The following is a 479,802-nucleotide window of genomic DNA, read 5'->3' as shown; positions in this document are numbered from 1 at the left end:
GCATAATGCAAAGCACATGTCACGTAGGAATGCTGCATCCTGGGACATCTTTTTTTTTTTTTTTTTTAACTTTCTCGCTATATCAAATAAATCTTGGATGTGGTGAAAGTCCTTTTGAAAAACTGAAAAAGTAAAAGTTCAAAGAAAATAGCAAATAGGATGTATGAATCAGCAGAAAAAAACTATGCTGCAACATATACATCCTATATGAAACATTCCTTATGTAGAGCACTTTTGCATATAAATAGTATAAATATATAAATATTATCACACAAATGAAGGGCATGCATACAAAGGAGCATAAATACAAGTTTGTAGCATGGCCATAGAGTGACTATCCAGGGGCTGCTAGGGCAGGGACAGCATCATTCTGGTGGCTGCATGATCAGTTTAAAAATAATTGTAAATGTTTAGTTAAGAAAAAACATTGTACAATTCACAGATCCAAAGAAAGTACAATGAATATGATTTACACTGATTTGGGGGATATTTGAGGGTATTTGTTAATAACAGCAGGCAATGTAACGTGATTCATTCTACTTTCTGTGGATCTGTGGATCTAGTTCAGCAAGAGGCAGAAGGGTGATATATATATATACATGTTATATATTATATTATATATAGCAAGAACAAATGGAGCACACCCTATTGCAATTCAAATGCCCAGGGTGCTAGCTAGAAAATATAAAGCAAGAAAATGAGCTGCACTCACCAGGACTTGGCAAAAAGATAATATGTTTATTTAAGACAAGAGATCTCTTTTTTTAAATAAACTTATTATCTTTTTGCCAAGTCCTGGTGAGTGCAGCTCATTTTCTTGCTTTATATTATATATATATATATATCACCTCCTTCTGCCTCTTGCTGAACTACAACTCCCAGAAGGAAGTAAAATCTAGGTTGAAGCAGGTGGGACTTTCAGATCCACAAAAATAGCAGAACACAGTTTAAGCTAAGTACACATTAAAGTCAAAGGGCCCCCTAAATAACAAATACATTGTTCCCAAATAAAAGGGCCCCATCCTATGTTATACCCTATGGGTATAGGAAAAGCCCCATTAGTGGCCTTACTTAGCTGTCTATGCCCCCATCAATGTCATGTCACCCTCCGTGCCAATCTTGAAAATAAGCTACAAATAACCAGTAGGAGGAGAAGAGCTGAATAAAGGAATACCCTTTGTCATGGGAACAAACCAAAAATGACAAATAAATAATTTATATATATATATATATATATATATATGCTGCCAATCAGAACTTCCTATTTAAAACTACAGGAATGCTAAAATGCAAACAAAGCTCTACTTCAAACACATATAGGTAACAAAAGGCTAATGTTTATAAGGATATCACATGATATATATACACTACCGCTGTATTTATGTTCCAGTGTAAAGCAAGAGCAATTGTCAGCTGCATTATCCGCAACCAGAGAAAGAATATTCTCACAGGTTTGCAAGGCAATGATGAAATAAAACTCATCCTGGATAGGAGATACACTTGCACTCTTGGAATCTCCAAGACAAATGGAGAAGTACCAGTATTCTTCTACAAAGATCAGTGGTTGCTTCTTCATCATAATATAACTAGCAATACAACAGCTCTCTTGTTTAAATTCCACAGACTTTGGAACATTAAGATATTAACTAGACCTTAATATGAAAGCTCTGATAAGAACAGCTTCCCCAAAGAAGAAAGGTAAATAGTTTTTTGTCATCCCCAAAAGACCAATTATTTTAGCAAGATGAACCCCCCATTACCAGGGAGCTTTCAGAATATATTACCCGGTTCACATGCTTCCCTTAGGCCTGTTGGAACTGCCAAGTCCCTGATGGATAGTGGGTCTCACAAGGAAGTGATAAGAAGAGTGTAGCCAACTCTTGTAGTAAGGTACATAACAGAAGGTACCAGCAGTAGCATCAGAACTACACACTGCAAGGGATAGAGCAACTCTTTATGGAAACGCAAATGTTAGCCGTGTTAATATGAAATGTATATGCAATTCAGTGTATAAACTTCGTTTTATCAGAGAACCTTTTAGAAATCAAAGTGCTTTTAAGCTTAAATTTTTACAAATAACATAATCTGACTGTACATGAACCAGTCTGTATTCCCCGTATTAATAGTTTTTTGGTTTTCATTTTAGTGTTACAAAGTGGAAATAACTGTAATATCCAGGGTGTCATGCTACATAAGCTCAGTACTTAATCTTATAGGCCCTGTGTTTATATAGGAAAGGTTTAAACTTAATTTAAAAGTCCCAAAGGAATGTTAACATTCCCCTGTGTAGAGTTACGTAATACAGAAATGCCTATTACACACACAGGCCAATAATATATTAACTGTTGCTATACTTAATTAGGCATAACTAAAATTCTAAGGCAGATAAATGTGTATGGAAGTGGTAAGTATATTTCTTACTAAGAACAGGGAAAACATGGCAAACTTGAATGGCACAGAGATAGGAACTGCTGTGTAAAGAGGTCGCCCCCCTTAGCAGCTCTCCAGTTTCAGCAGCTATCTAGTTGCTAGGGTCCAAATTAGCAACCAGGGATTGATATGAAGAAGAATCTGGTATATAAATAGGATAGGACTTGATTAGAAAAATAAGTGATAAAAGGGAACAATAACAATAAACCTGTAGCCTCACAGAGGAATAGTTTTTTTTAGTGCTGGGGTCAGTGACCCCCATTTGAAAGCTGCAAACAGTTAGAAGAAGAAAATAAATAATGAACACCAATTGAAAAGTTGCTTAGAATTGGCCATTTTACAACATACTAAGGTTCACTTAAACTTAAACTACCCCTTTAAAGCATGAGAGTGTCACACGTTGCCCAAAAACCACCACTTCGGCATCACATGGTATTTCGAGAGTGAGGTTCAGCTAACACCCTCTAGTGTAGGCCAGATAACCAGGTGACTTTTACAGCTATGGATAATGGTATAAGGAATCATAGGGAAGGATACCCTTATGTGTGAAGGAGTGCTAAGCAGAAAGGGATGTATCAAAAGGGATCAATAAGGATAGGGATTGATACTTCACTAATAGTGTTAGTATATAGTTCCCCAGTTCTTGAGAAGTTGTAGGCACAATGGCATGCAGTGATAGGTTTTCAGTCGTGTGAATAATCCCAGATTAGCTTTAGTGGTACCGAGTCTTCCACATATCAAATTAAGTATAATCTATTGCTACTCTACCAATAGTGAACCAATAGTGAACTGAAGATCTAGTACACAACCCATGTGTGTAAAATAGTTATTAAGGCAGTACTTGGGTCCAGCACTGTGTGGGCCTAGGAAGTAGTAAATAGCAAATCCATAACTGTTCTACAACTTTACATTTTGCCATTCATAAGAATGATACCAATGCCCATATAATTTAGAATTATATTTTTTAAGTCCAGTTACTTCAAACCATTAATGTGTTGAATGTGAACTAAACCTGAAAACAGTGTAAAATATCAAATGTCTTCTAATAAACATGCATGAAGTAGGGATACATAGGTAAATATTACACCTTTGTGGAATATTGATGAGATGAGCAATTTTATCTAATGTAAAAAGTTGCCCATACATGAAGCAGTACAGTCAGACAGTGTGCCCATCAGAATTCACTTTAACTCTTTATGAGGCAGCACTGAAACCCTCAGTGTGGTCCCATCAGGTCACAGAAGGTTTGCTTTGAGATAGATTGTTTGCTTCTGATGCCTCCAATAGTCGGCTGGCTGATTCAATGACCTTCCCTAAAGTGTCAGGGGCTAAAGTTCCTTCCCACTTCATTAAAATGTGTTAGTTCTGGGCTGGAATCTGCGAAATGACTAGAAAATAGACTCACAAGTGGCACTTTTAGAGCAGGTCCTGTTAACTGAGAGACTGAGGAGGTTCACTGGATTAGATAACAGAGACGGACTGCTATGAATTGCTAACAAGTGTCACCTGTACCACAATGTTGTATATTGCATTTATTTCATAGCCACTAAGAGTATTTGCTGGTACTGGTGCTCATTTATGAAGGAGGCAAAGGACAAGGTTAGTCAGACCCAATCCAATCTATAAAGAAAAAGCAGAGGGAAGGGCACATCCTTTCAGGACAGGAGCTTCAGACACTGATTGATGTACACTCAAATCACCCCTATTGTTTAATAGCCAAATCACTACAGCTACACAACAGTATTACTCTTTATGCATGGTTTTCATTTTGCATTCAGTGAAAAGGTATTGTACATGGTATCATATATTCTCATGCTCTCTTAATACTAAATTGCCTCAATGTTTATCTCTTCTCCAAGGGTCACTTCCTGTGTGGATATTGCCTTCATTATAATTAGTATACATTGGATTATTATCAGCAACCTCTAAATCCAGAAGACAGCAAACAGTGATTGAACTGGTCTGGAGCATAGCTAGATAATAATGACATATAGTATCTATGGGAAGTTGTGAGACACATATTTGTAAAACTAGACTACATTTACAATGTATATTTGTGGCCTAATGCTTGGTACTTTTTCAACTTCCTATTAATTAGATTTTATCCTTTCAAGTTAATTAAGAATAAGAATATTGGACTTTACTAGTTCAGAAATCACACCAGATCACACCCAGCAGGTTTAGCCTTCTCTTTAAACCTACATTTTCCCTACCAAATAAAAGAAAACCAAATTTGCCAGAACATGCAGTATGGCAGCTCATACCCATTTACATGCATGCAAGATAAACAAGACTAGTCAATGCCATTTTGAGACGATTAAGTAACCACAGGATTATTTGGACTGAGATCCAATGTGATTCAATCCACAGATTTCTAAAAATAACCCCTAAATGGCAATCAGTCCAATCCCTGGATCAACTTTGTATTAATTTTAGTAACCTAGCTAAAAAGGCATTCAACCCTTTCTTGAAACCAAGCTGGTAAAGCCACCTCAGCAACAGAATTCCTAAACTCATAATTCATTCATTGATTGAATGAAGTCAGGGTAATGCCAATGGCAAGGATTTGGGGCCTCACTAAAAAATGATTGGGAACCCCTAATAATTATTTTGTACAAAGTTGAATATATATTGTACACAGTGTCACGCCCTAGGTAACCCAGCTGGCCATCTTGCCTGCCACCCCACCTGTGATCACAGGTGGCAACGTGAAGGGGTTGCTCCACTGGTGGGAGGATGGGGGCCCAAACTATGGGTAGGCAGTCACATTTCTAGTGACCTCCCCAGGCCTTTGCCTCTTCCTTCTTTCAACATACCCCATGTTCCAGCCCTTATTGTACATATAAATATGGTGCTGCCATGGCCTCATACACCAGTCTATAGAAAATGTGTACTGTGTTTGGTGTTTGCAAGGTTGTAGATTTATAGCATTGCCCTGAGCATGTATATGTATATACAGTATATATTTACATTAATTACATGAAGAAGATTTATTCCATATGGGCTACATAGACTGCCTCCATAACACAAAGCAGTTGTGCACCGTTCTATCTGAACATATCATATCTCTTCCTGTGACATTAAGAGAGAATTCAACAGTTTATTATTCTCTAATTACAAATAAATAAATAAATGAAATAAAAATAGCAATTCTTGAGTGGTCAATATTATGATGTGATGCATAAAGGAAGTCTGAGAATAAAAATGTTTCCTCTCTTAGGAGGCAGACATGGGAACATGGTTGTAAATAAAGTAACTTTTTGAGAAGACTTTAGGCACACATTAGATGTCCTAATGAGTGAGTACATTGAAGATATATAAATTGTTAACCATTTACAAAGGAGGGGCAGGGTGCAATGTGCAAAAAGCAAGTGCATGCTCCACTGAGATCGCCCACTGCTTCAAAATGGAGCCTGCACTTCCCCAATAAACACCGAGTACCAAGGTGCAGAGTACAGCAATGGCACACCACGTTCTAGGAGCAGCAAAGCAATCTGAAAATATCAGTGAGTCTCCTCCATGTTTAAATAAAGTGATGCACGGATGAAGGTCATTTTCTTTGTTAAATAATTATTTATTTTCCTATGAACAAACAGATGTCATGCTTTGCCAAAAAGATCTACAGTAAATTTGTCGGTGCACTGGACTTTCTCCCAGAAGGAATTGGGCTTGGTTTTGTGTGTTTTAAAAGTATATTCTTCAGAATAAGAATCCAAAGTGTTAATGATTTTCTTTAAATATGATAATGGAATATCACTGTAAATCCTAGGTAGGAATTATGATCAAATCGGGTGATTAGCAAAATGGCTGCTGACTGCATTATAACAGTTTACCTTTAAAGTCTGTAGTATGATAACTTACTTGCCTTTAATATTTTGGAAGAACAAGAAGTGTTTCAAAGGATGAACATTTCACAAGGCCTCTGGTGGGAAGGAAACATCTGGTTTGCAAAGTATATTATCCCTAGGGGTGCCTTGATAATCTATAAATACCAGAACATCCTCATCAACACATGAAAAAGGTCACCAAATCTAAAAATGTGGTTCTGCAAAAAAAAAAAAGCATGATGAAGTCCACATGAGAGATTATTTACTTACCACACCGCAGTTGCAGGCCCGAAAATTTCCCCTTGCATGAAAAATCCCATTTATTAAAGGTAATTATGCCAACATGGGCTCCTTGTGCTTTGTGTAGCCAACCATATATTAATGGTTTTCATTTGGCACAGTAGCCAGAAACAACCCCCTGTTCAGCCTGTTGAGTTGCCATATCTGTATTGGTATTTCCATTGTGCATAAACCACTCCCACGTGTTCTGAGGGTAGAACTGGTTCTTGTCTAGGGAACATTGCTTTCAGTCAAGTAAGATCTATAGATTTCAGTGTGGGAGTATCATACAAAATCTAACAGCAAAATGTAGACCATATGTTAGTACTGAACTAAGATACACAATATTCCACAAAAACATTAATAAATATATTTAATTTATCAGGAGTAATGCCTATATCTTCTAAGTAGGATTTTACTGTATTTAATTGTATTTTTATCTCACCGTAATTGGTTTTGCAAAGAATGTATCACAATACATATATAGTAAATGTTACAGTGGTTTAAAACAATAATATGCTCATAAGTACAGTCAATACCACTAATGAATACATTAGTATACCCCAGGTAGCATTTCTTATTAATAGACACAGTTCAGCTTTTAAAGGAAAGTACAGGACAGAGGTGTGGGAAAGTGACACTTCCATTATTTACTCGGATTCTTTCTAGCAAGCTATTGTATGGACTGTCTTTCAGCACAGTCTCTCTATCTGAACCCGTGATCTTTTTGACCATAGTCTTATATAAACACTCACAGGATATCTTTGGTGACCTACTATGCTTATGTGGTCCTACCACTACAATTCCTTCTTATTAGAAGTCACTGAGGCAGCTGCAGGTCCCAACACTTGAGGCACCAGCCTAAATGTGTAAGGATTAAACTTTGGTCTCCCTATATCTTACCAGATTTGCAAGAACACCTCACAAATGCGGCAGGTCTTAATGTTTGGGAGGCATTGTTGAGCATAAACCAAAGGCTTTTTTGGTTTTTAAACCAAAGTTTTTGCTTAATCCAGAACAAAACAAATAATTTGAAGCAGCCTCAGATATGCCAAGAAAATATTTAAAACTGGTAACCTTGTGTTTTTAATTATTTATCATTTTTTTTGACTGCTAGGATGCTTACTTCCTAGAGAAAATTGTCAGGGCTATTGAACTTTTCCCCTCCACCCCATCAATGGAAAAACAGTTTCTGCGGCTGGAGAAGACATTCTCCGCAATCTCAACTGTTTACTTCAATTGCCCTCAGTAAATATATAGGGTTATTAATAATTGAAAGGTAACATTTTCAATTATAAGAGCTCTGTGCTAATAATTATTAATTATGGAAAACTGAAAAGTGACAAAAAATTGTCATTGTTTTCCCCATCTAAGAGTGTATGCTTTCCAGCTACAGTACTTACTATTTGAGACATGCATAAAAAGTGGCAGGAACTGTTACTGTTTATATGTACTGTATGCCTCCTTTGGCCCCTTCCCAGGAGGGGATATTTAGTGTTTATATACAGTATTACTAAGGAAATCTTTGGTAAGTCCATAAGTGACTTCTACTTTTCACCAAGATCAATAGGTCCATAAGTGACTTCTACTTTTCACCAAGATCAATAGGTCCATAAGTGACTTCTACTGTTCACCAATATCAATAGGTCCATAAGTGACTTCTACTGTTCACCAATATCAATAGGTCCATAAGTGACTTCTACTGTTCACCAATATCAATAGGTCCATAAGTGACTTCTACTGTTCACCAATATCAATAGGTCCATAAGTGACTTCTACTGTTCACCAATATCAATAGGTCCATAAGTGACTTCTACTGTTCACCAATATCAATAGGTCCATAAGTGACTTCTACTGTTCATCAATATCAATAGGTCCATAAGTGACTTCTACTGTTCACCAATATCAATAGGTCCATAAGTGACTTCTACTGTTCACCAATATCAATAGGTCCATAAGTGACTTCTACTGTTGATCAATATCAATAGGTCCATAAGTGACTTCTACTGTTCACCAATATCAATAGGTCCATAAGTGACTTCTACTGTTCACCAATATCAATAGGTCCATAAGTGACTTCTACTGTTCACCAATATCAATAGGTCCATAAGTGACTTCTACTGTTCACCAATATCAATAGGTCCATAAGTGACTTCTACTGTTCACCAATATCAATAGGTCCATAAGTGACTTCTACTGTTCATCAATATCAATAGGTCCATAAGTGACTTCTACTGTTCACCAATATCAATAGGTCCATAAGTGACTTCTACTGTTCACCAATATCAATAGGTCCATAAGTGACTTCTACTGTTCACCAATATCAATAGGTCCATAAGTGACTTCTACTGTTCACCAATATCAATAGGTCCATAAGTGACTTCTACTGTTCACCAATATCAATAGGTCCATAAGTGACTTCTACTGTTCACCAATATCAATAGGTCCATAAGTGACTTCTACTGTTCACCAATATCAATAGGTCCATAAGTGACTTCTACTGTTCACCAATATCAATAGGTCCATAAGTGACTTCTACTGTTCACCAATATCAATAGGTCCATAAGTGACTTCTACTGTTCACCAATATCAATAGGTCCATAAGTGACTTCTACTGTTCACCAATATCAATAGGTCCATAAGTGACTTCTACTGTTCACCAATATCAATAGGTCCATAAGTGACTTCTACTGTTCACCAATATCAATAGGTCTATAAGTGACTTCTACTCTTCACCAATATCAATAGCATAGTTCCAGTCTGCTTACACTGTACCACCACGCCACTGGAATTTTTTTTTACTCATTTTTGTTTTTACCCTCTCTATTATAATTCAAGCACATTACACACAAACTGATAACATTATTACATAATGAAATTCAATGTAGATAAATCTAAGGCTCTGTAAATATAAGGTTCTAAGTTAAATGCTTTAATGATTAAAAAAAAAAAAGATAGATGTGAGTATGTCAATATAGTAGAAGGAATGTGTGCAGCAGCTGGAGACAGCCTGATATTTAGAAGGGAAGAAGCTGTGTGTGCTCCTGGGGAGACTATGAACTGGGTCTTTACATTAACATCCTCTTTAAATTAGGAAGTTCAGTTTCTGCTAATGTAGGACAGCACAATGCACCGTCTTTTGATGAAGTAACAACCATCCCCCTCCCAGCCCTGAACTGTCTGGACCAGCCACAAATATAAGAGGGACTTCTGGTGGGCTAGGCAGTTGGGCAATACAGCTCTAAAGGGGTTATGTAATAAAAGGCAATAAGTTTGCACAGGAGCAGTAACTCATAGTGACCAATCAGCAGGAAGCATTTAATGTTCACGTGTTTAAAAGCATCTTTTTGGGTTACTGCTCCTGGGCAAACTTAGTGCCATTTATTACATAGGAGGGGACTCTCCTAAATGATAATCACCCCAGATAAATTATAAAAGAACTCATATAAGAACCATAAGAAATCTTCCAAAAATAAACTATTCCAATTGAATAATTAAAGCTCAATGTGTCTTCCCTGCCTGGACAAAAAGCTTTTGCTTGTAAATGTACAACTATGCACATATTCCATAAGGTACAAATATTCTGTTTCAGCTCAATGTAGAGAGTGACCTGTTATTATTAACCATGAGCAGCAGAGATTGTTCATTGTTTACTTGTGCACATAGATCCATGAAGAAAATGCAGATAGAACAGCATCCAGGATTGCCTACTTAGCAAAAAAACCCCAGAATGTTAAAAAAACCCATGAACAGCTGCAGTCACTTCTGCATTTTGAATCACAGTTTTTAAAGTTGCCTTTCTGTTTGCATAAGTGCAAATATATAGTGTATGGGGGGCATATATTAATTCAGAAATGTGGTACAAAATGGTAATGGTGAATGGTGAATTTTTGGCGAGGTCACAAAGGCCTGGGTCTAGGGTGGCATAAATTTAGGGGTGGCATGCCGCTCAGCCGCATTAGAACTTGCACTGGGGACGGGATACTCAAAAACTTTAGCACATCCTGTACCTAGTGCTCCGTATGCGAGTGAAAAGGGGATTTGCATGCACACAATGCGATTGGGGGAGGCTGCAAATGAGGCGGCCTCTGAGTGCCGCCAATTCAAATCTGGCACAGGTTAAATCTCACTGATAACTGGTAAAAAGTAAGAAAAGGGGTTGTGGCTGCAAGCAGCATTATGGTTTCGATAATCATGATTATAAACTTTTTTGTCAGGTCACTTGTACTTTCCTATTTTCTTTAGTAAGGAAAAGGGGTTTTAAGTTACATAACAGCAATGTGTAATGTTGCTTAAATTAATTTTTTTTCTGAAAGGCTCAATTTGGCCAGTGCCCCCAGGTTCACTATGCCTCCTAGAATGGACCTATGTGATGAGTATGCTACAATTGTGCAGCAAACAACACAAGGCAAAGGAAAAGCAGCTTTTGGGCACATCATGCAAAACACAGAAACCTGGCACTATGTGGAACATCTAGGGGCTCATTTACTAGCAGGGCAAAAATCACTTTACATCCTATCCAACAATTTGTAGTGCAAGATGGCATTCTGTACATCAGACAACTTTGAATAGAGAGTGTTAGCTGGTCTTGCATCTTAAGCTGGCCATACACGCATCGATAATATCGTACGATATTCGGTGCGTGTATGGCATGTCGGCGAGTCGACCGATATCGCAGGAAGCTGCTGAAATCGGTCGACTCGCCGATCGGCCAGGTTAGAAAATTTTGATCAGGCGCCATAGAAGGCGCCTGACCAAAATCTGCCGTCAGGGCTGAATCGGCAGAAGGAGGTAGAAATCCTATTGTTTCTACCTCCTTATCTGCTGTTTCAGCCCTGAACAGTGTGTGGCGGATCTGACGATGTTTCGTGCGACCGATGGTACATTACAGACTGTAGATCGTGCAACATAGAATACAAACTGTTAGCTGGTCTTTCATCTTACTCATGTACATTACAGACTGTACATTGTGCAACATAGAATGGAGACTGTTATCTGGTCTTTCATCTTACTCATGTACATTACAGACTGTACATTGTGCAACATAGAATGGAGACTGTTAGCTGGTCTTGCATCGCATTCATGTACATTACAGACTGTAGATTGTGCAACATAGAATACAGACTGTTAGCTGGTCTTGCATCTCACTTATGTACATTACAGACTGTAGATTGTGCAACATAGAATACAGACTGTTAGCTGGTCTTGCATCTCACTTATGTACATTACAGACTGTAGATTGTGCAACATAGAATACAGACTGTTAGCTGGTCTTGCATCTCACTTATGTACATTACAGACTGTAGATTGTGCAACATAGAATACAGACTGTTAGCTGGTCTTGCATTTCACTTATGTACATTACAGACTGTACATTGTGCAACATAGAATGGAGACTGTTCGCTGGTCTTGCATCTCACTCATGTACATTACAGACTGTAGATCGTGCAACATAGAATGGAGACTGTTAGCTGGTCTTGCATCTCACTTATGTAAATTAGAGACTGTAGATTGTGCAACATAGAATACAGACTGTTAGCTAGTCTTGCATCTCACTCATGAACATTACAGACTGTAGATCGTGCAACATAGAATGGAGACTGTTAGCTGGTCTTGCATCTCACTCATGTACATTACAGACTGTAGATTGTGCAACATAGAATGGAGACTGTTAGCTGGTCTTGCATCTCACTCATGTACATTACAGACTGTAGATTGTGCAACATAGAATGGAGACTGTTAGCTGGTCTTTCATCTTACTCATGTACATTATAGACTGTACATTGTGCAACATAGAATGGAGATTGTTAGCTGGTCTTGCATCTCATTCATGTACATTACAGACTGTAGATCGTGCAACATAGAATGGAGACTGTTAGCTGGTCTTGCATCTCACTTATGTACATTACAGACTGTAGATTGTGCAACATAGAATGGAGACTGTTCGCTGGTCTTGCATCTTACTCATGTACATTACAGACTGTAGATCGTGCAACATAGAATACAGACTGTTAGCTGGTCTTGCATCTCACTCATGTACATTACAGACTGTAGATCGTGCAACATAGAATGGAGACTGTTAGCTGGTCTTGCATCTCACTTATGTACATTACAGACTGTAGATCGTGCAACATAGAATAGAGACTGTTAGCTGGTCTTGCATCTCACTTATGTACATTACAGACTGTAGATTGTACAACATAGAATGGAGACTGGTAGCTGGTAGTGATGAGCAGCGAATTTGCACATTTCGACATTGGCGAATTGTGTAGCGAAACTTCCGTGAAAATTTGTTGCGGAAAAATTTGTGACGGTCACGTCAAAAACAGGGCATACGAAAAAAAAAACGTGGACGAAAAAAAATCCCACGACAAATGCATTTCGCAAATTTTTCGCCGTTTTGCGAATTTTCTTGCCGTTTTGCGAATTTTATGGCAAAGTGAAACGGGACAGATTCGCTCATCGCTATTAGCTGGTCTTGCATCTTACTCATGTATATTACAGACTGTACATTGTGCAACATAGAATGGAGACTGTTAGCTGGTCTGTCTACTCAACGACTAGCATAACAGACTACACAGTGCTGACTGCCAGAGTAACATGATTTTCCTCTTCCCTTTAAGCTGTAACTGTGAGCTTGGCACTTGCTACAGTGAGCACCCCAACTTTAGTAGGTTCCTACTCCGCTCCTCGTTGTTTTGGTCATATCCAGGCCTGGACTGGCAATCTGAAATGCATCAAAATTCACTTTAATTAAATAGAGCTTTGTTTTATTATCTGCTTAGTAATAAAGCACAATACATGAAAGAGTAGATTTTGTAATAAGGGAAAATTGTGTTTTGTATGTTACAAAAGGCTGCATTTGTAGTGACCACATATATTGAAAGAATTTAGACAGTTATTTTAAGACAGATTTACTGTTTTTATTATTACCAATTAAGAGAAAGCAATTCTTTTTTTTTTTTTTTTTTAAGTTTTGTTCATTTTTTTGGAAGACTTGTCATATAGAATGGCCTTTAACATTCTCTACAGAAGGCCACACAAGAAGGGTCATTTAGATGTGCAACGTTGAGATGGTCACTCGCAGGGAAAGCAAAACATGAATATCCTGTGGTTCTGAATGATTCATCTGTGTATGGCTAAACAGTGCAAGCTTGCAGCTGGGGTCTCTGGACATTTATATCCTCATGAGAGAATAAAAGTAAGTTGGATATCTAAAAATTGAAACAGCCAGGCTTTTGTTTAACGAGAGATACCACTGAACTGGTAAATCTGTATTATTTTGAATTTTAATTAAAAAACAGCACCCTTGAGTATATGTACTAGTACTCTTTGCATACTTTATTTCCAAACTCTCATATGGTCCTGTTCTATCTGTTTCATAGTACAGGATATACTGATGTCGATTTGATTGGCTTGATTCATAATTAGACTAGAAACAATGGGTTAAAGTATTTCATATTGGAGCCATTCAAAATGGATAACTGTCTGTAACAATATTCTTAATCGACAATTATTTAAGCTATCCTCCAGGAAAGATATTGCTGAAAACAGTACTTGTCCTGGGTGGTCATAAATTGTCATCTTGGTTTTCTCTGCTTTCCCTGGGAGCCCGCAATTCTATTTTACACAAGAGTAGACTGAAAAGAAAATTAATTTACACATTTCAAATCACATCTAAGCTGAACTTTAGAATATTACTTGAAATACATTACTCTTCTTGTCTGTCAAGGTTTTTATGCATCAGTATCACAATGGTCGAAAATCAACTGGACTTGGTGAATAAACCTGGAACAATTCCACCATATGAACATATGAACAGCAATGACTGTATTTCCCCAGACTACTTAGCAACTTCAGACATAGCATTACTAGATGATAGCAGTGGGCCCAGGGTCCCTGCAGCTACCCTCAAGTAGGTGAATTTGAATATAATGGCAGGCAACAAAGAAATGGTCTGTACTACCTGAAATAAATACAGATGGAAGTGGATCAACCATAATTACAAGGTGACAGCATTTTATTAGAGACAACCCAAAAGTACATTTGTTCTAATAGAAATTTAAAGAAAAAAGAAAAGTGTAGAACTATTACAGTTGAATAAAATGTGGGCTCTGCCATTTTGGGAAATGCTTCATCTAAAAGTTATAACAGATGAAACATCTGATGGTGGGCCCAGAGCAAACTATGGTGGTCATAAAATATGGTGGAAATGTCATTAATGGAAATAATACACGCAAGGTATACATTTTTTCTTTTGCACATATATAATAAAGCTGTTGTTGACCCACAAAAGTATTTAGCAACCCATTAGCCAGTAGGAAAAAGACTGAGTGTATGTGATAAAAAATTGCTAAAAAAAATCACCTTTAAGAGGGTATTAAAACCTACTTTTGGATTGTAATAACCATTGATATAACTATAGAGGAAGCAGACCCTGTATTTCTGGGGGTCCCATGGGAAAGGGGGGTCCAGACCGTGGGGTCTGCTTGCTCTATAGCTTTAGAGACATGAGGGGGGGCAGGTAGTGGAAACAGACAAAGTAACTACAAGCGCACCGGACAAGGAAGTTTGCTAAAAGTCGGTCTTTATTATTCCATTTAATACCAAAACACCTAGCACGTTTCGTACGCGGTGCACTTGGAGTTCCTTCATCTGTTTATGTTTTTCCCCCTTCAGCTATGGGTTCAGGGCTTTGAGCACCCGGACCACCTCTGGATATTGGTGATTTATTTAATTTTGGCTTGATCTCCCTTAAGTGCTTTGGGATTTGAGACTTATTTTGAGACAGACTCAGGGTTTACACACCCAAGTCTCCACTGTTCACTGGGTACGATCTGATATTATTATCCCAATATAAGCCATTTTTGTTTATTCATTGTTTATTTCTTTATTTAAATTTAGGGTTTTGGGTACGCTCTTTATGCTGGTGCAGGCAGGTAGTGCTTGCGTTATGCGCAACTCCAAACAGTTTTCTGGGGGGGACCTGGCACGGTCTAGGTACACACTTGTAATAACTGAATACTATTACAATGCAAATATTTGTTTTTTATTTTTTCCCCACTAATTACTTATTTCATTTCCCCTGAAAGAGTTGCCAGAAAATGACTGTAGTTGCTGTCAGTTCACCACTGGATTCAATATTATCTAAATACTAATAGAAAGTGGGTGACTGAACTCTGGGCTATGAAAACAGGATTAAATTGTAAAGCTCCTCTGACCTCACAATCACAGCAACAATCTAAATAAACACAAACTCCCTGGTGTCAATCACAACACATAACGAGTCTCAATACACAATACTACTACTGCCATGTCCTCATTGTCTTCTAAAACTGATGGATCACCCAGTAAAATTCCTTCCAAATCATAGGGATAGAAAGATTACTGTGTAGATGGGAGACAACAGTTTTAAAGGGACAAAGTCAACACTAATAATATAGACATACAGTAAGGAAAAACAAAGATTCATGACAAAACAAAAAGGGAACAAACATTTTCACCACAGCAGAAAATGGAACTAGAAAGAAATGCCTGATACACGTGAAAAAAGCAGAAGAAAACAAATGTCAAAATTTCAACTTCAGAAATGAATCAGGTTAGTGGGAGAGATGCTCTTATCTTAATAGTTTTACAGTTTATAGATTATTCTGACACATCTGAATAAATGCATTTTGTAAACACAGATGCTGATCCTAAGACAGAAACAAAAGAAACTGAAAGACTCTGCTGATCCAGTGCACAGAGACTTTGCATTCTCTCGCGTTTTCATGCGTATATCGGCTACATGTGCCTGCACCCGAGCGTATTCCATTCATTCGGGTGCAGGCACAAGTAGCAGGCGTAGGGCTGAATTTTCGGCAAGCGTTTTTCCGCTTGCTGAAAAAATCAGCCCTACGCCTGGTGTGGCATCAGCCTAAGCATTAAAGCAACATTAGTTGGGTTGAGGCCAAGGCCATTGCATGTACAATAATGGGATCTCTTATCCCAGTTAACCCGTTATCCAGAAAGTTCTAAATTACGGAAAGGCTGTCTCTCATAGACTCCATTATAAGCAAATAATTCCAATTTTAAAAATGATTTCCTTTTTCTATAAAACAGTACCTTGTACTTGATCCCAACTAAGATATAATTAATCCTTATTGGAGGCAAAAAAATGGTATTGGGTTTATTCAATATTTAAATGATTTTTAGCAGGCTTAAGCTATAGAGATTTAAATTACGGAAAGATCCCTTATCCGGAAAACTCCAGGTCCCCAGCATTCTGGATAACAGGTCCCATACGTGTAGTTTATTTTCACTAGTGATAAAATAAAACATATACTGACCTAAGCATAGATATGTTTTGGGTTTCAGAATTCCATTGACTAGAAGTGTTTCTTCCAGAGACATATACAGAGCCTTTATTAGGGGGGTTTAAAAGGAGTGACTACTCTGAGTAATTTTTGCTACATTTTTGCTTACTTCTTACTAGGGTGGTGGGGTAGAGTTGTTTTTCAGCTGAATACATTATATATATATATATATATATATATATATATACACACACACACACACACAGGTATGGAATCTATTATCTAGACCTTATGCTTTCTGTTATGTTAGTTGGGATCAAGTATAAGGTTTCATTATTACAGAGGAAAAGGAAACCATTTTTAAAAATTAGAATTATTTGCTTATAATGAAGTCTATGGGAGATGACCTTCCTGTAATTTGGAGCCTTCTGGATAGCAGGTTTCCGGATAATGGGTCCCATACATTGAATGCTTAAAATAAATTGTGTTTTATCACCTCCAGTTTGTTACTGTGCATTCCCTGTTTTCTTCATCTGTTTTGCAAAGCCAATTTTTGGCAACACATTAAACTTTAATGGAGCTTTAGATAATATATACTGTATATTCATGAACCCCCCCAAAATCCCTATCAGAAAAACTATGTATAATTTTGAATGCACAGATCATGCTCAAAAACCGTGCAGAAGTGCAAACTAACTGAACATTACATGCAAATGTTTTAAGAGCATTTTCATTCGTGGTATTACTGGTTCTTTAAAATTTCAGACAGCAGAGTTTACAATTAATTGGGCTCCAACGCAAACTGGTTAATGGAACAATTTTGTACATATGTTGCACTCTGATGGCTAATATGTGCCTTCCAAATATGTTACTGGGAAATGTCCTCCTTCTTATACAGAGAAAGCCTGAGGTCAGCTAATTAAGTGCAGATGCCGCTAGTGATATTGTTTGTCTTGAGTAACATGAAGACAGATTTGCAACCCCACTTAGAGTTTTATTTTTATTAAATACTCCCCAGAGGCTGCGGGGATCAGCAATGTTGATACAACAACACAACATACAAAGTGAGGCAACATTTAGCAGATCCCCCAGGTTGGAGAATTCAATTGCCTTCATAACTTTATATGATTTGATTTTTGTGTCATTAATTCTCTACATGCTAGTCAAGTGCAACAGCCATCAAAGTCTTACGGCTGTTTAGGAATAAGACATTTTTTAGCATTTGATATTGACCTCTGTGTAATTCCTCTCCAGCCAAACAGGACTATTGGATTGCTGGATTTTATAAGCGTGCCAAAGGTTCATTTGTTTATTCTCGGCCAATCACATAACTTGAAATTATTTCTAATCTATTCGGTGTCACCAATCCAGAGGAGCAAACTTGATTTAGACCTTTAGATAATTGTTCCCCAGTGATTATGACACCCACTTCCACTACCCAGTGAAAAAGAGATTTGCTCCCTCTGGACCAACAACAGAGAGGATGTTTTCCAGAGAGCAGACACAGGTTCTTTTTAGGACTAAAAAATATTCATAAGATGATCTTTTAAACATGTATTTGAGTGCCAATGATGTATAAACACCCATAAAAACGTAACCTGGCCTAGATCCAAAACTTAACAATGTGTCTTGCTTCATAAAAGGCCAACAATACCTCAGGTATGTAAGACTGGGGCATCTCTTATTCCCTACCTGATGTACCATAATGCTGCATTGCCCAAGGCTAAATACACCCCAAGATTTTAGTCATATCTTTAAAATGCACTCCTTTCAAGTGTTCCCTAAAAAAGGCACCTAACAGCATTAGTTATTACTGTAGCTATAATATGGGGCACCCAACAGGGATAATTAGTTATAACTGTGGCTGTAATGTGGGGCAACTGTGAATTAAAAAATCTGTTTTGCCTGGCAAAATGGCCAAAATGTTCCAGAATCAAGGCTTAAGGTCTAAAGTGAAATTCACTTCATTTACTTTAACTGTACGGCAGGAACCTAAATTTCAAAATTTGCCTCTCGTATTGTAAAGCTCTCTGCTTACTACACTGAAAGAGGATTGGGTACCTACTTTATTTTGATGCATTTATTCCTTCCTGTCTATCTAACCTGAATTTTATGATTTTGGTTCTCAACCAAAGATAATAAATGACACACATTTGTTGTAAAGGTTACGAACATATTCTTAGTTTGTACTTTTCTTTAATAATGTGTTTGCTGTCTAGATTCATTCACTAGGATTTCAGCAATTTTCAGCCATGTAAGACACATTTAAATATTGAGGGGGGGGGTAACTTCCAGTGTAAGAACAAAATAGAACAAAATAAAACAAAACAAGAGAAAATAAAAGAGGTATCAACAATACCACATGGCAGAAACAGAGCAATGGATTGAGAACCGGAAACAGTGGGTGCTTTGGCAATATATCCAAGCAATGACACTTCTATTTTGGAGGCCACATTTCACAATTGCTTCCCCTTTGGATATGCTGCTTTGATGTCTGATGGACTTGTATAACTTACATGACTTGCATATGTAACCCATTTGAGGAAGAGACAGCAGAGAATGTAAATGCAACCAACTGCTAGGAATCTTACAGAGAGGTCAAGGAACAATTCCGAAATGTCAGGCACCATCATTTACTGAAAAAAGTATTACCCTTAATAAAACTGATCCTCAGCCCTTTTAATTGAATATGCATGAAATGGTAGGCTAAGCTATGCAGGGCATCTATGAGGGGCATAGCACAAATAGGATCACATAAATAAGACACATTTGTTTCTCCTGAGGTATGCCAGATCAAAGGTTGCTTTTCAAAATGCGCAATAAAGAACATTCCTGGACTTAGACACATGAGCGACAAAGAACTATTATAAAACTTCTATAATGGGCGGTCAAAAATGAAAAATGACATGTCAGAAAATGTAAGACAGAGTTATTGAGTTCTACCCAAAGCAAGAGGAGATTATGGAGTTCTAAAAAGGCCAAATATTCAGATAAAGCACCCAATAGCACAAAACACATTAGAAGGGAGGAGCTTGGGGGCTATGTGGCCCTAGAATATATTTTTGTCAATTGGTGTAGTATGGCTTTTATATAATAGAAATATTTATTTTGAAATGTTGTTCAAATAATGTGTTTAATATAAAGTTAAGGTTGAATTGATACAAGCAAGGCACCCAAACAGCTTCACATACTCTATAGCTACATATGTTTGTTTCTGGTGGGTAATCAGTTTCTCCCAGAAGTATAATATAAGTATAATATACATCCCTTTTTAACTTGTGCTCAATGAATAGGGCTTGTGCTAAGAAATATCTATGGTTTCTGTTATTCCTGGCACTGACCGAGAATACGAACCCAGTTTCACTTTAGCACTTACTGATCCAGAAAAAACTCAGAGGAGCTGCTAAAACTAATTACCACTCCACTGAGAAGCCCCTGATAATGAGTTTTGCTGAAACTCTGCTGGTTAGAGAAGGTAGATTGGGAGCTCTAAATAAATTGTCCTGTTTTTTCTTTAAGAGTGTGTTGGACTCCGACATCCCTTGGGGCTTGTCAATCAGGGCTTGACTTACAGGAGAAATCTGGTAGCACAGCTCAATGGTGTTGTTGGCCTATACCACTGTGACCACAGGGGGTGAGAGTTCACAGTGCTGCCGCTTACTTTTGTGTATAGGTATGATCTTTATTGCACTACAAAACTACTCTTGCGCTGTGGCTCTCATTTCTTTTCTAAATGGTGCTTTTTTTAATGTATTCCCCCTTACTTTATTATTTATGCATGGCCCTTGCATGCTTGCCTTCCTTTTTGCTTTTCTTGCACCAATGTAATGATCTGTGCTAGGACTGTTTGCAAGATTAACCTTTCAGTCCCCAGTCCTGGAGTAGATCATTTGTGCAGGAAAAGCAAACAAGCAGGCATATATCATCAAGTAAGGGAGAATGAGTTAAAAGCACTATTAAAAAAAACAGCAGTACATGGGGGGGGGTGTAAGAAAAGGGTAACTGAAAAGAAAAATGTCAGCCAAAATAATACAAAACCTGCCCCCTACAGAAATATAGTATCTTTCTCTGTGTGAGGAAGTGGAGTGTTTTTACAGCAATATACTTTGCTAATTTGGCATAGAGACAGGCACAATAGTTGACCACAGGTTGGAAGTAGCGCCTCTGTGATTCAGTGTCGCCGAAAATTAGCCTTAAGTTGATGCCACACATGGCGTAGGGCTGAAAAACGTTTGCCGAAAATTCAGCCCTACGCCTGCTACTTGTGCCTGCACCCGAATGAATGAGATACGCTCGGGTGCAGGCACATGTAGCCGATATACGCATGAAAACGCGTGAGAATGCAAAGTCTCGCGTTTTCATGCGTATATCGGCTACATGTGCCTGCACCCAAGCGTATTCCATTCATTCGGGTGCAGGCACAAGTAGCAGGCGTAGGGCTGAATTTTTGGCAAGCGTTTTTCAGCTTGCAGAAAAAATCAGCCCTACGCCATGTGTGGCATCAGCCTTAAGCTCAAATATTTGGTGTAACTGCTGCGCAAAGATGCATAACTGGGGGCATGGAGCACAAACCATGGATTCCCTGAAACACTGAGACAGTAATATGGTCTCATAAGTCAGTTGTGTTTATGGTTGGAGAAAGCCATAAAATGACTTCAACCTCTGTCTCTGCTGCCAACAACAGAAAGATGAGGGTTAAGAATGTGGGTATATTAAAGTATTTGTCTATAAAAATGGAAATATTTAGGTTACAGAAAATATGTTTAATGATTTATTTTCCTCAATATATACAATAGAGGAAGAAGTGTTACAGAACTCTAGCTCTGCATGCTTAGCGCAAGCAACTGGCTGACACAGGACATGGTACTTACACATTTATATAATGTAAACGTGAACAAGGTTCTGGGGCCGGACGGAATGCGCCCATGAGTAGAAAGAGAAAGAGCTTAGTTTGCTTTTAGTGAGGCGCTACTTTTGATTTTCTAAGACAACTAGATTTGGTACCAATGGAAAGCTGAAAGAATTGGATTTACAGTGGAACTAGCAATTGCAGTACTGTAAGCTTAACATATGCATTTACATGTTTGTTAAGAAAGAACTGTCTGAAAGATCATGTACAGAAATTGGCAATAGTACATGTTCTAATGGGACTAGTATTGTACAGTAGGGTTCTGTGTTTCCACTGGACATACATGTGTATGTGTTTACTGATGCTGCATAACTATTCAGCTTATTCTATCCAGCATGTGTGATGCTTGCAGAACCCTGACAGACTGATCAATGTTGGATTATGCACTCAGCAAAAACATGAAGAATACATACATCCTTAAAGGAGAATGCAAGTCAAAATTAAAAAAGCATACTGCCCAATAGCCCTCCTATTGTTTAGTAAAAACGTCACACTTTTGGCTCACCTAATCATATATTTACTCACTCACACTTACTTCACATTTTCTAGAACAGGCAGCCATCTCTAAAAAGGTATTCTCCCTTCCTTTCCCTCCTTGCTTCATACTGCACATGTGTTTCATTACCTCCCCCCCCTCATCTCTGCCAGATCAGCTTCTGATTGGCTGGTGGGCATGTGTAGCTCAGAACAGGAGACAGGATCAAGTTACACACATGCTCAGAAAATAGGAAGGCTGCCGCTGGCACCTACGGGAAGGGGAGAGAGATTTCAGTGGTCACTGTAGGATTTGCCTTCTTTTGTCCATACATGTTCTTCTGTGTCAGATTCCTGCTCTCAGAAAAATCCTTCAGGGCATGGCACCAGTTTGCTCAGATTTCTCCGCTCTCCCCCTCCCTTTTCCTCCTTCACCTCCCATCATCTCTCTCTCCCCCTCCCAACTGTGCTGTGTAATCTGAGTTACCAGCAGCCAGAGCTGCAGCAGGAAGCTACTGAGACCAATCTAAAATGGCAGCTGCTATCTTAAACAAACAAAGGGAGCTTCTAGGGCTGTTTATTCAGGTATGATAAAGCTTTCTACTAAATAAATATATCATTCTAGCTTGTACTATTGTGACTAATCTATTGACAATAAAATGTCAAAATTTCCTTCTCTTTTAACAAACAGGGGACTGAGTTGAATTTTCCCCCCTCCGAGGAATACTGTAGAGTACATTACATGGGGATTTTTGCCCTTTTCTTGATCTGCTAGAACAGTGCTGTCCAACTTCTGTTGTACCGAGAGCCGGAATTTTTCCGACCTACGTGGTGGAGGGCCGATAATGGAAGCCAGTTTTGACCACTCCACTTTTTGAAACCGCACCCACTTGAAACCACACCCATGTTATCACATGACCATACCCATATTAATGGTTGTAGTACAGCAAAAACCTGCCATACTCTGCCTGCCCTACCCTGCCTGTGTGTGCCATACTCTGCCTTCCCTACCCTGCCTGTGTGTGCCATACTCTGCCTTCCCTACCCTGCCTGTGTGCCATACTCTGCCTTCCCTACCCTGCCTGTGTGTGCCATACTCTGCCTGTCCTACCCTGCCTGTGTCTGCCATACTCTGCCTTCCCTACCCTGCCTGCTTGTGCCATACTTTCACTGTGTGTGCCATTCTTGGCTGGTTTGTGCCAAACTTGGCCTGTGTGTGCCATACTCTGCCTTCCCTACCCTGCCTGTGTGTGCCATACTCTGCTTGCCCTATGATGCCTGTGTGTATGGCACACACAGGCAGCCTACAATGACACAATGCTGGCACTGCTCCTACAGTCTGCACAATAACTATATATTAAAAAACTTTTTAATTGAAGTACCACCTCAGTATATGTTCTTTTTGTAGTGTGCAGGGATTATTTGTGGGTTTCTACTGCTCCTGAGGTGTGAACAGGGGAACAATATGGGTGATTACAGCCTGAGCCTGAGGTGTGAACACTGCACGGGGGGAACAATACAGAGATTAAAAGGTGTGAACAACACAGGGGATTACATATTTAAACAATACAGCCTGATTACAGCCTGAATCTGAGGTGAGAACCATGCAGGGGGGGGCAATTAATCACAGTACTGATACCATTTAAAGCTTACACAAGAGTAAGCCATCAAAGCAGCCAGACAGGTGGGGGCCCCCAGTTGGACAGCACTGTGCTAGAAGCTAGGAAGGTTTACTTAAATTGTTTAAAATGGATATGTCTTTTTGAACCTTACTTATCATTTATATATGCACAATGTACTATGCATCTATACATATAATATACACACAGACAGACAGGTCGTTGGCTTTGTCATGTTTTATACCTGTAACTTAATAACTGAATGTAAACATTATGTTTTATTGCCTGCTGAACGGATTGTCCTGTACTATTTATTACCCCAGGTCTGGCAGCCCCCAGCTCTGTACAGTGGATATTCATCTATCTTGATCCGCAGTACTGTGTCATCTATGCCTACAACAAATCATCTGAACGAAAAGGCAGTGACAGTGCTGCTGCTCCATATGTTCAGCAAAACAAGCCTTTTTTCTTCCCATTTAATATTCCCACTACTCCAAAGGTATTTTCCCCTCTGCAATTCCTATTTAGTGTTGGAGCCAGACTCATCCTAAACTCCTGCAACGTCCATCATTTGTTGTCATACTGTGCAAATATTTACGCAGGCCGCTGCCATTGTTATTTCAGCTGCTATTTTAGTCTTAGTTTCATAATATTCTTCTGTAACTTCTCTCCACTCTCTCATTTGTCACCAATTCTTCCCATGCGTGTTAAAAACATACAGAAATTTACTTTTGTATGTATGTATATATGTATATTTTTATTTATAAAGCGCTACTTATGTACGCAGCGCTGTACAGTAGAATACATTAATACAAACAGGGGGTTAATAAGATAATAGATAAATACAAAGTATAACAATAAATACAAATAAATACAAGATACAGTTACAGTTACAATAAGTTACTTTTGAAGATTATGCAACTAAATGGGTCTTATACTTGGGTTGTATGAGGAATATTAACCCACTGGACAGTAGAGAATTCTGTGTTTAGTTCATTAGTTTATACAGTACATTCCTCAACAGCAGTTTCAGCCCCTACTGAGCATTCTCCTTAACTTAAAGGGCAAGTAAACCCAAAATATTATTTTTTGCCTAATAGAAGAAAACAAAACTTTGCAATATATATTCATTACAAATTTGTAAAGGCTTTTGAGTTATTTGTATATACAGTATAATTGCTATTAAAAGCAGTGTTTGCCAGTCCTTTCTATTCTCTCTCTGTGAGCAACACACTGCTCACAAAGCACTGGTTGGGGATCACTGCTCTATTCATTTGGCACATGGCCCAACTAGGCAGAGAGCCTACCCGGTTGGCCTGTGTATGGCTACCAGTAGGCAGGTGTTCCTTGGACTAAAGATAAAGCTTAAAGTATATTTGTCTTTATTTTAATCTCACCTGCTATGTAACTATATATCCATCTATAACCCCTCAACCCCTGCAGATTGAGATTGTCTATTGTTAATCCACACATTTAAGAGCCAAGATTCTACTCATTCTAACTTCTATTGTTTTTTTATCAACAGCAGTTGTTCCAATTTAATAGAATGCTTATGAAATAGTACTATATGGCATTCTCTGCTGGCTGAAGTGCTACCCGTAACCTTGCTTTCATATTGGCATCTCTTCCCGGCAATCCTTCTACACCGATATGTGCCCTCCCACCTTCCTGGAACAGATTTTTAACATCGCTGGATGCTTGCTTCTGGTCAATCCCAAATATATGATTTGTTTATGAGAGGCAGATTAACAGTCAGCTTGCGAATTAAAAAGGAGTTGAAATGCTACTTTCGACTCAGCAATAGTCGTAAATCATTAGAAAGTTTTTAGGTTTATAGAAGCAAACAAGTGATTAGCAATGCTGGTTCCACGCAGAGCTGCTGCCAACCATTTCGTTCCCCTCCCTACTCACGCGTCAGTGTTGTGCCAAGTCCTTCTATTTGTTGTGGGGTTTCTGGCCACTCGGGATGTTTATGCACAATTCAAGTGTAGGAATAACAATCTTCTGTTGCGTATTCGTAAGATGCAGCACAGGGAAATTCAAGAGCCCACATTTGTGGAACTTCACAGTTGCTTTAGCCTGTACTGGTTAGTCAGGGTAGTAGTGCTGGAGCCGAGGTTAAATTAGTTTTATGTTTGATGGTAGGTAATGCTTGCCCTGCAGTTTGTGGGCACAATCCAGTGGTTAATATGTGCTATGCATTCCATACCTATTAAAGGGGTAGTTCAACTTTGAGCTAACATTTAGCAAGTTATAGAATATCTTGTTTTTAGCACCTTTGCAATTGCTCTTCAATTGTTATAGTTTTTAAATTGTTTGCCTTCTTCTTCTGCCCCCTTCCAGTTTACAACTAGGACCCTGGCTGCCAAAAAACCTGCTTGGTGAAGCTACAATTTTATTGTACTTTTTCTTACTTTTTAATAATTTTTCTGTTTAGACCCCTTCCTATATCCTCTTAACCACTCAGCCTCATACCTACTGTCTGTTTGCTATGGAAAATTAGACCCTACCTACCAGAAACCTGCTGAATCCCAGACACCCAAATCCACAAAAAAAAACTAATAAAAAAAACAGACTAATTCAGGGGTCGGGAACCTATTTGGCTGAGAGAGCCATAAACACCACATATTTTAAAATGTAATTCCGTGGGAGCCATACAATGGCCGACGGGAGCTAGGCTGAAGCCGGGCCTTGATTTGCGGCTGCATGTGGAGGACGATGCGGCTTCAGGCCCGTTCGGCCGCAGATGCTGCGGGGAAAGGTAGGGTGGGTGTCATCCTTAGCTGTTCAATATGGCTTGTTAGTGGTATAACTAGAGGGCTACCTAGCACAGTGCACAGTTGGCTTCTCTTTGTAGCCCCAACAGAGACATATTGCGTGAGCCTGAACTGTCACAGGTTTCTGCTCCCTCTCAGTTCCCTGGGCCCTGGTTCAAATGCAACCCGGTAAGGATGCCGGATGAGGATGTGATGTGGAGGAGGGCGTGGCCTGCGCTCAGCGGATAGAAGATGCTAAGGCTTAGAACACGTCTTCTATCCACCGAGTGCAGACCATGCCCCCCATTATTTTTTTAATTAAAAATTTGGCAGCGAGCCAGATGCAGCCATCAAAAGAGCCGCATCTGGCTCTCGAGCCATAGGTTCCCTACCCCTGGACTAATTGATAATTAGCTCAGAATATCAGTTTCTATACCATGCAAAAAAAATGGACTACCCCTTTTAAAAACAAAGTAGTTAGCTCATCCCTTGGATGGAAAATAACTGCCGATTCCTTTCTTATGGAAATGTTGGTAATGTTGCCTCATATTTAATCCCTTAGAACACAAACAGCATCATTGGAGTGCCAGTTTCAATCAATGTCACAAACACATAACAGTAGTAATGCAGTGCAAACTTAAATGTTTAATGCCCAAGAACCCACAGCATTGTAAATGCATTGTTAACTTCATGTGAAAAAAATACCACAGCATAAAATCAGTGCTTCATGTTTAATGCACCTAGAACACATAACCACATACAGTGCCAACTTAATGTAAATGCCCTAGAACCCATCATGTTATAAATACAAGTACAGTGCATAAAGAATGGTACCTAACAAAGGCTGGAAGCTGTGTTAAAGCTGCATGTCGGGCAGAGAGAGAGTCTGGAAAGGGCTGAACCGAACAGAAAAGACTAACACTTTAGAGGGTCCTAGCGTCTTGTTCTATCATAAGTACAGTACTGTATGCCCATTAAAGCACAGAGCAATTGCTACAGTATAAGGGCTTTCCCTAAATGGTAAAAAAGCTGTACCATCTGTAAATTGCACATCTACTTCACTGACTTGCTAAAGAAGCTATTGGACCTGGATTGGCATGAGGAGACTTCTGTGGCCACCGGTGATCTCACAAGCAGAGCAAAAAAAAAAAAAGCAGAACCCCATGCTATACAAATACATGATAGGGACATTAAATTGGGCAAGCTCCAAGAGCATGTATTGAAAGTAGTCAGGCCCAGACTTTCCATAGAAAGTCACTATTTATGGGCCTGTGGGGAGGCTGTTTGGGCCTCTGTGTGCTTGAAATGTCAGAGCATATTTTGAATCCCAGCCCAGGCCTGATGGGAATGATGTATAATCTCTGTAAAGCACTCAAGAAATATGATAACACTATAGAATGGATAATAATATTAATCAATAGGTATTCAAGTGATGAGAACTGCGGCAGGGGTTGAAAAAAAGCTATCTGCGAATAAGCATTCGAATATCTTCAAAAAGGCTGAGTCGACAACTGCAATGCCTAGCAATAGTATCCTTGCTTGTATTGACCTAAACCCGACTCGACACTGTTCCAATGTCAATGTATTAAACACTGTTTTGTTTTTTATTGTTTTGTGATGTTAAAAAAACAATAAAACATTTTTTTTAAGGTAAAAGGGCTGAGCCGAGAGCAAGACCTGTGGTCAGAACTTCTGTTCCTACTATTTAGATGTATAATACTCAAATTGCAAACTTCTACACTTTGCATCCTGTTGCTTTGTTGAAGTGTTGGACACCATCTCTTTGGAGAACAGCTCTGCTATGGCCCTCTAGCCCTCAGATTTCTAACAGCGCCACTGTTACAGGAAGCTGTCATAACTAAACTATAAAATGTCTCACGCTATTTTGTAACAACTTCAGTTACATTATAAATAACATTGAATTATTCCAAGTGGATGACCAGCCTACCATTAAACATAAATAACAATATAATCCCAAATATACAACCTATGCCACTGGCATAGGCATGGTGCTCCCATACACAACACATCCCCATATCACAGCTACATTCAAAGTGTTGTGACTAATAAATATCACAATATGAGGGTCAATTAAATGAGGCCATCGGTAAACATAAGTAGGTTCCCAAAATCAGCACTGGTGATCTTAGAATACTTACCATGTAGGAAGAATTTTCATTCAAGATCAGATCATTCTAGAAGGCATACTAAGTTGACGTCAAGCAGATGTAAAAGCTGTTGTAAAATAAAAAGCATATTTAGAAAGCCCTGTTATTTCTAGTATATCTCCCGCTTTCTCACCTAAACAACTTGGGAGCTTGGAGATGCTAAACCTATGGGAATCCAGTTTGAGAAATAAAGTCAGAGTTTTATGTTCTTGCACAATTCTTTTTAACTATTTTCCCTTGTTACAGCTCAGCTTTTTTAAATCTTTAATTCAGAGTAGTTATGGGCTACCTTGGTCTTTTATTTAATTGCACGGTTTGTGTTAGAAAGTGGTGTAATAATTTCAGTTTTTGTTTCCATTACGTTTATCCCAACACAAGGGGGCAGGGCATGGCTGTTGCCATTAAAATTCCACCTTTTTTTCCGAAAGCTCATACAAAGCTAAACTTTCATAGACTGATTTTTCATTAACTTAAAAGCCCCTTTACCTTTTGGCCATAAAAATGCAGCAACAGCTGAAAATGTTTTTGTTTTGACATTTGTTTCATCCTCTTGGTTTGAACTTTGCCGACTTTGTTGTACTTTAGTATGAGCTTATATTACTGCCAATCTCTTCTTGCTTAACCAAGGTGTCACCTTGTGACCATTTTGGGGAATGCGGGTATGCCCAAAACTGCACTGCCTTTCATTATTTGTGTCCTTACTCCCTTTCGGCATGTTTGCATTTTACATAATCACAGCTTTCTTCTCATGGAGTACTTGCAAAAGTGATGTATTTCAAAGTGTATGTTATTTAATGCTCAGGGCTCCTAACAGCGTAGCAAGCAAATATTTAGAAGCGCACACACACGTGCCAATGGTAAGAACCTTTGACTGTCAGGAAAAAAACCCTGATAGAAAAATGTTAAAAAATTGGGTGGGGGGGGGGAAATCAAAGTGCTTTGGATTATGGTGCTATTTGTTACATATCCCTAAACATGTCAGACTGTGCTGAAAGCTGTAATTCGTCATTAATTAATAAGGCACTTATTTTTTAAGCACCTACCAGGCCCCAGTAAAGGCAGCCTTACCCATGCTGATCATGCACACTATCCAACCAATTGTACTGCAGACTAAATGCACAGATACCATACACCAGTGATCCCCATCCCTTGGATGTTGCTCCCAGTGGCCTCAAAGATGGTGCCCATTTTATTGAATTTCTGGCTTGGAGGCAAATTTTGGAGGCATAAAGACCATGTGTACTGCCAAGCAGAGCCTTCTATAGGCTGCCAATTTGTCAATTATAGCGCTTATTTGGCACCCCCAAGAACTTTTTCCATGCTTATGTTGCTCCCCAACACTTTTTCCATTTGAAAGTGGCTCACAGGTATAAAAGGTTGGGAATCCCTGCCCTTCACCGGCTGGCTACCATTTGTATTGTTATGTTGCTCTAGGCCAATAGCCCAAAGGATTGGAACAGAGGCTCCTTTTCAATGGCCGATATGATGAATCGACAAACCAACGTTATGCAGATATTGGTCAGAGTTGTCCAGGCAGCATACATCAGTTAAAAACAAACAAACAAAAACATACTGTATAAAAGTTTTTTTTATTGAAGGCAATACAAAGGCAACATAATGGAAAGCAAGAGAGTTGTGGAAAAAAACAATATTAACAGATACAAGAGCTTAAAGTGAAACTGACACCAGTATGGTTTAAGCTATTTACACAAATAACAGCAAGTCATTCAAACAGCTACGAGAGAATGCAAAGCTTTTGCTCCTATGCTGCATTTCCTACAATATTTCGGGGATGTTGTTGTAGCCAGAAAATCTTCACTTTTGCTTTGATCCTGCGCTCCGAATGAGCAGACAAAGGGCCACAAATGATTGCAAATTCTTTGAACAAATGAAGACAAAATATGCTTCAATATCAGACTAAATGCAGCTAGCATTATGCTGTGCTGCTAGACAAGCAAGAGAAGGATCACAGGATCATTTAACAAAAACAAAAAACCAAACTGATGTCAGGGTCACTTGAGCTTAATGATGCTTATAGATTAAATCCTATGATGTAACAAAAAAAACATGAATACTACAGCTTATATAAACCTAGTATTTACATTGGAAACATACATAAAACATGAAATAAATTAGTTAATTTACAATAAAGGTTTTAAGTTATAATTTAGAATTCTATCATTGCATGTAAAACCTGAAACAACGAATAATTTTACAATATGATCAGTGTAAAAATGAAGCAAATAATCAAGGCAGCCAAAATAACCGACAGTTAAACCATTAGCCATAGATAACTAATATCCCTTTGTAATTATTACAGTTATGGTTAATGTTCCTAAGGCAACATATATTTAGGGCACTTTTACTTATGGAAATGTACCAGTGTCTGTATTAAAACATGCCCTGTGTGAGCGTGTATGTACATATACATATATATATATATATATATATATATATATATATATATTATATATATGTGTGTACACACACACACTCACATACATGTGTGGGATTGATTATTCAACAAGCTCTGAAGATGGCAATGCCATTTCTCATATTGTCAAAATGGTTTTATTTTTGACTGATTTGATATCTCTGTAATATGACTAACTTGTACTTGATGATAACTAATCTGCATAAAGTTGATGGAAAAACAATCCTCTGAGTTTATTTTAGTTCTTTTCTGTTTTCTTTAGTGGTCTTAAAGGACACCAATAATATAATATGTAGAAATATTCTGCCCCATCATTAGAGGTGTGGGCTTAATGAAGCCAACAGTCTATATGGGGGAAACACTAGTACCCTAGCACCCTACATCACCCTAGCTATGAGCACCCCACACCAGAAGGGAGTTGCTCAGCCATGTTGGGGCACGTGGATAATAAGCAGGTACTCTGGCTCGCTCATTATGTACATGTGTGTGACACAGGATCGGGGAGGGGACACATTGAGAGATCATACTTAACACAAGTGCACAAAGGGCACAGCATTTGTGAGGGGCTAGTGTTTTCCCCAACCAGAATGTGGGATCCATTAAGCCAGTGCCTTTAGTAAAGGACAAACAATTATTATACAGAAGCCATTCTACATTACAAGAAAAATCTGTCCCAAAAAATATTAGGTACCAAAATATTTTGAATAATACAATCCATACATACACAGCATTGCCCCCACACCTCAAACAAGAGCACCCACTTATTTATTGTGCAGTAACTACTAAACCTGCTTAGTTAAGTAAAATAAGTTTCTCTAGGAAGAAGAGCATGTAGCCTGACCATAGACTGTGAGGAACACAGGTCAGAAGACTATACGCGCAGTGTGTATTATTGCTGTTACTTGCATAGGGCTATGACAATGGCAGGCAAATTTAAGCATAATTATACAAACCATTAACTTGAAAATGTGCCATTATGTAAATTCATTTTAGTATTAGGGGCAACTGGGCAGGTGCAATGGCTCCAAGGTGGAAGCACAGGGAAAGGCTGATGCCAGCGTAGGGGCTGATTCCCAGTCTGTGTTTATGCACAGGCCTAGAATCACTCATGTGTGGCTTTAGCCTTATATCCTTCATAGGTATGTGCAACTCTGTCCACAGCCTCCAATGCAGATGAGGAATTCTGTATTTCTTCAGTAACTCTATTCTGCAACTGTCTGTTAGGCTGTGTGGCTGCAGGTATCTCCTGTCTCAATGGTTCTTTAGTCCTAGCCACAACAGATTCCACATGTTTGATACCCACCAGAAATATTCATTTAGTTTATTATGGTCGAGCCAAAAAACAACGACAGACTGCAAAATAAAACTATGAACATTAAGTTGCAGTCTTCGTTGCTGCAAACACTAATGGCTCTATGTACATGGCAACAAGGAACAGCATTAGCATACACAGGTTATTAATTGAATGAATATTAACCTTACACATTTAAACAAGTTCAGCACATCTCAGTAGGTTTGGAAGGATCAGATCTCCAGAGGAAAAATAAGAACATGTACACTGGAAGTAACAAGTGCTGATAAAATGGCCCTTCTCACTCAGCTGCTACAAGAACAGCCAGGTTTCATTGCAAGCCCTGCGATACTGCAGCTCAGCACTGCAAACTGCAGAGTAGTAGTTTGGCTATGGCCCCAGCGCCAGCAATGGTCATACAGGTGGTGCAAATGTAATTCCACCACGAACAGAACTTTGCTAAATGGGTTTGCCTGTGCTTAAGGGTGAAGACACACTGCGCTACTAGTAGCATCTACAAAAATAGACAATGCTGATCATTTACTGATAATTGTCTCGGTGTATTTAGCAGAGGCAACTCCCAGTATTGTCTGTGGCAGGGACATTTCTGGCGTTTAGAAGCCGTGACAAATAACTGCTACTAAGTAGCACCGTGTGTCTTCATTCTTAGGCACCAAGTGGATAGAATTCCAGCATAAATCGTTGGTCCCAGCAACTCGTAAAGAGAATACATATGTCATTTACAAGTCCTGTACAACAGCAGTGATTAGGCAAAGCTTTGTCATTAAAAACAAAAACCATATTTAAAGGCATACATTCAATGTATGCTTTGAGAAAGAGGAAGGTAATCATATCACATACTGTAACATATCAATAGACACACTTGTTATATTGCACTTCAGAGGGAACCATGCAAATTATCTGTACAAAGTAATTTTAGTCACAAATACTATTACTGGTAAACAGTATGGACATGGCCTTACCTCCCCGTAAGGACAAATGGCAAACCCTGACCTACAAGAACTGCCTTGAGGTACCCACCACTGAACTGCTAAAACATCTTGCTGTATTACCATTCACAATAGGAATAATAGTGGTTAATGTTAACCAGGAAATATATCAAAGTTCAGATTTTTGGAGCCACACTATGCACATACATGACCTGTGTGTAATTCTGATCCAAATCAGTAAGGCACAAAGCCAAAGCACACCCCAACACTGGTCCAACTGATGGGGAACATAGAACACACACAGTGCCATTATTTCTTATGCAAGTAGGTTGAAGCTATGTTTTGTCCGGTTTCGTTTCACGAGGACATAAGTAAAGGTGGCCATACACGAGCAGATCCGCTCGCTTGGCGATGTCGCCAAGCGAGCGGATCTTCCCCCGATATCCCCACCTACGGGTGGGCGATATCGGGACCATTTAGGTAAAAAAAATAATAATCCGATCGTTTGGCCCTGGGGCCAGACGATCGGATTATGTGGGCGGCAATGGGGCAGTCGGATCGGGGACCGCATCAACGAGCCGATGCGGTCCCCGATCCGACCAGATTTTCTAACCTGGCCGATCGAGATCTGGCCAAATTCAGGCCAGATATCGGTCGGCCAGGCCGCTCTGCTCTCCCCATACAAGGGACCGATATCGGCAGCTATAGTCGGCCCGTGTATGGCCACCTTTAGCAATGCGTCAGGCGGTCTCTGAGCTTGCACCTATACATCAATCAAAAACGAGTTAGTTGGATCAAAAACTCTAAGTCAAGCAGTCCTGTACCAAATACACGCTTAGCACATGTAATACATTCTCCATTTCTTAATATACTGCCACAAAATGTATAAATGGAGCATCTTTTAGCATTTCAAAGACATCAGTGCAGCCAGATTAAAAGTCTTTGCTAGATATTAAAAGGATACATTAGCCTTAAAAAAACTGAATTAAATACTGCTCAGGGTGCTTCTCTAAGCACTTTTGCAATTTACATTCATTATTTTTTTTCAGTTTCAGAGCTAAGCAAGTTTTTTTTTTTTAATTTACCAACATTATACATTTTGAAACAGCACCATCTGCTGTTCAGTTCCAGTAACTGTACAGTCAAAGAGGTATATTGTCAGAACACACATCATTGTTCAGCTATTGTTCTGCTCAGAAAAGAGATCAGAAGCCTCAGATTCCCTATCCCATCACCTTCCTGAGCAGAGCAACAGAACACTTCACTGATTTCCCTCTGACATTATATCTCTTCAACTGTACAGCAACTGACAGGCAGGCAGTGCTACTGTTGTTGTTACAAAATGCATTGTAAGCTCTAGAAAAAACTAATGAATGCAAATTTCAATGGTGCTTAGAAAAGCACCCTGAGCAGTTCTGCATTAACCTTCTAAGGTTTACTTGTCCTTCAGCAATTAAATACGTAAGTGGTATATTCATTCACAGTGGATTGAGTGCTTCTAGGTGTGCAAAAACTTGTCTTGAGAACAAAAACAAAACCCCAAACCTTTCCAAATGAAGTCTCTGACTCGGGTAACACTCCTGCTTAACCTATGCCACAAAGGAATGAAAAATAAACTCAGTTGATGAACTTTAGGTCTTATTAGCACTACTACTAGCAGCAAATATGCATAAAGATACACTCCTGCCACCTGTTTAATGTATATGGAAAAGTCAAAGTTGTAAGGCAGAGGGACGACAAGTTATACTTAGGAAGTTCTGCCATCCAATGTACTTAGCTGCAAATCAACAGCAGATATAGAATACATTATACAGTATGAGTTCAACATATAAATATGTATGATATCCAAATTTCCATTCACCCATGAAATCCTAGTACCTGTGCATAACATTCATGCATATACAGCAACCAGTACACCTATACACCTAATAAAACAGCAGGTTAATAACTTTTAAAATATCCAATTTCTCCAAAAAAAGAAAAAAATTTGTTTGGCTCGTCTAAGAGAAATAACATCATGTAACAATATCCGCTATTCACTTACACAGTTTCCAGTTGCAAGGCCTTTGGATTCACATTAGGTTTGGTAGCCATGTGCTAGCCATTTTCAACTACCTATACAGCCATGTTTATTTCAACATGTTCATCTTTATGGCACACATGTTAAGACAAAGATCCTGCTAGATAACATTTGAGCTCAGTTATAATAGTTAAGCTTATAACAAACAAATACAGAACATCAAAGTGAATCAACCTTTCAGTAGTGTCATATCCACCAATGGCACTGGAATGCTTGATTTAATTATACTTGCTTTAGCTTCATTTAGGCTAATGCCACATGGGCCTGATTGTCGGCCTGTGTTTATCTGCAGGCAGAGATTCAGCCTCTACACCAGCATCTGCCTTTCCCTGTGCCTGCAGCTGGAGCCAATGCGTCAGCTCTGGGTGCGGGCACAGCATAGGGCCTGAGAATCGGCCTGAGTGGCATTAATTAGCCTTTGATCAGATTATGACAAAACTGCTGCATATAGATTTTGTAATGACTGATTTACAAAAAAAAAAAAAAAAAGTACATATTATATACAGTGTATACACGTATATACACAAAACATACACATAACCTATATGTATGTACGTCACTGAACAGGTGGCCAGCTTGTCACTACTCCCCTAGATTGCCATGTCACAAATATATGTGCATGTAGAGGTGTATATATATATATATATATTTTATATACACACACACACATATAACAGACTGAAGAATGTAGTAAAAACCATCACCATTCTCCAACACTCCTAGGAGCCTATTAATAAAACTGCTTAAAATTATCAACACCTGAAAAATAGCATATTTATAATGCAGTGTATTCCTTCTTATGTGCAATGTTATGCCGTGCATTGTGGTCCACAAGTTTATCCATCCTGCACTAGCTGCAGTATATATAACATTGTTTATTTTATTTGACACCACCCCTGCAGCATAAATTTACTCCACCTCTGACTTTGCATAAGCCACTGAGAATCATTCAGGTGTAATATGAAATATCTTAAAAAGTGGTTTAAAATAGGCATAAAAAGCTGCTGTGGCATACTCAGGGGCTTGCACACCTAATATTTATACACACTGATAAACATATTCTGGATTTTATGAGGCAATGCCTGAAGTTGAGATGGTAATATGGATATTTGGTTGGTGCTGCTCTCACAAAGATCTTAGGGTGATGTCACACAAAGAAATTTGTCACTCGTGGTTAAATCTTCACTACCACAGACAACAAATTTCCAGAAAGACTTTCAATAGCAAAACATTACAACTGCCGCAAGTCAAACTTATTACTTGTAAGGATATGGCTAAACTGCAGGAAAAGGATGGTTAGATGCCAAGCCTGATATACCCTTACCAGATGACTGAACTCTATGTATAACCCTGTGTATACCTCAATAATTTAAATGTTTTATGTCTCTCCTTTGCCTTGGAAACGTCATTGTGGCTATGATGTAAACAATTATACCCAACCTTGTTACACATCTAATTGTTCCTTTTTATTTTTGTTTTGTAAAATTAAATGGGAATTTCCCATGGTTATACTAGCTCGACACCAGTAATAGGTCTGACTTGCAGAGATCCAAATATTATGCTATGGAAAGTCTTTTTCAGGAGATCCGTTTCCTGTGGTAGATTTAACCACAATTGACAAATCTTCTTGCATGCCATCACCCTAACTGTTAATGGCAGTAAATGGAATGCCAAGTTAATTGAGTGATTTACAATCTCATTTTTATATTAAGAAACCTACCTGATTTTTTTTAATTATCATCTCACTGTTAAACCAAAAATGATCAGTGGGATCAAATTGCGTTGTGTAAAAAAAATAAAATAAAGACAAAAAAGAGTACAAGGTAAGCATTTAGGATGGATCTAAAGTCGTACTGTAGTGAATTAGATAAATCTGCTGTTGGTAAAAAGCAGCATTTATAGGCATTAAAGTAGCTGGGCTTTGATAAATATTTTTATGTTAAATACTGGCTCTATATACACAACTTCATTTATAATTAGAAAAAAAGAGCATTTCAAAATGCTTAACAGATCCAACCTACAGGTTGATGCAGAATTCAACAGGTTTACTAGAATTCTTCCTTGGTCTCAGCAGCTAACAATGAATGAAGAAACTGTGCCGTTTTATCCTTTGGTACCCACAGAAATAAGAAATAAAAAAAAAACAAAAAACTTCACAGGTAGAATTAACAAACACATGAAGGTAATGCAAAGTTAGGAGAAATTCGGCATTCCTAGAAGAGCACCAACTGCACCAAAGTAACCCTAAAAAGGAGAAAAAATAAAGTTAAAAATAAAGAGATATGACATTTACCAAGAAGCACTTATCTGTACATGGTAAACCACAAAAAATGCTGTCTACAGACATACATAACAAGAAAGAACATGACACTAACAAAAATATTGTTTTCAGACACTGTAAATATAAAACAGGGTATTCATTTCCCATAAAAATAATATACCCAAAGAAATATAAAGCCAGAAGTGAGACATTACATACCTCATGTTCCAAGAACAAAGCTTTGAGCTGGCCATTTGACCAGTAATCCAGTGCATATGCAAGAAGCTTCATAGAAAGCGTATTTACTCGAAGAAAATTGCCAACGAAAATAACTTTGTTTATTTTCTAGAAAAGACATAGAATAAATAATGCATTGGCTTTAGATTTCCTACTTTTATTCTCATGCTTTGGGGTAGTTATAGATTGCAAAATTTTGATATGGGACCCCTAACCCACAAACCTATTATCCAGAAAGCTAAATTATTGGAAGGCCATCCCCCGTGTCCATTTAAAGCAAATTAAATTTCAAACTTTTCATTTGTCTCTGTAATATTATAAAACAGTACATTATACTGGATAACTAAATTGCATACATCTATTCTTTTAGTAGACTTTAACCCCAGGTCCCAAGCATTCCTGATAACACATCCCATATACTATGCAAAAGAAACTTTCAAAGTAAAAATGTTTGTTTTTGTCTCCAAATGATGTTAGAGGTATAATGGTGTAGTGTGGGGGGAAAATAGCGGCTGGTAAAGTACTACTTCTATTCAGTTAGGCACATCATGCATCTTTCTTGTGCTTGGTAGCTTTATACATCCAGATACTGTTTTTCATTTACAAGAACAGACATCATCATCTTTTCAGGTGATGTTTTTCTCAGATCCTTCATAGCCCTGTACAATGCTGCTTGATCCATATGCAACAAGGCAGCACTGTAAAGAAGCCAAAGGAAATGAGAATATTAATGTGTTTCTCATGAAGAAACAGTGCAGGAAAATGGAGCAGGATGAGCATGCTTACGGTAATGTAAGGTGTAAGCTATGAATGAAAAATGTCCGCACAAGCAATTTTTCCTATAATAACCAATGACTTGCATATAGGATTTCAAAAAAGCAAGTTGATGGGGAACAATCTACTTAAGTTATATAAAACATTGTGGAACTTGTGATATTCTTTAATATAGGCCAGAGACAGAAACTATGTTGAACTATGCACACAATGTGCACAACAGGGTGTTGAAGTGCCTAAAGCAGTCCCTACTTCCTCCCATTGACTAATATAAGCTTATGCATGCCAGAGATATTGCAGCAAGATATTTCCTGCCCAATGGATAAATTGAGAATTCTGCTTGTGTGCTGCCCTACTTGCTTAAAATTTAGGGTTACCACATACAGGATGTTTTGTAGCCTGCACTAAACCACACCCAACATGGACGATAAAACATACAAAGATAACTTGGCTTTGAAGTCAATCTAAAAAGCAGAGGGTAAAAACACTTACCTGCGTAATGCCTGAAGAATTATTTTTGAGTGATTAAGTGAGGTGTTGTCATCTGTGCTGAATATGATTTAGTGTGGGTGACAAAACGTCCCATGTGTTCCACCCCTTAGATGTGAGTCTATGATATCCTCAAAGGCTCTTTCACTGCTCTCGGCTTGGGAATATCTGACTGTACGCTACGACCTTCCCACTAAGCTTTAAGCTGCCCCTATGTGTGGTGATTAATTCTATTTCCTTAATAATTGCTTTATGAGGCAATTACCAGGAGAATGGTTATTATTACATATACACAATTTTTGTGCACTTTTAAATTGTTTATAACACCACATACTTATTTCAGATGTCATGGAAAGAATAAGTAGCTAAAGGTCAGATAGATTGACTTCAAAAAGTCTTCAAAAGGTACGGTTCTAGAAACAGCCCATAAATTGACATTGTGTAAGAAAGGTATCTATTTTGAGATGTTGTACGTTTAAAAGAGATCTTAGTATTTACGCCCAAAAATGAATTGATGTTAACTTACATAGGGAGCTTTCTGTGCCCTTCAGTAATTTACATTAATTTTCTTTTTTTGGCAGTTTCAAAGGTATTTGCAGTTGTAGACTTTTAACACCAAGCTATTGGCTCAAACACGAAGCACCCTCTGTAAGATTACATCAATTCATTTTCAGTTTTCATATTTTCGAGTTAAGATTCTACTAAGGTAGTAAGTAATGTGAATAAAACTCCCAAACCTGCGCATGTCTTCTTCAGCAACACAAAAACAGCCAGGTCATTTTTGTTCTATCCTCCTGATAAAGACCCAACGGATGGAGTTGACACACAATGGGAGTTTATTTTACTATCATACTACTACACTAAAATGCTGGCTATACATTCAGAGGCCTAGCTGATATGTGTGAGTCAGAAAATGAATCAGTAATATCACAGGGTCAGAGAATCATGTAAAAAAAACATCTTTATAGTATGATAAGTATAATACACAGGGTATTAGGTGTTCTGAGAACACATTCATATTTTCATGTTTACTTTTAAAGAAATTATAGTAGCAGGATACCTGTAAAAATATATAGTGGCCAGCCATTCAAAACTTCACATCCGAGTCTCCGAGTCTCATCCGAGTTAAATGTCATTAAAATGACAGTTTGATATTATAGCAGATATCTAAATTCTTCAATGAAAACTAAAAAACACAATTTACCTCATTAACAGCAGACATTCTTGCAATTGATCCAATGTTATTTGTTATGGTCACCAAAGTGGCACGAGCCAGGTCTTCCTTACTGACTGACTCCCGCTTATCTTTGTAAATCATGTTCCCAAAACTGAAAAAAAGAAAAAACCTTGATTACATCCTAAAATATCTTAACAGAAAAACTGTAAGCATCTACCTTGCATAACTGCTGACATTTAGACCCCAGAAGAAATGTACACAAATAATTAGTTCTGCCCGGGTATGGGCTGCCTGGTACCTGGGTATTACCATAGTTTACCTTAAATCTGCTAAAAACATTTAAACATGAAATAAACAGAATATTATTGTTTTGCCTCATGCATCTTAGTTACCATCAAGTACAAATACTGTTGTATTATTACAAAGCAAAAGACTTTTTTCGTTTTTTTTTTTTTTTTTTTAAATAAATTAGAATGACTTGCTTTCTGGAAGATTGCACTCCCATACCTCATAGCTTTCTGGATATGGAGTTTATGGATAAAATTATTGCCAAGTTTACTCTACTAACCTATACCAACTAATCATCATGATTGGTGGATATGGGTTATTAAGACTTACAGCAAAGTTTTATTACTTATTATATTTCCCCTCAGCACACAACTTTACAATGTTTGGCAGCTGGGGGTTCCATATCGCTGACTAACACTGGAATTGGCTTACTAAACCAGAGAAATCAGTTTTTGTCTAACAGCATCTGTAAATTTTTTGCAGCAATTTAAAGTACAGATAAATAGGATCAAGAAAAAAAATTAAAGACAAAAATGAAAGTTACAGCTAGAATGAAATGAAAAATAGCTATTTTTGCAATTTGCATAGTCCCAAATAGTTAACCAAACACAAATTAAATGCAGAAACTCCACTGACAGTGATATTTTTACCTGGATGCAACTGCCCAACCAGGGAGTCCAAATCTTTCGTAGTCTCCACCGTATATGTCACGGACTAATTTATCAGCATTCGTGCTGTCTCCTGCTGAGGCCATTTCCAATGCTTCTTCAAAACTCTCACAGCCGGTCAGCAAACTGCAGAGGCCAAGAAATGTCCCACCACCTAGGCTAAAAGTGGCACAGCATAAATATGTCTCTGTTCTTCCTGCTACATATTATAAAATATCTTTCTTATGCACACTATATAACATTAAAGGAACAGTAACACCAAAAAATGAAAGTGTATAAAAGTAATTACAATATAATATACCGTTGCCCTGCATTGCTACAACTGGTGTGTTTGCCTCAGAAAGACTACTATAGTTTATATAATTAAGCTGCTGTGTAGCCATGGGGGCAGTCATTCAAAGGAGAAAAGGCACAGGTTACTTAGCAGATAACAGACAAACGCCCATTATATGGAGCTTATCTACTAGTTATCTGCTATGTAACCTGTGCCTTTTCTCCTTTTTTCCAGCTTGAATGGCTGCCCCCATGGCTACACAGCAGCTTATTTATATAGTACCTTTTCTGTAGCAAAAACACCAGTTTTTTTTGCAGAGCAACAGCACATTATATTTTAATTACTTTAAAAACTTTTTTGATGTTACTGTTCCTTTAACCATTAAGCATTGGTGCACTGCTTACTGTGAAAAGCTATTTGGCAATATAGAGAGGCAGGAACAGAGTACTAAACCTGCAAAATACGCAAGTAAATGTGCAATGTACACATGATATAAACACTATAGTTCAAGCCAATGATGTTTATGCAAGACCAAGTAATAAGAGAAAAGTTTAAACTGTAATTCCATTTGAATGAGATTCAGTGACACAGAAAAGAATATGTCAATTCAGGCTCACACTTACGGACATTTATACAGGACACTTTAAGAATAATGTAATGTATAATGTGCACACACGTGTGTCTCAAGCTGGCCAGACAATCTGGCCAAGATATTTGCCTGAAACCATAAGTGATTTGTTTGCATGGACCTTGGGGAGAACCTATAGTTCAATACAGTTTTGTATATTTTGTATGCAATCCATTTCTTTGTCTCGCCAAGAAGTAGAGAGAACATGTATAAAAAGAATTATAATGGTTGATAAAATAAAAATTACATTATTATTCAGTAAAAACAATAAGCAAAGATTATTTTTTTCTTCAACCAAAGTTTAGTACCTTGTGCCACAAACTCTTTTATAGGAATCTTTGGAGTTAACTGCAAGGATGCTGACACCAGATCCAATGTTCACAACTAGTAAAGGATATGGATCATCAAGGTTAAAAGGCATCTTCTGGCATCTTTCTGGGTGAGAGGCATTCTCAAAATAATAACACTCTGCTTGGCCGTTAAAGCTGAGAGAGTCTATATACAGCAAACCTTTAACAAGGCAATCAAGTTCATCTACTTTGTGTAGCTGAAGATTTCCAATCTGTTTGGAAAAGACAGAAATGATTTTTAGTTACAGGATTAAACCTCAGTTTTGCTTTCTTGACCAAAAGACCCCCCCATTTTTTCCATCAGCTCAAAGAGCATCAATTATTGCACCCCCCCCCCCCCCCACCATTTATTAAAGTGAAAAGTTCTGTAGGTAAAGTTACCTTAAAATAAATAGTAAAGTGGGAGAAAACTTAACCTATTCAGACAGATTAAGATTCCCAAAACCAATTTCATTATAGTTCAACTACATCCTCACCATGTATTCTGGTTCATGGGATCTAAATTGATTATTCTGAGTAGGTAAAAACGTTTTGCTTTTCTGTATCTAGTATAAGGACATAAATATTAGTAGGGGGAGGGGAGTAAGAGACGTACCATCCGGAACTCTTCTTCAAACTTATAAGCCCCACCTCCTGTTGCGCACAAGACCGTGTGCAATGTTGAAAAGTTTTTATCTCTTGCCATGTGAATGAAAGTAGGGAGGTCCTGAGTCGGAAATCGAATGAAATGTAAATTTCCTCTTCTACCAAAGAGAGTTAAGTCTTTCAACTCCAAATGAACATCTCTGATGCCCGTGGAACCGTATGCGACATTGGAAGTCAGATATTTGCGGATGCTCTTCAAGCTTTCAACTTCTTCTTGCTCTTCTTCTGCTGTGATATCGATGGGTTCAAAATAAGCAAGCTTGACCAAAGTCCCACCAATATCCATGCCGAACCATGGAAAAGCTAAGTGATGAAAAAGGTTAATTAAAAATTACACAAACACAATTAAAACATAATTACATGTTATATTTAATGTGCCTCTTTCATGTTTCATAAAGTAACCCTTACAAATTCCATACTGAGTTATTTGGCAACTAATTCACAAGGAAATGTTACAAAACCAATACATTAGCCCACTCAGGAAGAACATGTGTTAGTCCCAAGAAATATTACCTTATACAGCAACACTGACCTCTGTAATGTACCTTAATAACATAAGTCAAGGTATGTTAAATTCATAAATCTCTTCAACCCTAGTAATTTTAAGTCATTTGAAAGACCTGCCCATCACACTCTGCTCTACTTTTCACACCCATTAGAAGATGACATAGAAGATATATATTTTTTTATCCACAGCAGAGTGAGTAAAATATTAAATTGTACACCATAAAGGTAAACAAATTACGCCTGGTAAATATGTTTTGGCAAATAAATTTTAGCAATAACAAGGGCTAAATTATCGAATTAGCCTGATATCGCCCGCCTTTAGGTAGGCATATGGGGAGAAGATCCGCTCTCTTGGCAACCTCGCAAAATGAGCAAATCTTCCTGTGTATGGCCACCTAATGTGTTGGATCAACAGATACAAAAACAAAAAAACATTTTCTTGTTTTTATGTAAATGATCCTTTAAACCTTAATCTGCTTTAAGTGGAAATAAACACCTCTGGGACTATCGGCACAAGTGGAAGATAACTGGCAGTCTCAGAAAAGGAAAGGTCGTTCAACACCACCCGCTCCAATCAAGGAATCGGATCAAATAAATGGGTAGCTAAAGACACTAAAACATAATTTAGAAGACAATAAAGACAATTACAAAACAAAAAAGAAAAGAATATGCTTGGGAAATGTAACATTTGCCCACTATCCTAAAGTCCCTCATTCAGCCACTCTCTTAGCTAACATTTCTATACTTTTAAGAACACATTTATCTATGACAAAATGTCCATTTCTTCATTACTTTCTACGTGTTTTCATGAATAATTTAATCTGCACTTACATTAAAAAAAAATCCAAAGTGATAAATATAAAAGAGGAACAAAATCATATGATTGTGTCATATACTATTACTGAAATTAACAAAAAAAATGAACACGTACTGATGAATATTATGAAATGTAATTCAAAATTGTGCCGATATTATGAAAAGCAGCCTGTATGGCAAAAAGAAGAAATACCAATGCACAAAAAAGGAAAGCCCCTGCTTATGCAATAAGCTATGTTTCCATTCTTTGTGATATTTACCACTAATTTTAAACACAGTATTCTTCCATTATGGTTGTTCCTTATTTTAAAGGGCAACTACGTTTAAATTAACCATGACTTTGTATATGCCATAGAGCAGGGATTCCCACTGTTTCTTACTCAAAAACCACAGTCAAATATAAAAAGCCTTGGGATGCAACACAAGCACCATAAAAGTTCATGGGGCGCCAAATAAGGGCTAAGATTGGCTATTAGGCAGCCTCTATGCACACTATCAGCTTACAGGAGACTTTGGTAGTAAATCTTGTTTTTATGCAACCAAAACTTGCCACCAAACCAAAAATTCAAAAATATCTACCTGCTTTGGGGGCACTGAGAGCAACATCCAAAAGGTTGGCGTACATTACAACATGTTACTCACAAGCCACTGGTTGGGAATCCCTGCCTTAGAGTGTTGTGCAGCTTACCAAAAGCCATCCTAGCGAACATATTCATAGCAATGAAGAACTTGCCAGACACTTCAATTACTCTTCTAGACAAACTGAACATCTCAGGTCAGAATAATCTATACATATATATGATGCCAAAAATGACAGGAATGTTAAGCAGTTCCCTAGAAATGACACCTCTAGGAACGTGCCCATCACATAACAGGTCAGACTACTTACAAATCCTCAATACTAAGTTGCTCAAAAGATAAACGCCATCTTCTGTTCCTATTGAGGGTAGTACCAAATCGAAGACTTCCACTGAAAAAACAGGCAGGGGGTTGCATTGGCTCATTGATGTGGTTCTCATTCAGACGGATCCTATTCCCTTGCCCACCTTAAGGTGGCCATACATTATAAGATTCTCTAGTTTGGCAAGCTCTCCAAACAAGCGTATCTTCCCCCAATATGCCCACCTAGGGCCAAACGATCAAATTGCATTAGAGATTGCAGTGGTAGGAAGGAGGATGGCATCAGTGAGCCGATGTGGTCCCCAATCAAACTGCAAAAATCAAACCTGCCCAATCAACACCTGGCCAATTTTTGCCCATTAGGCCATGGGCAGATAAGCTTAGGAATAGTATAAAGCACTCGATTCAGCATCTTAAATCTGCCCCTGTATGGAAGGATCCTATTGGTCCACAACCTTGCCCAACAAGTGTGAAGTGTAAGACCACCTTAACCTGATCATAAAGTGTAAGAGCAGCATGCCCAGGCTCAAGGGAGACTTAAAGGAACAGTAAAACCAAAAGAAAATGTTTCAAATTAATATATTATTATTGCCCTGCCCTGGTAAACGTTGTGTGCATGCTTCAGAAAAACTACTAGAGTTTATATGAACAAGCTGCTGTGTAGCCATGGAAAAAAGGAGACAATAGAAGTTACATAGCAAATAAACAAACTTTGTAGAATACAATAGGAACCTGCACAGCTTATCTTCTATCTGCTATGTAACCTGTGCCTTTGCTACTTATTCCCAGCTTGAATGGCCGCTCCCATGGCAACACAGCAGCTTATTTATATAAACTATAGTAGAGTTTCTGAAGCAAACAGACAACTTTTACCAGTGCAGGGCAATAGTACATTATATTTGAATTCCTTTAAAGGGGAAGGAAAGGCAAAGTCACTTGGGGGTGCCAAAATGTTAAGCACCCCCAAGTGACTTTAACCGCTTACCTTGTACCCCGGGCTGTTGCCCCTGTTAGGAGAAAATAGCACCAGCCCGGGGCACCTGGAGCGCAGCGCTTCCTCCTTCCGCCTTCCACTTCCTAAACTGCCGGTGGCCGGGCATGCACAGTAGAGCGAAAAAGCCGACTTAAATGTTTAAGTTCGGCTTTTCACTCTACTGCGCATGCGCGCGCAGCGAAGCCGGAAGGAGGAAGCGCCGGCAGCTACCCCGGGCTGGTGCTGTTTTCTCCTGACAGCGGCACCAGCCCGGGGTAAAAGGTAGGCGGTTAAAGTCACTTGGGGGTGCCTAACATTTTGGCACCCCCAAGTGACTTTACCTTTCTTTTTCCTTTAAAACATTTTCATTTTCTGTCCAGTTGGCAAGTACAGCACTTTCTTTATGGGCTGAATTCAAAGCTACTAAAGGACATGTAAGTGCAGGCTCTTTCCTTGTCATCCGCACATGTGGAGTAAAGTATTTTCATCAAGGGTTTTCCAAGGGTCGGATTTATCAAAATGTAAGATTATAGCTCACAAAATAATTCACCTACTTTCTGTTTATTCCTATGGGATTTTTAGTGTATTTATCAAATGGTGAACTCTAACTTTCACCCATTGATAAATATGCTTCTAACAATTCCATAGGAATGAATAGAGAGTGGGTGAATTTTTCTGTGGTGAGCGCTAATCTCACATTTCGATTAAGTCTGCCTCTTAAGGTGGCCATACATGCGGAGATCCTACGGGTGGGCGATATTGGGCTAATTCAGTCATTTGGCCCTGGGGCCAAACAATCGAATTAGAACGACAGACATAGGCGTAGTCAGTTTGGGAACCGCATCAACGAGCCGATACGGTCCCCGATCCAACTACATTTGTAAACCTGCCCGATTTCAGGCCAGATATCGGTCGGGCAGGCCCGTCGTTAGTGCCCCTACATGGGCCCATAAACTGCCGAATCGGTCTAAGGGACTGATATCGGCAGCTAGAATCGGCCCGTGTATGGCCACCTTTAGTATGCACTATGGAAACCCTAGGGAAGGGATGTTCATTTTTTTCCCCTAAAGGGAGCGCATTGGCGATTGAATTCACAGGAAGGGGAGGTTCCAAATATGTTGTATTATAAATATATAAATATGCTGCTGTATAACCACAGGGGCAGCTGATTTTGGGCTAAGGGGCAAACATATTAGTAGCTACACATACCTTTAATCTATTAATCTAAATGACATATTTTGACTATATTGTGCTACTGTCCCTTTAAACACAATGCCAATGGAACACCCCAGTGCCCTGGGAAGCATTGTACAAACAGAATAACTCCCCAGTTGTGAGGAGAAGGCCTGCTCGGGATTAAACTCATTAGTTATTATTTATACGCCTCCCCCACCCCTGCACTTACACGGCTTCTTGGCATCCTTGATCTTCATGTCGGTGTGCGGCCGCGGCGCCTCTCTCTCTAGGGGACGCCCAGTCACAATACTGAAGAATGTAAGGGTGAAGGCTGGGGAGGAGGGGCTGAACTGCGGCACAGGTAGCGTAGAAAGCGATGTTGGTGCTACCTGGTCACTGCCCCTCCGGCCCTAGCTTCACTCCTACAGCCCCTATGTAAGCATCAAGTTCCTATCTGGGGGCTGGACGTTCCGATCACGCCAGTCACCTGATCGTACCATGTGATGTGTCCGGAACAGAGAGAGGAAGGGTCGTTTATTGACAGCGAGTGAAGCTGTTGGGAAACATGAATTGATACATAATGGCACCTAAACGAAGTTTCCGTATTTTGTAGTACTTTTGCAGCCCAGTCGTTTTCCTGACAACTGCGCTGCTCTACATAAACGGCGCTCTGTACAAATAATCTCACCCGCGGCACAAAATGGCGCAGGGTTCTTTGCTCTGTAGGCGCCTTGTAATGACGTCATATACCTCAAATAAATCTAATGTAAATATTAAGCAACAGCAACATTCTTGTCGTGTCGCAGCCAGTATAAATAAACGTAAATTATTTGGTACAAAGTTTTATTCGGTGTGAATTGTAACTTCGTAAATTAACAGTTGAATTGATTTACTATGGATAAAAAAATAAAAAACGAGAATAACAAAATCTGCCTTTAGTCACCAGAGCCAGTTCACATGACAAGCATTTTAACAGTTTCAGGGAAGACAGAATTAAAAACTCGTAAATAATGACTTTAATAACAATGACTCATTTTTAAATTGCTTAAAATATCCATTCATAAAATACCAAACGTTTATTTCAAGTAGAACTTCCCCTTTAATTAACAGATGTACAGCTCATAAAAACAAACAATTGCCTCCTCATGCAGTAAGACAGATTATAGATTTTAATCAATACCTTTTTAGTTAGGAGCACTCAGTAAATATATCCACAGAATGAAACTAGCCCAAAAGATATACAGGCATGGGACCCATTATCCAGAATGCTTGGGACCTGGGGTTTTCCAGATAAGGGGTCTTTCCGTTATTCAGGTCTCCTACCTAAAGTCTGCTAAAAACATTATTTAAACATTACATAAACCCAATAGGATTGTTTTGCCTCCAATAAGGATTAATTATATCTTAGTTGGGATCAAGTACAAGGTTTTATTATTACAGAGAAAAAGGAAATCTTTTTTAAAAATGTGAATTCTCTGATTAAAATGGAGTCTATGGGAGATGGCCTTTCCGTAATTCGGAACTTTCTAGATAATGGGTTTCCGGATAAGGTGTCCGATACCTGTATTAACATTCATGTTCTGCAGTCCTTATTTGGATAATTGTAGCAAACAAGGCAACACTTCCTTCAAGGCTAATGTCACATGTGGTGTTTTCTTGGACAGCTTGAAACTGGCCATACATGTTCAGATTTTACTCAGTAATTAGCAGACACACAGTCATACACAACGTTATGTGTGTCACCACATCTTCATAGTCCAGGGGTTGGGGACCCCTGGACTAAGCAACAGATCGCCATGGTAAGAAAATTATCGGGACAATAATTTGGAGCCCACACAAAAATTGCACAAAACAATATGATTTTATCGGTACATGTATGTTCAGCTTTAGACACGTGGTCAGTGCGGACTGAAAAACAAAAAATGTCTGGTCAAAAACTATGAAGTGTGCATATTTTTACAAATCTGCCCTTTGTATGTATTTCAACCAAATGCCACTCCTGTCAGTGGGCTGGTAAGCATGAATTGGTGTTTTTTTCTGCAAGTTCAGAAAATGACGTTTGTGACATTTGACAAATGCATTGGTAATCAGAATTTCGGTTGAAGCTCCCCTTAAAGGTGTCATTTTTGGTTAGGGCCCCTGTTAGTATAATGAGACTACAGAACAAAGCCTTGGTGTAGCCCATTATACCTACAGTATGATACACAAGAGCCATTATATCCTTATAAATGGAGCTTACTGATGTCATTGGTTATAATCAGTGCTTAGTGATGTCTATTCTGTCACATGACTCCCTGAAACTTGTGTATTATAACAAATAATGTATGTATTATAATAAATAATGTAGCCCCTGTTGTAAAATATGAGGATATTAAAAGTCAATTTGGAGTTCTATGACCTGTATAAAAGCACTCAGCCTTCAGCCACGTTCTTTTATATGGTTGTGGAACTCCTCGGTGTATTATAATATCCCTATATTTTACAACAGGGGGCATTATATTAACTTTATATATAGTAATTCTCAGAGCTAGCACATGCTCTTTTTGGAGGCTGCATCGTCATTGGAATGTGCTGGGGAACAGGAGTCGGCAGGCACGCATATATGGCTTATCTTGTAGGGAACCCTTCTCTAAAATGTTACACACAGCAGGTATTTTGCAATGAATGTACATTGCTCTTTATTATAAGGAGTATAACTTCTTCCTCTCCTAATGAGTGTGAGTAGAATCTTTCCTAGCTGTGCTTCATATAGTAAACAGCAAGGTACTTCCAAAATACTACATCTGCTCTATGTCCCCTTTAGCCCTAAATTGTCCTATTTCTCATAAGCCGTTTGCCCTGCCAACATCAAACCCTGGTCTCCACTTCCCATCTCTTTACCTTGGCAAGTCTGCTGCCAAAGACAATCTCTTTGGCAACACACAAAACGCGTCAGGTCTTGATCTTTGAATAAAGCCTTTTGAAGTTTTACAACCACTGTCCTGGGGTCCGTTGAGTGCATGCCGGTGCTGTTCTTACACTTGATTTGAAATCTCTTTGGCAAAGCAAAGTTAGTTCCCATTGGGCAATCATGGATGTACACAGGACACATATTTTATATATCAAGACTGACAAAATCTATGATTGCCCAACGGGAACTAGCTTTTCTAGTTATTATTATTAACAAGTGTTTATAAAGGGACAACATATACTGCATAGCTGTTCTATAAATGGGTGTATCCTAATTGATATAAGAGATCAAAAGGATTCTACTTAAAAGAATTTATAATCCATTGGCATGCACATGAAAATTTTCAGGGGTGGAAGCAGTCAACCTAAATGAACCTGTTTTCCTAGGCGAAGCCTGTATACAAGGGCTATATGTTCAGGCAATGCCATGTACTAGAGACGATTCCTTGGTATTTGGTACAACCCAGCAAGCTGCCCACTGTTTCTGAAATGTCTAACTCACTGAGCCAGAAAAATCCTTTTTTCTGGCAGCATTGTACACAAAAAATACAGATGAGAGTAAAGCCACGAGAACTTGACATTCGTGTTTTTTAGAGGGAAACAATTTCTGCAGACATAAGTGTAAACAGGAAGGGGCGAGGGAGGTCATTTGCCTGCCACAAAGTTTCCCCTCAAACAGTGTAAGAACAATTGCATCAGGTCTAATTTGAAGTCCCTTGAGGCCAATAATGAAGAATTACACATTTAAATAGGACTATAGAAAATGGCATTGCTGCATTTCAGATATTTCTGTATAACAACTTTCAGGATAGCAGATCTGTATTTTATTTTTATTCGTGTTGTTAAATTGTGAATTTTGCTAAGAGAACATCAGAGGGAGCTCTTAGATTGCTAAACCTACAATGTAACATTCTCTGTGCTACTGGCAAAGTGGGACTGGTGGAACTAGTCTATGAAACACGTGACCTGACCTTACATTTTTTATAACTGCTACTTCTGTCCTGAACAAATGCTGGAGAGATTAATTGGCTATATTGGCTGTGCCCATGTGATCGTGCCTTTTGTATGTTTGATGTTTTTAAATAAACCTATTGGTTCATTTGCACATGCAAATCACAAGTGGCAAAGTAACAGCAGTCAGCAAATGGATTGAGCCCAGCAACCAGGTGGCCACACATTGGCCAATAAAAGCTGCGTAGAACTGGAGGAGGCATAGGAGTATGGGATCATAAATGGATGTTGGCTACTTTATTGTTAGGTAGTGCTGCAATCTGCATGTTGTGCTATACACAGAGGTGCCTGTGCCCTGTGGTGCTTACATTCTATATTTGCTGTAAAACATATAGGAAAATTAAGCGACTAGCCCCAGCAAAAGACGTAGCCACATCTGTTTTGAAGATAAAACTTCTTTTTTCCTGACAGGATTGCCAGAGGCTCATGACGAAATCCTTAGAGAGTGTGCTTGTTCCATTTGAGACCTTTTTGCGTATGCTGCCCCCTGTGCAGTGAAGGAGCAGCTTTGTCAATTCTAGCATAGATCTCTGAGCATCACAGTCACCCTGCACTCTTGGGTCTTTTTGCCCAGCTGATATTGACCCTATGATACCAAAAAAGCTTGGTTTCTCAGTGTATCTCAGCATCATTGCAGAATCAGCAGCATGACCAGAGGGGTAATTTCTGAGCACAAGGAGCACAAGAACAAGAACATTCCTTATTGAAAAATCCAGCCCTTAGTACAGCGAGAAGCATCAGGGACACCTACATGCCCCCCTTTTGCCCCTAACAAACTGAGCGCTGCCTGTTATAGGCAGTTTTCCATTAAAAGCACATTATGCAGGTGTTTGCACTCTGAAACGGAGCACAGAGGCCTATGGATATTTACACAATTATCAGAGGACATCATCATTGGCGTATTTATAATTAGGATGCCTATATTTTCTTTTTTTATTTAAAAAAAATGCCCCCAGCCTCTGCCACATTTTTCCATATGAAATCCAGTGATAGAGCTTTGGGGTGATGGGGTAGGGGGTTGTGGGCTTTACAGAAGTGACGTTGCATGCAAAACGTAGGGGGGTGTTTAGGTTTGGCGCCTAGGGCAGCACCTGACTTAAATACGCCCCTGTCCATGATATTCCCTATAGCATTATTGCTAACACAACCACTAATTAGGAAACTTCCTTCCCACTATCTAGTGCCTGGTGTTGCAAAGTGCTAAAGTGGGGCCTATCTTTTTTATGATCGATATTTTAGCCTATGGGTGCTTATGATTAACGAGATGCATGAACAGTGCTTCTCTTTCCAAAGCCTTTTTCATTTTACTGTATACTGCACCCTGACAACCATTCCCTATCTCAGGGCTGGACTGGGCCAGCGGAAAACTGTGAGAAATCCCGGTGTGCCCCAGGCTCGTTGACTGCCAGGGGTCTGTGAAATGATGGGGTTTGCCAGCAGCCAAAACTTGGCAACACCTGACAGAAGCAGTAATAATAGGCAGGCTGTGGGTGGGGGGTAGTGGATATGCAGTGAGTGGGGTTGCAGGATTGGGGTGGGCCCTATCTTCCAACATGAGAAAAGTTAACCTGTTTAAATTAGTGTGAGTAGAATCTTTCCTAGCTGTGCTTCATATAGTAAACAGCAAGGTACTTCCAAAATACTACATCTGCTCTATGTCCCCTTTAGCCCTAAATTGTCCTATCTGTTTTCAATTGACCATTTATTGCCTTGTGTCAGATTTGTTTGCCACGTTTTTAGAGAGACCATTTAGTTTATCATTTAGGCTTACCCAAAATTTGTGACAATTTGTGACAAAGCTCTGCTTCCCTTCTTATTAATAATGGACAAATTGCAGGCTGGGCACCCACAGCATGTGGTCATATGTTATCTTATTGCTTGTGTTGCTGGATTGGCCAGCAATCACCCCCCTGACAGTTCTCATTTCTTTTCCTCCCACTTTATTCGCTTGTGCAAACTGCTTCCACGCAAGAAATGAATAAAGACTTGTTTCTAAAGGTATAGTTTCCCTTTAATGAAAAATATTATTTTCAGTCTTACCAAATATGTATCTTTTTAAAACCGTGAATACGATGTGCAAAAACATTGCATTTCTTGTAAAAACAGAACAATTATATTGATTGTCACTTCTCAGCAATTAGCCATCAACAACATTTTTTTCATAGAATAAAAACATTGCCTTTTTGTCTGCGTGGGCGCTTTCTGACATTGGTCTGCTATATATTCATTTGCGTTGGCCAAATTAAGATATGTGCCTCCATATTGTATTGGTAAGTTTTACGTATATCTCTGCCTCATCATTTATTAGAATAGTCACATGACAGTACACACTAAGCACACCAGCATAAATAATTGCTATTTGTATGTTCACAACATGTGTCATATTAGGAGTGGGGGGTACAAATCTCTGTGTTTGTAACATACATGATTCACAGTTAGGAAAATACTCCTTAAGAAAGGGATTGAGGGAAATTCATTTTATAGGATTACTGCATTTGCAGACTGAGGCGCCTTCCCCCCCCAAAAAAAAGCAACGATATAAACAAACCCACAATCTGTTTGTTAATCTATGAATTATTACTTTTGGTAGTATTTAAAAACAAAACAAAACGAACAGTAAAAATAGCTCACTATATTATACATATACCAAAGTGGCCTGATATTTTATATAATAAAGGAGGAAAATAGTCATTTTCAATAATAAAAATAAGTTCTATTTTTGTTTATTTTACAATATAGTTAATAATCTCTTCTTCTTGAGCTCATCTCTGATAGGACACAGTTCGTATTTGTTGCAGCGATGCTTCCCCGCTTGCGTTTTTTTTTCCGGTAGATTGTCTTATTAGCATTGTGAGCAGCCACATTCAATATATCTCTCCAGTTCTTCTACAAAAGAGGTGCCGTCCATGCACTGAAATGTATATTTTCGCTTTCTGCTTTTTACTGGGACGCAGCATGCCCCGCTCGAGCAGTTGCCGGAGCACTCTGTTCTGGGCACTCTGACTGTGCTGGTACATGATGTGTAAGCGTGTTGCTTGCGAACAATCTCTCGGATGACCTCTCCTTGGCAGACATTCTCTGTAAAGCAGATTAAACATTGCTTAGATATAAGGCAAGCTTCTCTAATGCACCTGTTCTACCCTATGCATACATTTACATCAGGAGTCTACTTCTATTAATTGTGTAAATGTCCCAATGGTCTCTAAGCTAACAAAGGAGGCTAGAAACACCATCCCAAGGCAACCACAGCCCTTTAGCAGGAAAGATCTGTTCCCCCAAAAATTCCCCAGTAGCCCCCCATCTTCCTTTCTGCTGATTCACTGCCCATGCTTGGTGTTGCTGTCACTTACCTGAGCTTAGGGACCGAAGCACAATATATATATGCAATATAAAAGTCACAGCACAAAGCTAATTAGTTATTAATTTAGATTCTCATTACATGACAGCACAGGAACCAGTGCAATTATCATTCTAATTTAATAATTGGCCCCGTAGCATCAGCTTCTATGACAGGCCAGCCCCATGTTCTGTTTGATATTTGCTATGACCCCTAAAGCTCAGCTTAGGCTGGTGCAGTAAGTTCAGTATATAAAATACAGCATTTCTTCCTATATTTGTTTTTATATTTTAGTTCTCCTTTAATAAATAAAACAATGTACAACCCAAGGACATGTGCATGCCATGTCTGCTGCTATTATTTGGTGGATCTAAACCAATAGGCTCATTGTACACCAAGGGACATTTATTCAAATATATATTTGAAAAACTTATAAAATAATGTTATTTGAATTCAGGCTTTTGCCACAATTCACAGAAATTGCAGCGCACATTGACCAATTAAATAAACTGGAATATATATCAGTAAATATTGCCCTTTTACATCCTTTCCCTTGATTCACCATTTAGTGATGGGCTGTGTGTTCCCTCAGAGATCAGCTGACAGGAAATAATGCAGCTCTAACTGTAACTGGAAGTAATGTGGGAGCAAAAGGCAGAACTTTGCCCATTCATTTACTGATGGGGCCTAGCATGTATGTGTGCCTTGGCTTGTTTGTATGCACTGTGAATCCTATGATCCCAGGAGGCGGCCCTTCATTCTTAAAATGGCAATTTTCTATTTAGGATTACCCAATGGCACATACTAATAAAAAAGTATATTTTTATGAAAATGGGTTATTTAGATAAAATAGGGTTTTACATGTGAGTTGTGTTATGCAATATATTTTTATAGAGACATACATCGTTCAGGGGTATAGTTTTCCTTTAAGAACAACATAGTGTTTTGATAGAGTTTTTGTGATAGAATTGTGCTTCTCAATCAACACTGGCCATACATGTCTGACTGCAATAAATATATTCTATGCCTCATAAGAGAAATATAATTTCTGGTTAGTCTTGCTTTCCCATGCATTCAGTTATCCATGGTTTACAGTTAGGAGATGAAGAGAACACATAAACAAACTAACAGGTCTTTTGTGTTTTCTTACCTTTATCGCAGTGCTCCCCTGTAAAGTTAGGGTCACATTCACAGTATGGATCACCCCTCTCTGACAATTTGCACTGCCCATGGTTACACTTGAAGTTTCTACAAGAGCTGAGGGAATCATTCTTCTTGTCACAGTACTGTCCTGTGTAGCCTTCAGCACATTTGCACATGTAAGCGTTATTGGCTGCAACGCACTCACCGTGTATGCACCTTGAAAGAAAGCAAACAAGTGCAATATATATTAGTATTCATTATTAAGAAACCATCCATAAACACACACCTAGGATAATGGTACATTGGGTAGTGTCAGGTGTTTTGATCAAAGCATTCGGATTTCTACAAAAGTTAACTAAAAAGTGCTTGTGCCGGGCTTGTCAGGTGATAGTTGTCTGGAAAAGTGTATCGACATAGGATAGAAACCAATGAGCAGCTAGGCTGACCTGATAGGGAACTGAAGCCTGTCTTTGCTTGTGTGCCTGCAGGGCTGATTGGCTATCCCCCTCCTACTGTGCTTCTGGCAGGGTCCATTATAGAACATGCCCACCCCTCATTTGAAACATGGACATCGACAGAAGCAGATTTATATGGAGCTCCAATAAATGGGCCATTTATAATCATAATGATCATTTTAGCCCAGAGTGAAGCCAGCACCATATATTATTTATTGTTGCCTACAAGAATGGGGGGAGGGCAGTTATGCTATATGTCTCTTTTAAATATAACCCTTTGGTACACCAAGAAACTATACTTTTTGCTAAATAAGCAACTAAAGCTCCTAACTGCTGCTCTGTGACCTTAAATGCATCCTCTGCCTACAGTAAAATGCTATGTTGTAAAAGTTCTGGATTTTCCTCAGGCTTACTTGTGGTTTATGCAGGTATTATCTATCTCTTGGTCACACATAGAGCCAATCCATCCAGGAAAGCATTCGCAGATAACACTTGTTTTCTCCATTGAACGACAGGAGCCATGTTTGCATATGTTGCAGGATTTGCATCCAGGAAAGACACCTATTGAAACTGGAGGCAGATCCCTAAAGTCTTGCAACTCATTGTTAATTCGGACATCATGTATGCATCCATTAAAACCAATAGGAATATGGTCAGTCCTCTGCCGCATGGAAGGCACGCCTGAGGCTGGTGGAATTCCTGTAAAGACAAACATTTTACGCTCAATGTGTCTATCTGGATGTAATATTTTCATATATAAATGGTTCTTCTTTAAAGTTAGCATGTCACGTAATAGTGTTTTGTAGAAGAGCTTTACCTCCAAGATACAAAGGGGTGTTTAGGTTAAGTGATGGCTGTTTTTGAAGTTTCCCAAGGCTTTTGGGTAATCCTTTATCTACCACCAAGCTCAGCGACTGGTTCAGCATCACCAGCTCAACAGTGTGAAACAGCCCATCGTTGATTGTTTCCACGCTTTAAAGAGAAAACATAGAGAAGCGTTAAAGGCATACTTTATTGTGAAATTTGCATCAAAGTAAACACATTTGGAACAACGTTAAAGGGGTGAAGTCCTGTATAATCACATGATAAAAACCATAGTGAAAATCAGTTTGAGGTGTATCATTGGGAAAACAAGACAATTGAAAAGTTTCTAAAAATTGGCATCTATAATTGGCATTCTATAACATACAATTTAACCTGAAGGTAAAGCACCACTTTAATAGATGTTGCCTGCCTGCTCTTTCACTCTCATTCCAGGTATATGTTTTTCTGTAGCTGCTTGGTAAGGTATCCTTTTGCCACTTGTACCATGGATTATAACAAAGAAACACTTTCTGATATGCCCATCTCTGTATCATATTCCTGCTTACTTTACTTTACTGTTACCTTTACTTTTATCTGTAAAGATTCTTCTAATTGTCCCCTAAGGTTATTATATTTATTGTTATCATTCTTCTTATTCCCTTCATTATTGTTTTATTGGTCAAGAATCCAAACACATCCAAGCCAACACTGAATTACCATCAGTTGCTCTATTCTTCCCCTAGGTGGCAATGTGGTATCAGTGACAAGGAAATAATATTTTTGTGGTACGGTATAGGTATACCTTTCATTAACTGACCAATAAAATGTAAAAAAGAAAATGTAGTTTGCATTATCATAATGGCTCCTTTTGAAGATTATCTTCCCAAATAAAATGTTCAATTAATAACACTATGGGAGATCAATTTATTCTTATTTATATAGTGCCAACATGAAGCACAGTTTATAAACGCCAGCTTGTCTGCCATCAACCTAATAATACAGGTATTTGACCTGTTACCCAGAATGCTTGGGAGCTGGCATTTCTGGATAAGGGATCTTTCTGTAATTTGGAACACCATACCTTAGGGATACTAAAAAAACATTTAAACATTAAATAAACCCAACAGGATTGTTTTGTCTCCAATAAGGATTAATTATATGTTATATGTGAATTATTTGCTTAATATGGAGTCTCTAGGAGACGGTTCTTTCATAATTGGAGCTTTCTGGAGAAAGGTTTTTTTGGATAATGGATCCTATACCTATAAAACTAAATCACAGTTAAATGAACCAGAAGGCATGTGCTTCACACTGCAATAACAAAGAGCCTTAATCTGAAATAATAAATTGAAACATAATATTATTTAGAAGATTTAAAAGCTTAAGGGTAAATGTCTGATCTTTTATTTATTTATCATTTATCCTATATATTTTATGGTTTATCTTTTTTGCGGGATGATCTGCTGCATTTATTAAGAAGTCACTCTGACATTCTTTAAAAGCATGTTGTCCTCAATCCTCCCCATCATTTTGTCCCCAGCCTTATACTAATTCTTTTTAGCTGCGCTCCTTAAACCAATAAAAGCTTAGGGTGACATTTCTGAAAAGGCCACCGCATTTAGCTGTAGCAGTCTCGATCTCGGCGGCTCGCACAGTGGCAAAGGTAGCTGGCAAGCCATAAATCTTACAGTAACGAGGTGTCAGTTCAAATGAAGACCTCCTCCTTGATCAATACAAAGGGCAGAGGAATAATTAATACAGTGTTGCTTTAGGAAGCAGATCCATAATGGCCCATGATGAGGGAAATGCTGCTGTCCCTGCATTATTGTTTCCATGACGCTTGAGGCCAAGGGACATCCTGATCCGTAACCTCTTGGCTATCTCTAGAGGCCCACCCTCTATCAATGTTAATTAGTTTCATGTCGCAGGCCATAACCGGTAGACATGTACAGAGAGGAAATTAATTAAAGGGAGATTTACATAAAAAGCACCAAAAATCCCATTACAGCAAGTTTATTTTAATGAGCAACTGTAATTAGATAGCCGTCCAACTTTTCAAATACAGTGGACGTTGTTTAAAAGCAGATTTGAAAGCCATGAATAATGGCTCACTTCCATGATGTAAAAGCATTAGCGACTCCTTTATATTACGAATAATTGCTAGTCGCATCCCATTTCCTCAGTATGTTCACCATGTTGCCTCATTTCACATGTCAGTGGAACTTTCTACCATTTAGCATCAGATAAGCTTCTACATTTGCCCTATTGTCAAGCCTTCTTGCTGACCACCACTAAACTAGTATCTCAGAGGTGCACTTGACATAATTTATGAATTTAACTTCCCATATTATATCTGTATTGCTCTTTTCCTTCACAGACTGTATGCTACTTAAGGAAAAAAAATTCCCAACTTGTCATTCATTTGTAATAACGGAACCTTTTATACCAGTAAAGATGTAGAAGTAAATTCCAACATATTGGAAGATATTTTGATTCTAACATTTTTTCATTTAGGGAAAATTGTAATGATAAGGACATCTCATTACTCTCAATGTAAGGTGGTTAATGTGCCTTGGGACTGATTATCAACTGAAAACACGTGTGAAATCTACGCAATTCCTATTAACAACCCATGAAGAGATCACATCCATAGGCATTTTTGCCCCCAGGGATCAGTAGACCACCAGGATCGTGTCCTGTGAGTACCATTGCCAAATGAGTGTGATATCACAACTTATGTCACATATGGATATCTATCTTAGCACAAAACTCATGGAATTTGTCTTCGCAGTATGTGAGAACAGCTAAATTTCAGGCACAAGCATCTCCCTAAGATTCATACGCTTCACACAGTGCTGGACATTATGTAACTCCTTCTGTGGCAAAAGTCTGATGGAATGAATGGTGGTGACATTATCTATTATCTTAGTATTAATGGATATGTTCAAGACAAGGGTTAAAAATGCTTGTCTATTTCAGAAGCGTTCCATGCTATTTTTAATGTGCTGTACTTGCAGCTCCATGGTGTCCCTAACCAGCTGTAATCAGGATCATAAAACAACTTGTGCATCTGTACTTTCTCTTTCTGTAAGCACAATGACCCTACTGGAGCGGTGAAGGTAAATTGACAGATGGGGTACTACAAGGTTTTGCTTGACTTCTAGATCAGAATAATGCAAGAAATCTTTATATTGCTGGTTAAATTGCTAATACCACAACTACAAATCTCTAAGAAATATCACTTGATATTGCTGTTATTCTGCTAAAAAACAATGAAAACAATGAAATTGCACAAAACTTAATCCGCACACACTTGCAGTTATGGTTGTATTGTGGGAAAAGCACTGCATTATGGTTAAAAAAACAGGGCAAATTGCATCCAAAGTTGCAGTTTTTACCCTTCCCTTGTGCACGTCAACGAGCCTTGTTGGTTTCTGCAGCACAGTTCCATAGGTAGACGCCAGTCAGCTTTCTGGGCTGATTATGGCTGCATATATTGCCCTCACTAACAATATTCTTCAGGACAAAAACACATAGGTTCACAGTCCAACACAAGCAGGACAAAATACCAGTAAACAACAGAAAACCACATGTTGTGAACAAGTCTGGTCAAGAAGAATTAACCTCTATTATCAAATGACATAAATCTATGTTGGAGAAGTATTATATAATTATCGTTAATACCAGGAGCCTTGATATTCCAGTAATCCATCTAGTACCCAAAAAAAGAAGAGAAACCCAAGAACATTTGGATTTATAAAGATCGCTGAGGTTAGAGACCACAGTTGAATTTATCATTTTGTTATGCAGTATTCAATCAAGCATGCAGCAAAATACATTTGCACCAATTTTCCAAGACACAAAGGAGAATAGACACATGTCAACTCCCTTCCATGTCTATATTTAAGGAAAATATGGAGCAAGTTGTAGCATTTTCCAAAACATTATTTTTTTTAAAGTAAAAATATTAAAGATCATATTTGTCATAAAGAAGAAAGATTTGCCATGTTAAAATATCTATTCTACACCACTGGAACAGAGTCATTATTTTGTACATGGCTGCTTCATTAATTGTATACCATGTGGTATCAAGTATGTTGATCTACTTCTCAATTTAAACTTATGTCTCTAGTACATACTGGTATCTTTTTAGTAAATTACTGTATACAGATTAGAGTAGAGTTGCCACATTGCCAGTATTTTAGCGACCTAGTTAGTAAAACTGCCAAGGCCAGGGTCAGTATTACAAATTTACTTGCAATGTAGTTGTCGGAAAATTTTTTTACTCATAAGTTTAGCCCCTGGCCTGCCCACTAAATTTCCCGATGTGCTGCAACTCTAATTTAGAGACCAATAGCAAGAAATCTTTTACATGATGGGATTTTCCTCCAGCTGTTACATTTAAATTTTTATTTAGAGAGGATTCATTTGCATTCCTCTGTAGTGATAAGCAAATCACTTTGCTGAAAAGTTTGTGAAAATGCAAAAAATTTGCGGAATGCATTTAAGTCAATAGGTGTTTTCCGCGGCTACCACACAATTTTTTTTTTCCTCACTCCAAACGCATTATAGTTAATAGGCAGTTTTGTGAAAAAATGCGCAGAATTTCAAATCCATGCCTTGCAAAAATATTCGCTCATCACTATTCCTCTGTTACAATAGTAAGACAGCTCTAGAGCTACAAACTGCTCTTTACTTGATAAAACACTTTTGCTGAAATTTGTAAAAAAAACATACGTTTTTACAATCAGTTTTCTGCGCATGTGATGTAGAGACAGAAGCCTGAGGAACCTTTCTAACACTCTCATCTTCTCATTTCTTCCAGTCTTAGCTCTGTTTTCAATTATTTCTGTAAACCATTTAGACTCAGGCAAACTACTCCCCTGAGACATGATACCATGTGATGGATTCTTGTAGTCATTCATTCATTCATCCATTCATTCATTCTTTACATACATTTTGCTTTCCAGGGAAAAATACTGTAAACCAGTGATTTTCAAAACCATGCTGTATTATTCACCTATAGTTATTTTTAGTTTATTTACATTTATTTAGGTACTTACCTATAGACTGTAGTTGGAGGTGAGTTCAACGTGTCATAGATTAATCGTACATGCCCTTGATACAATTCTAATGCAAGTGGATCATTGTCCCCTTTATATAAAAGGATTCCATTGTCTTTATCAGTGGCAACCTAAAAAAGAGAATAAGTTGTCAGAATTCCAATGTTATTTTCCCAAAAAACACATGCTGGGAGATCAAGCATTTGGCTAAAGGTTGATTGTCTCTGTTTAGTTGAGATCTCACAAGCTGGTTGGGCGTACCTCACATTCTGTCTGTATATAGCATATAAAATAATCCTTCCTTTCTGCTTATATATGCTTTTATTTTGATGGATTCTTTTAGCACTGTGATGAAACATTTTTATTTACAAAAGCAACATAATATCAGAGAAACAAAACACAAGAGAGGTCATTTACTACCTGCAGGGCAGGGTGCAACAATCACAAACAATCCACCATGATTTTTACACTCTTTCAGATAAAATAATTTTTTCAGGTCTTTGGGAGAGACCACAATGTGTCCCGTGAATTCAGTACTGCCTGTGTTCAGCAATGCTGCATTCATAAGTGGTGGGAAGGCACCTGGGCATCCTAACCGCCCACCTAACTTGCACACTATTCTGAATACAGCCACAACTATACACAAGTGCCTTTTAAAGGAGAACTAAAGCCTATAAATGAATACATATTAAAATGCCATATTTTATAAACTGTACTTTTAACACTAGCCTGATGTTTCAGCATATCAATAGCAGCAATGATCCAGGACTTCAAACTTGTCACAGAAACTCCCTATCTTGGAAAGTGTTTGCAACACCCACATGCTCAGTGAGCTCTGGGCAGCTGCTGAGAAACTAAGCTTATGGGTTGACCCAAATTATAAAGCAGAAAATGAGGTAGGCTTGTCATAGAAGCTGATGATACAGGGCTGATTATTAAATTCTGATGGTTTCAGAGCTGCCATGTAATGAGAATCTGAATTAATATCTAATCAGCTTCATATTCTTGAGTGGTCCCTAAGCTCAGGTAAGTGACTGCAGCACAGAGCATGTGCAGGGAATCAGCAGAAAAGAAGATGGGGAGCTACTGGGGCAGCCCTGCTAAAGGGCTGTGGTTGCCTTGGGCTGGCACACTGTTGTGCCCCTTAGTGCTCTTGCACTTAAAAACAAGAAACATGTGATGGATGTACAACTGAGAGGTAAAGGAGGGTTTTGTGTTAGTGCATTTTTCCTATCTATGTCAGATTCTTAAGAACTTTCTTATACTAAGTATAAAAAGGTGATTATTTTTGTAGGCTAGTGCATTTGTCAGATTGCAGAACCAGCACTAATACTCAAAGTGACAAGCTGCAAAAAAACCTGAAACCTTGCTGATAGCAAGTTCTGGTTTATAAATTATAGCTCAATTATGTCCAACTTAAATCCTTACTTTGTACCACGAGAAGAAGATTTTGCCTTATATATCACGCATCATATGAAACAGTGACCGCACCATCTTACCGCCTGTATCTCATTGCTAACTTGTTCTTTATTTTATGCAGCAGAAGAACTACAATGTTAAATCCATGAAAGTCTGTCTTTTTACTTCCTATAGCCTAGGGAATACAGGGGTGTCTAATGTCAGATTTCTGGCTGCCAGGAAGGCTATTCAAATCCTTAAAGAGACTGCACAGCTATGAACTTTCAACTGCCCTGAGTCTCGATGTCTGCTCCATTAGGGCTCATTAACACTTATAATACCAGTCGCTGAAATATCTGTTCACACTTGTTTCACATTTGATTAACTTCATCCATCTTTGCTGGGGAGGTAGTAAGTTAAAGTCTGATGCCAAAGTTGCATCCAGAGGTCTCATTTCTGTACAGCTTTTTAAACATTAATAGGGTCATTTTAAATTGAATTGACTGTGGAAGATTGGATTTGCAGTACAGGTATGGGATCCCTTATCTGGAAAACTGTTATCCAGAAAGTTACAAATTACGGAAAGGCCATCTCCCATAGACTCCATTATAAGCAAATAATGCAAATTTTGAAAAATTATTTCTCTTTTCTCTCTCTGTAATAATAAAATCAGTACCTTGTACTTGATCCCAATTAAGATATAATTAATCCTTGTTGGAGGCAAAACAATCCTATCAGGTTTATTTAATATTTAAATGATTTTTAGCAGACTTAAGTTGTGCAGATCCAAAATACAGAAAGTTCCCTTATCCGGAAAACCTCAGGTACCCGGCATTCTGGATAACAGGTCCCATATCTGTACTTGCACTTTTACAGGCATTACTATACAGGTTGCTACCACAGGCAGATACAGAGATCATTCATATATTCAATTGCCATGACTACATGTGGCATACAAATCTACTACTGTTTTAACTTCTAAGAAGGCTTTGTTGAGATGAAAATAATGCTATATCTTTAATTAATAAAATATATATTTAATGAATTAAATAAAGTAAGAGAACAGTATTCTGAAACTATCCACAGGATTTCTTCTTTAAATTTTGTAAGTAAGAAAGTTAAAAAAAAATGAAATAAAACTGTTCGAACGGGTCTAAATGTCAGAAGTGAATTAAATGAAGGGCGCCTTATGAAAAACAAGTTAGTAGGCAATATTGTGGTAAAGCTTAATGGATTTTGCACATATGCTGAAGGGCCAAGGGGATAATTATTCAAGATTTATAATGCCAGGTAGCTGTACACCACAAAGGAAGAGTCATGCTAAGGGTTACAGTGAATAAAGACAGACACTGATTAATGGGGACTTTGATTTGTGGAACAGCCTTAAAAAGGATAATGTTTTTAATAAGTACATCTAACGTTACTGATTCTCATGCTTTTCAGTTGTACCTGAGACTCTAGATCAGTTAGAACAGAGACAAGCAGCTAGGCTGATATCTTTCTTCAAGATAACCTTAATATCCAGTGGTGAGCTGAGATGCTGGGAGGCAACGCAACACTTGAGAAGTTGTGTTGTCCTTAACAAAGAAACTCTATATTTAGCCGACAATGCCCATGCCCCAGGGTATCCTCAATTTTCTGTCATGACCTTAGTAAACAGTATTTTTTCAAGTTTGTTACACAAATGGCAGAATTGTACACAAAGGCAGGACATAATAGAGCTCATTTAAGCCCACAGACCTAGTGGGCGACTTGCACTTTTCCCCACAGTGGGAATTAAGAATTTTGATAATTTTTTTCCACACTGCAACAAATCATTCAGGGTTTAAAGTAAATTGTTAAATCTGAAACCAAGTTATCTTTTTTTTCTGAACTATAACCATGAAGATACACATAATAATGGATAGATATCTGCATACCTGCAGGGATATATTGGCTTGCGGACGAACACTGGAGCCACTCAGTTCAACATACGAATCCTTGCCGACAAAGTTCACCGTGATCAACTTTTCACATCTTTGACCCGCAAAACCTGCTAAGCAGCGGCAGACAGGTTCTTGTTGCACAACTATACACTGGGCTTTATTCTGGCACTCATAGTTATCACAAGGACTTGTCTGGAGAAGAACCATGGGTGGGGAAATTTCACAGAAGAGACCACTGAAAAAAAAAGAAGTTAAAAATGAACTTGCAAAATGTTTACATTTGTATCAGTAATTCAGTTCCAGTGACAGTATATTAATATATGTATCTGAAATGTAACGGCTCCTTTGAGTTGCCCTTATTGTAGAGGCCACAACCCTAACATTCATTTGTGTATATGGAAAAATGTCTCTACATTTTGGTGGTTCTTTGTATATTAATATCACTTCCTAGCATAAAACAAACTCCCAGAATTTAAAGTATTGAAGATTTTCTAAATCATTGTGTTAATCTCTTGATGGGGAAATTTGTCAAATCTGTTTCAAGAGAAGTCAAGACACGGAAAAGAAAAGGTGGTTAATGGCAGCTATTAATCATGAATAGCGACTATGCTTGAGACACTTGGGTGAGCATAATGTCTTTTATAAGGTGTTTTTATACTCAGAATACAAACCACTAATCACCGCAAGAAAGTCAACCACCTGATCGAAGGACTGTGACATAAGGGACGTATTCCCGTATTCAATAATGTGTTTTCAGGCCGAAATCCAGCTGCAAATCTCCATGGGCCTAAGCCCAGGAAAGTACTTACACAAGAAACCAGCAGCAACACACTGTCATACCATTCTCAGCCTGACAAATATAATTCTGGCATTGCTTGTAGCTATATTTCTTTGGTTTAAATGTACTAAAACATCAAATGAGAAGAACTAGCAGGACTTATCCAACTGCAGAAAAAACAGTATCTGTTTCCTGGAATGTGCTCCATCTGAAATATCTGTATTCCTAAGGTTACTACTAAGAGGAGAGATTTAACAATTTATACTAATTCGTTTTTTTGTAGAGCTGTCACCTGCAAAAACATATGAACAGCATAAAAAATAAGATATTTTGTACTTTCTGTCCTAGCTTAGTTAACATGTTACCAGGTATATTCTTGTTCTTTACTTGATAATTCTAGGGCAAAATGGTGAACTTTAACCCCAATTCCTTTACAGGCCCCCTACAGCAGCACCCTTGGAAGCAAATGTCAGGTAAGAAACTCAAGGACTTGCTCAGAGCCAGGTTATATTTAAAAGTATGCTTTACTGGCCTAGGCTAACTTTGCATTGGCATTTATAATCTAAGCGGCATGCAATAAATTATGTCCAAGGTCTTAAGACTTCCATGTCCAACCTTCTGCTTATTCCAACATTTTATAATGTAGATAATTAGACTGCAATTAGTCTTTCTGGATTCAAAATCCATTACTCTGGTCTCTTTCTCTACATATGGATGAGGCATTGGGAATCATAGTGGGAGGGGAGGAGGATATTTCTGAAAATCAATGCTACCTGGCCATCCGAGTGGCCTGTGGAACGTCTGATCATATTACTTGAGGAAAACTTTTCAGATAAAGATTCTTTTATTACACAAAAACTGCTTTACGTGTATAAAAGTGTTCTTACCTGAACCCTGGTGGACAGACACATGTATAACCTCCAATATCATCTATGCACTGTGCCCCATGTCTGCATTTATGGTTGGCACAGTCATCTTCATTTGTTTCACAGTTCTGACCAACAAACCCAGGTGAGCATTCACACCTAAAAAAATCAAAAACTATTTATGTCCATATGCTAGTTTTTACAAATAATTCAATAATTGATTTAATATTTTTTAAGTGTTGTTTCTTTTTACCAAATACACCTAATGCAGTAGTATGTTATATGCCAGTATGTTAAAAGGGATATGTAAATGTCTGGAAAGCCCTTGGACGATGGACACCATGGCTATGCCAACAGATTGATAAAACACAATAATATTTCATTAACAAGTGATATTTATAGTTAGGACCACCATTAGAAATCCTGTACAAGTTATTGGTCAAGACCACCCCATGAACACAAATGCTTAGTACCAACATTTTTGGCCATGCCCATTGTATCCACTACAAAAAAGATTATCTAGCACATAGGTAGGTTTGGCTATGATAAAAGCTTGAACTTGATTGATGTGGTTCTCTTACCAACCAAAACTAATCTGATAAAAATAATTTTACTGAAAGCAGGGGTGTAACAAGAAAGAAAGAAGACCCTGAAACTGTTGGGGGGGGGGGGGCAATTGGGATTTTGATTGATAAGCAGCTGCACTCTTGCATAGAATGAATTATTAATAAAGAATGGAGCCAGGGAATGTGCATTGATAAATCCATTGAGGTGTGATAATTCCCAAGTGCTCTTTGCACAAAACACATTCCGTGAGCATGAGGCCTGCAAAATATGCATGGGCTGACTGCCACTGGCTTAGTAGTTCTATGCACAAGTGGCCACATCCAATAAGGTGTAATTAGTATTCCCCACAATAAGATAAGCATAGGGGTGTTTGTCTGTTTAGTACATTTAGCCCTGAAGCCTGAAAAAAAATGTTGACAGAAGTGTACACTCCTGGCTCATTATTGATCAAAAGTTAAGCATTTTATACTAATATAATTTTATCTCTAAGGCATAACTAACAAGATATTCTATTTAGCTGGAAAATCTACATTTTTTTGAGGGGGGGTTATTTATAGGTGACCACTAACTCCTTGGGCCTTTATCACAGCCATAAAATACTTGGAAGGTAAACCATCGCTATAATGAAAGTGTCAGCACACCTGATTATAAGAGTTAGCTCCTGGAAAATGCAAACTCAAACTTTTTGCTCTCTGTATTGTTTCATTATAAGCAGGCCAGCTGCTGTAACCACACATCTCTCACTAGCATCAATTAACACATTCAGGTTTTTTTCACCCCCCCCTCCCCTTTTCTTAAATATTCCATTTTGCACCTATATGAAAAGCCAACAAGCTTGTATGAAGAAGTGCTGAAGAAATGGACAGAGAAAGATTTTTTTGGAATGCACTGGTTGGCAAGCTTGATTTCTCTCTAATGAAACTGTGTATTGCAGGTAGCCCATACTGCAAACTAGGTGAAAGCTGATAAAGAAGGATGAAGCTGATGACTAATATGCCAAATATATGTAGACAAAATGGCTGTTCCTTTTCTTAGGGGGTGATTTATCAAGGTTCGAGTTTGATTCTTTTTTACAATTTTTTTTTCTGATTAGAGCCTTTTTGCTCTATAAAACTCAAATTCGAATTATGGTTCAAAAACGAATGTCTAGTATTTATTTAGTGCAAAAAAAACAAAAACTTTAATGCAAAACTTTGCCATCTAAGAGCTTGTGAGTTTCTACAGAATCAATAGGAGTAGTGAAACGTCTTTAATGATTACCAAACATGTCCAGTTGCTTTAAATTTATTTATACTAGATATACTATGACCTGGATGAATGAAAATCTTCATAGACAGAATCAATAAGAGTTGTTTAGGTCAAGCTATATTTTCAATTCAAGATATTCGTGTTTTGTTCGAGTTTGTAAACTCAAAAATTTGAGGTATTCAAGGTTTTTATTTTATTTCTTTACCACATGAATGAATAAGCGAGCATTTGATACACGAATGTATTCAATGTAGAAAAACAAACTTGAATTCACAAACTCGTAAATTGATAAATATGCCCATTAATGAGCTTCTTTTGGCCCAATTACAATGAATGTGGCTTATCAGTGGCATCCACCCAAGCAATCCATTTCATTGCAGCTATTCTACACCCATTTACTTATATTACAGTCTGGCTTTTAGGCTGGTTAAACCTCAGACCTCATGCTTAGTAAGAAAGGACATGAACCCTATCAATTGCACTTATGTTTCATGCAAGAGGTCACCTACAAATAGCCAACTCACTGGTACCTGTATGTTAAGTTGCTATGTTAATACAGTAATTACAGTGGTAATAATGTGACTTACATGTATCCCTTGTCTGTGGAAATACATTTGGAATCATGCAGGCATGGATTCAGCTCAGGAACACAATGATCAATGACTTCATCACACAGTTCACCTGAAACAGATACAACAAGGATTGAATCACCTCAAAAATGATACTAAAAAAACAGTAAATGCAGTCTGTCAAACTGATATAATTAACATAAGCATTATATAAATCATTCATATATTCTGCCACAGGCTAGAAAACCTTTGATCCCTTTATGGCGAGGGGAAGGGGTGACCTGGAATATAGGTTTAAGGCAGAGTAACCGTGGGTCACCATCTCTATTCTGCTATTTAAGAGACCTTTGTCTAGATTCCACATAACTTATTTTTGTCTATATTGCTCCTCTATTCTCCTTTACTGTACCAGGAAATTTATTTTTGTACCATTTTCATCATATCAGAAATAAGTTACCATGGCTTGGAATTATGCCTTGTGTTGAGGTATTGTTATGTTGTACTGCCAACCTCTGACCCGGCCTCTTACAGCCTCTAGATTGCCTCCTTGTAATTATTAGATTCCACATACAGTATCCATGGTGACCATAACTGTACAAATGCCTCCCATCTATCTTTGTCACAGAATATTATTCCCTCAAAATGTTTTATTCTAGTCATTCCTACAACCCAGTCAAGAATACTTAAGTGGTGTGGCCATCTTAGAGAACCAGGGTCTAACAGGCTGCTGTAAAGAGGAATCTAGTTAACTATATTTTAGCTAATTGTGCTGATATGGACATTATAGATAGAAGTGCACCCGAATATTTTGCCGCAACTGCGCTGAGCCGATTGATGCTGGAGCCTCCACCTGGTTTATAGGTGGCTGTAGCTCTAGGGTTCCCACAACAGCACTTGTAACTAGACAAACTGCACTCAATTCTGAACTGGAGGCAGGAGGAAGGTGCGATGCACAGTGCAGCTATATGGAAGGGCAAGAAACCCTTGCTGACAAAAGTATGGCATTTTTGGCACAACTGACTATAGACAGGTGCAAGTAAATGACCCCTTTAGTGACATTCCAATTAACTTTATTTATTTTGTCTGTTTTGTTTTATTATTATTAGCATTCCTGTTCTGCCTAATTTCATCCTACAATTACAAACGCTATCTTTGCAACCAAAAAAAAGCAGAATGTCCATAAGGGTTCAGTTGTATTTCTTTTCTTATTTTGAATTGTTTAATTTTCTTTTTCTTACCCTTTCATTCCAAGCCTGAGAGCTACAGGACAATAAAGTAAATATTTTACAAATCACAAAAAAAGAAGACAAATTGCATATTGTCTAGAATACTGCTGTCTACATCCTACTAAAAGTTAATTGTAAGGTGAACTACCCCTTTAACTGGAAAATAAAACACAACCATTCGAATAAAGACCAACAATAATGAGGCTGCTACTCATCACCTCAGCATTTGGTAACATTTATAAAGGTCACACTACTGCTAAGTGGCTTGTATGACCATTATTATATACAGTAGGGGGTATATTATACCAAGAATAATTAGAATAAGAATAATTATTATAAGAATAATAATATTTTACTGTATGTTCTAATATAGTTTCTGTTATTTGTATTACTGTTGTCTGGGAATAATTGGCTTTTGGGATAACCATCATTGAAAATGTGATTTTCTCATTTCTTAAAACTTTTCTTGACAGATTGTTATTGCTGGCATAATGAATTAATTCACTTATTATGGGCACACTTTCAGAAGAGACTTGATATAAATGCTGCCCTGAAAGAAGTGTCAATATTATAGAATTAATAGGGGCTCTTATTTACTAACAGGAGTGTGGTTTGTACCTGTGCTGTAAGCCTCCTAAAGCAATCAGATTTTTCCGTGGTGAGCTCTAATCTCACATTTTCATAAATCTGCTTCTAAATGTTCCTTAAAAGCTTTGCAGATTGTAGTCTAGAACCTGTAGTTACCACCTGCTCCAAGCAAGTGGTAGTTACTGTGTTCCCTGTGGCAATATTGTTAGCTGAGTCTGCTCAGCAATTTTTCTGCTCCTCAGTGCCGGACTGGCTCTCCATAATACCAAGAAAACTGACCATTTGGCCTGTTTCATGGTCATTCCCTATTTCTGAATGGGAATAAGAGGAGAAATAGATGGAAGAATAGATGTTAGCATGTACATAAAAGAGACAAGGAGAATAAAGAGGTTGAAAAATAGTTTGGAGAGAGGGCCTGTGGTCTATGGTTTTCTGGTGGGCCCCGGGGTCCCAGTCCGACACTGCTGCTCCAACACCAAAACAAAATTTATGCATTTTTTTCTGCTTTCTGTTCCTGTGGGGCTTTCATGCATTCAACCACAAGGTAACGCAGGAGGAAAAAGTGCTGAACACGGGTGGCAACACATCAAGTTGTGTAGCAACTCAGTTTGTTGCTTCCTTGTGGCACTGCAATATGTAATGAGCATATTATGTTGAGCTCTTCCAGCTGAATAAAATAAGTGGTCTGCCATTCCTGAGTTACAAGATAAAAAGACTGATGGTGGTTCCTGGGCAATTGCCTGTTTGGAGCAAGGAGGAAAGAATAGTCCAGTTTGCATAAAACTAAAATGAATTTCTGCACAATAACCCGGGGGAAGGCAGTGTGGAGTGTTTCCTTTTTTTTTGCCTCTTTTTACACTTCCCATAGATATCAAAAGCTTAAAATCTTTTGTACAAGAACCTTTGTAATACTTCTTGTCCACAATCATGCCTCCTACCTGTATAGTTAGGTGGACAGAGACAGATGTAGTTGTTAATTCCATCCACACATGTAGCGAAATTCTCACAGTCATTGTCCTCACAGTCATCTGGATTTATTTCGCATTTCTCGCCTTCAAAACCCAAAGGACAAGAGCAACTGCAAAGTTAAACAGGTAAATGGTTACAAACATTCTCTTGTCACTTTTAATTTACCTTTTTTTTTGTCTTTGTACGTTTCAGCTATTAGCATTAAAAATGTAACCAGACACAATGAAATAACTAGTGAAAGAAACAGATGTATCCTCTACGATGGTAATAGCTACTAGGAGCAAGCTGGGAAAAAGTTTGCAGTAGAATTTTTATTATGACAAATTAGTAGTAGTAGTCTGACATAGCAATTAAAATGATAAGAGGTACACTGATGGGAATAATGCGCCAAACTAAATTGCAATTCTCAGGGCCAGAGTTAGAAGAAGTGAGTCTTGGTCAGCAATGGAGGGGCTCTCAGCAAAATGAAAATAAAGGATGTCCACTCTCTCAACAGCTGGATAGTCACAAGTCAGAGACATATCTGGCATAAATACCAAGAATATCAAACAGATATTACACAGTGCCCTACAGGTCATACTCTCAATAACTGTTAGGCAAATTTAAACAGTGGTCAAGCCTATTGGGACTTTGCTCCATTCCCCCAAACCTGACGTCACTTTGCAAGGAACAATTGCATTTATATAGGGATGCATCCAAATTCAGTTTGGGAATTGGCCAAATCCAAGCCTTTTTCAAATGGATTTGGATTCAGGTCGAATCCAACTGCCTGGCCGAACTGAATCCGAACCCTTAAAGAAGACATTATATATAATTTAATATAGTCACATTTTTTCTCTCTCAAAAACTCTAGTATTATAATTCAAATTCTTGATTTTTAGCACAAAAAAACTCAAATTGTGGAAAAAAATACAAATGGTGATAAATACCCCCCCCAAGGATATAAAATACAACTGTGTATAAATAAACTCATCATTTCCAACTGTTTTGATTACCATTCGTTTTATATTGGCAGCTATCAATATAAAGGTGTAAAGTTGTAAACAAAATGTGATTTCATGCCTTTCAGGCTTGTTACTATTGGTTTTTGCTGAATGATCTCCAATTGCTTTCCTCTAATCAGAAGAGCCCGTGCAGATTTCAGTGCCTGCATTCTCCAGTGCCCATGAATGATTAACAGCTACAAGACCTAATTCAATTACAATGTGTACATTATACTAAGTTTTTTTTAATGTTTCACAAGGTATTATGTGGCTTTAATCAAAATGACTACACAAAAATATGTTATGCTCATTTCCAGGGAGTTTGGAGGGCTGCAAGATCCAATAACATTATTTATTTATAGATTAATTTGATTGGGCTAAAGCACTGTTTTCAGTGAAACTAATCATTTGAGTTTGACCTTTTCTAGAACTGGGTACTTATGTAATTACCACCTTGCATCAATATGTAAGAGGTCTTTTTTGACAGGAAGATTTGTAACTGTGGGAAAGGCAGAAATGTAATAAGTCTAACCAGAATAAAATGCATAAATTATAATAAATAACATCACTTATTACATGTTTTAAGCAAAAATGTAGCTAAATTTGTATTTGTGTAGTTTTTGTATTTTTTCCTTCCTCACCCTTGATATATGAAAAAAATGTGAATGCTACCTTATGGGGCAGATTTATCAAAATGTGAGTTCAGAGCTTAATACATAAAAACTCACCCACGTTCTATTCATTCCTATGGGGTTTTTAGAAGCGTATTTATCAAAAAGTGAGTTCTAACTTTCATCCATTGATAAATATACTTCTTAAAATCCCATAGGAATGAATAGAATGTAGGTGAGTTTTTATATATTCAGCTCTGAACTCACATTTTGATAAATCTACCCCATGTATTAAAAAATCTGATTTAAAAAACAAACAAACAATCAAATAAAACCATGACATAAAAAAACTCGAATCAAATTTATTTTTTATTCATAATTTTTACGGGTCCACAAGCATACCACCACGTCCAGGGTGGCAGTAGTTCTAGGGGAAGATTTATCAAAATGTGAGTTTAGAGCTTAATACATAAAAAAACCTCACATTTTATTCATTCCTATAGGATTTTTAGAAGCATATTTATGAATGGGTGAAAGTTAGAGTTCACCAGTTGATAAATACACTTCTTAAAATCTCATGGGAAAGAATAGAATGAGAGTTTTTATGTATTAAACTCTAAACTCACATTTTGGTAAATCTTCCCTACTAGTGTCAATAGATCACTTGCACACTATCCATCAGAGCACGGTGGCTGGAGGACTGACCGTGGGTTTAAGGCTTTATTTGTATTTACCAGGCGCAAACAAAAATTCCATGCCAAATGTTAAATTACCTGAACCCATCTTTATTTGCCTCATTTGTGTGGCATGTACCTCCATTTTCGCAGGGAGCTTGAATGCAGGCATTGATTGGGATGTCACAGTCTCGGCCCTGAAAAACAAAACAAAATTCCGTAAATGGAAAGATTCACTCACAGATCCCTCTTATTTACCAAACCCCAAGCCTTTTTTTGCAAAGTCAATTTATTTCACAATCAGAAGAGGGCTGTTCTAAACATAGTTTCAAGGGGTGAAGACAATGTGATCCCAAAACTTGAAGACTTGTTCAAGGCTTGTTTATATTGGTCCATATAGAACACTATGACGTGGTTCTAGAATGATTAGAGTCTACCTGTGGTAAAATATCCAGCTAAAAAGAGATTGTGAAAATTCAAGCTATATTTATTGCTGTCAAATATATCCATTTGTTGCTAAAAGCTACATGTCATCAGATTGTGTTATATAATAAAGGTATATATCCTGTTTTTTCTCTCTGCAATTAGGTAGGGTAATATAATCAACCTCTTTCATGGCAGAACTACCCTTAGGAAATACTGTGTGGACAAGAAAGTATTTTCAGTATTACTAAAAGATACAGTGTCCTCTCACACAAAAACTTTTTCCCATCAAACAAAGAACCTTAAAAAATAATTCCTCTACTTATATCCAGGATGCTGAATATGTTTCTAGCAAATATAAACTGTACATAACATGAAGGGACTGCAAGAAAACTGGAAGTAATACATTATACAAAACCCAATTATCCATTTGTTCCCTGCTTGAACAGGATTTGGTCCTCATAATACACTAGATCTATTTCTACCAGGCACTCTATGACATTATCTACGATTATCGTTTATGCCAGCATGACTTTATCTGGCATGCAATCAAATAAAGACTTGAAGCAGCAGCTGCAATTTTTAGTGACTTCCCTGTCCTAGTTAATAAATCATGGATTTCTGCTTGGTAGTAATTTACACCTACTTGGCACCCTTGGCCCTCATTTTTATTTATAACAAAATGATTTATGACCACCCTGAGAATAATACATTGTTTTTTATTGTTTTATCTTGTAATGCAGATTTTGGCTGTGGAAAACAGAATACATATGGAGGATGATGTCAGATACAGTTACAGACACTTTGGGTTAACACACCGTGACCACCAGATGATGTGGAGTCATGGATAATATTGCCTTACAATACAGAACAATTATGGAAAAAGATCCACTGGAAACAATAAACATTCAACCTGAAATTAATCAGTTACTAAATGAATCATGCACTCCCCAAGTCAATCCTTTCCAAAACAATAAATAATAAAGTTAAAACAAGGCAGCCATTTTAAATATCCAATAATAATGCCAGCAACCATTTGGAGGGAGGGTTTTTCTCGGTTACCAGATACATAAATTGCTATCTGCATTTAAAGTAAGAGCCTTATACCAAGTACATTTCTGAACATAATTTTAAATTAGATGCCTCCTGGCAAGTGCTAGAAACTGTTACTCAGGTTCCCTTTCTGGCACAAATTAGCCCACAAGAAGACATGCCAGAAACTGCTAATGTTCACTGTTACTTCTGTTTTGTGCTCTTTGGTTTCTACAAATGTATTTTAGCCAACAGTTTGTGGTAAAGAGCATTAGGCTTTTATAGTTCTTAAATGAATTATTCTGAATGGCTTTGGGGAGAAAAAAAACATTTTAGATGACAAAAAATAAATGTTTTTTTACATAGTGTCATGTCAAAATTTTCAAATGAACAAGAGCAGAGGTGTTCATCCTGAGGAAGATGCAGCTGCAGGTTAGATATCCATGAACAGAAAACCCAATCCAGATAAAGAGAACTATAGTTATACTGTTGTAAATAGTTGTACTATACTACACTACACTATATAAGTGCCATGGCTTTTAGTCATTCAGCCTTAGTTTCAAGAGTATATCACTCCAAATCTCACCCTCAATAACTTTTAAGATACACTTCTAGACCTATCCAAGGGGGGGGCGCCATAGTTTATTAATTTGTGCCCTAGAGGATGGCAGGAAGAATGTGCTTACCATACACAAGTATATTTAAAAACATTTAGGCCAGAAAATTATCTCAGAGAAGTCAACTAACCCAATATAATTTTGGTGGCAATTATCCAATACTAGATTTTTATTTTTAGATTAAATTCCTTTTCACACTTAATGGTAACATGAAATATGGGTTTCAAAAAAACCTGAAGTGCATCAACATCTCTATTCTTGCACAACTTTGGTGCCAGATGATTTAAGATTTAATTTGTCTTAAATGCTAGCCAATATCTGAAGATTTTCTGTTTTTTCATTTAATCTCTGTAGGAAAAAATATATACTCTTTTTTCAGGACAACATAAGCTTTCTAAAGCTTTCTACATTTTTGTGTAATTCCTTTTCTGTCACAAGATATATGCACTTTATATAACTTATAAAATATGTATACATTACATTTTTCATAATACTAATAAATATGCCACAAGCAAAATCCCTGCTAATTTGGAAAGCTGCATGTATCATGAGGACATTAATTAAAAATTCCTCGCTGGTATATAAGGTTGCCACCTGTCCGGTTTCGACCTGGAAAGCCCAGTTTTCTGCCTGTCCGGTTTTCCCAATTTGGAAAACCAGCAGGACTCTCCAAAATTGATGAGGCGATCGACCAATCGCCATGTCATAGCCCACTGCATGACCTCACCCAGATTTTGACCCACACTACCATATTTTTAAAGCACTGCACTAGATATAAGCATACTTTAATTTGTAAATCCAAAAAAGGCCATATGCAGATATGAAACCCCCTTATCTGGAAACCCACTATCCAGACAGCTCTGAATTAGAGGAAGGCCAATTTAAATTTTAAACATTTTAAAATATATTCCCTATATCTCAGTAATAAAAAAAAGTAGCTTGTACTTGAGGGTAATTAAGCTGCATGAATGAAGACCCCGGAATACCCTGGGTCCCGAGCATTCTGGATAACAGGTCCTATATCTGTACTTTCAAAAAATTAAATAAAAAAATGTATTTGATTGAATTGTTGAGTGTTGTGCTGTGTTCTTGCCTAAAAGATAAGAAGACTTCTTTATAAAGTTCCTAATGAGGAGCAAATCAAAAACTTATGTAGAATTTGTAAAGAATTTAAAAAAAATTACATTATATATATTGGTAGTACTGGCCCTGAGGTCGATGAATGTGCAATCGGCTTCTATTACTTGTAAAGGTGCAGGCACTTACAAACTATTTCAAAAGAAAGAGATAAAGAGAGAGAGATACTGTAAAGAGAGAAGAACCTCTGTGAATACAAAGGTCAATGAAACTTAAATAGTCAAATCAGTTCATTAAAGAGGCCAACTCATGAAAAATGCAACCTGTCAGTACACACAGGTGACTTTTCTCAGGGATGTTTCTGTGAACAAGTAAACGGCGAAAGGTGCCAAATGAGCAGAGGTTTAAATAGTCCATGGAAGCAAATGTAAATCACACAGGGAAAAAGGTATCCCAATAAATTAAGTAATACCATATCAGTCCTAACAAAAACAAACGAAAATGGCAGAGTAAATAAACAGCGTGAGAGCTTAGTGTTGCTATAGAAAACCATGTGCCACGTATGAAGGTAAAATGAAAGGAAGAACATCATGGCATGTTAGCAAAGGACTCATCATTTAACATAATGAGAAGGTAAAACCAAAGAAAAATGTAAGTATCGGTTCAAGAGCAAGGTAATGGAAATGCTCATCAGGGAGATTGGTAACACTTTACATTGTAGCAACCAGGTGATTCTTATTGTAGTTGAGGGTACAAATCACGAACCAATTACCACCGACAACCAAATTCATAGGAAGATACCTCAGGCACTTTATATTGGAGCACTCAGTAATGCTCAGATAAACTGACCCCCCAGTGTGATTTTTTAAAAAAAAATAAAAATCTTGCCAGGTTTTAGGTGGCGAGTGCCTTGTTTTTAGAGCAAAAAAGCAATTGATGCAAAAAACTATGAGCAAGATTAAGCTATCTCTTATTTTTCTACAACCATTACCAAGAACCCAACCTACTATAATAAAGCTGCCCCATATTGTGCAGAAGGTAAATAAAAAAAGCAGTAAGGAAATGCTTTTATAAAAGAAGAGGAAATACAGGCAAATTACTTTACTCTGGTATATAAACATATTACATGTAGATACAACACACATATTTATCTTGATTGAACGTGTGTTTGTTAAAATGGGAAAATATGTTTAATAGAGAAACAGCTTGGGTTTGACAGATAAATTTGCTATGCTTGCGACTTGAATGCACCATTTTGGGACAGCTGGAGATGCAGCCTTAGGCATTGTAGTAGCTACAACATATGGAATAAACTTTATATTGCTGGAAGTCTTCCAGCGCCACAGATGGCGATAATTTGGCCCTTTTACATCCAGTCATCTGGCCATTATAAGTTCCCTCCTGGTCATATAAACATTAGACTGCGATATTCACGTTTCCTGTAACCATGTTCGTAGCCCCATCATATTTTTTTGTGAAATGTAATGGCCATTACATCATAGCATAATGCTTCTGCTCAAGTGGACTGTTCTAGCCAAGGCCACAGGAGATGTATGGGAGAAGAAGATTAGCAGAAATAAACATTGACAAAAAAAGATAATATTTTTACAGTTTGCAAATATGCCATAAATCATTGATTAATCAACTCCTTTACATGATCGCACTGTTTTCCTTGCCTGAAAAGTGTGATTTCCTTGCACCTAAAGTGTGGTTGTAAAAACATTCCTAGTCCAGATATGATGGTAATCTTTGTAGAGGCAAAGATTTATTAGATCTGAACTGCAATTTACCTTGACATTACTACATGATTTGTTTGATGCAAGGCAGCATGATATATTAGAGTACATTAATAATATGCCTGTCAAAGAATAAGTAATGAGTCTATATGAAACAAAAAGAGGATTTAGAGGCAAAATTAAGCCAACACACCCCTTAATAAAAAAACATTAAAATAAAGTAATTCAGGAATTATACAATAATATGCAAGTTGCATTTGCATTGGCTAATATTTACAGTACACATTTTTCTTAAAACCTGTACCTCATGGAAAAAAAAAAATATATATATATATATATAAATATATATACAGGTATAGGACCCGTTATCCAGAATGCTCGGGACCAAGGGTATTCCGGATAAGGGGTCTTTCCGTAATTTGGATCTCCATACCTTAAGTCTACTAAAGAATCAAAAAAACTGCAATTGAATCCAATAGGATTGTTTTGCATCCAATAAGGATTATTTGTATCTTAGTTGGGATCAATTACAGGTATAGGACCCATTATCCAGAATGCTCGGGACCAAGGGTATTCCGGATAAGGGGTCTTTCCGTAATTTGGATCTCCATACCTTAAGTTTACTAAAAAATCAATAAAACATTAATTAAACCCAATAGGATTGTTTTGCATCCAATAAGGATTATTTATACTTTAGTTGGGATCAATTACAAGATACTGTTTCATTATTACAGAGAAAAAGGGAATCAGTTTAAAAATTCTGAATTATTTGATTAAAATGGAGTCAATGGGAGATGGGCATTCTGTTATTCGGAGCTTTCTGGATAACGGGTTTCCAGATAAGGGATCCCATACCTGTATATCTTGATAAAGGTCCCGGGTGAGGACCGAAACGTCAATCTAAATAAAAGAAGTATCTTTTTTTGATTAAATTTTCCTGGTGTGCATCAGCATTTTTTACATATTTACATTGTTTATCTGATTTGCACACAGGTTGTAATCCCTATAAGTGTGTTCCTCAGCCTTTATATATATATATATATATATATATATAATTAGAATATATATCACAATTTACTATAAGAATATCCCTATTCAAAGAATAAGAAAAGGAGATTTTCCAAGGGTCACATTATTTCCACAGATGAAACTTTGAATCCATCACTCAGAGACTACATTGAGGTCCTTTAAAATTGATTAGTATTGATACCACTTGTCTCCTTGACAGGCATCTGTTTGAATGACTCTGTGTAGCATCAATCATTGTAATATGGCTGATTTGTTATATACCTCAATCTGTCATTACAGAGATCTGAAATCCCTGTGTCTCCGTCTGTTCTTTGGATTCCTCTAGCAGCTGAAGGCTTTGAGCTAGGAAACTGGGAAATACGTTTTATCGGCACTTAAAGGTATATATATGGTCAAAATTTGCCCTGGTCTACTACTCCATAGCATCCAATGAGTAGGTAGCATTTACTGGTCTAGTGGAGTTTGAATAATTATGGAAAACATATTTGAGGCCAACCACGAACACAGTGTGCATACTTGGAAATGTGGTGCGAAACCAAAGGACTCTTACATATGACAGTAGGTGTTAGTACCCCAGTAAATAACATCTTTAGTACTAAAAAACTGCAATCCAGTTGTTGCAACATGTTCAATGGAAGCCATAAATGATGCATTGTGTTCAAATGTTATACTGTATATGGGCCTGGTCTGAGTATAGTAAGCATGAGAGGCCTTAATAAAGTTGGGAAGCATTATACTAATCATACCATGTTGCACAGAAATGTTTGTGATGCCTAGCCTATTTAAGATAAGATCAAATCCAGCTATTGGATGAAGAGAAGCCAATTCAAGTAATGGCATTTGATTGCAGAGTTAGTGGTGCAAGGCTTTAAGCTTTAGTTTAATGTTTTCACAGTTTTGTTTTCACCTACATAGTACAGCTATCAAAACAGAAAACAGACCAGGGATAATGCGATAAATGATACCTTACCCAGTTGGCATATCATGAATCTTTGTTACTTGAATTTGTCTGTTGTTATTTTTCTGTTATGCTAAACATGAGCAAAAAAAGTTAATCAGCTCCATAAGCCGACTGGTACATCAGGCGATGTTGGAAAATGGAATACCTTTTGACTATTTTAACAGGAACTCCTTGTATTAAGTAGATGGACGTCATGGCCACGAGGAAACCCCACACGTTTTCACAGCAATTTTATGGCACTGACTTGTGACAATTTGTACAAAAGTCATTTTGAAGTAGGTAAATTGACGGGGGCCCATCTCTTCCTCTGATTCAAATTGTAGGTACATATCAAATTTCTTAAGAACTTGCAACTAAATAACCACCCAATAGCTTACTATCACTCTCCAGGGGTCTAATAAACATTCCCACTTATGTAAATGTTCACATATAAATGTAAAACGCAGTGGGCATTTATCTCACAATTTACTTCAAACGCTTCTTTTTCGAAGCAAGAAAGTAATAAATTCCAGAGATGCCATGCTGCTTAATGTTAGGTCTTTGTTTCACTTAATTGCAGTACTCCTCCACATAGGATTTCCCAAAACTGGCATCAAACAAGAAAAAACAAATGCACCGAGGGCAGATTTGGGACAATTTAGAAAGGCTTTCGAATGGTTTCCATATGGTAGAATTGTATGTGGCTGCCTGGTGAGTAGGAAGCAAGACATTTTTATTGAATTAACCCGAGTCTCTTGGAGAACAGCTTGGTAGATATATAATTCTCCCCTCATCTGTTTTACATTCTGAGCTGACAGTTGTATTTTCACTCAAATCCATTTAGTTATGAATTATGAGCCGGTCAAGATTGCTGATTTTTTTAGGCATAGGTTACTAGTTAGTGATACTCTCAGGATAAAAATACAACTGGTATCAAATGTGTATAAAGGAAAATAATAATGTGTGCATATGTATATGTTACATACATGCACACATACATATACACACATATCTTTGTAACATAACTTATTTTCTTACCTAATTTCAATGAACATTTTTATAGCTTGTCCTTGTTTTTCAGATATAGAGAATATACAAATCAGTTTATTCCCTTTGAGAAGCAAATAAGCTATATATCCCTTTCTATACAAGTCTTACCTCTAACTGTGAATGAAAGTTGAAACAAATCTGTATTTTATTTTCCCTGCCAAATCATGTCAGATTTTTTTTATTAGCATGCAGTTTAGTTGACAGTGTTTTCTTAGCCTATGTATAAATGCATTCCATTTGGTCAAAATGAGACTCCTTTTATCACAAATTGCAGGTGCCACAGCTTCTCTTTACTTCCTGCAGTTCTGATCATTCAGGTCGTTAGCCCCAACAAATATAACAAACAGAATGTGTCCATCAAAGTATATGGTGAGTCCATGGTATCTGTTCATTCAGCCCATGGCTCCATCAATAGGATACCCTGAAGGGCTGGCCAGTGTACGGACGACTTTACATCTCAACACTGTATCTGTTTTCTGGAGTGTAGACCTTGGGATTCATCTACAGAAGCACCACATTAATGTGTGGGGCTTAATGATAAAAAACTATTTTCATTTCACAATGTATTTCAAGCACTGGAGCAATTCACGACAAGACATACCAAGGCAGGGTCGGACTGGGGGGTGCAGGGCCCATCGGGGCTTCTGCCTTGGGGGACCCTGCACCCCCAATGGCCCCTGCCACAGCCTTTCAACCCCCCCTCACAGGCTCCCCCCACCCGTCTGATCCCCTCCCCCGAACACGCCTAAATTAAACATACGGTCAGCGCATCGGATGGAGACTTGCGGCTCGGTATAGTGCCCTGCGGGGATCAAGTCTGGGCCGCCGGGGCCCACCGGGTTTATCCCAGTGTCCCAGCAGCCCGGTCCGACCCTGCATCAAGGAGTTAGGATTTGAACAGGATATATTACTAATGAGCTTCGCTGAGCATTATCCCCCCATAGAAATAGAATTCTGTTTTACTGCTTTTAGCAACTAAAAACATTCTAATGAATAAAAACAGGTTATTCACTTGATAAATTTGTCAATTTGTTCGAAGTTTCAGTCCCTAAATTTTTATAATGATGTTAAAAAAATCACATGGTAAAATGAGAAATCCTAGTAAAAAATCCTAGTATTGACTGCGTTTGTTAACCCTATTTTGTAGCAAGATTTTAGAATTTAAATTTATGGAAAATTATAGTTCTATTAGCATGAGAGTCTGTTGCAGTTTCAACAGTAAAAGTAGTGTAAATAAATACCTTGAAGCCAAAGGGGCAAGTACACCGGTACAGTTCTACTGGGTCGCTGTTACATGTCCCATTGTTCTTGCATGGATTAGAGAAACACGGATTACACTTTGATGCAATATTCATGTCTACCGGACCTGAAAAATTGAAATATATTATATTATTAATAAGTAATGAATGCGTGGCAGAGTGTAAATTCAGTTGTAAAAAGATGTGTAAAACTGGTGTAAATCAACATACAAATATTTATACAGCTTTTTACACTACTTTTTTCTCCTCAGTCCCACTGACTTGACTGGGTTTAATTAGCTTTAAAGTAGTGTAAAATAAAGATGTCTATTTTTAGAGAAAATGGACTGATGACACTGTCCTGCATGATTAATTCCTATACAATTTTCCTATGATATGTTCCCCTGTAACCTCTTGACAGGTATAGTACCACTTTAAACTGACCAAAAAAAACAGTTTTCATCACAGGTCAGTGATTTGGAATGACAACCATGAAACATGATTATTTCCAGCGGGATAAAAGTAAGGGCTTTGGGGGCACAATAATAAACCATTTAGTGTCTCAAAAAAAAATTAAACCTACTTCTGAAACAGATTAATGACACATACACTACAGTTTGATTGCAAATGCTTAAGGCACACAAAACGCTTCAGCCTCCATGGTCCTCTGAAGAAGAATCTAGGAACACGCATCACCAGTTTTCATTTATTGATGCATTTTGTTTACCCCTTTCCTTCCTCAAAAAGCATTTGGGGTGATTAATAAAATCGTATTGTCGCAACGAGTATGAAAGTTTTGGATTCATTCAAGCTTCGGTATCGTGACTTTCCTTGGGCCAGGTTGGAGCTGCAGAGTGCCATTGAGCCCTATGGGAGACTTTCCTTGGGCCAGGTTGGAGCTGCAGAGTGCCATTGAGCCCTATGGGAGACTTTCCTTGGGCCGGGTTGGAGCTGCAGAGTGCCATTGAGCCCTATGGGAGACTTTCCTTGGGCCAGGTTGGAGCTGCAGAGTGCCATTGAGCCCTATGGGAGACTTTCCTTGGGCCAGGTTGGAGCTGCAGAGTGCCATTGAGCCCTATGGGTGACTTTCCTTGGGCCAGGTTGGAGCTGCAGAGTGCCATTGAGCCCTATGGGAGACTTTCCTTGGGCCAGGTTGGAGCTGCAGAGTGCCATTAAGCCCTATGGGAGACTTTCCTTGGGCCGGGTTGGAGCTGCAGAGTGCCATTGAGCCCTATGGGAGACTTTCCTTGGGCCAGGTTGGAGCTGCAGAGTGCCATTGAGCCCTATGGGTGACTTTCCTTGGGCCAGGTTGGAGCTGCAGAGTGCCATTGAGCCCTATGGGAGACTTTCCTTGGGCCAGGTTGGAGCTGCAGAGTGCCATTGAGCCCTATGGGTGACTTTCCTTGGGCCAGGTTGGAGCTGCAGAGTGCCATTGAGCCCTATGGGAGACTTTCCTTGGGCCAGGTTGGAGCTGCAGAGTGCCATTGAGCCCTATGGGAGACTTTCCTTGGGCCGGGTTGGAGCTGCAGAGTGCCATTGAGCCCTATGGGAGACTTTCCTTGGGCCAGGTTGGAGCTGCAGAGTGCCATTGAGCCCTATGGGAGACTTTCCTTGGGCCAGGTTGGAGCTGCAGAGTGCCATTGAGCCCTATGGGTGACTTTCCTTGGGCCAGGTTGGAGCTGCAGAGTGCCATTGAGCCCTATGGGAGACTTTCCTTGGGCCAGGTTGGAGCTGCAGAGTGCCATTGAGCCCTATGGGAGACTTTCCTTGGGCCGGGTTGGAGCTGCAGAGTGCCATTGAGCCCTATGGGAGACTTTCCTTGGGCCGGGTTGGAGCTGCAGAGTGCCATTGAGCCCTATGGGAGACTTTCCTTGGGCCAGGTTGGAGCTGCACAGTGCCATTTATTCCTATGGGAGGCTTCCAAAATCATGCAAAGTCGGAAAGGTTTTTCCGCCATTCACGATCAGTCAATACGAAAAAGTTGCGTTGGCGGTGACAAAGTCGCAAAGTTGTCGTTTCCAATCCGATTTTTCCCATTCGGGATTCGTATTTGTGGATTAGTAAATCTGCCCCCAAGAGTCTTTAGGCTGCTTCAGGCTGATTTTGCTACCCATATAAATCTGGTTGAAGAGTGATTAAAACTCATGCACTGAACGATGAGAGAATTACCTCGTTAGTTTTTACTCACACTTGACAGAATAAATGTAAACACTTTTAATAAGCTATATAATTACATTTTAATTCCATGAGATATTAATGTTTAATGATTAAAATGCAGACTGCTAAACACATTGCCTCAGTTGGATATGCCACTTTGCATTTGTCATGTTATTAAATATAAAGACTCCCATCAATATCTCTTTGAATGCCTTTAACTGCAAAATGTAAACCTGCTTAATTATGAACGCCGCTAATGATCAGAAAACCGCAGATTACACTCAGCCTACTAATATAAAGCAAAAAAACAAGAACATAGTTGTGATGTTTTTCTCTATGGAGACACAAGCATCCTTGGTATTCTGGGTTTCTCAAAATAGGTTTTTCTTTTCTCAAATTCAACACATTTTGTTTTTACAGTTCTTCAGCTGGGAAAAGCTCTCTCAGGTCAGTGTTCTGCAAGTCAACAGAATTCAACACTGGCAGCAACCATAACTGAAATGAATGGCATGTGTCCCGACACTGGCTAGGGTGCCATTTGGGATCGACAAGTTGTTATTTTTTACTTCAATGTAATCTCTTTTTTAACAGCCATGCAATGCAGTTTTGTCAGACATTTCCAAATATATATGTTTTTATAAGAGATGTATGGCCAAAATGAATATCGTCTGTTTCTGATGCTAGCCCACAAGCCTGCATTTCTCTGAAGCACTCAGAAGAGTCCTAACTGTATAATAAAATACAATAGTATGAGCAGTATAATAAAATGCTGGAGAATAAGTAGTAACATGCTGGATAGCCAGTTAAAGACAAGGAACTATTTTTAAGATAACTAATCAATAGTAAATATCTCCCGGGCAGAGAGGGAACTGCATTATAATGCTGTATATTTGAACATATATTGTATATCGAACAGTTCAAATACTGATACTTGGTGCTTGATGGTGCTTGCAATATTGTAACTGGCCTGACATCCTTCTGTACGACTAGTTGCACTACCTTAGCCTACAATATTTCTCCATATATTTAAAGAGAGTTATTGGCAGATATTACTATGGACTGCAGTGAGTATTCATCATTCTATATCATTCTATGCTAATGCTTTCCAAACATGGGCCTGATAACTGACTAGTCAAATGGATATTAGAGTGAGTTGCTCCTTCACATCAGAAGACCAATATGCAAGTTGTGAAAGTGGGGTCAATGCATTATAAAACAATTATATTTTAACAGGGACATTTCTTATATTTTTCTTTATCTATTGGGATCAACACCTGCACAAACCATTTCATACTTTGGTAACAAAACACATTATAATTGTTCATGAAAGTTCTCATTCATCCAGGTCATGGTATATCTGTAGTAATAAGTCAAATCAACTTAAATTGCCGGGTTTTTCTTGTAGACATGAATCCATCAACCGACTTTTCTTAATTCAGATTGAATATAAGAAAACTTTTATTATATATTATATATATATATATATATATTATATATATTATATTATATATATATATATATATATATATATAACTTTTATATTATTAACTTTTATTATGGTATAAAATAGACAATTCTAAACAACATTTCAATTGGCCTTCATTTTTATAATAGTTTTTAATTATCTGCCTTCTTCTTCTGGCTCTTTCCAACTTTCAAATGGAGGTCACTGACCCCAACAGCTATCAAACTATTGTTCTGTGAGGCAACAATTTTAATTGTTATTGTTACTTTTTAATTACTTACCTTTGTATTCAGGCCCTAGCCTATTCATTTTCCCATCTCTCATTCAAATCAAAATCTAATTTGGACCCTAGCACTATATTGCAAAAACAGGTGCAATTTTGCCTTTCATGACAATGTAAGTGTTAGATGACTATGTATGTACAGATAACAAGCAAGTTCCTGACTCATAAATAATACATTTAGTTTACATATACAGTAGCTAATAAATATATTTATAGATAAATGTGTTCAGTGATATCATGAGTTATTATCAAAACAGCTTTAAAATATAACGCAAAATAGGTCACCAATTTTAAAATACAAGGTCCTAGAGTTACCCTGGAGAAATATTGAACTGTGGCCTTGTACCTTTATATGGTCTAGGTATTCCTTAGGGACTTCTAAAATATATTTCTCAATATATTTCTCCTGGTTAAAGGTTTAACATGGTATAGTTATTTGCTTTATATAGATTTTACTGTCAGTTGAATTAAAATGTTTGGAACTGTCGTTCAGAGCCATTAATCAGCCTGCACTTGCCACATTGGTTTAATCATCAGTGGAAGGGAGAAGGCAGAGCCAGCGTCTATTATAATAACATGCCTGGTGCTACTTCCAAAGAGATGCACTTTCTACAGACACACATTTCATTTCCTGCCAGAGAGTCAGATACCATAAAATATACATGAAGTAATTGCAATTTATTCTTAGGCAAACAACAAAATGACCTGTATAACGTATGATTTAGAATGGATGTCAGAAGGAATGGGGGAAAAGCCTTCTGCACATTTATGCCAGGTTCCCTTTGGAACACTTTCTACTACACAGCATTCACCTGTGTGTTTTGAATCGCAGGATTAGAAACATTCTCTTTGCCAAATGGTAAAATAATATATTTCAATTTCCACGTGAACATTTGTAATTTGTGCGCATTTCTTGTCTTATATATACGGCTGCCAAGTCATGCCTATGTGACGAATATTTAATTAACAGCCTTTTACTTTACTAGAAGTGGTTCTGCAATAAAGAAATTGGAAATGACATACAACCAATGAAATGCCTGATAAAAAAATGTAACAATCTACTGTTTAATGGGCACATTACATGAAAAGGCTGTTGTATTACAGCACCTGACTCTGTTCTGCAAAATTCACATAGAAGTTGACATGGTTTATAATAAACATCCTGTCATTTGGGCTACAGAATGGGCATGATTGAGAATATGCACTAATAGGTTGCAGGGATCATTAAACAAGAGGCAAACGCACCTTGCCCTTTAGGTTGCACCCTAAGGTACAGCTTTTTGCATTCCTAGAATGGAGCACAAAGAACTGAATATTCTGCTGCAAATAGTGCTGCATTTGGTGTTACTGCATTTAAAGGAGGCCTGTGGCCGTCCCTTGGGACCCTCAGCTTGTGTGTCATTCAGCAGCAAATGTTATTAGAGGTCTGTCTTGTGTCTCACATTGTGCAGCAATTCAGCTCCCTAATTGATTTAATTACTCTAATTTTAGAGCAGTGCAAGGTGCAGAGCACAGCCACTGCCCTAGACACAAGTTCTCTGTATAGTTTGCACCAATCAGTGCCCTTGTATTTGTACCTGGAACAGTAGTAAATGAGCCCACATAGGCGTTAAAAGAAAGAAACGTCTTTAAACACTGCAGAACAAAATGCTTGGTAGACCAATAGCATATTATCTTACAATTTACTTTCTAAAATCTAGAGAACATACCCTGAGGTGTTTTTGTCAGTGGTCACTCTGGCCTTTTTATATGGGTTCCATGGAATTTATGTTATTTGATACTAAAAGGGTTATTTCATTGTATTTGTCTGCAGAAACAATATTTCTGTTAGATGATATGCAACAATTCCTAACCTGTGCTTTTTCACATCTGCTCAGAGCACACTAAGCATGTGCAGTGCCACTGACACTCCTAACAAAATCCAAGATGGGGAGCTCCTGCGCACAACTTTGAAGGCCTGGATTACTACTGCTAGAGATGCTGAACCTTTAGGCTGCTGCAGTAAGTTCAGTATATAAAATATAACATTTCTAGCCATATTTCTTTTTTTATAATTTGGTTCTCCTTTAAGTAAGGTAGATCGAGTATTAGGCACATTCTTATAAGGAGTTAGATACAATGATGTCAGCACCTTATTAAAAATCTATTGTTGGCAACTTTAATTCTGTGTTTGAGAAAACAGCATATGGATGCCATATATGTATTGTATGTAAATGTTAGAAATATGTCTGATTATTTCATGCTAGCAAATTCAAATTGCAACAAAAAATAGACATATTATGCACTGTAGCACACAATGGGAAACAGCCCCACTTCCACTTCATACCTTTGCACTGGAATTTCTGGGTTGGGGTTGTCAGTAATAGTCTATCAGCCATATCTTCGGGCCCACTGCATCGGGCTATGCCTGGCTCTTTGTATCCTGCCTTCACCCACTCGGACAACCAACGCAAATTGCAGTCACAATATAAGGGGTTTGTACCAAGAGCCCTGAAAAAAATTACATTAAATCATACATGTGATTGATTTAATATTAAATGCAAAAACAAATCAATGTCTTTGTGTTCTGTAACAATGCAACATTATGTGAAAACCCTGCTCCCAATAAACTGCTTTTTTTAACCTCTTCTCATTTTGCTAGACGTTAAAATAAAGTAATGAAGAGACAAAAAGGTTAGCAGTGGTGTTAATAATTATTACTTTATGCTTATTGTACTGATACTGGCAATGGCTCCCATTATCTCCAGAACAAAAAAGGGCAATGAGAATTCAAACAGCTATATCTAATGTAATTAAATGTTGTCACACAGAGGAACTGTGCATTGGAAACCCCCCCTCAGTTTGGAATCTTGGAGACCTGGAATGAAAGCACAGCATAAAACAGAATGGAACCATTGTGTTTTCACGTGGTTTTGTTCTAGGAACAGAGAGTGATGTTTAATATTTAAAACGGTTTCAGCCTTGGAAGAAATTGCAGTGACAGGGCTGTCAGCTCTTATTTGTAAACACTAGTGCACGACACAAATCTTACAAGCGTTCACCAGTGCAGAGAAAACTGTGAAGCCGGCAGGAATGGCCCTATTCCTATGAATTATAAAAATAGCCAGCTGCTTGTTCAACTAAAAGCAAACTGCAGAGAACTTGTGAAAAAGTTATCTTACAAGTGCAAGTTTTTTTTAACATTTACATTTAATCTTAAATAACCTATAACCCATTTATAGGCACAAAAAAGAAAAAAAACACTGGTGGGTATGGCAATTATTTAGGCACCCACACTCCACCCCCATGATTAAAATTTCTGACCTTCTCTTTTAAAAAAAAATAGCTTAAAAAATAGCTTCTGGGGTTTATTTGCACATTACCACCATGCCATGTCCTCTTCTAGGTCTCCCTTGCACTGCCCTGGGCAGGATGCATATGCAGTATACTGTTTATTAAGTTTACTATACTGTGCATGGCCTCCCAAGATTCCTGGGAGAAGACTGAACATGGTGGCTGGCACAATACCAGCCCAGGTGTTTGTGGTTATAACAACTTAACAACAAAAATGCAAAAAAGAAAGTTGTAAATTGTATATTTTGACATTCCCAATCCGTCTGTTACTGCTTATGCTTGATACTCATGTGGCAAGAGGGAGTATTAAAAAAGAGAGAAATAGGGGTGGGGTCATGACACATAGGGGTGTGGCTGTGCCTTGTGTGGGAGGGGACATGACATCAACGGTAGTTATTAGCCAGATTATTTTTCGGATTTCACAAAGCTGACAGTTGTAGTCTGGAATTTGGTTTAAAGCAGCACTTTTATTTGCCACTGACACCGTTAGAAGACAGAAAAAATTAAAATGCTTGTAATTCAGACTTATGCAAACATTATCATTGCACAGTAATGAGTTTGTATGCATGTCGGTGAAAGAACAGTACACAAAAGAAAAAGTTTGCTGAAAGTTCAGTGGTTGAATATACAGCCAATCATTCACCAAAATGAAACAATTCCTTGTCTGATGTGGGAAGCATCTCTGGCCCCCGGAGTGTAAGGGGAACACTGCACTGCTGGACTCTGCTATGGAAAAGTAGTTAACCACATGGCATACAGATACTATGAAAAATGTCACATGCAGCAAAAATAAATATAACTCAGCATTTTCCATTACTTTCCCTTGCAGAACATGACATAAAACATATACATGCTGTCCGGGGTAATCTTCACTGGAATGAGATAGATGTCCATTGCAATAAACAGGGATATAGCCAAACTGTTAGCTGAATTCTTATCCAAATATATCAGATCCCTGGAATCCAACAGGTCTATAGCTAACAGCATGTATATTTGCTCTATTTCAGCAAATCCGTGCAGATAAGACAAGTTACTTACAGATGTGACAGTGAAGTGAGGTCACTGAAGGAACCATCAGGAACTGTTGAAATATCGTTGCCATGAAGAGTTCTAAAATACAAAAAAAAAAAAAATCACAAAACTTCAAAGGGTCTCCATTATTGCTGAATTCCAGTATATCCCTGAATATGTCAAACTGTGTATTGATAGGATATTTTGCTAAAACATCTGTGGTTGGTTCTGCTGGCCCATGTGACCACATCCTTATATAGCTGCCATTGACTTGTGCTTGAGTGTATGCTCAATGCTAGGTGTTTATGGTAATGGCCATGTAGGTGGCGTTGTTGCTTAAACCCATTTTCAGGCAGTTTTGCACGTGTTCTCTAAAATAACAAAAAGAGATATTAAAGCTGCTTTGCTGATACTTTCATTTTCCAGCTCCCATGGGAACACAGATAATGAATAAGTGGGAACAGCAGATTGCACACTGTCACTCTGAGGCATTTTTCTCCTCTCCGGAGAATTGATTTTTTAATAACAATATAGATGACGTGTGGCAAGACTTGTAGCTGACACTACACTCTCCCGGACCAATATAAATTCAATTTGTATAGCCCATTTCAAATGGAGGAGAGATGAATTCTGACTGGAGCAATATAGCAAAGGACAGCCATGAATGTCCATGTTGAAGACTGGGGGGTAACATGTGCATATTAAATAAAATGTGATTGCAAGGACTCCAGAGACAGCAGTAATGCACCATAAATATCAGGAGCATTTGGAGCAGGAATGATTTGCTTCTGACCTCTAAATCTACATTAAGACTCAACCTGTTTGCCTTAAGCTGTTTCCCAGTGCAAAACAGCCTGTCTTTGTGCTGCAACTAATCTGAACATTACAAAGCGAAAATGTGCATTATAACTGGGGTTGTCCCATACAAGTTCTTTAACATATAAAGTAAAATACAAGAGTATCTAAATGTGATTATAGAGCTCGCTTATTAACAGTGCAATGTGCAGAATTCTGAATATCTGCTGCAAGCTGCCTGCTATGCATTAATATGGATGCAGATTAGCATCTGTTTTGGCAACCCGCGTGTAAGTTGCAATACACGTTTTCTATTTTTGCATTTGTCCTGAAGCTGGACCCTGGAACTAATGCTTGGTTTGGGGATGGGGGATAGCAATGTGCGGGCCAGCCCAACACCCACAGGTCAGGGGGTAGCCGGGCAATCACTTTTGTTTGTGTCAAAGGCAAAACTTTTCCCACATTCCACCCCTGTCCATGACATTAGCGAGCACTTCTTACTCCTCTGCAAGCCTTGTATATACACTCACACCTGCCCCCACCAACTTGAGTGATATCAGAGAGGGGCAGGCATGTGTATAAAAAGAATGTCAGCTCATCAGGTTAGTCCAGGCCTGGGTTAAAATAGGACTGGATAGACTTTTCTCCACCCAACACACCACATATTGTACTCCAGGGTGCACACAGTAGCCTGTGTCAAAAGGCCAGACTGTGTTCCTTTTGGAACAGGAGTCAGATGGAAAGCAGCGCTACCCTGTGTAACTAACTATACAGTGCAAGGAGCACATGTTGACCAAATATATTTAGGGCAAGGGCACACTAAGCAGATTGACTGCTTCTGTCTGCAAGTAATTTATACAGACACAGAGAAAAGTGCATCCACTCTTATGTGCATGCTTTCATAGCTCCATTGACAGGTCCGGCATCACTTTTTGAAACTACACAGAGCAGATATCAGTGCCAAAATGCAAACATTCGTATGCTCTCTGTGTAGATCCATACAGGCTGACACCGGGCCTGTCAATGGAGCTATGATGGTGTCCACATAAGAGCAGATCCGCTTTCTGTAAGAAAAACGTCTGCAGAAGAACGCGGTCAATCCATTTAGTGTGTTCTTGCTCATAATGAGTGGGGTTTTTACTGCAAGGAAATTTGCAGGCCGCAACTGCTGTGGGGTGACCCCTACAATGTGTATGTGTATGTTGGAGATGTGTATGATATCATTTAACAACATACTGCTGACATACAAAAACTGCCAGTAACTACTTGCTACTAAGGCTGGTAAATGTTTTTACATACTAAGTCAAATATACAGAGGAATGTATGAACCAACACTATCAGAAGATGTGCCTAAACTGTTTGCTCCTCCATTGCATTGATTTTTGCAGTTTGTTTATCCCTCCATGCTACAGGAGAGTATAAGTAATAGATATGCAAATGACAGGCAGATTTACCAGATTTTTTGAAATTGTTACAAGAATATTTTTTGTGTTTTCTCAGCAGAAATGGAAAACTTTCTCCACTTCCCCATTGAACAAACTCCATTATAACCTAGGGGTAAAAATTAAATCCTATTTTTCTAGAAAAAAAGGAATGAAATACATTATGCCAAGGTTGATAAATTATTCATATAGGACATGTATGGGAAATTCATAGTTACTGAGACATATTTTTTCCTTGATCATTTTTTTTTCATATTGGTAAATTTGCCCATTAAGGCAATAACTTTTGGCCGCTTGCCCCCAAATGCCTGCTAAGGTAATCACCTGTGTAAGCATTTCAACTATTATTGATACAATATTTGTTTCATCATACAAAGCCTAAGGTGGCCATCCACCGCTTAACCCAATTGGTCAGAACAGTCCAGAACAGTCAGAACAGCCCTACGAGAGGCACCAGACTGTTGGGCAGTATGGTTGAAATAGTCCAAAAAATTATGAGCTGGAAATGTCTACAAGTCTAATGCAATAGATTTTTGCCAACATTTGTCTTTCACATCATAAATATCCACACAGTACTTGCCTATATCTTGTGATTCTATGCCCTGCTGGTCCTGTCTACAAAAAGCCTTGCACAATTCTGGGATTCTTCTTCTTTAAAGCTCTGTTCATAGGAGAACATTCAAAGAATCTGGGGATCCTAGCAAACTGCAACTTTGTTTCAATGATACATGTAGTCAGAACCAGCAGTGCAGTAATTAGCAAATGACAGATACCGCTTTTATTGCAATAGCAAAACATAAAGAGTAAGTTTCTGAATATGTTTACGTTAAAATAATTTTGTTTTATTTAATGTAAAATGTGTAGGATGTAGTTGCAAGTACAGCTGAAGCAATTCTATGGTCCTACTGCTGATGGTGAGGCTAACAAGAAGCCATCTGCTCATTAATACGCCTGCTGTCATCTAGAAATCTCAATATATTGGAACTCAGACGGACGAACATGTGATACTCACAGCACTCGGAGAGACTTCAGGCCATTAAATGCATGTACTGGGATACACCTCAGCCGATTGTAGCTCAAGATCCTACCAAAAGCATTAAGGGAAAGTTTTTCATAAAGCTTATAATGTGACAATTTAACAGAGAATATGAAGTACTGTAAATCATGTGCAGTATAACTAACCACCGTAGGTTCTTATTGCTTTATTTATTCTTTGCAGCAACATGAGTGTTTGAAGCTGTGCACAATGGAAAACTGCAAGGGCAATATAATGCTTTATTGTATGTGCTTGGAAACTAGCTGCCTGTAGGTCCAAGTGTTCTCATGGTTACAGGCATCAAAATGCTAAAAATCAAGCATCAAATCAACCAGTTTTGCACCATTGCTGCTTACAGGAACCACATCACAGCCAGCATGGGTGTGTCCTTGGGGAATATTGCAGTCATTTTCATTCTGCACTGCAGCTGGCAAATTGCCTAAAATCAGAGCTGCCAGTTGAATATCCAAGGTTTACATTCCAGCAGCAATTAACTAATAGAAAAGACACACTGACTTATCATCAAGCAGTGAAAGTGATACCGGCAGGGGAGCATCATGCCATCGGCAGGGCATGATATCTAAAGGATGGCACTTACTTTAGTCCAAATCACTGCATTTTTGGAACTACAGCAGGCAGAGAATACAGGACACACAAGCCCTTACACAAGCTGCTCAATTTGGGCTGCTACTTGTTATACCTTATTGTAGCAGGCAGCAACCTAGCACCTCAAAGTGCTCTGTGAGGGGTTGTCCCTGTATTTTTGGGATGCTGTCACCAAAAAATATCATGATTTTCACAAAACTAATTGCCAGCCTGCATACTTACCTGTTAGTATCAATTTAAAGGGCGCCTATTGCCTAAGAATTGTTCTGGGAGTCCCAGAGAGTGCCATAGGGGGCATTTCATTACTATTCAGCGTGCAGGATCTGAAAGCCTGCACCTCTGGTGGGAAAAACAATTTTTAGGTGATAGATGCCCTGCAATATTACCGAGAGAATGCTAGAGGCAAATATCCCAAGACTTCTCAAAGGATTTATTTTGGATTTAATAGGTCATTCTTGGGGGTGCAAGATCAAGAGCACTAAGGGGTGCAAGAGCGCACCCTCATTCAATTAGCACAGGATACAAAGGCCACGCCCCAGTTCTCTGTGCTCTGAAACTGAGTGCGGCCATTTGCAGGTAACTGAATGCAGGGTGCAAAAAAAATGCCCAATTGTGGCCTCATTTTGCACTTCTAAAGTCTCCATGAATGTACTGTAAGCGCCATTCTTACTGATGATGAACCAAAGCCACCTGCAGGGCAAGTACAAGTGCTGCAAGTGAGTGTTTTGATGGGTCATGATCTCAAAAACCTGGTCCTATTCTAGTAGCTGGCTAGTTTTTAAACAACTAAATCCACATAAAACATTGTACTGCATTCCTGCATCTCATATTCTAGCAAAGTCGCTGCTTTAGATAAGCATTTTTTTCATTTCAGTTCACTGTGTTGCCTCATATAAGGCAACCGAAAGACAACAACAACAAAGAGATTTATAGATTTACATGACAAATATAAATACATACAACCCTGATTTTACATTTTTCAGGGGCTGTGTCAAAATGGTGTAAATTTAGGGAAAATGTAACATCTGGGAAAAAAGACACCACTTCCCTATATGGGGCCATGAAAAAAGGCATAAATTCTGGGAAAGTGTAAAATCTGGTCACTTAAAAATCAGGTTTCTACTGCAATGAGTCCCACTTTATAACTGATCACCAAATATTACATATTTAATGTAACTGTAATACATTCTAGCTATTTTTAGATTGAATTGCTTTCCTTAGGATTTCTTTAAAATATACCAGGCTGACGGTTAAAACTGATGTGAAACAGAACAATCATTATTTTTAAATCCCCCAAAATTGCTCTGGAAAAATTGCTCAGCGCAGCGATGTTTGCATGTGACAGCTTTCTAATGAGAAGTCACTGATGGCTTGCATGGCCTTACATAAAGCAGATTGTGTTTCATTGAAAATACCTTCTCCATTGATTCCATATGTATATATACAGTACCTGATATTTGTAAAGGTAAATGCAAACAAATGTGATTATGTTTTTTTCATTGTGCAGATATGGGCAGTAACTAGGATTGTGGGGTTTATTTAGTCATGCATTTGCCACTTCTAAAACATTCTTTACTCAGCCTCTAAATCACTGTGTGGGTTATATCCTATCCCATATTTGCTGGTTAGGAAAATAAAAGTTGATCCAGGGGCAGGTCTGATAGTTCTGCTGGAGCCAGGAAGCATTTTTTTCCTTCCTTGAATTGAAGAGGCTTCAAGTGACTTTTTTTTTGCCTTCCACTAGATTAACTAAATATTAAGCAGATTACACTTGAATTTAAATGAGATATTTAGCTCAAAAAAACTATACCCTGTGGCTTGGGCTTCTTTACCAGCCAAGGTGACCACAGCTCCTTAGCAGAGAATATCTGTACCTGTAAAGATGCTCACAACTCTACTGAGATCCATCTGGTTAACCATTTAGAATGGACAGCAGAATACAACCAAAGTTGCCCACCATCTTGCTCTCTATGTGGCCAGGTTCAGTGTTTTATTGAACAAAGGCTCATCATGACATATCTAAATAAATAAGGTCAAATCTCTGGATAGGAGCAAATTCTTCTCAATTTGAAATAACTACTAAACAAATATACTGAAAATGGCAGATATCTGAAGGGCTGGTTTCATCAAAGTTAATCATTCAGCGTTACAAAGTCAGGATATTGTCAGCAGCCTATTTATTTGGGTTTTAAGGTTTAATACTTACAATGTGGATAGCTGAGTCACGTTACTGAAGGTGTAATTAGAAAGCACGCTGATGCTGTTATTGCTCAAGTCACTAGAAAAAATATACAAGAAAACATAAATGCAGATGTCTGCAGCGAACCTTTGAGAAAGTACTAAGCCACGGATCAAAGAAAGCATAAATTGCTACCACAAACAACAAGCTAAATAAAACAGGATTATAAATCAACACTTTGGGGCCCATTTACTTACTCACGAACGGGCCGAATGCGTCCGATTGCGTTTTTTTCGTAATGATCGGTATTTTGCGATTTTTTCGGAAAATTATCGCGACTTTTTCGTTACCAATACGATTTTTGCGGAAAAACGCGAGTTTTTCGTAGCCATTCCGAAAGTTGCGATTTTTTCGTAGCGTTAAAACTTGCGCGAAAAGTTGCGCTTTTTTTGTAGTGTTAAAACTTAAAAGGCGCGACGTTTTGCGCAAGTTTTAACACTACGAAAAAATCGCAACTTTTTGCGCAAGTTTTAACGCTACGAAAAAATCGCAACTTTCGGAATGGCTACGAAAAACTCGTTTTTCGCGAAAATCGTATTGGTAACGAAAAAGTCGCGATAATTTCCGAAAAGTCGTAAAGGCGCCGAAAAAATCGCAAAAAATACGAAAAAGTCGCAAAATGTTCGTTTTCCAATCGGAATTTTTCCAATTCGGATTCGAATTCGTGGGTTAGTAAATCAGCCCCTTTATGTACAATGTTAAGCTCCATGTCTCAGCACAGTAGGTATCGGAGAATGATTTTGGTGAGAAAAGATAGCATAGCATGGCAAGCATAGGAGCTTCCTCCATTCATTCATAGGATAAGACGTTTTTGGTGTTTACTGTACCTATACTAGAACTCCATGTCCAAATGCTAGAATGGGGATCACATTAAAACACCAATATGTACACCATAAAATAACTCAGTAAAATGATCATAAAATACATTGCACTGTATTTAAAAAGGCGTGTAAAACATCATTGGCTTAAAATGAATGTCTCTTTATACAACCTTTCTATTATAAAGCATTGTGTTGTTTTGTAAAAATGTGTTAAGAAAAACTGCAATTAATCTTAACAATAAAAATTGCCTTAGCAAATACTGTGTACAATATTCACTTGAGTTTATATTCCTTACATTGCATTTACTGTGAATATTATCAAGAACTCCTTCATTACCCACTGACTTTATATGCCCATAATAAAAGCATGTAGCTCATTTACATAAGGTACATTCAAATATTTTTTAATAATCTGTAGTTTACAGGAAGCACTGACATTTCTGAATTAAGTTCATACATACAGGTGGAGCCCACTTGAAGCTACTAATAGACATATGGCATACATTTCGAGTAACTGGTTTGTCATGGCATTGGTTTTGACAATGGTAGTCAAAACAAAAGTCTCTGAGCCCTTTACTCAATTCTTGCCGTTCATGTTACCACTTCTGCAAATATATTCTTCCTACATATTACAGAAAATGAGATGACTTAGAAGAATATTATACATTTAATACATTATTAACTATTTGCAATAAGTAGTATTCATTTATTTTGAACAATGACCCTTGGAACTAACTAAATGCAACCTTGTGTCTTTACTCTCTGCACAATATCAATAAGATGATACATGCCAAAGATATAAAACATTAAAAAAGCCTGGTTTATTTCCTTTTTTTCATAAAAAACTGTTTAGGGATGAACCATATGTTGGATCCTCTGTTTTAGCGTGAATTACATGACCTACGTTTGCTTAACTCTTTTAAAAAAGATTTTGGCCTCCTAAAATAGTCACATTATAGAACAAATGAATCAAATGCTTGGATGCCTGCTGGCAGAGGGTTTTTGAAAGAGGAAAATGAAAGTTTATTGCGGCGCAAATAAAAAGATACTTACATTAAAGTTAGATGCTTGAAACTGGAGATCTCTTTTGGCACAGATGTTAGATGATTCCCTTCCAAATATCTAAATAAATAAAGGGTCATTTTAGGAACAGAAAGCAAAACCTCAATAACAGTAGATGTAATAAACAACAGGGGATTATTAGTCATGAAAATAAATGGACATGGTTAACCTGAGAACCTTGGCACATTATTAAGAGCCCACAGCACTGAAATGAAGAAACAACAAATAGTCATAATTGCTTCATCACTTGGAAATAAAACATTGGTTATTTACTAATGGAAAGAAGTCATCTTCATGAAACCCAGTTACATAGGGAAAATGGTCAAGTTTAACTTCAGTGGGGGTTATAAAACTATTCAAACTAGTTATTTTTAAATATTGAGCAAGAGGGTGAGTTCTTTTTGTGGCTAAGATCAATGCAGATTCCTGGATATGAATTATATGAAAGACATGCATATAAATTTATTAACCTATCTGCAATGACGAGAGCTCACTGAATGCAAAGATATACAGGCAGGGCTAATGGGTGCTCTAGTACACAAGATATCACTTAGCATTAGAGTGATATTGTTAGGGGCAGCCTTTGCTATTAAACTGCAAGGACCAGCATCCACATTGACCTATTCAGCACACCATGTGCACAAAAAAACTGGGTCTAGTTCGAGCGTATGATACTCTTTAAAAATAGTTTTAGCACAGTGTAAGGTACAAATCACAAAACTTACTACACAATATGCAGTGTGTTCCAATGTGATTAGAAGCTTCTGCGGGGCAAACTATGTGGCTAAAATAAGCTCAAGTTTAGGCATGTGTGTTGACTAAATTGAACAAGGCCCCCTCACCTAAGTTACCTAATGGTCCCTCCGCCATTAACCCAACTCTTGGGGTGAGAAGAAATCCAAACTTGGAAAATAGATCTGAAGTTGGGGATTATAAAAATGTAGCTAAAAATTAAGCACTACTAGAGCTTGACAGTGGCACAAGTCAGGCATAATAGACTTTTAGAGGTGAAACAATAAATCTTTAGAACTTTATATTATTCCCACCTTCATAATTACTTGGTCAGAGAGTTGCACCAGCCACAGTCTAGGTTTGAATGACAACTTTAGTATTTCTACCCAAAATTTTATGTGTTCACTGCAATTTGTAGTGTGTCCAAGACACAAAACTGGTGTGCACAGCTTGGATGAAGCATTTTTAACCATTAGGAACTACTACCATGTTCAAAAACCACAAAAATAAATATGACACCAAAAGACACTGGGAAGTTAGAGCATATGCAAGGCATTGGTGTATTATGACATTTAAATATATAAAATAAATCCAAACTATCTAGTCAGTGCACTATAAATCACAGCCAACACTTATACCAAGTCCTTAAGGAACACCCCAGGGGGTCAGTAACACAAACATACAATGTTAATGTTTCAGATAAATTCCCTTTTTAAGCAGTCCCATAGCAGACAGTGAAATGGTTATTGTAGTTAACGATCACACACATAAACATTATTAATAAAAAAAAAAATTCACATAAGCAAGGTATCTGTTTTTCGAGAGAAAAATAATGTTTTGAAACCTTCCACTGCAAAGAAATTGCATTCCATGTTTGATTGCTCTGCATGATTTATATAATGACTAGTTTTCGTTTTCTACTGTTATTACACATTTAAAAGCTGAACTGTTTTTATATTTAAATGAACAACAAAAACTAAAGTATCTATAAGCATAAACACTAGCATGACTTGTGTTGAACAAGTTGCCACTGTAGCCAATATGGAATGCATATTACTACTGTTTAAGTGATCTGAGAAAATAAATGTATATATGTATATAAATACATAGCACTGCTACTGTAATTAAAAACTGGGATTTTAGAAACCTGTGAGTTTTGTGACAATATAAAACCATACTAACTACTATTACACAGGGTACAGAACTCCACAGAGGATTCTAATAACCATATAAATCTTACTGTGGGGTACATTATCCTATACAATGTACATGTTAATGTTTTTAAAAACATAAATGAAAAGAGCACATTTAAAAACAACATTATGACGGCTCCTATTGTGCCTGGTTATCATGCTCAGATGAAATGCACATATACTGCAAAGAACAGAGTGAACGTTCCGATTAAACCTTTCATTGAGTAGGTGTAACTACCAGTTGGTTGCTCCATCATACTCAGCTGACCTGCGTCCAATGAATTATCATGTTAATGTAGATCTCGCGATGCGATTCATACACACACACACATGCAATAAGAAAAGCTTGTGCTTTAACCTATGCACGATTTGCCAAGGAGTGTGCTTGTGAATCAGCAAACCACATTGTGGGAAAAAACCCATGGCAATTAGCAACAAAAGCTTGCAGTGTTTTGGTAAATGAGTCCTCATGGATTCTTCACTTGATACTAATTTAATCATGTACAGTCAAACAATACCACACACTCTAATTTGATTTTGCATTGGAATTTGCAGTTGCCATCTGAATTCACTAATGCTTGAATGGCTACAGATGGATTATACTTCCACTGTGACAAAGATTTAAAAAAAAATGGAAATCAAGCCTATTTCCTAAACACCTTTTTCTTTCAGTCTTTGGCGATTGGGTCAATTACCTTTACACTATTTTCATTGTAAAACTGATTCAAATTATACCATGTATGATACCTGTGTGTAATGTATTTTGCAGCATACCACACTGGGCCATGGTGCAGTAGATCAATGGACCTGGTTATGGTTATTATGAAGCATAAGGGTAAATGGAAGTTTGGACTTTCCTATTGTAATTAGGTTGTAATTGCTTTTGAGGTTTTTAGCCTACACATCCTAAATCAGTAAGTTGCACAACCTAAGTAGACTTCACAAAGAAGCCACATAAAACAAATTGGAATTTCAGTTTCTTTCGGATCCAGGTAATGACCTGTTGCTTGAGAACAAGATGAAAAGGAAGAAACAAATATTTTTCCATGGATATGAAACTCAAAGCCTGAAGATCTCTCAGGTTAGTATCTGAACATCTTTCTATTTCTACAAAATATCAAGTGAGTTGCCACATATGGTAGTAATAACAGTTGATGGAACATTTACGAGTGGCATATTTTAGAAAATGCTTGCAACTGTTGCAGACTTCACTGCCTCGCTTTTTAAAAATTAAAACAATTATATACAAATATGTAAGGAAAAAATGTACCCTAAAGCATTTAATTGATCTAGGGGATATAGATACTCACAGCTCAGTTACATCCTTTGGAATGTTTTTAGGGAGAGTTCTTAATCCCTGGTTTCCACAGCGAACCACAGATTCCACACAAGTGCACTGTTCTGGGCAGTGCGACGCTGGAAGACAGCTACTTTCCTCATTGCCTAAAAGGAAGTAATAAAAAATTTTTTTTGTTTACACCCTAATAAGACCCCATTTAAACAATGTTTTGGATATGGTCAAAAAAATCACTTCTATGAAATGCAAAGCTGGAACATTACCCCTTTTATAGTGTTCTTAGTCAACCTTATGCCACCTTACTTGTATAGTGTAGCATCTAAAATTACGCCCCCGGCAGAAAAATACTGCTAATAAAAATATCCAGTAAAATTTATCAAATGTGTATCCTCTCAAGTAAAGTTAAACTATACATCAAGACAGCCTGTTGTCAAACTTTCAGTTCAAGCCCTACTTGCAAAAACATATATACCCTAAATATCACCATAACTGACCTTAAAGCTGGCATTTCAGGTGATGAAGTAGGAGATAAATGGCTGTTATTTTTGGTAGTGACCCTAATTGGCCTTTAGGCTGAGCCCCCCACTAATCCTCCAGTATCCCCCAGTGGTGCCCACCCCCACAGTTTAAAAATCACTGGATCCATATGTAAATATTCAAGGCTCAACACAATAGGTTAAGGAGACATTAACAAAATCAGGAAAAGTAAAAATAAGGTAATGGTAGCAAAAGGGACAAAATAAGGATAAAAGACATTTGGGGTTATGTAATAAAAGGCACTAAGTTTGCCTGGGAGCAGTAACCCAGAGCAACCAATAAGATGTTTGCTTTAAACAGGTGACCAGTAAATGCTACCTGCTGATTGGTTGCTATGGGTCACTGCTCTTGGGTGCCTTTTATTACATATGGGGGTATGTGGCTTGTGTAAATAAAACAAAATAATTCAATTCAGATTTAGCCATTCCTATTGTTCCCTATTTTAGTTAAGATACTTTTAAGATACTTTTTGTATATGTTGTACCCACAGTCTAAGCATTATTTTACTGTTTTTCTATAACAAATAGAGTATATGGCTTCATAGTGTGTATGTCTCTTTAAATAAAGTCAGTTTAAGTATTAAAAGGTAAGGGTTTGAGATACCAAATCAACCCAAAACTCTTTGTTGATATTTAAAATAAATAATACAATATGACAAAGACAGTGTTTTACAAGTGGGAACACCCTGAACAAATTATGGTGAAATACTATAAAGATTCTCCAGATATCTCATCTGTTTCCACTATGCATAGGTAAAAGTCCCATAAACGGAACTAATAGGTTTGCCTTTATATGTCAGCTTCATCATTTTAAGGTCACTTCTTTAGTGTTCCAACTTAACTTTGAAAGCTGTGGTACAGATAAATCTATTTCATATCAACATGTAACAACATAGTTACTTTGTGCTTTTAAAGTTATTATATTCACTCCCAATGGCAACTATTTGCTTTACGTCAGATAAATGAATAATCTAGAAAATAAAGGTCTTCTTATACAGCATTTAGAAAATGTATTCACATATATTACTTAGGAACTATTTATTTTATGCTCTTTCTTGTTCTAAAGGCCCCATTAACGTCTCACAGTAGACACAAGTCATAGGTTGGACAATGTGATATGTGTTCCAATTAAAACAATTGTTGGACAACTCAATTAGAGTGTTTAATAACAAGATCAATGTTTCACTTGTGTCCTGTGCCCCAGATAAGCTTTATTCCCTAGCTATCTATATTAAACCTTTAAGAGACATCTTCAGTACAAAATGTTGTGTAATTTGTCCGCCTTGTGGGGCACATGCTTTTATCCTGAATTTATGTTTTGTATCTCAAAAGCAAGAAAGTCTCTGTGGTTTGTCACTGGGGAAATCAAATATTAAACAGATTACCATGAAATAGATTTATATGGTTATTAGAATCCTCTGTGGAGCTCTGTACCCTGTGTAATAGCAGTTAGTAGCCTTTAGAAGTTAAAGGAACAGTAACACCAAAAAATGAAAGTGTATAAAAGTAATAACAATATAATGTACTGCTGCCCTGCATTGCTACAACTGGTGTGTTTGCCTCAGAAACACTACTATGGTTTATATACGTAAGCTGCTGTGTAACCATGGGGCAGCCATTCAAGCTGGAAAAAAAGGAGAAAAGGCACAGGTTACATAGCAGATAACTAGTAGATAAGCCCCATATAATGGGGGTTTATCTGTTATCTGCTAAGTAACCTGTACCTTTTCTCCTTTGAATGGCTGCCCCCATGGCTACACAGCAGCTTATTTATATAAATTATAGTAGTCTTTCTGAGGCAAACACACCAGTTGTAGCAGTGCAGGGCAACAGTACATTATATTGTTATTACTTTTATACACTTTCATTTTTTGGTGTTACTGTTCCTTTAAGTTATCAATTAACTACAAACCTACAAGAAGAAAATGCATTTCCATTTACTTCAGGTTTAAAAAAAAAAAAATCTAACCTATAAAAATTCTTCCTTACCTGTTAAAATACATACAAACTGGAAAATTAAATACTTAGGAGTTACTTACTTTTGGTTCACATGGAATCTTTGCCTCATAATAGCTATAGGGCCACATACCTAACATCCCTGGCCTATAGCAATGATTGTATAGTGATTACTGCACCGTCTCTACCCCATGTTGTTTTTTCATTAATTGTTTATTTCCCCCCCAAAAACAGTGTTTATAATAGTTTGACCAGTGTTTCTATTACTGTTGCTATTACCCCCCACAGTAACAGGCACAGGAAGAAAAGGATTGAATTACAGAAATATTTTAACTACAAAATAGCAACGTCTTCTTTAGCTCAGCATTTGAGCAATCAATGCATTTATGAAAGGCTAAATAGATACGGAGAGGTTCAGTAGTTACTCAGGAAGGCATCTGTACTGTTCCTGCTTTACCAACTTGTGAACTGCAGAAGGCTATTTCCAGTGTCAGACTGGGACCTCAGGGACCCACCAGAAAACCTTAGACCCTAGGCACAGTGTCCAAACTATATTTTCTCCTTTCCTCGTCCAACCTCTTTATTCTCCCAGTCTCTTTTATTTACATGCTTGCATCAATTTCTCCTCTTTGTTTCCATTCAGAAATAGGAAATGACCATGAAACAGGCCAAATGGTCATGACCAGAAGGGCCCACTCACCCCTGGGCCCACCGGGAGTTTTCCTGGTATTCTAATGGGCCAGTCCCACACTGGCTACTACTAAACTAGTGCAAATGAAGCCACCTAATCTTCCAGCTCTTCATGCACAACAGTGGTGATGCATGTTCTATGCATTGTTCTATGAATTACTGTGGTTTAGACAGTGTTGTTGTTCTAATACAAAACATATGTACACAATGGCAAGATACTGCTCTCTAACCTCACATTTTAATAAAGTTGCCCCTTAGTTACCATCAAGTACAGTGTACTGTCTCATTATTATAACCAAAAAAAATATTCATAATTAAAAAAGTGTATGTTCAAATATTGTTATATTTCAGAGTTTATGTATGACATACTAAAGAGTTGTGATCAATAAAGGAAACTGCAGGCAACATTTGTCCATGTTGCAAAGTATTTTAAGACACTGGCCACATTTTACTAACTGTGTAAACAACTTTTTATAATATTTTCTAGGGATCCTCCAAAAAAACAAGATGCAGTTCAATATCAAACAGAATCCCTACTTTGCATGTTAAAAATTTGAGAAACAAATCAGCCTTAAAAACAGCCTAAGGGGCTGATTTACTAAGACACGATTTCGAATCCGAATTGGAAAAATTCCGATTGGAAACGAACATTTTGCGACTTTTTCGTATTTTTTGCGATTTTTTTCGGCGTCTTTACGATTTTTGCGTAAAAACGCGAGTTTTTCGGCGTCTTTACGATTTTTGCGTAAAATCGCAAGTTTTTCGGCGTCTTTACGAAAGTTGCGCAAATTCGCGATTTTTTCGTAGCATTAACACTTGCGCGCAAAGTCGCGCCTTTTTCGTAGCGTTAAAACATAAAAGGCGCGACGTTTCGCACAAGTTTTAACGATACGAAAAAATCGCGACTTTGCGCAACTTTCGTAAAGACGCCGAAAAACTAGCGTTTTTACGCAAAAATCGTAAAGACGCCGAAAAAATCGCAAAATTACCGATCATTACGAAAAAAACGCAATCGGACGCATTCGGCCCGTTCGTGGGTTAGTAAATGTGCCCCTAAGTGTGCACAGCTTGTAATGCTGCTTGAGATAAAGAACAACTCTCATAAATGTTTACAGTTTAAGGAGACAATAAACTTAGGGGCAGATTTCACCGTTTGATAAATACTTAAATTAACTTTTAGTATGTTATAGAGTGGGCAATTCTAAGCAACATTTCAATTGGTCCTTATTATTAATTTATTAGAGTTTTTGAATCATGTGCATTCTTCGTCTTTCCAAACTCCAAATGGGGTCACACCCCGGCTGCCAAAAAAGTATTCCTCTGTGAGACTATAATTTTATTGTTATTGTTACTTTTTATTACTTATTTTTCTATTCAGGCCCTCTCCAATTCATATATCAGTCTCTCATTCAAACCACTCCATGGTTGCTAAGGTCATTTGAACCCTAGCAACCAGATAACCTCTGAAATTGGAAACTGGAGAGCTGCTGGACCATAAAGCTAAATTAAAAAAAACAAAAATAATTTAAAAAAAATGAAGACCAACTGCAAATTATCTTAGAATATTATTCTCTACATCATACTAAAAGTTAAGGTGCACTAACCCTTAAAACTTTGGTGGTCTCCAATTTCACACTTATATAAAGCTGCCCCTTAGTTTACCTTTTTTTCTATCGCTATGTGCTTCTTTCTGTTACCGAATTCTAAAGAATGTATTTATTTAGGGACTGTGAAAAACTCATTCTCCTGCCTATGAAACTCCAGAATGAACTAGAAAGGGAAGTTTGAGAACAAACTTCATGTTGGGTTGAAAAACGTTGTCACTGACGGTTTTCACTGAATTAAATCTGATCTGTTGTTGACTCTGCCCACTTTTTCTAACCTTGGATGACAGTTATATAGTAAAAACCACTGTGCAAAGTTTGGGGACCCTGGTTTTAATAGTGTCTGAATGGCAGCAATTTAAATTTCCCCACTGAAAGTCAATGAGTGACATCTGATTGGTGGTTGGTGGCTCCTCCCACTTTCCTAACATGGAACTGCAGTTACCCAGTGACTAACTCTGCAAAGTTTAGGGACACTAGACTAGGATTAATAGTTAAAGAACGGCAGCAGTTTAAATTTAAACCAATAAAAGTCAATAGGTAAATTGTGATTGGTGGTTGCTGGCTCTGCCCACTTTCTCTAACCTTGAGTCGAAGTCACCCAGTGACAAACAGTGGGAACCCTGGCATAAATAGCGTGAGAATGACAGCATTTTACATTTAAACCAATAAAATTCAATGTATGAAATTTGATTGGATGAAATTTAATGGGTGGAAATGGATTGGCTGTTGGTGGCTCTGCTTTGCAAAGTTTGGGGACCTTAGTATTAATATTTAAAGAATGGCAGCAGTTTAAATTTAAAAATATGAAGTCTATAGGTGAAATCTGATTGGCTGTTTTCTAAACTTGAACATAGTCACCCAGTGACAAACAAAGTTTGGGGACCCTGACATCAAACCAATAAAATTCAATAGGTGAAATATGATTGGCTGTTGTTGGCTCCACCCACTTTTTTAAAACTAAACCTGCAGTCCACTAGTGACCAACTGTGAAAAGTTTGGGGACCCTGGGGTTAATACTGTGAGAATGGCAGCAGTTAAAATTTCCCCACTGAAAACAATGAAAGAAATGTGATTGGCTCTTGGCAATTCAGTTCACTTTTTCTAACCTTGAGTATGTAGTCACCCAGCGACTGACTGTGCAAAGTTTGGGCACTCTGGCATCAAACCAATAAAATTCTATAGGGGATATCTGATTGGCTGTTGGTGGCTCCACCCATTTTTTTTAAAACTAAAACTGCAGTCCCCTAGTGACTAACTGTGAAAAGTTTGGGGATCCTGGTGTTAATACTGTGGAGAATCACAGCAGGTTGACTTTTCTCCATTAAAAGTCAATAGGTAAAATCTGATTGGCTGTTGGTGGCTCCACCCACTTTTTCTAACCTTGAATCACAGTACCTGGTGCCTAACTCTGCAAAGTTTGGGGACCCCAGTGTTATTACTGTGAGAATAGCAGCAGGTTGGATTTCTGCCAAGTCAATAGGTACAATCTGATTGCCTGTTCACAGCTCCGCCCACTTTTGGGCATCCAACAATCATCATATTTTCATTCAGGCTGACCCCATGACTATGGGATTCAAGTTTGGGGAGTGTAGCCTCAAAGCTGTAAGATTGACAGCAGTTTCAATTTCCTCATAAAAGTCAATGGGTGATATTTGATTGGCTGTTGTTGGGGTCATCCAACAAATGTCGCTGTTTCATTCGGGGTGACCCCATGATTCTGTTATTCAAGTTTGGGGGATGCACACAACATAATGATACGGTTTCATGACAGCCCCTATAACTAAAGATTGGACCTACCATGTTGGTGGACGGGGGGGTTGGACTATACCATTTTATTAGGGGGGGGTCGGACCGTACCATTTTTTTGGAGGGGAGGGGGGGTCGGACCGTACCATTTTGGTGGATGGGGGGGTTGGATTGTACCATTTTCTTGGGGGGGGGGGGTCGGCCCGTACCATTTTTTTGGAGGGGGGGGTCGGACCATGCCAATTTTTTGTTCGGGGGGGGGGTTGGACCGTACCATTTTTTGGGGGGGGGGGTCGGAATGTACCATTTTATTGGAGGGGGGGTCGGACCATACCATTTTTTTGAAGGGGAGGGGGGTCGGACCGTACCATTTTGGTGGATGGGGGGGTTGGACTGTACCATTTTCTTGGAGGGGGGTCGGACCGTACCATTTTTTTTGGAGGGGGGGTCGGACCATACCAATTTTTTGTACGGGGGGGGTTGGACCGTACCATTTTTTGGGGGGAGGTCGGAATGTACCATTTTATTGGAGGGGGGGTTGGACTATACCATTTTATTGGAGGGGGGGTCGGACCGTACCATTTTTTTGTAGGGGGGGTTGGATCGTACCATTTTTTGGGGGAGGGTCGGAATGTACCATCTGGCATCAAACCAATAAAATTCTATAGGGGATATCTGATTGGCTGTTGGTGGCTCCACCCACTTTTTTAAAACTAAAACTGCAGTCCCCTAGTGACTAACTGTGAAAAGTTTGGGGATCCTGGTGTTAATACTGTGGAGAATCACAGCAGGTTGACTTTTCTCCATTAAAAGTCAATAGGTAAAATCTGATTGGCTGTTGGTGGCTCCACCCACTTTTTCTAACCTTGAATCACAGTACCTGGTGCCTAACTCTGCAAAGTTTGGGGACCCCAGTGTTATTACTGTGAGAATGGCAGCAGGTTGGATTTCTGCCAAGTCAATAGGTACAATCTGATTGCCTGTTCACAGCTCCGCCCACTTTTGGGCATCCAACAATCATCATATTTTCATTCAGGCTGACCCCATGACTATGGGATTCAAGTTTGGGGAGTGTAGCCTCAAAGCTGTAAGATTGACAGCAGTTTCAATTTCCTCATAAAAGTCAATGGGCGAAATTTGATTGGCTGTGTTTGGGGGTCATTCAACAAATGTCGCTGTTTCATTCGGGGTGACCCCATGATTATGTTATTCAAGTTTGGGGGATGCAGCTTCAAAGCTGTAAGTGTGGCAGCAGTTTGAAAATCTTCCCTGTCAAAGTCAATGGGAAAATTGGGGTGTTCAGAGCAGCACCACAAAAAGATGGGGGGGGGCAGGATCACTTAGAAAAGCACAAGCAACCTGCTCTGCTATAGGGCGAAGAAGTGTGGAGAGTTTGGGTGTTGTACCCTTAAAACTGTAGGAGGAGTAGCGTTTAGAAAATGGGGGGCGCTAAGACAATGAAGAAGAAAAAGAGGAAGAATAAGCTGAAAAACAGTTGAAGAACGGTAGGTTGGCTTTTTCAACACAACATAATGATACGGTTTCATCCAACAAATGTCGCTGTTTCATTCGGGGTGACCCCATGATTCTGTTATTCAAGTTTGGGGGATGCACACAACATAATGATACGGTTTCATGACAGCCCCTATAACTAAAGATTGGACCTACCATGTTGGTGGACGGGGGGGTTGGACTATACCATTTGATTAGGGGGGGGTCGGACCGTACCATTTTTTTGGAGGGGAGGGGGGGTCGGACCGTACCATTTTGGTGGATGGGGGGGTTGGATTGTACCATTTTCTTGGGGGGGGGGTCGGCCCGTACCATTTTTTTGGAGGGGGGGGTCGGACCATACCAATTTTTTGTTCGGGGGGGGGTTGGACCGTACCATTTTTGGGGGGGGGGGGGTCGGAATGTACCATTTTATTGGAGGGGGGGTCGGACCATACCATTTTTTTGAAGGGGAGGGGGGTCGGACCGTACCATTTTGGTGGATGGGGGGGTTGGACTGTACCATTTTCTTGGAGGGGGGTCGGACCGTACCATTTTTTTTGGAGGGGTCGGACCATACCAATTTTTTGTACAGGGGGGGGGTTGGACCGTACCATTTTTTGGGGGGAGGTCGGAATGTACCATTTTATTGGAGGGGGGGTTGGACTATACCATTTTATTGGAGGGGGGGTCGGACCGTACCATTTTTTTGGAGGGGGGGGGGGGGTCGGACCATACCAATTTTTTTGTAGGGGGGGTTGGATCGTACCATTTTTTGGGGGAGGGTCGGAATGTACCATCTGGCATCAAACCAATAAAATTCTATAGGGGATATCTGATTGGCTGTTGGTGGCTCCACCCACTTTTTTAAAACTAAAACTGCAGTCCCCTAGTGACTAACTGTGAAAAGTTTGGGGATCCTGGTGTTAATACTGTGGAGAATCACAGCAGGTTGACTTTTCTCCATTAAAAGTCAATAGGTAAAATCTGATTGGCTGTTGGTGGCTCCACCCACTTTTTCTAACCTTGAATCACAGTACCTGGTGCCTAACTCTGCAAAGTTTGGGGACCCCAGTGTTATTACTGTGAGAATGGCAGCAGGTTGGATTTCTGCCAAGTCAATAGGTACAATCTGATTGCCTGTTCACAGCTCCGCCCACTTTTGGGCATCCAACAATCATCATATTTTCATTCAGGCTGACCCCATGACTATGGGATTCAAGTTTGGGGAGTGTAGCCTCAAAGCTGTAAGATTGACAGCAGTTTCAATTTCCTCATAAAAGTCAATGGGCGAAATTTGATTGGCTGTGTTTGGGGGTCATTCAACAAATGTCGCTGTTTCATTCGGGGTGACCCCATGATTATGTTATTCAAGTTTGGGGGATGCAGCTTCAAAGCTGTAAGTGTGGCAGCAGTTTGAAAATCTTCCCTGTCAAAGTCAATGGGAAAATTGGGGTGTTCAGAGCAGCACCACAAAAAGATGGGGGGGGGGGCAGGATCACTTAGAAAAGCACAAGCAACCTGCTCTGCTATAGGGCGAAGAAGTGTGGAGAGTTTGGGTGTTGTACCCTTAAAACTGTAGGAGGAGTAGCGTTTAGAAAATGGGGGGCGCTAAGACAATGAAGAAGAAAAAGAGGAAGAATAAGCTGAAAAACAGTTGAAGAACGGTAGGTTGGCTTTTTCAACACAACATAATGATACGGTTTCATGACAGCCCCTATAACTAAAGATCGGACCTACCATTTTGGTGGACGGGGGGGTTGGACTATACCATTTTATTAGGGGGGGGTCGGACCGTACCATTTTTTTGGAGGGGAGGGGGGTCGGACCGTACCATTTTGGTGAATGGGGGGGTTGGACTGTACCATTTTCTTGGAGGGGGGGGTCGGACCATACCAATTTTTTGAAGGGGGGGGGTTGGACCGTATCATTTTTTGGGGGGGGACGGAATGTACCATTTTATTGGAGGGGGGGTTGGACTATACCATTTTATTGGAGGGGGGTCGGACCGTACCAATTTTTTTGTAGGGGGGGTTGGTTCGTACCATTTTTTGGGGGAGGGTCGGAATGTACCATCTGGCATCAAACCAATAAAATTCTATAGGGGATATCTGATTGGCTGTTGGTGGCTCCACCCACTTTTTTTAAAACTAAAACTGCAGTCCCCTAGTGACTAACTGTGAAAAGTTTGGGGATCCCGGTGTTAATACTGTGGAGAATCACAGCAGGTTGACTTTTCTCCTTTGAAAGTCAATAGGTAAAATCTGATTGGCTGTTGGTGGCTCCGCCCACTTTTTCTAACCTTGAATCACAGTTACCTGGTGCCTAACTCTGCAAAGTTTGGGGACCCCAGTGTTATTACTGTGAGAATGGCAGCAGGTTGGATTTCTGCCAAGTCAATAGGTACAATCTGATTGGCTGTTCACAGCCCCGCCCACTTTTGGGCATCCAACAATCATCATATTTTCATTCAGGCTGACCCCATGACTATGGGATTCAAGTTTGGGGAGTGTAGCCTCAAAGCTGTAAGATTGACAGCAGTTTCAATTTCCTCATAAAAGTCAATGGGTGAAATTTGATTGGCTGTTGTTGGGGTCATCCAACAAATTTTGCTGTTTCATTCGGGGTGACCCCATGATTCTGTTATTCAAGTTTGGGGGATGCAGCTTCAAAGCTGTAAGTGTGGCAGAAGTTTGAAAATCTTCCCTGTCAAAGTCAATGGGAAAATTGGGGTGTTCAGAGCAGCACCACAAAAAGATGGGGGGGGGGGCAGGATCACTTAGAAAAGCACAAGCAACCTGCTCTGCTATAGGGTGAAGAAGTGTGGAGAGTTTGGGTGTTGTACCCTTAAAACTGTAGGAGGAGTAGCGTTTAGAAAATGGGGGGCGCTAAGACAACGAAGAAGAAAAAGAGGAAGAATAAGCTGAAAAACAGTTGAAGAACGGTAGGTTGACTTTTTCAACACAACATAAAGATACGGTTTCATGACAGCCCCTATAACTAAAGATCGGACCTACCATTTTGGTGGACGGGGGGTGGGACTATATAATTTTATTAGGGGGGGTCGGACCGTACCATTTTTTTGGAGGGGAGGGGGGGGGGGTCGGACCGTACCATTTTGGTGGATGGGGGGGTCGGACCGTACCATTTTGGTGGATGGGGGGGTTGGACTGTACCATTTTCTTGGAGGGGGGGGGGGTCGGACCGTACCATTTTTTTGGAGGGGGGGGGTCGGACCATACCAATTTTTTGTACGGGGGGGGGTTGGACCGTACCATTTTTTTTGGGGGGGGGGTCGGAATGTACCATTTTATTGGAGGGGGGTTGGACTATACCATTTTATTGGAGGGGGGTCGGACCGTACCATTTTTTGGAGGGGGGGGGGTTGGACCATACCAATTTTTTTGTAGGGGGGTTGGATCATACCATTTTTGGGGGGAGGGTCGGAATGTACCATCTGGCATCAAACCAATAAAATTCTATAGGGGATATCTGATTGGCTGTTGGTGGCTCCACCCACTTTTTTAAAATTAAAACTGCAGTCCCCTAGTGACTAACTGTGAAAAGTTTGGGGATCCTGGTGTTAATACTGTGGAGAATCACAGCAGGTTGACTTTTCTCCATTAAAAGTCAATAGGTAAAATCGGATTGGCTGTTGGTGGCTCCACCCACTTTTTCTAACCTTGAAACACAGTTACCTGGTGCCTAAATCTGCAAAGTTTGGGACCCCAGTGTTATTACTGTGAGAATGGCAGCAGGTTGGATTTCTGCCAAGTCAATAGGTACAATCTGATTGGCTGTTCACAGCTCTGCCCACTTTTGGGCATCTAACAATCATCATATTTTCATTCAGGCTGACCCCATGACTATGTGATTCAAGTTTGGGGAGTGTAGCCTCAAAGCTGTAAGATTAGCAGCAGTTTCAATTATCTGATTGGCTGTTGTTGGCCCCTCCCGCTTTAGGGTCATCCAACAATGTCGCTGTTTCATTCAGGGTGACCCCATTATTATGTTATTCAAGTTTGGGGGCTGTAGCTTCAAAGCTGTAAGAGTGGCAGCAGTTTGAAAATCTTCCCTGTCAAAGTCAATGGGCAAATTGGGGTGTTCAGAGCAGAACCACAAAAAGATGGGGGGGCAGGATCGCTTAGAAAAGCACAAGCAACCTGCTCTGCTAAAGGGGAAGATGTGTGGAGAGTTTGGGTGTTGTACCCCTAAAACTGTAGGAGGAGTAGCGTTTAGAAAATAGGGGGCACTAAGACAACAAATAAGAAAAAGAGGAAGAATAAGCTAAAGTCGAAGAACTGGGTTTTTTAACCCAACATAATGATACGGTTTCATGACAGCCCCTATAACTAAAGATCAGACCGTACCATTTTGGTGAACAAACTTCATGTTGGGTTGAAAAGCATGAAGTCACTGAATGAAATCTGATCTGTTGTTGGCTCCGCCCATTTTTTCTAACCTTGGACTACAGTTATATAGTAAAACCACTGAGAAAAGTTTGGGGACCCTGGCTTTAATAGTGTCTGAATGGCAGCAATTTAAATTTCCCCACTGAAAGTCAATGAGTGACATCTGATTGGCGGCTCCACCCCCTTTTTCTAACCTGGAACTGCAGTTACCCAGTGACTAACTCTGCAAAGTTTAGGGACCATAGGATTAATAGTTAAAGAACCGCAGCAGTTTAAATTTAAACCAATAAAAGTCAATTAATTAATTATTTGGAATTAATACTTAAATAATGGCATCAGTTTAATATAAACCAATGAAATTAAATGGGTGGAAATGGGTTGGCTGTTGGTGGCTCCGCCCACTTTTCCCAACTCTGAACCGCAGTTACCTGGTGACTAGCTCTGCAAAGTTTGGAGACCTTAGTATTAATATTTAAAGAATAGCAGCAGTTTAAATTTAAACATATGAAGTCTATAGGTGAAATCTGATTGGCTGTTGTTGGCCCTGCCCACTTTTCCAAACGTGGAACATAGTCACCCAGTGACTGACTGTGCAAAGTTTGGGGACCCTGACATTAAACATGTGAGAATGGCAACAGTTAAAATTTTCCCACTGAAAACAATGAAAGAAATGTGATTGGCTTTTGGTGGCCACGCCCACTTTTTCTAACTTTGAGTATGTAGTCACCCAGTGACTGAATGTGCAAAGTTTGGGAACCCTGGCACCTAACCAATAAAATTTAATAAGTGAAATCTGATTGGCTGTTTGTGGCTCTGCCCACTTTTTCAAACCTAAAACTGCAGTCCCCTAGTGACCAATTGTGAAAAGTTTGGGGACCCAGGTGTTAATTCTGTGAGAATGGCAGCAGGTTGAATTTTCCCATTAAAAGTCAATAGGTAAAATCTCATCACATTTTCATTCAGGCTGAGCCCATGACGGTGTGATTCAAGTTTGGGGAGAGTAGCCTCAAAACTGTAAGTTTGGCAGCAGTTTCAATTTCCCCATAAAAGTCAATGGGTACAATATGATTGGCTGCTGTTGGCCCCTCCCACTTTGTGGGGTTTTTTGTTTTTTTAAAAAAAACCTGAATGTGCAAATTTTGGAAAATCTGGCATCAAACCAATAAAAATCAATAGGTGAAATTTGATTGGCTGTTGGTGGCTCCGCCCACTTTTCAAAACTTAAACTGCAGTCCCCTAGTGACCAAGTGTAAAAAGTTTGGGGACCCCGACGTTATTACTGTGAGAATGGCAGCAGGTTGGATTTCCACCAAATCAATAGGTAAAATCTGATTAGCAGTTCACAGCTCCGCCCACTTTTGGGCATCCAATAATCATGCTATATTCATTCAGGCTGACCCCATGACTATGTGATTCAAGTTTGGGGAGTGTAGCCTCAAAGCTGTAAGATTGGCAGCAGTTTCAATTTCCCCATTAAAGTCAATGATTAAAATTTGATTGGCTGTTGTTGGCCCCTCCCACTTTGGGGTCATCCAACAAATGTTGCTGGTTCATTCGGGGTGACCCCATGATTATGTTGTTCAAGTTTGGGAGGTGTAGCTTCAAAGCTGTAAGTGTGGCAGCAGTTTGAAAATCTTCCCTGTCAAAGTCAATGGGAAAATTGGGGGGTTCGGAACGGCGCCACAAAAAGACGGGGGGCCGGATCGCCTAGAAAAGCACAAGCAACCTGCTCTGCTATAGGGCGAAGAAGTGTGGGGAGTTTGGGTGTTGTACCCCTAAAACTGTAGGAGGAGTAGCGTTTAGAAAATAGGGGGCGCTAAGAATAAGAAGAAGAAAAAGAAGAAGAAGAAGCGGAAGAATAAGCTAAAGTCGAAGAACAGTATGTTGGGGTTTTCAACCCAACATAATTAGCCTACTTATGAAGTTCTAAATAGTACTTTCCCTAACATATTTCCTAGCTAGTCGAGCTAGACGCAGCACTCTGTGGTCACCAGAAAACACATTACATCTTGAAGCATTGTGCTTATTCATTATTTACACACCTATATTTATTTCTGAGGTTGGCAGAGCTGTATTAGCAAAATCCCAACCAGAGTAACCATTTTTATTATACAACCACAGACTGACTCATACGGTTATTCATATGGGGCCTCTGCACTGCTAACGTGCAACATAAGGATTAATAAAGTATGCCCCAAAAGTCCCCTTTTCTGTCCTGCATTTGGTCAGGGTCTTCCTTGCCTCATTACGAGAAGGCAGATATAAGAAATATTGTCATTATTTTACTATAGTTGTATGCATATCTAGGAGAGCAAACAAAGATTTCTTGGCTTCCAACAATATCTACAATAATAAACACCCAAATACGACCTTAACTACAGTCCAGGGTAAGCCCCATGGAGGAGAGGCTATTCCTTTTAAGTGCAAATTGTCAGATTTATTGTTTATATAGACTTTTGACACCTTTGTCATTAAAGCATCAAAGGAAAACTATACCCCCTCAATACTTACCCATCAGAGAGTTTATATTATGTTAAGTGACCTATTAAAGAATCTCGCCAAACTGGAATATATATATCAGTAAATATTGCCCTTTTACATCTTTTCCCTTGAGCCTCCATTTAGTGATGGGCTGGGTGCTCCCTCAGAGATCAGCTGACAGGAAATAATGCAACTCTAACTGTAACAGGAAGTAGTGTGGGAGCAAAAGGCAAAACTCTGTCTATTCATTGGCTGATGGGGCCTAGCATGTATGTGTGCCTTGGTTTGTTTGTGTGCACTGTGAATCCTATGATCCCAGGAGGCGGCCCTTAATTCTAAAAATGGCAGTTTTCTATTTAGGATTACCCAATGTCACATACTACTAAAAAAGTTTATTTATATCAAAATGGTTGATAAAACATGGGCTTACATATGAGCTGTTTATGCAATATATTTTTTATAGAGACCTACATTGTTCGGGGGAATAGTTTTCCTTTAAATCACCTTTTATTTACCTTACTTGATCATTTTGATTAATAGTTTACTTTAGCTTACCATCACAAGTAAAATCCTGAATGGCCACGTCCTGGATTGGAATTTCCTTTAAGAAATAAGGTTTTTGACAACGTGGGTTTCCGCTTACGACCCTCTTCTTTCGTAGCCATTTTCCTAGCCATGCAAGATGGCAGTTGCAATTAAATGGATTTGACAGCAGATTGCTAAAATTAAATGGGAATAAAAGAGAGGGAGAGACGTAATTTAGTAAGCCAAAAGGTAGCAAATAGTAAATACGTAAAATTACTAAGGGAATATCCACTAATCCAGTTTTATACACTAGTGTCACATTTCCTATTCATCAGTTTGCACACTATGGGGAACATTCATCAATGTACAAAGAATTCGTATTTTTCTAAGTTTTAGAACTGTGCGTATTTTCTGCGTTTTTTTTAGTTAATTTGCACTATTTTTTTGTACTTTGCGACAATTTGTGCGATTAAATCGTATTTGTTGCAACTAGTACGAAAGTTTCGGATTCATTCAAGCTTCGGTATCGTGACTTTCCTTGGGCCAGGTTGGAGCTGCAGAGTGCCATTGAGCCCTATGGGAGACTTTCCTTGGGCCAGGTTGGAGCTGCAGAGTGCCATTGAGCCCTATGGGAGACTTTCCTTGGGCCAGGTTGGAGCTGCAGAGTGCCATTGAGCCCTATGGGAGACTTTCCTTGGGCCAGGTTGGAGCTGCAGAGTGCCATTGAGCCCTATGGGAGACTTTCCCTGGGCCAGGTTGGAGCTGCAGAGTGCCATTGAGCCCTATGGGAGACTTTCCTTGGGCCAGGTTGGAGCTGTAGAGTGCCATTGAGCCCTATGGGAGACTTTCCTTGGGCCGGGTTGGAGCTGCAGAGTGCCATTGAGCCCTATGGGAGACTTTCCTTGGGCCAGGTTGGAGCTGCAGAGTGCCATTGAGCCCTATGGGAGACTTTCCTTGGGCCGGGTTGGAGCTGCAGAGTGCCATTGAGCCCTATGGGAGACTTTCCTTGGGCCAGGTTGGAGCTGCAGAGTGCCATTGAGCCCTATGGGAGAATTTCCTTGGGCCAGGTTGGAGCTGTAGAGTGCCAATGAGCCCTATGGGAGACTTTCCTTGGGCCAGGTTGGAGCTGCAGAGTGCCATTGAGCCCTATGGGAGACTTTCCTTGGGCCGGGTTGGAGCTGTGTGATTTGTGTGAGTTTTCTGCGACTTTTCCCAGTTAAGCAAACTAAAACTTGCATCATTTCCAGTTATGGGAATAGATTTACTGTACCTGGAAAGCACTAATATTTTCTGGATAAATCTGGCCCAACACTAATTTTCTTTGATTAGGCCCCCTACATGCGCGGTATGCGCAATAAGTATCAAGTCTGATCAAAGGCATTCGCTAAACGCAGATGATGATTTAGGCTGATGAATAGGGTGACCACAGGTCCGCAATATCTATTACAACCCTCTAACACTTACTTAAGGAAACTGATTGAATAAGTGCAATTAGACTGTCAATGTGTGTGGCCGAATTGAATATTATTGATTATTTTGCCCTTGGCCTAGTGATGGAGTCACAATTGATTTTGCTTATATATCTACAGCCTAAATCAGTTGCAGGTTTCACACCAGAAGAAACATAGCACTAGCGCCAGGGTTCTTGATATGCTTTACACTGTGTTGATACAGGAATCAGATTTTAGAGAGAAGAAACAACATTGTAAAAGGTCAAAAAATCAATTTTCCTCTTAAAATGAGTGTTCCGATAATTAAACAATTTCATTGAAAAGAATGGAAAACTAAACAGCAAAATTGCTGCCAGGGCTTTATAAAGAAACTTCTTGATGTTAATTTTTTTTTTTTTTCCATTTTTCCATATTTGGGATATTTTTCTCTGTTATATTTTATTGCAACTGAGTGGTTGTGACCTTAAACACTTTGCATTGCAATGAAGGCAGTTGCCATAGAAACTGCTTGTGGTAAGACAGTTGCCAAGCTTGTGAGGTCAAGAGAATCTAACAACTGCTTAGATAAACATGCGGAATTCATCTTTGTAATGGTGCTCTGACCGATAACAGATGTGCGCACTGCAGCACCCAATGGAACAGCATCTGAGATACCACAGTTAGAATCATGGGATATCAAGTAAATGCTTCCTTGCTGCGCAATTTCAGAAGACAGAATATTTCCTGTTAATTCTCTTTGGCATATGTGCAAGAAACTCACCATATTATCCATTCATTAATAATTCTTTTAACCCGCTAGGTGCAGAACACAGCCACATAATAGGGCTCATTTACGTCAGCAAGTGTAGTTGCGTAATGTTTCCCCCAGTCACTTGTGCATTAAGGCAATTTAATTAAGGTACTTGCATCAAAATGTGTTCCTTGCACCTCTGTAATTTCGTTAAGGGTACTGCTGCTATAAGGTGAGCTGACTTCAGGCGGCAGCACCCCGCAAGTTACCAGTGGAAAAAAGCTGCTCCCGGTAACTTCAAGAACCAAAATTTCGATTTTTCAATCGAAATTTTAGCAACTGCGCTCTCTGCACAATGTGATCCCCCTTTGACCTGTGCCAAAGCTTCAAGTGGCAGGCAAAAGGGGGCAGAGTCGGAACCCCAACTTCGGGTGGCCAGGGGCACAGAATCACCAGATTGTTGCGCTCAACTCGACTCTTTTCTTGAGAGAATCGGGCACAGATGCCACTCACAGGCTGAACACCGGAAATTATGCCAGGAGAATTTCTGTGCTATTGCGTCCGATTTGCAATGAAATGTGAATGCAGTTGCCTTAATTTTGCCAGTCAGATGCCACTGCTTCACAAAATGTTGCATTGTGGGGAAAAAACATGGCAATTGAGCTCAAATTTGCAAAACCCTCCCTGCACATGCAGATGTAAATTAGTAGTGATGAGCGAATCTGTCCCTTTTTTGCTTTGCTGGAAAATTTGCAAACAGTAAACATTTGTGTAACGCATGTTACTTTTCCCATTCCAATGCAACTTTTTTTTGAATGTGTCTTTTCTAGCTCACGAGTCACAATACATTGGAGTCTATGGGCATTTTTTCGCTGCTAAATCTATACCTGCTGAAAAATTTCACTTAAATAAGGCCTAATGCCTTAATGCTGTAAAAACATCATGTGATAATAAAGTGTGGCATATCGCATGGCTTGGTAATAAGAAAGGAAGGGTGTATTCCTTTGTGAGAACATTCACTGTAATTTCCCATTGAAGTCAATCTGGCGAGCTCAGTCTCCCCAAATGAAATATAAATGACTTTGTGCGATACATTCATTAAGAAGTAATACTTACATGGTCGACAAAGACACCAATGTGTTAAAGGCTCCCGGAGTAATGGTTGTAATGCGGTTGTCATAGAGAGAGAGCAGCCGCACAGAGCTCAGGCCAGTAAATGTATCATTATTAATACAGCTCATCAGGTTACTCCTCAGCATTCTGAAACACAAGTCATAAGCGCAGGAAACGTAAATTATCCATGACAGTAATACACCTGGCAAGATATTCACTTTAGTGAAACCATGTATTTTTCAAGCACATTACTTGGCATACAGCTACACCATGGGATATTGCCTATAAATGTTTAACGCAGTCATATAGAATTAGATGTATCCTTGAGTTATCTTTGTCAGAAATAGAGCAGTGTGCAGGGATATACATTGGGTCTGTCTGCTTTTTCTTAGGTTTTTCTCTTTTTCAGACACTGAATGATCTGAACCATGTGTGCCTTGTTTCCTAAGGTGATGGGGCAGATTCACTAAAAATTCAGACTGGGGAATCATAAAGTATTATGTGGTATTTTACAAACATTTATTTAAAAACTTCAAGTGGGGATTAATGATTAGGACAAATCTTTTCTGGGCTGGAACAAATCGTTCAAAAGCATAGAAAAGAAGTTGTTACATATATGTACAGTAACAAAAACCAGTAAACATGGCTATTTTGATATATGTAACCAGTTTTATATAGTGTGATTGGATAAATGGCATGGCAGCATTCCACTGGCACCTTACAACACACAATGGGCTTGTTTGCTCATTTTGGGGCAGATCCAATTCAGTAAGACAAAGGGTTTATCACATGAAAACTCGTGGATAAGATTCAACTTGAGGTGCAATTCAATTCAGAAAAAAATTATTTCAAAGGCTATCATGTGAAAACTGCATTAAAATCTATAGGAAAAAATGGAACTGAATTAGGAGAAAGATCTCATCCATAAGTTTTCACATGATAAAGCATGAGATAACTTTTACTCACTAAATTGATTCTGGCCCTTTGTTCTTGGAGAAATGACTGGCCGTTTTACAGCAACAGTAGTTATGGTACCAATGCCAGAAAAACAGACATCAAATATTATACTCCACTAAAAAACCTTTGTCCTGCTGAGCTTTTACATACACTGACATATCGTTTATACACTTTATGATCCAGCTATTCAGGAGGTCCCAGCACCTACTCTGCATGTTAGGGGACTTTTTTCCTTTGTGAGTTTCTCTATTAGACCCCTGCCTTAAGGAACATTATTTATTGTTTCATTTATTCTTGTGATGCTGCTCAGTATATTGCTACACACGTTACATTAATACAATATACAGTATAATAGGGTAAAGGGGTAAAGCAACATGGCCAAAGTATTATGCACAGGATGTCCTGTCATTATGTGCCCTTCGGGGCTACAGGTTGGTTTTCTGACTAGTTAGCAAGTATGACCAAATAAATGTTGAGTAGGGCAGCTTTACATGTCTTCTCTTTCTGTTCTTGTCCACCAAACAAGACAAATAACAAATAATATTTATAACCTAAATGCCACTTACATGCTACAGTAATTGTTTGGAATTACTTTCTGTTGGGGTTCCTCAAGGCTCTGTCCTGGGCCCCTTACTATTTTCTCTCTATACCTCCTCACTTGGCAAACTAATCAGTTCTTTTGGCTGTCAGTACCACCTCTATGCTGACGATACTCAGATCTATCTTTCCTCTCCTGATCTCAACCCAGAGCTTCTAACTCGCGTCTCTTCCTGCCTGTCCGCTATCTCCACTTGGATGTCCCAACGTTACCTGAAATTAAACCTCTCTAAAACTGAACTGGTTCTCTTTCCCCCATCCAACGCCCACATTGTTCCCGAGGTATCTATAACGGTTAACAATTCTACCATCACCCCATCTTCCCAGGCCCGGTGCCTTGGGGTTATCCTTGATTCTGCCCTGTCCTTCACCCCTCATATCCAATCACTTATCAAATCATGTCACTTTCACCTAAGAAATATCTCCAAAATCCGATCATTTATCACCCAAGATGCTGCCAAAATTCTTATTCACTCTCTTATAATATCTCGCCTGGACTACTGTAACTCCCTATTAATTGGCCTTCCCCTCCAAAGACTGTCCCCTCTCCAGTCCATAATGAATACTGCTGCCCGGCTCATACACCTCTCCAACCGCTCCTCCTCTGCCATGCCACTCTGCCAATCCCTGCACTGGCTTCCCCTACCATCCAGGATAAAATTCAAGCTATTGACCCTCACATTTAAAGCAGTCCATAACTCTGCCCCACCCTACATCTCTGAACTCATCTCTAGGTACCATCCAACCCGCTTGTTACGCTCCTCTACTGACCTGCTCCTCAACTCCTCTCTCATTCCCTCCTCACACGCTCGCATTCAAGACTTTGCAAGGGCTGCCCCGCTTCTCTGGAATTCGCTCCCACAAACTGTCAGACTTTCTCCCAATCTCTCTGCCTTCAAGAGATCTCTAAAAACACATTTATTTAGAGAGGCTTACCCTAATCTAGTTTAGCAATACCCTGTGCCCCACCTCTCACAACTCTGGTCATGCCCATTCCCACACCTTGTGTCTCAACCCTTTCTCCTTGTAGATTGTAAGCTCTTTTGGGCAGGGCCCTCTTCACCTCTTGTATCGGTTATTGATTGCTTTATATGTTACTCTGTATGTCCAATGTATGTAACCCACTTATTGTACAGCGCTGCGGAATATGTTGGCGCTTTATAAATAAATGTTAATGTAATGTAATGTTGAACTATTAAGGGGAATGAAATAAAAGTTGTTAATGGAAAATTTTTTTGTATCAGTTTTCCTCATCTGTCAGTAAAAGAAATACAGGTATGGGACCTGTTATCCAGAATGCTCGGGACCTGGGGTTTTCCGGATAAGGGATCTTTCTGTAATTTGGATCCCCATAATTTAAATCTGCTAAAAATCATTAAAATATTGAATAAACCCAATAGGTTTGTATTGCCTCCAATAAGGATTAATTATATCTTAGTTGGGATCAAGAACAAGGTACTGTTTTATTATTACAGAGAAAAAGGAAATCATTTTTAAAAATTAGAATTATTTGCTTACAATGGAGTCTATGGGAGATAGCCTTTCCATAATTCATAGCTTTCTGGATAACGGGTTTCCAGATAAGGGATCCCATACCTGTTCTGCAAATATTATAGTGTGTGCCAGTGCCCAGCGTATGTAATAAAACTTCCTAATAAAAAAAGTCCTAATTTTTGCATCAAAAGATTCATGCTTGCAATGTAATAACTGTCTAATGAAGTCCATTACATTGCAAAATTCTATTTTTTTGCTTATTTATGCAAAAAAAAAATTATGTTTACAACTTTTATAACTTTTCCCCCTTTTGTCCTAGAAATAAATAACTGAAGATGTATAGGTTGCATTTTCCACATTAGCTGCATCATTCCACCAATTTTCTCTATGTACAAACTTTCATTTCCTATAGTTTACATAGTTATTTGTTAAATACAGTTCTAAGGCAGATTTTACTCTCCCTGGGACTATATACATCTGTTTGAGCAGGTTCTCCAAGCCTCCTGCAAGCTTTTGTTTCCTTCCTAGAAAATATGTCTGTAGCATAGATGATGTTTAGAACAAAGTTAACCATATCCAACTGAGCCCCATCAACACTCCTGTAACAGATATACACATGTTCAACTCACAGCGTCTTGAGGCCTACCAGGCCCCTAAACATTCGTCCATGAACGGATTCCAGCTGATTCCCTGTCAGCATCAGCTCTTGCACCCCGGCAGCTCCGTCAAAAGCACCCTCACGGATATCTTTGATCTTGTTATTACTTAGATTTCTAAAAAAAGGAAAAGATAAAATATTCTATAATGCAGCAGTAAAAGTAATTTTTAAAAAATAAATACAGTAAAGCAGCCACTCTGCCTGGAAATGTTGTTATTCTGTTTCTGGAACCTTTTTTTTTTTTCATTGGGAATGTTTTTACCCAGATGTTATAAAACTACAATCATGTAAATAAGAGCGATGCAAGAGCACAGCGATGGTTGAAAGAGCTAATTTTTGCGGTTTACACAGACCAGGAAGCAATATATATATATATATCACTAAAAAGAGTAATTATACAAGCCAGCGAAACCACAGTAATGAATACAGTAAATCAAGAATGTCTCTTAAACACAATAAACTTCTGTGATATTACAAAATGTTTACTTGGTAATGAGAAGACGCGTGTTTTGTTTGTAGTTTTCATTCCTTCATTGAAAGAAGCAATTTGCTGAAAGGCCATTTTGATTTCCATGAGTCATTGCAATATTAGTAAACAGGGAAATGAGGCAATTACATGACACAGTGTTTTAAATGCACGCTGCCTTAAATGTATGGTTTATGTTTGCTACTGAGCATATTAATTCTCATCATTGTGGCCAAAAAAGGTGGTCTTTGCAATAAGCAGTTTCTTAGAAGCTTTTATGTTGTATAAGGGGCCCTGTTTAAGGAATTTGGCACCCTGTTTCCCAATTAAAAGAAAAGCCAGATAAATTGTCCGATTATATGGGGCCGATATATCAAATTTAAAGTTTTTAGTTTTGTCTTTGAGAAAAAATCCTGAATATAAAAAGATGGCAATTTTAAATTTGTCAAGTTTAGAGTTTTTTTTCTTAATTTGAATAAACAAGAAATGTTACCAAACTTGAATATTTGCTTAGAATATAAAAAAGAAGTATGGTAAGGTAAGGTAAAAACGAAGTAAGCTTTATCAGAAAGGTCTATGTAAATACAGACATGAGCACTCACAGAAACGCTGCACTGAGTTCTCTGTCAAAAGAAACAAAGAAACACAGGATTTCTTGTCTCCTTTTTTGTAAACATGTTCTTCAGGTATCTAACCTCTTAGAAAAATCCTTCATTCCCAGGGCCAGAGTCTATGGCAGCTCTCTCCACTATTCCCCTCTCCTGCACCCCCCTCCCTTAGGAATGTGTTATCTGAGCTATAAGGGCTAGAGCTTGGAAGCTAGGAAGCTATGAACAGCAAGCTAAAATGGCAGCTGCTATCTTAAGCAAACAGAGAAAGCTTTTAGGGCTCTTTACTCAGGTATGGTAATGCTTTCTGCAGAATAAATATAGCATTTAGGTGGCACTAATGTGGCAAATCTATAGGCAGTAAAATGACAAGATGACTTTCCTTTTCCTTTAAACTGTGAATAAAATCTCAAATGCATCAAATTTGTATTCTACCCATCATTTTTAATGGGTCTATAAGTTCTAAAAAAAAATTGAAAAACTCAAATTGATAAACTGCAAAGTTTGCCTGGGACAACTCCCATTGACTTCTACATGAACTCAGTTTTACATTAAAGTTTTTCAGGTTGTTTGTGCTTAATAAATATTGAACATTTGAGTTTTGGAAACCATAATTGAAATTTGGGCATTTCTGTGCAAAAAAATTGATTGATAAATCACTCCCTAAAAGTTAGTGAGTTCATGTAGAAGTCAATGGGAATTGTATTTTTAAAGGAGAAGGAAAGGCTAATAAAGAGTTAATCTCAAGCTGCAGTCATACCTTCAGTTCTCTCAGTAGTGCCCTTAAGTCTCCCCATATTTCTCCCGTTCAGATGATCAGAAGCCAAACAGGAAGAAAAAATGCTGAGCTGTGCTAAAAAGTTCCCATAATGCCTTGCTCCTGCACCGAGACCCAGACCAGTGTACATGCTTAGTTAGTTAGACTATAAGAAGGATCCTGCTGATCACCCTTCCTAAGGGGGGGGAGTGAGTTCTTGAGGGAGGGTTAAGCAGGAGAGGGGAGAGAGCAGAGAGCTCCGTGTCTCTGGCAGAGGAAAACAGACACAACAAATCTTTTGACAGAGAACTCTGTAAGAGTGCAGCATTTCTGTGAGTGCTTATGGCTGTATTTACATAGGCCTTTCTGATAAAGCTTACTTAGTTTTTACCTTTCTTTCTCCTTTAAAGTATAAGCTATTTTTCAATTGAAGTTTTCAAGATCAATTCAAAATTTGACTCAAAAATAAAGGGTAAAATGAATAACCTAAACCCAAGGTTTGCATGATTATTAATCAGCCCTTGATTTAATATTCCCTATAGTCAATTGGTAATAGTGTGGGGCTATAGAATAAAATCTCTCAAGCAGCAAAGAAATACATTGTTTAACAGTCTAACAAAAAATGTATAATACAAATAATTCAAGAGATTTCCATTTATTATGACTCTTTAGCTAGTGCATTTTCAACAACACTGAAATGGTTCAGAAAAAAAGATGCTTTATTTGTAAACAAATAGTGATTAAAAAACTGATTATTTGCTGAATGTATCTGTGTGCGTGGAAGGAAAATAACAAACTATTTAGGTGGCTGAAACATCTGGGATCAAATTTGGAAGCAAATCCACTTACATCTTCCGCAGATTTGGTAACTTCTTGAATATTCCTGTAGCTTCTAGAACAGTGATTTCATTGTCATTCAGGCGTCTAATGAACACAAACAGAGAAGTCATAAACTTAAATGCATTATTCAGAAGGTATATTCAGCCCTACTATTTTTCTGTCTATTACTATTTTTCTGTCTAATAATATAAACCCAAAATACTTGCTTTAACTCTAAATGTAACGCTGTATGGGAAAATGTTTCCAATAATAGCTAAATACTGATAAACTCCTGCTATTAAGCATATCAAATCAGTTGGTAAGGCTTCATGCTTGTGTTTTATACGCAGCAGCAGTTTTTGGGACTGCTTACATACAGAATAGAATTTAAATTAAATGTTGGGTCTATGGTTGCCACTGCTTTGTGTTCCTGTGAGCAACTGGAACAACTGCTTTATCATATAAAAACAAAGGTAGGTGTAAGACCTTACAATTTCTGCCAGGATACCCATGCTGATTTGAAGGTACTGAGCCAAAGGGGTTAATAAGTATTCCTACTGTATATACCTATTATAATTTTTTTCTGTAAGTCACTGATACATCACAACAGGAATTATGGTAGAATGAATGCACAGTACTTACAGGTCTGAGGTGTATTCTGGTAAATAACTGGGTATTCGGGAAATCTTTTGATTTGAGCAGTCAACGATGGTTCCTTCACAGCGACACTTTTCTGGGCAGACAAGATCCATAAAGCAATCCCCACTGAACTTGCTTCTGTAATCTTCAGAGCCTGTTGAAAATATTTAGGTATTTTAAAAAAGAGAAGAATAGCAAAAATAAAAGCTGCTCCTATATGAAAACATATTTCAATGTTCTCTTTCTCTTTATACAGAGTAACTTTCTGCACTCATCAATCATCAGGATCAAACAGCATCACTGTCACTGGCACTCTCCCATAGAGCTTACAGCCAGTTCAGCTACAGGAGGCTGATGTCTTGTGTCATGAATAAAAGGAATTCAATTTTTTACTCACAGATGATAGCATTACTTTAATGTTGCATGCAAATGGGGTCAGTCTCTATTCCTATGGCTCATATAATACCCAACAATTAGCTACAATACACTTACTAAATTGTAAATTCACAATTTTTACTCAAAAATCTAGAATCGTGGGAAAAAAGTTGAATTTGAATATTGATAAATGTTCCCCACTGAGGCCAATTTACCAAAATCCATATTTGTGAAGGTTTTTTTCATTAAAAACCTTGATTCACCAAACACGAATGTGTGCTTATTTAAAAAAAAAATAGTATTTCGAAAACTCGGTCGCAATCACATTGTACTCATCATTTAAAGAAACCTTTTTAGATCTTTTTGCATTTTAGCACAAAAAACTTGCAGTACAAACCAATCGTATCCAAATCTGCAGTTCATATCTCTTATTTTGCTATCCTGCACATGTGTTTGTGTTGGTCTGTAAGACATTTGCTTATATATTTCTGAATGGATGAATATTCCTTCTAACATTTCCCTTCACACAGGTTTATTTTTAACAAATGTTCTGTGCATAGCGGTGTTGAAATCTCTGCAGCCCTACATGAAGCATATTTAGGTGCAATAAATAATGAAATAGGTCTAGGAAGGAGTTTGCCTAAGGTAGAATAGCAGGGATTTCAAAAAAGCCTCCCAAGATGTGTTTTTCACAAGCTCGTGTATTTAAGGCTAAATGTTGCAGTATACATGAATGAGGGATGATGGATTCCAAAACTATATTTATTTTATGTAGGAAAAACAGGTTTTCCGTTAGACTTTCTTTTAGGATTATAGAGAACAATACAGGAAAGCAGAACAGAGTACAGACAGTTTATCAAAATACTAAACAACAAGGAAACCAATAATTATTTGGTTTTGTCTTAATCATATGCTTTAGGTAAAACCTGAAAAAATTGTGAGACTAATACCCCCAAATTACTATCAGATGACTTGAACTGGTGCTAAATTTCACATCTAATCACTTGAGACAAACAAATTCATCAGTTTCTACTGCAAAATCCCAGGTAATTTATTAAACCGTTGCCTCAAGCTACTGAGATTTCTAGCAGTGAATTAACGATTTGCTAAAACTAAGCAGAGATTACAATAACAAACATTCTTTAAACCTCAAGTGGTTCAAATGGTCTTTCTTTTTACCTAGCTTCTACCTTGATTTTATTCTACCTGTTTCTTAGCAAAAACAATCTTGGAATAAAAACTAGGGGGCTGATTTACTAACCCACGAATTCGAATCCGAATTGGAAAAATTCCGATTGGAAAACGAACATTTTGCGACTTTTTCGTATTTTTTGCGATTTTTTCGGCACCTTTACGACTTTTCGGAAATTATCGCGACTTTTTCGTTACCAATACGATTTGCGCGAAAAAACGTGAGTTTTTCGTAGCCATTCCGAAAGTTGCGATTTTTTCGTAGCGTTAAAACTTAAAGCGAAAAGTTGCGCTTTTTTCGTAGCGTTAAAACTTAAAAGGCGCGACGTTTTGCGCAAGTTTTAACACTACTTAAAAATCGCAACTTTTTGCGCAAGTTTTAACGCTACGAAAAAATCGCAACTTTCGGAATGGCTACGAAAAACTCGCGTTTTTCCGCAAAAATCGTATTGGTAACGAAAAAGTCGCGATAATTTTCCGAAAAAATCGCAAAATACCGATCATTACGAAAAAAACGCAATCGGACGCATTCGGCCCGTTCGTGAGTAAGTAAATGGGCTCCTAGGTTTCACCCCTACATTTTTCATTTTCATTAACTAACATATAGGTTAAAGCTCACACACTGGGTTTTAAAGCACAGCCAGGCCAGTTGCTACTGACTGGTTTTACCCTTACCAGTGGGTGCTGGGTATTTTGGTCTGCATATACAGGTATGGGATCCCTTATCTGGAAACCCATTATCCAGAAAGTTCCAAATTACGGAAAGGCCATCTCCCATAGACTCCATTATAATCAAATATTCCTAATTTTTAAAAACAATTTCCTTTTTCTCTGTAATAATAAAACAGTATCTTGTACTTGATCCCAACTAGATTTAATTAATTCTTATTGGGGGCAAAACAAGCCTATTGGGTTTAATCAATATTTGAATGATTTTTAGCAGACTTAAGTTATGGAGATCCAAATTATGGAAAGACCCCTTATCCGGAAAACCCCAGGTCCCAAGCATTCTGGATAACAGGTCCCATACCTGTATAGAGCCAGGGACCTTCAGTTAGGAAACCATCAATCCTTCAGTGCAATTGTGAATATATCTCTTAATAACAGGTTGATGCAGTCACAAATTTCCTTTTTTTTTATTTTCAAAAAAAATTGCAATAGCATTTTGATGGTAGAAACTTCTCAAAAATCTTGTTCATAGGCTGATAGGTTTATAGCATTTTTGAATGATAATCTCCTGAACTGTGTTTACACAAAAAGGGTCATAGAGATTACAATGCAAGTTTGTGGACTGACAATAGTAAGGAGCAGATTATGTCTGACATTTACAGAAAAGTCTAAACTGAAAAAGTACTTGTGGGAAAAAGTCGCAGAAGTCATAAAACTCAACTTTCTACTTTTTACAAATTGTCCCACACAAAAACACAGTTAAAAATCCAAAAATCTCTAAAGTTTTGCAGCAAAGAAGGATTCTTCAGGGAAAGGACATCTGCCATTGACTTCTACATGATCTCAACAAGTTTCAGTTGGCAAATTGTTGAATTAGGATTTTTAGCCATTTTGTTGCATAGCAAATCTCGAAAAAATTGCAACCTTTTTTTTCCAGTGACTTTTTGCACAAAAAAATCTGTATCTCCATTTCTTGCAACAGCCCTGTGTGTCATTGCCCTAAAAAGTCAGAATTACCTAAATACTGACCATAACTATCTACCCCATTAGTCTGTTCTCAAGATTTTCATTAACTAAAGAAATTGTTAAGTTTGAAAGGATCAGAACATTTTTTTTCCACCCCCCCCCCACTAAAACCATCAGTTTAAATGCCCTTAGCACCGAGTACTTGCAAAAAATATATAACAATATTCATATGTAAATAAAAAGTGTGGTATGGGTGCACGTCAGACATGTGCAGTACCACAAGTTGAAAACCTTTACTGGCAGCAACATGTGGTGTATTTAAGGAAAGGGTGCCTGACACTTGGCACTGTATCTGCTGGCAGCTGAAGTCTATCAGAGAATGCTGAAAGATGTACATCAACAGCTGGGGGTCTGTATGCTGGACATACTTTATTATAAAGGTTTTGGGGCTTCAGAATGTATTTGTTGGCATGGCAAAACTAACTAAAGCCATTTTGCAATCATTGCCATGCTCTTGCATGGAAGCAAGTTGGTAAACGTTTCTTCTGAATCATATATTGAGACATCTTGTATTACATCTACTCTATGGTATAATAATATCATTGGAAAAAAAAACCCTTTTATGTTCACACCAAAGGCAAGAAATCATACAGAAAACATTGGCAACTCATCGTAGTAGTGATGATGTGTTGTAGAAATGAGAAACACATTTTTACACCAGTAAATCAAGTACATCAAGTAAATACCCATGGCAGCAGTGATGTTAAGAAGTATTTTTCCTCATCCCCACACTAATCTTTTTTTATGTTATAGTCTATTTTCTTGCAGTGCTGGGATTGAAGAATTCTCGTTGTGTGCACCCCTATAAAAAATAACTCAAAAGACACCGGCCAAGTAAGTATGTCCTACAAGATTACACTTCCCATGACTGTGAAAATCAACAGTGCATGCCAACATGGCGAATTTACCATTGGAACGTGAGCCTTATAACAACTTAGACAGGTGGCTGCTCCATTAAGCTATTCCCATCAGGAAAACAAATATGAAATGCAGCCATCTGCTTTTAGGGTGGGTTAAGTGTGTATGTCCATCAGTCTGTGCAATATGTTGCAATAGTATTTCCCTTATTATAACAGAATCAATCATAAAAAACGAAAAAACGTGATACTTAAATAAGTGTCTACATTTAACGAAGTTCTGCCAAATCATAATCATTCTTATGTATCATTTATAACACATCTAGTAGCCCTACATAAACCATTTTGCTTTACATAAGTATATTGTGCTTATGTTTAATTGGCATAACAATTATACCATGTTAATGAGTACGTGCCTGAATTTACATAGACATACTGTCAGTCTATTATCCAATTTTTAAAATGAATGCCACCTGAGCCATGTATTACCGTACAGTACAGTATTTGTTTATTAAAATGACATACATGTAAGTCAAAAGTAACTCAAGTTCGTATAATAAACAACATCATTAAAAAATATTGTTGCAGAATTTAAAGGAGAAGGAAAGGTAAAAACTAAGTAAGCTTTATCAGAAAGGTCTATGTAAATACAGCCATAAGCACTCACAGAAACGCTGCACTGAGTCCTCTATCAAAAGAAACACAGGATTTCTTGTCTTCTTTTATGTATACATGTACTACACGTGAAATCCTCCATTCCTGGGGCTGGAGTCTGCGCAGCTCTCTCCTCTCTCCCTTCTCCTGCTCCCCCCTCCCATAAGAATGCATAATAATTCACACCCCCTCCCATCAGAATGTGTGATCTAAGCTACCAGCAGCAGCAAGCTACAGAGACCAAGCTAAAATGGCAGCTGCTATCTTAAACAAACAGAGAAAGCTTCTAAGGCTCTTTACTCAGGTATGGTAAAGCTTTCTGCAGAATAAATATAGCATTCTAGGTGGCACTAACATGGGGAATCTATTGGCAGTAAAATGCCAAAATGACTTTCCTTCTCATTTAACAGAATCAAATGATTTAATCATAAGCATCTGTACAGTTTAAGACTTTAAGTTACTTTAAGACTTAATATAACATATATTTGTTGGAAGCTTTTCATTCTTTAAACCAACAACATATTCATGTACAGGTATGGGATCCCTTATCCAGAAACCCATTATCCAGAAAGCTCCAAATTACGGAAAGCATGTCTCCCATAGACTCTATTTTAATCAAATAATATAGAATTTCAAGACCGATTTCCTTTTTCTCTATAATAATAAAACAGTACCTTGTAATTGATTCCATATACGATAAAAATAATCAGATGCAAAACAATCCTATTGGGTTTAATTAGTGTTTTATTGATTTTTTAGTAGACTTAAGGTATGGAGATCCAAATTACAGAAAGATCGCTTATGCGGAATACTCTTGGTCCCGAGCATTCTGGATAATGGGTCCTATACCTGTATTTTTATATAAAAAAAAAAGATTTCTGGATTTTGAATTACACCTAGGAGTTGTAGATGGTAAATGGTATTAAAATGGCCCTTTATAAATACAGATATATACCAGTACCTACTATTTAGTTTCATTTTAATTTCCAAATTATGCAAATTGTTTTAGCCTGAAAAATATTTAAAATCTCAAATAATCGGTAACGAGGTAAATATTGTCAGTAACATTTACCAGTCAATAATTTACTGGCCCCATAGAGAAACATAGGTTAAACAGCCAGTGTGTCTCATATCTGGGTCAGGGAACATCTCATATGCTACCAATAGCTTCTTCTGTCAAACATATAATTCTGCTATTAATCTTAGGGGTTATAAATCCGGATATATATATTTGTACAGATTACTTGTACAGATCTTCCATGTGTCACAATCTACATAATTTAGTAACTATTTTTCTACTTTTCTTATAGGTAAATGTCATTAAAATGCAGAAACTTGCAATGTACACTGTCCAAATTCCCAGAGGGACCACCTCTAGCAGGTTATTGAATACTTCTGCCTAATAGAAAAGGTTGTGTTTTTCTTTCCCTTATTCACTTAAATCATCTTCATTAATTAACCTAAACTATCTTATTTCAACCCTATTTGTATTTTAGCTATTATTTTTTAAGTGCACAATGTGATGAAGAGGACAGCACTCTACAATGTCAAGCAGTGAATATATGCCACAATTCATTACTGGCAATCAGGAAATAGATGCATCAAACGTTTCCCTTGATTTAACTGATTTATTTTTTTTCCATGGATGCGGGAAATTTTAATTCAGCAACAGCTCCCGATTTATAAAATGAAGATCAATGTACAAAGAATTTATACGGAAAGTAATTCTGAAAAATTTTGAAGGCAGATCCTAGGCTCCAAAACTCTTTGGTTAGCCAACTTGGCAGGCCGAAAAGAATAGATGGATGGAACCATCTGAAGACCAATCAGGTGAAGCTAATGTATTGGATACTGCCATATATAGAATTGTGGCATTTTGTATAAACATATGTAGAGGAATCTCTTCTTTCCTGTTTGTCTCCATTATGGGGGACATAATGAGGGTTACATATAAATGCAGCTTTGTGCTGACTGCTGAGTTTCCTTCACTCTTAAGGACAGCAAATATTTTCATCCCAGTGTGAATAGCCCTTTATGAAAGCAGGTGCTTTATAAAGACTAGTTAAATATAACTTTTTTTTACAATTATTTCCTTTTTTGTTTCACATATAATTCTTATTAAGGACTAAAGCCATAGAGGTGTCTGCATTGTTTCTAAACCAACACCATGAATACTATGGGGCACATTTACTAATCCTTGAATCCGAATCCCGAATGGGAAAAAAAATGAATTGGAAACGAAAATTTTGTGATTTTTTTCGTTGCTGTCACGATTGTTTTGTATTTGTCGCGACTTTTTCGGCACCGTCGCGACTTTATCGTATTTTGCGAAATTTTTTCTCCGCCGTCGCATTTTTTTCGTATTGCGCTAGAGTAAACGGCGGAAAAACCAATCCGAATTTTTTGCGACGGTGATGAAAAAGTCACGACAATTCGCGAACAAGTCGTAACGGCGATGAAAAAATCGCAAAAATATCGATCATTACGAAAAAAACGCATTCGGACGCTTTCGGACGTTCTGGATTAGTAAATGTTCCCCTATGTATACATTTTTAAAAGGTCAGCTGAAAAGGGTGGAATAAAATACAATCCCAATGTGTCTTCCAATTGGGATCAGATTTTTGGCACCATAGAAAACACTGCTGTTTGCACTGAAAGGGGAAATCATTTTCATTTTAGGCTACTGGCAATGAAAAATGTGTCAGTTCATTTTACTAAAGTTTGAGCTTTTCAAACGATTGCTCACATGATAAAGAGGTTCCTTTGGTTTATTTGTACAGGGAAAGAGGAAGAAACTATTCATAGACTGCAAAGCAAATCAACTTGTTTTACTCTGCTGTAGCCTTTTGCATAAAACAAATAGACTGAACAGCAAAAACAAATCAGCACTGGATTTTATAAGAAAATACATTTCATTTTATTAGACAGAATTTACTTTTGCAGCTATATTGCATGCTATTTATCAAATTTAGACTTGAAAGCCAGGGTTGTATCTTTGCAGCACAAAGATTTAAAAAGCAAATAAACCCATAATAACATTATCTTCCCTTCTGTTTGCTTGAAAAAAAGCTTGTGCTGTTTTCCACAGGGTTTTTATTGTGGCCGAGTTCCATAAATTAATACTAAGATTAATATCTATTCTTCATTTTTATGATTTTTTTTTTATAAATGGTAATTTTAAAATGTTGTGATTGAATAAAAAATATTAAATAAATGCGAAAAGCTTTAAACTGTTATTTAGCAACTCTTCGCCAGCCTTACTCCTTGTCAATAAAATACCTACCATTGCTAGTAAGTATTTGTATTATTCATTCTAATAGGGATTCACTATCATAATTTATGGATTCAGCCAGATACCAAACGGAATAATTTTTTTATTTGACAAAAAAAAATTGAACAAAAAAAATGTCATGTTCAGCTTCATTTTTCAGAGCTTGAAGTTACATTTTTGAACACACAGATACAAACTCATGAAAACTGCTGGATTCAACTGAATTCTGGATTCAATGCACCCCTAACAGGGTCGGATTGGGGGGTTCAGCGCCCACCAGGGCTTCTGCCCCGGGGGCCCCTGCACCCCCCAATGGCCCCCGCCGCAGTCTTTAAACCCCCCCACAGCCCCCCCACCTATCCGACCCCCCTCCCCCGAGCGTGCCTAAATTAAACCTACAGTCAGCGTGACAGGGAAGGTGGGAGGGAGACCGATGGCTCAGTATAGTGCCCTGCAAGGATAGGGGGATCTGGGCCGCTGGGGCCCACCAAGTTTCTTTCTGGTGTCCCTTCGACCCAGTCCGACCCTGACCCTTAATTCTTATTGTGCAACTCTTATATAGTAATGTACAATCAAAAATACGTAAATGTAAACACAGGAAATAATAACAATAACAGAACATAAAGAACTATATGCAATATTTACAGTTGCATTCAAATCCTTGGTGGTTTATTTAGCATAATTTTTATTTGCAATTGTAGAGTTTTTTTTTCAATTCAAATAAATTATAAGTTTCCCCAAACTGGAATGTTTGCTTATGTAATAAAAATGTGACAAAAAAACTTGATAGAATAAAACCATAAAAAGAATCTTGAATGCATCAAGTTCGTATACTACGTAGCATTTTCAATGGATCTGCAACCTCTCCAATACATTCCAGAAACTCAAATTTTAACAAATCGCTTACATTTCATATAGATGCCAAAAAATAAAACTTTTTTGGAATCCCTAGTTTGAATTCATGAGTTTTATTCTAAAAATAAATTAAATCATGCCAAAAATTTGACTCCAAACATTGATATGCCCTTAAGTGTTATGAGATACAAAAGGAAGGAGGTTCCTGCTCCATAAAGCTCTTTGGTAAAAATATATTAAACCTTTATCAAAGTTGATGCATCTGGCGCACACAACAATTATTTCAATCATGAAAAAGATGTCTGAACCTTAATCATCTATATCCTGAATTTTAATGTAACTTATTACATTAAATGTTATTAAAGGTCACGTACACAGCACAGAATTTAAGATAGGCTAACCTACCTATGGTACTAAGGTGCTCATAATATTCCAATAAAACTACATGCCACAATTTAGCTCATTTTACATGGCAAATCTAGAACTGGATTTTTTCCTAAAATCATATATATTTTTATTAATTTTACATATTCTTGTAGTTTGTTAGTAGTAATTTATCTCTTAGCTCTTCAGTGCCAATACCAAATTAGTTAGTTCCTTGTATTACCTTCAAGAAAAAAATATTATTTTGAATATTAGAATATAATATAATTCCTAATACATAGAAACTGGTACTTGTAGACAAACAATATATTTGCCTTAAACAGCTTTTTGACGCTAGCAACTTTGCCTTGTCATTAACTCACATTTGAAATAAAATTGGGCTAATACATAATTTAGCGCTTCTTCCATTATATTCCTTCATATTTGAGAGTCACTAAAGCACAGCAGAACAAATTATCTTGGGAAAATTAAGAAGTGTTTTTTAAAGGAGAGCTTCAGTTAGGTGTCCTTCGCTTCCGCATGATGGTGGCACCCATGGCTGCAACATCACACCGGCGCACCATGTGGTGATGTGCTGCCCCTTGACATGATCATGTCGCGCTTCGGCACTAAAAATTCAAAATAAATAGATGCAGAAGACCCTGAACCTGATGCCTGAACATAGGCCATTCTATATGAATATCCTGAGTGTGTCTGAACTCCTATATGGCTTGATCTACTTTTTCCTGACTTCCTGCTTTGTTCCATACAGCATTGATTGCTGCCTGCCTTGACCTTTTTCCTGAATATGACAATGAGTGTATTGGACTTTCTAAACTCAGCTTCCTCCTTGGTCCTGGCTTCAAACCCGATGAGGGCCGTTGGGCCTCGACATCTATACAGTGATTAGAACTCTTAAAGATGTCTTAAAGGAGACATATCCTATAAAAAATTATGAATGTTCCAGTGAATTATACTCCTCTAGATATAGAAGGATTGTGCTTAAAAATGTTGTGTTCCAAAATGATTTTTTGAGAAATTCCACAAAAACCCCACTAGTCCCGCCCATCTGTTCCACTTCCTGCCAGTTGAATTCTCTGGATGAGCTGGGGAGCCGGCGGCCCTCCGTACACTGCACTGTAGGATAGGAACCAATCAGCAGCTAGGCTGACCTGATAGGGAACTGAAGCCTGTCTTTGCTTGTGTGACTGCAGGGCTGTGATTGGCTCTCCCCCTCCTACTGTGCTTTTGGCAGAGACCGTTAGGACACACCCACTCTTCATTTTACACACGGACAGAGAAGCGAGAGGATCTATAGGGAGCTCCAGTAAAGGGGCCATTGTTATAGAGAGGATTAATTTTTAGCCCAAAGGGAAACCAGCACTGTATATTATTCATAATTGCCTACAAAATTAGCGTTTTTCCCCATTTATCCAATATGTCTCCTTTAAATAACGTCTTAAAGATTCTTTAAAATACAATAAAGTTCTACGATGGCAAAAGCGACTTTGGCTTTTAGTGGCTTGACTCACTGCCTACACTGGAAGGTGGTAAGAGCCTGTGCTTCCTGACACTGCGCTCTGCTCCTCAAACAGCATTTCCCGAGCCCCAAGCGCTTGTTAGTTAAACTACCCCTAATGTGGGAAATTAGTGGGCAAATAAAAAACAAAGACAGGCATATTCTTGGGGATAATCCTGCCCATGTACTATATAGAACTTCCTCTAGAACAAATCAGCAGAAATAGTGCAGCCACCTACAGTCCCATGTACCATTGCTATAAAGTGAAAAGGATTCTAGACTTTCTCAAGAATTGTGTCCTTTGTTTTTTGTGAATGAATATTTCATATAAGTAATAATCATTCTCCAAGCAATTAAAACAAGTTACTGTGTGTTTAGTTGTCTATATTCTGAGAAATCTGTCAAAGGAAAATGTGCAGTTGGAACATTTCAACTGAAAGGTTCAACAATTATGAAAATATTGACAACATTTACGCTGCATGGTATAACCCAGCACAATACAGTTGTGAAGTTTTGCCCAAGTGCCTGTTTAGAAGTAGGATCATTACGTTTTAATTATACATGGCTTAATGTGTATTTTGATGATTCTTTAAACACATTTCTTTCAACACTGATGAAGAAATTAGGTTTACTCACAGAGAGGTACCTGGAAAAAAAAAATGAATTAGATTTTGTTTGTATTAAAAATACCTCTCACCTTCTGACGCTTCTCAAAGTGGAAGAATCCCAGCATGCCATGCGGCAGAAAAGTATGTGGCCTTCCATGGTGCTTGACAGAACCATGTTCAATATGTATTGTTCTACCACATGGTTAGATCAAGCACAAAGGAAAACCCCATTAAGAGTCATAGCCAGTGTTAAGCAGCACCAAAGAAAGAAGAGCATTGAGAAAAGAAGCATGGAGAAGCTTAAGCTCAGACAGTTTCTGACCACTTCAACCATGCAGAAATAGCCAGGGCAGGTCATATATTTATAACTATGTTTTCCAGCACTCATGTGGTTCTAGAATCTGTTAGTTTGGCCCAGACTGTGCAAAAAAAGCAGAAAACACGTAATGGAGAGGCGTTTGTGATTTGCATTGCTCAAACCACAACCTTATGTTGTTTACAGAGCTGAACAAGGCAAAAAGAACATGTGGATATAATGACTGTAACACTACCAAGAAGTTTCACGTGAAGAATCGATATTTACAGTATGTTAGTTGGCTTCTATTGACAGCATATATCAAGGGATTAGTTATCCACAGTGCAATGCTCTGATAGTGGTGTTATCCTGAAATCACCAAGGGAGTGTGTGAAGCGACAACTAGTCGGACTTGTTCTCTACTACATGACAACATGTGTTCCAGAGACCACGCCAGAGGTACAGCATTTAAAATATTTCACAGTAACCATAGTGAAAACTTACATTTAACTACCACCATGTTTGGAAATTTAATTGAAACCAAAATGCTGATGTCAGAAATAAGTGCCTGTGAGTACAGTCAGCTTAGAAATGCTTATTGATCAAAGGACATCAAGGGCTTATTGTATTAATTTTATAAAGAAAAAGTATTCTGCCCCAGCCAAGACCTGCCAATCTGTTCTTAATCCTTTATTGTTTGCCAAAAAATGATAGAGAGAGAGTAAAGTTCATCCATACCACCTCTCAGTTCATTAGTACTCTTACATATCCATACAATACATATAGCCTGTATCTTCAATGATTTTAAGTGGAAGCAGTGATTAAGTTATTCTGTGCACAGAATTATTCTATGCCTGTTTGCATTTATATAGGTATGGGATTTATTATCCGCAATGCTTGGGACCTGGGGTTTTCCAGGACCTTTCCATAATTTGGATCTCCATATCTTAAGTCGCAGCGACTAATCCGTGCAAGGAAAACGCGTGAAGAAAAGTGGAAGAAAAGTCGCTGTGATTAGTCGCTGCAACAAACTTACTTAAATGTCGTGGCGACTAATTGCCCCGAATGTTTTTGAGAGTCTACTAAAACATTTAACCACATGCCATAGTATTCATGCAATTTATTTGCCATCAAGTACAAGGTACTGTTTTATTATTACAAGATAAAGGAAAACATTAAAAAAATGGAATCATTTGCTTAAAAGGGAACTCCACCCAAACACAACTTGAGTTTTTTGACAAGCAAACATAATTTCAAACAACTTTGCAATATAGATCAGTTGAAAATTTTGCACCCTTTTCATGGTTTTTAATGTAATAATATGGTTTGGAACAGTTACCTAAGCCTGGTCCCATGTTCTCCTGCTGATTTGGCTGATTAATTTGAGACTCAAGGAAAATGTAACAGTAGGCGACTGTCCTAATCCTGCCTTCAGCCTTCAGGAAAGAACATCACAGTGCAATGCATCACAGTGCAAAGCATTGTGGGTTATATAGTTCCTGCATGCTGTCTGTAAGCTGTGAAGAAGTTGTAACAATTTGTAACATTAATGTTTTAGTCCCTCCTCCCCTGCCAAGATTTCAAATGATGCAGAAAGAGAACTGGATTTCAGCATATAAAAATGGCACATATTACAGTAATAGGAATATTAGGGGTTTCTGTGTTATTTGGGGTTTATAAACCATAGTTCCTCTTTAAAATGGATTCTATGGGAGATGGCCCTCCCATAATCCAGAGCTTTCTGGATAACTGATTTCTTTTGCTTAGCTTGGTAGAGATAAATCTGGAAATGTTATAAAACATATGTTGGGTTGAGGAATACACTTTAGCATTATTATCTCAAAAGCTATAACAAAAAATAATAAATGGTATGATAACTAAATGATCACTTTGATCTGATTAGATAGTGCTCATTACCTTTCCATTGTGTTAATGTACAGTGTCTCATATGTGTACATGAAAAATACAGCTTTTTAAGTTCTAAAATAATTGTTCCGTATTTGGATTTTCAATGACAAAGATGTGGATAGAGTTTTTAGAGTGATAACCTTCTGAAGCAAACCATACATCTGCCAAGCAAAATAATTTAGCTGCATTAAATGCATGTATTCTACTTAACTTGACATAAACCATTTTCTATTTAGAATGAGCAATGCCAACACAATTACATAAAGATGTCAGAAAAGTTTTCCTGTCTCATTAGTTATAACAAATCTCCTGCTGCAAAATGCTATTCTTTTATAAAAGGATTTGACAGAAATAAGCATTGTTGATACGAGCCCCTTGCCAGGGATGAAAAACATGTTTCCGTGCACAAATCTATTTATATTTAATTCAAAATGTTTTCATGGTTTATACTGAGGCTCTTTGGTCAGCAGAGTTTCCAGTGGGGTTTAAAAACCAGAGGACGTCTCACCATAATGTGAATTATTACACCCTGGTAAAACTTATGGAAGTATGGTAGCCCCAAAGCTTTCCCTACGAGGCTGATGGATCTTACCAGAGACTACTGACAGTGATAGGGGCAATATAATCAAGTTATATTTGGATGTGAGTGAAGGGTTCACTAGCCACACGGAGTAATATATTCCAAGGCTACTGCTTTCTTGTGGAATAAATGCCATATTTTAAAAAGACAAAACACATGGCCAAAACCACCTGAAACCATCCCTGCTGAACTACACTGGACTGCTCAAGTCAATGATGGAGCAATATTTTTGCACTATTAAAAATGCAGCTCCCAAAATTACACCTTGCGACATTGTCCTAACAGATTGTCCCTATCAATAAAAATAAAGAAGCAAAAAAAAAGAAAATGACCTGTAACAACAATATCATCACGTAGAAAAACAAAATCCCCCTGTGTATGAGAATAGGAAACGTAACCCTTGGGAGCATAGGAGAAAACATTGTTTAATGTGATTTTGTACTTTGCCTTCATTTCATTTGTTTTGCCATTAGTAGTAATGAGAAACAGACACTGGATTATGAACTAGTAAACAACCACGAAAAAAAAAAGTTGAACGCTGATTTTTATAATGAATTCCGTACATGTAGTTCCTGCCTTGGTGAAATTACTCGGCTCAAGCATGCTTCCAAATGATGTGCCAAATATTACTATGTGCGATATGTATCTTTACTTACCTCTAATTGCCTCTTACAGATCCCAACGGCATGAACAACATTTCAAACCATTATAAACCTGAGCATGCTTGTATTTATAGTGAAATATTATCCCCGGCGACAGGGTAGCGTTAGGCTTTTTCCAAATATTCTATTATCAAGATTTCACATCAATGAGATCTACAGCTTCAAAAGCCAAGTAATTATATGTTTCTCTCAATAAATGTTATTAGGAATTTGTACTTCAAAATATATGTCATTACTTTCTATGAAACTCACAATTTAAGTCACAGAGTGCTAGTTGATATTGAATATATGCCTGGCTGTGAAAGTTACAAATGAATGAAGATAAACACTAGTTAGCGCTAATATGACAGTTATAGTTCAGTGTTAACAGAGATAACAGCACTAATGATACACATCATGCCAGTTGTTCTCTGCATGTTTATTTTATTTTACCAGCAATACATATTTAAGGCAATAAAATCGGAACTATATTTGGAGACTATTCTCAATATCATATTTAATGAAAATTACCCTACAGGATTTAAAGTGATATTGACACAAAGGTATTTTCACAAACTTTGAGGTGATTTTGCACACGCGAATGAGGGCACTCTATTTACAAGAGAAAATAGGGGCCATTTTTCATGACCCTAGATGCAAGTGTTAGAGCACGCCCCTTAATGTTCATTGCGCCTGGGACTAGTCACATGATTGGATGATAGGTGCAGAGTACAGCACTACTGGGTTCATGACAGCTCTGTTCTTACCCTCTGCCATAAGAAAGGTGCAAAGTACAGGGTTTCATTGGGGCTTTGGTGCCCAACAGCCCTCCCTAACTACCCTAACTTATGGGATGACAAGGGGATGCCTAGAAGTGAGCAGCAGTGGGGACACCTACATACATCCCACCAAAAAATATACATTCTTTGGTGACTTACTCTACATCCATGCATATCATAATTAAACAACAATAGCAAGAGTAAATGCAACTGTATGCATATATCCATCAGTCACAGCATTTCTCTCCCTGTTCCTATGAGCCATGCAAACAATCTTCCTTATAATATGTGGTTCTTGGAAGCACTTCCCCTCTAAGGTGTGTAGTGAAAGAGGTAAAAGGAGACACTTATGAAAAACACCTATATAACCAGGTAACCATGTGTATTTACGTCATTTAGTGTATTTCCCTACTAGTGCAATAAAAGTAGTGATCAGAAGATAAAAGTGCAAACCCTAGTAGAAACAACACTTAGAAGTGCAGATGTGTAAAAAAAATTGTCAAATATGATACCTGTATATACATTCAGGTTTCTGCAATAAAACCTATAAAACAGAGTGCTGGAATACACAACTACTAAAATACTGACATGGATAAAACCTATAGTGCTTAACAGAGCAGCATACAGCAGTTTCTGTTCTTTTTTCTTACCCTTCTGTATAATTGGTTTTGTCTATGCCTAACCACATTTACCAAATGTGATTTAGAAAGATATCTTATAATATCCATTACAGAGCACAGTGTCTTGTTGATCTGATTAAAGGGCTCTCTGGAGTTGCTCAGATTTGAAGAGAAAAGGCAGCCCTGGTGGAGCTCTAAATGAATTACCTGTACAGCGGAACTTCTTGCTCTTAATCTGGCTGATTCTTTTGTTGGCCAGTCGGCGTGGGCTGGTGCATCGGGCGCCGCTGGTTTCTATCGGATTATCTTGCAGGTAATCAGCGAGCCACTTCAAATGGCAGTCGCACACAAATGGGTTCTGGGCTAAATGTCTGTTGGAGAGATAGGAAGTTAACTCACAGATGACCTGGCACTCTGTTTCCATCACTTGGCAAAAACCAAATGAACCTGCTCATGAATGAAAACTTCTTCCCAGCTGCCATATTTCACAAATCATTAAGTATATTCTTATCTATCTACTATTATATATCTTAATAAATCATTCTACCATTGGTTCTTTGGCTCATGCTGACTGCCAATACAATAATATAGTATATCCAGACATACTGTATAAATTATTTTCTTCACTTTCTCTTATCACACCTCCACTCACTTTTCTCTAATTAATGTATTAACAATATTTATTTTTAGCTTAAAGATGTCAACAAAGATGAATCCAATTATGTTTTATATGTAATATATACAGGTATAGGTATCCCTTATTTGAAAACCTGATATCCAAAACAACCCTACTGGGTTTATTTAACGTATAAATAATTTTTAGCAAACTTAAGGCAGACTTGCACACAGTGATCCCTTATCCAAAAAACCTCAGGTCCCAAGCATTCCGGACAATAGATTCTAAACCTGTACTTTGATGAAAGCAGCAGGCAAATGCATTGTTGGTACTTGCATACTCACAGAGTCTGGATTGACTGAAGAGGAGCAAAGAGACCCTTGCTAATAGTTTGAAGCTTGTTGTCGTAAAGGGAGAGCAGATTAAGATTCTGAAGATCTTGAAAGGTGTTCACCCTCAGGCAATTTATTTTATTGGCATTCAGAAGTCTGGTAAAAAAAAAAAAAGGTCATATATAAAACAAAGAGAATCACAATGTGTATGTACAGTATATATAATTGTTGTTATTGTATACCTTAATACAAATTATCTAGCAGAAATGGGCAAAGGTTTCATCTTGAATTTCTATCAATTAAAAGCTGTACTGACATTTTCATTTGTCAGAGTGATTTCTTTTTCTAAACCCTCTTTAAAACCTTGAGGCTCAGCATACTCCAAAACTCTAGTCTTTATTATTATTACAGTAGTGGATGTTAGAGGTTGTATCTGGATGTTCTAGAACAGTGATCCCCAACCAACCCCTTGGATGTTGCTCCCAGTGGCCTCAAAGCAGGTGCTTTTTTTTGAATTCCTGGAATGGAGGCAAGTTTTGGTTGCTTAAAAACCAGTTGTACTGCCAAACAGAGCCTCATTTAGTCTGCCAGTCCACATAGGGGCTACCAAATAGCCAATCACAGACTTTATTTGGCACCCTCATGAACATTTTTCATGCTTGTGTTGCTCCCCAACTCTTTTTACATTTGAGTGTGGCTCACGGGTAAAATAGGTTGGGAATGCCTGTTCTAGAAGAAATATAATATATATATATATATATATAATAGGGTTCACCAGGAAGCAGAGGCTCCTTTACAGAGGTGAACTTGAGATGGATATATGTCAAATCAAATTTATGAGAGGTTAGTTTAAAAGTTATAATATCACCCAAGTTACCTCTATGAAATATAAGATCCTTATGAGTAAAACTATGCATTAATCCCAGTAATTCCAGTTAATATTTCTAGCCAAATTCCATCTATGGTGATAGAGCCTATTATAATGTGCTTCCTTATGTCTCTGTATGCCTTTACAAACTCTGGCATGTGAATGGTAGGTTATTTAATCAGTTAGTTTTCAGCTTGAAAATCCACAAAATGTAGTAATGTGGGGCATCTTCAAGTATGTTTTTGTACTCATGCACATTTAATGACATTAGCAGAAAAACAATTTCAGCATGCAATTTTCTTTCAGCCTAAAGTACTGACAACTGCAGCATATTCTACTTAGAACTCTGCAGCCTATAATTACCACTATTACTAGAACACTCTTCTATAAACTGAAAATGATTTTCATTAATTTAACAAATTCATGGTTTGTTCTTTAAAAGCAATTTCCTACGACGGGATTCTAACGTACAATCTTCGGTTTCAGTTCTGTACAATAATAGAAGCTGGTTTAGTTATTTAATCTTTATCAAATAGAAGTAGTTTCCCTCCAGTCAACCAAAGAATCATTTTATGCGCATTAACCATTTTAAGAAATGAAAACCATTCAAATAAAAGTCATTATGAAGATTTAGAGAGTAGGAGGGACACAGGGAGCTTTTTCTGATAGTAATCCTTAGGTGTTAGATTCAGCCTACTGTGTTATGACTGGCGTGTTTCTAGGAGATCATAAAGATCTCAGGGAAACCTTGTAATGCTACCATTTAAAAATAAATAAATAAAAAAAGGCAGGGTGCCCATAATGATTTGATTTATTCCAGTACCTCAAGAGAGCCATAACATTATCATGTTGACTTCTTTACAGACTAAAAATTCCTAGAGATTAACGTTTACATGACTACTTCCATCTCCTAGAATCAATTCAGACTTCAGGTCATCAGTTTTCATTCATTATGACATTTTGCAACTTGGATATATTTTGTGGTTTGGAGTAGCTTCATTTTTCTCTGTGTTCAGCCATTTGCTCTACGTCCCAGACATATCACTTACAAGATAGGTTTGGGCATGGTTCTCTTTGAATTCTAAGAATTGATGGTATTGATCTATACTGCTGTAACCACTGGATCTCGTCCCAGACTTAGGTGGACAAGCTATTAAAGCAGTTATACAGACTGGGAGTTGTTATTTATGATTTCTAAGCAGAGCTCTTTTACAGAGTTTAACTTTTCAAACAATATTGATTGTTGAGTTTTCTCTCTAAAGTCCATCTACTTTATTACAATGATGTGTTCTTCCATTGCCAAATATGCTCAATTCACATGTTATCAAAGTTCAAAAAAAATCACATTATGTGTTGAGGTCAGAAAGAAGACCCATGGTAGGGCCTGATTGTGTAAGGGTATGAAGAGAGTTTATAGATGAGATTATAGGGGTTAACAGTTTCATCCCCTCACACCTTCCCCCAATGTAGCTTTGTATCATTGTACATTCTTGGTTTTTTTTTTTTTACTCAACAATTTCTCCTATGTTAGAGCTGCTACTTTTTTGGTTGTCTTCTCATGGCTGACTGAGTTTTAATGGTGGTTTTTGAACAGAGAACAAGTCTGTTTGATTGGTGATTTCAGACAGGAAAGGTAGCCTGTAGGCTATTGTTTGACCCTTATTCAATGGCAACAATTGACATAACTGCCCAAATTCAATTCAATTAAAATGTTTTCTCATGGTCTTAGAGAAAAACCTTTTTAAAGATTTTTGTAGAGTTACTGTTACATGATAAACCATGAGATAAGTTTTTCTGAATTGAATTGCATCTCAAATTGAATCTTGTACATGAGTTTTCCATTGTAAACCTTTTTCTCGCCAAATTGAACCTGGACTAATGTGTAATGCTTGATAATTTTTAGTCTTAGTAATTGTAACTAATTATCTTTTTATTCTTATTAATACCTATTTTTTCACAGAAAATTGCACTGACGTTTATAAAAACTGCTCAGATCCTACTTCAGCACAGATTGTAGTATTTAATTCTAATAAAATATATGATAATTTGCAAAGTATACTTCATAACTTCCTACCCTCACTTATGTTGCATTAATAGGGAAATGAGATAAACTATGAAAGCATTCTAATCAGAGCCATCTTATCAGTAGGTCAAGACTAAAATCCAATCTGGAGTGTTGTGAATGCTCAATTAGATCTAATCAGGATATGCTACTTCCAATTGTTAAACAGCAGGTCGAAGGAAACCAAATGTAAGCAATTTACATCCTTAGCATCAATTTATGACTTTAGCAGATGTTGACTAGTACCCTGTAAAACATTTCCAAATTTTAGAGCAGGAAGCTTTATATATATGATATAAATCACATCTGTAAATAATGAAACACTTCTATAGGAATCTCTCCACTATAAGAGTCAATTATCCCGCACTGACCTTGTCAATGTCAATAGGCAGGGAAGATTTTGTAATCAACTACTAATATCTCTTACAGGTTGAGATAATACTGGTGGAATGGTTTTCCATGAACACACAGGTAATAAATAACTTGCCTTAGCAAGTAAATCAAGTAGTGCTACTTTGGTACCTGCAGGGTAAGCATCTTTAAAGACCTCGAAAGAATGTAATTGTAAAAAAAATTGGGCTATTTGTGTCTGAAATCCATCTGTAGTCATGAGTAATGCTGAACATAGGTAGCAAAAACTATTTTTCACAATCATATTTCTGCTTCCACGTGTGCTTTCTGGTAGTTGTCTACATATACCTACATACTTCCTGCGACAAAAGACACCTGTCAGGCTTAATGACTGTGCATAAAAATCTTTGTAGGAGAGCATGAGTCCCAGCTGAGTCCCACATAGGTAAAAGATTGGTTTGTATAATTTACATGGAACTAATTAGAAGACTGAGGAAAGCAATAAACAACCACACTTCTAAAATACGCAATTGTATAAAAACTAAGAAAAAAACTAGTTAAAAAAGGAAATGTTCTTAAAAAATCTGCACATAATGATAGAATCATTAATGAAGAATAATATCACCCCCCCCAAATAATTGCCCTGCACCTAAACAGAGACACATATAGAACAAGGGAAGTCATTTATTAATATTATCCATTATGTATACAGGCCTGACATGTTAGCCAAAGATTGTTTATCATTTACATTAGTCACCGTGAAAATTACTACGTAAGATTCCTATCACATTTGTACAAAACATACACTAGGGTCGATTTCATCAGGAGCCAATTAACCTGTGTGGGAGGAAACCAGAGTTCCCAGAGGAAAGTTAGACACTGGGAAAACATAATGGCTTAGCGATACTATCAAATTTCTTAGTTTGACAGGTATGTGGCTGATTCTTGATTTACTAAACGTTTGTGCCAACCACGTGTGTTTTTAATATAGAGAAAGTATAAGCAGATCTTAATTAAAATGGGCATTAAACCAACTGTTTCCTCCTTTAACCTTTGTTAGTATATGTAAAGCTTTGAACGTAAATGATGAGTTCCTACATTATAAGTTGCTTATTGCCAATATGCTTATTGCCACCCCAATACTGGGTAGTTATTTAACAGAATATATCACTTATTACATTTCATCTGCAAGCTGTAAAATAGTTCAAAATCAAATACAATAAAGTGCTCCAGCACAGCTGGAAATTTTTAGCTCTTTAAGACCTAAAAATGTAATTAAAAACAGATCCAGATCACTATTAGCCTATCCAGATTTTATCTCAGTAAATATAGATATACAAATATCCGTAGGGTCATCATATTGTTCACAATTTGTTCACTCCTATAAGTAATCGTGATGCCTTTGTTTCCCCTGTAGGTCATGCTACAGCTACAAATCCAATAAATCAACCTTTGTTCAACAAGAAAAAAAATGTAATCATAACAATACTCACAGCAGCTGAAGAGATACAAGGCCATCGAAGAGTCCCTTTGGAATCTCTGTGATCTTATTTCCGTACAACACTCTGATGGAAGAAGCGCACAAATTGTTAAACAACAGCTGTCTTTATTACGTTTCTTTGCTTTCTATTACCATTTTTATTGATTTTGGGTACTGCGCTCAGGATTCGTGGTACTACAAGCAGTCTTTCATTTAACAACCAATCTAATTTCCATCCCAGGGATGCAAGAAACATTAAATGAGATGTTCAGATTCATACTCAGGCTGTTGTAGAACACACATTTAAAACAGATGACCTGCTACACAGACTTCAACTCATTGTGAGATTCACCAAGTACAATCCAGAGCAACACATACTGGGGCATATTCTTTTAACTTAATACCATATATGTTACAATTATTTAAAGATTCTAAAGTTAGATTTGGATGTGTTATGTTTGCATTCTCTTAATTGTTATTTTATTATTGTTAAATGAAGCCTAGGGGGCTGATTTACTAATCCACGAATTCGAATGGGAAAAATTTGGATTGGAAACGAACATTTTGCAACTTTTTCGTATTTTTTGCGATTTTTTTCGTTGCCGTTACGACTTTTTCATAAATTTTCGCGACTTTTTCGTAGCTGGTACGACTTGCGCAAATTGTCGCGACTTTTTCGGAGCCGTTACGATTTGCTCGTATATTCTTGCTACTTTTTTGTATTGAGTGCTCGTAAACGGCGGGCAAAACTTTGAGACTTAGCATGATTTTGGAAGCCTCCCATAGGACTCAATGGCACTCTGCAGCTCCAACCTGGCCCAAGGAAAGTCACAATACCAAAGCCTGAATGAATCCGAAACTTTCGCACTCGGCGCGATGTCTACGAAAAAGTCGCGACAATTTGCGCAAGTCGTAACACTACGAAAAAGTCGTGACAATTTGTGAAAAAGTCGTAACGGCTACGAAAAAGTCGCGTCAATTTACGAAAAAATCGCAAAATACTGATCATTACGAAAAAAACGCATTCGGACACTTTTCGGACGTTCGTGGATTAGTAAATGTGCCCCTAGGTATTTAACTATTATATGTTCTTTTTGATAAGTGAAAATCCATTTTTCTCCTGTTGACCTTCAAAACCTTCACCTTTCCTCACTGATGATCTCACTAAGAAATACATAGCTGGAGTGCCTTCAGAGCAGTGGCTGATAACATTTTGGAACTCAACCAGAAGAATTTGGGACTTTTTCATGTATTTGCATTGATGCCTAACTTCTGTTGAAGTTTGCATTTGTATTTGAGAATAAACAGAATTTAACACGGAACATAAATATGTTCTTCAAATAACACCCCTCTCCTATCTTACACAGTCTCACCATCCATGAGGTGCAACTATTTCTGGTATGATGCAGGGCTTTCCAAGAACAAAGCTTCTAGTGGCAGAACATGTGCAAATTGAAGAAATATTGAAGTTGAGTTTGAAAACTTGAACTTTAAATTGAGTTGAAACTTGCAAAAAAATGCTAATTTATTCAGTAAGTTCAACCCTATTAAGCATGGTATTTTGATGTATATTTAAACCCAGGCATAATAGGGGCATAATATAAATTCTGGCATTTTTACTGCAGAAAGCTTTATCATACCTGAGTAAGGAGCCCTAGAAGCTTTCTCTGTTTGTTTAAGATTGCTGCTGCCATTTTAGCTTGGTCTTCCTAGGTTCCTACTACAGCTCTAGAGGCTGGTAGCTCAGATTACACATTCCCAAGGGAGGGGGGAGTGAGTTTTATGAAGAAGTGCAGGAGAAGGGTGGGAGGAAAGAGCTGCGCAGACTCTGGCCCCGGGAATGAAGGATTTTTCTGAAAGAGGAAGTCTGATACCAAAGAACATGTTTACAAAAAAGAAGACAAGAAATCCTGTGTTTCTTTTGACAAAGGACTCTGTGAGTGCTTATGGCTGTATTTACATTTTACATGACCTTTCTGATAAAGCTTACTTAGTTTTTACCTTTCCTTCTCCTTTAAAACAAGAAAAGGAAAGATACAGATCACAAATAGTGAGTTACAGTAGCTAATTATATTTTGAAATATCAGAATGAAAATGAAGTAGATAAAAGAAACTGCCCCTGGTAGTTGCACAAATTGCAAATTGCATATTGTATTAAAGTATTTAACAAATGAGTTTTTTTATGGATTTATGCAATTTCGTAAAGGCTTCTCTTTTGTCAGTTCTATATTAGGGAAGAATATTCTTACATGGTTTGAGCATAACAGGGGCAAAGTATGCAACAAAAAGCCATATTATTAGAATGCTACTGAATCTATGACACAGGGTTTGGTGCAGCAGATACTAATGTATCCATTCAACCCTTTAACACATATTAAAACAGATGTGTGTCAGGCATTCATCAAAAAATATCTGGTAGAAAAAAATACCATATCCCCTGATACAAAACAGAAAAAATGTTAAATTATTAGATATTTGGTAGGAACAGAGGTAAAGCATAAGAAGAGTATATTTTGAAAAGAACTATTTGTGACAATAGATTTAACTGTTATGATAAGATATGCTGCTAATTACCATGTTATATGGAAACTCTTGAAACATTTCTAGCTATTTAGAGTGAAAGAAAAGGTATAAATCCTGGAAGCATAATGTTACACGTGTTCAGCTATTTAGAGGAGATCCAGGAAACATAACTCAATATATAAATCAGAGGGCAATAGTTAAAAAAAGCTTCCAGTGAGATGTTGTAGAATTCTTGTTAATTAACCTCAATGTGCCCTTTTCCCACATTATTTCCAAGAACTACAGTTGCCATGTAATTCATGCAATACTGTGTTTTTCTGCTTGAACATTAATAACTATTAGCGTTACAAACACAAGACGGTTAATGTATCTAAGGAGAGGCTGAAGGGTTTGTATTTTGTTGGCAAAAGCATCAAGCTAAACTTATATTCCCCTAATTTTCCAAAATATGTGGTCAAATAGCTTACTGTGCACATAGAACATTCCCACTTTAACTGTCATCTTATCTGCAGACTCTGGTTAATGCAAGGTCTGGCTGCCAGGTTGGCATGAAAAATGGCAGCATGTATGACAAATTTGTCAATGTTAGCTAATCTTGTTTTACTTAGCAAGAAACGCTCCATCAGACTGAAACTGTATCATTGTTTTTTCTTTTCAGAACTCAACTGACTGGCATGTTATCCCTTTAACATTTACTAAAGTATAAAATCAATGATTTTGTGTACAAAGAACATTACCTTTCAACTTCTTTCTGAAAAAATCATTAGCAGGAGCTGCCACAAAGATTTCTTCTACTGAAAGCAAAGCTGAACATGTTTTAAAGGCAATGATAGCACCATCTGCATTCAGAGCTGTCAACCAACCCCATGTCATGAGGGAAATAATGATCCACTCCATTCAATGTGTGTTCTACAACACACAGATTGTTAAAACTCATTTTTTTAAAATTCAAATGAACTCATTTACACAAATATCTGACATTTCTCAAATAATCTAAACTAAAGCACATGCAGGAAAAGGTCTGTAAAGTGTGAAAACTATGACTTTCCGACTTGTCGCACAAAAGGCAGCTTCAAAAATCAAAAAATCTCTAACAAATCAAAAACGAGGGAAGATCTTCCAGGAGATGGAAGGGGCATCTTCCATTGACTTCTACATGATCTCGACAAGTTTTAGATAAAATATTTTCGGATTTGGAATTTTGACAGTTTTGTCACATAGTAAATCAGAGAAAAGTTGCAACTTTTTTCCTGCAATTTTAAGAAGTAAAAAATCTGAACCGGAAAAAAAATGTGACCATTAGTAAATGGCCCCCATAGTGGGAAGAGTTATTGAGACCTAAAAAAAAACAGGGCTGGATCATTATCTCCCTTATGACATGGGGTTGGATGACAGATCTATGCATTTACAGTTACTACTGATGACTATATAATTTTATAGAAAACTTCATCAGAAAAAGCAAACAACATGGAAGCTCCCACTCATAGGTATAATGTAAATATTCCAACATGTTCTCTGCACATATTTAGCTTTGCACAAAGAAAGGTCTTTACTGTCTATGTAAAATGGGGAAACATTAAGTATACTTATAATTAAGATAACGTTTATTCTCCCTCTAAATGAAATATTGAGGTAGGGCATGTTAATTAGTGGAATTATTATTATATATTTAATATTATTACTAAATATAATTGTGTCCCATTACTGTTAACTCTTAATTACTGTTACACTAGTAAGTTTTTCCACCACCTGTGGAACTGGGGCTGCAGCCTTACATCAAAAATGCCCCTGTGTCCAATCAGTGAGACAAAACTAGCCACAAGATGCTATTTGTGTGTCCATCCCACAAAGAAAATATGAGGGTTCTATGCTATTTAGCAATAGACACACAAGAAAAGCAAATTGCACATATTAAGGAAGCAGGGTCAACAGTGAACTAAAAGTGGCCCTACAGGCTAAGATCTGCTCGCTTGGCGAGGTCCCCAAGTGAGCAAATCTTCTCCTGATATCCCCACCTACGGGTGAACGATATTGGGCTAATCGAATTAGAATGGCGGGTATAGGTTTGGGGACCGCATCAACGAGCCACATCGCCCCCCGATCTGACGAAAAATCAAACATGCCCGATCAAGATTTGTCTGATTTCAGGCCAGATGTTGTTCAGGCAGGCCTGTCGTTAGTGCCCCTACATGGCCCAATAAGCTGCTGAATCAGTCTAAGGGACTGATGATTCGTGTATGGCCACCTTAACACACGCTCCTGTTATTGGCATCATCTAACTTAAATTTCTGCCAGACAGACCACATATGATCTGACATGTAATGTGTAAGGTATGGCTAGCTTATAAGTGCAATCTATGGGTGATGATGGAGCAGTTGACCCTGTCTGAACCTTCTGACACTCCGTTTCACATCTATTCACTCCAAAGCAACGCGCCCCTCTGAAAGTTCCATCTAGTTTGTCAGTTAGAACCCAAAAGTATCATCTTCTGGAGGATTTTAAAGTGATATGAGCACTGCTCTATATCAACTGTTCTTGGGTAGGCAGTGCATAGCACCTCTGTAACTATGCCACCTTTTGGACCCCCTTTGTGCAAGCTGTTTTTATATAACAAAAGTGTGTCTTGTTTTATAAAAGTACAGGGAGACTTTTCACCCTTATAACTACAACATATAAAACAAGACACACTTTTGTTATATAAAACAGCTTGCACAAAAGGTCCAGAACAAAAATTGATATACATGAGTTCAGTAAATTAGTAGTAAAAATCTAAACTATCCAAATGATATTTAAGCATGTAAAAATATTTATTCTTTTGTTACATTTGCTTCCAAGCAACAATTATAGATGAAAGTACCTCTATATGGAAGAAAAAATGCAGTGCACGGTTCTGTCATATTGTCTGGTGGCTTTGAATTATAATCAAGATGTTACATTAAGAGTCTCAAATGAGGATGTTAAATTGCTCCAGACTCTGGGAGCAGAGACGAGAAAAACAGTCAGATGCTGGTGTACTAGATGTACTGGCACCAGCGAAGTCTTTAATCACCAAACAATTCTAGGTTGATCATGTAGAAAGAACTTTAATAGGGTTATACAGAGAGTTCTATTTTCAGAGGCTGCTGTCTGCATGATCAATTGCTAATTTAAGAGAGATTAGTTTGTCTTTAGAGAAATGACAGAAGCCTGCATAAATGCAGGGATACTTAGCATGTTATTTAACACTTCATAAGCATATAAAAGCATAGCCACGCACAATGATATACAATTTTAATTTTTAATAAGGCCAACTATAGTCTGTAGAGCAAGAATTCAGCACATTGCTCAATAGAACTGTTATTTTAATTGCCACCAAAGAATGTTTTACCTCACTTGCTTTACTACTGAGACAATAATGTCTCCTTATCTCTAGACATTATACTCCTAGAGATGACTAGGAAATTGTATAAGTGGTTTCAGTAGCCATCTTGTCCATGTTACAAGGGATATTACAACCAGAATCTTAATATCCTTAAGGGTAAATAAAGATGGGTACACACTGCAACATCTGCTCGTTTGGCGAGGTCACCAAATGAGCGAATCTTATTCAGCGCTGCGGAATATGTTGGTGCTTTATAAATAAAGGTTAATGTAATGTTAATGTTGTGCCCACCTTGAGGTAGGTGGTATCCGATTGGGGGCTCGGGGCAGCCCATTGCAACTTTTATGGCCACCTTAAAAGCACTTTACATAAGTCTTTATATTTTATTATGACTAAAACTGTCCTTACATTTTCCATTCTAGGCAGGAAAAATAATTGATTTTCAGGGAAAACACACTTGAATATTACCAAATACATCAGACTTTTTTCATGAGCATGTATGGAATGGAAAAACCAAGATCAAGATCACAAGAGTGTTTTTGCCCAGTAGTACAGGCATAGGACCCATTATCCAGAATGCTCGGAACCAAGGGTATTCCGGATAAGGAGTCTTTCCGTAATTTGGATCTCCATACCTTAAGTCTACTAAAGAATCAATAAAACCATAATTAAACCCTATGGGATTGTTTTGCATCCAATAAGGATTATTTTTTATCTAAGTTGGGATCAATTACAAGGTACTGTTTTATTACTACAGAGAAAAAGGAAATCAGTTTTAAAATTCTGAATTATTTGATTAAAATGGAGTCTATGGGAGACAGGCATAATTTGGAGCTTTCTGGATAACAGGTTTCCGGATAAGGGATCCCATACCTGTAAATCTTAGCCACCACCTATAGTTGTTTGTTTCCATTGATTCCTATTAAGTATTTTTTAATTACCACTACATTGTTTAAATTACCACTTGTTCAGCAGTGCTGCAAGGAATTCTGGATCAAGATGTACCTTGTGGTTTGTTGACAACAAGCAGAGCAGTAACCTTTACCTGTGTATATATTGTCACTGTATTCCCCATATGCAATCTTTACTTTGGTTGGCAATTAGTTCCTTATAAAGCCATACTAGCTGAGCTAGAATGCTATGCTGGGAGACTTATTCAAAGTCAGGGAATCACCATGAATATGATGCCAATTACTTAACCACTGAGTCTCTCCCTTTTCTTTTCTTGTAAAGTTAATTCATCTATCTAATGTGTAAGTCAGAACATTTCTACGAAACATTACAGAAATACAATTCATTTATATGACTGAAAGGTACTTACAGCGATGTGAGAGACTTCAGTCCGCTGAAAGCATCTGCTGCAATTTCAGATATCTGATTCTTGCTAATATCTCTGTGAAAATGAAAAATCATGAATGGCAAAGTGTCCTACTGATAACACAGGGGTACTCATGAAAAAGTCAATGCAGAAGAGAATTCATTTTTCCCACTTCTGTTGTACACAAGCGGAGAGTCCTGTTTGTTCTTCCTCATTGAACAATGTTTCATGTTACAGTAGTCACATATGGTTAATGGTGTTATGGTTATCATTATAGCTGTGCATTAAACCATTTTAGAGGAATAAGAAAATTCAGGTTCTCTATGCTGTGGTTTGCATTTTCCACAGCCAGCAACTCAAAGTCAAGAACAGCACCAGCCAAGGTCATAAATTACTTTTTTAAATAAGATTACTGTGGATTTGTTTATTTCTTTGTTAATGCGGTGGGATAAGAAATGCACTGTGAAATTCATTTGTGTTTGGCATAAGACACCGGATCGTTTTATTACATTACCATATATTTCTACACTGTCGTTTCTTCACGGCATATTTATTTTTTTCCCAGTCTGCACTATTGATTATAATCCCAAAGGAAATCTGAATTATAACTGATACGTTAACAGCAGCATTCTCTGACCAAACGGGTTGGTCTAAACGGTTTCCTTTAGGGTACTGCCAATTTGTGTGCATGGATGGCCTTGAAAAATGTGTAAAAATACTTTTCTATCTAATTCCTTTTTAATTTATGCTTAGAAATTAGCTTTTCAACAACCAAAAAAGTTCTTTAGAAACCAATATTAGAGGCCTTAGGGGCATGTTTACTAACACTGGAGATAAAGTAAATTTCACCAGTGATTTTGCCCATAGCAACCAATTAGCAATTAGATTTGAACACAACAAGTGACCTACAAGTTAGAAAACAAAAGCAAATCTCTGATTGGTTCTTATGGGCAACATCACTGGTTATAATTATCTACAATGTTAGTAAACACACCCCTAAGACTCATTTTCAAGGTCGAAAAAAAGTAAAAAACCCACAACAAAACTCACACTACTTTTTTTTTTACAGGAATTCTTTTTTCCTCGAACCCTTGTTTATTTATTTTTTTTTAAATCCAACTGAATTGCGAAAAAAATATATTGTTCCATTAATTTTCAATGAGGCTAAACATCGTAATTATTTGAGGTTTCAGAAAAAAACGCGGACACACGTTCATGATCGCTTTTTTACCATGTTTTGTCTTGAATCAATAAAAAGGTCAACTCAATTTTTGGTAAATCCGCCCACTAGTGTACAAAAATTTGCAATACTGTCCTTTTATCATACTTTTGTTTTAAACTTACATTCTCTTGAGTTTCTTGTATGGAGTAAAAACACCAGCAGGAATAGCCTTGATTGAATTCTGTTCCAAGCGTCTGAAAGAAAGTTGCCAGAAACAAGACATAAAAATATTATTTGTAGCATCTGCTTACCATGACTACAGCAAAGTGGCCCAGAGCTGCGTCATTCACCTACAATGTTAAAATATGGATGAAAGTAAAACTTTTGATGCTTGTTTCTCTGACTTCTCGTTGCTCAAAATGATAGTACTAGATATTATCTGTCTCCATCAAACACCCCATTGGGTATTGTTCCGGAAGCATTGGCAGGAGCATAAATACCTGCTGAAACTTTAATCGTTCTTTTTTCTATAATGCTAGGTTCCAAGAACATTTAAGTTCTTATGTATGTGTTTTTCTTTCTTAACGTAACCGCTTTATTATTGTTATTATACTTAACTAGTGGTTATTTTGGCCATTGCTGTCAAAAACATAATCACAGCATGATGTTTATTCTGAGATCCAAGCGTCGCAACAACAAAATGACCATGGGTTCACGCTACCACTAATTCTATCTGATCGAATAAAAACCTAGGAGAAAATGCCAATATCTGCAGGAACCTTGTCTGTGGCATACAGTTTAAATTTGGAAAGGAATAGGAGAATAAAATAAAAACTTCATCATATGTTGGTATGGGTCAACAGACACCACCCGGCATTAAAAATACCTGCATCTAGCAACAACTCTTGGATTACTTCTCAGTCTTCTATTAAAGGAGAAGGAAAGGTAAAAGCTAAGTAAGCTTTATCAGAAAGGTCTATGTAAATACAGCCATAAGCACTCACAGAATAGCTCCTCTATCAAAAGAAACACAGGATTTCTTGTCTCCTTTTTTGAAAACATGTTCTTAGGGTATCTGACTTTTTCTCTCAGAAAAATGCTTCATTCCTTCACAGCTCTCTCTTCTCTCCCTTCTCCTGCTCCCCCCTTCCATAAGAATTCATAAAACTCACTCCCCCCACCCTTGGGAATGTGTAATCTGAGCTATAATGGCTAGAGCTGTTGCAGGAAGCTATGAAGACCAAGCTAAAATGGCAGCTGCTATCTTAAACAAAAAGAGAAAGCTTCTAGGGCTCTTTACTCAGGTATGGTAAAGCTTTTTGCAGAATTAATATAGTGTTCTAGGTGACAATATGGTGAATCTATTGGCAGTGAAATGCCAAAATGACTTTCCTTCTCCTTTTAGAAAGTTGACATTATTTATATCCATCACCATTGGATGGAGTGTAACAAAAAAGCAAGAGTTCTAGTAATTATTTTACAACAGAAAGTTATAAAACTACCTCAATGTATTAATAGGGTTGTGATTAGATTTAGAATAATAATAGAATACTATTTTTTTTTATAATTGGAGGACTGCATGCCAGTAGATCAATATACAAACACAAATGTTGTGGACCTACACAGATACATTCCGTGAAACAATTTCTCATAAAATCTTCCTTACATGTTGGAGAAGCTGATAAAATAATCCTGTATGGTTCTGAGAAGAAATTCCTGTTTATTTCAAAGAGTGGAAGGTCTGCAATCTGCTGGGTAATTTCAGTTTATAAAACATGAAATAAGAGGAGATAATAAAGCTGACAAGTACCTTGTTCTAACTTTCAGGTTGGAAGGGTCTAGAGCAAATGTGTTAACCAGCAAGTCCGTCTGTAGAATACTAATGAATGCATCATCTTATTTTATGTGTATGTCTCTGGCATAGATTGTGTTGTATGGCAGAAACTTTATCATAAACTTACATGTACCAATCTGTGTAATGAAAACTACTGCAACTATTTGTGTTTTTAATATGCATAGTGGTTTTCTTCCTATTTGCTCCCTATATTCCTATTTCATAATATAAAATATAAAAAGGCAGCAAATAACTTTACACTAATTGCAATGCCTTATCTCCCTGCTCTGTGATTTCACTCACTTCCCTGGACACAGAAAACTAGTGACTCTCCTTTACCCCTTCCGATTGATAGTATAATGTCCAAGAACATTTAACTTAGGTTTTCTAATGCATGGAAGGTTATTAAGGTGAATTATAAAGGTTTTTCTATGTAAAATGCAACAGGTGACAAAAGAGACTGGCAGGCATCACTGTGTTGGCTCTTTATCTAAATGTAATTTCCCAGTGCAGTGCATACTGAATAACAAATCGTACCGAATATGTATGGAGATTTTTTGGTTTTGAGGTTTATTGCCTAAATTGCTGGAAAGACAGTTGTGAAAATATTTATACTGATTGTGCCCAAGACAACTAGTTACAATTGACTTCTTATTTTTTCCATAACAAATTAACATCGGATGTTTTCTAGAGTTTACCACAATATATACATAGCTGTGATTATCAGATTTTTTTTATTTTATTTTTTTCTGCCATTTACCCAATCACAGTAGCTTTGGCAGAACTTCTGAATTCATTTCTCAGATTGTCATAAACCTACATTCTAACACGTTTAGCATTTACTTATATTATTGTGTGCTAATCTTGGTCTTGTAAATTTAGCCGGAAAATACAAATATAATCAAAACTGTAATTACACTTGTATAAATAAACATATAACTGTAAATCAGTTCCAGTCAAATTAGGCTTGTATTTTTTTTTTTAGAAAATGACAAAATAAAAAGTACTGTACTGTAGGCTGAGAACGGCTGAAAATTCCTGAAGAAAGTATGATTAATTGTCCAATGTGCATTCCTTGTATGAGGCTTATTTTATGTCAGTGATTGCCAAATTCTGGGACACCCCAACCTTGAAGGACACAGAACAATTGGGAGGGCACTCTGAAAACCAGTTAAGTTAAAATTTGGGATGAATTAAACCTTATTTACAATAAGATTTACAGTCATATTTTGGGTGTACACTTCTGTAGCCTTGTTGTGAGACCTAGGGCCCTAATACTGGATCAAACACAGGGGATTAAACCAAAAAAGGTCTGACAGTGAGAAAACAAAAGGTTTTAATAGGGAGAGACTGTACTCAATCATTTCACACAATAGTGTGTTTTACTCAAGTTGCTTGCCCCTCCTTCTACCATGTTTACCAGAAACATTCCCTGGCTAAAACCCATCACTCTAATACATCTATTTAAATAGATTCTGACATGACAGCATGATGTTTATGGTGTACTTTTTGTTTCTAAATTACACTGTTTACATAGCAAATAATTCACTCTACCATTTAAATGTTATTTTGCAACCAACAAATGTATTTTTTTTTTTAGTTGTAATATTGGTGTGTAGGCAACATCTCAGTGCATTGTGCCTGAGCTACACATTAGTACAGCTTTCAGGTAACCTATTGTTTCTCCTACGCCTATGTAACTGGAGGAGTCCCAAGCCGGACTTGGATTTCTTACTATTGAGTGCTATTCTGATATCTACTGGAAGCGGCTATCTTGCTCCCTTCCCATTGTTCTGCTGATCGGCTGCTGGGAGGGGGGGAGATATCACTCCAACTTGCAGCTCAGCAGTAAAGTGTGACTGAAGTTTATCAGAGCACAGGTCACATAACTCTAGCACCCTGGGAAATGAGGAATATAGCTAGCAATCACTTTCATAATCCCCTAGTATAAAGTGGTGCAGAATAATAAATCACACATTCTTATTTTTTATATGCCTGAATATATAATAATAAACATTATTATTTCTTGGGACCTCAATACAAAATCACACAGCAAAGCTTCAGTTCAAAAAATCAAATCTGTTGAAATTGCAATATAAAGCAAAAACATATCATTTAAAAAGTCAGATGCTCTTAAAGCTTATTTTTTAATACACTGTATTTTTATGAGCTTCATCTCATACAGGTGAGAAATAGAAATACATTATTCTCTTTCTACAGCCCTGTTAGTTCAAACCTTAGTCAGTCTATTTGTCTTCAAGACTAAAGAGAAAGGGAACGGGAATGCAAAATGTGATTTACTTTGCATCAGCTGTCTCCTTTTAGTGGGGATCGGTTAGTATTTGTTACCCTGTGCAATGAAGGAGCACTTCTCTTGCAATCTTTCCATTTCAAACAACATCTAATGTATAATGGTTTGTCAGGCTTCTCCATAACATAGACAAATCACAGGCATGAAAAAAAAAGTGAAGCATCAGTACTGATAATTCTTGGCTGTCAAATGAATAGAGTCTACAAATGAGACGGCCACGCTCTATTAACAATGCCTTTGTGCTCGGCTTGAGATCTGTCATAAAATGTCCCTTCTGCAATTTTTTGGCAGGCAAATTTCTTTCTGGAAAGGTTACAATATGTAAACTGGATTTTTGCAATAAAGTCATCAAGGCAGTAAATAATGGGGGAGCTTGGTTTAGTGAATTCTGCTAGGCTGAATAGTTAGAGGGCCTTTTAATAGGAATGATTTATATTCTAATTTTACAATTATAAGGAATACTATCACAAAAAAACACATAGCATCTTTGCTACAGTTTAAAGAATGGGACTGCATTTACATCCTATAATGTTGCCCCAACAAGTGCTGTCAGGGAGGTGGGTCGGTAGGTACAATGTCCTGTGAAGCTATCTTTGGAAGCCACAGCAGGCAGTTCTGTAATAGAACAGTCACCCCTCTGACAGAATAAAGAATTTCTTTACACACTTTTTGAAAGGCACCTCCAATAGAGAGTAGCTCAGCTCCTGCTGGGTCTTTTTTAATGCTGCAAAGGGAATTTGTAGAACTCCTTATAATATGAGCATGCTTAATCTTTTTATATTTGTAGAAAGGCCACCCTGGAAAGACCCCTTTACTCCACAGTCATTACATCATTAACATGTTAAAAGAATAGTACTGCAGTCTGGGCTGCTAGTAAAATAGCATACACTCACCACCTACAAAGGGTAGCTATTTAACACCTAAGAGAGTGTGCAGAAATGATGGAAAAAAGAGAAAGGGCCAATAGGAAAACCAGAATGGATGTTTAGATTCATTACCTAACCCAGACCATCACTGCATAATGATCTAAAAGACTGGTAAAAACATATAAATAAGCAATTGTTGCTATCACCCTTTTAGGTTGTATCTTTTAGAAGTTTATAAGCAGAACTGACTGCACACTGTAACCTTCAACCCACTGAGGATATTCATTGCTCCTTGCTGTAGTGAAGGGACTATATAAAGGAAACAACCTTATTGTCATTGCCCTAAAAACTTAAGGTTGTGTGCAAGCAACTGTTTTTACATCTCTATATTCGGTAATACATATCCAGCTTTGTTTATTTGGATATAACCTATAGATAGTGCAAATGATACCTTGCACCATGTCAGTCCATTGGCACCTGTGAGTTTAATGGGTTTTCATGACTTGTTACTGTTATTACAGCAAAACTGACAAAAGGATCTAGTTGTGGTGGTGCAAAATGAATGTACAATTTAAATTGTACTATAAATAGACATGGCCTTTAATCTTTAGACTATTTACACTATTAAAGGTATGCCTATAAGTGTTAATGACTTGAGCAACCAGTATTAGATAAAACATGCATTTTAATTCTAAGAGTAATTTCATCGTTATGTTGGTGTATATTGACTTATATACTTAAATGTTATGTTAGTTACTACTCTGCCAATGACATTGGTATAAAGTCTTTGCTTACATCTCAATAATGCCTTCTGGTAAGTTGGCAGGGATTTCAGTCAGGCCTTTCCCTCGACAGTCCACCACATTGTTGCTGCAGGTACAGGCAGATGGGCAGCTGACTGCGTTGGCATTGCATGATGGAGGCTCACTTTGGGTTCCTGTGAAATAAAAGCAAGCATTAGAATATAACGTAATACCAGGAAAATCTATTTTTATGCAAGCATACGTTATTTATCATCATTATTATTTCTGAATGCAATACAATAGGAGGACAAGTCAGACCTTGACAAAAGAACAGAAAATAAGAACACACTTCCTTTTCGCATTATAAAAGAAATGACTGCTAATAGAAAGACAAATATTTTATTTTCAGTAGTGGAAAGAATGCATTATAAAAAAGGATTTAATTAGTCATAGAACACATAGCTCTGTTTCGCCAGGGAGATGACTATAAACAATATTTCTATATACACTTGCTCCAAACACCATGAATATCTCTTAGCCAGCTAAGTATAACTGTATAACAGATCTCTAGGCTTATAGGCTTGCCTCTGGAAGAATAAATAGTCAGTTTTGTTACCTGTAACATGGTGATAACCGACCCAATAGATATATATAGATACCATATGTGCACAGGTGACTTGCCAGCATTTGTGGGGAATAACGTCATTCACATCAACTCAGTATTAATGGGCACAATTTTTTAAACCATGTGTATTTATTCCACTTTACAGTAGGTGCTTTGAGCTTGATATTTTATGCTCCTCAACAACTTGGCCTAAAAATATTTCTACTGCTAAACAAAGAAATACCTCTTTATCCCCTCAATATAATTTAATTTTAAAGCAATTTACAGTGCCTTTCATACAATTTGCTCTAGGTTCAGCACTTGGTAGAATGCATCAAAACAATTTTCCCCCCTCAGCATACACTTTGAAAGCCCGGGCCATGTCTTATTCACTGCCATCAATGCATTATGATATGGCAAAAGTGTTTTTCATTTTGCTTAATGGTAGAAGGTTTATGAAATTCTAACTGCTGGATGGTAGAGTTGCTAAGCAGCGGAAAGATATAGAGTTCTACAAGAAAGGAAGGCTTCCTGCTTCACTCAGAAGGATAAAGGATATTTACAACCTTTTAAAACAAATTTTTAGATAGCAGCTGCATTGACAAGATACACAGAATGTCCTACTCATTTAATTGTTACGTTAATTGACTGAAATATTTGCAGAATTTAGATACTGGGAGATTCAATCCACCTATTCCAAAAAAAAAGGAATGAAAGGAAAGATATTTATTTGGATGAGTCTGAAATGTCAGCATTTTGATATGCAGATATAGTTTCCACAAACGGGCAGAAAAAAATAGTAAGTTGCAAGCAACTGGCAATGTAAATCAAGGGGCAATCTTTCTTGACAAAAGAAAAGAGAATTACTGAAATCCCAAGTCCTCCGTTTGAAAAATGTCAAGGATTCCACTGAGACTTGGTGTCTGTATGCTTGAATTTCCATTAGCTCAAACAGATAGTAGCCAATAGTCAGCGTTCTTTTCATCTGTCAATACAGTGTTGACAAGATCCAAAAGTAAAAAAAAAAAAAGCAGAGAAGCCATCAAATATGATTTATTTTTTTCACATTCCTGCATGGAGCTAAAAAAGGCAAATTCCACAAACTGTTGGGATTGCAAAAGCCACATAAATAAATATGGATTTTGAAATGAGATTTATGATTGGGTTAAAAATAATGGGCTAGAAACAGTATTATCTTTTATTTATATAGCACTGACGTATACCACAGGAAAAAAATCATCATCCTTGTTCTTGCGTTCAACCTTGAATTTATAATCATATGCCCACACTACATGCACATTAATACACACACTAGGGTCAGTTTCATCAGTACCAGTTAGAATGTTTTTGTCCAAGGGAGGGAGCACGAGGAGGACCTATACAACCACTATCTGGTATGCACCACTACACACAAACTCTATGGGAGCGTGCCCTTCTTTTCTTCTACATGCTACCCACTGTGCCATTATTGTGCCCTTACAATACATCCTTCAGTTTGTTTTTACACTTAAATATGGAGTGAATTGATATGAATAGATATTTATAGTGCTGAGTATTTAACACTCATGTACTAGAAATTCAACATATAAACATAAAAAAATATTTTTCTAAACATTTGGTTTATTTCATGGCCATTCCCTTTTTTTGCTTGGAAACAAAGAGATTGAAAAATAGATTATTATATGTAAAGAAAATAGACTAGTAAAACAAAGAAAAATAAGGAAGAAAAATAATTTGGAGAGTGGGCCCATGGTTTGATATTTTCTGGTGGACCCCTGGCATCCCAGTCCGACACAGGCCACCACACAATGTCAACTTAACTCCCAAGGTAATACAGGTATGGGACCCATTATCCAGAATGCTCGGGACCTGGGCTTTTCCGGATAAGGGGTCGTCCTTTAATTCGAATCTCCTACCTTTAGTCTGCTAAAAAAAATGATTTCAACTGTAATTAAACCCAATAGGCTTGTTTTGGCTCCAATAAGGGTTAATTATATCTTAGTTGGGATCAAGTGCAAGGTACTGTTTTATTATTACAGAGGAAAAGGAAATCATTTTTAAAAACTGGATTTGCTTATAATGGGGTCTATGGGAGATGGCCTTTCCGTAATTCGGAACTTTCTGGATAATGGGTTTCCTGATAAGGGGTCAGATACCTGTATTTGTGAATCCTGTGTTACCTTGGTTATGGTATGTTATAATATGACAGACTATTATTACATTACTATTATTACTTCCAGAATAGATTTAAACCAAGAAACATGTGGTCCTAGAAATCATAATTATTGCCTCAATATGCCACATCTTAAATATAATGTTTGCACACACATAAAAATGTACGCAGGATCATAATTTAGAGAAAGACAACTCGATTAATTACAGAAATGGATAACTTAACTCATAAGGGAATATACAAAAAAAAAGTCTTGGGAAATCGCATTTATTCACCTTGACAATGCGGCAATGTGATGACAAATTTGCAAGCTGTTCTGCTAAAACTCTGGGTTAGGTCATTTTCAAAATTGTAATTTCACTGACATTTCTACTGGAACTATTTAAATGACTGCTTGCTGGTTGTTTCGCATGTGAAACTTCACAGACAGGAAAGGCCTTTATGATTTTTGTAAGACTCAATAGAAAATAGGCCAGGTCTCTTCTATTTTATATCAAGTCCAGCAGTGCAGAGTGGAAAGAGAACCTAGTTTTTGAGATGATATATAAGCTAACTGTACATTGCAAATCATTATTTCTGTAGAATAATGGAAGCACTATTTTCTTTTGTTTCCCTTGCTTTCGGCAGTAACCCTATTTCTATATTTCAGCCTATATTTAAGGACAGGCATGAAAAATAGCCTGATATATTTGTATTCTTCTTATTATTATTATCAGTCCCAATTTTAACAGCTCAGCCTGCAGTCACAGATTCTTATTGAAAAGTCCCTCATTTCCCTTTGATCTCCTGCACCAAATGCTAACAAATATACAGTGTTTCTCAAATTTAATTAGATAAGAGCCCAGAATTCTCAACATCTGCACTTAGATACAATTGTAACTCATAAGATAAACAGGTCTCTTGGGGGAACTGAGACTTGCATTTTAAAGGGCAATTTCGCCTTCATTAGCAAAACTGTAATAACACATAAACCCCCAAAAATGTGTTCAAATTTACAAAAATGGGCAAGGTCAAAAAACATTTGCATTTTTCAAACGTTAGGCGGTATGAAAACTTGAAAACATGCTCTTGAAAAATGCAGTGAAATCATGTTGTACCCAAAATGCTTCATTCTGCCAAATTATGTATCAATCAAATTGAAAAATAGCTTGAATTTTGGAAATACAAGTCCAAACTGAAAATTGTGCTTATTTATTACAAATCTGAATATAAAAAATTTGATTGAATAAAACCATGAAAAAACTAGAATGCACTGAAATCTTATTGTACCCATCATTTTCAATGGGTCTATAAGCTCACAAAAAATTTCAAAAAATTCACATTTTGGGAAAAAAAATGCCTATATTTTAAACTTTGAATTCAAACATTGATAAATCAGCCCCTAAATTTCAAAAATGTGACTTTTAGAAACAAATTCAGTTTCACAATTCAAATCAAATTATGGTACAAAATCAAATTTAAATGATAAATCTGCCCCATAATAATTACTTTTCTGATGACAATCACACCTGCCCATCTGTACTAGACCAAAATGACAAAGTCTAGAAATAAATCCCTATCACTTAAAATCTGGGTGGATGTCGCAAAATAAGGATTTTAAATATACACATTTTAATAACAACAATTACCTGGACAAACAAAGTCCTTTTTCTGTACATCGGCAACATTGAAGCCTCTCAGGTGCACTGGTGACATGCAGAAAGTAAACTGGCCAATGGTCTTTCTCTGCCGCAGCCAGTCGGATAACCAAGTGAGGTGGCAGTCGCAGTACAAGTAGTTTGAGTGTAGACGTCTGAAATAAAACAAGTATATCAGTTAAACACTATATTAAACCTTGTGCAATAAACCATGCAGAGCCAAACCCTCATATTTGATAATAAAAATGTAATTACCCTGGAAATAACACATCCTCAGGCCTAGTATTGATTGCAGTTCATCAAAGAAGGCTGAACTACTGCTCTTGGATTTGCAAACAAGCCCTAAGGAATTTATCTGCATCAGTGATGCCATTGGGCCACATGTCCATTAAACAAAACCGGCAGTGCTAACACTAAATTTAACAATTTGGATGCTAATATGCATCTGCATTAGTGAACTGCATGCAACTTGTAGCATGAGATACTCTGAAGTTCATTCATAAAGACTGGGCAAATATGCACCTGGGCAGTAACCTATAGCAACCAATGGCTGATAAGTCTTTTTAATCCAGCTGCAGGTTGAGTAATGAAAGCAAATACCTGATGGGTTACTGCCCACGGTTTACTGCCCACGGCTTACTGCCCTGCTGTATTTTCTAGGCAACTGCTAGAAAGCTGGAATGCTAGAAAAAGCTGAATTATGAGCAAAAAGTGGCAATTTATGTGTTTTTGTGCCCAACACTTAGCACTTGCATTGGTAAATAAAAGCAAAGCATTTCACATAACAGATTACTATTTATCAGACTATTAGCGCTAATGACCAACCAGAGTGCTGTTTTATAGCTTCCTATTGAGTATGAAGTACTGTTTTTCAAACCCCACTCTTATATATAAACGTAAATATGCAACTACTGAGAGTTGTATGGAAAACAGATACAAGGGTGAGCCTTTGCTTTTTATTTTGCTTGAAGTATAATTTAGATTTCTAATAAGGGCAAAGCATGTCAGACTTTCATACAGCTATATGAAGAGAGAGATGCTGTATAGGTCCCACATTTATTTTCTCTTTTTCCACTGGGTAAAACCAGAAATGCAACATGAACCATCTGGATAAGTCTCTTAATAGAACTTCATAAAGGTCCACAAATGTTCACAGTACTTCATTCCTGTTCTGTGTATTCACACACATTTGGCTTATTTCATTCCCTCAAGTGTTATAATACTCCCTTTACTGGAAACGTGCTACTTCCACTTCTAATTATATGCACGGTAAGATGTAAAAGTTCAAAAGTAATAATAGGACAAAAATAAATCTCCACCCTTGCTGGCAATAGAGAAAATAGACATTGTGCACCAGTTCCTGCTGTAAATAAAGTATGTGTTACTGTGCTCAGTGTTACATAACTAACACAAGCAGATGCAGCTTGAATTAACTCTCACCTGGGCCCAGTAAAGCTGCAGAAAAGCTGGTGGTAAAACCCCGCTTGGTGCATATGTGCTACTGATTATACTTGCACTGGGTTGGAGATAACCTATTTACTAGAATGTGTCCAAGGGACATCTGGAGGGACTAATCCTGCTGCTGGATATGCGGGTCTATAGATGCTTCTTTATGGTACTGACAGAGAGGGGCAGCTGTGTGTATTGTAAAGTTCTTAGGCTGATGGGCCAGATGTGGTACCTGATGGAGTTACCTATAATGAAGGAGGTTAACACACAGGCCAGATGCAGGGGGTTATGAGTTAAACCTGCTGCACATTTTTGACAGATAATGGCATCTGTCCAGATTTACTCCAGTTTATGTCAGGATAAGAAGTGGTAATTCTAAGCCAAAGTAGTAATGGGGAGCTGTATACTGAAACAGGATAGCGTTGGGGCATTTATAGTAATATGAAATCCGACCTAGAGAAGCTAATGTAGGGATTAAACCTGATGCAGGCGACTGACAGAAAGTGGCTAATTTAGGCAGTGTGGCATTTATTTGGGATTTGGAAGGTTGAGAGAGAGGTGATAGGGGCAACTGAATTCAGTGAATGGATTCTTACAGGATCCATATTACTCATTCACTGAATGGCTGCCATCAAGCATGACGGTGGGCACAGTGACGGGTAGAACTGCCTTGGAATCTGCCAAAACCACACTTATTGGATGCCTGTTGAAAACGAATGTAATTTATCACTTCAGAGTGCAATGGCAGTGAGCGTTACACCACTCCAGGCAGCGAGCACTTGGCAATCTACCTGACCCAGGGAGTAGCCTTCTAAACTCATGATACATTGCCAGGTCCTGTGCCGATGTTGCCATAAGCATATATAGGCCCATTTTGGCATTGCAAGTATACTGGGGCCCATGGAGGCCTGCGATTAATGAAAATGAAGTCAGCTGGGGATGGGTAGTTCTGAGGATGCAGAGGACAGGGACAGCAGTCACCCAAAATCAAGTCTTTGCCAATACTAATATACCATTAAGCACTGGGGTAATGTGATAAAGTTCCAAAATTTGCACCAGGTTTATTTTTTCTATAGGAAACCAATCAGCAGGCAGCATTTACTGGTACGTATCAGCTAAACATTTAATTGGTTGCTAAGAGTTACTTGACATGTTCAAACTTTATGTTAGGATTATTAGAGTTCCAAACATTACAGATGATAACATTTACTAAGCCTAAAAAGATAACCTCTAAGAGACACCTTTCCTCTTCTAAAGTAAAAATAAAAAATGATCAATGACTGTTGAACAACATAAAGGCGAGCCGTAGGGTGCAGAATTGCAGTAGCTGATCTAAGAGCATTTCTCTACCCTGCTGCTGTAGCCCCGCGATCATGATCATGTTAAAAGATGCCCTTTTTAAAACAGCAGTACCTTGCAGATGCACGGACAGCAGGACATTCCCCATTAACAGAATGAATATAGTGCAGCGCTTAACATAAATAAAGCTGCTTCGACAGAAAAACACACAAAAGCAGATCAATGGAAACTAATTCCTGCCAGTTCTAATCAAGGAGATAAGATCAATATTAGCTAACAACATGGAAATGGATTGAGCCCTGACAGATTTAAGCAACCAGTTCTAGGGAAATATTTCAAAGCCTTGGTTCAAGCAGTATTTCCCACTTAAAGTGTACATTTCCTTTTTTTATCTTATTGTGGGTTTCTTTACTAATATAAAGGACTGAAACAGCAGCCATATGATGAAACTGGCTGATACTCTTATATTATATAAGATATTTATTATGTATGAAAAAAAATGTTATCCAGAAAGCTCTGAATTATAGGAAGGCCATCTCCCATAGACTCATTTTAATCAAATAATTCACATTTTTAAAATTGATTTCCTTTTTCTCTGTAATAAAAAAACAGCACCTTATACTTAATCCCGACTAAGATATAATTATTCCTTACTGGAGGCAAAACAATCCTATTGGGTTTATTTAATGTTTAAATGTTGTTTCGTAGAAAAAGTATGGAGATCCAAATTAGAGGAAAATCCCTTATCTGGAACCCCTAAACGTTACAGATAACAGGTCCCATACATACACTGTATATATATATATATATGAAAATTGCTACATAAATGTTGTGGAAATATTCCCTGCTCCCCTCTTTAAAGACATATAGTTATCAATTACACGTAATTACACTTGTTTAATTTGGATTCATTTCAGGGCACTGACATTTTTAAAGAACACCTCCTATCTGTTGTTTCTTAAATCCTAGTGCTCTGGGCTTTACTGGATTGCAACCAGGCTGGCATTTCACTGGCCTAGCGATTAAAATACCAGCCAAGACTGGGCCGGTATTACAAATTTACCAGCAATGTAGCTGCCAGTAAATTTGTAATCCCTAATTATTTGGCCCCCAGCTGCCTCTGAACTGTCCCTTTGCTTCCCTAACCCCCGTCATGTTACCTGTCATGTCATAACTCTGCCCCTTTCTGACCTATCCCTGCCCTTTACATCATCAGATGATTAAGGCCTGAAAAATGGTGGCAACCCTAGGCAGGAGTCAAGTTGAGTTTGATTCAAACCTGCAGGTGTGTTATGTGAATGTGATAGGAACTTTAGACTGTAAGCTCCACTGTGGCAGGGATTAAAGTAAATTATGAAGAGTCTCTGTAAAGCTCTGCATAAATGTATTAGCACTATAACACTATAACGCAATATAACACTATGGGGCCCATTTATCAAAGTACAATCATTTCCAAGTACAAAAAAATCATATTTTTTCCAAGTTTTCAAGCTTTGCGACAAAAAACGTGACAATTTGTGTGACAAAATCGTACTTTCGAGTACAAAAGTTTTGGATTCATTTAAGCTTTGGTATGGTGACTTTCCTTGGGCCAGGTTGGAGCTGCAGAGTGCCATTGAGCCCTATGGGAGACTTTCCTTGGGCCAGGTTGGAGCTGCAGAGTGCCATTGAGCCCTATGGGAGACTTTCCTTGGGCCAGGTTGGAGCTGCAGCGTGCCATTGAGCCCTATGGGAGACTTTCCTTGGGCCGGGTTGGAGCTGCAGAGTGCCATTGAGCCCTATGGGAGACTTTCCTTGGGCCGGGTTGGAGCTGCAGAGTGCCATTGAGCCCTATGGGAGACTTTCCTTGGGCCGGGTTGGAGCTGCAGAGTGCCATTGAGCCCTATGGGAGACTTTCCTTGGGCCAGGTTGGAGCTGCAGAGTGCCATTGAGCCCTATGGGAGACTTTCCTTGGGCCGGGTTGGAGCTGCAGAGTGCCATTGAGCCCTATGGGAGACTTTCCTTGGGCCAGGTTGGAGCTGCAGAGTGCCATTGAGCCCTATGGGAGACTTTCCTTGGGCCAGGTTGGAGCTGCAGAGTGCCATTGAGCCCTATGGGAGACTTTCCTTGGGCCAGGTTGGAGCTGCAGAGTGCCATTGAGTCCTATGGGAGGCTTCCAAAATAATGCACAGAAGGATCAAAGTCAGAAAGGTTTTCCCGCCGTTTATGATCGTTCGGATATGAAAATTTTGTGACTTTCGGATCACTATATTATCGTGACTAATACGCTAAATAAAATTTTTTCGTAAGCATTTTCGTGATATTTGTGATCATCAGAAATGATCGTATCTAATCCGAATTTTACCCATTTCGGGTTTCGCATTCGTACTTTGATGAATCAGCCCCTATAACTACTATAATAGACAAATGTACATTCAGACCTTAAAAAAAGGAGTCAAAAGCAAATATGATAATGAAAAAATAAACATTTATACATGAACTGGCTATTGCTATTTCTAGCTCATTCCTTACTTACACTGTACTAAAGACCTTCTGACATTAGGTTAAATCCCATCTCCCAAATCACAAGTATTTCAAATAAAATGAGTTTAACGAGAGGACTCATTCCCCATTTCTGCAAAACCACATTTATTGCATCTTTTACAAACGTGGCCATAACCCCTCTGTACACATGCAGACCTTTCACAGTGTGCATTCCAGCTTTTGTAAGTATAATAGAAAGAACAGAGTTTTACCATTGAAAATGACTCTTTTGATATGAAATTACATTGTCACAGATTTTATGTACCTACACAATCACTGAATTGTAATTCAATAATAGCACAAATGCATTTCTTAAATTCAAAATTTGTACATCCAAGATACTACATTTAACGTATTCAAGAATTACAATTTATATAACCCCAAATGCCAGAGCTGTCTACCCACCCAGGTTTTCTAGCAGTCACCAGACTATATACACTGCGTGAGAGCAGAGTTGGGTGGACTGGTTGGGGTGTAACTACAGGTATGGGATCCGTTATCCGGAAACACCTTATCCAGAAAGTTCCAAATTATAGGAAGCCCATCTCCCATAGACTCAATTATAAGCAAATAATTGTAATTTTTAAAATGATTTCCTTTTACTCTGTAATAATAAAACAGTCCCTGTACTTGATTCCAAATAAGATCAAAACAATCTATTAGGTTTATTTAATGTTTAAATAATCTTTTAGTAGACTTAAGGTATGGAGATTCAAATTATGGAATGATCCCTTATCCGGAAAACCCCAGGTCCCGAGCATTCTGGATCATGGGTTCCATACATGTACTTGTGGTGTAACTGCGTGTGGTTAGTCTGTAGCCAATAATGGCTGGGGTAACAGATTTTTGGCCTAAAACCTGCTAATCATGACATCAGTGAAATGATTTCGACATGGAGGTGGAACTATGCAGAGCAGTGGGAGACAAGGAGAGTGTGCAATAACCAGCTTACTTACATTCCAAATTTAATATTATGTTTAAGGGACGTGAAAATCAGTATTTTTTCAATAGTGTGATGACATTTTTTATTTGCTATGGTTTATAGTATATATTAATTTACCAGATTAGAATAGTATCTACACAACCTTACATTTCATGTATATGGATTTCACCTTTGAATGAGCTTTTAGTATGCTGCAGACACTGATGTTCTGGTCTTTTTTCTTTTTGTTTTTTGATTTATTTAGCATTTTGTTCTACAGCTCTCAAGCTTGGAATTTAAATTGTTATATGGTCTCAAGGGTCCCATTTACCCTACCAACCAAGAAGTGATTTGAATGACAGACTGGAAGATTCATAGGAGAGGGTCAGAAGAGAAAGATATGCAATAAAAATAACAATCTAGCCCCAGTATGTGTTTCCCTTCTGGTTTCTGGGTATCACTGAGCTAAACAACTGAAATGAGAGAGGCAGAACAGAAATGCAAATAATTCAAAAACAACAAAAGTAACAAGTAAAAATAATGTCTACATCCTACATGTGCCTGCACCGGAATGAATGGAATACGCTTGGGTGCAGGCACATGTAGCCGATATACGCATAAAAACGCAAAACTTTGCATTCTCTTGATTTTTAATGCGTATATCGGCTACATGTGCCTGCACCCGAGCGTATCTCATTCATTCGGGTGCAGGCACATGTAGATGGCGTAGGGCGGAATTTTCAGCAAGCGCTTTCCCGCTTGCCGAAAATATCCGCCCTACGCCTTGTCTGGCATTAGCCTTAGGGGGGTGGATTTTTTTGATTCATATTTTTAGCTCTTAAGGGTGCAAAAATAAGAGATTTACTATTTATAGCTAAAAATCCAAATCCGACAATTTGCTAGCTAAAACTTGCCGAAATCATGTAGAAGACCCTTCTTTTGTCTGGAAACTTTAGTGGTTTTGGAATTTTGACGCTGTTTTTTAGTGACAATTTGACAAAGTCGCAGTTTTCATGCAACAAGTCAAAAAATTTGAGATCTTTTCTGAGACTAGTTTGTGTTAAATTAATTTTTTTTTTTCTTGTTATTACTTTTTTTTTTGTTGTTGAGGCTGATTGTGAATTCTAGGAGCTGCAAGTTACAGCTGGATATGTGAACACAGTTTAATGAGGCTTCATACAGGATATTAATTTCCTTAATTAAGTGATAGTGATATGTGTACAAAATTGCTATTGGTTACTTATTATTAAAAGGATTGGCAGTGCTGATTCTTATGTATGCATTTCTGTTTCCAAGCACAGGTTTTAGTTAAATGAGCAGATCTTTCCCCCAATCATCTGGCTCTAGGGCCAAACAATTTGATTACAACAGTAATATGAGCTGCTGAGGGCCCCATACATGTGATAAGCTGTTAAATTGATCTGAAAGGCCCAAATCAGCAGCTTAAATCTGTCCCTCTACAGACACCTTTAGGCCCCTAGTGTTCCAAGATATAACAGAGAAATCTTGCAATAACATTACACTGTATATTAGAAATCATTATATGCAGGTAGGACCCATCTGGGAAGCCAGTAAATGCACACAAACAATGGCAATGCACTCCAAGATGCACTGCAGATCAGCATTGACCTTGAACTGCTCTGTACAAAAGACATTTATTTCAATTACCCAAAACACTAGAATTTTAAACATAATATATGTCTTGATATTGATGGGGCTGAATGTTTCACTACCTAAAGAACAAAAAAATACCTTCCAGCTACCATTATCCTTGACCTCTAATACTTAACTAGGGATGGTAATTTCCTTTAGTGCATGCTGACTAGTACCTATAATGCTTTCACACTAGTTTTCTTAAGATCAGTATAGGACAACCTCTCCACATGGATGATTGGCTAATTAAATGAACCCCATGTGATTGTGTGATACATCATAATACAAATTCAAATGTTGCTAATTGCACAGAAATACATAAATCTAGATATTTCACATATTCTATTTGTAGGAAACGTTTGTATTCAATCTGAAAGCTTTGTTTTGAAAAATCCAATTTCACAGTCCTTTTTTATTTTCTGCTTTAATTACAGAAAAGTAGAATTAGTGATTGAGTCTCGAGGGAGCTATCTACAAAGACATCTTCAAAATGAAACTAAAGGGAAAATGGCGGGAGATACTTAGCCTGGAAAAGAGACAGTTCTGATTGATCTATCTGAGGTAGCTGGATGAATATTACAAACCATTAATGAGAACAAAGACAAAAATGCCTCAACTTAATCACTTAAATGAATTCTGACAGCTATTAATGTTAGGCTTTAAAGTGGAACAGAGGAAAAGAACAAGGAATAAATATATTTCACCCACTATTACTGCTAAGGAGGTGAATGCCAGGATTGTTGAGCATAGTTACAGATCTGCTGATAAATACTAGGCAGCCTGTCTGATACTGTAGCGATTTACATTTCAATAAGCAGAATGCCTACTATTGTGTGTTTAGCTTTACTAAACACTCTGGCCTCCAACCAAAAACAGGTAAAAAAAAGAATAACTCAACTGGTATATAAGAGTAGCATATAAATACACAGTAACCAATAAGAAGGTAGCATTTACTGCTCACCTGTTATCTTATCATCATTATATCAATATCTTATCAGTTGCTATGGGATACTGCTCCTGGGCAAACATAGTGCCTTTTATTACATATGGGGTATATGTTTAAGCAAAAATTTCAGAGATGGATAGAAACCCAAACATAAGATTTGCATAATAAAATTGCATTTTCATTAATAAATATAATGTATATTTTTATTAATATATGTAATTCTTTTTAAAGTTATTTGCACATATTACTTCTATTAAGAGATAGCTCTTGTGATTCCTTCACACTGTTGGTTCTATATTGAAAGTTTACATACAGTAAGCAAGAGCCACGTTTGATAAGATAATACATACGATTGATAGACAATGTACATGTTGGAAATAGTTTTCACTTCATTTAATCATATTAAAAACCTGATGATATGAATATGATAACAAACTTGTGGTCGTTTAGCTGCTTTGAATTGCAGCTTATTTAGCCCTATCCTTAGAGCTGTAGTTCATAAGAGTTAGCAGACTGGGAGCTAGCCATCCCATTCTGTACTGTAAACTATAACCATATGTTTTAATTATATATAATCATCTTAAATCATCTAATACTATGGAGAAAGAGAGCCAGGAAATCAGACGGTTACAGTACAAGACTCCAATTGCTAGAATACATTGTGACAGATTCCAATTAACATAAAGCTAAAGGGAAATGGAAAATGTAGCTTTATATGTTACACCTTTAACAAAAAGCCATACAGTATCTTCCAAGTAAACAGAAAAAGTAATTTAGGAAAACAAATATTTACTTACAATGTACGGATCTTGGGCATATGGTTGAAACTTGTAAGCGGTATGCGCGTGATGTTGTTGTTGTTGAGGGTGCTGCAGATGGGAAGAAAAAGAGACAGTTTTATTTCCAAGTTATTCCTGCAACAAAAGGTAGGTTTTATCTGAGGAAAAGGCTGAAATGAATGGACTGTTTTCATGCTTAACTACTTTGTAACTGTAATTAGCTTACTCTGAGAGTACATCTCTGTGCTTCCTTAGTGAACTGACTAGAACCACATTTGGAAGGCCAGATGTTCCATAACTGGCAGTTTGCTTGAAGTGGGTGACATTAAAAAAAGATGATGAATAAAAGGATACTACACAATAATAAAGAGTAGATTGGACAATGGATATGCATGTTGACAAACAGATCGAGAACAATTTGTGAACTGTCTGGGGAGCCATTTTAATTACAATGTAACTGACATCCACGCATAAATTCATGGAGATTATTACTTGGCTGGCATCGATCTCAGTAACCAATAGTGAGCAGCACAGATTGTATCAAAACAAGGACTAGACAAAGGACAGCCTATTCTATAACAATTTAATAAGAAGACTGAAACATAATGTCAATGGTGTGCTCTGTTTAACAATGCTTGTGTTATCAGTACCGCAGCAGGGTCACGTTTCAATTGTAAGGAATCCAAAACATGAAAGTGACTCATTTACACTAATAGTGCTTGCCTGATTTCCTCTGAGCTGGGTACTCCAATACAAATAGAAGAAGGTGCTCAGCACTTCATTTCAATGTACTTTTGAGTGTGTCGGTACTGAAGTCACAAAGGACAAGGATATATATGTAACTATGCAAGGCAGCAATGCTAACCACTATACAACAACACTATGGTTGCACTTTGTCTAGTATTGCTGCCTGAAAGACATGTGGTCTTTGGTTTCATTATGACCCTGTGTTCATGAAGGTTTCCTTGGGGGTGTTCTTTTTTCTTCTCATGATCCAGAAACATGCTTCTATTCTAACTGGCATCTGATTAACCTGACCATATACCATATGTGAGAATCTTTTTTTTGTACAGCGTGTGAGTTCTTCTAAGACAGAAACTTGGCCTGTCATTGTTTACATTCCTTTTTTGGACTCCCTCGAGCTTGCAATCTGGGATAACTGACAGGATCCTAAGTAGTTTTAAACATGCTAAAGGATAACTTTAATATAAATGACTGGTAAAAAAATGAAGATAATCACAACTATTTATTTGACCCAATAAACACTGATTTGATAAAAAAAATGACCCCAAAAATATACTGTACATTTGAGGAAAAGCACAAAGAAACAAAACATCCAGTTTAATCATCAAAAATTATTCAATTCCATTTGTTCTCAGCCTGAAGGATGGATCCTAGCGTGGCCAAGCCAAAAAGATTGCTGCTTTGGTGTTGCCAAAACTATAACAAAGCAGTTGCTTTAATGGTATATTCATCAACCTATAATGTTGTAACAAGCCAGGGATGATGGAAGAAAAACTAGGAATCGGACCCAATACTGCTGTCTGGTTTCTAGGTTTGAACATGGTAAGCAACCAAGATAAAAAGGAATGCTTAAAAAGAGCCTTGATAAAATAGGAAAGGAAATCAGCCCCTACGTTGGCATTAGCCTTAATATGTGGGATTCCTTGATGGCCAGCAGTTAAAAATATATCACTAACAGTTGCATATATGTGATGCAGATCTTTGCCTTAAGCATGGGGTAGGACACTGTCTCCGCTATACTATAGCAATGCCTGGTTAATTTTTTTATGCTTCCAGCATATGTTCCCTTAATGGCTAAGCTATAAAAATAAAAGGTACAAAAGTACAAATGAATGTTTCTGCTATGCCCATGAAACTTTTTTCTCTACATTTCTCTACAATCTACATTATTTTATGTCATTGATACTATCTGGTTTATATCAACCAATGTCATTTGCTATGAAATTGTAATAGACACGGACCTGGATATTTGCATACGCTTTCTGTCAGGTGAAAGGCCCTTTTTTCCCTTTGACTAAATCTTTTATTATGATACAGCAATATTAATATCCAGAAATAGCTTCAAAAATTCCCCACTCTCTTTTAGGCTTTGAATGAACATGATTGGTAGGAATATTAAAGAAATTAATTTCAACATATGCCAGCGATTATTTCTGGAATAAGAAATGAAAAAGAGCTGAAAAACTGTTAGAAAAGCAATAAAGTGCTTTTATTATTAACTATCTATTGCTTAATAATAGATAGTCTAATCACACAATACGACTGTAATGAAAATTAGAGTTATGCTAAGGAAGTCCCCATTCTACAGAACACCATAGTACAAGGCAAGAGCAATGTGCAAAGCACCCTGATTCATGCACGTGCAATCTGCCCCGCAAGTTGCTCTTAAAAGCACTTTGCCAATATAGAATGGAGCACAAAGAGCTGCACTCTGTTCTGAATACAGCACAGTGCCAATACTGTACTAAAGAGGATGAATGGCACATGGGTGCTCCATGGGTGTCCACTAGATTGTGTGTCATTTAAATGTGTAGGCTAAGGAGCAAAAAGGGCCACAAGGCACAGGAAAGCTCAGCATGTCCATAAGTACAAGGCTGCCTTGTGCTTGTCAGTTTTGCATTCTGCAGTTGAACACTGTTGGACAAATTAACACATTTATCAGTTTTAATAAATGTGTTAGTTCATTAAAAGCTTTCCTTGCTGTCTGTAAAATTTTGGTAAATGGGAACAAATTCAGAGTGCTGGCAAATCTTCTGGATTCCTAAGTTCGGTTTGCCATAAATGTCCAATGTCAGTGGGGTGGGGCACCATTACTTGTATAAACTGCGTTAATTAACTCAATACTTATTATTAGTACTGGTGGTAAAGCGATGCAATTGGCACAGACTGCCACAAATTTGACTTTTCATTTTCATGCCAATATGCAAAGACAATCAGAGGACAGATTAACATTTACTTCAGCTGTAACCTAAGCTATTTAAAATAAATAGGTAGAAAATCCAAACTAATAATTGTATCTAAACTAGGTTATTTCTGACCTACTCATTCAAGTCTGCTTTCAGCTCTCATTAGTCACAGCTTCTTACAAGCCACAGAGATATATTCCATTTCATTTTAAAATGAATGAAAAGTCTTCTGCTGGAAAATCTAACAATGCTTCCATGTGCAAAAGATTCCTAGGTCTCAATTCTTTCTCTTGACACAGTAACAATGGCAGCGGAATAGTCTGTCTATATGCTGCTTCTCATTAGAGTGGCATAAATGCATGACTTAATAAAGAAAAGAAAAAAAAAAGCTGTGGATCACACCGGTGCCAGATGAATATGAATGAAGATTGCTAGATATACAACACATTACAGCAACTAATTAGAAGAGTGAATTTGCAATGAAGAGACTTCTCAAGATAAATTATTCTCAGTGGGAGAAGAAATTAGCAGAAAGAAATGAAACATAATTATTTTGATGGCAGTGTTCAGTTATTCAGTTATTTTTTTCCCATATAGATATTTGGACAGGCACGGTCATTACTAGACTCTTAAGGGCCAATTTATCAAATGTTGAGAAGAAAATTGTATTAATTAAAACAAACAATTTTCTCCTGGAGATTATTTTTTTTCTTTCTATTTCTCAGTTTCTTTTTTTTTTTTTATTAAAAAAAATTCTGAATCTCAAACTGACCAAGATCCATTAAAAAAAAATGGTTGCATCACCATCATCGTTTGTTTGAATGAAATGATTTTTATAAAACCATTTGCTCGAGTATGCTCAAAAGTTGTTGAGAATCCTTCAGTAGCTTTACCATGGAAATCTAGGGGAACCTTATGCAATGTGGCTTTTATGCTCGAAAAAACTGCAACCGGTTATAACAAATACCCCAAAATGGAATGGTTGACAAACACAAAATCAAGCAGAATGTTTGCATTTTATTATATCTTCTCTTAATGAACATTATGAAAATGCTATTCTGTTTTATAATAAGTAAATCAAAATGAGTCAGAAATGCAGAATTTAAACACTCAGCTTTGCTCTATAAACAAGTTAAGGTAAGTCTTGAGGACCAACAGCTTTTGTTAACAGATCCTACCTCTTGAATGGGGTTCGCAAAAGTTAATTGACATAGAGACCAATTACACGACATTGGTTTGTAAAATGCTGAAATGATTAAGCCATTATCAGGCATCGCTAGGTTCCTAAAGCCATTTTATCTAAAGGAATTTCACAGAAGAATTTGTGAAGCTTATGAATTGAATAATGTTTTCAGAATGTATTGCTTATTCCCATATTTGCGATTATTGGGGATAATTTAGAGATGGCATGCTAGTTATGTACATATAGAGATGACATACAGCAAAATTTTGGTAGAAGGCACCACGGTAGTCTTTACTGATGCCCAGCTTCAGTATTATTAACACAGGTTATGTTCCTCATGATTTGGAGAAATATATACATTCCTGGTCTAGCTGTAAATGTTTGGCAAATGCTAATCACATGTCAATGACAGTATGAGCAAATAGTAGAAAAACTCCCCCAAATGCTTTATATTTTATCATTTACATGAGATTCGTTTAAAAAGGAAAATAATAAAATGTTAATCTTCACCCCAATTCTCAAAGATAGTGAATTCCAGTATTCAATAACATGTATACGTTACAGGAAGGAATATGATACCTATATCAGAACTGGGACATTCTAGCTGGTACAGTACTACATTTTGTTATGGTTCCTTTTCAGCTATGATGGGGGAATCTGAAAGCCGTGATTCCCCAACAGAAAGAGCGCCAGTGGTTTACAACCTTTGTTATGGTTTCACATTGTAAATGTGGATTAGCAGCTCCTTCTTTTAAATGAATTGTAAACAATGATTGGTTAAATAGGCAATACATTATAAATATCCAGTCCTATGCAGCCATGCAGTATTCATTTGAATTAACTGCTAGTCTGCCAGGCTGCAATAAGATTAAGATATAGCAACACCCCCCCCCATAAATGAAAATGTTCCTTACCTAGTAAGCAGATAGTAGATTAATGTGCTGCTCCTAGCAATAAACACGTTTCGGTGCTCATTAGAAAATAATATGTATGCAATACACTTAATTACAGTTTTCAGGGATCAATGTATTCTGTGGACCGCATCTTTGCTGTGTACAAATCAGCCAATCAGCTGTAGATTTAAAAATGCATGAGGAACTTCAAATAGAAAAACAAAAATGATGCTATATCTACGGTAAATGTAGGGATGCCAGGTACTTTAATTAAACATAAATGTATTTAAATTCTCCATGCTGTACCACAGAGAAGAAGTTAATGCAACTCAGAAATGCATAAGATGCAGTCAGTATTATCTGAAGGAACGGCCGGTGGCAATGGAAGCAGAATATTCCATTCTTAAATTTTATTAAGGCATTGGCATTGTTTTTCCAAACGCAAATTACTTTAAACAGTTTAAGAGTTGATTTGATAGGGTTGTTTCTATTGCTGCAGGGATATTAAGGGACAGTCAAATTTGATGAAAAAGGCTGAAGCCTTAAATAGCATCTCAAGGTATCTGTGGGCTAAATGGAAAGAAACCTAAAAACTGGGCAGACATTGATGGCCACGTTTTTGTTCCATTTGTTCTAGTCGAAATTTTAAATGATTGGAACAATATGCAGAAAAAGTATGCACCATACACACATCATCAAGGTGTAACAGCAGGTTACATTTTAGCTATGAAAGATCACATACATTTTGAAAGGAAAACATGTGTTTAGAGAAAAACTTGCCCATATTCCTATTACAAAATGCCTGTTTATCCAATGGTATGGCAGGAAAGGCTAACAGCCTAAATATTGCCCTTCACCTCCATTTTTTTGTCTTCAGTTACATTAAGTTACATTAAGAAAATAATAGTATGTCTTCAATATATTTAGCTAAATGTTATTTTTCGTTAGCTACTGTCAAGCTATACTGTTCATTTCTTACTTATTTATCGTTAAGAGGTAAAATTAATAAGAAATACCAAAGATTTTCCCATAGCAGCACATACCATTCATGGTGTTTAGATATTTATTCACATGAATGTATTCTTTTATATATATATTTAAACAAAGCAAAGCTGACTAAAACTCAAAAAAAAAATTCAATTCAAAAAATCTAACAGTGGGTTATACGTTATACTTACCAAGGAGGGTGAGTATCAGGTTTCAAAGACAGATAATTTTGCTGCTATCTCTACATCTTTACATCTTTCTATCTTGGTGCAATGCCCGCTATTTTAATAACTAGACTGCCACTGGATAGGTCCATTCTATGTCACATGATAGTAAAAATTTAAATATTGTCGGCGCATGACTGTATTGCTGCTGCATTATGACAATTTCTCGCAAACTGTGTCCTTTTCTGGCTTTCATGCGCTGAACTATCAAGAACTTACAACTATTTATTATACTAATGACAATAGGCAATAAATTTGGCATAGTTTATGTTAAATGGCCCACTCCAATAAAGTAAAGTCTTAGCACAAGGCTAATTTAATTTTCCCTTGTAATTCTACCGCAGTCTGGAATGTCCTCAGATTAGCGCTTCGCCTTTCCTTTTGCACTAGGATGGAATAGGGGATAAGGTCTAAATAATTTTTCAATGACAATAAGGAAATTTAAAAAAAACCCCAATGAATTCAAAGTCAATGAACCTATATATACCTATATATATTATATAGTATTTGTATTACACAGACAACTTCTTCAAATGGGGTTGGATTAGATTTGCTTTAGGGTATTACATATTTGCTTTAAAAAGAAAGTGAGGGTGATATTTTCATCAATCTCTAGTGCCTTTCAGTTATAAGAGTGTCTTAACATCTTAAAGCTTTCTCAGCTCTCTTCTTCTGACTTATTCATTGGTATTAGATCAGAAGAAAACAATGGGACTAGAGGAAGATATTATGGAACAAGTTTTCCTATCTGACACCTTAAAAGTCAATCATCAGCAATGCAGTAAAACTAAGTATTTTGTCATAGAATTAGGAGACACAACAGGACAAAAATACAAGGTTGTTACTGGAATTAGATTTAGACGCATACCCTTTTACTTTTCATCACATTCATTTCATTTATAGAGGAAAGTAGAATTTGCCTAGCAAAATTTTCATCTAATCAAAAGATTAGAACTAATATTTGTATATGACTTTACTATTAAATAGAAGATCTGTGAACACAGTACTATATTAGATGCAAACATTTATGGTAGTTTCTTAATGGCTCTCTACCATTGTGACCTTTCGAGGACCCTAATATTAATGATTTGAAAATATCAGTAAACATATCAAGGAACAGTTTAGCTTGAAATGTATCCTTTTCTGATATAGCTCTAAAAAAATACATTTTTACTTTGCTTTCTGACTACAAAAAAAGTCTCTTTGTGTGTTATCAATCTAACCATCTAGTTTTCAGTGTAGATTTGATCAAAATTCAGTCTGTTAATGAAAATAAATTAAGACCATATAAACCTCCATAATGTTAACAGAGCCCAAAATATGAAAATGAGAAAATAAGCTATCTAGTTTCCCTATATTTTGACTGCAGTGTCTTTTCTTCCAGCAAGAAGTAGTAAAGTCATAATACTAATATTAGTTCTAATCTTTTGATTAGATGAACATTTTGCTGGTGAAATTCTAGTTTTCTATTTCTGAAAATGGTAGAAAAAAGCACGAGCTGAACATTTATGAAAGGCAACTTATATCGATGCCTTCTAATGTTCACTTTTAAATTAAAAAAAAAAAGCGAAACAAGGCTCTCGGAATGTATCGACAAATAATATCATTCATTTGAATCTTAGCGACTGATCTCATGTTATTTTAGATTTTGTAATGGATCTTTGTTTATACTTTAGTTAAATGTAAAAAAGAAATAATGACACAAATTACAAGTGTACTAAATTTTCTAATTCAATAACACTAAAAGCACCGAAAGACATTCCAACAGAAAAATTGTATAGTATGTGTCTATTCATAAGATGATTTGATCAAATATGAACAAAGTGAAATGTTCCGCAAAAACACAGCAACAAGAAATTCACTTAAATTCATTTTTTGTTTTCATACAGCTGGAAAATATCAAAAATACATAATAAACATAAAATAACAACATATAGTTGCTTTCTACTATTTAAATATAGAACTATTTTGGATAAAAGGGGCAAATACTGTCATCAAGTTAAACAATTTTTAAAACCTCTTTGGCTGCTGGTAGCAAAGACCACTTTTAGCACAAAAAGTAAAAAAACCATAATTGGTTTCCTGAATTAACATTGTTTTTCCTGACATTTATCCTGAGTGTCTCTATTACAAAAAGGAGAACCAAATCTGGAATGAATGTGTATCATATTGTGTATCATACTGGTATTTTATGTTTGACAGTGGTATTGAAGAAAGTGGAACCTCAATTGATAAACTGTGAATATTCCTGTGCAGGACGGAGGTTTAAATGTAACCTGATTTACTCATTTACCATTTGCATCATCGTCAAACTGCTTTTCTCATTAACAATCTTGTCTACAGCTGGCCATACAGGGGTCAATAAGACCTGCTGACCATCCAGACTCATTGCAGCTTATTGGCCCATGTATGGTGCCTACCAACAGGCCAGCCAGAATGATATATGGCTGAAAATTGTCAGCTATCAATCCTGCAGGTTTAAAAGTCCTTTCAGATGAGGACTGCATTGTCACGTTCAGGCATAACCCAGGGCCAATGATCATTTCGGTCCAATTTGGTCTAGCTCGTACTTTTTCTATTCTGTAATATACAGTACCTAATAGTCTAAGGAAAAGTCTAAGGAAAAGTCTAAAGGAACTGTTGTTGAACCCCCTTGGACAAATGGCGAAACGTTTTCAAGAAAACTCAGAAAGTCCAGTTGCTTTAGACTTAATTGTACTAGATACTGTATATCATGACCTGGAAGAATACAATTTTTATAGGCATATTCTATAATATATATGTATTCATGAACTAGTAATCAAACTTAAACTGTAGATGTGGTTTGACCATACATTAGTTTTAAAGTCAATATAGACCCTATATTTATTCTGCATATACACACTTAACCTAATGAAAACTATACTTTTAAGGTCTCACTTAAAACAATTCCTTCAACTTCCTTACATTTTGTAAGCACTGTGTCCTATCTCCAGAGTGTCTTTAATTCACTTAACTACATGGAGCAGATTTATAAATTGTGAGTTTACAGCTTAATACATAAAAACTCATCTAAGTTCTGTACATTCCTATGGCATTTTTAAAAGCGTATTTATCAATGGATGAAAGTTAGAACTCACCATTTGATAAATACACTTCTAAAAATCCCATAGGAATGAAGAGAACTTAGGTGAGTTTTTATGTATTAAGCTGTAATCTCACATTTTGATAAATCTGCCCCCATGTCGCAGACAAATGTAAAATATATGATTCATTTTTAAAAACTGAACCAACTATGACTGGTCACTGAGTAAAAGTAATTCTGCCATTAATTAGCAGTGATACATGGTCACTGAATATGCCAAAAATAAGAGCAAACTTCAACAATGATTCCAATTTTAAATGATGACCTGAAACACAATTATATTGTTTCATAGAAAGTGGATGGAAATATTTAAGTTATAGCTGCTAATTATTGTTTGACAAGTAAGAAACTTGGAAACAGTATTGTTGTTGGCAAGTTGCAATATTATTCTCCAAGGTTGTGATGGGAAAAGAATGCATTGGTTGACCTATGTCAAGTTCCTTTGTCGAGACTCATTTTATATTGATAAAAAGGAGTTATTTTTTTCCATGAATATTGCTTTGTAAGGTAAAGGGCTGTACATTGTGTAAAAATAAATCAATAGTAATGCTAAAAGACCAGTATCCTAACAGAGGTCAATGCTTGAACTTAAACACAGTAAAAAAATGGAAAAGTAAAAACAGATACAGGTGAAAATTAAACAATTTAAACACAAAAACATCTACTATGCCCACACTTATATAATATCCCTATCAAAGAATAATGTTTAACTATGTATTTAAATTAACTGTAATGGCCAATTTATGTGGTATGATGGCAATAGATTACATTTTTTGGTTCACACTACATACCAGAAATGGTGTAAAATATCTTTTATATCTCACATAACTACCCAAAATGCTGCAATGCCGCAACTCCCTGCAATGAGATCATCGTCTGCGCAGTTCCACTGCATACGTGCTTAGTTTGTAAAGCTATTGACCGCACCCTTCTTTGCCTGCACCGCTGTTTCAGAATGCCTTATCACTTCAAGGTCATCCTAGTAGATACAAACTAGTGGATATACTGTAATAACTATAAAGAAAAGTTTTTTTTTAAATGATTTCAAACATGTCACAGCAAACTGGTAAGTTTGACTTGTATGGCAAATTACTTTAGTACTAATTACTTTAGTAAGGGTATCCACATTATTTCATTCTAACTGGTAGTGGGCAAAATGTACTTTTAGTTGGTATTGTGCAAAAGTACAGCAATTTTTCCTTCCCTACTTATCATCATATAGCATCTTACTTTTGGATTCACAAGAATATTCTTGTATTTACTTGAGCAATAGACCAATGTATTTCTAAAATCTCATCTCCAATAAGTAGAAGATAAGTCTAATGTATGTACCAACCAAGTTAAAACTTGAGCTGATAACATGGCAACATACTGTGGCCTTACAACTCTGCAGTAACATCTACATTTCTCATACCTTTTTATTGCAGATATCATTTATCTGCCCTGAGGTTGATTTAATCTACAGCTCACCCATTGGCATATTCAATGTTAATGTCTCAGCTTTGCCATTCATTCCAGAAACATATTTTTAGCTCCATATACTTATCAAGGCACCATACAGGGTCTACGACTAAAACATGAACAAGTGTCTCTAATACAAATTTTTACATGGACGCCAGCAATCATAGGAACATTGGTATCCTCACAATATTCTTAAGTATAGTTACAATTTGATAAGCTCTAGACTGGCTATTTGGAAAAATAAATGCTTTCCTTTATGAACATATAGCAGTTTTGCCACAATTTAAAAATGAACAGCAAGACTATTACATTTACCTTCCATAGTAACAAAGTAGTTTAGGTTGGATAAAAAAAAACATATCAAAGGTCAACTTAGATCGACCCCTGTCTAGCTTTATCTGATATAAAAGAAAGAGTGAGAAATCAGTCTAACTCTGTCTCCCCTCACCCTTAGATGCAGAAAAAAATCTTTCTTGGCAATTGGCCTGTTACTATATCATCATTGTATTACATGAATTAACTTCAATAACCTTGTACTTTCTCACCTGTTTAAAAAATGTTAATATCTGAAGGCAGATATGAAAGCCTTGATGTTCACAGGAGTGAAAACAAATTAGCTGACGAATGTACTGTGATTTGAAGCAGAAGGGATTCATTCATAACCAAAACAATTATGATTCAGTTACAAATTTAAGAAGTGATTTTACCCTACAGTGAAACCCTGTCAGGTCTACATAGTGCCTTAGTTCTACATAAATAGGAGATTTTGGTCCACTAAACAGACTGACAAATAAGATGTCAAACATTTCAGTTTTGGGTAGAATTCTATATTTTGTGGCATTGCTTTATCTTATTTAAGTCCTTGATTATGATGATTCAGGCTTAAGTTGTCATTATATATGCACTTATACATTAATTGCTTTCCGAATATATTTAGAAAAAATGGCTAAATGTGTTAATTGTCTGTCCATTCACTCTTTTGCACCCCTATATATGTAATACACGGCTTTCCTAACTCCCAGCCACACTGCTTAATGATTTAATACATCTCATTCATTATTTCTTTGTTCTGTTCTGAAATTTTCCCTATTTGCCTTCATTGAGAGCAGTCCAACAAAGCATAAGTCTTTCCTCCTGGAGAACCAACACATTATCTCCAACATTAGCTTATTATGTACCTGTGAGGCATAGCACCAGTGTAATGGCATTCACTATTCACCTATATATAAACTTAAATCAAATTAGATATTACGGTCTTCACATTAGTGATCTCCTTTCTCTTTTTGAGCTATGCAAAAACCTTTGCTTGAATTCTAAATATACTATTAAGAATTTGTGCTACAGAACTGTTTTCTGTTAATATTTTCATGGTTTTATATTGCATTATTTTTGTGTAGTGCAGTTTAACTACTGCAGAAAATTGAAAAAGAATAAAAGAGCGCACACACTATAGAGGCAAGTGGAGAAAATTGTCAATGGTGCATACCCAAAGGAAAACATTAGCCTTATTTTAATGCATTGACAAGTACATCTAAAGCAAATTGAAGAACTTGCACACAGGGACTATTAATAGTATGCTTAGACAGCAGAATAGAGTTTAACTCCCTCAATGGTTTAGGTGTAAACATAACAAGAATACTGTTTTTTTTTGTTAGAACATCCATTTGTGTCAAGCATGGCAATGTCCCATGTTTTTTTTCAATTTTCTTTCAATTAAGCACACTATAACTATGAACTATAGCCTGTACATCACAAAAAAAGCCTAACCTTTATTATTTACTGGATTAATACCCCTAACAAATGCTCAGTTAAAACATGTGGAATGGAACACTACTATTTTGAACTCCCTTTTCCCTGTTCAAAACTTAGTAACATTACTTTGCTTTACTTAAATTGTGATCCTTAATATATGTTGTATATAATATGTTGTATATATTAAATTAAGCATTAATCAATGCCAGTGGCACAATGCCTCATGTGTTAAAGCTGCTCTGTAGAACTAGGTTCCTGAGTTCAATCCTGACCATTATTTGGAGTTTGTTAATGCTGAACAAGTGCAATGTGTACATTTGGCAGCACTATATTAACAATGGACTAAAAAAAGCTGCTGGATTTACCAAATACTGAATACTTTAGTTTCCTACAGTTTAGGCTTTGCAATGAAATGCCCCAAGACATTGTGTTTGCTTTCCTGTTCTTTAAAGTACTGACAGCAATGCAATTGTAAGCATGTACATATTCATTATGAAGCACTTCTTGTACTGTATAGCACAATAGCAAGGTAATTGGGAAACTATGAGGGTGCAACTTAAGGCTTGTAGTAGCTTACTTCAGCTTGTGCCTCCTACTAATCACGTGAATTGAAAACACTTGTCACCACTTGTAGTGGGCAGTCTTTCTCATGACTTCTATTCATATCAATGACAGTAGGCAAGGGGGAATATGTGGTATTTCAGTCATTGGAGAAAGGTTATGTATACCATAGGTATAACAAACACTAAACAAAGTAATTAAATGTTTGGACCCCATCTTTTAAAGGCCTTTGAGGTCACAGCTATATACATAGCCCTCTTACTGTTCCCAATAAAATTAGACCTTTTTTATCTTTTATGTTAGAAAATCTCCTCAGGTAGCTAAAAGCATTACAAAGGTAATAGTTTGTCGAAGTATAATGTACTATTCACTGGCTGCAGATGCCCAAAAATGCAGCTCACAGTAGCAGAAGAGAGAGCCCCACTTTTGTCTGTGGCAGAACGTTTTTGACGTCTTAATGCCAAGCTCCTTTTTGTTGTCCAAAATTTGGTCAGGACCTCTCATAATTAGGTTATAGATATGAAAACAAAACTGCTATAGTTCCAGGAATCTTTTTTACATCAAATCGCACCCTTATTATCCATTAGACTGATCTAAACAAATCTTACCTTTACTTAACAACATCTGCATAGCTTGGGGACCTCTTTGCCAATTTTCTAATTAATATATTCTGTACTACTAACAAGATCTCTTAGTATCAGAAGAAGTGTGGAATATTACAATCTAGAATGTGAAGCGGTCTTAGTCAGTTACACAGTAAAGCATATTGAAGTGATTGTACCTAAAGGTGACACCATTCTGATAAGACCTTTTATAAAGTCAGTACTATGTTAGCCAATGGTAGGGACTGGTTCATATTCCATTGTGTGTCAGGAAAGATTTCTTCCTGTCTGAGGCTAATTGGAGACAAAAGTGTTTTTTACTGCCTTCTTTTGTGCCAGGTTCTTCCTAATAACATACCAATCACAAATATGTATTAATTAATCTGATTTATTTGGCAAAGTGCACAGAACTGGTGCAGCCATACATATTTAATCCTTCAGTTGACCCAGGATGTGATTCCTGTGTCCACTACTCATGCCCTTTATAACCTTTATACACCTCAGGCACTTAGGCAAGGTCAGTCTGTTTCAGGACAATTTTTATATAGAACCCTGCTTACAAGCATACAAATAGCTGTGCTAGTTTATAACAAAGATAATTATATCAACAGAGTTTTTAAAAATATTTTTTTAAAAATCTGCCATTCTCTGTGTTCTGTACAAATAACATTTCTGATCAAAGTGATTATGTCCAAAAGCTTACACCATTGATGCAATTATACTGGCTATGTGCCTACTTTTAAATCTTTAGCAACTGGTATTGATTTTCTCTGCAAAGATGTCTTAACCAAGTACTTCAATTTATGTTTGCCTTTATTTTCTTTGGTGGCGACAAAAAAATCCACAGCATTTTCTATTACATTTTTAGCAGTCATGTTGGCTGTCCCTGGTGCAAAGATACATTTTAGATTCTCTATAAAAAAAAATTAATAAAAAAATACTCTATATCTGTATGGGACTGATCCCACCTTGTCTAGTAAGGACAAAACTATTTTGGTCACTCGTGTTGTTAAGCAATGAATCGCTTATAAAAAATGGTAACAATTCTAAATATATGATTTTTAATTTTTTTTTTACATTATTTAACATTTTGAATAAAATCCACAGGCTGGTGAGAGCAGCAAGTAGAAACTCATATGAAATCTTCCATTTTTTGTTAGTCTAAATTTTTACAAAGATGTAGTGACCTTAAAAATTCATACAAAATATTAACACTACCAATACTGTGGAGAACTTCCATCCTGATACATAATGTGGCTCATAGAAATCTTCAAATGACTTTAAATACAACATGTAGTATTCTAGCTAAGATTGGGTAACACATTGGCAAATTAAAAAAAAGTGGAATGCAGCCTGTATATACTCTAGCTGAGTTTAGATGCATGCAATTTAATATTTTGGGGTGACTTTGTGGGAAGGAAGGGTCCTATTTTATCCAGGCACGGGATCGGTAATCTGGAAACCCATTCTCCAGAAAGCCCTTGAACTACAGTAAGGGCTTCTCCCATAAACTCCATTTTAATCAAATAATTTAAATTGGCATGGCCTTTTTTCTGTTATAATAAAACAGTACAGGTATAGGACCCATTATCCAGAATGCTCGGGACCAAGGGTATTCCGGATAAGGGGTCTTTCCATAATTTGGATCTCCATACCTTAAGTCTACTAAAAAATTAATAAAACATTAATTAAACCCAATAGGATTGTTTTGCATCCAATAAGGATTATTTATATCTTAGTTGGTATCAATTACAACGTTCTGTTTTATTTCTACATAAAAAAAGGGAATCAGTTTTAAAATTCTGAATTATTTGCTTATAATGGAGTCTATGGGAGACGGGCTTTCCGTAATTCGGAGCTTTCTGGATAACGGGTTTCCGGATAAGGGGTCCGATACCTGTACCTTGTACTTAATCCCAACAAAGATATAATTAATTCTTTTTGGAGGCAAAACAATTTGGGTTATTTAAGGTGTAAATGATTTCTCTTAGCAGACTTAAGGTATGGAGATCAAAATTACAGAAAGACCCCTTATCCGGAAAAACCCCCAGGTCCCGAGCATTCTGGATCACAGGTCCCATAACTGTACCTTTTTAGTACATGCTGACATTTGTAAGGCCTTGTCAGGATTTTCCCTCCCTCTACTCAGTTTTCAGAACCCCATTCTTTCGCGCACCTTCGTCATACCATAAACAAATGAAAATTCAAATAAAGGTTTGCTATAACCCAAATCAAGGGGAAGCAAAATGTGCTTTAAATGAGCACAAAAAAAGCTACAATTCTGATTGAAGTTGCTTTCTTCGCTTGCGCGCACATTTTACGTCATCATTCAGCGTCATTCATCAAATAAGTTGCTAAGCAAAACAAAACCTTTCAGGCTGAGTTGAAATTTGAAGTATACATGATCTCATTGCAAAATACACCTGCTAGATATGTGTGTGTGCAGATGCATATACAGTCAATGGCAATAGTTTGAATATAAGCATGCACATGACAGAATTACTCATGATCTTTTTGGACAACAATGCACAGACCATGTTCAAGCAGAGAGTGAATTTCCTTTGGTTTCCTATTCTAATGTCATGCCACGTTGAACCTGTTAACTCCCTGAGCTGCTTTCTAAACAAGGGTCTCTTAGGTTCGGTGTACTTAACATTCTGCTGAAACAGATCTGTTCTGCAAAGCCAGATCTATGCCATTTTAGAGGCTCATTCCGATCAGAGGAACGTCCTGTCGTTAATTAGCTGTAACCCTACACTGTAGGAGGTGATAAAGAAAAATCACTTCACCGGTTGTGAGACTTTCAGCAGGGTGCAAGAAAGAGCAAGAGGGGGAATAAAGAGCAAGAAAGGGAATAAAGAGCAAGAGGGGGAATAAAGAGCAGGATTTCTTTTCTCTCTCTCTCTTAGCACTGCAGCATGAAAGGATGAGAACACACACACACACATTACATGCACAGACAAGAAAAGAAATCACAAAGTCAACTCACAGAATCTCCAATTCACGAAGCGCTCGGAAGACTCCATCTTCAATGCAGCTGATCTGGTTGTTGTCCAGTTGCCTGTAGGAAGGAAGGAAAAGTCAAAAGGATGGCTTGGTAACAAAGCTGCTTTACAGAACCAGGGTCCAGGCTTTCTTGTCACTAAGGTGTCCCCCACCCCCTCTGCAGTCTTTGCTCATCAACCAGGAGGAGGCTTAGCTTGTAGACTGCTGCTCTTTCTGTTCATACTGACTGTCTGAGAAAGCTGCACTGTAGAACACACTGAAGCCTGACAGGTCTCAGTAAATATTAATTGCACATTTTTTTTTAAAGAAAGAAGGGAGTAATTTCATTACATTAGGGCATCCAATCCATTACAAGCCTTTACCATCATGTCAGTGAAACAATTTCATTAAGCTAAAGGCCCGTAAATCATGTGAGGTCACTTTGCTGCCCTCTGCGACCTCCCAGAATCCTATTTTTTTTCTCTCCTTTTACTGGAAGTTGCAGTCCTCTGTCCTGACACAGTAGTAAATTTCAAGGCTTTATCTGCCCAAGAGCTTCAAGGGTGTCTGGGGAATATAGCAATACAAAATTAGACCCAACTAATCTAATTTTATAGCTCTTTATTATTCAAAGCACCAAATGTCTGTGGTTGTTCAAAGGCTCTATGTATTGTTGACTGTCCCATCTGGGAAGCAATTCCACTGAATATGTTTAATGTTCTGTTTAAATGCATCAACCACTTCCACATACAGAGTATCCTAACAACCCACAATAAATACATCTTAGTTATCATCTATGGTCACCTACCCATTGGCTCTCTGCTGCAATTTTTTATTTCATTTTTAAAAGAAGAAATATTGCACCATGTGAAGTACTTAGTGTACTTAGTGAGGTACGTAATGTACAACAGTTGTAGTGTACTTTTTATGGCCATTTACTGGCTTTGTGTCAGATCAGCAACTGAGAAGAACAGGAGGATAAGACTGCACACCATAACACAGGGCTGATAAATTTCTGCTTATTTGCTTTGGATAGAACATGTTAGAGTGTTAGAAAATGTGGTTTAGGTGGTTAGGTGAAGTATTAATATTCATACAAAATTAATAATGAATACTCGGGCATAATATGCACATGACAAATCTGTATTGACGAAGCTTTTATACAGGTATGGGAGTCGTTATCCGCAAACTCATTACCCAGAAAGCTCCAAATTATGGGAAGGCCATCTCCCATTGACTCCATTGTAAGCAAATAATTCTCATTTTTAAAAATGATTTCCTGTAATAATGATTTTTCTGTAATAATAAGTACATCGTATTTGATCCCAATTAGGATATAACTAATCCTAATTAAAGGCAAAACAATCCTATTGGGTTTAATTAACGTTTGATTGTTACGTAAGGATCCCTTACCTGGAAAACCCCAGGTCCCGGGTATTCTGGATAACAGTTCCTATAATTGTATTACACTTGCACTTTATGGTTTCCCAAGTATTTATGCTAAAAAATGAAACTATGAAATTTTAATACAATCAATTAAACAACTGATTTAATAGTGTGATCAGCTTATATCATCTGTACTTTATTCCTACATTTAGCTATTGTGTATGAAGGTCAGTACACTGCATTAGTGATGAGTGGTCTGGCCTAAAACCCATGGGAGTGAGGGCTTAACTTTGGGTCAGGTGGGCCAAGGCTGCAGGTTATATGTGCTGGTTATGGTGGGTGGTAGAATCAGTTTACATTAAGGGAAAGTAACCTTTCCACTTAGCCATTAACCTTTTTTGCACTTTAATGCAATTGCCTTTTGTGATGTCTCTAATAGGTTGGCTCAGGTTCGGATCAACTAATTTGTTGCACACTTTGTGGCAGGATGTGGGTTGTAAACAGGTGGGTTAGGTTTTTATCTTTTCAACTCGACCTTCACTACACTGTTTCTAAGTGGCATAGAAAAAAATCTGAGATCAAACCCCTCATAATCGTCCCTGCTCTTCAGGCTATACTATGCCAGCAGGCTCAGTCAAGAATGGAAGGCAGAAAGCAAGCAACTCGCTACCAGCATAAAGTATAAAGTAGTGTAAAACTAAATCTAAAATAGGTGATTTAAGGTCAAATATGAAATCATATCTGAGAAAAAATGTTAATTCAAAATGTAATATCACAAACATAGCCAGTGATTTCAATATAAAAAAAAGTTTTTGCCACACTTGTAGTGATGTAGTGTACATATATTTTTATACTTTTTTTAATTAAATGAAGTAAACTGGTTATGCAGCACAACATGCAGGAATATATACAGGTATAGGACCTGTTATCCAGAATGCTCGGGACCTGGGGTTTTCCGAATAAGGGATCTTTCTGTAATTTGGATCTCCATAACTTAAGTCAAATATTGAATAAACCCAATAGGATTGTTTTGCCTCCAATAAGGATTAATTATGTCTTAGTTATAAAACAGAACCTTGTACTTGATCCTAATTACAGAAAAAAGGAAATCATTTTCAAAAATTGGAATTATATGCTTATAATGGAGTCTATGGGAGATGGCCTTTCCGTAATTCTGAACTTTCTGGATAACGGGTTTCCGGATAAGGGATCCCATACCTGTACCCTGTTCTAATTAATATAACAGCATATGAAATAATAATAGAATATTATATATATAAGCCATGATGCTTTTGCTGCTGGACATACAGGCATGGGTCTGTTATTTGGAAACCCATTATCCAGATAGCTCGGAATTATGGGAAGCCGAAAATAATTCAAACATTCAAAGTATTTCCAAAACAGTACTTTGCATATAATGAATCCTTATTGGATGCTGGGTTTATTTAATGTTTAAATATTTTTTTTAACAGACCAAAAGTATGGATATCCAACATATGTAATGCAGAAAACCTCAGATCCCAAGCATTCTGGATAACAGGTCCCATACTTGTACTATTTTCCACTAGTGACAGGAGAGTTTAGCTTTAGTCTTGTAGATTACATTTTAATCAAAGTCCTCCCAAATTTCAATAAATTGTCCTTTTGCCACCCTTCCAGGGGGTATCTTGTGTGGCTGTTGTAACTGAGGCTGACGGGATGTTCATTTGTTTACATTTTCAGGCATTTCTTACAATTGAAGTCAGCATCTTGTGGTATGTTATTGAATTTGGCTACACCAGGGGTATTCATCTTGATGCATGCCACCTGTTGCTGGATTACAACATCTACCAACCAGCCATACAAAGACCACTGGGGAAGCCAGGAGCTAAAGGTCTTGTGTGGCTGCCAAAAGCACATACTTTATATATTATACATATATTTATACTACTGACAAACCTCACTTTTTATTCTGGAAATAATATATTCAGACTGCCCATTTTTTTTTTTTGCTGGGTCTGTTTATAAATTTTCCATAAAGCCAATTCTGGAATAGCCTTTAACCGTCTTAACTGAGCTTTCTCTTTGTGTTTTTTATTCTCCTCTGACATTTGACTTGACATCAGCTGTGCCAACAGTTCCTTTATGTTTTAATTCCTTTACATTTTGTAAAAAAACACCTGCTGTTGGGGTAACAACACTCTGAAAAATAAAAAAGAAATGAAACAAAAAGTTTCTAAAAAACATGCCCAAGTGTTATTAGTGAATAAAAAAAGCTATAATATCCTTTAGTAATAATCACACTATCTGGTTATAATAAGGCTACACAAACAAACAAAACCTCTCTCTGTTACTATTTTTAATTTGTTTATAACCCTGCAAGGGAATCATATTAAACCATGCACTATGTGTCTCCAGGTTTAGTAATCCATGCCAGCAATCCAGCTGGGAATATATGTACTAAATTTAATGAAAGCATACATCAGTACTAGCAATGAGTTAATTTTTTTCACCAGGGATGGACTCACAGTGAAATTCTGAATTTCCCCAAACGCCCATAGACCCCAATGTATTCTGCACAGTAAAGGTCGCTGCAGAAAAGGTTGCGACGTAAAAAAAAAGTCCCAAAAATGCCCTTGTGAATTGTGTGTTTCAGTTTCTGCAGCTTCACAATTTTTCGGTGAAACAAAAAGGACCAGATTCGCTCATCACTAATCAGTACATCTGCTTATTAGACCTGAAGCAAATGTTACCCCCACATACTTTATTACTGCAGGAAAGGGATCCCTTATCCAGAAACCAATTATCCAGAAAGTTCAGAATTACGCAAAGGCCACCTCTCATAGACTCCATTATAAACTAATAATTCTAATTTTTAAAATAATAATAATAAAACAGTACCTTGTACTTGATCCCAACTAAAATATAATTAATCCTTATTGGAGGCACAACAATCCTATTGGGTTTAAATAATGTTTTAATCATTTTTTGGTGGATTTAAGTTATGGAGATCCAAATTATGGAAAGATCCCTTATCCAGAAAACCCCAGGTCCCGAGCATTCTGGATAACAGGTCCCATACCTGTACCATTTTTGTTTTCTTGCCCAATAACTGTGCAACTAATAAATGCAGCCTAGTCCACCACGTGGAACGCCTTTCCGTTAGCATTAGCTCAACAACTTCTGTAGTGTCATGGTGTTAGCAGGGCTATATTTTTTATATGGACACCTGAGAGCCCATGCCTAAGCTGGCAGCTTCACGGTGGTGAAACACAGGTGACTAAATATAAAACATAACGGTGTGTGTTTTTTAAACCTCCAGCCCACCCTCTGACACTTGAGGAAGGAGGGATATTACCCCTCTCCAAACCAATCAGAACACGTGCATAGACAGTGTTGCGCATATGTCAATCAAGTTGGAGGTGGGATAAGCCTAGGGCTGCAAGTAATATTAATCTGGTGGGCATTAGCAAAGACACAAAATTATGGGGTTCTGCAAAAAAAGACATTGCTGCACCTTGTAAAAAAAAAGCGCTTGTGTGTGTAAATATAAGTAAGATAACTATAATATGTTTTTAGGTTATTCTGAAGAAAAAGTTCTACCAGACTATACTATCATCTGTTGGTTTCAAAGAGTGCCCTGATGTAATGAAAAAATGACTAGTCTTGCTTAAAATACCCATTTAATCTTATTCTAAGCTTATTTGTACTATACTGTCAAAACCTAACCCTAAGGGATTGTAATGTATGGATTGTAACTTCTTGACACATCCACGATTAAATTATTGTCTGTTGATGTTGGCTCCGTTCAGGGGATTTAAGACTCGTGACGGGCAATTAGCTAGTGAACAAAAGCAACTCAAAGTCACAATGAAGGGATTTGTGCGCCATATTAACTGCATGTCTCTAAAAGTAAAGGGAAATTTGGAAGTGTACAGTGTACAATGGCCATGGTTAGGCCATTAAAGGGACAGTAACACCACTTCACTATGACAAATTACTGTTGCTGCACAAAGATGTATAATAAATAAATAATTTATTATATAAATTGTATTTTCAGACCCATTAATATTTTTGTGACAAAGGCACAAGTTAGATTTTTATACCATATATGATTTTGACTGTTTATAAAGTGTCACTTTTATTTGCGATAATTAAACCACAAATCCTGTGGGCAAGGGCACATAAAGACTGTATGTTAATTACTCAAGAAAATTTTCAGTTCTTAAAATTCAGGAGCAGAAAAACTGTTCAAGAATCTGTGCTAAAATTTTGCCATATGCTTTGTTTCACCTGAAAAAAAGAATTTCTTTCTGAGAAGAATTTCCATTGCAAGATTAAAAGGAAAAAAAACAAAAAAACATTCTTACTCCAATGCATTTGGCACATGAAAAAATGCCCACTGACTCCAATACTTTGGCAGTTCAGGGATACTGATGCATTCTGGGGTCAAAATCCTAGTTGTAACAAATGCTTGCTGTTTTGATCCCTGTCCCATTATATGACATTCAGGGCTGCCAGCTGGCCAATATTTTACAGGCCTGGCTGGTTAAAATTGTATTTAGTGCCAATGTTATCAACAGGGAACAGACGGTTAAAATTCCAGCAAGGCCCGTGATTTTTCCAGATGACTTGTCAACTAGGATTGCCACCTGTTCGGTTTTGACCAGGACAGTCCGATTTTCGGAAGGGCTGTCCGAATCATAACTGCCTGCTCGGTTTTCCAAATTAGGAAAACCGCGCAAGACTCACTGTGACTGACAACGTGATCAGCCAATCACCACTTCATAGCCCTGCCCCCATGATGTCACCAACCCGCCCCTGTAACATCATTGGCCACCCCTTGTGATGTCACCGCCCACCCCCTTCCCAGAGAAAGAAGCCGGCAGAGGTGGCAACCCTAGTATCAACCCTAATGCCATTATTTCCTTTTGCAAACCTTGTCCCAAATTGGGGTCACTAAGGTCTTAACACTAACTCAACCAGGCGAGAATATAAAGTGATGATTCTGATCGCCTATTTTCTAAACCATTCATACGGGACACAGTTCTTACAAACTCGTTAGCCAGCGTGGAATGTATCTAAATTACACTAATGTTTTAATCAGGAGATAAATATGTCAATGATTTCCCCTGCACTAGCGCTTGCTTTATCCCTTGATAAATATTCAGTGCAGACATTAAATCAGACTCGAATAACCCTTCACATAATAGTGTGTCAGTTTCCATAAGAGCACCTAAATTATTTTATGGTAATTATTTCTACAGCACATATGTTTAAAAATCATGTGGGAGATGTGTCTACTTTGTAATGTCTTTCTTTAACTAGGACTTTTGCTGCTAGTTGTCCCAAGCCATCTTTTGTTGTATTTACAGTAGCAAATCTACATTTTTGTTATTATTAACATTTATTTATAAAGCGCCAACATATTCTGCAGCACTGTACAATAAGTGGGTTTCATACATTGGACATACAGAGTAACATATAAAGCAATCAATAACTGATACAAGAGGTGAAGAGAGCCCTGCCCAAAAGAGCTTACAATTTATATACATATATGTGTATAGTGACTGGTCCTCTATATGATTATAAAGACAGGAGTATAGAAACAATTCTTAATACCAGGGGTGTTTAACCTTTTTAACTTCAATACCTTTTTTTTATAGAGCAATACAGCATAAATATTTTGCGTTGAGGAGATAGGGTGCCAGAAGTAACATAAATGCTAGGTTCCATGTGCACCCTAATTAAAAACATTTCGATTTCTGTTGTGTGGCAAATTCCTGCCTCTCCAGGAGAGTTTTTAAGATACCAATCCCCAAAAACTGTGGCCCAGGGCCAAAAGTATGGAACCCCCCAGCCTGCAGGATTTATTATTGTTTTGTCTGAGCTGGCATCAAGCAAAGAGTAAGGAAAAAGTCAAGAATCAGAAGTCTCTATAAAATTATATCATTTGTAAAAACCCTGCATCATCTAAATAAACCATTTTCATAAAAGTATGCTTTTATAATCCAATTTGTAAAGATTCTATAATATTCCACTCAATATAATGTAATATAATAATGTAATATAATGTAAAAAATCAGTTGGTTAAGTATTTATTCCGGAGGTATAGTTTTCCTTTTAGTATTAAAATATCTAAGGGATGATTCAGGTTCATCATTCTGCCGCATGTAGTCATGCAATTTCTGCCACTGATGCAACAAGGGCAAATTCAGGTGACTTGTTGGTTGAAAAAAATCACACACACAAGGGGGGCATATTTTTCCAGGGGCAAAAGGATCACAGCATTGAGCAAACATACACCACACTGCTATACAACTTAGGTGGGGGATTGGAGTATTTTTACAACAATCTGAGTACAACTGCCCTTTTATTCTTAATAAACACTGTAAGCACTGAAATCATGCTTAAATCCCCCAACAAGGCCCAATGGACACTGAGATGGGTACTGCCTATGCCCTTTTCTGGGGGCCCCATTGAATTCTGTCCTTGTGCAGTATAAATCATTGAATTTATTATAATTGCCCCCTATTTTGGATGCACCAAATGACTTTTTGCACCAAATCAGGGGGTTCATTTCTCATTCATGCCATAGTATACTTGAATATACATGAATTCCATTCTACAGTGATCTGCACGTGACCCAGTACAGCATTGCTAAGGCTAAGGTGTCAACCATAAATACTGCATCCCGAAAGATTTTTTTCAAGATATCTTTTTAGCTGATTAGCCCATCATTTCTTGCAAAATCCACGTTACACAAATCATACCGAACATGAGCAATTACTTTCCTGTAATAGTTTTTGAACCATACCGCCTTGAAGTTAAATCATTAGCGAGCAATGCTAATCATGTTTCTCATTCCGTATGTTCTCATTTCTGTGCTTTTTTCATGAGATAGCAGAGCAGGCTAATGTAATGAGCAATAGAATAGCGAGCAGATATATGGCTGTCTCCATAGCAATTTAGGCAGGTTTGCTGGTTTCCCTAGTTACACTTTTGACCGATAACCATCTGTTGTTCTTCTGGGCTCTAGGCCCAAGAGGGGAACAATAGACAGAAATAATACTGCTTACATTTTTATTAAAAGGTAGGGAAAAGCAGGATATTGGTTTAATACTAGGCACTTGGTGATGGTGGTTTTATTTGAGCAAATTGGGCTGGGGATAGCCCAGAGGCAGGGTGCTGTATGTCCAGATGGATTATCTATATTGTGCAATTTTGATTTGTGTTTTATTTGATATCATCTCAGTATTTTGGTGCCACTCATTGCGTGGCGGTGCAGCCAAAGTGCCCTTGTTTTGGCAAGATCAGAAGGCAGAATACACATTTTGTGCTATAGTAGCCATTCTGATTTAACATACTATAGGGTTGATTCACTAAGGTGCGATAAGTTTTATCCAACATTTTTTTTGCGTTAAAATTGACAGGAAAAAACGCACAATTCGCTAAAGTATTATCGCATGCGTTAAGTCTCATATCGCGTGCGTTAATTTATACGCAATCGCATGTGTTAATTTTACCGCATTGCGTTAATTAGCGCACAGAAATAATACTAACGCATGATTCACAAACACTTAGATGCGCTAAATATCGCATTAGTCTGTGCGAAAAATAACACCTACTTGGAGCAGGCGGTAATTATAGAAGAGTACAGTTAATGAGCTTTTGGCAACACAATATGGACTTTGCAGTGGGATTTATTCAAGTCTGTGTTGGCCCTAGAGTGATGCAGCCGCCAGTTTGCAGGGAAATTGGCCATTTTCATAAAAGTAGTTTTATGAAAGTAATGGCATGTATGGCTAATATGGCGTGTGTTTTTTTGTACGCAGCGACTATTTGTGCGTGATATGTTGATTACCGTGTGTTCCTTCAAATACCGCACGAAAATAGCCTTTGCGACTTAAATAATGCAAGCAGTATCGCGTCTAAATTAACGCAAGTATGCTTTTAGTGAAACGTGCGTTAAGACGCAAAAAATTAGAAACAATAAAATTTTTAATGCATGCTATAAATAGCTCTCGTTTTATCCCACTTTAGTGAATCAGCCCTTATGCATCATATCACCGACAATATAAATATATATTTTTAGAATTATCTACAAAGTTAAAAAGGAAACTTTACTAAAATTCGATTGTGTTTCACGATTTGTTTTTTTTTTTGTGCCAAAATACATTTGTCACAGGAAAAAAACTTGATTTTTTTTCAAGATTTATCATGCAACAAAACTGAAAGCAAAAACACGCCATCTAAAACCAGTCGAGATCATGTAGAAGTTAATGGGGCCGATTCACTAAAGCGTGATAATGCTTATCGCATGCTTTTTTGCATTAAAAAGCACTTGATAAGTAAGTAACAATTCATCAAAGTCATTTCGCAAAAACGAATATCGCATGCGCAAAAAAAACGCATACGTTATTTACCTCGCATTGCGTTAATTCTCGCATATAAATAATACTAACGCATGATTCACAAACACATATGAAGCATTAAATGTGCTAAATATCTCATAAATCTGTGAGAATATTAACACCTACTTGGGGAAGGCGGTACTTTTTGTACGTGGTTCGTGAGCTTTTGGCAACACAATATGGACTTTGCAGTGGGATTTATTCAAGTCTGTGTTGGCCCTAGAGTGATGCAGCCTCCAGTTTGCAGGGAAATGGGCATTTTCAGAACAGTAGTTTTACCGAAAGTAATGGTTACGTGCGTTGTCGTGCGAAAAATATCGCGCGCAGCGGGAAATAACGCAAGCTGCGGAAAATAATGCAAGAAAAATGCTCATCGCGAGTTAAATAACGCAAAGAACATCTCGTCTAAATTATGGCGCCTGTCCTTTTAGTGAATCGTGCGTTAAGTCGCAAAAAATAAGAAGCAATAAAATTTTTACCGCATGCTATAAATATCGCTCGTTTTAACGCACTTTAGTGAATCGGCCCCAATGGCAGGTGTCGCTTTTACAAATAGAAGATGTTTCTTTACTTTGTGGTTTTAGAGGTTTGGGTGTTTTTTTTTTTTACGCTTACATTTGTGCAACATTACGAAAATGTTGTGGTTTTCACATTTTTTCTGCATCTTTTTTCATTAGTGCATTTTTAATTCTGATCTTTTAATAAATGACTAACATTAATGGAAATGAGTTTAGCTGTGGTTTAAAAAACACCTCTAAAATCACAAAAATGCTGAAAATGTTGATAAATGGCCTCCAAGGGGCAGATTTATTATATATATCATTTTTGTAATGTCTTTTCTATTTTTACCTATAAACTGATAAATTGAAGAATTAGGGGGCCATTTACCAAGTTTTGGATTTTTTCTTATGATTCAGATTTTTTAGCTCTAAAAGTGAGACAAATTGTTCTACCTGCAGCTGACTGAAAAAAGCCAATCACTGATTGGTTGCTATGGATTACTGCCCATGGGCAAATTTGCCCAGTGTTGATAAATGAGCCCCCATTTTTGATAAATCTGCCCCTAAGCAACTGCCCTGCATTCTATCCAAGTGCATTTCAAGCATATTTTTTCTTAGTAGTTTGTTATATAAATTTGTTTTTTTTTTCAAAATGTAGAGAACAAATTAGCCCTGCACCTTTTAAAGCAGTTGCATAAAGCAAGATCAAGTGCATGGTCGCTACTCCCAGAACATCCCCTGACAGAAGCTGTGGGCAGTATTTACAACTTCCATTATCTCAGAGCTCAAGTGAAAATTTTATTGCTGTGCTGTTTTGGCTAAGATAGTGTGTGCTGACCCTTTAGGTTCACTACTGAAGCAGGATGAGCCTGTAGAAAAGGTTTGCATTAAATGTAATGAAGCAAATTAGAAAATCAATAAGACAGGAAGAGAGTAACTGTCATAAAATGAATGCAAATTCTAAAGTTCATGATAGTTGAGAGGCCATTGGGAACTGTAATCAAAACCAATACAATTACTTATTGGCACTTTGGCTCACTCCTCCTTGTGTGCCCCTCTGCATCTTTATAAAGGGGACAATTACTGCTTCTCTTAACAAAGGTCTAGAGCCATAAAGGAGACAGGGCGGCATATGGCATTTATATTTGTGTGCCTGGCACACTGCAAATTCATCCAGCAATCATTATCCTACGGATATTAGGGTTACCTCTGACTGCCCTCTTTGGTCAGATAATTTATTCTTAGCAGAAACTGTGCCCATTAATGTAAAACAGCAAAAGCTACAAACACTGGTTGAAAATTACTTAATTAAAAAGCAGACAGATAATTATTCAGACCCTGCCGAACTGACTTTTTATAGAAGTTTATATTCTGCAGGTCTATGATGCATTTTCCGTAGGGTTTGGACTCTCATTTTTGTAATTTGTTACTGAAAGAGAACTCAAATATAGGCAACCATGAAAGAAGGATTTGAGCTAAATAAAAAAAGTATGATTCCATATGCAGGCATACTCTTTATTCATCCAAATTATCCAAATAATCCAAATTATGGAAAGATCCCTTATCTGGAAAACCCCAGGCCCATACCATTCTGGAAAACAGGTCCCATACCTGTATTTGATATAATTTTTAATGGAAACATTGACATGGTTGTTAGGTTGTTATTTAATGGAACAAGTGACTTGGAATTGCCATTGTCTATGGAGTATCTGGAGCAACAGATTTAACTGAATGGATCATTATACTTTCCTCCCCACCCCTCCACCTGCTTTATACCAATGTAAAGGTGTAGTGGGGAGAGGGGTGCAACTGAAACCTGAAAAGGGATAGTTTACAACTCAACTGCAATGAGCAAGTCACCATGTTTTTACTCAAAATGCAGCATTTTCCTCACAATTCCAGCCTAATTACACCTGTGAGATGGCTATGTGCCTGAGGGTTTTAATTAACAATTATTCTGTGTAGGACTCACTAATTATTCAATTATGAGTGTTGTGTAATATATTTTGGAATTTAAAAACACATTCACAAAGGTACTTGTGTCAATGCACACCCTGCCATGCCTGTGCTCTGCACCAAATCTGCACCAAATGCTGATTGATTCTGCTTTGCTGAATAAGGTGCCAAGTACTGGGTGCACAGACACAAGTGTAAGTGTAAGTTCTTTTGGGCAGGGACCTCTTTACCTCTTGTATCAGTTATGAGTTGTATGTAATCTGTGTATGCTCGATGTATACATCCATTTATTGCAACAGGTTGGTGCTTTATAAATACAGTTGATAATACCGGTAATAATAATAATGGTAAGAAGACAGAGGTGTTGGTGGCTCTCCCCTGGTCTCCCATCCCCCAGCAGTATTCTCCCGAGTTTTTCGAAGTCTCCCGAAGTCCTGCCGTGAATTCCCGACATGCACGCACAGTAAGCTTTTGGTGCCTGCATTTGATGCATCGGCACATGTAATAGTAGAATTTTTTGGGTTCAGCTGCAATTTTGCACATGCGTGTAACGTAAGTTCTGGAAACATGTGTGACATGTGAAATCACTTCTGGGTATCAGCAAAAACTTTTTGCACCCCCCATAGAGAGTTCTGCATGTTAACAGCTCTGCATTTTTAGAGCTAATATATCTTTTTTTCTCTGTACTTCAGAACTAATTATTATTATTAAGCTACAATATATTGTTTTCTGAATGTCAAACATTGCAAGATAATAGCAGGCTACTATTTCTTCAAATTACCTATGAACTTGGTAATATTTCTTATCTATTAAAGAGGAAATTCTACTTGGCATCCAAGTAATAAAATCATTACATAAAATGGTGTTTTTCTAAGCAGTGTGGAACAAGCTGCTCTTGCTGTATTGATCAGAAAAACTGTATGCTCTGAACTGATGCATCTTCAGTAATGTCTTTTCTATCTGATTGCTTCTTTAAAAAGAATAATCAATATGTTGTGTCTTGCCAGTCAGGAAGAATCCCTCAATAAACATAAAAGTGGGGAGGCAAATTAATTTCATATTTGGCTGGGATCTTTTTATGCAATTCTGCGCAGCTTTCCAAAAGTTAAAAAAAAATATTGTAGTAAAAATGTTCGATCCAAGGCACTGAACTGGCATTGTACTATAGATCAGAGTATCAATGGCATACTTTTTATTGCTACTGAATGGGAGTGATGCAATCTCTACAATATTCAGATGGAAGGTGTGTAAAGGTGATTATGTTGCTTGCACCCATGTGAAAAGGATTATTGCACCTCATATGTGTGCTGAAAAATTGATTGTATCTGGAATATAAGGCTGATGCCACACGCGGCATAGGGCTGATTTTTTCGGCAAGCGGTAAAACGCTTGCCGAAAATTCAGCCCTACGCCTGCTACTTGTGCCTGCACCCGAATGAATGAGATACACTCGGGTGCAGGCACATGTAGCCGATATACGCATGAAAACGCGAGACTTTGCATTCTCACGCGTTTTCATGCGTATATCGGCTGCATGTGCCTGCACCCGAGCGTATCTCATTCATTCGGAAAAACGCTTGCCGATAAAATCAGCCCTACACCGCGTGTGGCATCAGCCTAATGCATCGGCACAACATAAATACATTTCTCATTATACTGGGCAGGTGTCAACACAAGTGCTACTGGCATCACACCCAGAAAAGAGAATTTTTAGGGGCGGTGTTTGTAAATAGATGTAGCTGTGGCTGCATAACCTGCGTACCTTTAAACACTGTAGCAACACTTTTGGGGTTATGTAATAAAAGGCACTAAATTTGCCCATGTGCAGTTACCCATAGCAAACAATAAGATGTTTGCCTTTTGACATGTAGCCAGTAGTGATGAGCAAATCTGCCCCGTTTTGGCAAAAAATCTTTAAAAAGATTTGCGGAAAAATTACCAAAAGGCAGAAATGATGCGTGAAGCCCTTTCGCGTCACACTTCCAGGCCCAACTGCACAGCTATATTTAAAGGAAGGAGAAGGGCCGGGGAAGGGGGACTATGGTACAGCAGATCTTGTGGTCCGGACCTGCCACTATATGGGTAACTAAACCTGGACAAACTTTTGTGCTTTTTATTAAATAACCCCAAAAGTGTTACTTTTATATTTGTACTAAAATACAAATAAACAATAAGTTAATCATAATACAAGCAAGCTAGCCCAGGGCTCCAGCAGTGGTGCAGTGACGCGCTTACACATGATATCATTCTGCCATGGCTTAGTACCAAATTCCAAGCCCTTAATTCAATTAATTGTAGGTTTTGTAGTCCAAGTTCCTGGGTGCTGCACTATTTACTATAGTTCTACATTTATTGGTTTCTGACTTTTGGCTTTTTGTTCCTGACTATCCTGATCATTGCCTGTCCTGACCTGTGCCTGCATCTGACTAACGACCTGATTAACACCTTAAATACTTAATATTGGATTTTAGTTCGTTCCTCAGCCTTAAGTTTCCTTTTAACTCTTGCATTTTTAGTTGAAAAAGCAGTCCGACTCTAATGATTCTCCATTCCAAAATGCCAGTTGCTTCCAGTTTGCCAAAAATGGTGCCAAATGGTGCAAAGTGCAAGTTGTGACTTCCAGAGCTCTCTTTATGTATTGCACCTATACACGCAACTACAAAAATGTTTTGTGCAGATACTGTGCATTGGCAAAGACTCAATATACACCCTGTTTACAAGTTGCCCTCAATTGGACAATACAATGCAATACTACCAACCCCTGTACCCCACTAGCCATTAGATCTCATAATTTCAGTTAGAAAGTGGTTGTAAGGGATCCCCATTTATTGAATCCTATATGTAGATCAAAACTTGTGTCAGGGGACTGAAGGTCCCATACAATTATTTTAATTATTACAGTTTTTAAAACAATTTTAATTTGCATGGCATTTGAGAAAATAATATATATCAGAGGGATCATGAGTTGCAGTGCTGCTAGAGGCCAGAGTTCTGCTAGAATCCAGACTCACTGGGAACAAAAAAGTCAGCCATTGTCAATTAGGTATCTAAACTAGTAGTCGTTTTTATAATGATATTTCCATTGTGAACATTAAAATGACTAAAGCAGGGGAAACTGTGGGCATTTAGATGCATATAACTATATCAGCAACTGAATTTTAAATTATGATTTGCCATATCATTTTGAGAATTAGGTTTGGTGCCCTGGACCTTTAAACCTTGAACAAGCAAGAGCAGTCTCATTGGTGCTGATATATACAGGTCCTTTTCAAAAAATTAGCATATTGTGATAAAGTTCATTATTTTCTGTAATGTACTGATAAACATAAGACTTTCATATATTTTAGATTCATTACACACAACTGAAGTAGTCCAAGCCTTTTCTTGTTTTAATATTGATGATTGTGGCATACAGCTCATGAAAACCCAAAATTCCTATCTCAAAAAATTAGCATATTTCATCCGACCAATAAAAGAAAAGTGTTTTTAATACAAAAAAAGTCAACCTTCAAATAATTATGTTCAGTTATGCACTCAATACTTGGTCGGGAATCCTTTTGCAGAAATGACTGCTTCAATGTGGCGTGGCATGGAGGCAATCAGCCTGTGGCACTGCTCAGGTGTTATGGAGGCCCAGGATGCTTCAATAGCGGCCTTAAGCTCATCCAGAGTGTTGGGTCTTGTGTCTCTCAACTTTCTCTTCACAATATCCCACAGATTCTCTATGGGGTTCAGGTCAGGAGAGTTGGCAGGCCAATTGAGCACAGTAATACCATGGTCAGTAAACCATTTACCAGTGGTTTTGGCACTGTGAGCAGGTGCCAGGTTGTGCTGAAAAATGAAATCTTCATCTCCATAAAGCTTTTCAGCAGATGGAAGCATGAAGTGCTCCAAAATCTCCTGATAGCTAGCTGCATTGACCCTGCCCTTGATAAAACACAGTGGACCAACACCAGCAGCTGACATGGCACCCCAGACCATCACTGACTGTGGGTACTTGACACTGGACTTCAGGCATTTTGGCATTTCCCTCTCCCCAGTCTTCCTCCAGACTCTGGCACCTTGATTTCCGAATGACATACTTTGGACCACTGAGCAACAGTCCAGTGCTGCTTCTCTGTAGCCCAGGTCAGGCAATTCTGCCGCTGTTTCTGGTTCAAAAGTGGCTTGACCTGGGGAATGCGGCACCTGTAGCCCATTTCCTGCACACGCCTGTACATGGTGGCTCTGGATGTTTCTACTCCAGACTCAGTCCACTGCTTCCGCAGGTCCCCCAAGGTCAGGAATCGGTCCTTCTCCACAATCTTCCTCAGGGCCCAGTCACCTCTTCTCGTTGTGCAGCGTTTTCTGCCACACTTTTTCCTTCCCACAGACTTCCCACTGAGGTGCCTTGATACAGCACTCTGGGAACAGCCTATTCGTTCAGAAATTTCTTTCTGTGTCTTACCCTCTTGCTTGAGGGTGTCAATGATGGCCTTCTGGACAGCAGTCAGGTTGGCAGTCTTACCCATGATTGCGGTTTTGAGTAATGAACCAGGCTGGGAGTTTCTAAAAGCCTCAGGAATCTTTTTAAGGTTTTTAGAGTTAATTAGTTGATTCAGATGATTAGGTTAATAGCTCGTTTAGAGAACCTTTTCATGATATGCTAATTTTTTGAGATAGGAATTTTGGGTTTTCATGAGCTGTATGCCACAATCATCAATATTAAAACAAGAAAAGGCTTGGACTACTTCAGTTGTGTGTAATGAATCTAAAATATATGAAAGTCTTATGTTTATCAGTACATTACAGAAAATAATGAACTTTATCACAATATGCTAATTTTTTGAAAAGGACCTGTATATATATATTTTTAATTTAGTACCAAAACCTTCATATTATTTTGTGTATTTGGTGCCAGAGGCTTAAAGGCCTATATACCATACAAATAAATAAATTAGTCTTCTGCTGGAAAGATAAAATGGGGCAGCAATGACATTCTCAACAAAAGTCTTTGTTGATATTTTTCATATCACTCTCTTAGTAAATCACAATACATTTTCTTGCAACAACCAAGCAGAAAGCAAGCCCACACAGCTTTGTATTTACTAAAATACGTTGGAAGGGAATGCGTTTAACAGTTGTGTGTGTTATTCTTTATTCCACTTATGTGGTGGAGAAGTATTTGGCAATGAATGCACAAAATACACCATATGTCTTTTTAGAAGTTATTGTTCCCTTCTGCATTATATGTGGGAGGTTCTTATGTACTCGCTAATACATGTACAAGTATTCGTTTATTACATTTTCTAGCAAAGTGCTTAAGTACGGAAATTAATTTCAATAACATGTGAGATTAGTGGTCAGAGCCTCAGGGTTACTGCCATAGGACGTGAGAAAAGAAAACCTACAATTATTATACAATAATGGGTGCAAGAAAACAGTTTGGGAACTACATCCTTACAATCCTTGCGAAAATAGAAGCAATATATCTTGGGAGTGGGAGTCAGGGTGGTTTATGAGCTATAGTTCCTGCCAAATAAATCTTTACTTGGCATCTAGACAGCTTGGCTCAAGCCTTGGATGCAGTGCCTTGAAACTGGTGCCACACAGAAGGCACGCCATAAAAGACTAGCAAACCTGCAATGAACTCTGTCATGTATACGTTTAATATAATAAAAAAAACTGGATGCATGGAAAGAACAGCCATACATAGAATTGGCAGATTATCTCAAGGTGATTCCATCTTATTCTTGATTATTTTCATGTGGCATGGCTTTCCTAGACTTCAATAAAGATGTTACTAAATTTCCTTGGAGAGTCCGCCTTGTAGAAGAAATGCATTTTTATTTGGTTCATTTATCCCAACTTGGTCATCTTAATAGTGAAATAATTGCCCTTTAGAAATAGCTACAGCTGACCGCTTGTCTGACCAATATCTGGTCAAAACTGATATCAAAGTAAGTCATGCCTCATCACAATGGGCTTTAGCTAAAAATGCCCAACCCTAAACCTCACCCCAAGGAAGTAAAATCAGCAGAATGAACACAATCAGAAATAAAATCATTGCATTATTAAATCTAACCAGTGTCACTGGTACAAAGAGGTAAAAAAAAAAAAGTTTTAAAAGTTAAAACTGCAACAATATTAATATTCTCTCATTTGACAGAAACTAATGATGAGGTTCCATTCATTTCAACTTTAATATCAGAGGTATAAAAATGAATATTACTTACAGATTTTTGACATCAGTTATTCCACGAAAAGATTTTCTAGGGAGTCCTTGTATCTGGTTTTCACTCAGATCCCTTAAAAGAAGAAAATAAAGTCCAAATTAATTTTGCTAAATATTGAATTAAAAGAAATATGCCGTAATATAAAATTAGGTACAACGATCACACTTTTATGTTGGATTGGTTACTTGATATGGTGCTGCAGTAATAAGGTGCACCCACTGGGAGTAGTGGTACTATGGAATATAATAGTGAATAGAAGGCTTGATTGACTTTACACTATAAGTAAGGCGTAGGTCCTTCTTACAAGTAGTGGGATAAAGATGGTGAACAAGGATATAAAAGACCAAGTGGCAGAGGAATGAGTAAAGGAGTGGCCAGTGCAATGGTCTGTGCACGTTGCAGTCCACATGAATAACATGCAAGCTAAAGGCCCCCCATGCATGCCCAAAAGCGCCATGGTGCAATTCTATGTGCTCTGTTCCAGGAGGACTAAGATACAGTATGTGCCTTAGGGACTTTGAAGTGCTATAAACATCCAGCTGTGCATGATATGTTCAAGGAAAATGTTTCATATTCCACCCTAGGCATGGGACCCTCAGATGGTGTTTTCTTAAAAGAATACATGCTCAGAGAAACAAGTTTTTGAGTTCACTCTTTATATCACGGTACATGTATTTTTTTCAAAATGCAACAGCTAATAGTGCTGCTTCAACAGAACTCTGCACTGAAATCCATTTTTTAAAAGAGCAAACAGATTTTCTTTATTTTTAATTTTGAAATTTGACACAGGGCTAGCCATATTCTCAATTTCCCAGAGTGCCACAGCCATGTGACCTGTTCTCTGATAAACTTCAGTCACACTTTCCTACTAAGCTGCAAGTTGGAGTGATATCAACCCCCTCCCTCCAGCAGCATAGTGTGTCTGGCCGGCTTGACCCGGCACTGCTGAAGAACAGTGTTTCAGCTAAACTGATAAAGTCGTGTACTTTCAAACTAAAGATGGGTTAAAATAACCACGTTTAATTTACAGTATTTTTGTTGTCATGATGTTTACAACATTCAGAGTTAAAATGATGACTCCACCAAATCCATCTATTTTCTATGACAACCTGCTTGTAAATGTTATTAATTTTACTTTCTATTGAGACAATGTCCTCTGGCTTACAACACCAGAACCATAAATCTCCAGGACTGTATATTGATTTCATAAATACCTCTAGTAGGCAGAAAAACCTGACAGGTTTAATGGTATTACTGATGCAAGACAGACAAAAGTGCAGGGTCAGAAGTGCTTTTTTTTCTGCATTTCCTGTTTTTCAGTCTTTACCTCTTGTCCTTTCAGTATCAATCCTTCCCAGCTAAACAAAAAGAATTACTAGCAGACAATAGGAGTGTTGTTGCATAAGAAAGCAAGTATACAAAGCCTGAAAGTTATTAATGTCATTCTCTCATAATGGAAACATTTTCTTTGGCCTTATTTATAGGCTTGTTAATGGAACCAACACCAAAACCCTAGAGCCATGGACTCTAATGCTTCACCTTGTCGTCTGAAGCTTGCTCAATTGATTGGCTTCTAAACTCTTCCCACAAGCACTAAACTGTTTCCTAATAATCAAGACACAAGTTATTTTATTTCTTTCAAAGTGTTCTTCTGCAATGGCTTGGGCAAAATATACAGATGTGTAGCAATCTACTGTAAATCCAGATGCACAATTGGAGTGCCACGGGGATTTGTAGTACAGGTACAGGATCCATCATCCGGAAACCGGTTATCCAGAAAGTTCCGAATTACCAGAAGGTCATCTCCCATAGACTCCACTATAAGCAAATAATTCTAATTTTTAAAAATGATATTCCTCTGTAATAATAAAACAGTACCTTGTACTTGATCCCAACTAAGATATAATTAATCCTTAATGGAAGCAAAACAAGGCTATTGGGTTTATTTAATGTTTAAATAATCTTTTAGTAGACTTAAAGTATGGAGATACAAATTACAGAAAGATCCCTTATCCAAGCATTCTGGATAATGGGTCCCATACCTGTACCAAAATCAACATTATGGGGCTGATTTATCAACATTTGAATTTTATTTTTTTTTCTGCAATTCAAATTGTTTTGCACAAAAACTTCCGAATGCAACTTATGATTTATAAAACTCAAATGTTCAATATTTGAGCAAAAATTATGAAAAAACAGTGAAAGTAAAACTTCGGGATCTAATAGCTAATAAGTTCATGTAGACGTAAGTAAGAGTTGTCCTAGGTAAAATTTACGGGGTTACCCATTTATAATGACAAGTAAAATAAGAATTTGATGCATTCAAGTCTTTTTTCATTTTTAATTCAATTGACTTTTTTTATATTCAAATTTGTAAATAAGCAATCATTTCCCTTTAGCAAAGTTTTATCCAAATTGAGTTTATTTGAATTGAAAAACACACTGAATTTGAAAATTGATAAATAAGCCTCTTATGGGGAAATGTAATATACCTAAAGGGGAAAATGTTTGCAATGCGAATAAAACTTCACATTGCAAACAATTTTGCCTTTGCACAGACATCATTTACCTTTTGCGTACTCTTTGTCCCCATAGCTCCCAACTGTCCCGATTTTCACATACAGAAAATAATTAAAAAACACACAAATCTAATTAAAAAGTAGCTTTTGGCAGAGAGCCCAGAAATCTTAATGAGCTTTACCTGCACTTAGATACAATGTTTCTCAGACTTAATTAAATAAGTGGGCTTTTGGCAGAGCGATACTGAGATACAATTGTAACTAATAAGCTAAACAGGTCTCTTGGGGGAACTGAGACTTGCAGCTTAAAGAGCAATTTCACCTTCATTAGCAAAATTGTAATACAGGTATAGGACCCATTATCCAGAATGCTCGGGACCAAGGGTATTCCGGATAAGGGGTCTTTCCGTAATTTGGATCTCCATACCTTAAGTCTACTAAAAAATCAACAAAACATTAATTAAACCCAATAGGATTGTTTTGCATCCAATAATGATTATTTAAATCTTAGTTGGGATCAATTACAAGGTACTGTTTTATTTCTACAGAGAAAAAGGAAATCAGTTTAAAAATTCTGAATTATTTGATTAAAATGGAGTCTATGGGAGACAGGCTTTCCGTAATTCGGAGCTTTCTGGATAACGGGTTTCCGGATAAGGGATCCTATACCTGTAACACATAAAACAACTAGAAACAACTTTTAATAACCTGCCAAATTTAGTCAAATGGGAGTGGTATTTAGCGGGTGTGGTCGCTAAAATTGGCGTGGTCAAGAAACCGCTGCACGCTCCATTTCTTTTTTTATCCCTCTTTCCATTTTCAGACTGTTAGATATGTGTCCCTCATATGACAGTAGGATAGAGATTGCAAATTTTTTAGCACTGTATATGCAATAAAACTTCTTAATAAAAAAGTCGCTAACAATGATGCCATCATCAAGCCCGTCTTAAACACTCGAAATGCACAATTACAATTCTCAATGAAATAATAGTCTAATGAAAAATATTACATTGCAAAATGCTACTTTGTATTCTTATTTGTGCAGTTTTTCCCTTTTCGACTATTATTACATTCTCCCGTGTGTATATAATGAAGAATAACTAGGCAAAGCGTATTTTAATGCCACAGTTATCAGGCAAAAAGAAAGGGTGGAAAGGGTCACGTCAGATGCCATGTTATCTGTGGGGTAGCTCATATTGCCATATTCTCTGAGCAAAGTGAAATCACAGTGATGTAAAATGGAGAAGACACCAAGCGTAAACATGGATTTAAATCTGTGCTTTCCAAACCTCACAAAATGAAATGAAACGTAAGCTCCAATGCAAATCTACATTTGTAATCCATTCGATAGCTCTCAGTCATTCATGTTGTGCATAGTCCTGGAGCCATAAACACAAAGCCTGAGTAAACATTTCATCTAAACACGCAGATTCTTTCTATGTTTTATATTGATATATCATATTTAGGAATTTTTTAAGGAAAATATTTTGATTTCGCTCTTTTGCTTAAAAATAATATGTATGCAGCCTGGAACCATTTGTGTCTAATAAATCAAATACTGCAAGTTCTTGCACCATTTGAAATCAAATGTGATCTAAATTAGGGATGAAGAAGGCATTTGATTATATATATCTTCCAATGTCCCATTTAGCAAATAATAACAAAATGTACCAAAGTTCAATCCAAACAATCCTGCAAGATTCCAGAAATTCGAAATTTGATAGAATTGATCCATTGCTATCCAAATGTATTTTATCAAGGGGAACATTTATAAATATAAATATTGAAATATATCCATTCTTTTGAGGAACGTCAGTTAAGTACAGTAATGTGTCTGTTATCTGAAGTGCTTGGGATCCGGCATTTTCTGGACAATATTAATAAAACAGTATCTTGTAGTGATATCAGGCCGGCCTGACACCCGCGAGTTAGGGTGGGTTCGGGCCGACCTCACCACATCAACTGCGGGTTGCAGACGGGTTCAAGTTGAGCACTCCTGCTCACCCTCCACACATGCAACCTTACACTGGCGGCTTCCTCTTCCGGCTCTCTAATTTACAGGCGTGCACCCAGAATGCCACGCCCCCTTTTGTGCCATCATTGTGGGGCGGGGCAGGGGTCTATAAATAAAGGGAGGAAGATGAGTCGGGTAAGGTTTGGGTTGGGAGCGGGCGGAATAGGGTCGGGTGCGAGTTGAGTATTTCTCGACCCGCACATCACTAGTATCTTGTACTTGATTCCATCTAAGATATAATAAATCCTTATTGGAGGCAAATCTTTTGGGTTTAATTTAAATGATTCTTAAGTAGACAAAGTATGGTGATCCATATTACAAAAAGTACCCTTATTTGGAAAACCCAGGTCCCAATACCTGTATTAACTATCCTATTACATACAGTAATTTAAGAGTAGTCAATGCAATTGTACTCTTCAGAATAGAACTGAGTTAAAAGAAAAAAAAAAGTAACGATATAATTACATATAACTACAAGTTTAACCTTAAATATGTATTTTGAACCAAGAAATGTCTCTTTAGATTCCAGGGACACAGAGCCAATAAGACGAAGCCAGTTATTTACAAATGGGAGAAGTAAGTAAGGCAACAATACAGTTTGTGTTAATGGGCAATAATGGTTTGCAGCAAGTGAATTGCACGCTAATGTTATTATTAATGCCCCCTGCTTTCATGTGCCCACGTGTAAGGCATAAGGGACACAGTGCATAACTGTGGTACATGCATATTAGGGGACACCTGGATTTGTGAGGAAAACTGTTGAATTGTGGGGGAAAAACAAGGCAAATTGGCATCTGAAAACTGCACCATGCACTCGGTTCTTTAATAAACTCTCATACCTGTCATGATATTTTTTACTTTACTTATTTTACCTAGTCAAATATCTTTCATGGCTGCCTGATCCCAGTAGGAAAAATAAAGTAAATTATAATACAGTTCCTCTCTTTTAAAAAAGTAACATTTTGTCTTTTCTCTGTACTAATATAGGTCAACCATGACAATGACAGCGACGGCAACTAAAAAGCAAACACGGCTTGTCAAGAATCTGTGACATTGACACCAAGAAATCCTATTTCTTCACCTTAAAGCTTAAGAAAATATAATTTACAGGAAGTAAAATGAATTAGTGTGAAACCTAGAGGAGAGATGGGGACATTGTGCGAGTTACGGAATGGAAACGGGCAACCGCTCAAGGAGAGGGAGAGATGGGCGGCTGTCTCAGCACAAAGAGCAATTGGAATCGCATTGAATTATATCAGTATTTACAATATAATTATAGCTTTTCTATCTATAATAAAACAATATTAATCAAAGTATACTTCCCCCCATCTATACTACTTATTACACTGTGTACCCATATTTGCAATAATGCATGGAAAATGAGATATCTTGTAGGTTCACCTATCACTGTGATGGGTTATAGTTATTTATTAAACTAATTTCCACTTTCTTTTATCTGAACAAAATAATTCCTTAATTTTTGCAATAGTTTAAGCTGTTTTCTTGTAAACTATGCTCGTGTTCTTTATATACATAAAACAACTTGTAATACTGGACAGTTAAAAGATGAGCAAAATCACTGCTAATTCTAAATGCTGAACATTTTAGGGCAAGACTAAATTGTAGGGGAGGAAAGAGAGAAGCCTCTACACCAATTAATAAGCAAACGTCTTGGCCTCGGACTGTGGCTCACACTTTATTCTGAGCAAAGCACTTATCCATGATAAATATGGCGTGTTTCCTAGTCAATGTCAAACGTTTCTCAACTGACAATGCCATTTGAGAAAATGATGCTGGATAATTTATGTCATTTAGAGCACACCAGATGATTTGTCGGAGGCAGAAAAGGCATCAGAGTTCCATACTAGAATGTTTATTTGCAAGCAATGGAATTATCTTAAAGATCACAGTCTTAAGGCAGATGTAATCGATAAATAACCTTACTTTGAAAAAAACTCAAAGGTTAGAAATGCTGTTGATGAAATATGATATATTGTACATACAGATCCATTTAATACTGTGAGAGCTATACAGAACAATAATGAAATGCATATATTGATTAACACATTATAAATGATAAACCAATCAGATCTTCCTAAAGATGTTTTCAGTGTCACAAGGCTGCTGTACAGGCTATGGGTACCACATACCTCGTCAGTGACCCGGCACATGTTTTGCTCTTGCTTGGTAGCTATAAAATCCCAACAGCATGTAAGAAAAGCTAGTCAGGGCAATCTGCATATATAAGCAGTCAAAGAACCAGACAGTACATAAAAGATTTTGAAGGTACAAGGACTCTATTCACTGACCTGGGACAGCAGCCATCTACTTACAAGTACATTAAGGGTAATGCACCGTTTCAGCTGCCATAATTGGGTGATTCAGCTTTATATTAACTTTTAGGATGATGTAGACTTTAATATTCTAAAACAATTTGCAATTGGTCTTCATTTTATTTTATTTTTTGTGTTTTTTGCTTTTTGTTCCGCAGTTTTCCAGTTTGGTATATAAGCAGCTATCTGGTTTCTAGGGTCATATATAGCTTTGCAATCAGGCAGTGGTGTTAATCAGAGATGGGAATATGAACAGGAGAGGGCCTACATAGAAAGATAAGTAATAAAAAGTAACAATAACAGTTCATTTCTAGCTTCACAAAGCAAGAGGTTTTGGCTGCCGGGGTCAGTGACCCCCAGAAGCTGGAAAGTTTTAGAAGAAGAAGATAAAATTTAATGCATTCAAGTTATTTTTTTTAAACAGTTTAATTGTATCAAGTTTTTTGGATTTAAATGTTTTAATCAATAAGGAAACATTAAGCAATAAGCACAAAGTATTCTAACATACTTATGGCTTTACAACAAAATGATACCACAAGTGCAGCTGTTATCAAGGATAGAAGCAAATTGAATGTAAGGGCTAAAAAGCCATGGACAAGAGAAACTGAACAGGACTGGGCTGTAATTGAATGTCAACAGGACATATGTGACTCTCTACACAAAAGAAAAAAATAGATCTACTGAAGTTGAAATTGCCAAAAGATGAGCTTCTATACCACCATCTCTTTTAAGAAAGAAGCAGTGTATATTCCATACCTTATATTACTATATTCAGGTATATCCAATTTATGTAAGCAGATTAAAACTCCAGCCATATGTAAGAGGGACAAAAATAACCTTCTGCCCAGTAACACCTAGCAACCTATTGGCAGATAGCTTTTTACTGCTCTAATGCAGCTAATGCAGGTAGAATAATAACTTATAAAAAGAAGAGTCAAGATTTTCCTCCATTTAACCTTTGAGCGAAGTGAGCAAAATTGATAATTTGCTTGGACTTAAAGTAAAACAAATGGTAAACTAAAATAGAGAGAAAGAAAAGAATTTGCTATGGTTCAGTTTGGGGAAATCAATTTCTACATTTAAATTAACAGGAAAATATATTTTCCAGTAATAAAAACTTCTTAAATATATCACAAACCCATTGGCATTGCTAGCAGTTACAGGTATGGGACCTGTTATCCAGAATGCTCGGAACCTCGGGACCTGGGGATCTTTCCGTAATTTGGATCTCCATAACTTAAGTCTGCTAAAAATCATTTAAACATTTAATAAACCTAATAGGCTTGTTTCACCTCCAATAAGGAATAATTATATCTTAGTTGGGATCAAGTACAGGTACTGTTTTATTATTACAGAGAAAAGGGAATCATTTCACCATTAAATAAACCCAATAGGGCTGTTCTGCCCCCAATAAGGATTACTTATATCTTAGTTGGGATTAAGTACAGGTACTGTTTTATAATTACAGAGAAAAAGGGAATTATTTTTAAAAATTAGAATTATTTGCTTATAATGGAGTCTATGAGAGACGGCCTTTCTGTAATTCTGAACTTTCTGGATAACGGGTGCCCGTAACATACCTGTACTAAGTTTCATATCTAAATGATTTGTGATCAACCACTCCAAATCTTTACAGAGATTACGTTGAAGGAAGAGGAACTTTTACACAAATGTATTAAAAAGGTCATTGTCTTTGCTGTTATAACTCTAAAAAAAGTGCCTTCATGACACTGTCTTATGTGTGACCTTAAAAAGCACAAGGAAAGGCTAATTTGAGGGTGGGGGGGTGTTGCCAAAATTTTAGCCAGTTATTTCCCCGAGCTAGGGCATTATTTTTCTTGAGCTTTACTGGGGTTGTTGACTATATTGGCACCCTCTTTCCCCAGTGAGTGCAATATATTTGTCCTCTAATGTATGTTATGAATTACTGATATTTAGCAATAATTATTCATATTCAGCCTCACTTTTGTAAGCTACATATCATCAATAGGGAACTGTAATTTTCAGCAGCCCATGCTATTAGTTAAATACACTGCTTTTCCTGTTGCACTTACTCAAATATCATCCACTTTAGCCCCCCTGTGAGTACATATAATGTACAGTTGCACATAATGTACATGTGTTTATTAGGGGGAGCACAAAACTGGTCATATTTACTGTATTGATGTAGTGCTTTTAATAAATTATTGCTAATTACCAGCTATTTAAAGAATCAGAAACCTTAGAATAGGGTTTACACTAATACCACCTTTACAGGAACAAGGTATTTTTGTATGGTAGAGATATTACTGCCTGACGGCAGAGGAGCTGAGTGAGGGAACCCTACCTCAAAGCATTATCTTGTCTCTCACAGAAGGCAGAGAATTCCATATCCTGCATTATACAGAGGCCTTCCAGCGTCGACAATGGGACAGGAGATTTATTCCTTGCTGGTCGCCAAGGATCTTAAGTTTACCCAGAAGAATCCTTCACTTAATTAACTTAGGGCTTTATTAATATAAATATTCTGCTATTGATCATAACAGAAGCTGACGCATGTTTGAGCTGAGCATACATCAGATCCATTTAATGGAGCTTCACTAAGAGCAAGGGCTGGCTTTAAATCAAGGTAAATGGTAGGAAGCGTTCCTTGGGGATGACACGGCTTTGCTGGATCCATAATGTTTTTGCACAGCCCTCTTTCTTTTTTTTTAACAGAATGCTTATGGAAAATAATTATGGGAATGGTCTTTTCTTGTAGGCATCAATTAAGTCTGCCGATATCTTAATTAAATTGCCTAACGTAATAAGATTTATAACAATGGATACCATTTACAGACATAATGGCTTTCTTGGCTGATGGTCAAAGCACTAAAAATAATGAAAAGAGAGAAAGAAATTGTAATTTTAATTTATTTATTCACAGACACAACAGAAAGCTCTGTATGTGTATATTTATAGTTATATATATTTTAACCCCCTTGCGACTGAAGGTATACCAGATGTTACACTGATATTTGTCTCTTCCGGCTGAGGTCATTTCACACAAAAGCCTTGGGTGATTGTAACAACTGTGAACTTTTCAGGGGTGGGGGTGGGTTATCAAAGGGAAAATTAAGGATTTTTCCAGTAGTTTAAATTTTATATAATTTATTTACTTGCTTGCTGTGTCAGGGGCATACATAAAGTGGCAATGTTTTCACATTAACCCTAGGGTGTAAGCCCCTTGCTTACTGCAGTCATTCAGATGCTGTTAACGTGTCCAAAAAAAATGGTCAGTCTTCAGTATTTAGCCACTCACTCACTCACTAAGGGTGAAGACACACAGGGCTACTAGTAGCAGCTACTTGTCACAGCCACTAAAATACAATGTTGATCATTTACTGTTAATTGTCTCTATGCGTGTTTTAGCAGAGGCAATTTTTAGTGTCTAAGGCAGGGGATTTTCTGGCTTTTAGTAGCTGTGAAAAAGTAGCACCCTAAGGGCGGTGGCACACGGGGAGATTAGTCACCCGTGATAAATATTCACTACCGCGGGCGACTAATCTCCCTGATATGCCATCCCACCAGTAAGAATGCAAATTGCTGGTGGGAAGGCATACGCATCGCTAAAGTTGCCTCTCAAGGAAACTTTGGGCAACTTTGGGAAACCGAAGCGTCATGTATGCCTTCCCACTGGCGATTTACATTCTTGCTGGTGGGATGGCATATCAGGGAGATTAGTCGCCCGCGGTAGTGAAGATTTTTTGCAAGTGACTAATCTTCCTGTGTGCCACTGCTCTAAGGGTGAAGATACACAGAACTTCTTAGTATCAGCTACTTGTCAAGGCTACTAAATGCCAGAAAATACCCTGCCACAGACAATACGGAGAACTGCCTCTGCTAAAACACATGTAGAGACAATTATCAGTAAATGATCAGGGTTGTCTATTTTAGTAGCCGTGACAAGTAGCTGCTACTAGTAGCTCTGTGTGTCTTCACCCTAAGGGCAGTGACACACTTCGTTGTCACGGGCGACTAATCTCCCCGCAATGCCATCCCACTGGCTAGAATTTACCTATCTTTGGTCAATATATAGTGGGAAAACAGACCTCTTCCTCCAAGTTAAAGCTCCTGTCAGCTGGGCAATCACACTGATAAACAGCCATATTTCCAAAGCGGATAATATATTACAAACAGCTAATATTGTTAACGTACATAAAAGTCCCAGTTATTGTACAGTCGCATTTGAAAAGACGGGATAGATATAATATAGTGCTGTGCGCAATGCTATTACAGTCTGAATGCTCCAAAGAAAGAGCGCTATTAATCTTCTTTTGTTGGTTTGCAAATCCCTGATAACTCTATTATATAACACCAATTCTTATTAAACTGCATTGTAACCTAACAAAAACTAAATATTTGTAATTTTACAAAATTGGATGTATGCCATTTAATAACTACTTATCTGTTATATAATCCATCCTCCTATTTATTAATAACTTATCTGTTTTACAGTAAATTCTAAAGTTAAAAAGGGTTTCATAAGTTACATTATCATCAACCTAATAACTCACAGAAATGAACGCTAGAATCACATGAATACAAAAACAAAACCATAAATTTGAGCAACATTTTAGTCATTCAACAACATTTTCCATTTCTTTCCCTTTAACAAAAGAAAAAGCACTAATTTCAGACAATGACAGTTTCTGCATTACTTGGAATACAAAAAAAGTTCAATAGCTATTGTTTAAATCCATGCAGTCCCCCTTTTAACAAGGTTTGTGTTAATGCGAGTGATGTGGGATAGTTTTGATATATAAACATACAGAATTTTTTATTTGGGTCAATTCAAAACATATGAATTGAAAAGCTCTGAAGACCCAGCGCTGTTCATGGAACAATAATACCACACAACAATATTCTGCAAAATGTACTTTGTGCATAAAGCTTTAAAAAATGTCCTTCGTTATCTCTAATGGAATCGCAAGGTCAATGGAAACCATAAAATATTCACTATAAATAATGTAGGGACACACAGACACCAGTTTAGTGTTATTTTTACTGCATTTTCAGTAAAGATACATATGATATAGGAAAGATTTTAAATATAACAGTATATGTATTTATCTGGCTTCAGTGAGCATTTCAAATGGTAATTTTATGCTTCAAGCATTTATTTTATTATGATAGTCTTAGCATTTACAGTCGTATTGTCCACTTTAGAGTTTTCTTTAACTTCAGTATATTAATAATAAGTCATCTCTGAATTAGGAGGTAAAAATATCACAAATACAGGTATGGGACCCATTATCCAGAATGCTCGGGACCTAAGGTTTTCTGGATAAGGGATCTTTCTGTAATTTGGATCTCCATACATTAAGGGGCATATTTATTATGCTGCGTAAAACGAATTCGGCGAAAAAACTGCATAAAAAGCTGTGTAAAAGAAACGGAGAAGATCGGCATCTGAACGGCAGATTTAATGCCCTTATTTTACGTAAGTTCCAACGGAAGAAAAAACGTGTAAAAAAATGCCGAAGTTTTTACGCTGTTTTTTACACGGCGAAACCTGCCGATATGTCTCAAATTTTCTCACCGCTTTAAGATTTAAACATGAACCAAAGCCAATAGGATTGTTCTGCTTTCAATAAGGATTAATTTTATCTTTGTTGGGATCAAGTACAAGGTACTGTTTTATTATTACAGAGAAAAGGGAAATAATTTTTAAAAATCAGAATTATTTGGTTAAAATGGAGTCTATGGGAGATTGGCTTTCCCATAATTTGGAGCTTTCTGGATAACGGATCCCATACCTGTATATGATTTGTTCTAGTTAGGTACTAGTAATATTAAATGCTGGCAACTGAATGAGTGCAATTTATAAAGGAAGAAATGAGGAGGGTGCGGAGAGATTAAACAGACATCAAAGAAGAGGAAAGGTAGAGGCAGAAAAGGTTAAAGATCAGGGAAGGAACAGAGAGAAGTTGGAGAAGTCACTGAAATAATGGGAGAATATAAAATTAGGTGGTGAGTGTCAAACAAACAACAGAATGTAATAGATAAGGGAGTTATGTTAAAAAAAAAGGCACTAAGTTTGCCCAGGTACAAAAGTAGCCAATCAGCAGGAAGCATTTACTGTTCACCTGTTTAAAAGAGAACTTCTTATTGGTTGCTATGGGTTACTGCTCCTGGGCTAACTTTGTGCCTTTTAATACATATGGAGGATTGTGTTGATGTGTTCCTTATACACTAACACAACATCTTGGAAGGGTTATTTTCACACATCAATGACTGATAGAAATATATAGTACTTGCATTAGGGTGGTCCACTTTATGGGATTCAGGTTGAATTTCCCTGATTTCCTTTCCTTTTTTTTTAAATTTGATTCGCAGTTTTTTCGATTCTATGGAACTTTTAACTCTAAGGATTAGCCTTTTCTTGACTTTGCTGATGTCTCATATACCTATTGGGCTGACGTGTGAATGTTTAAATACATTGTTCAATCTCAGTGACGCCAATGAGATTGAACCATGTATTTAAACATTCACACGTCAGCCCAATAGGTATATGAGACATCAGCAAAGTCAAGACAGTTTATTACATTTGCAATGTAATAAACTGTCCTATGAAGAATATTACAAATTGCAATTGTTTAATCTTTTTAATAATTTTTATCCCATTTCTGACTTTATAACATTTAAGCCTTTCAGTTCATATTGTACTTTATTTGGGTTAAGTTGGAGCTCTTTGTACTTCCTAATCTTTTTCAATATTATATCAATTATATTATATAAATGTTATATAAAAAAGCCATCATGTTTAATGCACAGAAATCTTCTGAGAGAAATTCGGCTAAGAGCTTCAACTGTATGTTAGTTACCATGCACTAACTAGTACTAGTATAAGCACAACAAACCACCTTCAACACCTCTGGGACTAATTCTAATTTGAGCATTATTTCACAGGACTATGGATAAAATAACTAAAAAGTGGCACAAAACAATTGTTATTATATAGCAAAAACGTATAGACAAAGGCACACACTTGTGTAATTATCCCTTTTATTTTCAAGGGCAGTCATTCGGCAACTGAAGGCAGTTTTGCCATTGGAAAACCCCACAACTGTCCACCTCAAGTAAAAGTGATTGCTTCCATTCAAGCAGTTTGTCCTCCTATTCAGATTCAATTTAGCAATTAAAACAACTAAATGTTGTATTGCCTCGTTCAATAGGCCTCTCTGTGACCTGTTGATTCCTAGTGACTAACCCAATTGGGAATCAATGGCCGAATCTTTCAGATGCGCAATGAGTCCACAAAGAAAGGCTGTAAAAAGACAGCTAATCTGAGCTTTCCGATAACATGGATCCTTAAATGTAGAATGCTAGTTATTGTAATATACATTTCAATTAGCACTGACAGTAAGCAGAAACATTTTTCTTCTACTCCATATTAGAATATAATTGTATTATAAAAGAAATGAGCTCTATGACCCACCGAGCACAGGAACATGTATAAAAGGGCCTAATTATGTTGGAAGAGACAAGGTTGCGCATTACAGATGCTGACGTTTTACATTAGTGTTTCTTCCACTTAATAAATATTGAAAATTTGCATTTTGCAAAAAACATGAATCATGGAAAAAAACAAACATTGATAAATAACCCCCATAGATTTGTTTCTCAGTTGTACATAATTCTGTACTATATGTTTAAAATACTTTAATATGGGAATGACAATGATTAAACAGCAATAACAAACAGAAATATCTAAAAAGAACACTCTGGGTTTATGTGTATTTCTTTTCCCCTCCATTATTCATCTCATAAAAAGTCTAAGTGCCAGACTAAAGTTCAGTGACAGAAAAAAAAACTGACCAAGTTCCCAAGCTATAAAGTATCTCTCGGCTGCATTTTTACAATCCACTGTCAGGCTCTTGCTTAATTAAAATAAGGGTGATATATATGCCAATGCAGAATGCTGTAGTGATAAATAGGTAAGAAATAAATCCATTATCTTTCCAAAACGTTCTTTTTTTTACACCTGCTACAATATATCCCAAAGTGCTACCGTATACAGTCTCCCTTGATCCGAATAAAAAATGAAAAACTAATCTTGAAAAAAAATGATAAAAAATAATGCAGGCATTCTTACCACATTCAATTTTACTTTATATACTAAGAGGGCTTACACATTAATGGGGGTTGTTCACCTTTGAATTAACATTTAGCTTGATAGAGAGTGCTATATGCGCTATATGTGAGACAATTTGCAAATGGTCTTCATTTTTTATTATTTGTGGTTTTTGAGTAGCAGCTCTCCAGTTTGGAATTTGGGCAGCTATCTGGTTGCTGGTATCCAAACTTCTCTAGCAACCAGGCAGTGGTTTGAATTAGAGAGCATCTCATTCCAGTGCTGGCAGGGCCGGATTTGATTACACGGCACCCCGAGGCTGCCCCCTTTCTCTGCCCGCCCATCACCCCCCCTTCCTTCCTACATGCGCTGAAGTTTCTGCGCATTCGGTCCCCTTTGCTCCGTATGCGAGCAAATTTTCATTGCGGCTTGGACAGCCTCTAAATTTGTGCTGGCCTAATCCTGGGCCTTTGTGGCATCACCACAAATCCGGGCATGAGTGCTGGATATACATGGGGGTGGAGGATGCCAAAGCATGGGCATCCAGGCGTAAGGGTCCCAACCCCTGCCAAAATAGGACTTAAGTACAGGTCTCTGATTTTTATCCCAGAGCGAGAAGTAGAGTGCACCCTACATTTTGTGCCCCTAGCATTGGTAAATGAGCCCTTCAAACTTTATGTATCATCTTGATCCTGGTCACAGGCTGAAACCTACCTTATTTATTAAATTAAAAGTAATTTTTTGAATTAGTAAATAGCTTGCGTCAACATGATGCCAAATTAAATGCTGATAATTCAGCTAATGGTTTTATGCAATGGAATATGATCACTAGGCTTTTAGTAAGAGTGAGGTTTAAAACATTTATCATAAATAACAATAAGCAATTATATATGGCTCACTGTCAGAGTATGGTTACTTTTAGCTACTCACAAGATCTAAAATGTTACAAGTTTCCTTTGAGGTATCTGATTTATTGCCTTAAACCCACACACTTCATTTTATTCTGCGAGACAACCACACAATCAGCACTACAGTGGTTCCCTGCATACTTGGAGAGAAATCAGCAACGACTGACTGTACAGGTGATTTAAATGGAGCTACACTCGCTAAATAATTTCAAAATACTCTATATTTAGCCGAATGATAACAGATGGAATGTTTTGGTTTAACTGATGTGACTACAAGTGGAACTCTGAAAGGTTCAGGAAATTGACTGTGATATTTTTCAAACCCTGACCACCTAAGGTTTTGCCTTTTAATCTATAGAAAAAATAATACAGGGAAGGGTGAAACCTATAGTTATAAAAGTACAAAACATCTGCTTTGAATATTTTCTATAAAAAGGCACAAAATAAGACACACTGCCATTCACCTCACTGCTAGTAACATAACTGGTATCTATGCACATATCTATGTATGTGAATATACATATATATATATACATATATAGTTACCAAAGGACTATGTTTATCTCCCACCCAGTTCCAACCTATGGAAAGACTTCTACCCTTCTTTTATTTTTAGTTCTCTTTCTTGTAACATTCCTATTAACCAATCAGCATACAATATATTGACCAGGTGGAATCCCTCGTTTAGCTTGTTTAAGCTAAATATTCCTCAGCACCTATTTTCTACTGGATGGGCAGAATCACTTTATTCAAAAAGTTTGATTTTAGCCCGAGCAAGTCACTCCAACTCACAGGATATCAGTGGTAAAAGCTTGCTACAGTTGTGTGCCTATATTAAAATAAAGGCATTTTGGGATAAAATGGAGTGCTGTCCATTCAGTTAGTTATATACACTTTGAAAGAAAATCCATAAACATGGCATCATTTGAAAGCCAACAAGATCACAGTAATTTTTGTGCCTAATCATTTTAATTACTAAGTACTAATTCTTTGGGGCATATGCAGGCTCAGGATAATTGCATTGGCACACATTAAATTGCATCTGCTTGCTACTGAATTCCCTACTGATATCTGCTAAGGCACTAATACATTCCATCTTGTCTTGTGCATCCAGATTTAGGGACTTGAAACAGGGTAGGAACAAATATAAAGCATTCCATAATAAGGCAATTTTCCTCTTTCATAGCAGGCAATCACTACATACTAAACAATAAAAATTATGCATATTTCTTTTACTTTAAATAACAATTGAGATTCTATTCTGTTGTATTTTTTTGACATTCAAAGGCAAAACCAATGAAAATACAAGTAATGCAAACACAAGTTTGTTTTTGTTTTGAGACACTTGTACAGCAGAAACTACCAACTCACAAATACATCAGTAATTTAACAGTACAGGTAGAGGACCCGTTATCCAGAATGCTTGGGACCAAGGGTATTCCGGATAAGGGGTCATTCCGTAATTTGGATCTCCATATCTTAAGTCTACTAAAAAATCAATAAAACATTAATTAAACCCAATAGGATTGTTTTGCATCCAATAAGGATTAATTATATATTAGTTGGGATCAATTACAACGTACTGTTATAGTACAACAGAAAAAAAAAGAAATCAGTTTTTAAATTCTGAAGTATTTGATTAAAATGGAGTCTATAGGAGACAGGCTTTCTGTAATTCGGAGCTTTCTGGATAATGGGTTTCCGGATAAGTGATCCCACACCTGTACTAGATTTACTCTCTTAAAAGTGTTGGTTATATGTAAAATCCCCAAAGCTGGCAATAGAGAAGCCATCACTGACTGCCAAATCAGCCTCTCCTGACCAAGTATGAGCCTATAAAAATTTATTTTCCAGCCAATTGAATTAGGTTTTAGTGAGATAAGTACAAAATTAGCTTTTGTTTGCTCTTTACACCTTTTCCCTATGTTATTTAAATGCTGCACCCAAATTCTAAAACTCTTTCATTCACCAGAGAGAAAAAAGTTGCAGCAGGGTTTTTTGCAGCATACAGTGTTGTTGGAGAACATTTGGTTGGTCCTTCCCTATTGGCCCTACCAGCCCAGACTCACTGCTTACCCTGCCACGGAATAGGGATGCACAGACATAGGGAGAAACTATAGGCTATAGGGTGTAGCTCAGAGGTACATGTTGAGGGGGTGGAGTTTGCAGCTGGAGGGGGCCTTCGTGGCTGGGGTGCGGGGACTCTTGACACCCCAGTCTAACACTGGCAGCATATATATGACGAGAATGTGGGCAGGAAATAGACCACCCATAGTCATTTAGATGAGCAAGTTAGGGATCAGCATTGGGCATAAGGCTCAGGAGAACCATGAAATCTTTGCCAAGTCAGATATTAAGTACATTAATACATTTAAAAGCATTGCACTCTGCACTGTGCACCAGATTTTTAATGAGAATGAGCGCTCTGACCATGGGCCGTAAGGGAAGCAACATAAATCAGCCATGGGAGCCATAGTTAGACAGTTGAAAGAAATGATCAAAACTCATTATTAAATGATGTTCTACACAGCCGAGCCTTTCAGTTTCTATATTCAGATATTAATATTCATTGTTCCAAAGTCAAAAGTGTTTGTATGCCGACTGGAACATTTATTCTAATTGCGCATTTTAATTGTAGCAGTATCAAATGAAGAAAGAAATCAAACACAAGAGCACGTTAATATTACATATTATATGCAGCACATGCTATCAATTAGGCGATCACAAGCTGTTCAGGAGAAACGAAGTGTGATTTGTCAGACAGGATCTGCCAAATTCACTTACAGGTGTCTGTGCTCTATATTAAATGCTAACACATGCTGGGAGCCTCTATTAAAATGGCTGTGATGCCTGTTGTGGTGGGGCTGCAAATATTGTACTGCATCTACAGTGGGGCCTTCAAAAATAAAATATGGAACCCATTAAAAATGTTACTCTACAAGAAACTAAGTAGGCTCAAATCAAACCTGGTTGCTAGGTGCTAGGGTAATTTGAACCCTAGAAACCAGATAGCTGCTGAAATTACATATTGGAGAGCTGCTACATATAAAGCTAAATAATTAAAAAAACACATATAACAATTGAAAATTGTCTCAGAGTAGCACTCCCTACACTATACTAAAAGTTAAGTTGTAGGTGAACAACCCCTTTAAAACACAGGTATGTAACCCATTATCCTGAAACCTGTTATCCAGAAAGCTCCTAATTACAGGAAAATCTGTGGCGAATTTTGTTGCGTTTTTTAACACCGTATAATAAATCTATATGTATGATTCCGATTATGGAAAGATCCCTTACCTGGAATATCCCAGGTCCAGAACATTCTAGATTACAGCTCCCATACCTGTACTGAGTACATAGTAACATAGTAAGTTGGGTTGAAAAAAGACGTACGTCCATCACGTTCAACCATAAGTAGGTAAGTGTCTGAACACAGACTCCACAACCAAAATGGTAAAACAATTGTAAGACCTAATCACTCACAGACTACAACTGTCAACATTTTTAGATCCCAAATAATCTTGTACTCAGGGTCGGACTGGGGGGTGCAGGGCCCACCGGGGCTCCCGCCCCAGGGGCCCTGCAGGTGCCCCAGCCGCGTCCCCTAACCCCCCCAGGGGCCCGCCTAACCCCCCCGAAGGGCCCCCGCCTGATGTCCTCCCTGAGCGCGTATAAATTGAACGCGTCAGGGGAGGAACAGTCAGTAGCGGGGAGTGCCGGCAAAGGTCGGACTGGGCCCGCTGGGGATTTTTCCCAGTGTCCCGGCAGCCCAGTCCGACCCTGCTTGTACTAAACCCCAAAACAGGAAAAGAAAAATAAATTGATTAAAGGGATAATATAATAACAGCTGCAACATTTAGTTCATGCATAATAGCCCATAGCAACCAATCAGATGTAGCTTTCAGTATAGGCAACAGTTGATTGGTTGCTATGAGATACAAGACCTAAAGCTAGGCACCTGTCATTACATTTCTGTTATGTTCCTCTAATGCTGCAGAAGGAGGTAACTGTACCCAAGCTTCCCAATTTAAAGGTATCTGAAAGAAAGTTTGAATGGCACTTATGCTAGGCCAATGCATTTTATTGCAAGCTATCATTTTAACTGTAGAAGGAAATATAGTCCAAAAATACCATTTATTTTCCCCCCCATAGATTGCTGAATATTTAGCGAGACGCTCTTTTTAAAAAAAAAAAAAATGCAGTGGTATTGCTCAGTTGAATAATATCTTGTTATTTCCTATGGCACTGGATTGCAAATGTGATTTAGGAGAACAGACATAGTGTAAGGCATAAAATGAAGCAATAACCTACACTGGATTAACTTGTTAAAAGCCTTATCAGCCTGGTAACAGGTGGAGAGAGACAGCAGTTCTACTTTAAACTGATTTGGCATTTTCTCCCATTGTGGATAGGCTTAAATCCACTTATACTTCTAACTAGAGGTGATATTAAACAGCCATTCACCAAAAGCTTTCTGCTCAAACTCTCTCTTGTAGCCGGGCAAAAAAACTCCCGCTGAATGGTTACTTTGTTACGCTTTGCTCTCATTCTTGAACTAATCTTTTTATAATGAACGTAATCCAGTTAGCTGCAAAGAATGGCTAAATGTCACAGTAATTGGATAACAGCCCAAGATTCCGTAATTATTTCATTATTCAGAGAGCGACTGTTTAAATCTGTGCTCCTACTGCCTGACATCCCACCAGACAATGCAGCAATTAGCAGCACTACCGCAGTTAGCACAATAAACTATTGTCTGGGAATATAAAATAACCGGCTGCATAGCCACCATCGTAGAGAGTGTGCCGGAATACACCGACTGCCACTCTCCTTGGGCAAGGGGGAAAACACTGCACACAAACCCAGAGAGAGAGAAAAAAGAGCTAATATGTTTTTAAGTAAGGAATAAGATACACAGATATTAGAAATAGTTCAAAGCACCGCTTTTTTTTTATTTTACACATGTGGTTTATGTATGTTTGCTTCCCCTTGTGTATATTTATATAACATAAAACATATAAATATAATAATAAAGAATAAATTCTGTGTGTGCAGATTCAACCACAGGACCCCCTGACTCGGATTGGATTCTGTTCTCAATCTATACTTAGTTACGTCTACTATGGCCTTGAAGACAGAACCATTTATCTGGCTAAAAGCAGCTCCTTGTTTTCTGTGCTGTGAACAGATATTTCTATGCACGTACACTGGTAAACTGGTAACGCCTATGCTCGAGCGTTTCTTATGACGTATGGTACAATGTCTTAAAGTCTATAAAACCCTGTGCTGTCTTTGTTCTGTAGTTCTGACTCTTGGCTTTGCTCAGAACCCACGTATGTGTCTAATAAACCTTACCTATTTACCTCAAACGACTCTCTGTATCTGAAATTTCCATAACAATAGCAAATTGATATTACTAGTAAAATACCAGAACAAAAGATCCAAAAACATAAAAAAAGCCCAGCACAAGACATAAATCATCCAAGGCAAAACAAACTGCCGCACAACAGAATAAGTTTAGAAAAAGAATCAAAATAAACAGTTAAAATACCAGCTTATGAGTAACCATCCGTGCAAAATCATAACAATGAAATGACCCGAAACGCAGTGTTCCATAAAAACCTTGAAGAAGAGAACATTTACCAGAATTAAAATGTCTTAAAAAACAAAATGTTAAATCTGTCATATGACTTTAATTGTGTCCATACTTTAAAATTTTACACCAAAAACTAGTATATATATATATATATATATATATACAGATAGATGATAGATAGATGATAGATAGATAGATAGATACAGATAGATGATAGATATAGATAGATAGATAGATAGATAGATAGATAGATAGATAGATGATAGATAGATAGATAGATAGATAGATAGATAGATTTACAGACAGACAGACAGATAGATAGATAGATAGATGATAGATAGATAGATAGATAGATGATAGATAGATAGATAGATAGATAGATAGATAGATGATAGATAGATAGATGATAGATAGATAGATGAAGCTAATCATACCCCAAAGTAATTTTTGAGTACAAATCCTGCTATGAAAGCCATTTTATACTGGTGCCTTTAAATATTATTTGTGCACAATTTGACCGTGCATATTTACAGTAAAAATATTGACTCTTTGGTTGATTATAGCTCGAGAATTAAAATGAGGAAAAAATTCGACTCTTCTGACATATTACCCAGGATCTAGCTAAAGAGATCTTCTTAATGTGGAGATTTCTGGAAGACCTCAACCAATTAAATATCTCATTTCTAAGGGCATGAGTACACAGCAACTTACATGAGCTATAATTATGGGTGTTGTAAATTTGCTATGCAAAGCTCAATCTGACAAAGCAAAAGGCATCACAGGTGATAAAATATTGTGAGTGATACTTTCCTATATATTGGTTTAGGTTTAGTGCAGGGATCCCCAACCTTTTATACCCGTGAACCACATTCAAATGGAAAAAGTTTTGGAGAGCAACACAAGCATGAAAAAAGATCATGGAGGAGCCAATGAGAGCTATAATTGGCTATTTGGTAGCCCCTATTATGTTGACTGGCAGCCTATAGAAGGCTCTGTTTGGCAGTACAACTGATTTTTAAGCAATCAAAACTTGCCTCCTATCTAGAAATTCAAAAATAAGCACCTGCTTTGAGGCCACTGGGAGCAACATCCAAAGGGTTAGCGAGCAACATGTTGCTCACGAGCCACTGGTTGGGGATCACTGGTTTAGGGTTTACCTGCATCTTCAGTTTCAGAACAGACTAACCATTCATTTGTTTCTTGGGCAGTGCCGGCTGGGCACCCTAGGCAACCTGGTTGGCTTGGCCCGCCTACTCCCCCTTCTTGTGTGCGTGCAAAGGAGCACACAATGCACACAGGGTGGCGGAGTTGCGGGCTGCTGGTGGGGAGACTACAGTGAGGGGAAAAGTGCCCGGAACTAAAGGCAGGTGAAACAAGAGGTACCTGCCTTGGCACCCCTCATTGTTGCCCCCTAGGCAGGTGCCTCTACTGCCTACCCCTAGTTACGTCCCTGTTCTTGGGTCCCAGGTGAATTATTCTAAACCCAGAACAGAATTTGGCTGATTGCCTTTATCAGACAGTGTTGGGAAGGAATGACCAATGAGTGAAGGAGGCCATGCTTTTAGCCTTTCCTGTATCATCCAACTAATTTATCCTCAGACCAAATGCCTAGATAGGTGCAAAATGTGCATCCATATTAGTCGTCTAATTTTCTATAAGTCAGCCACATGGTTTCTACTAGACTGTAACTGAGAGTCCATGTGTGGCCAACGCACAGAGAAGCAGAACCTCTGGTTCAAAAACAGCCACCGCCACCGACACATCAGTGCCGATTTGTTTTTATTCAGACACAGTTAAGATATGAGAGATGCAGGTGGATACAGACAATTAAGGAGACTTTTACTAGCTTTTTAGCTTAGAGAACCATCAAACTAAAATGTATTTTGTATTTCATTTATTCAGTTATTGAAAAGTCCTTGAAAGTAAAATGTTTAGTGTGAATCAACTATGTGTTTCAATTGTTCCTGTATGCCATTTAATTTATTTGGAATGTGATTTATTTATATATTTCTTTTACAAAGATAAGGGCCTAGTCACACAGACTGCTTTTCATTTTAAAAAGAAAGAAAGACTTGTTCTTCATCTTTTATGTTTCTGTCGAACTGGTATTAAATGTCCTTCTTGTTAACTTGACCCTTAAGGATGACTCTGTTTCTGCCCAACATTTATTCATTCATTGAGCCAGCCATCTAACCATGGCCACTTTATCCATCTTCTCAAACACTTGGCTATATCACAGATGGACACATATTATCACGAATCAGGGGATGACCCAATGGGGCTACAGTTCTGCTGTGACGTAGCCTTTGTGGTTTTTAGAAAGTGGAAGAACTAGCCCTGGTTAGAAAACCAAGAAAGAATAATTGGAGGGTTGATTCATCTAAATCAAACAGGTCAGTGACATGTCATACTTCAAAAGAGCATAGAGATATTGGTAGTGCTCATTCATCCAACACAATATCTTTCTTAAAATCTCACTCAGAATCTCACTCAATATAAAACATAGGATCACATCACTTGAGCAGTGCAAAAATGTCTGACACATTCCATGGCAGTTTGCCACTTTCTCGGTGCTTTGAGGAAGCGTGGCGAATGAGCAACATCCATCTGTCTCTACATTTTGAGGTATCTGCATGCACACAAACCAGATGTGTCCAGAGGTGGCCGGCTGCCATGAAACACCTTTTTGTGATGTGATCCCACATTTTATCTTGAATAAAGTGAGGTTTTAAGGAAGATATCCAGTTGCGGTTGGTCGCTAGCACTGAATTGTCATCTCTTGCAGTCATAGGTGTTTAATGGCTTTGCTGTATCGATTAAGCAACTATATTAATGTTAAAGTTACATGCATCCATGTTACATGATGTCTTTTTTATCAATTTGTAATATAGTAGTATCGCCTGAAGACTACCAATGGTACTCTTTCTCTTAGACAGGGCTTACTAACCCTCATCTGGTTTATACCCCTAATGTCTACTATGACAGGGTCTAAAGTATCACTTGTTAAACCCTCGTTCATGAGGCCCTCATCCCCAGCTTAATCCAGAAGTAGAAGACCTACTTTAGGAATGGCAATCTGTGGGTTCTGGCAAATGCCAAAAGGAATTTCTGTAGGATGCCATAGACAGTCACTATTTATTGGGCCTGTGGGCGGCTGTTTGGGCCTCTGTGTACTTGAAATACCAGGGCCTATCTTTAATTCCCATTCCAGGCCTGCTGGAAGTTAGCACTGAAGTAATTTCATACATGTGTTGATTCCATATCCTGTTTTCCAGAAAGTCCTAGCCCTTATAACATTATAAACGAATAATACTTAATTGTTGACTGCTTTACTTTTTCTTTGTAATAATACAGGACCTTGTACCTGACATGAGTTAAGATCATAAGTTCATATTAAGCAAGCCTATATTTTATGTTTGCCCTTAAGGCATGGTGTTCCGCATTACAGAAATGCCCTATGTCCAGAAAACTGTAGGTCCAAGGCATGTTGGATAATAGATCCCATACATGTGTGTGAAAAATACTCTTATAGCCTTTCAGAAATATTGCAAAAAGTGTTTATTTTCTTTTAAAAGGCTGCCATAAACTGCAAATGAATCTGGTTTTAATTTAGTCATTCAAAATTCTGTCCTATGAATTCCAGGCATATAAACTGATAGCAAGGAAATATGAAACACATGAAGCACATAAATTTAATATATTTTGCATGCACTGCCAGTCAAACCTGCGGCTGAGCAATATCAGGCTTAAATCTTGTCATTTCTTTTCCTTGCCATTCCTAACACATGAAATAAAATACATCTGACTTTCAATCTGTGTTTCTTTTAATATTACCTTCCTTTTCTTAATATTATTTGAATCTTTTCATTTGACAATTTTACTTCAAAACACATTTGCCATCATGGTAACCATGTCATACAAAGAGATCAGTCGCTCCACTAACCATTCTCTTTATTTCACTCTGTATTCTGAAGGTGAAATATATGACAAGACTAGTGATGGGCGAAATGTTTTGGCAGGCATGGATTTGCCGTGGAAAAATTCGCCATGCATCCAAAAATTGTCGCGGGCGTCAAAAGAATAGCCGCGCGACAAAATAATAGCCGCGCGTGGCGAAATAATAGCCGCAGGCGACAAAAGAATAGCCGCGCAATGAAATAATAGCCGCGCGACAAAAGAATAGCTGCAGGCGACGAAATAATAGCCGCAGGCGATGAAATAATAACCGCAGGCGACAAAAGAATAGCCGGGGGCGTCAATTTTTTTTTGACGCACAACATTTTCGTTGTTTCGCAAATTTTTTGCTGTTTCGCAAATCTTTTGAAAGATTCGCGAAACGGGAAAGATTCGCGAAGCGAAACGGGAAAGATTCGCGAAGCGAAACGGGAAAGATTCGCTCATCACTAGACAAGACCCTAGAAAAGTCTAGTTGCAAATGGTTTCATACAGAATCAAACCCACAATGACCAACTATTCTTTTAATGTGCAACTAGGTCAAACTGCCAAGATGCCACAGACAACAAATAAAGAGACGCTGCATGTTTTTGAAATACATTTAAAAAAACAGCTCAGTGTAAAAATGAAACTGGGTAAAACAGATAGACTGCTGGAGTAGGCAGATTTCTAACATAATAGCCAGAACACTACTTCCTGCTTACAGCTCTCTAACCTCTTGGTTAGTCAGTGACTTTATGGGGGGCCCACATGGGACATAACTGTTCAGTTTGTGAGCACACAGGTCAGATTCAAAAGTGAACTTAAGGTGGCCATACACATTCAAATTTTAGTCTTCTTCCGATCAACATTACGATATTGGTTGTATGTTTAAATACAATAATCCGAGACGAACATTCAGACTGAAATTGTAGGATAAAGCCCTTAAAAATAAATCAGAGGATGCTCTGAACATAAAATAGTTGGCAGACACAGTACGAAAGTGACTTCCATTGTAGGTCCCCCAAGGATATTGTCGCATACACAATACTTGCGCAGAAATGTTCTAACCTGTCCAAATGACTAAACGACCGATCGCCATGGTTCCAAAATTATCAGGACAATAATTTGGAGCCCACGCGCTGTCAAAATAGTACAAAACCAGGTTTTGTACGATTTTACCAGTACGTGTATGGCCACCTTTACTAAACAGTTATGTCCCATATGGCCCCTCCTCAAGTCCCTGATTGGTTACTGACTGCTAACAACTTAGAGAGCTGTAAAGCAGGAAGTAGAGTTCTGGCTATTATGTTAGACATATGTCCACTCCAGCCTTTATAGATTACATTTTTGCCTAATTAACTATATTAAAAACATTTTTTATTTATGTCTATTTTACCCAGTTTCATTTTTACACTGAACTGTTCCTTTAAGAGCCCCATGCAGAGCTATCATGTCTCCCTGATTAATTGGGAGTCTTACAAAAATCCCGCCCACCCCGCCTGGTCTCAGATTGCTTTTAAGAGCTCACGAAAGCTGACTGCACAGTAAGCATTCCATCATATCACGCGCATTGACATAAAAACACACGCCTACAGGATATGGGCGGTGCATTCTGCGCGCCTCAATTGTCCCCCCAAGAGACAGTCTGCCAGGGTTGATATTTCTGCCCATGCATGTGGTGCATGTATGTCCCTAGTCCAAAATGGTGAGATGTACATCTAAATAAAGTGACAGATTCAAGGAATATGTATCACCCATGCGGAACTGAGCAAAATCGCTTTTTCTATCCCAGAAAATGAACATATAACAGACTATATCCCCCCTCTAAATAGCAAAGCCTACAAGGGGTGCCTGTGGTCAGGAATTCAACTCAGAAACAAAGCATTACTGGAATACCTGGAACTGGTTAGTGTTTCGCTTGAAACCATTTAAAAGCACTCAAATATAAGTGCCGGGGAAAATGAAGCAATATTAATATTTGTAACACATGTATCCATTACAGCAAAACTTGAGCAAATTCTGGGCAGATGGTATCCAGATTCGAAGGCTGCATGGAATAAGCCCATCTGCACACAGATAAGAAAATGGCAACTGTTTTCTCACTGGGGAGGAGGTAATCAACAATCACATCACAAAGTAATCCAATTGCAGAACCATTTACTTTCTAATTGCTCAAAAGAGACGCGGCTCTGTGAATAGCTGTGTGAATAACACAATAGCACAAGGAGACCCAACAGCCCACCCTGAATGTAATAAGCTGTTCTTTCTGAATGGAAATAATATCATTCAGTATTTCTTATATAAACCTTATAAGATCTACTTTTTGCTGTTATATTACGGAAGCATTTCTCCACATATTTATGATATAGATTAATATTTATAGGTTTCATTTAGATATCATTCCCCTATGTTTATATTGCAGGAACATTTGTGCAGCACTTTACAGAGATGGCTCATAATTCACATCAATCTTTGAACTAGTGGAGCTTGTACTTTAATTTCTCTATAAAATCACAACATTGTAAGGACAGTTTCATCAGGAGCCAAATACCTACCTGTAACTTTTTATAGCGTGCAATAGAAGAACATACAAACTCATTCTTATTAGTGCCCAGGTCAGAACTGAACGAAACTGTCTATCGAAAGGTTATTTTTACTTTATCGGAATCCCAGGATTCCTGGCAGATTTCCTCATTTCACCATCAGAAAATATTTTTTTATAACTGCCGCAGAAGTTTGCCGTAAAAAAAAATTCATTATGAAAAAACGCCCATAGACGCCAATATATTTTGCAGAGAAAAGGTTGTTGTGGATAAAGTCGTCTTGGAAAAAAAACTGCAGCAGAAGTTGCACCATTAAAAAAAGTCCATAGACTCCAATGTATTTTGCATTGAAAAAAACAAAAAGTCAAAACAAACCACCATTTGACATGGATTTTCCAGCAGTTTTGGGGCTAAAGTGACAGATTCAGTCTTCACTACAAGTGGTCTAATTTTGGGACCCACTCACTATAATATTCTATGAACTGTAACCTTGTATAAGAGCCCATAGGTTACTATATTTATTGTTAGTATTATGTGAGTATGAGCTTAATGGTGGGAATGGTCAGACCCCCAGAATCGGATCATGCTCCCTCCAATTCAGTAGCATGAAAAAGCCCTAAATCTGGCATTACCTACTTTTTTTGCAAAGGATAGCCTACATTTTTACTTTCTATATATTGACTCCTGTAGCTCACTCTATTGGGGGTTAACCTTGCCCCTGTAAAGCTGCTTCACACTGACATTTATACAGTTTACATTCAGTTTAAAATGATTTATCTTGAAAGTTTTTTTTGTGACATTGGGAGTCCAATGTTGCAATGCAAAATGTTAACTACAGTAACATTTCCAAAAATAGATTCCTTCCCTGCTCAACCCAATAAACACATTACTTTCACCAAATTGAGGTTGAAAAAACCTGCCCAGTGAGGGAACATTTATTTTGCAACTTTTGCAATTTATTTTGCATTTATTTTGCAACTTTTTCGGGTTGGGCTCTTCGTCATCGAAAACCTGAAACAGTCTTGGAAAAAAATTACTTTTATAAGAATTATTATGCAACAAAACAATGACAAATCCGAGTCCAAAAATACTCCAGCTAAAACCCGTCGAGATCATGTAGAAGACAATGGCAGATGTCCCTTTAACAATTAGATCTTTCTTTGCTTCATGGTTTTAGAGGTTTTGGGTTTGCTTACACTGGTGTTTGGGCGACAAAGATGAAAAAGTCTTGGTTATTGTGCAACAAGTTGAAAAAGTTGCGGTTTTCACAACTTTCCTGCAACTTTTTTTACTTTGTGCTTTTTCAGTTCAGATCTTTTGATAAATAACTGCCATTCTTGGTTTATTAAAAATAAAAATGGGAAAAAAAATGGAGTTTTAGTAAATCCCCCCTAAGTGTACAGTGCCAAACACCAGCCAAATCCCAAACCTACATGTGTCTATGCAGATAGGAATGGGTTTTTAACTTTTACAAGAAATTGGTTAAACTATTGAAAAGGACCGTATTTTCTATAACACATAAACTTGGAATCCCAAAACAGGTATTTGTAGCAACGGGTAACAATGTATTTTTTTTTTTCTTTAGCGAAACATTTGAAATTGTTCCCAAGAGATAGAGGTAAGCACAGAATGTCACCTGCAACGCTCAGCTGCACTAACACAATGGTGACTTAGGAAATCTAACTGATTTTCTATGTAGGATTTCTCAATACAGGTTTGAGATCCGAAATCGGGATACTTGTTATCCAAAAAGCTCTGAATTACGGCATAGCTTCCATTTTAATCAAATAACTCAATTTATTAAAAAAAAAGTCTTTTTCTCTGTAATAATAAAACAGTACCTTGTACTTGATCCCAAACTAAGATACAATTTATTGTTATTGTAGGCAAAAAATCCTATTGGGTTTATTTAAGGTTTAAATGATTATGAAATTATGAAATGATCCTTTATCTGGAAAACCCCAGGTCCCGACAATTCTGGATAAAAAGTCCCATAAGTATTTTTCTGTGTTTTTATATTTTGTCTGTTTTAGAAATACCGTAAGAATGCATGAAATAAAAACATTTTTCTGCTCAGGGAATTGCGATCATGTTCCCACAGATATCACAAACGGCTAAGTGCATAAATATAAACACACGCATTAGTGCCGGAACCTGCAAGAATGTTGTGCTCCGCATAATTATATTTTTATTCAGCTGCTATGAAAGAAACAGTAGCGTATACAAATGTTAAGCTTCACACTGCGTGTAATAGATGTGTGTTTTCTAGAGAAGCAGGGTTGTAGACTGTGTCCTTGGCTCTGAACCAGGAAAATGTGCTGGAAACCCTCAACTTGCCCAGTTATACAAAGCAATAGCCGGAATCCTTTACACTGGCACTATCCATTCTACATATTTTTTGGGGGAGGGGAATAATAATGAAGAAATGTGACATATAAACTGGAGTCAGCTGCGAGTCATAATAACACCACATCAAGGCCACGGGCCTCCAGTTGTAATGTATTGTAGCAAATTGCTCATTGGCACAGAGCAGGTCACTTGGTTAGTCTGGGACGTTTATAGAACATGACCATAGAGTGTAAGGACACAATATCTGTCCTGCAGGGAAACGACACAGCAACGCATATTCAGTAGGAAGGTTACCTGTTTTAGCTGTGTTGCTGTGACAACTGATCCCCTATTGCCTATAAGTTATTGCTATACTAATACCAACCTGTGGGCTTGCTCTTACGTTTTAAAGGGAATAATATGCACATTAAAATAAATATTCCTTTGAGCAAATTCAATATAGGCCTTGTGACACCCCCATTTGCCAGTAGTGAAAATACTGTAACATCGTATGATACAAGTTTGCATAACTAATCTTTTTATTTTTTCATCCATAAAAATTCAACTTTAAGCAGGTCTTTAAAAATGCACAAAAATGTGCAAGTAAAATGTATAATGTAATAACTGATGAACAATATTCTATTGCAAAATGCAATTTTTGTCCTTTATACGTTTCCCCCCCCCCCCCCCCCCCTCTGTTTATGACTTGCATTACATTTTTCCATTAGCGCACTTAACATCTTAACTGTGTGTGAACGTTTCCGTACCTTGAAAAATACATGAAATTACTATCAATGCTTCTCTAAGAATAATGTTAGTAAAGAGCTTTCCTTATCAAGTTAAAGGTGGAGGAATACTATTCTCCGAGCCCCTTCCCCATTCTGTATAATTGAATTCAGGGAATACAATAAGAAATGTATCATGCGTACTACGTGAGTTTGAAAAGTGCACAAGGTTAATGGTTGCTGGTGACATAAATGAATAGATGACAAACAACCGAGCTGAGACATAACACGACACAGGCTTTTAGCTATTAGTATAACTTAGTAGCTATTTACTTTCCTGTTACCCTGTGCATCTGTTACTCACCTTATAACAAAGAAAGTGTAGACTTGTTGTATAGAAATATAAAGCAAAACAATAGGGTACAATGGTATAAATGAGTGAACATCATACTTATAGGCTTATATGTATGAATACTATCACTGCCAATTTGTAACAGGTGCTTATTAAATGCATAAAAATGTTGCCTAAAGGTGCAGTACACCCCCTTTTGAAAATGACTACAAAGAACAGGGCATGTGCTGAACATGATTTTTGCCTATGGTTTGAATCACTGCAAATGTATGGTTATTGATTTTTTTCTTAGCAAACAGTGAAACTGAAGCTCCTCCATGTTTGATCCTTGCGAGGTAAACAGCCATGCTGTGAGTCTGAGTTGGCTGATTCCAACACTTCACATTGCACAACAAACACCACGGCAGGGTTGCTTGCAGTAAGAAAAAATCAATTACTGCATTAAAACAATTTATATATCTTATATAAACTATTTGAAAAAAATTCAAAAAAATAATTTGTGCAAAGAGTTAAGATTTGCCTAAATTTCGTGGATTTTTTTTGTTTTTTATTTAATATTAAGCAGCCTATACAGTAACACAGAGGGTAGTAAATGACACAAGGTATGGGCACATACCAACATTTCATCAACACACTGAGCAAAGGGGATTTATCATGTGTTGCAACAGGTATGATAAATACTGAACAGGTGCAGAGTACTGGAACATTCTCAAACAGTTACACATAGCAGTTTATGATATAGACCAAGGGAAACTCTGGATAAATAGAAATAATAACAAAAGTGTCCCTAACATTACATACGTTGGTCTCAACACTTAAAACAGACATCTCTGTTTTTCGTAACCTGCACTAAACCAGGATTATGCTGGAAAAAATACGTTTTGTTTTTTTTTTTTAAATGGAAAAAATGCAGGTCTGAGCAAATATCAAATTATGTATTTACGCCATGCTAGGGATAATATTCACTGCGTCTCTTAAAGGACATATAACTCCCCCCATACAAAAATGTATTCAGTGAACCGCGTCTTTGAAATCTTTAAATACCTGCCACTCCCGTTCAAAGGGTAAAAGTAAGGCTGCAGCATTCCCCCCTCCCCTCAGGAATTTACTTTGGCTGTTGGCTACTGAGCATGCTCAGTTCTTGCTCTTGTTATATGTTACATGACAGTTAGTACTAATGTTGGTGTATATAGTAGTTAATGTATGTGAGTGTATAGATAGGTCAGTATGGGTCTGTATGTGAGTGTATAGATAGGTCAGTATGGGTCTGTATGTGAGTGTATAGATAGGTCAGTATGGGTCTGTATGTGAGTGTATAGATAGGTCAGTATGGGTCTGTATGTGAGTGTATAGATAGGTCAGTATGGGTCTGTATGTGAGTGTATAGATAGGTCAGTATGGGTCTGTATGTGAGTGTATAGATAGGTCAGTATGGGTCTGTATGTGAGTGGATAGATAGGTCAGTATGGGTCTGTATGTGAGTGTATAGATAGGTCAGTATGGGTCTGTATGTGAGTGGATAGATAGGTCAGAATGGGTCTGTATGTGAGTGGATAGATAGGTCAGTATGGGTCTGTATGTGAGTGTATAGATAGGTCAGTATGGGTCTGTATGTGAGTGTATAGATAGGTCAGTATGGGTCTGTATGTGAGTGTATAGATAGGTCAGTATGGGTCTGTATGTGAGTGTATAGATAGGTCAGTATGGGTCTGTATGTGAGTGTATAGATAGTTCAGTGTGGGTCTGTATGTGAGTGTATAGATAGGTCAGTATGGGTCTGTATGTGAGTGTATAGATAGGTCAGTATGGGTCTCTATGTGAGTGTATATATAGGTCAGTATGGGTCTGTATATGAGTGGATAGATAGGTCAGTATGGGTCTTTATGTGAGTGTATAGATAGGTCAGTATGGGTCTGTATGTGAGTGTATAGATAGGTCAGTATGGGTCTGTATGTGAGTGTATAGATAGGTCAGTATGGGTCTGTATGTGAGTGTATATATAGGTCAGTATGGGTCTATATGTGAGTGTATAGATAGGTCAGTGTGGGTCTGTATGTGAGTGGATAGATAGGTCAGTGTGGGTCTGTATGTGATTGTATAGATAGGTCAGTGTGGGTCTGTATGTGAGTGTATAGATAGGTCAGTATGGGTCTATATGTGAGTGTATAGATAGGTCAGTGTGGATCTGTATGTGAGTGGATAGATAGGTCAGTATGGGTCTGTATGTGATTGTATAGATAGGTCAGTGTGGGTCTGTATGTGAGTGTATAGATAGGTCAGTGTGGGTCTGTATGTGAGTGTATAGATAGGTCAGTTTGGGTCTGTATGTGAGTGGATAGATAGGTCAGTGTGGGTCTGTATGTGAGTGTATAGATAGGTCAGTATGGGTCTGTATGTGAGTGGATAGGTCAGTATGGGTCTGTATGTGAGTGGATAGGTCAGTATGGGTCTGTATGTGAGTGCATAGATAGGTCAGTGTGGGTCTGTATGTGAGTGGATAGATAGGTCAGTATGGGTCTGTATGTGAGTGGATAGATAGGTCAGTATGGGTCTGTATGTGAGTGGATAGATAGGTCAGTATGGGTCTGTATGTGAGTGTATAGATAGGTCAGTATGGGTCTGTATGTGAGTGTATAGATAGGTCAGTATGGGTCTGTATGTGAGTGTATAGATAGGTCAGTATGGGTCTGTATGTGAGTGGATAGGTCAGTATGGGTCTGTATGTGAGTGGATAGGTCAGTATGGGTCTGTATGTGAGTGGATAGGTCAGTATGGGTCTGTATGTGAGTGGATAGGTCAGTATGGGTCTGTATGTGAGTGGATAGATAGGTCAGTATGGGTCTGTATGTGAGTGGATAGATAGGTCAGTGTGGGTCTGTATGTGAGTGGATAGATAGGTCAGTATGGGTCTGTATGTGAGTGGATAGATAGGTCAGTATGGGTCTGTATGTGAGTGGATAGATAGGTCAGTATGGGTCTGTATGTGAGTGTATAGATAGGTCAGTATGGGTCTGTATGTGAGTGTATAGATAGGTCAGTATGGGTCTGTATGTGAGTGTATAGATAGGTCGGAATGGGTCTGTATGTGAGTGTATAGATAGGTCAGTATGGGTCTGTATGTGAGTGGATAGATAGGTCAGTGTGGGTCTGTATGTGAGTGGATAGATAGGTCAGTGTGGGTCTGTATGTGAGTGGATAGATAGGTCAGTGTGGGTCTGTATGTGAGTGGATAGATAGGTCAGTATGGGTCTGTATGTGAGTGGATAGATAGGTCAGTATGGGTCTGTATGTGAGTGCATAGATAGGTCAGTATGGGTCTGTATGTGAGTGTATAGATAGGTCAGTATAGGTTGTGGGTGCTGGGTTTAATTGGAAGGGTTGAACTTGATGGACTCTGGTCTTTTTTCAACCCAATGTAACTATGTAACAGGCTTTAGATGGCATATTTTTCCATTCAGATTTCTCTTGTTTTTGTCACATAATAAATGTAAAAAAAAATATTTTTTTTTTCCATGACAAAATAGTTTTTTGCCATAAAAAAACCCAGACCCCCCCCTAATAGTAGAAGCACACAGTGCAGATGATCTGCTTTTCTCAGTTGTGCTTTTTAAGAAACGGATCTGCTTTTATCCATGGTTCTGTGTTGCTCTACAAACTGGTACTGGGTCGGCCTAAATGCAGCTACATTTATCAGGCTTTAGACTAATAAATGCAAAATAATAAATATAAACAATAAGATAACATAGTTACTCAGTGGGGGCCTTTACATTGAATAGTACCATTCATGCCACCTCCAGTTGTGCCAGCAGTGACAAGTGTTTCGATTACACTGGGAGGTTACTTACATACCCTCCAGTCTAGCAGCCAATGCTTATTCCCATAGAAACTCTGCAGTCTGTTCCTATTTTTATCTCCTAATCTCCTCTCCTGAGCTCAGCTTAACCATTACAGTGCTAAATCAAGGCAGAAGTTTTTATAAAAGTAAGTTCTGCCCGTGTAAGCCTGCATTCTTGATTGCATGAACTTTATGAAAGCTGCTATTTGTGATGTGATGGTGGTACAAATGATGGGGGAGATGTGCCCAACTTATATACATGGTCAGGGTCAGGTGGGGTGCCCCCACGTGGGCCCTTGCCACCCACCCACCCAACGTCCTCCTCTTAGTACACGTAAGTGCAAAAGTTCAATGTATGCACACTGGAGGCCGGGGGATCGGTGACAGGGATCGTGTCTGGGCGACCGGGCCCATCAGGTTTTTTCCCCATGCCCCACCGGCCCCAGGTCCGACCCTGTACATGGTAGGAAAATGTAGGCTTTACAAGTCCTTTAAGTACAATGTAAAATAGCTTTCATTGTGCCCTGTGCTGCGGGACTATGACTAGGGAATGCTATGACTAGGGAAAGCCACCTGGATGTATTGGAGTCATCTAGACTGAAGTTATACAAAAAGTGGAGGTGGAGTCAGAGGTGTGGAGGGTAACAGAGTGTGGGAAGGACTTTCAGGTGTGTAGCCAAAAACTTGCTACATATTCTGCTTCCAGGAGATTGACATATCTGACAAGCTGATGTTTCAAATGATATTTCAACAATGGCACAATAATACTGGCACTATTCCTATATCTACCAATAGGTCCAGAAAAAAGGGTCATGTTTTCTCATAGCTAAAATCTTTAGATAGCCAACCATAAACATATAGAAAATGGTAGAATCATTATCATTATGGGTAAAGATATTATTGTAGTACAATAGTAATACACTTGACAGGGGGTCCTGATCATGTATAAGTACAGTGTACAGAAATTGGACTATAACTGCAGATAAAATGGTTGGAAAACCAGGTGGTACTCTAAATATGAATAATACGTTAGAGCTTTGGCGAATGTTATTAGGTCTTCAAGTAAGATAAAAGACAACAATTTGCTTCATCTAATTAAAGAGCAGCAACACACTGTGCTCTGCTGGGCTTGTTCTCTTTCAGCAGCACTGATTTAAACACAGCCGCACTGCCAATGGCTATATCTGGGCTGCGGCCAAATACCCGCGTCAGTTCAGATGAATGTTGGGCACCTTGGAAGGCTTTAACCACACTGGCTGACATACTTCCATACTGCCAATACCCCCCCCCCCCCCCCCCCCCCCGTTAATGTCACTGTTGCAGCGATGAAATGAGTATCAGCTCCTCTTCACTTTTCACCAGATTCAGCATCAGCCCAAATGAATGAAATAATGCTAACTGGTCATACCTGATGATGAATAATTCACAATTTCTGATTATTTGCTCACAGGCTGATCAGTTAGGTGACTGGTAGAGGTTAGCCAGTTTATAATAAAGGCTTATGAAAGTAGAACAAATAAGATTCTGCAATATATATAATATATAAAATCAACCAATATATACTAAAGCAATCAATTTCCTTGGGCAAATAATGGCAGAATCAGATACAAATAAGAAGAACTTTGTAGGCAAATGCATACAGTTAAAGTTGAATGATATAAAATATTGTTAGCCGAGCACACTATGTTATTGTATGTAACAAAGATGTATTTTCTCTCCATTCAATAGCTGTTTTTAATGTTGCCACCAGCATCATTTCCTATGATTTCTCCATAAAAAGGATGCTTTTGCTTTAGTTGTGCTATGATCAGAGGAAAATTGCAGAGACAGTACATGGTAAGCATTCCAAAAAGTCATTAGGACAATTAAGGTGCAATCTTAAAGGGAAAACACATAGGGATGTCATATGCTGCCCTCTGCTGGCTACATCTATTATCTGTTTGAAAATGTTTAAAAAAAAAATTACAAGAAATTCAGCTAGCGTGGTAAAAATTGTCCAGAAGTCCACAGAGAGCTAAGTTATAGAACAACCATAAATTTAAAGTGGGAAGAGAATTAGTGCTGCATAATTAATATGCGCTGTAAACTGTGCTTACAGCTATGCTGAGTGCCGAGCATCAGTGATTAGGAAGTAAACAAACACTTAGACGGGTTATTGGAGGATAAAAAATACATAATGGGATGATTTGATGTAGTTATATTTTTATAGCCATGGATTGTAATCCATGGGGAATAATAAATGTCTGCATAATGTATTCCTGTGTGCGGAACTTAATCTTGGTTATCATTTATTTACACTGTGTCAACAAATTGTGCAATGCAGCACAGTGGGATTACACAAATAGACATGATATGCAGGGGGTTCTGCACTGCAACCCTCTAGCTGTCATTACACTAAAACTCAAAGCATCTCAGGGCAGTTTGGAGCTGCGGTTTATCTACTGCGGGAGGTGGCAAGATGGATTTCTATGACGGCCAAAAAAAGAAAAAAATATGGAAATCTGGGGAAAATATTCTGCACTGGTTCTAAAAATCATTCATTTTGATTATAGTTGATAGGAGTATGTAAGTATCACTGGTATAATGTGGCACTTATCTGACAAATGGCTGTGCTGCAGAGGAATGCTGGGAGTTGTACTTCACCAACAGATGGGATGAACAGGAGGAGAATCATCCCTAGCCTAAACTGGATATGGTATTTATTCATGTTGTTACTGGATATCTCTATTCTATATAGTGAGCATCTATTCCACATAGCAAGTGTCTTTTCTGTATAGCACGTATCTATTCTACATAGCAAGCATCTTAATTCTATATAGTATCTATTCCACATAGCAAGTATCTGTTCTATAAAGCAAGTATCTCTTCTACATAGCAAGTACCTAGTCCACATAGCAAGTAACTATTATGCATAGCATGTATCTTTATTCTATATTGTTTCTATTCCCCATAGCAAGTACCTATTCTATAAAGCAAGCATCTATTCTATAAAGTGAGTATCTATTCCACAAAGCAAGTATCTATTCTATAAAGCAAGCATCTATTCTATAAAGCAAGCATCTGTTCTATAAAGTGAGTCTAGATTTCACATAACTAGTATCTATTTCACATAGAATGTTCTATTCTATATAGTGAGTATCTATTCTATCTAGCAAGTATATATTCCACACTGCAAGTATCTGTTATACGTAGCAAGTGTATATATCTATATAAAAAATTGCAGGAAAAAACTTTAGCATAAACCCAAGTTGTTAGGCGTACAGAATATAAATAGATATTTTGCATGCTAACAGGTCAGACATACCTTCCAGATGAAGCTGTGCAGACTGCGGCATCTAGTAATTTAGTTCTTATACAAGCCCTTGGGTTACAATTTACTAACTACTGATCATTTATGACAAGCTTTTCCGCCCAATTTATGGCAGAGCTTTTCCTGTCAAATCATATTTTAGGGTAAGGCTTAGTTTTTATACACATAAATGTAGCAAAATATGGCCATTATAGGGCTATTAAACATTATAGAAAAGCAACAGATAAGGAATGTCATTTCAAGTAAAACTGCATAAGTGGGAAACATACAAGTGTTTACATAATAACACAGGTGTTCAACAGAATTGTATCTAATGTGTAATATTTAGAAGAAAAATAAAAGTAAAGATAATTTTCCAAGTAAGCTTTGCTGGCCGCTAGATAGAGATCTGTGTAAGTACAGATTCTCTTTGGCAAATTACAGTGAGCCGGGTTCTTAGTACCTTAGTCTGTGTGCCTGGTGGCCTAGTGGGTTGTTGGCCACATACCTGGCAACATTCTACTCCTTTTAACTCATTTACTGCCAAGCAGGCTGCCAAGCCTAGCCTTTAAAATAGAATCTACTATACCATACATTCTAATTAATCAGTATCAGGGTTAAAAGAGGTAAAAACAATGGAGTTAAAAGCGATAGCAAAGGAGCAATTTTTAGTATTTTGCCTCCCAAATCTGTTCTCCTTGCATCAGTTTTCTCAAAATCCCTCTTCACAACCAAGTGCTAAAACCATCAGTCCAAATGCTTGTTGGAAGTTTGCCCTACAGTGACCCTTTTTGGCCCCCAATCATCTATACCAGTGGTCCCCAACCAGTGGCTCGTGAGCAATATATGCTCAAAACCCCTTGGATGTTGTTCCCGGTGGCCTCAAAGTAGGAGCATATTTTTTCATTCTTGACTTGTAGGCAAGGTTTGGTTGCATAAAAACAAGATATACTGCCACACAGAACATCCTGTAGGCTTCCAGTTCATAGAGGGGCTACCAAATAGCCAATAACAGTCCTTATTTGGCACCCCAGGAGCATGCTTTATACTTGTGTTGCTCTGCAACTCGTTTTACATTTAAATGTGGCTCATGGGTAAAAAAGGTTGGGGACCCCTGCCCTATACTGAGCCCCCCCCCCCCCCCCCCCCTAGAGGGACAACCACCCCCACACACACAGTCTGGGAGGAAATCATTTATGGAGATTGCAGTTTTGTAAGCAATTCTAATTGTGTAAGTAATTGTAAATTAATCCTAGTAGGCTGAGGTTTTTAAAAAACACAATGTCATGCTGGTGGAATATGGAATGACACCCTTTAAAAATTTACTAACAATACAAAACAATATATATATATATATTTACAAAGGACTAAAAATACCCTTTGCTAAAATTGTTTACCTCTCTGAAGTCAGCCTGTATCTGAAATTTCAAGTATGTAAAACCAGGGCTTTAACTCTTAACGGACCAGTGACCTACAACTATGCATATGTCAAATGCTGTCCATGCTGTTGTGCCAACAGAAATAAGTGGCCAGTGGATGGATTAGGCGGCATTTAATAACACTTAGCACACTCTTGGCTGACAACTTGAAATGAATTCTCATTAGTATTTTCAAAAGCAGCAAATTGGCCATCCGTGTAAACACTCACAAGAATATTTATAAAGCTATTCCAAACAGTTTATTCTTCTTGCCCTTAAAACCTGCCCATGGCTGAGCTTAAATGGTACAGTCTAAACAATAGATGCCCCACTGTCACAACAGAACTCTAACCTATAAGCTCTAGGAGGAGCACATACGCCGGGCCTGGGAAAATATTTATACATGAAGGTAGTGTTACCACTGATACTGTGATACTACCCTTCAGACAAGGTCTGAGTCTGCTTAGTGCAGACGAAGGTTTTTTCTGATAAATTCTAGATATATATACATATACATATACATACCCAAACATTTTTTTTTTAGTGGCTAAAAATATACAAATATTTTTGCTTTTTTTTTTTTACTCCAGTGTTTCTATATATAAATGCAAATAGAAAATCATTTGCCAGTTTTACAACAGTTGTACATTTTGTACATTTACCCCTGTTCAAATTTGGCACTTATACTGGCCCCCATCCTCTTTACTGTCTGGACAGGGGTGCTCCTACCATGGCAACAGCATACCGCAAGTTGCCAGGGGTGGCAAAAACCTGCTGCTGGTAACTTTAAGAGACAAATTACTGGCTGTTAAAAGGGAAATTTACCTCTTCTAGTGCAGAAAGCTCAACTGCTCTACACACTACTGGTTGCCCCTTTGGACCCCCTCTGGCACTGGAAAGGTAAGTGGGGACGGCATAGTAAAAGCAGGTCCTTTTAGTTTTTATGCTTCGATGGCTACATGACCTCAGCTCTTGTATCCATGCCCGCAGGCATAGGCATCAGAACTGTGGAGGCCAATGGGGCAATGGCCCCCAAAAAATTATTTACTGGTGGTTCCAAGTGTAAGCTTATAGTAAATTAGCCCTTTAATTACCACAAGCTACACCGTATTTTACCCAGGATGAGACTGTATCCTTCAGGGGTGAGCCCTCGCTTTGTATGGAGGCCAGGTGGATATGTGTTGTGTTTCTCAATAAATGGGCGCCAGTGGTTCTTAACATTGAAACCATGAACTGTTTATTTACACAGCCACTTAGGAGTAATTACAGAATAGGCAGGCAGTAGCATTTCACAGCATAGGCAGTACTTACAAGAATATGTCACACTGACCCTTTAGCTGTAGGGCACAAGGGGTTAACTCCCAGCTTTCAGGTATATGCTTCCAGTGGAACCTGGGTGATCACTATCTAACCCTAGGTCTGTACACTGTTACCCTACTCTGGGCAGTATTACACCCGGCTTATAATGCCTCTACAATCCTGGTTGGAGCAAATGCGGCTCACTAAATAGCCCTGCCTGTCTATCACACCTAGTGTGATCTATAACAGGAACTGCCTATTCTTTCTAAAGCTACCTATTCAGAGTAGAGCTCTCCTCTTGTGGAGAGAGCTCCACAAAATGGCTTTTTGCCTCATGGCTGCTCAGCCTTTTATACCCACAGTGACACCCTATGGCCAAAGTGTGTAAATGCACAAGGGGTCATGCTATGACCCAGGAACAAGGGACTTACTTCCCATTACATTAAGGACCCTTATAGCTGTCTAGAGAACTAGGGGACCACAGAGTGGGAAAAGGCATAATTTACCAGTTCCCTACACAAGTTTTACTGCAGGCTGGACCCAGTTAAAATTAGCAGCTTTTTGCCCATGCCCCTAGCATTCTGCTACTTTTATATGATCTAGTTCTGAATAAATTGTATGGTTTTAAATCTAAATATAAAGATGGCCAGCACCACATACACAATAAATATGTAAGTACAGTAGTTTTTGGGTTTATACTAGCACAGGGCGCTGTCAATCCACAGTAAAATAAATTGGACTGCCTGCTATTCTTTATGGTACTTCCTAAATACCTTTGTATGCTTTTGATATTTTGTGATATTCGTGACTACCATTATTGTGAGCTTCAGAAACAGACTTTTCCTTATCACTAAGTCCAGGAAAGAACTACATCAGTTACATCCATTTAGAAAATACATCTGCTGGGAAACAACATTGCATTCAGCCACTTAAAAATGTATCATGTTCTGTTATTTTGAAGTAGGCACTGATGTTGTGGTCTTATCCCCTTATAGGCGTGAATTTTATGAGGTGCCTGTAAATGTGAAGGTAGAGAAGTGGCTATGCTGGTGTTGACAGGCCCTCTGTAATATACAGCGTGTGACTGCTGAAAGCACATGTCTATCTCTGGTGAGTTAACACATTTTGGCAACAACTTGTACCATTTATTATCACCTTTCTATTATTTTCTTTCCAAACAGTAAAATATCAGATTGTTACATATCCATGCAGCAAATTACATTTATTTATATACCAAAGATTTAGGGTTTGTAGCCAAATTAGTCCCTAGCCTATATCTTCGTACACTCTGGCGCAGTGGTTTCCAAACTGTACGGCTGGCCACTTAGGGTCATTGGCCTATCCTTAGATACTGTGGGAGGATGCAGGCAGGCAGTGGCCTACATGGAACCAGGCCCCCATAGAAAAATCCTTTGTGGGGCCCAGCACACACAGCCACCCCTCCCTGTTCCCGCCACAGCTACCCACCCACCTGGTTGCTCACCCCTCCTGCTCAGGTAGGAGAGTATCCTGGGAGGGGAGATTTCTATAACTGTAGGTTAGGCCACTGGATGTGGATGTGTTCGGTTTCCTTGAAAGTCCTTAGTCCTCTTGTTTATGTAAGTATACTAGGCCAAAAAAGTTCCTATTTAGAACTGGGACTTTCTCTGTATGAAAGATATGTAAGAAAAGATTCTTGACTACTTCATGAAAACTTGACAGACGTGATACAATGATTTAAAAAAACTTACACTATATATATAACCTGTGCCTGAAAACAGTGTGGTCCATCTACTATTACCCCGGGCACTAAGGGGCACAAAACAGGAGGATGAATTCATTAGGTGCACATTCGTCTCTGTGCTGTGAAACCTATAGCAACTTTTCTACCTGCAGGGCAGGGAGCAAAGCGTAAAAACATATATTACACCCATTTTTTGCACTTTGCACCCTTCCCTGGAGATAGGAAATCACCCGTACTAGCAAAGTAGAGTAGTTTCAATTATTTATAGTGACTTCTGTAACTACACAAGGTAACCTAACAATTAAACCATCTTCTCTTCCCTGGTATTGCAGCAAAGTGGTCATGCTTTCTGGCTAAGAAGCAAGCAATCATTACAAATAACCATCAAGACCACAGTGGTCCAAGATCATGAAACTTGCAAAGGAAACATTTCTATACCTTTTTTTAAAAAAATGGATACATCCAGTAAATATAGGGATTATAGTATTTCTTTCGTATAATTATCAAAATTATGCCTGTGAGAAAACCTTTGTATAAATGGCTAGCATTTTGTTTATAGAAGAGTGGAATATTTTGATTTCCGCACCTGCTTTATTGAAATAAACAGTGTGTTATAAAGATAGCTGGAATGTATAAAATTGCATGTCAAATATTAAATAAAATTCCTGATAATATAAACTCGGCATGATTCACAAGAGCTGACACGTCCCATCTGGTCTGTAGTCAGACACTTTATTGATGTAAATTCTCTTTCTACTACAAATAAACTCTTTCACACCTACTGCAACTTCCTGTCAAGCACCAAGCAAATGGACAATGCATTAATGTGTGGGTTCAACAGACTAATCACCTAAACATATCATGAAGAGTAAATGATCATATCCTTCAGGAAGTCTTTTCCCACATTAAACAAACTGTAACTAACTGTACCTCTATCCCCACACTGTAACGTCTTACAGCTTAGTAGTACAAACCCTTACAATATGAGGCCAGCCATAACCCTTTGTTCAGTAAAAGCACGCCAAGGAGATTTCCACCCCAATATATAATATTGACACTCAAAGCAGGGTCAAAGTGACAGGGTTTTTAATGGATAGGTGCAAGCAGACAATTTTCCTATGTGACTTGGGAAAGCCCATTTATCAACATTTGGCTTTTCCTACTTTTTGAGTTCCCCACATGTCAGATCCAAATTGAAAAAGCACAAACAAAAAAAAGACAGAAAAAACCCTGCAAAAAACGTGATTTTTTTTTTGTATTGTTGCACAAATGACAAAATAAAAAAAAAAACAAAACATCTAAAACCAGGAAGAAAAGAAATATCTTCCATTTGTAAATGGGACACCTGTCACTGAGTTCTACATGATCTAAACAGGTTTTAAATCATGTTGCATAAGAGATCGTGAAAAAATATTTTTGATCAAAAAACACTAATCAGGGAAAAAATTGAGCATTAATGCCCTTGTAGCATCATAGTTTGAAAACCAATGTTTATACAACTGTTTTAGACTCTCAGTTGAGAAACTTTACAGCTACATAGACTGCCCGTCAGGCCTATACTGTAGTGAACACATTGGGGCCCATTTACTAAACAATTTTGAGATAATTTTGTATTTATTCAAACTTTTTTTTTAACTTATGGAACATTTTGGAATGTACGTGAAAAGTTAGTTAAAATTCCACAACTTTTTCGTGGTTTTTGTTAAAAACCACAAAAAGAACGTATTTTGGGCAAAAAATGAACATTTCGGAATTCGTTAACACTTTGGTTAAACTTTCCTCGGGACTGTCTTTTCGTCAGGTTTGATCTGTCGAGTCCCATTGAGTCCTATGGAAGGCTTCCAAAGCCAGACATGGTAGGCATCAAATCCAGAAAGGTTTTTGTGGCTTAACGAACTTTTCGGCACGAAAATTTTGTGACTTTCGGAACGCAATCGCAATATTTTCGTATAACTGATAAAAGTATTTTCGTGACATTTTAGAACATCAGAAATTATCGTGGTTACTACAAATTTTTACCATATCGTGATTTAAGCCCAGAAAATTATAGGATCTTAGTAAATGTGCCCCATTGTGTGATAAATATAATATACCAGTTGCAACTACTGCCAGAGATCAGTCCGCTTGAAAAAATTTGACAAAGAATTTTTTGGTGAAAAAACGAACTCCTTTCACTACCCAAGCAAGTGAAATCATTAAAAACATAAAGATAGCATGGTGGAATATCACTTAACTAACTGTAAAGGTTTTACTTTCCCAGGGTAAAGTAGTCTCCCCATGTGTTAAACACTACAATGCTATAATAAGAGTGAGCAGGAAGTGAAACATTTCTCTGTCCCTGTCAGAAATAGGTGTGGCATTGTTTTACTTTAAAAATAAACAAAACAATGAAATACACTATATGTATAAGTATGTTAATCCTTTATTGAGCACTGACAGGTTTATGTAGTACTTTACGGAGACTGATCATCCACAACAGTCCCAGCCCTTGTCCCAGTTACAATCTAAGGTCTCTATCAGCAGCATCACCTAGACCAACAGACTGTATCTTAAACAGCAGTTATTTATGCAACTTTGATAAAAGGCAAGTTTCACATCTACTACAATCCCACTGCCCAATTTCCTACTTACAGTACTTCATCATGAAAAGCAACTACATTTGCTTGGTATGAGCTGTCCTTCATAAAGCCATACTGACTGTTACGTTGATCCCTTAAGAATCCCAAATAACATACAGATGTCAAATTTACATGCCTATAATTATTAGGTTAAGATTGTAATCCCTTTTTATTCATCCAATCCTCAGGTACCATCAGGCCCCGGGGCCTTTATTCATATAAACTTTCCTCAAATGTTCATTCACCATAACCATATTACTACTACTGACAACTTGCTTCAGCTAAACATGTGCACATGTTGTAAACCTAACTTCTCTATTGTGTACATTGTGGGAAAGACCTGGCTACCCACTTTTGCTTTTCCCCTGTAACCACAATATGTCAATTTTTTAATGGGGCCACGTAAAAATGCATATTTTTTTACCATTCATATACTTAAAAATGTTTCCGGGATTAGTCTTTGCAAGTGACAAAATCTGTTCCTTATTTTCTTGCTGCTTTATAACACCTGTTATAATATTTATAGGTCTTAAAAGAAGAATCTCTTCCCTGTGACTTGTAATATGGAAATGCTTTCCTCTTCAATCCTATTATCTTCTCTATGTCCAAGTTAAGGCACATAGGGGCACATATTACTTTTAGAATTTTACTTCGGGAATACATAAAGAACAGTACCTATAACACATTTGATAACAAATTATTTTGTTGTCATTTGTTGGAGATGTTGCTTCCGACAACAGCCTGGGTAGGTTTGCAACTTATTGCTGGGCATCTTATATCTGGTAATGTTTCCTCAGTGCATGTAAGCTTTACAGACTATACAAATGTGGCTTCACCAGATAGGTCAATAATATAAAACATGCACCCCTAAACCTTATCATATAAATCACAGGTAACTGAGAAGGGAGCATTCAACAACAATAATAATAGGTAGGCCAAACAGCAGATTTTTATATTATTTAAACAGAAATGTTATTGTAATATTCATGAATACTTTTTTTTTTTTTTAATTTACAAAATAAATAATGCATTTGATACATACATTAATCTAACCGACTCTTCTAGCCAAATTAGCTCTGATAAAATCTGTGAAACACTGGGTATAATTTATTAGGCTTTTAGCATGCTGCAGTTCATTAAACAGTGACTAACATGAATGTTTTTCATATAAAATGTTCTGCGTGTACTCTGGAAATGTCAATTGTCTCTTGACACAGACAGAAAGGAAAAGGTCTTGTTGAACAGGGGCCAGATTATAACAAATGTTGTTTAATTTAATACATGACATCCTGCAAAATATTTCTCCACAAAGCAATTTAAACATGAATATATGACTTCTCCAAGCTGTACCTAGTATCAGACATTTGTTTTCCTGACACTGGGTCAGTCCTGTGTTTGTTTTTGTAATTATGGCAGCTGAACTTATAACAACATGTAAAAAACTAACCCAAGATGTACTTTTTGTTTTAAAGAGAAAACATTTCAAACTTTTTAGTTTTAAATAGATATTAAAAGCACTATCTGTCCAGCCACAATTGATTTTTTATCTGCAAAATCATCAGAAGATTGTCATTCGATCAAGTTTTATACAACTGGACATACAATTGTGTTTAGGGCTCTGGCACACAGGGAGATTAGTTGCACGCGACAAATCTCCCTGTTCGCGGGTGACTAATCTCCCCGAATTGCCATCCCACCGGCGAAAATGTAAGTCGCCGGTGGAATGGTGGAATGGAATCCTATTTTCAAAAAAGGTGCAACAACTTTAGTATAGTAGGTATTCTAATGCAATATTTATTGCAATTTTTATTTTTGAAGCTGCCAATCCCCCAGCTGTTACTAAAGTACAACTCCCAACATTTTTAGACAGCTGAAGCTTGTTGGGGTGTAGTTTAGTCAATTTAAATGGAAACAAATCCAAGTACCATAGCTTTATTAGCTAAGTGCATGTACAACAGAGTTACACTCTTTATTACATTGGTTTCTATTTGATCCTTCTTTTAGTGGAATAAGCAAATATTAAGGCAGTTTCGCATGTGGATGTTACAATGTGGATGTGCGTCAGTATAGAAAGAGATACTTACAAAGCCAAAAGCTAACCATATGTAAAGTCTCTTGGCACAGCCTATCCACATTTTGTGGTTTGACTGATGAATTTTGGCAGCTGGTGGTCATATTGAGTTGTTGCAAAGATCTATGGCAACCCTATCTGAACTCAAACTCCATGACTGTGTGCATAGGCTCTTTGCTCTCAGCGCATTTTCCTTTATACATACAGAAGATAACTGGCTGGGGAATTATGTTCATGCATCAAAATTATACATTCATAAAACAGCAACTCATAACTACTGTTTTGCTCGAATATGCTCAAGTGGTGAATACCTATATTTTCCTCTGACTGGACGGCCAATGGGCTGTATGGGTGTGGTAGTTTCCCAAAGAGACAATACAGTTAGACCTTTAAACACTGAATATTGATACTTAATGTGACAGTTTGTTATCTGCATTTGGAACTCTAACTACGGGTCCCAATAGATCTTTCTCTTAAATGGTACATGGTTAATAGCTTCTCAGATGTTACATGCAGTAAGCAGAGGAACGAACACAAAGGTGTCCAGTCCAAGACTGAAAGGCCTCACATTGATGGACCAAGTACTTCTCTCAGTGCCCATTTGTTTGAGTCTATATACTGGTGGGTGACACCTGCTGTACTCTCCCCTTCTGTTCAACTGAGCGGAGTCTCTGAATGCTAGTTACTTGAATTTTTACTCCTAGCCCTAGAGTCAGCTGTCAGGGCTTTGTTTTATAACACCAACCACCACCCTCCATTAAGTGACAAATTATATCAATGCTTCCCTACCTTTATATCCTAAGCCTAGAATCCCACCTGTCAGCCTTGGAGAATAGCAAATTCCTACATTCTATCGGGAATTGCTACCTTGGAGCTAAACTTGGAAGGAGGTCTCCCAGTAGGGATGGAAAACTCCCTGCTCCCCTTTATCATTATACACTTCTGTATATTTAAGGGAAATAAATAGAATACAAATTACTTATAAATTGTGTTTATGTTCCCTTCATTTATTCAAATCAACCATAAATCTTACATTACCTGAAGCCATATTGTGGTAGGTGGGAGTATAAACATTGCCATGGTACATAAAAAAAAACAAAAATTCAAGTGCATAAATCAATTTAAGTAATCAGTGAGTTTGCTGGAAGGACTTTAATACTAATTCTGAATTATGCTAACAAAGTGTAACATATGGTTATCATTTTTATTTGATTTTACTTTCCGTAATTAAATAAATAAATTCAGATGTTCCCTAAACTATTACAAATCTGAAAACCACAGAATATAAAAATAAAGAATAACTTTTACTTTTCTCTGTTAAAGGATAAAATCTGACTGCAGAGCCTATTTAAGGAGGTTCGTACCAAGAACCAGGAAACCCCTTGCTAAAGATTCTACTAGGAACCCCTAGGAGCAAGGATGTAAAAGCTGGAAGTTTTAGCAAGCTTCTACTAGATACCACCTTGTCCTACTCCTACCAGTAACCACCTTGCTAAAAGCTTCTACCAGGGACCACTTTATAAACCATCCTGTCAGGCTCCTACTAAGAACCAACTTGCTAAATCTTCTACTCAGAACCACCTTGCTCAAGCATCTACTAGGAACCACCTTGTTGAATCTGACAATGTAATACAGGTATAGGACCTGTTATCCAGAATGCTCGGGACCAAGGCTATTCCAGATAAGGGATCTTTCTGTAATTTGGATCCCCATACCTTAAGTCTACTAAAAAATCAATAAAACATTAATTAAACCCAATAGGATTGTTATGCATCCAATAAGGACTATTTATATCTTAGTTGGGATCAATTACAAGGTACTGTTTTATTATTACAGAGAAAAGGAGATCAGTTTTAGAATTCTGAATTATTTGAATAAAATGGAGTCTATGGGAGACGGGCTTTCCGTAATTTGGAGCTTTCTGGATAACGGGTTTCCGGATAAGGGATCCCATACCTGTATCACCCTATGGAGCATTACACTGATGTTGTAGTGTAATGCACCACAGGATGATGTTAGTTTCTGTGCAATGCTATACAAACCCTGTACAAAGGCATGCTCATTAAGAAAAGTCAGGAGCCTTCAGCTCTAATATCTCATTCCATGGGCAGTTGCCCATAGCAACCAATATGCACTGGTGCAATGAATAACTGTTATTAGTAAATAATAACATAAGTTATTAATATAAGCATGTTTACTTGCAAACAATAAGCTAAAATTACCTCCTATACAAGTATATTTAAGATTTAACAAACTTTTGCATAACCAATGTTCTACAATAGCTTAATTGAAACTTAATTACCTTATAGCAGTGGCCTCAGAAATGACTTTTAAACAGGCAAAACTTGTTTCTGTCTTTGGCACGTGTATTGTAACCGAAAAACAGTTCCCAATGAATTTACAGCCTAAAACAAAGCAACCTTTAGGCAATAAATAACTAAAGCCAGGAAAAAGTCTGCTACAGGTATGAAGATCATGAGGTAACCTAAAAATATAAAATTATGAGAGCAGATTTATTAAACTTAGTGATGGACTTTTGGCAAGATTTGCTGCAAAAACTGTAACTGCATTTTTTGAAATTATGCTTTTTTTTTTGCCACAAGTGCAGTTTTTCCCGCAATCATGTTTGCTCAAAACAAAAAATTGTTAAGCATGTTAAGCCTACACTAACACCTTGTGCGTTAAATGCAAACGCAGTTGTTGATGCCATTCGACTGGCATTTGCACACAATTTATCTTCTCAATTCATTTAATCCACTTTCTTTGTGAAAGTGCTGCTGCTAATCAGAATAGAGAAATGGTACGAGGGATCTAATAGCCAAGTCCCAATTATCCCATTTTATATGCAAAGATGAGCAAAATATTTTGACAGTTCTAAAGTAAATTGAGATTTTACAAGCTTCTGACTTGTCTGACTTGTCTTCTGTCATTTTCTGTACAAGCAACAGTCAACAGACTTCTAGGCTACCATTAGGTGGCGTCTGGTTTTAGAAATCGAGCAACTAAAATAATAAGCCTTAAGAACAAACTCCAGTATAATGGAGCTTCACATCAGTTAGATGTGTCTCAAAATCTCACAGCTTGAAGACTGCAAAGTTAGACTCACTTGAGCCCCCCTTTTACCCCCTGCAGATATCCTTACAATATTCTCTGTTTTATAAAATGTTTACGTTTAGGCAAGATGAAACAAATTCTGGTGAAATGCTTGTCAGTATATATAAACTGTTTTATCTTGCATTTGTATCCCTATACTCAGTGAATCATTGCTGGAGATGGTGGGGCTATATAAATACAGGTATGGGATCCCTTATCCGGAAACCCGTTATCCAGAAAGCTCCGAATTACGGAAAGCCCGTCTCCCATAGACTCCATTTTAATCAAATAATTCAGAATTTTAAAACTGATTTCCCTTTTCTCTGTAATAAAAAACAGTACCTTGTACTTGATCCCAACTAGGATATAAATAATCCTTATTGGAGGCAAAACAATCCTATTGGGTTTAATTAATGTTTTATTGATTTTTTAGTAGACTTAAGGTATGGAGATCCAAATTACGGAAAGACCCCTTATCCGGAATACCCTTGGTCCCAAGCATTCTGGATAATGGGTCCTATATCTGTACTAATAATAGTTACATGGGTTAATCTGAGAGTTCTATTCAAGTTTTATCTGGGGGCACCTAATTGTTTTGTCTGCTTCTGTTCATAGAAGAGCAGTATATATTGCAGTAATTTTGATACCTGCCCCCACACCATTTAAGTTGTTCCCTGTCTTGTGTAGGACAATCCTTAAGGCTTGATTTATGATTGCTTGAGCCTTTAGGCTTGAGCAATCATAATGGAAACCTTGCATGAGTTTGCTAACTCACGCTGGGTTTTGGGCCCGAATACCTTGGCAGCTTTCGTTAGTTTTTCCTAATGGGCTTTTGTTAAAAAAAAAGTTTGGCAGCTTTTAGGTGCCCATGGCTCAAGCAATCGTTAATGAAGCCCTTGGAGGGGCCCAGGGTAAGATATCCAGTTTGGGATACAAAGGTATAAAATAATCCTTGTCCTTTTTGCATTCAATGTTTCTTATAATATTATTACCCATATTGTTTGGCATATAATACAATTTTGCTGCAGGTACATTTGCACAATTTTCAGTATGTTACATGCATGTTGGAATATAATCTACAGGACTCCTGCAGCCACAATTACCAGTATTCCTGCCGGAATACTGCTACATAATCCCAAGGATTTCCACTGCCATATACGATATACTATACGATATACTATCCACAGCTGACCTGTAGGGGCATCATCATATAATTTATATTTTTCTTGTAAGAACATTCCAGTTATCCTACAGTAATGTACACTTATAATTCACAGTATTTCTGCTCATCTACAATTATCAGAGGAAGTCGAGTGAACGAATATAAAATATAAAAAATGACAGCAAACAATAAAGTAATCTGTATTTAAAATACAATTTGAAATTGTTGAGCAGAGAACTAACAATTCTACATTTTTTTTAAACATTTTTGCTTTTGTTTATTGTGTTGGATCTAGGATACATTGCATGTGCCAGTATGAGACATGTCTTATCCAGCTTTTTTTTATTCATGATAAAAGACATGGAAAATGTGATGGAAAATGTGGAAATGTGCCGTTTTTACCTAGAAAAAACAACTACTCTTTAATTAAAACGTGAAAATGAGCCATTACCCCCTTGTATGCGCACATTATGTATATTAAACTGAATGATGCGCTCATCTAATGTGAGTCAATGAGCCATCACTGCAGGCAGCAACCTTTCACCCATCATTTCCTAAATTTCACATTTAGCTGCAATGTTTGTATTTAGATGGATTTTTGCAAGCTACAGTGAGTTTACTACAGAGCAGTCCATATTTCAGTTGAACTCTACAATGTAATTGAACAGAGAGCTGCCCTGTTATTAACACTGGTCATTGCCTGGCGACTAGCTCTTTTAATTCTGAAAAATAAATAAAGTAAGTAAAGATAAGACAAGTTACGGTGGGCAACTTTACTTCGGCCTAGCAGGAAGAACTATAGGGGCTCATTTACAAATTCACAATTTTGACTGCTAAAATGGAAGCAAAACTGTGCATAGTGTACACCATTCATAAAATCATTTATTACACTTGAATGTAACACCCACCCTAGCACAGGGCTAGAACTTGGGGTAGGCAGAAAAGGCACACATAGGATTACCACCTCTGATGGCTTTTTTGGCCAGGCAGGGGGTGGGCAATGACATCACAGGGGCATGGAAAGAGTGGGGCAGTGACGTCAAGGGGTGAGGAAGAGGCAGGCCATGATGTCACCGTGCGGGGCTATGACGATCGGTAATTGGACAATTGCCATGTCGATCTCAGTGAGTCCTGCCCTTCTGAAAACCATGCAGTCCGGATCAAAACTGGACAGGTAGCAACCCTAGGAACATGCCTAGGGGGCATTTGGCATGGGGAAGCTGAGGTGACAGATAGGAGTGTGGGGGGGTTAGGGTAATCAGAAGTGGGTGCTTTCCTTGTGGGGCCATTAAGAGGCCTATTTATTATGCTGTGTAAAAAGAAATTTGCCAAAAACCCGTGTAAAAAGCTGTGTAAAATTAATAGCGAATTTATCGAGGTGCATTTTATTTTACACCGTCTAAACACCAGATCTGACGCTGTTATTTCCAGCAGAAGTCGATCTAATAAAAACTTACACAGTTAAGCTTGACGATGTGTGGCAAAATTTGTCACCATTTTTTTACTCGGGATGATAAATCTGCCCCTAAATGTCTAGACTTTTGCACATTATATTCAATGGAGTACTAACTGCTATCTCTAGCAATGGCAATAATATATTAAATAATACAATTCTCTAGCAATATTTTCTAGCAAAGGCTTTTAAATAACATTTTGCCTAAGTGTTTTGTTTAAAAAGGTACTAAGTTTGCCCAGGACCAATAACACAAAGCAACCAATCAGCAGGTAGAAGTTACTGGTCACTTGTTTAAAAGATTACACCTTATTGGTTGCCATAGGTTACTGCACCTGGTAAAAGTTAGTGCCTTTTATTACATATAGGGGTTTCTGTTAACATTAGACAAACAGCATGCTTCTCCAAGTCCCTTTACTTATGTGTATATTTCAGATTTGCAACCTTCTGAGTCCTCCTTGTTCACCGGCTTCCCTTACAGGAAACCAATAAAAGCATTTCTTGCACCAGTACAAGTCATGACAATACCTGTGATTCTCTGCATAGAAGGGAAGCAGTGGAAAGGTTAAGCCTGGCCTTTTGGGTTGTAGCCAACTGAATCACTTTGTCTGGCTGTAGGCCTGTGGCCTGTGATTTCTCTGTCAAATCAATCAAGCTGGCTATAAAGATATAAGCGTCAAGCAAGTAACCATGTGGGAATGTTCTTGCGTGCAACTGCCAGATACAACAGAAATAAATATAAAATTACTTTTTAGATTTATTTTCCAGGAAGAAATACAAGAATTCTAGGGATTGTTACAGTTCTGCTCGGAGAAAAGAAACATCACTAACACTTTAGCAGAACAGCTCTCATCCTAATTGCATCCTTCAGTGGCATTTAAATTTCCATTAAATAAGAAGAGAAAAGATTAGAAGAATATGTCTAAAATGGTCTCTATTATTTTTGAATGTAAAAGTCAACAGTTATTTACGGACAAAAACCAGATTTTTTCCCCCTATTCTAAACCACTAGGTACAGTTTTTTTCTCTTTCTCTTATCTGCTCATGTTGCAACTATTCCATTTGGCTTCTCTTTCATGGGAAATGCGGAGACAAGCTTCACACAATGAGATGCTGCTGTTCCCTGCAAACGCACCCATAAATCTCCAAAATTCGGAGCTCTTTCAAAGAAAGAAGAAATGGAACCAGAAACCACAACTATCTTACGGATGAATATAATGAATAAATCCTGCCAATGAATGTAAGTGAAAACAGAGGAAGTTAGAATGGTGTAGAAGTTATGATGCAGGGTGTTGCTGACCTTTCTGCCCATAATTGTATTATTTGGAGCAGAATAATCATATAATTGTTCCTACTTATTATAGACGAAATGTAACACTGCGCTAGCGATGGAGCTGGTCACGAGGCCATTTATCCTTGAGCGTCTAAGGCTTTGGGGTATTCACCCAACACTGTGTTTAGAGACAAAAATATCCATTTACAAATGCACCTTGCTCTAAAATGAAGAGTGCATATTGAGGCAATTAAATAGGGTACTTGCATCCAAACATGCTGCTGCACTTACACCTGGTCCCAAATGCTTCCATTCTTCCTCTTCTGATGAATGGAGCACATTTTCACTCACTGACGCTGGGGAACCCTGGAGTTGCGGCCACCATGGATAGCGGGGGTTCCCGCAGTGCTTGCTCAGGAAGTGTCATAACCCCCACTCTGACAATGTTGGACATAACCAAAACACCATTTTTGACGCAGTTGTGTCTGTTTTTATGCATTAAGTGCAACTGTGGTGGCCCCAACTTGGAGTGTATCTATTTAACTTGTCACAAGTCAACTTCTGTTTAGTGGCAGCATCAGTTCCTTGTATCTGGTGCTAATTACTAAACAAGCGGGTTTTGATTAACGTTTTTGGATGTAAAATGAAAAAATATGTTGCAATTCATCACAATGGGATAGTTATTAAAAATGTCGGTTGCGCAATGTTGCTTTTAACACCAGTAACATTATATCCCTAAACATTTCAAGGAAAATATTAGTAAACAAATACAAACCTCCTAATACATGAACTAAAGCTCAGAAACTCTAATCCAGACATCACTTGATACACGCTGACATTTTAACATGAGATGTAACGCAATTGCCTATAGTAACCAATAATAGTAACCAATAGTAACCAAAGATCTTTGTTTTCACTTTCTAACTCCAGTAGACTTAGCTAAATAAAAGTGAGCAGTCAATGTAGTTGTTAGCAACTATAAGAATGGGGATTCCAGAAGGCAGCCACCCAGTTTGTGAATATTATCAGTTTATGAGCTTGGAAACACAGGCATGTAAGCTGTAATGCTAGCTTGGGATTCTTTCTGGATGTACACGCTTACCACATGTAATAGGATAATAGAAAAATAATTTGTGGATCCAATGTAATGTAAGAAGATGCAAGGCCTTCCCAGTGAGCTACCTTGTTAATAATGTCTACTGACCTGGGCCCTTCTCTGGTTACACTTTTTTTTATTCTTGTATTCAAGCTGCTTTAGTGAGAAAATAAACTATACAGTTTTCCATTGGTTATATAGTCATACATACATTTTTCTTTCATCATTCTCAAGATTAATAAGCCAAATAGGAAAACCTATGAAAAACATGTCTTCTGGTTGCACTTCTTTTGGGGTTGAACAGCCTTATCTCTGCAGTGAGCACATGGACATTATGCACCCCTAGTGCTCATATACAGATGGTGCCTTAGCTATTATGGAGATTTCTAGATTGACCTAAATCAAGGAAAGCTAAATTACAGCTGCCTACTGATAATTGCACATATAAAGGGCAAGACTGTGCAAACATACTATGTACTTATATTTCAGCTTTTGGAAAAGTAAATGGAATATAATATCTACTTCCGCATTCTTCTCTTCTGCACTAGATACAGTAGAAAATGAGAAGGAGCAGAAATAGGCAAAACTCAAACATCACCCAAACAAAAGGTGGTTTTGCAACATTCAGTGTATTATAATGTAATAGGAGTAAATATGAGTTTACAGGGAAAAGTACAGTCAAGTTAAATTAGTTCTTTTCGTGCTACAGAAGTCTAGTGCTGTTTCTGTTTCTATGTGGAGGTATAGGAAACTATACTATAATTATACGCAAGCGATTTGAAGCAAAGGCACTAATTTCCAGAAGAATCATAATTATCCTGCTTGTCTTTCTTGCCCTGTTGATGATGTCATTTCTCTGCCTTGCCCTGTTGATGATGTAATTTCTCTGCCTTGCCCTTTTGATGATGTCACTTGTCTGCATTAATTTGCTTAAAGTGTTAGTGGCATCAAAAACCTTACACTTAAGGAAGCATAAGCTGCATATACACACACATATACATATTTATATTGTGTCTGACTGACCTATTCAGAAGGTAAAGTCATTTGCCACCCAAATTTTCTTTGAAGGCAAAAAATCAAGGATTAGTGACTTCTGTTGATTATATTCTGGCTAACATGGAGAAATGTTGACTACTGGGGCTATTAAATTTAATTTGGCTTCTGCTACAGTGTATGGATTTAGCGCACTATACCAAGAAATACACTGCATTGCTTTACACATTATACGGAGTACTCATTAAACCAAACACATTGTAATTTTAGGTCTATTTGTTTAAGCTCTGCTGCTGGTGAGTAAAGCTCAAATTTCTCAAAAATTTTAATGAAATTCACACTTTATAAAATTGCAAAATTGCTTTTTGTTATAGCTGAGAGGTTCAGGCTTTGACAGCGCCTTGCAGATAATGATGGTGCACAAAACATCATCATTTAACCATATTAGGCTTATATTTCTCAGCTGATGGAGAAATGTTCCAAATACCCCCATGCCTATTGCAAAACCTCAAATGGGTAAGCTCCATTCATATCATGGTAAGATGCACAGGGGTATCAGCCTTTCTTCTTTAGCTGATATAAGCTAACTGATCGGAATAAGATGCCAAGGAAATCACAAACTACACTCATACAGTCGGGAAGTTTACTTAACATAACTTTTAGGATGCGACTTACAAATTAACCTCTTTCTAAGTGGAGGGGCACATTTACAATATGATTGAAGTGGGGAATTCCCAGCAGTTGGATAGTTTTTCCCACTTATGAAAACTGTCCTGACTGTCAGGAAAATGTATTCGTACTTGATATTACTGATATAACTAAGCTAACATAAATGTAGGTTCATAGCTAAACAATCCTATTGTTTTTTTCTTAAGTATAAGGGCATTTTGGCAATCATAAAGCATAGTGTCTTATATAAAATATAGCAGGTCATTAGGGGGTTAAAATGTGCACATGGAGCCTTTTTTTGGCAGCCTATCTACATTCCTCTATTTGATGAAAAATGTGAAGGAAATTCTACTGGGAGGCTAGACTCATGATTAGCCCTGAACTATGCTGCTCTCCATGTAATTACTCAGATTATACTACCTTGTTCTTGTAGCCATACATGCCCCTTTGAAACTGGGGCAAGCATCATGAATTACCCACAAGTACACGCAATATTGGGGCATCGCATGCAAGTTTAGGTGGATGTATATAAGCACTCACACACTATTACACTAGAATTCTGGGGGAAATTGCACTTTGCTCATTGTGCTTCTCTTCCTAATGAAATCTTTAAGGGGAAACTTTTAACTAAAAAAATACAATGTTGGACATATCTTAATCATATACCTGGGGCCCACCACAGAACCTCACCCCATAAGCGCACTCACTATGTCCCCCCCACTAGTCACCAACCCCCCCCCCCAAAAAAAAACTAAAGAATATACCACCTTACTTCGTGCATGGTAAGATTCTGTTTTTAAAACAATTCACAGGATTGGATGTAAAAACAATTCACAGGATTGCACCCATTAAACACAATTCTATGCTTATGATATATAAGTTGTTCACAAAGTTGCAGCAAGCAGTATGGCATATCTTAATAACTGTATTAACTTCGTATTTTGAGAAATCTTGCATTCTCAAACAAAAACAGGGCTGATTACACCTGTACACTTTGGGCCAAAGAGCTGCTGAACTTTTTCCTATTTAAGAAAGTCCCCTTGGGGGAAGAAAAAACCTCAACTAACCAGGTATTTTCACTAGGAATGTGAGTTCCCTTGGGCAGGGTTTCCTTTATGAGCTCTGAAGCTGAAAAGCAATCATAAATCTGCCCCCCACCTCCCGTGTATGATTATCTTCATGACCCAGTGACACCACTTTGTGAGAAGACATTGATGCCAGTGTGCTGGCACTGTGCCACATTCAGCAATGAATTCAAGAGCTTCAGGTTCAATGTTCGATTGTAGGTGTCCATTCAGTGAGTTTCTGGGTGCTCTTTGATTATTTCTTTTTCTGTTTGACCCCTCCTGTTCTTGACTATTCAGACCACTCCCTGGCCTGTAGCTGAACTGCTGTGTTGATCTTCTTAAACCTTCAGATACCATTAGACTATGCCTATTCTCCTGTACCTGCTTTCATCTAAGTCCCTACTTTCCTTGACACTTTTTAGTCAATGACAACATTTTAGTCAATGAGCCCTAAGATCTCCTCCATGGACATACTGGACTGTTGTCTGTGCACTAAAAAGACCACTATGCTCACACTTTCAATCCCCTTTAGGGTTCCACGGGAAGATTAGTCATCTGTGATTAACCATGGGTAACTAAGTCCCCAGAAATGCCTATCCACTGGCAGTAAAATGAATCTCCGCTGGAAAGGAATTGTGGGGAGATTAGTCACCCGTAGTAGCGAGATTAACTGTGGGCAACTAATCTTCCTGTGAGACATCACCCTTAGATCACACTTTATTATTCTATTATTTTATAATTATGAATTTGGACAATTAAAATCACGTCTTATTTGATTTATTCTTATAATGTATATGGGGTTATGTAATAAAAGGCATTACGTTTGCTCAGGAGTATTAACCCATAGCAACCATCGGCAGGTAGAATTTTCTGGTCACCTGTTTAAAAGCAAGCATCTTATTGGTAGCCAAGGGTTGGTGCTCCTGGGCAAAAGTCTCTCTTATTAAATATGGAGGTAGTGTCCTATTTTCTCTCTCTGACCACTGGACAGCTGACCAGTAAATGTGCCTGGGTGCCAAATAAATAAAGGAGAAGTGTGCAAGCAAATAAATTGCAACTTTATTAAATATTCTGCTTGATATCAAAATACATATTTATGCAATTTGTCTGTAAAGAGCTCCAGGCTAATCTTACAAACTGTCCAAACAAGACTGTTTTCTGGAACATAATTCCCCACATTCTAAGGACACTACATTTTGCTGCCTCCATAGTTTACAGATGGGAAAATTTCCTTTGCACAAGGTACACCAATAAAAATGCATTATGAATTTAAATATATAAAATCTATTTATGCCGCTTGCAGACAGTATTGAACAGCGCATTTTAGCTTAGCAATGAGTAGTCTGCAGGCTGTTTTGCCGCATTAAATTACAGCATTCAGTATTCTACATGGAATAACACTCTGAGAAGATTTCGTTGATTGTTTGCTTATGATTAACCTGACCTTGCTATAGGGGCAACAGGGAGTGTAGCGTAATAAAAGCTGTTGCTGCCCTCAGGCCGTATTAACTTGGAGCCAGCACTTAATAAGCTGATTTTATTAAGAAACTCATTAAAAATTAAAATGTCTTTTTTTCCCCTGCAAGATTGGCAGATGCGGAAACCATTATACACGGACTAAGCTCTTTTGCTTATCATGCTAAGAAAACAGAGAAAGCTAATTCAGGCATGTGTGAGCCAATAAAAATGGCCATACAATTCATTTATTAACCCATTAGAACAGCTGTCCTTGTGAATGGAAAAGTTCATTAACTTTAAATCCCCAACTGGTATACTGTCATGGCATTTTAACAAGAACATTTCTACCCTATGACTGTACTTGTCAATGATAGGGAGAACAGAAGCATGTGAGGGCACTGATACGATTTTTTTTTAAAAAAATGTTCAGTTATTGTTCAAGTTTTAAAGGGAAAATATACCCACCTTTTGACGAAAAAGGAAATTATGATAGTATATCTCTATACCATTTTCCAAACCCCCCTTACTCGCACCATGTTATGCAAGTACTTGCTGAATTTGTTCCTGTGGCATTCGTGCCATAAGGCATGGGAAACTCTCCTTCCGCTGCCAGTGCCCAACAATTACCAAGAGTGGCAAAAATCTGCTACTGGTAACCTTAAGAGCCAATATCCCAATTTTTAAATCGAAATTTCGGCTCTTCTATTTCAACACTTTCAGCTCTTCTATTTCAACAATAAGGCCATAGGGGAGGCACAATGGAACAAGGAGAGAAATGGGAACTATAATAGTAAATCTGGCAGTAGGCTATGGGGATTTTCCATTTAGGCAGCCGGTAACTGCCACCTTGGGAGGGGAAAGTGAATTATATTGCTGTGTCTGGAAACTGTATTATTAAGGAATGCATTTCATATCTACAACTATGACAAACACTGGTTTAAAAATGCAGTTTTAATGAGCATGCCTAGTTGGTGCTATGAGAAACATCATCTATATATTTTGACTCATCCCAGATGAGAACACAAAAACTCATTTACGAATACAGGGGCCAAATTGAACAAGTTAAGTTGCCAGCAGCAACCAGTCAGCACTGAACAGTCTACCAAAAATGAAAAAAGTAAAGTAAAGATTTGATTGGTTGCTATGGGTAACTTCACTCGTGCACATGTTTGTAAACAAGCCTCATTGCATGATTTACTAGGCAGCGAAACACTGTATTCCTTGAAACTCAAACAGCTTTTCTACGAAAGCTGTGGTCAAAGACAAAAAACCAAGGTGTGATTTACCTTATAACTGGGCTGTGACTGGCCACATAAACGTTGGGCCGAGGTTGTTAGGCAATTGACTGATCGATTTGATATTGATGTACTAATAATGCACTTTAGGAAAGACTGAATGATTTTGAACTCCTAAATGAAGGGATCATGGAGTTTCCACTGTTGATTTACAGATATTACAGGTACTCTCTTAATCATGCAATAGAACAGTAAATGCATTTAATGTTATATGTAGCATCCCTGATATTGAGCAGTAAATCCACCTGCTCGCTATTAGCTATCCGTCTCATTTTACACAACCACGTTGAGTTCCAAAACAACTTGGATCCCTGACACGACACAATGTCCTACAATCTGTCTCTGAAAGCTATTATGTGTGAACAGTTAACGTATCCAACGTTTTTGGAAGCCATGCAACAATCTGATATTTCAATTACTGCTCAGTTGGTGCAGACAACTTGGATTTATCATTTTGTAGGTTTTAACTCTAGTCCCACAGTCTGTTTTATTTCATAGAAGCGTTCATGGGTTTCTTTGTGGAAAATAACCATTTCCCGGTGAAGAAACACTGTGTGTGAAAGATTGGATGCTGTAGATGGAACAGAAACCATTTATGTTTTCAATCACATTTTTTTGGGTGAAATATCCTTTTAGTCAAGTAAACAGACCTTGGGTTTTGGCCAGATAAACCAGTTTGTTTCTCTGGGAGTCCAGTTACGTGAATGTAGCTCAGCTACACACATATAAAGATATTATTCTGGTTTCAATGTCTTCACTTTCAGCCTATTGTTCTTTTAGTATATATACGATGTGTGTAATTTATAGAATAAGATGCAAGTGTGGACATGCTTTTTCTTTACCCAGAATATGCTTCAGGTTACTAAAGTCGGAGTTTGTAGTTTGTCTAATTCTAAGGATTCTGTATGGTGATTGAAGAAACATCAAAAGACTGGAATATTTTTATTCTAAAGAGTAAAGAATACAATTTCATAAGAAAGTGCTATAATTGAGGAGAGGCTTGCAGTGGCATATACTGGATATATATCTGCTAACTACCTCAAAAGCAGAATCCAACAATAAATAAACATCCTATAAAGCTAGACAGGGGCATTTAAAGCTTTTACAAATCAACCTTTTGTAAGGTCCTTGAAAGCAAATGGCATCTAGCTATTGATATTAGGGATGCACCGAATCCAGGATTCGGTTCAGTATTCGGCCAGGATTCGGCCTTTTTCGTCACCTTTCGGATTCAGCCGAATTCACGGTCCTAATTAGGGTTTGGAAGGGTTAAATGTCCATGTGAACACGGAAGTGAAAAAAAATTTGCAGCGCGCAGCATATGCTAATTAGGATTCGGATTTGGTTCGGTATTCGGCCGAATCCCTTGGTATGGATTCGGGGGTTCGCCCAAACCCAAAAAACTGGGTTCAGTGCATCCCTAATTGAAATTACTGAGTTCTGGCACATATTTGGACAAATTCATATCTGGACAATAACCCATGGAAATCATTACATTTTAAAATAGTAAAACTTTAATTATTGGAAGTTGGCATGCTTATTGACATCGTTTATCAATATAGGTCTGTTCTGATAAACTGCACGCAGGTAAGCCTATTAACAGAGGGGAACCCTGAAATGTCAAAGGTGGCAGTACATACAGGGTACCCACTGCAGGGCTGGAACTAGGGGTAAGCAGAAGAGGTACCTGCCTAGGGTGCAATGCTGGGGGGACACCAGGTAGGTACCTCTCCTGCCTACCCCTAGTCTGCGCTCCCATTAACCTGCCGATTGTCTTGGAGCATCATGTGCATTTCTATGTGCCTGGGGGAGAGGGTGCAGGGGCGAGCTGGCCAGCCGAGCTGCCTAGGGTTCCCGGTCGGCTTGGCATATAAAATATGCCCCCAAATGTAATTGTGCCAAGCACAAAATCCACGCACTGCCACAACTGCACTGGAATTGTCTAGAAAAAACACTGCATTATAGGTAAAAACTTGGCAAGTTTAGTCTGAAATTGCACTTTGCACCATGCATTTGTAAATTAGCCGTACTCGGCTACGTGTTGTTTATGGAAAACGATTTTTTGGCCTCCCATTTGCTTGCTTGCAATGGGCAGCCCAGCTTAAGTTGAAGAAGGGTCTGGGGAAGTAACATGACCAGATCCCATGATGCAGTTTTACCCATTCCCTGGGCCCCCCTGGAAACTGCTGCATGGTAGTTACACCTCCACTAGATACATAATTAATGATCTGCAATAACATTTCCATGTAATTTCTTGTGTTAAACCCAACATGTCCAGCAAATAAAAAGATCTTCAATGCACCTGTGATCAAAACCATTAGTAGAAAATTCCCACATAAGTCAGGCACATTCATGTCTCGCCATGATGAGAACACGATTCCTGTATACAGTCAAGAAGCATAATGTGTAAAGTTCATAACGTGTATGAATTATTTCAGGACTTAAATTGCCAAGAAGCACTAGAGATATTCCAGATCTCTAAATGCCTTTGGTCCAGAAAGAGTAATGGATAAACATATTAAGAGACCTTGTTGAAATGTGACCAGCAGACACCAAAACTATGCAACTATTGTAAGGGGGTTCTTCTTGGAGACCACCCTCAGGCACATTTCAGTCACTTTGTTTCTTCTATGTATGTGTATATTATGACAGTCTGGTGTTGTTATGGGGGTAGATTTATGTTAAATCATCAGCAATTCTCATTATCCCTTCAAGCATTGCTACATCATAATGTTATTAGCAACTAGCAAGATCACAAAGTCATAGCCAAAATGAACAAGTATTTAAAAATACTGGAATGGATTTTTTTCCTTTGAATTTCAAGCAATTATGATAAGTATACTGTTCTGAATTATTGTTAGAGAGCTTTTACTTTCTAATGGGCCACAAATTAGATGGCTGATACCATCAGGAAAGAAAACAAATAACTCTCTCTCTCCATATATACCTACCTTCTCAGGACCCCCACTGATGTCTCCCTCTCTCCATACAAACCTACCTTCTCAGGACCCCCACTGATGTCTCTCTCCATACATACCTACCTTCTCAGGACCCCCACTGATGTCTCTCTCCATACATACCTACCTTCTCAGGACCCCCACTGATGTATCTCTCTCTCCATACATACCTACCTTCTCAGGACCTCCACTGATGTATCTCTCTCTCCATACATACCTACCTACTCAGGACCACCACTGATGTATCTCTCTCTCCATACATATCTACCTTCTCAGGACCCCCACTGATGTCTCCCTCTCTCCATACAAACCTACCTTCTCAGGACCCCCACTGATGTCTCCCTCTCTCCATAAATAGCTACCTTCTCAGGACACTCTGATGTATCTCTCTCTCTCTCTATACAAACCTACCTTCTCCCATTTTACATACAAACCTACCTTCTCAGGACACCCACTGATGTCTCCCTCTCTATATACAAACCTACTGTCTCTGGACACTTAAGCTAATCTAAAATTCATGATATGCCCAGCCTGTGCGATGTGCCTGGTGATATGACTTATATGCCACTAATGTACTGTGAAATGTATAAAATGTGCATCAAACCATGTTCAAAACTATATCATATAAAGGATAGATCCAAGCCATAGGCTTCTGTTTAGATGATGGTGACTTTGTGCATCCTTAGCAACAGGGGGTGTATTATGACATATTGACATATATACATGTGCAAATAATAACACTGTTGTATCTCCGTAAATCTGTTTCACTCAATTATATAGCACAGTAGCTAGCCTGAAACTAGCACATATCATATGGATAAGGCATCTCCATGGTACGTTCGGTTTACGATATTATTACAAAATGCTCCGGTTTTATTCAGTAAGGTAATGCTGTGTGAGAATGGCCAGCAGTGAATTCAATAACCTTTATATGACTTTAAAGGCTTACATATAAAAGATAGAAAATAATGTTATTGAACTGGATGAAAAGACACATTATTTCCAGAATAAAGGAAAAAATCAGTTTATGAGCCACTAAATAAGAACATATTGTGTACCAGTTTCATTTTTTCAGGCTTTGTCATCACCAACACGGAGACAAACTTGGATCACAAGAGGGAAAGCAATGGCTGTAATAATGCACATCGCTTGGTGGTTTCAGGCACGTGTTTCCACTGGGAGTGAGCATAAACACATCAACACTTACGCAATAATAATAATCTGGGGACGGAACAAGCAAATTTGCTTTTAGATTAACTCTTGTGATTTATAAAGGAATAACACATATGACCACTGAAGGAATACCTAGGGCAGGAAGATGTATTATTTATTAGCCGTTATTGTACTTTCAGCAAATTTACCAATAATCATCCGCAGACACCAACCCTGGAACGGATCTAATAGAATTAATTTTCCTTATAGAACGGATTTGGGCAGAAAGGCAAAGAAAAACAAATGGAAAGTAGGGAAAGTAAACATAATAGAAAGGCTACATTGGACATGGATTGCTTTATTGTTATTGTTTCTTTTTGTTTGGTCTGCAACTAAATCTGTTCCCAAGTCCTCAGTAGAGCAGTGTGCCAGGATACAAACATAGGTATATTAATCTGCCTGAGTCACTGGAGCAAACTGGGATGTGGAAATGATATTCATCTGCTCCCGACCCAGCACTGTAGGGGGTCCTCAAGGAAAAGAGTGGTAGATCCATGATTTATTTCAAATGCAATTTCTATGAAAATCAAATAAAACAGTGTCAGGCAATCTCAGGAAAGCTCAGTGGTAAAGAGGAAAAGCAACAGTTAGCCAAGTTGGGCAAGTGCCAGATTGTTAATGTACTCTGCAGTCCATAGGCCACTTTAGCGAGAGTCTCCCTGCAGCATTGACCTGCTTTCCTTAATCACACAAGCAGGAAATGTATTATTCACTCAACCCTTGAGATTCTGATGCAGTATCTAAGAGCATGTGTATAGTCTGTACATTTTACAGCCATGTAAATATGGAGCTGAACTACAAGACCCTACTACACTAGAGTGTAAAGGTAATCTTGCTTCTGGGTAAAGTGCTTTATCAATGTCATTCACTGACCAAGCAGGTGTGTCCTTAAAGGGGTAGTTTACCCTTAAATTAACTCATAGAGTGGTATTTTGAGACAATTTGCAGTTGGCCTCTATTTTTTTATTTGCAGTTTTTGAATTTCTGTAGCTCTCCAGTTTGGAATTTCAGCAGCTATCTTGTTGCTAGGGTCCAATTTAACCTAGCAACCAGGCAGCGCTTTAAAAGAGAGACAGGGATATGGACAGAGGAGGTCCTAAATATAAAGAAAAGTAATACAAGGTAACAATAACTATATCATGGTAGCCTAATGGATGTATAGTTTTTTGGCTGCCGCCAGGGTCAGTGACCCCTATTTGAAAGATGGAAAAAAAATGGAGGAGGGAGACAAATAATTCAAACACTATAAAAAAAATTAAAGACCAAGTGTAAATTTGTTAAGAATAGACCATTCTATAACAAGGTGAACCACCCCTTGGTATGGGTGGTATGTGCTGATGCAGTGCTACATACTAACCACTGCATGTACATGGAATTATTAGACAAAAAGAATACAATCAAACTTTGGTTCTCTGTTTTATTAGACAGTATGTTCGAGCTTGGAGCGCAAGCAACCACCATTAATGAACGCGATGAATCATAATATGGCATGAAAACGAGCAATGCAGAGAGCGTATTCACTGGCCTCCCACCCTTCAGTGAACAGTTGAGACAAAGAGCCTATGACACTACCAGAAAAGAGGTCTTGCTGTGTGCAGATTCTGCCTATTAATAACAATAATAGTGTTGGGGCCAAAGCAAAAACATTTCTGCTCTAGCATGAAAGAGCATTACTATGACACGGGCAATTAAATTCAATGCACAGTAATGGAAGCCTAAAATCCTGGATTTAATACTTTTTCTAAGCCAGTGCCAACATCCATGTCCCTTGTGAGCCACTGTCAATTTAAGTCAACTGTATGTTCCCAATGAAGCAATGCGCAGGCCCATAGCCCCTCATGAAAATGAAGGCATATTTCTGACAGGTATCAGCAAAAGTTACATACAATGCAATTACATGGTTTCCAGAAATAGCATTTGATGGATCCAGGCACATCATTCGGTTTTCATCCGACAATACGTTTTGATTTAAGGAATTCCCCAGCCTCCTTATCAACAGACACGCAGCGCCTCACTTACTATATTAGAACCCCCACACAAGAATGGGGGTATAAATTAAAGCCGAGACAGACAAGCAGACAGAGCAAAGTCGTTCACCCTTCTCTTACTTCCCCTTGCAGCTCGGAAGGTCAGATCTCTAGGTTATGAACAGAGGATAAATAACTCTTTCACCCTAACAAGGTCTCCAGTTAATAGTACAAAATTTTCCTGTCAGTTCTCCAAGAAACACAAACATAAAATTAAGTAACGTGAAGCACTGGAAAAAAAAAAAAGAGCACAATTTTTAAAAATGTCTTGTGAAACTGATCTGACATTAAAGACCATTACCGCTATTAAGATAAGGTAAGATTTAAAGTGAAACCTAATAACGTGAGAATGACTCGGGTGAAATTTTTTTTTTACTATTTCTATTCAATTCAAAACTCATTCTAAATGTCTGTTAGAAAAATGGAAAACATAATAAAGTCTGAAATGACAATATTTTTTTTTTGTTCTCTTCTGGATAAGGAATTTGAGAACGCCGTGCGTGGGTTTTTATCATTCCGTAAATCCTGGTGCGGCAATTAAATGATATTAAATTATATTGCACTCTATGTTAAACATTATATTGGCCTACATAAAGGATTTGCAGGCTGGTAACAATGTTGGATTGTTTGCAGTAGTAATCCTCTTGTGAAATTATATCGGAATAAAGAGAAAATGGTTGACATTTCTTTGATATAGGAACTGCTTCCTTTTTAACAGAAGATCGGTATAACTCATTATATTCATAACTCGAGTGTGTAAGAGTATATAAGAGTGCTCTGAAAGCATAACATAGTCCTACAGCTGAAGCTTGAAGACAACTGTACCAGTGAGCAGTCATGGGATGCTGGGATTTGTAGTTCAGCAAATGTATATAAGTTGGGCACATCTCCCCCACCCAAATGGTAACATTTGTGCTGCTTATATCCATATATAACAAATAGCAGCTTTTCCCTCTCACACATCTTCAGTGACATACATCTGCAAACACCACATCCCTGTAAAGTTCATTCAATCAAGAATGCAGGCTTACACAGGCAGAAATAAATTTGCTAAAAAGTCCAGCTTGGATTGAGCACTGTAATGCTTAAGCTGATTTTAGACAGGAGATTAGGAGAAAAAAAATAGGAGCAGCTACAGCAGAGTTTCTATGGGAACCGGAAATGTTATCTCTGAGCTGAGAAGTACTGAGCAGGCTTAGTAGCCAACAGCCAAAGAAAATTCCTGAGGGAGAAATTCTAACCCCCTTATGTAATAAAAGTTTGCACAGTAGCAGTAACCTATAGCAACCAATAAGATGTTTGCTTTTAAACAGGTGACTTGTAAATTCTACCTGCTGATTGGTTGCTATGGGTTACTGCACCTGGCAAACACCTGGGTGACATTTATTACACAACCGCCTAGGTTTTAAAGAGGCTGTTCACTGCTCAGAGTGCTCTTCTATGCACTTTTGCAACATACATTTTTTCCCCTAGTTTTCAAGACATTAGCAGTTTTTAAAACTCATAATATAATGAATTTAAAACAACAGTGCAACCTGCTGGTCATTTCACCCAAAAGGCTACAGTCCTTTAAAAATTAATTTACTGAGAAAATTAATATATTGTGATGTTGCTCTTCCTAGAAGTATACAGAGAAACATTATATGACTCTTCTCTGCTAACTAACTTAATTTTTTGACCACATGTGAGCTGTCAGGGAAAGCTGGGAGTTGTAGTTTAACACTTTTGCAAATAACATTGCAGTTTTCAAGATACTGGCAATTTTTACAACTGCTAATAGAATGAATTTGAAACAACAGCACCACCTGCTGGTCATTTGGCCAACGTGCTTCAGTCAGCTGAAAATACATTTCCTGACTAAACATCTTGTAATGATGTACTACTCTAAACTGGCTAGAAAAAATGTCAGATTAAGTTTACCAGATGTTAATTACAGCACTGCATTAAATCAATAGGGCTAAGGCTTGTACATTGCACCAGATAGAACCCCATCATGCAAATGCTCTGTAACTAAGTACTCATGATTGTGCGTTCCATTGTGTTCTAAAACTTCTGTCTAGTGAATTGATAAATGACCCCCATAGTCATAAAAATGTGCTTCTATACAATGATGGCGCAGCCCAATTCAGCTTATAAATATATACTTTTAATCAGACCAATTCCTCTTTTATAACAATGAACGTATAACAATGAGTTGGTTCATTTGCTGATTAATAAGCCATATAATTATTTTAGCTGCAAGATTCTCATTTGAATTGTCCCTAGTAAATGGTGCTTACTTAAGCAATATTAAAAAAAAATGCCAACTATTAAGGGTAATATTTCCTATATCACAAAATTCTTCCTATACCAACTAGTGAATCTAGTACAGGTAAGGGATCTGTTATACAGAAACCTGTTGCAGAAAACTCCAAATTACAGGAAGGCCATTACTCTAGACTCCAGAAACCAGTACCTTGTATTTGATTCTAACTGAGATATAGTTCATCTTTAGCGGAGGCAAACTAGACTTAAAGTATGGTGATCCAAATTACAGAAAGACAACCTATTCACAAAAACCCATTCTGGATAACGGGTCTCATACCTGTATAATGTGTACAAAAGAAGGGGGATTAGAAAATTTATTGCATCAGGGCGTTAATATATTAAAGTCACACACACATACTCTTAGTTCATTGCTCAGGGTTGGTTTATCTAGCAAGGAGCTGAATGAATCCATCCATGATAAAACAGCATTAAGTGCTGGCAATCCGTGCTGTTATTATACTCTAGTCCTTACTAATGATGGCTTTTAATGCAAATATCCCATGTACTTCTGCAGTAAGCTGGAGTTAAACAACACTCCTGAGCCAAACACAAGTGCAAAGTCCTATATTCATTTCATCTCGGCGCCCTGCTCCCCACTGTACACAACTGCCTTTACAGTGCAGTAAACTGGACTAAACAATGAAATGTCCTGTATCCATTACTTCCCTCCTATTCCTCACTATACAAAACCAGAGATTTACCATAAACCAAGTAATGCAATGACGGACACTTTGAAAAAAACAAACACCAGGTGCCCTGAGATCCATCTGTTCTTTCTGTAGCAGCAAACCCCAAATATTCAGCTGCATAAGCTACAGCACTGAATACGTCACACTGAAGCATTAGGAAAGGCTGTGGCAAGGATTAAGGAAAAGTGGCAGATGACAAACACCAGCAGTAGCTTTAAGCAGCAGCAGCGCAATGAGGAACAGCTGTTTTCTTGATATTCTCCGAGCTTTTGTTTAGTATCTCGTTCATATCCCCAGAACAACTAAAAATAATGCATAATGTGCCTTGTGACAACTACTGCGAACAAAACACTTTGGGTAAATATGTTGTGTGCCGAGAGACTGTAATTATCATTGGGAAATGATGCATATTCAGCAAGAACTAAAGAAAGCCTTCCCCTCATGGGGACCCATTGGGCCAAATGCACTGGAAGGGAGATGGACAGTATTCATGCTTGCTGAAGGTGATTTTAAAGAGGTTGCATACCCCCTTTTTCAACATAAGCTCAATGAATAGGGCTTGTTTTAACCAATTTTTTAAATTCATTGTTTGGGCAAGGGCCGACACTCACTTTTTTTTACAGCACAAAAAAAAACAAAAAACCTTGTGTGCCCCGCCAACCCAGGCCCACTTCCGATTTAAAACTTGCGGCACTCCACCCTTACCCCTGCAAGGGGAAAGTACAAATTGTGCAGTGCGTGGGGGAGTGGAGGCTGGCAGCCAGGTTTTACAAATGGAGGGGTTAGTGACTGGGGTGAGGGCCCCTGAGGTGACAGCCCTGGTGGGCCCTGGACACTCCAGTCTGACACTGCAAGTACACACTACCTGATGTTACCTGCTACCTGAAGCAACCAGCCAGATCATTGTTTTTGCTTCCTAACTTGCAGTAGAAATATCAAATCAAACTGCTGATTGTTTAGGAGAAGTTCAGCAAACTAAAGCGACCAGACAGATCTTTGCTTTTGCTTCCTAACTTGCAGTAGAAATATCAAATCAAACTGCTGATTGGCTAGGAGAAGTTCAGCAAACTAAAGCGACCAGACAGATCTTTGCTTTTGCTTCCTAACTTGCAGTAGAAATATCAAATCAAACTGCTGATTGTTTAGGAGAAGTTCAGCAAACTAAAGCGACCAGACAGATCTTTGCTTTTGCTTCCTAACTTGCAGTAGAAATATCAAATCAAACTGTTGATTGGCTAGGAGAAGTTCAGCAAACTAAAGCGACCAGACAGATCTTTGCTTTTGCTTCCTAACTTGCAGTAGAAATATCAAGCAAATTGCCAATTGGTTAGGAGAAAAAAAAAAGTTCAAAGCAAATATGAACATTCCAATCATTCATGAAATGCAGCTATGGAAAAAGCAGAGTGGATTCACTGGTTAATTTGCTGTAAAGGAAGGGAATAATCTGATAATAAAAGTTGGGTTCATCTCACAAAAAGATCCCATTAAGACGGGTGGAAGGCCCAAACACATTTGGCAATGAAAGACAGCTGTAGATTGTACAGAACGATGGCTCAAGATAAAAAGGAGAACGGGAAATGTAAAACAGAGGGGATAAAAGATTGATGAGTAGACTGGATGGGAAAAACAGGACGCATCATTTAACAAAGAACAGAACCATATTTAGATATTAAAGTATAAATCTACATGGTAAGGGATTTGTTAAAGAAACCTGATTAGACCCAAATGACTAAAACACTGGGGGGGGGGGGGGGGGGGGGGGGGGTGAGGAGGGGGAATTATTGCCTTTACATCCTGCTTACCACATGCCAGTCTGTCAAACCCACCAAAAGGCAGACATAAACCTTCCCTAAATATTTCCCACTTGCACCCCATAACTCTCTGAAACTTAATTTAATTTAAATGAAATTACAGATATAATATCCATTCACAGTAATCCATCCCAGCATTGTAGCTTGAACGTATCCTATTAACTGTCCATTTCATGTATTTCAACTATATATTTTTGCTTTGGGCAAACTGACCCTTACACTTACTGCAAGAAATTCCAAATAAAACTAATATTTGTATTAGTGTGTATATCCCACAAACAAATCCATGTCACTAGCAGGATTATTTTTGTTTTTTCTTACAGTCTATTTTGTATAGTTTTTAATTCTTGGCCTTCCTCTTCTGCCTTTTCTAGCTTTCAAATGGGAGTCACTGGCCCCAGCAGCCAAAAAAACTATTGCTTTATGCTACAATTTTATTTTAACTGTTACTTTTTATTACTTATCTTATTTATTCAGTCACTCTCCTATAAATTTTTCAGTCTCTCATTGAGGCTACTGCCAGGTTGCTAAGGTCAACTGGACCCTAGCAACCATATAACTGCTGAAATGCCAAACTGGAAAGCTGCTGAATAAAAAATAACTTAAACAACTAAAAAAACACAACATGAAATCAATTGCATATTGTCTCAGAATTCCACTCTCTACATCATACTAAATGTTAATTTGAAGGCAAACTTTAACGTGGAAACAAGCATCCCGCTAGCACTGCCTGATACCTGCCAGTAGCACCCCACTAGCACTGCCTGATGCCTGCCAGTAGCACCCCACTAGCACTGCCTGATACCTGCCAGTAGCACCCCACTAGCACTGCCTGATACCTGCCAGTAGCACCCCACTAGCACTACCTGATACCTGCCAGTAGCACCCCACTAGCACTGCCTGATACCTGCCAGTAGCACCCGCTAGCACTGCCCGATACCTGCCAGTAGCACCCCACAAACAACTAAAAAAACACAACATGAAATCAATTGCATATTGTCTCAGAATTCCACTCTCTACATCATACTAAATGTTAATTTGAAGGCAAACTTTAACGTGGAAACAAATCAGACTTTCAAGATTTTGTCCTGGCAATTATAGTTATCACAATGTCAAAATTCATATAAGTATGGGACCCCTTATCCTGAAACCAGTTATCCAGAAAGCTCTCATTTATGAGAAGGCCATCTCCTATAGACCCCATTTTAATCATATAATTAAACTTTTAAAAAATGATTTCCCTTTTCTCTGTAATAACAAAACAGAACCTTGTACTTGATCCCAAATACAATATAATTAATCATTTTCGGAGGCAAAGCAATGCTATTTGGCATATTCAACATTAAAAATATTTTTTAGTAGACATGTCCTTTTGAAATGTCCACGATAATTTCGTTAAAATTCCATGACTTTTTTGTGGTTTTTGTTAACTTCCATGAAAAAGTCGTATTTTTCGCAAAGGCTACGACCATTTCGGAATTTATTCAAGCTTTGGTATTGTGACTATCTTTTGGCCAGGTTGGATCTGTAGAGTGCCATTGAGTCCTATGCAAGGCTTCCAAAATCATACATTGACGGTTTCAAAGCCAGAAAGGTTTTTGCGCCGTCTACGAACGATCTGAACATGATATTTTCGTACGACCGAAAAAAGAAATTATCATGGTTACTCCGAATTTTTTCCAATCTGGATTTTAACCATCCAAAAATTGTGGTTTAATGAAAGGGCCCTTGAAAGTATGGAGATCCAATTTACAGAAAGATCCCCTTTATCCAGAAAACTACAGGTCCCAAGCATTTTGGATAACAGATCCCATACCTGTTTTCTAAAAGATCTCAGTGATAGTTTCAATGGAGATTAATTCATTTTTCCTTTCTCATAAACGCATTGGTTAAAGAGCCTTTTAATATAAATGAGCTTTGTTATCAGTATACTGTTAGTCAAGTGAAAGAATAATAAGCCTATGGCAATGACTGCAGGGTTTCCCAGTTGAGTAGGTAAGTACACAGTTCCAATAGCTTCAGCCTGCAGTCGGCCTTTATTCTAATGCAGAGACAGACATCCTGCCTGTTACCTGCCAGTAGCACCCCACTAGCACTGCCTGATACCTGCCAGTAGCACCCCACTAGCACTGCCTGATACCTGCCAGTAGCACCCGCTAGCACTGCCTGATACCTGCCAGTAGCACCCCACTAGCACTGCCTGATACCTGCCAGTAGCACCCCACTAGCACTGCCTGATACCTGCCAGTAGCACCCGCTAGCACTGCCCGATACCTGTCAGTAGCACCCCACTAGCACTGCCTGATACCTGCCAGTACCACCCCACTAGCACTGCCTGATACCTGCCAGTAGCACCCGCTAGCACTGCCTGATACCTGCCAGTAGCACCCCACTAGCACTGCCTGATACCTGCCAGTAGCACCCCACTAGCACTGCCTGATACCTGCCAGTAGCATCCCGCTAGCACTGCCTGATACCTGCCAGTAGCACCCCACTAGCACTGCCTGATGCCTGCCAGTAGCACCCCACTAGCACTGCCTGATACCTGCCAGTAGCACCCCACTAGCACTGCCTGATACCTGCCAGTAGCACCCCACTAGCACTACCTGATACCTGCCAGTAGCACCCCACTAGCACTGCCTGATACCTGCCAGTAGCACCCGCTAGCACTGCCCGATACCTGCCAGTAGCACCCCACAAACAACTAAAAAAACACAACATGAAATCAATTGCATATTGTCTCAGAATTCCACTCTCTACATCATACTAAATGTTAATTTGAAGGCAAACTTTAACGTGGAAACAAATCAGACTTTCAAGATTTTGTCCTGGCAATTATAGTTATCACAATGTCAAAATTCATATAAGTATGGGACCCCTTATCCTGAAACCAGTTATCCAGAAAGCTCTCATTTATGAGAAGGCCATCTCCTATAGACCCCATTTTAATCATATAATTAAACTTTTAAAAAATAATTTCCCTTTTCTCTGTAATAACAAAACAGAACCTTGTACTTGATCCCAAATACAATATAATTAATCATTTTCGGAGGCAAAGCAATGCTATTTGGCATATTCAACATTAAAAATATTTTTTAGTAGACATGTCCTTTTGAAATGTCCATGATAATTTCGTTAAAATTCCATGACTTTTTTGTGGTTTTTGTTAACTTCCATGAAAAAGTCGTATTTTTCGCAAAGGCTACGACCATTTCGGAATTTATTCAAGCTTTGGTATTGTGACTATCTTTTGGCCAGGTTGGATCTGTAGAGTGCCATTGAGTCCTATGCAAGGCTTCCAAAATTATACATTGACAGTTTCAAAGCCAGAAAGGTTTTTGATAAGAAATTATCATGGTTACTCCGAATTTTTTCCAATCTGGATTTTAACCATCCAAAAATTGTGGTTTAATGAATGGGCCCTTGAAAGTATGGAGATCCAATTTACAGAAAGATCCCCTTTATCCAGAAAACTACAGGTCCCAAGCATTTTGGATAACAGATCCCATACCTGTTTTCTAAAAGATCTCAGTGATAGTTTCAATGGAGATTAATTCATTTTTCCTTTCTCATAAACGCATTGGTTAAAGAGCCTTTTAATATAAATGAGCTTTGTTATCAGTATACTGTTAGTCAAGTGAAAGAATAATAAGCCTATGGCAATGACTGCAGGGTTTCCCAGTTGAGTAGGTAAGTACACAGTTCCAATAGCTTCAGCCTGCAGTCGGCCTTTATTCTAATGCAGAGACAGACATCCTGCCTGTTACCTGCCAGTAGCACCCCACTAGCACTGCCTGATACCTGCCAGTAGCACCCCACTAGCACTGCCTGATACCTGCCAGTAGCACCCCACTAGCACTGCCTGATACCTGCCAGTAGCACCCCACTAGCACTGCCTGATACCTGCCAGTAGCACCCGCTAGCACTGCCCGATACCTGTCAGTAGCACCCCACTAGCACTGCCTGATACCTGCCAGTACCACCCCACTAGCACTGCCTGATACCTGCCAGTAGCACCCCACTAGCACTGCCTAATACCTGCCAGTAGCACCCCACTAGCACTGCCTGATACCTGCCAGTAGCATCCCGCTAGCACTGCCTGATACCTGCCAGTAGCACCCCACTAGCACTGCCTGATACCTGCCAGTAGCACCCCACTAGCACTGCCTGATACCTGCCAGTAGCACCCCACTAGCACTGCCTGATACCTGCCAGTAGCACCCCACTAGCACTACCTGATACCTGCCAGTAGCACCCCACTAGCACTGCCTGATACCTGCCAGTAGCACCCGCTAGCACTGCCCGATACCTGCCAGTAGCACCCCACTAGCACTGCCTGATACCTGCCAGTAGCACCCCACTAGCACAGCCTGATACCTGCCAGTAGCACCCCCCTAGCACTGCCTAATACCTGCCAGTAGCACCCCACCAGCACAGTCAGTAGATGCCTATCCCTACTGTATAGAACCAAATGATGGGAATTTATACATTTGTTTGATTGATTTCCTTGCCTTTACTAATTACTGCCTTATTTAAACACTGTGTTAGAAGTCAGAGCCAGCAGTGCAAAGAACACAAATAGACAGACGCTGCTTTCAGTTGCAACTGCATTTTCAAATTACATTAAAACCACTGAATATTGGAAATCTGCACTGTGCAAAAAATAGTTTTTGGGTGGAGGGGCCTTTAAAGATACGATGATCCGAATTACTGCAAAACCCATTATGGGAAAAATCCCAGGACCCCAGGATTCCAGATAATAGATCCCATACCTGTACTATAGAAGAAGACAAGAAAGGAGCATGCTGTGTGTGAAAGGTTGTGAACAAAGTGTGGAAAATCCTGTTTAGCCAGGCAATTTGTTAATGCCGAGTCAGTCTCAGGTTTGAACAAAAGAGCAGGAGGCTGCGCCCCGTCATGTGTTATGGAAACAATTTAAAGTGACATGAAAATACTATGGCAAGTAACACAATCCAACTGGTAATGTGAAGTAAAGATCCAGCAGCCTGTGCCATATCTGCTTTGTGTCAGTCCCTTAATAACAAACAGGGAAGGTATTTGTTCAGCCTCTGACAAACGGATGAAATATTTTTGGATGTTCCTGTAATTCATTTAACCCTGACAAACAGTCTTGAATCGATTTATGTAATGTATTATGGATGTATATATGTACTTACGTATGTATGCAAACGCCTGAGCCGCATCTTTATGTCCTTGACTACTGTTTAACTTGGAATCAGTGTATGTGCCTGTCTGTATATTTTAAAGGTTTTTTGAAGTATTGTGGTTCAAGAGGCTTTTTGACCAATATTTGCATACATCATCCTTCAGCTTATAAATATTATTTATATAAAAATATATTTAGAACAATACATATTTAATAACCACAACATTTGCCCTACTTCAGGATGACCCACTACCAGACAAGTGCAGGGAAGCTATTTTGTGGGCTGATGCCTTTCTCCTTATTTGCAATCATTGCTTTCATAATCTACCTAATAGTAGACTGATCCAAACCAATTGCTGTTTGGTTGCTATGGGCAGCTGCACTAATTCATAAATGAGCCCTAATATTGCTATGATGAGTTTGCATTGCAATTACTACTTCTCTACTTTCATACCTCATCATCTCTCCACTCCACATTCATCTCAGGGCTATTCAGTACATTATGTTTCACTACATTATGCAAGACCAAGCAAATCAGCTGCAATATGTAACATAGTAACATAGTAAGTTGGGTTGAAAAAAGACGTACGTCCATCACGTTCAACCATAATGCCTATATATAACCTGCCTAACTACAAGTTGATCCAGAGGAAGGCAAAAAACCCCATCTGTACCCCATATGTATTGCTGAAACGTTGACAAATAAATAATTATCTTTTTTTACTACATTATGAATATATATATATACGATACGTAGATTCAGCACTCCTAAGCGTAGTCCATAGACCCAGGTGCTACCAATTAAGCATTAAAAATAAAAATCTAGTGAATATTGGTGCACACCGGGAATCATTTAAAACATAACTTTTATTATAGTAAATACATTACACGGGAGGCCAACGTTTCGGTTTGTATCTAAGACCTTTATTTATTATGGTCTTTATAAAGGTCTTAGATACAGACTGAAACATTGGCCTGTCGTGTAATGTATTTACTATAATAAAAGTTATGTTTTAAATGATTCCCAGTGTGCACCAATATTCACTAGATTTTTATATATATATATATATATATATATATATATATATATATATATATATATATATACAGTATATATATATATATATGTATAATATATAAAATGCTTTCCGACTGGTACATCCTATTTAAGATTCAACTTTCTTTATTGTGAGCACATTGCACAAGAATTCCGACGTTTCTGTCGTTTCAGTCCTTATTAGGACCTTAGCTGAAAATCCATTTTAGCCGAACAAGAAATACATACCATTGCATAGATAATAATGCGTATCCAAATTTAAACCAAATCTGCACCACTGTCCAGAGCTGTTGGTAAAAATTACAATGGCTGAATACAATAGTTTGGGCTACATTTTTAAAAAAACTGCTGAGATTCAGTAACAAGTCACCTGGGCACACTTCCATAACCAACACTGTATTTATAACTTGAACCGCCCCAGGCACCAGCCCAACGCCGCCCCCTACCTGCCGACTGTGGAAGAGAGAACCCCTTAGCTGTGGTAGATTGGTAGATTTATTTGGCAGATTTAGTTTGCTGTGGGGGTGGGGGGGGGGGTGGGGGGGTGGTATATGTTACCCTATGTTACCCTAGACAAGTGCCTATACAGAAAATACAGTGACACCACCACAATATCTGGTGGGTGAGATCTGAAAATCTAACAAGGTAAGAAAGATACGTATAAGATACGTATAAATGCATTAGTAGAGCATTTACTGATAAATAATATAGAATAAAAAATAGATAGCTGATCAAAATGTTGAAGACTGATCCCATTAGTTTTAAAATGTTGTCTGGCCAATTGTTGTCTCGTCATCTGCTAAAGCCACAGGTTACCTATCCCAATGTTTCCAGCTGTTAAATTCTTGTAGCTGCCCCAAAAGATGAAAGGAGACTGGGGTGGAGAACCTCAGTGGAATCACCAACACGGTACTTATTTAAATGACCATGCAATAAGCATGAAACATCAGCAATGCAGCAAGCGGGTTCTTTTTAAGGCTTCACTTAATGCCCAATAAGGCTAATATACTGAATAAATTGAATTAGACACGCAAATAGACGTGTGTGCAGATTTTTCAGCAATGTAGATCTACATTATAAATAAGTGCCTCTCATGGTGATTTAGATCTCAATGATCCGTGGAATGTATAAACTCTGGAGGGAATTTTCATTCATTCTCTAGCACAAGTGACCTCAAAGCCTAAACTAAACCTCTCTCTTTGAAGTTGCACTCCAACAATAGTAATTATGTTTAAGATAGAAACATAGAATTTAATGCTCTCGGACAACCACTTAGCCCACCTAGTTTGCCAATATACCCATCTACCACAGTTCAGATTCTTTAAACTTATATTTAGGATGCTCCAGTTTTTCATGCCTTCACTTTAGGTATTAGTATAGAGGTATGAAGTTTGCTGCCTAATTTATGAAATCTTAGTAAAACACTGAAGTGAAACATACATACAATTAGTTCTGGAAGGTAAACAAACCCCCAACCTTCTTTTTAAATATATCCCCCTTCACAGGGTCTCCTACCCACTTCCCCAACCTCTTGTACTCACACTGTGCATATTCCAGCATACTGATGCTGGCCTCTCCCAACTGGCATGCCTAGGCCTCCAGTTCAAGATTAATTTGAGAAAACTCAATGTGGCTACGAGGCCTAACTGTGCAAAGATCTGCTCGTTTGGCGACTTTCTCAGATCTTCCCATGTATACCCAGCTTTACATTTTAAAACCATCTTTCCAAGGCCAGATCAAAATACATCAGTAGCAAAAAAGGTCAAATTTTAACATGTGTTCTCTGTTGTAAATAGCAATAGCTGATATTGTTGTTTTTACAGTGATCATAACTACTTTCTTCAAACCCCCAGAACGCTACAGCTCACATTCAGTGGCAGAACACAGCAGCAATTTGGTTTTGGTCCTTCCCTTGTCATCTAGCCCTTCTAGCCAAGTGCTGTAGCAAGCGATGGAAAGTTCTACCAGCTTATTCACTGCTTATTTACCTTTATACTTAAGTAGAGATAAGTGCCAAGGTAATCGGCCGAGTCGGCAGAAGTATACTCGCAGGTATCTCAACTCTAAGGGCTCTGGCACACGGGGAGATTAGTCGTCAGCGACAAATCTCCCTGTTTGCGGGCGACTAATCTCCTCGAAATGCAATCCCACTGGAGGGATGGCATACGTGGCGGTGCGATTTCAGTGAAATCGTGGAAGTTTCCTCTCCAGGCAACTTCTGTGATTTCACTGAAATCGTGCCACCGTGTATGCCATGCCACCGGCGATTTACATTTTTGCTGGTGGGATGCCATTTCGGGGAGATTAGTCGCCCGCAAACAGGGAGATTTGTCGTGGGCGACTAATTTCCCCGTGTGCCAGAGCCCTAATAAAGCAACAGTTAGGACATCTCACAATAATATACATAAACACATGTATGCAAAAAGGGAGCTCTGTGCAGTCTGCCATTGTGTACAAGAAATTGAACATACAATTTTCCTTCAATACCTTCACTCAAGTTGAGACATAAGGGCAGTATGTGCTGTAAGATCTGTAAGATTTCTGTTCCCCTGAGAGGCAGGCAGCAGAACAGGCATAAAGCAGTGACAGATCTATGCTAAACTGTACTATATTTAAAGTGCACATGTTAATAATTATGAAATGATATGCAAAGTTAGACTCTAAAGATATTCAAATTGTAACTGTATAATCAAAGGAAGAAAAGTAGAATATAAGCACAGCACTTGAAAGCAAATACCTTCTGACCCATGAAGTTCACAGATTTACAGTACATACAGTAGAAAGAAATTAGCACCAGCGCAGGGTCTTTATTGTAAAGGGGTAGATGACTTTTTTTGGTAAGGAATAATGCCTGAGAGTGTGTTCTTTTTTTAAAGCAGACCATATTTATAATATGTTTCATTATTTGTTTTTAACCTTTTTGGATATTTAAAATGTATATTTAAAATGTATGGGCCCCACAGTGAGTCAGTACAGCCTCTGCCTGACAGTTGGGCTCAGTTGACCTCACACAGAGTTCTGCCGAGGGCTCTAACTGCGGGGCCTTTTAAATAGTGCAGAAGTGATGTCCCCTAACCCTTAACCTGCCTGACAATCCATAGTGGATCTGGCGGAAGGAGGGGGCACATACCTTCTACGTCTCTCGCTACAATTAGCCTATACTTGCCCTGCCTGCTCTCACGTGCTGCCTCCTGCATTGTTTCACTCACAGCTTTAGGTTTATTGGAACACAGTTGTGGGCTTTTCACAAAAGGCCAAACAGCCAAATCGACATCACAATTCCAAATCTCAGGTAACAGCTAAACTGCCACACTCTGGGGAACCTTATTTTAAAACTTAATTTTCTACAAATTAGGTAACTCATTTAAACATAAATAATGGAATAAAATAAATAATATAAATAAAATAAATAATGAAACCAAATGACAAAAAAGTGACGTTTCCTTTTGAGGCTCAGCCTGAAAGTTACTTAGGCCAAGAATAGGTGAGAACGCCTATTTGCACCTTAATTCTAGTCAGTTGGGGTGAGATTTGCCATAATCACTTATTTGCTGTTCTGTATACTGATAGAACTATACAGGGTTGGACTACGGGGTGCAATGCCCACCGGGGCTGCTACCTCAGGGTCCCTGCACCCCCCAAAGTGCCCCCACCTGCCGCTTCACCCGCACCCCCGCTAAACCCCTACAGGGGCCCCCGACGTCCTCCCTTGAGCGCCCGTAAATAAAATGGGGGAGGACATCAGCGGCTGGGGAAGTGGCAACAGGGATCGGTTGTCCCAGTGGTCTGACCATGAAACTATGGCAGTTGTTTCTGTGATACACTACATCTCATCATTTGTACATTTACATTAGTAATATAATAGTAATAAAGGGAAAATCAACAGAAATTTGTATTCATATATAATAATATTTATTTGTACACAGGTTTTTAATAGCAAACACACAGGGTCGGACTAGGGTGTGGGAGGCCCACCGGGGCTGCTACCACAGGGCCACATTCCCTATGGGCCCCTGCCACCCGCCTGCTCACCCTTTGCCAGACACACATGCACCTAATACTTACTTTGCTGTGATCAGGGGGATGTAGAGCAGCGAGAATTGACAGGGGAGGGCAGGTTGGCAATGGGTCTGGGTCAGCAGGGCCTATGAGGGCCGGGGCCCACTGGGTTTTTCCCCAGTTTCCTGCCAGCCCAGACCAACCCTGCAAACACACTACAAGAGAGTTTATTAGAGATATTCCACATTCCAAAGTACCCTGAGAATGATTAAAAACCTCATTACACTTTCCTATTTCTCTTTTCAGTTGATTTAAACTTACAATGCCACTACCCTTTGCTACTACGCAGTACCTTCCGAATTCCCAAATCCCAGGGTTACTGAAACAAGATGTTTAATTACGAAGAAACCAGATCATGTTGAAATCATAGCAGTATCTATTTCTAACAGCTCCACCTAATTTTTGATCATTTCATTTCCCGCATGCTGGGCGGAAAAAGATGAATATTGAGAGTACAGCATGATTGTGATTAAGCTTTGTTAAAATATTCTTCATCTGGGTTCCAGCTGCTTTTGCATCTAGATTACTCCTTCATCCATGTCCCTGGGGACTGTGCCTTATTGATGTATCAAGTAATACGGGAGGAGGCAGGATTAAAACTCTCTAAATGCTCTAGCAAACTTGTCCACATCACAATCAATTATTATCTTCTAATGAAGGCAGATGATGTTAATTTGCATGTCTATTAAGACCACCTTCTGGGAACATCTCACAATGTTAGCAAGGTGAAGGATTTTCACAAGAAAAGACATTTTTTTCATAAAGGAATATTATACATCAAAATGTTAGACATTTTCTTGTAGTGATGGCATCAAGTTTATTAATTTACCTTCCATGGACAACAAATAATGTAACCAAATAGTGACACAAATGCAATTGAATAACATTTCATCTTATTGAGAAATTAACATTTTTATAAGATTTGCTCCTTCTATTTATTTATCACTTAAAGCTACAAACACTAAGAACATCTTATGTGCACAGAACAGGCATTCTTTGCATTTTTGCAAGTAAGTATATGAAGCATTGCTGTACTACTGCTGGCTTTGCCGGAGGCTATGGTCATTGTTATATAGACATTTCTTTAGACAAGGTAAACAGATGAATAAGTCCCATTTATTTGTCTAACCACATAGTTGCTCTGTACAAACAACAATGTACCAATGGGTAAAAAGGGAATGCATGATTTAATGGCACAGGATAATCAATATAATGTCACTAGTATTACTGAACCATGGTTAAAGCGGTTATTCACCTTTAAATATCAGAGCAATATTGAGAATGCTATTCTGAAACAATTTGCAATTGGACTTCATTTTTTATTTGTCGTAGCAAAACAATGTAAGTAATAAAAAGTAATGCAAATCGTTTAGATTAATAGTAAAGCTGCAGCATCCCCTTAATCATTTGGGATTCCTTCTTCTGTAACCCACACAGCCCCCTCCCTTAGGAACTGACTTTGGCTCTTGACTTCCTGAGTATCCTCAGTTCTTCTCAGATTACTAAACACGCCCTCCAGTCTAGCAGCCAATGAAGAGATGGCACTGCTGGTTTCCATAGAAACTCTGCTCTAGCTTTGCTCTTTGCTGGAGAAAGAAATTTTTTCTCCTAACTTCCTATCCTGAGTTCAGTTTAACCATTACAGGGCTCAATCCAAGCAGGATTTATTAATTCATTTCTGCCTGTGTAAGCCTGCATTCTTCATTGCATGAACTTTACAGCGCACTTGTGCTGTTTGCATATGTAAATGTCACTGAAGATGTGTGATAGGAAAAATGGCCACTGGGTGAAGCTGCTGTGTTTTAAGAAAAGGAGAATGGAGTGGATATATACAGTACAGATGGCGTGATTTGGGTGGGGGAGATGTGCCCAACTTATATACATGGTAGTAAAATGTGGGTTTTACATGTCCTTTAAAGGAGAACCACCCCTGAGTCAATAGGCAGTAAATATTGATAGCTATACCATGTTTATAAGGCATAGGATGAAAAAAGGAGGGGTGTAACTGCATGTTAAGAGTAAAGTTGGCCTTACATGTAAAGATCCCCTCGTTTGATATCAGATGGACAGGCTTGACAGACAGCCCCATACACTGAAAGAAAAACTGCCAACTTAGTCTGAGGGGGCCCAAATTGGCAGATTATATTTGCTCATGTATGGCCACTTTAACTAAAACTGAAATTTAATTTGCTAATCTCCAACAACACAGACTGTACCCTTTACAAATCACTGTATTAAGGATCATTCATTAGAAAATGGACTTCTGCCGAACAACTGTATAACTCCCACCTTTTCCCCTTGAGGCAATCTGGATATAGACAGTTTGGAAGCTAGAGTAGTACAGACTTCCCATCCCTGTAATTTACATTATGAAGAAAAGTTTGACTCTGACCTAGGCACTTTCTACAAGGAGTTTGTACAGAGGAAGACATAAATATTCTTCATGTATCCAAACATGAAAAAGCTATTAAGAGTCAAACTGGAATAATGCAAGATGACTAATTTAATGGAGGTTTCTGGGTTAACCAACAAAGAAAACCTTCTCAAAGAAAAACTGGGCTCTTTTGTAACTGTAAAATCAAACAATCCAGAGCAATGAAATCATAATGTAGCACGCCTTCATACTTTTTTGGATTCTCAAGATATTAAAGATTCAGGGCTCCTAGATCTCTACAAATGAAAAACAACCTGATGTGAATGCCACCTTATTGAAAGGGGAGAAACAACATGTTATATATAATATATCAGATCCATTTCTAAACCATATGTGTTTGAAAACTTTTGACTAATTGTGAAAACGGTTGTTATATTTGTCTACAAAAAGAGACAGCCCTAGAAGCGCCATCCATTTGTTTAAGATAGCAGCTGGCATTTTAGCTTGGTCTCAGTAGCTTTCGTGCTGAAGCTCTAGCTGCTGGTAGCTCAGAGCACACATTCTGATGGGAGGGGGAGTGAATTCTTATTAATAGTTCTGGAATGAAGGATTTCTGATACCAAAGAACATGTTTACACAAAGAAAAACAAGAAATCATGTTTCTTTTGATAGAGGACTCATTACTGAGAAATTTTTGCTCAAAAAAATGTGAATGTTCATAAATCAGCCCCATAGGATATGTCTTTTTTATTTTGTCAGCAATAAACTGCTACATAAAGTCCTATATATTACAAGTGGGCATTAAACTAATTCTAAGTTGCAAGTCTTAAAATATTATTGTTGAGTAAAACAAAGAAGCACTTAAAAAAACTAAAATGAAGGTTTGCTCTAATGAAAATGATTAAAAGCAATAAGGATATTTGTCTAATTTTTATCTCGTATAAAAAAACAGTCCATTGAGAATACCTGCTGCCAAAAGAATTGATTTAAAAGGTATCGTTGGATGTACTGCCTATGTTTAGTTCATAAGATATAAGAACCGAGAGTCCATATTTAACAGGAATTACTAGAGCATTGCAGCAGCTTAAGAAATTCTCACCAACATTTTTGGAAATCTCATCATTATTTTTCATTTTTATAGGACTATTATAATGTGCTTTGCTACAGAAGCAATTTTGGTCTTCATTGTTTTCTCTTTAAACGCACATTAATGTACAAACATAAGAGGCTTCTGTAAGACGGTACATTTAAAAAGGCAAATATATATGCACATTTGGAGAGCAGATCGTCCCTAATGCCATAGGAAACCTGCATTAAGTCACTGTATAGTTAGAAAAGGATTACCTAATTAGCTGCTTAAATTGCCCATTTTTTAAGTAGGTTTGACCCTTTTGCTATGTTCATTGTGAGCAAGTAACTGTAACTGTACTAGATAACATGCAATAATCATGCAGTCTTTATTACCTAACGACCAGCAGAGACACAAAACGTAAATCATAAAATGAAAATAATTATAGAAACCCATGTTTTGCTTTTTTTACATCATAAAAATCCCAGCTAAGCGTAGAAAGCCATGAAATATGTTGCCTGCAAAATCATTTTTTACATTTTTAATTTAAATTGATATTCAGAAGACTCAGTTCCTAAAGTTTATCTTGAATTATGAGTTCATGGTTTAAAGGAGCTCAAGTGAGCAAAATACTTCTGCTCGGAAAATACTAATGTGCTTTATGAGTTTTCTCAATTATCTATTATCTATTATCTAAGTCCCACAGAGACCAAACCCCATAACCAAGATTTAATAATAAAGAAAAATGTAACCTTAAAATAATTAGGAACATCTTTAAAGGGGAAGCTCCTCCTTAAGTAAACTTCTCCATTTCCATTTTTTCAATTTCAATTGATCTTGATTATTTTTTGTCTACTTCTTCTGCCTCTTTCCAGCTTGCTTTTTACAATGGTATCGGACTGACACCCAAAAAAAACCTCAAAACAAAAGGCAGTTGCTCTATGAGACTACAATATTACTATAGTATTGTCTCATGTTATTTTCACTTTTTATTATTTACATTTCTATTCAGGTCCTTTGTTGCTATGGTAAGCTGGACCCTGGCAACCAGATACCTGCCGAAATTCCAAAATAAGCAAAAACAAAACAAAGAATTAAAAATGGATTCTACATCATACTAAGAGTTGACTTGAAGGTGAACAACCCCGTACAATCTTTTTCCTAGAGCACAAATGTTCCGTTAATCATAAACATAATCTGAGCGGACAGAAATCCAAGATCCAAAATAAAGTATGCAGATGTAGCCTTGTACATCACCACTTGTTTTTCCAATTCAACATCTTAAAGCTGTAACATAAATCTTTTATTTGGGATAATACCAAAATCCATCCATCCTGTTTCTTGCATTACTGTAGACAGTAAGTTGGGTCCTATTGTCTCTGTTTAATACAAAAAGCAACTTGATAGCTTATTTTTTATGTTTATCTGGTATATGTACTACATCAGTGTATGCAATAAAGTTTGTATGATTGCCTCTATTAGTGCTGGAAGGGGTATGGGTTATTTACCCAACAACTAATATTTCAATAGCACGGACAGAAAGCTGTTATAGATTTTAGAGACTACAGGTGGTCATGCATGCACAGACTTGGGGAGTTTGTACAGGTTTAATCTTTCTGTCTAACCATTTGTGCATGTATATGTATCTAAGGGGAAATGTTTAAACAGGATCAGTTTCAACAGAACAGTCCCTGATCTAGTATCCATGCCATCCTGTGTTCATTTAGATGGTCAAATCAAGCTGGATTACACTAAAGTTGACCAGGGCATGCTTAAAATTGAGCAATACTGACACAAAAACTGATATAACAGTTACACTGACCATACACAGCCAAGGTTGCCAAACAAGGGGATATGGGCCTGGTTTGGTTCAAATAGGGCTGATCCTATCACTGACTGGATGATTGGATCATACAGACTATGCAGACCTGTCAGGGAAGGCCCATAAACCAACTTGGTCTGAAGGGGCCAAAAAACAATAAAGGTTATGTAGTTACAAAACATAATTGTTAAATGTTAAAGGAAAAATAAACCTAACTTGTAGTCAAATCAAACAGAGCTCCCATATATAGCAATTACATCAAATAACACAGAAGGAAAGCTCTATACAAAAAATATGCTTTGGTGTTACTTCTTCATTGAATATTAATGGAAGAAGAATCCTGTTTTTAAAGAGAGAATATTTTCCTGTTAAGTTTAAGCCTTGTGCTTTTTATACAGGTTTAACCAGAAAACACTTATTCTGTAACACCTATGGATACTGTAGTACGCAGCAAGTTTAAGTAAATGTGATATGTCGCAAACCCCCCCAATATGCCTTTAGTAAAAAAATTAATTTCCTGCATATTGTTAAAACCGTCCTACCCACTGCAAGCACCATATGCGGTTGTCAAAATTATAGTGATTTAGGGAAATCTGAAATGTTTTTGCCATGTTCACTTGTTCTGCATAACTTAACACCCACTTACTGTTAATGCAACTGGGAACAATTAATGTTAAGAAACAAATTAAAAAATTCAGTAGGGTCTGTTGCTGTTCATTTTCATATCGCTAACGGAACTGCATCGCATATTGACATAAATGACCTGCCAAAACAAATGTAGGTGTTAAAGATATGTTGTGTGAGTGCATAAAATGCTGTGAAACGCTGGGGAAGAAAATGTTTCAAGTTCGATGCACAATAAAGAACAGAAAATATTTTAATTTGGCCAAAAGTGGCTTTCCAGATGGACAACTGTGTTGTGGTGGGATGATGTGTATAAGAAAAAAATAAGGAGAAAGATTAGAAAAACATCTTCTCAAATAGACATTTAAGGCAGGAAATTACTTTTATGCTATCGACGAGACAAACCAATCTGTGTGGGAATTAGTTTGTAGTTCAGAATACGGAAGAAGATTACTAAAGTTATACTCATAGGCATTATGCGGCATTTACATTCAACATTATAGGCATTAGCGTAGGGATCCCCAACCTCTTTACCTGTGAGCCACACTCAGAAGTAAAAAGTGTTGGTGAGCCACACAAGCATGAAAAAAGTTCTTTAGGGGTGCCAAATAAGGGCTGTGATTGGCTGTTTGGTAGCCCCATGTGAACTGCTGGCCTGCAGGATGCTCTGCTTGGGGTAAAAGCTTGTGCTTCCAAAACTTGCTTCCAAGCCAGAAATTTAAAAATGGGCATCTACTTTGAGGCCACTGGGAGCAACACCAAAGAGGGTGGTGATGTTGCTCACTAGTCACTGGTAGCGTATGCTCTAAAAGTAGCTCTACTGATACCAGAAAGAATTTTCCTAAGTAATTTTACACATTTTGGGGCAGATTTATTATGAAGTGTTAAAAATGGTGACAAAATTCACCACACATGACCAGGCTTTGCATAAAAATAGCATAATTAATTTACGTGTTTTTATTCCCCCAAAACTTACGTAAAATAACAGCGTAACATCTGGCATTCAGACAGCAAACTTGTCCATTTATTTTACACAGCTTTGAACACTGTTTTTCAGTGAATTTCATTTTACAAGGCATAATAAATAGCCCCATAGTGTGTATAAATATGCCTGACTGTACCTGGTATAGCTAGATAATGATCAAAATAAATCTAGTGAAAGCCCAAACCAAACAGATCATTTGTCTGCAGGTCAATAGATCCACTTCCCATAAGTACAAAAATATCTTCTTGTGCCACTGGTTTCATGGTTTAATTCATCATGGAGGGACAAAAAAGGCACAAATTTAGTTTTTCACCCAAAATGCACCCCTTGGAAACTGCAGTTGCCACTGACAGATAGAACTCTTTGTACTCCCAGACCAGGCCTTAGTTACAGGGCTCCCTTCCACCAGTCAGTGCCCAAGGCAGAGAGAATAGTTTGCATTGGCTATGGGTACAGCACAAGTGCTTAATGTACTCTGTTCACTGAAAAACAATCGCAGTTTCAAAGACAACAAATGAATGAATAAACAATGAAAATATTCAGATCCAATATAGTGTGTGAGATATATGAAATCTGCCTGGTTTTGCAGTGACACTTATTAGAATTTAAGGGGATTGAAGGGATGATTGGGTTTCATTTCTGGTGATTATGCCTGTATCAACTCCCTGGGATGCTGGGCAAGTAACACACGTTTCTTATGCCTCAAGGTTTACACTTAATTGTAATGTGAGACAGGGACTCACTGTCCTTGAAGAAGTCTGGGTTTTGCAGGCACTGCCTTAAATTTAATCAGTATGATTATATAAGATTTAGGTACATTCCACTGGCAAAATGAGGATTTTGTAACCAATACAAGATGCGTACAGTTTTCCTGATAAGCAAGGCAAAGCCAAATCACTTGGTTAAAAATCTACTGTACCCCCTTGTAGATCATCAGGGACAACTGATAACACATTTATTAAAACCAGTAGGCACTGTAACCCTTGATTATGCCTAAATATATATATTTTAAACTAAACCGAGCATTTAACTTTTAGTAATATCCTTAAAAAATGTATGTTTCTCTTTCCTTTGAATTAGTGTGCTTGTCTAAGGCAGCTCAATTGATTGGAAGCTAGGGGCCAATACATCACAACACCCATGTAAACAATCTGGTGTTAAGCCTGCCCTGGGAAAAGATAATACCATCTGGGTAATTTATCCATTTTCTGGCACTAATCATTCATCTAAGCCCTTCACAATCAAACATTCCCTAAAAGCTCCTATATTAAGCCAGTACAAAGCAAAATAGTGGCAATTTACAAATGTCACATTTATTAAAAATGAAAAGTTCCAAGAGAGAGAGAGAGAGAGAGAGAGAGAGAGAGAGAGAGAGAGAGAGAGAGAGGCGGGGTGGGGGAAGACAGTGAGAGATGGTTTAAACATGGCCAGATTTTCATTAAGGTTTGGGAAGGCTAAACCTCTCCAAACCAATCTGATGGTTTAAAAATGAGAAAAAAGCCCTCTGCTGCCTTTGTCTGCAGGTTCCTATTTTGGCAGGGGGAAGGAGCAGGAGGAGGTGGTGCCATTATCTCCTGTTTCCTTTCTACCTGCATACATCGAAGCTCCAGGTATCTTCTGCCTGAAAGGATCTGAACAGTCCCAGTACAGCTTTGTTGGAATCTGATTGGCCATCAAAGGGTAGGGCTGGTGACATCGGGGGGGGGGGGGGGGGGGGGGTTATGATGTGCCAACTCTTAAATTGCACTTTGCACACTTTGTCAGGTAAGTAAATACACCCTACTGTTTAGCCATATCAAACAATGCCTTTAAAACGTGACCAAATGCACACATATAACTCTATAAGAAATATTCACGGGCCAGCCATTTCTACATTTCTTAGCCACATTGATATTACCTTTAACAGCAACCTAGAGCACATATCATCTTTAAAAATATATATTTATATATGTTCGTTCACTAATATATTCACACATCACACACACAGAAAGGCCTTTGCAGAATGTATCTGAAAGACCCTCCAGTCTTACCTTAGGATATGCCAATTAGGTGATTATCAATCTTTTAAGAAGGAAGAAACAGCCCATTTACCTTTGTTAAAAGAAAGAATAGTAAATGGAATGGCAAGCATATAAAAGAACTGACTTCCTTGTTGAGGTAGGAACGCTTCCGTTAGGGTTTCCTCTGGCTGCTGAAATTTAAACTCATCACTCGTAATTCTACTTTACTTGATTTTAAGGAATCCTAGCCAGAATCATACTGACTTGCAGTCAGTCTCCAAACATACTTTCTTAGGAATGGGGAGCCAGATACCTTAAGAACTACTTTCAGCAAATACATTAACTGACGTAATTAAGCATTTGGGAAGAATGAGGTATCACTAAAAGGGAGGAAATTATTGCTAATGGATATCCCTTATGAACTTACCCAGCATAGAAAACTTCTCATTTATGAAAAAAAAAGTTAGGCTACAAAAACAGAAACTGACACGTTTTTCATTATTCTCTCATGGTAAAAGATTAATTAGTTTTAAAAAGGTCCAAAGCAAACAATCATCATTTCATCTTATGGATCCTGCAGGTTCTGATGAATGCTTAATTATCTTGGAAAATCTGACTATGCAACGTTTACGAAACATGTTTCTTCAATTTCAGTCTATGTTTCTTTTATTTAGTGGGTGGCGCAGAAATTAATCCAATATGTGTAACTATGCTCCAAAAAGGAACTGAGGAATTCTCAACTAGTACCTACTAAGGTATGGGGATTGTGGCAGGGAAAACTAAAGATATCCAGTGTCTGAATGGATCTCCAAATGTCATTTGCAAGAGTTTCCTGCATACCCTATCCAAATCCCCACATTACTTGGTGTTTATCTTAGGCAAGCCACGAGACCTTTGAATAGAACCCCAATGAATGAATGAATAGACCCCAAATGTTTTACAGTTAACATGTGCCAAAGATACTACTTCCTGCAATCTAGGAATAAAGGATCATTATTGGTTCCACTTTTATTCTGTTGCAAAGAATGACTCTACCAGTTTAGGAGTTTTTTTTAAAACATTTTATAATGTATACTATTGTGTTATAGAATCTTTTCTTGCACTTTTGTTTCGTGTTTGGAGATCCATCGTACAGTTCTACCACATCATTAGTCAGGCACAAGTTTTAAATTGTAATCTTCCCCTTTCCAAAACCCCCTTTTATGTTTTCGCTTCTATTTTTTTCCTCTGCTTTAATTAAGATTACATTCACAGTATTCCAACATATTGAAACCATAGCTGTCATCAGCCTGCCAAACAGAGCTTTGAATGATGTTAAAAACACCTCCCTTCGCCTCTTCCAGATCCTTGTTTACAATCCATATCGGACTTCCTTTCTACAGAGCTGCTCACCTTACAGGGTATTTATCAGTTTAATGGGCTTTGCCTGTGGTTATGAGTGCAGTTTACTCATGTAGCTGAATTATTTCTCAGCTCATGGCCCAATATCTGTTTTTAACGTGTTTTAATTGTTTTTCATAATAAGCATTGCATCTTACAACTGACCCTTCAAAATGAGATTTGTAAATTAACTCAAAATGGGACCTAATTGGATTTCACCACACCAAATTGGTATTCATCAGAAGATAGGTTAGTAACAGCCATGTCAGTAGAGAGGTAATAAAGATTTGCCTTTGGTTGATCAACACCAGATAATTTAGTAAAGCCATTATCATTCTGAATATGTGTATTATACAATCTACTCTAAAAAGGTCCAACTTGTGATGTGTCTTTAAAAGCAGATTCACGCAGGTAAAATATTAGCTCCTTAATGCTGAAGTCAGTGATTATGCATACATTATCGATTCAGCATAATAAATCGGGTCTTGGTTCCCATTAGTCATAGTTTAAAAATAGCCCTCTGAGCATTTACATTATTCACAACATATTTGGCATGCACCATTAATTTTCTCCTACAAATGATCACCATCTGCATATTAAGCTGTTTACTAAATGATATGGCGACCAGCTATGATAGCAGCCATTCATCTCACACATAAACATAAAATCCTACCCTGCTAATGAAAAATAGGAAATTTGACAATGACAAACAGCGGAGAGATTTAATGAGACACAATACTCATTGCTGCTTTTTATACCAACTTTAGTTATTGTGTTCAGCTCTTGAAGTAGTGGCTCAGAAAGCCTGGAAGGCTCATAGATGACCCAAAGTGACTTTTAGATCTTTTGACATTTTCCCACAAAGAAAATGAATGAGCAAACATTATAGCATTGTGCAAGGGTAATAAACAACTACCAATTGCATATGTACAAGGACAAGTACCCAAGAGGGCAAGGAGGACAGTTAAATCTGAGGGAAAGGGCATAATAAGAGCCATAGGCTCACTGGGATACAACAATGTATCTACTGTGAACATTTGCAATTGATAGTGTTTGCACAAATATAACGCAGAAGCTGGTCACTACCCCCCCAGCCTGTCTCCATAGTCCTCATAAATGGCTGTGTTCAAAAATCACACTGAATAAAAGAGTTATTCTCATGCCATGTATTATTCATTAAAGGTGCTTGAATGACAGCCTATATTACCACCCGCATGGTCCGTATCTTTTCCCTAACTGCAGGCAGTCTTGCGAGTACAAATCATAATCGGCTGCAATTTCTGAGAAAATCTTTGTGGAAAAGGGTGCAAGGTGTGAAAAACATGGGTGCTTGCTCTTTTTCTGGCACCCCACATGCTGTCAGTTAATGGGCCCTTTTATCTTTATTTTTTTTTTTAAGGTGACAAATATTTTATGTTCTTTATATTATTTATGTTCTTACAGCTTACTGAACAGTTTTCTGTTAGTGTTAATTCCTCTTCAAACTTTACTGCTTGTTAATCTGTATGATTGACATATTTTTAGGAATTAAGGATCAGGGCATTGTGTTCAGCAAGAATGTTTTGCTTATGTTGTGAAGTTCTGCATTCTGTGGAAGGATTATCATACTGACCCTTATAACCTATACATTCGTTATACATGCATTTCCACCATATCAAAGTCAGCATGATGTTATTTAGCTGTCAAAGCCTACCATACAAATAGGATGCACTGGTCTTATCTTCTGCACTTTTGCCCCTCTTTGCTAAAGGAGAGAATGGCTGTAATTTACAATTAGTGCCCGAAGCAAGAAATCAGATAAAACAAGTAATTAATAAACAAGCCAGCTCTTGCATTCCCTGGCCGTAAGTTTAGTTTTTACATACATTCTTATTTTTAAAAATGATATATAGTTTTTGGGCTCGGGTTTTTGTTGATGCCAAAAACCCAAATTTGGTGCAGAAAAATTGCATTTATTATTTATTATGTTACAAAACCATAATGATTCTGAATCCGAAAATATGCTACAAACTGTCGAGATCATGTAGTCAATGGCAAATGTCCCCTTTACAACTGGAAGATATTTCTTTGCTTCGCTGTTTTAGAGGTTTTGGGGGTTTTTTGACACTAACTTTTGTGCAGCAATATGAAAAAGTCGAGAAAGTTTCGGTTTCTGCTACTTTTCTGCAAATTTTTCTTGTTCCTGCTTATTCAGTTCAGATCTTTTTATTTGTTAGAAGGTTTCAAACAAATAAAAAACCCAAAAATTAAGTTTTAGTAAATCCCCCCCCCCCCCTCATGTACCAGATAAAGATATATTTGGTCAAATATACAGATTAATTTTTAAAGTGGAAACACTAGCACCTGATATTATATTTACAAATTGTAAAAGTTCTTCAATAAAAATGTACAATGCAGAAATAGGAGTATAAAGGCTACATACAGCCCCAGATTTCTATTTCGGGCACCCAGAGGCCACCCTCTTTCTCTGCCCCCCTCAGGATTGTGCGCATACGCATCCTAGCAGCTATCAGATGAGGTCCAGTAAGTGACTACTGAGAGAATAAAATAACAGTGGTTGGTAAATGGTTTATGAATATTTTCATTCTGTATATAATTTGGATTTGGTGCTTTCTTAATTTCCAGGTAAATGAAGAATGGCATTCCAACACCTGAACTAGTTCAATTACTAGAAATTAATTTATACAGATAATAATTCATGCATATATAAAGCATAGGACTCTCAAATACCAAACATCATCACATTTGTTCTCTTAAGTGGGCCAAGTGCAGTCATACGTCACTCTACCTCTTATCCTACTCACTGACAACTATGGAAGTGAATCAGCTCCCTAGCTTTGCCATATCAGTCGAACACTTCAGGAGAAAGCAATGCACATAATCCCTCTAGATTTTGGGATCATGTGAGTTCATTTGTTGGAGTTACAGACACGAGTTGCTCAGTGAGGCCAAAGAAAACAGACTGTGTTGTTGCCTTTCTCCACTTTTGCCACAGACCTTGGGATATTATTGTTTTTCATTAGACAAAATGACACATAAAATAAACACACGTGTGATATATGATAATGCCAATGCTTTATTTTAGCATTCTGAAGCAATGTATGTTTCTCTACAATTCTTTAATACTGGTATGGGGGATGTCCTTTTGTGATGTATGCAGGAGAAATGGAGAACTTAACGAATGGGAAAATAACACTTTCAATTTAATTTATAAAATTACTATCAGCTTTATGCATTTTGTAATCCATTCTGTAATAAATTCACTCCCTTTGCATATCTGTTATTTAGCCAGTCTCACTTATATATAGGGAATAATGTAACCCCTATTATAAAATATAAGGATATTATAAGTCACAAAGGAGTTTTATGACCATATATACCTGTACTTTTATTCAGGCCATGGAACTCCAAGGTGACTTCTGATATCCTTATATTTTGCAACAGGGAGTACTTTATTCATTATAATACACAAGTTTTAGTGAGCCATGTGATAGAACGTACATCACTAAGCACCAATAATAACTTGTGACATCACTAAGCACTGTTTATAAGGATATATTTACAGAATATTTGTGGCTCTTGTGAATAAGATCAACATTACATTACATCTTACAAATACCAATGGCAAATTGCTGTAGCCTTCCTGCAAAGGGAAGGTATATTCTTACAAAAGGCAGGTACTGTATATACTCGAGTATAAGCCTAGTTTTTCAGCACCCAAAATGTGCTGAGAAAAGTCACCCTCGGCTTATACTCGAGTCGGGTGCCATGGGTGCCTCTTGACTAGCACCCTCTCTCCTTTGTGTGCAAATTAGGCCACCTGCAACCAGACCCTCCAGTGCCCTGGCCTAGGCTCCCAGTAGCAATACTTATTATTGCTCTGCTGCCAGTTTGCCAATGTGCAATGAGTGTGGGGTAGTACTCATATTGTTTTTGTTGACCCTCTTCTCCGCTTACAGAGCTAGTTTACTGTTTTTCTTTGAAATAAATATTGAAAAACATATACCCCACTGATGCCTCAATTAATGCATTTCCCACCCTAGGCTTATACTCGAGTCAATAAGTTTTTCCAGTTTTCTTAGGTAAAATTAGGTACCTCGGCTTATATTCGGATCGGCTTATACTCGAGTATATACGGTATATTGGCCTGGAAGCTTATGTATCATTAAAGACAGTGGTCAGTATAGAGAAGGGGAATGTTACATTATGTGACCAAAATGTTGGATAATTTACTTTTAATGGAATAAATACTGTTCCTTGTTTAGCGCTGCTACACGTGGCTACATTGCTTCTTTTACCTGCACCAGGTTAGTTGTTTTCATGGTGGATTACTTCTCTCTCTCCCAGTATAATTTTAAAGTGGTGGTTCACCTTTAAATTATCTTTTAGTATAATGTACAAAGTGCTATTCTGAGACAATTTGCAAGTGGTCGTCATTTTTTATTTGCACTTTTTAAAATTATTTAACTTTTGTTCAGCAGCTTTTCAGATTGGGATTTCAGCAGCCATCTGGTTGCTAGGGTCCAATTTAACCTAACAACCAGACACTGGTTTGGAAGAGAGACAGGAATGTGAATAGAGGAGGGCCTAATTAGAAAGATAAATAATGCAAAGTAACAATAACAATAAAATCGAAGTCTCACAGAGCAATCGTTTTTTGGCTGCTGAGGTCAGTGACCCCCATTTGAAAGCTGGAAGGAGTCAGAAGAGGAAGGCAAATAATAAAAAAACTATAAAAAATTAAAAGCAACTGAAAAATTACTGAAAACAGGCCATTCTATAACATACTAAAATTTAACCTGACAATAAGCTTTAAGCTTTCAAGCCTTCTTATCCATGTTTAATCGTTCTATTCCTTTAGATACACTGTTTCTATGTACTACACTCTATACAGGTATGGCATCTGTTATCCGGAAACCTGTTATCCAGAAAGCTCTGAATAAAAGGAAGGCCGTCTCCCATAGACTCTATTTTAACCAAATAATTCATATTTTTTAACAACGATATCAAAACAGAACCTTGTACTTGGTCCCAACTAAAATATAATTAGTGATGAGCGAGGCATGGATTCGCAGTGATTTTCCGCATTTCGTCATTGGCGAATTGTTTTGCGAAACTTCCCCAAAAATTTGCTGCAGAAAGATTTGTTGTGCTTCACAAAAAGTGTTGGTCAAAATGGGTGCGTTCACGTAAAAAAAGGCGAGGGCGCGGGCGCACGTTTTCTGGTTGTTTTGCGAATTTTACAGCGAAGTGAAATTGGACAGATTTGCTTATCACTAGATATAATTAATCCTTATTGGAGATAAAACAATCCTAGTGGGTTTATTTAATGTTTAAATTATTTTTTAGCAGACAAAGGGCCCGATTCACTAAAGTCTGAAATAAGGAGTGCTATTTATAGCATGCGTTAAAAATCTTATCACTTCTTATTTTTCGCTCGATTCACTAAAAGGACACTTGTCATAATTAAGAAGCGATGTTCTTGGCGTTATTTATCTTGCGACAACATATTTTCAAACAATATATTACGCAGCGCACAACATATTATGCAGCACGTTGCTTGAAAATATGTCGTAGTATGAAAATCCAAATTACACAAAGACTCCTTATCCAGAAAACGCATTCTGGATAACAGGTCCCAATACCTGTACTACCCTTCTCTACTCCTCTATAATAATTGTAACATATATACAGGGAGATATTGCAACAAAGCATCCGTTTTATTAGTGGCAAGCTTATTTTTTTCATTAGCCCTGCTCTTAAGGATTAATTTAAAGGTGCCATGCCTACTATAAACATCTTTTGGCTTTTTCTGGGCTTCAGATTGTTCAGCTAACAAAAGCACACAACAACTGACATTGCTATCAATTACAATGCTATTTAAGAGGAATCCTTTGTTCAAACCAGAACCCAGTATAGCAGTTAATAACTCAGTGAATATAATGCAGGCTGAAGCCCTCCAACATTGCCATTTCCCATTGTGCATATTACACATGCCAGAGAGAGAAGATTTCCTTGTTACATAAGGCAGCTCCTGGGACATTTCTCTGCTGGAATGAATTCCACCTGCGGCACTGACTGGTTTGCTCTGCATGCAGGAACTGGAGAGCCAGTAAAAGTTTTATGTGTGTGATGTCTGCATTGTAAATCTGAATTCCTGTCAGGTTTTTAACCTGTGAAACGTGAAGGGAATTTCAATAATGATCCAGCTCTGGGAGCAGGTGGTAGCGGTACTGTAGTGTGCTCGTCTGCCATTAACAGCTTGCGCGCGGATTACAGAAACAGCCAGGAATTCAGCATTAGAAGGAGAGGTGTTAACAACTGCCACAAATTATTTCTTTATTAGGAATACATTTCCTCTGTCTGCTCTCAGTGGAAAATCTGACAAATACCTTTGGAAGCAAACTTATCTTTTTTTGTACCTGAGTATTGATCAGACATTTTTTGACTCCGCTTAGAACTGCAAGTTACTTGGAACAGGATTTTATATATGAAAGTTTGTATGAAATAGTTAGCATTCTACACATTCTCGAAGATTCAACATCTGTATTTAACTTCTGACCGAGTAATTATAAAACAGTACATAGTGGAACACAGCTGCACTCAGCCCAGAGCCCAAGTGACCAGGCAGGTCACACTGAGATACAGTTGGTTCTGAAGCCGGCTGGCCCGTCTGCATTTGTGGATGATTTCACATTAAGGAGCAGATTCCCAAAGTGGAATGCACAGGCATCTTTATTTTTTACAGTAAGTCATCCCAAGGACCCCAGGAACCCAGTCATGTTTGTACAGGCTCAGACTGGGCCGCCAGGACACCGGGAAAAAACCCGGTGGGCCCCAGCTGCCCAGACCTGATGCCTGTTGCCGCACCCCTGGCCACAGATGTCCTCCCCCAGTCTGACTTTTATATGAATTTTCACCTTGCTCAAATTATAATTTAGTTCAGGCTTGCACATTTCTCTGTATTAAAAAATTATGTCTGCAGGACAACCCTACAATATAACACACATGGGGTAAAAAAAGACACTATGTTTGCCCAGGTGCAGTATCCATTGCAACCAATCAGCAGGTAGCAATTACCCACATATGTTTAAAAGCAAACCCCTTATTGGTTGCTTTGGGTTACTGCTCCTGGGCAAACTTAGTGCCTTTAATTACGTATGGCGGGGTAGAGGCTTGTTTATCAATTTTTCTGTGAATCTGTGAACTTTAAAGTTTTTTTCTTATTTGGATAAACCCAAAATTTCACCAATCTCAAATATATGTTTATTTATTAAAAACATGTGAATAGAAAAACTTGATTGAATTAAACCATGAAAAAAACTTGAATGCATGGAATTTTACTCAAAAAAAAAAAATAATCAAATTTAAGCATTGATAAATGAGCCTATAAGCCAGGGATCCTGAACTTTTTTACTCGTAAGCCACACTCAGATGTAAAACGTGTTGGTGATCCACAAGGCATGAAAAAAAGTTCTTTGGAGATGCCAAATAAAGACTCTGATTGGCTATTTGGTAGCCATATGTGGACTGCTGGCCTGCAGGAGGCTCTGCTTGAAGTAAAACTGTGTCTCTGTGCTTCCAAAACTTGCCTCCAAACCAGAAATGTAAAAATTAGCACCTACTTTAAGGGCCATTGGGAGCAACACCAGAGGGGGTACTGAGCAACAAGTTGTTGTAGTGAAGAAATACAATAGTCCTGCTTTTACACTGCATTGTAAAGCACTATAAAGCTGGCATAGGCATATGTAGGAAATGTGTGTCGAAGTTAGTGTGGTAAGTAAAACTATGTAAGAAACTGTATTAGCCTGCCCTAAGAGACTGGCTAGACCAATTGTTCAGTGAGCACAAAATGCACTAAAACACCATGTGTGATGTTTGCAGGCTTATCCATATCCGACAAAATGATGTGTTCTCTCTTCTTAAGTAGCATTGTGCTTCATCAGATATGGCATCAACTGTCTACCTGTCTTCTGCATTAATGAAAATGCTGAGAGAGAGAAGAAGAAGACCTACAAAGTGTACCAATATTGGCTCAACCATGGGCTAACAAAAAGTAACAGAGGTCCCACACCCCTACTGCTTAATGCATGATCCACACAGATGGCCAATTCACTCACAATGAAAGCCTTAAAACCTAAATGCATAGACTTATGGCTTTATTAAAAATCCAAATAATAGGGGTCATTCACTTACAGTGCCACAGTGTGCACAACACAATTTTGGATACCTCCAGTATTGCAAACCACTCATGATACCATATTTATTATAACTATAAAAACATCTACATTCTCAGAGTCAGACTGGGGTACCTGGGCCCACCAGGGACCTGACTCAAGGGTCCACCACCCAGCCACTAAAGGGCCCACCACCCAGCCACTAAAGTGTCTACCACCCAGCCACTAAAGGGCCCACCACCCAGCCACTAAAGGGCCCACCACCCAGCCACTAAAGGGTCTACCACCCAGCCACTAAAGGGCCCACCACCCAGCCACTAAAGGGCCCACCACCCAGCCACTAAAAGGCCCACTATCGCTCCCCACTTCCACCTCTAGCCACTAACAATCCCACTCCACTGCACTACTTACTTTGCTGCCAGACTTTTCTCATCAACCTGATAATATTATTTAAGGAAAGCCCTCTGCAACAATTATTATCATCTTAAACCTTCTGGTGTGACTGCACATATTAAGAGGAGTGGTTCCCAGCTGCATATTAGCATGCAATATTTAGTTTATAGCTGCACATCTAAAGGAAAGCAAGCAAACATATTTCATTTCATAAGTCTGATGTTTCATGTAAAGAGATCTTTCTAGTACTTTGGGAAGGGGAGGGGGTGTAACAAAATGATTATTATCACTAAAACTGTGAGAGAATGTTTCCCAGTAGAGAATGTGGCTATATATATAAATAAATATATATGTATATTTCTCTGCTCTAAATCAAAACTGACAAAATTTTCAACTTTCCTTCTCGTTAAATGTTATTTTCACTTCCCTGTATGAACCTCACATATTCATTATTTGAACATAAATCATCATTTCCCGTTTAAAAAATATTAAGATACAGAATGAATTTGAATTCTAATATGGCCAGAATCATTCCTCTGGTGCTTAGCATGCAGAGAGGGGACTTTTAGGGGCAATCCATCAAATAAATGACTTCCAAATAGAATCAATGTGTATGCTGGTATGTAGCGCTTTCTTTTAGCTGTGCAAGAACTCCCTCCGCAGACACATTCTCCTGATATTCAGCTGCAGCTCTAGTGAAAACACTTGCTCTTGTGATTTTGCTTCACATAAAATGTAAAAGTAATTTCTCACAGGAGCTGACATTCTCACAAACAAATATAGGAGTTTAGCAGTGTGAAATTTGATACACATAGCTGTACCGATTCACGTGCACAGCAGCCCTGTGCAAAATCTATGAAAGAAATGTTATGATTTTCTTCCCAGTGTATTGGCTCCTACTATGTGCTGGTAGGGTTGCCACATTTTTGCTCATTTCATACTGGCCAGGCAGTGGGGGTAGGTCTGTGACAGTAAGGGGAGAGCCCTGGGTTGCCACGTTGGTTGTTTTCCCGCCAAATTGGGCTACTAATTTAAAGCCCTGGTGGGTTTCCAAAGTAAAAACCAATGTGCAGATTTTGGCTATTTTTTGGAGCCACGGCGGGTTTGTTTTGGAAACTAGCCAATTTTTTTCCCCTAGCAAACCTGACATGCCTGTCCCACTGCGTGCTGGGTAATGTAGTTTGTATCTAACAATTGGCCTACAGCTAGGATTAATATAAAACTACAATACCCAGCATGCAATTGGACAGTATAGACAGAGGCTTCCATTTCTATTCAGGCTCAACTTGTCTGCCCTGCAACCTGCTCCCTGCTCTATAGGGTATGTGATTGTACTATTACTTTCTACTGTGATGTGGGGGCAGTTCTGCAGTTGATCCTTAAGCTATAACTCTCAGGATATCTTGGGGTTGTAGTTTAACACACCCATATGTATATCATGTCTGGGGTTAATGCAACATTCTGAATCTGTTTCTGTAGTAACATAATTCCCAGCTGGACTGGGCACAGAGGGCAGGGAATTATCAGCCTTCCCAGTAACTGTAGAGGGGGCACAGGGCATGGGTAGTGATTATACGCTTAAAAAGGCATGTTTTTCATATATACTTTTATTTTTTTAGAATTTTTTTTCATTGCACATATTGTGGCTATTTTTGGGCTACTTTCAAAGTGGCTTTTGGCTAGTTTTGGGCTGGTGTTAGAACTGACTTTGGCTAGTTTGGAAAAATAAATCTGGCAACCCTGTTGAAGCCAGACATAATTGAGGCCACATCGAAGAGAACTTAGTAAGTAGAAGGGGGAGCTGGGAGAGGGGATGTGAGGGGGGCAGGAGGTGGATCGAAGGCAGGCTGAGGGTGGAGGACTAGTTGTTAAAATTTACATATACATTGGCAGTAAATATGGAATTCCGGCAACCTTATGTGCTAGTAACTGCAAAGGGGTGTACTGTGTACAAGAGAGAGCCATACCATGTATGTATGTGACACATGGGCCTAGAAAGAAGCAGAGCCTGCGCTGATGCCATAAATATTGCACAGCTGTACTGCTCTACAGGTGAATACATACAACAGATTTATATACTCATATATACACATACAGTGTGATCCTTGAAATTGCATAAAAGACACTTAAAGGACCAGTTACACCAACCCCAAATAATAAAAAAAAAATGATTCATTTGACCTGACATACCACTTTGTTGCACGTTTTTTTATGTAGAATGCACAAAACTTAATGTGCTTTTATTTTTTAGCTTCCTGTTTCTTCAGAGCAATTGTGGGAAAGGGAAGGTGTAGCTATTGAATCAAACTAATAGTGCACTGATAAAACCCAATGCAAAATGGACATTTCCTCATCTGTAGACAGGGACAGGGCCAGGGGCTTGCCTAGAAATAGTTCATTATCTGTATTCAGACGATCTGTATATAACTAACTAAGCTGATTGCACCACCTTGAATAGTGTTATTTTTGTCACATTAGTGGCTAAGATTACATAAGTTGGAAACATCTGATTACTTTGCATCAGCTAAGTCTCCTTGTTACTGACACTGTAGAATAAGCATTAATGATCTCCAGGCAACGGAGCCTCAGGCATCTCCAGGCAATAGTGCTGTACATGCAGGGCCGCTGCTGGCCAAATGGGTGCCCTAAGCAGAAATTTAGTTTTGTGCCCCCTCCCCCAAATATTACGGAAGTAAAAATAAAATAATAAAAAAAACACCTACTATAGGGGCCCCACACACAGTGCCCCCAATAGCCCCCATAGACAATGCCCCCATAGTAAGTGCCCCCAATATTCCCCATAGACAATGCCCCCCATAGTAAGTGCCCCAATAGCCCCCATAGACAGTAGCCCCATAAACAGTAGCCCCCCGTACACAGTAGCCCCCCTCCCTTACACAGTAACCCCCGCCATACACAGCCGCTCCTTCTGCGGCTCTGCTCCTTTTGCGGCAGAGACAGGCACAGGCCCCTTTATAAGGTTGCGCCCCATGCGTATGACGTCACACGTACCAAGGGGCGCAACCTTATAAAAGGACCTGTCACCGCCGCACAAGTTGCAGAGCAGCAGAAGAAGCCGATGGTAGGGTACAGCCATCTCGCTGTGCTTGATTGTTCAATGAATGTCCCGGAAATGTGGGACATTGATTGAACTATCCGGGACAGCGGGATGCACTATAAAAAATGGCGGGACAGTGTTGGGGGGTATGTTATAATATATTAAAACTATTTTTTGGAGCAGCTGGGATGGTGCCCCTCTGGGAGTTGGTGCCCTATGCAGACTGCGTACTGTGAATAGGGAGCGGCGGCCCTGTGTACATGTTAATGAGAAATTCAGATTTAGTTGTTCACCACTATGGTACTGCTTTACGTGAGGAAGTCTCAAGTCTACTAACCCCTAAATGGGTGATTTTCGATTTTTAATTATTGGATGGTATGGATAAAAGAGTATCTGATCCCACTTGTTACTGACAGATTCTGATAGAATATCTAGAATTCCTACCATTGAGAGATAAAGGGCTGCTGGTGTGTGTAAGAGGAAACAGAAATAGCCATGAGTACCAGCAAATGGATTCCTCTACGCAATTATAAAAACGGTACTACTTACACAATATTGCTTAGCGTTGCCACCTTTTCAGTGTTCTGAAAACAGTTTAGAAATTCACATCAGAGCAATGTTATAACCAGCTCCTCAACATCAAGACTCTATCTCTAAATGCCACAACACCCACCCCTGGTGTCATCAATATAACCCCAACATTCTTCCCCCCCCCCCCCCCCACTATATAATCGGACCACCCCATTTGCCTGGGTTTATCCTCTGGCAAACGAAGCAGTAGCAGTGCTAAAAATACTAGGTGTAACTGATTTCAACTACAACACTGTTTCCTATATAAATGATTACAATTATAAATATGGCATTGTTGCTAATCTATCTTTAAAATAAGCTTTATTTTTTTCTCTTCTAAAAAAAACTGCATTCAGCAAATTCCAATCATCAGCTAGCAAACTGTGCTGAAATATTTAAGGCACGTAATTATTTAGTTATAATTATTGCTGACTGCACTTAATCACTATAATGAACTAATGCAGAAGTACTGAGGCAAAGGGGTAGGGAATACAATAAAATTCTAATTAAAACACAGCCCTAAAGAGGAGTCATAGCTTATTTGACTATTCTATTGGACAATATAAACAACTGAAGTGTGAAGCAAGCAAATGTTCTGCACTGCAGGCTGCCATGTTGCATATCCCATTGTGCTTTTCAATGCATAATAAACTACAGGGCAAGGACATTTTGTCCATACTCTAACATAGTCTACTGCACTTTCAAATTCCACCAGTTTCAAGTTGCAAGCAATCAGAATTTTAAATTGCAGGTACACACCAAGCATGGCTTAAATATTTTAAATTAAAATATGAGATTCCCCATAATATTGTTGGGGTTGTTCATATAAAAAATTAACTAATAGCATGATGCAGAGAGTGATATTCGGAGACAATTTACAGTGTGTCTTTTTTCATTATTTTTGTTTATTATAATATTTAGTCTTTTGTTCAGCAGCCCTCCAGTTTAGAATTTCATCAGCTATCTTGTTGCTAGGGTCCAAATTACCCTAATTACCCTAGCAACCAGGCAGTTGTTTGAATTAGAGACTGAATATGAACAGGAAGGTGGCCCGAAATGAAAGATAAGTAATAAAAAGTGACAATAACATTGTATCCTTGCAGAGCAGTAGTTTTTTTGGCTGCTGGGGTCAGTGACCCCATTTGCTAGAAAAAGCCTGAAGACCAATTGAAAAGTTGCTAAGAATTTATTTGTCCTTCAATAACAATTATATTAACTAAATATACTATATTAACATACCCCCCAACTGTCCCGCTTTCCGCGGGACTGTCCCGCTTTCCGCGGGACTGTCCCGCTTTTAATAGCGCATCCCGCTGTCCCGGATAGTTCCATGAATGTCCCGCATTTCGGGACAGTGGGATGCGCTGGCTGGAGCCGGGCACTCCTGCTCCTTGTGCGGCTCCTACTCCTCATGTGGCTCCTTGCATGGCGGCGACAGGCCCTTTTATAAGGTTGCGCCCCGTGTGTATAGCAACCTTATAAAAGGGCCTGTTGCAGCCGCATAAGGAGCAGGAGCTGCTGAAGAAGATGGAGCAGCAGTGGGGGCACTGTGTAGGGAGGGTACTGCCTATGGGGCAATTGGGGGCACTTTCTATGGGGGCATTGTGTATGGGGGTAGTTTCTATGGGGGCACTGAGTATGAGGGCTACTGTCTATGGGGTCAATTGGGGGCACTGTCTATGGGGTCAATTGTGCATGGGGGTAGTTGCTATGGGGGCACTGTCTATGGGGTCAATTGTGTATGGGGGTAGTTTCTATGGGGGCACTGTGTATGGGGGCTACTGTCTATGGGGTCAATTGGGGGCACTTTCTATGGGGGGTACTGTCTATGGGGCAATTGGGGGCACTGTGTACGGGGGGATACTGTCTATGGGGGCATTGTATGGGGGGTAATGTCTATTGGGCCTTTGGGGGCACTATGTATGGGGGGGCAAAATTGGTACGTAGTTATAACTCAATTAAAACTGACAGCCTTCTCTCCATACTTGGAGTTGCTATATTATTTTCCTTAGGTAGTACAGTATGAGGGTATAGCACATTTTGCGTCTGTTCCCACCATTTCAACTATATAAAAGGAGTATTTTTTGAAAAAAAAATGGGGGTGTGGTAATTGGGACGCGGTCACAAAAGTGGGCGTGGTTAAAAATTTACCCGGTATGTATTAATTATAAATATACTATTAACTTAAAGGTAAATAAGTCATGTAAGGTCAGTCTTTTAACAAGAGAGTATGTAACTGGTAATTCATATTGTAGACATTCAGTCAACTGACTCTGAGAAAAATTAGAACTATGCAGTCTAATTGGAGCCAACAATTTCCAACACACTGGCTTTGGACTATAAATTCTTTATTGTTATTATTATGGTTTGCCCTTGGAATTGTTTCAGCCCACACAGCAATAGAGTTGGCATCATTCTCTAAAAAATATAATTCACCACCTCTCTGTTTCCTTCTGAGACTTGCTCACATCTCCTCTTTGAACATTTCAAAGCAAAGGCATGTCTAGTATCATATTTAAATGATTTTCAGCATTTCCAAAAATAAATCAAATCTACCAGAGAAGTGAAAATTGTACACTGATTTATATCGACATAAATCTTCCAACTACTATCCACATGCGATAGCTGGTAGTACTTGGTCCCAGGCTAGCAATCCTGAAATGCCAGAAGGGCTAGGGTTTGTTGTCTGAAGCTTGTTGTTACCGATATGATATACAGCCTACAGCCTGCAGAATGATTTAGTTGTTGGACTCTAACTTAGGAAGGTGTGGGTTTGACTTCTATGTCAGTACCTTGAGGCCAGGGGCAAGCCACTTAATCTTTCTGTGCTTCAGCCATTGAATGTAGTTTGTGCTAAAGGGCAGAGACTTGCTATGTTTCTTTGTATAATTAGTAGCACTATAGATGAAACATATAATAAAAGAAAAATGTAAATGCCATAGCCAAATTTAATTCTTGTTCAGTTACTGGTACTATATAATAGAAAAAATGATATCTGACACCAGGGTAGTTATTGTAGTCCCAAACATGCTGTGTTATTGATAGGGTTGCTACCTTTTTTGGGTAAAATACCTGCATTCTTATACCTTTATATTTTTTCCTTATTAATAACATTGGCATCATAAGCATCATTTTGCAGGTCAGATTGCAACCCTAGATCTTGGTAACCACAGAAGGTTTGCTTAAATTTACCATTTAGCTTTCTTACACATGCATGTACCCTTTTACGTAATAAACACAATGAAATGGAGATGAATGTACAGTAAAGATGGAAGACAATATCTGAAAAATAGATCAAAACAAAGTCAAAACAAAAGACAGACTATGTTATAAGTCTTAAGGTGGCCATACACGTTAAGGTCGCCAAGTGAGCGGATCTTCTCCCGATATCCCCACCTACAGTTGGGCAATATCAGGTGAATTTAGGCTAATTTGGTTGTTTGGCCCTGGGGCCAAATGATCGAATTAGAACGCCGGTAATAGGTGCAGTCAGTTCAGGGACCGAATCAACGAGCCGATGCGTTCCCCAATTCGACTAAATTTTTAAACCTGTCCAATCGATATCTGCTCGATTTCAGGCCAGATGTCGGTCGGGCAGGCCCGTTGTTTGTGCCCCTACATGGGCCAATAAGCTGCCGAATTGGTCTAAGGGACTGACATTGGCAGCTACAATCGGCCTGTGTATGGCCAAATTTAGAATGGAACGTTGTTATTGAGAAGCTTTATGGGACCATGGAAGAAGAACTGGTTTTGTAACCGAGAGATCATTTGTTGCAGAATAAGAACTACCTTAATAGAATCAAGGGAAAGACCAAAAACAAAAATACTATAATGTGTTCTTCTCAATGTGTATACAAAAATGCAATACAGGCATGGAATCCATTATCCGGAAACCTATTGTCCAGAAAGCTCTGAATTATGGGAAGGCCATCTCCCATCGACTCAAATAATAAATAATAAAAAAAAGTAAAACATATTTCTTTTTTCTCTGTGATTATAAAACAGTAGCTTGTACTTGATCCCAACTAAGATAACTAAGATATAAACCCTAATTGGAGGCAAAACAATTCTATTAGGTGTAATTGATGTTTAAATTATTTTTAAGTATGAATATCCAAATTACAGTAAGTTCCCTTAAATGGAAACCCCAAGTCCCAAGCATTCTGGATGATGGGTTCCATACCTGATAATTACTTGACTTAAATACCTTTTTTAAGTTGATGCATTTATTTAACAATGGACTTAACTCAACTAGGTAAAAGCTCTAATGTTTTACATGCCCTTCAGGCAATAGCTGAATTCACACCCGTGGTGAAATGTCATACGCAATAGCTATTAATCTTGTCACTATACCTCTTCTCAGTAGATGACGGGTCTCCTAAAAATTATTACAGTATAGCGGCAGGCATTAAATCTCCTTGCTCTTGCAGTAAAGGTGACTGATCCCAAGCTAAGTGTGGAATTGTTAATAACCACGGGGCAGGCTCAGAACGAAATCTATGGTCAAGCTGAGGTCAACCAGGTGTTATTCTAAGATAAAAATACAACTTTCAAGTCTAATGTGAAAGCTTATGCCTGTCTTTGTTTCCCTAGAGTTAGGGGCCCTGTTAGTCAACCTGATCTAAGACATGGTTGAATGTCCTTCATTATTTGTACTGCATCAATTAAGAAAATCTTATAAGTGTAATGTTTCTTTTACTTTTAAATGTTGCAATGCAGAAACCAACTGCATCTTTCAAACACAGTATAAAAAACTAAACATGATTATTTAGACTTCTTAATATATCTTAATATATATATACTTTTCTTTTTTTAGTCAACTTGAAGTGGTTGCACGGGCTGTGTACCATTAGATATGCAACCTTGCGTCACAGGCAAGCCTCACATTTTATGGTTATAAGAAGTAATAAGAAGAAAGTCTACTTTTTGTCGAGGACAATGACTACTTTGTAGCAAAAAGTGAAAACACAGACACATTTGTACGTCATTAGGCATGCTTTAAATAAGCTTCCAACGAGAATAAACAAACAGTTTGAAATTCCCAGATTGTGAAAAAGCACAACATGGATAATATATATATAACCAACAAAGGAAAAGGGTTGTGTTTCTTTCACTGATTCCATGACAAGATTTTGAACAATAATAAAGAAATATCTAAGAGGCATATACATATTAATGTAATATGAAGACTATAAGCCTTGTGTACAGGGAGGGTGGGCAGGGGGCAATGTGCAAAATACAGAAGTAGAGACCATGTTTTGTTTTGGTTGGGTCTGCTGCTTACAACACAAACAAGCAAAACCTTGCACTCCCAAACACTGAATCCCTGATATGTATATGACACAAAAGGAACAGAGCTGGGCCGACGCAGAAGAATGCCAAGGTAAGACCCCTGTGTGGCCTGGCCTCCTCTTCCTCTTCCCACCGCTCAGTATCTCTTCTTCAACCCCCCCCAGCAACTCACCCTTTTTTTGCCCATATCATCTCCCCACCACTGCATCCCCGCTGCTTGCCCCATGAGGAACAGAGTGCAGTGCCTGAGAAAAGAGAAGCAGAGGTACATGCCTAAATTGTGCGACCCCCCCACCATAGCACCCTAGGCATGTGCCTTTTCTGCCTATCCCTAGTTCTGGCCCTGACAAGGAATGAGTTCCAGGGGCTCTAGAAAGGACTGGAACATGGGCAGAATGTAAATTGCTGTAGGTTAGGCATTGAATAAATTGTTCCCTTGTGCCATACTTTCTACTAGCTGCACCATTAAACCCACAACTGGGATCAGAGATTCACAATGGAGGTGGCTCAGAGGCATTATTTTAAAAAATATGGTTAGATTGAAGTAAAGAAAACTGTCAATAAAATTCACCATATTCTAGTTATGTGCTAACTAAACAAACCCAAACTTTGCAGGTTTTCATTCAACAGACAGTCCATGTTTGCAGCATAATTGCTCTTAACAAGTCGTCACACCTAGAGTATTTTTTAGGGTTCAAGTACTTTAAAAACAATAGAAAAAAATACAAACAATTCCTATGATGTAATTAGCTCTTGGCATGAGAACTGATTTGACCAAAGGGCACACTAAACATGATTTGTTTTCTTAACTTCTTACTATACTTCTTATTGCTATAATTTATGGCCCTTCAGGGAACTGAATTGTACTGGGATTGTAAAGTGACAACTTTTCCACTCATAGTTTCCAGGCCACTTGTATAAAACAAGGTTTAGGGAAACCTTTCTCTACAATTATAGCTTTGACAGTTTAGTGGTCTTAACAAATTGCCTTCAGATTGCCTTCAGCTTTGTGGTTTATATGGAACATTTCTTGAGACACTAGGTTAGATTGGGGACTAGTGTTATGTTGTTTTGTTGTTTAAAGGCTGCCAACTAGCTAGATTCTATGCAGGTCCCCTTCTGTAAAGGAGCTCATCTCTGGCTAGCTTAAGCTGAACTGTGATATCATTTGTTTTCAAAACCCTAATACTGTTTATATTTGAGATAAAAAAAATTACTATGCACGAGTCAGTGAGGCAGTGACAACACAAGTGACCAAATCTGCTCACACTGTCCAAAGACTATCCAATGACTGGTAGCGTATTAGTGCAAGTTGGCCATGCCTATGTAGCTACATTTCCATGGTGTTCAGTTGGTTTGCCTAGCCCTGGCCTAAATGTGATATTTTCTCATCAGGTGCTATATACCAAAAGGCACCGGAGATTGATTCAGTTTTACTAACCCTTACCTCCAATCAGAAGGTTGTATTTAATGATTGAATAAAGGTAGAATAATAGTAATGCAGATCTGCTTGGCTGCTATTTGAGGCAAGACCTTGAAAAAGTGTTTAATTTTCTTTTTTTTATTTTACTTTAAATGTTTACAGCTCTTGGCTGAATCATTGTTATAATTTCATATATATTTGGCCTGAAAGAAACCCAGTATTTAATGCAAGTTTCTCCCAAAACCAGATATAATTTCCTCTCTAAATGGTATTCACAGATGATAAGAGCTATGATACTGCTAATGAAGGCTCCACTTCCCTGGACTAGAGCATTCTTTTTCTCCATGAGAGTGCAAGGAATTTTACTGATATTATCTGCCAAGTAATATTGGTCACCTACCCTGTCTCCTTTTGGCCGTGGTGACCTGAAATGGCTGATAACAAAGGTTACACACCTACTCCTTAAATAGTCAAACTTCTTTGCACATTCAGTGGCACAAAGGTCAAGTGGTGCTGAATACTTTTAATTAAAAAACTGTCCAAAGCAAATACTCTATCTCCACTCATACTGTAAAACAAAACAAACCTGCAACAGTCAGAATAAGTTAGAAGCAGCCTGAGAATATTGTTGATTCCTGTGCTAATATTTAAGTGTGTAACAAGTCACAACCTTATAGAACACTTTTTTTGTCGGTGTTGTGTGCTGGCACATTCTGCAGCTCTTACAGTGGTTCTTCATCATTCACATCATTCTCCGCCCCAGTGGATCTAAGGACCCTATCACATACGCTAGAGTCAAATTAATCAGAAGCCAATTAACCTACTTGTATGTTTTTGGGGGGTGGAAGGAAACTGGATCACCCAGGGGGAACCCACAAAGACATAGGAACAACCTGCCAACTCTATGCAGATAGTGCTCAGGATGGAAGCAAATTGTAAGCCACCCTATACACACTTTCACATAGGCATATAACAACATGGTCCGAGCATAACATATTCCAAATGTAACTCAAATGTGTCTGATGACCATGGGAAAATGCATGTTAAGTACTGTCAGTTGTGGCACAGTTGGGAAAGTTTTATTATAACTTCTTACATCATAGGGAAAATATTTTTAAGTCCAATTAGCGCACATTGTTACTATTATTCAATTAGTTCTTGGCCACTGTAATATAAAAAATACATCTGTTTCTGTGTTATATTTGTTTTTTAACAACAATGGTGTGATTTTCTGTTTATTTACCAGATTGTAAGCCTAGAGAGTAAGTCCCCCAACAAAACGTGTTAAGATGACAAGTATCTTTTGTACTGAATTAGTTCATCACTGGTTCACGTGTGGGGCCCCTGGCAGAAACGTTTATTACTTATTATGTATCCCAGTGGGATTACTGTCAGTCACTTAAGACAGCAAATCTTATCTGGTTATGTATCTCAACGGCATGTTTGAGAATCCTTCAGAGGCAACTCCCCTTCTCATGTCCCCCTGGTTAGATGATTTGTGTGGCCAACTTATGGCACCTTGTCAATTATCCTAGAGGATGACCAATCAAATGACAGAAATTAACTAAAATCAGGTGCAACTCATTGTGGGAAAAGTGCTTGTGGATGTAAATGAGCCCTAACGAGTTTTTGAGATGTATGGTAGCACACAGTAAAAACAAAGTAACATCTTAATGTTATGTTTCAGGGTGCAAACAGATACATTTAATTTACCACCACCATTAAAGGTGTAGTTCAACTATAAATGAACTTATAGTATGATGTAGACATTGATATTTAATATGCAGTTGGCCGTCATTATTTGTGGCTTTTCAGTTATTTAGCATTTTGTTAAGTAGCACCCTCAGTTTGCAAATTCTGCAACTCCCTGGTTGCTACTGTCATTTTTACATTGGTTTTGTGGGTTGAATGAGAGACTGGAATATGAATTAAAGAGCAACTGAATAGGAAGGTAAGGAATAAAAAGTAACAATAAAATTCTAGCCTTGCAGAGCAATAGTTTCTTGTCTGCGGGGGTCAGTGAAAGAGGCAGAGGCATTCTATTAAATACTAAAAGTTTACTTAAGGGGGTACTACCACTTTAAAAATGATTTGCCTTATTTTTAAACCCATTAAGGCTCTGTAGATCAACTAACGGTACATTTTCCCACATTATCAAGCTGGACCAACGAAAACAGAACTGGATCTGACATCTGAGTCAAGCCACCCCTCAAAAAAGCTCAAGGGTAACTCTTCCAAATATGTTCACAGATTGTACTTTTGGCTAAGTAAACGCCTGAACTTTCACATTTCAAAATCCCACCCAAGTAGAGTAAAATGCCATGTACAGAACCTTATTTATAAAGTCTATCCCTACTTCCAATTTTTCTTTGACAGAACTTTCCAAAACGAGCATGATTGTAATTAAACACATTCAGTAGGGGGTGGATTCACATATTCTATAGTTCTATACCATTTGTCTCTCCATTCGGCATATCAACCTTTTGTCAGCCGTTATGCAAGTCCAGCGGTGTTTATTTCTAAGGACAGGGCAGGGAACTGATAAAGAGATCTGGTAGAATAATAAATTACAAAAGCACGGTTAAAGTCATGGAGCCGGCTTCCAAGAACAATTTGTTTCTCTTTTGTTGCTTTTGGGTGAAACAAGAACAACAACAAATGTAAAAATAGAGAGTATATTTAAAAACTTGCAAAATATGCTTTGTAGAGGGTTAATGAGCACAAGAGTCTTTTCTTCTCTCTCTTGGTTGCATGAAAACCACTGATTATGAAAGTTCTTTTATTAGAAAAGACATATTTTATACAATTCTATTTGCTTATTTTTTAAAAATTTCCTCAGTTTGACAAAGAATAAAAGAATGATTACCATACTTTTTAATTATGGGTCTCTTTTCCCATTTTGCTTTAGAGTTAAAGGGGCAATATATCCCCCTTTTTAACATTCATGCACAGGGCTTGTAGTACACATATTTTTTGCCTATTAATTCTTTCACTAAACAGGGGATAATCTAAACCTAAAAGTAAAGTCACTTTCTAATTCCGTTTCTTACAAGCAGAATCAGTGGCATAACTATAAAGGATGCAGACTCCACGATCGCAGGGGAACCAGACAACAGGGTCTGCTTTCTCTATAGCTGGAGAGTCATTGCCCCTCTCCAGGCACCTTTGTACCTGAGAGCAATTGGGCAGGGAGAGAGGGACAGGACCTGAGCAAGCAGGTAGGGGAGTTTGTGGTGTGCCCCGGGCCCCTCCAAAGATATGACCATGCTCCATACAGTTACACCACTGAACAGAATCATAACAAATCAGCTGTCCACTGAGAAGCCTCTATACAATAGGTCTTTTGGAACAATATCTTCATCTGGGGGAAGAGGTTGTTTCTTTATTTCAAAGACATTCCTCTGCTTCACTTTCACTCTGGCTCATAATTTCAATCTTTTTAGAGTGGGGAGCACGTCTGCCTTGCAGTGCTGGGGTCTTGAACTTGGACACTATCTGCCCAAGGACTTTGTTATGTTCTCCCTGTGCTTGTGTGGGTTACTTCAAGTTTTACAGTTTCCTGACACACATAAAAACACACAGGCAGGTGCATTGGCTCCTGATAAAACTGTCCCTGGTGTGTGTGAATATGATAGGGCCAGGTACTGATGTGAAGAAAGTGCTGTCTAAATGTATCAGTGCTAAAGAAATATTAGATAATCATTATTAAAACCCTTTTAGCATAGAAAAGAACAAATACACAACAATAACTCAACTTTGTATCTAAGCATGGAATATTTTCTAAAGTTATCTGTCTGTATCACAATGCAGTCTCTTAATAGGAAGTAAAGTAACCATTTTAAATTTAGCAAATGAAAGGCAAAAAGCCCACAGCACTGCTGGGTACTTCATTCAACACAAGGGAAAAGACACAATTACAAGCCTGATTAGGACTGTGACAAATGATTTGCAGGTTTAATTAAACAAAGAGGGCCCTTAGCTCTTTTAGAGTAAACACGCAGTGGCTAAATGGATTGGAGGCAATTTTAATATATTTAAACGTTTAGCTGAATGATCATAAGCCAGTCAATTGACCAACATAAGTATAACTGGCACAGATGCATAATGAAAGACAGACAATTTAACTGTGGTAATGTTATCAATGACTTATCATACCTGCAGAATATCATTATTACCAAAATGATTTTGTGTGGTTTCTGAACAGAATGTTACAGATACACTGTTATTAGGACTGCATGTTTTTAGTACAGCACAGAAGGACGGTACAAATTACTCTTACTATGCTGACATGTTCCATTTTTTGAAAGATGATATGTGTAGCAGTAGTATGGAGGGGGTAGCAAGGCCTTTATATCTTAAGGGCCAATGAGTTACGTGAGTACATCCAGGGTCAGACTGGGCCGCCGGGACACCGGGAAAAATCTCGGTGGCCCCCGGCTCAAGTGGGCCCCGGCGGCCCAGACCTACCCTTGTCGGCGGTCCCCCTACCAAACGCTCCTCCCCTGACGCGTCAAATTTATGCGCTCAGGGGAGGACGTCGGGTGGGGGCCCTGGGAGGGGGTTAGGGGGCCCCTACGGGGGAAGTTAGAGGACGCGCCCGGCTGAGTGCACCTGCAGGGCCCCGGTGGGCGCTTCACACCCCAGTCCGACCCGAGTACATCCATGTGTAGGAGGGTAAAGGTTTTGCTCACCTTTACATTAATCAGTCAAAATATGGGTTAATCTGGCCAAGAGATGGGTCTTTTCACAGATGAGGGTGGGAGTGGTTTCACTTTCAGGTTAAAGTGTTTCCTGGCAGTTATGTAATTGGCTAATTGTGACACTGCTTCTGTTTCTTTGGATCCCACTTGCTGGAGGGGATGGCCGGTGCTGGCAAGCCTGAGGTGAAGGTAGGCCTCAGGAGGTGTAGATAGTATGAGGAAAGATTCTGTTAGTTGGTTAAGGGTAGCTATCAGAGTTCAGTGACTGGGGGTAGCTAATTGGAGCATAGCCTGGTGTGGCATTAGCTTTAGAAAGTCTTGGGGCAATGACTTAAATCTTTAGGCTGCCCAAGACACTCAAGATGTTAGGTTACAGCATGTCTCTGTATGGTTTAAAGCTTTTAACTTTATTGTTATACTTATCGAATGTTAGGTTGAGACTAAATACATGTCTTTCAAGTTTAGGCCTACCACGCAATCTACAGACTGATCCAAGGAGAGACAAAGAAACCCCCCAACTGGCCAACAGCCAAGAAAGCCTTGTATGGGTGTGTGTGGGGTCAGTGTCTGTCCTGACCCAAAAGCTGATTCCCCAGTGGGCAATTAATGCTGCAGTTTTTTTTTTATCATGTTGCTTGATAATCGCTTCCATACACAAATACACAATGTCCTTGATTTTACAATGGGTGTTTGTGCTAGGAAAAAGAAAATCTACATTTTATAATAATAGCTTTATTCTTAATGGGACTGATACAGAAATATGATAGAATGTATAGACCAATAATTTATGCCTGTAACTGCTTATTGTGAACCTTATACACAGTATGTATAATCATGCATACTTCTGTTTATAGATTATATCAGTTTGAATGTATGTATATATATACCTTTATTTATATAGAGCTACTGTGTAAGCAAACAGAGGGCCCACACATTGCAATAAATGTATACAGCACAGTATACAGTAACAATGATGAAGTGGCACATGTTAAGTGACACAGGAGTAAGCTATAGTTGTATAGACCTTTACCTTTTCCTTAAGCTGTGCCATTAATTATATATGCAGAGTCTTGACTTTTTGACAAACAGTGTTTTTTTTCTAGATTGGTTTATGCCACTGATTCAACCCAATCCTCAAGCATTCATTTACAGCCCCAGGGATGTTTACTTTATTGCAAATCTTTGTATTATAAACAAGAACGCAAAACTTCCTTTCCTGGAAAAATATCATAACACTATTAACTTAAGTACATATTAGAGTATAAATCTCAGCACGTTACCTTACAGTCTTCCCAGTGAACTCAAGGGACTAAATACCTAACAACTTCCCTTTAACCAATGACGCCAATAGTTGCTGATGATACACTGGGGTCATTTATCAAGACTGAGCAAATTTGTTTGGGGGCAGTAACCTATGGTAACCAATGAAAAAATTGCATTCATTGTACTATCTACATGTGGAAGAAAAAAGCCAATCGCTGATTGGTTACTATAGGTTACTACCCACGGGCAAATTTGCCCACTGTTAATAAATTACCCTTAAGTGTCCCTTGATATTATCCCATGCATAGTGTTGAAATTCTTGCAGTGCTTTGATACTCAGCAATACAGTCAATAACTATAGCTCTCCCTTTTGGATGTAGGCTTCATTACTTACCCTGTTCCCTCAATAGGGTTGTTCTCTAGTGTTTTTAAAGAAACTTGACCTTTGCAATAGGCTATTCCTGATCATCTTTTTTATTCTCTAGTACCTATGATTTAGCACCAGAATCTGTGCCTTGCAAGAAATGTGGACTCATTTAGTTTTCAGGATAAAATCTTGGCCGGCAACTTGCTCTGAATGTGCATCTGGCAGAGCAATATATTTTTGAGACTAATAGGAAAGCATTTGCCAAGCGTATTTAGCGGAAGATGAAAGATGGGAATTGTGCTGAAGTGGTTACCATGCCATCATGTCAAGTGACTTTAAACAATCAGCTAAACAGAATCGAGCGGTTTTTGTAACACCACTTTACTGTACTTCATGGTCCTTGTTAGACCTGCAGGAACTGCCAGCATCATCGGCTCAATCTGTTTCATTTGTGTTTGGTTAACGTTACGTTCAAGCCTTAAATAGAGAGCTTTGGTGGCAAACAGAACAAGCATTCCTTGAGGATTTGCAAAAATACAAACAGTTCCTAAATATGCACAAATGTTCTCAAATAAGGGGCTGCATATCGAGTTGCACGAGTGGCAAGCAGAAAATATTGTTTTTATTTGTGCCTTTCATAATGAATGTGCCAACACTGTTGCTGGTTAAAGGTACACCTGCTATACAATTGGAACAAAGCATCCGTATACACACACCAGTCTTTGTGCCCATGGGATAAATGGACCTGAAATAAGGTAAAATTCCTAACCATTGCCATATCAATGTAGCAGAGTATTTTGTAGTTAGTTGCATTCTAAAACATACAATATGTATTCAGATTACAAAATCAACAGAACACATTGTGCTATACTTAGTCTCCCAGAAATACTCCCTAGGACTCTGTAGAACGTGGTATAGCAGGGAAGAGATTATGATGAATAAAAGATCACAATAGATAGAGAATACCTAACTTGTAGTGCGTAGTGGTGGTGGGATGGAGCGTTGCAGATTAACAAACACATCCAAAGGCTTAAGGCCTCATTTATAATTTTTGGACAAAGTGCAAAAAAACGGATGCAAACCTGCCCCCTTATTGCACTGTGCACCTTGCCCCTAGCGATCGGATCTTCTCCCGATATTCCCCACCTACAGGTGGGCGATAACTTGAGAATCCAAGCTAATTCGATCCTTTTGCCCGGACATAGTAAATGTCGGTCCGGGAACCGCATCAACGAGTCGATGCGGTCCCCAATCCGACTAGATTTTTTAACCTGCCCGATCGAGATCTGGCCAATTTCAGGCCAGCAATCGGTCCGGCAGGCCCGTCGGTAGTGCTCATACACGGCCCGATTAACTGCCGAATCGGTCTAAGGGACTGATATTGGCAGTCAGAATCAGCCCGTGTATGGGCACCTTTACACAAACATACATTTTGATGTTGCCACAAACAACAAATCTGTTTTTCCATGCACATATTTATGCAATTCACTTGATAAGCAGAAAATCATGTAGTAGGTATTATTATATGAAATAAAATTATTGCAAAAACAATGTTTTGTAATCATCACCTACACTATTACACAGCGCATATCCACCCTCAAAATAGGTTGATGGGAAGCTAAAAAGAAGGAGATGGAAGACGGCAAACTCCTATATACAACTGACATGTGGGAGATGTCAGGCATGAAGTGTCTGGAAGAAGTACAAAGTGTCTCATTAGATAATAGATCAAAAGGATTAGTAGCAATATAAATAACAGTGCAATACAGCAGGTGTGGAGGAACAGATAAAGGTAATACATGGCTAATGCACATCAAAGTTGCAGTTGTATAAGTGGAGGCAAACAATATGACACTGTCTGGCACTTCCCCTTGCCTATCAGTATAATATTCCTGTCTGGAGAACTGCAAACTTGTCTCTATAGCATTTGATTTATTGATGTATTTGATTTGATAAAACCATTTCTGGTGCTTGCTTCAGGATGTAATTCGAACCACAAACCAATTCACTGTCATAGAAAGCTGGGAGTGTATATTCTCTTAAAAGAACAGTCATCCTCCTAGCTATAATGGAAATTCTATAGAAGTCATTAACATTCAGTATTTATTTTCTCAAAGTGAAGGCAATATATTTTCACAGATAATGCAGTTCTGTTGATTAGGGTTTGGATTTGGTTCACAAAATCTTTTGCAGTGGATTAAAGGTCCCCATACACGGGCAGATTGTAGCTGCCGATATCAGTCCCTCGGGCCGATTCGGCAGCTTAATGGCCCATGTAGGGGCAGAAACGAGGGGCCTGGCTGACCGATATCTGGCCTGAAATTGGCCAGATCTCGATCGGGCAGGTTAGAAAATTCCATCGGCTCGTTGATGCGGTCCCCGAACCGACTGCCCCTTGCTGCCAGTTTAATTCGATCGTTTGGCCCCAGGGCCGAACGATCAAATTATTTTTTTTTAACTACACACTCCCCGATATCGCCCACCCGTAGGTGGGGATATCGGGTCCAGATCCGCTCGCTTGGCCCTGTTTGGCATTAGTCTGAATCTTAGCCAAACTGAAAAATTCTCTATATGGTCTATCCCTGCTGAGAAGCATTTATTTTATAGGAAATGCAGATTAAGACCACCTGAACTGGATTTACGCTACATTTATGCAGGGCCGTATTTTAGTACAGGCACCCAAGAGCCCATGCCTAGGGTGAAGTTTTATTCATACATATGAATATTTCCCCAGCCTGCCACTGGACACTTGCACCTCAATCTGGTGGCAGTGCCGAGGGGAAGAAGGGATTCCATGATTGGAGCACATATACAGCCTGTCTTTTGCCTTAACTGACTGGAGACAAGAAGGTAATGGTGGAACCCTCGTGCCTAGGGCAGCACCATTCCTGGATGTGTTCCATAATATGTGTGTTTTAAACAAATTGGTCACAATTGCATAGAGGTGGTGGTATGCTCCAGGGTTCCCCTTAGGGTCAGACTGGGCACAGACCTGATTCACGCAGTCGAACTGCCGAGCCGCAGGTCTCCCTCCCCGACATGCTGCAGGTAAGTTTCATTTACCTGCGCTTGGGGGAGGGAATCGGACTAGTGGTGGGAGCCATTGTGGGGGGGGGGGGGGTGAAGGTCATGGCAGGGGCCCATTGGGGGGTGCAGGGGCCCCTAAGGCAGTAGCCCTGGTGGGCCCTGTGGCCCCCATTCCAACCCTGGTTTCCCTGCATCAGTAGGTGCATGGTACATGCTTCATCCAAACAGACTGGAAAAGTGCATTGTTGCTTGGCACCAAACGCTCAAGTGCAAGGAGGAGCTTTAGATGCAAGTGCCTTTAATGAATGGTGCCAGTTTGCAACTACTGCACAAAAAGTCATTATATCTTTAATTATGTGCGGATAAAGCTAGTACAATGCATTGGGTTATGTGGTTTATTTTCCTTAGCCATTTTTTGCTTAACATATAGATCCCCTCACAGAACAAAATAAAAAAGTTGCTTGAAATTGTTTGGCAACTCATTTCCAAATATACAAACTTTTGAAAACAGAACGAAAAAAGCTCTCAGAAATATAATTTTATTTTGTGCACAATCGGATTATATTACAAGACGGCATTCTACAAAAGCAATGTTTCCTGACCACAATCTTGCATTCTGAGCACACAGTGCCTATTTTGTTGGTCTTATGGCTGTTATTATTCCAACCTCTGAAATTAAAACAAGGCAGACTAAGTTAGAGAGGGCTTTCCAGTATTTTTAGAACTGCAGACATCCAACTTGAATCACACTGTGCCATGTATAGTCTATCAAATAGACAGAGTGTAGAATTACCGAGCATCACTGCATAATTGCACCCCATAGGAAAAAACAACCTAGTGTTTAGACATTAGTGAGCATTGGATTTAGCCAAAAACATCAGTTAATGCCTTAAATATATAATCCGGTACCAAACAGATTTTTCGGAACACTAGTGTTTGCTGTTTTAATTCTAAATTGGCGTGATGATTTGAAAATTTCAAAGCTGAAATGTATCTTTGTGCGTCAAGGCGTGAGAGACAAGGCCTGCTGGGAAGGGAGTTGCACATTAGGGACATAGCTGAATGAAGCTATAGGATATTTACACAGTTGAGAGACAGAACAGCAGGAAACAAGCTAATAGCAATTAAACGACAGTACAAAATTTTTACAGAACAAGAATACATATCTGACCATTCTTTTTCATCTATAGAAATATCTAGAACAGGGTTTTTTTTACCCTCTGCTATTTTGAATTAAAACATCTTAAACACAACCTCCACATACCTGACATTTGTATTCCACTAACATTACCCTAGACTTTAAACATGTTGAGCTAAATTTAGACTATAAGTTCTCAACTTTGTAACTTTGTGGGGCCCAAACCTGAGGAGTTTGGGCAAACAAGGTATACAGCATATAGACCAGAACTGATTAGAGGGCTCATTTAGGAAAGCAGGCACAAGTGTGGTTGAGCTTAAATGGATACAAATATTGTACTGACAAATTTACTTTATCACCTAGTTACTTTACCACCATTAAAGGGTTGGTGGTAATTCCAGGGGTCCCCAGGGATGCTGCTGCCATGAGGCAAGTTGAGAAACTTTCAAAGCCGAAATTCAGATTCTTCAATTGGAATTTCAGCTCTTCTAGTGCAAAGAATGCAATTGTGCTTTCTGTACTAGCAAAGCAACCTCCCCCTTGACCCACGCTGAACAGCAGGTGTGTTGGGCGGAATCACAAAGGCCACCTCAGGGTGGCCAGGAGAGCAGAGTCACCCCTGGGGGTCCCATAGTGGGTTGAGCCAAAAGGAGCAGCAGACTTGAGCCAAAAGAATTCCAAGTTAACATTATTTTGACAGCAGAATTGACACAAGAATGGAAACAGCCAAAACCCAATGATCATAACAATGATGATGATTTTATTAAAACCCAACATATGTAACTCAGTACATACAAACACTCATGGAAACTGCTATACAAGCAAGTGTGGATGGAATGCACCAAAAAGAAAGGAGGATGTGAAATATTTATAGCATAAAAATAGTTTCTGAAAAGTGTTTTGTTTTTGGCCATGCAAAGCACAAGAGGATATGCCATTAAGTACATCCGTTTCATGACAGTAATTGGCACTGTCACTTTAATATTCATTTAAATAAGAAAAGGCGCTTGTAACTTACAAATAGAATTAATGTTGATGCAATTAACAAACAGGCGAGCTGTAAGGTTCTTTGGAAGTGCTGAATGACTCCCCCAGTACTTACAGTGCTATGCACTCTGCAGGCATTCCTCCCATACCATTCTGTCAACTGCAGCAATTAGGCTAAAGCCTGCATCAGGCTAACTCTAAACATACGCCTTTTTTAAAAAAAGCATAGGGGCATAAAGGATAAACTGCGTCCCATGACAAAACATTTCTCTTTAAACTGTCTGGGGATTATATCAAGTCACAAGAGAAATGGTCAATGCAAAAACAATCCTAAACAACTTTCTCCTTTGATGAATTAGAGTAAAAGTATGAGGAATCGCTGGCAGTATCGATGAATTCTACAGCCGTTACACATTCCTAAGAGAATGGGATCCATTATCAGCAAACCTGCAAATCAGAGAGCTCTGAATTACGGGAAGGCCATATCTCCCAGACCCCATTTTAATCATTTTTTTAATTGGTTTTCTTTCTCAGTAATAATACAACAGTACCTTGTACTTGATCCTAACTAAGATATAATTAATCCTTAGAGATAAAACAATCCTATTGGGTTTATTTAATGTTTAAAATATTTTTTTAATAGACCAGAGGTACAGGCTAATAGAGTTGCACCCGGGTTGGGGGGAAACAGTAGCTTTTTTTTAAAAAAAAAAAAAGCCCTGCCAACTAAAGGCATCGGGATGGACTACTGTTTCCCTTAACCATTAGCCCGCAACTCTGGTGGGGGGACAATTAGAAGTATGCAGATCCAAATTATGAAAAGACCCCTTATCCTGAAGACCCCAGGTCCCAAAAATTCTGGATAACAGGTCCCATACCTGAATTATTAAAGGTACTCTAGCTTTATATGAGAAATATTATTATGCAATAATGCACAAACTAAAAAAGGGTAAAGGCTGAGAATTGCACCAGAACCTGAATTATGTCTGAAGCTGAACTTAGTTCTATTACTAACATAGCTGTTACTATCAGGGATCAAGCATTTAGCAAATGTACAGTCGAACTGACAGGCACAAAAGCAAATGTTTCTCTTGCCTTTTGCTATGACAGATGCTCTGGTATTTGTGTGTTTCTCTTCTGGTACATCACATGTATTTGTCCTTATGTAAAGGTTCAAGGAAACTCAATCCATTTGTCATCATTAGCCATGAAATCAACCTCCCATTCAGCTTCAGTTTTTTTTCTGAGAGAGTAGACGGGATCCCCAGAAAATGTAATTACTTGGCAGTCTCAAATGACAACTTCAAGAAGCCTGAGTCCTGTAAGATCACACTAATCCTTTTGTGACAAAGGAGTTGCTAATATATAGGGACATCGGAAGGGGAAATTAACCCTTCATTGGAGAAATAAAGACTGATTTATGTTCTCAGTGCATACAACCTTCTACTGTGCAAGGAGTGAATGTCTTTTATAAATGAGCCAGTATTTAATTAAATGTGTAAGTGCTCTATGTTACTCGTGAAAAGAAAGTTATTGCATGAATACAATAAGCAACTGTCCTCCCAACAACTTTTTTTCTTTCTTTATTTTAACATTTGTGTTTGTTGTTGTTGGCTGTGTGGATAGTGCGATACTGCAGAACTCTGTTATACAGCAAGCCTAGACTGCAAGCTCTCATGGGCAGGGCCCTCCAACGTTGGGTTGTTTACGTTTGTTCCATTGTTTGTAACTGTTTGCTTTCTGTTTGTTGTTCTGGTCTCCCCCAATACACTGTGGGTTACGATTATAATAATTATAAATGAAATGGCTGCTGCATAAAGAAAAAGAAGTAGAAAATATGTACCGTATATGGAAAATACACTCCATAATAAAGTTGGGTTGTGGTAATTAGTGAGACCTTTGGATCCTGCACCACTTTAAAAAAGGCTTTGCACTATGAAATGAGTAAAGGGGGATTTCACAATGCCCCACACAGTGTGCAAATTGCATAAAAAGGATACTATTGGCCATTTTTTTGGCATTTTGCCCACCGTGCTTACAACTTCAGCATCGGATTGGGTCCAGAGGGGGCTGCATCCCTATTGCGCTCTCTGCACTAACAGAGCCGATTTTCATTTAAAATAATGAAAATTCGTTTATAAAAGTTACCAGAGGCAGCTTTTTGCCGCCCCTGCTAACAGACCGCTCCCTGCCGCCCCTGCTAACTGGCCGCTCCCTGCCGCCTGAGGCAAGGTTCTCACCTCATGGCAGGAGCGGCCCTGGTGTTGCCTATGTCTGCCCTATATCAAATGTCTTGTAGTTGCAAAGTCTAAAACATATGCAGTTCTACACTAATACATTTTATAACATCTAAAGCCACAATCAAAACACAAAAACCTCTAACAGCCATACAAAAAAACGCCAGTGTCAGCCCACATCCTTAATTAAAACTAATGAGAATATAATGTTTGCCATTACAATAATGTTCATCTTTCTTGTTCATTTACTTTTGGTTGCTCTGTATTTGATTTTATTAGGCTGTGGCCAAGTCTGAAACCTCGTCTGTAACTTCATGCAAACAGTCATTTGCCGCTGATTATTTGTGTAAGGTGGTAGAATGGCAGGAACGATATCATTATAGGAAAAAGATGTGGCAGTGTAACGTGAAAAAACGCACAGAAAAAACACGCAGAGCAGACAGATCACTGACATGCTGAATATATCCTAATCCAAACTGAGTTCCAGGCCTTCAGTGCTAATGACAAGATGAGGCACCATTTAAACTGATACTGCCATAACATTATGTTTGATTTATGTAATCCTGGTTAACTCTTAGCAAAGCTGTTGATAGTTTTGTGTGTGTTTTCTGCCTTGAAAGGGTCACTAAACTCATTTGTTGGTAAACTGACTTTAGTGCAGGAAACTCCTGTTGGATTGTGCCTGGGCCTCGGCCTCAGGAGGAATCTCTTTTCTGCTCTTCCAGATCAGGGATCCCCAACCTTTTTTACTGGTGAGCCACAGTCAGATGTAAAAAGTGTTGGTGAGCCACACAAGCATGACAAAAGTTATTTGGGGATGCTAAATAAGGACTGTGATTGACTATTTGGTATCCCCATGTTGACTGCTAGCTGGCAGGCTCTGCTTGAATTAAAACTGTCTCTGTGCTTCCAAAACTTGCCTCCAAGTTGAGGTGGGCAACATCAGATTGATCCATCATTTACCCGAGGGCCAAGCAAACAAATCATAATGACAATGACCACATCAATGAGCTGATGTGCTTCATACTGTGATGAGTAGTACCATGTCCTCTGACAGAAAGCAAAGCTGAGCCCCATCACCTATGGATATACTGCAGATATAACATTGCTGTTTGAAATGAAATGCCTTTTGAAATGCGGCTGCAGGGTTCAGCTTGTGATCTTGACAGTTGCTGTTTAGAGAGGTAACACACAAAAATGTAGCCAAACTGCTGTTGAGTTTGGCTGTAGTTAGAATACAGTATAGAGTATTTTAAAGCAAGTTATCCTTATTCTAAATGTATAAATAATTCTTTTAATTAAAACAAAAATGTTCAAACAAAGTTCAGGAAATGTCTATCCTTGGGGCTTTATGTGGCACGCTGTTTGTGATGTAATTATAGAAATATGAAGGGCTGCAATCTTCACTTACATTAAAATCCAGCTTTTTACTTCCCGTGAGCCAACATGCCGCCTTCTCCCACATGAAACAGCATTCCAAGAGATGACAGAAGGCAGTATTGTCAGCAAGTGATAGTGGGCCAGGAAAATCTCCTAATACTGCACATTGGCGTATTCCTTTCCAGCTGTTCTGATATTTTACATAAATTAAACAAAATACCGTGAATGCTCTTTAAACGTGTTTATTTGCCTTTCTGAGACAATTAATATCTCATGACACTTTTCAAAGGCACAAATTATTGACTTGCATTCCTAAAGTATTCCAAAAATAGTTTAGAGGGGATACAGAGTTTACCAAAAAAATGGCACCAGAAGCATTTATGTCTTATTACAAGCCTTGTTCTTAACCTTTTGTCATGGCAGAACACATTCTTCAACCAGATTCAGGGCATTATACTAGTTTCTCCCTGAGCAACACAACAACAACTGGGCTACCAGCCATCTAAAGCTGGACATACATTGAAAGATCCCCTTGTTTGGCAAAGTTGGCAAATGATCTTTCCTTGCCAAGCCCACCTTAAGGTGGCAATATTGGGCTGATTCGATTGTTTGGCCTAAGGGCCAATATGTTCTAAACATTTTTTTTCCACTTTCCAAAGTACAAGCCATTCAAACATTTCTTCAACAAAAATTTGCAACCTCCTGAAATTCATATGTCTTTCACTTGTGTGCTAGGTGCAAAATATTGCATGGAACTGCTATGGGGACCTTGTTAAATAGGTAACATAAGGCAGGTGTAAAGTGGAGGTGATTTATAATCAAGCTCTTGGCAATTCGGAACTAGGGGTAGGCAGAAGAGGCACCTGCCTAGGGCCCAACAAAAGGGGGGTACTAGGCATGAACCTCTTGTATGCCTACCCCTAGTCCCGCTCCCTTATCATTGCCCCTGCCACTTGTCATTACACAGCGGGGGCAATGACTCTCCCCCATTCCGTGACAGCATTGTGCATGCGTGCAGGGGTGGGGTGGATGTTTGGGTTGCCTAGTGCACCCGATCAACTTGGCCCACCCCTGATTTGAATATGTATATTGATAAAAATTTTATTTTTTTAGACCCTGTATGACAGAATGCCAAGCCCCTTTCTAACAGGGTTTATCTCTGGCCCTCTCCTAGTTTCATTTTATAACATTACATTCCAAATGCAATTAAATATTTCAGGAACGATCCTCTTATCCAAGAGTAGGCCCTAAAACAGCCTGCCTATCTATCTAACCAACCAGATTTTGGCACATAGGGTTTTTTTTTTAAGATGCTGAACTTCGATTTTCTATACATTTACTCTAAAATCTAATTACTGCATATCAAAGCAATGAGGGTGCAATGAGGGGACTTCTGTGCTTGGTAATAGAGTGCCTTTGCCCTCAAACCTGATCAGTTTCCCTGGGCAATGCTCGGTACAGGCCCGCCAACGTATCTTACAAATGACATTCTACTATTGTTCTATAGTACTGGAGAACTACTCAATGTTTTGCAATGCAGAGTGCTTTTTGTTTTTAAATTTTTTTGATTTTATTATTCCTCCCAGGCAATGCCAGGTGCTGCCTCAGGCGGCATTTGGCCCAGAATCACTGCTGGGTGCTTTCACTAATGCAAAGCTGGACCTAAAATTGAGAACTTCTTGAAAATTTAGAACTTTTTGTACTTTAGAATAAGGATGCACCAAATCCAGGATTCGGTTCGGTATTTGGGCCAGGATTCTGGCTTTTCTGGCAGGGTTTGGTTGAATCCACGGCCCTGGCCGAACCGAATCCTAATTAGCATAATTCAGATTTGGTTCGGTATTTGGCCGAATCCCTTGGGATGGATTCTGGGGTTTAGAATACTGATAAATAAGTCCTGGCAAAACGATAACCCAATGTAAATAAAAATTGGTGCAATTTTACCGTAGCACCCTATAGTTTGGGTCTGGCTGCTTGTCATAGAATATTATTAGAAGAAATTGTGATCTGAGTTGTGTTGTGTGCCCTGAATTGCATGAAAATGCCAAGAAAAATAGAAGTCTGCATGAAACCTTAAATAAATACAGTTTACCAATTAGGCTTGTCTGCACTGCCCCCACCCCCAAACAGGAGCAATCAGCTCACAAAGTGATGCTTGCCCCTTTACTTCCTGCCTGACCTTTTACAGCAACCCCCAGTGAGGCCATGCTTCAATCTTCAGCTGGAACACACATATATAATGTTATAATACACTCTGGGTTCTAGTAGCTAAGCATTATTACATCTATAAAAAATGTATGAGACTTTATTTTGGCTACTGCAGCACCAGGCACACCTCACATTTCGCACAGGAAAAGGGTATCTACTCCATCTATTACCAAATAAGAGCTTTTAAGAAACCTAATGTCTAAAATAGCCCCATTCACCTCTGAGGTAATCGCCTGAAACTGCCCATGCAATCAGTCAAAACTGTCGCTTGGAAACATGGCAGTCTGTTGTGGTGCAACATGAAATAGCGGTTTTGTGAGAAACGTACTGCTTTTCTTCCCTGCGAAAATAAATCTTTGAAGCAACTAGCAAACAAATCTTTGAAGCAACTAGCTAAACAAATGATAGGACATAATTTATGCAAAAAAAAGTACCGTGCTTTAATTTATTATCCAGATGGAACAGTGCGAATGCTAAGCCAATTGTGTAAGGCAAGCTGTTAGAACTTGCCTCTCGATTAAAGTATAATGTTTCACTAATGATACAGTCAATTTAGCACCATGCTGAATGTCTGTGATGATGTCTGTGATTTTTGGAAAGGGGCAGTGCTTTTTTTTTTTAATAATGTTGATTATATGTATTTAAAGGTAATAAAGTCATTGTTCTAAAGAATCCCATCTTATACAGTGTTTTCCAAAACATTTGCCTCTATAGTACATATGTACAGCGTAAACATCTTCCACTTATTTCCCTTTAGAACAGATAGCAGTATGTGAGCACATAGATTACTGGACACACAGAACATTCCTTCTCTTTAGATTTACTTTTATCACTAGAAACCTATAAATACAGGTATGGGATCTGTTATCTGACAACTGATTATCCAGAAAGCTCCGAATTACAGGAAGGCTATCTCCTACAGAGTCCATTTTAACCAAATAATTCATATTTTTACCTGTAATAATAAAACAGTACCTTGTACTTGATCCCAACTAAGATGTAATGAATCCTTATTGAGGCCAAACAATCCTGTTTGGTTTATTTCATGTTTAAATACTTAAGCTATGGCGATCCAATTTGCAGAAAGAAAATTCTAGGTCCCAAGCATTCTGGATAACAGGTCCCAATCCTCTCCCAACAAACAAATCACATATCTAGTCCTGTTTTTTGGGTCATTTATCATATGAGAGGAACTCATGCTCCATCCCATTAGCTGATAAAATGTTTTCAACCAAATATGTTCTCTATTCTATGTACTTAATCATTACTCCCCCACCCAGAGATGGAATAATATATTGAAAAAAAAATGATCACCAAATCCAGGAGGTCTGACATATTGAACTAAGTTGCAAAATGAACACAACTGAATATTTCAAGTTTGCATGCATCAGACTGGATACATTTTCTGCCAAGTCCTTTGCTAGGCAAATATTGATCTTTAAACCACAGCTCAAGTAGTCTGAGTGCAGTAAATATGACTTGTAGTAAACTGTTTTTCCTGGCTGACTGCCACGGTTACAAGCATTGCCCCTTGTGAATGGTGAAAGTGGGAACTGTCCACATCAAAGTGTTCTGTTCCATTGGGGGCCACACTACTTCCACTAGTACTTGGGGCTGATTTTCTAGCTCTAGATTAACAACCCACACACAATCATTTATCTGTTCATATTGTTGGAGAAATTTATACTTCATAATATTATTTCATACTGTCATCCAAAATAGCCCAGTGACCCAAATCACAGTATTTGACAACTATATGTAGCCTTCATTTACTACTAACATTGATTCTAAAATCCTAACAGGGTATTCAATGAACAACTGAACCTTGTAACAGCATTCAACATCAAGAATAACTGAAAATACTTACACATACACACATAAAGAGAAAAGGCCACTTATAAACTTGCTCAGATATTTTACATCTTCAAGACTTAAGGTGGCCATACACAAGCAGATCCGCTCGCTTGGCGACGTCGCCAAGCGAGCGGATCTTCCCCCGATATCCCCACCTACGGGTGGGCGATATCGGGGAGCATTTAGGTAAAAAAAAAAATAATCCGATCGTTTGGCCCTGGGGCCAGACGATCGGATTATGTGGCCAGCAATGGGGCAGTCGGATCGGGGACCGCATCAACGAGCCGATGCGGTCCCCGATCCGACCGGATTTTCTAACCTGGCCGATCGAGATCTGGCCAATTTCAGGCCAGATATCGGTCGGCCAGGCCGCTCTGCCCTGCCCATACACGGGCCGATTAGCTGCCGAATCGGTCCAAGGGACCGATATCGGCAGCTATAGTCGGCCCGTGTATGGCCACCTTAAGGGGCAGATTTACTAAAACTCGAAATTTTTTACTGAACTGAAAAGTCAGTGTACGAAAAAAGTCGCTAAACTGCAACCATTTTGAATTGTTGTGCCAAAACCTCTATTTTGTTCAAATTGTTGCACAAAAAAACTGTCAAAAATCCGAAAACCTCTAAAGTTCTGTAGCAAAGAAAGATCCTTTAGGGAAAGGACATCTGCCATTGACTTCTACATGATCTCAGCAAGTTGTTGCATCTGGATTTTTTAACACATATTAAATCTCTAAGGGAGATTTTTAACCAACGAGTTCCAGTGACTAGCCCTTCGTTTTGTCTCTACATAAAGAACAATATGAATCTACAGTACCTAAACCAACATAAACTACTTTGAAGCGCTTATCACTCTGAATCGCTATGAGACCCATTTTTGAGCGATCTTACAAACTAAGCATTGTCATTCAAAACTACTGGAATCGCTCAAAGGAAAACCCATTGGGTGGGAAGTCACTGTGATTGTTTGCAAATATCCCCATTGGAAATGCTGGCGAATATGACGCACTTGTGGGAATCTCTAGTAATCGCTTGTTAGGAACAGACAAATGACTAGTCACTGGAACACGCTTTTTAAAAATCACAGCAACTAATTTTCCCATGGGACAACTTTTTTTTTGTGACTTTTTTGAGTTTTGGCACTGAAAAAATCTGAATTGTAAAAAAAAAAAAAAAAAAATCCGAAGCTTAGGGCAAAAAAGGGCAATTTTATATGGCCTTCCCATTAACAATAGCATTACTTTCACTGCGTACCTGACAATGATCTCAGCTGAAAACAATAACTTTGTGTCTGAATGGGTTGGGAGTTGATGAATACAAGAGATAATAAGTATGCAGTCAAAGACCAGAATAAATCTGTAGGAAGTTAAATAGTACACATGACTCTGTAAGTATTTCATGTGCTTAGCGGATTAAATAAACTGGCAACACAGGGGGTTGTTGTATAATTGAAAAAGGCAAAGAAAGAGCAAAAATCTGACCCTTATTGCATCTAGCAGTGCTCAGTGTTATTTTTATATATAAAAAAAATCTTCAGCACACAACTTACATACATATTCTCAGAGGGTGCTTGACTTCCTCAGCCGCTCTCAAGCCTTTTCCATGTATCTTTGTAAAGGGAAGAAGCACACCAATAATGCCTTTAACTTATTGCTGAAACAAATAGCACAAGCTTTCGGGGGATAACCCCTTCTTCAGGTGATATTTTTATATATGCTGGTAGCATAACCTTCACACTGGTCATGGATGTGGTGCTGGTATAATGGGGCAGATAAGGAGTGTGACAATGCATGCATTGTTATTTTTCTATTTTGCTGGGGCCTAGTTGGCAGGAAGTCCCACCATGTTAACTTAGTATTATGAGGCTCCATGGTTACTGATAGTGGCCCTGGTTGGCAGGATATGGAGAGATGTAATACTTGGCATGCAAGTTGCCTGTAACATGAAAACATCTCTCCTATACAATGTTGTAATGCTACGCAATAATCCAAATAATAAGTAAATATTATCTGTATGTGTCTAGGCAGTAGCTACCCTTTCTCTCTCCAAATAAATGAAAATTGCTTCATTAGTTTGAAAGGTCACAGCACTTCAGTATTAAACATGGAATCCATTACTTGTGGCATAGCATATCAATTTTCCATGCCTGATTGGATGCAAGCATGTACCCTGTGTGAGGCTGATATTCAGCTGAATAGCTGGGCTTTTTAAAATCACGGGGGACCAATTGCTAACAAAAATAATGATGTGCATTGGAATGCTTACTGTACAGATAAAAAGGGGAATAACCTGTTTTAACAGGTCATTTGATTTATTTAAAATGAATATCCTGTTTGCCTGTGTTTAATATAATATAATGATAACATGCACAACTTTTATCTTTAAACATGAACAAGGTGAAATATAAGTACTCAGATTTATAAAACCTGTACAAGGTGCTGTTTTATTATTACAGAGAAAAGGGAAATCATTTTTGAAAATTAGAATTATTTGTGGGGTCTATAATGGAGTCTAATAGGAGCTGGCCTTCCCTTTATTTGGAACCTTTATTATAATGGGTTTCCTGTACAGGTATGGGACCCATTATCCAGAATGCTCGGGACCTGGGGGTTTTCGGATAAGGGGTCTTTCTGTAATTTGGATCTCTATAACTTAAGTCTACTAAAAATCATTTAAATTGAATAAACCCAATAGGATTATTTTTCCTCCAATAAGGATTCATTTTATCTTTGTTGGGATCAAGTAGAAGGTACTATTTTATTATTACAGAGAAAAAGGAAACCATTTTTAAAAATGTGAATTATTTGATTAAAATGGAGTCTATGGGAGATGGCCTTTCTGTAATTTGGAACTTTCTGGATAATGGGTTCCTGAATAAGGGGTCCGATACCTATATATTGCATTTATTCTGTGTAGTCCTATTAAAAAAAAGAACTTCCATAAGTCACAGTCACTGATGTTGTCTCCAGGCTAGAATCGGATAGTGCTGCCATGTTCCCCTTCAATATATCTATTCATTGTCAAGAATTTTTAAGGTCAAAATCTTGCTTGATTAAAATGACCTTGCTAGTGTTTCTATAAAGTCATTATGACAGAAACTGCTAAGATATTTATTGACTAAAATTAAAATCTTAAACAACATAATAAAATGCATTCCTGGATAAAAAAACAGACATTTTGCACATTTTTATGGGTAAACTGTTAATACCTTTTAATACCAGTCTTTATGATTGGTAAAATTGTACTCCATACACTTTAAAAGATTGTTAAATTACAGGCTTTTGTCCTAAGGCTATAATTATCACTGTTCCGCTGTTCAATCCGTACTTAATCATTCCTAATGAAAATGCTCTGCAATTAGATAGCCGAGACAGAAAGTCAAAAATTAATGTTAATTTAACATTTAGGAGTGAACAGGCTTTCGTAACTGATATTCTGATGCCATAAAATGCCTCCAGTTGGTGGATTTGGGGTATAATATTACAATTCAATGGTTATTTTCTATGTTAAACACAAATCATACTTTATGTTTCCTCAGTCAAAAGGAACCGTTTATGAGTCTGGGTCTGAACTGCATCACATGCATCAGAGAAAATAACCCATTCTCCATTACTGTTTTGTTTCTTGTGTTTCTTTATTCTCCTCCACAGCTGGAAAATGCATATGTATTCTGCCCCGACCTATAAAGGAACCACTTTTTTTTAAATGTTTAGCTCCTGAGAAAAGTATCACACTATAAAGTTGCTCTAACTACACAACTCTTTGGTGTTTAAGACTAAAATGTGAAGAATGTAATCACAATAACTAATCATAGCAAAATACAAAAAGGTACAGGTTTGTCCAAATTTGAAAATTCTTTTCAATGTTACTCGATGAAAGTGACTGGATATTGTCCGGTACACAATACATGTGCAGATTTTATCGTTATCCAAAATTTTTTTATCTGTCCGATCGACTAAACAACCAATCGCCATGGTACAAAAGTTATTGGGACGATAATTTCCCACTATTTTATTGATACATGTATGGCCAGCTTTAGACATATTGCAGATTATTACTTGTATTGTAGGGTTAGGCTTAGATTAACTTTAATGGTAAAACATAAAGAGAATTCTCTGCAACTCCCAAGAATTCTCAAGCAATTTATTTCATTCAAACAAATGACTATGTGCCGATTGGTTTTGATCTCGGCAGGGTTTGCAAAGGTTATATGAAATTTTCGTATAGCAAAATATTGTTTGCACAAAAGAAAAAATAGCCACATTGCATATTTGTTTTTATTTAACAACCTTTACTCAAATTACCCCCAAATTATCCCTAGCCTAAACTATTTATGGGGATTTAGTTGCATTCTATGTAGAGCAAACCACAAAGAAAAGTGAATAATCTTCTTCCTTAGTTTTTCTAAATTCCTAATCTTAAATCCTAATACATAAAATACTAATTCCAAAATGTTTCCCTTTTTTAATTTTCATTTTGCAAACTTAAAAGACTGAAACAATCTCACTGACTAACCCTTTAAAGAGTGGGGTGTTTCTCTGCCATCTTGCTTTAAAGGGGACCCGTCACCCTAAGAAATAATTCCAATTTCTTTTCTATTGTGTTTGTTAAGCAAAATTAATTTCACATACTATATAAATGATATATATCTTGTTTTCTTCAGTCTTGGGAATATACAATAACAGCCAGCAGGCAGCTGCCATTTTGCGGACACTGTTATTAAGGCAAGCTTTGTATCACCCCAAAATCTTGTGTATGTGCCAGAATGGGGGACCTGATGCCCAGGCCCACGCACTGGCTACACAATTAGATGGTGAGAAGGTAGGGGGAATATGAGTGCTGAATGGAAAGTTTAAGTACTTGTTTGCCCCGCCTCTATGCCTAAGGCATAGAGGCAGGGCAGGCAGTATATAATTGACAGCTGTGATTTTTAAATGCATTTATAATGGGTTTGAATGTGTTAATATAAAAATTAACTGTGGTTTCATGTTTAATTTGAAAAGGACTTTTATTATACAGCTTTTCATGTCTGGGTGACAGGTCCACTTGAAAGTTAGTGCTAGTGTAGTGTCTACTACTTCAATGAAGTCTCCCGAACACTTGAAGATTTGCTCATTTCAGCAGATATTTTACCAATATGCCCAAATTAAAGTTGTCAAAATCAGTCTGATCCAATCATTTGGCCCTCAGTCCAACAATCAGGCCATGATTGCAGCTATGCTGGTTGTAGCTGAAATCTGCCCATGTATAGACACCTTAAGTCTACTAGGGAATTGGGTTTAAAAAGCATGTCTCAGCAAATGCAGTCATGCATTATCAACAGGAATTACTATTGATAGTTTATCTCTAAACAACAAAACAACAAATATAGATAGTTTATCCCTAAACAACAAAGGCACCCTTTTAGTTTTATAACTATATTTTTATTTGATTTTAGGAATAATACTTTTTCTTCATTGATTTATTTACCTGGTAGAACCAGTAATTCATTACCTTTATTCAAATTCAAAACTAAACACCCACTTAGCTGGTACTTGACTAAAAGTAATGAGGTGGACAGACACTGCATAGAGGGAATGTTCAGTGCAAGGTTAAAGTTGACTATTAATTTGAAAATGTTCTGCAGTGGAAATGTTTACACATAATGCATATTTTAAAACTCCATGGACTAGGTGCAGTTCACAATAGTGATATGTTATTATTCATCGATGTCAGTGATTTACTGGATGAACAAGCATAGACAAACAGATAAAGAATTAAGCTCAAAGATAGAGACATAGCAGGCATTTTCCAAAGCAAACTGATAATAGAAATCCCTTAAAAGCAGCTGGTATAAAAACACTTCCAAACAAAAGGCAGAAGAAAGGAAACCAAGTGATCCTTTTGAAGTTAAAAATAAGTAGGTTCCCAGTGAGCAAACTGGTACATAGAGACAGGAAATTTCAGGAACACTATCATCAAAAATAAATTTGGTATTTGTGCTGGAAAATACTGTGAAAGATACAGTCATAGTGAAAATGGTATATTTAAATTCTGAAAACTACTCTTGTAGAGTGGAAAGCTACTCTTGTGCTCTTCAGTCCTGCTTTTGTCTCATATACCAACAGTCCTAGTATGATAAATGACTGTCCTCTTTAGCAATAGCAATCAAGCTATTTTGTCACCCAGGGAATTTTCACCTCTGTGGCCAAAGCAAGAAAATGTGTACAATCCAGTCAAATTAATGGAAATAGCCATTGGTGTACTAATAGGTCAGGCACTCGGAAATGCTGACTGAAATGGGTGCAGTGCAGGAGAAGCAAAACCTGTTCTGCATGTATGGCCCTTCTATCAAGCACCCCATGGAGAAAAAAACTAAAGCTTTAAAAAACATACTGACAGTTTTGTCTATGTGGTTATGTAGAAATAAAACTACACCTACATAAGCAGAATAAAGTGATACTGTATGGCAAGAAACCCATAAAAAGTGATGAGTGATTCCATAACTTATCATGCAACATGATACAAATCAATAGGATCCACGGCTCTTTTCCTCTTTGGTAACATGCATGCCCTAGGATGGTAATCAGCAAGGCTTCCACCAAAGTAATAAGGCTTCTAGGAATCTCAAAAGAGCAGGAGGCAAATTATGGGCACTCTGTATCCAGTGACAAAATAACCATTCTGTTAAAGGGAGGGTTCCCAAACATCCAGCATTTACCTTTTGCATACAAAAATAACATAGGCTTTACCATCAGCCCTGTGCCTCGATCCCTTTTTGCTTTGCTTTGCTCCATTCCCTTAGTAGTAAAATGTTATTAATAGATTTGAAATGCTCTGGAACATTATGCCTACCAAAATCTCTTTACAGTGGTGTACTAAATGAGACAAACTACACATAACTATACCAATATACAACTATACAAATAACTATAATAATCACAATACTTATACCAACACCAGCACTTTCAAAATATACTAACAAGCAATCTAAGTGATGTACTACTCATTTGGGACAACACTAAAAGGGGATGCTAAGGGCTATTTCTGCCCACATCACTAAAGCATACTCCTTTTATGAAGAATTAAAATCCCAGCTGAAGGAGATATTAAGCAGTATTTTAATATTAGTGTGATTTTTTCCAGGAAAATCCTCCACTGCAGTCTGTACTCAGAACACCTGCTGTTTTTAATCTAAATGTTGTCTATTGTCTGGATTGGTACTTAGGTCTTTCCCATGTAATATTGTTTTAATTCTGAAAATTATATCACATGATAGCACTAATACAGAGTACACTTTATTAGCTACAATAATATGTAAATTAAAAAATTCCCCATACATTTTCTCCTTATATCTGAAATTTCCAGGAAAATCTGTACAAATGTAATAGCTAAGACTGTGCGCCTCTGTAGCCATCCTACTGACTGCACAGAATGTAACACCCCACATTCTCCCACAGTTTAAGGGTTTAACCTCCACTCCACGTACTTCAGGGTCATTGACTACAAAGCACCATGTTTATTTTGTTACGAAGATGCCAAAAGAGGTAATTTGTGAACTCTGAGGAGCAAGATCTGCAACTTCCCACCAAATTGCTTATTTCCCAGCTCCTTTTTTCAACTTGCTTGTATGTCCTGATTATCCTGATCAGACTGAATTCTTTCATGTTAATGTCTCAGATAACATTACCAGCAGATCCAGCCTGCATATTCAGGGGGATAATTCCCCAATACAGATGCTGAATTGCACCAGAGCAGTTAACAATAACACTCATTAGCAATTTGTTTTGATGAGTCTACTACAAATTAGAAAATCAAACTAAAGGAATGGATGGATGGATGGATAGATAGATAGATAGATAATGCATCGCTTATTATCCTTCTATCTGTGTGCATGCTAGATTGTAAGCTCTACGGAGGGGACCTCCTTCCTCTTGTTTTGTAACACTTATTTTTGAATGTAAATGTATTTTGCATTATTTATATTTGATTATTATTTTATTATTTTATATTATTATTATTTATTTATTATTATTATTATAGTATTGATCTCTGTTATATTATTGTATTGGTTTAATGAATAGCACTGCTAACACATGTAGTGCAATGTAAATAAAAATATACAGATATACATGTTAAAACTAATGATTTGCAGCTCCCACAGGCAGCTTGCATTCCCTTATGTAAAGACCATGCCTGCCTGTTTTTAAAAATCTAGTATGGGTTTTCCTTCCCTTGGTAAATTTAAAAAACAGTTTATTGGTTATTGGCTTCAGAGTATGTATACTGTATGTATACATGTATTGTATTATATGTATTAGTCAAGAAGTCTGACTTTTTGATAACAATGAAATATGGCAACAATCTGGCGTATTACCAAAGGTTTGCCCTCCTGAACCCTGGCATTGAACCATGGGATTTGCACTCGGCTGCTAATCAAACAGATGACCATAGCCGTTTCCCATGACATTGCTGAAATTCTCCCACTGTTCATCCTACTGGCTTCGGTTACCAAGCCATACTGCTATTTGCTCTATCCCTTTACCTGTCAATCACTTCTCTTCTCCCCAAGACTCTACTCTGTAATCCAGAAGTCTCATAAATGCCACCCTGGGGGAGCTGAATCCCTCGCACACTTTTATTGCTGACCTAAACTAGTATTAAAAACTCCCACAGCTGGGACTGTGTCCTAAGAATCTTTCTGATTAAACTGATAAGACAGAGCTAAAGTACTTCCATATGTCTGCGGGAGACCATACATCTCTAGAGCAGCAATGCTGAGTCTGTCTCATCTGTATTTAAACACCATAAAATAACATACTGGAAGATTTCTTTTGGAGATTAAAAAAAATACAACTGGATCACTGTTGCCTGTCACTGTAACATTTCAAAGAATAGAAGGTATATGATCAATATGATATCCATCAGTTTTACAGGAAACTTTGTTTATAAGAGGGAGCCAACCTTGAAACTTTTATAAAGCACAGCAGCAGACTCTTTCCCTTTTGTTGCCTATCAATATAACACATCTGTCAGCAACAGTTATGTCTTATTCAGCAGATATGTAAGGATAGACAAAAGATTATTATTATAATTTTGTAATGTTTCCTCTCACCTATAACTTAAAAGCAATACCGAGAGCATTAGTTCCTTAGTATGGGCCCTTTTATACTATTCTTGGTTGCTATTGTTATTTTCTGACTTTTATACACTGTGATACCAATAATATGCCAATGTTTCCACTGCCAGGAAAAATTCCCATGGAAGTGCTATATCCCCCCTATCTTTCCATCATGCTTACAACAAATATGTTTGGTGGTCAGGATATTTAAAATGAAAGGACAGGATCGACATATTGTTTGAAAAATAAAATAAGTACATTTTCTACAATTTTATAACTTTATATATGTACTCCCGGATGTTTCAAATAATTTGAGCCATAGCAGACATCACAGAGTTTAAAAACAATGGAGTGTAGCTCCAAAGCTTCACTATGGTACACAGAGGGTGCATGGACAATGCTTGCGATTGTTGTACTTACCTTAAAATGGGTGATTGCTTCATTCTATATGAATTGATAAATTGAATGGATATAAAAAAAACATAGAAATAACTTATACCAAGGTATGCTGCACTTTTTAGCAAAATATAGATAGATACGAGATTTGTCAACCCACCCAGGAGTAGGGAGTAGTCAAGAATGACCTCCAAAGAGATTGCCATCTAGACAGTGTCAGACCTGCCCACTGGGATACTATGAAAACACCTGGTGGACACCGGTGTCAGTGGGCCTTCCTGATTCTAACCTTTTGGACTATTTCATACTTGTTCCCTATTGCTGTATGAGAACAAAGAGGCTAAATAGATGCAAGAAAAGAGAATAAAGATGTTGAGTGAGTAGACTAGGACAGATTGTTTAGAGAGTGGGCCCATTCCCTAAGGTCTCTGGTGGTGGGCTCTGGCATCCCAGTCTAACAATAGAAAATCAAACAAAATGCAGGCACACACATATACACACTAGGGTTACCACTTTTTCAGAAGGATTGTCCAGGTGAAAACTGCCTGTACAGATCTGCAAATTAGGAAATCCATACAGGACTTGAAGTAAATGACTCAACGATCACCGATTGTCACAACATAGCCCTGCCCCTGCTCCGCTAATATACTGGAGCCCTGATGTCACATGCCATGTCCCTGACATCACTGATCTGCCCCCTGTCAGGACTTCAACGCGTCAAAAGGTGGAAACCCTAATACACACAAATAAATGTGCTGTAACAAAACGTAGGAAAAAAAAACATATCCAGCCTTTGCACATTGTAATGATTAATTCCTTCCTAGAACACATCACAAAAACCAGTCTTGTTACAGTTGCATTCCCAATTCTGGTTAATATGACTGTCAAGGTATCGCGGTGGGGGTCATCCAGCAATGGGTAGGGCTGCAGTTTAGAGAACAGTGCTATGAAACACTGAAATGAGAAAGGTAGCATATTTCATCCAGATTTCATGGAAATGTACAATATATTTATCAGGTCACTGAATTCAACTCAGGAAATGATGTGATATCTTTGTAGTTCCATGATTTGTATTCATGCCAAAGTTTGCCAACATTTGAGTTAACAGGAGTCTCATTAGATTGTCTATAAGGACAAAGTCCTCTTTTATTTCCCTTTATCCATGCCAAAAATATAACCAGAACCCATTAATCAAAGCACGTCAGTGTTGATCAGATTCATATCCCAAGGAATGAGTGGAATGTACCATTTATCCATTACCAGTGGTGCACCCAAAGAAAAACAATTAGCAGCAAGCCGATGGCATCCTAAAGGAGAGGAATTTTATTTCTCTTCACTTCGTTCACATGCCCTGTGGTTCTGATCTTCCATGAGGAATTTCCCACAGGGCTTGATGCAATTTCTAAAAAAAACCCTTTGGTTTATTTTCTCCAAAATTTGACTTTAAAATCATTGAAGCTGATTAAGGAAGTTCCCCCAAGAGCACGAGATTTTATACTGACAACAAAGCGTGATTAAAGATTCTTTTTCACGAGGAATGAAAGTAAAATAAACTGAAATGAACTCCAAAAAAATGTCTCAATACCAGAAACAATACTTCACCAACTTGGAAAACACTGACAGGTGACTCTAAAGGGAAACCATATGATATTGGAAGTTTCTCTCAAGCTGTGGTTCTGTCCCCCCCCCCCCCCCTAAACAACATTTAATAGCTACTAGACAATATAATATGTAAAACTATTGTACTGATGATATGTATATTAGTAGAATGCATGTTCTAGTATAAATCATTCCTATGCATAATCCACATACAGCAGCCCGATGGCCATATGGCCAAGCACCTAGAATATGGGAACTGGGGAGGAATAATATTAATTTTACAGCAGTCGCCTTACTTTGTATGTTATAAAGCTACTACACAAATATATATGTGTATAGACAAATATGTATATGTGTATATACACATACAAATAAAAAATCAGGAAATAAAAGATTTAGCACAGATAAGGCAAGCCCAAATTGTATAAATGCAAAATGCAGATCAGAGATTTTTCTGGAATATAAATCTGTTAATCCTATAATTCCTCGTTTTACCCAGTTACATATGGTAACTGTTTGATAGGGGTGTCACCTTATCTGTAAAAAGCATACTTGCCTTCATATATGTGTCATTTTTATAATAACAACCAGCCAGGCTGGTAAAACACTAGCCAAGCAGCAACCTGGCTGTTTTCTAGAGTGCAATATACAGTAGGGCAATAATAACTGCATAAATAACCCCTGCTCTAGCTCAGTGTATATCACTTAAACTGATGGTGAAATTCTATGAAGTCCCTGCTCAACAAGTGGAAAGATCTCTCCATGGGATATTTCCCTTTCTTGCTGGATACATGAATATGTGCATACATTATGCTGTGTATACTTGCACTGACCCCTCTAAGCACAGTGCGGTTGCTTCCTGCAGTCCCTAAGTATTTGCAAGCTGAGCCACTAAAGCAGACGCAGTGCTCACTTCTAACAAAACTATTTCCTCTGTTTCGAGGCAGATTAGGGCAGCAGTGAGAATATTTTAGCCGCTCACATAGAGAACACCGAAAATTGGTAAACTGCATTTCTTATAATGTGCAAAACCAATCTTTCATTGTGATGCATGCCATTCATTTTTTAATTTAATGTAAAACTACACCAGTTCATGAACCATTTGATTGGTGTAAACCATCAACATCATTAGAAATACTGCCCACAAAGTCAGGGCTGAGCATAATTATACACAAGGTCTTTTACCTACCTTTGTTTAATGGATATGAAAACTACAGTATAAACATGCATTAAACCTCTTTCGCTCCATTTACTAAGCTAGCTGTCTGGGTACAGGTGCTACATCTCACTATAAGCATTACAGCATTATATGACAGTTTTCTGCCACATGGTAGGGGGCTGCCATCTTATTTCTATTACCAGGGATACCTTGCTAAAGTTTGGGCTTATGCATGCTTCCCAGCATATAAAAATTAGGGCCTATTAGGCCAAGCCTCCATCTTACCATAGCCATTCCCATCTACACCCAGACATGCAGGGCCAAAACTAGGGGTAGGCAGAAGGAGCACCTAGTACGCAACAATAGGGGGGGGCAGGCAGGTACATCTCCTGCCTAACCCTAGTCCACACTCCCTTGTCATTGCCCCTATGACTTGTGATTAGTTGGGGGACAATGTGGGGACAATGTGCGCACAGACACATGTGGGAGGGGAGTAAGACACAGGGGCAAGGTGGTCGACTGGGTTGCCTAGGGTGCCCAGTCTGCTTGGCCTGCTCCTCCATAAACAACAGATTAGCCCCCATGACTTCCTTTTGGTACATAAAAACTCACCCACGTTCTATTCATTCCTATGGGATTTTTAGAAGTGTATTTATCAAATGAGTGAGTTCTAAATTTCACCCACTGATAATTATGCTTCTAAAAATCCCATAGGAATGAATAGAACGTGGGTGAGTTTTTATGTACTAAGCTCTAAACTCACATTTTAATAAATCTGCCCCTTAGAGTCAGGACAGCTGGTGAGTATGTGATAAGGATATCATTGTTTCAGCAATAAAATTAGACTAATAGCACAAATTTATCAATAATTCATTTTTGTACTGATTATGGGAAGGCTGATTTATCAATATATGAGAATAAACCCGCAACAAAACTTGAGTGTCTTTTTTTATTTTCTTTCCCTCAAACATTAACTTATTTACAAAAAAAAGTCAAACCAAATAGTCACGTTTGCATTTTGTTGTGAAAATAATTTATTATTATTATTTATATAGTGCCAACAATTTATGCAGCGCTTTACGGAATAGATGGTTACAAAAGACATAAGTTAACATGTACATATAAACAATACACAAAAATGGTTTGCAGTTACACTGAATGAGTATCGGAGACACTAGGGGGAGGGCCCTGCTCGCAAGAGCTTACAAGAGCTTTCTTTAATAAATGTCAACTATTTAAAGCTTTGGGCAGTATTTTGCAAGAAAGTACCACAAACTCGATTTTTGTTAAACACCCGTACCCCGTATTTAATAAAAGGCACTATTTTTGCACAGGAGCAGTAACTCTTAGCAACCAATAGGATGTTTGCTTTTAAACAGGTGACCAGTAAATGCTACCTGCTGATTGGTTGCTATAGGTTACTGCTTCTGGGCAAACTTTGTGTCTTTTTTTACAACCCCCATAGTGTCTATGCATAACACATGTATAAAGCACAAAAACAATAGGGCTTAACATAGGCAAAAAATAATGACAATTTAGGGAAGCTTTCCTCCCCAACACAAGAAACCAACTGCTTTATCATGATATATAAGTTCTCTAATGAAAGGTCGTCTATTGCTAGATGAACAGCTATGTGGGAAGCCTGTACATGGAACCTGCTCACGGTAGATCTTCATTTTAGGGGTGACTTGTGTTAAAGACCATTTTGTGTTTATTTGCACACATAGCTATGCATGTGGCCTTCTATACAAAAATGAGTAGAATCAGCACCCTCAAAGGAAATGCAGCAGGTGAGCACAAAAGCCACAGAATATAATGTCTTTTATTAAGAATATTTTAAAAGCCTAAGGAGATATTTCAAGCTTGACAAATTGGACTCCAATGCCCAATAATTGCCACTTATAACGTATATGAATATCCACCTGTTTGTGCAGAAGCAAACATTCCCAGATGAAATATAAGTTAAAAAATGAAACAGCAGAACGTGTAAAATACAATAATTTGGAGCAGTTATTTCCTTAGTTGTGTATGGGAGAAGCCTGATATAATGTTGCTATGGAAAAAGCAAAGTATCATTATCTACTGTACATATTTAAATATCTAGGATAAGGCTTGAACATAGGCATGTGAATATTTGTATGTTGGTACTGTATGTTTCTCTCTCGGTCTATCTATATATAAAACAGATGAAACTCCATAGTCAGTGTGGCTCATTACCACCGGGTCTGAGCTTGAGCTAAAGGATTTTTAATTCCTAGACTTTTTACTTTAGTATTGGCTTTCAAAACACTTTTATGTATTTCCATTGCCTCACTTGTAACTGAGACAGGTGACAGTTTATTTGGTGACAGTTCAAATAAATGTCATTTGGACTAAAACAGATGTAACAGTGGGATAGGTGCCATCTCTATTTTGCTCATCGGTCATACAATCAGCGAACACATGCCAAAAGTCTGATGGGAAAACCACTGGAACAGATATTAGCGCAGTGCTATTCCTACTGATGCAAAAGGCTGGAGTATCTGTGAAAGAAGTGAAAGTAATTCCCTAAGGAACACACAAGTCTATGTCCATATGCTATAGACTCAGAAGTAGCTGTAGTTGGTTTGATCCAACCAGTTGCCCAAGGAATTGTATGCCTATTTATCTCTGCTGGATCACAGGACAGCAATTGGCTTTCAAGGGATACCGATTTGGTATTTGAAAGTATATTCATATTTAAAAATGGGATCCATATTATAAAAACAGCATGAAATCACAGCTGAAAGCAACTGTATACAATTTTCAAGATGCATAGCACCCAATAATCACTTTGTTATAAGCATTTTATTGGGAAATTTGGTAAAATGATTGTGTCCATCAGATGTCTTGAAATTGTTTGTGCGCGAACAAAAGGGCAGCCGCATGAAATATTAAACCATAATAAACATTTACTGAGAAAAAACCCTTCAATTATTGCAGAATGAAGCCATATTTCCCCAAAGCATCTTTTATTTCTCCTGCAGTATGATTTTACTATTTTACAAATAAAATAAAACCTTTATGAGCTGATATTTCTCCCATAAAACAGTTTTACTGAATTACTGTTTTAATAATTATGTGACTTCACGTTCTTGTCTCTTATGTCCAAAATAGGGGCAACCACATCTGCTGTTTTGCAGTATACAGGGAGCGACAAAGCCCGCCTTCAAATTCACAGCGAGGATCTCAAATTCTAGGATCTATTTAACTTTTACTGTTGCTGACGTAAAATTGCCCATTTTACTGGAATTTATATATTGCTCAAGATCAACACGACTTAAGTCTTGGACTCCAGTATCCTCTGGACGCAGGCTCCAGTTGGTCTTGGATTATTAAACTCATATTATGGTTTTTTTTGAGGTTGGAATAAAAATGTCTATATTTTCCAAATGTAACAAATGACTATAAATGGAATCAAACACTGCAATTAAGACTTATTCAAGGAAGACAACATGTTCTGCATTAAACAATTGTAACTCACTTAGTATAAACTGAGGAAATTAAATATTCCTCATACTATTTTGAAATTGCAGTCTGTGTATTTTATTTTTGTGTATTTGTGGACGTGATTGGGGGAAGGTAAGGGGGGGAGCGCCCAGGGATTCAGGTGGGGAGTGGGTCTGGGTCAGCAGGGCCCACTGGCTTTTTCACCGTGTCCCACTGGCCCAGTCTGACCCTGTTTATAACTGGGTATTTTGACCACAGTGGCCACAGAGCTCTCTGAATCAATTATTAACATTACTGCAGCATTTTGAAGTTTTAACTAAAAATGCTTGGGAGAAGAAAGCTAAGCAAGGCACAAGGCAAACAACTCTAGTTGTTTGGTTTCAGGCACACCTGCCCCATTCCCCACCAGTGGAGAAGCACTTGAACCTGGCTGTGCAGCCTGTCATTTGCTGTAATAGAAACCGCATGTCACCATTGGTGGGTACCGCTCATGAACGCTGACTTACACAGAAGACTTGGAATTGGCCACAGACAATGTTTTTCCAATTCAACTGTTTCCCATTCAAATTAATTAACAGCAGCTGTCGGCAGGAATGGGGGATTTTGATCACTGCGTATCTCCATGAGAGGCCTACGGTCATCAGAAAACTTCTGTAATTTCGTGAAAATTGCCCAATGATAATTAGCAATACATAATGAATGAATCATTATATTCACTTGCCGCCCAGTGCAAGAGAGTGACAAGATGTCGAAATCTGGTGAAAAGGCCGCTCAGAAAGTAATCATTTTTCAAACCTGTTTTTCAATAGGAATGTGAATGAATTATCCGAAGCTATACAAGCACTTTAAATGTGTTGAATAAAACCTGCCAGCCCGAGAACAAATATTTATAACAATGACAACAATAAGGAAAAGACTGCAACAAAGAGCAAAAGCAAATATGAATCTAATTAATTCAGAGATTAGTATCAGGGAGATTTTTTTTTTTTTTAATTTGCACTGTATGAAATAATAAGGGAACGAACCTGCAAAAAACTTGTTGTTATCCTCTAGGGATGCACCAAATTCCAGATTTGACCAAATTCTAGCCTTTTACAGCAGTATTTGGATTTGGCTGAATCTATGTACCTGAGCAAATCAACTTCAAACCCTTAAAATCACATCACATGATTATGAAATTTGATTGATGATTATGATTTTCCCCACATGCTCAGGCTAATGCCAGATGTGGCGTATTCTTGGCAAGTCGAGAAACGATTGCTGAGATACACCACTATGCATGAAAAATTCTACTTGTGCCTGCATCGGGAAGCACTGAATATGCTGGGGTGCTTATTTCTGCCTGAGACTGCATCCGCACAATGCTTCCTGCAGGCACAAGTAGAAGTTTTCTCAAGCATAGGGGTGTATTCTCAGCAAGCATTTTTCGGTTTGGCGTGAATACGCAACGTGTGGCATAAGCCATAAGGTTTTTTTCCCCCTTCCTTGCCACAATTTAAATATTGAAAGGCTTCAGATACAGTTTAGGATTCAGCCAAAGCCTTTGTGAAAGATTTGGAATACAGCTTTATCCCCCCAAAAACTGTATGGGGTGCATCTCTTACTATTTCCCAACTAACATACAAATGTATCCAGGGTGCCTGCACAAACAATGCCACTCGTACTATTCCTTGCTTATAATTGGAATTGCATGTGGAATGTGAATATTCTTTTTCCAATCAACATCAAAGAACTTTAAAGACTCTTTAAGTTCCAGATGTTATTTGAAAACTGTTGAAGTCCTTATATTAGGAGCCGTAACAAAATATATCTTAAGGAACAATGACGTCACAACTATAAGATATACCAATATGAAGTAACATTCCAACGAATACCATACCCATGTAATCATAAAACACTGGCGGCAACATTCATTACTGGAAATTATAAATATATAATATATCACTTGAGAAATCTTAGGCAAAGGAAATCCCAATGGTAACGTGTTGTACTTTGACTTTCAGTTTCCTTGTGAGGCAACTTTGGGTGACTTCAAAAAGCCGAAGCGATGCATATGTTTTCCCACCAGCCATTTACTTTATTACCGGTAGGAAAGCATCCAGAGAAGATTAGTCGCCACTACTAGAAGAGATTAATCTCATATGTCATTGCCGTCAGGGCCAGAACTAGGGGTAGGCAGAAGAGGCAGCTGCCTAGGGCGCAACGATTGGGGGGCGCCAGGCAGCAGCCTCTCCTGCCTACCCCTAGTACAGTTTGCGTCGCGCCGCTTCGGATCACGCATCGCACACCCCGCCGTGCCCCCCCCCCCCGTGATCGAATTGCGCATGCACGTTAAAACACACGTGTATGTAGTGGTGCATGGGCGAGGCAGCCAACCGGGTTGCCTAGGGCGCCCGGTCGCATTGGCCCGCCCCTGATTGCCGTAAAACTATTGTTGCATAATAAAAGCAAGTACAGGTAAGAGATCCCTTATTCGAAAACCCATTATCCAGAAATTCAGGATAGCTATCTCCCATAGACTCCATTCTAAGATAATAATTCTAATTTTTAAAAATCCTTTACTTTTTTCTGTAATGATAAAACAGTAGCTTGTACTTGATCCCAACTAAGATATAATTAAATCTTATAAGATGCAGAACTAACCTATTGGATTTATTTAAAGTTTAAATAATTTTTTAGTAGCTTTAAGGTATGGAGATGCAAATTACGGAAAAATCCCTTATCTGGAAAACCCCAGGTCTGGAGCATTCTGGATAACAGGTCCCATACCTGTATAAGAAACTTTGCAATATACATAATTTTTGAAAAATAAAAAAATTTCAATGGCATTAAAGTTATTTACAAATCTATCTGCAACTGATGTTTATCTGTTTCTGTCCTGTGTACTCAATCCCGGTTCTGACTCATGAAATAACGTAACAGAAATCACTCCAGAAATCTAATCATCAGCTGGCTTCTGCTATACTAATAGTCACATGCAACAGATCATAGAATACAAACAGCCAGACAGATACTGCTTTCAATAGATAATACATTTATTAATTTTAATTAAAAATATTTAAAAATTGCTAATATTACATTTTCTTTCATTAAAAGAAAAGATAATTCAGGATGGGTGCCGTGTAAAGAAATCTTCAGTGGGAACAAAAAAGGCTTGAGATGTATAAAACTGATTTGTTTCTTATGGTAGTCCTTAATCGTAATTAAAACACAAGCAATGTTATACAAGCCAAAGTGGTCCCTGGCAGGTCACCGCCAACTCTGAGCTTGTAGAGAGTCTTGATTTAGGGAAACTTTCGCTATAACAATACTGGCATATATCAGTTGGACAGAGGTCAGGGCTTGAAATGTTTATCCAACATGCAATATGTAGAAATTAAGGCTGAGCTACAGATAATTGAGAACGTATGCTGAACACTTGTACTATGTGGAAAGATTCTGACTTGATTACCTGTTTAGGAAAACATGTTATCCATCAGCTACAGTATGACAGTGGGTCTATGCAGTAACATGGGTAAGGTTTTTCCCATTCCAGAAAAAAAAACCTAAGGCTTTTATTTTATTTTTTTAAGTACTGTTGAGTTTACTATTAAGGACTAATGACCCCACAAATAGTGCTGTAAAGTATAAACATAGAGTAGACACTAGATACAAAAGCTGCTGCTTGCTAGAGCATTAGTAGAAATGTAAATGGGAGATAAAAATAAAAAAAAATGTACAGTGGGTAGTGGAATATGGGAAAGCTGTGTTCGCCACTAAATTTTAAACCATTAAGCAGGAGTGCAACGAGGCTGTGAAAACAAGATTAATAACAAAGAACAAGGGGTCCTCTGCACTCACCCATTACCAATATATATAGGACATTAAGACATTCTGTGCATTAAGCTACCAAGATATGCCCTTCCCTTTAAGCAGGGATTGTTTGTCCATACAATATAGTTCAAGCTGGCCAACTATGTCAAAGTCATCCCCAGTCTGGCCAGTCCTACCCTGACTTTCATCCATTTCATAAAGAATTGTACTGCGTCATCGCTAGCACTAGAGGAGCCGAAAATCTAAACTTTGAAATTTCATCTCTTTAAGTTACCAGGAGTGGCTTTATGCCGCCCCTGGTCAGGCCTAGATTTGTGGCAAGGCCACAATGACCAGGCCTAGGACGGCACAGTTGGACCTAAACCTTGCTCACATATGGAGCACTGGGGACAGGACCCGCAGAAAACTTCTGCACATCCTGTCCCCAGTATTCCATATGTAAGCTAAATGGATGTGGATGGGGTAGGGGGTGGGGAATTCAGGCTGCCTCTGGGCACCAAAATTGTAAATGCAGCATTGCCTCTGGGAAATTATGGGGTGCTGCTGGCAGAGTTGAGTTTCTCAGCTCGCCTCATTACAGCAGCGCCCCTGTACTAGACAGTAATATATAAACTATACTAAAATATTAGTCATATAGACAGAACATGTGTTTATTAAAACCAAGCCATATGTACCAGGCCCATTTTCATAGTCTGAAGAATTCCCTACATGTGGGCATTATTACAGAGCAGACATGGCAACCTTTCACTGAAATTTTGCTGAATGCATTGAGGTCGAGGTTTTCCCTCTCCAAATGTACTGGAGTCGCTCATCACTATCAAAGAGTGAAAATAGAGCTTGCTACAGTTCAACAGAGGTAAATCACAGCTCTCTGTTTGCTTGTATAGGATTTTTGGTGGCATATTTATCAGTGTGACAGTTAGAAAATAGGGCATTTCTTTTCCTGGAGTGTATTGACACTTTTTATTGCTGCTTTTTCCCTGTACTGAATTTCTGAGCCTACAATGTGAAAGGTTATTAATAAATATGTAAAATACGCAAAGTGTTCACTCTTGAAGATGCAAATAGTCAATAATTGTTATGAATTAACTTTACAGAGCTTTACAAGACTGTTCAGAATTCACATTGGTCCCTGCAACAGTGGAGCTTACAATCTAATCTCATTATAGCATTACAGGCATCACAGGGCTTCCCACTCCATGCAAAGTTCTCCTCAGCTTTGCAAAGCAATTCTCTTGGGCGCTGCATTCCATTTGCATCTTTAGGAATAAACATTACATGGTAATTTTTTCGCGATTATCAAATTAGATTTGATTATACTTAACCAATGACCTCTGACGCTAAAGACTGAATTAATCGGAAGGCCTCCTGGCACGGCTATACAGCTGGCTCCCTTCAGCTTAACTCTAGTACTTTTTCAACACCTGTGTTAAATTTTGCAAGACTTTATTGTAGTTCAAAAGAAACAGGATCGACAATTAACTAACAATTGACACAGTAATAATCACTAAAGTATGCATCCTGTGTAAAAGGTCACGGCTGAAATTGTGCTGTGCGGATGAGGCCCACCCCATTAAAAGACATTTTTGCTTGTTGGGCTGCTAAGGTTAAAAACCCAATTAGACAAAAGAACAAGGACCCTCAGCTTGTGTCTTCTTCATTTCCCTCCCCCACTAGTCACATGTTTTAGGCTGACGATGCCTGCAAATAATTAGGAGCATTTATATATACGTATAAAACACAATAGCCACAGGTAACAGAAATGATTTTCATACACAAATTTCCAGTAAAAGCAAAGGCATAATATAAAGCTTTTAATAATGGGCTCCAGAGGACAGAGTCATTCCGTTACCTTGGTGCTGCCTAATCTGGTATTGAAATATATCCCTGTAAAGGTATATTAATGAATTCTCTCCTGCTGAGTTCCATAATTAGGGGCTACACTCACAGTACAGTCTCTTAATTAGCATAGCAATTTCCCACTCCAAATTGAAGCCTCACTAATTATTATAAGGTGGGCTGATCATTTCTTAGTGGAGAGACGGAGAAGAAACAAAGCAAAGAAAAACCCAGCTTCTTCATTTCTCATTATCAAGCTAAATTTAGGTATTTTTTATGTAATCATGGTTCTTTCAGGAAATGGCATCTGCTTCCAATACTTTTCAGCTAATAACTATTGTAGCTTTGCTAAACTTTGTATCTGCTTTCAGAGAGACTGCGCATTGAGAAGCAGATTGGGGTTCTTGTTTTTTTTAAAAAATGAAGATACAAAAGTGATTATTATTCGGCCAGACTAATATATCTTCAGGCTTATCCATCAGATAAATGCAATTTGACCATCCATATAAACAGTCCATTTTGCATTAAAAAACGGATGCTCATTGGATACCCTGTTACCTAAGGCTTTATGTGGTTCATAACTATTGATATCTCACTGTTAAAATCTGCCTTTTAAACAGTGTTGGACTGGCCTACCAGAATTCCAGGAAAACTTCCAGTGGGTGTAGGTGTCAGTGGGCCCCACTGCTGGCTAGGGTTACCACCCGGCTGATATTTTACCGGCCTAGCCAGTATTACAAATTTGCCTTGTAACACATTTGTAACACCCCATTGTTCCATCCCACATCTGCTCCAAATCCTGCTCACACTTACCTTTTTCCTCCAGATATACAAGAATCTGCCCCACAGTCTGCCCATCGTCACCATCGCCCTCCTTATCAATATCTTTATCAATATCATATCATTGATCCGTCCATTCATTATGCCGTCCCTCATCCCACTCTTCTACATTATTGGCCCAACCCCAGCATACCCAGCCAGTATTCTCCTACACTAAAGAATTCTACTCTACTGATGGCCCATCCATTTGGCCTTATTTGGCTATCCCATGACCATTTTCCATTTTATGGGAAAAAAGACAAGAAATGGAGGGATAGATGATAACATGTAGAGAGAAGATGAGAGTTTGCCCCTGTCTGACACTGCTTTTAAAGCATAATCATGCACAGAAGAATGTGCCACATATTAAAATAAGTCACGTTGTCAGGTTTGGGATTTACATGTGCACAGGGTCGGAATGGGGGGTGCACCCCCAAAGGTGCCCCCTCTCGCCATGTCACCCGCACCCGCCGCATTGGCTCCCGCCGTGCCCCCCCTAACCTCCTGCAGGGGCCCCCACCACCAGCCTGATGTCCTCCCCTGAGCACACATAAGTGAAACGCGTCAGGGGAGGACATCAGTGGCTGGGGAAGCGGCAACAGGGATTGGGTCTGGGCCACCAGGGCCCACTAGGCCCCACTGGCCCAGTCTGACCCTGCATGTGCATATAGAGTTCACAATCCCCAATAACCACAGGCTACTTAAGCCCTAAAAGCAGTTGAAATTCCAAGCCTGAAATCTGCAGAACTAGAAAGCAAATATTTCAAAAGCTATTGAAAAAATAAAAATGACTAATTGCACACTGTCTGCAAATACTGCTGTCTACATCATCTTAAAGGTTAAGTTTAAAGGTTAAGCAAAATAGACTTTTATAATAGGACAAATGTAACTCCCTTTGCAGCACATTTTACATGAAATATAGCTTTAATATAGATGTAATTACTGCAAATGAGTTAAAGTATGCAAAACAGACTATTTGGTGACTTTTGCATGGCTTAAGGAGGTGACAGTGAACTTGTTAGCTTACATGTTTTGTGCTATAAAAATCATAAATGAAAACCATATGGCAGGATGCCGGTCTGGCAATGGATGTATAACTACTGATTGGCAGTTAAAAAATGCCTAGGGCAATACCATATGAAATCATTTGACTTTATTAACTTGAATCAGAGGTGCAATGGGGTCCAGCTACAAAGGCCTAGATTTATCAAGTGGTGAAAACCAGCTCACTTAAAGACCTACATATTTCTGCAGAGATTATGGATCAAGAATACATTTTTTTGATAATTTTTATTATGTGATCAATCACGGCCTGCAATAGAAGAATTTTCTGACGACTTGCTAAAGTCACAGGCATTCAATAGAAAGTGTAAGAACAGGTTTTTTTTTAACTGAAACAAGATTAACCATAACAATCATTTTCAGAACTCTGTGTTATTACTTGCCTTAAACCTCAAGGTGAACCTTCCAGCCATGTATGTATGTTAGTTACAACAGTTAAGAATATATTTACCACAATAACAAAAAAATAGGATTGAGTACAAAAAAAAGAGTTAATGGCGTGCATTTATAGCTTACAAATAAATGTTAATAAAGGAAAACACATTCAAAGAGCATATGCGGCCAGATTTTATTGACTGCAAATATGTGCTGTATGGGCTGTTTTGGCAGAAAAGCCTCCATGAAATTCAATGTAAGATTTTAACTGGAAATGGTTTGGGGCATTTGTTTAAAAAAAAAAAAATACAAAAAGTGCAGAGTTTACATTTTCTTTCGTTCAAGGTGAACCACAAAAAAATGACTTTGAATTAGTGGGTTACACTTTTGACATTTTCAAAATTGTCGGACTGGCCCACAGGGATACCAGGAAAATTCCCAGGTGTCAGTGGGCCCTCCTGCTTCTAGCCATTTGGCCTAATTCATGGTCATTACTTACTTTTCTATGGGAACAAAGCAACTAAATATATAGAAGAACAGATTATAGTACAGGTATGGGATCCCTTATCCGGAAACCCGTTATCCAGAAAGTTCCGAATTACGGAAAGGCCATTTCCCATAGACTCCATTATAAGCAAATAATTTTAATTTTTAAAAATGATTTCCTTTTTCTCTGTAATAATAAAACAGTACCTTGTACTTGATCCCAACTGAGATATAATTAATCCTTATTTTCTCTGTAATAATAAAACAGTACCTTGTACTTGATCCCAACTGAGATATAATTAATCCTTATTGGAGTCAAAACAAGTCTATTGGGTTTATTCAATATTTAAATGATTTTTAGCAGACTTAAGTTTTGGAGATCCAAAGTACGGAAAGTCCCTTATCTGGAAAACCCTGGGTCCTGAGCATTCTGGATAACAGGTCCGATACCTGTATGTAAGGATAAAAAACCTAGTAACTATATAGACACAGTAAGAAGTGGATGAAAATTAGTTTGGAGAGTGGGCCCATGGTCTAAGGTTTTCTGGTGGGCCCCTGGCATCCCAGTCCGACACTGAACATTATGATATGATACCCCAATGAATAACATACAGATACAAATGATTTTATGACCATATTCACAAACATGTTTGTACATTGCAACTGTTTTAGACACATTTGGGCACTTTTACCACTTTGATAATTGTTAAAATAGAAAATATTTTTTTCAGTAACATGAAAGGAAAGCAATGAAATTCTCAGTTTGAGCAGTCACATGGGACCATTGAGCCAGAGCAAGGCTCAGAGCCCTGGCCTTCATTAGAAACGCTGCTATGATTCAGGGGAATCAGAGGTAAATTTAAGTACCTTAAGGCCTCCAAGGAACTGTCCCAAGAGTATGATGTGATTACAGAATATCCTCTAGAAACTGCCCCTCCAAGCGTGCCATATATGCTTATACAGTATGGCCAAACCAGCTAAACATGCCCACCTTTAGGATTTAGTCTTCCATTTAGAATTTGTATTTGATATTATAAATCCAACAGTGAGCCTAAACTATAACTGCAGGGTAAACTACTCCGGAACTTTGGCCTTGCGGTCAGTGAATATGAGTGACAGCTATTTGGGTTATCAGAATTTCTAATTAATGTAAAGGTTTAATGAATTACAGTTAGGATGTTCCTCTACAATGCTTAAGGTGAGGAATATGCACACCAGAATTAGATCTTGAGGGTATGTCTTCTACTTGGTTGAAGAATATGGGGGGATAATTTCCTTGATGATAGGCTGTCTAACTTCCATAGGCCAGCTTTTAAGCTTTGCATCATCAGCTATGGTTTCCAACTAAACTTCCAGCAAAATGCAAACAAGATACTTGTGGTTTAGTAACTCCAATCTCAATGTAAGGGACTTATGATAAAAAGCCGCAGTGCATTTCCTTAGGGTATGCAATCTAGCTAGGATATAAACTTCCAGATGTGAATGTTTGCAAGTAGTATTCCCTGCGCTCGCTCAGCCGCTTCAGTTATTGAGAGTGAGATTTTTATAAACTTGCCAGATTTTTCGAAACCAATTATATAAGTCTCTCTTTCTCCTTTATTCTTTATCTCTTCTTTTTTAAATTTTTGTAACTTCCTCAAGGTAATCTTTTTAAAGGTCTAAAATCTGTAATTAATACAGGTAGATGTCATTACGGTTTTCTTGCCTACATTGCCTTCAGCGTACATTTCCCTCGAGGGCTGAAAATCATTTTTACTGCTTACCTATGTTACAGATCAGGTGAAGCAAAATTCTTTTTGTCAACTCAGACAGCACTGTCAATGCTAATGATATATTCTGCAATGCGTTATAATACAACCGAACAAGAAAAATGATTGCATCTCCAGGCATAAAATATATTTTTCTTCTCCTGTTACATGTTTAGAAGATAATGACAGACAAATGGCTTTCACAGTTAAGCTAATATGGGTTCATTGAGTAATATGTATACGAAAATATGCCAAACAAGACTTTAAATGGATACTTATTGTGCGCAGTTATCATTCGTTATCTGCTGGTATGCATGCATCATGCCTGGGGACTTCTTCAGAGGCACCGACTGGACAACATGCCTTAAGTGTATACATATATATGCATTGGCTGATTTGTCTGCTGTGATTAATGGCAGTACATGTTCTGAATGTGCAATACTTCCACATAACCCTTAATGGCAGTTTTAATATGCATCAATCAGACTTATATAAGAAGGTGTATTTTCCTTCAAACATACTATGTTCTTGGTAGATAGACCTGTTCATAATATGAAGTGCCATAACAAGCTAGGATGATTTCCACTTTTATACTCCTGTGATGAGCAGTTACGAATGGCCTGTTACTATGGGTGTTTAAAGCAGGGTAAAGGTGTATTTTACCTATAAGCTGCCTATTTTAAAGGGGTTGTTCCCATTTAAATTAACTTTTAGTATGATCATGTTATGAGACAATTTGCAATTGGTTTTCGTTTTTTGGTTATTTGTGGTTTTTCAGTTATTTAGTTTTTTGTTCAGCAGCGCTCCAGTCTAGAATTTCAGCAGCTGTTTACCTTAGCAACCAGGCAGTGGTTTGAATGAGAAACTGAAATATAAACAAGAAAAGGTCTGAATGGACATAGAACTAATAAAAAGTAACAACAATAATAAAATTGTAGCATCGCAGAGCAATATTTTTAGCTCCTGTGGTCAGTGACCCCCATTTGAAAGATGGAAAGATGTAGAGGAGTAAGGCAAATAATTCAAAGACTATAAATATAAATAATGAAGATCAATTGCAAAGCTGCTAGGAATAGGACATTCTATAACATATTAAAGAATAACTTAACCAGCAACTTAAGAAGTGCAAAAGTCAAGCCTCAGCCAGTTTGTTACTGCACAGCAGTTCTTAATATAAAAATTATTATAAAAAAAAAAAAAAAAGAATTAGAATTGCTGTTCACTGACTCACCTATACATTGAGGGCAGAAAGATATTGCAAGATGTCCCTGTTTTGTGCTGGGTTCTGTCTTTTGTTGGTTGTGCTCTTAAATAGCATAACACAAAAAGCTAAGGACATTAACGCCAAGGCTATGACCAAGAAAATATGCTGTATGCTGTAACAATGTTTTGTATTCATGTTGCAAAAAGACAGTGCCTAATAACTATCTAAAACTATCCAAGTAGCTTGAAACCCATTTATCACAAATGTAAAAAAAAGCCGCCCTATAAAGTCAGAAGCAAGGTGGTCCTGATCTCACATAGTTATGAGTCACCCATATTGCAAAGAAAGGCTCAGTCCTTATACAAACCAGTTTCCTCATCTCCAGCAGAAAATCAAACAAACCTTTTAAATAGTTTCCAACTGTTGTGTAATAACCATTTAGTTCAGTTATAACTGCAAATGAAACCCTGGCCCCATTTTTCTTCCTTTGGCTTCCACACCTGTAGCACTGATGTAAAGTCACAGCATTAAAGCGCTGGTCTTTACTTAGGGCTTAAGCACAAAAAGCCTTGATACTGACCTCTAATAGAAAAAAGGCAGTGTGACTCAGGGTCCTTGTTAGAATGACCTGCCCTGCAGGCAAATAGAACCCTTTTTTAACATGGAAATGTACTGGACTATAATACACAAAAGTTATGATCATAATTTAAATTATATACTTAAAAAAATAGTCATTGGTCATGTAATCAATTTTAATTGGTGCTTAGTAATGTCACAATGCACTGAAACTTGTCTATTATATAGGGAATAATGTACCTCCTAATGATATTAGAAGTCCTTGGTGAGACTGGGGTGGGAATGACAAGGCTGCCATAAAAACCTTTGGGGGCCCAGTACAGTAGTACCCCTGATTGTGGCCCTTTAAACTTTCATGTTTAAGTTGAAAATGTGTTTTATTATACAGCTATTTATGTCTGGGTGATAGGTCCCCTTTTACAAAGGAAGTCAAAATTACTATATAGGGACCTATTTTTCTACTGTGTAGGCTTTGCCGTGTAAAAAAAGGCATCATTGTTTTACACTTTTTTCTTCTGCCAGAACTTATATAAAATCTGGCATTTGGACAGTGGAATTCGCCATTTATTTCACACAGCTTTTTCCACCTATTTTTGGTGAATTTTGTTTTACACAGCATATTAAATAGGCCCCGTAGTGTGATTACGAGATGTTGCTTTTCTTTTGAAATCTGTGCATTATATATATAGCTACTTACAGTTAACATGAATCAGAATTCCTGGTGTTACTTTTCTATTTTTCTAGATACTGGCTGTCTTTCCTGCACTAAAGTTAAATATTAAGGTCACATCCCTTTATATACTTTCAGCAAAGGAAAGACCAATGAGTGATAAATTATATTTTTTCTGCGGTAAAAGCACAAGTGTTTTTATAATATTATTTTTCCACTTTTTACATTAAACCATCATTTATTTTGCTATTCTCATGACGCATTTCCTCAGTGAATGCTACATACCACACAGTTGAAACATCCCCATTGAGCAATAGAGTATCAGTTGAACTATGATGAAGGCCCTGTGCTTTACAGACAACTTTAATGTGATATTTAAAAAGACAGTAAGTATAAAAATATCTTCAAATACATAAATATTTTCTTCCATTAGAAAATTATATTTAGTTTATGTTTAGTTTGGCAAGTTCAGGTGACTCGCAAGGGGCATCTATAAAACTCATCCAGTGCATTACCCAGCATTTGTTGCACTGGCCCGTTGGGGCAAATGGCCCCAGTAAACATTCAGTAGTCACAGGAAACTCATCTGTAACTCTAGAGCACATCTGAACCAATTATTACAAATAATGGAAATGCCACAACAAATGTCATTCAATACAAACTCCAAGTTCAAAAACCACAAGAAACCATAAAATGCCAACAAGGGTTCTTTGGCAGTGCCGCCATTTAACTGTCAATAAAACAACACAGTTTTAACAAGAAGCATAAAAACAGGACAGTTTATAAGGTGAAATGCATAAATTACTCACAGTCTAGTCAATTTGGCGTTATTCTGGAACAGCAATTCCGGAAGAACTTGCAATTTATTCTTGTTCAGGCGCCTGTTGGAGATTAAAAACAAACAAACAAACAAAACATTAAACTGTAAGAATGTTTATTTATTCATAACCGTTTGTGGATCTCAGAGGAAAACATTTGGTTCCAGGATAAAATCACTGCCTGAGCAACTCATTTGTTATCAACACATAGCAACGTCAAGTATATTGGCCATACATTTAAACAGCAGAAATCAGCGCTCTATCATTATATGTATAGGATCGATAAAGCCCCACCCAATTTTACTGTGATGCAGATATCCCATAATTATGGAGCAACAAAAACAAAAAGTGCCAAAAAGGAGAAAATATACTGAACATAGTATTTAGTGAGGCTAAATTTAAAATGTCAATACATGAATAAAGGTACAAGGCAGGCTCTCTACTTATCTACAATCTACTTATGCATCCCATAATAATTTCCAAAGCTATACTTGAACTTGGTTGTAGTTACAAAAGGCACACTAGTCAGCTGCTGGCTATGGGTTGAATTTAGCGGTTTCCAAACTAGCTGCATCTTTGTATCCAGGCTCAATTTCTGCTTACGAAAGCCGATCAAACTAAAACTGTTAGTAGGGTAAGGACCTATTAGGGAGATGATCACACAGGGAAATAGATATTTAATTCATATGCAGGTAGCAATGAGCAGCAATGAGCCGGGTAACATCAGACCAATGGCTAATCTGGGATTTGCATGATCTTTATTGTCACAACATGTGAGAAATGGCCCAGAGGAATACTGTCCAAAGCACTGGTTTTAGGGTAGAAAAGGGGACTTCCAACAGGATCTCCATGGGCTGTAATGTTTGTACCAACTTATCGGGCCCATTATGTTCATTACCAATTGTTAGATATTTTTTGTTATACAGATATGGTATCCGTTATCTGGAAACCCATTATCCAGAAAGGTCTAAATTATGGGAAGGTCATCTCCCATAAACATTACCTTGTCACTGATCCCAGCTAAGGTATAATTAATCATTATTGGATGCAGAACAATCCTATTGAGTTTAAGTAATATTAAAATCGTATTTTAGTAGACTTAAGGTATAGAGATCAAAATTACAGAAATACTCCTTATCCGAAAAACCCTAGTACTCAAGCATTCTAGATTACAGGTCTCATACCTATGTATATCCCTAACAATGAACATGACTGTCTGTGTTGATGTAAGTTATGACTAAACTACTTTCCCAACAATATCCACACCTTTTAGATATGGATATATATGCTGGAAATATTTAAAATAATGTTTCATTTCTCTCTCTCTCTCTTTTTTGAAACAGGTAACTGTAGGAATACTTTTAACATTAACAGGTCTAGGAAATAAGTTTAACTGTAGTTCATAATGAACGTTTTAATGATTGCTAGTCCTTTAGGGGAAGACGGTACGCCACAGGATGTTATTTATAAATAATGGCTGTCTGTGTCAGAGTTGCCTAATCACTAGATGTTAGGCAATGCTAAAGGTTGATTACTGAAATGCATCTGCTTGAAGACTTTTAAAAATACATGCCAGTGTGGGGTATGCGATGGTTTGAATAAGGACCAAGTGGGAAACTGATGTATACAGTTGTAAGATTCTCCAGACAAAATGCTAAACAATAACACAGCAAGTCAAATAAAGAAGGCATAATATGTGTGATACTATACTATTTCAGTAATAAGCTCAAGGTCTGCAATATTGGGGTTCTGGGAAATAGGATAAACTCCTTTACTGCAAACATTACTTGACAGTCACTTGTCTCTAATGGTCTGACTTCTTTCAGCTTAAAACTTGATGAGCTACACAAAGATCCAACTAGGGAATATGCAAAGACAGTGCGCAGCTAGCTTTCAAATTATGGTGGCAAAAAAAATCAAGAAGAAACATCTGTGAACTCAGATAAGAAGGAAAATGGCATTGAGCCCTCCTTTATTAATAATGTATACAATGAGATTTAAGCTTATCTTTAGGTGAAATGAGAAACAGAACATAACTATGTACAAGCACAAAATATCTTCACCCCTGCTGAGATTTAGGGGACCACCTACAAGGAAAAAAAGTGCATTCTACCGTAAGAAAGACACACTATTTACTGGAAATAAACAAAATATTGGGTTTATTGAATGGATTAATTTACATTACATTATATCAGCAAAGTCTATTAATCCTAATTATTTTAAGTGTTAAGTAGGCTATACAAAGGCCAATATTGTTTCCCAAACTGACCACTTCTAATTAAAAGAAACCTATATCCCAAACAATGTAGGTCTCTATAAAATTATATTGCATAAAATGGCCCATATGTTAACACCTGCTTCATCTATATAAACTGTTTTCAAAAATACAGTGGAGGAAATAATTATTTGACCCCTCACTGATTTTGTAAGTTTGTCCAATGACAAAGAAATGAAAAGTCTCAGAACAGTATCATTTCAATGGTAGGTTTATTTTAACAGTGGCAGATAGCACATCAAAAGGAAAATCGAAAAAATAACTTTAAATAAAAGATAGCAACTGATTTGCATTTCATTGAGTGAGATAAGTCTTTTTTGTTAGAGGGTTCAAAAACTTAATACTTAGTGGAAAAACCCTTGTTTGCAAGCACAGAGGTCAAACGTTTCTTGTAATTGATGACCAAGTTTGCGCACATTTTAGGAGGAATGTTGGCCCACTCCTCTTTGCAGATCATCTCTAAATCCCTAAGGTTTCGAGGCTGTCTCTGTGCAACTCTGAGCTTGAGCTCCCTCCATAGGTTTTCTATTGGATTAAGGTCCGGAGACTGACTAGGCCACTCCATGACCTTAATGTGCTTCTTCTTGAGCCACTCCTTTGTTGCCTTTGCTGTATGTTTTGGGTCATTGTTGTGCTGGAACACCCATCCACGACCCATTTTCAGTTTCCTGGCAGAGGGAAGGAGGTTGTCGTTCAGGATTTCACAATACATGGCTCCATCCATTTTCCCGTTAATGCGAATAAGTTGTCCTGTGCCCTTAGCAGAAAAACACCCCCAAAGCAAAATGTTTCCACCCCCATGCTTGACGGTGGGGACGGTGTTTTGGGGGTCATAGGCAGCATTTTTCTTCCTCCAAACACAGCGAGTTGAGTTAATGCCAAAGAGCTCTATTTTGGTCTCATCAGACCACAGCACCTTCTCCCAGTCACTCACAGAATCATTCAGGTGTTCATTGGCAAACTTCAGACGGGCCTGCACATGTGCCTTCTTGAGCAGGGGGACCTTGCGAGCCCTGCAGGATTTTAATCCATTGCGGTGTAATGTGTTTCCAATGGTTTTCTTGGTGACTGTGGTCCCTGCTAATTTGAGGTCATTAACTAACTCCTCCCGTGTAGTTCTAGGATGCTTTTTCACCTTTCTCAGAATCATTGACACCCCACGAGGTGAGATCTTGCGTGGAGCCCCAGAGCGAGGTCGATTGATGGTCATTTTGTGCTCCTTCCATTTTCGAACAATCGCACCAACAGTTGTCACCTTCTCTCCCAGCTTCTTGCTAATGGTTTTGTAGCCCATTCCAGCCTTGTGCAGGTCTACAATTTTGTCTCTGACATCCTTGGACAGCTCTTTGGTCTTTCCCATGTTGGAGAGTTTGGAGTCTGCTTGATTGATTGATTCTGTGGACAGGTGTCTTTTATACAGGTGACTAGTTAAGACAGGTGTCCTTAATGAGGTTGACTAATTGAGTAGAAGTGTCTAACCACTCTGTGGGAGCCAGAACTCTTAATGGTTGGTAGGGGTTCAAAAACTTATTTCACTCAATGAAATGCAAATCAGTTGCTATCTTTTATTTAAAGTTATTTTTTCAATTTTCCTTTTGATGTGCTATCTGCCACTGTTAAAATAAACCTACCATTGAAATGATACTGTTCTGAGACTTTTCATTTCTTTGTCATTGGACAAACTTACAAAATCAGTGAGGGGTCAAATAATTATTTCCTCCACTGTATATACTTTTATAGTAGTATGTGCCATTGGGTAAACCTAAATAGAAAACTGCCATTTAAAGCACTAAAGGCCACCCCCTGGGATCACATGATTCACAGTGCATACAAACAAACCATGGGCACACATATATGTTAGGTCACATCAGCCAATGAATGGACAAAATTCTGCCTTTTGTTCCTACACTACTTCCTGTTACAGTTAGAACTGCATTATTTCCTGTCAGGTGATCTCTGAGGGTTAAGTTGGTTTTCATTTTTGGGGTACAGTTTATTGATTTGTGTGTGGGTTCACAATGATGGCTTCCCTGACTGATATCTGGTCAAGGCTCAGCTAGATATTAGGCTGGCAGAAAATATGTAGAGATCACCAATGTAATCCTATTATTGGTCCAAGAGCCAAACTAATGGATTATCTGAATTGGGCCAACCACCTGGGTGACCAAGGTGGACAAAGACAGTTTGGGTGGTTTACGTATGAATGCCCAGATCATCAATGTTTAAGGCACTGCCACACTGGGTGATTTCAGGCTGCATTTTTATTGCCAAATATGCAAAACTAGGGATGCACGGAATCCAGGATTCGGTTCAGTATTCGCCAGGATTCAGCCTTTTTTGGCAGGGTTTGGATTTGGCCGAATCCACAGTCCTGGCCGAACCGAATCCTAATTAGCATACGTTTACCCCTTCCAAATCTTAATTAGCATATGCTAATTAGAATTCGGTTCAATATTCGCCCGAATCCCTTAGGATGGATTCAGGGGTACGACCAAACCCGAAACCCGGTTCGGTGCATCCCTAATCAAAACACTCTCTTTTATAAATAATGATAACTAAAAGCTCCTGTACAGCAACTATCATCAGAAAATATACTTTCTGGGCAACATTTGCTAAACATGTATACTGGAACTTTCAAGTGACTGCTAATATAGAGGACAATGGAGTAAAACAGGGGTCCCCAACCAGGGGACCGGTGCCGGGCCGTGGGCTGTGCTGAAGCGGGCCTCCTCTGGTCCCAATTACCTGTGATCCCAACTCCCTGATGCATTACACAGCCATGACAACAGCTATGCGAACCCCAGGAAGATTTCTACTGATCAAGGACCAAAGTACCTTATTAAGCTGTATGTAATAATAATACTAATAATAAAGTGCATAATAAGTACATTTACATTATATATATATATATATATATAATAATTAAATGATATACTATGCACTAGTTGCACCACCCTCCCATCCCCGGTCCTTGGAAAAATTGTCTTGCTTGAAACCGGTCCCTGGTGCAAAAAAGGTTGGGGACCACTGGAGTACAATACAATACAATACTAGGCATTGTAATGTCATGTTTTTAAGCAAGGGTTAAAAATGCCCCAAATCACTAGTGGGCCATTACCCTTTAGCTCATACAGTGTAAATAAAATAGATTTGTGAATCAGAATAAAAGTGTTTCAGAAATTCCCAGGAGAGGAATGACTGAGGGGAAACTGAGCGTGAACAGGAAGTCTTAGTTACACAACTTGCTCTGTATAACTTCCCAGAAATGGGTCAAATACCATAGACAGGCAAGTCATAAGATGCCCCCCTCAAAACAGACTGCCATTGGTTGCACATTGCAGATTTGCCCAAACACTGACTGATCACTTTCATGCTTACTATTTGTACCTTTTTCTCTCTTATTATAAGACACCAAGAAAGTCAATAACTCTTCAGCAGTGAAGAAGCCATTCATTTAGAGACATCCAGATCACCAATATGGCACATGCTATAAAAAACAAGAGGGTCTCCTTTATATGAAGCCCAAAGTTCATTTCCTGGAAGATCTGGTTCTCTTGAGGATTACCACACATATCTAAAAGATTGAAAGGACTGTAATATGTAATAGAAGTTCAATCCTCAAAGCAGACAGTAAAAAGCCAAGGAAAATATCCATAAATCAGTTGTACAAAGAATCCTACTTTTAGCTGATACCAAAAATCTAAAGTTAAAAAAAAAACCCAGGAAATAACTCTGTCCGTGTTTTACTCCAAATGATTCATCCTACCTAATAAAGACCATCTGTTTATCTAAACAAACTTGAATTTACAGTCTTCTCCCTTGAACTGGATCGCTCTTCTTGCTGATTCTTGGGGACTGGCTCTGGTGGTGTCTCTCAATTGCAAACATACTTTAACTCACCGACTATTTACCTGACGACATTGTCCTATAGAAAATGCATTGATCTTATTATATCCATGGAAAACATACAAATTCTTCAGAGACAAAAACAGGAAGTTTTCACAAAAACACACATGGCTTCATATGGTTTTGACTGACATCTTTTCAATGCTTAAAGGAATTTCTTCCTTCAACATATCTGTTTTTCATCATTCTTTCACAGCATGGAGTGAAGGTCCAACAGTGGGCATATGATCTTAAATATCCTGAAATCATTTTTTTTTGTGGATTCTGGGACTTGGGTCAAATGAACAGATCGGCACGATTGTGTGTAAAATAAATATTAACCACATTGTGTCTGCTGCTACATAATTCCCAAGATGCTTTGTCATGAACAGCCACATATGCTGAAACCTCTAGCAGCTTAAAATAATCTGTTGGTATGTAAAGTTTATTTGCATAGCCTCATAAATGTACATAAACTCACGAGCAATAAAGTGGAACAGTAAGCAGCTGAGGTAACACAGTCACTTAGCTCATAGATAACATGATAACAAGAGGAATATTGGCCATTGCCTTGCTTATATTGTACTGGGGAGTGGAGACATATTTCAAAAGTTGGAGTGATTAAAAAAGAAATATGCCCAGATAACTAGAAGGGTGAAATAGAGCTGTTTGCAGAATAGACTGGCAGAAGTGTAGAGGTAAAGCATTTCAAGGTCATGGGGCATTGTGGCTGAAGAGATTGCTAAGAAAAAGCGCTTCATTTTTCTTTTTTTCAACCATGTATTTTTCTTTAACAGTCAGGAGAGATGCTTAGCTTCATATGTTCACAGACCACTTCAATCCCGCATTTACAGTATCAGATTGGAGGTACTATTCACAGACTTTTGCAATGCTCCCTCTGAGCTGTGTGCCAGTCCCCAACATATAATTACGTATAACTACTACATATAGCTAAGCTGCATTCCGAGATATATGAATTATTTCCAACGGTTTTAGAGTTATTTGTAAATGCAATTGCTTTTCAGAAAAGTATTTGTCTGCCTGATCCTATTCAGTTACACCCAGAGAGTCCTCTTGTCCACCCAAAGCCCTGCATTTATATACCCTGCTCCCCCCTTTTGGGTTCTGCAATTTGGGACAGCCAAAGTGTATGTGTATGATTTGCAATGTTTGCTCTACACATGACATTTTGCAATGATTTCCCTAATACTAAACTGTAGTGTAATGTAAAGCTGAGTTCAGGTGGCCTACATGGAAGCTAGATTATTGAACCCCCTAAACTATGACCAAATAAACCACACATTGCCAGGCACTGCCACCTAAAAATCACAATAACATAAAAATAAGCTGCCAGTTGAAAATTGAAATGGTTAAATATGACATTTGTCCATTTTGTGTTGTCCAGTTGGGTTGAGGGCAGGGCTTTGAGCAGGCAACTCAGGTTCTTCCACTCCCATCTCAGCAAACCACTTTTGTAAAGACATTGTTCTGTGTATGGGGACATAGTTGTGCTTAAACAGGAAAGGACCATTCTTAAACAGTTGAAGGAGCATAAAATCATCAATAAAGATAGTATACTATAAGGCTTTCTAGCACTGGCACCAAGGGACTAAGCCAAAACCATACAGCCTCAAACCTTCACAAAACTTTACTGTTGGCATTACACTTTCAGGCAGTTAGTGTCCTCCTGACATTTGCCAAACCCAGACCCATCTGCTTGATAATGATACGGAAGAGCCATGAAATCTGTAGTGCACATTGCACATAACTGTACATTACTTAAAACTGCCAGATAGGAACCGTATGCACGTATGACTTCCATTTGAAAAATGTTTACAATCTGTACAGTCACCCAGCAGTTTATAATCCTTAACAGACTACAAGATTTCTTCAGTATGTAATTGCAGTGTAATATGTTGCTCACTTTAAAAGGTTACCGTGTTCCAGGAAATCTCTCTAAAAAAAGGACCAAATGTAACAAAACAATTGATTTTGAAACCTGTCATTTTTTTGCAGATTGATAAAACCACAGTCTTCCATTATGGCTGAGCAATGACTGCAGGGAACAGAACAGCCTTCACACATTATTCCTGAGAATAAGCTGTAATGTGTTGATCATTATTTAAAAAGGAAGAGTTCTCCAATAACAAACAAAGCATTAAATGTGTAGCAGTTCTGAAGTACCCACTTGGGGAGCAGCTCAATTCAATTAAAGGAAATCCATACACACTGCGAGACAATAAAGTCTGCTGGTGGCTCCTATTTGAGACAACATGTCACATCTGCAGTTCCTGCTGCCACCAAGCAATTAGGTGACAAGGGAGAGTGTTAATGGGCAATTGTATAAAGCAAACGTTGGCATTAGTGTGTCACTTATGAGCTTGGCTCCTGTCTGTTTGCTCAGTTTGCTTGCATTAGTTCTGGGCAGGCAGTTTACAGCCTAGTCCTAGATCTTCTACTTTGTTACCAATCTGTATTTGAAGCGATTTGACCTGACGGGAGAGCTGGCAGCTGTGGCGACTGCTGTTTGCTAAAATGTACCGAGAAGCCTTTTATTTACTTTGTCTGTTTGTTGCTGGCCCTTTCCTCCTCCAGTCTGCTCCTCAGTCAAGATCCAAGTCATTATGATTTATCCAAGGGGTCATTTGAATTCGTTTACAAAGTTTGATGCAGTTTTTTTCCCCCCAGACATGAGGAATTAAGACTGAAACAGCTAATGCATTTTTGTATGTCTTCCGTGTCAGTTGCAAAAGGAGCACTTTGTTTTGCTGAATTTCAAATTGAACTTTAAATGCTAGAGGAGAGAATATGCTAGTCCAGTATACAGACAAGAGGCGCCTAATGGAATCCCAGCATACAGAGGACTTTTAATTGATCATTTATTTTCCAAGAAATTATAACAAGCTCATTGATAACAACTGGCGTTTATCTTAACGCTATAGCTACCATTGCCAGTGAAAACCCATCTAACTGACTCATGACAAAAAAATCAAACTCCACAGAACAAGGAAAAATGCCACAGTGCTGGCATACTTCTATAGCATAGCCTAAAACAGATGGAAGGAAACCCTGGCTCTCTATGTGTTCTTAGTAATACAGTCCAGGAGCCATTGAACAGTTATTAGAGTTGCAGTGGGGATTTTGCGTGCTTCCCAGTGTGGAAGGCAAATTAGAAACTTGTCAGCAGCCTTTCCTTTACAGATATCATGGGATCATAGCTGTCAGCCTTACCTTTCTACACTGAACACTGTCTAAAATGATGCAGCCATTTCATTAGAATTAATAAACTACAGACAAATGTAACTGTGATAAGTTCAACCCTTCTACACACAAACTGCCCAGCATTTAATTCCCTTATATAGACATTTTTATCTCTGTCAGATACATCCAAACATTTACTGTGCATCTGCTGATCATAAAGAGATACCAGTCAGTAATTCTAGTCAAAATGACTTTTGACAGGAAAATGACTGACGCATAGCATGAAGGTAAAGAGACAGAGAGATACCAATAAAATCCTACTACAAAGCCCTGAAAGACTTGTGTCAGATACCATTTCCCAAAACATCCATATAGAACAGTTTTACTGCACTATAAACATGACTAAATGTAAAAAGTTGGCCCTCTGTAGTCTCTTTATAAGAACAAGCTGTATGACTTGCTCTAAGTATTTAGCACACAGCGAGCACCTTTCTGGCCCCTAGGCACTTATGAATGAGATGTAATGTTTAAATTATCGTTAGTTGATTACCCTGCCTTTTTGGAGGATGTTTGTAGTCAATTCAACAACCACAATTCAACAACCAAGTGAATAAAACTGTAATAATACAATTTTGTCAAGCTTTGGGTATCATGCAGAATATTTTTTTTCAGTACAGGTATTGGACCCCTAATCTGGAAACCCATTAGCAGACTTAAGGTAGGAGATCTGAATTAAGGAAATACCCCTTATTCAGAAATCCCCAGGTCCCAAGCATTCTGGATAACGGGTCCGATACCTGTATAGTTCCATGAATGTCTTAAGAAGTAGGGTTTCCAAGGTAACTTTGGTGCATTGTATTGATGTCTCCTTAAATAATGTAATCGTAGGGTGAAGCCATTATTAATATGTATATGTCTTTGGATTTTGGTTATATATTATATAGTTTTTGAACATATCAGTGTTAACATAAAAAACTAAAGTAATGGGAGAGCCTGGCAATAGCTTTAAAACTTACTCTAATTATCTGAATCCTCCTATGATCCAGACATGGTGGAGAAAATCAAACCCTATCATTCAGTACAATTCATTTAAAAAGTTTAATATATTTGTTTGATTTTGACCCATGTTGAAAACTCCCATTCGAATTCCATCTTTACGAGGCAAAACAACGTTGGACGAATCCAGTGGGGTTTGTTTTATTTAGAATTTTGAAGGCCTACGTCACATTGCTCTATGGGGAAAAAATGTTTTGTGTAAACATTGCAGGATGCCCAGAGGGACACACCACCCCTTTTTTTTAGGAGAAGGCAGCCATGGGTGTAGCCGAAAGAAAAGTCATGGCCTAAACAAATCCCCCACATTATAAAGTGTCATTTGTACAGTTCTTGTCCAAAGTCTTACAAGCCATGCCAATAATATAACAACAAATATGATTCCCATCATAGTATAAATGGATTGTGCTGCTTTATGTAACACAGTGCTATTTGCACAATAATATTACAGCCATTGTAATTAGATTTGGCTAAAATGATGGAATCATTTGAAGAAATTGTTACAGGGGTTTGTAAGTTAATACAAGTTTTTTCCTGAAACTGTGACATTTGCCTCTGTAAGACAAACTGAAAAAATAATTGCTGATTTGTTGCTACTGGCAATTATGTTTATAAGCCCAAGTTCGACATAAGCCCAAATTCTGCATTTAGTGAAAGTACATGAGCTGTCTGCAGGCTGGGGGTGTTCTCTCTGAGCAGTGTGGTCTAAACTCTCAATATGCTATTGGTCTTAGGTTCTTGTGTGAGGAATTTTCCTTTGTATTTCTCCTTCTATTCTGAAGAACTGTATTCTGTCTGTTCGACCTATAGTGAATAGAATAACAGAACATTACATTAAAAGGTCTTATTTGTAAAAAGGTGTATTTTGGGCATATATATATTCCTATATTATAAGAATGCACAGAATCCCAGATTCAATTTGGGATTCAGACAAAACTGTTTCCGAGTGCCGGGCTGAACCAAATCCGAACCCTAATTATCGCATGACTTTAGACTGAGTCTGTTTGGGATTCAACTGAATGTTTTGTGGTGGATTTGAAATTCAGTACATCCCTATTATATATGTGTATATATCTCATTGTAAGGCCAGGTGTACTGAGGTAAAACACAGAGATAAGTCAGTTATAGAATTTGTTTGTTTTCCCTTCTATCGAGTTATTTAGCCTGAGAAAATCAAGTGTAGAAGCACCAGAGCTGACTAAGCAAACCACAAAGCTGGGCTTATTTACTGCATGAGGTGTCATCAAGTCCACCACAAAGCTCCAAAGTTGGTCCCCATTTTCAACCCAGAAAACGATCTCCCCGCATGCATTAGTTCCCACTCTCTTTATCCCCATATGCCTTAAAGAAACCACAGGGGTAGCACCCACATATATTCTAAAACTTGCATTTAGAAACCATATATTTATTATAATGCTGCAAGCCCCCAGGATAAGTAGGGTGATGTAGAAAGAAGCCAGAAAGAGCTAGAAGATGGCTCTCATTCAATTTGAGATAATTTAGGTGAATTTCATTGCGGAATATAGATAGATGTTTCATGTGGACCAGTTGCATCTTCCCTTAGAGCTGGAGGATACTGGGACTATGTTTACTAGACAGGTGGTGGTGAAGGAAGTGATGTCACTGAATGATAGCTGGTCCAAACAGGGCCGTCATCAGGGGGGGAGTGGGGGTACTGTTGTGCAGGGCCCCTGAAAGTCTTCTTTGGAAGGGGGCCCAGGCTCATTGCAAAAGTTATGTAAATTGTGTAAGTTACGCATAAGGTTACGTTAAAACTTAGAGGACAATGAAAGGTTAATATAAATTAAAAGTAAGTCTAAAGGCATTCTTTTTAAGTACTTACTGCATATCTAAATTCCCAGATCCCTGCTTGCTTCTCTGAGATATGGTGCTGGCAGCCTATAGAAGTGTGAAGCCTACAGTGACATCACTGAAATCTCTCTCCCCTTCCTGTAGGTGCCAGCGGCAGCCTTCCTATTCTCTGAGCATGTGTGTAACTTGATCCTGTCTCCTGTTCTGAGCTACACATGCCCACCAGCCAATCAGAAGTGGATCTGCCGGGGGGGCGAGGGAATGAAACACATGTGCAGTATGAAGCAAGGAGGGAAAGGAAGGGAGAATACTTTTTAAAGATGGCTGCCTGTTCAGGAAAACAGATAGAAAATGTGAAGTAAGTGTGACTGAGTAAATATTTGAAATTGCCTAGAAACGTAGGTAACTCATGTACAAGCAAAGGACAATGCAGAGAAGGGGCAAAAGCAGTGTCGGACTGACCCACCGGGATACCAGAAAAACTCCTTCTGCTCTATCCATTTGGCTTATTTCCTGGTCATTCCCTATTTCTGTATGAAAACAAAGAGGCTAAATAGACGGAATTGTAAGATAAACTATTTATATGAACTGCTTATTATAGTGAAAAATCATCTGTTAATTTTAGAAGCTATTTACTACATTTTATTAATGCCTCCTACATGCACATTCTAGCAGTGTCGGACTGAGATACCAGGGGCCCACCAGAAAACCCTGGACCATGGGCCCACTCTCTAAACTTTAATTCTTCTTCTCCTCCCTCAAACTCTTTATTATCCTAGTCTCTTTTCTCTTCATACTATACTCTATTCTTCCATCTATCAGGCTTCCTTGTTCCCATACAGAAATAGAGAATGGCCATGAAATAGGCTAAATAGATAGAAGCAAAAGGGCCCACTGACACCTGGGCCCAGCGGGAGTTTTCCTGGTATCCTGGTGGGCCAGTCCGACATTGCATTCTAGCAGTGAAATGACTGGTTACTGGGCCCCACAGCAACATCATTGGATCCCTACACTTACACAATTTACGTAATTTACGTAAACTTACGCTACTTTCAAAGAAACTCATGTAACTGGAATATAAACTCCACTGACCCCCCCCCATTTAAAATACTGACATTATTATTTTACTATTTTTTTTAATTACTGCTAACTAGTTATTGAGGCCCACAGCAAGATCATTGGGGCCCCTAAACTTACGCAGTTTACATAACTAATGGGAAAACGTCCATAACTTCCATATTATGCAATGACAGTGCAGCACAGAGGTGGGTGGCAAGGGGTTAAACTTAGGGCAAACTCCACTGACCCCCAATAAACTGAATGATTTATTAGCACATTAATCAATGGAACTCTTAATATGAACGACTTATTGTAAAGTAACATCAGCTGTTTATATTTCACACACAAGGGGCGCGGACAAAATTTGGGTACTGCACACATGTGTTCATGGGGGTCCCATATAAATAACCTGTACGGTGCCCCAGAGTTTCTGATGGCGACCCTGGGTCCAAACTGTCATGTTTGTGCAGACAATCTTTGTGTATATGGACTGCTAAAGACAAAAGGACACTTTTTAACCTAGAAAATGCAGCTGATCATGTGCTAGGGTCTGAGCAAGAGACTGTGAGCTACATGGGATCACTTATTTATCATCTGAGTGGGGCCTCAGAGACCACAAGACACCCCCATCCCCAAAAAGGAGAAGTATGGGTAAATCAGAATGTTAATGGGTGGGACGTAACTAATAATAACTCTCCACCTAAGCAACATATCATTGTGTTACATTGGTTTGAACATTAAATGCTTTATAGTGATTTTACTTGCACATTTCCTCCTTGCTTGGCTGTTGTGTTTTGAAGGATGGCCTTGCCAAACAGGGTATGGTTTGATACAGTTCCCATGTGTTTATCATTCAGCTCACAGTTATTGTGATAGTTGGCATGTACCAAAAGAAATATATTAAATAAAAAAAATCCCAATATCCTGTAGCTCTAATTGAGAAATAATTGTACTGTTATACGTTAAAAAACAAATAATTTGCTAATTAAAATTCTCCTTGGCAAATGCATGTATATATCTGTAACCTGACCTGGGGCAAGAGAAGAAGGGATTGCATAATTTGCACACACTTTGTTAGTTGAAAGCTTATGAATGTACAAAGACCTTGCCTTGAAACGGCTCCTCAGCCTTATAAAATATGCCCTGTGTAAGAGCTCCTCCATGGCTAATGGTGGTCATACACAGGCAGATTAAGCTGCTGATCTAGGACCTTCAGACAAATTTGGCAGATTATTTGTATGTATATGGACTGTCCAATGGGCCAACCCTTCCAATATCTGGTCAAAAATTGGGCAAATGTCGATCGAGTAGGTTTGATTTTCCTAGTAGATTAAGGACCAGATTGGCTTGATGGTGCTGCCCTTGATCTGGCAGCCTCAAGGTGGGTGTCGGGATTAGCCCAATGTCACCCAATTTAGGAAAGATCCAATTGTTTGGTGACCTCACCAAATGAATGGATCTTATAGTGTAAGGGCAGCTTAAGCCAAGGATACACCAGGAAATTTGAAAATCTAATTCTAAAATGGCTTGGAGAAGCTTCTTACAGTCACCTACAAACCTCTAGGATGCTTTCCTAAACAAGAATTCAGCAGTTGTGGTCCACTGCCACAAGTAACTTTATCCTTATGGATAAATGCACAGCAGTTTAATTTACCACACTGACGTGCGACAAAATGTCTATGGTAAGACATTATGACTAATACCTATAACTAATACCCACTGCCTAAAACTAACCTAAAGTGCTCTTGCAAACACTTATCTGGCAACTGGTGCCTAGAGACATACTAGCCTACATTTCCAAGTGAGAATGCATGAGTATTTTAATTTGCATTGAGTATTGTCTGATAGCAGACAATGGGGAAGATTTTGGGATACTTTACACTACCCGCCCATGCTACTAAAACTGGAATCACTTGCCACTGCCCCAAAATTACTGTAACCAGGGCAATGAACAATTCTCCCACCCAGGATAATTGATGATTAGTTTTTTCATGTCTGCTCTGTAATTGGAGACCTGGTCCAAGTCATTGTTATTACCAGACAATTACATCTTTATACATGGGAACAAAGAAGCTGTTATGCTGATATGTAATTTACTTTTACTACAGACAATTTGAGACTTCTGTGCCAAGTCAGTTCAGGCAATAAGAATGCATTTAATATCTCCCATTACAATTACAGCAACAAGCAAATGAGCAGATACTATAGTTCAGAGTTTGTAAATGCAAAACTTAGTAGCCACTACAATTTAAATAGGGCAGTGTACTCTATACTATACTACATATTGTTTAGCATGAAAGCATGGATGCAATAAGTAGGGCTTGAACTGGATATACTTCTCGCCTTTTATTTATATCACAAAAAAATCATATTTTTTATTAATGGAGCTACTCCATATTTGGTCCTTGTGAGATAGCTTATTAGACAACTAGCGCTTAAATATCCCCCACACTGCATAACAGACCTCTTTTTAGGGCTGTGACAGACAGGGAGATGAGTCGCCCGCAACAAATCTCCCTTGTCGCGGGCGACTAATCTCCCAGAAATGCCATCCCACCGGCTAGAAGGTAAATCGCCGGTGGGATGGCATACGCGGCGCCGCGATTTCCCGAAGGCAACTTCCACGATTTCGGGAAATCGCGGCGCCACGTTTGCCATCCCACCGGAGATTTACATTCTAGCCAGTGGGATGGCATTTCGGGGAGATTAGTCACCCGGGACAAGGGAGATTTGTCGCACGGCGACTAATCTCCCCGTCTGCCACGGCCCTTAATTGTGCATTGGTAATCTAATAATCAGACTTGCAAAGGCCAAACATGGAGGAGCTTCAGTTTCCCTGTTTAGCTCAAGAAATAACAAAAGATTTTACATAATTAAAACAATAGAAAAATAGTATGTTCAACACAAGCCCTATTCATTGTACTCATGTTGCACAAAGGGATATTCTGCCCCTTTAAAGCCTGTTTAGTTCAGTGGTTACCTTAGCAATCATCATAGGTATGTGTTATCACATACATATAACAGTTATTCCAGTTTATAAATCTATTTGATAAAAAAGAATGATCAAAAAAAAATCACACATTGCTGTCTGAATGCCAGGCATTGTTGGTTAGATTCCAGCAGATTTATTTTAGGCACAAGCCCACTGCAAAATGCTGGTGTAAAAAAGAGCGAGCCCTTGGAAAATGCTGTGTAAATAACAGTGTTTGCCATTGCTGCATTCTACACCATTCCTTACAGAGCTTCTAATACTGCAATTTTCTTGCCGTCTGACTTTTTAACATTGACTTGAATAAAGGTGGCCATACACAGGCCGATTCTAGCTGCCAATATTGTCCCTTAGACCGATTTGGCAGCTAATCGGCCCGTATAGGGGCACTAGCGATGGGCCTGCCCGACCGATATCTGGCCTGAAATCGGGCAGGTTAAAAAATTTAGTCAGATCAGGGACCACATCGGCTCATTGATGCTGTAACAGCTCTGAGGTGGTGCAAAATAAAGGGTACATTTTAGCATTTATACGGTGTAAATACATAATATACAGTGTACAGGTATCGGACCCCTTATCCAGAAACCCTTAGCAGACTTAAGGCAGGAGATCCAAATTATGGAAAGATCCCTTATCCAGAAAACCCCAGGTCTCAAGCATTCTGGATAACGGGTCCCATACCTGTACTATGAGTCTTTTTAATGCATGAGTACAGGAACTGTGATCACATTTCTTTTTTCCTAAAATTTTTAACTTGCTTCAAAATGTGATTTGAAACTCTTCCTGCCATGTATCCATGACTTTAAAAGATTTGTGATTTTTTTTTTTAATAAATGCATAAAATCATGGGGAAAAAATGCCCACATCTTCTATGACCCCAGCAGTTATCATAAACTTCTCATATAGTTCTCACAGCACATGAGATGGAAATGCAGGGGGATGGGGGGCAGCACTGGATTTGCAGCCTTAGGTGGCAGGGAAGACAAAAGTGCCCCTGAGCATAGACTGCCTGAAACCCAGGGAATCTGAAAACCTCTGCTTGAAATTTAAGCCAGTTCCACCTCCAATGAGAGTTGTCAGTTTTGACACCGGAAGATTAATGTGCCCCTGACAGTTGCAATAATCTTTTCCACTGATGATAACTTTTAAAGTTTCACTAACCGCAAAGCTTAATTGTGCTTTGTATAGGAGGAACCTGGTTTCTGGGATTCAGCCAATTCTCACCCCTAACAAATACAAATGAATATAAGCAATTTATACTGAGTACAGCTATAGGATCTATTATCTGGAATGCTTGGAATCTGGGGTTTTCCATAACATGGATCACCATAATTCAAGTCAACTAAATATTATTTAATTAAACCCAGTTTTGCCTCCAATAAGGATTTATTATATCTTAGTTGGGATCAAGTACAAGGTACTGTTTTATTACTACAGAGAGAAAGGTAATAGTTTTTAAAAATTAGAATTATTTGCACAAAATGGAATCTGTGGGAAACGGCCACCCGTAAGTTTTCCATGTAAGGGATTTCATACCTGTACAAAGAATGATTAATGCAAGTAGAATCTTTGATAGTAGCCTATCAGTACTTGACATATTTGGGCTGCGGCAGTGATATGCTGTAATACTGTAATAATATTTCTCTCTCTTTTATGAAATTGTTTGTTAGAGTAACACCTGGCTCCTAGGGAAGAATTTATAGCATAATCCGCTCCGTACCATTCCACTGCCTGTGGGCCTGAATAAATACAGGAATGATTGTCAGTACCATGTGCAGCGTGCCAACAACTGACATTTACATTTCTGGCAACCAAACTTCCTCCATGCTGGACGGTGCAAAACACATACCAAGGATGCTGGATGGAGAGGGACACATGAAAACTTGACTGGGTTATTGCAAATAAGAAATGAACACATTTTCCTAGAAGATAAAGCTTTCATTCAAGATCCGGCAGCCATGGAATTATAATGGATTCTTGGCGCTAGCAGAAAAAACTGAAAGGGAGGGCCCAGCATTTACCTGTCTGTGATGGAGCACCAGGGAGCAAACAGGCTCCATATTTTTCTTTTCCTCCTTTTTTTTTTTTAATTCCTCCCTTCTGTCCCTTCCTTGTTTTTTGTTTGTTTCTTTACACCTCTTGATTAATGAGCTTTTTGTTTATGCCATAGGTTGCACACAGAAGGTTGTGTTACTACTGACTGATGCTCTCTATGTTGTTGTTTGCCATGCAACACTTAATGATACCGGTCATTTAACACCATTACCAGATCATCATGCTGTTTACTTTATTTCTGTATGAACTTTCTGAAGTGCGAAAATAAATACAAATATTCAAGTGCACCCCCCCCAAAAAAAAAGCCTCTGTTTGGCTAAATACTCTTAATAAACACATTCCTAGCAATGACTGAGCGGTTCAGCTTGAGCCCATTAATATCACCGGGAATGTATATGAAAGCACTTCACAGTATCAGCTGCTTAATATGGATTTACATTGAATAGTGTGTTATTATGCTAGCTTCAATGGCCTTGCAGAAGGCATGGATACAATGTATTACTGTTTACACTGCCAGGAGTGGAACATAAAGGCCACTTAAGTCAAATTGAAGTCATGAAGCCTGTATTTAGCTACTGATTAGAAGTCAAGAGAACAGAGCCCTTTTGCTGTGCTCAAGTACCAAACCCGGTCACGCGCCACACACACACACACAGATTTAACATTGCACACTTAAATTACATTTTTTCTTCCTATTGATTCAAATCTAGCTAACTGTCAGCACTTTAGCTGCCTAAATTTGGGTCATAATTCCCCTCCCCCCCCCAAATGAGTGAAGTCGAGACCAAATGATGTAAATGTAACCTTAAGGCTTTAGCTTTCACGACCCAGTTTTTTTCCCCCCTAACACTGCGACATTGTGCGAAACTACAAGCCCCGTTTGCTGAATGTGACCAAATTGAATTAGGAGGGATTATCATAACTAAACACAAATGTCAATACTTCTGTAAAAGTTTATGCTTTCTGCTCCTAAAAGAGGTGTTTTTCCTCCGCATAATGATTCCAATTAAGTTCTGTTGAACAGCTGTGGGTTTCATTTGGAGGAGAAGTTGTAGCCAAACGATACCAGCGTGAAACCCTGCGACAAATTAAGCAGAAGGCTCAGAGTTGTGCGAGTGGATGCGTGTGTGTTTTTTCCCTTTGCACCTGCCTTATATTGCCATTTTTTTCAATGTGTTTCCTCATTTTGTTTTAAATTACATCATTCTGTTCACAATTCTACTTACCCAGTCGGAAATGGACCACCAAAGACTGCCTACAATGTGTGCAGGGAAACCATGACCAGTTTACAGTTTACCTCCCGTTAACCTTAGATTTTAGCCCACCTATTTTGACACCCATACTTTCAGGACTACTGCATAAAAGAATTATATAAATGCCATGTACAATATAGGCTGGCTGCCAAAAATGTGATTGTGAATATGTGAGACACTGAAGGAGTCTTTCACAAAGCAAAAAGGCTAAATTCAGCAATTTTACTGCACTTTTCACACTGTGTGGGTTAGGGAGCGTCAGGACAATTTGTATCCAGCAGTGTAGAGCGCAGCAATCCTGGGAACACTAATGCTCTGTAAGTAAGCACTAAGGGGGGCGCTCTTGCTTGCACTAACGCAGTGGAAGGAAATGATCCCTAATGTGATAGAGTTTTATGGCAGTAACACTCTAGGGGGCACATTTACTAACCCACAAATCCGAATTGGAAAAATTCTGATTGGAAAACGAGCATTTTGCGACTTTTTCGTATTTTTTGCGTTTTTTTCGTCGCTGTTACGACTTTTCGTAAATTGTCGCAACTTTTTCGTAACCATTACGACTTGCGCGAAAAGTCGCGACTTTTTTGTGGCCGTTACGATTTGCTCGTATCTTGTCACGACTTTTTCGTATTGAGCGCTCGTAAGCGGCGGGCGAAACTTTCAGACATAGCATGATTTTGGAAGCCTCCCATAGGACTCAATGGCACTCTGCAGCTCCAACCTGGCCCAAGAAAAGTCACCGTACTGAAGCTTGAATGAATCCAAAACTTTCGTACTCGGCGCAAAAGCTGCAAAAAAGTCGCGACTTTTCGCACAAGTCGTAGCGCTACGAAAAAGTCGCAACATTTTGCGAAACATTCGTAATGGCTACGAAAAAGTCGCGACAATTTCCGAAAAAATCTCAAAATACCGATCATTACGAAAAAAACGCATTCGGACGCCTTCGGACCGTTCGTGGATTAGTAAATCAGCCCCTAGGTAAGTTAACTGCTGTTACTTCTACTGTTATATATATATATATATATATATATATATGCCCCAATATAATTTCCATTAAGGATATACAGTTATGGGACCCCTTATCCAGAAACCCATTATCCAGAATGCTCCAAATTACAGGGAAGCCCACTTTTTTTTTAACCAAATAATTTTAATTAATAAAAATGATTTCCTTATTCACTGTAATAATAAAACAGTGCTTTGTATTTGATGGTAGCTAAGCTGCACGAGTCCATATTGGTGGCAAAACAATCCTATTGGATTTATTTAATGTTAAAATGATTTTTAGCAGACTTAAGGTATATACTTAAGGTATAGTGATCCAAATAACAGAACGATCCTCAATCTGGAAATCTGGCATTACGGATAACAGATACTATACCTGTTCACTATTAGAAAATGATTTATTAATATAATATGAAGTTAAAATAATGTAGTGTATCTACTTCTGATTATTATTATTCTTAGTTTGGGGAATTGTATTGCAATATGTGTAATATTTGGGCAGTACTAGTAACCCACAGCAATCAATCAGTTAGCAATTACTGGGTCAGTGCACTTATGAAGGCAGACGACAGTTTGGTTGCTATAAGATCCTGCTAATATATGGAACCCTTCTGCTCTTACGTTTGCATAATGACGGCTGCACACCCACGTGTTTATGCATGACACAAAATGTGTGAAAATGCTCATGGATTGAAACCATGCTATTAGCACTTCTGTGTAACTGTATTATCATGGGTGACTTTTAGTGCATCTTCTTTAATAGACATCAATATTTAAATCTCTCTCTATAAAAAGAACAAAATGTGCCGTTTTGTACTACTCTACAAGCTACAGTGCAGACACTGTCTGCACCTCTCAAACAATTGCACAGTAATGGATTTGCACATTTGGAAAGAAGCAGGGCTGCTCTGAGGAAGTATATGGCAACTACGCTTTATAAGTGGCTGCTCAGGGCCAGAACAAGGGGTAGCCAGAACAGGCCTGTGCCTAGGACACAAAAGTGGTGGTGGGGTGCCAAGCGTGTACCTCTTCTGTCACCTACCCCTTGTCTTTGTAGGGATGTGGTTTTTCTGACAGGGTAGTGAGCTAATATACCATACCCCCTAAGTGGGCACTGTCAACTAAGCAGTTTGGGACCATATGATTAATAATGGCGGCTCTCCTGTTATTCTCCAACTAGCTAAAAAAAAAAAAAAGTGGTTGCAAAAGCTGTTCCAGTTTAAAACCTCAAAGTCCTATTCAGGTCTGGACTGGGATTTAAAATAGGCCCTGGCATTCAAGTACACAGAGGCCCAAAATAGCCATCACAGACCCAATAAATAGTGACTGTCTATGGCATTTTACAGCAGTCCCTTTTTGGACTGTAGAATCCACAGTTTGTCAGTCCGGGCCTGGTCCTACCTCCAGCACAAATCGGCACATGGCACTGTTCTTCTTCGTCACCTTACAACTGTGCTGGATCTAGGGTTGCCACTATTTGCTGGTACTATCTCCAGGCGGGGGTGGGGTGGGGAGTGATGTCACTGGGTGGGACAATGATGTCATGTGGGTGGGACTGTGATGTCAGGGGGGGTGGCTATGATGTGTCGGTATCATAGAGTCCTGCCAGTTCTCCAAATTGGGGAAACCGGGCAGGCAGTTTTGACATAGACAGCTCTTTCAAAAACCGGTCTGTCTGGCTCAAAACTGGACAGGTGGCAACCCTAGCTGTATAATATAAGCATTGCACTGCAACTAACAGAGATTCAATGATTGTTTTAAAAGAGAATAAGCCATTCAGTTATGCCACATTTGGCTAGAGTTGTAAAATCTATGCAGTTTGCACCAAAGTCTCCTTACAGACACAGTGAGGCGAGGCATTATTATTGTTATTTCTTATCTTTCTATCCAGACCCACTCCTATTCATCTTTCATCCTGACAGCTATACAAATGCCCGCTTGCTAGAGAGCCAAGTATTCACAGTGTCGTTTCCATTTGAAACTGAAGAGCCACACAACAAAAAGATCAATCTCAAAAAGACAAAACCACCCTAACGACTTACTGCAAATTGTCTTAGCATGTCACTGTCATAATAACAGGTGCAGTAATTGTAAAGTAAAATTTCCTGTTTAGCTTAAAAAAATCACTATTATATATTTGAATTACTTTTTAGATTAGCTTTTGATTACATTTTAGATGATCCCCATATTAAAGGGATACTGTCATGATTTTTATGGTAAACTTTTTATTTCTAAATTACACTGTTTACATAGCAAATAATTCACTCTCCCATTTAAAATTTTACTCTTGAACCAACAAGTGTTTTTTTTAGCTGTAATATTGGTGTGTAGGCAGCCAGCGCTACAGATAACCTATTGTTTCTCCTACTCCCATGTAACTGGAGGAGTCCCAAGCCGGACTTGGATTTCTTACTATTGAGTGCTATTCTGATACCTACTGGGAGCTGCTATCTTGCTCCATTCCCATTGTTTTGCTTATCGAAGGGGGGTAATATCTCTCCAACTTGCAGCTCAGCAGTAAAGTGTGGCTGAAGTTTATCAGAGCACAGGTCACATGATGGTGGCACCCTGAGAAATTAAGAATATGGCTAGCCCTACGTGAAATTTCAAAATTAAATATAAAAAATCTGTTTGCACGCTTTAAAAAACAAAAACAAATGCAGGGTTCTGCTGGAGAAGCTCTATTACTGATGTGTGTGTGTTTTTAAACATGTTTTCCCATGACAGTATTCCTTTAAATTGCTTATAATTAACATACATGTATACCTGAGTCTATACCAACCCTTTACAATAAGGCAATGGAATAGGTGCTAATTATTTCCACATTTCTTTATAAAACATTAGTGACTCTTCCAGTGTTTTCAGAAAAGAATGTCAACTATTTTGAGCTGGCAAGCTTATAGCAAATCCCACATACCAGTCATTGCACACACACCAGCTCACTCACATACGCTCATTGGGAGGAAAACCAGAGGAATAAAACTTCAGAAAAATACCAGGATGAAAAACCAGAAAAGAATTGCATTATTTGTTTGTGATGATGTCTCTGAAGACTCGGTGTAATTGTTGCTCACGAAATAAATGAGGGCAGGTAACCATATCTGATAAGTTTGCAGATAATCCACTGGCCAGACGGAGCTGCCTAGGTATTATGATTGGCAAATGTTGATAAGAGCTGATGAGTGAGTTTTGGGTTTGATGTTCTCTTGCATCCCTTGCTTCATGACGGGATTGATGACCTTGTGTGGGACTTCCATCTTCATTTAATTACTTTTGGAAAGTTGCCCTTTTTTACAAACTAACATTAAAGTTTGATTTAAAAAAAACCCAAAAAACTATAGACTAGGACTAACATGAGTACATGCAGCAAATATTCACCATATGACGATTTGATGGTGAGTCGTTCCAAAATTCATCAAGTCTTGAGTTTAGGAATTAGGGGAATTAGGGACCCTCTTTTGCAATTTTGTGCGTCATGTCGGCACCCTAACAAATTTCAAGAGGTTTTTATACTTTCATTGTTGGAAAATTCTACTTTGTAAAATGTGGTTTCAAAAATGTCTTTATGGGTTAGAGGCAAAAGATGAACACTGTCCACCTCAAATCTTTTGTGTCCATTAATAAATATTCAACATGATTAACAGAGATCTTAAAAGAAAATGAATAAATTGAAAAAAAAATAAATATATATATATATAAGGATTAGTGGCACTAAAAATGTAGGGGTTTTTACATGCATTTAAATACAATGTGCTGTCACCCTGCACTGGGCAACAGGGCACACAATTACATAGTACAATTATTATTATTGTTTGTACTTTACATGAAGCCAACATATTCCACAGCACTTTACAGAAATGATACATCATTTAAATCAGTCCCTGTCATAGAGTTTATAATCTAAGCCTCTAGCACGAAATTTGAGTACCTGGAAATAAACCACAGATCATAGAAACTCCTTGTGGGTGGTGCCCTGTCTGGAAGTGAACCTAGACAAGGTAAGGCTACAAGGCAGCTGTGCTTTACATTGTACCAATATAGAATATAACTTAGAATATGATGGTTTTAGTCCTGATACAGGAACATTAGCAGGTCAAATGCCATGCATGTCTCTCTACAGAACTAAATAATGAAAACTGCTGTCATACATAATATTTGTTGCCAAGAAACAGTTGACTTGTATGTGTTGGATGAGCATTTACTAACTTTAAATGACAAAAATATATTTTTTTGCTTTATGGCTATATCAGCTGAATAGTCAACCATCTCTCTGTGTGGAACTTCTATGTTGAGCAAACAAAAAAAACTAGGTACAAAAGAAAAATGGATTCAGGATATTTACTGGGCAACAAGCAAATCATGGGGTTAGGGCTGCACAGGCGTCAAAAGCCTATCTGCCTTCAATCTATGTTCTGTTGTAAACAGCCCTATAATTTAAAGGGAAACGAAAGGCAAAATCACTTGGGGGTGCCAAAATGTTAGGCACCCCCAAGTGACTTTAACCGCTTACCTCGTACCCCGGGCTGGTGCCCCTGTTAGGAGAAAACAGCACCAGCCCGGGGCACCTGGAGCGGATCGCTTCCTTCTTCCGGCTTCCATTCCTGGAATGCCAGCGGTGGGCGCATGCGCAGTAGAGTGAAAAGCCGACTTTAATGTTTAAGTTCGGCTTTTCACTCTACTGCGCATGCGCACGCAGCGAATCAGGAAGAAGGAAGCACCGGCAGCTACCCCGGGCTGGTGCTGTTCCCTCCTCACAGGGGCACCAGCCCGGGGTAAAAGGTAGGTGGTCAAAGTCACTTGGGGGTGCCTAACATTTTGGCACCCCCAAGTGACTTTGACTTTCTTTTTAAGATATTAAAAAGAAAGGCTGGATAAAGGTCCCCACACACGTTAAGATTTGCTCGCTTGGTGAGATCGCCAAGGGAGCGGATCTTCACCCAATATCCCCATCTACGGGTAGGCGATATCGGGGAGCGTGTAGGCTAATTGGATCATTTGGCACCAGGGCCAATTATATTGGCGATAATGGGGCAGTGGGTTCGTCTGAACATTACAGTCGTGCAAGATAGCTTTAAGCAAACAATGCCAGTTCTAAATACCCATAATGCATTTTTGTGGCATAAACCATATCGTTTCTGGCTTGCTTCTGTGCATCTTTTTGTAAAACTACATACCAAATGCTATACATCTTAATGCCATCCTTATTTGACTAAATAATACGAACAGCAAATACATCTTTGGAGTAGATTACTAATCCAATTTAATAGTGTCTGTGGTTTTTTCAAACATGCAGCAAAGGCCTTTGAAATACCTAGGCAGTTAATCTTGCGATTCAAAATGTTTCCTAGTGCAATTTTTCAATTGACAGTTTATGTTTAGTCGTTACAATGGAATTTCCTGCGTTGGCCCAAGGTAATATTAGCATGAAGAGAATAATTGCAAAGTGTCTGAATACACAAATGTGATTTCTCCATTATCCCCCCAGCACCAGTTACAGTTTGTTGAAGGGCATTCAAAAGTTGCCAGTATCACGTCTTTATCTGACTGGCAAAGAAAAATAATTGTTGTGAGTGAGATGCTTTATTTCCCTGTCCTTGAAAAACTAATTTGAAAGAAAAAAAGGTTTCTCTAATAGCTCTGAAAAGCTTCCAGATGTACAGTAGACGAGGATAGGGATAGGAAAATGGCATTCTGTGTACTTCATGCACTGTAATTCTGTAGCTTATACTGAAGAGCATGATGAACAGGTTATAAGGAGAAATGAGGATGGAAGAGTTCTGCCTGTTGGGGCAATGGTACAGTTATTCAATTTATTGTGCCACAGGATCAAATCAACCTCTTTTTGCATCATGGTGTTTTCTTTCCATGGCTTTGCGTGCACACTACAGCTCATGTTAGTCTGATGCATCAATGTGCCCAATATTTGTGATGTCATAAAAATGTGTGATCTGTGTCCACTGATAGACTGGTCTGCTGACTGCAGGTCTATTATTGGTTGTTTGATGACTCCATACAGGTGCTGATTGATCAGCCAATCTGGTTTACCCTTGTGCCCAATCAGTTTTAGTGTAACTGCTCTGAAATATGGTCACCAAATTGCTTGCACAGGGTCCTCATGTTACAAGAGATTGTACAAATTGGAAGGAAAGTATCATCCATTACAATTCTCAGCTTTAATTTCTCTGGCTAGATATACAGTATATTTAACCATTTGAGAAAATATTGGTAGGAAAAAGTAATGAGACTTCATAGCCCTAGGCCATAAGGAACATTATTTTGTTGTAGTCCATATATACAGTCTAAATGGAACAAATGTTTGCCTATCAAATGAAAGCTTTATTACTGTGTTCTGTACCATTCAGAAATATTTCAAACCTGTAATATTTTAGTGGAACTTAAAGTCATCTGTACTCTGCTTCATTAGTTCTAAAACAGAGCCAACAATTAATAACATCTAAATCCTCTTCCATTTATTGTTTACACCATTGTCTGTGCTTAGACAGATTATATTCAGTGTACTATATAAGGCAATGATCCACTTACACACATTAACACCTTTCCTTCTCTTCTATGTGCCAACCAAAAAGAGCCCAATAGCAAATAGGTCACTTGCTTTCCCAATGCTTTACATTTTTCTGCACCTTCTCCTATCAACCTGGGCAGCCTGCTATTCACAATATTTTCATTCTCCTGCACTTACAGGGACCAGAAAGCCCTTTCAACTTGCACAGAAATCACTAGAGTTTTTCAAAGGAACAAAACTCCCACAAAAAAACCCAAAATGAACCATTGCTATCAAACATTTGTACACATTTTGCAAGAAAGCTGCTTTTTCTTTTCTCTGTAAAGATAAATATATTCTTAAGCTATACTTACATCCGTTCAAGTTGCTTTAAATCTTGGAAAGCTCCTCTTTCTATAATACTAATTTGATTGTCCTCCAAATGCCTGTAAACAAACAAACAAAAGTTTATACACTGTCTGCAGCAAACAGAAACAATTACTGACAAGAATGTCTCAAAAGGAGATGAAAAATGTAATTTCTACTATGTTCTATTCTCATACCTGGGTAGATAGCTCTAATTATTTGCTAATGCTAATTCCACATGCTAGAAAATGAATACTAATAAAACATGTTATGATGTTATCACATTAACCAATATAAAATAAATGCATATGAAAATGTCAAAAAAATCAGACCAGGCAATAAATCAGTTTTGGTTTCCAGGCCTGACAGAGATCAGCCTGTGTATATAGTCCTAGATCAAGAACTTTTTTAATACACAGTTGTGGGTCGGGGAATAAGGTTACCAGATTTGGTAAGTAAAATCTGGGAACAAGAAAGGGCCCTAAAAGTTTTATATCACACGTCCACTTATCCATTGATATACCCCTACTCAACATCAAATTAAAAAAAAGAAAAAAAGACAGAGGATCACTCCTTCCTTCCTCCTGCCCTGGAAAAGCAATGATTGGCTGGGGGGCAGTTCTGTTGCCAAGGGGACAGCTTTCAGACCCATGCTAGGGTCAATTTTACACAGGGACAGGGAATAGAAATAGTGTCAATCCCTTGTAATGGGAACTTATGGTAACATTGTGTGGACAATATTGTGCTAATGCAATTGTTTAGCCCTAGGGTTACAATGAATTACAATGAAGGGGGTATGAGCCATTGGAGCAAGGACCACATCAACGAGCTAATGCGATCCTTAATCCAATGGGTAAATCAAGCCTGCCAATCGATATCTAGCCAATTTGCAGTCACATATCTGTGCATTTGTATATCTGTGTTTGGCCGGCTTAAGTCCAAACTCAGGAATGGTTCTGAATGCTAGAAAAAGGTTTATGAACTTTGGAATCTCATTGGCATACACTCCCACATATTGTGGTGGATTACTTTACAAAGCAGAGCCACATGATGAGTCTGCATGAGATAAAAAAGAAAAGCAAATACCATACCAATAGTGAATTTTATTAAGACAATGAAAATTGGAATATATGCTCCTGTGTATGTGGGGTTTGCGTGTGTTGCTATAATGTCTAATGAAATCTTAATGAGCAGAATTATAAATAATTTGCAAACATTCCATAAATATCTGCCTTTCCATCAGTATATTTCTTGCTGTTTTCAATTGTTTGTTACTCCCCATCTGCCTGGTCTCATTCTCTTTCTAAATGTTCCCCACTGTGAGACTGCAGGGGCCTGTCTAACATATTCTGAATGTATTGCAATCCATGCACAGTTATAGTAATTAACAATAAAAAAAAAGAACTCGGCAGAAATAAAAAAAGAACTAGGCAAAATGCATTGTACAATTTACTTACAGCACTCGAAGGTTCTTCAGCCCCGCAAAATCGGTTTTTGTAATCCGCGTAATGTTATTTTTGTCCATATCCCTGTTAAAAAGGAACAGACAAATTTATAAGGAATAGGAATAGATTTATTATTTTAGATATTATTTTATACAAAAGTCAACCATTCCAGTATAAACATTATTAAGGTGTGTTTTAGAATATTTGTATTAGTCGAAACTTCACATATTTCTCATTCTTTGTTATTTAAAATCCTTATGCTCCTAGTAAAATTTGGCTGTAGGGGACAGAAAAGGAAGATATGAGAATAAATAACAGTAAGACTGCACCCATGGGAATTAAATGAGGAAGATGAACAATTTGGCAAAAGCTCAATTATTCTATGTTGTAACTATATATGTTGTCTTAAAATATGTACTATCGCCATATAATCTTGTTTTGATTTAGTAGATGGTTTAGACTCTGTTAGCTGATTTTGTTTCTGCCTGCAGGTTCTCTGTTTTAAAATGTACAATGCTCCTGCCGGCTTCACAGTGCTTTACAACTGGGAAGGGAAGGCCTGACATAAAACATTTGGTTGGTCCTTAGAGAGAGTGAAATTAGACATATTTTTGTTGTTCTTGTTGTGTATTTGAAGTTTCACTACATTGGCACCAGTTTGAAACCATATTCCTGCAGCAGCTAAACAGGGAGTTTTTGAGGATAGTTGTTTGGCACAATATTACTCTATACAGTGCAAGGCACACAAACAAGAATAATGCACTATCCTTCATTTTCCCTCTCATCTGAATGGATCTAATCTGGAAAATGCGTTCATTAACTTGGCTTGTGAGTTCATATATCAAAAGACAGATTAAGCAAATTTGTTATCAGAAGTATGTGTATCCAATGCCCAACCCAAGTGAGAAAAAACGAACACTGACTTCAATGCATATGGCTCAAGAAAAAACACAAGAAAATCCCACCTACTTACTCCAATGCATGAAAACAAATGCCCTTAAACTCCAATATATTTGGCATGAGAAAATTGTAAGAAAAAACTCTCTTCAATGCATTCAATGCAAAATGTCACCATTTTTCTGTAGTTTTGCAAATACCCCAGTGAAGCAATTCGCTAATCGCTATCTAGTACCTACTTATTGGACTAAGCATAGGCTGTTATCTAAAGCTGTCCCATTTGACTCCATCCTTAAACTGCATATACTATCAGTGTGTATCCTACAATAATGTGTTGCATCTAGGTGAATTTTGTGGTCAGAGAACCAGTTAATCCCATATCTGAAAAAATCTCATAAAACACTGGTAAAATGTTCTATACTGGTAAGATTTAAAACCATCCTATGATTACAGTAAATCAGTTGCAGACAATAATAATGAGAACAAAGACGTAATAATTAAGAAAACTGTGTCATATAAATCCAACCTCTGTATTCGGATCCGATCCAGGGAAGCTTATTTATGAAAATGTCAATTGGTGTTTCAAATAAACTCAAAATTTTACCAAACTCGAATGTTTGATTATCTATTAAAAATTTGTATCTAAAAGACCCCACCCTACTCATTATTTTTAATGGTTATACAAAAAAAAAATTAAAAACTTAAATTTTGCCCAGGACAACTCCCATTCATTCTGTATGAACTAGATGCTTTTAGATGCTGAAGTTTTACATTCAAGTTTTTTCTACATTTTATGCACTTAGTAAATATTGAACATTTGCGTTTTGGAAGCCCTAATTCAAATTTATGAGTTTTGGCTCAGTTTTAAATCACAGCATAAATTTGAATTTGAACGCTGACAAAAAATGACAAAATCCAAAAATTGAGCAAAAATCTTGAGCAAGAAAGCTCAATAAAACTGATAACTATCGGAAAATATTCAATTTTTTGAATCTGTTTCAGCCACCAATCCAGTTTTACAGAATCATTCACGATTGTTAAGGGTTATATATAAAATGTATGCAAATTCTTGTCATGTTTTCAAAATTTCCTAAGCTACGTTAGTGGCGCATACAGCAGCAAATTAAATGAAAATGATTAAAGAAAACCAAGTTAGATATTGTAGCTCTAATATACCACAATTACCTATGCATAAATTCAACATAATCATTTAAAGCTGGTAAAAATGTTTGTTTCCCACTACGTTAAGGAAAACATTGCGGCGAAACACATTTCAGGTATCTGAAAAAGATTTTATTCACTATTATTTTGCTCCCATGATACCGGTGCCAAGAGCGGAAATTCAACCGGATGAAACAAAAGTACAAGAGAGTCGGCTCCAGGAACATAAGATTATCCAGAATGAAATGTGTAGAGACCTAACCCTATGATTACTGCCTTGGGATAGCAGCGGGCAAAGGTCCAGAGACCACAGTTAACAATTTCCCCCAGCTTGGCATCTTTGTTTCGGCAGAGCTTAACTTGAAAAGAAGTAACGACTTAAACAAGAATTAAACAATATATCTGCAGCATTTGTCTATTTCTCAAAATAAGTGTACGAATTTGTAGGACTCATTTAAAAAAAAACAATATCTATCCATAGAATCAATGATGTTATCATTCTCTATAGTATTCAGGTCTCATTTGCCCAAGAGAAATAATTGCAGTAGAGAAATATTGTTCCCTAGGTAACTTTATATCAGCACAAAATGAAATGCTATGGATCTCTTTTAACCAGTCTGGTAATTATATATTAGCTTTGGAAAAGTATTTGCTAGTGACGATTTCTCTTTGTGGACACCAAGTGGTGTTGAATAAACCAATGACTAGCAGCTATGTGACTGATGGGAAAGAAAAACACGTGAAATCATGTCCTAAAGTGAACCCCTACCGCTCTTTCCCAATCCTGCAGTGCTATAAATTCACAATCACCGGCACAGCATCGTTTTCAGAAAACCCAAGGAAGCCTGGAGCAAGGAATGTAGGGGATATTTCCTAAAACACAAAATGGCTTGGGTCTCATCTTTATGCAATATTATTACAGAAATATACGGCAGCGAGTGCTATAGGTATGGTATGAAAGGAAGCCTTCACCACTAACAGAGCCATAGGGCCAAATGTGAACACTTTTCTTGTTAACCTGAATATTCAAAATACACACTGAAAGAGAGAATAGCAGGCAGTGCTAAATATATAGCTAAGGTGCCACTAAGGCATTCTTGCACTTACAGTATAGTGCAACTCTCTCCTCTCTCAAGTCATTTCTGAGGCATTTCATACACATCCATGCCAAGTCATTTGTATTAGTGGAAATGAGTGTTATCATTTATAGGCCAGCATCCAAAGATGGGTCACACTGTTTATTATGGGTCTCAATGATCATTTAACAACGATGAAATGTTATTCTACAATAAATAGTAATTAAACCAATCTTGTTCTAAACCTCTTTTTGGGTCACAAAGCTGATTTCCAAAACAAAAACTGTAGTACCATGTTAGCTAGAAGCTAAAATAATAAGTAAAAAACTCAAATACAAAAGTATTGTAGAAAATGATACCTATATTGGCTAACAATAAAAATACATTGCAAGCGTTCAGAGCTCTAAGGCCCCTTCATCAGGCAAAATACAAAGTTCCCATGTAAAAAAAAATTAGAAAAATCTAGGGACAAGTAGGTGGCTGTGTGGCCAGAGCATCAGAGGGGTAGAATATTGGCTGCAGTTGAAACATCAACATTTGAATTTGACATTTTACTGCGCTAAAAATCATGAAATTGAGCTTTAGAATCTGAAATGTTTGAGATTTATTAAAAGCAAAACCACCCCCCCAAAAAAACTCGAATAAAAAATATTCAGTGCTGCTGAGCTCATGTAGAAGTCAATTGGAGTTGTAATCTCAAAATTCAAGCTATTTTGCAATAGAAAGCTGGGGTCACATAAAGGGGGGGATAGTTATGACAAAAGATAAAAGACTTGCTTGCCAATGTCTTTCATTCCAGACTTTTAGAAATGCTTGTTTAATTAGTGATCTGTTTGTTGTTAGGCTTTACAGAAAGACACAGTAAGCAGAGAATGGAACTAGTATAGGCATGCACATCTGGATGCAGTCGTATGTACCAGCAATTCAGTGGCATCAGTCTTTTCATTACTTTAAAGGGGTTGTTCACCTTTGAGTTAACTTAGCATGATGTAGAGAGTGATATTCTGAGACAATTTGCAATTGGTCTTCATTTTTTATTATTTGTAGTTTTTTTAGTTATTTCATTCTCAGTTCAGGAGCTCTGCAGGTTGGAGTTTCAACAGCTATTTGGTTGCTAAGGTCCAAGTTACCTTAGCAACCAGGGGGTGGTTTGGATGAGAGGCTAGTTTATGAATAGGAGAGGACCTGATTAGAGAAAAAAGTTACAAAAATGAACAATAAAACTGTAGTTTTTGTATGTTCAGTGTATACACCCATTAACTGAACAGCAATAAATTAGCAAATTAATTTTGCCACTGACGAAAGTGTGAATTTTTCTGCAGTTATTCAAAAATTTGAAGTCCAATGAAAAATAGTGTTGTAAAACATGACAGTTTGTTCTTATTTGTGCTCATTTTTGTTTTACCCCTGTATTTTTTAAACATGTAATCCCCTGTACTGTTCACACCTCAGTGCCAACATTGTTTCACTGTATGTACTGCCTGCCCTATGCTGCCTGTGTGTATGGCACACACAGGCAGCATAGGGCAGACAGAGCATAGTACACACAGGCAGGGTAGGGCAGGCAGAGTATGGCATACACACACACAGGCTAGAGCAGGCAGAGTATAGCACACACAGGCAGCATAGGGTAGACAGAGCATGGTACACACAGGCAGCGTAGGGCAAACAGAGTATGGCACACACAGGCAGCATAGGGCAGGCAGAGTATGGCACACAGGCAGCATAGGAAAGGCAGAGTATGGCACACACAGACAGCATAGGGCAGGCAGAGTATGGTACACACAGGCAGCATAGGGCAGGCAGAGTATGGCACACACAGGCAGCATAGGGCAGGCAGAATATGACACACACAGGGTAGGGCAGACAGAGTATGGCACACAGAGTAGGGCAGGCAGAGTATGGCACAAACAGGCAGCATAGGGCAGGCATAGTATGGCACACACAGGCAGAGTAGGCTATATACTCTCCCTGCCCTACCCTGCCTATGTTTGCCATACTCTGTCTGCCCTATGCTGCTGTGTGTACCATACTTTGCCTGCCCTATGCTGTCTGTGTGTGCCATACTCTGCCTTTCCTATGCTGCCTGTGTGCCATACTCTGCCTGCCCTATGCTGCCTGTGTGTGCCATACTCTGCCTGCCCTATGCTGCCTGTGTGTGCCATACTCTGCCTGTCCTATGCTGCCTGTGGGAGTATACCTGACAGGGGTTTGTTGTGGGAGTGGCATTTGGAAATAGTCATTAAATGGTCCCTAAGGTGTGTAATGTACATGGCAGCTCTGAAACCAGTGTAATCTGCATCAGAATTTAAATATTGGCCCAATATAATCAGCTTATATGACAGGCCAGCCTCATTTTCTAATTTGCAACAATTCCTAAGCTTATTTTTTCAACAGCTGCCTAGAGCTCACTGAGCATGTGCAGTGTCACTGACAGAGAATTCAGGACAAGGAGCCCCTCTGACAACTTTGACGGCCTGGATCACTACTGTTATAGAGATGGTAAATCTTTAGGCTGATGCAATAAGCTCAGTATATAAAGTATAGCATTTTTAGCCATATTCATTTTAGGGTTTGATTTTCATTTAAACCTAAAGAGCTTTATTTTCTTTATATGTTACCATATTTAGAAGAAAAACCCCAGTTGAGGAGTAACAAATTTGATTATACATTCAATGCAATTTTTTGTCTGTTTTTTTGTGCTAAAGATTATGATAGAAAGGTATGGAACCTGTTATACAGAATGCTCGGCACTTGGGATTTTCCAGATAAGGTGATCTTTCTATAATTTGGATCTCCTTACCTTAAATCAACTAAAAAATAAACACTGAATAAACCCAATAGATTGTTTTTCCTCCAGTAAAATTATATATAAAAATATATATAATTATATATATATATATATATATATTAGTTGGGATCAAGTACAAGTTACTGTTTTATAATTACAGATAAAAAGGAAATCATTTTTAAAAATATTAATTATTTGATTAAAGTCTATGGGAGAAGGCCTTCCTGTAATGCGGAGGTTTCTGGATAATGGGTAACGGATTCCATACCTGTATATAAAATAACAAGCTTGCTCCCTAAAACCTTATATGAACACAATTTTTTTTTTTTATAAAAGTCCCAATCCATTTACACAGTTCTTAATAAATTATTCCCAGGAGTTTGCATGTAGTTGCATAGGTTGCTGAGAAAAAGAAAAAAAAAGAAAAGAGAAAGACAATAATCATTCATTCTTAATAGTTTACAACAGAAAGCTTTATTTTATAATTGATTGAAGCATATGCCATGATATTATATCCCATGGCCACACATACTCACACACACACAAAGTAGCACATTATGTTAAACATGACCATTTTTGTGTAGTGTCAAGCCAAGCTGAACATAATATGAAACTAGTCAGATTACACAGATGCCCTGAATAGATAGAACAACTTGTTTATCTACCTAGAGTATCATATTATCTCCTCCTCCCATTGTCATCTCAAGCTCTTACTTATGGTTTTATACCTATCAAAGACAGACTGTCCTCTTTTTATTTTCTAAAGAAGTCCCCTGGTGATTCTCAGCCAGGAAGCAACACAGTACACTATGAAGCAGATCAGGAGGAGCACGGAGTGTTTTCATTAAATTGAAATTATCATTAAAAATTAACAAATGTGCATTTAGTTGGCTCCTCTGGTACAGGGAATGCTCTGGTTGGGAAGAAGAGAAACTGCTGCTCTATAGTACTGATAACAAACCGTGCATTCCTCTTCACACCTCGGCAAGGAGACTATTCCCCAGCTACAACATCGGCATCTTTTGTACTCAACCAAAATATGTCATTCAGTCTGGGAAAACCTATTCATTCAAATTCCAATTAAATTACAAAGGAAGTTTGTGCATAGCCGTATATTTCCTCGATACTCGTGTCACTTTATCTGCTTCTTTAAGCCAAGATGACCCGTCCTGTGACCCTTTATGACAGATAGTCTGGTATCTTAGAACAGATGATGATTCCCAAGTGTCACATATCCTCTCATTGAAAGACTCAGGTTAGATTGTCTTGTTTCCAGCTAGAAGAGGTGTTATGCCTATGGCACACAGGTGCTATGGCCACCATTGCCGTCCAGTGGAAAGGCCGCATTTAATTGATTAATATTACAAGTGGTGACAGAAGGACAAAGGCATTTTCACTACCAGTAATGAAAGCTGAATGGCAGGCAAAACCCTCCCAGTGTCATTAGCTGAGGCACATTTCCAAAGATAGGCGCTAAGTTGTACAACTGTAGTTGCCCGTGGCACGGCAATTAGTCTACTGCTCGAAATTTAAACACTGCAGGTCTACATTCTAGCAACCTCAAAATCTTGTGTATCTGGCAGAATGTGGGGCCTAATGACCATGCCTTTGCACAGGCTACACAATTATAGATCATGAAGAGAAGGGGGAATGTGAGAAGTGCAGTGACATCTAGGAAGTGCTGAATGGAAAGTGAAAGTAACTAACTGCCCCACCTCTATGCCTAAGGCCATGCCCTAAGACATAGAGGCAAGGCAGGCAATATATGATTGACAGCTAAGCTTTTTAAATACATTTATAACAGGTATTTGGATTCCATGCTTAATGTGCAAAGGACTTTTATTATACAGCTTAATATATGTGGATCATGGGTCCTATGCTTTAATCACCTGCTGGCTAGTATAGGATTACAGCCTAGGTGCACATTTGCCTAGTGTTCATGTTTCCTACAAACCACCTCATTATGACGTCAACTGAGCTTTGGCATGTGAATTCCTGCACTTAATAATGTGATATACAATGAGAGCAAACTTTTTGTACCAATGTATAATTAAGTACTGTATGTTTATATCTGACTGCACCAAAATGCCTACAATGAACACAGTGACCCAAAGAAAGGGCATTAAGTGAAAGAATTTCAAAAATTCTGTAACAACACTGTGTAATGGCACGGAATGAAATTCTCCCATAATTTCAGCAACCATCTTCAAAATCTCAAGCAACCAGCCTTTCCTCTGAGTTTCAGCCAATGGCTAACTGAATAAGTTCAATGGAACCACTGTGATTGGATTTTAGTGGCTGTATTATCTTTAAGGGTTTAAAATGCCAGGGGATTCCCTACCATTAAGTCGAACAGAAGAAGCCAATTGAATGAGTGCAAAACATTTTCATAAATAGTCCAGAAAATCCAGTTGCTTCAGACGTATGTGTTGTATAGGCATCAGGGTTCATATTTTTATGTTTTACAATTTATCTATAGCAGAGAGAGTCCCAGGTGTTCATTTATTTTTCCTTCACTTAACACTTTCAGATATATTTGATGTCTGCCTGTTGTGGGATGCAATTGGCTTGGAACTGTGGCTCCTGGGTTATTTTTATGATGACCGTATTGCGCGGTCCAAAGGAAATCAACACTCTAACACTCCTATTGCAGCATGCTGTCCCTGTGCGGCATTGTTACTCCCATAGAAGCAGCTTCCAGGTCATTGGTACTGTTATTCAAAGATCGTTTTTCTTTTATGATTTATTTGAATAGCTTTCTCCTGGAGATGAAGATAAACAAACACCAAGAGAAATTGGCTAACGCAATGATAAAATACACGCAGAACGCGAAAACCATTCTTTCCTGTTTTGCACATTTGCTAATATACAGTCTCTTTCCCCAAGCTACAGTAAAATGATACAACGTTTAGAAGTAAATCTGGTTTAAGCCATAACAAAAATTAACATGATTAATCATTATAGAGTTTTATTTGCAAAACGGGTGATATTTTCAGCAAAAACTATACATGCTTTTTCTTGCTTTTGTATAAACAGTGTTGTTCCTGCACATAATGCGTCCTGCACTCTACACACATTTTGGCAAGGGATGGATTTTGTCTTTAACCAATGGCTTATGAATAAATGTTTTCAATAATTCTTTGTTCTTCAGAAACGCCTCTGACAAGTCAACCAGAGAATTTTTCAAGAAAGTCAACTTTTGTTTAGAAGCAAATCAATGCTTCAAAGAAAAGCACTATAATCTGAGCACATTCAATAAACCGCAGAGCGCTATGTGAAGAGTGACAAAACAATGTTTATAAAATGCTTCTTAAATAAGGTCGTTGTTCCTTACACAGATAAACAGGGCTTTAATAAAATGCAGAACTCGCTTTGTGCTTGCCAGCTAGACATTAGGACAGTTTAAATCTTGCTACGCTGTCACTTTTAATGTCAACGATCCTCATAGAATTTAATTACTTCATGGCATGTTCTGCTGCTATACTGGACCACAAAACACAAGTCAGTTCAAGCGGAAGGGAAATCTTGGGAACCATTTTTGTTTTCTGTGCTTCATTTACTCTCACATGCCTATTTTAATGGGCAAATAAACACCAACGGGACTTGCCCGACATGTAATAAATAGCTTTATGAAAGCCATATACTCCAGTTAGCACAAATCACCCTACCAGACAAGATGATTATCTATTTCTCTAGGTTTAGTAATAACTGTATTCAGTTATGGCAATCATGTCAATTTATGGCACCACCATCTAATTTAGGCTTGGCACCGGCTTAGCCTGTTTGCTTCAGAAATGTTACCGGCCTAGCCAGTAAAATACCAGTCAGGGCCGGCAAAGTACTTACTGGTAAATTTACAATCCCTAGGTGTTCCGGCCACAGCCTACCTCCAATCCTCTTTCTCCACTCCCCCTCAATGTCCACAAATCCATCCTACTCACCAAGTCTGACAAACTTTGTACATTTAAGGTCCCCATACACGAGGCGATTTCACTCGTTGTGCGACGAACGATTTTATCGACAAACGATCGTATGGCGATCGGGTTTCCATACGATATGCCTCCACTGGCAACGATAATTTGCAAAAGATTTAATCGTATCATTATCGTAAAATACGCTCGATCGTACATCTACGTATGATCCAATGTCATGGCGGAAGCGGTATTTATTTATTTATGTTCGTTGACTTCCGCTGCTGGCAATCATGACATGTGCAGAGAACAATTGTTCGAAGACAAATGTCTGACACTCACACCAACTGGCAGATTTTATCGTTAAATGACTAAAATTTTTAAACCTGGGCGATTGATTTTGGGGACGATAATGTCGGGTCGATTAGTGGGCCTACGATCGTTCGCACACCATCAACTATACGATAACTTAACGATAGTATCGGATCGTTCAGGAATCGGTCATTTGACAGTAAAAAATCGGCCCGTGTATGGGGGCCTTTATGGCCCAGACACACTCCCTTTAAGTCTTAACTCTGCCCCCAAAGTATCATGGCACCCCATGCAACATCACAAATCCACTCCTCTCTGTTCTAATACCCCAACCCCACCCCCAAATGTCATCATACAATACCTGTCATAAGGTGACCATACACACACCAATATTATCATGCAAAACCTAGTTTTCATCTACGAGACGACCGATATCGCAGGAGCGTCAGATACCCGTCATCTCGTCAATCAGGCAGGACGAAAGGTTTTGCTTGGGCGCCCAAGCAAAATCTGTGCTTAGGGCTGAATCATCAGATGGAGGTAGGATACCTATTGTTTCTACATCCATATCTGATGATTCAGCTCTGAACGTCAGTGGAAGGAACAAACAATCTTGGAAAGATCGTTAATGTAAGGTTCATGGCCACCTTTAGAGGGACAGCATACACCTATATACACCAATCAAAATAAATATATTTCATGCTAAAAAACATCCTGTATATTTAAATTTTAAAAAAATCCAATTTTTCTTCTGTATTATACAGAAGTAATAGAGCATGGTTATTGCAAATGTGCCTTAATCTGCATACATATCACAGTGATTGGACAGCTGGAGCTCCTGTTTTTGGCTTCCTATTGTAATGAATTCCCAATTACAGTCTTTTTTTTTTTTTGTTTCTCTCACAAAGAACAAAAATTTAATAAGTATTTACATCTGATTTTAATTATAATTTGTATTCTCTATTGTCATTCAGCCCAGGCTGGTCCTGCCCTTGCTCAGGTATTCAACCACATGTGATAGCTGGTATTAACTCACCTCTTTTTTGTGAGTAATGGAAATTAGATATTCTGCAACAATAGGTCTTTAATAGAGTTAATAAAAGGGAACCTGTATATTACATCTAACATTTCATTACTATGAAACTCCAGGGGTAAAGTGCATACAGTATATTAAACTTCCACTAGAGGATTCTAAAAAAACATATGTTTGCCCTTATACCTTTGGGTGGGATTAGTAAGGCATACTGTACTGTCCTCTCAGAAGTAAATGCTTGTTTCTAAGCAAAATGTGTCTTAATCCAACCCAAACAACGTCACTGGAGTAATAAAGGGTGTTTTCTGACAGTCTAACTGTAACCTGAACAACTTTGGAACACACACATGAACCATGGGCTTTTCTTGACCCTGATTTTAAACCATACAAATAAACCGGTACAGAAGGATAACATTAAATGAAACCTTAATAAGACATTACTGTCCTAGAGAAGGCTGAATAACCTAAGCACAATTACTAATGGATCTGTAGTGTTTATTAAAAAAGGTATGCAGATGGAATAAACCGATAATAAAAAGAACCAAAACTTTAATACTGGTGGATCATAGGAACTGCAATGTACCATATAACTTTAACAGGTCACACACCAATTGCACACACATTCACAGAATACATAAAACAGCTGATTTTATTCTGTTGGCTTTATTGGAGGATTTATATATTGCACTGCCCTTAGCGACTATAAAATGTGACTTCCTGCTGTATGCGAAACAGGCCCCCTGACCCTTTCCCCTGCCAGACCTCACAGAATTAGGGACATGTTTCAGCTATGATTTAGCACTTTTGCCATACCAAGTCTCTCTCTATCAGCCTCCTACGGCAGTTCCACATGCAGCAGCATTTCTCCCCAATGCACCCATGCCTCTCTTTATCACTATCTGGCAGAGTAATGCACATAAATGCCCCTATTTATCAGACATCTACAGTGGGATTATCACCTGCTGTGCCACAAAAGTGCCCCTATTAGCCTCCTGCAGAAGTATATAGCATTTAGTCCCATGCAACTGCCTCCTACTGTGTTAATAACCACCCCAAGTGCCTTCTTTATCAAACTTCAACAGCTACACACCTCAATCGGCTTCCTGTAAAAGCATGAACATTGCAATATTTGTTTAACAGATAAATAAGAATGAAAGTTTCTACTAAAAAGATAATAAGGGCTGAAGTCTGAATGAATGTTTAATGAAACAAGCTCAGCAATGCTTTGATATTTTTTTCCAGTCTCCTTTGTCACTAGAGTGTGAGTTTTGTGTGTGTACTCTCAGCATGGACAAAGCAAATATAGACGGTCCTCACTCTAAACAATTGCTTCTTTAATCGCAGTTCCTAGTTTGACTGGAAAGACAACCCTTGCCATTTTTAGCAGAGAGATTACTGGTAGCAAAACAAACCTCTGACTCACTGGCACTGCTGGACCCAGGTTAGAGGCTAACCCCACTGCTGTCTATCCAAAAAAGATGGAGTATTCCACTCCTTAATTTATTCATATGTGATTGGTCCGGGTCCTCTGCTGTCTATTCAAAAGAGATGGAGTGTTAGCCACTCCAAAAAGACCAAGCCCTGCAAGTTACATAGGTCACCAATGCCCCCTTGCACTTCAGCCTGAGAGTATCCTAACATAGCATGGCGAACCCACTCTTTGTACTTGTTCAACCTCTACTGAGAGATAACACAAAACAATTACAGCACTGGTATTCACATGTAATGCCTAAACTCAGTGACCCATGAAACATATTTGAGACCATTCCAGCAAACAGACAGTACCCTTCCAGCCCATAACAAGCTTACAGAAAAGGAAAACATTTGGGTATCAGTCATTTAGTCCCAGTTCCTAGTATATATAAGTGGCCCTTCCAGCTAGGTACCTTCCCAATTAGGCTGGCCCCCCCTTTTGCCACTGCTTCAAGCACCCATACACACACACAAAGGGGCCAGCCCTACCATTTGGGAACCAATTATCGATAGCAAAATGCCTTCTATGATTATTGAACCTGATACACTATGAACTATAGCTATAATACATCATACAAACAAAATTATTTAGCATAACAAGAAACTCGCCCTTAGATCCTGTTTGCACTGGGGCACTGACACCAATTTTCAAGAGGCTGATTCCTGAAGCCCTGGGTGGTTTTATGGGGTCAGTTAAAAAAAAACCAGAATGAATTAAATGGCTTTAAAATCAAGCTATAAAGATATATGTTTACCGATACTAATGATCTAATAACATTTAATCACACACCAAGCAGTCTCTGATTATAAAGCTGGCTTTCTCAGAACACAAACATTACTTACTAATTGCAATCAAGTGGCTTTGATTAAGCCTTTAAAAGGCTTTCCCTCAACAAGTTTCTTGGAAAACAATCCAAGCCTTAAAATGAAATGGACTGGAGAGGTGGCATTTGTACATAGTACATTCTATATAGAAGCAGAGGAAATTTGTGGATTTGTCATACAGCGAATAAGAAAAAATATGAAATCATAAATATGAGGTTCTGGTTCCAGATTCAGCCACTTGGAATGCCTATCAGTTGTAATGCATCAATGTGACGCAACAGCAGTATTTCAATATAACAGGCTCCCTTTAGCCTTAATGATCAGTGTTGGTGTGTGTGATTTCAAGTAATCTAGATGCCTTGAATATCTTTATGCATTATTTGCTGAAAACATTACACTATTCAGTACAGCTAGAAAGAACTGTACATAAAATTAACCACAAAACCAGACTGAACTCTCGGGAGTATTTCAACAAATTCTTAGTGGGCAGCATGTTGGCGCAAAAGTTAGGACTACTGTAACCAATACAAGAGGTAAAGAGGGCCTTGCTCAAAAAAGGTTACAATCTAACATTTGTACCCATTTAATAAATAATGCCCTGATGTCTTGGCCATTGCTTAACTAGCGCAAACACAATAGGGCTCATTTTTGTGCAATTTTTTCCCCAGAATTCCAGTGTAAATGCAAGCCCCTTAACGATGTTAATGAGCCCTAACGTTTATTAGGTGATATTAAAGGAACAGTAACATCAAAAAATTAAAGTGTTTTTAAGTAATTAAAATATAATGTGCTGTTGCTCTGCAAAAAACTAGTGTTTTTGCTACAGAAAAGCTACTATATAAATAAGCTGCTGTGTAGCCATGGGGGCAGCCATTCAAGCTGGAAAAAAGGAGAAAAGGCACAAGTTACATAGCAGATAACTAGTAGATAAGCCCCATATAATGGGGATTTATCTGTTATCTGCTAAGTAACCTGTGCCTTTTCTCCTTTGAATGGCTGCCCCCATGGCTACATAGCAGCTTACTTATATAAACTATAGTAGTCTTTCTGAGGCAAACACACCAGTTGTAGCAATGCTGGCAACAGTATATTATACTGTAATTACTTTTATACACTTTCATTTTTTGGTGTTACTGTTCCTTTAAAACTGGGGATAAGTCAGGAAACCTCTTTAAAGTAACAGTAACACCAAAAAATGGAAGTGTTTTAAAGTAATAAAATATTAAGTATTGTTGCCCTGCATTAGTAACACTGTTGTGTTTACTACAGAAACGCTACTATCGTTTACATATATAAGTAACTGTGTAGCCACGGGGGCAGCCATTCAAGCTGGAAAAAAGGAGAAAAGGCACAGGTTACATAGCAGATAACAAATAAGCTCTATAGAATACAATAGTGTTTTATCTATTACCTGCTATGTGCCTGTGCCTTTTCTCCTTTGAATGGCTGCCCCCATGGCTACACAGCAGCTTTGTTTGTATAAACTTTCTGAGACAAACATACCAGTTGTACCAGTGCAGGTTAAACAGTACATTATATTCTAATTTCTTTTATACACTTTCATTTGTTGGTGTTACTTTTCCTTTAACACAGTAAGGATTGTGGGGGCTGTATGGAGAAGTGTTAATGCAGGCTGGACAACCAATACCATACTGTCTAACAAATGGCACCCTTTTGAGCCATCTAGGATGCTGCTCTCACATCATTAGAGCCCTCTCTAGTAGCACTATAGATTAGCCCATGGACAAAAATGTTATTATGCATGATCCCCATATGTTCTTGCTTTTTTCCATATGTCGCTTACCAATCTATCTACCCCAAACAAACTGACTGATTGGCATTAAATTTTAAATATATTCAGGATGGAGGTTACTATAATCAAGCAGCTGGTTCATATAAGTACTCTTAGCATATAATTCTGTGGAAAATCCCCATTTTTCCACTCAGACTTCCAAAGAATGTATAGTAGCAGAATAGATAGTCAAAGTATAACATACAGATTCCTTTGTAGAACCGTGACAGGCTAGTGTACATGCATCACCCCATCAGGTACCAGTTATGTGCCACAACTACACCACTAGAACTTCTCCTCTTTTAGAATTCACATCTATTTTAAGGTTACCATCAGGTCTCGTGACCCAGTTCCCATGGAAAACTGACCCTGGTAAGCATCCCCACTTCTGAAATCTGTCCCCGCTGTCACCATGGCAACAGAGCTGCCCCCAGCCAATCACTGCTATTCCATGACAGGAGGAAGGAAGGAGCAATCTTCTGTCACCTGACCCCCTTCCCTCCTCCCACATCCTCCAAACTTCCCGACTATCTTTTTTGTTGCTGAAAGAATATGTATAAAATTATTTTGGAGCTTTTCTAGGGAAATATATTAATATTAAAATATGTGCCGGCAAAGGACACATGGGCGTGGCATATACAAATGTTGCTGCCCCTTCTTGCCCCCAGATTTTACTTTGGAAATCTGGTAACCTTAATCTATTTATCCCCTCTCCATGACGCATATAATGTGGTTACATCAAATGTACCACATGTTATATCATTTCCATCTTCATTCTGAATACCAAGGGAAGAAATCACTATTGTAAAGCATATAAACTAGCCATGTAATTAAACCACCACATCTAAAATATACATATACTGTACTTTCAACTAGAAACTGATCAAGTCTCCAGTAAAGACATGTCCTGTTCCCTAGACCACAGGCCATAGTTAGTTCCTTTATTATAGTGATATAATATAGAATAACCTATTCTTACAAAATCATTAATACTTTAAAGGGGACCTGTTTAAAAATTAAACATAAACCCCAAATTCTTTTTTTAATTAAATCATCCATACCTGCTATAAATGGATTTAAAAATCTGAGCTGTCAATCATATATTGCCGGCTCCACCTCTATGCTGGCAGGGCAGTCAATATATGATTGGCAGCTTACAATTACTTTAACTTTGCATTTAGCACTTCCTAGATATCACGCAGAAGGCAAATGCATAAGATTTTGGGGTGATACAAAGCTTGCCTTAATAACTGCCCACAAAGTGGTGCCTGCCTGCTGGCTGTGACTGTAAATTTCAAGACTGAAGGGGAAAAATTAAATAATGTATATATTGTAAGTAAAGTTTATTTGGATTTGGAATTATTTCTTAGGGTGGCAGGTCCCCTTTAACTTGAAATTAGGACTATTAGTCTATCTAATGGGATGCCAAAACACATTAGTGCCACTTTCATGACAATGGACAGAATGGAAGATACAAAACTTATTTCAAAAGCCTTTCAAAGATTTCAAAGGAACTTACAAATGGAAATGCATTGAATACAGTCACTGATAAACTGGAAAAGGACATTGCTATTGGTTTAGAGGGCATACTGCTTAATTATGACATAGAACAGATGGAGAAGAGATGCGGAAAACATCCCTTTATTACTCAGCAAACAATTAACACGTCCTTCCCAAATAAAACCTGTCCCATGGCTTAACTATTTGATAAATCCCCCTAGTGCACAGAACACAGTCCTGATCGTTAATACAGCGTGATTAAGACTCCAATAATCGTACAGTAAGGTTACCCTATAGTGCATCATAAATTTGTGATTAATAATACACCTTTTAAATGTAATAAATAAATGTAATAAATCATTGGTTAATGTTCTCCAGTATAATGTATTAGAGCTGTCTTTCCAAAAAGAGTAACGTACAGAGACAGATTGCTGAGCGGGGGATAGTGAAGAGTAACTTGATTATTTCAGACATTTAATTTAATATATGTAAAACGTTTATTTTTTATTTGAGATGATGCTTATATGATATGTTTCCTTTAATAATTGTTTCTAGTCTTCAATTAGCTATGGAGCCATCCTACAGTCCTCTTGTATTACAGCATAGTTACACTGCATATTTCATATGCTTACATCAAACTGGTGGTCAATATGATCAATACCTTTGTATGCAGTTGCAAAGAATGGATTATACATTGGAATATGCAGTGATCCACTGATCATTTTTAAAAATTAGAATTATTTGCTTATAAAAGACTCTATGGGAAATGGAAGTCTTTCAGGATAACAGGTTTTTGGATCATGGATCCCATACCTGTATATGAGCATAAGGTAGGGAGGACATAGGCATCCCCAGTCATGTCCTCACCTCAATATGGTAGGACTGCCTCATGTTCCTTACTGCTCATAGATTGCATTGGGAAAAAAATGATAAATGAGCAGTTGCTTATCTCAGATTAATTTGCTACATTACACAGGTAATATAAATGATCTCACTCCGCCATAACAATAAACAGCAATTTCAGTGAAAGCATCCTGTTTTATGCAGTTAATGAGCAGTAATTTATCTGATAGTGGGGTCAGTTTTGCTTCCCCTTCCCACATCGGTATTCATGTACGGCTGAATAATAATCAGGGTGAAAAGAAATGAAGGTAAAAAAAAGCACATGTCACAATGTATAGACTGAAAGACACTGAAATTAGATTCCTCTATTTCTTGGCAAACAGGAAATGTTTATTTAACTATTGCTTTCCAAACACACTTTTCAGGGCTGCATAACAAAAAAGCCATTCTTGCTTCAGCTGCGCTGCTAATAGTTTATTTAGTCGTTTGGTCCCTTGTGTGTCTAAAGGTCCAGGTGGAAGAGAAGCAGAGGGTCAAACCAAGAGCAATAACAAATATTGGTTTCCCATTGCACAACCATGTGGGTTGCCACCCCACACACACAATTTATTAACAGTCATTAGTAATTGCAGTGACACATGCACGGATTATGCACAGCTGAGGAAGGACTATTCAACAGGAAACAAGGAATTGATTATCATTCCTTAAATTAAGGAGAATGCAGTCTTCTCTCTAACAAACTAGGAGGATTCCTAAGATTAATGTCTGAACAATTTAATTTGCAGTTCTGTAGGTCGCAACGTGCAGAAAATGTTATAGATAAGTGTTTCCATCCTACAGCCCTCCAGCTATTGCTGATCACCAACTCCCAGCATCCATCAATAGCACTGGCTGTGCTTGTTCTTTGTAAAGCTGGCCATCTAACAGGATGATCCATCAGCTTGCAGAAGTAAGAAAGCTTGTGGTTATTTATTCGATTTATCCACCTACATGCTGGGATAAACTGGTCTGATGTGATTATTTGCCTAATAGATAGTGGTTGGGTCATAACTCTGCACCCAGACAAAGGCAAATACGCTACTAAGATGGTCTAGAGGGGCATAGCTGGTGGCTGATGTTGGCTCGTGAATGGCCAGATTCAGATTCAACTGTGCACCAACCATTGTGAACTACAACATTTTACCATTTTGTTTTTTTATTTGGAAAGCCCTCTTTAGAAGTTCTGGATACACAGTTGGCCACAAGGACATAAAGAAGTAATTTGCATGTCTCGTCCAATAACTCCTAAAGTGTTAAGGCCAATAATTGCTTTCTTTTTTTTTTTTTTGCAGTTCTGCGCATAAAGCATAAGGTGTATGAAATTCTTCTGTTTTCAGAAAGCCTAGTCTCACAGTTCTTGCGCGGAGGGACTGTTCAGTTCCTTTTGGCAGACTCCTATATGTTATATTAAATGTTTTATTAATTTCTCACCATAGAGTTATAGATAAAGCAAGTAACATTCATATATCAGGATAAAACATTAGGAAAAAGATACATAACTGTTTCAGTTGAAGTAATAGAGCTGTTTCATAAACTTTGCATCTGTTATCCAATGGCAATGTCTAATGCAAGAAAAGAGAAAAGGGATAGGGAAGAAAGAAAACAGAGAAGATAGAGAATGAAGGTAGGCGGAACAATAGAAAGAGACCTAATGAAAAACCAGTGAGGCAGGCAGAGGCAGGTTATAGAAAAGTTATTTTTCTTTCCTAGGGGTACCTGGTGTTATGTATGTGCATAAGCTGTGTTATGTTTTATAAAGTTATATGCTTTTGAAGGATGTCAGAATGTTGCAGCCTTTGGAAATAGTGGGAGGATAGTAGGAAGCTAGTCTGTGCGTAAGAAATAAAGATGGTCAACTGTTAACAACCTGCCTGCATTACTGTCCTGCATCACTGATATAATGCCTGGAAAAAGGGGGGAAGGAGGAGGTGGAACCTTGCTCATTTATGGGTTATCTATAAGGTCATTACTGATTTCTCTCGGTAAAGAGGCTTCTACCCACCGGTTAGCGTAACAAAAAATTAGGAGTCTTTAATTCCATTATCATCGTGTCCAAAATCCCAAAACAGTTCTGGCTTCTGTAAGTACAAAAAAAATCTGGCACGTCTAAGTCTGATATTGCCTCTTAAAAGTTTGTTTCTAGGTTTAAGATATATATATATATCCAGCTTTGGTGTAAGCAACAGGAATATTACATAACATAACAGCTGGCAGAAGCACCTTATTCCAGAGGAATCTAATTTGGAGCACAACCAAACCCTCTCGTTGAACATCACCACTCCACCATGTGTCACAGCCGGCATTTAAGATAGGAAAAGGTAGTATCCCTAGCCACATTCTTTGGGTATACCAGCCTTGCAACAACCATGGTTCCAACGTTTTATAACAACTCAACAACAACTTCAAAAAACAATTTGATTAAAAAATATGCCCCTACCCAAACATATCTATGTATAAATTACAACAATTGTCTCCAGTTCTTGGTGCCTTTCAGTAAATCAGTGAGACACAACTTGATGTGACCCAGATGTGTTCTACAGGTCGACCCACTCCCAATAGGCACTGACATTAAAGGGATAAACATGGTAAGTATGGAGTGCACTTGTGTGATACACAGCTTTGTTTTTTTGCCAAATGACTTCCAGAGGCATCATTATCATTGCTATTGCACTACTTAGCTGAGCTCATATCCTTACTAAGAATTGCATACCTTTCTGGAGCATAAGGAGGACACAGGAGTTCAGCCACACTATACAATATTATATATAATTACTTTAGATACAACAACAAAATACAACATTTTGGACAAAACACCTTTAAAGTTTTTATACTTTTTTTGGTCTTTCATGCAGTGCTTCTCAAAAAAAAAATGACCACAGATATTCTCTGTTCTTTCTTAGAAAAGATATTAATATCCAGACCTCTCCACCCATCTGGACTAACTGCAAGTCACCCATATTTATACCCTCTGTGAAGCATGAGAAAGGGAAGTGGTCAGTGCAAGGCTGACTGGAAACCCTGCTCTAGAGGCAAAATCTTAATAGGTGCCAGGGTCATTCATTATTTCTAAATCTGTAAAAAGTGGTGGGCATTTTCCAATTCTAAATTCTAAATTTATCTTATTTTAAAATAACTAACTAACTGGTTCCTTAGCCTTTGCCTAACATTCATATCCCTAATCCCTAATAGTCTTTCTTTTATAGACTTTTATTATGTAGCACCAACTTATGCTGTGATAATTCTCTCGTCTATCGTCTACATCTGTCGCTGACCATGTGGAGCTTTTAGTATAGGGCTGCCTTAATAAAAGGGAAAAGGGGGCATTAACCTTGAACACACTGATTCTTTGGGCCCACTGTGGCTAGCCATCACCTTTTCTGGAAAAAAAATACCAGCCTATATTTTTACCTTTCATCAAGCCAGGCTAAAAAAGCACTGTCGAGGTGGCAACCCTAACTGTAATTGTGCATGCATTACTTTTAACTTCCTCTCATCATAGTCTCCCATCCGTTCTTCTCATGTCCCCGATAACCTTGACCTTTCCCCTTCACACCACCGGTTGTTCTGCCCCAATACCACTTGCTGCAGGTCTGCCAGTGTTTGAAGCTTGATGATCGGGAGGAGGCCCACCAATTTGATCTCTATTCTGTTATAAACTGGGTAACCTACCAATAAGTGTGGGTTGGAATCACCTGCCGCAGAGACATGGTGAACTTAATAAGTCCACACAAGTCCTCCATTCAGAACAGAAGGAAGGCCCCTAAAGAGGATTACATTTCCCCTAAATTCTGCTTCACCTGCCTTGTGTTCACAAGTAAGATGAGAGGCAAGCGGGAGCCAGAAAGCAATGTTGAATAATGCTGTGTGTCAGGTTAGGACTAGGCCCCTACTACATTATCCTTGTTTCGAGCCAGTATTATACATTTAAGGAAATTCTTGAGGTTCCTCTCTTGGTGAAGGCCGGATTGGATTATGCAAATTCTATACCACTTCTGTAAACATCGCTGAGGCATATCATTTATCTTTGCATTTAGCGAGTAATCAGAAACAAAGGGTGGTTATTGAAAAAGCAAACAAACGTGCATGCTGAGCTCTAGCATTCAAATTCCTTGTTACTACTTTGACTTCTGATGACTACTTTTCTCTATAAACATTTTGACTCTGGTTTTTCTACACTAGTACAGTAACTCTCGAGAGAAATGAAATACTGTAAGCAGCGAACGCCGGCGCTGGATCAACTATACTGAGAGATTTCCTTTATTATGGAAATTCCAGCATGTTCATATCGATTATGGTTCCCACCAGGAGAATACTCGAAGTACACCTGTACTGGGGCCTCTATCTCTAAATATGTCTTGGAGGTATCTGTATTCCCGTGTTTCCAACCCCTTCCTGGCCCAGCTGGGTCTTTCCTGGTTCCAGTAAAGGGGAAACATCATTCTCACCAAAGTGACATGAGCACGGCTCCCAGCTGAGAAACTAAGATTATTAAGAGAAAGTCAGAATACCTTTCATAGACAGTTTAAGAGCAGTTTGTCGGTCAGCCCCCATCACATTTCATCACCTACAGGGAACATGTGACTTTCCAGTTGTTATTTAATCCTCTAGTGTTCACATGATTTAGTGCCATACTTTTTTAATTAAAAGGCAATTATGAAAAAAATAAATACATTTAACTTCATCCCGTGTAATTAAGGGACTTTCTAAATATACTCATTTGCAAATTCTGTACTGTTTCTGAGATAATCTAGGTAATATTCAATTACACCCTCTCAGCAATCTGTCCCTCTGTGTGAAGGCTTTATATCAGAATGAGGTTTTTGAAAGACAGCTTTAATACATCATGTAGGCAAAGGGATTGCAGAGAAAGATGCTCTGTATTAGAACTACTAACTGTCCATCAAATAACTCTGCATGGAGAGAGACAGATTGCTGAAGGGGGATAATGAAGAGTAACTTGATTATCAGAAAAACAAATATATATTAATTTTATGTTTTCGCACTGGTCTAATTTTAATAGATTTACAGCCCCTTGACTGCTGCTTAACTACAGGTCCCAGCAGGCAAAAAAATGTTTATGCTACTCTTAAGTACCTAGTGAAAGTTTCTTAAAGTGCCTGATTGTATTCCCTCCATCCCAATGGGGACTGTCACTATAGACATGCACTGGGGAATGACTGCAAGAAGCAGCTTTTCATAAGGGTTAGTGAATGCCTAGCACTACACATTAACCTTACTGTACCCTGACGTGTAAGCCTTCTTGCAATGCTAGGAAACCCAAGCTGGGGGTTATCCTCTGCTGCATGTTTCTAATGCTCCTGGAACCCACAGCCAATACAGTTAGCTACATGATTAGCTGGATGATTTAGTTATGACCCTATTGCCCCAGCCTTATTCAAAAGGTGCATGTAATCAATCAATTGGTGGCATAGACAACCTCCAGGTCAAATGACCATTACAGCTCCTGTGATCTTATTATACAATGAGTTTGATAGCCAACAGACTCCACTGGAGTTTCTAGAAGACTTCCAGCACCAGATTAGGATTACGTTGATTGGTGCAGCCCATAGTAGGATACCACCACCCTCAATAAAATAACCATAACAGGTCCAGTGATTACATTATACTACCAGGGCTGCAGAGTCTGAGTCATGGAGTCAGAGTTGGAAGCACCAGACTCCATAGCTCTGCCAGGGCTGTGAATTCGGATTAGTGGAGTTGGAAGCAATTTTAGGTACCTGAAGTTGGAGTCAGAGTTGGAGTTGGTGATGCCATAAACTAAGGATTTAGGTACTGACGCCACAGCCTGGTATACTGCAGCCCTTAAAGGAGAATGCAAGTCAAAATTTAAAAAGCATACTGCCCAATAGTCCTCCTATTGTTTAGTAAAAACGCCACACTTTTGGCTCACCTAATCAAATATTTACTCAGTCACACTTACTTCACATTTTCTAGAACAGGCAGCCATCTCTAAAAAGGTATTCTCCCTTCCTTTCCCTCCTTGCTTCATACTGCACATGTGTTTCATTCCCTCCCCCCCCCTCCCCTCTGCCAGATCCGCTTCTGATTGGCTGGTGGGCATGTGTAGCTCAGAGCAGGAAACAGGATCAAGTTACACACATGCTCAGAGAATAGGAAGGCTGCCACTGGCACCTACAGGAAGGGGAGAGAGATTTCAGTGATGTCACTGTAGGCTTCACACTGCTGTAGGCTGCCAGCACCATATCTCAGAGAAGCAAGCAGGGATCTGGGGATTTAGATATGCAGTAAGTACTTAAAAAGAATGCCTTTAGACTTACTTTTAATTTATATTAACCTTTCATTGTACTTTAATAGGAACCCTGGAGATACCACCATCTTCAATTAGATAAAATGACCATTACAGGTTCTGTTATGCCATTATGCTACAGCCCATAATAGGAACCCTGGAGATACCACCACTTTCAAGCAGATAAAATTACCATTACAGGTCCTGTTATGCCATTATACTACAGCCCGTAGTAGAAACAATGGAGATACCACCACCGTCAAGGTGGTTCCTCTGCATCCATATGAGCTTTTACACTCAATTTTTAACAGTAGGCAGATGAAACTATGTGAAAATGCAACAAGTGGCTTTGGATGCAAGTAACTTTAATGAGTTGTGTCAATTCACACAGCAAATGCGTCCATTTTTAAATGACCACAACGGCACTTACAGTTGTAAATTAACCCAAGAGAGAAACGTTGCTACGATATCCTTAAGAACAAAAACACAAGGGGGGATTAGTTGCCATGACTATGATCACAGCGATTTAGCCGCCATAGACTATGTCGCCACAACTAATCACGTGCCAATTTGTGCTGACTACTCGCCCCGTGTGGGCTCTCCTTCAACACTTCACACACTGCTTCTGACACAGGCCAAGGCTGAAGCAGGTACAGAATTCATACAGCAAAAAGACAAATGACATATGATCTTATTGGTAGGCACAATGGAATTGAAACCTCCTGCTAAGATTATCACAGTCCACAATTTTGTGTATAGGCTGCACCTCTCTAACACTGCTTGCACATCAGCTCACTGTCATTACAGTATAATACAGCCACATTTATACTGTACAGAGTATATTATACAGTTAAACTGCAGGTTGAACAATCAGATTGTGAGTAGGGCCATATACAAAGTGCCAAAACCAAATTAGAAGACTTCTAGAAAGGCACAGAAGTGCTTGAAAATGGGAAGAATAAATTAGAGAAAGTCTTTACTTCACGGCAAAGCAAACAGGATCCTGATTGGAGGATCATTCATGCATCAATAATTTATTATCTGTACTAGAAATGTCAGTTAGCTGTTGCTAAATACTAACTTGATGGGGGATAATTAGCAGACCTTATACTACACAAGGGTCCATTTGCTGTCTTATGAAAACTTTTTATTAGACTTTGCATTCACTATAATATGCAAGGTTTCATGAATGCCCTTCATAAGTCTTCTAGGCATCGGTTATTATGCTTATATTAAAGAATGGTCATATTCCATAAGGAGTAAATAAATAGCTGATATTCTACTTCCAGTTTTACCATTTAAATGGCCAGTATCAACATGAGCCCCTTTTACCTCCTGTATTCATAAATTTTGAAATGTAATTTGTATGATGGCTGTATATACCCTTCTGTGGTACAGTACTTCTTAATATCTTACAGCTTTATCAAAAAGTGTTAATAATATCTTACAAATATCAAGGGCAACTGTACCACTTCCCACAATCAACAGCCACACATACCTCATATGTTACAGAGAGAGAGAGAGGCAAAGCTCCAGGTCTGGACTGGGGGTATAAATAGGCCCTGGCATTCAATATATACAGAGGCCCAAACAGCCCCCCACCAGCCCAATAAATAGTGACAGTCTATGGCACCTTACAGTAGCCCCTCTGGCATTTGCCAAAATGCACAGATTGCCAGTCAGGACCTGCACAGGTCTGTACTTTATCAAAACCATTGTGTTTTTTTACTGTTGGGTTTTATTTATTTTTTTCATAAGTAATTGTTGTTTTTGGAGCTAATTTACAAAGTTTGTGGGATCCATAGGCTTACAGCAGGTTACATTCCCTTGTAATTACCCTCAGCTTGAGGAGGGTGGGGTTTGATTAGTTCACCTTTACAGACTGCATAAATAGAACCACAGGCACTCCAGTGGAGCTTGCTCTGGTGGTAGGTGCTCTGTAAGTGATTGCTCTTGAAGTGGGACTCTGTAAGTGGAGTTATAAACTCAGGAGTTAAACACTAAGGGAGTTAAAAATAAGGTAAAACAAGGTATTTACTACAAGTCCTTACACCTATTTTTGTTTAACTGTTCTTGTAACTGGGAGAATGAGTGGTAGCAACATTGAAGGTCTGACACAGTGCACAGCCTGCCACATGTATGCAGTTGTGGAACAACAGTTCCAAAGTGCATACCTCTGTTGTGGATGTGAGCGAATTGCCACTTTAGAGGCTCGCGTTAGAGTCCTAGAGGAACACGTCGCAACACTGCGTTCAATCAACAATCTTGAGAGGGGTCTCTTGTTAACTGAACAAGAACTAGTGGGGTCAGATAGTAGGGGGGGAGGGGAGCAGCAAAAGGATGATAGGGCAGTAAGCTGGGTGACAGTTAGAAAATCTAGTGTGGGGAAAAGGAAAAGGGAGGCTGCTCCAGGGTTTGCGCATCCCAACAGATTTGCCAGATTGTGTGAAGAAGATGGGAGTGTGAACTCTGGATTGGCGGTTCTAGGTGAGGCTGATCTCTCTAACAGCCGGGAGACCAGTTTCACTAGTAGTGGTGGGGAGGAGAGCAGAGCTAGGCCTAAACAGATGGTGGTTATAGGGGATTCGATCATTAGGAAAGTGGACAGGGTAATCTGTCAAGCGGATCGCTTCAACCGGACAGTTTGCTGTCTTCCTGGTGCCAGGGTTCGGCATGTGGTTGATCGGGTTGACACATTATTGGGAGGGGCTGGGCAAGACCCGGCTGTCTTGGTACATATCGGTACTAACGACAAAATGAACGGTAGGTGGGGGACTTTAAAGAGTGAGTTCAGGGATCTAGGCTCTAAGATTAGGCAAAGGTCCTCCAATGTCATTTTTTCGGAAATTTTGCCGGTGCCGCGTGCAAGTTTAGGGAGACAGCGGGAGCTTAGGGAGCTAAATGCGTGGCTAAAGTCTTGGTGTAGGAAGGAAGGGTTTGGGTTCCTAGAGCACTGGGCTGACTTTTCCTTGGGGTACAATCTATACAGCCCTGACGGATTGCACCTCAATGGAAGGGGGTCTGCTGTGCTAGGGGAGAGAATGGTTAAGAGGTTGGAGGAGTGTTTAAACTAGACAAGGGGGGGGTGGGTGAGCTAGAATTCCATGGGAAAATTAGTGTAGACGGGGTAGGGGGACTAGCAAAGGGTTGTGGGGGAGGAGTGAGGGGGGCATATAGTTTATCAGATAAGGAGCTTCCGTTACAAGGAAAGCAGTCTCATAATTGCCTTAGCTCTAATTCTCCCTTAGCTAATGTAAACATCAGAGGGAGAAGTAATAATCTCCGCTGCATGCTGGCTAATGCGCGTAGCTTGTCGGGTAAATTAGGGGAGCTGCAAGCTATTGCATGTATTGAAAATTATGATTTAATAGGTATCACTGAGACCTGGTGGGATGATAAATGCGACTGGGCTGTGAATTTAAATGGGTATACACTTTTTAGGAGGGACAGAGAGATTAAAAAGGGTGGAGGGGTTTGTCTTTACGTAAAGTCAGACTTAAAGCCATGTAATAAAGACATTACCAATGAAAACGTCGAATCTCTTTGGGTAGAAATTTCAGTAGGGCTGAAGGTCACAAAGAAAATGATCATTGGTGTATGTTATAAACCACCCCGTATAGATGAGGGGGATGAGGCCCAGCTATTGTTGCAAATGGAGGAGGCTTCAAAACTGGGTCAAGTTGTTGTTATGGGGGACTTTAATTATCCGGACATTGACTGGAGTAATGGGGTGGCTAAGTCAGAAAAAGCTAGTAGGTTTGTAAATATGCTAAATGACAACTTTTTATTTCAGGCAGTTCAAGAACCCACTAGGAATGACGCTATTTTGGACCTGGTGATTTCTAATAATAATGAACTTATCTCTAACATTTGTGTGGGTGAGCATTTGGGGAACAGTGATCACAACATGGTCTCCTTTGAGATAATGCTGCAGAGACAGCGCTATAAGGGAGTAACTAAAACACTCAATTTTAGACGTGCAGACTTTGCCAGTATAAGGGCATCTCTGCAATGTGTCAACTGGGAAAGGCTTTTCATGGGGTTAGACACAGAAGGAAAATGGAACATCTTTAAAACATTGCTTTGTAGGTATACGCAACAGTATATCCCCCTAGTAAGCAAGGAGAGGCATCGCAAAGCAAAACCTTTATGGCTGAATAAAAGTGTTATTGTCGAGGTTGGTAAGAAAAAACGTGCTTTTAGGGCATTCAAGTTAGCTGGGACAGCAGAAACTTTCATCAGGTACAAGGAAGCAAATAAAGCATGCAAAAAAGCTATCAGGCAAGCTAAAATAGAGATGGAAAGGGATATTGCTGCTAGGAGTAAAAAGAATCCAAAATTATTTTTTAATTATGTGAATAGTAAAAAATGAAGCAAGAAGGGGTGGGAACTTTATTATCACGGGGGGGTACGTTGGTTGATGAAAACGGGGAAAAAGCTGAAATTTTGAACTCTTATTTTTCATCTGTCTATACATCTGAGGAGCCAGATAATGAAGGCTTCCCTTGTAATATGCCCAGTTCTAGTAATTTAGCTACTGACGCATGGGTCACTCGGGAGGAAATTCAAAAGAGACTTGAACATGTAAAGGTAAACAAAGGTCCAGGGCCGGATGGGATTCATCCCAGGGTATTAAATGAGCTGAGCGCTGTGATTGCCAAACCTCTTCACTTAATTTTTCAGGATTCATTGAGGTCTGGCATGGTGCCAAGAGACTGGCGGATTGCTAATGTGGTGCCGTTATTTAAAAAGGGATCCCGTTCTCAGCCTGAAAACTATAGGCCTGTTAGTCTGACATCAGTAGTAGGAAAACTTTTGGAAGGGGTAATAAGGGATAGGGTACTTGAATACATTGCAGTTCACAATACTATTAGTTTGTGCCAGCATGGTTTTATGCGTAACAGATCTTGCCAGACTAATTTAGTTGCCTTTTATGAGGAGGTGAGTAGGAACCTTGATGCTGGAATGGCAGTTGATGTCATCTACTTGGACTTTGCTAAAGCGTTTGATACAGTACCTCACAGAAGGTTAATGATCAAATTAAGGAATATTGGCCTAGAACATAATATTTGTAATTGGATAGAGAACTGGCTGAAGGATAGAGTACAAAGAGTGGTTGTAAATGGAACATTTTCTAATTGGACCAGTGTGGTTAGTGGAGTACCGCAGGGGTCAGTCCTTGGGCCTTTGCTGTTTAACTTGTTTATTAATGACCTGGAGGTGGGCATAGACAGTATTGTTTCTATTTTTGCTGATGACACTAAATTGTGCAAAACTATAAGTTCCATGCAGGATGCTGCCGCTTTGCAGAGCGATTTGACAAAATTAGATAACTGGGCAGCAAACTGGAAAATGAGGTTCAATGTTGATAAGTGCAAAGTTATGCACTTTGGTAGAAATAATATAAACGCAAACTATCTACTGAATGGTAGTGTGTTGGGGGTTTCCTTAATGGAGAAGGATCTAGGGGTTTTTGTTGATAACAAGTTGTCTAATTCCAGGCAGTGTCATTCTGTGGCTACTAAAGCAAATAAAGTGCTGTCTTGTATAAAAAAGGGCATTGACTCAAGGGATGAAAACATAATTTTGCCCCTTTATAGGTCCCTGGTAAGGCCTCACCTTGAGTATGCAGTGCAGTTTTGGGCTCCAGTCCTTAAGAAGGATATTAATGAGCTGGAGAGAGTGCAGAGACGTGCAACTAAACTGGTTAAGGGGATGGAAGATTTAAACTATGAGGTTAGACTGTCGAGGTTGGGGTTGTTTTCTCTGGAAAAGAGGCGCTTGCGAGGGGACATGATTACTCTGTACAAGTACATTAGAGGGGATTATAGGCAGTTGGGGGATGTTCTTTTTTCCCATAAAAACAATCAACGCACCAGAGGTCACCCCTTTAGATTAGAGGAACGGAGCTTCCATTTGAAGCAGCGTAGGTGGTTTTTCACGGTGAGGGCAGTGAGGTTATGGAATGCCCTTCCTAGTGATGTGGTAATGGCAGATTCTGTTAATGCCTTTAAGAGGGGCCTGGATGAGTTCTTGATCAATCAGAATATCCAAGGCTATTGTGATACTAATATCTACAGTTAGTACTAGTGGTTGTATTTATAGTTTATGTATGTGAGTATAGATTGGTAGGTGTGGGTTAGGTGTGCTGGGTTTACTTGGATGGGTTGAACTTGATGGACACAGGTCTTTTTTCAACCCTATGTAACTATGTAACTATGTAACTATGTACAGTAAGCAAGTATGGATGGAGAAGCTGCCAATCAGCCCATGCTGGTTATACTGTGGAATAGCTTTTGCACTGCAGCTGCCTGTCTTGGCCAGAGCAACTATAAAAAGAGGGTTTATGTTAAATACAATGCTCATCTTCAGATAATTTATGAAGTGTTTCTGCTTAACCAGCCTGAAGAAGAAACATTCTGCACATATCATTTCCACACTTCATTCACTCTCCTTTATTACTTACTCTCTGGGCTCTGGATTCAGCAAAACCCACACTTTTTTTTTATTTCTTTCTTATCTCTTTTATTAGCTTTAAGAATTTTAAATGATTTTAGCTGACGTTGCAGTTGGAGTCCATCCACAGCATGAGATGGTTAAGCTACACAAAAGGCAGCTAATGGGCTTTCAGATAGTGGTGAACTACAACTATCAGCATCCAACAACAGCCTTTTGGATGGCAGTGGGAGTTGTGAATTGACTTTATTTCAAGGGCCAGTGGTTGCCCGGCTTATATATTCTCTATATTCAGTCCTATATCTTCTATTTAACTTTTCCTTGAAAAAAGGTTTCCTGTATAACACGGCAAATGACTTGCTTCTGTAAAGCCACTAATTGCTAGTGTGTCAAACGTTTTCCTTAAATAATCCTATGCCATAGCAGTAAAAAAAAAAACAGAATAAGCAGTATAAATTGCAGTGGTCGCACTGGAACAAATTGACACCATATTGCACAAAGCAGAACCGAAAATGAACTGGGAGGAAAGTAAGAGGACAGATTGACACTCAAGCTGGGGTGATTGGGACCATTGTTCTGAAAGTGATAAGAGTCTGACAGACAGTGATAAAGTGTCTAAATGGGACACTGAGAAGGAATCTATGTGACAGGAAGATAACCTTGTGGTAAGCCAAATGTATTCCCTCCTCTCGCAGAATCTGAATGTGGATTTTTTTTTGTCTTCAGAACAACCATACACAGTACAAAGTATCATTTTTACAAAGTGTGTTGACATCCTAATGAATGAGTACATAGTTATAGAGCTTGTACATGTGTTTTCATGCTTGTGATAAATGTGTTGTCACTAATCATTGATCTGAACGCTGGGGGCTGAACTTTCAGATTCCTCTAGTTGGGTTACAAGGGGGGGAGTCATGGTTCATGTGGGTTTTTATTTACAGCTCAAATCAACAGTATATCGGTACTAAATTGTGCAAGACAGGGGAGCATATAGAAGGTACTGTAGGGCCATCATCCCATGTCCCATGTATTTCAGCATTCCTCTGGCTAGGAGGTAGAGTGATACAGTATGTCCTCTGGATAGTCTGCAGTTATTGGCAAGGTGTATTTAAAACTCATAAGACTTGTAAAAAAATGACCCTTACATCAATGCAGACAGCCTTATCACTCACTGGCTCAGCAGTAAATTCCTCCTTAAAGCTGACTTCTCACAAATCTGTTTCCATGCTTCAGCATCAGGCAAGAGCCTAGGTATGTATGCCCTCCTTCCCTTTAGTTCTTCTGTAGTGTCAGTTTCCCTGCTCCTCAGAGCCTTGTTTAACCAAGATATACCTTACCAACCATATATGATGACAATGTAGCTGTCAGGCTGACCACTCCTGATTTACTTAAGGCCCTAAATAATAACCCCACACTAACCCCCACCCTCTGAATGCTAGGGGGTAAAAGAGTATTTTCAAATATCACTAAATATGACAATATTTCTTTTTTCCTTTGAGGGTGGCATTAGCATCTAGCTTCCCAACCTCCTCAGTGACTCAGAATAGTTTCTACTAAGTGTTTTCCCCCAAAAAGCATGTTTTTATGCATTGCCAACTGATTGCACTGAACAGGACTTTAAGAGCATTTGAGTCATAAAAAAAACCAATTAGACATTCATTGTTTAAAGAAGAGAAATGAATGATTAGCCTATAACCAATACAGAGGGGGATACACATACCCATTATTAGCAAGTATATACAGCACAAGCATACTTACAGTCTCTCAGCATTCCTTGGGATACCCTTTGGCACAGTCTTTAATCCAAGCCCATGACAATCCACATTAGGGCCAGAGCATGTACACTTGCTTGGGCACCCATTCACCAGGGCAAAGGTTAATAAACTCCAGAGACACAAGGGTGCCACCACAGGCAATAAGGCACCTCTGCAAAGTGGCAGCATGATGGGCAAATCAATGTCCCCTCTTCTGCAAGAGACTCAATCTGATGGGCTTTAGCACTCTCCAAGGGGAACATCTAATGAGGCCAACTGCAATCTCATCCTTGTATTTAGTGAAGTAGCAACAAATCTCCACTTCAGACTTCCCTTTCCAACTCTGATTTAATAGAATGGAGGAACAGTACAAGCAGCTAGACACGCACAGGCTCAAAATAGAAATGGTGATGCTGAACAAAAAGAAACTACTAATTCTTCCTTCTTATTCCAGTAGAGATGAAACAGGTATAAAGAACGGAAACCAATGGGATGCAAACAAGAACACAAGCGAAATAAGCGTGCGAACCGGGATTGCGCTGCTCCGGGACTTCTTTTCACGCATGTGCTGCCCTCCTGTGGTCACACGCGGTATCGCCTCATTCCAAGAGCGGTACAGAGATGCAGTGTAGCTGCCTCAGCGCTCAGTAAGTTGCCGGACTGAGTCGGAGCAGCCTCGGAGAGAGGGACGCAGCGCTACCGAGCTATTCCTGAGGGCACCACTGAGTTCCTAGCTCTGCCGGTGCCTGGCGCTTCATTCCCTCTGCCGAGTGAGAAAGTCTAAATGAATTCACTCCTGCCCCCTCCAAAATCAAGGCGCCTCTTCCGATTGGTCAAATCGTCCAGTGACGTAGGGGAATTCTTCAGTGCCCGGGGCAGCCTGCGAGTGTACTGAGAGTACAGGGAAGGTGAGAGAGGGCGGAGGGGGGGAGCCGAGCATCGCAAATACTTATTGCTGTGTCAGGCGGGACGGTTGCGCCTCACGTGCTTCCATTTAGCGCAGTAATCGCTCTGGACGTTCAGCTTTTAGTCGGGATTTCCCCCCCAATTTAGCTCATAATAAGGTTACAGGTATGGGCAGTTAGAAACAATGATGTTTAGAAGAGCAAGTAAGTGCCCTGCCGAAACCCATATAACTTTCATGTGTATGTAGCGCAGCGCAGTGTCGGACTGAGATGACAGGGGCCCCCCAGAAAACCCTGCACTATGGGCCCACTCTCAAAGCTTTAATTCCTCCTCTCCTCCCTCAAACTCTTTATTATCCCAGTCTCTTTCCTCTACATACTATACTCTATTCTTCCATCTATCAGGCTTTTTTGTTCCCATACAGAAATAGGGAATGACCATGAAATAGGCTAAATAGTTAGAAGCAGGAGGGCCACTGACCCCTGGGCCGAGAGTTGCAGCAGACCCTGCAGTCTATGCCCCACTGCAGCTGTGGGGTCTGCTGTATTGCAATTACGCTACTGTGGGGATAATCACTTTAACTCCACCCATACAGGGTCGGACTGGGCCACCGGAAAAATCCCGACCCTTGCCGGCGCTCCCTCTGCCCAACTGTTCCTCCCCCTGATGCATTACATTTACACACGCTCAGGGGAGGACGTCTGGTTGGGGACACTGTGGGGGGGTTAGGGGGGCCCCTGCGGGGGGTTAGGGACACGGCTGGGGGGGGCACCTGCAGGGCCCCGTGGGCCCTGCACCCCCCAGTTCGACCCTGCACCCCCCATATAATGAAAAAATAGAATAATGAAAAAAGTGCATTCCAATATCTACATACAGGTATGGGGTCCATTATCCACCAGCCCGTTATCCAGAAAGCTCTGAATTACGGAAATCCTGTCTCCCATAGACTCCATTTCAATCAAATAATTCAGATTTTTAAAATTGATTTGCTTCTTCTCTGTAATAATAAAACAGTACCTTGTACTTGATCCCAACTAAGATATAATTACCCCTTATTGGGGGCAGAACAGTCCTATTGGGTTTATTTAATGGTTAAATGATTCCCTTTTCTCTGTAATAATAAAACAGTGCCTGTACTTGATCCCAACTAAGGTATAATTACCCCTTATTGGAGGCAAAACAGTCCTATTGGATTTATTCAATATTTCAATGATTTTTAGCAGACTTAAGTCATGGAGATCCAAATTATGGAAAGACTCTTTATCCAGAAAACCCTTGATCCAAAGCATTATGGATAACAGGTCCCATACCAGTATATCTATCACATTTTCATTGATTTTAAAGATTTTATTAACATGCCTTTGTAAAGCGCCAACCTATTCAGCAGCGCTGTACAATACATTTGTGCATACATTTAGCATACAGATAACGAAAGAGGCTTATTGCTATGGAAAGCAGTATGCCTCTCCCTATGTATCCTTTGCACCGCTTCTCCTGACTGTTGAAACAATAAGAGAATCCAGTCCAACTTCTACTAACACTCTGGTTACTACATTAGTCTCTATCTTCTGTAATTAGCACACAAGGGATTTGCTAAATTGTGTCAGCAGTTAGAACAAGTGATACAAATATCAAGACATTATTGCGACCAATAACCTCAAAACCACTTAATTTTTTCTACTGTACATTGGTACGTTGCACAGAATTACATTTTCTTTCAGCATTTCAAAACTTTTTATATATATTTCTTTTATATTTTAGGTGAAGCATCCTGCATAATAAGAGTTATATAAGGAGAGTGCACTGGCCAGTTACACAGTGGCAACTATCTTTCTATCTGTTTGGCGCAGGATCAGAGTGATCATTTTGCACAGGAATTTGAAGGGAGGTGCAGCCATATAAGTTGCATTTAGCTGATGATCTCCCACACAGTCTGATGATAAGATTTTCAGTAAGATGGAAATGTCTAAGATCCCATTAAATAGTGAATAGCACAGGAGAGGTTGCTGAAGAGGGTTTTAGGGTAAAGCAGGTGCACTGTATCTCTTGTGAGGGTTAGTTTTGCATGGAAATTTTCCTGAGTATGCCCCTCCCGCCATAATCTGAAACATTTGAACTTTTGCTGCATAGAAAATAGGAATGCGCCGAACCCACTTTTTTGGGTTCGGCCAAACCCACCCAGCAGGATTCGACCGAATCCCAAACCAAATCCGAATTCTTATTAGCTGCTCATGTGGCGAAAATGTTTTTTTTTCACATCCCATTTAACCCCTTCCAAATTCTAATTAGCAGATCCGGAATCCTTAAAAAAAAGCCGTGATTCGACCGAATCCGAGATTCAGTGCATCCCTAATAGAAAACGTTGTTGATAAAAATCTTTGGATTTTAGTTCATATTTTTGGTGCACATTCAGGTTCTAGAATGAGAAAGATACAGCTAGCAGATGCAGTCAGTTGTTCTCGCGTGGGTGAACTATCCTGTGTGACTCAAGAACAGATGAGATCCTGTATTATTATACCCACTGCCTCTCTGCACAGTTGCTGTGGGGTGGAGAAGTGCTCATTTCCTCTCCCACCTATGTGACTGTGTGCCCCTAACACAGACAGATGTCTCACACAGATCTGCACTTATCAGGAGGGGTAGAGCTTTGCCCTGTCTCCATTAGTCTGATAGGAGATAACAAATGGAACTTTAGCAGGCATGGCTGGTGGCCTCAGAGCTATCTGACTGCTGATAGGGGATCACACACAACCTGCCCCTAATTATCTCCCTGACAGCTGCCCCACAACTAACAGTACAGTACAATAGTTGGTTCCTATACAGGAAAAGGGGGGGCTGACCAACACAGTTGCACAGCAAATAGAACATAGTTTGCCATAGGCTTTGTAGTAAAAAGCCTCTAAATAGTATTAGAGAGGAAAAGCAAACTATATTTTAAATAAAGGGCAAGCCAAGTGATATTCACAGGGGGGTGCCTATGCGTTATATACAGTGAATCGCTGGTGTGATGGAATACGCACCGCTTCATTTTTAGAAGCTTTGGGTGACTTTGGGAAACAAAGTGTTGTGCATGCCATCCTACCAGCAGTTCAGGTTATTGCTGATGGGAAGGAATTTAGGGGAGATTTGTTTCTGCGGTAGTTGAGATTTAACTGTGGGTGACAAATCTCCCTGTTTGCTACCAGCCTAAGAGTAGAAATGAGAACTTTATTCTATTACTCTACAGTGCATGCTCATTATCCCTAACAGCACAGAGCGTTGATAGGGCATGAGGGAAATCATGCCAGAAGGCATAGTACCCCAGGCCAGTGCCGTCTTCAGCAGGCAGGAGCTCCAGCCTAGGGGCCAAAGTTAGAAATCACATCCACCATGGAAGTGTGGTCTAACACATTAGTCCCACCTGTCAATATCACTTGACTTGTTCTTTAAAGGGGTATAGTCACACTTTTATATAAACAGAAGGGTTATCTTGCACCAGTGGATTTACCCCTTGTATTCAATCTGTTATTGGTTTTCATCGGTTTGCTACAAAAAAGCTACACGGTTGCAATTTAGATCTTGTCACATTTTTATCCTTGTCATGCTCCATGGACCAACATTGACCAGTTGACCATGGGTCATAGGCATATACCTTCTATGGATCCCCTAAAGCACAATGGTTTGCGCCTTTATAGTACATAGTACAGACATATGGAAATATTTAATATTTACATATTATTGGAGTCTTTTCTGGTATACCTTTTGTGAAGAGGAAAAATAGGTACAGTTACAAAGGATACTATTTAGGTATGCGCCAAATCCGTTATAGAAGATTCTCCCAAATATGCAAAATAGCAAAATCATAGAAACGAAAAACATGCAACTGAATTAGGGTCCAAATCTGGTTCAGCCAGACACTTTGGCCAATTCTGAAGCCTGCAAAAAAGGATTAGATTAATCAATGCCCCAAATTCAGCACATCCCTTATACTATTGCTATTTGTGATTGTGGCTACCATACTACACAGGTGACTGTGGCTAATATGAGGCTGTGGTTCCTGAATTGTATGGTTCTCCATAATTCCCAGCTCTTTATGGATATTCAATTTTCAGATATAAGGCATAGTTAAAGTTGATCTGTAATGTCCAAATGTGAAATATCTTTTCCTTACTTTTCTTGTCCTTTACACATGGGAACCTTATATTGAAGGAATTCAGGACTAGGGGTTCTAACCCACGGGTCTGTGTGTTGACTCCCTTCTTGCTGACTTTCCTCCAGATTGCACAGGGTCTGGTAACCTAAAGCACGTAGGATTTACTGTCACAAAGCAAGGATTTTAGCGATTGCTATGGGTTACTATATCTGGGCGCAGATGTTGGACCTTTTTGAAAAAAAATGTCCCCCAAAGTGTGTAAATGGAGGTCACACTGAGCTTGTCTACTATCAGGGGGTCCCTGAGGGACTGTTCCAATATGACTGACTCCCCAAATAAAATAAGTACCTGCATATATTAAGGTTTTCCCTCACTTGGCTCATTTGGAATTTCCAGTTACTCTGCTTAAAACTACACTTAATTAGTTAATTGAGGTTAAATATTAAGATGAACAGGGGAAGCCAGTATACTTAGTTACTGCAACGTTAGTTCAGTGCTACATTGTTAGGTAATGAATAGTAAATCTACTTTCTCTGTGCTGTTTGGCCTTATTTGCTGCCCTCTGGTGCAATAGAATGTTAATTTACAGCACAGAGAGGAATACCAGGTATGCCTTTTCCAGGACACTGGGATTGCTCTGTAAAGTGACTTATGGCTTTCTTTAAGAAAACATACCTGGGAGGCAAACATATGTACTTCACAGTAAAACTTAACAACAGCCATAAAACAACTCGTCAGTCATACAGAAGCCCCCTTCTATAAAGCCTAAGGGACATATCTACCGAGTAGAGCAGCACGTCATTGCAGAGTTGCCTTGCCTCACTGTAACTAGTGGAAATTGAAGATCTGTAGTATGTAGGCAGGCATTTGAGCCCTACCTTCAGGCTAAGGAAAAATATGCATTTTAATAGATATGATTGCTTCTTTATGTAAGTGCTGCTAACATTAAATAACATACAGAAATGTCCAGTATAAACAAAATCTAGGAGTATGGGCTTGCCCAGGTATTAGGCTAGCCATCTGTATACACAGCAGCAAGGTCTCTCTTGTCCTCTTTCTCCCCATAAGCTCCCTCACATCTAAAAAGTGCACTGAAGCAATTTGTGCCAGGCTATAAAGGTTTTATCTGTATCCAAAAGGGATGCATACTTATTAAACTTATTTAACTAAATCCAGTTATTATTATTATTATTAACATTTATTTATAAAGCGCCAACATATTCGACAGCGCTGTACAATAAGTGGGTTTCATACATTAGACATACAGAGTAACATATAAAGCAATCAATAACCGATACAAGAGATGAAGAGGGCCCTGCCCTAAAGAGCTTACAATCTACAAGGAGAAAGGGTTGAGACACAAGGTGTGGGAATGGGCAAGATCAGAGTTAAGCAATGTGAGAGGTGTGGCACAGGGTATTGCTTTTAGCAGTTAATTCTATCCAACGCCTCTTAAGTAGATGTGAATTTTATTTAGTTTTCCATGATGATGATTTTACATGGGGGGGTCTTATCATTTTGTAGGAATTCCTAAGCTGGGCCAGTCAGAAAATAGCTATAATCTAATGCCACATGGGCCTCAGTCTTGTATGCAGCCCCTATGCCAGCATCAGGCTTCCTGGAGTCATTGCATCGGCAGGCAGACAGAGTGGATTTTGGCACTGAATTGCTCAGGTATGTATTTTGGCACCAAAATCTGCCCTGTGTGCCATCACCTTTCTCACAAGTGCAGGAGAATGCAGGAGATTTAGCAAGGAGGGCTGGGAACTAGGAAGAGCCCCAAGAACATGGCAGTGTTAGCAGGTCCAAATACAGGAGGGGGAAACAGGCAGAAGATGTTGGAAAATTGTTCATTTTAACATGCAGGTCACAGTTGGTTTATGGAATTCAGTTACAATCTTTCACAAAGCAGTGTGGGGCTGGGGCACCTAGGGCCCAACAGGGAACCTCACCTCAAGGGCCCCCAATTTACTCACGAAGCCTACAAGGCAAAATAAAGCAAATGCCATTTTTATTTGCAAGAAAATAAAATGCACACATTAAATAACTATTAAATAAACTTAACTGAAAGTAAAATGCTATTAATGTTTAATTTAAAAATGTTAAATCACTACACACACAGTATAAATAACATGTGACAAACATTGTACACACACCACTACTAAATTTATTTCATCAATGCATTGATTTATTTAATTCATTTCATTAATGCAGTTATAAATCAGTGGAATGCATTTTATTTATTCAATTTAATAAACTTTCAGTGCATTTATTTTATGCACCCCTAGCCCCAGTATTATAAATTATATCCTGCAGGAAGGATGACAGACTGTGAGGAGAGCATGAAGAGGATGGGAAATTTTGGGCAGTAAGATAAAACGAAGTGGAGCAGCAACTAAATGGGGTAGACAGACATTTAGAAGCTGTAGGGTTTGAAAAGTAAAATTAAATTAAATAACTTGGTGGTGGGAAGAACCCAGACATACTGCATGGATGTAGGTGGATAATGAGCTAACTCACTTCACTGGGGGAGCGGGAGTACAAGGAACACATTTACCTTGGCCTGTAGGCAGTATGGTTGGGTAGTCAGTGAGGTGGTGGTGAGTGGGACTGGAAAACTTGTGGCCTGTGTAGGATACAGAGGAGGAATATGGCCATGCAGGAACATACCGTCTGAGCGGTTATGTGGTTATCAAATCTAGAAGACCAAGGCCCACCGGCACTGGCTGCTTCCTCCTCCTCCACACCCCACACAGGCAAATGACATGTTCTTCAATACCCACCCACCACCATCCACAATTTCCGGGGCCGCTACCTCCAACCAGACCCCAAGCCCCAGGCAAGTTTGTTTCCTGTTCTTTCACAGCCCCTCTGGCCAAAGGTTTGTCTGCTCATGTCCACCCAATCCCCCCTTAACTCCCCAAGTTTGTTTCTCCATGGCTCACCAGAGCAGCAGCAGAGCAGTCAGATTACTTTAGTTGATAAAGTAATGTTCAGCATGACCTATAGGTAACTTTTAGGGGCACATTTACTAATCCACGAACGTCCGAAAAGCGTCCAAATGTGTTTTCTCGTAATGATCGGTATTTTGCGACTTTTTTGCGAATTGTCGAAATTTTTACAAAAAAGTCGTGACAATTCGCGAAAGTCGTAATGGCTATGAAAAAGTTGCGACAATTCACGAAAGTTGCGACAATTCACGAAGGTCATAATGGCTATAAAAAAGTTGCGACAATTCACGAAATTTGTAATGGCTATGAAAAAGTCGCAACAATTCGCGCAAGTCGTAACGGTTACGAAAAAGTCGCGACAATTTACGAAAAAGTCGTAACGGCGACGAAAAAATCGCAAAAAGTACGAAAAAGTCGCAAAATGTTTATTTTCCAATCCGAATTTTTCTCATTCAGATTCATGGATTAGTAAATCAGCCCCTTAATGTACATTCATATTTGGAAAAGTAGTTTTTTGTGTCAGTATCACTTTAAAGGAGAAGTATACATTTGTTGTAGCTGCAGCTGGGAGCGGGCTGGTATTTATGTCAGTTAGTGTGTGTGCCGGGGCCCAACAAGACCACTGGGTTATTTCCCGGTGTCCCAGTCCGACCCCATCAGGAAGGTACTGTAAAGCAAGTGAATCAAGTCATGACACAAGATTTTTAGTCAGGGCACGAACTAGGTTTTGGCAGACTGGGCAGGTGCCTTGGCCACTTTATTAGTGGGGACAGATTTCTTGTAACACTGCTGCTCCCCAGTCACAACATTGCTACTTTGTTCCTTCCCCTTTTATTTTATTGTTATAAACTTTAGCACTGTTTGCACTGATGTCCCCAATGAGAAGAGCAGAGGCCATACATCCATCAAGGTCAGAGGCAGAGATCTGGCAAAAATAAAAAAAGCTGAAGTCAAAACAAGGTTCTGTGTGGCCAAGGAAAATCATAGTTCACTTTTGATCTTTGAAAACCCGTCTTGTCTGGCTTTCATTAAGCTACATAAAAAGGGAGACAGAAACCCCACCTTCCACCACAGACTCCCTCCATTGCCTCACTCCCTATGCCACCAGTTATCTTCAAAAGTGTCTCTTGTGTGTATCTCCTTTAAAAATGCAGAGTTAAGCAGCAGGCTTGGCAGATACCATCTCATGCTGCTTCAGGTCCTCTTCTGTTGGAGATCAACTCCTGCACATGGCTTCTAATGCACATGTTCTGTGTCGGTGATTTAACAAAATATTACCTGGAGTGGTACTATATGGGAAGGTCACAAAGGCCTGGGCCTAGGACAGCACTATTTTAGGGGCAGCATGCCACCTAGCCGCTTTTGTTTCAGAGCCCTGGGTAATGGCCATTCAGGAGATTTGACTGATCCTCCTCACCAGGTTCCCTAGTGCTCCAGGACCTGAGGAGAAGCGAGTGGAGGTGGGGTTTGATGGGGGTTTAAGGCAGTTGACAGCAACTGAGGATTTTGTAAATCTGGGTGCCTTTCAACCTTGCTGCGCAACTCTGCAATTTTTAAGAAGGTGCACATAGAGACGTAAATGGTGTCATGGAGTGGGGCATCTAGGGTGGGAAGGTTCCTTCTCCTTCAAGCTTTGTAACAGATCAGTAGCAATAGCCTCACTTATTTAAGGTGATTACACATTGTTTTGATAAACCAATTAAAGCAGGTTATTGTAACTCGAACTACATTCAGATATATATATATATTTCACACACTGGAATCTGGAGATACACATGCCTAAATTTTTGATTATCCTGTTGATGATGTATACCAGCATGCAATATAAAACAAACAGACTTAAATGGGAACCTTTTTACCAGACATAAAATCTGTATAATAAATAAATAAAATATAATAATAAAAGTCCTTTTCAAATGAAACACACTTTTTTATTGAAATATCCATAGCTGTTATAAACTCATTTTAAACTCATTTCTTGGGGCAGATGTCCCTTGCCATGTCGATTTGTAAACTCATACAGATATCAGTTCATACATGACACTTTTTTGTATTTAAGCCTCCCAATGCTTGGCTAGATTTCTCTTTAGGTGTCGGGAAAGGAGTTTAATTATGTTGCTGTCAAGAATCCAATGTTTTCTTTGGCTCATTTGATCTCTTCTGGAGAGCAAAACGTATTGGAGAATTATTGAACAATTTCAAAACAAAATCCAAAATGACAAGTAAAAGCATTATATACATATACAAGTAATTCATCAGAGCAGCCGGGTGGAAAAACAGAGCTATGTCAATAAAAGCCTAACCCTTCCCTATGAAACCATATAGATTAACTATAAAATGAAAGTATTAACCCCCACTTTAGAAATGTGAGAATGCATATTATAGTTAATAAATCATCATGCAGACTTCCATTTGGTGTGTTTGCCTACGATAATAATGTTAATCCTTTTACCCATTAACCCCTTGACTGCTAATAATGAATGGAAATATTTGCTTTGACTTGGGAAACCCCTAAGTAGTTTAGGGGTTAAGAGGCCTTTTGGAAGCAATTATTTAGGATTCTAAAATGCCTCCAGATGCAATGGCTTAAAGATGATCAAAGGGTTATCAATCATAAAGCACAACATGGAGGGAATCATTTTGTGAGCTAAATAAAATAAAAGGAGGGGGGCATAAGTGGACATTTAATGGGGCCATAAAGAGCCTTATGATGGAACTGGCATAACAAATTGCACCAATCTTTAAACATGTGGCTATTTAGGGCTGCACACAGGAATGACTGTCAAACCAGTAGCCATTAGTCTGGAGATCAAGCTGTTGCCTCATCTACTTGTCAAGTAGAATTTTCAGCCCAAACTGTCATTTAACATAATTAGTGGCTGTTAGCGGAACTGGTACAGTAATAATCTTGGTTCTAAAATGATGTCTAAAAGAGGTTGAATAGAAAGCTAGGGATACCTGTAGAATGTAGTGACATTAATTTGTGAAGTTTCTGAGATTTTCTTGTATGTTTACCCAATTATACGTCATTATACTGTATATACACAGTGAATTAAAAAACACCTAGTATTGAGAAAGGCTAAGGACTTCTAGAAATACATACAGTGCTGCAGTTATCCATCTTGGGTGTTGTTCTTGCTCTAGATGCCCCCATGGTTTCATCATATTTTGTGGCAGCATATGGGGCACAGGGAACAACTCTTTCATTGGGTGTGCTCCGTGAATGGAATTCTGGCATTGAAGGACAGCAGGACCTGGCATTGAAGGACAGCAGGACCAAGCAGTTCAAGGCTCAAAGCATGTAAAATACGGTCCATGTTGAGCATATTGGGCAGTGGTTGTTATCATTGTTTTATCATAAGCTCCTCTTGAAGGGACCACTTTTTGCCATGGTCCCATGGTCCCAAATATCTCCCCAACTGATCTAGATGGACTTTCAGGTGTTTCTAGGCCATTATCCCCAATTCTCTCCTTAACTGATCTTCAGGCCCCTCTACCACTGTGGAACGAGCCCCACAGTTTCAGAACCACTACCTTAAGGTTTGTTGCAATATCTAGGCAGTTCTTTAGGCACATTTACATATCATTGGCTATCTAGGTCTAAATGAGGTGTTTTGGTAGTAATCTGAATTACTGAATCTGGCTTGCTGCCAGTAAAGCAATGGCAGTTTTGTTTGATTTATTATCAATAAGTAGCCAAGTTGATTTACTAAATGTCTGAGCAGTGCTTGAAATAATCGATAAAGAACTTAATTTTCATATTTTTAACCATATATCTTTGTATTTCTGGTTTGGAGGTAGGGTCCGAGATACAGCTCCCTACTAACTAGCTTATGGGATATAGCTCTAATTTTAACTCAAAATATGAAGGTGTAACATTGAATATAATAGGTTTAAAGACATAATCAACATCAGTCTTAAAAACACCAGATACTTTATTCATAATATGATTAAGATAAGACAGATTACTGGACTCATTATACATCTGAATGTGTGAATAATTTGTTGTACTGCTTTTGGAGTGCTACATCCTACTCATTTATCTGCCTTGATAGGGCTATGGGTTTTAAATGTCGAGGAAATGTGGTTTGTGTGGGTGTCTTGGTGGGCAGTCTCTCCTATCTTGAGTGGAAACAGGGCTGCCAGGGCACTTAACAGGCTGCTCTAAAAGCCAGTTAGGTGGAAACAGTGACAGATACTGATGAACAGTTGTCTTTTTTCAACCAAAATTAGTGTGTATGTAACTATGTTTGTCTCTTGACCAATTAATCTCTTGTAACACTGCATGTGTCTTGGGCAGAAGACGTGATAGTTTAAGGGATTATCAGTACTGTGCATGACACATGCTGCAGATAACAGTGTTACGATTCACTGCTGTAAGGGATAGAATAGATATTCACAATGCCAGTGTTGTCCTGGAGCCTGCAATGCCAGTGGAGTTTCAGCTCGAGTGCGATCCTTATTCTTTTTGCACAATACACAACTCCAGGATGGTTCAACAAGTTCAGTATATAAAATATGGCATTTCAAGCCATATACATTTTTAAGGTTTAGTTCTCCTTTAGAAGTTAGAAGTAACAGCATGACGTGAGTTTTATCAGTAGCGTAAAAAGGTTAGCTCAAAGAAGCACAATAATAAGCAGTTTATATGTCAAAAAAAAAATATATATATATATATTATATATTATATATATATATAAAAAAGGGAGGTCACTCAAAAAGAAAGAAAACACAATTATAAGCAATTTTCCAATATACATTCTTTTTAAATTGTCAGTGTATTTAAAGTTATTAGTGTATGTAACTGCAATAGAAAGCAGTTTTTGCCTGTCTCTTACAATTCCCTCTTCTGTTTCCCTGACTACTCATTCCATTGCAACACTGTATTTGTAGCCAGCTCTCCGCCATCCATGACTTCAGTTCCCACAATGCCTTGCATGTTTTGTTCATGTTCTGTGATTAATGGGGAACTGTGGTGAATATTGTAATTAAAAATGTTGTACAATATGAAAAAATTGCAATATTCCCAAGTAGGATTCATTTAAAATTCTGCACTGTTTAAAGATAACTGCATTGATCTATTTGTATTTGTAGTTGTGTCAAAATGTGCACTTCCTTATAGTTGAGCTCAGCACCACCGTTCTTTTTGCCTCTATTCCAAATCAAGTGCAGTTGCACCTATTGGCACAGAGCTACCAGGACCTCCGGACCAGGCGATAGCTCTGTCTTGTCCCTGATTAAATCTGTTCAGGCACCTTGCACTGGCTTTGCAGGAGACTCTGAAGCATGTGGATAAGACAGTGAACCAGATGACAAGCACACACAGGAACTGGTCTTGTAGAGAATAACTTTTACTAAAGGTTAACACAGCAACATATAATAGCACACTGCAAAATGGTGGCTCTTAGACTTCTACACACACAGTACAGGGACAGGAAGAAGAGAACATGTGACCAGCTGCTGTCCCAGGCTTAAGGTGACAGCGCAATATATTACATCCCCCGTTTTTAACAAAGTCTCCCCCCCGAGCATACAATCTACTTCTTTATTATAAAATGATTATCATAATAGACTTTGCTAGGGATGTCTAACTGAGAACATAGTCCTGTAACTTGGCAGGCTTTATTACAGTTCGTCCAAAGCGAGTGCTTCTTTGTTCTCCTGTTGGCTGGTGAGCTGCTGGGGTTGGTTCATCAACTCTCGGATCAACAGGTACAGCTCGTCGTTCTGGAGATTCCACTGGATCTACTCCAGATTCATTGTTCATATCTGCTGGTAGATGCACCTCATCTTCAGCTGTTGGAATAATCGTGTCACGTCTCAAATGACGTCTGTTTCTGCGGAATCGAGCTCCACCTGGAGTCATTACCATATATGACCTTGGTTCCGCTGTAGGTTTCACAATGACTGCAGGTTTCCATCCTTGGGAGGTCTGTATCCTCACTCTCTCTCCCTTTCGAAAGATTGGCAAATCTTTAGCGCCTCTGTTATAGTATTGTCTTTGAGAGTTTTGTAGCTTCAATAGCATTTTGTGAGCTTTCTCATGGACTTTTGGTTTAAGGATTTCAGTTGTTTCAGGTAAAGTACTTCTCAACACTCTTCCCATCAGTAGTTGAGCAGGAGTGACATTGGTACCTGAGATAGGAGTATTCCTTAAATGTAGTAGTGCTAAGTGTGGATCAGCTCCAGTGCTGAACGACTTCTTAAAAAGCAACTTCACCGTTTGTATCATCCTCTCAGCTTGACCGTTAGACTGAGGATATCCAGGACTAGAGTGAGTTAGTTGAATTCCCCACTGGGATGCAAAACTATGTATCTCTCTGCTGGAGAAAGGCATGTTGTCTGAAACCATCTCCTTTGGAATGCCATGTCTGGCAAACACGGATTTCAGTTTTGCAATTATGGAGTGTGACGTTTTATCCGGAAGTTTTAGGATTTCTGGATATTTCGAAAAATAGTCCACAATCAACAAAAATGCATGACCTCTAAAGTCAAAAATGTCAGCCGCGAGCTTTAGCCATGGAAGGTCTGGTATATCATGTGATAATAATGTCTCTTTGTGGTTGGCTGGTCTTTCTTCTTGACAGACTGTGCAGTTCTCCACCATCTGTTCTATGTCTTTGGACATACCTGGCCAGCACATGATCAGTCTAGCTCTTGCTTTGGAGCGTTGCATGCCCTGGTGTGCGCTATGTAGTCGCCTTAGCATTTCAGCTCGAGAACCTTTTGGTATCACAACTCTGTCACTTGACATTAGAAGATCATCAACTATTGAAAATGTGTGACGAATTGGCCAGTATTGGTGTAAGATGGATGGCACTTGTTTCTTTCGCTGTGGCCAACCTTGCATATGCATGTCTTTAACTGCTTGCAGGATATCATCTTTTTGTGTCTCCACTTTTAGCATTTGTAGCAGTTCGGGGCTTAATGCTTCTGTAGACTGCATTGCATAGACAACTTTCTCATCAAAAAGTTCCTCTCCATTGTCTGTACTTTTGATATCAACTGCTCTGGATAGTGTGTCAGCAATAGCCATCAATTTTCCTGGGGTGTATGATACAGATATGTCATATTTTTGCAACTGCAGTAACATTCTCTGTAGTCGTGCAGGAGCTTGTCCTATAGGCCTGGAGAGAATGGCTTGCAGAGGCTTATGATCTGATTGTACTTTTACATTGGCCCCATAGATGTACTGATGAAATTTCTTTGTTGCAAACACAATTGCTAGCAGTTCTTTTTCAATTTGTGCATAATTTTGTTCTGCACGTGATAGTGCTCTGGAAACATAAACAATGGGTTTTCTTTCTTGCATGAGGCATGCTCCAAGTCCATCTTTTGATGCATCAGCTTGTATTTCCAGTTGTTTGGCTGGATCAAAGTAACTGAGAACTGGGGCTTGTGTCAGGCTGCTCTTTAGCAAATTTAGGGCTTTGTCCTGCTCTGGGCCCCATTGCCACAAAATGTCTTTTTTGAGGAGCATTCTCAAAGGTGCAGTCAGGGAAGCTTCTTTAGGAATATATTGTGCTAGATACCTGGTCATGCCAAGAAATCTCATTAGACCTTTCTTATCTTGCGGTGGAGGCATATTTAGTATTGCTGAGATTTTGCTATCGTCAGGTTTGACACCATCTGAAGAAATGATGTGGCCCATGTATTTAACTTCTTTCACCAAGTATTGGATTTTATCCTTGTTAAACTTGACATTAAGCTTTCGGGCTCTCTCCATAACTTTGTTCAGAATGTCATCATGTTCCTGCTTAGTGGAAGCAGCTATAATCATATCATCTGCTATTATGTGGGTGCCTTCAATGTCTCCAAAAGCTTCTGAATTTTTCTGCTGAAACACCTCACTCGCAGACTTTATTCCAAATGGTAGCCGATTGAATTTGTAGCGCCCCCACGGTGTGTTAAAGGTACATAACAATGATGATTTTTCATCTAGAACCACTTGCCAGTAACCGTCCTTCTCATCCAGGATGGTAAAGAATTTCTTTCCATTTAGTTTGGATCTCACATCCTCAGGTGTAGGAATTGAGTAGTGCTGTCTTTTTATAGCTTTGTTAAGATCTCTGGGATCCAGACAGACTCTGAGGTTTCCATTTTTCTTTTCTGTTATTACTAGACTATTAACCCAGGGTGTAGGTACAGTCACAAGGCTCACAACTCCTGTCTCTTTAAGTTCTGTAAGTGTTTGCTTGAATTTGTCCATGATGGCATAGGGAATTTTCCTACAACCATGTGTGACAGGTGGCACTGTAGGGTCTACATATATGTGATGTTTTCCAGGAAAACAACCGAGTCCTTTGAAAACTTCAGGGTGTTTTGTTATTAAGTCTTTTTTAGTTGCAGGTGATGATACGTTCACTGTATCTATTCTCTGAATGAGTTGTAGATCTACACATGCTTTCCTTCCCAAAATAGGTGTTGTATTTTCATTTGTGATGAAAAACTGGAGTTTTGCTTGCTGGCCTTTTGCCATAACTGTCAAAGTTGTACAGCCTCTAGGAATCAGCTTTGTACCCCCATATGAAACTAACACAGTGGTAGTTGGTTCAATTTTCACAGGAGTGGACATGGTATTAACCGTTGCAATTGGTAATACATTAGCTTCTGCTCCAGTGTCTAGCTTAAATTTAACTGTATTTTCTCCAATGGTTATATCTGTGTACCAGGCATCATCCAATTTCTGGGCCTGTGTACATAAATCTGCTGCCTGCAGGACACCAATAAACAGAGAGTCTATTTCCTTTGGCTTCTCTTTATTCATTTTCCAAAGAGGATTTTTTGTTCTGCAGCATTTAGCAAAATGATTCTTTCCATTACATTTATGACATGTTGCCCCATAAGCTGAACACTGTTTTGGTTTGTGCCTCTGCCCACACTGCTTACAGCTATAAACCTGTGTATCAGGTGATTTTTGCATGCTTTGCTTTATGTGTCCTGACTTTCTGTCCTGGGCATATTCTTTGCTTGCTTTTCTCTGTGACAGTGCTTGCATTTGCCTCTCTGCTGCACTTGCACCCATAGCTTCAACTTGGGCTTTTGTTGTCTCTTTAATTCTGCAGATTGACACTGCTTTTTCTAATGTCAAATCAGGATCAGCTAACAGCTTCTCTTTTAGTGCAGGGTTAGTAATGCTAAACACAATTTTATCTCTGAGCATGAGATCTTCTGTGTCTTTAAATTCACAATCTTTTGCTTTTAATTTCAGCTCTGTCTGAAACTTGTCTATACCCCCAGTGTCTGGCATGGGATGTGTCCAGAACTGATATCTCTCAAACACACTGTTTTTTCTAGGATTGCAGTGCTTTCTGAATTGTGCCAGCAGTTCATTCATAGTTGGTGCTTCAGGAGTCTCATATACCACATTCATAGTATTATACAGCTCCAAGCCTTCCTCCCCTATGGTGTGTAACAGAATGGCTATTTTCTGTGCCTCTGGATATTTGCAGGCACCAGTTGCAGTCAGATACAGCTGCAATTTCTGTTCCCATCTCCTCCAGTTTTCACTGAGGTTGCCAGAAAATATTAAAGCATTTGGAGGTTTAAACTGCTCCATTTTAGGCAGGCACACAGTCTTTTATCTGTATAAATGTCCTTTAGCAAACAGTGTATTCTTCTTTAACTACTTACAGTTCTGTGGGGATTTGCTTGCAGATTTCTGGTTACACTCCAACTTCTGACACCATGTCTTGTCCCTGATTAAATCTGTTCAGGCACCTTGCACTGGCTTTGCAGGAGACTCTGAAGCATGTGGATAAGACAGTGAACCAGATGACAAGCACACACAGGAACTGGTCTTGTAGAGAATAACTTTTACTAAAGGTTAACACAGCAACATATAATAGCACACTGCAAAATGGTGGCTCTTAGACTTCTACACACACAGTACAGGGACAGGAAGAAGAGAACATGTGACCAGCTGCTGTCCCAGGCTTAAGGTGACAGCGCAATATATTACAAGCTCCAGGGTTTCCATAGCGGCAGGTGTCAAACACCAGAAATAACATCAAACTTTCAGTACAATTGCATCCGATTTATGGTGAAGTTGGAGTGCAATTGCGATAACATTGACACAACACCTTCTTGTGACTGCTGCAACCCAAGAATCCTGGGGTATATGCTGAATTATGGAAAAAAATATGGCAATTATGCTCGAAATTGCAGTTTTCTCACTGTACTTGAAGTCATAAATGACCCCTATTGTTTCTGTAGTCTGGCTAACTGAGATGGCAATAGCTGGACAGACAAACTGCTTTCGTTTGCAACTTTATAAGTTACTTTAAGTCACTAAAAATGCTTTATTGATTGATGTATTGTAAACTGGCTCATTATGGAAAGACAAAAAAAATTGGGGTGGACATATCCTTTCAGCATCTCCTACAGCTTAGTGGATTTTGTACCGTATATACTCGAGTATAAGCCGATCCGAATATAAGCCAAGGTACCTAATTTTACCTAAGAAAACTGGAAAAACTTATTGACTCGAGTATAAGCCTAGGGTGGGAAATGCAGCAGCTACTGCTAAGTTTCAATAATCAAAATATATATTTAAAAAAATATATATTTAAAAACATATACCCCACTGATGCCTCAATTAATGTAATTTAATTTTTTAAATATATATTTCAAAGAAAAACAGTAAACTAGTGGAGAAGAGGGTAAACAAAAACAATATGAGTACTACCCCATGCTCATTGTGCATTGGCAAACAGGCAGCAGACCCAGTTCTGGAGGACATGTAAGGGGAAATAAGTATGGGAGCGGGCCAGGGCACTGGAGGGTCTGGTTGTGGGTGGCGTAATTTGCACACAAAGGACAAAGGGTGCTAGCCTGGAGGGACCCATGGCACCCGACTTGAGTATAAGCCGAGGGTGACTTTTTCAGCACATTTTGGGTGCTGAAAAACTAGGCTTATACTCGAGTATATACAGTAATAGCAATAGTTTCCACCTAAGATTTCATACTCTTGTGAGCTCCCATAGTCCCGCTTTTAAAATCACCTTTCCGAGTCTCAGACGATATTGGAGATGGTACAAAGGCAACATAATAAGCACATGGGATAAAAATGCAGAGCAATAACTGTATTTGTATCATTGTATGTTGGAGGAAGATACCATGCATATCCTAGTATTTATTTATTGTACATTATTCATATCAATCCCTGCACCAGTGGAGCTTACAGTCTAAGGCACCTATCACATTCACACTATGGTCAGCTTAAATAGAAGTTAATTACCCTGTCTGTGCTTTTGCAGTGTGGGAGGAAACTAGAGTCCCCGGAGGAAACCCACGCAGCCACGGTGAGTACATACAAACTCCCTGCACACTCTTAATCCAGTCGTGACATTTATTTGCCTCCCTCTAAATCTGGGGAAGCTAGTGGGTCAAATGCAGTCTCCAAAGTAATATCATGACCCCCAACAACCTTCCTTCTTTCTATGATCATATTAATAAAATCCAACCCACAGACATTCTAGATAGTAATTGGCTCTATGCATGGAAAAAGTTGGACAGCACTGCTCTAAATAAACACACAGGAAATTGGGACAAGTTAAACTTACCAGACGTGCAGAATTTTCCCATCATTATATAAAAAAAATATATATGCATTGTATTAATGTTTTACATTTTCTTTACATAAAATATATATTTGGAAGGGGGGGGGCAATAAACCACTCTTGGTTTAATTAATGAAATAAATACATCAAATAGTTTTCCGTTGTCTCCATATAATTAATCCTTTTAGCAATTTCCTATGATTTTGAGGTTATAAAAATGTTAAAATATATTTCACTTTATATCAGACGCTGTACACATAAGCTGACCATACACAGGCTGACCTACGTGGTATCTGACCAGTCAGTCTAATAGATTGATACTGTCTGATTTAGCATTGGCCAGAAGTGAAGAGAATATGCCTCCTTTCACTTACTAATCTGAGGATACTCCATACACCCCCTGAAAAAGTGCATCAACACCTGAAAATGTCTTCCAGTACCTACACCTGATACCCTTATGGGTGTATAATCAGAGGGTTGAGCTCCCCAACAACCTGCTACAGCTGGAAATGTATTGACATTGCCTGTGGTCCAGTAGGATGGCCAGCTTTAGTGAAGGAAACCACCGGCAATAATGTAAATGACAGTCACAATAATGTAAAGTGTTGCTCCAGTTTCTTAAATAGCCTGAAGTTTCATTGAAAGGCAGGTGTGGGCTACTTTTGGAAAGCTGAATCAACTTGTATGTTTCCCCACCAGGGATTTATGTTATTGCTGATGTAAAGGAAACTAGGGACATTTTCTCCCCCATAGTAGGCTACTTTACTTTTATGTTTTTTGCCACCTTGCCATTTTTTTTTCAACATTTTCTGTTACTTTCCTTTCCTTTTTTTCCTGCCTCCCTTTCTCTACACTTTTCCTCCTGCCCCCTTCGTTTCCATTTTGCATCTACTGTTCCACTACTTATCTTCCTCTTACCCATTTCCTTTTTTCCTTACATTTTATTTTATCCCTTCCCTCTTCACAATTGTTTCCATTTTTAGTTTTTTTTCTTCCTTGCTCTACATTGTCTTTCTTTCATACACTCCTATTTACCATTTGCCCTCTCTTATTTTGTCCCACCCGTTGTCTCTCTGTTACTCCATTTTTCTCTCTCTTCTTACAGCCTCTTCTGCCTTTAACTATTTGACGATTTTTCCTTCTTTCCCACATTCCTTTCTTTCACCACTTTTTTCCCTCTTTTTTATTTTCTTTCTGAGCTGCCCTCTAGCCTTGGCACCTTTTCTTAGTTAAGCAATACACTTGGTGCAGTTGTGCTGTGCCTACTGCAGTTGTGCCAAAAATTACAGCAGCTGCGTGTGCATTTTGTTGCAAGTCGGAAGTAATTGTGAGGAAGTCCATCTCATGCCATTTTCAATGTTTGGTATGTGAGTAATATCTGTGCACAATTCTTTAGGAACAAGTGTCCTGGACATATTGATGCTGTGCCTGTAGGGAACCCTGAAGCTACTGCCACCTCCTGACCAGGCAGTAGCACCAGCGGTTCCCCTGCGTCAATAGACACAGCAACAATCGATTTGAAACAAAAAGGACCGAGCAGGGCAGAACGCAACTATAGGGAAGTGCAAGGAGCACCTTTTGTCACAAATACCTTTAAGGAAAGTGTTTTTTTTTTTTTTTTGCACAACTGTCTGAGTGGCAGGAAAGGTGTTGGGACCACAACTGCACATGTGGATGTAAGTTAGCCCTATGGAGAGATCCTATTAAAGAAGGATATACAAAACAAACTACATCAACTATATATCAAACTATCTGAACACACATCAACACTGACGATGAAAAGCCACACAACTTCAAATGGACAACCGAAATCCCAAATACAACTACAACAAACATATTAAGACAACACATAGGAACCAAGAAACTGATCCCAGTAAGCAAATACCAAGAAATGGCAATAAAAATCCTCCACAACTCTAATCTCACCCCAGCAAGGAGACGCAAAATGGGCAACTTATCCTCAGACGAATGCCTCAGATGCTGCTCCCCAAAGGCAAACCTAATACACAATTTATGGTCATGCCCTAAAATACAAATCTTTTGGAAAGAAGTAGCCTTAAATTGGACACAGGTAACTGGAAAAGCAATCCAAACAAACGTAGAGTTGGCGCTATTCAGCAAAACTACATCCTACACACACCTAACTAAACCTGAAAAACAACTGGCTGGGAAATTGTCGGCAGCAGCCCGGAAAACAATATTACATCAATGGCTAACCCAAGACACCCCATCCATAACATTAGTAAAACAAAAATTACATCACATCTTTTATATGGACTGGCTGGAGGCAACAACCAGGAAAGAACAAAACACCGTAAAATTGTTCAACACATGGCTTGCATATATATCTTCCCTTCTACAATCAATCAAACACCTTGCAGTCTACACGTTCAGGCAAACCACACGGTACGATATGGAAACACTCAGGGAACACCCACTTATAACTAAAGCATCCCAGTACTTTCCAAACCAACAAAATCAAGAAACCAAACAACAAAACTACGGACCCCCCAGGAGCCAACAAATAAATAGAATGTTGGCAAACTACTTGCAGTGAAAACTATTTCTCATAAGGCCCAAAGAAAACAGGTATGAGCTAAAAGTTTTAATCTTGTTATGAATGTATTATGAATGAAGTTCAAATGTTTTATATTTTAAACATTTTGTTATTCAAGAGACATGAAAGTGAAACAAAATACCATAACAAATGCCTTAACAGATATGTCTGACAATATGAAAATAAAAACAAAGTTTAAAAAAGGATATACACAGTACAATCCCACCCAATGAGCATAACTAAAAGTTAACTTTTCTTAAATAGAAATCAAACTAATGTGAGATGTAGATTAAGTTTGAATTTCAAGCCGCCTTTCCTTATTATTCCTATTTGAGTCCCCCAGTTCAGATGCCTATGAGACATTTATTTGGGTTGGCTTGATATTCAGCATTGCAGTCCTGAGTTCTCTTCCGTGCCGGCGTGCTGCCTGCCAAGAGACTGCATGTTCTCCCTGTGACGGAGTGGGTTTCCTGACCTAAAATGCTTTTCTTGTGCTTCTGAATTCCAAAAACAAACAGGCAGGTTCAGTTGCTCCTAATTTAATTAACACCCGTGCGTGTGTTGTGTGAATGTAATGGGAACCTTAGATTGTAAGCTCTACTGAGGCAGAGTCTAGGGTGACTAATGCACAATAAAGGACTGCATAATGTGTCCAGTGTCGGACTGGCCCACCAAGATACCAGGAAAACTCCAGCTGAGCCCAGCTGTCAGTGGGCCCTCTTGCTTCTAACTATTTAGCCTATTTCATGGTCAGTCCCTATTTCTGTATGTAAGTGTTTCCCAACCAGTGGTTTGTAAGGAACATGTTGCTCCCCGACCCCTTGGATGCTGCTCACCATGGCCCCAAAGCAGGTGCTTATTTTTTAATTTCTGGTAAGTAGGCAAGTTTTGATTGCATAAAAACCAAGTATAATGCCAAACAGAGCCTTCTGTAGGCTGCCAGTCCAACACTTTTTCCATTTAAATTTGGCCCATGGGAATAAAAGGTTGGGGATCCCTGCTGTATGGGAACAAGGAAGTTTGATAGATGGAAGAATAGAGCATAATATGTAGAAGAAAGAGACTAGGATAATAAAGAGTTTGAGGGAGGAGAGGAGGAATTAAAGCTTTGAGAGTGGGCCCATGGTCCAGGATTTTCTGGTGGGCCCCTGCCATCTCAGTCCGACACTTAATGTATCAGTGCTATATAAATGGGATCATTTTCAGTAAAGAGACTCACTTTTCTGGAAGTATTTGAGCTACACATCAGCTACATAAAATAAATATTTCCCTTATATATGTACAGTGTACATGGGATTGTAAAAGTTGTTGCATTCTCATGCTGGGATGACTGTTCTCAAGCAGCTGTTCCCAATAACAACCACCCACTGGCTTAACTTGCCAGCTCTGCAGGAAAAAGCTTTTTAAGGCGACCAATCCCACCCCAAACGTAGGGTTGGCACCTGGCCAGTATAGGGAAACAATAATGAAGATTTAAAGATTATAAATTTCCCCAAAAGAAACTGTGCTATAAAAGAGAAGTCCTATATATTTATATATAATTATAAGGTCTTCAGTGGATATTCTACCCTTCCCCCTGCCCGCTGGCCAATAAAAATGATCCTTGATTTCAATATTATTAATATTAAAAAATAAAGATATGAAACTTATTTACCAATCCAGTTGCAAAGTTGCTCCAGTGGATAGGGTTGCCACCTGGCCAGTATTTAACTGGCCAAATGGGTAAAATATCAACCAATGCCAGGGCTGGTATTACAAATATACCAACAATGTACTTGAAAGTAAATCTTTAATAACTAGCCCATCTTCCCCCTTGCCTGTCTCCCTTCTGCCCCAATCTTCCCTTCCCATCTCCCACAGACTCACCAAATCCCTGCCCAATTCAACCCTTGACTCCATTTCTTGACATCATGACTCTGCTCTGTGACATCATAAAGAATTTATGTCTGTGCCCACCCTTTAGATGATATAATCCCTCAAGGGGTACATTGGTAGGGGATTTGGTGAGTCTGTGGAAGCTAGTAAGGGGAGAATAAGAGGGATTGGAAGTAGGCTGGGGACCGCCAAGTACATTGCTGGTAAATTTGTAATACTAGCCCCGGCCTTGGCTGGTATTTTACTGTCTAGGGCGGTGAAATACTGGCCAGGTGTATGGTGTCTAGTGGAAAATATGCAGTTTTTTTGTGCATGACTATACTCTCTTCTTCTTATCTGCTGTCAGTTTTAATCATGGACTGCCAGCTATATGTCCTTTGTCTGCCACCAGCCCTTACTTGTGACTATCTGCTAACTGAACCTGTCTGCTGCCTGGCCTGGCCTCTGACCCTGCTTGTCTATCCCCAGCCCCGACTTTTGCTTATCTACCAGCTGAGTTGCAGGGAAGTTCTCTGTGCCACCTCGCCATGTTCCCCTCTGATGGTGCTACATCATTCTTCAAGAGATTCTCATGCCAATCACAGTTTCATATTAAAAGGTTATAACTTAGACCCCCATGAATAGAGCGCTGTCTGAATTTGGCTGTACTTACAAGGGGCAGGAGAAACATAGGCACCCTACTTCTTTCTCCTAACATCATTTAGACTTGCAAGTTTATATATAAGCCCTATATCCCCAAGGACAGGGCTGGTATGTGCCTGCAAACACTTTGCTCCACACTTTGCCCTGGGTTCTTTAACCATGAACACTAAGGGGCAGTTTTACACTAGCACTTCCATCCAGGGGCATGGTAAATCAGCACTATAATGTTTATTATTACTAAGCAATAACATTTGAACAACACAGAGAATAATCTTTACTGTAACAAACATGACAGCTGTAGGCCCCATAGACACAAGGGACTTTCCGTGTTTACCAAGAAGCCCATATTTTTTCTATATTTATTGTTTCTTTTTTTTCTGCATGTTGTGGGCTGAGTGTTTTGTGGGTCCAAACACAATCTGAATTGTACTAGAAACTCTCAGAACTTTTACTTTCTTAACAGTTTCATTATTCCTGCGAATAATTTAAAATTCCTCATGATAAGAACTTTCTAAAACTAGCAGACTTTTGCCATTCCTTTCCATTAAGGGGCAATTATCAAAAAAATGGAAAACTTAAAGGAAATATATATCGGTATGGGATCTATTATCCACAATGCTCTGGGGTTTTACAGATAAGGGGTCTTTCTGTAATTTGGATCTCTATACTTCAAGTCTACAAAAATAATTGAAACATTAAATAAATCGAATAGAATTGTTTAGCCTCCAATACTACTGTTTTATTACTAAAAGGTAATATGTTTTAAAATTTTGAATTACAGGTATAGGATCCCTTATCGGGAAACCCGTTATCCAGAAAGTTCCAAATTACAGAAAGGCCATCTCCCATAGACTCCATTATAAGCAAATAATTCTAATTTTTAAAAATGATTTCCTTTTTCTCTGTAATAATAAAACAGTACCTTGTACTTGATCCCAACTAAGATATAATTACCTCTTATTGGGGGCAGAACAGCCCTATTGGGTTTATTTAATGGTTAAATGATTCCCTTTTCTCTGTAATAATAAAACTACAGTACCTGTACTTGATCCCAACTAAGATATAATTACCCCTTATTGGGGGCAGAACAGCCCTATTGGGTTTTTTTAATGGTTAAATGATTCCCTTTTCTCTGTAATAATAAAACAGTACCTGTACTTGATCCCAACTAAGATATAATTACCCCTTATTGGGGGCAGAACAGTCCTATTGGGTTTATTTAATATTTAAATGATTTTTAGCAGACTTATTGTATGGAGATCCAAATTATTGAAAGATTCCTTATCCAGAAAACCCCAGGTCCTGCGCATTCTGGATAACGGGTCCAATACCTGTAATTGATAAAAATTGAAGATGGCCATCCCGTAATTCAAAGCTTTCTGGATAATGGGTTTCTGGAAAACAGATGCCATACCTGTACTGCTCTTTAACGTGAGCTCATTTAGTTGGGGTAATGTAGAAAAGGTAAAAAAATAAAAACACTAGCTGAGCTGCTCAAAATAAATATATATTTTATTTACACAGACATAGCTGATTGATAGGAAACCATGATAGTTTATATCTGGCCTCAGGAACTATTTTCTCATCCCTAAAGTTTATAGTGTAATACAGGGATCCCCAACCTTTTTTACTTGTGAGCCACACTGAGATGTAAAAAGTGTTGGTGGGCCACACAAGCATGAAAAAGTTCTCTTGAGGCTGCTATAAGGGCTGTGATTGGCTATTTGGTAGCCCCATGTGGCCTGCTGGCCTGCAGGAGGCTCTGCTTAAAGTAAAACTGTGTGATCACGGAGTGATAACTGTACAGCAAAATCTTTTGGACTTTTTCATTTGTCAAGCTCTTACCTAAAAACAAGACTACAGAAGAAAGACGTTAGAAAACGATAATAATTTAGTAACAGTTCCAGGAATACCTAGATGAGAAATTCTAGAACTTTCTCTCCAGCTTTCAGTTGTGGACCAGTAGCCTCTACTCACTACACAGCTGTGGTATTTTGGCCGGGAGTTAGTAGAATTCTAAGCTAGAAAAATGCCAGAAGATAGTCCTGGAAGCCCAGTTTAAAGGTCAGTTAAGGGGAGTGTTTATGTGAACACTTAGGGGCATATTTATTATGCTGTGTAAAACAAATTTGCCAAAAAAACGGCATAAAAAGCTTTGTAAAATAAATGAGAAGATCACCGTCCAAATGCCAGATTTAATGCCGGTATTTTACATAAGTTGTAGCGGAAGAAAAAAAATGATGCCAATTTTACACCTTTATTTACACAGTGAAGCCTGACGATGTGTGCAACATTTGCTCGCCCTTTTTTACACAGCATAATAAATATGCCCCTTATTTCCTACCCTTCATGTTCTTGGAATTTTGAAATGGCTCCTACAACATGCATGTAAAACTCTGTAACAAATCATCCCAACTCACCAACATGCAAACATATAATGCATAGGTCCATTGCACTGCAATTAGGGTTGCCACCTTTCGGTGGCTGTAGCTTGGGGCGGGGACATGGCATCACAGGGGCGGGCTGGTGACATCACAGGGCAAGGCTATGATGTGGCGATTGATCAATTTTGGAGAGTCCAAATTGGGAAAACTGGGCAGGCAGGTCTGACCCGGACAACCCTTTTCCGAAAACTGGGTTGTCCAGGTCAAAACTGGACAGGTGGCACCCCTTACTTGTTTTAGTTGTGGTGAGATCCTTAATTCTTAGTTGACCAAGGTCAAATTTTCAGTTACTGAGCTTAGGGACCGACTCACAATATACTGTATATATAGAATATAAATGTCACAATATAAGGCTGATAAGTAATTCATTTAGATTTAGAGATGTAGCGAACTGTTCGCCGGCGAACTAATTCACGCAAACATCGGGTGTTCGCAAGTTCGCAAACTTTTCGCGTATGTTCGCAATTTGGGTTCGGCGCGTTTTTTTTTCCACTGCGTTTTTTCTCGGCCTAAAAACGCCGCACAAGCCACACATGGCGTTTTTCAGCCTAGTACTGGTGTAAGCAAATCCCGTTTCCATGGTGCTAATAGTGCGAAATAGCAAAAAATGCAGCGTATTTCCGCTAGGTCTGCCAGCTGCCTTTGCAGTTTTATGCAACGCTGTGTCAACAAAGTATTTTTCAGAGAAATTTTTGCCCTTGATCCCCCTCCTGCATGCCCCTGTCCAGATCGTGGCACCCTTTAAACAACTTTAAAATCAGTTTTCTGGTCAGAAATGGCTTTTCTAGGTTTTAAAGTTCACCTTCCCATTGAAGTCTATGGGGTTCGCAAAGTTCGCGAATATTCGCGCTTTTTGGCGTAAGTTCGGGAACGTGTTCGCGAACTTTTTTTTTGAGGTTCGCTACATCCCTATTTAGATTGTCATTACATGGCAGCTGTGAAACCAGTGCAATTAGCATCAGAATTTAATAATCCGCCCTGTAGCATCAACATCTTTAACATTTAAACTGTACTTTCTGCTGGATGATTGTCCACATCCCTTACAACTTAGCTTCTCAACAGCTGCCCAGAGCACACTGAGCATGTGCAGTGTCACTGACACTCCTAACAAAATCCAAAATGGGGAGCTCCTCTCCTGTGCACAGCTTTAAAGGCCTGAATTGTTACTGAGATAGAGATGCTCAGTATATAAAACACAGCATTTCTTCCAATATAGTTTTTAGGGTTTTGTTCTCCATTAAGTCAAGTATCATCAAGTCACCAGAAAAAATGTTGAGGATTCAGAAGGGCAAAAATGCCATTTACATTGGTTAAAAAAATGGAGCTTTAGAAGAAAAAAAATTCCCTTAAATGAAATCCTTCCTGACCTGTATATATTTCAAGGGACCACTTTTAACGTAAACCAGACAAGCCTAAATCAATATACTTTATAGGGGAAGTTAAAATGAGAATAAATTGTGTTATTTAGTCTAAAGTACGGTATACATCAAGTATCTAGCTTTCCCCCACTATAATCAGTCTCCTCCTATATTGCCCTTGCCTCCTAGAAGGAAAATATGTGAAATAGCAGTGAATCCTGTACTAATGTTGTTATTGACGCCAAGTGGCCGGCACAACTTGCTTTATTAGAGAGCACAATCATTGGGTGAAGTTGCAGCACAAACTATTTAGTCTGTTTTTGCCAGTTGCACATGTGTTCATGAATGAGCCATGCAATGCTTAGAATTCTCGAGTTGCTATGGAATCTAAGGCAAAACAACATCATTCTGCCATTACATTTAGCTTTCAACTGTATCTTTGTATTTATCTTAAACAGTTTCTTATTACATTTCATGAAGAAAATGTGTGCTTTTTGATGTGATCTTGGTCTCATAAATGTTCCTAAGCCATAAGTCATATTCAACACTGCAGTTGACTGTTATGTTTTACTGACAAAAAAATTCCTTATATCTGAAGGGTGTGGATGTCCAGATGGTCCAGGTGAGACACGGGGGTTGAACGCAGAGCGCATCCACCTCAGGGCAGCAGTAAAACCTTTAAATTCTGAGCACATGTACTATACTCTCCGGCAGGCTTCTCGCCTGTCACCAGCTGTTGTTAGGTGGCAACCTACTGAAAGGCAAGGAATTCTTCATGCCAGCAAAATTGTTGCTTCTTGCCGTACAAATGTGTACAGTCAATTTTTATAACTCATTTTTCTATGGAAAAAATCATTATTAAACTCAGTTGCAAAAAAAAATGTAATGCAGAATGCAGACCATGTGCAGTAGTCTGTTTGCTTATTACCTCCTCCAGTGAGTTCCGCATGGACCATGGCTGCCTGACCAACCCAGGTAATGTTTACTTTTAGAATCATTGGTGTTCCTGCTGGTGGGAGGGATCAACAGCTGCTACAACCTGTATCTTCTCGCTTACCCTTGCCAATTTCGACTCAAAACCCAGGCATTGTAGCTTCACTCTCTCCTTTGCAGCTAGGCCATCAATTATATAATGTAATTCTGTTACTAGGTGCTAGCCTGTGTGTGACTATACTGTTCTTTTTTTAAGCCTGTAATCATTTTGTTGGCCTGTAAGAGATTGGGTTCATTGTTTATTGTAGTTGATATTTGTATTGGTGGTACACTGTGAGTTGCACTGCTTAAGGGCCAGGGCACAAGGAGCGTTGGAGCGGATTTGCTTCTCTCAGCCTGCACAAAAAAAAATGCAGGCTGAGAGCAGAGAAGCCAAAGCTCCATGTGCCCTTGGCCTTAGAGGGGTTCTGGTTCACGCTGCCAGATGTTGTTTCCATTCTACAGACCACAAAGGGTCTATAGCCAACATCTTTCCTATCTTGAGGCAGGAGAATCCTGTTTAGTTTACTCTTATTTGTACCAGAAGCTGGCATAATGTGTATTGTTTTTGGTATATGTTATATAATAATAGCTGTGGCCAACTGTTTTCCCAGCTGTTTGTTTAAGTGTTCATTTGTGCAGCCATTAGTGGGCAAAGGAGAACTACCACACAGCAGCGTACCTGGGCACCATCTTACATTCAATAGAAAATCCACCACCGACATGGACCCTGAATAAGCATGCACAGTTGAAGCTGATCTCCAGCTAGCCCCAATTGTGCTTCCTCCTGTAGGGTCTGTATCGGTGGTGAGACCCAAAACATTTTCAACTGAACAAAAGATGGCGCTCAGGTACGCTGCTGTTCTGCTCTGCTTTTTTAGGTTGGGTTTTTGTATAGGACCTTTTTTTAAAGTTACAGTATAGGCTATGCGAAAAGGGAGAGGTGAGGGGGGTCAATGCAGGTCACTTAAGTGGGCTTTTATACCTGGAGGGGTGTAGTTCTCCTTTAAATCTTACATTTTTAATTTGAATGCCAATATGTGATTGTAAAGAATATAAATGCTATAGGTCTAACTGTTTTAATTGGGGTAATACAACGGTGAATTGGACTAACTGCTCCATTGAAACATGAAAACCTTCTGCCATCTACAAGCAGCAGCTACTAAGTGACACCCCACTTGCTGAAGTTATATTCTGATCTAAGGAGAAAGCTATAAAACAATTGTTCAACATAATCAACATCAATTTCCAGAAGAGAGGTCCAAGGTGTCAGAAAAGGAACCATTAAAACAGATAATCTGCCTAAAGGTTTCATGGCCCCTCTAGACCCAATAGTCTCCTATACAGTGGAGGAAATAATTATTTGACCCCTCACTGAATTTGTAAGTTTGTCCAATGACAAAGAAATGAAAAGTCTCAGAACAGTATCATTTCAATGGTAGGTTTATTTTAACAGTGGCAGATAGCACATCAAAAGGAAAATCGAAAAAATAACTTTAAATAAAAGATAGCAACTGATTTGCATTTCATTGAGTGAAATAAGTTTTTGAACCCTCTAACAAAAAAAGACTTAATACTTAGTGGAAAAACCCTTGTTTGCAAGCACAGAGGTCAAACGTTTCTTGTAATTGATGACCAAGTTTGCGCACATTTTAGGAGGAATGTTGGTCCACTCCTCTTTGCAGATCATCTCTAAATCCCTAAGGTTTCGAGGCTGTCTCTGTGCAACTCTGAGCTTGAGCTCCCTCCATAGGTTTTCTATTGGATTAAGGTCCGGAGACTGACTAGGCCACTCCATGACCTTAATGTGCTTCTTCTTGAGCCACTCCTTTGTTGCCTTTGCTGTATGTTTTGGGTCATTGTCATGCTGGAACACCCATCCACGACCCATTTTCAGTTTCCTGGCAGAGGGAAGGAGGTTGTCGTTCAGGATTTCACGATACATGGCTCCGTCCATTTTCCCGTTAATGCGAATAAGTTGTCCTGTGCCCTTAGCAGAAAAACACCCCCAAAGCAAAATGTTTCCACCACCCATGACGGTGGGGACGGTGTTTTGGGGGTCATAGGCAGCATTTTTCTTCCACCAAACACAGCGAGTTGAGTTAATGCCAAAGAGCTCTATTTTGGTCTCAGGTGTTCATTGGCAAACTTCAGACGGGCCTGCACATGTGCCTTCTTGAGCAGGGGGACCTTGCAAGCCCTGCAGGATTTTAATCCATTGCGGTGTAATGTGTTTCCAATGGTTTTCTTGGTGACTGTGGTCCCTGCTAATTTGAGGTCATTAACTAACTCCTCCCGTGTAGTTCTAGGATGCTTTTTCACCTTTCTCAGAATCATTGACACCCCACGAGGTGAGATCTTGCGTGGAGCCCCAGAGCGAGGTTGATTGATGGTCATTTTGTGCTCCTTCCATTTTCGAACAATCGCACCAACAGTTGTCACCTTCTCTCCCAGCTTCTTGCTAATGGTTTTGTAGCCCATTCCAGCCTTGTGCAGGTCTACAATTTTGTCTCTGACATCCTTGGACAGCTCTTTGGTCTTTCCCATGTTGGAGAGTTTGGAGTCTGCTTGATTGATTGATTCTGTGGACAGGTGTCTTTTATACAGATGACTAGTTAAGACAGGTGTCCTTAATGAGGTTGACTAATTGAGTAGAAGTGTCTAACCACTCTGTGGGAGCCAGAACTCTTAATGGTTGGTAGGGGTTCAAAAACTTATTTCACTCAATGAAATGCAAATCAGTTGCTATCTTTTATTTAAAGTTATTTTTTCGATTTTCCTTTTGATGTGCTATCTGCCACTGTTAAAATAAACCTACCATTGAAATGATACTGTTCTGAGACTTTTCATTTCTTTGTCATTGGACAAACTTACAAAATCAGTGAGGGGTCAAATAATTATTTCCTCCACTGTATGTAATCAGCACCTGTAAACCCAAGGTTTGGAGAAGTAGGGAAAGGGTTAGATGTATGGATCAACCACATCAGTTGATAGAGAAGTAATACAAAATTGTAAATTATTATTAATGCCTGTCCCTGGAATTTTGCTTTTTTTTCAACCTCACAAATTCCATTGTATTGTAATAAGCAACTCTTAAACAGAAATGTCTAATAAAATGGTGTATTCTGTTCTGGGCTACAAAGTTCCTCATATCACCTTATACAAGTGCAATGTATAAAAAAAAGTAATGCAAAAATATATAAATTAGATTTACAGTACAGTTGATAAATCTAAAACATTGCTGAATTTGAGAGTCAGAGCTCCAATAATGAAGGTATTAATTAATTAATTATTTCATTAGTAAATAAGGTAACTAGATGGTTGTTTCTTTGGGCTATTTAATTCTTGCTTACAAGGGACATTTCTGAACTGTGTAGCATCAATACACCTGAGTGTACTTGCATCTCCAGGCAGAATTCCTACCTTTACACCTGAGCAACCTTTTTAAGAAGGTGGCAAAGTGCTACAAGCAACGGACACATTTATGTGAAACAGCAAAGACACTAAGAAAACTGTTTTAATTTAGGATAGTAGAGACAAGTGGACTCCTGTCCCTGTATAATAGAAAAATGCAAAGAATTGCCGGCCACGCAGTGTTTAAGCTGATGAATACATCCAACTGTAGGCAAATGGAGTGCTGCATCTGTAGCATAGGAAATAATTGCCAGCTGCACAGTGTTTGGGTCAAGAAATATGCATTTGTGACTGAGCACCTCAACTGTGGCTTGGAGAGAAAGATTCCCCTATAAGGCTTGTAGGGACCTAAAGGGTTAACATCCCCTATAGCTTTAACCCTACCTTCCTTATTACCATTTTTACTGGGCAGATGGCCATGTATCTATTTTGCTATTCGCATTTTTCCTTTCATTGGCTCAGAAGGCTTCTGACCACTTCCTGCACATTTTGATATAGCGTTTAGTAGGGAGTGGATCTGTCTCTTCTGACCTGCATCTGTTGAACCGGGTGGATGCCCCAGGGAGCCTGGGATCAACATAGACCAGAAGTGTTGTGCCCTATAGGAACTAGTACCTCTAGTGAAGTTGGGACCCCATGAATGAGGGAGAGTAAGAGCTGGGAAAGTGAGACAGCCAGCTTTGTTTAGTAAGAGCAGCTATTTTGTGCTCCAACCAGAAGAGACAGTGGGAGTAATCTCCTTTACAGGCTCTGCTGCCTTACTAAAGGGACCACAGTAATGATAAGGGTATCAGGCTTAGAGTATTCTCCCTAATCAAGTCTGCTTAAAGTGGAAACCCCAAGGACATAAATCTGCTTAACCCAGCTGATCCTTCGCAGTGGTGCACCATTCTAATTTTGCTGCCATCTCGTGCCTTTAATTGCTTGCCATTCCATCTGCATTGTTAGTATTGATAATAAAAGTTATTAGTTTCAGTTTGCTGTTACAGTCCTTCTTTTCCATCACTATAATACATCTGGCAGTAGGAAATGTAGTTCAACAACACCGTCCGTACATACTCTACCACACAGCGAAGGCCCATCCATTTGAGAGTTCAATGTACCCTTGCTGGACAAGATCTGTTCTTGCCAAGAAGGGGTTACAGGCTTATGGCACACACAGTAGTTTGATTGCTGCTGTAATAAGGCCATATATAGGAAACGCCGCTGAAATGCTGTTTTATGCAGTGCATTTCCCATAGCTCTCTATGGAAAGTCTAAAAGGTTTTTACTACTGCTGTTTTGACTAGTCTACCTTTAATGGTGGGCCAGTCCGAGACTGCCATAGACAGTTGTTGTACATACAGAAAAGGCAGATGTGCTTAACCAGTTCTTTTCTTCTGTGTATACAGTAGAGGAGCCAGTAGGCCAAGTCCCACCCAATAGCTTCACTGTTGCCTCAGCTCCAACTACACAGTGGCTGGCACAGGATATGGTGCTTAAAGGGTTACACACGATAAATGTAAACAAGGCACCTGGGCCAGATGGAATACACCCTTGGGTACTGAGAGAGCTAGGGGCAGAATTACAGTGGCCCTTGTTTCTGATATTCTCAGACTCTCTTTCATCAGGTATGGTACGTAGGGGTTGGAAGAAGGCGAATGTCATTCCCATATTTAAAAAGGGGGTAAATGAGGTAAGTAAGAAGCTGGACAGTGGGGATGCAGTAGATATAATCTATTTGGATTTTGCCAAAGCATTTGATACCGTTCCCCACAAACGACTGCTTTCTAAGCTAAGGTCTATTGGTCTTAGTGAAGTCATTTGCACATGGATAGAAAACTGGCTACAGGATCGGGTACAGAGGGTGGTTGTTAATGGTACATTCTCTACTTGGAATAAGGTTCTCAGTGGGGTCCCTCGGGGTTCTGTACTGGGTCCACTTTTGTTTAATTTGTTCATAAATGACTTAGGGGAGGGTATTATGAGTAATGTATCAGTGTTTGCAGATGACACAAAACTCTGCAGACCAGTCAATTCTATCCAGGATGTGACATCCCTGCAGCAGGATCTTGACCAACTGGCAATCTGGGCAGCTAAGTGGCAGATGAGATTTAATGTGGATAAATGTAAGGTCATGCACCTGGGATGTAAAAATATGCAAGCCCCGTATACCCTTAATGGGACTGCACTAGGCAAATCCATAATGGAGAAGGACCTTGGAGTCCTTGTAGATAAACTTGGCTGTAGCAAGCAATGCCAGGCAGCAGGGGCAAGGGCAAACAAGGTTTTGAGCTGTATTAAAAGGAGTATAGATTCACGGGAGGAGGGGGTTATTCTTCCCCTTTACAGAGCGCTGGTAAGGCCCCATCTAGAATATGCTGTTCAGTTTTGGTCTCCAGTGCTCAAACGGGACATTATTGAGTTAGAGAGGGTCCAGAGAAGGGCAACTAAGCTGGTAAAGGGTATGGAAAGTCTCAGTTATGAAGAAAGACTGGCCAAGTTGGGTCTGTTTACACTGGAGAAGAGGCGCTTAAGAGGTGACATGATAACTATGTATAAATATATAAAGGGATCATATAATAACCTTTCTAATGTTTTATTTACCAGTAGGTCCTTCCAACGGACACGAGGGCACCCACTTCGTTTAGAAGAAGGGAGGTTCCATTTAAACATTCGGAAAGGATTTTTTACAGTGAGAGCTGTGAAGTTCTGGAATTCCCTCCCCGAATCAGTCGTGCTGGCTGATACATTATATAACTTTAAGAAGGGGCTGGATGGATTCTTAGCAAGTGAGGGAATACAGGGTTATGGGAGATAGCTCTCAGTACAAGTGAGGGAATACAGGGTTATGGGAGATAGCTCTTAGTACAAGTGAGGGAATACAGGGGTAGGGGAGATAGCTCTCAGTACAAGTGAGGGAATACAGGGGTATGGGAGATAGCTCTCAGTACAAGTGAGGGAATACAGGGGTAGGGGAGATAGCTCTCAGTACAAGTGAGGGAATACAGGGTTATGGGAGATAGCTCTCAGTACAAGTGAGGGAATACAGGGTTATGGGAGATAGCTCTCAGTACAAGTGAGGGAATACAGGGGTATGGGAGATAGCTCTCAGTACAAGTGAGGGAATACAGGGGTATGGGAGATAGCTCTCAGTACAAGTGAGGGAATACAGGGGTAGGGGAGATAGCTCTCAGTACAAGTGAGGGAATACAGGGGTAGGGGAGATAGCTCTCAGTACAAGTGAGGGAATACAGGGGTATGGGAGATAGCTCTCAGTACAAGTGAGGGAATACAGGGGTTATGGGAGATAGCTCTCAGTACAAGTGAGGGAATACAGGGGTAGGGGAGATAGCTCTCAGTACAAGTGAGGGAATACAGGGGTTATGGGAGATAGCTCTCAGTACAAGTGAGGGAATACAGGGGTATGGGAGATAGCTCTCAGTACAAGTGAGGGAATACAGGGGTAGGGGAGATAGCTCTCAGTACAAGTGAGGGAATACAGGGTTATGGGAGATAGCTCTCAGTACAAGTGAGGGAATACAGGGGTATGGGAGATAGCTCTCAGTACAAGTGAGGGAATACAGGGGTAGGGGAGATAGCTCTCAGTACAAGTGAGGGAATACAGGGTTATGGGAGATAGCTCTCAGTACAAGTGAGGGAATACAGGGGTATGGGAGATAGCTCTCAGTACAAGTGAGGGAATACAGGGGTATGGGAGATAGCTCTCAGTACAAGTGAGGGAATACGGGGTTATGGGAGATAGCTCTCAGTACAAGTGAGGGAATACAGGGTTATGGGAGATAACTCTTAGTACTAGTTGATCCAGGGACTGGTCCGATTGCCATCTTGGAGTCAGGAAGGAATTTTTTCCCCTCTGCGGCAAATTAGAGAGGTTTCAGATGGGTTTTTTTGCCTTCCTCTGGATCAACTAGTAGTTAGGCAGGTTATATATAGGCATTATGGTTGAACTTGATGGACGTATGTCTTTTTTCAACCCAACTTACTATAATACTATGTTACTATGTTACATCAGAATGGTGTGCCCTTAGCCCAAAAGTCAGAAAGAAATGGTATTATTCTAACAATATAACTGAGGTGCAACCAGTTGGTGGCAGCTGAAATGGATGATTCAAATCTGACAACCAAAAAGGGTTAAAGAACACAAATAATTATGTTAGTACTCACTTTGAAAGAGAAAGTGCATTCAGGGATTACTGAGGTGACATATTTATTAGTTAAGTCTTTGTTAAATGTCATCAAGGCTGAAACAGTATTTAGACAGTTTGTAACTGAGATTGATCTGAGGGTGAAAGGAAAAGACAGAATTACAACAAAATGTACTAATAAGATAGTCTATATTTTTTGTCCAGGGGAGGATTATGACAAAATGATTCTTACCAACATAACTGCATTTGTGTGCTTTTGACTATATATAAAAACACAAAAGCAAACCAGCAAAGAGTTATCTGTAATATAATACTTCTGCGAAAGGAAACTGACAAGGCCATTTATTGGCAGGCATTTCATGTTTACAGATAAACTGAAGGTCTCTGTTTTCCTTTTAAAGATGGAGGCTGCTATAACATGCAGAATGCATATGTCTATTGAACATATGTTGTCAATTATTCAAATATCCCTTAAGCAAACAAAGAAAATAGTTTATAAACTTTTTACCACAAAATAAATATTACTGGTAATGAAGAAAACCTTGGCGCTTCAGTCTCTGGCAAAACTGCAACTTCTTGCCTCCCCCTTTTAGCACTGCTGTTGGGGCATGATGGGAGTTTCATTCTGGTTGTCTGCGACTTTATTAAAGCCAAATTTGGATGTGACTTGGATAACGCTGTTATGCAGAAAAAGTCATGATCCTATTGTAAGATTAGAAAAAGAAAATGGATTGGACCACACATTCATGTTACATTTTTAGGCTACCATAGGTGTTTGAAACAGAGTCTGTGCCAGGCATCTCACTTGGGCCATATTTATCTGGCCTCATGATTCTGTTTCCAAGACTCCTAGCCTCCGAACGGGTTTCTTTACTGGTACCTCAGCTACTTTGCATCGGAGCTCATCCTGTACACAATTCCAGGTTTGAGTACTCAGTGAGGTAGGGGAGGCTGTTGTACCACGGACCAATCCACCAAGCCTCCTCTCTGGTGAGTCTCATCTGGTACACCTCTCTACATATTGGGAGGCAGGAAGGAATTAGTCAGTCACTTATATTATACAAGGTTATACAGTAGTTTGCTAATGGGGCAGAAAACACAGATGCATTAAAAGTCAGTACTACAGCTATATACTTCTAGAAAACCAAATTATATAAAAGAAAATAACCTTTAAAGGACATGTAAAGCCTACATTTGCCTACAATGTATATCAGTTGGGCACGTCTCCCCCACCCAAATGGCATCATTTGTACTGCATATATCCCCTCTGTTTGCCAGCACCATCACATTTTCCCAGCGCCAGATTTAAAATCCGAGCACCCGGAGGCCACCCAACTCAACCGCCCCCCCGCGCATGCGCAACTCGCCCAGAGCACGCATGCGCAACTCACCCCCCCAGCGCATGCATGCGCATTTTTGCGGGCGCCGATATGAACACATACGGAGCAGCGGGGAGAGGTCCTTTAAGTGTTGAGACATCTTTTATGTGTTTGTGTTACCACCCGCTATGTGTATGGTACCCGCCATTAAGTCACTGTACCTATGGGCTGTTTTGAAATGCTAATATAATATGATAATAAACCATGTGAGATAATGTAAGTATGTCAGGGGAAGGAGGTTGTTACTCTCCACAAGAGGCCAGTTATGGTGGAAATGTTTATTTTACAGTATATTTTGACACAAAAGTGAATCACACAGAAAAGCAGACATTTGTTTGTTGCATACCTGTAACTATTCGCCTGCCCTGATTGGATTGGCAATTACAGCTGCAAATCATTTGGGGTAAGTATGTATACCAGCTTTGCCACTGTTTAGAAGTGCTTGTGGCCCATTCTCCCAAGCATATTTGCTCCTAGTTTTTCAGGTTAATTGGATGACATTTGTACACCAGAGTTTGTAAATAGTGCCACAGTGTCTCTTCAGGATTTGACTGGGCTCTCGCAGGACATTCACCTCTTTATTTTTCAGTCACACTATTGTTGCTTTGGACTTGAGTTTGGGATAATGTCCAGCTTAAAGATGACATCAGGCTTCATTTTTTTAAGATGACTTGTTTTGTACAAATATGCACCATCCATTGTTTTTCTGTTTTTCAAAGATATCCATCCCCACAGCATGATGCCTTACCACCATACAACTCATGTATGTGTCAACCATTCCAAGAACTCTGAATAAGAAATAGCAAAACAGGGGAGCACTCACCAGATGGGTTGAACTGCAATAGGTGCTCTGTGCTGAAACATCTCAAACACGCCTCTGATTCAGGCAGAACTCAGAAGTGCAATATAGATAAATTGTAGATGGAGCACAGGAACATCCTTCCATAAAATATCACTTTTATTCAAACGATTAAAACCATCACGGAGTTAGGCACCCACAGCTTTACGCGTTTCAAGGCTTCTCGCCACTTCATCAGAAGCTTCGTGGCCACAAACAGCGCAATTGGTTGTTGCAACTCGGAAATTAACCTATGGCAGCCAAATTTGCCACAATTAGTTGCTGCGACTGAGTTTTTTTTAAAAGTTGCAGCGACGAATCACCCCTAACACATCAACTCAGGAGAATGTGAGAGACTTAAAATGAAGTCTTAATGGATTCATGTATAAAGCAACAACAAGCAACTTTTCAACTTTTATTCCTTTCGACCTATGTTTATTTCATTGGTGAATTCTTTAAATAAAAGAAAATAACCTTTGAGTGTTGAGACATCTTTGAAAAGGAGTTGATAGATAATAATGTGCAGCAGTAGGAAGGGGATGTGCTTAAACATAAAAGTGGCTGCTATAGTGTTAGTATTACTGTCCGCTGTGTGTTCTTTGCATTGATCATTTTGCCTGGTCTCTTATCACATTAAAAACGATCTGTTCGAGGCACGTTTCCATGGGATTATCAACAGTTTACTTAAGGGACTGTCATTCTATGGATATTTGTTTCTAAAATGTAGAACATCTGTTGGCTCTCTAGAATGTTTATAATGCAGCATTGTCAGTATTATCACTGAAGGAATACTGATATGTTTTTTTGGCATATATATTTAATTTCCTTGCATTTGAAACATAGGCTGCTTTGTACCAATGAAGTGCTTGGGGAATCGCAGATCAGAAAATGAGAATTTTTGTGTGTTAAAAAGCAATCAAATAGTTATCAACAAACTGCAGGGTTACTGTATATACATTTATTTTTGCGCCATTAACTTGTATTTGTATAACTTCTATACATAGTTAATCATGATTAGAATCCATACCTGGAAGTTCATTTACAAGTAGCATGCCATTATTGTGTGTCTGTAGGAGTAGCAGCTTATATGTCTGGCAGGAGTCACACTTTCCCATACAAACTACAAAACAGCAACAACAGCAAAAAAAAACCCCCAAAAAACCCAACCACACGAATGCATATAACTTAGTGTAAGAACATTTATTTCAGCTTCAGGCTTATTGCTTAGGGTAGAGGTTGCATAGGAAGGTTTGGTCTCTTTCTAAATCTGGAGATGAATAAACTGTATGTTCCATTCCCTTTTATTCCAGCATGGAAGGTAATGCCAACAGGTAGATAAGAATCTCACCTGCCCTGACACTGAGAGAGCTGCAGTATGCAGTAATGGATTGCTAGGGATTATTAAATAAAAGTAAATGTCATGCCAGGAATTGCCCAATGGGATCACTGACTCCCAGGGTAGACAGTTAGTGCACAATTGTGTAGAAATCACATTCCACATTAAACAGGCTGAACAAACGGCGTATCACACCAGCAGTTCATGTCTGTATGTTTTTAAACAGGTCAATGTATTTTGTAAACACAAAATTAATTCTGTGATCACAAAAACAATTTTAGGCTACAGAAAAAAATCATTCAAACTTCAGTATGTATTCCCAAAATTATGTTTGCCAGCTAAAAATGAATCATAGGGATCATGGTGTAATCACAAAAATAACACAGTGAACACATATATTGTTTTGTAAAATACAAATACATTTTATCAAACAAAAAGTGTCTAATTTTGTGTTTACATAATTTGTGCTGACATTTAATTTTGTAACTACAAGTTTATTTTTCTGGGGTTTTTTGTGCATTTGTCATCACAATACATGAGCGAGTGTATGTATTTCATATTCAGACTCTAGGGGTCATTTCCAATGGCCGCCAAAGAAATGTTGGGTGAAATAGAAAATGGTTCTGTAAAATAAATTCCCAGTGACTTCAATGTGTTTTACAAATTTAGTGAATTTTTTGGTAAAGTGAAATGGGACAGATTAGCGCTTCACTACTTGACACAACCTTAGGTACAAAAATGGTCCAAAGATTGAACTCACAAAAAAGTGAATTACGATAATACTAGTGTACTGCACCGATGAGCCCCAAGAAGAGCTAAACTGGTCTGTAGTTGGGAATCTGATCAGCTATTATCCTGGCTTTTGCTTCAAAAACCCAGTGGGTGAGCTTTAGCCTATAGGATAAACCCATGTAAATGGGATTTTTTTAGAATTTGTTCCCAGAATCCCTATGGTCTATTTGCATACCTATGAGGTGGTCTCCTCAACCCTTTTGACTTGTTCGGGAATAATACTAGGGTAAATAGGGTATATGTACTTTTAATTTGAATGGGGCACCTATTAGCCTATGATACATATAATACTCTGAAAAGACACAAATAAAACCTGTGCAGTTGCACAGCGACCTGCAAGGATACTCTCTCTGCAAGTATCAGCATTGGGAGTTGGGTCAAGTACCAGGGGGGCCCTCTCACTGTATCAGGGGCCCTATACTGATCTGCACTCACATGCTGCAGTTTGTGCCTGATTTAGAAAATAAGGCCCGGTTGCGTCTCAGGCAACCTTTACTGTAAGCATTGCGCTAAAATTCTGGATAAGAGCACTGCATTATGGGTGAAACCCATAGTGAATAGTGCTGATAATTTCAACTTTGCTCGCTGCACAAGCATAGCAAATGAGCCCTGTATGTTTTGTACAAAACATATTTCAGACAACAAATAGAATTTGGCTTTAAAGTGAATTCAGGGAACACACAAGCTAATAATAATAGTAGAATGGAGTCAATGGTACTTACCACAACCATGTGTAAGTGTAAGGAGTATGTTTTGATGTGAGTACCTTGAATGGCACCAATATGCACCAATATACCAAAACCGCACGTATGGCTGCCTTTGTAAATTAGACTTTTGGTATTATACACCCTGTTTGATTCCCTCCCTGGCTAATATCTGTGTTTTCTGGGTCTCAAGGGTACAGTGTTAAAAATACCACTGGTGGCATAGGGTCATGTATGAGGATCAGATTGTTGACCTGAGGGATAAAGCAATTTGGCCTTTTTTTAAGTCAGGTCACTGCTTAGTTGATGACCAGGATGCATAGAGCCTCCTGCTAACCTCCATTCTTCACCGCCTGACTGATTGGCTACATTATCTTCCATATCCAAAAGTGGCATTATAATCCCCTTAGAAGTAGCCACCAGAATGTATGATGCCCAAAAAGCTATAAGTGGAACTGCACTAGCATACACACTGCAGGACCAGCCCCTTAGAAGGTTCTTAGATTCTACAGACAGATACTATAAAACTGCCAGCACAGATATTGCACTAATCATTTTCTCTAGCTTTGCCCTGTAGGCACGTATATTTGTGTGCTATAACATTATAGTGCAGACATTCATCATTCACTGCTTGTAATATTGTTAATTACTTAGATTTTTGTGATCACTTTAAAGCTTAACACATAAATGATTGCTAAGGTTAACTGCTGCTTACGCACACTCAGCTGCCAAAATAATGATAACCCCACTGTAAAATATTCCTATGCAATGTGAGCCAGCTGTAGTATCTTTCTTAGTGACACTGACTGCTTTTTCTTTAAAGTGATATGGAGTCATCCATATTTTGTATTTTGCAAATATTCAACCTGCAAATCAGAAATTCAATAAACTTATATATTTATATACAGGTATCGGACCCCTTATCCGGAAACCCGTTATCCAGAAAGCTCCGAATTACGGAAAGCCCGTCTCCCATAGACTCCATTATAAGCAAATAATTCAGAATTTTAAAACTGATTTCCTTTTTTTATGTAGAAATAAAACAGAACCTTGTAATTGATCCCAACAAAGATATAAATAATCCTTATTGGATGCAAAACAATCCTATTGGGTTTAATTCATGTTTTATTAATTTTTTAGTAGACTTAAGGTATGGAGATCCAAATTACGGAAAGACCCCTTATCCGGAATACCCTTGGTCCCGAGCATTCTGGATAATGGGTCCTATACCTGTATAACTAAATGCATGCTGAATACATCAAAATGCAGATACTGCACTTATTATTTGTTCAACAAGAGTATTTTTGAGTCCAACATTCATTTTTCATGGGTTCTAGGACCTGAAGTCCCTCTTCTTTCTATAGGTGGTGGTGAGGAAAGCGGAGGCACTTCAAGTCCAAGAATACATCTCTTCACAAGGGAACTGTCAGGGCCTGATAGCCTTTAACAGGGTTGAAGTCTGGACCAAAGAGGAAGCTAAGTTCAGAAAATCCAGTACGTGGTATCCAAGGTGTCCAAGTCTCAAATTCAGGCAGCAATCAACGTAGTGAGGAACTGGTAGATCAAGCCAAAATAGTAATATAAACATACACAAGAACTTCACAGAATAAGACCTATATTCAGGGTTTCTGTGTTTCTGCAACGTGATGACGTGATGCACAACCATAACGTTGCGGCCATGGGCGCCAACATCTTGGATTAGAAGCAGAGCACTTTTGACAGGAACAAGGCAAGGGCACTGGACAGCAGATTTTGACAGCCATTTAAATTTCCTGCCTCTCCAGTCCCCAGTGCAGCCAATCGGTAAGCGGGTGTGGTGAGCGCTGGGGTGGGGGGTGCAAGCGCCTAGTGGGGAGAGTGAGCGCGCCGGGGTGTAAGAATGTCGGGGGGGGAGGGCGAGTAGGTGAGGGACCTAGGGATGCATATATATTGAAAATCCGTCCCTGATTACAGGTATGTCTGTGCAAAAAAGTACATTAATATTTATTTCAGGAAGTTCAGATAATGTTGATGCACACTTTCTACATAAGCCCACATAACTGAATCATTATTAAAAATAGAATGATTTGCTTAAAAGCAACTTATAGGAGATAGCCTTCTGAGCATTCTGCATAGCAGGTTTTGTGGATAATAGATCCCATACCTGTACTTGTTTATTAAGGAACCAAAAAAATAAATATATAAATAAAATGTAAAATTAAGTTTAAAATTCAATGAAACATTTAACATACCAGTGCAGATTAAAAAGAAACACTACACACTCATTATAGTTAATGATGTGCTAATTTGAAATAAACTGTATGAGATTAAGAAAATAAAAATAAATCTAAAATAGATGGCAAATATTTCTGATTCAGCCCTAACCAGTTGAAACATTTCAAAAATCAATGCCAGAGGGACATATAGGAGCCCTAATATCATTAACTGCAATTAAAATGCTCATAAAAATAACATAAAAAGTAAATCTTTAATCACTGCAATTTACAGCTCGTGCTTAC

The 479,802-nt window shown here is 38.4% G+C and overlaps 2 protein-coding genes and 2 non-coding genes across 4 annotated transcripts; all 4 read right to left on the bottom strand.

Annotated features, from left to right (window-relative positions):
* Positions 1-37,432: 37,432 nt before the first annotated feature.
* On the bottom strand, positions 37,433-48,270 carry pank3 (pantothenate kinase 3). Its single transcript, NM_001113906.1, is given in 7 exon segments — positions 37,433-37,756; positions 37,992-38,117; positions 40,477-40,600; positions 41,388-41,564; positions 42,616-42,869; positions 43,253-43,605; positions 47,904-48,270. Coding segments are annotated over 7 exon segments (1,113 nt in total). The 5' UTR covers positions 47,932-48,270; the 3' UTR covers positions 37,433-37,705.
* mir103-1 (microRNA mir-103-1) lies at positions 38,650-38,734 on the bottom strand. The gene has a single exon (NR_049648.1). It is a non-coding gene; the product is annotated as a microRNA mir-103-1 (primary transcript).
* Positions 48,271-53,627: 5,357 nt separating the features above from the next.
* slit3 (slit guidance ligand 3) lies at positions 53,628-435,801 on the bottom strand. The gene is given in 36 exon segments (NM_001079270.1): positions 53,628-54,712; positions 56,122-56,330; positions 56,983-57,268; positions 57,387-57,541; positions 62,437-62,567; positions 65,754-65,994; positions 67,425-67,562; positions 69,806-69,899; positions 72,540-72,679; positions 74,938-75,035; positions 83,984-84,108; positions 90,212-90,375; positions 92,257-92,328; positions 95,479-95,550; positions 98,315-98,386; positions 100,222-100,290; positions 103,466-103,598; positions 118,927-119,090; positions 122,194-122,337; positions 125,868-126,011; positions 128,577-128,651; positions 129,189-129,339; positions 145,604-145,767; positions 146,357-146,500; positions 151,119-151,190; positions 158,311-158,382; positions 159,652-159,723; positions 165,276-165,417; positions 169,629-169,792; positions 179,227-179,298; positions 195,915-195,986; positions 214,361-214,432; positions 374,256-374,327; positions 401,728-401,799; positions 403,177-403,248; positions 435,300-435,801. Coding segments are annotated over 36 exon segments (4,560 nt in total). The 5' UTR covers positions 435,485-435,801; the 3' UTR covers positions 53,628-54,476.
* mir218-2 (microRNA mir-218-2) lies at positions 140,719-140,802 on the bottom strand. Its single transcript, NR_049616.1, has one exon. It is a non-coding gene; the product is annotated as a microRNA mir-218-2 (primary transcript).
* Positions 435,802-479,802: the final 44,001 nt, after the last annotated feature.

The sequence above is a fragment of the Xenopus tropicalis genome, chromosome 3, assembly GCF_000004195.4.
Source record: "Xenopus tropicalis strain Nigerian chromosome 3, UCB_Xtro_10.0, whole genome shotgun sequence".
NCBI lineage: Eukaryota > Metazoa > Chordata > Amphibia > Anura > Pipidae > Xenopus > Xenopus tropicalis.
Note: the sequence above shows the minus strand (reverse complement) of the source record. Positions and strands in the feature narration are given on the sequence as shown.